Consider the following 576716-nt stretch of genomic DNA (forward strand, 5'->3'; position numbering starts at 1 on the left):
GCTAAGCTTCCAGAAACAATTCTTAGAAACAGAGCCCAAGGCAGGCCCAGCTGGTAGGAGGCTGCTTCAATTACCAACTTAAGAACCCGACTGGGCAGGCTAGGAGCGGTGTCCCGACTGGGCAGTCTAGGAGCGGTGTCCCCACAGCTGAAAACATACCTTCGGCCCCAGTTCTGCTACCAGCACTGACTTTCTGAATTCCCCTTTGTCCCCATGTAGTTTATTCCCCAGGTTAATCCTTAAGTGGGTATGTCTAATTAATTGGTAGGACTGAAATCACATGTTTGGCGCAAAGGATGCATGAAGATTCCGCGTGGGTTGGAGGGATTCCCAATGTGAGGACACTCTCAGCATGTGGGTAGGACCTTTGGAAGATCCTGGGCAGCCCTGAAGGATGGATATTGACTCATCAAGATGACTAACTTGGGGTTATTCCATGCATAAATATAGGAAAGTTGGTAAAAATGGATGGAGAGTGAAGAATGGTTACTTTAGGAACATGAGAGATGAGAAGGACCTCACTAGGAGAAAATCCAATAGGTGGTTGGAAACGTGGGGCTGGGACTTCACTGTGCTTGAGTTATGGGCTTGGGAATCATTTATGAAGAGATGGAAGCTGAAGTACTGAGAATTAATGGCAATGATGTGAGAGCAGAGAAAAGAATGTGGGCTTAGGGTTGACTGTATTTTGGAGAATGGAGGGAGGAGGGGAGCCTTTAAAAGTGATAGAGAATGAGGTCAAAAAGATGGGAGCACCAGACAAATGCAGCGCTTTAAAGCTATGTAGGGCTGGCTACATAATTTTGGGAGCTCAGTGCAAAATGGAAAAGGAGGGCCCCTGACTCAAAACTTATTAGGATTTAAGACAATACAACAGAGTATTAAGCCAAACCTGGGGCCTCTTCTGAGCTTTGGGTCCTGTGCAATTAACTACTGCTGCATTCCCCTGAAGCTGGCTCCAAAGCTGAGAAGTGAGAGTTTCAAAAGAGGGTGGGCGTCCAGGAGCATGGAATTTGAAAATAGGTTGCTGAATATGATTATTTCGAGGTCACAGTGATCTTCAAGAAAACAGGGTGGGGGCAAAAATTCAGTCATAAGTTACTGAAAAGTAAAGTGCTTGGAGATGGCATGCAGACAGTGAAAAGTCAGGGGTTTGAAGAAAGATTGCCCAGTTCAGGAAGTAATTGGGTTCAGAAGCAGCCATTTTCAAATGAAAGAGACATGATCACATTTGTTGGCTTGGAAAATGTGAGCAGGAAGGATTGAAGATGCAGGAAGCAGGGAGTAAGTAGAGACATAAGGTTTGTAAGTGGGAGATGTTGTGATTAACAACAGAGTTGGAAATACAGTAAGCTTTGGAAAGTCAGTCAGGGAGCCACTCTGATCTAAGAGAGAGTGTGAAGATACAAAGAAATCAAAGAGAAATATACTCCACGTGGGTAGAATATATCATCATGGAGGGTTTCATGGATCTTTATACCGTTTATTTATCACACTCAATAACACCAGGACACCGCACTTTAACTGGAAATGGATTCATTTATGAATACAACTCTCTGTAATTTAGAAAGCATCGCTGCAGTGTGAAGTGATGGGGATTTAGCTGGCACTGGCTGTCCACTGAGGGCTCTCTAATGAGGTAAATTACACCTTAGCTGTAACCTGTCTTGTTTAGAAAAATGACTGCTAGCAAATCATTTTTTTTGAGTGTCTTATCTGTGCTTCATTTCTGTGTTGGTACTTGTTTAATTCTACTATAATGTGAAACATTTCAGGTATTTTTTTCCTCCAAATTTAATTCTTTCTAAAGAAATCTTTCACAATTGTTTTAAGTTTCACATGAAAAACAACAAAAAACAAAACAAAACCCAAAACTCCCTTGAGGATTTTGAATTGTTATGGGAAATGAACAACTTGATTAAAAATTTAAAGAACACAAAGAGATTCCCTTAATTTCTGTTTGTTCAAAATGCAAAAGCATGTGAATTTTTAAAGATCCAAAACTATAAGTGAACTGAAAGGAACTGCTGTTCAGTTAAGCATGAAAAACAGGATTTTAGGGTTGTGTCAGTTATTAACTTCTAATCTGTGTGAAGAAACTCCAGAACTTTCTCTTCCTGTAACTAGTCATTAAACCATTAGTCTGACTGGAGCAATTAGAGGTGAGTATTTTATAAAAACAGAGGTAATGAAGAAGCGACTATACACAAAGTCACATCCAGATTAGGACCTGCCAGCAGCAACACAACACAACACAACACAACAACAAAAGAACGCAGTCCAAAACCACAAGGAAATCACAACTCATTTCAACTGAAAACAAACAAACACGTGATGGAAATAAAAACAGAAGATTATAGTTCTTATTCACATATACGCCCATAGGAAAGTCCTCCTTAAAATGGGAAAATTGTCCCATCTATATACAAGTACGTTTCTGTCCCTTATGGATTAATATTTGCAGCGAAAGAAGAGAATGTCACTTGACCTTTTTTCTTGCTTTATTTTGCAAATGTAACATTCCATGAGCATGTTTGAGAAATAAGTAGGATAACTAAGAATGTGTCCATTCTGGTATTAACATTCTGGAGTCTCCCTCTGTCACTTCTTAGGGGACAGGGTTTGATGTTTTAGTCCAAACAGCTTTGACCATTGGGTCACAGGGCCCCTTGAAAGGAAGTACTTAACTTTTCAACAATGGTAACAAGAATGATATTCTTAGAAATCTGCTGATTTAAAATGCTTCGCCTTCTCAGTCCAATTTTGTCAAAGCCCTTGTAAATTTAACATATTTTTTTAAAACAACTGATTCCACCCCAAATACTTGAAAGTTTGGTATCTTGTTTGAAAGTGAAAGTCACTCAGTTGCGTCTGATTCTTTGCAACCCCGTGGACTATACAGTCCATGGAATTCTCCAGGTCAGAATACCGGAGTGGGTAGCCTTTCCCTTCTCCAGGAGATCTTCCCAACCCAGGTCTCCCACATTGCAGGCAGATTCTTTACCAGCTGAGCCACAAGGGAAGCCCAAGAATACTGGAGTGGGTAGCCTATCCCTTCTCCAGGGGATCGTCCTGACCCAGGAATCGAACTGGGGTCTCCTGCATTGCAGGTGGATTCTTTACCAACTGAGCTACCAGGGAAGCAGTTAGAAGCCCTTGGTATCTTGTTTAGAATGCTTAAAATAACATGCACTTTGCTGTCTGTTCAGTAAATAGGAGCTTACTGATACAGTTTATCTTTACAGCTTTTTGAGATTGTGCATTTATATGGAAAATCTGATGAATGTTGACAACCCAAAGCAATGATCCTCAAACTCAGAACTGTCTACTTGAGTGATTACTAAAATGCAGATTCTTAGGCACCCAGGCCACCCTGAAATACAGTCATAAGATTTTTGGTTTGTTTTTTCTTTTAAGCAATTGTCCTAGGGGATTTTGATAAAGTGGTATAAACTTTCTAAAGAAATGTAAATCAGTAAAGGGTTTCCCAGGTGGCTCAGTGGTAAAGATTCCACCTACCGACACAGGAGATGAGAGTTTGATCCCTGGGTGGGGAAGATCCTCGGAAGAAGAAAATGATAACCCACTCCAGGTTTCTTGCCTGGGAAATCCCATGGACAAGAGGAGCCTGATGAGCTAGAGTCCATGGGATTGCAAACAGTAAGACATGACACAGTGCCTATAACCACCACCACCAATTCAGTAAAATTTAACCCTTATGTATTGGATCTCACTCAAAATTATTTTAGGAGGCAAGTTGGGGGTATGTAATTATTAACCTCATCTTCTTAATCAATAGGGAAGTGACTTTTAAAAGTTAACAGGCTATTTTTTTGAGCAGTTCTAACTTTACAGAAACATTGAGGGCAGTGTCCCTATATTTGTTTCCTCTATTATGAACGTGTCGTATTAGCATGGTACGTCTGTTACAACTGATGAGCCAGTATTGCAAAGTGACTTTGAAATGACCATGGCCAAGGCTGCCAGTTGGCTGGGCTGCGGTTGGGAAGCAAGCCATATCCACACCCTCGCTTCAACAAGCTGCCTGGTACTTTCTCTTGAAAGATGTTCTGTACAGATTAACACCATAATGGCTGTAACTGCTCTGTGCCAGTATCTGAACACAGGTGGCAGCAGGACTCATTTGACTAAGCCCTGTGATTGGTGCCTGGTTGGTATTTATCCTGGCTCCATCCTAACTTTCCGTGCAACCTGGGACACAATCGTTAATGGCTTACATGTGTAAACCTGTGAAACAGGGCAGTCACAGAGCACAATATCAAGTATTAGTTTATACCCTGACTCTTTCTAAAGGGAATGGGAACAACGATATTAATGCTGAAGAACTGCTCTGACAGAGGTTACAAACAGGCTTGAGTTTTCACACAAGAATGACATTCATTCATTCTCTGAAACAGTCTGAGGATATTTGAAAGCAAGGCACTTCTATTTTCTCAATTGAAGATGGGAAGGACATCAATTAAAAAAAACCCCTATAGAATATAGTTTTACTCCAATATGATATAGTTTCCTCAAAAGTCTTAGGATAAGCCACACCTGGTCGTTAAGTGGAGCTGGCAGCGGCATGAGTGGCTGGACACCTCTGGACAGGCTTCCCAGGAAAGCTGTCTTTCTGACTTGAGTTTTAAAGGATGAGCAGTTGCCAAATCCCCTAGAGAGAGTTTCTCAAACCACCTGTGGTTAAGAACCAGTCGTTTTTGTTCCCAATATGCCAGGTACCAATACGAAACCCCTGCTGTGCCAGGTATGACTCACCAGGAGTCTGACAACACCCAAACTGGTTTATTCTCGGTTCAAAGAGTCCACCAATCACGTGCTTCTGTGTCGTGGTGTTTTTTACATTGCTACAAAAGTTTTTAAACCTTTGCTCCCATTTTCTGTTACAGACAGGTTCCAGTTTGCAGAAGAGCACAAGGCAGCTGAAACTTGCTGGAAATGCAAGATTATCAGCGCTCACCCTAAACAAGTCCAATCTGCATTTTAACCAGATTCCCAGGTAATGATTCCTGTGCACGCTAAAGTTCGAGGAGTTGCCCCAGAGAACCCAGGACTCGGTACGGGGATGGGAGGATTTGAGCCTTTACCCGCTTCCATTTGGCTATCTGCTTTCTTTGGGTCCGTGGAAAGGGTTACATTTTTTTAAGGTGTAATTGGCCACGTCCTCTTCCAGTTTACAAAACTGAATTTTCCCGCCGCGACGAAAACTTGTAACCTGAGTGCAGGAGAGAAACTCCACATGGGTAGGCGGCTTCCAGAAATTCTGATCAGCCTCCGTTCTCTGCTTTGATCTGGCCTAACAGCCGGGGCAGCTCCTCGGATCGCTCTTCCGTCCCTGGGGTCGCTCATCTGCCGAGCTGCATTAATGAGATCCACGTTGAGCCGGTTCCAGGGTCTGCTAAAGATCAAAGGCACACACACACACACACAAATCCCCCAACCCCTCCTCCTCCTTGGTGACTATTAGGTCTCTATCACCAGAGGGGAGTCAACTTCTCCTCCCCTCCCCACCATGGGGAGGGGAGGAGGCGGGGAGGTAGTCCGCGAGCCGCTCGGGCCCCGCCCGCCTCCGAGCCTCCAAGCCCGCGGCGGCCCGAGGCGCGGAGTGGGCGGGGCCTGGGCGAAGTTGGGGGTGGCCGGCCGGGCTAAGCCTAACCTGGCGGAAGCGCGGGGAGGGGCGGGCTGAGGGCGGGGCTCCTGGAGGGGTAGGGCGTGGCCAACGAGCTTCTGATTGTCCGGCTGAGCGGGCGGGGCTCAGCTGTGGGCGGGGCGAGACGAACGAGTGGGCGGGCCCGGACGAGAGGGCGGGGCGGGCCGTGCGCCCCTGTCCGCGAGTCTCGGTGTGACCGTGAGCCGGTGAGACCCGGGCGCCCGAATCCTCACCGCCGCGGCGCTCGAGCCGGGAAAGCCACCTCCGGGGCTCGCTCTGTGGCCGCTGTTCCCCTGCCCGCCCCAAGCGCCTCGGGCAGGAGCGCAGAGGGAGTGGGGCGCGCTCCCCAAGCGCCCCCCGCCGCCCTCCCCCAGCCTGGGCGAAGAATGTGCCACCAGCTGTTCTTCTCCGCTCGCGAGCGCTGCGCCCAGGAGTGAGGAACTTGGAGCCCGAGGAGACAAAGGCTGCAGTTGGGACGGATGCGTTAAGAGACTGGGGTTTGGGCAAACAAAAGGTGCGAAAGCCGAGAAGGGGGAGACGGAGATGGCAGCGGGGGAACCCCGCGGGCTCGAGTTTCTGGGAGTCGCGCCGTGACACGCATGGTTCCCCCGGACCTTGGGCTGCATTGACTTCCGCGAGAGCTGGGAGCCAGACTCGGGCAACTTGGGGAGCGCACGGGGAACAATGGACAACTTCTTCCCCGAGGTGAGTGAGCTCGCGGCCGGGAGGGCGGGCGCGGGCTCCCTTCCTGCCGGGGACCTGGCCTCCGGGGAGGGAAGAAATGCGCCCCCCGCGCCGCGCGCACACCCGCTACCGCGCGCGCTAAGCCCGAGAGGGCGAAACTTTCGGGGAGTCGCCAGAAATCGAGCCCCGGGGTGGGGAGTCTCACGGCTGAGTAAGCCGGGGAGGGATTTTATTTTGTCCCGCGCTCTCATTTGGCTCCGGGATGCCGCCAAGGTGAGCGTCCTGGCGCAGGGGCGGCTGGCTTACCAGCTGTCCCGCGGCGCCCCGGGCGAGGTGAGCCGGCGGACGAGGGGCCCCGACGGGAGGGCTACCCGCCCCGCTGCCGGGGTCCGGGAAACCCCATGAAAAGGCTCATCGGGGACGTGCCTTTTCTCCAAGAAAGGTCTGGTCTGGTATTTCCTTTGCAAAACGTGCCGGCTTCCTGTGAGAGGGGCGCAAACACTTCCAGAGGAGAAGCTTAATGAAGTGTGAGAAGGGGGCGGCGAGCGTTCAGTCGTTGACTTGAGTTCTTCGCCCGTCGGACCTTTGGAGTGTAGGTTATAGTGCTCCCCAAGAAGTGCTCCTTCAGGCTTTGAGATCATTCCAGAGCGTGAGATCAAAAGATCACATGTTTGTGCTGACAGTCCTTGGCAGATTTTGAATTCGAATGTAAAGAAAATCGTTTAGGGCGCACTTTGGTTATTTTGAGAGATGGAACTGATGTTCCTTTTAGGGTCATTGAGGGCGGGACACCACGGTTACTTGAAACCCTTGACTTGAGAACCTTTTTTTTTTTTTTTTCCCTGGGATCGAGCGTTACTGTGGTTTCTTGGCTCCCTTTCCTTTCTTGGTTGTGTTTATTTAACAAATTCTATTTAAGTTTGAGGTTTGAAGTGGCTCAGAGTAAACTTAGTTAGCTTAAGGAGTCTGATGTGACTTTCATTGAAAGCCAGGGGATGTTTTGTAAACCCAGGACAGTTTTGGAACCTTCCAGCAATTTAGATTGGTGAGGGTTTGCCTCTGTGTTGGCTATCTGGCTATATCAGAGTTAATTGGATTTATTATTTCAAGTCATTGTACTTTCCAGGTGCCCACTTACTGTAATATAAATAGTCTATAATGGCCAAAGTGGTATATTCTTGTGTAATAGTAATATCCATTTTTTTCCAAAAAGTGGCTTCTCACGTGTGATGCCTACATTCATGATGAAATGTGAATTGGAAAGTAATTAATCATTCATTAATGCATATTTCTACTTTTTTTTTAATGAACACTATAACTGTAAGCCTAGCGTTTTCTAATCCATAGACCTTTGTTTTCATGCCCGTAAGAAGGCACCGGAACGTTCTGCAGGAGTTGCAGGTTAACCAGTGAAGAAAGACCAGCGGGCTATGTTTAATTGCTTTCATCTGTAAGAAAACCTGAGGCTCTGCCTGCGGGACACTAATTCTTAACTTTTTTTTGGTGGCAGGAAGGAGGTCCTTATTTTGCTTTTGTGTTGTGAGTCTCTTAGGAAATTTGATGAGACATAGAATTTGTGTTCGATTTGTTGGGGTCTGGGTCCCCATGAAGCCTGTCTGGACCGCGGGAGGCTAATGACCTCCCCTTTGGAAGAACTCTGCCCCCTAGTGCACGTGGGGAGAACTGCAGGATAACGTGGAACAGCTGCAGCCTCCTGCCCTGGTATTCTACCCTTGGCCTTGGAAATAACTCTCTCCTTACACTATACTTTTGTTTAGTGTAAGACCTGGTTGTTGGATTTTATATCCATGCTGCTGCTGCTGCTAAGTCGCTTCAGTCGTGTCCGACTCTGTGCGACCCCATAGACGGCAGCCCACCAGGCTCCCCTGTCCCTGGGATTCTCCAGGCAAGAACACTGGAGTGGGTTGCCATTTCCTTCTCCAATGCATGAAAGTGAAAAGTGAAAGTGAAGTTGCTCAGTCGTGTCCGACCCTCAGCGACCCCATGGACTGCAGCCTACCAGGCTCCTCTGTCCATGGGATTTTCCAGGCAAGAGTACTGGAGTGGGGTGCCATTATATCCGTGAGTAACATAATATTGAAGTTGGCGTTCAGTGATCAACTTCTCCATTCCCTGCCTGTCCTAGATGAAAAATCTTAACCCAAAGGTTGACCCTTGCCCAAGGTTGAAGAGGTTGTTACAGAACCCACAGCCTTTATCGTCTGTTGCTGGTGACTTTAGTACTGGGGGAAATTTTTATGGGCTTAAAGTTATACTTTTACTCTTGTGATGTATTTGTATTGCAATGTTAATTTCTAATCAGAAATTTCTGATTAATTGATTTCTAGTCAATATTCATTTCTAATCAGAGTTCCTCCCCTAACCATAGTTACTTTGGATGGGAAGTCAGCAGGGCCAGATCGGCTATGCAGTGTTGTGTTCTCTGGAGACATACTCCTCTACTGTAGATCCTGTCTCTCTTAAGTATCTTATAACAGAGCACCCTTTTGTTAAATTGTCCAGCAAAGAACATCTTGTAATGTCCTGTTACAGCAGGAACAGTAAGTGTGGAAGTGATATATTTCCAAGGACAGCAGATTTCTAGGGCCTCTTGTATTGCCAAGTGATGTCCTGTTCTTTGGTACCTTTTCCCTTTGTGATTTAGGCATAATGACTTGTTGCTTGTCAGGCAGCAGTTTGAAGCTAATGTTAACAATTGGAAAAAAAAAATGTTGTTGCATTTATTAGCTTTCTGTGTGAAAGGCCAAATAGCAAGAAAAGAGCTCCTTGTGACTAGCAGCTGCCACTTAGAGCAAGAGTTTCTCAAGCTGGGTACCATGGACATTCTGGGTCCGTCAGTTCTTTGATGGGGGGACTGTCCTGTGTATCATGTGGTGTTGAGCCGCCTCCCTGGTCTCGACTCACTAGGTGTCAGTAGCATCCACAAGTCATGACAACCGAAGTGTCTTCAGATGATTCCAGATGAGCCATGGGGGGCAAAAATCACTCCCAGTTGAGAACCACTGAGCTAGACCCGTGGAGCAGTTCCTTGTGGAATTAATTCCTTTTGTGTTGCAGACACAGCCTTCTTGTCTGCTCTAAGTAGCACTGGGCTGCCGCTCAGCTGGAAGTGCATGAGGTTTGTGCCCGGCAGCTGATGGCTCTTGACTTCACAATGTACCCGGGAGTTGGAGAAACTGAGGGCCCCAGGCTCCCCAACTGCGTTTCCGTTTCTTCATGCGCTGTCTTAGATCTTTTATGACTTCTCTCGAGTGAACTGTGTGCACACTTCTGGGAAATTTGCCTTTTCAACGTTTAGAGGTAAGCTGTTCAAAAGTTGACTTCAGGAAGAACCTAAGGATACGTATATCTGAAACCAGATGCACTTTTAAAAGTGAAAAGGCTCAGCTAGGAAAAGTGGCAAGACTACCATGCAGATGTGTTGATGTTTTGAAGTGGCTGCTGTTTTCCTCCAGGGCTGGGTAGAGTGCTTACAATACTGGAAGGGCCAGTCAGTGCTGGCTGGACCTCAAACAGCTGGACTTCTCTGTCTTCTGTTGTAGGAACAGGTGTGGCGTAATGGCTGATCAAGCGAAAGATCTTCTGAGGGCTATTAATGGGACATATGTGAACACTTGGATTTTCAGAATATGTAAAATGTACACAAGTAAGATGCTCATAAACACATAAAGCAGGTATTGATGTTTTAAGGACTACATTGTCAGTGGAAAACATTCCAGCTGTACCTGTTTCTCACAGCCTGGTTCAGCCTGGGTGGGAACAAACCCACCTCTCAAGGTGTTACGTGGAAGCATCTTCCTTATTTCCACTTAATTTGGAAGGATGTCTTAGTTTTGGTTGTTACCTGGAAGCTCAAATAGTTATTTTAAGCTGGAACGAGTTCTTAAGCCTATTTTCCTCCCCCTTTTCCCCTGCATCTTATTGGTACTTTTTTGTCTTGGTAAAAAAGCAAAACAAAACTGAAGACTCTTGTTTTGGGCAGCTACCCCCCACCCTCCACCCCCCTCCCATCATCCCTCAAGGGCAAAGGCAAACATTCAGGACTTCTTTGTTCCACCGCATCCTGCAGGTGACCCCTTTGATGACTGTAAAATGAAATCAGAGCGTTCCCTGGTGTCTTCTTGTCCCGCAGTGAAGTCACAGTGCCTTGCCCTTTTAATTTTTAAAAAATAAAAAAAATAATTATTTGGCTGCACCGGATCTCAGTTGGGGCATGCAGATTCTTTAGTTGCAGCATTCGGGATCTAGTTCCCTGATCAGGGATTGAACCCAGGTCCCTTGCATTGGGAGTGTGGAGTCTTAACCACTGGACCACCAGGGAAGTCACAGTGCCTTGCCCTTTCTGCACACCTGCAGGGATTTCTCTTGCACTTTTTGGCCCTGCCATGTTGAGTACAGCAAAGCCGCAGGAGCAGAGGCAAGCAGGGAGCCGTGGTCCCCTGGGTGCTCACCTCTCACCAGATCAGGCCCAGAGCAGTGTGGGCGGGTCAAGCACTGTTTAACCAGAGCCAGACAGAGAGAGGGTGGTGTGTTTGCTTTTCCAGCAGCCTTTTAAGTGGGGTCACCTTTAAGGACAGGCGCCTTGAATGTGCTCTTCTGTGGAGATTGGGCAGGGCGACGTAGGATACCTTCTTATAAATGGGTTTCAAAATTTTGCCTTCAGGATAACTGTTGGGTAATGCTCTAAGGTCAATGATTTGCAGGGAGCACTCCAGCTTCCCTGGTGGCTCAGATGGTAAAGAATCTGCCTGCAGTGCAGGAGACCCAGGTTCTATCTCTGGGTCCCTGGAGAAGGAAACCGACTCCAGTATTCTTGCCTGAAGAATCCCATAGACAGAGGAGCCTGGTGGGCTACAGTCCCTGGGGTCGCAGAGAGTTGGAGACGACTGAGAGACTAATATACACATGACTCACGCAGGAGCCTTCCGGGCAGTCTGCAGGAAGCTGGACTTCATTCCTGGGGCCTGCATGCCCCCAGATTGGATGAAAGCACCTCATCACTAAGAGTAGAAAAGATGTGGGCTTTGGGAGCTTGGCTGCACACCCCCTCCGCACTTACAGGCTCTCAGTCAGGTTATCTGACCTTCCAGGGCTTCAGTTCTCTGTCTGTGTTGTTGTTCAGTCGCTAAATCGTGTCCCGACTCTTTGTGACTCCATGGGCTGCAACACGCCAGACCTCCCTGTCCCTCACTGTCTCCCAGGGTGTGCCCAAGTTCTGTTGTCTATAAGTGAGCATAGTAGTGTTGACCTTGCATGGTTGTTAAGAGAATTCAAGATAAGGTTTACAAAGCACTTGGCACTTGGTAGGTGAGTAATAATACAAGGTTAGAGTAACTTGGTAATTAAGAACAAGTGGCCTCTGATAGTGACTGAAACTCCATTCCTCAATGGAGCAGGGAAATCTTGGCCTCGGAGCTGTCTCCAGTATCATTTCTGGTGTTGGACTGCATTTATTTTCTCCCTTTTGACCAATACACGTTTGGCTGATGTTCCAGAATTCTGTAAGAAGCATGTCTACATTGCTTATAAAGTCAAGTTCACATTCTTAGTCTAATTTCCAAGGCTTGCTGATTTGCAACTCTTTATTCTTTTCCCCTCTGTGAATTGGATTCCACAGGATCTGTTACCCGGCCTACACCATACCTTTATCTGTCCTGTCCTCTCTATCGATCTGATATCCTGCCTGTCTAGCTCCTTTTAGAAACCATCTCCACAGATCTAGTTCATGGTCACTCCTCTCTTTCCTGTGGACTTGGCTCTATTTCTTTCTGTCCTGGTTGTGTTAGGACCTGGGTATTCATTGGAAGGACTGATGTTGAAGCTGAAACTCCAATCCTTTGGCCACCTGATGTGAAGAACTTACTCATTTGAAAAGGCCCTGATGCTGGGAAAGATTGAGGGCAGGAGGAGAAGGGGACAACAGAGGATGAGATGGTTGGATGGCATCACCGACTCAATGGACATGATATTGGGTAAACTCCAGGAGTTGGTGATGGACAGGGAGGCCAGGCATGCTGTGATTTAAGGGGTTGCAAAGAGTCGGCCATGACTGAGCGACTGAACTGAACTGTGTTAGGAATTTACCCCCTTTTAGCTGCTGCTAAGTCCCTTCAGTCATGTCCAACTCTGTGCGACCCCATAGACAGCAGCCCACCAGGCTCCCCCGTCCCTGGGATTCTCCAGGCAAGAACACTGGAGTGGGTTGCCATTTCCTTCTCCAATGCATGAAAGGGAAAAGTGAAAGTGAAGTCGCTCAGTCATGTCCGACTCTTCAGGACCCCATGGACTGCAGCCCACCAGGCTCCTCCCTCCATGGAATTTTCCAGGCAAGAGTATAGAGTGGGCTGCCATTGCCTTCTCCCCCTTTTAGCTAGAGGCGTTGATTTTTTTCTTCTCAAATGTGTAGTCTTGAGAAGGTAAATATTTGATTTATAAGTTTTATCACCTTGTTTGCACTCAAAGGTCCTCTACCATGGGATGCTAGCCTATGTAGCTGTTATTGTCCTCTTAAGTACAGGTTTTTTTCTTTTTTTCAATGTCAGGAGGGGAGATGGTTCTGACTTTTCCTTTTGATTATGAAGCATTTTATAATTCTTTCAAGACAGTGAAGAGTACTTCTGCAGTTTATTGAGTGCTATGTGCCAGGCATGTTTCTGAGCACTTTACATTCAGTAATTCGTTCAGTAAGTAATTGACAGCCTTATGAGTAGGGCTTCATTGATGAGGAAAGTGAGGCCCAGAGAGGTTAAGTGATTGGCCCAAGGTCACACAGTGATGGCCAGGCTTTGACCCCAGACAGGCTGTCTCCAGGGCCTCTGCGCTCTTCACTGCCATGCTTCCTTTTCTGTTGGTGTCATTTGTCTTATGCTTGCATCACTGTTTCTTTGTTGAAGTACCTTCAACCTTAGGCAGTTAGTAAATAGGTTTTGAGTTGAAAACTGCTTGGAGGCTTGGGAAAACCTGGCCCACACCCCCCAGAAACTGCAAACCCAGCAGGAAAATGTTCATTAGCTTTTGAGCATGCCCCTAATTTTTATTTGGTATGCTTTTTTACTCAGGAAGGACATGTATCCTCATAAAATGTAGCTTCTAAAGCTGCAGGCCCCAAGCTCATGAGAATGGTAGGGAGATTTAGATAGTAAGGCACTTGGAAAACTAGAGTTTTGAGAAGTTTCTTTTCTTTTTTTTAATTGAAAGAAAGGGTAGAACTCATTTATCTCCCCAGTTCTAACTCTCAAGTTATCAGAGAATTCCTCTTGGAGGTTTTTTGATGGAATCTTCTTTAAGTTAAAGATTCTGGCTACCTTCCGGACTGCCTCTGTGTCTGTTGTTTTACTTGTTAGCTTATGAATGTTTGTGAGGGGGCTGATCATTGACAGCGGAGTGGAACGTTTTCCAAAGAGCATCCTTGAATAAAACATTTTTCTGCTTTGCTAAGAGCCGTTCGGAAAATGTGTCCGCCAGGCTTAATGTACGAAACTCCCAATTTAAACCTACCCTCTCATGTTGCATGACATCACATCATCTGACTTTGCCAGTTATAGGAAAAAGTGTTAGAGTTCTTGTGGCAAAGCCATGACGCATCTGTTGAAACATGGCCAGAGCAGGGGACGACCAGATGGCAGTTAGGCATTTCATAGTTTTACCTTCCCCCCAGCTTCAGGATCCATTCTTCCAGGATGAAAATTGCCTCTGTGTACAGGCATTTAACATTCTGATAATTATTTTCTTTTAAAAAGAGATTTATATTAGAAAAGGTAGGTAAAGGTGAATTTTTGTACTTTGCGGATGGAATGTTTATCTTGACTGCCTGTCAGTGGTTCAAGGGCAGGGTAGGATGAGGTTTGTATGGTGGCATAGACAGTGGCTTTTTCACTTGGCCTCTTACCTAATTCACTTCAGTTCAGTCGCTCAGTCGTGTCTGACTCTTTGTGACCCCATGAATGGCAGCACACCAGGCCTCCCTGTCCATCACCAACTCCCGGAGTTCACTCAAACTCACGCCCATTGACTCAGTGATGCCATCCAGCCATCTCATCCTCTGTCGTCCCCTTCTCCTCCTGCCCCCAATCCCTCCCAGCATCAGAGTCTTTTCCAATGAGTCAACTCTTCGCATGAGGTGGCCAAAGTATTGGAGTTTCAGCTTTAGCATTAGTACTTCCAATGAACTCCCAGGACTGATCTCCTTTAGAATGGACTGGTTGGATCTACTGGGTTCCAAAAAAATCCCATAGTTCTTTTGTGTCATTTTGGGGGGTCAGTTAATAACATGTAAGCAGTATCCATTATTGGAGAAGGAAATGGCAACCCACTCCAGTGTTCTTGTCTGGAGAATCCCAGGGACAGGGGAGCCTGGTGGGCTTCCGTCTACGGGGTCGCACAGAGTCGGACACGACTGAAGTGACTTAGCAGCAAGCAGTATCCATTGACAGTGATGTGCATTGTGGAGAGAGAGAGAAGTACCTCTTTGTAGAGTCTGTGCTCATGATGTCTGCTTTGTTAAAACCAGCCAGTGTGATAAGGCAAAGAAAAGAAATTAAAGGCTTTATACTCTTATATATAGATAATCCTAGGGGGCTTCCCCAGTGGCTCAGTTGGTAAAGAATCTGCCTGCAGTGTAGGAGACCTGGGTTCAGTCCCTGGGTTGGGAATATCCCCTGGAGAAGGGAACGGCTACCCACTCCAGTATTCTGGCCTGGAGAACTCCATGGACAGAGGAACCTGACAGGCTACAGTCCATGGGGTTGCAAAGAGTTGGACACAACTGAGCGACTTTAACTCTTTTCAAATAGATAATCCTAAGATTGTATATATGTATGTATGTATTCATATATGTTAGAACTAATAAGTGAGTTTTGCAAGGTTGCAAGATACAGGATCAATATACAAAAAACAACTATTTCTTTATGCTAGCATTGAACTGTCTGAAAATATATAAGAAAGGAATTCCATTCACAAAAGTATTAAAAAAGAAAATTTCAAGACCTTTTTTATAAAGGTCTATTTTAAAAGAAGCTTTTCTAGTAGCTTGCGTGCTTATATGTGTGGCTACTGTTGAATTTTGGGTTTATCAGCTTCATTTACTTAAATTGGGTTACTAGAAATATATCAGTATTAGGAGTATTCTTAAGAAAAAAAAAGCCTTGATAAACATAGATACTGTATATTACTTTTCTGTGTCATTCTTAGATTTATTTTTTTCCCCTTTATCCTGCAAAGAGTATGTACTGTGTTTAGAAAATTCATAAAATGCCGTGAACAAAGGACAAAAACTTCCTCGGTCTTACTGTTAGTGTTCTGTTTGCTTCTGTATCTGCTTCTGTGAGAGCACATATGCAATGTTTTTCACTTAAGAGTTACTTGAGAAAAGCATTAGATCTTAAGAATCTTGAGTCTGTACAGGCAGCCCCCATCGTTTTCAGGGCCAGGGACAAGAGTACGAATGCACAGCCTGAATCACATCTCTAAATGTGTGTTGTAAATCAAGCTTCCAAATTGGTAAATAAGTGTCTTCTAATCTCCTACTTTGACAGATATACATTCACTGGGATGTAATAAAAAAATGTCTAAAGCTATGGGTTTTCTTTTGCCAAAAGTCAGATCATCAAAGACGAACGAAGATAAGTATAGTTGCATGTTCGTGGGTGTTCTGTTGATGGACAAGTGACGTTTGCATGAATAATAGACATATGCTCCATAGTAAAATTTCCACAGACCTGCTTTTCTTGCCCATATTTCAGTAGAATCATTAATTATAAGGTTGCAGTCAAGATTTTCGCAATAACTTTGTTTTACTGACAGCAACACTAAAGTAGAAGAGCTTTCTTGAGTCATTGTGGTTCTTTAGTTCATTTCAGTTTGGGGAAGGCTGGCTTTGCTAAGGCAGACGTTAGTTGTTGGCACTGTCAACAAAATTCCTACAGCAATATTTAGGTTAAAAAAAGGAATGAGATTACCTGTTATAGGTTATTGATAGTGCAAGAAGTACACAATATTCTAGTTTTATTGTATGAGTCATGTAAATAATATTGTGAATTTCCACTATTTCTGAAAATACTCCTCAAACTTTTCAATCTTGTGTCTATTATAAAGGAAACTGAAAGCAGAAGTAATTCATTAAAAATCTGTATTTAGATGAGACTAAATTTTAACATATCTTGGTCAGAAAATAGTTTACATATAAAGATGTATTAAGGGATTATGCATGTGTTAATCTTACTTCCTAGTCATGTAAATGTTTTTATTTCCTTACATTTCCTGAAAATACCAACTTTGTTGCATGTTTCACATGTATTGATAGTTTCTATTTGAAGAAATTTTTCTCTAAAATTAAAAAAACCCCACAATTTTTAAAAAGTGAAGTGGCCAAATTAGGTTTGTTTGGGGTTTTGGAAGCTTTTGCTATTATTTATAGTAAACAAGAATTTATATAAAATAATTGCTGCTACTGCAAGTTCAGAATTAATAATTTTCCGCCAAAGATTGGATTCACTCTTGAGTTTGTTTGTTAACTTCTTTTTTTTTTTTCTTTGTGATGTACAGAGCTCTACTCTAAAGCCTACAGTCCAAGACAGGTGTCCTGGGTGTCTGGTCTCAGTGGTCCTGCTCATCTTCCTGGGCATGTGTTCCTATGTACATGTCCATTTTAGGTGTTTATTGGTGCTTGCTCTTACAGAAAATAGCATACATACGTTCTTATACCCAGGTCATTGCACTCTTGCCTGATTATTTCTTGAGGTTAGACTTTCCGGGAGTGGAGATGTTGGCTCATAGGGTTTGCACATGTTTACTTAGACTGTCTGGCAGAAAAGCTTTCTGAGAGGTGTCTGTGCAGCTTGGAGCAAGCACAACTGAGACAGCCTGTCATGACGTACCTGTGATAACAGGCTCTTAGAGTCTTGATGACATGCCTTGTTTCACAGGGGAAACACATGATACTTGATTTCTGTGTCCACAGGTGGGTTGGGTTCTTCTCTGAAGCAAAGTGGAGGAGGGAGGCGTTCTCTCAGTTAATTACTAGTGGGATGTTTATCCACATCCAACCCCAGAAAATCCCACTGTGGTTCCTGATGTTCATTTAAGACCAAAGCACGCACAGGGTCCTGGCTTCATGCTGCCTGGGGAGCCATTGGCCATTTGGGGAATTTTTGTATGAATTTTTCTTTTAAATTTTCATTCCTTTGAATTGTAAGTATCCTTGTGAGTTAACCCTGGGCTGTAACAGTTATGTGGGGGTGGTTCCAACTGTAGGGATTTAGGTAACATGCAACACTGTTGAGGGGGGGGCGGTGTGTGTGTGTGTGTGTGACTTTAAGGCTTATTATTATTTCTTAAACTTATTTCTCTTAGCTGCGCTGGGCCTTCATTTCTGTGCATGGGCTTTCTCTAGTTGCAGGCTCTAGAGCTTGCAGGGTTCAGTAGTTGTGGCTCACAGTCTTAGCTGCCCTGAGGCATGTGGAAATCTTCCAGAGCAGGGACCGAACCCAGGTCCCCTGCCTTGGCAGGCAGATTCCTAATCACTGGACCACCATGGAGGTCCTAAGGCTTATTGTTTTTATTAATTACCCTCAGGAAATCTTTCCATGGACTTGGAAATGGAAGTGTTGAGTGCTTTGTGAAAAGGACACTCCGCCTTTTACAGTGTATACCCTAGTCATTTAGTGCAGGTCTGCTTCTGTCTGTCTCCGCCCGCAGTTTGTTCTTTTAGGCTTTGTACAACCCTCCTGTAGTTTTCAGCCTCAGATTTTCAGAGGTGGTCAAGCGCACCCTCTTTGTAGGCCTTCTCAACCGCAGCACCCTTGACATTCCAGCTGGGCTAGTCATAGTAGCTCTGGGCTGTCCTGTGCTTTGGAGGCTGTTGAGCTGCATCCCTGGCCTCTGATCCTTTCCTGGTGGCTCAGCTGTTAAAGAATCTGCCTGCAATGCAGGAGACTCAGGTTCGATCCCTGGGTCTGGAAAATTCCCTGGAGAAAGGGAATGGCTCCTGACTCTGGTATTCTTGCCTGGAGAATTCCATGGACAGAGGAGCCTGGTGGACTACAGTCCATGGGGTTGCAAAGAGTAGGACTTGTCTGAGTGACTTCACACTTTTTTTCCTGGTCAGGAAGGGGATGCAGAATCGCTGTAGTGAAGAACCCTTGTACCAGGGCCATGCTCTTATGGCCACAGCTTAAATTTGGATTTTGCCAGAATTTTTTTTTCACCCTTCCTTGTTTATATCCATTCCTGATTGCTTTTTTTTGTCTGTTTGAGTGATGGGGAAGCACACGTTTATCAGTGTTGAAATTTTATTCTATTTAGGATCCAAACTCTCGCCGTGAGATGTGGACACTTAGAATTGGTTTAGCATCTAAATTTGGAGTAGGAAATGGCAACTCACTCCAGTTTTCTTGCCTGGAAAAGTGCATGGATAGAGGAGCCTCTGGTGGGCTCACAGTCCATGGGTCACAAAGAGTCAGACACACCTGAGTGTGCACGCACGTTATCTAAGTTGTGTTGTTCCATCTGGTTGGAATATTGACTTCCAGCTGTGCTGTCTGCCCTAAGGCTTTTGTTGGTCTCCCTCCTAGCATTTTACCTGGTGTTTCCAAAGTCCTCTGCTTAGATCACTAGAGAAATGTTTATTATACTGTGTTATCAAACTAACCGTTGTTCTCCACTAGGATAAAAGGAGGTCATCTTTTTTCAAAGTTTTGAGAACATGTTGAGGTAAATTATATCTATTGCTTTTCCCTCTCTATTTCATATAGTCTTACTCTGGCGTGCTTTGTTTTGTTTTGTTTTGTTTTTTTTTGCAATATAGACTCAGGTGTTGCCAGAATAGCCCAGAGAGGCCCTGTGTACCTGTCACCCAGCTTCCCTGGGAGTGATGTCTTACGTAACAATAGATAACAGTAGTGCAGAATCAAAAGCAGGAAATTGTCGTTGGTACAGTTTCTTGTTGTTTGGTCACTCAGTTGTGTCTGACTCTTTGCAGCCTCATGGACTGCAGCATGCCAGTCTTCCCTGTCCTTCACCATCTTCCAGAGTTTGCTCAAACTCATGTCCATTGAGTCGGTGATGCCATCCAACCATCTCATCCTCTGTTATCCCCTTCTTCTCCTGCCTTCAGTCTTTCCCAGCATCAGGGTACAGTCTGCAGATCTTATTCAGATGTTTTACATCCTTTCATCTGTTTCTGCATGTGTGTTCAGTTCAGTTCAGTCGCTCAGTCGTGTCCGACTCTTTGCGACCCCATGAATCGCAGCACGCCAGGCCTCCCTGTCCATCACCAACTCCCGGAGTTCACTGAGACTCACGTCCATCGAGTCGGTGATGCCATCCAGCCATCTCATCCTCTGTCGTCCCCTTCTCCTCCTGCCCCCAGTCCCTCCCAGCATCAGAGTCTTTTCCAATGAGTCAACTCTTCGCATGAGGTGGCCAAAGTACTGGAGTTTCAGCTTTAGCATCATTCCTTCCAAAGAAATCCCAGGGCTGATCTCCTTCAGAATGGACTGGTTGGATCTCCTTGCAGTCCAAGGGACTCTCAAGAGTCTTCTCCAACACCACAGTTCAAAAGCATCGATTCTTCAGTGCTCAGTTCTAGGCTATGTTACCGTATCTATAGATTTGCATGCCACCAGCACAACCATAATACAGAACTTTCTCTTGCTCCATGCTACGCCTGGTTAGTCCCTCGTAACCAGTAATCTGTTCTCTATAACTTTCTCATTCGAGACTGTTACATAAATGGAATCAGTGTGTAAATTCTCTGAGATTGGCATTTTTCACTCATTTCTCTTGAGACCCATCCATGTGGTGTGCATCACTAGTTCCATTTTATTGCTGAGCAATACTCCAGTGGACTGTTACCCTTTTAATACCTGTGCTAGCATCCCTTATCATTCTGAGGCCAGCAGTTGTTTGCGTAGGAAGTTAACTCTGTCCCCTGGCTGCTGGGAGCTCAGGTTCTCATGGCCGTCCTAGTTTACTCCTTGCAGTCTCTTTCACTGCTGCTGTCAAAAAATGCTTTGATTGGTGACTCCATCTCAAGCACTTTGAGGTAGATTCACTCAGACCTAGTGCGTTTGAACCCTTGCTCACCAAGCAGCAGATTCCTGCTCGTCGTCTTTTTCCCTGAGACAGAAGCTTTGTGAATCATTGACTTAATAGCTAAACTTTCAAGGTCACACGTGACAGCCCCCACATGGAACAGCCAGGTGAGCAGTGTTGGAGTTCTTTAGAACCTAGACTTCTTGGGATGCTGAATGAGAGTGTGACAAGATATTCTGGCCATCCATAAGTATCTCGACAGGACAGGATGGAAGGGTGGGTATTTTTGATGTGAGCCAGGTAGCGCTAGTGGTAAAGTACCCATCTGCCAGTGCAGGAGATGTAGGAGGTGCAAGTTCGATCCTTGCGTCAGGAAGATCCTTTGGAGGAGGGCATGGCACCCACTCCAGTATTCTTGCCTCGAGAATCCCTTGGACAGAGGAGCCTGGCGGGCTACAGTCCATGGGGTCACAAAGAGTCGGACACGACTGAAGTGACTTAGCACGCGACAAACAGCACACAAGACATCCAAGGGCAGGGAAAGTGCCCTGACTTGTTGGGTAGGTGGTGCTGGCAGCAGGGAGGACTCATCCGGCTGGGAGGTGTGACCAGAGGAATGGAACAGACGAGATCCAGCCTCCACCTAAAGGCTGGTCACCCTGCAGGCTGGGAGGCTCGGAGCACAGAGCAGGGAAGCACCCTCACTCTGGTCTCAGGTCTGGCCAGTTTGGGAGGAATCCCAAGTGAGGATGACCCAGCAGAGAAGAGGGTATTACCCAGTTATTTCTTACTGGTCACTGGCTTCTCCTTACTGCCGCCTTCTTGCTTCTTTTTATCCCATGCTTTGAAAAAAGTTTATTGGGCACAGAGGGAAAAAGTCTTGAGAGAGGTGAAGAAGTGAAGTGAAGTCACTCAGATGTGTCTGATTCTTTGTGACCCCATGGACTGTACAGTCCATGGAATTCTCCAGGCCAGAATATTGGAGTGGGTAACCTTTCCCTCCTCCAGGGTATCTTCCCAACAAAGGGATTGAACCCAGGTCGTCTGCACTGCAGGCAGATTCTTTACCAACTGAGCCACCAGGGAAGCCCAAAAATACCAGAGTAGGTAGCCTATCCCTTCTCCAGCGGATCTTCCCGACCCAGGAATTGAACCAGGGTCTCCTGCATTGCAGGTGGATTCTTTCCCAACTGAGCTTAGATAAATCTGTTGAAAAGGAACTCTCGATACCTTTTAAAATCCCCTAGGTGAGGGGCCACGTGACAGTCCCCCCAGTCTGGGGGCACACAGTCTGAACTCCGTTCATACCTCCTGCTGGCTTCTGAGCCAGCCCTCCGCCCAGGTCTGCAGTCTCTGCCTGAGATCCCTGCCCTTGCTTCCTGCTTCCTTTGTGACAAAAATCTGAGTCCAGAGTGAGCCCCCCATCCTAGCATACGCTCTGCTTCTCGCCTCCTGGGTTGTCTATCAAAGGGTTTCTCCGCATATGAATTTTCTCTTTGTAACTCTTGTTTTATATGAATAATGTCCACCTGCTCTTGTTTTTCGGCAAGGATGTGTATAGAGTGTGACCAGTGTTTCAACAGCAAGTAGGTAAGCTGTTACTTCTCAAGTGTAAAATAGATTTTTTTGGTTTGAACTGGATTAGCGTGCATGCTTCATTGCCCAGTGTCCTTTTTGCGACCCCATGTACTGTAGCCCGCTGGGCTCCTCTGTTTATAGGATCCTCCAGGCAAGAATATTAGAGTGGGTAGCCATTCCCTTCTCCAGGGGATCTTCCTGACCCAGGCATCGAACCCAAGTCTCCTGCATTCTAGGCACGGATTCTTTACCGTCTGAGCTACCAGGAAAGCCCCAAACTGGTTTATATATATGAAATTAACATGTCATAGATGTGCATGTGTACATATGTATGCATATGTATCAATATATGTAATTTATACATACATATAAAAACATGTGCATGGATGCTCAGACGCTTCAGTTGTGCCCAACTCTGAGACCCCAGGGACTGTAGCCTCCCAGGCTCCTCTGTCCATGGGATTCTCTAGGCAAGAATACTGGAGTGGGTTGCCATTTCCTTCTCAGTAATTGGGTGGCTTGTGGGATCTTGGTTCCCCTGCGGCTACTGTTGCTGCTAAGTCACTTCAGTCATGTGCGACCCCATAGACAGCAGCCCACCAGGCTCCGCCATCCCTGGGATTCCCCAGGCAAGAACACTGGAGTGGGTTGCCATTTCCTTCTCCAATGCATGGAAGTGAAAAGTGCAAGTGAACTCGCTCAGTCGTGTCTGACTCTTTGAGACCCCATGGACTGCAGCCTACCAGGCTCCTCCGTCCATGGGATTCTCTAGGCAAGAATACTGGAGTGGGTTGCCATTGCCTTCTCCGCTTGCTTCCTCTACCAGGGATCAAACCTTTGTCCCCTGTAGTGAAGCACAGGGCTTTAACCATTGGACCACTAGGGAAATCCCTTATGAAAACATATATACACATATATGCTCAGTGGTGGTTCAGGCGGTAATCTGCTTGCAATTCGGGAGACCTGGGTTCGATCCCTGGGTTGGGAAGATCTGCCTGGAGAATCCCCATGGACAAAGGAGTCTGGAGGGCTACAGTCCAAGGGATCACAAGGAGTCAGACACGACTGAGTGACTAAGCGCAGCACAACGTCACGGTTTCTGACTGAGGCAGGCAGAGCTGTTGGGGATTGAAGTATCTTGACCAAGGCCATGTTGCCTAGGCTTTTTGTCACATCCAGTAGACGTTTGGTGTCCAGAAGCAGACTTTGTATTGGCAGTGAATACTGAACTGACAGTTTTCTAAGAGGAGAATCAGAAGCAGCCTTCCCACTGTTTTGCATACGACTTGCCTTGTTAGGATGGGGTCATCGGAATACTGCCCTATTAATCCTAGGTATTCTGTGTTTCCATAAGATTTTCACTCCTTTGGGAATTCTCGCAAAAGAAGATGCCAAGTTCAACTTCAAGGATATGAAGTCAGGTGCAGACGGCAAATTCTGGCATTAATTTTCAGACCTTGAGAACCACTGAGATTCTTAGATGTGTCTCTTGGTAATGTAGCTTTTCAGCTGTAACAAATTCTTTCTTGCCTTTGAGTAGATCTGGTGGGCTAGCCCATTGTATTTTAGGTTCTAAGACCATGTTCACTTAAGGTTCTCTTTGAAAAGGCCAGTGCACCTTTTCTGTAAATATTTTAAAGATGGAACCTCTTGTTGTTTTTCCAAATACTTATAAGAAGAAAAGACATCTGATAAAATGAGCTCCAGACTGTAATGTTAGCAGGACTGGTGTCTGCCAGACAGTATTCTGGAAAATGAGCAAGTCAGGGACTCTCCGCATGTGTTGTGAAGGGTGAGTCGGTCATCTATTTTCACCATAGTTCTTTTCCAGTATTTTACTACAAAAAATTAAAACACGAGTCATCGGCTCTAAGAATAAAAATGGGGGGCAAAATCGTTTAGTTTGGCTGCCTTGGGCTGTGGTCTTCTGTGGCTTGCAGGCAGTGTTGAGAAAATGTACCTCTGAAATGAATAGGTAAAATCTTTTAGGCAACTTGGTTGGCTCTTCAGTGGGAGTGTAACTTTATCTTTACGTATTTATGAGATGTCAGGTGGATTCCTTTAACCCCAGGCACAGAGGACAAGGTTACTTGACCCAAGGTTTATCACCAGATGATGGGATCAGAAATATAACTTAGATTGTGTCCTTTGAATCTCTTAAAATCTCTGAGGGCTTTTAAACCTCCACTGGATCCCTAAATGGAGATCTTTAGAGTTGGCTTGTGCATGTGAGACAAAGAAACAGGATATGTCAGAAGAATAAAAGGTCCCTTGAGGGTGTCCTTTTGCATTATTGTAAAATGTTTGATGAAGTTGAATAGCTGTTCCCTCAAGGAAAGTGGAATTTTGGAAGCTAATTTTAATGCTGCAGGGTGCGTCCCCCCAAATGAATAGCGTAAAGTAAATTAAAAATCTGTCTTTAAAATCACATGAAAATATGCTTTAAAAAATGGTATATCCTGTCTTTTTGCCCCAGCTTAGGAAAAAATTACCTTTTAAAGAAAGAAGTACATTCCACCAGTGTCATCTACTCAAGTCAGTGGCTTATCTGTCCAAGGAGGAAATAGGATGTAGACTTAGATTGAATATAGTGTGGGATGTTGGTAGTGATTTGAAGACATGGAATCTGCTTTATGGCTTAGCCATCGTGCTCTTTCCAGCTTCCACACCATCTGCATTTTCTTTTATCCAGTTTTTTAACTTGTAAAAGTGTATTGATCACTCGCTCAGCGTGGGCTGTGGTTCTGCTAAATTCTTGACGTGGATGAATTCACTTAATGTGCCCTGTAGTTTTATACGGTTGGTGCCATTCTCATGTCCATTTCACATATGAAAATAGAGTCCTAGGGAAGTGAAGTCATTTGTCTAAGTTCACACAGCTGGGCAGTGGTGGAACCAGGGTTTGGACCCAAAGACATTCAGCTGTGTGAAGCTAGGATCCATCCGGAGGTGATGACAGTGGTTTGTGTTACGGGAGTGAAGGTAGAATCGCGTGAGAGCTTTGCGCATGTGTATTTGTCTTTCCCCAGAGGGCAGACCAGAGTCATGAGATACAAGCCCCAGGAGAATGACCTAATTTGTCAGCAACTGCAACAGGAGATAAAAAAATTTTCCTGTAATCAAACAAACCAAAGAGACAGTCCTTCTGATGCTTCTGCCAGTCCTGACAGCCCTGTGATGGCAGCAGCTGAACATGTCCTGAGTGACAGGCGAGGTAGGAGTTGAGTTTGGAGAGAAGATTCAGAGAATAGTTTCAGTGAAATATTTGTAGGTTTCTGGGGAGCATCTCTCTGGAGGCGAAGGTCACACTGAATTTCTGGAGTCATTTTTCTTGGCTTTTGTCTGTTTATGATAAACTCCAGATTCCCATGGAGCGATGTTGGGAGAAGGCGTATTTGCTTTGGGGTCTGTGGGCAGTTTGTGAATCTTGCTGGTCGTCTGCGGTGCTGATTGCTCTGTCTGCCCTGCAGATGTAGATGAAAGGCAGGAGGAGAAGGGGACGGCAGAGGGTGAGATGGTTGGATGGCATTATCGATTCAATGGATATGAGTTTGAGCACGTTCCGGGACATAGTGAAGGACAGGAAAGTCTGGCATGCTGCAGTCCATGGGGTCGAAAAGAGTCGGACACGACTGAGCGACTGAACAACAACAACAACCCTGAGATGTTGGTGACCCTCAGCTGACTGGTCAAGGTTTAGGGCATTTGGACTGTTTACATCTTTCCTAGCAGAAATTGATTAAACTGCTATGTCATTCAAGTTTAAGGATACATTTCGTGTGTGTGTGTGTGTGGTAAAAACCTTATTCTAGAGCAGCTTTAGGTTAACAGCAAGTGATAAAACTTTTAAGAAACCATTTTGGGCTTTGATCTTTTTTCAACAGATGTGAGATTTTTAAAAGATAATGGTTTATGTTGCAACCAGCTTTTCAAAGCAGTAATTCAATTAAGGTAGCAATATGATAGCTGCTAATGTTTTTCATTCCTAAGAAGTCACAGATTTTGAAAAGGAAAATACTAGCCTGGTTGAATCAGCAGATGTGTTCTTTGTCATCACATGTACACTTTGGTTGTTGCCAAGGGCTTGGTATCATTAGGGATGGACTTAAAAGTCTGTTTCATACAGACTAGTGGTTCTCAACAGGAGGTGACTTTGCCTTCCCAGGGACGTCTTGTAGTGTCTGGAGACATTTTTGGCTGTTACCACTGATGTGGGGAGGGTACTACTGGCCTCTAGTTGGGTAGAAACCAGGACTGCTGCTCAACATCCTAGAAACCACAGAACAGCCCCACACGATCCAAGTTGATTCAACCCAAACCTCAGCAGTGCCAAGATTGGGAAATCCTGGGGTGAAAGTTTGGCTTGATTCTATAACCCTGTTGTATTTTAATTTTCTATGCTTTTTAAGTAAAAAAATTTTTTTGGCCAAAATAGCTTCTGTAGTGGCATACAATGTATCTAGATCGATAGTTATATTTTAGTTATATTTATTCCAAAATTTTCTGTGGCGTTAGTGAAAAATAAAACATATATATATGTGTGTGTATATATATGCATATATGTTTGTGTGTGTGTGTGTATGCTCATTCAGTGGCTCAGATGGTAAAGAATCTGCCTGCAGTGCAGGATAACTGGGTTCAATCCATGGGTCGGGAAGATATCCTGGAGAAAGACATGGCAACCCACTCTTGTATTGCCTGGAGAATCCCACAGACAGAGAAACTTGGCAGGCTATAGTCCATGGAATTGCAAAGAGTTGGATTGGACTGAGCGACTAACACTTTAACTTTCATATATTTATATATATATATATACACACACACACACACACACAGATCTTTTTATTTATGTAGTAGGGTATAAAGTAATTTTCCTTGGCTTTCTTAACTATGAGCTTTCACTTGTCTGAAAAAGCAGAGGAACAGGCAGCAGGACACATTTGGTCACAGAACAGAGAAAACGGATGTGTCTATTTCTGAGATGGGAGAAAGCTAGCAGGGGCCAGCATGTGAGATCTGCCCTCTCTCTCTGGGCCTCTTGTCATTTAATAATATTACTTACCAAGCACAGAGGGTAGCGACCTTGATCATGCAAGAGGCAGACTCTTGGAACAGGATAAGTGAACCTTTATCAACAAATTCCACACCTTCTCATTCTTTTCCCCTTCTCCCAGTTTTGATGAATAAGGGTGACTTTTTTTTTTTTTTTTTTTTTTTTGCTTTCTGCTTAATTTTCACCTATTGTGTCTTTATTGAAAGCCACAGTAATAAATCATTGAAAAAGTTGGTGAGGGTGGTTGAATCAGCAGGCAGCTTTCATTTGCTGAAAATCAATGGAAAAATACTTAGAAATTCACACTGTTTCTGCCAGACCTTCAGGTAGGAGGGAAATGAGGTTGGGTTCATCTTTAAATTCTTGGATTTAATTTGAGGTTGAGGAGTGAGTTTTTTAAAATTTTGGCTCAATGAGATGTAACTGACATATAAAATTGTAAGATTAAGTGTGCTTTGTAGTGGGAGTGAATTCTTTCCATGATTCTTCTCACCTTTCCCCCTCGTCTAGCAGGTAGACCAAAAAAAGGAAATAATCTTATTTTCTGTTGGCTTTGTTGCTTTTTAACCTAATGAGTGAGACATCTTTCTAGGTGAACTTTACTGTCACCCATGCTTTGCTTGTTGTTTGGAAACCATTTAAATAAAAGGACTCCTTGAGGCTCTAAATGGGATGTTTAATTTGTTAGAACAAGAGTCAACACCACTATCTGCTAACATAAGATTAATTTACTAAGTGGATAATTTGTTGGGCACTAACTGACCCTGATGTGGAATTAAGGAATTAATCTGGGCTTGATTTTGGTAATGAGACCTCGGCGATGACGTCATCACCAAGGCTTGGACTCAGCACTCCGGACCAAGCCATGCGTGGTAAGGGACATGCACCAAGGACTTATTCACCAGCTTGGTTAGTTCAGATTAATGATAAGAAACTCGAGGATGGTGAATGATTTCTTTGCTTCAGAGAACACTGCTTGTTCAGGAGCAGTGCTGATGGAATTCAGCGTGATCCAGCTGTGCCAACTTGTGACTAACCTGAAATGCTTGTCAGAGACCAAGTGAGAGTGTTAGGCTCCCAGTCATCCCCAAGTCTTTGCGACCCCATGAACTGTAGTCCGCCAGGCTCCTCTGTCCATGGGATTCTCCAGGCAAGAATACTGGATTGGGTTACCATTCTTTTCTCCAAAGGATCTTCCCGACCCAGGGATCGAACCCAGCTCTCCTGCGTGGCTGGCAGATTCTCTACCATCTGAGCCACCAGGGAAGTCTAAGGCTGTGCTAAAGCTGGCCTCTGGCTGTGGGTGGGATTCCCACCTGCCCTTACTGAGTCCATGACTCGATGGAGGGGTCTCCATAGGACACCAGGGAAGTATAGCTGACCAACTGATGCACCTTGAAAGGTCCCTCAGATTTATCTAGAAGCTATAAACCTCTAAAACTGATATCAAGAATAGAGGACACTTATGAGATACTTATTTAAGGCCATGTGCTGTACTGAGCCTTTTATATACATCACCTCATTGAATATTCTGCATGTTAGGAACTATTGTTAATCCCATAGAGAGTTGAACACCCTGTGACTTAAGGAGGTTCAGTAACTAGTCAAGTCGCACAGCTGGTAGGTGGGATTCCAGGTCTCTTGTCTGACTCTGGGGCTTGTGTGTTCATTTCTCTTCTTCCAGGTTGATATCTTTCAAGCTTATCACAGCTCTCCAGCCAGGTGGATTGTCAGTCTGGAAGACTGAGTCTTATCAAGTGTTGGACTTTTCCCAGGGCGGTAGGATCTCAGACTTGGCAGCTACTTTATTTTAAGGTTATTGTTGTGGCTTGTGTACCTAGTGAAGGGTGTGTTTTGTCTAGGGCTCCCTCAAATATAGGACATTAGCTGAGGCTCAGAACTCAATATTTGCAAATTGGAAAAATGAAAATAGTGGATTCGGCAGAATTAACCATGACACAGCCATCTTGTTGGGCCATCTCTGGTCCCAACGAGGAGATGGTCACGGACACTTTGATTTGCCCTTTTGCTGGCCACTCTCTGAGAGCATAGCTTTACTGACGATGAGTATCAATTGGTGTTGGAAAAGAGTCTTGAGAGTCCTTGGGACTGCAAGGAGATCAAACCAGTCAATCCTAAAGGAAATCAACCCTGAATATTCATTGGAAGGACTGTTGCTGAAGCTCCAATATTTTGGCCACCCGATGCGAAGCTGACTTGTTGGAAAAGACCCTAAGGCTGGGAAAGATTGAGGGCAGGAGGAGAAGAGGGTGACAGAGGATGAGATGGTTGGATGGCATCACTGACTCAATGGACATGAGTTTGAGCAGACTCTGGGAGACAGTGAAGGACAGGGGAGCCTGGCATGCTGCAGTCCATGGGGTCGCAAAGAGTTGGGCACGACTTAGTGACTGAAAAACAGCAACATGAAAGTGCTCTCAAAAATGGGCCATGCAGGCTTCATAGAGGATTCCAGCAGAAGCTTATGATGGTCCTTGTAAAGCTTGTCACGGGTGAGGATTACTTGGAGTAGTCGTGTGGCCAGTAAGTGGGATCAGCCAGGAGCCTTCTTGGCGCAGCTGCTCTCACGTTGGAATGTTAAGGTCTTTATCGTTTTGTTGAGATCAGATTCAGAAGTTGCTAGCATGTGTTTGCCTTTCCTGACCTAGCTTACTGCCCATAAGGAGCTCAGGCTAGATGAGTATGGTGTATTGTTTCTCTCACCTTGACTGAGATGATAAAAAACTTTGGAGCATGGAGGTACACAAAGTAACCCACATGATGGACGTTCCTCCTTCTCCTGGTGTCTCTTCAGCAGCTGTGTCCCATGTACTCCCCCACCCCACTGCAGTTCTGAGCTTGGCTTTGCCTGTTGTATTTAAAGCTCTGGTTTTTCTGTCCTCATTCTGAACCATCATGCATACACATTAATAGGAGTTCTTACCTTTCTTGTTCTGACTCCAGATCTTGTGGTTGCTTGTGCTTTAAGTTGCTCAGTCGTGTGTGACTCTCTGTGACCTCATGGACTGTAGCCCGCCAGACTCCTCTGTCCATGGGGATTCTCCAGGCAAGAATACTGAAGTGGGTTGCCATGCGCTCCTCCAGGGGATCTTCCCAACCCAGGGATCAAACCCAGGTCTCCCTTATTGCAGGTGGATTATTTACTGTGTGAGCCACCAGGGAAGCCCACCAAGGAAACTGATTCCTTGGCCACCTTCATTCACACACCTGCCCCTTGCTTTGGCCACTGCTGAGGGCTGATCTTGCTTCTGTGTGTACCTGGCCCCTCCTGGCCCCCCTCGCCCCCACTCTCTGACTCACTGCTGTCCTGGGGGGGGTCTCAGTGATGACAGATCTCTTGTTCCTTCTTCACCTGGAGTATCCACCCTACACGTGCCGTTTCTCAGAAAGTTAACCTTATTCGCAGAGCTGTGAAGAAGGAGGTTCTGCGACACCGGGGGTGAAACTTGAAATTAATCTTTCAGTCTTGAGTTTCAGATGGCCAGGCAAGGAGAAGCAGAAAATCGCAGTTTGAAATATTCACAGATAATTCATGGCACAAAGACTTGGATCCTTTCCAAAGTTCCCAAGCATTCGCCTCCCTGCTCTCTTATGAGTCAAAGAAGAGTTGATTGTTACCAAAGGTTTGGAGTTTTCAGTTAATCAGTAAGACTGTTAAGAAAATATTGATAGCTGCTTAGACCATCTAAATTTTGTCTTTAGCACCTTTCAATTCTGAATGTGAAAATTGTTTGCTCTATCACTGGGGAGAAAGCAGCAATTTTTGAGATTTGGATTAGGACCTAAATACCAACAGAATGGAAACACTGTGAGAAATGTAGGCTCCTTTTTAGTGAACTTTTATGAAAACCAAAGGGAAGATAGAATCAGTTCTTCATTTTTTTGAGGAATAAACAATTTCCTTGCATTCTGGTGTTCAGCTGGCAGCTGGCCAGGAAGCGTGCCTACAGTCCAGGAATCATCCCAAACCAAACTAATGGAAACAGTCTGTCTTGCTGGAGGCTGAAATTCAATATTGAGGCAGTGACATGGGGTGTGTGCGTTAGTGGTGGGGCAGGGTGGTGGGTGAAAGACGCTGGAAGCCTTAACCCATGGCAGCTATAAATGGAAGACTGACTCACTTGGGTGGCTAAAACTCATGCTTTTAAAAAGGGCTTTATTCTACCATTTGGTCAGAATTAAGATATGATTTAATGTATTATGCCCAAGACTGGGTCTAAAAACATACTCCTTTTCTTTTGATTTGAGCCAAGTTTAATTAAGAGCACTGCTTGACAGGCCCGCTAAATAATTGAAACACTTTCCTCAAAAATCTTACTATGAATGGAGGCATTATGTACAAAATAATGCATTTTTAAAAACCTGCGTTGAGACCCAGTCTAAAATCATGCCATTTGCAGAGACATGAATGGACTTAGAGTCATACAGAGTGAAGTAAGTCAGGAAGAGAAAAATATATTAATGCACATAGGATCTTAAAAAATGGTACAAATAAACCTATTTACAAAGCACAGTTATGAGACACAGATGTAGAGAATGAATGTGTGGACGCCAAGGCGGGAAAGGCAGGGGTGGTATGAATGGGGAGATTATAGTTGACATAGATATACTGCTATGTATGAAATAGATAACTAATGAGAACCTCCAGTGTAGCACAGGAAATTCTACTCAGTGCTCTGTGACCACCTAAATGGGAAGGAAATCCAAAAAAGAGGGGATATGCATGTCATATAGCTGATTCACTTTGTTGTACAGCAGAAAATAACATCGTAAAGCAACTAAACTGCCAAATAAAAAAAAAAGAAGCACTGGGTAAAAGGGTTGCCAATTAGGGGCTGACAGGTAAGAAGGGTAAGTGAGATGATGCAGATTGTGTGCTATAGGGAGTGGTGGGGACTGTGGTCAACAGGAGCTCACAGACCTGAGAGAATTAAGGCTCCGTCTTGGCAGGTCTTCTCATTTTTACAGAGGGACTGCTGCTGCTGCTGCTGCTAAGTCGCTTCAGTCGTGTCCGACTCTGTGCGACCCCATAGACGGCAGCCCACTAGGCTTTGCCGAACCTGGGATTCTCCAGGCAAGAACACTGGAGTGGGTTGCCATTTCCTTCTCCATTGTGTGAAAGTGAAAAGTAAAGTGAAGTCGCTCAGTCGCGTCCGACTCGTAGCGACCCCATGGAATGCAGCCTACCAGGCTCTTCCGTCCATGGGGTTTTCTAGGCAAGAGTACTGGAGTGATGTGCCAGTGCCTTCTCTGTACAGAGGGACTAGATAAGTAGATTTCTGTGAATTTTCCTAGTGTGTAAAGTGTTGACAAGAAATGCAGAACGTTTTGGTTTTCGTTGAGTGGACCAAACAAAACTTGACTAAGCTTGCACTCTCCACCCAGTGAAGCAGTGATGTTTCTTAACTTTGGAGCAGAGGAAGGGACTGAAATGGCCTCTGTTTTCTTTGGGGTTAGTTTTAGCTTGCTTCCAAAAAATGTTCATTGTGAAACCATTTTGCAAGAGTGATATCTAGGTTGAATTTCTGTGTTTTTGAGTGGATCCCCACATGATTCCTTTTTTTTTTTTTTGGCCCATTCATTGTTTTACTTGGCTAAGCCAGGAATAGACGCTGGATAGGAATAGCCAGGAATAGTCTTCTGGAGTGGGGGTGGGGGGAAGCTTTATTTTTCAGTTTTTAAAGTTTGCTTTTTTTTTTGCAGAAGTGTGAGGTTTGGAGGTTGGGGTGCTATACCAAAATTCTCTCTCATCCCTCTTTATCACTTTGCATTCATTCACCAAGACGGGGCCTCTCCCCACAGAGCATAGTTTAGAGGGAAGGTCCTGGTAACCCACTCCAGTCTTCTTGCCTGAGAAACCCTATGGACAGAGGAGCCTGGCAGACTACAGACCATAGGTTCACAAAGAGTTGGACACAGCGGAGCAACTAACATTTCCACTTTCCACTGTCTTAGTCAGCTTGGGCTGCCATCACCAGATATCACAGACAGGGTGGCTTGAATAACAGGCTTTTATTTTCTTTGTTTCTGGAGCTCGAAGATCAAGGTGCTGGCAGATTGGTTTCTGGTGAGGACTCTCTTCTTGCCTTGCAGAGGGCTTCTGGCTGTGCCCTCACATGGATGTGAGACGAGCAGGTGGGCGTGAGTGAGGTCTCGGAGAAGGGCGCTAATCCTGTTAGATCAGCGCTTCCTCCTTATGACCTAATTTAACCCTCAAATAAAACCTCCAACCCAGTCAACATTTATCACCCATTCACTCCTCCCCCAGCCCCTGATAACTACCGATTTGCTTTCTATCACTCTGGGTTTACCTGTTCTGGATATCTCATTTAAAGGGTATTGTACAATAATGTGACCTTTTGTGTCTGAGTTTCTTCACTTGGCGTGTTTTTGAGTTCCATCCACTTGGTAACCTGTATCAGTACTTCATTCCATTTTATAGCTGAATAATGTTCCAGTGTTGGCTCTGATTTTATATAAATGTGTATAAAATGTTTATGGATAAATATATGTGTGTGTGCTTAATTGCTTAGTCATATCTGACTCTTTGTGACCCTGTGGATTGTAGCCCACCAGTTTCCTCTGAATATGGGGATTCTCCAGGCAAGAACACTGAAGTGGATTGCCATGCCCTCCTTCAGGGGATCTTCCCAACCTAGGGATTGAACTCAGGTGTCCCGCATTGCAGGTGAATTCTTTACCATCCGAGCCACCAGGGAAGCATGATAAATATATATATATATATATATATATATATATCTATATTTCTATATTTATGTTGGTTTCTATCTGGCAAGAAGTCTACAGTTAGAAGGGAATGGATGTATTTCTGTGGCCTTGGAGCAGAGTGTCAGGGTGGCTTTAACCCAGGTCCCACTTTGTCCTTTTTTTTTTTTTTTTAAATTGGAGTATAGGTGCTTTGCAATAGTGTGTTAGTTTCTACCATGTAACAAAATGAATTATTTATACGTATACATATATCCATAGTGTTTTCTGGATTTTTTTCCCCCATATAGACCATCACAAGAGCATTGAGTAGAGTTCCCTGTGCTATACAGTAAGTTCTCATTAGTTATCTACTTTATACGTAGTAGTCTGTAGATGTCAATCCCAATCTCTCAATTCATCCCACCTCCCTTCCCCTGCCCCTTAAGGCAGCAGTTGGGCCTTACTTCAGGATGGATGAAATTGTCCTGTGGCTTTTCATGTTTCAGGAAATCACTGTAAATGAAACGCCGTCAGCCGTGATCAGGTCATCAGGTTGAGTGACCAGTGGTCGTTTCTTTGGTCCTCTTCATAGCAGTTGACTCTTTCTCCACCAGTTTTCCCAGGCTTTGCTGTGCTTCCTGGGACCACCTCTCCCTCTTCCTGTTTCCTCTGGTGGCTGCTCCTCTGTCTCCCACTCCAGAGGCGGTGTGGTGTGATGACAGGAACACGTGCCCTGGAATGACATCTGTTTTGAATCTTGGCTCTGCCATGTAATAAAGTTAGAAGGAAACAAAGAGCAGAAACAGAGGGAGCAGAGTTTTTCAAGTGACTTAGAAATGGTGCTGGGTTCTTGAATGTAGATTTCTCCATTGTAACCAAGAGGGTTCAGAGGAGGGAGTTGGGTGGGTCAGGAGACATCTCCATGGAAGGACTAGCAGGATCTATAGCAGGGCTCCCCAACCTCTGGGATTAATGCCTACTAATCTAAGGTGGAGCTGATGTAATAATAGCAGAAATAAAGTGCCCAGAAAATGTAATGCGCTTGAATCATCCCAAAACTGGTGCCAAGAAGGCCAGGGACCATTGGTCTACAGCATTCTGGCACTTCTTGCCTTGGGAGATGGGATGGTTGAGGATGTCAGCTTTGCACCTGGTGGTGGTGGAGACCTTTCAGGATGGGGGGTGGAGGAGGAGGGAGCCTGGAGAGCTGATTTGAGGTGGGTTTTGGCCATGTTGGCTTCTGATGTCCAGTCCTTGTTGGTTAATGAGTTAAAACTGCTTTCAGGTGGGATGTCAGTGGGCCTGACACAGTTTTCTTTCCTTCGGACCAGTGACTCTCAATGGGGAGGGTGGTGGTTTTGCCCCCAGGGTACATTTGACAGTGCTTGTCACACTGGGAGCAGGGGTTATATAGTGGATAGAGGCCAGAGATGATGCTAGATTTCCTACAGTGCCCAGGGCAGCCTCCCACACCAGAGACTTCTCTGCATCTGTTGCCAGTGTTGGGCTTCCCTGGTGGCTCAGTGGCCAAAGAATCAGCCTGCAATGCAGGAGACCCAGGTTCAATCACTGGGTGCAAAAGATCCCCTGGAGGAGGGCATGGCGACCCATTCCAGTATTCTTGCCTGGAGCATCCCTTGGGGAGAGGGGCCTGGTGGGCTACAGTCCATGAGGTCGCAAGAGAATTGGACATGACTGAACAGTGACTGAATGACAACATTGTCAGTTTTGCTGATATTGAGAAACCTGCCTCAGGCCCTTCTTGAAGTGAGAGCTTCAACGGGCTTCTTGAAGCCAGTTCCTTTGGTTTTCAGAGCCACCTGCTGATTGCTTGTTTCACTCTGTAGCGGTGGAGGGCTGGGAAGGCTCATCCGAGACCCTGCCCTTCTTTCCCACCAGGGACCCCCTGTCTGAAGCCTGCTGGTGGCCCGGGGATGGGACAGCTGCTGTTCAGATAGCCGGCGGGTGCCCTCGGGGCCTGCCATGGGTATGGGCTGTGTGTGTGACACTTACCAATGCTGTGAAAATGCCCAGAAATCTCAGCTGCTTCTGACAGAGACTGCCCTTGATGATGGGTCTGTCCTAATCTAAGGGGGCTTTTCTCCTTTTTTTTTAAATTTGCCTTGAAAGATATGGAACAGGAAGTTGGACTCAACAAAGCCTGGATTGTTCCCCTTCCTCAGATGTCACTTTATTAAACAAGCTGCTCATCACCTCCCCCTGCTGTGAGCACCCCGCCCAGCTCCCCGCCATCCCATCTCTCACCCCAGACCCAGCAGTGTCTATGTGTGGGTCAGCCCCCAGGATGATTTGCGTGCAAAGGTGCTGAAGAAGAAAGAAGTGAAGTTGCTCAGTCTTGTCTGACTCTTTGCAACCCCATGGACTGTAGCCTACCAGGCTCCTCTGTCCGTGGAATTTTCCAGGCAGGAGTACTGGAGTGGGTTGCCATTCCCTTCTCCAGGGGAATCTTCCCAACCCAGGGATCGAACCCGGGTCTCCCGCGTTGCAGGCAGACACTTTACTGTCTGAGCCACCACCGGCCATTTAATATCTTTGAAATTGGGAGTTAAATTTCAAAAGTTTCTCCCATAGAAGGGAGTTTATTCTCTAAAGCAAAGGACAATGATCCCTCGATGTAACTGGGTTCCTGTGAGCCATAAAAACGTATTTGAAAGTGGGTTGCATCTAGGGTAAGGCTGCCTGTGGTTTCTCCAGAACTTCCGTGCTTGGTGGCCCTGGTCAGTCAGTGGAGCTGAAGTAGGCATAGGCATGGCCCTGGTGGGTGGGGGGCTTTGATTGAGGGAAAACAGCTGGCCTTAGGGTGGGAGGCCCGCTCCTTGGTCACCCCTCTTCTCTGCTCAACCTCCCTCTCTCCTCTTGACAAGGGTAGGACTCCGGCCCTAAGGTCAGTAACAGTTTGGGGGAGAGAGTTTCAAGGTCAGGAAGGGAGATGATGAACCTCGGAAGACAGCAGTGAGCTTAGCGGGAGACCAAACACGTGGATGAGGTTGAATGCACTGCGTTTGTTTTTGGTAGTGTTTCCAGGCATGTGTTGGTTTGCTGAAAGAGTCAAATCCATCTCTGGAAAAAGGGGATTTAGACCGCCCTCCACAGCAAGCGTGATTCACTGCCTCGTGTTCTCCGTGTCAGATATGCAAGACTCATCTTGCTAACAGAGGTCTGGGCCGCTTTACTGCAGTTTGTGTTTTGAGTGATGGAAAACTCAGCGTTCCCCAGCCAGGCTTCTCTGTTGCTAATATCTCAGCTCCGGGAACACTGAGCCTCCCATTTAAACACACAATTCCCCTTTGTATTTTAATCTGCCCTTCTTGGGTCATTTCTCTCTCTGCGTTTTATTATGGCTATTTTCTGTATTTACTAGCTTTGTCTGTGATTAGATTACGGTCTTGGAGCGCAGACTGTCTTTTCTTCATTTTCAGGCTGTTGGGTGGCTCCTGAGCCAGGTGCCCGGCTGGGCTGCTTTAAGATGCATTCCCTTTGTTCCCCCTGTGACTGTTGATCATTTGCATTTTGTAAAGTAGGAAACTGTGGCTCGGGATAGCTAAGTGACAGGAGAGGCAGAATTATGTGGAATGATAATGAAGGTGGACTTGCTTTGGGTGCAAATCATTTAATGGGGTATAAGTTAAATGTTAATAACGCTGTTTTTTTTTTTTTTTTTAAGAAAAAACAAACCTGGTTCACCACCTGTTAGCTCTGGGACCTTGGGCAGGTTTTTTCATTGCTTTGTGCCTTGTTTTTCACATCTGTTAAATGGGGGCATTAGTCATTGTTCACTCATAGGGTGTTAAGAGTTAAACCAGTCAGTGAAGTTCTTGGAACAGTGGCTGACACGGGTGTCTCCTGTTACTGCTGTTCTCTAGGGTTTCGTGGTCAGTGGGGTTGGAGGATTGGAATCTGGGCTGCTAAATCCCAAAGCCCATGTCCTTGTCACTGAATTCTGTCACTTCTAGCCCTGACACGGTGCCATGTCAGCCAGCAAGGGCTAAGTCAACATTTGCAGCGTGAGTGAACACATTTGGAATTTGAGTGGTGGTGGTTTTCTAGATACAATGAGTTTGCTAAAAGAATCTACCTCGGGATTCGTGAACGAAGTAGGACACCAGGTCAGAATTCTGGAAAATCATTTTGCACACCTTTCCCTGGGCTGAGACAGCAAACGGCTTCTCAAGTCGAGTCGTTTTAACTGTGGAGAATGTGGCTTCATGATGGGCTGGTTCTAGAAGCTTCCAGGGAGCCAAGGCACTAGGAGGTGAGCGGGTGAGTAGGAATTACGAGCGCCCTTCTGTGCTCTCGAAAAGGACTCTGGCCAGCCCTGGGAGTAGCACAGGAGGGCTGGTGGTGAGCAGGCCCGGTGTCTGGGTTCCAGGGTGAGTAACCCTGGATTGCTAGTGGTAGGAGCTCTGGGCAACAGTGGTTGTCGGTAGATTATCCAAGATATGCTGTGTTTTTTAGGGTATAGCTTTTATCATTGGTTTCCACAAATGTGGACTTCAGAATCTGTAATACAAATTTTCTCATCTGTTTAAATGCTGTATAAGTAAGTTTAGGAGAAAGTATGGCGTTGGAAGGTCAGTTCAGTTCAGTTGCTCAGTTGTGTCCGACTCTTTATGACCCCATGGACTGCAGCACGCCAGGCCTCCCTGTCCATCACCAACTTCTGGAGTCTACTCAAACTCGTGTCCATTGAGTTGGTGATGCCATCCAACCATCTCATCCTCTATCGTCCCCTTCTCCTCCCACCTTCAATCTTTCCCAGCATCAGGGTCTTTTCAAATGAGTCAGTTCTTCACATCAGGTGGCCAAAGGATTGGAGTTTCAGCTTCAGCATCAGCCCTTCCAATGAATATTCAGGACAGCACGGAAGGTCAGGGTCATTGTTAATAAGGCAGGGCTGGTAAAAGACACTGTCCTTAGCCCAGCATCAGGATGGGTGGAGTTTGTGCTGAACTCCACCGTGGTCTTGGGTCACTGTTAGAAGTCCATCCTCTCCTTCCTACGCAGGTGGTGCTGGCTCTCCCATCTAGCCGGGAGGGCTGGCATCACGTGTGAGTTATTTATTTATGTACTGATTTCTCTGTCATGGGACAAAGGTGCAACGAGCAGGCCAGGGCCTCCCAGGGTGGGTGAGGTTGATGACCAGGCCAGAAGGGTGTAGTGGTTTTTCCTGGTAGGGCAGCAGGCAGGGACTCAGTGCAAGCTGGATGGGACCTGAGAAAAATCCAAATGAGGCCAAAGCAGGGAGGAAGGGGCTGGGGCATGTACTGGCTGCAAGAGAGATTTTTGTCTGAATGCAAGAGGCTTTAAGCAACGATGGGAGGTGGGTTTGCAAAGGTCACACTGGTTCCGAGGAGGCAGCTCATAGATAAAAAAAAGGGATAAGATTGGGTGTTGGAGGGGGAGGGGAAGGTGAGGTTGGGATCGGACATGGGGAGTGGCAAAAACAAGTGGCTTGGCTGGGTTGGACCAGTGGCTTGACTGAGGTGACCCTCCAGATTTTGAAAAGCCTCTCAGAGCCTCTCAGTGCGCCTCTCAGAGCTGCTCACCTCCCTTTCTGCTGGATATTTGGGGCAAATTTACCAGTTTTCCTGCTGTCTGTCTTCAGATCCCTGCACACTGGGTTCTAGGGTAGTTTTTACTGTTTCTCAAGTATTCCACTTTCCAGCCTCTAGCTCATGGAAACCCCAAATAAAAAATACATTTGCTCTGGACAACTCTTATTGCATCTGTAAGAGTTTTTTCCTCTTCTTGTTATCACAGTCCAAATATCTGGTCATGGTTGGGAGGAGAGGGCAAGTTTTGGGGTGAAAGCACATACTTTCTGTTGCTTGGTGTATAATTAATTGTCTAGTTTTATTTGTCTTAACCCTAAACCACCAATAACTCAGATAATGAGCTGACATGTGTGATTAAGAGTTCAAGAATTTAAAAAAACGAAGCTGTTGAAATGGCTGTGGGCTTCATATAACAGTAAACAGCTATGTTTTGCTTCTTCCCTTTGGTTGGGGGGAAAAAAAAGTCACAGGCTAATTTATGTACCAGGTGTTCCCCCAAGCTGTTTTAATCATCTTATATACTGGGCATGTAGAATTTGCATTCTTAGAGTAATTCTGATTTATCACATTCTTTTATTGTTATTTTGGAGATTAGAGGAAAGGTTGTTTTTTTCATCTCCTCTAGGTGAATGTTGAACTCAGGTAAGTGAGGTTGGGGCAGGTGAGGGTGAGTAATTCATACATACTTTTGCTGGTTGTCACTGGGAAGTTTTATATGTTCCCTGAAATGAAGAAAAAAGCAAATAAAAATAGACATTGCGTTCATGCCTTTGTACACACGTCACTGCCTTAGCTCACAAATTACATCTCTTGGTCTCATGGAACTTAATGGTCTGGTGCTGTAGCTGGTAGTCACACGTGGCTAGTGAGCCACTGGAAAATGGCTGCTCTGAATTGAGATGTGCAGTGAATATAAAATACCCACCAGACCTTGAGAATTACTGGTGGGCGGGGAGGGACAAAAGAATATGAGATTAAATTATCCATTTTTATATTGATTGTGTATTGAAGTTAAAGCATACAATCTATGGGGTTAAGTAACATATTATTAAAGTTAATCTCACCTCCCCCCAACCCCGCACCCACTGCAAAGTGTGATTGCTAGAACGTTTACAACTCTGTGTGGCTTGCATCAATTCTGTTGGGCAGCAGTGGGCTAAAACTACCCAGGAGGAAGTAGGGTTCTCAGGAACCTGTCCCCCAGGGAGCAGGGAAGTGTCAGTCGTTCAGTTGTGTCTGACTATGAGACCCCATGTACTGTAACCTGCCGGGCTCCTCTCTCCATGGGATTGTCCAGGCAAGAATACTGGAGTGGGTTGCCATGCCCTCCTCCAGGGGATCTTTCTGACTCAGGGATCGAACACCGTTCTGCACTGCAGGCGGCTTCTTGACCATCTGAGCCCTCAGGGAAGCAGGGAGCTCTTGAACATTCTCTCCAGATTCAGGGAGCTGTTCGTGGTGACTCCTACCGCTCTCACCTCCAGGGAGAGCAGCACAGCTTCGTCCATGACTTGGCTCAGCTGCGCCAGGCCTTCTCGGCCTGCAAGCAGCGCTTCCCAGAAGAATTCAGCTTATCTCCCGGTCTGTGATGGATGACCGCGAGAGGACGCACAAACTCATAGGTCAGCGCTTTCTTAGAACAAAAAGAGTTCAAGGAGTTTGAGACGAGGAGGGTCTGTGAGTTGTAGGGATACTCTTTAAATGCTTGATGGCCTTTGGTGGGTCACCCTGATCGGACTGAATTCTGGGTTAGCCACCAGGCACCTTTTGGCTTTGCTGCTGCTGCTAAGTTGCGTCAGTCGTGTCCGACTCTGTGCGACCCCATAGACGGCAGCCCACCAGGCTCCCCCGTCCCTGGGATTCTCCAGGCAGGAACACTGGAGTGGGTTGCCATTTCCTTCTCTAATGCATGAAAGTGAAAAGTGAAGTTGCTCAGTCGTGTCCGACTCTGAGCCACCCCATGGACTGCAGCCCACCAGGCTCCTCCGTCCATGGGATCTTCCAGGCAGGAGTACTTTGGCCTTGCTAGCGTTCTGTGATTCACTTGAGTTTTAAACAAACCTCTTTGGGGAGAAGGGTTTGCTCTTTTCAGTCAGTTGAAGGAGAGTGATTGGATTTTGGAGCCCAGAAGGGATATCCCCAGGGCACCCATCACTGTCACCCGTGAATTGAGGCCATGGAGATGAATGGAGGTCTCTCTGGGTTTCCAGTGTGTGTGGAAAAATCACTATCACTTGGTAGGGGAACAAAGAGAGTTGGATTGTATGACGTAAGAGGCCTTTGAGTTGTCCTGGTGTTGGCAAGAGAGAGCAGTACCTAGGCGTTCTGTGGACGTCTGGAAGGAAGATGCATGGCCACTGGAACAGCCGAGTTATGATTAAACACGGATTTATGTGGCTTTGTGCAGGGATGCTGGTTTCATGCAGGGCTTCCCCTGTGGCTCAGTGGTAAAGAATCCACCTGCCATGCAGGAGATGCAGGAGATGAGGGTTCGATCCCTGGGTCGGGAAGAGCCGAGTTATGATTAAACACGGATTTATGTGGCTTTGTGCAGGGATGCTGGTTTCATGCGGGGCTTCCCCTGTGGCTCAGTGGTAAAGAATCCACCTGCCATGCAGGAGATGCAGGAGATGAGGGTTCAATCCCTGGGTCGGGAAGATCCTTGAGGAGGGCATGGCAACCCACTCCAGTATTCTTGCCTTGAGAACCCCATGGACAGAGGAGTCTGGCGGGCTACAGTCCATAGGGTCTCATAGAGTTGGACACAACTGAAGTGACTGAGCATGCACACGCTGGTTTCATGCATTAGTATGGTGTGGCTCAGATGGTGAAGAATCTGCCTCCAATGCGGGAGACTTGGGTTCGGTCCCTGGGTTGGGAAGATCCCCTGGAGAAGAAAATGGCAACCTACTCCAGTATTCTTGCCTGGGAAATCCCATGGACAGGGGAACCTGGTGGGCTACAGTCCATTGGGTATCAAAGAAGGGGACACGATTGAGCGACTTTCACTCCTATATATCTTGGAGTTGGATATTATGGTGTTCTATTGGCAGGCCAATGCAATGCTGATGATACTGCAGAGTCCCTAAATAATGCTTGTAAAGGACATTCAGTTACGAAGGGTATATTTTTAGGTAATGTTTAGCAAGCCCCACCTTTGTTACAGGCATAGTTTTGTAGGAACGTCTAAAATGATTTTTAAATAACATGTCCGGAAATGACTTTCAGCTAAATAATTTCAAGACAAACACTTGGACTGCAGTGAGCATTAATTATTGGAGTAAATAAGAATGGTGGAGATGTCCGTCCACATGTGTAGTGAATTATGTGGGAGCAATGCATTCTGCTTGGGAGGTGGGGGCGACGGTTTACTGTTAACTGACTTCCTTTTCCTTCCACTTCCTTTTCTTTTTCTTTGTTCCTTCCCTGCCCTTCTTCCTTCATGGTTTTACTTGGATCTAATGCTTTCCTCTCTTGGGGCAGCTGTTCAGATCAGTGGTTTCCATAAGATGTTATGGAGAAACCGGAGGGAACTTTTTGGCTGATGCAATAGTTTAAGCTGGAGTTCGCTGGAGCAAGCAGCAGAAAAGGCATCAGGTGTTTCCTGGGAGTCAAAGGAGGTGTGAGAATCTCTGAATTGGTGAGTTTGTGGATGGAGGGGAGGAAGGAGCCCTGGTCTGTTCGGGTCCCCCTGAAAGGCCTGGGCCCAGAGCTGGGGGCACCCCACCATTGCATTTCCATCCATCTGGAGCTGGTCCCTGGGCACTGCAGGGGTTTCCAAGCTCCACGGGCATTTGGATCTGCTGTGGAGTCACAGACCAGAGCCTCCTTCTAGACCATTCATCCTGTGGTGGCTTATGGGGCGTTTGTTGGGCCTGGTGTCTGAGTCCCTTGCTCCCAATCATGAATTCAGCTGTTGACTGAGTAGGGTAGTGTGTATGTGTGTGTGTGGGTGTGTGTGTGTCTGGGTTTGTGTATGTGTGTGTCCGTCCCCAGAACTTGGCTTCAGCTGTGGCTGGAGTGGTTTGGGAAGGATGGAGTTGAGGGGTGTGGGAGGGAAGACTCCCCTCCTAGGAAATTTCCTCAGGTCTATGGCTGGGGAAGCAACTCTTTGCAGACTGAGCCTGTTCCCACCACTGGCCGGCAGGTAGTGAGAGGTTCCCTAGGAATGGAAAGGGGAGACCACTTTGGTCTGGGTAGGGCCTGGCATTCAGAGGTCGGGGAGAGGGTGCCGAGGAGCCCAGAGGAACTTCCTGAATGTCAGGACCCAGGCTTTTGTGTTACCTGCCCCCATGGGCCCTGGGGCCTACTTGTCTGCAGGCCCCAGACTTCACCCCACCCCCTTGTCCCTGGGCTTGGCTTATTCTTGTCCACCCCAGTGGGGTCTTACTACAGCCCCTGGCCCCTCTTCAGCCTACCCATCGATTCTACTCAACAAGAGCTTGAGAATTTCCAAGCTATGAGTGACTGAGTCTTATGGACTGAGGTGGAATTAAAAGTTAATATCTCAAAGACTGGGCTGCTGGGTTTTTCTGTGTATTTTTTAACAAGCATAGTTGTAAAAAAGTCCATTGCATTGGAAAATAATGTAAGTTGGCCTCATTTTATGAGTAACTGGGGAGACTTCAGTAGTTCCTTGAGCTTGGTTGGTTGGAGTTTGAGACTTCTCTTTCTTAGACTAGAGGAAGGTGCATACCTTCGTTGTTCGATGTGCTAAGCTTTTTGTAGTTTGTGCTCTTGTGCTCAGATGCTCAGCCGTGGCTGACTCTTTACGACCCTGTGGACTGTAGCCCACCAGGCTCCTCTGTCCTTGAGATTCTCCTGGAGTGGGTAGCCATTTACTCCTGCAGGGGATCTTCCCAACCCAGAGATGGAACCTGTGCCCTCCTGCATTGGCAGGCGGGTTCATTACCACTAGTGCCATTGGGAAGCCCATTCATAATACATGTGCTGAATAAGTAGAGCAGGTAAGCCAGTTGATAATGTATCTGCATCTATACTGGTCCTTGGCTAATTTGCAGAAAATGGGACCTTTCACCTTATGACTCCCCCTGGCCCATGGGGTCTGTCCTGTTCATTCTCAGAATCCTGTTCCTGTGAGGCCTGCTTCCTTCACCAACACCCACACACCACACATGTGGGTACTCTGTACCTGTGGCCAGATTAGTCCTATGGTGTCAACTTTAAATGATCCACGTAAACTCCATTGGCCCGCAGGTTTCTGGAAGCCAGGTCTGTCTGTCACAAGTCTTCATTCTGTGTCTCTGGCCCGGCATCTTTGATAAACCATCGGTGGCCACTTAGGCTTTCGGTGGAAAAGTCCTGATTATCAGCCCCCTTCATTCTCAGAGTTAGCCCCACAGTGCCCTGGAGGGAAGGAAGGTTTATTTATGCTCTTCTATAGATGAGGAAATCGAGGGCTGTGAAAGGTAATTTGTCCCAGAGGCTAAGAGACAGTGAAGCCAGGATTCCCATTCAGGCAGTTGGACCGCTGGATTTGAACCATCATTGGAAACCACGACACGTGCATCTAACCTGGAGAAAAAAACCTAAGACAGTGCCTGCTTGGAGGGACCATTCTACAGAACACCTGACCTGTATTCCTCACAACTGTCCAGGCCTTTAAACACTGTCACAGAGCAGAGGAGGCTTAAGGAGGCGTGACAAGTAGGTAGAGTGTGTTGGATGGGATCCTGGGATGGGAGAAGGACATTAGGGAAACACTGGTGTGAAATCCACAGGAAGATTGGATTGTGTTCATGGTCATGCACCTGTTTTGGCTCCTTCTCTGTGATGAATGTAATAAGGTGTCAGCAGTTGGGGGAACCTGCCTGAATAAATGTGTGCGGACCATCTGAAGCTTTGCAACTTCTCTATAAATTATAATCCAAAACTATTCAAAAAGAAAAGGTTGACTTAAACGGCAGAACCACCACCACAAAACCCAGCGCGTTCTGTGGCCTCTCTGGCCTCTCCTATGCCCGATGCCTGTATGCCCTCCTCTGTGTCTTGTACTCATCCTCGGACACAGAGGTCTGTATCCTTGGAGAAGAATCTCGGATCTCAGCCTGAGTTAGTGATGGAGACATAACCTGGCATTGCCACGGGGCTGGCACGTAGGCTGCCTCTTAAAGAAAATGTCATTCTCTACCCAGATTTCTCTGGAACCCCAGAAGAGATGGATTGAGTTTTGTCACAGGAAAGAAATCATTTTATTTAGGTAAAGTCTTGGTAGATCTCAAGTGGAACACACACAGGCACTTAGTTCATTTAAACTGTTTCATCCTCCCCAGTGCCCCCTGGTCACCTTCCTGATGGGTGTAGCGTGTCTGTAAGTTATTTTTAAGTGCCTGGTGGCTGGAACACGGCCAAAGCTGTAGTTTTGGTGGTTGAGAGGAGAGGTTAGTTCCCGTGGTTAGTTAAACGAGGCCTGTGTGTTCTTAGGTTCTGTAGCACGGTGTTTAGAGGAAAGCGAAATGAAAGCCGGACGAGTGCCGAAAGCCATCCTGGGTATGACGTGGGAGGCGCTGGCAGCAAGACCCCAAATACAGACACTGCCACGTTGTGTCAGGGGCCCTGTGGCTTTGGAGCACTTTGGCGAGCCATCTCGTGTGATCTTCTCGTACAGCAGACAAATTGAATGACTCCTTGTTTAGTGTGGAATAGTCTCAAGTCATTAACAGCAGTTCTGAGCTACGTGTAGTAGGGCTGGATTTGAGTCCACACCTTCCAGGGCAATGTTCAGTGCGGTTTCTATGGCCGCTTACTGACGTCTTGAGTGGCCCTCTGTCTCTCTGTGAGCAGCACCATTCCTGCAGGTGCTACTGTCTGTTCCCTGATGTGTGAGCAGGTGCTGAGCTAGGATTTGGGGTTGAGTGAATGAACACTTGTTTGTCACTTGTTCCAGGTGCTGGGAATCCACTGGCTGATGAAACAAACCCATTCTTGCCTCCTGTCGTGGTGGTGGTGGTTTAGTTGCTAAGTCATGTCCAACTCTTGTGACCCCATGGACTGTAGCCCGCCAGGCTCCTCTGTCCATGGGATTCTCCGGGCAAGAATACTGGAGTGGGTTGCCATTTCCTTCTCCAGGGGATCTTCCCAACCTTGGGATCGAATCTGGGTCTCCTGCATGGCAGGCCAATTCTTTACCAACTGAGCTTCTAGGGAAGCCCACCTCCTATCATACAGCTGATAAAAGTTCTAGTATAACACGTGTCACATAGTCAAAGCACTGAAATAACTCTTGTTTTGATGATCTAGGGAAAACATATCAACTTGTGGTCGTTGACAGGACTAAGTGCATTGCTCTCTAGATGGCTTCTGAAAGTCATGACCTTTGCTGCAAAAGTAATAGCTGATATTCCCTTGCCTGTAAATGATGGTGACTCAGTCCAAACCAGCGTAAACTGGAAAGAGGACTTTCTTGGCCTATGCCATGAGCGAGGCCAGAGGTAAAGATGGCTTTTGGAATAACTGGATCCACGGAGTGAATGAGGGTACAAGCCTGTTTTTCTTGCAGCAATTTCTCTCTCTCCCCATCTCCTCTTGTTATATGTGAGACAATTCACATAAAGTGGTGAGCCTTTTAAAGTATTCAGTTCAGTGGGTTTTAGTATATTCACTAAATATAGTACTAGAATGAATATTTGCATGTTAGTCGCTCAGTTGTGTCCAACTTTTTGCAACCCTGTGGACCATAGCCCACTAGGCTCCTTTGTCCATGTGATTCTCCTGGCAAGAATACTGGAGTGGGCAGCCATTCCCTTCTCCAGGGGATCTTCCCGACCCAGAGATCAAACCCATGTCTCCTGCATTGCAAGCAGATTCTTACTAATATGTACTAAAAGTTGTGTAGCCATCGCCAGTCTCTAACTCTAGAATATTTTCATTACTCAAAAAGGGAACCCCACGCCTCTTAGCAGTCATCCCCTGTTTCCAGTCACTGTCTACACCTGCCCTCGGCAGCCAGCAGTCTACTTTCTGTCTCTATGGCTTTTCCTTCTGGATATTGCATATACATGGAATCAAACAATATGTGGTCCTTGGAAGCTGGGTGCTTTGACTTCAGTTCAGTCGCCCAGTCGTGTCCAACTCTTTGTGACCCCATGGACTGCGGCATGCCAGGCTTCCCTGTCCATCACCAATTCTCGGAGCTTATTCAAACTCATGTCCACCTAGTCAGTGATGCCATCCAGCCATCTCATCCTCTGTTGTCCCCTTCTCCTCCCTGCCTTCAATCTTTTCCAGCATCAGGGTCTTTTCCAATGGGTCAGTTTTTTGCATCAGGTGGCCAAAGTATTGGAGCTTCAGCATCAGTCCTTCCAATGAATATTCAGGACTGATCACCTTTAGGATGGACTGCTTGGATCTCCTTGCAGTCAAAGGGACTCTCAAGAGTCTTCTCCAACACCACAGTTCAGAAGCATCAGTTATTCGGCACTCAGCTTACTTTATGGTCTAACTCTCACATCCATACATGACTTCTGGATAAACCAGAGCTTTGACTTAGAGTAATGTTTTCAAGGCTCCTCCATGTTGTAATATGTATCAGTTCTTCATCCTTTTTTAATCACTGAACAATACTCCCTTCTCTGAGTACATTTTGAAAGAATCTGTCCTTCAGTCTGTTTCCCCATTTGGGCTCTTGGGAATAATGCTGCTGGGAACATTTGTGTACAGGTTTTTGTGTGGCCATATGTTTTCATTTCCCGTGGATATATAGCTGGGAGTGAAATCCCCAGGTCGTATAGTAACTATGTTTAACCTTCTGAGGATCAGCCAGACCGTTTCCCATGGCAGCTACACTATTTTACATTCTCGCCAGCAGGGTTTGCGTGTTCTACTTTTTTCATGTTCTCACCAACATGTTGTCTGTCTCTTTGATGGTGCTAGAAGATCTCTTAAGCAACTCTTAATTCAGGAAGTAGGATTTTATGAAAAAGATTAAATGTTCTTGAACTTCAATAAAATTCTGCAAAGGAATTAATGAGTATGCACGCAGCTGAAATGAGAAATAGCTGTTTTAAGTTTATTTACTTCCTACTGTGTTCTTGGGTCATTCGTTTTTATGAAGTAACGACAAACTCCTGTTTCGAGTATGTTTGTGTATTTTTTCTAAAAACAGATGGTAGCCAGAACACAGCCAGGATTTCATCAAGATTATCTTAACCAGTTTTTGTTGGAGTTTTTTTTTTTTTTTAATTATTCTTGTCAAGAATAGGATAGGACAAACCTCCAGGAACTGGGAGGTAAAGGACACCTGGTGTTATGTTCCGTGAGGAGTGAAACACCATGTGATGGCCTTTTATTGTCCCTCCTGTTCTGTATCTCCTACTGTTTCCACTAAAAGGAAGAATGGAATGCAGTTCTGAAGCCAGTTGTTTTGTGTCCCTGAGAGAGGATTTCCCACTATTTTTTAAGAGTTCTTAGAACAGTTGTGCTCATTTTATAAAGTCTGCTTGGCCTTCTCTCAGCTACCTACTTCTCTTTCTTGTCTTGTTCTTCGGCTCCTCCTGTTACATAATTCCTTGCTTCAGAAGAAAGACTATAGGTAGAGGGTATTAGAATAGGCATAGTTTTACCTCCAATATATTGTAAATGTTTTAGAGCAGGAATGATTTTATGTACAGTAAGTCCCCTATGCACGAACCTTCAAGTTGCAAACTTTTCCAAGATGTGAACATACGTTCCATCAGTATGAGGCATGAGTTGTCTGATGTTGTTCCATCATGTTGTCATGATGTTGTTCCATCAGCATCAGGACAATTGCAGCTGGTCCTCTGTCTTCTGCTGCTCACAATCCTTCAGCCCTACCATCTCCCACCTCCTCTCCCTCTTCTAGTCAGTGACTCTTCTTGCCTGTTCACTCAATGCCAGGCCCCATATGCCAGCTGTTGTACTATAGTACTTATCAAGGTACTGTACCTTAAGATTAAAAATGTTTCATTTTTTGTGTCTGTTTTTTTACGTACTATTTGCATAAAAAGTATTATAAACCTATTACAGTACTATATGTCTAATTGTAGTTGAGTACTTGGGCTAACCTTGTTGGATTTATGAACAAATTGGACTTCCAGACATGCTCTTGGAACTGAACTCGTTTGTATGTAGGGTACTTACAGACTGGTGAATCTTTCAGAGTGCCTGGTACATATGAGGGGGCTCAAAAGATGCTGGTAGGAAGGATGGACTTGTGGAAAGGTGGCTGGATTGATGGGTAGATGGATTTATGGGTGAAATGACTTACAGATTGAATGAATTTTAAATGTGTTGGCTGATTCTTTGGGTTCATTTTCTGTTGTCTTTTAGACACATGTGTTAGCTGTGTGATGATTGGTTAGCTACTAGACAGAATAATTTGTTTTTTGGTCCTTGGATTGTCACATTCCTACACTGTCTGAGATTGTCTCAGCAACTTGGAGATGATTCATTTCTTTCAGTGTTACTCTTTCTGGGATTACTTCTAGTCACTGTAGTTCAGTAGAGTAACTGAAAAGTTGTTAGGAGGAGTTGAGAAGAAGGTAGGGAAAATCAAAATATAAAACCAGGATGGAATCAGTTGGCAAGTTTGGAAGCCCAGAATTGGGAATAAACTCATTAAGGAAACCAACCCTGAGGATTCATTGGAAGGACTGATACTGGAGTGGAAGCTTCAATCCTTTGGCCACCAGAAGCGAAGAATCGCCTCAGTGGAAAAGACCCTGATGCTGGGAAAGATTGAAAGCAGTGGGGAGAAGGGGGCGACAGAGGATGAGATGGTTGGATGGCATCACCGACTCAATGGACATGAGTTGGAGCAAGCTCCAGGAGATGGTGAAGGACAAGGAAGCCTGGCGTGCTGCAATCCGTGGGGTTGCAAAGAGTAGGACGCAGCATAGTGACCAAACAACAACAAAAAGAATTCCAATTTCATAAGTCAGGTGTCTTGCCATTTAGCATAGTTTGCTTTGGTTTTAATTATGAGTGGGGGACACCGATGAGTCTTTGCATCTTTACCTGAGGAACATTGAGCAGAGATTAGTTTATTGTTGGCAAAATCTTTCAGCGTTTTCTTTTTTCCTTTCCCTTTCTACCTCCTACTGCTCATGTACTTTACATGTGATTGTCCCCGCGAAAGCAGTGGCTCACGGTGGTGACAGTTTGACGTTACGGGTGGACAGCGGGAAATGCGTGCCACGTGGCCCTTCTCACTGGGAACTGTGGCGAGGCATGGGACAGACGGTGAACTTGATTGAATGTAGGCAGCCTCGTTTTACAGCCGTACTGTGTTTAGGTGTTCGGGACATGACATATCTTGCTGTGGGAATAGTGCTGTAAAAGATACTGAGGCTCATATTTCCAAGAAATGATGTTTATGATGACAATGATGACATAGCTGATAGCCGCAAACACATTTCAGCTACAGAGAGCTGGAATACATCCCTTATTAGAAGAGCAGTGCCTTCAAGGGCTTCTATAGGCCAGTCTGGGGAGTTACGCAGCGCTTGTCACGTAGCCTTTGGGAGTGGTTGTAGGGGAGGGGTTATGTCTGTGAGTCCTGAACAAGTGTCAGCCACACATTTTCCCCTGGAATTTAATGGTGGCCTCAGCTCTGAAGGGTGTAGAACAGTTGTCCTTGGCGTTGCTTATTATAGAAAGCAAATGCCACTGCTGCTCCACAGCCCTGGTGACGTGGGACACATTGGGGATCTTCATACCGCGTATTTCTGACATCCCGGGCGATATGCTCACAGCACATTCCTTTTCTGTCCTCAGCAGTCGGTGCTGGCCCCGTGCTAGCTGAATTCTGCACCCTTTGAGAACTGAGCCCGAAACCATCTGCTTTTCAGACTCTGATGCAATAGTGCCGAAGAGGGTGCCAGCCTTAGGTCTGAAGCCCTGCGGTCACATGCAGGAAGTGAGTCCGGGGACCACTCATCCTGGTGGCCCCGTGCTCTGCTTTCCCTGCCCTGTGGCAGGTGGGCCCGCAGATCACCCATGGCGGCCAGGACGTTGGGGTCAGTGGCCACGAAGCTGCTTCACTTTTCCCGGGCCCCCTCCTGAGCTGCGGCTGTCTCTGCAGGAGAGACGTCTTGGGTTGCCCCTTTTCCTTTCATTTCTGAGTCTCCTGAGTCCATCTCCAGCCAGCAGGGCCCCTTTTGTCCCCGCCACTCTTGTTCGCACCGCATTTTTCATACTCACTTTGGACACGTGATGACGCTGTACTTCGTTCTCACCTTCACTGTTTCCAGACCTGTTGACAAGTTTTGCACTGAGGTTTGCAAGCACTTAGGGTTGAAATCTCCCCCGAGGTGAAAGAGCATAGGTTTTGAGCGGGCTTTTGTCTGTGTGGATTCCAATTGTCTGCATAAAAACGTTGTTAGATCCAAACATGAAAGTGTGTTAGCCACACAGTCGTGTCCGACTTTTTGTGACCGTATGGACTGAAGCCTGCCAGGCTCCTCTCTCCATGGGATTCTCCAGGCAAGGATACTGGAGTGGGCTGCCATTCCCTTCTCCAGGAAACATGAAAAGTACCTGTAAAAAAAACCCCCAAACGGCTGAGTAGACAGAAAAGAGAAAAAGGAGAGAGGGCCCCTAGTACTGCCATCCAGCCAGCTGCCGCGGAGACCTCGCTCCTTCTGTCGTCAGATGTTTTGAATCACATTCTGCAGCACTCCCTCCCCGCACCCAACCCCTTCCTTCTGTAAGCACCGAGCCAAGGTCACCGGAAATTAGATCTGCCCCAGGTAGGTCATGTCTGGGCTGATCCGACTTCAGGAGGTTGTGGAAATTCCTAGAATTGAGACAGTGGAGTCTGCTTTCAGTTAATGGGGTTTGAAAGCTCCTTTCCTTTGGCGTGGCTCTGAACTTTCTGTTCACTCTAGACCAGTGGTTCTCAACTAGGACAGTCCCCTCCTCCATGACAAATAATTCCCTCACCAAAAATGTCAGTACAGATGAGGTGGAGGACCCTGTGTTAGAACTTTGTATGTTATAAACGCCGTGTGTCCTTTGAGACAGATTTGAGTAATAAGGATTAGGGAAAAAAAAAGATCTGTTCAGTTGATGAAAAGGTATTCCTACTTCAACAACAAAGGTAACTATAAACGAGGAGAGATCTCACTTATATGTGGACCCTCCCCATCAGAACCACCCCTCTGAACTCGTACAGAAAACAGATAAGCGATTGCCAGAGGGAGGGGTGGAGGAATTGAATGAACAGCTTCAAATGCTACAGACTTCCGGTTGTAAAATAAGCCCTGCAGATCTCATAGCATGGTGGCTATGCTTGATAATACCGTATGGTTATTTGAAAGTTGCTAAGAGAGTAGATCTTAAAAGTTGCCATAAGAAAAAAAAACATGTGTGGTAATGGATGTTAACTAGATTTATTGTCTTGATCACTTCTCCATAGATACTAATATCTAATCATTATGCTGTACACCTGGAACTAATGTGTTACATGTCAATTATATCTCAGTTTTAAAAATGCTGTTTGAATTCTTATACTATGATATATTACCCACATCTCCTTTCTGGAATTCAGTATCTTCAAGAACAAGGGTCTCCTATGTCCCAGCCTGCCACATTTGTTGGTGTTTAGTTTCTAAGTTGTGCCTGACTCCTGTGACCCTGTGGTGTACTCTTCCAGGCTTCTCTGTCCGTGGCATTTCCCAGGCAAGAATACTGGAGTGGGTTGCCATTTTCTTCTCCATGGGCTCATCCTGACCCACGGATCGAATCTTCCACTGAACCACCAGCCCACTTGTTATATTAGACGTCTTCAAATCCAGGTTACTTCTTAGCTAAGTCATTGCAGGCTAAAAAGAAGAGCTTTCTTTTGGCTGTTGAAAATACTGCGGATTTAAATAGCCATATTAGGTACTTCCCTGATCTAGTGGCTAAGACTCCACACTCCCAATGTAGGGGGACTGGGTTCAATCCCTAATTAGAGAACTAGACTCCCACATGCTGTAACTAAAAATCTTGCATGCCCCAGCTAGAAGATCAAAGATCCCTCGTGCTGCAGCAAAGACCCAGTGCAGCTAAGTAGGTAGGTAGGGAAACGTTGTTGGTTAATTTCCTCTATCTCAAGATAGAGTGCTTTCCTCAAGATACATTTTTTAAAAAATAGCCATATTAATTTATCCATTACAATGTTATTAGATTTTCTTTTTTTTTTTAAAAAGGAAAGGCAGATCACATTCCAGAAACAAACTGATTTTATCGTGTAGGTTGTTAGGACTCCTGAACCGTGGAAGTCAACATGGGCCGAGTAGGCAGTTATGGGAGAAAAATAGGTGTGGTGCCGTGTTGTGGGTCTAAGACTGAGTTGTGTGTTTGACTAAAGAATGTCTTCTTTTCTGTGAATCTGTAATTAGAACATGCCACACAGTATGGTATTTAAAGTCCATCATCATTATCCCTTTTTAGGGTTGTTTTCCTACCTTATTTTTAAACTTAGTTTTTTTCAAAGTTCAGGGATGAAAATCATTCTTGAAATCAGAAGATAAATGTAGTAGTTAAAAAGAGAAAAAAAAATTTTTTTTAATGGGGCAGCAACAGGTGCCTATAATAGTGATTTTTAGCTTCTTAAATGGGGGTCAGTCAACTTTTGTGCAGAAGGGCCAGAAGGTAAGTATTTTAGGCTCTGCAAAGCTACGTTGTGTTTCCATGTTAGCAGGAAGATGCCAGGTACAACTTCTTGCCCAAGGAGTTAATGCAGGTCACACAGCTGGCTGGGGATTTGTGATTATCTTCCAGGGAGATCAGATCAGATCAGTCGCTCAGTCCTGTCTGACTCTTTGCGACCCCATGAATCGCAGCACGCCAGGCCTCCCTGTCCATCACCAACTCCCGGAGTTCACGCAGACTCACGTCCATCAAGTCAATGATGCCATCCAGCCATCTCATCCTCTGTCGTCCCCTTCTCCTCCTGCCCCCAGTCCCTCCCAGCATCAGAGTCTTTTCCAATGAGTCAACTCTTCGCATGAGGTGGCCAAAGTACTGGAGTTTCAGCTTTAGCATCATTCCTTCCAAAGAAATCTCAGGGCTGATCTCCTTCAGAATGGACTGGTTGGATCTCCTTGCAGTCCAGGGGACTCGCAAGAGTCTTCTCCAACACTACAGTTGAAAAGCATCAATTCTTCGGTGCTCAGCCTTCTTCACAGTCCAACTCTCACATCCATACATGACCACAGGAAAAACCATAGCCTTGACTAGACGAACCTTTGTTGGCAAAGTAATGTCTCTGCTTTTGAATATGCTATCTAGGTTGGTCATAACTTTCCTTCCAAGGAGTAAGTGTCTTTTAATTTCATGGCTGCAGTCACCATCTGTAGTGATTTTGGAACCCAGAAAAATAAAGTCTGACACTGTTTCCACTGTTTCCCCACCTATTTCCCATGAAGTGATGGGACCAGATGCCATGATCTTCGTTTTCTGAATGTTGAGCTTTAAGCCAACTTTTTCACTCTCCACTTTCACTTTCATCAAGAGGCTTTTGAGTTCCTCTTCACTTTCTGCCATAAGGGTGGTGTCATCTGCATATCGGAGGTTATTGATATTTCTCCCAGCAATCTTGATTCCAGCTTGTGCTTCTTCCAGTCCGGCGTTTCTCATGATGTACTCTGCATATAAGTTAAATAAACAGGGTGACAATACACAGCCTTGACGAACTCCTTTTCCTATTTGGAACCAGTCTGTTGTTCCATGTCCAGTTCTAACTGTTGCTTCCTGACCTGCATACAAATTTCTCAAGAGGCAGATCAGGTGTTCTGGTATTCCCATCTCTTTCAGAATTTTCCTCAGTTTATTGTGATCCACACAGTCAAAGGCTTTGGCATAGTCAATAAAGCAGAAATAGATGCTTTTCTGGAACTCTCTCGCTGTTTCCATGATCCAGCGGATGTTGGCAATTTGATCTCTGGTTCCTCTGCCTTTTCTAAAACTAGCTTGAACATCAGGAAGTTCACAGTTCACATATTGCTGAAGCCTGGCTTGGAAAATTTTGAGCATTACTTTACTAGCGTGTGAGATGAGTGCAATTGTGCGGTACTTTGAGCATTCTTTGGCATTGCCTTTCTTTGGGATTGGAATGAAAACTGACCTTTTCCAGTCCTGTGGCCACTGCTGAGTTTTCCAAATTTGCTGGCATATTGAGTGCAGCACTTCCAGGGAGGGAGGCCGATAATTGGAGCAGAGATACTCTCTACCACAGGCTTCCCTGGTGGCTCAGTGGTAAAGAATCCATATGCCAATACAGGAGATTCAGGTTGGAGCCCTGGGTCAGGAAGATCCCCTGGAGAAGGCAGTGGCACCCCACTCCAATATTCTTGCCTGGGAAATCCCATAGACAGAGGAGCCTGGTGGGCTACAGTCCATGGGGTCACAAAAGAATCGGACATGACTTAGTGACTAAAAAACAACATGTTCCTCTAACAGTCTTATCTGGAGATGAGCTTGGACATGGCTCCTGATAGCCTTGTATCCCCCTCCTAGTCTATGTTAATAGAGAGCGGGGACTTAATGAACCCAACACAAATCAGTCTTCAGAGTTTTAATACAGCTGGAGAAGAATCCCATGGACAGAGGAGCCTGGCAGGCCATGGTCGATGGGGTCGCAGAGAGTCAGACACGACTGAAGTGACTAAGCATGCACGCACGCACACATAATCATTATTCCCGTGTGTGTGTTTCTTGACATCACCATTGGTCAGTTATAGAGACATGATTGGGTTTTTCCCATTATGGAATGGTTAAGAATATTCATGTACCACTGAGAAGTATATAGGCTGGGATTTAAAGTTTTTAAATGGTTTGAAATGACCATGTGTAATTACATACAAGAAAATCCACCCATTGTAGATTTACAGTTGAATGGAGTTGAGGGCATTTAGACAGTTGCTGCATTTAGACAGTCATGCCGCCATCAGCACAGTTCAGTTTTAGAATGATTCCGTTGTCCTCCCCACCCAGGTTCCTTCTTCCACATGCAGTTAGTGCGTCTCCCTGCCCCGACACCTAGCCTTTGGCATCTATTCATCTAGTTTCTGCATCTATGAATTTACCTCTTCCAGAAATTTCATATACATGGAATTCTATGATATATACTTATTTATGTGTAGCTTCTTTTACTTAGTGTAATGTTTTTGAGTTTTATCCTTGTTGGTGATTCTGTGATTTGGTTTTTTCTTCTATTGCTGAGCCTTTCATTGTATAGATTTATCACATTTTATTTCTATACCTGCTGATGGACATTTGAATGTGTAGACAAAAAAAAAAGTATTGCCTGCCTTTCCCGTTTAAAAAAAAAAAGAAAAAAAATGAGGGTTCTCACCATCAGCCACTGTAGCCACCCACAACAGTGTACCTTGAGGGGATTCATCTTCTCATTCATACACAAAAATAGCATCCTGGCCTTAGATAGTTAAGATGCATATCTGGGGAATAAATTCAATGAGCCCAGACTCTTGCATCTTCCCGTACATAGAAAAACACTGTAATTGTTAACTTGAGATGCTGGGTTTTGTGATTAGCAGTAATCTCTTGGTGTTGGACCACTTTTTTTCTTCCCCACCCCCAGCAGAAGCTCCAGTATATCCTGGCTCCTCGCTTGCTTGTTTGGAACTGTTAACTCAGCGGAGAGGCTGGCGCCCGGGCAGTAATCCTCTGTAAGATCCCCAAATAAAATCTAACCTGCAACTTTAGGTTGTGCATTTTTCTTCTGTCGACAAGTGATTTCTAGAATTCAGCTGTTATGAATAATGCTGCTGTGAATATTAGCTTACAAGGCTTTTGAAAAACTTGGAGTAGGCAGATCTCTGGGAGTTGAATTGTTGGGACATATGGCAAGATTATATTCTGAATTTAAGAAACTGCCACACTGTTTTCCAAGCTGGGTATACCATTTTATATCGCCACCAGTTTTTCCACATTGTCACCAACACTCGGTGTGGTTGGTCTTTAAGTACAGCCAGGAAGTCATTCGTTGGCAATGGAAAAATGGAATCTCTGTGAACCTAATTTTTAAAGGAATGGTATTACTTGTCTCCTTATCTTACAAGATTGCCCTCAAGTTCAAAGAGATGGGAATTTCTGGCCAAGTGCTTTATCTTATAAAACTGTTAATGGTGATTGTGTGCAGAAAAGTTTTTTAGAAGTTGAATTTAACACATACCTGTCTCAGATTAAGATGAAAACATCCAGAGTTTTAATAAAAGGTGTTATTTTGTGATACAACTTGTTCCACCTGCTTTTAAAGGCATATTTTTACTCCAGTTGTGAATTTTCCCCATATGCTAGGAGTTTTCTCCATATGTCTGTGTTGTACATTAAATTATCAGTCTGTTTAACAATGACAGAATATAATGGTTTGCATATGGTTGGGTGCATTTTTCTTCTCCACTCAAACTTGGATGTTCTGGTAAATGTCTGTCTGTGACTTCGTTTTCAAATGCCTGTGGGTGGCCTCTTTTCTGGACCGGGGTGTATGTGTTCTTTTCGAATAGAATGGAAGCAGAAAGTTGGAGGGCTGAGAGAAACCACCCAGAACAACCTATGTAAAAAAATATCCATTGCACCAGTTTTACTTTGCAAGTCTGATTCTATGAAAATTGCCTGTTTAAACTTTTTCAGAGAAAAAAGCGGGTGTTTTGAATGCATTTCCCTTCCTATCTGGGGAAGACAGTGTTCAGGAAAACTGGTTAGGGGGCTCTGGATTGGAAATCAGGGCTGGATTTTGTAAGATTTGTATTTCAGCAGCTCTTCACACCTGTTGAGAAAGACCTTTGGACTAAGGAAGTTGAATTGTGTGTTTTTCGTGTAGGCAGGACTGTGTCAACAAAGGGCTTGGTAATACTTTCAAATGAGAAGGTTCGAAAAGAGCTACAGCAAAACTCAAGTGAAAGAAACGGCACACTGTGTAGCCTCTGGGAGTCGGGAGGTTTATATTAATCCTGGTGACAATTTATATTAATTCAGTAATGTTTCATAACAGAATCTTAATTCATATAGATAGACAATTTTGAGACTTGGGAAACAGACATGAAATCCTTTTTGATCAAAGCAGTGCAGGTGGTAGTCATAGCAAACAGAAAGCTTTGGACTCAGGATTCTGGGATGGAGGTCCACTGTGATTATTTTATGGTTTTACCTAATGAGTAAAAGCTCTTGTGTTATGACCTTGAAAGTTTCCATTTGAGTGTGTGTTTGCGTGCTCAGTCCTGTCTGACTCTTTGTGATCTCATGGACTGTAGCCTACCAGGCTCCTCTGTCCATGGGATTTTCCAGGCAAGAATAGTGGAGTGGGTTGCCATTTCCTACTCCAGGGGATCTTCCCAACCCAGGGATTGAAGCAGAGTCTGCCAAGTCTCCTGCATTGGCAGGTGGATTCTTTCCATGTAGGTATTTGAAAGCCTTCAGTGCTGCAGTGTCTTGACCTGTGCGTTTTAAAAAGGCTGAAAAAGTAGTTAAGACGCTTGGAAGTCTCTATCTAGAACATTACAAATACTGCAGTTTTGGTGTGAAATGGCATTTAAAAGAGCAGTCTTAGAGATGCCTGCAGTAAATGTTCTTGGAAAACAGCTGTTTGCTAATAAAGAAATCAGGACTGCCCAGCAGTTGTGTCCTTCTTTCTGGATGTTTTAGTTGTTTTCTGACCTACTAGTGCATTTTATTTATTCATGAATTTCTTTAAGGAGACAAATAGTGTGATGTGTGGAAAGAGTATGGAATAAGGATTTGAAAAGAGACTAGCTTGTGACTTTAGATAAGGACTTAAGCTCTGAACTTGAGTTTCAGGGCAAGGATTCCTATCTTACCAAAGGTTAAGTTAGCATCAGGGTTATTGAGGCTCTTAGCACATGACTGGGACACCTCATGGACACCCTATTACCGGAAGCTACTGTTTATGCCAGTAATAACATAATTTAAAGTACCATAAAGTGCTGAGTATACTTAGTTCACTTCTACATTGTTTATCCCCTTCCATCTCTCTCTGTGTTGAGATCAGTAGTAGTCCCTTACATGAGAAGTTAAATGTATAACCAATATATTTGACTATTTCATTTAACATCTCAAATTAAAACAATAAGCAGATCAATGAAATGAGGTTGAAAATTCTAGTAAAAGGAGCTTTAAGTGCTATTCTTGTATCAAATGATAATTTTGGTGTGTTTCCACTGTTTCATTTTTGTTGGAGTTGATGAAATTGAGCAGAGTAGAAATAATATGAATAATAAAGTGGTTGCAGCACATTGGGTATACATTAAGTCATAAAAGTAATTCTTTTTTTTTGAATTAGTTCAGTTTAGTTGCTCAGTCGTGTCTGACTCTTTGTGACCCCATGGACTGCGGCACGCCAGGCCTCCCTGTTCATCACCAACTCCCAGAGTTTACCCAAACTCATGTCCATTGAGTCAGTGATGCCATCCAACCATCTCATCCTCTGTCGTCCCCTTCTCCTCCTGCCCTCAATCTTTCCCAGCCTCAGGGTCTTTTCCAGTGAGTCAGCTCTTCGCATCAGGTGGCCAAAGTATTGGAGTTTCAGCTTCAACATCAGTTCTTACAGTGAATATTCGGGACTGATTTCCTTTAGGATGGACTGGTTGGATCTCCTTGCAGTCCACAGGACTCTCAAGAGCCTTCTCCAACACGACAGTTCAGAAGCATCAATTCTTCGGCACTCAGCTTTTTTTACAGACCAACTCTCACATCCATACATGACCAGTGGAAAAATTTTAAGTATTTTTTAATTGACGTATAGTTGATGTAGATTATTGCGTAAGTTTCAGGTGTACAGCTTAGTAGTTCAGTATTTTTGCAGATTATATGCCATTGTGGATTAATGGGTATGATGTATGATATGGATATAATTCCCTGTACTATAGAGTATATCCTTTTTGCTTATCTATTTTATATATAGTAATTTGTATTTGTTAATCCCACACCCCTAATATGTCCCTCTTCCCTCCTTTTTCCCTTTGGTAACCACTAGTCTGTTTTCCATGCCTGTGAGTCCGTTTCTATTTTGCATATATGTTTGTTTGTTTTATTTTTTTAGACTCCATATATAAGTGATATCATACAGTATTTGTCTTTCTCTGTCTGACTTATTTCACTAAACATAATGGCACCCCACTCCAGTACGCTTGCCTAGAAAATCCCATGGACAGAGGAGCCTGGTGGGCTGCAGTCCATGGGGTCGCTAAGAGTTGGACACAACTGAGCAACTTCACTTTCACTCTTCGCTTTCATGCACTGGAAAAGGAAATGGCAACCCACTCCAGTGTTCTTGTCTGGAGAGTCCCAGGGACGGGGGAGCCTGGTGGGCTGCCGTCTATGGGGTCGCACAGAGTTGGACACGACTGAAGCAACTTAGCAGCAGCAGCAGCAGCAATTAATCTAGATCCATCCACATTGCTGCAAATGGCAGTATTTCATTATTTTTTATGACCAAGTAATTTTCATGTTTATCTATACATCACATCTTCTTTATCCAGTTGTCTGATGGGCACTTGGGTTGCTTTCCTGTCTTGGCTATTGTAAATAGCGCTGCTGTGAACACTGAGGTGCATGTATCTTTTGGAACTAATATTTTTTCCTTTTATGGATATATACTCAGGAGTGGAATTACTGGATTATGTGGTAGTTCCACTTTAGTTTTTTAAGGAAACTTCATACTGTTTGCATAGTGGCTGCGCCAATTTCCATTCCCATCACATGTATAAGAATTGCCATAAAGGTAGCTGTTTATAATTTGAATGACCAGTGAACACCCAGTAATTTCTGCAAACATTTTTATCACTTGTCCTTGAAAACAAACGGTTTTCATGTTGGGAAATCAAAGAAAGAAGAAATTCAGCATTGGAAAGCCAAGTATTTTGATTGTCATCTCATTTATCCAGTGGGGAAGTAAAAAAAGAGAAATAAAATTGATGCCAAAACATTTTGCCCCAGGTTAAAACAGTAGGATCTGAAAGTTGGGCTGTAATTCCAAACTTTGGGGTGCGTTTGTTATCTGGTGGAATCCTGCCAAAATTCATACTGGTGGGACTGGGTTGTAATACTTACTAAAACGGAATCCCTCTCTTGGAGAGGTCAGTGGATTTTATACAAGGAGGAAGTCAGTGCCCTCCAAGTGGGCCAGTGCTTGGGGCTTGGACTCGGGAAGTTGGAGCCTGAACGTTCTGTAGAGTTCTGAACTTCGGGCGAAGCAGTGTGGTGACCTGATTAAACTTGTAGTTTCTTCATGTGAGACGCTGGGCAGGCTACCTCTGGATCTCCACTTCTCCATCTATACAGTGGGTAATGACGCTTGCCTCAAAGGGTGGGTGTGTGTGAATGAAACGAGATAATCCACAGACATCAGTTGCATTTTAGTACGATTTTCTCTGTCCTTTCTTTTCTTCCTCTGTCTAGTGGGGCTCTCAGTCACACTTGTATATATGTAAGGCTGTGGGTATATGTGGGCTTCCCTGGTGGCTCAGATGGTAAAGAATCCACTGGCAACGCAGGAGACCTGGCTTCAGTCCCTGTGTCGGGAAGATCCCCTGGAGAAGGAAATGGCAACCCACTCCAGTATCCTTGCCTGGAATATCCCGTGGACAGAGGAGCCTGGAGGGCTACAGCCCATAGGGTTGCAGAGTCGGACACGACTGCTCAACTAACACACAAGGCTGTGGGTGATGCTTTCTTTGAAGATTCATTCCTTGCTTATTTGAGAAAGACATATGCTTTTCAAAAAGTGATTTTTAAGGAATTTAGTTAAGTATAGTAATTTTATGGGTGGTGTTTTGCCACATAGTGCAGTTCCAACACATAGTTATATTCTGTCTGTTTTATTTACAGGGAACACGGGTCTGGCTGAGAGAAAACGGCCAGCATTTCCCCAGTACCGTAAATTCCTGTGCGGAGGGCGTTGTGGTCTTCCAGACGGACTATGGTCAGGTGAGCAGAGAGCCTGCCGCTTCGTACCAGCCGTGTTCGCTTCCTCGGGGGGCCCTGAGTGAGGGCACGTGTGTTCATTCCCCGCTCCCCACCCCTCATGCCCTAGGCATCTTTTCTCAGTGATGAAACAGAATCCTAAAAGGGGAATGTGTGATGCACACCTTGAGTGTGTGAGAGACACAGTAAAAAAATTCTCCCAAATGGAACACAAAGTGTTCCAACCAGGACAGGACAGAGGAACACTGCACTTGGCTGGTTTCCTTCCTGGGAATCAGGACTAAGCAGGAGTATAGGGTGGTCATCGGTTTCACGGCGACCTTCCCTTCAAGTTTGTAAACTTGCCTAGTGTTGGGAGTACTGGTCTGCCAGTGAGACTGTAGCGGTGACCTGGTCCCTGTAAAGACAGGATGGAGCAAATCATGTCCCCTGAGCCTCCTTATCCACTTTGTGAAGCAACTGAAGAAGCTCCTCTGTCTGTAGGAACCACTGCTCCAGGGTGCCCATTCTTTAGTGTAAAACAAGTGAAGATGACTGAGAACGAATTCTTGAATCTACCAACTGGCCCACTGATTGTATTTGGACAGTTGAAAAGGAGCCTAGCTTCTCCATTTTATAAGGAAACCAATTTACAATAAAAAAAAATTGAAGTCCAGGTGGTTCAGTGGTAAAGAATGGGCCTACCAGTGCAGGAGACTCAAGAGATGCGAGTTGGATCCCTGGGTCGGGAATATCCCCTGGAGGAGGAAATGGCAACTCGTTCTGGTTTTCTTGCCTGGGAAATCCCATGGACAGAGGAGCCTGGTGGGCGACAGTCCATAGGGTCATAAAGAATCAGACATGACTGAATGACAGAGCGCACATACAGACACATACATAGTTAATTTACAGTGTTGTGTTTCAGGTATACAGCAAAGTGATTCAGTTATATGTAAATACATACATATATATATTTCAAATTCTTTTCCCTTATAGATTATTAGCAGGTATTGAATACAGTTCCTTGTGTTATACGGTATGTGCTTATTGTTTATTTTATATATAGTAGTTTGTATCTGTTAATCCCGAAGGAAACCAATTTTAATGTTATACGTGGGTCCCTCCTTCAGAGGCACATTAAAATCTAAGACATAAAGAAACGAAAGGAAGTTGTGTGCCAGTATTTAAAATTCATAGGTTCTGAATTTGTTTGCGAGTTGCTTTGAGAACAGACGCTTCAAGGTCAGGCTTGTGTAGTATGCGGCTGATGGGCCACTTTGTTATCGAGACCTTGAGCAGAGATGAGCCTCTTGGTCGTACACTCCTCATTTCTTGGCTTGATAAGCAGTGATGTTTCTGGGCTATTTCACAGTTTCTCAGTTCCTTTTTCATCTGAGCATCTTCAATGCTCTTCAGGATTTATCTGGTGGTGATGATACAGGTGTGATATGCAGATACAGAGTAGGGGTGGTGGGTGCAGGGAGAGGGGGCTGAAGAGACCACCTGTCTTACAGCCACCGCTGCACAGTCTGGGCTTTTTCTCATCAGGTTCTCAGGTAGGGTGATGTGGTCTGTAAACTAAGAACCAAGTGACCTGGCCAGCACTTTTGTGTCTTGCCTTCTCCCTTTCCCCAGATGAGAATTCAGCTCCTTTCAGTCCTTGTACATACTTCTCAAGATGAGGTAAAAAGACGAAATAACATTTAAGCAGTGTATCTGACCTGACGGAGCTTACTGAAATTCTTTTTTTTCCAACTTACTTTTAATCCCAAAGATACTTTATTCCCCCCCACCTTTTTCCTCTTAAAAAAATTGTGATGCAAAGCACATGATGTTAAAACTCCCATTTTAACCACGTTGAAGTGTACCGTTCAGTAGCTGTAAAGCGCATTCCCATTGTAGGGCAGTGGGTCTCTCGAACTTTTTCCATCTTGTGATAATCTGCCAAGACAGTGTATCCAACAAACGTGTAATTCCCCCCGTCCTTGGTAACCACCTTTCTACTCTCTATCTCTATGATTTTGATTCTTTTCAATGCTTATATGAGTGCAATCATGTAGTTTTTGTCCTTTTTTGTTACTGGCTTGTTTGATTTAACGTAGCATCCTCAATATTCCAAAGATGCTTTCTATTCCTGTTGAACTACGCTTTGCTCAGCAGAGGCTTCTCGCACAGCATTTCTAACAGCCTCTAAGCTTCCTGCCTATGTCATGTGGTCAGCAGTTGGGGACGTGTGACGCTGTTGCCAGCTGGTTGATGGGTAGCCCTCAGCATCGAAAGGGATGGTCAAGCCAGCAGTTTTGTTCTTCTTGACTTGTATTTATGGACCATGGGTTTCAGAAAGAACTAAACCAGAAAAGTATATACTTAAACATGAAGGCGACTCCCGACCTGGGAGTCTTCAATCGGTCATCAAATCCTTGGTCTTACGTTGCCCGCTCTGTCATTCCCAAGTATAACAACTGTAATTAACTTGGTGACCCATGTAGGAAATGGTTTGAAATATGAGGAAAGTGAGACAGGTTGGAAAGACGTGGCTCCGACGTGGCTCGAGAGCTGGCAGTGGCCGAAAGACTTCTCGTTTCTTTTTCTTCTGACCTACTTCTTCCTACCCTGACAGCACAGCTTCACAGCAGAACATAACAGGCATAAGCACCAAGGATTAGAAGTTCTTTACCTGGTCCTGGTGCCCAGGCCGGACACACCCACTGTTTATCTGAACAGAGAGAGAATCAGCTCAGAGATGGAGAGCATGGCCTTGTCCTGATCAAACACGTGGTAACTTTTATAGTACCGGCCAATTTCAGACCAATCTGGTTATGTTATTATTAAGATACTGGTGTTTTGGAGGGAAAGAGAGGATGGGGAGTTATTTTATGGGTCCGGAGTTCTGGTTTCAGAAAATAAAAGTGTTCTGAAGATGAACCATGGTGTTGGTCACGATGCGAATGTACTTACTGCCACTGAAAGGTACACTTAAAAGTGATTACAAAGAATTTGACACCCAAATCCTTTACAAAGAGCTTTTGTGAGGTGCCCTCTTTACTTTGGGAAATAAAGTATCCTTTAGAAAAGACATTATTCAGCCTTGTATTAACTTAGTGCTGGTTTTTAAGTGCTTTCAAAGGTAACCCTTATGGCAGAAAGTGAAGAGGACCTAAAAAGCCTCTTGATGAAAGTGAAAGAGGAGAGTGAATAAGTTGGCTTAAAGCTCAACATTCAGAAAACGAAGATCATGGCATCCGGTCCCATCACTTCATGGGGAATTAGATGGGGAAACAGTAGAAACAGTGTCAGACTTTATTTTTAGGGGCTCCAAAATCACTGCAGATGGTGACTATAGCCATGAAATTAAAAGACGCTTACTCCTTGGAAGGAAAGTTATGACCAACCTAGATAGCATATTCAAAAGCAGAGACATTACTTTGCCAACAAAGGTCCGTCTAGTCAAGGCTATGGTTTTTCCTGTGGTCATGTATGGATGTGAGAGTTGGACTGTGAAGAAGGCTGAGAGCTGAAGAATTGATGCTTTTGAACTGTGGTGTTGGAGACGACTCTTGAGAGTCCCTTGGACTGCAGGAATATCCAACCAGTCCATCCTAAAGGAGACCAGTTCTGGGTCTTCATCCGAAGGACTGATGCTGAGGCTGAAACTCCAGTACTTTGGCCACCTCACGTGAAGAGTTGACTCATTGGAAAAGACCCTGATGCTGGGAGGGATTAGGGGCAGGAGGAGAAGGGGACGACAGAGGATGAGATGGCTGAATGGCATCACCGACTCGATGCACATGAGTTTGGGTAGACTCAGGGAGTTGGTGATGGACAGGGAGGCCTGGCGTGCTGCGATTCATGGGGTCTCAGAGAGTCGGACACGACTGAGCAACTGAACTGAACTGAAAGGTTGCCTAGGGCTTCTCTGGTGGCTCAGACAGTAAAGAATCGGCCTGCAATGAAAGAGGACCCAGGTTCGATCCCTGGGTTGGAAAGACCCCCCCCCCCCACCCCCCGAGAGAAGGAAATGGCAACTCACTCCAGTATTCTTGCCTGGAGAATCCCATGACAGAGGAGCCTGGCAGGCTAGTCCATGGGGTCGCAAAGAGCTGGACATGGCTGAGCAATTAATGCAAAGGTCACCTGGCTAAAAGAGAAATAATGATAGAGAATGTTAGAAGGTTTAGCAGTTATTCTTGGGATTAGACCCTCACAATTTTAAGTGTTGGCATGTTGTAAACAAGTCTTTTAAAGGTAATTAAAAGCAGTTTGCTTCCCTGGTGGCTCAGTGGTTAAGAATCCACCTGTGCCTGAGTTGGGAGGATCCCCTGGAGGAGGGCATGGCAACCCACTCCAGTACTCTTGCCTGGAGAACCCATAGACAGAGGAGCCTGGCGGGCTACAGTCCATGGGGTCTCAAAAGAGTCAGATATGACTTAGCGACTAAACAACAACACAAGGGCAGTGTGGTTAGGGATCACATCATGGATAAGCCACAGGACGGATGAAAGACATCAGCCATGCTATATCAGGAGAATGACTGCTTGTGGTTGGGAAATATTTTTATAGGGACAGAATCATATGCAGGTTTTTTAAAGTGCTGTACCGTCAACATCTTTAACCAAAGTGATGATGATGAATTCTAGAAACCTGTTAGGTGATTCAGCAAGGGGATCTGGTGATGACAGAAACACTGAGGTCTTAATGCGTGAGAAGAGGCTGAACAAAATTATTTCATGAAATGTGTGCGGAAGAGCGGATTATTTCTAAGTCAAGTCTCTGTGAGATTAAAAGGCAATGTGCAACTAAATAAATCCTTCTATTATAAAAATTCAAAAAAAAGATTACAGTAGCAGATTTTATGTGAGTGTGTACATCTTATCACAAATGGGTCCCTAAAATGGGACCATGGGGTCATGGGGTACAGAGGAGTTAATACTGTATTGTCTTTGGTGAGAGCCCTGAAGGGCCCGTTTTGTTCTTTCATTCAGCCTCTTAACGCAATCTGGAATTCCATCCCCTGACAAAATTTAAATAAATTTTAAATTAAAAAGATATCAGTGTTTGAGATCAAATGGTAATAGGTGAAAACTATCTCATTTTCTGTATCTTTATTAACAATTTCAGTAAAATTTTTATGCTACCAAAATATGACCTCTCAGAATCCATGAACAGTTTTCAGACTGTTAGCTGAGTCTCCCTTTGGTTTAGAGCAGTGTCTGGAGAATCCCATGGACGGAGGAGCATGGTAGGCTGCAGTCCATGGGGTCGCAAAGAATCGGACACGACTGAGCAACTTCACTTTTCACTTTCATGCATTGGAGAAGGAAATGGCAACCCACTCCAGTGTTCTTGCCTGGAGAATCCCAGGGATGAGGGAGCCTGGTGGGCTGCTGTCTATGGGGTCGCACAGAGTCGGACACGACTGAAGCGACTTAGCAGCAGCAACAGAAGCAGCAGCAGTGCCTCTCAAACCTTACATACAGGAATCACCCAGGGGTCTTGTTTCTGATGCAGATTCTGGTTGGCGGGTCTGAGGGGGTGGGGGTTGGTGATGCTGAGAGTCTGCATTTCTCACCAGCTTCCTGGTGGCGGGGGTGCCGCTGGTCCATGGTCCACATTTTGAGTGGATTTACGAAACATTGTGGCAAACTGCCTTAGGGTCTTTGCTTCTCCAGTGAGGAGTGGGACGTGCTCTTTCCTCCTACATCAAGGGTTTCCAACCTGTGGGTCATGGACTGGTACTGATTTGTAGCCTGTTAGAACCTGGGCCGCATGGCAGGTGAGTGGTGGGTGACTCAGTGACGCTTCATTTTTATTGACAACCACTCCCATGGCTTGCATTACTGCCTGAGCCCGTGTGTGTGTGTGTGTGTGTGTATATCACTTGGTCCTGTCTGACCCTTTGCGACCCCATGGAGTATAGCCCACCAGGCTCCTCTGTCCATGGGATTTTCCCGGCAAGAATACTGGAATGAGTTGCTGTTTCCTTCTCCAAGGGATCCTCCCAACCTAGGGATTAAACGCAGGGTCTCCTGCATTGCAGGCAAATTCTTCACCCTCTGAGTCCCCAAGGAAGCCCCTTTTCCCTGTGTGCACCCCCTAATTCCAGCAGTTACTTCACCTGAAGTGTGGCCTGGGATTGTGCTGACTGCAGTGAAGTAATGCTCAGGTGGATTAAAGAGCAGTTTTCAAAATCCTGTTTTTGTGTTGGAAACCAAGCAGAGCCGCAAGTAACTAAAGTCCTGAAATGGGGTGTGGGACCGTGGGGTAGGTCGGAGATAATACTACGTTGCTTTGCTAAGAGCCCTGAAGGGCCTTGTTTTCTTCTTTCAGTCAGTCTCTTAAGATTTTGCACATGTGCTCAGCTGTTCTATATTTTTTCCCCCCAGGGAGATAACTTTTATATTAATCTAAAATTCCATCCCAGGCCAAAGCTTAAACTACTGTAGGTTGGTCCCGGGAATACAGAGGACCAAAGCGTTCCCAGTTGACTCATAACTTATGTTATACTCGCCGTGAAGTATTTGCAGATGGAAAAAGAAACGTGCGAGCGACATGCGAACACGCTGTGTTGAAAAAATGCATAGTTGTGGCCTCCGGAGGAGGAAGCACGTGGGCAGGTCAGCACGTGCTCCAGTGAGCGATGACTTGTCTGTTTGCACAGCACGCCTTGGACAGAGATGTAGGAAAGAGCACCACGATTCCCAGGTTCTGTAGGGAGCGGATCTGGCTCTAGGATCAACTCTGGTGAAGAGGATAGGATGGAAGCTGGCACTAAATGTGTGTCCTTTCCATAACATTCACCAGGCATGCTGGGCAATCCAGGAAGCGTCCTTTTGAAACAGTGTAGAATTGACTGATAACTTCTCGATTAGATTTTTCACTTTGAGAGTCAACTATTTTGAGATCTGTCCTGAAAAGAGCCTATTTTGAAAGCTCTGGAATCACTTAGAGTGATAGCAGTGTACCTGATTGGATTTTAAGGGAAAGTTCTTTAACTCACCCCGGACAACTTCAAGAGCTTATAACTGCAGCCATCCTGTTGGCTGTTTTGTCTGCCTTGTCCCTCTGTGGGGTCTTTGGAAATATTTTGCTGGCTGGGGAATTTGTCATCCCAGTAGACAAGTAAATGCCTTCCACTGTGAAAGAGTGAAAGCGTTAGTCACTCAGTTGTGTCTGACTCTTTGAGACCCCATGGACTGTAGCCCGTGAGGCTCCTCTGCCCCTAGAATTCTCCAGGCAAGAATACTGGGGTGGGTTGCCATGCCCTCCTCTGTGCCCTTCGCTTATTTGCACCACGTCGAAACAGAGTTGGTTTTAAATGTTGTTCTTCTCATCTTATTAATTGACAAAATGGCCGTTAGACTGACTGGTACTTTCAAGTTGTACCACCTCCTTCAACCCCACCCAGATAGACTTCCTCAGGCCAGAGAGGAAACATCACCTGCATTATTAATAATCACATCTCCGGTTTAACGCTATCTGCAACCTCTTTGGGTTTGACTTTCGCTTTGACTTGTTGGAATTAATGCTGTGAACCTCAGTTCAGTTCAGTTGCTCAGTCAAGTCCGACTCTCTGAGACCCCATGGACTGCAGCACGCCAGGCCTCCCTGTCTATCACCAACTCCCGGAGTTTACCTAAACTCATCTCCATTGAGTTGGTGATGCCATCCAACAGTGGGCATCACTATGGGCCTAATTTTGTGAAATTTGATGATGAGTTAGTGTAGTGGTTTTTTTCCTTGCTTTTTTTTTTGTTGTTGTTATTTTTCATACAATTTCTGCTCTGTGCAGCTGCTTTTCTTTGCTTTTTTTCACTCCTTCACTTTGCCCCCGTTGGTGCCCTTTTGTGTCCCTTGAATGGCATGTGGATGTGGCAGCTTTGGGACTTCATCACACCCCGTACAAGCCCTCTACGTGGAGCAGAGGAATCTCCCCCAAGCCTGTGGAGGGCTGGAAAACTTGACCATGGGACCCCCTAGAAAGTCTCCTATCTCACAGTCCAAATGTCAGCCTGAAGCTCCACTGATTGTGAGGAATCAGACAGCTAGCACTCGGTGATTTCAGCTTGATGGAACAGGTCAGATCAGCCTTTGGAAGGGAAGTGATGGAGCCTCCATCTTTTAACCGAGTTAAGAGTTTGATCTGCAAGGAAGCTGCCTGCGCACGCGGGCCCCCGGGAGCCCAGAAACGCCCACCCTTGTCAGCAGCTGCAGAAGTGGCATTCCTGGCTTCGCAGGCAGAACCAGCTGTTGGCTAAGGCAGCTGCGGGGTAAAGAGATCTTGCCTGCCAGCCCCTTCTCTGACAGTGCCTGGGGAATGAGTGAGCTGCAGTTAGCTCAGCATCCCCACATCAGGTGGGGCCATCTGGGATTCCCCTGGGCAGCTCCGGAACCAGCAAGGAGACAACTCAACTTAGGAAGATGGAGGAAAAGAGCTTGGGGGACGTTAATGATGAAGAAATAGTGTCTTTCAGATGCTTTCAGTGACTCTCAAAGCTGGAGTCTGGGACCACAGGACAGATTTCTTCCTGTGGCCGGCACAGGAATCCCTTGCTTTTACATTATTTTTAAAAAACAAAATGTGTATTCTGGCCCCTTCTCAACCTTTTCCCTCCTTTTTCATAAAGAGAAGCGTTCTGATATTAATGCACTGATTTGGGGGAAGCTTTTGCGGAACATTTTTTGTTTCCCTTAAAAGTAAAGAAACATATTTCCCCTCATCTCAGCCTTTCAAGTCTCCGGTGGCCCTTGTATTGCAGCGGGTGCTTTCGGCCTGATTAACCTGTGGGTTTGGTTGAACCAAAGGAAGTTGCCATCTCTGTAGGATGAAAGAGTTGAATATTGGCAGTTTTCTGTGGTTGAGCCTAATAGTGTGGTGTGTGTGTGTGTGCACACTTGTGCACACTCAGTCCTGTCTGACTCTACGACCCCTCTGAGCCTAAGAGTGTGTGTGTATGTGTGCATGCTCAGTCCATTGTACCTGACTCTTTGTAACCCCATGGATTGCAGCCCACCAGGCTCCTCTGTCCATGGAGTTTTCTAGGCAAGGATACTGGAGTAGGTTGCCCTCTATTTTAATCGTGTGTTTTAGCTTATCAATGTGTTTGATTTAAAGATAGAATTTTTCTGATGACAGTAAGTTGAACAAAGAAGGGTTTTTTTTTTTTTTTTTTTTTTGCAGTCCAGTTGAGAGGCAAAGCGTGTCGCTCAAAGAATATACAGCCCTGGCTTTTGGGCTTGAATCCTGTTGTGGGTATGTGTGTGTGCTAGCATCTGTGACATTCGTATTCCTTGTGGGTTTCAGCTTTTTGGATGGGTGTCTAAAATATTTACTATGATCTCTTCTACAAATGTCCAAATCTTTAAAAAAAATTTTCACCAGTTTTTAAGTTGAAGTACAGTTAATTTACAATGCTGTGTTAGTTGCAAATGTAATTTATACATGTATAAATAGTATTCTTTTTCAGATTTCTAGGTTATCACAGATATTGAATATTCAGCATATTGAATATTTACTATATATATTGAATATATACTATATATACATATACATATATACATATACTATATATGTGCTATAGGTTGGCTGTTTTATATAAAGTAGGGTATGTGTATGTGTTAATCCCAAGCTCCTAATTTATCCCTCCCTTCTACCCTTTGGTAACCATAAATTCCTTCTCTAAATCTGTGAGTCTGTTTCGTCAATAAGTTCATTTTTTGATTCCACATGACATGATAGCTCTTGATTTTGTCTTTCTCTGCCTGACTCCCAGTAAATGTCTGAATTTGAGTTGAAAGAAAAATGGATAGATAAATCTACAGTTGATCTTTTGAACTGGAACTTGGGTTTTCTTGTGTCTGTGTGTTTATTGTGGTAAATATAAATTTGACTCTCTGAACTGTTGTTGCGTGTATGATTCAATGGCATTGATTACATTCATAATGTGTGCAACCATTACCACTATTTCCAAAACTTTTTCATCATCCTAAGCAGAAACTCTGTACCCAGTAAGCACTAACTTCCTAAGCAATTTGTTTTTAACCTACTTTCCTCTTGGATACCTTTTTTGTGCTGCTCCTGAATATAAAAGTGCATTAGAGATTCTGGTTTGTATTCCTTACGGAATAGACACTGTCAGAAAGATCTGCTTTATTTTGATTTTTTTTAAATTTTATTTTATATTGGACTCTAGTTTATTTTGGGGCTTCCCTTGTAGCTCAGTTGGGAAAGAAACTGCCTGCAGTGCAGGAGACCCGGGTTCGATACCTGGGTCAGGAAGATCCCCTGGAGAAGGAAATGGCAACCGACTCCAGTATTCTTGCCTGGAGAATCTCATGGACAGGGGAGCCTGGCGGGCCACAGTCCATGGGGTCGCAAGAGTCAGACATGACTTAGCAACTAAACCACCACCACCATAGGTGATTTACAATGTTGTGCTGGTCTCAGATGCACAGCAAATTCAGTTATACATGTACACATGTCTGTCCTTTTTCAGATTCTTTCCCGTATAGGTTATTACAGAATACTGAGCAGAGTTCCCTGTGCTACACAGTAGGTCCTTGTTGATTATGTTATATATAATAGTGTGTTTACGTTAATCCCAAGAAAGAAGTGTTGTTGACTTAGCTCCAGAGTCCAAGGATGGAGAATTAGATGGTGACTTGAATCTGCTAACCCCCAAAGTGCGTTTGGCACTGAGCCTGTGATGTGTGCTCGGGGGTGGACAGCCCCGCCTCTGTGGTGGATGAAGGGCCCTTTTCAAGAGGAAGGTGGTTGCACAGTCATCCAAAAAATGAGAGGGAAGAGGGAGGTGCTGGTGAGAAATGGCAGATAATTTTTAAAAAATCAGATGTATTTGGTTTTTTTTTGTTAACTTCAGAATGGGTCCATCTGTTATTCTTGGAATTCACTACCATAAAAACAGTGCAGCTGTATTAAAAAGTCAGCATTGAGCTGGGAAGCTCTTAAATTCTCTGTGTTCTTCCCACATTTCGCTGTTTCATCCTGAAAATACCTGTCTCTGAGATGGATATTAAACACAAGCCCATGGAGTTTCTTAGAGTCAGAATATACTCCAGAGACTGAACACCACTGGAGCTTTGTCTTGCTTAAAGATCAAGTAAAATACAGTTTGTCCATCTGACTTGGTTTAGAGTGGGAAAAAAAATGTTTGTAGGCCTGAAAACCATGTGACTGACTCTCTAGATCTCTTCCAAGAATCTGGTTTGGCATCTTGTGGCTCAAAGATGGAAAGTCAGATGTTTCCATTAATTTTTACTCTGGGAATATAGGAAAAAAACAATATCTGATTGTTGGTGCACTTAGCTCCAGGAAAAAAAAAAAAAAGTGCATATTTGTAAATCTGCTTAGCTCTGCTTAGACACTTGCTTTCTGTAACTTGGAAAGAGGTTGTCATTCATGCAGGCTGAGGGCTTGTGTTTCCCTTTCGAGAACCTGGTTCCTGCAGAGATGCTTCTGGTCCTGCCCACCTGCACCCAGGGACAAACACCCAGACGAAGACCTTTCCACAGAAGCATTTCCAACCTCTGTTTCCAAGAGGACCATTACCTTGACTTTTTTATCTTTTTTTTTTTCCTCCTATGTCTCCTCAGCAAGCTTTCTGAGAATGGGAATCTGTCATTGCTGGGTCCTTAGCGCTTCAGGCTTCCCTAGTGGCTCAGATGGTAAAGGGTTTGCCTGCAATGCAGGAGACCCAGGTTCAATGCCTGGGTCAGGAAGATCCCCTGGAGAAGGAAATGGCAACCCACTCCAGTATTCTTGCCTTGAGAATTCCATGGACAGAGGAGCCTGGTGGGCCCCAGCCCATGGGGTCGCAAAGAGTTAGACACGACTGAGCGACTAACACTGTTTCACTTCAGCATCAGGGAGCAGAGCTGGCCCATGAAGACACTCGAGTGCTGAATGCCTCTGAAGCTCTATTTGCAGTCAGCATGGAGCCAGTTAGGAGGACACGTCATTAGAAGGATGTGTGCTCTGTTGAGACTGTTACCATATTACATTTTAAGAAGGAAATCACAAGTGACAGAAGAAAAAACCTCCTTGTCACAAGAGTCATGTTGGGAGTTTGGCTGGATTATTTCTGTCCTGGCCACATAAGAACCACCCTTAGGCCATATACGGCCAGAGCAAAATAAAGAGCCATTGAAAATAATTAAAAGGAATAACTTTTTCAAAGGAATTATTGTACTTGATAGACTCCAAAACCATATAACATGCACTTTTGTTTTTTGAGGAGGAGTGGTTGGCTGTTGAGTTTGGTTCAGAGTATTTTCCCAAAGTTTGACATTTTAAAACCTGAGATGGTTCTATGTATTTCAACATCTACAGTGAAACAGGACGTGGCTTACAGTAACAAATACTATTAGGTACATTGGTGTTCTAATGAGTGTGAGTTGTATCAAGTGTCATAGACCTTAACTTGCCAAGGGTGCACACCATTTCCATTACCTGCCCTAGTCCCGACATCTGAAAAATCCATCAGTAATGGCTCAGATGATAAAGAATCTGCCTGCAATGTGGGAGACCCAAGTTCAATCCCTGGGTAAGGACAGTCCCCTGGAGGAGGGAATGGCTACCCACTCCAGTATTCTTGTCTGCAGAATTCCATGGACAGAGGAGCCTGGCAGGGCTACAGTCCATGGGGTCACATAAAATTGGACATGATTGAGCGGCTAACACTTACATACAAGACCTTAAAAAACCCTTGTCTCTGGGGCCTGTCTCCCTGCTCCTTTAAGTGAATCCAGTTTATTTCTGACCTTTGCTTTCAGAGCAGGCTTTTGCCTTTCGCCTCAGCCTAGACCATTTGGACTGAACAGCCAGGCCCCTCCCTGTCTGACACCCCCATTGGGTGGGTGGATGGGTAGGGAAGGGTTGGATCTCTGTTAACAGTATTTACTGGCCCCAGTGAGCCTCTAGTTGAACGCACACACACACACAATGATTTTGCAGGAGGGAGTAAATGGTTTCTGCCTAGGGTCATGACCTTCTGTGGCTCCCTATCCCCGGTTGGGTCAGCTTATTGACTTTTTCCTTTGTGGCTGTTTCTCAACTTTGGCCTCCTCTTTCTTCCCCGGGTTCATTGAATGAGCCTCCTCTCCCCATTCCTTTGGCTTGATGTGTTTATTTGGACTCAAGCCTGACTCTGACCTGCCTGGGCATCTCATCTTCGGTCAACCTCTGGATTCCAGGCTCTGTTCTGGGTCGCTCAGCCGGCTTGTGCCTCTGTGAGCCTGTGGTATGTCCAGACCCTTCCTGCAGTCCCCGGGATTCCTGGTCCTGCGACACTTGTGTCCAAGCAGAAACGGGGGCTGGCGTTTTGTACCATTGGATCCATGGTCACGTTCGGTGGTTTTGTACCATTGGATCTTTGGTTGCTTTCAATTTTGTAGTTAGTTGAGGAAGTCAGACTGCTCGTACTTGAGGGTAAGTAGGATAGTGCTTTGCGTTCTAGATACCTATGAATACTGAAAAAATAGTTTTCATTAATGTTGAATGCTAAGCTCACTCAAATGCTAAGCTTTGTTGAATGCAAAGTCACCAGGTGGTGACTTTGGAAGAGGCGATGTCAAAAACTGATTAAATCAAAACTCAGTTTTGTTTATTTTTTTTGAGGCTTAACTACTATACCTTTATTATAAGTATCATTATGTGAAAAGGGGATGTGAAGATCTTGTTTGAAACCAAAAATAGTTCAGAAAATGATCTATGGGACGCAGACATAGCACCATTGGATGCTGGGTGTAATTTCAATAGAAAATGCAGAGGCCACTTATTAGAACAAGTTTAGGCACTTGTTGGCTTGTGATGGAGGTGCAAATGCATTGGAGAAATTCATTTATAGGCCTGTTATTGGGAACTAGTTTTCTGAAAGACTCAGTAATATGCACAGGGAATTGGTTTCTCAGTGTTCTACAGAGACCTGCAGCAGTACCTGCAGGGCAAGGCTCAGGAGGGTGTGACAGACCTCTCCTGCATGAACTCAGCTTCAGACGTGTGCTGAGCTCTCAACGCATTCTTCCTAAGGTCGCCTCCCTGGAGAGCTGTGGAAAATGGAGACACCCCACTTCTAAGCCATGTCCTCCTCATGACGGTTGGCATTGAGGATGGGTAAAGGGGTGGTTTAGTTGCTCAGTCGTTTCTGACTCTTGTGACTCCATGGACTGTAGCCCACCAGGCTCCTCTGTCCAGGGGATTGCCCAGGCAAGAATACCGGAGCGGGTTGTCATTGGCAAGAATACTGGAATGGGTTGCCATTTCCTCCTCCTGGGGATCTTTCCAACCCGGGGATTGAACCCTCGTCTCCTGCACTCAGGTGGGTCTCCTGCACTGCAGGTGGATTCTTTACTGACTGAGCCACCAGGGGTTACAGGGGAGAGGGTGCTGTTTTCTGGGAGATGTCTCTCTAGCAGGCACCGTGCTGGTGCGCATTCCTCCCGTTTGTTCTATTCAATCCTCGTGACTCCTGTAAGAAGGCATGGTCAGCTGTATTGACATGAAGGTGGAACTTACATGAAATAACATGTCCGAGAGCCGTGCTGGGTCGGTGATGAGTTGATAGAGGTGGGGTTTGGGTCCAGACTTGATCAACTTTCTACTTGATGACGTTACTTCTTCGGGAGGAACGTGAGGGGGGATGGGGAGATGGTGTGTGATGGGGGTTGTTGCCTGTTGACTTTCTCAGGCCCTGTGCCTCCCCATCCTGGCTGTTCCCCAAGGTCGTTTCTTTTCCCTCTTTAGTCCCCAGGGTTGAGTATCCTTGGCTTCTGTCTGATCATGACCTTTGTGTTTTCTCTTGAAGTTGCTCTTGAAGATCGGTGGCTTCTCAGACCACCTACCCAGGTCCCTCCTCCTTTGTGTGGTGGCTTTTTCCTTTATTTGGTTTTATTGCTCCAGGGCAACAGAAGAGCCAGTGAACATTCCCATTTTTAACATTTTTTTTATTTTAATGTTTCATCACCTTGTGTTCACAGTCTTGCTTCCAGGCTTCTGCCAGAGTGGTTCTCAGCCGTGTGTGTGTGTGTGTGTGTGTGTGTGTGTGTGCGCGCGTGTGCGCGTGCGTGCGCGCGCGCATGCGCGTGCTCACTCAGTCATGTTTAACTCTTTGCAACCCCATGGATTGTAGTCCAGTGGGCTCCTCTGGCCATGAAATTCTCCAGACAAGAATCCTGGCGTGGGTTGCCACTTCCTACTCCAAAGGATCTCAACCTTTTTGGTGTTATTCAGTCACTAAGTTGTGTCCAACTCTTTGTGACCTCATGAACAACAGCACACCAGGCTTCCCTGTCCTTCACTATCTCCTGGAATTCGCTCAAATACATGTCCATTGAGTCGGTGATGCTATCTAACCATCTTGTCCTCTGTTGCCCACCTTCTCCTTTTGCCTTCAGTCTTTGCCAGTATCAGGGTCTTTTCCAATGAGTCGACTCTTTGCATCAACCCCGACACATCTTACATTCACTGGGAAGCTTTTGCCAAGAGCCTTGGCCCTGCCCCCAAATCATGAACTCAGAGTCTCCCCTGGGACCCCTGGTGTGCTTTTAGGAAGCTTTCTGGGTGCCACTTAATAATCAGGCAAGCTCAGAAGTGTTTCATAGACTGAATGAACATCCTATCCATACAGTAGGACAGTTGAAAGTTGTTGAGAAGGCACAACTTTTGCATTCTGAGCTTAGAAAGCTTGGCTAATATTATCCATGATTTCTAGGCTTTGATTTTTCTTTTACAGCTGCTTTTCTGGACACTTAGATGGTTCTGTGGAATGACTCTGATGCCCACTTTATCTCTGTGAATGCAGTTCCCTCTGTCCGTCCTCTCGTCCAGGGGGTCCCCAGTGCATGGGTCTTCTGTTTCTCTGGGAAATTGACCTGTTTTTGGTCTTCTCGGTCTTTACCTCTCTAGTCTCATCCTCTTGTTAGATGCTCTGTTTGAGTGGGACATGTGGGTTTAAATGTCACAGACGCTAGTACGGTGTCTATCTGTGTGTGATTCTCTGACTAGCTGCTGTAATCAGTCATCGGGGCCCTTGTGAAAGATACAGCTTCCTTGGTCCCACTTCCAATCTGCTGCATCCACGACTTTGTGTGCGGTCCAGGGGTCTGTGACTTAACGAGGTTCCTGGATGATGCTGTTCATGGCAAAAGTGGAGAACCACGGACTCAGTGGGTATTGTGGCGTGAGACAAATCCCCCCACCCCCTCCCGCACCATTTGCTGTCTCCTTCCTGTTGGGCTGCCCCCTGCCCTGCGAGGTCGCGGCTCCCGGGAGGACCTGGCCCTCCTGGTGCTGACTCTGCAGACGGGTTTGGTTCTTTCATGGTCTGCATCTTCCTTTTTTCTGCAGTCTGGCCTCCTTTTCTTTCCGTGTCTGGAACAGAACCTGGGGCTTTTAGAAGCACCTGTCCTTCTGGCAGTGAGATGCTGTGAAGGTGTCTCTGATTTGTATTGAGAGAAATCCCAGTGGTAAAGCAGTTTCCTGAAATCCCTCCACTGAGCTTCGTGCATGGAGGCCATCAGCAATGGTCTTTGAGTTCAAACCACTCAGTTATGTTTCTAATGAAATCTTCCCTGTTTCTACCTCAAGGAAAGAGAAAGTGGGTTGGGGACTGAAGGAAGGATAAGACCCTGGGATGCAGGCAAAGACAGTGTCCCTCGAAAGAGCTTCTTTTGTCCACCCCTTCAGCCCCACATGTGTCCTGTGGCTTGGATGACCCCACCTGGGCTGCATGAACGGCAGAGCAGTGGAGGGGTGTGTACGTCACAGTCAGCTGCCCCACCTTGGAGAGGAAGGGGGCTCCTTTATAACTTCTGTGTAAGAAGTTTCTGTTACTTAGAACTGCAGTGAAAGCATGAATGACTTCCAGCTTTTATTTCAGACTGATTGCACTGCTGTCTTAAAGGTAAGGATTAAACCTGCATGGTACTTGGGAGGCACGTTGCTTGGAAGGGCATGCCTAACCTTTCTGAGATGACCAGTATGTTCAGTGTATTACTCTGAGTTGTCAAGCTGTCCGTTTGTGCCGTGTGCACATTAAACCTTGGTGTTTTTCTAAAAAGTAACATCTAGCTTGTTTGAAGGCAGCTGTGTGTATTGAAGTTACATGTGTCACAAACACAGCCTGACTGAACCAAGTAAAGTTGGTGTAATTACTCCGTGTTGAACTGAAGCACAGTGGCAAACCACGGTCCGTGCCTGCTGCCCATCTCCATACAGCTTACGAGCTAAGAATGGTTTTTAAACTTTTAGATGTTTGGAGAAACATCAAAAGAATGATTTTTTTTTTAATGACACAAGAAGATGATAAAGAAAGTCACGTTTAGTGAAGTTGTATTGGACACAGCCACGCCCATTCATTGGTTTGTCTGAGACTGAGTTCCAGCTATAGCAGCACAGTCTGGGAGTCAGAAAGCCTGAAGTTAACCATCTGGTCCTTGGCAGGAACACTTAGCTGAAGGATCATTTCCCCCGTTACTTCTGATGTGATGTTTTAGTGCTGCAGGAGGCCTTCTAGTGGATTCCAGTCCTGGCTACACATCAGAACCACTGGCGGGACTAGTGATGGGGACGCTTGGGCCTCTGTGCCTCGCCCGGTGGTACAGGTGAACCTGGAACCCAGTGGTACAGCTTCTCTGGAGGTGAGCTCAGGAAGCTGTACTTGAAACCAGTGCAGCCAGCCAGCAGGATTCTGTGAACCTCTAGCTATTAGATGGACCCATTGTTAAACCCCATCATTTTAAAGAATTATTTGGCTGCATTGGGTCTTGGTTGTGGGATCTTTGTTGCATCATGTGAGATCTTTTGTCGTGACACGGGGACTCTCCAGTTGTGGTGTGCAGTCTTCAGTAGTGGTGACACGTGGGCTTAGTTGCCCCATGGCACATGGGATCTTAGTTCCAGAGATCAAATCCACATCCCATGCATTTGCATGGCAGGTTCTTAACCACTGGATCACCAGGGAAGTCCTCAACCCCATGATTTGGAGAGGGCATCCCAGTGGCACTAATGGTAAAGAGCCTGCCTGCCCATGCAGGAGACGCAGGACACATGAGTTTAATCCCTGGGTCGGGAAGATCCCTTGGAGGAGGAAATAGCAACCCACTCCAGTATTCTTGCCTGGGGAATTTCATGGACCGAGGAGCCTCACAGGGTACAGTTCATGGGGTTGCAAAGAGAGGGACATGGCTGAAGTGACTTAGCATGCATGCATGAAGGAAAATGCCTGCCCCAAAAGGACAAAGATTGACAGTGGTAAAACCCTTGGGTCCTGCTACCAAGACCCCTACCTGTAGGGCAAAAGTAAGTGAAAGTGACTGGGCGAAAGTCACTCAGTCATGTCCAACTCTTTGTGACCCCATGGACTGTTCAGTCTGCCAGGCTTCTCTGTCCATGGGATTCTCCAGGCAGGAATACTGGAGTGGGTTGTCATTCCCTTCTCCAGAGGGTCTTCCCAACCCAGGGATTGAACCCGGGTCTCCTGCATTGCAGGCAGATTCTTTACCCTCTGAGCCACCTGTAGGTAGTTGGTGCTCAGAACTGAACAGGCATCAGAATCCCCTGGAGAGACTTATTCAATCACTGACTCCTCGGACTCAACCCAGAATTTCTGGTTCAGCAAATCCCAGGTGCGGTCTGAAAATCTGCGTTTCTAACAAGCTCCCAGGTGCTGCCAATGCCACTGGTCTGGCAGGCACACTTGGAGGGCCAATGTGTAGGGCTTGGCAGGCTGTGTGTGGGTTTTTTTCCTTTTAAAATCCCTGTTCTAAATAAAAACATCTAATACACAGACTTCCCCCAAAGCATGTTTTTTAAAAGCTTGGACGGTCACTCTCACAGTCCAGGTACCTTTTTAGCTCGGATGGTCACTCTCACAGTCTAGGTACCTTTTTTGATTCCCGCAGCCATAAGGGACTCATTCTTGAACAGTATCCTGGCAGAAGCTGTCTGCTGATCTCAGTTTTAAATACTAACACCTGTCAGTGGTTTAGTCTGTAACTGTATTTCCCCACCGCCCCCCTCCCCCACTCCCGGGTTAGTGGGCAGCCACGCCCAGGCACAGCAAAAATAAGAGAAGCCTGTGTTATGTGTGAAGCACATTTCCAAGGAAGGTTGATTGTTGGAAGAATTTTCAAAAGGGAGTTGATTGTGCTCATACACCTTCTGAGGTTGCTGCGTAAGTTGGAGAGTTAGTGCTTCTTTTTAATATTGAAGGGCAGTTAAATTGTGACCTTAACCATTTGCCATGCTAGGCAATTACAACATATCACCCTCGTTTTCTAAGTGGGGTACCAAAGCCGGAGAAGAAAGGGAGGGTGATTCCATGTTTAGAAGATGCTGTTAGAACTCCCGAGCTCTCCATAGTCTTAGCTTTAAGATGCTGTTTTATCACATTGTCTGTGCCATTCTGGCACAGGGAATACTGGACTGGTGACCAGAAAGGGGGCCTGTGCTGTGCTCAGTTGCTCAGTCATGTCCAACTCTGCAACTCCATGGGCTCTAGCCTGCCAGCCTTCTCTGTCCGTGGAACTTTCTAGGTAAGAATACTGGAGTGGGTTGCCATTTCCTCCTCCAGCGGATCTTCCTGACCCAGAAATCGAACCTGAGTCTCTTGTGTCTCCTGTGTTGGCAAGAGGATTCTTTACCACTGCACCACGTGGGATAAGGCAAGCAGGGTACCAGGGAGAGCTAAGCATCACTCAGGGTTGTTGCAAGTGCTGGGAGCTACCTTTGCCCGAGCCCCAGGATTGATTCATCCTTAAATTGTACACCTCAGACACCTGCCTTATCCTACTCCCAGTCCTGATCAGAACCTCAGAGTTTAAGCACGGCTCCCTAAGAAAGGGGCTTCCCTGATGGCTCAGTGATAAAGAGTCTGCCTGCCAATGCAGGAGATGCAGGTGTGATCTGTGGGTTGGGAAGATCCCCTGGAGAAGAAAATGGCAACCCACTCCAGTATTCTTGCCTGGAAAATCCCATGGACAGAGGAGCCTGGTGGGCTACAGTCCATGGGGTTGCAGGGTTGGACATGATTTAGTGACTAAACAACAACAACCCTAATAAAGAGACCCATGTGCAGAATCAGATGCCTGTCTTCCCCTCCTTTTGCTTAAATGATTCCCTGATACTTTTAAAATATTCTAAGAAGTGACTCATTTTGAACAGTCCTTTCTTTGATACTTCCAAGTATTTGCTTCAATACATCTTAGTGAACTTGTTTATGATTAAATTACTGCAATATGCACTGCCCTGTGTAATATGATGGGTTTGATTATTCCCATGAGTTTTTGAGGGGAAAATGTCCCCAAAGGGTTTCTGAGATGAAGCCTTTCTAGTGGATGTGTGCATTCTCCCATAAAACTCTTAACATTCCATTTTAAGTTCAGCACATGGCTAGTATTAGAATTGCCAAATGCAGTGGCTTAATTTCAGAGGTTCAAGTCGGTCTTTAATCTAGCTGCTATTTGGGTGTTCCAAATGGGTCTTGTAATAATTTTGAAATAATTAATAGCATTTCTGAGCCTTCCAGTGAGGGTAAGCGAGTAGTTAGCCCTTTGAGAAACTGAGCAAGGATTTTTGTCTTCTGCAATGATCTTCTGTTCTGAAATGCATCCATCTTCCTGCCATGTCAGAGTTCACAGTGGGCTCGCTCCGAGCATCTGCTTTTGCTCTTGCGAAGGGAGCTGATGACAGATGTTTGCTGGCTGATGCCGAGAAGCCCCCTTTGCTGTGACAATGGGCTGGAGCATATGCTGTTCCCGGTTGCAGGAAGCTTTTGTTAACAGAGGACTCAAAAGAGATCAGGCCACTGGGGAAATTGGCCAGCATGCCTCTGGGTAGAGCAAATCCTGTCCGAATAACCTAATTTCCTTCTCTGAGCAGCAAGACACCAGGGAGATTAAAATTGCAGATTTTTCAACTTTTATGGGTTTTTTTTTTCCTGATTTAAAAGCATCCAAAATTAAAATGTAAACATTGCTCATTTCAGACATTTATTGAGCTTTATTTTTTCCCCCTTTCACCAAAGGGATTTAACTTGGCTTAGAAAAATAGTACACAGTCTCATTAACATTGGTTGGAGGCCACTAGGGAGAGTAGGTGTCAGCACCCAGAAGTGAAAGTCGCTCAGTGCCCAACTCTGTGCGAGCCCATGGACTGTAGCCCGCCAGCCTCCTCTGTCCGTGTGGATTCTCCAGACAAGAATCCTGGAGTGGATAGCCGTGTCCTTCTCCAGTTGGCACCCAGATCCCGAGCCTTATTTTGGATGTTCCCTGTTTGAGACATCTCTCTGCAATGGTAAGATGATGTAAATAAACCATAGAGAAAATAATTTCCTTTTGAGGAAAGTCATGCTCAGAAGTATCCATTATTGGCTCTTTGCTGTCTTTGATGGAGATTTTAAAATAGTTCGCAGATGTTACTTTTAGCAGAGCAAGGGAGGCTGTAGCCACATTTTAGCACCTAGAAGGAATATGATTAGCTAATAACTTTCTGAAGTTTGAGCTATAGTCTGAAATGCAAAGAGTAGCTTTTTTTAACAGCTGAATTGGGATAATTCATATCCCACACAATTCACCCACTTAGAGTGTACAATTCAGTGGCTCTTATTATATTTGCAGAGATGTATAACCAACACCACAAACAACTGGAAGATTTTTATTGCCCTGAAAAGAAGCCCTGCATCTCTTAGCTGTCATCTCTAAACCTTCCCACCTTGCCTTCCAGGACGATTACAGTTGCAAATACTCTCTAATATTTGCCTATTCTAGATATTTCATTTCAGTGGAATCCTACAAAATGGAATGTTTTATGACTGGCTTCTTGCCCTTGGCATAATGTTCTCAAGGTTCACACGTGTTGTAGTAAATTCTTCATTCCTTTTTATTGATGCATAATATTCCATGGTATGGTTATACCACATTTTATTTAAAAGCAATAGTCTTTTAAAACTAAGTAGAATAGAAAAACAAAAAGTAAAAAGCATGAGCATGGCTGACCATATACAGCCACTTTTTATAGGGTTTATAGTGGGTCACACATTAATATTTCTAAAGGTTATATTTTAATGTGAAAGCTCAAGATCAGAGTAACAATTAAGAGCAGTGAGGTAAATAAAATGTTTTAAAACAAGTTCAGACTTAGGTACTATTTCTAGTTATCATCTCATATCTGAAAATGAGCACCTTTCTTCCCCTCCCCTCCCATAGTTCAGAGGAGATGGGAAAATGATGAAAGCTCACAGGACGGGTTCTTTGGAAGCAGCCCGAGAAGTGGGTTATTTAGTGAGGAGGGGGCTAGGATCCTTTGATGGTGTGGACTAGCTGTTCTCTCCCACTGGGAAGAATGGACCAGTCCAGATGGGACGGCTGGTGGTCCAGGGACCAATATCCAGACACTGAGGAACTTGAGGACAGGGTGGTCTGATTGCAGAGCGGTGGCTGACTTAGCCTTTGAGAATAAGTAGTTGGCCTCTTACTGCCATAGATCTTAGCCCTGGGATCTCCAGGGATCTTGTTCCTCCTGCTCTCACTGTCTGAGCAGGTGAGAGGTTTCCTGACTGTTGCCTTGTACCCATGAGACTGTTATCATCCTGACTTCAGAGGGATGAACAATGGTCACTGTGGGTTGCTTGACCTTCGACAACCTCGTCCAAGCGGAGCAGTGTTTCGAGAGAAGATGTAACTTTAAAAGCAAAGTGAAAGTGTTAGTTACTCAGCCATGTCCGACTCTTTGCAACCCCGTGGACTGCAGCCCGCCAGGCTCCTCTGTCCATGGGCTTTCTCCAGTCAGGAACCTGGAGTGGGGAGCCATTCCCTTCTCCAGGGGATCATCCTGACGTAGGGATTGAACCCGGTTCTCCTGCATTGTAGGCAGATGGTTTAACCGTCTGAGCCACCAGGAAGCCCCATGTAATTTTAAGAAATAGTGAATTATTTATAATGAAGTTTTGAGATTCTCTTGAAGTGACGTCGCCAGTTATCCACATTTCCAGTTCTCCCCTCACTGGTCCCCGTGGGTACTTGTGATTCTTCAGCTGCTCAATGGCTGTCTGGCAAAGACTTTTGAGGAATTCCTAGAAGTTCCCAGGGGGGTTTCTACAGGTCATTTTAACTCAAGGATTTATTGGGTGAACAGAGGGAATAGGGGAGAGGAAAGGACTTAGGGGATTGTCTTGTTTTGGCTTCATTTTCTGTACGAGTGAACTTGGCCCAGAGCACTTTTGCTCAAGGTTACATGAGAGAGGAGACATTGGCAGCAAAGAGAGCCTCTCATATGTGGTCCAGACCAAACGTGGTTCCGTGCGGCCGTCTCCTGCTTGGACGTGATGGGCCTCAGAGAGTAACAGAACCTGAGGAGTGGTGCTGACATTCAGTAGTCAGCCAGCTGGTTAGGGAATCGCAACAGTGATTCACAAACTGTTAAGAAATTCCATTAGTGTCTGAAAGCTAGAGGCAAAAAAGTGAGGTTTTTGTTTGTTTGTTTGTTTGTTTGTTTGCGGGGTTGGGTGGGTGGGGTGGGGAGGGTACCTGCTATCCAGTAAAGCCTTGTGAATGAATGCACTTAGGATAAAACTGAAAATAAGACCCTAATGAGGAAGTTAATTTACATCTGCGTGGAGAGAAGGACTACATCTACGGTTAGGTGTGCATAGTCATTTGTGGACAGCATAAATAAATGTCATGTGTGACCTAAAATCTATACTTGTGTTGCTTTGTGACTTTTAAAATCTATACCCTCAACTGTATTGCCCTTTTAATGTGCCTAAAGTTATATGTAGATTTTAATTTTATAGGACTTTCCCACTGCATCTCTATCTGTGTCTCTGGTCCATCCATCCATCCATTGTAACCAAAGATTTGCAAATCTTTCCTGGTTTCTCAGCTAAATTAACCAGTAATACCATGTGTGTATACTCGTTGATCGGAGAAGGCAATGGCACCCCACTCCAGTACTCTTGCCTGGAAAATCCCATGGATGGAGGAGCCTGTTAGGCTGCAATCCATGGGGTCGCTAAGAGTCGGACATGACTGAGCGACTTCACTTTCACTTTTCACTTTCATGCATTGGAGAAGGAAATGGCAACCCACTCCAGTGTTCTTGCCTGGAGAATCCCAGGGACGGGGGAGCCTGGTGGGCTTCTGTCTGTGGGGTCGCACAGAGTCGGACACGACTGAAGTGACTTAGTATGGCATAGCATAGCATACTCGTTGATACTGATGTGTTTTTCTGAGTTTATTTGGTTTAATCTTCCTGGAGAAGTGAAGTCAGCAAAAAGAAGAAAAGTCATGAGGGTTTGCATGTCTGGAAAGTCTCCCTAGGTCACTGTCTCACATTGTTCCTTGTGAGCATTAAAATAAAGGGTGACAGTGTTGCATAAGGCTGACATTTACATAATTCTCCACAGCTTGAAAGATAACTTTCATTTGCTCTCAATTTGATCCTCACAACCATGTGACCCAAATTTCTGATTTTAAAAGTATCATTTATATAGATACGTGTGTTGTCACTTCTCCATTGTGTAGACAAGAGCAGTTTCAGGGTGGTCAGTTCTTGGGACTTGACTTTCTAGTATAAAAGGAAGCCAGCCAGCTGGGGGTGAAATTCCTGAGGGGCTCCCCCACTTCTGGGTTTAAGTGTAACTTTTAAGTATGAAGTCATGGTGGAGGTAGGCCGGGGGCCGGGTGGAATCCGCCAGAACACAATGGCTACTTTTTCATCCTCTCCCTGAAAGTCTTCAAGTTCAAAAATGTAAAATTGACCCCAGGATAGAAATAGTTTTTATGCTGTCTACTATTTTAATGAAAAATCATTTTACATGGCAGGAAAAAACCAGGGTAAATTATTTACCACTCCCCCTCCCCCAGCAGCTTTTTAGAGCATCCGCTAGAAGGTGTCAGAATTGCCAGAAGATTGAGGTCACCTAGAAGGGGCTTTTCCTCATCTTTCTCCTTGCTGATGTCCATTCCTGTTCATAGGCTGTTTAACTGAGAATTTATTTTATTTTGCTTTGTAAAATTCTTTTTTAAAAAAATGCTTAGCCGTTGGGGGTTGGAGTGTCAGATTTAATATGTCATGCTGGTATAAATAAGAAATAGCTGAATAATTTGATGATGCTCTTTGATTAAAGCGTCTTTCCTACAGTTGATGGGCTAGACAGGAGGGACTCATATGCAGAGGGATATCGGTATAGAACAGTTAGGTTTTTACTTGCCTGAAAGCATTTCTATTTGTCTTATAGAAATTCCAGGTCTAAAATTGCCATTAGGATCAGACTTGCTGAATAAATAGTTTAGATGTCAGTCTTCTCAGTTACTTTGTGTAAAGAGAATCTGAACCATCTGGGGTTTTGGTGCTTGTTTTACGCAGGCTCTAAGACCAAAGTGGCTTCTGTTTTTAGATGAAGTCAGATGTACCAACCTGCCGTGTTAACTTCTTTTGTTCGAGTTGGCATGTATTTGAGCTGCTTTGAAACATTGGAAAGGTTTCAGACCAAGTTGGGGAAGAAAAAAATAAAACTCCCCCCCACAACCAGGTTTACTAGTTCAAATATTTTGTGAACAAGTGTCCTCCGAGGTAAGTACATTTATTTAACACCACTGGATGATTCTCTAAATTTGTTGTTCGTCTGGGTTTTGGCCAGATGTTTAACTTATGTCTGAAGCGTGCAACCAGGATTTGGTTTCAGTATACACAAGAAAAGAAAGCCAGGTTCTAAAGTATTTTGGTCTTGTATTAATGGGTTGTGAGATGTTTTCCCTGCTGACCACAAACCCTGCAACAGTCTCTAAATGCATCCTCATAATTCAGCCTTTTTTCTTTGCTGACTTGTGCTTTTATAGGTATGTAGTTTATTCTGATGGCAGAGACAAAGACACTCTTTAATGATGCAAATTTAGTCCTAACTGACTTTTATATGCATGTTACTCTTAAGAATACTTTTAAACCTAGAAGCTGTCTTTTGAGTTTATTTTTAGTTACCCGCGGACCAGCCTTTGTATACTTTTTTTTTTAAGGTGAGGCTGAGTATTGTCTCTACTGTTGTCCAGCCAGGGATTAGTTTGTAGCAATAGCTAAATGCAAGTAATGTGCAAATGATGGCCTGAAGCTATTTTTTCAGTTATTGGAATGGAAGTAGAAAAATGCTTTAAACGTAATTCAAAGAATTTAAGGACTGCAAATAATTTGTTATTTTAACCTTCCTGAAAGTGAGAGTTGCTCAGTCCTGTCCAACTCTTTGCGACCCCATGGACTATGCAATCCATGGAATTCTCCAGGTCAGAATACTGGAGTGGGTAGCCTTTCCCTTCTCCAGGGGATCTTCTCAATCCAGGGATCAAACCCAGGTCTCCCGCATTGCAGGTGGATTCTTTTAACGTTCCTGAATAATTATCATATTTCTAAATGTAGTTAAACCTCATATGCCCACAAAATATGCTGATGGCTATGGAAGAAGAGTCATAGTCTCAACCCTAGAGGACTTATACCAAGTAAAAGCCTTCCCCTGGAGGAGGGCATGGCAAACCACTCCAGTATTCTTGCCTGGAGAAGCAGGCAAGCCTGGCGGGCTGCAGTCAGGGGGTTGCACAGAGTCTGACTTGACTGAAGTGACTTAGCACAAGGGCTTCCCAGGTGGTGCTAGTACTAGAGAACCTACCTACCAATGCAGAAGAAGTAAGAGACTCGGTTTGATCCTTGGGTTAGAAAGATCCCCGGGAGTAAGAAATGGCAACCCACTCCAGTAGTCTTGCCTAGAGAATCCCATGGACAGAGAAGGCTGGTGGGCTACAGCCCATGGGGTTGCAAAGAGTTGGACATGACTCAAGTGACTTAACCTGCATGTAACTGCAACTGGTAATATTGGTGGTGATGCTGATGTAGACTAGTCTCATGAGTTGTCTGGTGAGATACTGGTCCTCTGTATGTAGCTGGTAGGTACCATCTCCTACCAGCAGTATTAGTTACTGCTGCTGCTGCTGCTAAGTCACTTCAGTCATGTCCGACTCTGTATGACCCCGCGGATGGCAGCCCACCAGGCTCCCCCGTCCCTGGGATTCTCCAGGCAAGAACACTGGAGTGGGTTGCCATTTCCTTCTCCAATGCATGCAAGTGAAAAGTGAAAGTGCAGGCGCTCAGTCGTGTCCGACCCTCAGCGACCCCAGGGACTGCAGCCTTCCAGGCAAGAGTACTGGAGTGGGGTGCCATTGCCTTCTCCGAGTATTAGCTACTAGTGTTTCCCAAAGACTTAACTGGGGAACACCAGTCCTAAATGAAATTGGGAGAAGCAGTGGGGTGGGATGGGTTAAAGGTTTGGAATAGCTACATTTTTCAGAAATTAAGAGCATGTGTTTAATTTATTTCTGTAGCAAAGAAATTATGTGTGGAAACAAATAGTGCTTCCCAAACAGCAAGAGAAGCAGTTCCTAAAATTAATCCCTGTTAATGTACTTTCACTTTGGGAACCTCTGAGTCAGAGGATGCTTCATTTTTTGTGGTCGTGGTTTTTATTTGGGTTCTTATTATCAATGTTAATCAGCTAATACCAGTATTACCTTCTCTGGTATATGAGTCTGCACATGTTCTCTCTCAGATGTTTTACTGTTTTTGTGTGTGTTAGTGACTCGGTTGTGTCCGGCTCTTTGCAACCCCATGGACAGTAGCCCGCCAGGCTCCTCTGTCCATGGGCTTCTCCAGGCAAGAATACTGGAGTGGGTAGCCATTCTGTTTTCCAGGGGATCTTCCCAACCCAGGGATCGAACACAGGTCTCCCACATTGCAGGCAGATTGTTTACGGCCTGAGCCACCAGGGAGGCCCTAATAACTTTAAAAAATGTGTTTGGTTATTGTGTCTCCCTCTCTGGACTGTGAGCTCCATGAGGATAGAGACCTATTTGTTTCTCTGCATCACCTCAGTGCCTTCCAGAATACCGCCCCATAAATAAGTGTTCAATAAATACTGAATGAATTTAGAAATGAGGATGGGTTTGGTGTTCTGGACTGTATACGTTTTAAATTGTAGCATCCTAAGATGAACTTAGTTACAACTGTGTTGAGTTTACAGGGAAATGATTTATGAGACAGAAGAGGTATGCATGTGCGCATGCTCAGTCTCAGTCATGTCCAACTCCATGTGACCCCATGGACCATAGACCCCCAGGCTCTTCTGTCCATGGGATTTTCCAGGCAGGAATATAGGAGTGGGTTGCCATTCCATTCTCCACTGAAGAGGTGTGTTTTATAAAAGTGAACTTGGTGACAAAGTGCAGAGTCGAATGACTCTGCCAGCAACTGAATGACTTTGGTGGTGGTCACTAAGTCATGTCCGACTCTTCCAACCCCATGGACTGTAGCCAGGCCTCTGTCTGTGGGATTCTCCAGGCAAGAATACTGGAGTGGGTTGCCATTTGCTTCTCCAGGGTATTTTCCCGACCCGGGATCAAACCCAGATCTCCTGCAAGGCAGGCAGATTCTATACCAACTGACCCGCGACTTTGGACAATTACTAAAATGGTCATACTTGCCTTTCCGAGTTGGCTTGAGGACTAGAGAAGGGAGTGTGAGCGTGATTAGGGATGTGCTGACGTCATGTGCGCTTAATATCTGCCATGTGTTAATGAAGCATCATTGCAGGGGCAAACCCTGCACGATGCTCTTCCCCACCTTTTAGTACCAGCTGGCTCACTGTAAGCCTGTCTGTGGCCATCCAGCCTCTCTTCATCCTATTTTAGCTACTTTCGGCAGCAAAGAACCAAGGTAATACAGGTGTTAGAAGATGGTCATTGAAACGTGTGCTTTCTTGGAATGGCCAGACCTCAGAGAATTTCTTTTTAGGACTGGACTCTGGACTCTCTGGAGCCAGGAATTAGTCTTCATGCTTAGATGTGAGAAAGAATAAGAGAGACTCAACATGTTTATCCTAGAACATTTTGTCTCACAGCTGGAAGTGACCGTCATCCTTCAGTGATTTCAAGGTGGCTTTCACAGTTGGGAAAAGCTTGGCGTGGGGGGAACTTCATCCAAATCCTGTTGAATCAAAAGTAATGTTGTAATTAGTCCTCTAATAGCTTGACTTTCTGTTTGGCCTCATTTTACTTGAAAAACAAAATCCATGTACAGCAAAGACTCTGCTACGATTGGTCTGTAGTTGATGTTGTCCTGTGACTGGATCCTTTTAGCTCAGTGGTTCCCAGGCCTCTGGGTTCCTACATCCAGATACTCTAGGAGACCAGCAAAGGATTATCCCGTCTTTTACACTGATGGGTAAGGACACTTAATAACTCTCTGGCCATCATTTTAATTTTGAAAACAATTTTAACACACAGAAAGCAAGAAGTGCAAATTTTCAGAATAAGGGACAACTTTTAAAATGGAAGAAATTAAGCTTTATGAAAAACCCATTGCATTGCCTTAGATTTCTCATTTGGCCGTTGAATATTAGCAGCCCCAGTTAAGCATTTGAAAGTCTCTGCTACAATTAACTCAGCTATAGGAATCTTTGACCTAATGAGAGAAATGTACTCCCAACTCCAGGTTTGTAGTTTCTGGGCTTTGTCTCAGTGAGAGGTTTAGTTTTGTGGCAGGTACTTTTAAATGATTCTCTTTCCTTTTGTGTAAAGATGTGGTTTTTGATCATTTTAACATTTCTAGTTAAGGCTTCAGTTAAATTATGTTTAGTTATTAATTAAACTAAATCATTACATTACTTCATTATTAAATCTTGATAATTAGTAATTAATCATATAAAATATACTTTTAAATATAATTAAAATTATTTTAATTATATACTTATGCAATAATTATATGTCCTTTTAAAATAAAATATATTATTTTAAATATATTATTTTAAATTATATTTAAAATATAAAATATATATCCTTTTAAAATAATTATATATCCATTTAAAATACATATGTGTGTATATATGTATACACACACATATACATACATATATATATATATCTGGAGCTCCTCTGTTTTGGATGAAATTTTACTAGGAGAATTTACAAATTTTACACACCATGTGAGGAGGAGTGGGTAGAAATCCTCCCCCACTCCCTCCAGTCATTTCTTAGCTGTAGTTTTTGTGATGCTTTCAGAGTTGTACAGACCTTGATTTAAGAACCATTAATTGAGAATAATGGAGTCAATATAACACATGTTCTTAACGTCAGTATAACGTTCACCTAACTTCACAGCTGGGTTGACATTAGTTTTAAGGACAAAAACTAGTATACAAGGTGAAATTTAGAATTAATGGTTAAATGTGGATTAGGTTCTAGGATCCTGTTTATACCAGTTTTGTGTTCTAATAATGCTATAAGACTGCACTTTCTTTTCTTAAAAAAAAAAAAAAAAAAGATATTTTGTTCTGGCGGATTAACTAGCAGAAAAATAAAGTGAGTACATTTTTTTCAATTCTTAATACTCTCCATTTCATACTGTAATTACTTTCATAACTGTATATTTGCCTGCTTTGATGGGCTCTTTTAAAAAACATGGTCACTGTTAAGGTTGTTGGGAAAAGTATGTGGATAAATCTTGGAGTCATTGGATACAATCTTTATTTTTAGGAATCTTTATTTTCTGTTCACTTACCTCACTAAGGTGCTCTGAGACTGAAAAAATAAAACTGAAAATTAAATATCTGTGTTAATATGTGATGTGGATCTGATAGGGAAATGTGTTTCTTCAATTTATGTAAATTACTCAGGGTCCAACTGACCGACCTTGAACCAGAAAAAGAATTAATTATTCAAAGGAAAAAAGTGGATAAAATTTCTTGGAAAAAAATGGTTTTCTGGTATATGATTTGAAAGAATCTTTTTAAGGATTCAGGTTGAAAACTAGGTGGAAACATAGAACAGAGGTGTTTTTTTGAGGGGGCGACAGAAAAGGGGGCGTGAATTGTGATTTGTAACTAGTTTGGGGCTGATTGATTGAGTGATGTAGGCCAGCCCATTTTCCTTGTTCCCACTTACTTCCTCTTGTGTGTAAGGCATTTTGTTTGTTGGGATAAATTGCAATGAAGTAATATGGGTTAAGTATTTGAAGCTCTTATGCAACCAGGTAATTTTTTTTTATTGGTGTCCTCACTTAACCTTCCTAGCTTAACTTGTTCGAACTAGTTTTGATGCTTTTAGTGAACCTCAGGAGACCTAGAAGCTTTCTGGTTAAGTGTCTAACTTTCTATGTCCCGTGACTATTACTCTCCTTTAAAAAACAAAAACTAATTTTACCATCACTATATATTTGATGTGCTGAGACCACGTACTTCTCATACATGCAGTTTTAAAATACTGTTTCTTTTGAACTTGGTTGTTAGCCATGGGCAGACAAGAGTGACTGTTTTCCTATTATTTACAAAGTTAGATAAGGAGGTTCTAGGGCCTTGGGGAAACAAACAAAGCAGCATATTTTGAAATAGGAAAAGATAACATGCATTGGGGGTACACAAGCCAAAGATGAACCTTTGGGAACCAGCCCTGCCTGTCGACATGCTTGACCTTGGCCGAGTTAATTGGGTTCCCTGGGTCTCAGTTTTCTCAGTTACTTAGAAAATTGAGATTAGCACCTTCCTAGAAGACTGATTGCCAGACAGAATATAGGCATCTGCCAGGTTATATAGATAAGAACTGCCATAACCATGTATGTATATTGTTGTTGTTCAGTCACTAAGTCATGTCTACCTCTTTGCGCCCCCATGGACTGCAGCACGCCAGGCTTCCCTGTCCTTCACTATTTCCCAGAGCTTGCTCAGACTCACGTCCGTTGAGTCAGTGATGCCATCCAACCATCTCGTCTTCCGTCGCTCCCCCTCTCCTACCTTCAGTTTTTTCCCAGCATCAGGGTCTTTTCCATTGAGTTGGCTCTTCGCATCAAGTGGCTGAAGTATTGGAGCTTCAGCATCAGTCCTTCCAATGTATGTGTACATTTTGATGCATATATGTGTGTATAGATATGTACACAGAGATTACAGAAATATTTGGAAGCCATTTCCATAGAATTTTAAAAGGGAAGGGTGGAATGGGGAAAACACTTGAGCCTGGGGCAGGTAGGGGAGGTTTTGTGATGTGTGGAGGTGGGTGCTACCCTGGGCCGGCTGTGTGTGGCTTTGGCTGGCTGCCAGGACTGGGGGGACTGGCCTCGTAAATGAGTGACCATGGGCTCAGGGTACAAGGGAGACCGGAGGGAAGGAGGTGAGCAAAGCCTGAGTCCACAGCAGAATTGCCAAAGAAACAAGTTTTAGTGTTGAGCCGATGGGAACAAGTGGGCGGCTTGTACTGGCAGCAGTGATGCCTAAGCTCCCACGTCCTTTCCACCCGTGCCTGGTAACCACCTGTCTGAGGCTCACATAGCCCTGTAACTGGGGACGGTTTTTTCATTTTGATATTTGGCAAAACTAATACAATTATGTAAAGTTTAAAAATAAAATAAAATAAAATAAAAATTAAAAAAAATAAAACATCTTTGGACAGATTAGGGAAGTAGTGGATTGACTCACAGCAGGTCACATCACCAGAGTAATGGGACCCCTCTGAGGAGGTTGTTTTCCTGACAAGATTTGGTCTCCCTCTGCCTAGAGCCAGGGCACGTTTATTACAACACCTTTTAGAGGCAATTTCAGAATCAATTTCCCCATTTGCCCCTTCCATTGACTGGCTCCTGGCATCCTTTCTCATCTGTCTGTGTCCTCGGCTTCTTGCACAGGGCCAGGCCTGGAGGTGATGCATTTTATACAAAAGAGCTTTTGCAAAAAGCAGGTGAGCAGATGCCTCAAACCCCCATCCCAGTCAGTACATGGCATCAGAAATGACACTTATTTAAACTTCAACAGAGGTGAAGACACATTTTTGAAAGTGTACATATGCTTATAAAGGATTTTCCATAAGATGCTGTTTTCTCAGGGCTTATTTTATACTGTGAAACCAAGAATATAATGTCCTTTTCATTTTCTGTTTATCCCATAGTTCAGTTTACTTCAGTTGCTCAGTTGTGTCTGACTCCTTGTGACCTCATGAACTGCAGCACGCGAGGCTTCCCTGTCCATCACCAACTCCTGGAGTTTGCTCAAATTTATGTCCATCGAATTGGTGATGCCATCCAGCCATCTCATCCTCTGTCATTCCCTTTTCCTCCTGCCCTCAATCCTTCCCAGCATCAGGGTTTTTTCCAATGAGTCAGCTCTTCGCATCAGGTGGCCAAAGTGTTGGAGTTTCAGCTTCAACATCAGTCCTTCCAATGAACACCCAGGACTGATCCCATAGTAATACAATACAAATTCCTCTCAGTCCTCCCAAAAGATGAGTCTCTTGGCTTCTCTGATCCCATCCTCTTTATCTTGTTATCAGATACTGTGCTCATCTCAACAGAAGACATTACGGCTGTGCCTGGGCATGAGCTAATATGCACTGGACGGACCAGTGAAAGAATTCCGAGCCCACAGAGTCTGGAATAGAGGCCAGGACAAAGAGGTCATGGGCTTTAATTATGAGACACACTTACAAAAAGCTTATTAATGGAAAATTAAGTTTGCGAGTAGAGTTGGCATAGAAGTCAGCTGCCATTGTTAAAGAATTCAAATAGAACATGGCTCTTTTGGAGAGCCTGAATTAGTGATTAAGTGTCTCAGACCTCAAAGGTTCCCCCATTCTGATGGTCCGTGGAGCTTGTGAAATATAACCATCCTTTCTGTCTTGGAGAAATCTTAAACATTTTCAAATGAAAGCAAACCTCCAGCTCTGCCGTTTATGCTTGCTTATGCATAATTTATAGGGTATTAAATTCATGGAGGCAAATTTCGATGTCTGTAGAAGGAAAGACACGTTAAGCCATTTTCTTAAAATCTGAAAAATCCGTCTTGGCTGAGTTTTATCCCACTTAACCGAATTGTTCACGTTGTTAATAATTTGTTCCAACCTTTTGTACAGAAATACTGTCTCCATTTTAATAGGCTTAGCTCAACCCACAAAATAATTACCCATAATATCTCAATTCTTGTAATACACAATGAAAAGACCGTAACAGCTTTGAAACTGAATTCCTTTGAAAACGTGCATTGTTTCTGGATAATATTTTTTGTGGGGGTGGGGGACTGTCTTTAGGGTTATGTAAGCAGCTTCTAAACATTTTAAACCACCTCTTTTATTTTTTAAACAAAGATACAGCTCTCTCTATGTTGAAACTTTTCCCCTGTCATATATATATTGGTTTTAACTTTATTTGTAGCAGCCAGACCTTTAAAATAAGGGTTTATAGCCTATTTTTGTTGTACCATATTGGCAACTTGTATCATCTGCTCTGAAAACATGTGAGCATTTTGATGCAGTTATGGCGTGTCAGGAGAAACCTGTATTCATGTAATGCGAGGTACCGGTTTGGTTAAAAAGTCTGTTCTGGGTTTTCCATGACATCTAGAACAATCCCAAATGAACATTATGGCCAACGCAGTACTAGACTGTAGCCTTTTTCACAAGGGCTTCTACCAACAGAAAGAATGAGATGTCGCCAGTGAAACTGTAAAGCAGAGAGTCTCTTAGGGCAGGTATGCTTATGTGCTTCTGTTTTATTTTTCCTCTTGAATCACTGAGCCACCGCCTGTCAGTAGGAAGCCTGTCTGGAGATTGCCAGAGCTTGCTAGATTGTTCACCCCACTTCCTTCTCATCTCCTTCATGCATGCACACATCTCCCCGCTTTACCTGGCCACCCACTGCACTTGCAATTAAACTATATCGACAGCCTCTCATGACTGTAATGAAGCAGTTTGCCAAAGTCAAGGGCATGGGGGGGAATGGAGACTTGAACCCTGTTCTATAGATAATGTTGAATGGGGAGGTGGGTATTTTTTTTCACTACGTAGGTGTTGAATTTGCTACCAGAATCTCTGAAATCTTCCTCTTCCGCACTTTTTATTTCCTGAAATGTCCTAGTAAACCACCCAGGCACATAAATACTAAAGGTGCTCCAAAAATAATGTTTGGCTGGTTCATATCCTATTAGATTCTGTCCTGTGGATGGTGCCTTCACTTCAGATCCACATTTGTTCATGCTCATTATTTCATGGGCCTTTTCCTGGGTTCTCTCTCCCGACCCAGTCCCATGGGGCCACCTCACGAGAGCATCAGTAATAATGAGTCAGCATGTGTGGACCACTGCTGGGTGCTGTGCCAAGCTCTCTATAACCTTCGTTTCACTGCCCCACGAGCCTTCTGCTCCAGTGATGTTCAGTGTCCCGGCAGGTCCACGGCAGGAGCTTTCAGACTGTGATCCAGGGTCGAGGGGAGACTGGTCTTGGGTGGCTCTTCAGGGGTTCTCAGCTGTCACCCACATGGTTCTCTTCTTAGTTGACTCCAGAAACCCTGTTGATTGACTCCACTGCAAACCTCTGCCCAGGCAAACCCTCTGAGGCAGGGGCCCAGGGTACCTATGTCCGCCTCTTGTAGCCACAGGAAGATGCTCATGCTTTCTGGAGCTGAATGCTGTCATGAGAGGGGCCTTAGGGCATTTGGCAGTGTGCGGGGTTCTCTCCTGCTGCCACTTACCCCAAGGCCAGAGTCATTTAGGGGCCCGGGGCTGGGTGCTAAACACCCAGAACAAGGACAGTGAAGGGTCCATCCTGTCTGAATAGTGGACATGCACATTGCCCCAGACAAAAACGTGTATTCCGAGACCTTGTTAGTGTTGCAGTTCTTTTTACACAAACAGATGTAAAACCAGACAGGGGCAAGTTGGTGGCAAGATGGGGGAGATGTGTGTGGAGGAGAGCTGCCAGGGAGTGAGGGGCATGGAAGGAAGCAGGGCCCAGCCAGGGACAGGGACCAGGCCGGACTGGTGTAAATGGGACGTGGGCCTCCTGAGCCTGTTCCCTCCTTTGCCCTCTTCTGGCCCAGCCGCTCCAGACTGCCGGGGGCTTGGCTTTCTTGCTCTGTGGTCAGCTCTGGGCTTCTGATATTTATGGGATGTGTCTGCTTGTCATGCTCGGGAAGACCTTCCTTGTTCCAGGAGAGCCGGCTTTACTGAGTTCCTTCCTGTCCCGTTGGCGCCTGCCTTTTGCCCAGCAGAGTGGTGGTCAGCATGGTGTCTGAGGGGCTCCAGCTGGTGAGTTTCAGCCTTTGAGGAGGCTCAGAGTGCCAGTGCCCAGTGTATATGAGGTGTCTGCCTGTGTCACGTTCTGGGCCGGTTGCTTAATTCCAGTATATATATATGTTTAAACAATAGCTATATTAAGATGTGAGTCACATCCCATAGATGATACCCACTGAATGTGTACAGTTATGTGGTTTTCAGTAGAGTCACAGAGTTGGGCAGTCATCACCACAACCAGTTTTAGAACATTTTGACCACCCTCAAGGAAACCTCAGACCCATGAGCAGTCATCCCTCATTTCCTCTTTCCCATCCTCCCCAGCCCCTGACAACTGCTAATCTGCTTTCTGTCTCGAGATTTGCTTATTCTGGATATTTGCTATAAACAGGATCATATAATGTGTTGCCTTTAGGGTCTGACCTCTTTGACTTGGCATAATGCTTTCAAGGTCACCCCCATTCGCATATATCAGTACTTCATCCCTTTTTATTGCTGAATAATATTCCCTTGTATAGGTAGACCACACAATGTTTATCCATGTGGATGGACTTTTGTTGACACTTTGAGGCATATAGAAATGATGCTACCAGGAATATTTGTGTATAACTTTTCCATAGATATTTGTTTTCACTTCTCTTGAGTATATTCCTAGGAGTGGAATTGCTGGGACAGGTGGTAAATTTGTTTGGTTTTTTTCTTGGGTGACTCCAAAGCAGGTGTCCCATTTTACACTCCTTCTAGCACTGTGTTAGCTCTTACTTTTAACAGGAGCATATGTAGCTATCAAGACGTGGGGAATTAAAGAACTTTGTGGATAATGTGGATTTATCCAGTCATTGCTAAAGCAGATCTTAGGGTCTTTGAGGAAATTGACTGCTTCGAGTTTGATGCAGCTTCTCTTCCTGTAGTCCATGAGGTGGAGGCTCTCACTTGGTGAGTTTTCATCATCGTGTTCTTATCTGTTTCCATCTCCCCTTCTCTGTTGGCTTTGCCCCCGGATAGTAGATGAGGGTGGATGGGCATGGGTGGGTGAAGCCTGAGCGTTGTAGCTTTGTTACAGTGGAAGTAGGGGTGGGGGTCAAGCTTACAGTACTGGGTCTGCACCCGTGAAGAGGCGCTGCTCTCAGATGGAGATATGGACCGTTTGGGAGCAAGTGCGAGGATGTAAGGGCTCCTTTGTCTTTGTACTGAGAGTGTATGCATTCTAAAACTGGAATTTGAAGAGATGCAAGCTTGTAAGGAAAGGCAGGATGCCCAAACTCTCTTTTTTGGGAAAAATTCAATGGAGGATGGCAAGCTATACAGAGAATGATGATACTGACAAAAAATTGATAAACATGGCTAAGTTTTCCCCATATAACCTTTGTTTTTAAGATTAAGACTTCAACCAGATTCCCTTTATTTTCTCTAAAGCTCAGGTGCTCTGACTTTTAGATCTTCAGACCAGATTTCTATCAGAAGGTGTGTGGAGATTTTATATCCTTTTCATTCACAGAAATTTACTGAGAAACAATTCCTTGTTGTTACCTTCCACGGGTAAACAAACAAGCAGAATTCTTTTTGGCCACTTATTTTGTTCATGGTCCATGTGCTATTAGGAAAGAGTCTCAGTTTTTGTTGTTGTTTAGTCACTAATTCATATTCGACTCTTTGCAACCCCATGGACTGCAGCACGCCAGGCTTCCCAGTCCCTCACTATCTCCCAGAGTTTGCCCAAGTTTGTGTCCACTGAGTTGGTGATGCCACCCAACCATCTCATCCTCTGCTGTCCTCCTGTCCTTTTGCCTTCAATCTTATCTTCAAAAATATCTCAGTAATTAGTATTAATTTTTCTTATTAATTACAGTTTTTTAAAGATATCTTGCCATCTTGGTGACCTATATATTTTTCAGTCTTTTTTCTTCCTAGTCTCTGACCCTTCCTAGTCCTTTCAGTAACTCAAGTAGCGTTTTCCTGACATTTTGAGAGATTTCCTTGGCGGCAGGAGTGGGTTTGGCACGCAGGGAAAGCGTGGGAGTTCACTATTCCATGTTCCAAGTTTCTGTTTCTGGCCTTTCCTATTATCTTCTTGATGGTGTGTTTTCTCCTAGTTCTTGTACTGTCCCTTTGAGCCAAGCTGACCTCTTGCCCCTTTGTAGATATTTTACCAAACTAACAGCCAAAAATGACTTCTGGTTTCAGTCTAGAATCTGGAGTCATTCCGATTCTGTTTTTGTTCACTGAATTAATAAATACTTTACATGGTTTCTGATTCTTTCTTGACACTTGGAAATGAGTGGCATGCAAAAAATGGAATGCTTAAAGGTAGGATTCATAAATTTGATTTTGACTTTGTTTTGAAACTCCAAGATGTATGGTATTTGGCTCAAATATGCTTTTTTTCATTTCACTTAAGAGTAGCCAAGGCATTGCTCTCATATTATTTAGCGTAAAAGCAGTTTCAAGACAGCCAGTAAATGAAAAACATTCATTTACAACTCAGCCTTTGGAGTTAGGTGACAAATGCAAGATGCTCATCATATGACCTCAGTATCCCAGAAGGGCAAGGTGCTCATCCTTTTAACAGATGATTAGTACGCAGCTTTTGGTGCCAGAAACTGCTTACTAATTGTGCCAGAGCGCTGAAGAATTGATGCTTTTGAACTGTGGTGTTGGAGAAGACTCTTGAGAGTCCCTTGAACTGCAAGGAGATCCAACCAGTCAATCCTAAAGGAAATCAGTCCTGAATATTCATTGGAAAGACTGACACTGAAGCTCCAATACTTTGGCCACCTGATGCAAAGAACTGATTTATTGGAAAAGACCCTGATGCTGGGAAAGGCAGAAGGTAGGAGAAGGGGACCACAAGAGGACGAGACGGTTGGATGTCATCATCGACTCAACAGGCATGAGTTTGAGCAAGTTCCAGGAGATGGTGAAGGACAGGGAAGCCTGGCGTGCTGCAGTCCATGGGGTCACAAAGAGTTGGACACAACTGAGCAGCTGAACAACTGGTGCCAGATGTTTGACTAGGCAGTGAGGACACAGAGGTTTTAAGGAGACCCAGTCTAGGTCCAGTATAAGGACAGCAGCTCACTTCTTGTAGACACCATGATTTGTCCTTCACCGGCCATCTGCAGTCATCATGGAACTCCAGGAAGTCAGCCACTTCCACACAGGAGCCTAAAGATGGGCTACTTCTGGTCCCTAGGCAGAGATAGGAAAAGGGAGAGGACAGTGTCCTGTGGTGACTGGAGAGGGGTCTGTCCAAGGTGCTATGGAAGAGAAGTGCGCTGCAGTCCTGGGGACTGGTGCCCGAGGCTGGGAGGAGGGGCAACCTGGAGAAATGAAGGACAGTGCCCAGGGAGGTTTATCACTGTGTGGAATCCGGGGAGCATGGGGGAGAGGGTGAGTGACTGCTGGGGTGGGAGTCAGCTTGCCAGGAGAAGCTGCAGGGACCCCTTGAGAAAGGCTCTGTAGGGAAACCTGGTTAAGGAAATTAATGAATTAATTTATTTTTTATTTGGATGATAATGGTTTTACAATATTGTGTTGGTTTCTGCCATACATCAACATGAGTCAGCCATAGGTATACATATATCCCCTCTGTCGTGAATCTCCCTCCCACCCCACCCCGCCCCCTAGGTTATCACAGAGCACCAGATTTGTGCTCCCTGTGTCATACAGTAAATTTCCTCTGACTATAACATTCAGAAAACTAAGATCATGGCATCCGGTCCCATCACTTCATGGCAAATAGATGGGGAAACAGTGGAAACAGTGGCTGCCTTTATTTTTTGGGGCTCCAAGATCACTGCAGATGGTGATTGCGGCCATGAAATTAAAAGATGCTCACTCCTTGGAAGGAAACTTATGACCAACCTAGACAGCATATTAAAAAGCAGAGACATTACTTTGCCAACAAAGGTCCATCTAGTCAAGGCTATGGTTTTTCCAGTAGTTATGTATGGATGTGAGAGTTGGACTATAAAGAAAGCTGAGTGCCGAAGAATTGATGCTTTTGAACTGTGGTGTTGGAGAAGACTCTTGAGAGTCCCTTGGGCTGCAAGGATATCCATCCAGTCCATCCTAAAGAAGATCAGTTCTGAGTGTTCATTGGAAGGACTGATGTTGAGCTGAAACTCTAATTCTTTGGCCACCTGATGCTAAGAGCTGACTCATTTGAAAAGACCCTGATGCTGGGAAAGATTGAGGGCAGGAGGAGAAGGGGACAGCAGAGGATGAGATGGCATCACCGACTCAATGGGCATGGTTTTGGGTGGACTCCGGGAGTTGGTGATGGACAGGGAGGCCTGGTGTGCTGTGGTTCGTGGGGTCGCAAGGAGTCAGACACAACTGGGCAACTGAACTGAACTGAATGTGTATTTCGGTGCTACTTCCTCAGTTGATCCCTCCTTCTCCTTTTCCCATTGTGTCCACAGGTCTGTTCCCTATGTCTGTGTCTCTACTGCTGCCCTACAAACAGGTTCATTGGTTCCATCTCTCTAGATTCCATATATATGTGTTAATGTGCAATATTTGTCTTTCTCTTTCTGACTCACTTCACTCTGCATAATAGGTTCTAGGTTTGTCCCACCTTACTAGAACTGAGTCAAATGTGTTCCTTTTTATGGCCCAGTAATATTCCATTTTGTATGTATACCAGAACTTCTTTATCCATTCATCTGTTGATGGACACCTAGGGTGCTTCCATGTCCTGGCTATTGTAAATTGTGCTGCAGTGAACATTGGGATACATGTGTCTTTTTCAGTTTTGGTTTCCTCAGGGTATATGCCCAGTAGTGGAATAGTTGGATCAATTGTTTTATTCCTAATTTTTCATAGAATCTCCGTACCGTTCTCCATAATAGCTGTATTGGTTTACATTCCCACAAACAGGGCAAGAGGGTTCCTTTTTTCCACATCTCTCCAGCATTTCTTGTTTCCAAATTTTTTGATGATGGCCAGTGTGAGGTGATACCTCATTGTAGTTTTGATTTCCTTTTCTCTAATAATGAGCAGTGCTGAGCATCTGTCCATGTGTTTATTAGCCATCCACATGTCTTCTTTGGAGAACTGTCTGTTTAGGTCTTCTGCCCACTTTTTTACTGGGTTGTTTTTCTGGTATTGAGCTAAATGAGCTGCTTATATATTTTAGAGGTTAATCCTTTGTCAGTTGTTTCATTTGCTGTTATTTTCTCCCATTCTGAGGGTTGTCTTTTCACCTTGTTGATAGTTTCCTTCCTAATTAAGTTTAATTAGGTCCCATTTGTTTATTTTTGTTTTTATTTCCATTACTCTAGGAGGTGGGTCATAGAGGATCTTGCTGTGACTTATGTCAAAAAAGTGTTCTGCCTATGTTTTCCTCTAAGAGTTTTACAGTTTCTGGCCTTACATTTATGTCTTTAATTCATTTTGAGTTTATCTTTGTGTATGCTTTTAGTGTTCTGATTTCATGCTTTTATATGCAGCTGTCCAATTTTCCCAGCACCACTTATTGAAGAGACTGTCTTTTCTCCATTGTATAGTCTTTTGTATCCCTCTTTTGTTAAAGATAAGGTTCCCATAGGTGCATGGGCTTATCTCTGGGCTTTCTGTTTTGTTCCATTGGTCTATATTTCTGTTTTTATGCCAGTACCATACAGCTCAATTGGTAAAGAGTTTCTCTGCAGTGCAGGAGACCCAGGTTTGATCCCTGGGTTGGGAAGATCCCCTGGAGAAGGAAATGGCAAACTACTCCAATATCCTTGCCTGGAAAATCCCATGGATAGAGGAGCCTGGTGCGCTGCAATCCATGGGATTGCAAAGAGTTGGGCATGACTGAGCAACTAACTCTTTTCTTTCTTTCATACCGTCTTGATGACTGTAGCTTTGTACTATAGTCTGAAGTCAGGTTGATTCCTCTAGCTCCATTCTTCTTAAGATTGCTTTGGCTCTTCAAGGTCTTTTGTATTTCCATACAAACTCTTAAATTTTTGTTCTAGTTCTGAGAAGAATACCATTGGTAGTTTGATAAGGATTGCATTGAGTCTGTAGATCACTTTGGGTAGTATAGTCACTTTCACAGTATTGATTTTTTTTCCAGTCCAGGAACATGGTTGAATATCTGTTCCTCTGTGTCATCTTTGATTCCATCCATCAGTGGCTTATAGTTTTCTGCATACAGGTCTTTTTTCTCTTTAGGTAGGTTTATTCCTAGGTATTTTATTCTTTTAACAATGGTGAATGGGATTGTTTCCTTAATTTCTTTTTCTGATTTTTCATTGTTAGTGTATAAGAATGCAAAGGATTCTATGTATTAATTTTATATCCTGCAACTTTGCTATATTCATTGACTAGTTCTAGTAATTTCCTGATGGCATCTTTAGGGTTTTTTATGTATAGTATCATGTCATCTGCAAACCGAGTCTACTTCTTTTCAAATCTGGATTCCTTTTATTTCTTTTTCTTTTCTGATTGTTGTGGCTAGGACTCCCAAAACCATTTTGAATAATAGTGATGTGACTGGGCACCCTTGTCTTATCACTGATCTTAGAGGAAATGCTTTGTTTTTCACCATTGAGAGTCATGTTTGGTGTGGGTTTGTCCTATATGACCTTAATTTGTTGAGGTATGTTCCTTCTGTGCCTGCTTCCTGGAGACTGTTCATCATAAATGGATGTTGAATTTTGTCAAAAGCTTTCTCTGCATCTATTGAGATGATCATATAATTTTAGCTTTCAATTTGTTAATATGCTATATCACATTGATTTGCATGTACTGAAGAATCCTTGCACCCCTGGGATAAAGCCCACTTGATCATGATGTATGATCCTTCTAATGAGCTGGATTCTCTTTGCTAGAATTTTGTTGAGGATTTTTGCATTTATGTTCATCAGTGGTATTGGCCTGTAATTTCCCTTTTTGTGTGTGGCATCTTTGTCTGGTTTTGATATCAGGGTGATGAGGGCCTCGTAAAATGAATTTGGGAGTTTTCCTTCCTCTGCGATTTTCTGGAAGAATTTGAGCAGGATACATGTTAGCCCTTCTCTAAACTTTTGGTAGAATTTGCCTATGAAGGCAAGGAACTGAGGAAGTGAGAGCTTGTCGAATGTTTGTCTCAAGAATTGGGGTTACTGGGCTTTTGTCATATCCCCACTTCTTGGCTTGCAGAAACTTACTCTGTGTAAAGGGCTGAACTTACTCTATGTAAAACAAGCGGGTCAGGGAAGCCCTTTCTTTTTCCAGTAGCTGGTGACCCTTGGGGGAGGTTTACTATTTCATTTTGTTTTTGTTATTTTTTGAAAGCAGTTCTGCAGTACTCATTTTTCAAAGATTCATTGAATTAGTTACATGTATCTGGGTATGTTCATTAATAATAATTTTGATTGGACTGATTTCTCTTTCAGCCTGAAATTGTTTAAGAAGTTTAGAAAACAGAAAAAAGTCATGGAAAAGTATTAAAACACAAACACCTATATGTTTGTGACCCATTATTGGAGTTGTGATCTATTTTCTTCTAGGCTTTCGGCACATATTTAAATTTTTTCATTTTAAATTAAGTGTTTTGTTCTGAGATCATTGTAGATCCACATGCATTTGTAAGCACTAGTTCAGAAAGATCCTGTATACCTTTTTACCCAGTTTCCTTTGATGATAGCATCCGGCAAAACCGAACCACAGTATCCCAACCAGGATATGAGATAATCACGATATAGAACCTTTCCGTCAGCACAAGGATCCAGCAAGTTGTCTCCTCCCCCACCCCCTCCTTAGCCTCCAGCCATACCAATCTGGCCTTCATTTGCTGTAATTGGGTCGTATCGGGAATCTTATATAATAGAAATGGAATCATATGGCATGTAACCTTCTGGTACCATCTTTTTCAACTTTTACCTGTTATAGATAAAGCTGCTGTGAACATTCATGTGTGTGTTTTTGTGCAGACGTTAAGTTTTCATTTATTTGGAGCAAATGCCCAGGAGTACAGTTGCTGGTGTGTATGTGCATATGTGTGTGCCTGTGTGTTTGTCCTTGTGTGTGTATTTAAAAAAAAAAACAAACTTAGGATTATACCGTGTGTGTGCATAGTCTAATATCATCATAGATTTATCTTACCATAACTCAGTGTAACTCTATAATGAAAACACATTAAAATATAGTGATTGTTTTCCGAACGCTGAATTCTTCAATGTGGAAAGACTGACCTACGGAGCGTGAAGGTGGTCCTTTTCTGGGTAGACTTGGCCTGGGTGGTCGCAGCAGCTATGAGGAAGCTTTAGAACCTAGCTCAGCTGGAACAAGTGTGACTTTTCTTTGTGCAGATGATTTTCTTAAAAATTTTTCTTAATGTCTAAAAAAAAAACTAAATTCTTCTATAAAAATCACAATTCTTAATGTGTGTATAAATTCCGATTGGATATCTTATTATCCTTAATATGTAAATATGGTAATATGTTCTTGTGTGTGTGTTTGTGTTAGTCATTTCTTACGACCATGCCAGGTCAGTGTGACTGTTAACCTTTTCCTCTGAGGTTCACCAGGAAGGGGCCAGGGCCAGGGTATCCTCTGGGTCTTCTGTGCTGGCTCATATGGTAAGGAAAGAATCTGCCAGCAATCTGAGAGACCTGGGTTCGATCCCTGGGTCAGGAAGATCCCCTGGAGAAGGGCATTGCAACCCACTCCATTATTCTTGACTGGATCGAGGAACCTGGCATGCTATAGTCCATGGGATTGCAGAGTTGGACAGGACTGAGCGATGAACGCTTCCTGGCTGGCAGGCAGTTGCCGGGATGAGTGAGTGAGTGAGTTGCATTTGTCTGCTGGTTGGTGGCTCAAAGGTAAAGCCTCTGCCTGCAATGCAGGAGACCCGGGTTTGATCCCTGGATCAGGAAGATCCCCTGGAGAAGGAAATGGCAACCCGCTCCAGTACTCTTATCTGGAAAATTCCATGGGCTACAATCCATGGAGTTGCAAAGAGTCAGACACGACTGAGCGACTTAATTTTTTTTCATCATGCGTGGCAAGGCTCCCTGGGTGCCTGAGCAGACGTGCTGTCCACAGATTAGCTTCCTGGCTGCCTTAGGCTTCTTGGACTCTTAATGGTCTTCGCCTGCCTGCACACTCTGCAGTGTCATCAGAAAGATTCGGGCTCAGTGGTTAAGTCTGACTGTCAGTGACTGGTAGCCGGAGCTTCCTGACTCTGGGTCGTACCTGTCATCGCTGACGCGTTTGTTAGTGATATTTCACACATGAAAGCAGGAAGACACAGTGGCCATTTGGGGGACAACCGTGTGTGTACTGAGCACTCCTAGTGTCGATTCAGACATTGCTTTCCTGTGGCGTTTCTAGAAAATCGATCTCCTTGAATTGCATTTTGTAGTGAGATTTCTTCTTTTGTCTCTCGAAAGACAATCTTAGTGTCATGTTTGATACTGACTTATTCATGATGATGAATAGATAACAAGTGTCTGCCCCCTTTTCCTTAGATACGTACGTAGTCCTGTGTTCCTTAGGTCAGAGGGCAAGGGCCACTCCGGACAGAAAGCCCTCCACCCGCCCCAGCCATACTCTGCTACTCGGATGCCCTGGGCTGTGTGCTCTTGCCTGGCCCTGAGCCATCCCACGTGGCCAGTTCCCATCTGACTCTGTGACAGCCTCCACCACGTGGTGAGGATTGCCTCTTTATTTTTCTGATCCCTTGGTGGTCGATAAGCCCTCTGAAAAGAGACCATTTAATTCATCTTTGTATTCCTGGGGTCCAGCGCTCAGCCTGGCACGAATGACCGAGGGAACTGGAGAGAGTAAACAAACAGAAAATCACGGGGTAAGTGAGAGAATTAAACCCGGCACGCTGGGAGGGCAGCGCACACGTGCTTTCTGCTCCCCTCTCCTCCAGAGGACCAAGGATCATAACCATTGACTCCACTGAACGTGCCAGGGAGTCCCAGCCAGTTAGTGGCAGAGGCGGGATTGTCTCTGACCTAGTGTCTCTCTAGGGTGGGACGTGCCTTTGCCATGATCTCAAGGAATTGACTGCTCACTGTGCTTTGTGCTGTTGGGTAGATTTCCCAACTTCTCTGAATCTTCTTGAATGGTTTCTTTAACAGATGAGCAATGGTGTTTCCTTTGCCCCTGAGGCTCAAATGTGCCTGATGCGTGCAGTCAGAGCTCAATACATACCAGTGCCCTCTGCCCGCCTGTCTTTGCTATTTTGGTTTGACACCCACATGCCATGCATCTCGCCCTGCTGCGCATTGCAAACCCACTGATGGTTTAAATGACTTAATCTCAGAACTAGTTTGAGTCTCCGAAAAAGAAAATAATCTTGTTTTATCTATAATTAGAAGTCAGTCATCTCACAAACTCAAGGGGGAGGTTAAAGTAACAGAATCTTTATTTATGGAAAGATCATTTTACCCCCCTGGACCGTGTAATTAAGATGTATTTACTCTGACAAATTTGAGCTGAAAGCAAAGCGCTGGTACCATTTATTTCCCCCTGCTCACTAGGAGAGTAGACGTGTATCATTTTGCCTTTAATAAGATTCCAGTGGAACTTTCTAGCAGACTTTACATTTTTGTGTCCCAAATACTTTCTCCAGTCTGCTTGGGGCAGCCACCGAACAGGTCAGGGCAGAGTTTCAGTTAAGTAAGTGGCTTCCTTTTACAGCCTGTCATAAGAGCATAGCCACAGAGACAGACATAGAAACGGCAGGTCCAAGAGCCCTGGGTCAAGGAGACAGGGTGGAAATCGTTGTTCTTTGCATTATAGGCTTCCCTGATAGCTCAGCTGGTAAAGAATCCGCCTGCAATACAGGAGACCCTGGTTTGATCCCTGGGTCAGGAAGATCCGCTGGAGAAGGGATAGACTACCCACTCCAGTCTTCTTGGGCTTCCCTGGTAAAGAATCTGCCTGGAATGCAGGAGACCTGGGTTGGGAAGATCCCCTGAAGAAGGGAATTGCTACCCACTCCACTATTCTTGCCCGGAGAATCCCATGGACAGAGGAGCCTGGCAGGCTACAGTCTATGGGGTCACAGAGTCAGACACAACTGATTAACACTTACCACATTATTTTCAGTTTTCACAGTAATTCTGTGAGTGACGGATTATCATCACCAATCTTACTTTATCAGTGGGGAAAATCACGGGCCAGGGAGGTTAAGTGTATGCCTCATTATCCCTGGGCTATGAAAGCATAGATCTAGGAGAACAGAGTCCAGCCAGGTCTGACTCTTAAGGCCATGTCTGGTCACTACCCAACACTGCTTCTCCCTGTGTATTGTACCCATTTTGAAGGCCAGGACCATTTATTCAATATTTATTGAGTCTCTATGGTGGGCAGAGGCTGGTCGCTGAGAAACGAGATAGGCATGTGCCCTGCCTTTGTAGTTTCCAGACTGAGTCTTCTCTCTAGTGAGGTGTGAAGTCAGTGTAGAGAGTTACAACTGACATTTAAAAGAAAGAGAAGGTCCTGGGATGCACCAAACTTCATGGTGTTTTACGAAACCCTTGTGAAACTACGTGTATAGTACTTCACAGTGTAAAACACATGTTTTTCCCTGTAGGTTGTGGTCCAAAGAGTTGAAATACACTGACCAGAGGTTTCTGAGTTGGGAGTGAGATGGTTTTGAAACAAGGGAGATAATAGATAAGTGATTACAAGCTATCACAGGAGCAGCAGCACATGTGATAGAATCAGGAGGAAGGTGGCAGGGTGTCCTTCACACAGAAGCACTGGTGCCTTCTGAGAAGTAACATTTGGGTAGAGATGTCAGGGAGACTAGTGGGACGTCAGTGGCCCAGACACAGAAACGTCAGGTCCAAGAGCCCTGGGTCAGGGAGACAGGGTGGAAATCGTGTGGAACGTGTTGTCCGACCATAATACAGTACAATTAGAAAATGATACTATCTGTAACTCTATAAAATAGAAGTACTTACAGATGTAGAAAATAAGCTTATGGTTACCAGGAGGTGAGGGAGGAATAAATTAGAAGATTGGGATTCATACATACACACTTGTTTAGTCGGTAAGTCATGTCCAACTTTTTTGCAACCCCATGGACTGTAGGCTCCTCTGTCCCTGGAATTTCCTAGGCAAGAATACTGGAGTGGGGTTGCCATTGCACAGGGAATTCTACTCAGTATTCTGTAATGGCCTATATGGGAAAATTCTAAAAAAGAGTAGATAGTTGTATATGTATAACTGGTTCACTCTGCTGTACACCTGAAACTAACATAACATTGTAAATCAACTATCAGTTCGGTTCAGTCGCTCAGTCGTGTCCGACTCTTTGCGACTCCATGAATCGCAGCACGCCAGGCCTCCCTGTCCGTCACCAACTCCCTGAGTTCACTCAAACTCACGTCCATCGAGTCAGTGATGCCATCCAGCCATCTCATCCTCTGCCGTCCCCTTCTCCTCCTGCCCCCAGTCCCTCCCAGCATCAGAGTCTTTTCCAATGAGTCAACTCTTCGCATGAGGTGGCCTAAGTACTGGAGTTTCAACTTTAGCATCATTCCTTCCAAAGAAATCCCAGGGCTGATCTCCTTCAGAATGGACTGGTTGGATCTCCTTGCAGTCCAAGGGACTCTCAAGAGTCTTCTGCAACACTGCAGTTCAAAACCATTAATTCTACTCCAGTAAAAAATTTTCCTTAAAAGACAAAACGGTAACAAATAGAAGCAAACCCCACTGCTTAGTGACCATCATCATTGTAAATCATCCTTATCACCCTTCTTAACTTGGGTCAAATAAGAATCAAAAACTAAATTATATAACAGTGTCCTGCTGACCTTTGAGTTAAATGTTTTTATCTTTAAAATTGTTTCCAAAAGATTTGTCTGTGTATAATGAAAGGTTTTGCTTACAGGCATTGGCTGACTCATCATTTTTTCCTGGTATCTACCTAAACATCTGGTTGGAAGGCACATCAGGGCATTCCTAGACCAGGATATCTCCACCTGGTCCTCGTGACATTTGGGCTGGATAATTCTCAGATGTTTATAGCAGCGTTCCTGACCTTGCCGACTGGATGCCAGTAGCACCCTTCCCCCCACCCCCAACAGTTGTGAGAACCGAAAATGTTTACAAACCTTGCCAACTGTACCCTGGAGAGCAAAACCGAGGACTTCTCTAGAAGAAATGCCAAGCTCACAGGAGATGAAGTTGCCCAGACTGAGAATGCTGTCTATCCCATCTGTCCATCAGGAGAGGATGTGATAAGATTTCTTTTTTCTATTTTTTTCCTCTTTGATCAGAAAAGTTAGATTTTTGTGACTGGGGGTTGCTAACGAATTGTAATAAGAGAAATCTATGTATGTCACTGTGAAGTGAAGTGAAAGTCGCTCAGTTGTGTCCACTCTTTGGGACCCCATGGACTGACTATACAGTGATTTTCCAGGCCAGAATACTGGAGTGGGTAGCCTTTCCTCTCTCCAGGGGATCTTCCCAACCCAGGGATCGAACTCAGGTCTCCTGCATTGCAGGTGGATTCTTTACCAGCTGAGCTATCAGGGAAGCCCCTATAGACTATAAAAACTTGCACATAAGCCTGATAGGGGTTTCCTGCCATATGTGTACTTTCCTAGAATTAAAAGGGGATTGAAAATGGCTCAGCTGTTTTTTTTAAACCAATTAACTACTTGATTTTCATTTTTCATACAGAGGTAGACCCAGTGTTGGGCAAACCTTCTCTGAAGCCCCAGTAGGGTTGATGGGTGGCCTTAGTTTTGTTCCCATGCTTAATCCAGTCCATCTTGTGACCAGTGGCTTTTATTTCTATAACAGGAGCTATTTGTTCTGAGGCCCCGTTTTCTCTAAATTGATTTCCTGTCTATTAATCTTCTATACTTTGCCCTGTTTCTTAACCTTTACCACCTTTCTTCTAATATATGCCCCATTGAAGTCACTCTGTTTTGAGTTGGGTTTGGAGGAATTCATGCTGCTATTGTTTTGGCTGTTGTTTGTTCCCAAAAAATTCCTGAAAAAAGAATTCCATTCCTTAGCCCTAAAATTTTCTCTTTTGCTGTTTGGGGATAAAGTTGTGCAACTTGTACCATTTGTTGTTGCACAGAAAAGACTTCTGGTAATTCAAGGGGCTCTCCTTAAAAATTCTTGAACAAGATTGTGAATCTTATTAATCCTTTGAAATATTTACAAATTAGCTATTTATTCAACCAATATGCTTTAACACACTGAATGCAGGAGCCTGATTCCATTCCTTACTTCCTTAGGGCTTCTACTTTGATGTTACCTGATCAGTGAGGGTGTCTTTAAACACAACATAAAGTAACCCCTCTGGGTGCTTAATCCCTTTACCCTCATTTATGTCTTCATAGATATTCATCACCATCTGCACAGTGTTATATTTACTTGTCCATTTCTACTTTTTTCCTTCCCCTTATTAGAACATACACCGTATTCCCAATGCTTACAACATATCAGTAAATGTTTGTTTGAATGTATGGATTTTCTTTGTTAATTTATCACTTATCAATGTACCAGGCATCACTGTAAAATCTTTGCAAATGTTAACCCATCTCTGAATGGATGGTTCTCTCTGCCTTTCCTTCACACATATATTTTCTCTGCTTTACCCACTGTTCTTTGAAATAATCACTGTTTTGATCAGCTGCAGCCCTGTCTTGGCATGATATTTCTTTTCTGTACATAACTTCTTATTTATGTAACTGTTATGGTCTATCCTGATTCTTTCTTTCTGAGGTCAGGAGAAGGAATAGCACTCATTCTCTTGATTGTTCCACTCCCGGAAGGGCCACGTGCCCACATCTGATAATGTGTGTATCTGAAAACATACAAGGAAATCACATGTGCTAAGGTGGGGACTCAATTACAGTGGTAGGCATTTTTTCAGAGACCATGTGCCCAGCTCTGAGCTGCTTACTTTGACTATACATTGTCTTACTGTTCCCAGGGTGTGAAAAAAAGGCAATAGAATGTTAATGTGACATAAATACTTAGTCATTATGGATATCATTTTTTAAGTGTCAGCGGTAGGGGGTGTGTACTCAGTCGTGTCCGATTCTTGGTGACCCCCATGGACTATAGACCGCCAGCCTCCTCTGTCCATGGAATTTTCCAGGCAAGAATACTGGAGTGGGTTGCCATTTCCTCCTCCAGGGGATCTTCCTGACCCAGGGATTGAACCTGTGTCTCCTGCATTGGCAGATGGATTCTTTACTGCAGAGCTACCTGTGAAGCCCAAGATGGCCACTACTGTTAGCCTAAATGTATTTGACTTTCTTGTATGATGTTAATGAATTAAAATCAGGGTTTGATATCCTGTGTTTTTCTACACTCTTGAATGTCTTGGTATTTTCCGTTAATACCTGGTCGTCTTGGCTATGGCATAGCCCCCTTCCATGCCCTCAGTGGCCCCAGACCTGTCCTACCCCGTGGGGGGCACTTACGTGGTGGGGTGGCCACCTCCCTATGAGGTGGGGCCTCTGGGGCCGGCACTTTTCCTGGTAGGTGTCTGTGCCCGGGAAACAGCTGGGAAGGTGGCTGGACCTCAGAAGAGATGGCTGGGGTCTGCCCTGGCCTCGGGAGTCTCTCAGAACTGGTTCTGACCGACCCTTGTGGTTTATGTGGCAGAAATGCCACCACTGAAGTTTTCATTTTTCTCTGGAATATAAAAGAAACATGGCACCTTTTTCCATGGTTTATGGAACCATTGGGTTGGTACCTCTGCTTTTCTTCGTGTGCCATTCCCTTGTGCAATAACATGCTATTTGTTTCCTTACAGGCAACTTGTTGTTGTTAAGTTGTTTAGGGTCCAACTCTGTGACCCCGTGAGCTGCAACTTGGCAGGCTTCCCTGTCCTTCACTATCTCCTGGAGTTTGCTCAAATTCGTGTCCATTGCGTCAGGGATGCCATCCAGCCATCTCATCCTCTGCTGCCGTCTTCTCCTTTTGCCTTCAGTCTTTCTCAACATCAGGGTCCTTTCCAGTGAGTCAGCTCTTTGCATCAGTGGCCAAAGAGTTGGAGCTTCAGCATTAATCCTTCCAATGAATATTCAGACAACTGGTTGACACTGAAAATTAGAATTCCCCAATCTGCCTGTACTGTTCAAGAAAGTTACTTTGTATGTATGTGCACATGTGAGCTTGTATAGATAACATTTTTTGTGTTGTTTACATTTTGCTTTTACATCTTGGTGTTTTTATTTGAAGGACAAACATAAAGTATCAGTGAAAAGAATCAATTCAGTCGCTCAGTGTGTCTGACTTTTTGTGACCCCATGGGCAGTAGCATGCCAGGCCTCCCTGTCCATCACCAACTCCCAGAGCTTACTCAAGCTCATTTCCATCAAGTCACTGATGCCATCAAACCATCTCATCTTCTGTCATCCCATTCTCCTCCTGTCCTCAATCTTTCCCAGCATCAGGGTCTTTTCCAGTGAGTCAGTTCTTCACATATTGTGGCCAAAGTATTGGAGTTTCAGATTCAGCATCAGTCCTTCCAATGAATATTCAGGACAGATTTCCTTTAGAATGGACTGGTTGGATCTCCTTGCAGTCCAAGGGACTCTCAAGAGTCTTCTCCAACACCACAGTTCAAAAGCATCAATTCTTCAGTGCTCAGCTTTCTTTATAGTCCATCTCTCACATCCATACATGACCACTGGAAAAACCATAGCCTTGACTAAACGGACCTTTGTTGGCAAAGTGATGTCTCTGCTTTTGAATATGCTATCTAGATTGGTCATAACTTTCCTTCCAAGGAGTAAGCTTCTTTTAATTTCATGGCTGCAGTCACCATCTGCAGTGATTTTGGAGTTCAAAAAAATAAAGTCTCTATTTTCATTGTTTCCCCATCTATTTTCCATGAAGTGATGGGACTGGATGCCATGATCTTAGTTTTCTGAATGTTGAGTTTTAAGCCAGCTTTTACACTCTCCTCTTTCACTTTCATCAAGAGGGTCTTTAGTTCCTCTTCACTTTCTGCCATAAGGGTGGTATCATCTGCATATCTGAGGTTATTGATATTTCTCCTAGCAGTCTTGTTTCCAGCTGTGCTTCATCCAGCCCAGCGTTTCTCATGATGTACTCTGCATGTAAGTTATATAAGCAGGGTGACAATGTACAGCCTTGGTGTACTCCTTTTCCTATTGGTAACCAGTCTCTTGTTCCATGTCCAGTTCTAACTGTTGCTTCTTGACCTGCATACAGATTTCTCAGGAGGCAGGTAAGGTGGTCTGGTATTCCCATCTCTTTAGGAATTTTCCACAGTTTGTTATGATCCACACAGTCAAAGGCTTTGGCATAGTCAGTAAAGCATAAGTAGATGTTTTTCTGGAACTCTCTTGCTTTTTCTATGATCCAACAGATGTTGGCAATTTGATCTCTGGTTCCTCTGCCTTTTCTAAATCCAGCTTGAACATGTGAAAGTTCATGGTTCACATACTGTTGAAGTCTGACTTGGAGAATTTTGAGTATTACTTTGCTAGCATGTGAGATGAGTACAATTGTGCAGTACTTTGAGCATTCTTTGGCATTGCCTTTCTTTGGGATTGGAATGAAAACTGACCTTTCCCAGTCCTGTGGCCACTGCTGAGTTTTCCAAATTTGCTGGCATATTGAGTGCAGCACTTTCACAGCATCATCTTTTAGGACTTGAAATATCTCAGCTGGAATTCCACCAGCTTTATTCATAGTGGTGCTTCCTAAGGCCCACTTGATTTGGCATTCCAGGATGTCTGTCTCTAGGTGAGTGATCACGCCCTTGTTATCTGGGTTGTGAACATCTTTTTGTATAGTTCTTCTGTATATTCTTGTCACCTCTTCTTACTATCTTCTGCTTCTGTTAGGTCAATACCATTTCTGTCTTTATTGTGCCCATATTCTTGAAGAGATCTCTAAACTTCTCCATGTTATTGTTTTCCTCTATTTCTTTGCATTTATCACTGAGGAAAGCTTTCTTATCTCTCCTTGCTATTCTTTGGAACTCTGCATTCAAATGGGTATATCTTTTCTTTTCTCCTTGCTTTTTGCTCTTCTTCTTTTCTCAGATATTTGTAAGGCCTCCTCAGACAACCATTTTGTCTTTTTGCATTTCTTTTTCTTGGGGGTGGTCTTCATCCTTGCCTCCTATACAGTGTCAGGAACCTCTGTCCATAGTTCCTCAGGCACTCTGTCTATCAGATCTAATCCCTTGAATCTATTCGTCACTTCCAGTGTATAATCGTAATGGATTTGATTTAGGTCATACCTGAATGGTCTAGTGGTTTCCCCTACTTTCAGTCTGAGTTTGGCAATAAGGAGTTCATGGTCTGAGCCACAGTCAGCTCTCGGTCTTGTTTTTGCTGACTGTATAGAGCTTCTCCATCTTCTGCTACAAAGAGTATAATCAGTCTGATTTTGGTATTGACCATCTGGTGATATTCACGTGTAGAGTTCTTTTGTGTTGTTGGAAGAGAGTGTTTGCTATGGCCAATGTGTTCTCTTGGCAAAACTCTATTAGCCTTGTCCCTGCTTCATTCTGTACTCAAGGCCAAATTTGCCTGTCACTCCAGGTATTTCTTGACTCCCTACTTTTGCATTCCAGTCCCCTATAATGAAAAGGACATCTTTTTTTGGTGTTAGTTCTAGAAGGTCTTGTAGGTCTTCATAGAACTGTTCAACTTCAGCTTCTTCAGCATTTCTGGTTGGGGCATAGACTTGGATTACTGTCATACTGAATGATTTGCCTTGGAAAAGAGATCATTCTGTCATTTTTGAGTTTGCATCCAAGTACTGCATTTCGGACTCTCTTGTTGACCATGATGGCTACTCCATTTCTTCTAAGGGATTCTTACCCACAGTAGTAGATATAGTGGTCATCTGAGTTAAATTCACCCATTCCAAGTCCATTTTAGTTCACTGATTCCTAAAATGTTGATGTTCACTCTTGCCATCTCCTGTTTGACTGCTTCTAATATACCTTGATTCATGGACCTAACCTTCCAGATTCCTATGTAATATTGTTCTTTACAGCATTGGACTTTACTTCCATCACCAGTCATATCCGCAACTGGTTGTTGTGTTTGCTTTGGCTTCGTCTCTTCGTTCTTTCTGGAGTTATTTCTCCACTGATCTCCAGTAGCATATTGGGCACCATCCGACCTGGGGAGTTCGTCTTTGTGTCCTATCTTTTTGCCTTTTCATACTGTTCATGGGGTTCTCAAGGCATAGTAGTGAAGTGGTTTGCCATTCCCTTCTCCAGGGGACCATGTTTTGTCAGAACTCTCCACCATGACCCGTCTGTCTTGGGTTGGCCCTACACGGCATGGCTCATAGTTTTACTGAGTTAGAGAAGGCTGTGGTCCATGTGATCAGTTTGATTAGTTTTCTGTGATTATTCACTGTAATTAAAAGTATACAGTGAATAAATAGGGCATAGACTCCATCATTGAATGATTGTTTTATGTTCTGGAGTTTGTAAATCTGGTCAAACTGGTTAGCATATGAAGCTGAATGGGTGCAGTTAATACTGTACTCAATCAATGGTGATGAAAGAACCGTGTGTAGATTTTAGAAGTCCACGCGTGTTCTATAATCAGTCTTGCAGTGTCCAAGTTGTCTCCGGTATACAATACAGTGGGCTTCCCTGGTGGCTTAGTGGTAAAGAACCTACCTGCCATTGCAGGAGATGTGAGTTCCATCCCTGGGTTTGGAAAGTCCCCTGGAGAAGGACCTGGCAACCTGCTCAGTATTCTTGCTCAGAAAATCCCATGGACAGAGGAGCCTAGTGGGCTATAGTCATGAGGTTGCAGAAGAGTTGGACATGACTTAGCAAATAGACAACAGCACTTAATGCAGCACCACTGGTTTTGGAGTTTAAAACAAGATAGGGCTTCCCTGATAGCTCAGTTGGTAAAGAATCTGCCTGCAATGCAGGAGACCGCAGTTCGATCCCTGGGTCGGGAAGATCCCCTGGAGAAGGGAAAGTGGGGTTGCAGAGTTGGACACGACTGAGTGACTTTCACTTTCAGACTGTCAAACAAGCAAACCAATTCTAATTTATTTATTTAACTTTTTTTTTTTTTTTGCCTGCTCCCTGTTGCATGAAGGATCTTAGTTCCCCAACCAGGGATTGAACCTGTGCCCCCTGCAGTGGAAGCGTGGTGTCTTAACCACTGCACAGCCAGGGGAGTCCCAAACCAGTTGTATTTTAAACCTGAGAGGATTTGTTTTCCTAAAGATCACAGGAATGCTATTTATATATATCAGCTGAGAAGGGAGAATATTTTTCAGACTTTGCTGAGAAGCTGTGTTTCAGTCTCTGAACAAATGTACAGACTGTGTAGTGAATTTTATGACAACACTTAAATTGCAGAGCTTTATTAGGAAGCTTTGAACTATAGCCCATGGTCCCTTGAATAGATTATACAGTGAAATCAAATTCCTTTCTGAAAGGTTGGTCAGCCAGCTTCTTAACTGTTACTGCTTTGCCTCAGTGGGAGAAAAGTAAACTGAAAATGTTATCATTTCTGTGATTTCCATAGGCGGGTTAGTACTTGAACCGGTGTCTTCTGGAACATCGAATGTCAATTGTCAAAATAATTTGCTACCTTTAAAAATAGGTGAGGTTTCCCAGGTGGTGCTAGTGGCCAAGAACCCTCCTGCCAGTGCAGGAGACATAAGAGACGTGGGGTCCATCCCTGGGTTGGGAAGATTCCCCGGAGAAGGAAATGGCAACCCACTCTAGTATTCTTGCCTGGAGAATCCCACTGACAGAGGAGTCTGGTGGGCTACAGTTCTTAGGGTCCAAGAGTCGTTCACGACTGAAGCGACCTAGCACAAAAATAGGTAGGTGGCATGAAGGAAATTAAAGTGTTCTCTGCAGTCTGATTTTTGCTGGTGGATTCAGGATCCTTTTCCTGGTATTGTACTGAGACTGTATTGTAAGTTGGGAAACGGTCAGTGGAAACTGTTCATTGCCCATAATTAAGCTGTGAATTCATTCCCCCTCATCAGGTATTCACGTACAAGCAGAGCACAATTACACACCAGAAGGTGATGCCTATGCACCCCATGGATGAGGAGGGCGTGGATGACATGGCCACCCTGACAGAGCTCCACGGGGGTGCCATCATGCACAACTTGTACCAGCGCTACAAGAGAGACCAAATCTATGTAAGTTCCGCTCTCAGTCCCTTAAAAATCCTTCCAGTCTTTTCCTTCCTCTTGCTGCGTCACATGGCATACAGGATCTCCGTTTCTGGACCAGGGATCACATCCATGCCCCCTGCAGTGAAAGCATAGCGTCTTAACCACTGAACCACCAGGGAAGTTTCCAAACTCCCTCCAGTTGAGTCTGTTTATTTTTGTTCTCAGAGAGTATTTCCTTTTTGAGAACCTCCCGTTCTTCTAAGTAAAAGCGATATTTCTAGTTTTTTTTTTTTTTTTTTTTTTGCCAAATTAGAGATGTGGGTCCATAAATCATGTTCTCATGTTGATTGCCTGGACTTTATTAGCAGGGATGGCTTTGTAGCGAAGGGTAATTTGACCTCTTTCTTCTCCTGAGTGCATTCTGTTCCTAAGTGTTCTGTTCCATAAAGAAGTCATGCAGAGTGGTTTGACTTCCTCAGTTAAGGGCAGAGGAGAAATGTGGCTTTACAAACAAGCAGACCTGAGCTCGAGCTTTTTTATTTCTCATCTTCTTGATTTTTTTTTCTCCTTTTATGGATTTCCACTTTTTTTTTTTTCTTCTGGCTCTGAGGCCCATCTATGGAGAGATTTCTTTTTTTATATATGATTTTTAAAGGTTACATTCCATTTACAATTATCACAAAATATTAGCAATATTCTCCATGTTATGCAGTCCATCCTTGCATCTGTCTTGTACCTCGCTCTCCTCCACCCCTCTGTTGCACCCCTCCCCTCATCCCTGGTAACCCCTAGTTTGTTCTCTCTCTCTGTGGGTCTGCTTCTTTTAGGTTACCCTCATGAGTTCATTGTATTTTTTAGATTCCACATGTAAGTGATGTCACACAGTATTTGTCTGACTTACTTCACTTGGCATAATGCTCTCCAAGTCCATTCATGTTCTGCAAATGGCAAAATTTCATTCTTTTTATGGCTGAGTAATATTCCATTTTGTATATGTATGTATGTGTGTGTGCATGTAAATATCACATCCTCTTTATCCAGTCATCTCTTGGTGGACACAGGTTCCTTCCGTATCTTAGCAACTGTAAGTCATGCTGCTGTGAACTCTGGGGTGCATGCATCTTTTCGAACTAGTGTTTTCATTTTGTTTTTTTTCCATATACATACCCAGGAGTGGAATTCCTAGGTCATGTGGTAGCTCTATTTTTAGTTTTTTGAGAAAACTGCATACTGTTTTCTGGAATGGCTGCACTGATGTACATTCCCACGAGCATGTAGGACGGTTCTATCTAGGGGACATTTGGCTTCAAGGGAACCCATCTTCCTTTGGGATTGCTCTTTTGATTGGAGACATGTCCTGGTATAAAAAGCAGTCATGCATATTTCTCCTCAACTTTTATGAACTCTGTGCCTATATTATAAAAGTAATACCTAAAAATTGCTTCTGTAGTCATCCCTTTCTGACATTAAAGTATAAATTACATCATGTGTCAAGAATGATTTGCAGACTTTCTGTTTTCCACCTGCCTTTGTTAGCAGGTCTTTACTGGGCAACTGCTGATAGGTGTTTATTTTTCTCGTCAAGTTCAAATTCATGCAGTTTTTTAAAAACCCAAATTTTAATACTGTAAAAACCCTTCATCTTTCAGTAGTTTTTATTCTTTAGGAGTTAACACTCAGTTTTGGCAGTATGCCTGTGATTATGATGAATAATAATATCAGCCTTTCCAATAACTAGGCTTCCGTCATAGCTCAGCTGGTAAAGAATCCGCCTGCAGTGCAGGAGACCCTGGTTTGATTCCTAGGTCCAGAAGATCCGCTGGAGAAGGGATAGGCTACCCACTCCAGTATTCTTGGGCTTCCCTTGTGGTTCAGCTGGTAAAGAATCCACCTGCAATGCAGAAGACCTGGGTTCGGTCCCTGGGTTGGGAAGATCCTCTGGAGAAGGGAAAGGCCACCCACTCCTGTATTCTGGCAGTCCATGGGGTCACCGGGTTGGACTCGACTGAGCAAGTTTCACTTTTCACATTCCAACAGCTAGCAGGTGCTAACTGAAACTCGGGATCCTCTCAGTATTGTGGTTGCTCTAGTTTATCCATCCTTAGACCAGGAGAGGAGAATTGGGAAAGAGGGAAGAAGTAGATATTTGTTAATGCAAAATTGTCCTCAGCTTCAAGAAAAGAAGGTGTTTATTTGCCTTTTTTTAATCATGGGAAAGTGGCATTTTTGCCAGATTGATCTAATGCTTGGCAAATGTCTTCAGACAGCCTTGTCTGGAGAAATGGAGTCGCCTTCTAGTCCTCTGACTAACCTTGCTTACACTCAGTCTTTAGAGACCGCATTTTCCATATGTTCTTCAGAAAAGGTCACGTTCATACATGTTTCTGTAAAAGTGGCTGTGTATCCTGCCTTGTACATGTGCTTGTTGAGCAAACGTGGGTTTTCTCCTGTTCCCGTCTCAAAACCGCTTCCTTCCCACCTACACAGATGTCCAGGGGCCCGTGTGCCATGCCTGTGCTTTCAGCATTAAGTCTTTGACACTGCTGTGTACCTGTTTACACAGCAGTTTCCTTGCTCAGTTGGTCAAGGACTGATTTTGTCTCTCTTGAGCCAAGGACAGAGTCAGGTACCTGGCAGTTGTGCCATATATTTGTAAAACAGATGCCATTCATACTAGAAGCAACATAGTTGATGATAAAAGTGAAGCTGGATTTAAAATTTCTTCATTGGTACCTATCTGTTATAAATGAATATTTCAGAATTCATATCCTTCTGTCTTTAGATGTATGTTTTTGTTATACATTTAATAGTCATGAAAAAGTCGTGAAAAAGTCGATTAAGGGGAGAACTGCTGAAGAAGATTAAAGGACAGAGCTTTTAAAGCTCCCCTCCACCATGATGATATTGTAAACCTGAATAAGCCATATGAATAGGATCTCGATTTTTTCTTTTTTCCTGGAATAAAGATCTTTTCTCTCCCCTTTGAGGAAAAAACACAGGATTTTTGTACAATTTACAGCTCAGGTCAGTTACTTATACCCTATATGCCTTCCTTTTATAACCTAGGTAATTGTATTATTGTATATAAAGCAGCCATCTTGATGTCCATTACTGAAGCTGTTTTCACTGGATGCTGGTACCTGTCAGACGCTGCCGCAAGGAGACAAAACCACCACCTATCAGAAAAGCACAGCTTTCCACCTATATCTCAGCCCTAAAGCGATGCTTGCCCATGTTTTAAAAGAGGGAAAAATGGCTTGACTTGTAACAGAGGTGCTGTGTTAGTGTTCTTTTGCTGGTGTAACAAATTACCATAGCTATGATTTTTTTTTTTTTTTTTTAAGTTTTGTAGGTTTGTTTCAAAGGGTCTTACCAGACTAAACTCCAGGTGTGGGCATGCTAGGCTTCTTTCTGGAGCCTCTAGGGAAGAATTTGTTTCTTATTCTTCCCCAGTGTTGGGAGAGGTCAGTTTCTTGTGGTTGTAGGACTGAGGTCCTCATTTTCTTGCTGGCTGGCTGCTGATTCCCGGCTGGTAGATGCCTCCTTCCTTCACGTTCAAAGACAGCAACCCTGGACCTAGTCTTTCTCATGCTTCAAATCTCTTCCTCCTTTCATCTGATCTCTGACCAGAGCCAAGAGAGGTTCTCAGGTTTTAAAATTCATGTAATTAGATAGGGCTCACCTGGGTTAATTCCCAGTCTCAGAGCTTACAACCTTAATCATATCTTGAGTCTCTTATGTGCAACATCGCTTAAGTCACAGGTTCTGGGAATTAGGTGAACATCTTGGTGGGGCTCAGTCGTGTCTGACTCTTTTCGACCCCATGAACTATACAGTCCATGGAATTCTCCAGGCCAGAATACTGGACTGGGTAGCCTTTTCCTTCTCCAGGGGATCTTCCCAAGGGCTTCCTAGGTGGTGCTATTGGTAAAGAACCTGCCTGCCAGTGCAGGAGATGTAAGAGATGTGGGTTCGATCCCTGGGTTGGGAAGATCCCCTGGAGGAGGAAATGGCAATCCACTCCAGTATTCTTCCTGGAAAATCCTATGGACAGAGGAGCCTGGCGGGCTACAGTCCACGGGGTCACACAGAGTCAGACTCGACTGAGCGATTACCACCACTACGACTACTTGGTGGGGCAGGGAGCGGTGCATTGCTCTGCCTGCCACAGGTGCCCTGCTTCGAGTCCTGTCATTGAGAAGGAACCTGTGTGTGTCTCCCCCACCACTCTGCATCATTTGTTGGCTTTCTGTTTTGGGCACCACAGGTTGCTGGTAAGCAGACTCATCTCCAGGTAGAGGGGTCTGTTGTTTGTGCTAAGAAGGACCATTAACTTCTCTTCTCCTTGAGGGCTACTTATTTTATTTTATTTTATTTTTAAACTTTACAATATTGTATTGGTTCTGCCATATATTGAAATGAATCCGCCACAGGCATACATGTGTTCCCCATCCTGAACCCTCCTCCCTCCCCATACCATCTCTCCGGGTCGTCCCAGTGCACCAGCCCCAAGCATCCAGTATCGTGCATCGAATCTGGACTGGCGACTCATTTCATATATGATATTATACATATTTCAATGCCATTCTCCCAAATCATCCCACCCTCTCCCTCTCCCACAGAGTCCAAAAGACTGTTCTATATATCAGTGTCTCTTTTGCTGTCTCATATACAGGGTTATCGTTACCATCTTTCTAAATTCCATATATATGCGTTAGTATACTGTATTGGTGTTTTTCTTTCTGGCTTACTTCACTCTGTATAATAGGCTCCAGTTTCATCCACCTCATTAGAACTGATTCAAATGTATTCTTTTTAATGGCTGAATAATACTCCATTGTGTATATGTACCATAGCTTTCTTATCCATTCATCTGCTGATGAAAAGACAGCCTTCAGAATGGGAGAAAATAATAGCAAATGAAGCAACTGACAAACAACTAATCTCAAAAATATACAAGCAACTCCTACAGCTCAATTCCAGAAAGATAAATGACCCAATCAAAAAATGGGCCAAAGAACTAAATAGACTCCAAAGAAGACATACAGATGGCTAACAAACACATGAAAAGATGCTCAACAGCACTCATTATCAGAGAAATGCAAATCAAAACCACTGTGAGGTACCATTTCACGCCAGTCAGAATGGCTGCGATCCAAAAGTCTACAAGCAGTAAATGCTGGAGAGGGTGTGGAGAAAAGGGAACCCTCTTACACTGTTGGTGGGAATGCAAACTAGTACAGCCACTATGGACAACAGTGTGGAGATTCCTTAAAAAACTGGAAATAGAACTGCCTTATGATCCAGCAATCCCACTGCTGGGCATACATACTGAGGAAACCAGAATTGAAAGAGACACATGTACCCCAATGTTCATTGCAGCACTGTTTATAATAGCCAGGACATGGAGGGCTACTCTTATCGACTGAGAGCATTATAAGACTTCAATAAAATATTTCTTCTAGCTTTTAGCATCCTCTGTTCAGATGTGGGTGGACTTCCCAGGTGGCTCAGTGATCAAGAATTTCTTCTGCCAGTTCAGGAGAGGCAAGAGACATGGGTTTGATCCGACTGGATTGAGAAGATCCCCTGGAGAAGGAAATGGCAACTCTCTGCAGTATTCTTGCCTGGAGAATCCTATGGACAGAGAAGCCTGGCAAGCTTGGAGTCCTTGGGGTCCATGGGGTCCTTGATAGTCCATGGGGTCACAAAAGAGTTGGACATGACTTAGTGATTAAATAACAATTCATATGTGGGTGGAGAGCTATGAAGGCGTAGAGCACTCAGTAGACAAATCAAAGTTGAGTCCACTTTTCTCTACTCACCTCCCTTTGGGCTCTATATTAACCATTTAAGTTTTTTATGTCAGTTTAAAAAATTTTAAAGGTCAGGTGTCATCTGATAGTATCCTTATTTCTTCGGTGATCTGAACATTCTAAGCTTTCAGGCTTTTGTGTGGTTTTCTTCCCAGGTAGCCTGCCATTGTAGGAGACATAAGAGACACGGGTTTGATCCCTGGGTCGGGAAAATCCCCAGAGGAGGGCATGGTAACCCACTCCAGTATTTTTGCCTGGAGAATCCCTTGGACAGAGGAGCCTGGCTGGCTATGATCCATAGGATCACAAAGAGTCAGAAAAGACTAAAGCGACTTAGCACGAAATAACATGAATGGTTTTCTGACCCTTTAAGACTGTTCCGTGAAGATCTAAACTTCATTTTACAATTTTTATATTCATCTTTTTGCCAAATTTCTCTTGATTTTTCACTTTTACTTATCAATATTAAAAAATAATTTTTAGCCTCAACAAATAAAAGGCCACGTGTCATAACCCTCGTACTTGATGGGGCTGTTTCACAATAGAATGGCCAGTGAAAGCTTTAAGAACCTTGCTAACCTTTGTATCAGTACCTCTCTCCCCATCTTACTCATCTAATACCATGGGTCATTATTTGGAAAGTTCCCACTTGGAACTTGGGGCTGCTCCTTCCGGCCACAGAGACTTTGCAGACCTTGGGGTCTGTTGGTCTCTGTGACTCCAGCCTTGCCACTGGTCCAGTTTGGCTCTGACCCCTGGGTTAGAGGGCTTTCCAGGTGGCTCAGTGGTAAAGAATCTGCCTGCTAATGCAGGAGATTCGGGTTTGATCCCTGGGTGGGGAAGATCCCCTGGAGAAGGAAATGGCAACCCAACTCCAGTATTCTTGTCTGGAGAATCCCAGGGACAGAGGAGTCTGATGGGCTACAGTCCATGGGGTCGCAGAAGAGTCAGACACAATTTAGTGAGTAAACAAAAACAACAATAATAACCCGGGTTAGAGCAGCTCTGTTCTTCCCACAGTTGCCTGGCCCAAACCCTTGCCTCCTGCCCCAATACAGGATTCCCTCCCTAGAACTTCAGGTTCTCTCACTTAATGCTCCACTTAGTCAGCTTTCCCATCCTCTGGTGACTTCCCAGATGAGAACTCTGCTTATCACAGCAGCTCCCGATCTGTGACCCTGCCCCAGACTTTCACCCCAAACCTCTTGTCTCTGTGTTTCCCGGCACCTTGGAGAGGGTCCCCTGAGTCCCACCCTGGGAAGAAGTGTCTTTTCCCGCCACTGATGAGGCCTGATGTGGACACGTCCCCACACCTGTAAGCCCCTAAAGACTCGGAGAGGAGGGGCATGTGTTGTACAGAGAGAGAAGAGGTGGGGGGAGGGAACAAGTTGATGGGTGAGGAGGAGAGCTGGCTTCTCTTGGAGAAGGGCGGCAGCAATGATACTGCAAAGGAGGGCTGAGAGTTGATTCGAAGAAAAGGCTAGAGAGATGCCTTTTTTGAAGGTGGAGAGATGAGAGTGTATTGGTGTGATGGCTTTGCTAAACTGGGAGAAGGTTCCTTTGTTTATGGAACCTGATGTTTGGGGAACATCCGATAGTTAGTGGAATGCATAGGTGGGGGTCAGGACACCTTTAAAAGGAGTGGTTCTGGACCAGATGTGTGGGTCTTAGGGGACTTTTGGCAGTACCTGGAGGCATTTCCAGTTGCCATAGCGAGGGCAGAGGATGCTGCTGGTATCCTGGTATCTGTTAATTGTTGGTAGAAGCCAGGGATCTACTAAACATGCCCAGATGTAGAGGACAGCCCCCCTACAAAGAGTTATCTGGCCTAAGATGTCAGTCATGCTGAGATACCCTGCCTTACTTAAAGCTAGGCAGCAGTGTTTGGGCTTGGTGGTAAAGAGACTATATTGTCCTTGCTAAAGGCTTTTGAAGAGGCTGCTGCTGCTAAATCGCTTCAGTCGTGTCCAACTCTGTACGACCCCATAGATGGCAGCCCACCAGGCTCCCCGGTCCCTGGGATTCTCCAGGCAAGAACACTGGAGTGGGTTGCCATTTCCTTCTCCAATGCATGAAAGTAAAAAGTGAAGTTGCTCAGTCACTCAGTTGTGTCCGACTCTTAGCGATCCCGTGGACTGCAGCCTACCAGGCTCCTCTGTCTGTGGGATTTTCCAGGCAAGAGTACTGGAGTGGGGTGCCATTGCCTTCTCCGTTTGAAGAGGCAGTTTCCTTGAAAAAAGTTTAGAAGGGTTGATAGGGAAGTGATGTGATACAGTCTACAGAAGGTAGGTTGGGTGGGAGAGTGTTGCAATATCTCAAAGCGGGTAGATATGAGGGTTTTGGACCACAACCTGATATAAAGAGCTGACTCACTGGAAAAGACCCTGATGCTGGGAAAGATTGAAGGTGGGAGGAGAAGGGGATGACAGAGGATGAGATGGTTGGATGGCATCACCGAGTCAATGGACATGATTTTGAGAAAACCCCAGGAGATAGTGAAGGATAGGGAAGCTTGTCGTGCTGCAGTCTATGGAGGTCACAGAGTCGGACACGACTGAGCGACTGAACAAGTGCAGCAGAGATGGGAGTGAGCAAGAGAAAATTGCATGTGATACCCAAGGGGGAGGGGGTGAGGGAGGCAGGGCTGGCTGTAATGATGCCCTGATGTCCCCAAGAACAGTTCTGACAGTTCTTCCAGGAGAGGAACGTGGGAGAGATGAGCTGGGTTTTGGATGCCTGTTGCATTGTATTCTCTGGAGCCTGGATCATTTCACATTCTGTACCCAGCATCTAAGAACCCACTGGACCAAAACAGATGAGGTCTCTGTTGCACTGACTGTCAGCTCTGTGTCCAGAGTGAAGGGATGGCCTGGCCAGCTCTGTGGTGTGGCAGTTTTGTTTTCTGCCCAACAGAAGAGAAACACGTTGTCTCCATCACGGGGTTTGTCGTGCTCTGGGTCAGTTGCCTGTGGGAGCCTCCTGTCTAAGGAGTGGGCTGGAAACCGCATCAGAGCTCGGCTGCAATTATGGGCTTGAGGATGGCTCCAGAGGAAGCCCCACTCTGTTCCACCCACCTCGTGGGTTCGTTTGTTGGTCTTGCCGAACAAACGGCAGAGCTGAGAGTCAGATGAGTCCGTTTTAAGACGTGGAGCTGTGTCTAAAGATAAACGTTGTGAAAGCACAGAAGATGCTTCACAGCTCGTGTATTTTTAGGTGTTTCAAAAATAAAACCCTCCTCTGGTAAGGTGGCCGTGCAGACCGAATGTGAAAATGAGTTTGTTGTTCCCAAATTAACTTCCAGACCTGTAAAAGGTGCTGGCAGGCAGCTGCCTGTTGAAGCCATGTGAATTACAAGTGAGTTCACCTGGGCTGCCCGCAGTGTCCACATCAGGCCAGCCAAGCTGCAGGGTTCAGTGTTACGGGCGTGCGGATCTCAACCTGCGATTCATTTCCTTGGTTCATTCAGTCTTCCCAAAGGAGACTTTTGGGGGTTATTTCCCACCCGTTTCCAAACCCAGTGTCAAGTAACAGCGTGCCTCTCAGGGATGGCCTGAAGAGTGGATGGCCAGCAGGCTTGGCATTTGTCTCATACCAGGAACAGCTGAATACAGTGTGGTTTGTAGGGTTTTTGTTCTTCACATGAAATCAAGACTGGTGTTGCCAGAAGATGATTGTAACCATCTGTCTGACTCTGTGTATTTTTAAACTTGACCAAACATTTATCCTCTTGAGTTGCCATTTCTACATCGGCACATGGCGGTGGCAATTAGAAGCTTTGTTTTTGTTCATTTTTCTCCCCTTTCTGGCCTCTCTTGGGTCAGATTGCTTTCAACGAGGGAGGAATATGAGTCAGAAACACACTCAAATTAAGTGGAAATGTCACTTCTAAATGTAAGAATTTGACTTTAGTCATATATCTTGAGTTACTGGTTGTGATCCAGTTTTCAATGAAGTTGAATGCTTAACAGTTTGAATTGTTTAATTGGATGAGGATGGCAAGCAGTTTTGTTAGGGAAGAAGGTGGGTGTGGAGCATGAGAACTCAGTTAAAAAGGGAACTTATTGGTACATTGGTAATGAATCCAGGTGCCTCCAATGTCTCTACGTTGACTCAGCCCTGCCTGTGTGCCAGGCTATGCTGTGGCTCCAAGGATTCAAAATTCCTCTTCACCGTGGTAACCGTTCCTTAAAATAATGAATGAACAAAAGACAGCGCCCCTCCAGGACCTCCCAGCTTGTTGATGAAAGCAGACACATCATACCTTTGACAGTGGCTCGGGGCGACAATGACTGTGATAAAAGTGCTGGGAACACAAAGAATGGGCATCGCAAGAAGAGCCGAGGGGGCCAGAAAAGGATCCCAGCTGGGGCGCTAGTGCGGAGTTTTGAAACATTCCTAGGGGAATTCAGCCAAGAGGGAGGGTGGCTCTTCCCTGGCAGAAGATCAACAAAGACTTGGAATAGCGTGATTTGTCGACCTGCAGGACAGGCAAGAACCTGCAGTGGAGGCTTTGTGCAGCCGACTGGCGAGGTGGTCAGGAGCAGGCGAGGAAGAGCCCTGTGTGTTAGTGACCTTGACTTCATGAAGGCTGGCAGGGGACAACGTCAAAGGTGAGTTCTGGGAACGCTCACTCTGACTGTGGGTGATGGATGAGTGCAGCAGGTATATCTGGTCTAGGAGGAGAGGTGACCAGCAAACCAGATGGGAAATGTTGGGGTTCAAAACAAGTCCTCGGGGAGCTAGAGTATGATATTTACTAAGAGGTAGAATCTCGGTGTTTGGCTGGGTTTGGGGGCAGCACGCTGTATTGCTATAGGATGACTCCTGGATTTCTGGTTTATCCCCTTGGGTAGACCGTGGTGCCATTTGTGAAGATGTGGCTGTGCATAGAGAAGTAGGTGTTTTGCAGGAAGCCAAGCTGAGGGCAGCCAGGTGCAGATGCCCAGCAGACTCTTGCATACACAGATCAACAACTTCAAACCAGAGCTGCGCTCCAGAAAAAGATTTAGAGAAGTGAGTCAACGCCATGGACTGTAGCCCGCCAGGCTCTTCTGTCCATGGGGATTCTCCAGGCAAGGGTTCTGGAGTGGGTTGCTGTACCCTCCTCCAGGGGGATCTTCCCAGGAATCAAACTGGGGTCTCCTGCATTGCTGGAGGATTCCTTACCAGCTGAGCTACCAGGGAAGCCCTGGAGAAGGGTGGGTGGAAAATAAATCTGGATAGTGGTCCCCACTTCTTAACAAGGACCTTCCCTGTAGGGAAGACATGGCAGTGACTTGAACCAGTTTCCCTGGTGCATTTGAGGTTACTTGATCTACATCCAGCTTTTCAGGACCATGTGCTGAAATGCCATTGTAGCTTTATTTTCATGAATGAAAACAGTAATACGCACCTGTGATTTATGTAACACTTTCACATGGTAATTGGGTGGAGTAACAGAGGGTGTGGTGTTGTTATTGATTGGAATCTGGGTCCTGGAGGGGTTAAGTTGTGAACCAGGGAAGGTAGGTCCAGGATGAGGACTTGGGGTCTTCTGACCTGACCACACCTTGCTGTCTCTATCACTTCTTCCTGTGTTGTAAAAATGACTTTCCAACAGTAACACGGATGCTCCATATCTACCAGCAGAATGTATCTGAGGCTACTGGGTCACTTTTAGTGTTCTTTTATTCTCTTTTTTTTTTGGGCGGGGGACAAGATACTAGGTATTACAACCTTTGTTGTTGTGGTTGTTGTTCGGTCGCTAAGTCATGTCTGACTCTTTGTGACCCCATGGAGTGCAGCACGCAGGCTTCCCTGGTTTTCACTATCTCCTGGAGTTTGCTCAAACTCATGTCCATTGAGTGGATGATGCCATCCAGCCATCTCATCCTCTGTCACTCCCTTCTGCTTTTGCCCTCAATCTTCCCCAGCATCAGGATCTTTTCCAGTGAGTCGGCTCTTTGCATCAGGTGGCCAAGGGATTGGACCATCACCTTCAGCATCAGTCCTTCTAATGACTATTCAGGGTTGCTTTCCTTTAGGATTGATTGGTTTGATCTTCTTGCTGTCCAAGGGACTCTCAAGAGTTTTCTCCAGCACCACAGTTTGAAAGCATCATTTCTTCAGTGCTCAGCCTTCTTTATGGTCCAGCTCTCACATCCGTATATGACTACTGGAGAAACCATAGCTTTGACTAGATGGGCCTTTGTCATGATGTCTCTACTTTGCTGTACTTAAGCCTTTTGAAACCTTGAATTGGTAGGCTATGTCTTAAAGCAATGAAGGGAGTCTCTCGCAGCGTTTTATAGCAATAGGCACTGCAGCTGTTCCCGATTATTAAAATGGGCAAGGAAATGTATTTTTTCAGTGAGTTATGTGGAACTCCTCTGACTAGAAAAAAAATTTTATGTGCTCCAAAATAGAATATACTTTCTATTTCGGAAAAGCCGTTAAAATGACCAGGCGATTTATTCTCATGAAATTCGGAATCCGGTGTGAGGGAAGCAGCACATGGCCCCACCTGGTGTTTGAGAGCTGCATGTACCCTGAGTCCCAAAGTGCACGGCGTTCATGACTGTTTTTGGAGCAATGACAGCAATTGCCTTTTTATAGAGTGAGCATGGAAACACAGGCTCTTCACTGAGGCATTCAGCTTTCACTGTAGTAGGTTTTTAAATTCATAGGTGTCAATCCATTTAATTCTACCAGCTACTAATGTTGTTATCCTTGCTTTACCATTGAGGAAACTGAAGCACCAAGAATTTAAGTAACTTGAACCAGTGGAACCAGCATTCAAATTCAGACTAGCATTTAATGACTATAACTCACTAATAAACACAAAAATACAAATAAGCACAGCTATGATGTTTGTTATTGGGCTTCCCAGCTGGCTCAGTGGTAAAGGATCCAACTGTCAATGCAGGAGATGCAGTTCCAATCCCTGGTTCAGGAAGATCCCCTGGAGAAGGAATTGACAACCCACTCCAGTATTCTTGCCTGGGAAATCCCATGGACAGAGGAGTCTGGTGGGCTACGACTGTAGCAAAGAGTTAGACACGACTTCGAGACTGAACAGCAAGAGAGTGGTCCATGGCACAAGCATGGAACACATGTTTTCTCACCGCTCTTGTGACTGCTTACCACATTGCATCTTTTGCATCCCTTGATACTTAACTAACAACTAGGCTGTTCTCTTCCCCACTCCACTCCTCAGTCTCCATGTTTACTCCCATGTCAAACTTTCCTTGTTATCCAACAAATCTCTTATCCACGCAGCCTTTGTTTTGGTGACAAAATAATCCATGCAAGGTGGTATGTTCAAGGTAGCGGGAGAAAAGATAAAGGTGCCCCTGGCTGTACTTATTTTTGCTGATGGACCTCAACCACTTCATCTAATGTGAAGAAACCATTAGGAACTATGACTTTGATTGCCATGTTGATTTACACCTTCCTTTGCTGGGGGGAGGGAGGGCCCAAAAGTATCATTTGGCACCAGTATGGATGCAAACAATGAAAATGAGAAAGTAACTGAAGCTGCCCCCACTTCTGTAACTGTTAGGAGAAAAATTGGTTAGGATGTGGGTGTTCAGTCACCTTTCTGGAGGTGCTCAGACTCTTTTCTCAAATATTCTGTGGGTTGACCCTGAAGACTGTGGGAGCTATGAAGGAGTTTTATGCAGGGGAGTGTCTGTCTTCAGGTGTTCATTTGTCAAGGGTACAGCTAGGATTGAACACACAAGACTTGAGTGGGAAATGAATGAGGAAGGGGACTCTAGGGGATAATTGAGCAAGTGTGGTCAGGGTGGTGTGGATGGAGAAAGAGGGGGTTGATTGTAGAGTTAATTGAAAGTGGGGTGTGGCCAGCACGTGGAGACAGTGGCTACGGACTGTGAAGCTGGAGAGTGGGACGATTCCCGTCCTATATGCGTGTGGCTAAGTGGGGAACGGGGGAGTCACCGCAGACCTGTGGGAAAGCACCCCCCGATTAGGATCCAGGGTCCTGCCCTTGCTCGCTGGCTCTCTTCCATCCTCTGTCAGCAGAGGCAGCTCTGTTCCTCTGAACCATGGCCTCTGGGCTGCCTGTAGGTCAAGGTTATGTCGAAGCGTGTTTGCGTAGGTCAGTTGTGCTCTGTGCCCCGCGGTTCTGAAACGTCAGTCAAGGTGTTTTGCAAACACGTAGACCTAATTGTCATTTGAAATCTGGTGTCAGGCCTGTTGAGAAATGACTCAGGTCATTAGTGAGGAGGTGAAACTGTAAAACGTGTGCTCTCATGTTATAAAAGCCTTAGCCTACCTTTGGAACTAAGTGGACGTGCTTACAGTAAGAGGCATTTTGAACTTTACACGAGGCATGGTTTCCCACAGTCTTAAAAAACAGCAGTGAGGAACTGAGTTCTTTCTCCATACCAGCCGAACACACATTTCACATATGCTTTCCTTTTCTTTTTTTTGAAAGTGGGGAGAGATTCAGATGATTGAATTTGGGCTCAATCAAATTTAGACTGGTTTTCTCTCCCCCACTGCTGGCACAGGGGAGTCCATTGGTTGAATTTATTGGCATCCACAAAATCTATAAGACAAAGTATTCAAGAGTAGGACAGTCTTCAGACGTGTTGGAATGATTTTTGAGCCAGAGACACTAGCTGGGCGTGAGCTCACGGACCAGCTCTAACTGCGTGTTGGGGACCAGGCTCAACTGGGGAAGGTAAGGTAATGTTAGTGGGTCATGGGCATAACCACCACTGGCATGATCCTTCCATCCTAGGGGCTGCCTTAGTGCTGACCACCTGCTGTTCGGAGAGCCCCGCTTCCTGCCCCTAGAGTCTCTGGGGGTTGGGTGGGAGGCACGGGTGTGTTGTCTGTAACGGCCACACCATGGACCTCATTATCTTTCTGAAAGACCTTAACACTGCTTCACTGGGCAAGTGCCATGAATTACTCAGAAACAAAACGAGGCATCAGATGTTCTGGATGTTCTGTCTTCACCTTTACTAACAAACTTAATGTCCTGTGGGTCTCCTGCCCCCATACAGAATCCACGTCAGCTGTGTCAGGATAAGTGACTTCTTTTTTTTGTTTGTTTTTAATTTTATTTATTTAGGCCGTGTCAGGTCTCAGTCGTGGCACACAGAATTTTTCCATGTGGTACATGGATTCTCTAGTTGTGGCATGTGGACTCAGTTGCTCTGCAGCAGGGGGAATCTTAGTTCTCTGACCAGGGATTGAACCCCTGACCCCTGCATTGGAAGGCAGATTCTTTTTCTTAAGTGATTCTAGGGGACTGGCTCCCCAACTGGGAAAGGGGAGCATGCCTATGAGGTTTTGACCAAAGTCATCACTTTCAAAAGAAAGCTTGTATTAAAAGCTTATGATGTTTTTTCATGTATAAATCAATACTTAAAAAACTCATCTCAGAATTTTATAACCACCTTGCCATTATGCTGTGAACGGGAGGCAGGCAGGCAGTGCATGCTCAGTTATATCTGGCTCTTTGTGACCCCGTGGACTGTACCCCACCAGGCTCCTCTGTCCATGGGATTTCCCAGGCAAGAATACTGGAGTGGGTTGCCATTTCCTTCTCCAGGGGATCTTCCTGACCAAGGGACTGAACCTGTATCTCCTGGATATGAACAGGAGTGCCAAAATTTTCACAATTTGGGCATATTATTCTCTTTTCAGATATGTTAATGATGGGTTACTTTTCTAATATTCATTTAATAATCAAACTGATGCCCTGACTCTGCTTTTCTCTTTTACTTGGAGCTGAGACAGGGGATTGGCAGCATGCCTACCTATCTGTATAAAGAGTGTCTTCACTGATTGTCTTGCGTTCTGCCAAAGTGGGGAGGGGGAAACATTCTAAATGTTCTGTGAACATTCATTCACAGAAAATGAAGTCTTGGTATTTCACTGAATAAAAATAATAATGCAGACAGCTACCAAAGGGTAGAAACAAGCTTGACATTTTAGACCTACAAGAGGAAGGAGCCAGACAGGCTCCAGAGCCTCAAGCATCACCTACCTGCCTGCCTCCCTCATCTCTGCAATTGTAATAAAATAAGCTGCCAGCACCTGTGGTCCAGGCATTGATGGAAGGTATCTGGCATCCCCCAGGGGACCACGTGATTCTCTGCTCGCCTGTAGAAGTAGGGCACTTTCCTTCCCCAGGGGAAAAGGCTGCATGCACTCTTCTTTCCGGCCACATCCTTCGCCTGATGCTCTGATGGGGAAACGGGGGCCCTCTAGAGAGTGCAGGTTTCCGAAGACCTGAAAATTCACTCCTGAAAGCTCTGCATCTTTTCATTGTTTTTTAATGGAAGCGAAATTTATGTAACAGAAAGCTAACCACTTGAAGGTAAATTCAGTGGCATTTAATTTAGTACATCCAGTGTTGTACAACCAGCACCAAAATGTTCTCATCACCCCACTGGAAGCCCTGTGCCTGCAAAGCAGTCAGCTCTCAGTCCTTCCTGCCTCCACCCTCCCTTCTGCCCATGGTAACTACCTCCAGTGTTGGTCTGACTTCTGTCACCTAGCGTCATGTTTTCAAGGTTCATCTCCATGGTAGCCTGTATCAGTACTTCCTTAGCACGGCTGAATAACATTCTGCAGTATGGTTGCTCTGCATCTTGTTTACCCATCTATCTGATGGTGGACATTGGGTTGTTTCTCCCTTTAGGTTCTTGTGTATGATGCTGCTGTATTTTTGTTGGGAGTACCTGTTTTTAATTCTGTGGGGGTACATACCTAGGAGCGGAACTGTTGGTGCATACAGTAATAACTCTTTGACCTTTTCAACCTTGTTTTGGTTTAAAATGTTTCCAAAGCATGCTCTCGACCATCTTACATTTGAAAGCAGTTACACGGGACACAGGATATTTTGCTTGATGTTCCTGGAAGTCTCTGTAAATATAGATGATTACATATTGCTATAATATGGTACAGATGCACTCAGGATGTTTGAGCTTTCTGTCTGTGTTTCTTGCTTTTCTTGAACTCTGCTGTGTTACCACCCCCTGCCGGCGAATGTGAAGAGAAGGCTCTGGGTTTTAGGTGGCCTGCATTCACATCTCACCTCTGCCCCTTACTGACTGTATGACCAAATGCAAAATTTTATCACTGTACCTGAATTTGCTCATCTGAAAAATAGGTGCAATAATACCGTGAATCTCCTAGGAATACTGGGAGTGCTTTCAAAGTCTCAGGCCCTCTATATTAGTCTGTTCTGACTGCCATAACAAAGGACCACAGACTGGCTGGCTGAAACAACAGGACAGTTATTTTCTCACAGTTCTGGAAGCTCAGCGTTTGAGGTCAGGGTATCAGCAGGGTTGGTTTCTCCTGGGGGCTCCTGCCTTGGCTTGCAAATGGCCACCTTCTTGCTGGGTCCTCACGTGGTCTGTCTGTGCATACACATCCCCTGTGTTTCTTTGTGTATCCAGGTTTTCTCTTCATACAATGACAAGTTGAGGCGTCCCAGGTGGCCCTAGTGGTAAAGAACCTGACTCCCAATGCAGGCTGCAGGTGGTGACTGCAGTGATTTTGGAGCCCAAAAAATAAAGTCTCTCACTGTTTCCATTGTTTCTGCGTCTATCACTTCATGGCAAATAGATGGGGAAACGGTGGAAACAGTGGCAGACTTTATTTTTTTGGACTCCAGAATCACTGCAGATGGGGACTGCAGCCATAAATTAAAAGACGCTTGCTCCTTGGAAGAAAAGCTATGACCAACCTAGACAGCGTATTAAAAAGCAGAGACATTACTTTCCAACAAAGGTCCGTCTAGTCAAAGCTCTGGTTTTCCAGTAGTCATGTATGGATGTGAGAGTTGCATCATACAGAAAGCTGAGCACCGAAGAATTGATGCTTTTGAACTGTGGTGTTGGTGAAGACTCTTGAGAGTTCCTTGGACTGCAAGGAGATCAAACCAGTCAATCCTAAAGGAGATCAATCCTGAATATTCATTGGAAGGACTGTGCTGAAGCTGAAGCTCCAATCCTTTGGCCACCTGATGCGAAGAACTGACTCCTTGGGAAAGACCCTGATGCTGGGAAAGATTGAGGGCAGGAGAAGAAGGGGATGACAGAGGATGAGATGGTTGGATGGCATCACTGACTCTATGGACATGAGTTTGAGGAAGTTCCAGGAGTTGGTGATAGATAGGGAGGCCCGGCGGGCTGCAGTCCAACTCTGCGGGTCGCAAAGAGTTGGACACAACTGAGCAACTAAACAACCAATGGAGGAGATGAAGATGTGGGTTTGATCCCTGAGTGTGGAATATAACTGGAGGAGGGTGTGACAACCCACTCCAGTATTCTTGCCTGGAGAATCCCATGGACAGAAGTGCCTGGCGAGCTGTAGTCCACAGGGTCACACAGAGTCAGACATCACTAAAGTGACTTAGCACATGCAACGACAAGTTTAGGGCCCACCTGAACAGCCTCATTTTAATTTAATCATCTTTAAAAGGTCCTGTCTACAGATAGAGTTGCATTCAGGGGTTCTGGGAGTCAGGGCTTCGGTACATGAATTGGAGGAGGAGACAGAGCCCATAGCATGCTGTCAAGCCCAGGGCTCTATGAACAGACCGTGGAAGCAGGCAGGTGAGTGGTGGAGCCTACAGGACCTTAGCGCCCGCCCTTCTCATCTGCTGTTCCACTTGTGTCTGAGCCTGGGAATCAGCAACCCAGCTTCATTAGCCTTTCTTAAAGAAGGACAGATGAGTTAGTCTGTGTCCACGTGGAGGAGGCATGAAGCATGATGCTTTGATAACTCTGTAGCCTCTGTTTTGCTGTTCTGAAGATTTTGCTTAATTTCTGGCCTGGATTTGGTTCCAGAAAAGGGAAGATTGCCAGTCAGCTATTTTTCCAGGTAAGTTACATGGCATTTCAGGAGGTATTTGAGATTACTGGAAGAAGAGCGAGTGTTTCCACAAGTAAAATGTTCTTGTTACTTCTTAAGTCAAAGATTTGTAGCATAAAAGTTAGCTTTTTGACTCTTTTTAAGCGTGCAGTGCAGTGCACTAAATACCATTGCTGTGTTGTGCAACCATAACCACTATCTACCTCCAGAACTTTCTCACCATCCTGAATAGAAGCCCACTAAGCAGTCACCCTCCCTATCCCCCCTGCCCCTGCCTTCTCTTATTGCTTTAATCCCACCTTTCCTAACAGCCACCTGATGGGGTCAGGAGGTCCCCGGAGAATTAGGGATCTGGGCTTTGATGTGTCCCCATTGTCTTTCTCTTGTTTACTTGCAGCCCTCTTTGAAATGGCTTCATTCCTTTGCACAAGACTTGTCCCCAGAAGTACAGAGAAAAGTGTGTGAGTGGGGGCTCAGGAGTCCCTGGTCCCTTTAACATGCACTCGGTGGATTCTGTTTAGGCTCAGACAGTGGCCCCAGTGAGAGACGTCATCTCTTCCCCTCTTAGTGTGGAGCCTCCTTGAGCTGCTTCTGTCTCCACCCCAGGGCGGGTGGGGGTGAGATCCCATGCCCAGGTGCCCCCTTCTCCTCCCCAAGTGCCACCTGTAACCCAAGTTCCTGTCTCCTCGCCCCCTGTCCCCGCAGACCTACATCGGCTCCATCATCGCCTCCGTGAACCCCTACAAGACCATCGCGGGCCTGTACTCGAGGGACGCCGTGCATCGCTACAGCAGGTGCCACCTGGGTGAGCTGCCCCCCCACGTCTTCGCCATCGCCAACGAGTGCTACCGCTGCCTGTGGAAGCGCCATGACAACCAGTGCGTGCTCATCAGGTAACCAGCCGGCCCCCAAACACAGAGCCCGCCTCCGAGCACGTCAACCCCCAGATTTCCCAGACGGAGTTCTCCGTTTTGAATAGCCCAACGACTACAGCTTCAGAAAGAAACTGAGGACTTGATAAAAAAGCAGGATGTACCGTGTTTGCTGGCTCTTGTCCTCAGTGTGATTTCTCCATTTCGGGTCTTTATTTTATTTACCTTAGTTATTCTTTGGTTTGTTCCAATGACCAGGCATCGTCCTTCTGTTGACTTACGGAAGCATTGCCTAGTACTTCCAAATTTAAAATGTTTTCTGTATTCTAGAGTGCTCATTATAATGCTTGCTTGTTTGAGCAAGGTTTTGGTTTTTGCCAGTATCACATTACCCTAGAATCTCCCAAATTTAAGGATTTTTAAGGAATTTAATAATTGGATGTTCCTAAAGTTGAGCTTTGTATTAGCCACAGAAGAGGGACTTACTTTGTTATATGTTAAGGGAATGATAGAAAGGCATAATGATTTCTGTTAATTTTGGGGAGAGGTGAGAAAAGGGTCTTGCCATCTATTTTAGCCAAGTTTTACTCATTTATTAAAATAAACTACCAGATGCCTCACTCTCAAAACACTTATTACTAGGAACTACCTAAAAAAATCATAGTGTATTACTTTGAAGATACATAATTTTTATTGAATAATAATTCAAATTGCCCTTATCACCTAATTTCTAGTGACACCCTGTTGGCTTATATTATTTATATTGGGATCATGTTCTAGAGAAGGAAATGGCTGCCTGCTCCAGTATTCTTGCCTGGAGAATCCCGTGGACAGAGGAGCCTGGCAGGCTACAGTCCATAGTACTGCAAAGAGTGAGACACGAATGAGTGACTGAACACTACACATACACACACACACACACACACACACAGACACACTCACACACTCTCTCTCTCTCTCACTCTCTCACACTCACACTCACACACACTCACACTCACATGTGTCTTAGTGGTGATCAGAACACTGCTGGATGAGATCCAGAGCAGACATGCTGAGTGCCCTGGAATATCCAAGCACTTCGTCCAGGCACTCATTCATGGAGCTCAGCTGTTGCTAAGACCCGACTGAATCACTAAAACTGCTGATGGGACTGGAAAGCCATCAAAAACAGAGGTCAAGATCTTCTTTCCCAACTTGTGGCAAAATAATTATTTCTAGGGGAGAAAAAAAGGTGTTTGGAATTAGAGAGGACATCATATCAGGACCCCACTCCCTGATTTCTGATCCAGTGGAAGTGAGGCTCGGGAGACAGGCGGAGAGCCATGTATCAGCTTTAGACTCCCAGCCCCAAATTGCAGACAGACAGACCCCCTGGTAAGGGTTGATCACTGTCGAAACCAGTCCTCAGATGGTGAGGAGCTGACCAGCCCTTCCGCCCACACAGTTCACCTGTCCAGGAAACCACCCCTGCTCTTTTGGGGAGGGAGTCAGGAGCAGATGTACCAGAGGAGAATCCTCCTTGAAACTCCAGGAGAGAGAAAGGAGGCCATTTGGGAGGTCCTCACACTGTCACCCACCGTCCCAGCTTCCTAGGTGGCTCAGTGGCAAAGAATCTGCCTGCCAGTGCAGGAGATGCTGGAGACATGGATTCAGTCCCTGGGTCGGGAGGATCCCCTGGAGGAGGAAATGGCAACCCACTCCAGTATTCTTGCCTGGACAATTCCATGGACAGAGGAGCCCGATGGGTCCGTGGCATCGCGAGGAGTCTGATACAGCTGAGCTCACGCAGGCACATTGTCCCACATGGTATCTGATGGAAGATGGGTGATAGATAATGACCAACATTTCCAAAGGGTTTGAACACTGTGCCAAGAACTTTCCATGCACCAGCTCATTGAAACCTTCCAGCAGCCCTTTGACGCAGATGCTCTGCAAGTGCCATGTAGGGGACTGTGTTGTTCTTCTTGGCAGTGGTTTACCCGTTACTCTTGTTCATGGATCCTTCATTTGCGATAAATCAGAATTATGTGAATGTGGAGGATAGAACAATGCATTTCTCCTTCATCTTTTCTCTCCCTGCTTCCTCCATCAGTTACTTTCTTTAAGGAAAGGGAAACACCTGGGCAGATATATTCTCTTTTTTTACCTTAAGGATGCTCACTCACCAGGTTGTGGAAACAACTTGGGTAGAGGGACTGTCCATTAATCCAGTTAAGTAAATATGAATCCTTGTAACTTGCAGTTAATAAAAAATGAATCTAACACTTGGTATAAACACAGAGCGTTTAAGAGTCACTTTCCCAGTGAATTGACTTGCCTTCTGATTGAAGCAGTGTTTGTGGGCTCTTTGATATGGTTTCACGAAAGTTGAAAGTGAAGTTTAGAAGTTAGAATTTAAGATCACTGTTTCAGCATACAGAATATAATAAGATTAGCAGAATATAATTTGATAAGGTTAACAGAGAGTTAAAGAAGATCAAGCTGGTTTCCACACTTAGGTACCTAAATATTTGCCATTGATAATTGCCTGTGTTTATTACTTACAGTGGAAAAAGTGAGGGCATGACTCATATATCACTTGCTAGACAGAGCAGTTAGGGAAGAAAGTGAAGAATCAAATGAGATCATTGTGCATATATATGTATGTGTAATAAAAGCGGAAAGGGGTTAGCATGTTCCTGCCAAAGACTGTGGTATTTAAAAATAAAGTCGGGGGTAGCCGGGAGGGAGAGGGGACCCCAAACAGAAAGCTCTCATTGTGTAATTCTGATGTGAAGAGTATTTAAATTAAATCAGGAAACGGCATTTTTAAGAATAGATTTCTCATTAAAATGTGTTTTGGTTTTTAATAGACCACTCCAGCAGGATTTTTTTTTTTTTTTTAAATGGGACTTGGGGCTGTGGGAATTAAGAGAAAATTGAGTATAAAAATAAAAACTGTAGGGCACAGTAGCCCATTTAGATTTCCTCGGGCATGATCTGCCCCCTGGTGGCTACAACATGTACTACTTTGAAAACTTTCAGGCTAATTACCTAGGAAACTAAGAAAATAAGCCTATTTGGTTTTAGGCAGGGACCTCATAGATCATTTTTTCTCTCACTTTATGGGCCTCTGTTACTTCCAGTCTCCAGGATTCTAGTCCAGGCCTTTATTGTTTGTTTCACTTTCAAGAGTTTACCTCCCTTAATGCAAAGAGCTGACTCATTGGAAAAGACCTTGATGCTGGGGAAGATTGAGGGCAGGAGCAGAAGGGGACGACAGAGGATAAGATGGTTGGATGGCATCACCGACTCAATGGACATGGGTTTGGGTGGGCTTTGGGAGTTGGTGATGGACAGGGAGGCCTGGCGTGCTGCAGTTCATGGGGTTGCAAAGAGGCGGACATGACTGAGCGACTAAACTGAACTGAACCTCCCTTAAGCTCTAGGTTTATTTTACTTGATTATGTACATTTAAGCCAATGCTTACACTATTATAATTTCTAAAATATGTATTTAAATCTCCATGAGCTTTTTAATCTAACAGGGTCTGCATTTGATCTTGGTTTGTCTAGTACATTTCAGGTTAACTTCAGTTTGGGGCAAGCAGAGTTTAGTCTGTTTAGTCTTTTATGGTCTTTTCTGGATATGTGACCTTTTAATGTCAAGTCCTGTGGTTAATTCATCTGTGCAACCCAGCGCCCAGGACAGTGCCTGATAGAGGGGTCAGCATCCAACATTCGTCAATCAAAGGATGGATGGGCGGAGCAGCTGTTGCTTTAGGACCTCTGCTTGCTTTGCGAAAAGTTTTTTTTTTTTTTTTTTTCTCAAAATAGTAGTGATTTCTTCTTAGCAGAAGAAGAAATCTATAATGCAGGAGATGTGGGTTCGATCCCTGAGTCAGAAATAACCCCCGGAGAAGGAAATGGCAGCCCACTCCAGTGTTCTTGCCTGGAAAATCCCATGGACAGAGGAGCCTGGCCTGCTACAGACCATGGGGCTGCAAAAGAGCCAGACACAACTTAGTGACTACACAACAACAACATGTCTTTTATATTTGGGAATAATACTTGGGTTCTCAGTCTTTTTTTTTTTTTAATTCTAGTGGTATATTTAGAAATCTTTGAATTGGAATAGTGAACAAAGCTTGCATCCTGGATTAAAAAGTCACTAACCAGAATAAGGCATGGGGCATGCCTTGAGCTCATATCATATGGAAGGTTACCTTGTTAGACTTTTAGGATTAAAAAAAACAAAAGTACCCAACCACTGCCCTTTACAAACTTCTGCTCTAATGGGAAGAAACTGACGTAAACATGTAATTTCAGTACAGCCTGCCAGTGCTGTCTGAGAAACGTGTATGTGGTTGCTCAGGGAAGATGACGGTAGATGCTCAAGAAGGAACTGAGAAAATATATCACAGAGGAAGGGCTGTGTGGCTATGAGCCCAAGAGTCTGTGGGAACACAGCGGGCGCAGAGCGGGGGAAGGGTCCAGAAGCATTTGAAAAAATTGGAAGAACAAGTGCAAGTAGCTCAGTTGTGTCTGACTCTTTGCGACCCCTTGGACTGTACAGTCCATGGAATTCTCCAGGCCAGAATACTGGAGTGGGTAGCCTTTCCCTTCTCCAGGGAATCTTCCCAACCCAGGGATCAAACCCAGGTCTCCCACGTTGCAGGCAGATGCTTTACCAGCTGAGCCACCAGGGAGGCCCTGGAAGAACAAGGATCAGCAAATGGAAAGCATGCCTGTAAAGTGTGGGATTTACTAATAAGGACATGTAGGAACCAGGCTTGGTTGGAAAGGCAAAGACGGTGCACGGCTGTTCATTGAGAAAGATAAGACGTTGTGGGGAAGCTGAGGCTGGGAGCTGTGGAGTGGCTTGCCAAGGAGACTGGGAACTGTTTTCTCCTTGTGTTAGTTTCAGAGCAGAGTCCTACTTCCTGCTGCAGGGTCACACCTTAAGGGCTTTGTCCTGCTTGCTAAGACCTGCCGACTGTATCTTCTAGGCAGTAGAGAAGTGTCCAAAGTTGTCTTAGTCAGCAGTGGAGTGATCCATGTGTGCTCTGAGAAAATCACACGAATCAGGACAATTTGATTCATGGGATGGAGAATGGTTGTCAGGTGTCCGCAGAGGTAGCCTCGCGGTTCAGTCGCTCAGTCGTGTCCGACTCTTTGCGACCTCATGAACTGCAGCACGCCAGGCCTCCCTGTCCATCACCAACTGCCGGAGTCCACCCAAACCCATGTCCACTGAGTCGGTGATGCCATCCAACCATCTCATCCTCTGTCGTCCCCTTCTCCTGCCCTCAATCTTTCCCAGCATCAGGGTCTTTTCAAATGAGTCAGCTCTTCGCATCAAGTGGCCAAAGTATTGGAGTTTCAGCTTCAACATCTAGAGATAGACTCTAGAGGGTCATATTTTCTCTAAAGAGGACATATTTTTGGCTCAGTGAGCCTGATCATTTCTGTTACCACTACTCTACTCTGCCCTTAGAGTGCGGAAGTGCTTGCAGACAGAGCGTGTGTGAAATGCCAGGCTGTGTTCCAATAAAACTTTATTTATAAAAATAGAAGGGCAGATCTGGAGGCCGCAGTTGGCCGACATGTGCGCTGGAGGGGAGACTGCGGGTGGATAAAGAGCCCTGTTCACAGCAGAGTCGCCTTCCTTCAGGTGTGTTTTGATCCCTCCTCCCTGATTTCCTGGGGACTTCTCCACCTTTGAGCCTCCCTGCCCCTGGTTCTTGGATCTCTCCTTTTCTACTGGGCCATTGGCTTTATTACCCAACAATTTCTAGTATCTTTTACAGGATACTTGAACTTTTTTGCCTGGGCACTCAGACGGTAAATAATCTGCCTGCAATGCAGGAGACCAGGGCTCTATCCCTGGGTCAGGAAGATCCCCTGGAGAGAAGGGAATGGCAACCCACTCCAGTATTCTTGCCTGGGGAATCCCATGGACGGAGGAGCCTGGCGGGCTACAGTCCATGTGTTTGCAAAGAGTCAGACATGACTGAGTGACTAACACACTTACTTATTTTCTTTATTTTTGAAATAAGAAAAGATAAAAGATCGTCTTTGGCTCCGCAGCCGCTTCCACACACTGCCCCGCCCTCCTCCAAGCTCCTCCACCATTCTGGACTCTTCCTTGTTCTCTTGGCTCATCTTCCTCAGCTTCTGCCAGCCTGCCTTTCCTTCTGTGCATCTCCCTGTCTCCCCAGACTTCAGGGCTCCCCTGCCAGCTTCTCCTCTGTGTCCCACCCATGTGTCCACTGCCCCCAGGGCATCGTCACGAAGGTCTCTTTTGGGCATCTCAAGGGTGACCCCTCCTCAGTTCACTCTGATTTTCTCCCAGAAAATCGGTGTTCCTCCTATCATGCTTCTTGTTCTTAGCAAGGTCTCAAGCTGGAGATCAGGACATTGGTCTTGGGTCTGTGAGTCACCCCGCCCCCAACATGAAGGTCAGATTACCTTCAGTCAGTTGTACCGATCTCATATGTACAGTTCAGTGATTATTGACAAAGATGCCCAGCTGTGTTACTAGTGTCCAGGTCATCACACTGGCTGGGAAACTCCCTGGATACTCCCAATTCATTCCCCCACCTCCCTGTCACCAAGCACCCAGACCAGGACCCCAGCCATCCCCTCCCTCCTCTGGGGACCTCTGGCTTTCCCCTCTGCTCCCCCTCTCCTTATCCTCTGCCCTCATTCTCTGACTTCCTTTCTCATGTCTCTCCATCCATCCTCAATCCATTCTCCACACCGAGTGATTCGTTAGAACCTTGAACCTGATCATGACATCCTTCTGCTTAAAAACTATTCTTGAAACTTTCCATTCTGCCTACAAAAAGTTCTCAGAACTTCTAATATGGTCTCCCAGGCCCCATATCAATGCTGTAGTTATTTTTCATTCCCTTTTTAAAATTTTCACTATTTATAAAGTTTTTTGTTTTTTTTAACAGCATCAACTCATTTTGGCTTATCTGGCCGCACGTGTTTTCTCTGAAGCCCGTGTTTGTGTTTGTGGTCATGTTGGCGCCAGGGGTTAGGGCTGTAATCGTCAGGGGCTAATGAGACAAATGCAGGACTGGATATGTCAGTGATGTGTTCGCTGTCAGTGAAGGGGAATTAACAGCGTGATTGCTGTGCGAGTGACTGTTTTATCGGGGCTAGAATAGAGGAGCTAAGGTGGAATACATGACTCATCGCAGCGCCTGTGGTCAAAGAGGCCGCCAGGCTCATGGGGAAGCAGTGGGCAGTCGCGGTTCAAAGAGCGCTTCAGTTTTAGCAAAGCAACATTAACCAGGGGGTTAAGGTAGTCTTGTTAATCTAGATTTTATAGGTATGATAGTTTATGAGTCTAACATTTATTTTGGCTCCATAGTTCTGTGGTGCACTAAGCAAAGCAGGATATATTTAGTTATATCCTTAGAATGCCATAATATAGATGCTGTCTGCCACATAGCATGTGTTATCAAATTCCCCAAGTAAGGAACTCATTTCTGTCACTGTCCACCACCAAACAGCATCAGATCCCACAGGTTAACAGCTTGGTCCTCCGAGACTGCCTCCCCCTCTACATCAGACACTGGTCATGTGGTCACCTGTGCTTCTGACCCAGCAGCTCTAGGTTGGAGCTTCCGATGACCCCCTCCTTGGGTTTGATTAATTTGCTAGAGCAAAAACATTGTTTTTCTAGAGCAGCTCACAGAACTCAAACCTTTTAGTTACTCGATTATCAGTTACAGTAAGTCCCTTATGTAGGAATGAGTTCTGTTCCAAGAGCACGTTTGTTAAGTCCAATTAAGTCCAACAGAGTTAGCCTAGGTATGCAACTAATGCAACCAGGAATAATAATGTGTGCATGCATGCTAAGGCGCCTCACTTGTGTCCAGCTTTGCAACCCTATGGACTGTAACTCTCCAGGCTCCTCTGTCCTCAGGATTCTCCAGGCAAGAATACTGGAGTGAGTTGCCAAGCCCACTTCCCAGGGGATCTTCCTGACCCAGGATGGAAACTGCATCCCTTATGTCTCCTGCATTGGCAGGCGGATTCTTGACCCCTAGCATTGTCTGGTGAGCGCGTGTACACGCGCACACACACACGCACATACCCAACTCACACAATCAGCTATGTAGTACTGTCCTGTAATAGGTTTATAATACTTTTCACACAAATAATACATGAAAAACCACACAGAAAACACATGAATGTACACAGTACTTTGAGGAGTACAGTGGTACAGTGCAACAGCTGGCAAACAGGGGCACGTTTGCAGCTTTGAAGTTTCGTGGAGGCGGGGAGTCACTGTATTATAGAGGGATGTGTTTAACTCAGGAACAGCAGATGGAAGAGGGGATATACAACAGGGTGTGGGGAAGCGGGAGGAGTTCCCGCCCCCTCTGGGGAGCCACTCTCCACCTCCATGTGTGCCCCAGCCCAGAACCTCTCCAAACCCATCCTTTTGGATTTTATGAAGGATTCATTCCATAGTGTGATGGATTGACTAACCCATTAGCCATGAAAGTCCATCACCAGCCTCTCCCCCTCTCTTCTATGGAAAAGAACCAGTTCCATACTTGCCTGGAAAACAGTGGCCTCTTGGTGGGACCCCAGTCCCCCTTCCCTTCTCCACTGGCTCTGTGGGCATCTCCCCCCTCCGCTAAGGCTCCAAACCCTCCCCTCCTCATCCTTCAGGTTTTCCCCAGCTCACTTTTGTGCATGTCTCTGCATTTCAGTCCAAATGTCATTTCCCGGGAAAGGTCTTTGCTGAACCTTTACTCTCCACCTAAATTATGACTCCTCCTGTCTCCTGAGGTTCATACTTGACAGCATTAGCCATAATTTGTGGCTCTTTATCTCCTGCTGCTGCTGGGTCATAAATACCATCCGTGGCCGTTTGCCTCCAGACTGTCTTCCCAGCCCTTAGTGAAGCCTGCTGCATCACGGAAGAAGTTCCTGCAGAGATGCTCTTTGTCCATTGCTTCAACATATTGAAATATTGGCATATTTCTGAGTTTTGACAATTTGTGAGTCATTTATATTTATTCTTTGCCTTGTTCATGGCACACTTCCCCAGCCCGCTATATATGTCCCCTTTGTAATCTGGTGCAGTCCTAATCTGAATTAGGTGAAAGGGCTTTTGAGAATAGTTGTTCCCAGCCATGACTTCTTAGTAAAATCACCTGGAAATTTGTTTAAAAGAAAAGAAAAGAAAAAATTACTGATTAAGTTCTATCCTTACAGGTTCAAATTAGGAACACAGCAGGTAGTTCTCATGTACAGCCAAGTTTGAGAATTACTGTTGTGCAAATCTGAGTTCCTTTTTTGTTTTTAAGTTTTACTTTATGGATCAATGATGTGCCTAAATAGGTTGTGTGCTGTGTTAGGTCACATCAGTCGTGTCCAACTCGTTGGGACCCCATGGACTGTAGCTCACCAGGCTCCTCTGTCCATGGGATTCCCCAGGCAAGAATACTGGAGTGGGTTGCCATGCCCTCCTGCATGGGATCTCCCCGACCCAGGAGCTGAACCCCCATCTCTTATGTCTCCTGCATTGGCAGGCGGGTTCTTTGCCTCTAGTGCCACCGGAGAACCTATACCATTTTTCGAGGTGGGGATGGATGGGGATTGACGTATGGGCACTGCCATGTGTAAAACAGACAGCTAGTGGGAACCTTCTTGTAGCACGGGGAGCTCAGCTCAGTGCTCTGTGATGACCTAAAGGGATGGGGCGGGGTGGGAGTGAGACGGATGGCCAAGAGGGAGGGGGTGTGTATACACATAACTGATTCACTTTGTTCCCACAGCATTGTGAAGCAGCGATACCCCAAATTTTTAAAGGAGATGTACTTACAGAAGATGCTTGAAAAAAATTTGATACAGTGAGAAAAGATATGGGCTGACGCCTAGAGATAGATCAGTATCCTAGGCTGGTGAAGGACAGTGCAAGTTTTGGGTTTTCTTCTCCTTGATGAGTCTTTGCCCTCCACCTCAAAGAGCCTCTTCTCCACGGCTCTATGGTTACCGTGTTCATCACGGTAGGTTCGTTGCCGTGCTGATTGCTGTAACAGGCTTGCCTGGAGAATTCCATGGACTGTATGGTCCACGGGGTTGCAAAGAGTCGGACGCGACTGAACAACTTTCACAGCCCCGTGTGGGAAGGTGAGACCTCTGACTTTGTTGTACCCATCAGTTTGTTCTGGAGATTTGCCATCCTGAGGGCACCCAGATGCCAGGCTGGTAAGATAGGAAGCCCAGAGGACCTTGAGGGGGTTTAGCCACCGGACGTGGAAATAACATACACCCCTCTGGCTCAGTTTAGCTGCTGTGTTGTTCAGTTGGCCACGTTCATTCCTGGTTACTGTTCACTGTCCTTCATACAAGGGAGGTTGACATGCCAGCCCCCTCTGTGTGCTGGAAGATACAGAGATGGGTTTGGGGACCGTGTAAAACAATATTTCTGTTTCATACATTGTAACTAGAGAAGTTGTCACTTTCAGTTTTGTTTTAACAAAACTTAACTGCTAGGGAGATGGTATATGTATTTTTAAATATCAAGAATTATTTAAATTTTCTTCCTGCAACTTTCTCTTACTTTCTGCTATCCTTCCTGCTAAATGCCTCCGGTGAGCCAGCTCCTGGGCTTGGCTGGTACCAGAGATGCAGAGATGAACGTGCAGCCCCACATTGGGGAGGTTCTGGTTGCCGATGACAGAAAAGGTGACGTGAATTGGTGTCACTTGCATGGGCCTTTATCATCTCAGGCAGCAAGGCAGGGCGGGGTCAGGGCTGTGGGTTCAGTCACTCCCACTGGGTGCTTCTCTGATTATCTTGGCTTTTGCTTTCCGATCTCAAGAAAGGTGTGGCTTCCCAGGTATTTGTCATCTGTAGTCAGGGGGACACTCTGCTTGGTCTTGTGTGTGTGTGCATACCCCACCCACCCACACACCGCATGCACATGCACGTCTCCCCAGAAGCCCTCAGCATACTTTAAGTCTCTTTGGCTGGAATCCTGACTCTTTCCCATGACCAACCACCCTATTACCTGCAGAGGGAATGGAGTTACAGTGATTGGCCTTGATCAATGGATATTCCCCAGGGCCTGCAGTATCCAGCCGGGCATGGATGGTGTCATCTCTGAGTCATTTCCTCTCCTTTATTACATGCACTTAATCATCCGTGGTGTTTTCTGCAGAATTCCTTGTTCACAACCTCCCAGCTCTCGACACTCAGTGGGGACTGCTTCTTTAGAACTTGTTGGGACCACGTGTGTTTATCTCACCCCTTGAGCAGTTGTGAGCCTGTTACCCCACTATGGTGTTGGTGTTTGTGTGCTGTTCTGTGATTGCTTTACTTTTCTTATAAGTTCTCTGTCTTTTTACTACTCCTTGGACGCAAACAGACCTGCTCTTCAATTCGGATCCCGACACTTAGCCACTGCCCACCTCATGGTATTATTACAAGAATAAAAATGAATAAAAATGCCTAAGTGTGGGTCGAGCACCTTCGGGCTCATTGCTTTGTCCCCTCAATATTTATGAAAGATTGCATTTTTATTCATGTTTACCAGAAAGATACCATCAATGTGCTCATTCGTATACTTAATATTTACTTGCTTACCAGAAAGATATCATTAATGTGCTCATTCATATAGTTAATGCTTATTAAGTGCTGGCCACCAGCGAGGACAGTTCAGTGAACAAAACCCCTATTTCGGCCTCTGCAGAGCTTGCTGTTCTGTGTGCTTATTCGCTCAGTTGTGTCCGACACTTTGCGACCCCATTGGCTGTAGCCCGCCAGGCTGCTCTGTCCTTGGGGATTCTCCAGGCAAGAATACTGGAGTGGGTTGCCATGCCCTCCTCCAGGAGATCTTCCCAACCCAGGAATCGAACCCACGTCTCTAACATCTCTTGCATTGGCGGGCAGGTTCTTTATCACCAGCGCCATCTGAAAAGCCCCAAATGAAGCCATTCCCTTCTCCAGGGATCTTCCTGACCCAGGGATTGAACCCATGTCTCCCACATTGCACGTGCATTCTTTACCAACTGAGCTACCAGGGAATTGAAAGGCACCGTCCGTCTTATTACCTGAGCTTAGTCAAAGAGGAGGCTTCTGTTTAGTGGGAGGCATTGGCAACACCTAGGCCATGTGGCTAGCAGGAGGAGGGACCCTCACTTCCCTGTAACTCAGCACTTGAGTCTCTTTCCCACTGTTCAGCAGTTGTTCTGTGGACACATTGGAGTGACTCCGGCCAAGTTGGTTTTTCTTTATTTATTTTTTTCACTAGAAGTATAAACTTCTCCATTTTATCTTCCAGTGGTGAAAGTGGTGCAGGGAAAACTGAGAGCACAAAGCTGATCCTCAAGTTTTTATCAGCCATCAGTCAGCAGTCTGTGGACTTGTCCTCGAAGGAGAAGACCTCGTCTGTCGAGCAAGCCATTCTTGAGAGCAGGTATTTTTCCATCGTGTTTCTTGTTCCAGCGAACAGGATCCACTGTGCTCACTGTACGACTTATTTAAGGAAGCAGCTGAAACTCGGGGTTCTTCTGCTCTGTTTCTTGATGTGGCTTTCATGATCACTCAAGGAGAAGGCTCTACACGCAGGTGGAGATTTCCGGTGACCTGACCCTCCATTGCTGGGCCAGGTTTGAGCAAAGGAGTGAGGAACGTTCAGAGCTGCCTCCTACTGGGCAGCTCCTGATGGCTGTTTGGAGGCCTTGTTATCAGCAGAAATTTCAGCCTCTATCCAGCACATCGCAGAGAGCTTAGCGGTCAACTCTTGGGAGGCGTCTTGTGAGCAGAATGGTATTGTGTAGCCTCTTCACCAGGGGCTTCCCTGGTGACTCAGGTGGTAAAGAATCTGCCGTTAATGCAGGAGACCCAGATTCAATCCCTGGGTCAGGAAGATCCTCTGGAGAAGGAAGTGGCAACCCACTCTAGTTTTATTGCCTGGGAAATCCCATGGACGGAGGAGCCTGGTGGGCTACAGTCCATAGGGTCGCAGAGTCGGGCGTGACTGAGCAACTTCCACCTCACTTCAATCTCAGGTGGCAAAACAGTTCAGCATCAATGGCAATTACCTCAGAGCTTGAAAGAGAGCCTTGGTACAGTGCTCTCTGAAATTCTAATTAAAATGTGTAATTGCTTCATGTCTGATTGGTGCCTTTTAAGGTCCTAGAACCCATCAGTTCAGTTCAGTCGCTCAGTCGTGTCCGACTCTTTGCGACCCCATGAATCGCAGCACACCAGGCCTCCCTGTCCATCACCAACTCCCGGAGTTCACTCAAACTCACGTCCATTGAGTCAGTGATGCTATCCAACCATCTCATCCTAGAACCCATAGAGACTTTATATGTCCTGTTATTTAAAAATTAGTCCAGAAGTCAGCTGACTCCAGCCTGACATCTGTATCCTGCAGCCTATTTTGGTTTGCCTTTTTAGACTTCAAAATTTATTTTTAAAATTGTGCTAAAGTATACATAACAAAATGTATAACTTTAAATATTTTTCGATGTACAGCTTAGTAGCATTAAGTGCATTCATGTTGTGCAGCCATCACCGCCAGTCTTTCTCTGGGCCATTTTCATTTTCCTCCTGCAGCCTGGTTTTATAAATAAAACTTTATGGAAACACAGACACATTCATTTGCTATCTTGTCTATAGTTGCTTTTGTACTCTAGTGGCAGAGCTGAGTAATTGCATCAGAGACCACATGGCCCACAAAGCCAAAAAGAATTTATTATCCAATCCTTTACAGCAAAAGATGGCTGACCCCTGACCTAGTCTGACCGCAGACCTAGTCTGACCACATTTTACAGCTGGAGGAGACCCAAGGAAGTTAAATGAGCTCCCCTGGGACATACAACAAATGAGTGAAATTTCCAGGACTGGGGAATTTTTCAGTTCCTAGAGTTCACGTGGGTTTGTGTGTGTGCGCGTGTGTGTGCACGTGCAACCCTTGACTTGCGTAAATAAACTAATTTGGGTGAGGACCAGCCCGCATGGCCTCCTTGATGCTTGGTAGCATCCTTTGGCCACACAACCAGCTGCAAGCTCTCCCCCTCGAGATGGACACTCATTATAAACCCATTTCAGCAAGTGCTGGGAAATCTGGCCCTTCTATAAATAAACATAATTGCTGTAGGGCCCTTTGCTTTCAGATTTCTCCTGCACTTGTCTATTTTGCCATTGGTGAGGACTGTTGTTAATTACATGGACTCTGATTGCCTATCATTGTTGTCCTGGTTTTTTTTTTTTTTTTTTTTTTTGCAGCCCCATCATGGAAGCCTTTGGCAATGCCAAGACTGTGTACAACAATAACTCCAGTCGCTTCGGGAAGTTTGTTCAGCTGAACATCGGCCAGAAGGGAAACATCCAGGGCGGGAGAATTGTAGATTGTATCCTGTTTCATTTGGCTTTTGTGTATTAGTGTTTGACTCTATAGTAGAAACTCTTCTTTGCTTTTTCTTAAAACAGACATAGAATATGAAACATTCATTTCTGGTTCTATCTCATTACTGCTCCTGTTTTACTCTGCTTGACCTGTTAATTATCCTAGGAAATAAGGGGCCCTCTTTCTTTTGGGAATCTCTGATTTCATGTCCCTAATCTGAAAATTTGGACTCCTCATCAAATATCATAGGCTTCCCTGGTGGTTCAGATGGCAAAGAATCTGCCTGCAGTGCAGGAGACTGGGTTGGGAAGATCCCCTGGGGAAGGGAATGGCTTCCCACTCCAGTATTCTTTCCTGGAAAATTCCATGGACAGAGGAGCCTGGGGGGCTACAGTCCATGAGGTCCCAAAGAGTCTGACATGACTGAGCAACTAGTTGTTTGAAATAATCAGTTGTTTCAAATAGCTCGATGCCTTCTAGTGCACATGTATCCCGTTTGAAGTTGGATTTTGATGTAATAGTCTGTTTTGTTTGCTTATCTTTCGGCACTGGAAGTCAGAATGTCCGAGACACAAAGAATTGTAATTATTTGGGTAACAAAAAGTAGAAAACTAAGGACTAATGGAGCATCCTGTATCCTTGTTTTGTTCCTTGACTTGCCATTGCTTTTCACATGAAGATTTATTAGAAAAAGTAAGCAAGCATGATTTAATTCACATTATCTTTAACAGTTTTCAGCAATTACTAGTTCTTGGTCGTTAATCAGAGGAAACATCTCTGAATAGAAATCTGACTTCTCTTCACAGAACCGAGTAGTAAGGCAAAACCCTGGGGAAAGGAATTATCACATATTCTATGCGCTGCTGGCAGGGCTAGGACATGAAGAGAGAGGTGAGTGATGGAGCCGCTTGCAGAGACATTTCCCTTTACAACCCATCTGTGAAAGAGAAGACTGGACTTTGTTGGGCTTCCACCATTTGAAACGAAATGTGCGAGATGATCAAAGATGCTGAGTGCGTGTAAAGCCAGATGCCGTAGAGCAAAAATCATCAGTAGAGAAAGCTTGAGTTTTTTTGATATGTTGTGGCATCTTAGTTCTTTTCTGATTTAAAGTATACTTGTGAAAAATATATAATGTATCACAGCTGGCTTTACTTTTAAATCATACCCTAATAAAGCAAATTTCTAAACATTTGATTTAAAAAAAAAAAAAAAACAATCAACACAGGATCCTCATCAGTTACTTTTTTCAGTAGTGTTTTCTTCCATCTCTTCTAATCTGATAATTTTATTTTCCCTAGATGATGATGAAGAGAGAATGTTTTAATCTTTTCTTACTTTTTTATTTGTTAGATTATGAAAGTATGATAACACATTTACAGGAGACTTGGAAAATGTAGAACAAAGTTACATATAATTTCAGTATATATTGCAATTATGTAAGTAGATAAATTATGATTTTTAGTTGGAGTTTCAGTATCAAACTCTCGGAAATTAATAGAATGAATATACAGAAAAGTAGAAGGATATAGTAGACCTGAAAAGCAGCATGAACCAATTCAACATAATTAAGATTTGTACAATTTTCACACAACAGTAGGATACAAATTCTATTCAAGCTCCCATAGACTATAAACTAGGAGACACAAGAGCACATCCAGGGACATAAAACAAGGTACAAAAATTTCATGGTCTAAAGGTATTGAAATCATACAGTCTGAGAACATTTTAATCTTATTAGTGAACTATTACAAGCATAGAATTATTTTCCAAACTTTAAAAAATAAAGTTGCAAAGTGGAAACTCTTTTGAGTTCTGTCTTATCCTGGCCAGTCAAGTACTGATGTTATGTTTTTGTTTTTCTTTCTGTAGAAGAATTTTATTTATCTGTGCCAGAAAACTACCACTACTTGAATCAGTCTGGATGTGTAACAGACAGGACAATCAGTGACCAGGAATCCTTTAGGGAAGTAATTGTAAGTTACTTGCCTATCTTCCTTTATAAGGGTGACTCCACCCCCACCCCCACCCCTGCAAAAAAAAAAAAAAGAATGACTGAAATTGACAACTTTCATTTTCTGTTTCAAAAAAATTTTTAATAATCACATTTGTACTGCTCTGTGAGAATAGGTCCTTTCTTCTTATTCCAAGTCCTGGAAGGGAATCCTCTCTCTTAGAAGATGGGTGAATGTCTGCATTCAGGAGAGATGGGGATTGGCTTGGAATAGCGTTCAGAAAAATGAAACAAAAGAAAAATCACAGGTGTGGTACTGGAGTAAGCAGATCATCTGTTTCAGGGCTTACAATTAAAAATGGTTTTAAGTAATTGATTCCACAGTTCAAAAGAAATCTGTCGACGGTTAGACCAGGTGACTGTTGGGTCTCATCCTGTTCTCATAGCCTGATTCTGGTAAATGATTCTTACTGCACAAACAGTGGTCATCTTAAGACACTTTGGTGTGGACCCCTGCTGTATCCTGCAGTTCTTAAATACCCCAAGGATGCATTTAGGAAGCCTGGCCATGGTTGAGTGTGGCCAGTAGATTTCATCAGTGTGGTCTGTTCCTCTGCTCCTTCAGCAGTTGGAGTCTGTAGATAGAGTTCATTCATAAATGGAGCTAACACTGATTGAGTGCTTACTATGAGGACTTAACCATCCCTCTGCTTCTAACAACCCTGTGAGGGTAGAAATATGGTTGTCTATATTCTGTGACTCAGAGAGGTTGGTGACCAGCCTAACCACACACAGCACCTAACAGAACCAGTATCTAGACAGTCTTAACTTCAAATCCTAGACTCTAACCAGGAGGCAGGTAGGTAGCCCCTGATTTCCGTGCACCTAGATTTGTCTTTCTAGTTGTCAACAACTCGGTTCCGTATCGCCGTTTGCTCTTCTAGACTGTTCATGAGAATACCTTCTGGAATGGAATCAAAGTATATTTTTAAGTGGATATATATCACACGTCATTTCCCGATGTCTAATGTATGTGCCCTTAAACTGAAATGAAAATAAAAGCAGACTAGGCTTATAGTATTATGATCACCTTTGCTTCAGCCTTCCTTTTAAAGATGTCACATTCTGCCACGTATAACACAAAGAGATGTCTTTGTCATCTCTCCTTCCTTCAACCTGTTAACCAAAAAACCTCTGCTAACAGCACCGTTGCCGTATATCTACCCAAGGCAGTACAGGATTTGGCCCTGCTAATTGAATTTTATGAAATGTTTAAGTATTTATTTAAAATTTTCTCTCAATTTTCTTTTGATGCCCGAGACTTCTTTCACTACTCGAGCTTCCTCCATTCACTTTGTGCTAGAAAGTGGATGTTTGCAGTGAGAGACTCCTTGTTATCCAGGTGACAGTGTCGCTGCAGGCCCACACTGAGCGGCTCACTGGCCGCCAGGGTGCGGGGGCAGCGAGGCCCTTCTTAGTCCTGGGAGTGCCCCGGGAAGGTAGTCTGATGGCTTCCTCTGGGGGCATCGTTTTCTGATTCAAAACTGTGTGCTGCTTCTGAAGGCTTCAAGGAAACTTGTGGAGCTTGGCCCTCTTTCAATGATTGCTAGTTTTTATTTTTAAGTTGCAATGATAGGTTTTGGGGATTTGAAATTTGGTCCTGTGATGAAAGGACATGTCATCTTCGGGAAGAAAAGTTTAGATGTGAAATTGACATAATGAATGTACACAACAGACTTAGAGGAATTCTATTTATAGATTCTTAAATATTTGCTTTGCAATTACTTTTTAGTGTTGACCCATCAGAAATGTCAGTGAAGACTTAGCTGGTATTCATTGAAATCAGGAGCATGTAATTTTTGCTCTTATTTAGCCTTCTTCAGGAAGATTGAAGCAATGCAGCCAGAAAAAAAAATAATAATAATGTGCTACTTCTCAGAAAGGAGGAAAAAATATTCTTTTCTATAAAAAAGTGAAATTCTCGCGTCCAAAACCTACAAAAATAATCAGTTGGGGGATGGCTCTAATAATTTATTATATCTTTAAGATCCATTGTAGCTCACAAAACCATGTTCATGTATGTTTAACACTAAGGAAAAACTTGTTTATTCTATAAGTGAGGAAAGCATAATACAGCATGATATGATCTTTCGTTTGAAAAGTAAGCTTATATATGTCATGTATGTATAGTATGTATGCAGAAAATATGCTAAAATAATTCAAAAGTGTTATCTCAGAGCAGAATTCTAGGGTTTTATTTTATTCTTTATGATTCTGTTAGAATATTTTTACAATGAATATGTCAGTTTTCATGATTATATGATTATATCACCAAATCATAGTGGCTGGTAGCTCAGTCAGTAAAGAATCCACCTGCAATGTGGGAGACCCAGGTTTAATCCCTGGGTCAGGAAGATCCCCTGGAGAAGGAAATGGTAACCTACTCCAGTATTCTTGCCTGGAGAATTCCATGGTCAGAGGAGCCTGGTGGGCTACAGTCCATGGGATTGCACAGAGTTGACACGACTGAGTGACTAACATTTTATCAAATCATAATTTCTAAAATATAGGACTATAAAGTGTTATATCAGTACCAGCCAACCCATCTTTCTGTCCTGCATAGCGCTCTATAACCAAGAGTGATACAGATGGTTAAAGAGACACTGAACACTTCTGGCTATAAAGTTGATTTTCTGTCTTCAACGTTTTTAAGCATCTGTTGTGTGCCAGGCAGGCACTGTTCTAGCAACAAGGAGACTGTAGTGAGCAAACCATCTATATAATCGCTATATTCTGTTAAATTAGGATGACTGGAACAGATTATGCTGTTGTTTTATCATGTAATTTGTCTCCTATTGTTGTTCGGTTGCTAAGTCATGTCCGACTCTTTGCGATCCCATGGACTGCAGGACGCCAGGCTTCCCGGTCCTTCACTATCTCCCAGAGTCTGCTCAAATTCACGTCCATTCAGTTGGTGATGCTGTCTAACCATCTCATCCTCTGTTGCCCCCTTCTCCTGCCCTCAATCTTTCCCAGCATCAGAGTCTTTTCCAGTGAGTTGTTCTTTGTATCAGGTAGGCAAAGGATTGGAGTTTCAGCTTCAGCATCAGTCTTTCCAATGAATATTCAGGATTGATTTCCTTTAGGATTGACTGGTTTGATCTGCTTTCGGTCCAAGGGACTCTCAGGAGTCTTCTCCAGCACAATTTGGAAGCATCAGTTCTTTGGCACTCAGCCTTCTTTTAATGGTTCAACTTTCACATTCATAGATGACTACTGGAAAAACCATAGCTTTGTCTCAATTTCTTTCCAAAATCAAGTACCATTGAAATTTGTATCTTCCTACTTTTAATTCCATAAAGCTCCTTTTCCCAGAGGTTTCGGGATTGAAGAAAGGGAAGGGACCACATTCTATTGGGACTCAAGAACATTTGTTTACAGAATGTGTTAAAATGTTAACGGAGAGAAATTATTCCTGTGAATTACATATGAAAATGTCACCTTTGGTATTTTCAGCTACTAAAAAAAGATCATTGTTCTTTTTATCAGCTTTAATGTCAACATACTTTGGCAATAGGACCTTTTAGGAATTTTGCTTATTTCATTGAGAATTTATGTATTTTTAAAATTCTTCATTGATACCACCTGAAATTACTATAAATGTACCTGTAAAGGATCCTGAGCCATTCTTAGGGGATCCAGTTTTTCCTGGGGAGAGACAGTGAACACAGACTAAATTTCATAGTTCTTTGTTTTTTTTTTTTTCCTTTGTAGTCTTCCATGTTGCACTATAAATTGCTGAGTCAGAATGAAAAACAATTTCAAGAAAATAGTAACAACTAATTTATTTTTATTGCCTGCACTTGACCTACCAGAATGGTAGCTATTGAAATGTGAGGAGGATAACAAGAGTCTTTGAGTGATAATCTCTTTATTCTTTTGACTCCATAAATATTACATGGTAATGGTGTTCATAGCCATCTACCAGGACTGGGGTTTCCTGACCATGTAGGTTTTACTGGGCGTACCCGTGTTTTTAACAGTGTGAACCCATCTACCCCTACATTCTCTCCTCATCAGTCTGACCTTATAAAGATTTAGAGGGCTCTCGGCCATAAAAAAAGAATGCAATAATGCCATCTGCATCAACATGGATGGACCTGGAGATTGTCATACTGAGTGCAGTAAGTCAGACAGAGGAAGACAAATATCATATGACATCACTTATTTGTGGACTCTAAAAAAAGGTTGCAAATGAACTTATCCACAAAACAGAAAGTATTACAACTGTAGAAAATAAATTTATATTTATTGTCACTGGGGGGGTCGGGGAGAGGGATGAATGGAAAGATTGGGATTGACACATATACACTACTAGGTATAAAATAGGTAAGTGATAAGGACCTACTGTATAGCACAGAGAACCCTACTCAGTACTCTGTAATGGTCTGTATGGGAAAAGAACCCAGGAAAGAGTAGATATATGTATATGCATAATTGATTTGCTGTGCTGTACAGCTGAAACTTAAGACAACATTGTAAATCAACTATGCCCCAGTAGAAATTTTAAAGTAAAAGACTGACTTTATACCTCGATTTTGCCACATTTGAAAACTTCAGTCTCTTTCAATGTTGGAAAATTCGGGAGTGGAAGCTAATTTTATATTATACAATGCTATAATCTCGCCTAATATAAAATTACATAATAAATTTTCAAAGTATGGATCCTTCACTCGTGATTTACTGTGCCCAGACACCTCCCTTCCCACCCCATCTTATTCAATCCATTTATTCACGATTCACCTGAGGACTCTTGGCTTCCTTAGATGGTGCCCCCACCTCACAGCTGAGACCCTGAGTGGATTTACCTTTTGTACCTGAAATTCACTCCTCTTCCCTGTTTGTTTCCACTGTGAAAAGCCTGGCTTCCTTCTGACCTTAGTGGTTGGGATTGTATTATGTATTTGTCATCACTCCCCTCCCACCCCACACTTTCACAATCACCTGTTTTTTATGTGCTTATTAAAGACTTTATTGAAAACATTTTGTATGACTTTGTCCCAGTTTTATAGCTAAATTGCTGTTTCACGCTTCTGAATTGTACTGAGAATTTCCCAGGGTTTTTTTTTTTTTTTTTTTAAGTCTTGAGCCATGTTGTTGAGAAAAGATAATTATAAGGAGGCTTAACAGCATTGTAAATCAACTGTGCTTCAATAAAAATTTTAGAAAAGTCTTAAAGTGGCTACTTTTGCCAAAGGGGTGGAGCTTGCTACTGAAAAGACTGTAAATAGGACAGTGAATGGAGACTTGCTGGCAGGGGTGAGTGGCCACGCCTATGCTGGTTGGTGTTAATTGGTTCCAGCCATTACATTACCCCATGGCACATGATTGATACTTGTCACCACACTCCTAATTCACTTAGAGTTAAACTTGAGAGTGAAGAAGTCACAAATTGGTTCATACAGAAAGCACATTTTACTCATTGGCTTTCATGTCTCCATATGTAAGCTTTGTATTTTCAGAACTTAACCAAGAATTTTTTTCATGGAGCGTCTTTTGATATTTTTTTATTTTACAGTTTGCAGTTTTCTGCTACTGTGAACTTATTTTTTGAAGACCTTCCTTTTTTTCCTGCAAGTATAGAGGAGATTTTTAGACTTGAAGTATAGTTGATTTATAGTGTGTTAGTTTCTATTGTGCAGCCAAGTGATTCAGTTATATATGTGTGCATGTATACAGATTCTTTTTCATAGTTTCCATTATGGCTTATTCTAGAATATTGAAGATAGTTTCCTGTACTATACAATAGGACCTTGTTTATCCATTCTGTATGTAATATTTTGTATCCACTAATGCCAAACTCCCAGTCCAGCCCTCTCTTGACTCCTCTCCCCCTTGACAAGTCTGTTCTCTACGGAAGATCTTATTTGTTTAGTGTTATATAAAGTCCAGGCTGGTGAGCTACAATGAAATCTTTTCTCTCTATGGTCATCCTAAGACGAGCTTAGAAAATTTTTATAAATTAGTGTTGAAGAGCTCCTGTGCTACATGAGGAAAACTTTAATAAAAAAAAAATATATTAACTTTAGCATGGCATAGATGCTTTATAGTTATTTTGCCAACATCTAAATTGGTCCTTACCACTGTTTTGAAAAGCTTCCCTGCTGGCAGTGATGGTAAAGAATCTGCCTGCAATGCAGGAGACCCGAGTTTGATCCCTGGATCGGGAGGATCCCCTGGAGAAGGAAATGGCAACCGGCTCCAGTATTCTTGCCTGGAGAATTCCATGGACAGACGAGCCTGGTAGGCTATATAGTCCGTGGGGTCGCAAAGCATCAGACATGACTGAGCAACTAACCTTACTACTACTACTACTGTTTTAAAAGTCTTGAGCATAATAGATATTCTGTATTTCTTAGCCATATTTCTTTGCTTTTAGAATAAATAAATTTGAATAATTACTTTCCCATAGGTTTTTAAAAATTGATGAGCACTTGACCAATAGTTCTTGGCATCAATTTTTGTCTGTACCCATAAAATGATAGTCTTCTCTCTTACTCTGTTAAACAATTCATGGCCTTTTTTTTTTTTGTAGTCCCTTTTATTAAGTTATAATGTACATATAATAAAATGCCCTCATATAAAGCATATAAAGTGAAATTTGAATTTATGCACTCGTGTACCCACAACCACGATCAAACCGAAGGACAATTCTACACCCTAAAGATTTCTTGTCCCCCTTCCTAGACAATCCCAGACCCCCTAGCCCTAGGAAACTTAGTCTTTTCTAGAGTTTCCTGAAAATGAAATCATACAAAATCTCTTCTCTCTCTGTCTTCTTTCACTCATCCAAACTGCACCTAACAGAATTGTTTCTTTTCACAATGAATAGTATTCCATTGAAGAGGCAGCAATTTATTTATCCATTCACCCATTAATAGACTCAGTTGTTACAGTAAAAACATGTCAACAATATTAAAAGATGTGAATATAATGTCCATTAGCCTGCCAGCAGTAACATTGCAACTATTTTCAATTTTGTAGATTTTCTTCCCAGCCTGATTTTGTCAAAAAATTAGTTGCACAAATATAATTTAGTACTTTTTGCATAAAGCTATCATAAATATCATGTTTCTATGTAATGTTGATAATTTCCTTTAAAAACTATATACTGTTCCATAACAAGTTTACTTACTATATTTGACTTGTCTGCTTGTAGAAGAGCTAGGACTTTTTTTTCTCTGAAAGTGTTGTTAAGATAATGCTGTAGTGAATATTTTACAAAGCTTTCTTTCCTGTCGAGATTTTCTTTGAAACAGATCTTCAGCATTGGAACTTCCTGGTGGTACAGTGGATAAGATTCTGCACTCCCAATGCAGGGGGGCATGGGTTTGATCCCTGCTCAGGGAACTAGGATCCCGCATGCCCCATATGGTAGCTAAAAATAAAAAAATTCCAGCATTGAAATTAAGGGTGATTACATAGGTGACTGACTTTCTAAGGATGTAAAAAGAAAAAAAAAGCATACAACCGAATGGAGAGTAAGTTCCTAGAGTTTGCGTTCGTCAGGCCTGACTTTGAATCTTGGTTTTGTAACCCTGAGAAACTTGTGTAACTTCTCTGAACATTGTAAGGTTATGTACCTAGGTGGTCCAGCCCAACGCTGACCCATGATCTTTATACTGACTTACACTACCAGCGGTGAGCCCTGCATAAATACCCCACTTCCTCCCATTTTCTTATTCAGAAAAATTTTTGTTAATTTAATAGAAGTTATCTCATTTTCTTCAATATGCATGTGTTGGATTTCTAGGAAGGAAAAGCATTTCCTCTTACAAAAGGTGCCTATTTTATTTTACTGCATCATGTGTCTCTTAATATAGCTGTTGGTTCCTTGGCTTATGCAGTTTTTTCTTTTAATTTTGTTTTCCTGTTTATTGTTTTTGCCCTTTGCTTCTGGCTTTTTTTTCCTTTCCTCGTAAAGAAATTACTTTTCCTATTTTAAAATCTCCAGTCGCTTCCGCTTGCAGCTTCTGTGGCTTCACAGTGCTGTGTGGCTTCCTCCTTCCCGTTCCAGTGGTCACTGTAGTGATCACGGGTCTGAGTTCTCTTTGTAGGTTCTTTGCATCCATATTGCCAGCAGTTCCGCCCTCTGTTCTGCACGTGTGTGTGCGTGCGTGCATCCGTGTGCGTATGTGTAGAGTAGGAGTGGGAGAGGGTAGCTGGCTCTTTTCCTGACAAGATCATGGCTCCTAAATCCTAAGAGATAATGAGCAAATCTTTGGTCTGATTCAGAAGATGCCTGGCTTCAGTTTAGAAACTTTCTGGGGAACAAAGCCCCTGTTGGTGCTTGTTCTTTTTTATTTTATTTTTTTTCAAATCAGCATTGTGTTAACTTCTATTTAGTATCCAGAGGCCAAAATAAGACCTTAAAAATCCTTTGGAGAAATGGAGAATAGCAGTGTGATGACTGTCAGGGAAGACAAATCTAGATCCGATCAGTTTTTCCATCAGCATCTTTTACAAAAGGAGCAGAAGTTTCTTCTATTTGTAGAACCCCTGATGGAGAATTTCATTCTACTTATCAGGGTCCCTGCTTCTTTTGACCATTAAGACAAGTCCCCAAATTAATACTGGAGGAGTCTCATGAAGTATCCCCCACCCCTGACATTTTCTTTTCTTTTTTTAAAATTAATTAATTAATTTTAATTGGAGGATAATTACTTTATAATATTGTGATGGTTTTTTGCCATACATAGACATGAATCAGCCACGGGTGCAGTTGTGTTCCCCCAACCTGAACCTCCCTCCCACCTCCCTCCCCACCCCATGCCCCCTATTTTTTATGTGTAAGAAAATAAAAAATGTTCCATTACATTTTGATACACACAGAAGTATTTCTTTGTCACTATCATTACTATGACTCTCTGGAGTAACTCTTTTCTGCCATAAACAGGAGTCTTGTGTGTAAAGCAGATATTTATTTTTTTTTATCTTATTGATTGGGTTATCTCTTAAGTATTGTACAATTCTTTCCTAATGTCTTGCTTTTCTTTTATGTGTACCCATTTAAAGTGTTTGTCATATAAAATGGGTTGACCAAAAAATGTGTTCGTTTTTTTCCTGCAGTATCTAATGGAAAATCCCTAATGAAATTTTTGGCCACCCCAATATTTCTTGCTTTCTTGCCTTGTACTTAGTAACTTTATTGAGTAGTGACCATTTTCATTTTTTTTTAGTATGAAAAAACATGAAAAACTAACCTTGTTTCCTTCCAGATGGCGATGGAGGTCATGCAGTTTAGCAAGGAAGAAGTTCGGGAAGTGTTGAGGTTGCTTGCTGGTATATTACATCTCGGGAACATAGAATTTATCACTGCTGGTGGGGCGCAAGTTTCCTTCAAAACGGGTAAGGTTGCTTCTCCCTGCTTCACTTCCTTGGCTTTTGCCTCATAAGAAATGTAGATCTCAAATATTTCCTGTCTGGCCTTTGACAAAAAAATATTTTGAGCCCTAGAATAAGTGCTACAGAAGTTTGATGTGAAAGGTCAGCTAATAAAGGGTCAAAGCCTCGCCAACAAGTGATTACTGCGTGGAATGCTGGCTGTGTTCTCATTTTCTGCTAAGAAAGAAGGAAAGTGAGCCCAATAAGAGGAAATAGGGGCAACAAGAATTTGATGTAGGAAGAATGTCTTGAGTCAGGCGTGTAGCGTTGTAGTTAATTCCTGGCTACTGAGGGCTGCCATAGTGGGATGGTTAAGACCGTTAGTTTTCAAGCCAGGATGACTGGTTCGTAGCCCAGCTCTGCCCCAAGCTGTTTCCTTGGGTTACTTATCCCTTCAACACTCATGACTTCTCACTGTAAAGTAAAGTGCACAGCGGAGATGTCTTAAGACTAAGTGAGTTAACATACATGTAACAATGTCAGTTGTCATTTTCCTGGAGTGATTTATTCTTTAAACTTTTCTGATGGATGCAGTGGATGAGGGCATGGAGGCTGGGAAATGGATGAGCGTAAGTTCAAAGTGGCCCTTGAGTTGCCCAGGGATAGAGGCCTGTAGTTCTCCTTCCCATGGATCATACCTGTTGATGTTTACTGCTTTAGAAATGAAAACAGAGGCAGTTAAAACTGGAGTGGGTTGCCATTCCCTTCTCCAGGGGGTCTTCCTGACCCAGGATCAAACCCAGGTCTCCTGCATTGCAGGCTGATTCTTTACCATCTGAGTCACCAGGGAAGCCCTTTAGAAATAAAAGCAGAGATAGTTAAAAACAATAGATTCACTTTAAAATAACCGTAACCAACCCCTTGCATATAGTAAAATAAATAGTATTTTATTTGAAAGGCCATCTTCCAAAACAAAAAAGAACAAGTCAATAACGACTGACATTGTCTAATGATTTTGTAAATGTTTGAAATATCTGATGTAATGAAGGACAGCTGGCTTCTACTTCTGCCTTCAGCTTCTTGAGCTACCCATGTCATGTAGCCTCTGGAATATTCTTCTGTATACTTGTGAGGGAATGAGGGAGAAAAAGCAAATAACAGAGTTTATCACTAAAAAAAAAAAAAAGCTAGTCTTATTACTGAAATAGTCATGGACCTTGCAAACCTCTGACAGGATCTTGGGGAGGCTGCCAGTGGGGGGTCTCTGGACCGTACTTGTTCCAAGTACCAGGTCGTTTGCTGTAAACCTAAGACACATTAAGGGAGTGAAAAGCCTGCCAGCAGAACATGTGTCCTCTAGGTCCTGCCCGAGGGGCTTAGGAATATTCTCTGTTTTACTGTGTCGCTTTGTGGCACTGGCTTTGCACCCATTTGGGGTCGCATGGGCTGTCCCTTCTTGGGGTTGTGCATCCATTTTCACCTTGTCCTTCCTCCCCAGCCTTGGGCAGGTCTGCAGAGTTACTTGGGCTGGACCCGGCGCAGCTCACGGACGCCTTGACCCAGAGGTCCATGTTCCTCCGGGGGGAGGAGATCCTTACACCTCTCAATGTTCAGCAGGTACGTGTGTGGCCCTCAGAGCAACTTCTAAAGATGCCTCTGGGTCTGCAGATCCATGGCTTTGATTCAAATAAGTAACTGTAATGATCCATTTGAATGTTTTTGGCTCAGGATCAAAATAAGACATCCACGTTGAGGGGATAGACAAAGTGGTTCAGTGGTCATCTTAGAGACAGCATAGCAGAATCTTTAAGAGGACTGGGGGAGATTTCCTGAGTCTGAGTCCTGAGTCTTCAGCTTATTATATTCTGGTCTTGGGGAATTTATTCACTGTGCCTCAGTTTCCTCTTCTGTAAGACAAGGATGAAAATAAAGTGTTAGTTGCTCAGTCATGTCTGACTCCTTGTGAACCTATGGACTGTAGTCCACCAGGCTCCTCTGTGCATGGAATTTTCCAGGCAAGAATACTGGAGTGGGTAGCCATTCCCTTCTCCAGAGGATCTCCCTACCCAGAGATCAAACCTGGGTGTCCCAAATTGCGGGCAGATTCTTTAGTTTTTGAGCCACCAGAGAAGCCCCAAGACAAGGATGTGAAAGTAGTATCATTCAGTCATGTCTGACTCTTTGTGACCCCAAGGACGGGAGCCCGCCAGGCTCCTCTGTCCATGGAATTCTCCAGACAAGTATGCTGGGGTGGGTTGCCATGTATAAGGATGATAGTAAAAAATATATAAATGCTAAAAACTTAGTGGCATTGCCGACTCAGTGGACGTGAGTTTGAGCAAGCTCAGGGAGTTGGTGATGGATAGGGAAGCCTGGCATGCTGCGGTCCATGTGGTCACAAAGATTCGGACAGAACTGAGCTACTGAACTGAACTGAAAACTTAGTGACTGGTGCAGAGTAAGAGTTAAATAAACAGCTGTAATAATTATTATTATTAATTGGTGTTTTTATTATAATTAATAAATTATTATTATTAATAATGAAAGCAAAGCAACAGTGTGTTGTATGATTTATTTTTGTCTCTGCAACTGCCTTGAGCCAGTTACATGCACTAGCCCATCTAATAGCTGTTTCTGGATTGGATAAGTAAAAATGCTAACCATACCATGAAGAAAACTTGTATGTACACAAAGTAAAATATGAGAAGATGATAATGAGTGAAGTCAAGTCTTAATTAATGTCATGTCCTTGTTGTTACTTAGTCACTAAGTCGTTTCCCACTCTCTTGCAACCCCATGAACTGTAGCTCACCAGGCTCTTCTGTCCATGGGATTCTCCAGGCAAGAACATTGGAGTGGGTTGCCATTTCCTTCTCCAGGGGATCTTCCCAACCCAGGGATCGAACCCTAGTCTCCTGCATTGGCAGGCAGATTCTTTACCACTGAGCCACCTGGAAAGCCCACTTATTGGCATAAATCTGATCAAATTTAGAGCTGTATATATTGGTTCCGATTCCTTCTTATAACTCAATATGTAAAGCTGAATTTGAAAGCCTGATGCTTCAAGGTGAATCTTGCTGCAAATAAGCAAGCTTCAGGTTTCCCTTTCTTTAGACAGCTGTGTTTTCCTGGATAGTATTGATTCACTTGACACAGCCTGCATGGATGTAGAGTGAGTGGCTCCTGAGTGCAGCACGGATAGACGTGCCCATCCGGGTTCCCTGCAGTCATCAGGCAAATCGCGTCTCTGTCTCCTCTCCCCTCAGGCAGCAGACAGCAGGGACTCCTTGGCCATGGCACTTTACGCACGCTGCTTCGAGTGGGTGATCAAGAAGATCAACAGCAGGATCAAAGGCAAAGATGACTTCAAGTCTATTGGCATCTTGGACATCTTTGGATTTGAAAACTTTGAGGTGTGCTACCAATGAGTGGGATCCTCCTAAGCAGAGCTCGTGAAACAAACACTGCTATGTTTTCTCTGCAGATTTTAGTTGGCCTTTTCTTTACCTTTTTATGTAAGAGCGAGAGTGCTAAAGACTCTTGTTGGATTGTTTCCCCCCTTAGGTGAATCACTTTGAGCAGTTCAATATAAACTATGCAAACGAGAAACTTCAGGAATATTTCAACAAGCATATCTTTTCTTTAGAACAACTGGAATATAGTAGGTAAGCACTCATTGAATTGCGTTTCAAAATGTCTAAGAAAATGAGTCCCTACGTTGGATAGTTTTGAAGTGATATTTTACTACAACCTGGACCTTTTTAATCTTTGCACAGAGAAGGCTTAGTGTGGGAAGATATTGACTGGATAGACAATGGAGAATGCCTGGACTTGATTGAGAAGGTAACGCACTGTTGAAGAATTATCGCAGTCCCAAGGGTGTCCAGCTGGGCTGATTCATATTTACGGGAACAAAAGAGCTTGTAGGAACACGCACGTGAAAGATGTGACTGTTTAGAACACAATGGACCGTTTGGAAGCATACATGTAACTGTGCAAGGTTGAATTTAAGGACTTGGCTGCTTCAAGCCCATTGTCTCATTGAAGTCGATATTTTAAGAGTGAACAGTGAGCAGATTGGCTTCCCAGAGATTTTAAGTCAGCATCAAAAACTTTGCCATCCCAGTAGTGGATTGGCCAATTGTAAACATCCTGGTCACCAGATTACAGGGGGTTCAGTGTTTGCAGTATGGAAAGAGTTTGGAGTTCTTTATAGTGTATCATTCTGAATTTTTCAATCTGAGAAACTATGCCCTTTTTGCCACTTGATAGAGAGTAGAGAGGAAAGGAGCTGTAAAAATACACAGAGGCAAAAATTCAATGTTTAATTCACATTTAACCTTTTCTTCTAGAAACTTGGTCTCCTAGCCCTTATCAATGAAGAAAGCCATTTTCCTCAAGCCACTGATAGCACCTTATTGGAGAAGTTGCACAATCAGCATGCTGTATGTCCACACCTGCCAACTCCTCATTGTGTCTGGGTAGCTCATCTGTGGATTAAGATGATGGAGGACAGATTTAGGGGCTGTTGGCCCCACGGTGCCTCTCACATTGAATTTTTTTTTTTTTTCTCTCAAATGGAAGCTTTGCTCTGCCAGAACTAAATAGAAATAAGCCAAAGGCATGGATTTGAGGCTACTTGGCAGAACATGCCCACGTTTACTTTGAGTATAAAATTTAACCTTTTTAACCTACTGTAATGACACAGACCAGAGTTGCATGATTTTGATGAAGTGCATCACATAATATGGCCTAAAGCTCTTATATGTCGTGGATTTTGAAATTGTTTTCACTGGCAGTTGTAGTTATACTGTCAGGAAATCAGTGAGTGAAATTAGGCATTTACTTTTTTTTTTTTTAGAATAACCACTTTTACGTGAAGCCCAGAGTTGCAGTCAACAATTTTGGAGTGAAACACTATGCTGGAGAGGTAACTCCTGTTTGAATTTGTATGATCAAAGTGTGATTGATTTACAGTGTGGTGTTAATTTCTGCTGTACAGCCAAGTGATGCAGTCACACACACATATATATTCTTTTCCCATTATGGTTTGTCCCAGGATAATGAATATAGTTCCCTACCCTGTACAGTAGGACCCTGATTTATCCATTCAATATGTAACCGTTTTCCTCTGCTGACCCCAGACTCCCGCACCCCTCTCCCCCTTGGCAGCCGCGGGTGTGTTCTCTCTGTGAGTCTGTTTCTGCTTCTTAGATAAGTTCACTTGTGTCATGTTTTGATTCCACGTATAAGTGATACCATGATATTTGTCTTCCTGACTTACTTCACTTAGTATGGTGATCTCTGGGCCCATCCATGCTGCTGCAATGGCATTTTGTTCTTTTTGTGGCTGAGTAGTATACCCCTGTGTATACATGTACTACATCTTTATCCATTCATCTGTCGCCGGGCATTTAGGTTGTTCCCATGTCTCGACTATTGTAAATAGTGCTGCTATGAACACAGGGGTGCCTGTGTCTTTTTGAATTAGAGTTTTGTCCGGATAGATGCTCAGGAAGGGGATGACTTGACCGTATGGCAACTCTGTTTTTCATTTTTTTGAGGACCCTCCATACTGTTTTCTATAGTGGCTGAACCAATCCAACCAACAGTGTAGGAAGGTTCCCCACACCCTTAGGCAGGTAACTTCTTAATCAAGATCCCGGCTGATATTTGCCCATTTGGTATTTAGAGAATAGTAATTTCAGAAATCAATCATAAATATATTGAACGATGGGTCCAGCTTTTAAAGGGGATGCTTATGACCTGAAATGATTCTTTTAATCAGTTCTTCCTTTTCTCATTTGTTTTTGCAAACCAGGTTCAGTATGACGTGCGGGGCATCTTGGAGAAGAACAGGGATACCTTCAGGGACGATCTTCTCAACCTTCTGAGAGAAAGCCGGTGCGTTGGTCTCTTTTCTGAGATGTCAGAGTGATGTCTGTGCAGATGCTTTTAATTCACATAGAAAAAATTAATATGGGGGCAACTTGATGTAGTGTGTTCTTCCCTGGGCAATATTTGATTAATAAAGTGACCTGAGAGATATATAAATGGCCTTAGTGGTAGTGGCTACCATTTAATGAGGTGGCGTTGGAACACCCAACCCATAGATTAGATACTTTTATTCATCCTGTTATGCAGGTGAGGAGATTAAGCGTGGTGTGGTGAAGTGACTTGCCCAGGATTCTTCAACTAGATTTGATCTGTTCTGCTTGGTTCAGGGAGGAGGGTTCAGGATGGGGAACACATGTATACCTGTGGCGGATTCATTTTGATATTTGGCAAATCTAATACAGTTATGTAAAGTTTAAAAATAAAATAAAATTTAAAAAAAAAAAAAAAAAGAATCTAAGATTTTAACCAGCATGACGTAGTTTCTTCATAGCAAGCTTAGAGCTATGCGTTAAATTGATGTCAGCCTCAGGTCTTGTAGGACCTTCTGTCTCTAGTTAGTGTAAGGGTTATCAAGAGAAATAAACAAGTATTCAGCTACAATTACCCATTCATTTATTCTTTCATGAATTGTAAATTCACACCATTAAATCAGTAATTAAGGAAAATATGCTGAAAAGTTTTGATGATGAATTCATTTGTTTGTATATATTAAACCAGGAGGCTTCCTGCTTTTAGGAGGCTTTGTCAGAGAGAAAGAGGGGAAAATAGCCCTTAAAGTCATCAATATGTGTCTAAGATTCAGTATGAATCTCTTACACAAATTTTCAATATCCTAGGAAGGAAAGTAGCACAATCAGTAAAAAAGCTGTAATACTTTTAGAAATGAAAGTCCCAGGTGGCTACCCTGTCGCTTAAATAGCTGTGAACCGGGGTGAAGAGAACCTATCTTAAGTGTCAGCTTAGAAACCTAGGGTGGAAGTGGCTGATCTTTCAATGCGTCTTAACCCTCCCCTATGAAGATTCCCTAATTACAACCTTGTCGGCTATTTTTGTTTTTAGGTACGTTTTCAGACCTGTAAAAATGATGATGTTTTAACCATAGCAGATTACCTCTGTCTCAAAGGAAATTTAAATCGATCCATTTAAGTAAAAGCGGGATCTTGAGGTTAAATGGAACATTTGGTTATGAGAAGGGCCGAGGCTTGGAGGCCAGCAAGATGGCCTTCCACTGGTTGCCGCTATCATAACATTAAGTGAAATTAAAGGCAAGAGCATTGTTTTAGCCCAGGTTTCTCTCTGCAGATGGAGGGGCTTCGTGTCTTTGCCTCTCTGCTCTCTTTTGCCTTTGGCATCTGTGACATTTTGCACTCCGTCTCTTCAGTCACGTCCAACTCTTTGTGACCCCATGGACTGTAGCCCACCAGGCTCCTCTGTTCATGGGTTGCTATTTCTTCGTCCAGTGGGACATTTTAATGACACCCAAGGCTTTTCTCCAAAGCGCTCAAAGTACAGAGACTTCGAAGAGCGAGAATGAACGAAATATCACCTTAGGATGAAAGCGAGAGAGTTGAACAGAGTGTAAAGTGATGAGGGAAGCACTGACATTGTCCCCTTGATGGGGTGCGAAAGCCAGACTCTTTCTCCTGGTTCTAGCAAAGCCATTACCCCCTACACCCCTGACCCCTGGTTTTTATAGCCCAGAACATCTTCCATTCAAAGAAGATCAAAAAGGTCCTGAGGATTTCCTTAGTGGTGCGGTGGATAAGAATCCGCCAGCCAGTGCTGGGGACACGGGTTCAATCCCTTGGAGCAGTTGAGCCCTGCGCTAGAACCCTCGAGCCACAACTGCTGGACCAGCACACCACGACTACTGAAGCTCGCAAGCTCTAGGGCCAACAAACCGCCACTGCTGAGCCTGAGGGCAGGAGGAGAAGGGAACGACAGAGGATGAGATGGTTGGATGGCATCACCGACTCAGTGGACATGGGTTTGGGTGGACTCCGGAAATTGGTGATGGACAGGGAGGCCTGGCGTGCTGTGGTTCATGGGGTTGCAAAGAGTCAGACACGACTGAACGACTGAACTGAGCTTGAGTGCTGCGATTACTAAAGCCCATGTGCCCCAGAGCCCGTGGTCCACAGGAGAAGCCACTGCAACAAGAAGCCCACACGCAGTAACTGGAGAGCAGCCCCTGCTCGCCGCAGCTAGAGAAAAGACCTCATGGCAACGAAGACCTAGTGCAGCCAGAAATACAAATTAAAAAAAAAAAAAGCTCCTGAGAAGTCCTCTACTTTATCAGTAGTGGCAATAGATTTTCCAGAACTTTTTAATAACAGTGATCATCAACACTTAGAATGAGCCAGGTGTCACACAGCCTTCTGCCTCCATTCCTCATTTCATCCTTACCCCAGCTTCCTAGGATACATCCTCAAATGACTCCCATTTCCAAGTGAGAAAACAGGTGTGGAGAGAGACCAGCATCATGTCCGAGTCATACAGCTAGGAAGAGGGGACGGCAGGATTGAACCCAGGTCGGTCTCACTCCAGCCTGGTGCCCTTCCACCTGTTAACTGACTGCATCTTCACCACGCCGAGTTGCACAAGACAAACGCTTCCCTTCCGCTGGGCTGCAAAGCTCAGCTCCGGAGTGGCTGGTCACGTGGGTCATTTTCACCCGTCTTCTCCCCGGCAAGACTCCAGCACTCCGAAGCGGCCACATCTGCTTTCAGTGCCTGAAGCTCCTGGGCGGTGGTGGGTGTGAAATCTTGGAACGCTGTCTTAGCTCTTGCAGGCCTTGGTGTGTTATTTTCAGTGGGAACCTGCATTATAATTATAGTGATCGAGCGCCTAATAATTGGGTGTGCACCCCTCATGGCCCTCCTGCTCTCTGCTCACGCAGATTCGACTTCATCTACGACCTCTTCGAACACGTTTCCAGCCGCAATAATCAGGATACCTTGAAATGCGGAAGCAAACACCGGCGGCCCACGGTCAGCTCGCAGTTCAAGGTTAGTTTATGCTGCTGGTCTGGATGGAGCCATCTTTATTGTGACTTTAGGAACTGAAAATCAGAATGAGCATCTATGAGGTCTATGAAAGGGTTTACTTGTTTTCTATCATCCTGTTAAAACAGGATTTTAGGAAGAAAAATATACTTTTGTTCCCTGAGCCAGATTTTTTTAAAAAAGGTTTTTTTTTTGTCTTATTAAAGATAAATAACTACTTACTCTAAGTTAGTGAAATAGTCATTCTTCTTAAGGACTGTTTGGTTATTTGGGATTGCTTTGATTTGTATTTAAAGGCTCAGGTGCATATAAAGTATATTTCTTCCTGTGTCTGGATTTTTAAAAAAATTTTACTCAGTAGCTTTACAGTATCATAACTAGGAAGAGTAACCAAGTGCATGATTAAATAAGATCAGTGTCAGTCACCTTGTCCAGATGTCCAGAATTCAGGGAAAATAAGGAACTTTCTTATCTGCATCATAAATATGTAAGCCTTTTAGAGAGTTTAGAGGCACAGCACAAGAAGGCCATTCCTCTAATTTAATTGTCCTGTTTTACTCCCAGATCCTTAAATGAGGGGGAATGGAGGCTTGTCAGTCATCAGACCTTTGTTAAGTTTGCCCTCTGGGAGACTCTCTTTCATGTAGCTGCTCAGTTGGGTGCCGTGGGGATGGGGGCTGCTGTGTGAGGTTTGTTGTTCGATGTGTTTGGGGATCAGTTCGACCCACAGTCCCATTGCTGACAGTACTGGCAGGTGTGAGGCGGATAGGATGTAATTTAATAATAGCTTAATAATCACAGCTGCCATTTATTATATGCTCTTATGTTACAGTCATGGGGCTAATCCCTTTACATATGCTGTCTTGTTCACTTGGCTCATCATCTTAGAAGTATGTATTATTGTCCCCATTTTACAGATGAGGCTGAGGTTTAGAGAAATGGAGGCTTGCTCAGTCCCTTTGAGGACTGAAGCTAGGATTTGAACGGAATTTGAGTCTATCTGACTCTCAACCCTAGGCTCTTATTCATCCAGTGGGGTCATTACGTCGTCTTTTTCTAAGTCAGTGTTGCCTGGAGTTGTCTTGGAAGACTTTGCGATGTTGGTGACTTAAATTGAACTGGGAATCAGGCAATGGAAGAGAATGGGCAGAGGTAGAGACAAAGGCAGGAGGCAAGGTCCCAAGTCAGGAATGAGTCCTGTTCCCAGGGGACTGGACTCCTTGTATGATGATAAATGGGTACCAGAGTATGAGGGGCCGTGAATTCCAGGACATTCCGTCATCTGTGAGAAATCCTAAGGCTTTCTGAGCACAGAAGTAACTAGTCAATGTAGTGGACACCCCAGTTTATTCAACAGCAAAATTATAAGAAGAAAGAAACGGACAAATAGAGACTGAGGGAAAACCAACCGATTAAAATAGACTGAAAAGACATACCAACCAACTGCGCTGCTGCCGCTGCTGCTGCTAAGGCGCTTCCGTCGTGTCCGACTCTGTGCGACCCCATGACGGCAGCCCGCCAGGCTCCCCCGTATGGGTCTAATTATTTGCATTCTGATTTCAAAGAATAAACCATTTAAAAATTATGAAATTTGAGACAGTTGAGTATTTAAAAATGAATCCTGAACTCATTGTACCTTTTCATCTTGATAGTGAGAAATGTGTGTTAATTCTTTTCAGGAATCATATTGCGGTTACCTCTGTACATTTTAAAGTATTTAGCCTTTGGTAATACATACTGAAATGTTAAAGGATGAAATAGCACAATGTCTGGGATTTGTTTTTCTGCTAGAAGTGGGTGTGGTATGTACAGAGCAGGGATGAGATGAGATTAGCCAGGAGTTGAAGCTGATGACGGGTACTCCTTACATGCTCTGTCTGCTTTGGTAAATGTTAAAAATTCTTCACAATTAAAAAAAAATGTTTTAAAGAAAAGACAGCAGTATTACAGGAGATTGATCTGCCTGGTGATTGAAAGATTGTGGTTCAAAGACCAGTGAGATACTTGTGGAAGCTGTCATTTCCGTGGAAATAATTAATGAGGAGGAACAACTCCAAAGGAGAGGTGATACTTCTCAGGTTTTCTGTATAAATATTGAAATATCCCAGGGTATTTTTTTATTTTTGTTTTTTATTTTTTTGCTGGTTAACAGAATAGTATTTTTTAAATGGTACTATATCAAAGAAGTAATAAATGTTTGCATATGTGGAATAATTTCTATGATAATTATAATACTTTTATTTTATTAGAATAACATGATTAAAAATCAAAGGGGCTTCCCTGGTGGCTCAGATGGTAAAGAACCTGCCTGCAATGCAGGAAACCCAGGTTTGATCCCTGGGTCAGTCAGCAAGATCTCCTGGAGAAGGGACTGGCTACCCACTCCAGTATCAAAGAAGTAACAAATGAGTTTTGCATATGTGAAATAGTTTCTATGACAACTATAATACTTTTATTAGAGTGACATGATTAAAAATAAAATCACTATTATTCCTCAGGTTTGTTTTCTTTTTCTTGTTTCTGATGAGTGCCTAGGGTGCTGAGAAGTTTAAAGACATAAAAAGAGACCAAATCAACCTATACTTTTTTCTTTCTCATAGGACTCCCTGCATTCCTTAATGGCAACGCTAAGCGCCTCTAATCCTTTCTTTGTTCGCTGTATCAAGCCAAACATGCAGAAGGTAAGATTTACGACAGTTCTCCCCTGAGACTGTCTTATTTAAGGCCACTGCTTTCTGGCATGGCTACTTGCTGATTTGGTTTCTCCAAAGTTCTTTGCTTATAGATGGATGGAGATGGATATGACATTATTATAACATTCAGTGGGAAAAAAATCCCTTTGTCTTTTGGACCTGTTTGCTTTTGAATGATGCCATTACACTTTAGAGAAACCTAGTTTAAAAGGAAATACTGCAAAACCTTCACATTTTTCCTTTAACATTGCTTTCAGATTCTTGGGCAAGCTCCAGAATGTGATATGTACCTTTTGGAAGATATGATTGGTGTGTTTTTTTGTTTCGATAGATTTCTTTTTCATTTTTTTTTTCTTTTGCTTTATTGTTAAACATGACAGAGTCTGTGTTCTATGTGGTAAATAATGGATTTCAGGGACTTTAGTTGTAACTAATTAGAGGACTCCTGTCATCAAAAGTTTTAGTGTCTCAGCTCTCGGTTTTAGATTTTTAATGCCATGCCCTGATCAGAAACAGTGTGAGTTTTATACAGAGAATCTATCTGAAGAAAGAAAAGAAAATTTGTTGTTGTTTGGTCATTAAATCGTGTTCGACTCTTTACAACCCCATGGACTGCAGCAGCCAGGCTCCCCTGTCCTTCATTGTCTCCGGAATTTGCTTAAATTCATGTTCATTGAGTCGGTGATACTATCTAACCATCTCGTCCTCTGCCACCTCCATCTCCTTTTGTCTTCAATTAAGAAAATTTAGTATTAGGTGAAAACAGCTGTTCTGTCTAAGGCTAAATGGGTAACTTGCCTTCAAGTGCTGTTAAAGAATTGACATGATCTTGATTTGGCAAACATCTGCTCTTAGTCCTGTGAAGAAAGGAAATCCCTCAACAAAATAATAATGTCAAGGCCCCTCGTGGGGAACTAGATGCCATCCTCATAAGGACTCAGATAAGGAATCTGACCTCGACTGTTTCCCACGAGACTTGTCTTATGTTCCCTAATGCTGGTGTCCATAACTTTGGTGGTGTGGATCTTTTGTTTTCCAGTTATCTCTGGCTTAATACTACAGTAATTTCTTCTTTAGAGTTTAAGGTGTTTTTTATAAGAACCACAATTCTGAATTCTGTCTTCTAGGAAGCAAAACCTCAACAAGGGGAGATTATAATCTGTTTGGTTTGTTACTCTGAGGTGTGATGGGGAGAATTTGTCATTTGTGTGGCCTAAAGTGACTGAGATTGAGGTTCTGTAGATCTGTGATGACTTACAGTCCATCAGGCCTGGCAGTTGAATTAGTAGCTCATCTTTTTGTTTTTCAAATTTTTAATAAAATTTTTTAGGTTATCACAAAATAACAGTAGCTTAACAATACATAGGTTTTTTTTGGACAGAATGTTGAAAGGTAATAGCTAAAACATAACAGTGTTCCATGAAGGACCTTTTGTATAGCCCAGGGAAGTCTGCTGAATGTTCTGTAATCACCTAAATGGGAAAAGAATTTGAAAAAGAGTAGATATATGTATGTGTATTAACTGAATCACCTTGCTGTACACCTGAAACTAATATAGCATTGTTAATCAACTATGCTCAACAGAAAAGTTAAACATAACCATGTCCCATGTCAGCTGGTTTATAGCCCTTTGCTGTGCCTTATGGAGAAGGCAATGGCAACCCACTCCAATACTCTTGCCTGAAAATCCCATGAATGGAGGAGCCTGGAAGGCTGCAGTCCACGGAGTCGCTAAGAGTTGGACACAACTGAGCGACTTCATTTTCACTTTTCACTTTCATGCATTGGAGAAGGAAATGGCAACCCACTCCAGTGCTCTTGCCTGGAGAATCCCAGGGACGGGGGAGCCTGGTGGACTGCCGTCTATGGGGTTGCACAGAGTCACACATGACTGAAGCGACTTAGCAGCAGCAGTAGTAGCTGTGCTTTATAAAGCTTCCCTTGTGGCTCAGCTGGTAAAGAATCCGCCTCAAGTGCGGGAGACCTGGGTTCAGTCTCTGGGTTGGGAAGATCCCCTGGAGAAGGGAAAGGCTATCCACTCCAGTATTCTGGCCTGGAGAATTCCATGGACTGTATAGTCCATGGGGTTGCAAAGAGTCGGACACGACTGAACGACTTTCACAGTTTCTAAAACCCTAATTGGCGGTATCTATGCGATGGATAGAGGAGCTTTGTGTTTACGTCTACACTTACAGGAGCTGTTAACCTCTGCCAGTGTTTCTTTCCTCTTTTTACAACAAGGATAACATTAATAGTGCCATAATTTGGTTTTTTATATATCTTTTAAAAAATAGTTGCTTGGCTGTTCTTTGTCTTGGTTGCAGCTCACAGGATATTCATTGAGGCATGCAGACTCTCAGTGGAGGCAGGTGTGCAGGGATCTAGTTACCTAAGCAGGGACTGAACCCAGGCCCCCTGCGCCAGGAGCACAGAATCTTACCCTCTGGACCACCAGGGAAGTCCCAAAAATACTGTAGTTTGAACCTGCATGTTTGTCCCAAATTTAAGGCCATGGGTATTGAGATACAATGTACAGCTTTTTTGGCAAACCATAGTTTAATTGGGAACTTTTTCTCTCTTCTTAGTGATGTAGTAATTGTGCAGTTTTACAGCCGTTGGCATCTTAGATTCAATGAAATGAGGGGAGCCGGCCTTGCCAGGCCTTATTTTTAAGGATAGAAATTTTAACTTTAAAACCTTGGTCCTCCGTGTTTTTGTTTTCCTTCTTGGATGGCATGGAGTTAGTTTTTTTCTTTAAATTGTAATGACTTTTGAAATTAGGCCTGTTTGAAAGCACTTCATTCGGAATGTTGAAGAAACTGCCTCTTTTTGATGTTTAGTTTTCCTTACTGGGATTTGGTTGTGTCTAATTGCTTTAGTGTTTGCATTAAAAAAAAAAAAAAAGAGCCAATCCAGCTTCTGTTTCTATTTCTCTTGGCTCACAGCCCTTCCTACCTCCTGACCTATGGCAGGCACTAATTAATAACCCACCAGGAGATGGATAGGACTGTCAAAGACTTTGAAAACACATCTCGGTACCATTTTAAAGGCATCCAGCAAGTCAGACAGGAGAACTGACTTGTTTGAGGCCTAAGATGTAGGTGTGATACCAAGTGTGAAGGGACTAATTAGACTATGGGAAAGGTAAATTATGACTCGCTTAGCATTTGTTTAGTTCCATTGGAAATATTGGAGTGTTACTGGTGATGATATAGGAAATGTATGTAAACAACCCTCGTTTGTAGTTTCTTAGGACTTTTGTCCGAAGATGAATGCTTCTAGGAATGTCACAGGGAAAATCTTGCTTGTCTTTCCCCTGATGTGGGGAGTGTGTATTTCCAGGCTTCATCTCATACCTTTCTCAAGTCAGACATTCATCAGGGGGCCTTGAGAGGATGTATTATTTTTTGGCCATATCACCTGGCATGAGGGATCTTCGTTCCCTGACCAGGGGTGGCACCTGTCCTCTCTGCAGTGGAAGCGTGGAGTCCTAACCACTTGACCACCAGAGAAGTCCTGGGGATGTATTTAAAAATGTATGTATATGGAGGTCTTTTGTACATCATTCAGGAATTTAGATCATGGGTTTTGGCAGCTTCTAGAGATTCCTTTTGGCGATTCTGTGACCCGAAAGGGGATGAGAACAATGGCTGTGAAGTCCGTGGCCTCAGAAAAGCGGGGGAGCTGCCTGAACAGCTGCTTTAGGCGCCTGTGCAACACATCCAAGGCTCCCGTGGTGGCCCAGCGAGCGTGCGCACACACGGCTCATGCGCTCCAGGCCTGTGTCACAGGCTGCGTCCTCTCCTTGGCAAGAGCGTGACACTCAGGGTGGAGACTTGGCCTGAAGCGTCTAGAAATCCTCTTTGGGGAATATTATGGGTTTTCATTATTGGGGATTTTTACGTTGTGCTTTGAAAAAACTGGTGTGAAAAAGTCCTATGTGTCTGTGCTCAGTCGTGTCCGCCTCTTTGCAACTCTGTGGACTGTGCCCGTCAGGCTCCCCTGTGCTTGGGATCTCCCAGGCCAGAATGCTGGAGTGGGCTGCCATTTCCTCCTCCAGGGGATCTTCCCGACCCAGGGAGCGAACCTACATCACCTGCATCGCAAGCAGATTCTTTATCACTGAGCCACCTGCGAAGCCCAGTGTGTTTTGCTTTGAAAAGCTGGTGTAAGTGGGGAGACTATAACTGACTTGCTGAAACAGTTCTGTCAGTTCGGCTATATAGTCTGTGGGCCTTTGTTGTGAACCATTTGAAATACAAAACAGAAATAGAAACAGAAGCTGGATTGGAGCGAACCTTGGGTATTGTATAGAAGGCACTTCACTAGCGTCACTGGGAAGTCCTCCTGGCACTAAGTTATGAAGAAAATAAAGGCATACCTCTTGGTAGGGGCTGGCCTGCAGCCAAGTCTTTGCCTCAGAAGACACTGGGGAGTGCAGTCCTCCTGTCAGCTTACAATCTTCAGTTTACAGAGGGCAGGCTTCTCCATCAGACGGTTTTCAATTGGTGATGTGACCCTGTAGCTTTTTCCTATTGTGATTTGCTTGTTGTTGTTCAGTTGCTCAGTCGTGTCCGATTCTTTGCGACCCCACAGACTGCAGCACACCAGGCTTCCCTGTCCATCACCAACTCCCAGAGCTTGCTCAAACTCCTGTCCATTGAGCTGGTGATGCCATCCAACCATCTTATCCTCTGTCATCCCCTTCTCCTGCCCTCAATCTTTCCCAGCATCAGGGTCTCTTCCAATGAGTCAGTTCTTCACATCAGGTGACCAAAGTATTGGAGTTTCAGCTTCAGCATCAGTCCTTCCAATGAATATTCAGGATTGATCTCCTTTAGGATGGATTAGTTGGATCTCCTTGCAGTCCAAGGGACTCTCAAGAGTCTTCTCCAACACCGCAGTTCAAAAGCATCAATTCTTTGGTGCTCAGCTTTCTTTATAGTCCAACTCTCACATCCATACCTGACCACTGGAAACACCTTGGCTTTGACTATACGGACCTTTGTGATTTGCTTAGGCAGTAGTAGTTTCTGGCCAGATGTGTCCAGACCAACCCCAGAAGATATCGTTACCGGAGAAAACCTGCTTTGCCTCCTCAGAATTTCTCCCCCAGGGTGTCCTGTGGCCTGTGATCTCTGCCTTCTCTCCTTGCTTGTTGTTTCAGCAAATAATTTTTAGTCAGAAAAGTCCATTATTAACATTCCTCAGTTCAGAATTAAAGAAGGGGACAGACGGATAAATATCAGGAGAGACTTCCCGGGTGTGAGAACTGGTTCTCTGCACTTCCCAGCCCTGAGTGCGAGGCCCACTTGCTACAGGAGCAGCAGGGCGTGTTCTCGCCTGGAGAATTCACAGGACGGTGGAGCCTGGTGGGCTGCAGTCCATGGGGTCGCCGAGTCAGATGCCATAAGCAACTCACTCACTCACTTATTCAGAAAATAGCACTGGGGTAGAGAAGCCAAAGCTTAAAAGGAAATGTGAAGGATCTGCCTGGCTTTCCTCACTCTTCCTTGTGTCTTTTGATGTGAGGAGCTCTTGGGTTCTAGGCAGAAGCATCTTTGATTCCTGCAGGGTCACCTTAAGTTTTAACTCCGCATAACCATACCCTCAAAGATTCTATCAGGTCTGCTCTAAAAAGGCAGGATATGGGTCAACTGAATGGCCCTGACGCTGGGGGCCTCTGAGGGGAAGCTTGTAGCAGAGGTGGCTACGTGGAGTCAGGTTTTTCTAAGGGAAGAGGGGTGTCCACGCCAAGGGGAGCCCTGGACCAGGCGTCCCAGGAGGGAAGCCCTGCAGTCTGTGAGTTGGAGTGCAGCCATGTTTGCTGGAAAATAGAACATCCAGAAGGACAGTGGAGCTGGACACACAGGGCCGGCCCCGCTGTGATGGCCTTGTCTTAAAGCACCGTCTCCAGGCTCCGAGATACGAGGACGGCCCAACCGTCTCACACCGAAGTCGTCTTCTAGAGACCCAGGGGAGGCCAGTTTTTCCCCTTAAGTGAGTCCTGCTGACCTGTGTCCCTCTCTTCATGCAGCCGCTATTGACACCGGCCCAGGTCCCTCTTTAAGACAACACTCAGGACCACACACGAACTGAGAGTGCCATGTTAGTGTTACGGAAATGGGAGCCTTTTGTTTCCAGAGGCATGGTGATTTGATGAATGGCTTCATGAATCCGGCACATTTAGTCCCAGGGAATCGTGTTTGTGTGGCCCCCAGGGGTGCTGCCTGCTATGTTTTTCGTTAGGTTTTTTGTTTGTTTTAACAGAGTCCGCATATTAGAAAGTTCTGATACTATTATAGTGCATTTCCTACCTTGACTGTTTTGTCCTGTCTTATTCTTTCTAGATCTTTTCCCCTCTCATTTTACTCATCTTGTTTCTCATGGGCCTTTCTGAGTTTATTCCAGTGACCCTTTACATTCCTTTTTAGGCATTGGTTTCTCTACCCCAGTGCTGTTTTCTGAGTGAGTGAGTGAGTGAGCTAGTCGCTCAGTCGTGTCTGACTCTGGACTATAGCCCACCAGGCTCATCCGTCCATGGAATTAATTCTCCAGGCAAGAATACTGGAGTGGGTAGTCATTCCTTTCTCCAGGGAATCCTCCTGACCCAGGGATCGAACCCGAGTCTCCTGCATTGCAGGCAGATTCTTTACCATCTGAGCCACCAGGGAAGCCCTGGCTGGCTTATTTTCTGAATAAGGTATTCCATAAATACAGAAGATCTTGACCATGTACAGCTTTGCTGGCTGTGTCTTTCATCTTTGCATGCTGCTGTGTAGCCCAGTCTACATCCAGGCCCTCATGTGTGCTCAGTAAATGTTGAATTGAATTGCTTGTCAAAGGACACCATGATTATGCTCATGGTGTGTGAATACTTGACTTTGCCAGAGATAGACTTATGCACCATCTTTAATCCTTACTGCTGTAGGTTTCATTCTAGTTTGGTTATTTCTGGTCTGTTTTTTGCTGGATCATCTTTGATTTCTGCAGTCGGAAGTTACCCTGGGGATAAACCAGTAAGTCAGTATTACAGTGATGTTCTTACTGTGATTCAGCCTTTCTGTGTTAATATGCTATCTTTCTCTCTCCCAGATGACCCCTTCTCAGATGCAGTGTCCCCCACCCCTAGGATCTGGAGCCCTTTGGAAAGAGCCAATCACAGCGCAGGAGACTCATTCACAAATATTGAGAGTTGGCCTTGCTGCTTCATACACAGACATTCAAATCCTTAAGTGGGATTCCCCTAGGGAATGTGTTCTCTGCCAGGATTTGGCGAGGAGGTTTGGGTGTACAAACCTGCTGGATAACAAGATTGAACCTGAAAGGCTAAATGCTATATTTTAACATTTTGATTGAACTTTCTAGAATGTGGGCTTCCCTTGTGGCTCAGCTGGTAAAGAATCCACCTGCAGTGTGGAATCCCTGGGTTAGGGAGATGCCCTGGAGAAGGGAAAGGCTACCCACTCCAGTATTCTGGCCTGGAAAATTCCATGGATTCTATAGTCCATGGGGTTGCAAAGAGTCGGACACAACTGAGAGACTCTCACTTTTCACTTTCTAGAATTATACATCATCCAGTTCAAACATTATCTATTACCGTATTTTATTGACTCAGATTCCCATGGTTGTAAAGGCACCATTATTTTATACATCACTGTAAAAGCAGAAGCTGTTCCTAAGCCACTTAGCTAGAGCACCATGCTGTCCTGTCTCCAGACACTTGCTTTTTGCTTTGCAAGGGGGGTCGTTGAAATGGTCAATGAAATGGAGGTCGTTTGTCCATCACAGATCCTTGCTCTGCTGGTAAGAGTTACACCTTGTCGCTCCGTTTCCAGGCCTTTCTGCAGATAAAATGACTTTCCATTTCTTTGATGACTCTAAAGAGGAATATTTAGGCTACATTTAATGGCCAGCTGGACTCAGTGCAAGTAGTTCCAATAGTGCCTGTGATTTTCAAAGACAATGAAAAGCTGTAATGAAATCCATGCACATGCGGGTATGGAATTGCATCATGATGGCTGTTCAGATGTCAGCAAGCCGTGGACACATTCAGGCGTACGGAGAAAGGAACATTTGCATAAAGAATTGATGAAATATGATCTGTTTGTCCCCTTTAAATGATACACCAAAGGATCCGCCTCCCTCTTCCTAAACTAATCCTCAGGAATGGATAATTTACTCTTTGTTTACCTCTAAAGGGACCCTGTTATCTTTTCTTTCTTTTTATGCCCTTACTATTTATGAGAAAGGTCTTCATTCCTACTGAATGAAATCTGCACTTCTTTATCTTCCATATGCTGATTTTTATCCAGTCACTTGAGATGAAAGTAAAATGGCAAATATTTATTTGTATGAGTATGTCAAATATTTTAAGCTCTGAATAAGTATACATTTTTCCTAGTCTAGTAACCAGCCGCCTGCAAGAAATGTTATCTTAGAATTTTTCCGTCACACATCCCTACATCAGACTGCAGTATCTCTAGGCTCTTGAGGACAGCTGGGTTTGATATGGCTTCGCCTTATTCCTAACTCTGCTTGTGTCTTTCACGCCTTTGATTTTCCAGTTCTTTTCAGTGCAGCTGTTTTCCCACGGCTGCTCTGACCACTGCCCCACATGTCCCCAGCTGCCCTCTGCGTGCTCCCGGGTCACCCATGGAACGTGAGTGACTAGGTCATTCATTCATGCGCCGCACCAGGGGCACAGGCGGCTCTGCTCACTGCTGCTGAGACACGGGGTGCAAGGTGCCCTGGGTCTGGGGAGTTCTGAAACCCTGAGGACCCACCCTTTTGGGAAGGAGATTGCACAGCCGCCCAGGTGCAAGGCCCCTAAAGCACTGGAGTGGAATTCATATAAGTCAGAGGTGTGTGTGCCCGGTCCGTCCAGCCTCTTCTCACCAAGCAGTCATATGGCCTTGGGGTTGTTGCCTACTCTCCCAAGTGTGCGTACTGAAGGTGCCTGCTGAGCCCGGCAGGCTCCTCTGTCCGTGGGATCCTCCAGGCAAGAATACTGGAGTGGATTGCCATTCCCTTCTCCAGGGGATCTTCCCAACCCAGGGATGGAACCCAGGTCTCCCACTTTGCAGGCAGATTCTTGACTATCTGGGCTACCAGGGAAGCCTCACTTACGAGAGCAGCTGTGAGTATTAAATGAGGTAACAGGGACATGAAACAGCTACACTTCAGTGTCTAACAGTCTGTAGTTGCATTTCATGTGTGGGGTGAAAAATATGCTCCTTTCATCCTCACAAGTTTAACTCCCAGTTTAAGCTGAATCACGGAAAATCTCAGACTATGTCCAGACCTCCTCCTTTTGGAGTTTAGTTTTAAATAGAATACTTTTGGAAGATTGTTGTGTAACTAGCTTCTTAATCTTTTTTTTTTTTTTTTTTCCGTTTAGCCTTTGACATGGTTATGGATGAACATTTTAATTTCTTTTTTTTTTTTTTAAAGGAACACATTTTAGTCAGTTGTAGTGAGATGGGTGAACCTAGAGCCTGTTATACAGAGGGAAGTACGTCAGAAAGAGAAAAACAAATATCGTATATTAACCCAAATATATGGAATCAAGGAAAATGGTACTGATGAACCTATTTGCAGGGCAGGAATAGAGACACAGACATAGAGAACAGGTTTTTGGACACAGCAGGGGGAAGGAGAGGGTGGGAGGAGTTGGGAGAGTAACATTGAAACGTATACATATACATTATCATATGTAAAATAGACAGCTAATAGGAAATGGCTCTTTAACACAGGGAGCTCAGTGGGGTGCTCTGTGACAACCTAGAGGGGTGGGTGGGGAGGGTGGGGCGAAGTCCAAGAGGGCAGGGACATACGTACACCTGTGGCTGATTGACGCTGATGTGTGGCAGAAGCCAACACAATATTGTAAGGCAGTTACCCTCTGGTTGAAACTTGGGGTTTCCCTAGTGGGTCAGACAGTAAAGAATCTGCCTGCAATGCGGGAGACCTGTGTTTGATTCCTAGCTCAGAAAGATCCCTCGGAGAAGCAATATTCTTGCCTGGAGAATCCCATGGACAGAGGAGCCTGTGGACTCTGGGGTCACAGAGAGTTGGACATGATTGAGCACCAACATACTCCAATTGAAAATAAAGAATGAATAAACCTTATTTTTTAGAATATTTTAAAATTTACAGAAAATTTGAGCATAGCGTACAAAGAGTTCCCATATTACTCTCCCCTCCAACACAGAGACAGACACACAATTTCTCCTGTTAGGCACTTCTTACGTTAGTGTACATTTGTTACCATTAGTGAACCAATATTGATCCATTATTATTGAAATCGAAAATTATCATTAAAGTTCACTGTGTTGTAGATTCTTTGAGTTTTGACAAAGGCGTACTATCGTGATGTGTCAAAATATTAATGTTCATCATCTGTTTACAACCTGGTGAGCAAATAATATTTTATAAAAATAGGATAGTTTCGATTGCCTAGCCACGTGATGAAGATTGAGAATGAAGTTTCTGTGGTTCACAGTCTGATTGATATTGCTTTATAGTTGTTGAGTCACTCAGTTGTATCTGACTCTTTTGCTCCCCCATGGTCTGTAGCCCCCTAGGTTCCTCTGTCCGTGGGATTCTCCATACTGGAGTGGGTTGCCATTTCCTTCTCCAGGGGATCTCCTGACCCAGGGATCGAACCCACATCTCCTGCATTGCAGGCGGGTCTTTACCACTGAGCCACTGCTTTATTGAAGAGAGACGAAATGAAAAAAATGGAGACACAGGGAGAGCAAAGGAGAACCCAGGAGCCAGGGTTTTTTTTAGAACTGTCTGGATTATCAGACTGACTCCGCCCCACATTCACTGAGTCTTACAGCCTTTTGAGATGATACTTTCTCTGCATCCATACTGGACAAAGCCCCCTTGGAAGCAGTAACTTTCCAGAACTCTTCCTGTCGTTCTGACTGCGACTCCTGTCGCCTCATCGCCTGTATCTGTGATTTTTGAGACCATCACCTAACCACAGTCTAAGAAAAGACAGCTCTACCTTTTCAGGAAATGTTAGTAGGGGAAGCCTTAAAGCTACCATTCTTCTCCCTAAACAAAACAATCCCACTAAACCCCTCAGTGGTCACTTGAATCCTGTTTACTGAGTTGTCATGGCAACTATTCAGGAGCCAAATGCAAAGACCAGGATAAATAGCCATAAATGAAGCGGGGCTCAAGGGAGGGCTGCTGTTCTCAGGGTGGAGTTTCCAAGGTCACCACTAAATTGTGGCGTTTTGTCCCGGGACATTTTTTTTTTCTTTTTAATACTAATCATCTTTGAAAAGTCAGACTTTTTGGACCTTCCTAATGTCTCCACACACGTGTTGGCGCGTAGAAGGTGGTTCGTTTGCTTCTACGGTCGAAAGTGTCTCGGGCAGTTGCTCTCCTGCCCCAGCCTCGCCAGGCTGGACTTCTTTCAGTAAAATCAGGAATTGAACAAGCAGGGCCCAAGACACCACATAAAAGACTGCGAACAGCAGCGAGCTGAAGAAAGCCCGTTTTTGTGTCTGCGGGCTCAGATGCTTGCAGCCCGGACTGCTAAAGATGCAGCCGTTTACAGTGGACAAAAGCTGAAGGGGGCAAGAGAGACCCAAGGTAGGGTTTTTTTCTCTTTATTTGCGCTGTTTAAAAGTTTCACGATGATTGCAGTTCTGAAATTTTTGTATGGAAGAATTTTTCAAGCCTGAGGAAAACAGGTTTTTTGCTGTTTTCCTCAGGTTTCCCTGAGCAGCAGAAGTGTTTAGTTTCTAAACAAATGGGTAAGTGCTGATTTTGATTGTATATGCAAGTCTGAACTGCTGTTGCTGTGTAAAAACAAAAGACTTAACCACATGGATAAGGCATTGGTGATGCAATGTATTTTGTTTATGGAATTCCTCTTTTATAGGAAAAAAAAATCATTTGTCTTATTAGGTCGCTCTGGGAAATGGTGAGGGGGGGTGTTCTTTTGTTTGAATTTGTGATGTCAAAGAAGTTCCCTTTGGAAGAGTATATGCTATAGTTCCGGGGCTTTTTCTCGCCCTGTGCTTTATACCAACCTTTAAAGAATGGGCAAAAGGATCAGCATCTTTCTAAGTTGGATTATAAACTGGCTGGTACACAAGGACGGAACTGGGAGAAGTTACGGGAACTGAATGGTCATTTGTTGAACATCCTGTGCTTATTTCATGCAAGCGTGAACTTGCTGATATTTTGCAATCTGCCTGGAGAAACCTGGTAAGACTCATTTTCTTGAGATCCTCTTGTTCCTCGGAGTAGAAGTCCCTAAAGATTTAAAGAACATAATAAAAGAGCGTCTGAAATGCTAATGTCTGCCTCTACTGCCACCTGAATGTGTTTAGCTGATTTCTATTCAGTTGCTAAAAGTGCCCTTTAAGAGAATAAGTGTTTTAAATGTGAAGGTGGGCTTTCATATTAAACTGACTTGCATTTAAAAGAAATGAATGATAATGTGGCTGACTGCCGCTTAGCCAAATCTGCCTTCACAGAAATAAATTCCTAGTGCCAAGTGAAAGCTGAATGTTAGAATGTTTTATTTTTAACCGTGAGTTTTTTTCAACCTTGTGTGTTAGTTGCTATGTTGTGTCTGACTCTGCGACCCTGTGGACTGTACCATTGGAGTCTCTTCTGTCCATGGAGTTTTCCAGGCAAGAATACTGGAGTGGGTTGCCATTCCCTTCTCCAGGATATCTTCCTGACCCAGAGATTGAACCTGGGTCTCCTGCATTGCAGGCATTTGAGCCACCATAGGGGAAATTAATTAGACATAACATTGATAACCATCATAAGGGAAGGATGAAGTGCCACATGTTTCTGGCTCTTTCATTGTATTGGACATCTGGGTTTTCTCGCCTGTCTTTCTGTGCTTCAATGTATGGAACCCCAGTTCCAGAATCCTATTGTTGTTTGCAGTGAGAAAATTCACTCCCTGTTGGATGAATAATATTTCACTGTGAAGAGTACCATGGCATGGTGAAGAGCATGTTGGCAAAGGCAGCCCAACCCACCTGCTTACTTCCCACCTGGAAGGTGCCATCTGCCATAACAGGGTACATGTCTCCCCTGTTCCCACCATGCCAGAGAGCCATGCCACCTCCCTGCACCCTCCAGGGGTGCATTTTTATTTTGGTTGGTCTTGATGAACTTCTTGAATAGCATCCAGCCAGAGTGAGCGATAGTTGCTCAGTCATGCCTGACTCTTTGCAAGCCCATGGACTGTAGCCTGCCAGGCTCCTCTGTCCATGGAATTCTCCAGGCAAGACTACTGGAGTGGATTGCCATTTTCTTCTCCAGGGGATCTTCCCGACCCAGGGATCCTGCATTGCAGGAGAGTCTTTACCATCTAAGCCACAGTGTTTGAGCCAACCCCAGTCCCAGACTACCTGTCAGTCACAGGCAGGCGTGTGGGTGTGGGTGTGGGTGTGTGGTGGGTAGGTGTGTGTGTGTGGGTGTGTGTTTTCTAGCCTAAGTGGCTCTGCATTAGTAGTTTCACGAGCAGCCTCCTTAATGTGTGATTTCTGTTTGTGACTTTGTTGTAAAGCACACCCTGCTCACCCTGCATCTGGATGAAGGGTTCTAAAAGCTGTGTTTCTCCTCAGTGACCTTAGAGCAAAGGGTCCAGGTTTTGGAGCCCAGAGGGTGGGCGCTGGGGGCTGATTGCAGTGTGGTGCCTAGGCTCAGAGTCTCGTGTCCCTGGGTTTCCTCACGGCCTTGGAGAAAGCTCAGTCTGCCGCCTTCTCTCCTCAGCACTTCCCTGTGCTGGCCTTTGACCCTGGGGAGATTCCTGTTTTCCTTCCTCAGGCCAGTTCTTTCCCTGATACTCAAAAATACTACTGCCATGAAGAGTAGCTATAATAAAAAACATTATCACAGTAGTCACTAGGCTTTTCTTCCACCCCTCTCCAATACAAAGGCCATACTTACTGATCATAAAATATTTGGAAACAGTGCAGAATCCCCAAAAAATCTCTTTACATTTACCTATAATTTTACTACCAAGAGACAATCCTGCTTACATTTTGTTGTATGCGTAGTTTTTTCTTTAAACTGGGATCATGGTCAACCTTTTTTTTTAAACCAATAGATTCTTATTGAAGTATAATTGATTCACAATGTTGTGCTAATTTCTGTTGTACAGTAAAGTGATTGTTACATATATACATTCTTTTTTAAAAAAATTCTTTTTCCATTATTATCACAGGATTTTGAATATAGTTCCCTGTGCTATACATATGCAGTAGGATCTTGTTGTTTATCCATTTTATGTGTAAAAGTTGACATCTGCTAACCCCAGCCTCCCACTCATTACCTCCCTTAACCCCCTCCCCATGTGCAAACACCTGTCTGTTCTCTGTCCGTGAGTCTGTTTCTGTCTTGTAGATGGGTTCATTTGTGTCGTATTTTTGATTCCACATGTAAGTGATATCACCTGGCATTTGTCTTTCTCTGCACTTCCGTGCAGTGATCTCCGGTTGCATCCGTGTTGCTGCAGGTGGCATTACTTCATTCTTTTGTATGGCTGAGGAGTCTTCCGTTGTATATATGTGCCACATCTTTATCCGTTCACCTATCGACATGGAGGTTGTTTCTGTCTCGGCTGTTGTGAATAGTGCTGCTGTGAACATAGTTCAGTTCAGTCGCTCAGTCGTGTCTGACTCTTTGCAACCCCATGAATGGCAGCACGCCAGGCCTCCCTGTCCATCACCAACTCCCAGAGTTCACTCAAACTCACGTCCATCGAGACAGTGATGCCATCCAGCCATCTCATCCTCTGTCGTCCCCTTCTCCTTCTGCCCCCAATCCCTCCCAGCATCAGAGTCTTTTCCAATGAGTCAGCTCTTCGCATGAGGTGGCCAAAGTACGGGAGTTTAAGCTTCAGCATCATTCCTTCCAAAGAATACCCAAGACTGATCTCCTTTAGAATGGACTGGTTGGATCTCCTTGCAGTCCAAGGGACTCTCTATGAACATAGGGGGTGCATTAATCTTTTTGAATTATAGTTTTGTCTGGATATGGTGGCTTAGATGGTAAAGAATCTGCCCCGCAGTGTGGGAGACCCAGGTTCGATCCCTGGGTCAGGAACATCCCCTGGAAAAGGAAACTGCAACCCACTCCAGTGTTCTTGTCTGGAAAATCCCATGAATGGAGGAGCCTGGCAGGCTAGTCCATGGGGTCAAAAAGAGTTGGACATGACTGAGCGACTTCACTTTGTCTGGATATATACCCAGGATTGGAATTGCTAGATCATATGGTAATTTTGTTTTTAGTAACTTACTTTTTTTATTAATATATCTTAAAACATTCCTGTGCTTTTTTTCCATGACTATATAATTATCAGTGGTGGTGCTTTAAGTCAAATTTCTATTGTTGGATTATTTCCTTTATTTCTTGTTGTAAACAGTGCTGCTTAGTATATTATCCACATGTGTGTAAATCCTTGTGTTCATTTAAGACTGTTTCCTTAAGGTAAATTGTCAGAAGTTTATTTGCTAAAATGAGAGTCTGCACATTGTTATGCTGTTGATGTATACACACAGGGGCAGCATGGGTTTCATGAAGGCAACGACCAGAGAAGTTTTTCCAGAGTATAACAATGGATTTAGAGCTTTAATATGTAAAGAGCCCTCACCAATTAATAAGAAAATAATAAATATTTTAGCAGAAAAATGAGTAAAACACATGAGCAAGAAATTTGCAAAAGTCATAATACAAATGGGAAATAACCTGACAACCTCAATAGTATCATCAAAGAAGTAAAATGTAAAATAGTGAGATAACATTGCCGATATGAAGACTGGATGAGTTTTTGGTTTTCTGTTATCAGTAACACATCCCAGAGACTGTGACTGTTTGAGAAAACTCAAATTCATGTACTTTGCTGCTGGAAGTTTAAATTGTTGCAGGCTTTCTGAAGAACAGTCTCACCTTGTCGTCTTGGTTTAACATTTTCTTGCTTCTCCCGAGACCATAGCCCATCATTTTTCCTCTGTTGGGCTGTAAAGAGTTCCTTCGCCTTGGAGCCCATCTCCTGGCTGACACTTTTGATCTCAGGTGGCCTCAGCCTGCAGTGCCTTGGAGCGGAGTTTGAGTTCCCAGCCAGAGACTGAGGTCAGGTTGTGGCAGTGAAAGCACCATATCCTACCCACTAGACCCGTGGTCAGTGACAAGGGCCCTGGCCTTTTGGCTTTGCAGAAAAAAATTCCCACAAAGATGGAAAGTAGTGAAGTAGTAAAGTATTTATTAAGAGGAGAAGAGTACAGTACATATGGGTAGACACACAGGCAGACTCAGAGAGAGAGTCGCTGAGTCCCGCCCTTGTGGCAGTTTGAATTACTCTCATGGGGCACTTCTTCCGGGTTTCCTTTGGCCAGTCATTTTGATTTGCCTGATTCACAGCCCATGTTTGATATCTCTCAGGGTCCTCCCATGTATGCGCGTGCATCTTTTAGCCAAGGTGAATTCTACTGAAAAGGCCTGTGGGTAGCTTAACATCACTCACTCCCCCTTTGACCTCCAAGGAGCCTTTCTGTGCATGTGTGATCAGGGAGGTCTCTTGACTTCAAGATTGAGAAATTTGCGATCTGGGCAGGGCCCAGCCACCTCTCTTAACTGTTCTGTTCTCGTCTTGGAGTTTCATCCACAGGGAATGAATTCCCTGTCACTTTACCCTGGGGGTCCCATTTAGTAAGAGTTAGTCGCTCAGTTGTGTCTGATTCTTTGCAACCCCCTAGACTGTAGCCCTCCAGGCTCCTCTATCTACGGGAATTCCCAGAGAAGAAAACTGGAGTGGATAGCCATTCCCTTTTCTAGGGAATCTTCCCGACTCAGGGATCGAATCCGGGTCTCCTGCATTGCAGGTGGATTCTTTACCATCTGAGGCACCAGGGAAGACATACACCTCCTGTATTTAAATATACATATTTATTTATGTAAAAGAAAGAGGGGGTGGGAATGAATAAGAGCTTCAGTTGAGTGGCCTTCTTTTCAGTGCTGAAACATTTCTGAAAAGAGGCCATGCACATTTTCTTATTTCCAAGGTTCTGCCATCCAGGCTGCCTCTGCCTCTGTCTTGCTGAAAGCTTGCAGGTACAGTTTTTCCCTGCCCTGCCCTCCTAATCCCTACCTCCCACCCCCGTGGCATCACCAGCCACCCCCTCCTTCCTGGCACTTCTCTGACCAAGCCTCTCCCCTCCCGCTCTTAACTGGTTCCCTGGGTGTGGGCTTGGCCAAGGGCCAGCCCTTACCTCCTCACCTGTGCTGTTCCCATAGGAACACTCACTCCTGTCCTGCTCTCAGCCCAGGTGAGTACCTTTCCCTTGTGTTTTTCCAGCCCCAAACCCCCCTCTAAGCTTTGGCCTCCTAGTCCAGCTTTGTAACCTACTTTTTTTTTTTTTTCCTGAGTTGCACTTCAAACTTGAAAGGTGTCCATAATTGGATTTCACATCCTTTTCCTTCCACCTCCTTGTTTAAATATTTTTTAATGTATCGGTTTGGGGCAGAGTGTCTCAACCTTGGCACTGTTGACCCAGTTCTCTGCTGGCGGTGGGGTGGGGGTTCTGTCCAGTGCACCTTATAAGGATTTGTAACAACATCCATAGATGCCAGTACCAAACCACTCTCCCCCAAGTGTCCCCCAGAGGGCAGAATTACCCTTGGCTGAAAGTCACTGGGTTAAGATATCAATGCTGATTATTTCTTGGGCTTTATCCTCATTTTTCCATTGCTCTTGGTAAAAGAAAAAAAAATAACATCCACAATTGAATTTTTATTATAACACATGTTATGACTTTGGACCTTGTTTTAACTGTTAAATTTATGGTGAAAAGAGTATCCTTTCACATTTTTCACAGGTATTGAGTCATTAAGTGAAACGTATATTACTGTTTTCTTTCCTCGTACGTAGTACTAGAAAATTTTAAATTTGGGTGGAGGTGTGGAGCACCCTGAGTATCAGTGTGCCCTGAAGGATTACGTAATTGCCCTGTGCTCTCCGCTTGCTCAGATGAATGGCTGTCCTAATTTCAGCCACTGTGAAAGGATAAAATAGCCCATTAAAGTGCGCCAGATGCTTCGTTTGCCAGTATTTCACTTAAAAGGGGATACTGTTCAGCTTTCAAATTCTGTGATAGACTCAGAGTTGGCCTTTATGAAATGACAGTGTCCGTGTTAAAAATGCAGTGAAAATTTCACCAGCGAACAAATGTTTCAGATACCGTTTAGCGATGCTTTTGTAAACAGTCTCTTTAGAAACCAGAAGATGAAGTTTGAATATGCACAAGAAGTTTGAGTTCCTGTGATTTCAGCCTTCATGCTTTAGGCACAGGACGGAGGCTTGAATATGAAATCTTTCAGGCATCCCTTGATGTTGTTTTCAACGGAACAGTTTAAATAAGGTGGTAACACATATGAGTAATTATTGTTGTTCAGTTGCTCCGTAGTGTCCAATTCTTTGTGATCCCAGGGACTGCAGCATGCCAGGCTTCCCTGTCCTCCACCATCTCCCGGAGTTTGCTCAAATGTGTATCTGCTGAGTTGATGGTGCCATATAAGTAGAGGATGGTTTAAATAAGGTTGTTATACTACAGAAGTAGAGGACTGAGGCCAATTGTGCTGAGCCAGTGAAACCAACCCCAAATGTAAAGAATCTTTAATATTTTGATTGTGGCTTGAGAAATTACTGAAGGGAAATTAGCTTGGCTTGGCTTCTTTTTCTCTTTTCCTTTTGTTGATTTTGGTGTTAACTCTGAAAAGTTGGCCTCCGTGTTTGATTCCATGCCTTCATTACATCGATTCCAATGAAGCATGGACTGTTCAGTTTACACTGAGCTGCGGGTGCACACGAAGGCACCCCAGAGAGCCTTCTGCTTGGAGGTGCCTTGCAGATTAGGAAAATGAGTCCTGAGTGGAGGTGGAAGGGCAGGTCGGACCTGGTGGTGGTGTCACGTGACTTGGATTTCCACGGTTCAGATGCAGCCCGTTAGTGCCGGGGTCTGGGATCAGATGTATGAAACACTGCAAATCTCAGTGCCGCTAACCAGCTCTTGGACCAGTGATGGTCTGTCGCTTCATTGCATCAGCACACGGTCCACTCCTGCTCAGGAGCGCTGGCTGCGTTGGCAGCTGTGCTGGGCCATTTCCCGGTTCACACAGGCTTGGGGCTCTGCCAGTGTCGACTGAGTTAAAGCCTTTCCCTTCCCATGCCTGATCAAAAAAAAAAACACACACACACACAAAAAATGAACTACAAACAATCGCCACTTGTTCTGCATTACTCACCTTGCCTGCCCAGAGCACATCCACTCTCCCTGTTATAACATGTTGGCATGAAGTATTGAAACAGTTGAGAAAGAGGTTTGGGAATATTCGAAGGGCCTTTAGCAACTGGCGCGGGTGTGCAGGCTTTTCTCTTCTTGGTTCTGCTTTCAGCCTAAAACCCGGATTGCCCTCTGTTGGGTGCTGCACAGTCGGTAAACTGTAGAGCTGAGAGCAGGTGTAGAGAGAGATGAATAGACTAACGGACATATCATCACTTGTTCAGTTGCTCGATCGTGTCTGACTCTTTACGGCCCCATAGTTTTGAAAGTACAGACCTTCCACCTCCTTGGTTACACTTATTCCTAACCATTTTATTGTTTTTGATGGTACTGTGAATGGGATGGAGCTTGTTGGTATTCACTCGCTTGGTCGAGTTTGCTCAAACGCCTGTCCATTGAGTTGGTGATGCCATCTAACCATCTCATCCTCTGTTACCCCCTTCTCCTCCTGACATATGGGCATAGATGAAGCAATACTCTTTGGTTGACTAGTAACTGTATTTGAGGGGTTGGGGGCAAAAGTACAGAAGAAAATGAACTGATGAATAGGTTGTCTCTAAATCATTTCCATTTCAGTTAATAAATCATGTTTTGGCCTCAGATATAGATGATGAGGCCAAATCATGGATGTGGGAAAAGGTGAAGCCAGACCCAGGAGGACTTGTGAGAACAGTCACCGGTGTACGATGTGTCTCTCCACCACACTGGTCCCACCGGGCCTGGTCCCGTGGTTTTGTGGCCTGAATCCCAAAAGTTAACCTCTAATTCAAACCTAATCCCAGCCTGCCCAGTGACTCTATAGCTGTCAGTTAACCTGGGCCTGTTTTTCTACACACTCTAGAACTAATGGCATAAGGTTTTATGATTCTCAGGGGACAAGTTGATTGTATTTCTGTTTGCTAGTGAATAAGGCAACCTGTCCTTCAGACACTCTGTAGTACACAGACTGATAAAACTGGTTAATCTTTCAACAGTTCTAGATTAAAATGATTAGCAAAGACATTAGAAGCCATGTAGTCTGGTGGACAGAGTGAAGTCTTATAGGAAATGCTGGACTCCCTGCCTTTCACCAGCCATGTGACGCTGGTGTAGCCACTCGAGTTGCCTCCTTGATGGTGTGAGGACCGAAGTCACCTATTTTTAAGGTGGTTGTAAGGTTAGCTGTGATCATGTCTGTTGGCTCAGATTCTGGCACACACTGGCCACTGCTGGTCAAGGTGGGAGATAAATAATAGTGATCATACTTGTCTCTCTGGAAAGAGACAACATCTGTGTGTTGGTGGAGCCCTTCCACACTGACTGTGGCTGTCCCAGCATGAAGAGGCTTTTGTTTCCTCTTGAACTTGTTCACCACTTTCTTAACTTAGGACCACATCCTCAGATAGAATTTATGAAGGGCATAATATCAATATGGGGTAGATGTATGGAAAAGTAAATTCATGGAAAAAGTATTACCAGAACCCTGAAAACTATGCTTTAGATCTAAGAATGGGAAACATCAGTTCAGTCACTCAGTTGTGTCTGACTCTTTGCGACCCCATGGACTGCAGCACTCCAGGCCTCCCTGTCCATCACCAACTCCCGGAGTTTACTCAAACGCATGTCCACTGAGTCAGTGATGCCATCCAACCGTCTCATCCTCTGTCGTCCCCTTCTCCTCCCACCTTCAATCTTTCCCAACATCAGGGTCTTTTCAAATGAGTCGGTCCTTCACATCAAGTGGCCAGAGTTTTGGAGTTTCAGCTTCAGCATCAGTCCTTCCAATTAATATTCAGGACTGACCTCCTTTAGGATGGACTGGTTGGATCTCCTGGCAGTCCAGGGACTCTCAAGAGTCTTCTCCAACACCACAGTTCAAAAGCATCAATTCTTTGGTGCTCAGCTTTCTTTATAGTCCAACTCTCACATCCATACATGACTACTGGAGAAACCATAACCTTGACTAGGTGGACCTTTGTTGGCAAAGTAACGTCTCTGCTTTTTAATATGCTGTCTAGGTTGGTCATAACTTTACTTCCAAGGAGTAAGCGTCTTCTAATTTCATGGCTGCAGTCACCATCTGCAGTGATTTTGGAGCCCCCAAAAATAGAGTCTGTCACTGTTTCCACTGTTTCCCCATCTATTTCCCATGAAGTGATGGGACTGGATGCCATGATCTTCGTTTTCTGAATGTTGAACTTTAAGCCAATTTTTTCACTCTCCTCTTTCACTTTCATCAAGAGGCTCTTTGGTTCTTCTTCACTTTCTGCCATAAGGGTGGTGTCATCTGCATATCTGAGGTTATTGATATTTCTCCCAGCAATCTTGATTCCAGCTTGTGTTTCTTACAGTCCAGCGTTTCTCATGATGTACTCTCCATATAAGTTAAATAAGCAGGGTGACAATATACAGCCTTGACGTACTCCTTTTCCCATTTGGAACCAGTCTGTTGTTCCATGTCCAGTTCTAACTGTTGCTTCCTGACCTGCATACAGATTTCTCAAGAGGCAGGTCAGGTGGTCTGGTATTCCCATCTCTGTCAGAATTTTCCACAGTTTATTGTGATCCACACAGTCAAAGGGTTTGGTATAGTCAATAAAACAGAAATAGACGTTTTTCTGGAATTCTCTTGCTTTTTTGATGATCCAATGGATGTTGGCAATTTGATCTCTGGTTCCTCTGCCTTTTCTAAAACCAGCTTGAACATCTGGAATTTCACAGTTCACATACTGTTGAAGCCTGGCTTAGAGAATTTTGAGCATTACTTTACTAGCGTGTGAATGGGAAATGTGGTGAGTGTTAATAAGTAAATTGGATTGCTAAGGGAAGTGTGTCAAGGTGGTCAAGTGTTTATGGTGATGGACTACTAATCCATTCTGCTCTGCACCCATGGGTTCAAGTCCCATCCTTGTCAAATATGGCTTTTGGGCTTCTCTGGTGGCGCAGATGGTAAATAATCTGCCTGCAGAGCAGGAGACCTGGATTCAATCCTTGGGTGGGGAAGGTCCCCTGGAGGAGGAAATGGCAACCCTCTCCAGTATTCTTGCCTGGAGAATCCCATGGATGGAGGAGCCTGGTAGGCTGTAGTCCATGGGGTTACAAAGAGTTGGACACAACTGAGGGACTAACACTTCCAGGGAAAGTGTGTGAAATATGTTTTTCTAAGGATGGATGAGGAGAAAGAGCGTGTTATTGTCTTAAGTATGCTTTCTGTTTCCTGTGCCTTCCTTGAATTTTCTCATTGGGTCCTCTCCCCAGGTAGGGGCATCAAAAAGGGCTTCTAGATTTCAGCATCTTGAGTCACCCAACTCTGGGATGCTGGGACTCCAGCCGGAACCAGTCCTGTCCAGGCCCTAGGGATGGGAATAGCCTGGCCTTTGGGCATCGCCTGACCTCCTGTTTCCTAGCAACTTTCAAGTGCTCAGCGGAATATTTTGTGGCGTTCCTAATTTATACTTAATAGATATTGGCTATGTCTAAGGCTGGCTAATTTCCCATTATGACTTGCAGACAGCCACTTTAATACATGAATAAGCAAGAGAAAAGGCTCCTAGGAGGCCATGCTCATCAAGCCCTCATTTTCCTTCGGGAGAGTAGACTTTTACCAAGGACTTGCCAATACGATGCCACCTCTCTCAGGCCAGACCACACCAAAAGGCTTTCAAGTAGCATTCTGCATTTGATTTTTTCTGATAGCCCAACCTGTATGGATGAATATTTATAAACCAGCCACATCCATTATCCATGAGGTAACTCTTTTCTTAGCACATTCTTTTAGACAAATGTAGACAAGTAGCTTCCTCTCAGTTTCTTCCTGTATAAATGGGATGATGAGATGGGATAATTTCTTAAGCTCCTTCCAGCTCTAAACCAACAGTTGAGAATCGGATGAAATTACATTCTTTCTAATAACTAATAATGTCTTTCTAATGACATTCTAGGTTTTAGCTCAAAATTTTCCGAGTTGCTATGTTCATACTTCCTGACATTTCAAGCTCTTTGGTCCTAATATGAATTTTTATTTATTTGTCTCTGCTGTTGTTCAGTGACTAAGTCTTGCCAGACTCTTTGTGACCCCATGAACTGCAGCATGCCAGGCTTCCGTGTCCTTCACTATCTCCCAGAGCTTGGTCAAATTCATGTCCATTGATTCGGTGATGCCATCCAGCCATCTCATCCTCTGTCATCACCTTCTTCTAACATCAGTCTTTCCCAGGGTCTTTTCTGATGAGTTGGCTCTTTGAACCAAGTGGCCAAAGTATTGGGACTTCAGCTTTAGCATCCGTCCTTCCAATGAATATTCAGGGTTGATTTCCTTTAGGCTTGACTGGTTTACCTTCTTGTCTCTAAGAACCATTGGTTCTTCTGTCTCTAAGCACTGTTGTTTTTCTGTGTATCCTGATGTTTTAAAAAGAACAATTTTTTGAAGCTTAAGTATGGTGAACTGTCTCTAGTGTTCAGTGGGTCAGAAGTGTTTTTTGTCTCAGAAGTTCAATTACCTTAAAGCAAGAAATCACAAGTTTATTCTCCTGATTGTTATCTGTACACTGATTTATGTTATCATGATGGCATGCCCTAGTCCCAGCTGATCACCATCATAAGAGTAATAACTCTGGTGGACTATGACAGCTTTCAGGTGGACACATTTTCCTGGACGCCTGGCTCCTGGACACCCACCTGTCGTTCCTCCTCATCCCCTGCTTTACATTCTCTGCCTCAGCATCCTTGTCATATCGTCATGACCTGGGTTATTGCAGAAGCGACTTGGTAAGTTTCACAGCTATTTCAGCATTTTCAGGACTGATTTGAGCTTTCTTGCCAACATCTACAAAGAGTGATGGCTGCCCCTCAATTGGTATTTCTCAGCATGCTTTCTCACAGCAAGTCTGAATAAAAGGGACTGTAACCTGTCCTATATGGTGGACGGAGAAGTAGAAATAGTCCAGCAGTGAATAGAGTGAGATCAGGGCTTAGTTTGGCAAGATAAAAAGGGTTTAATTACAATCATTAGATAAAATCACAGCAGTTGATTCCCAAGAGGGAGGCTGCTCTGTGAGGATTTCCAGATAGGGTTTATAGCTTTAGGTTTGGATCATCTGTTGGCTCTGTCAGGGTTTGTGGTCTGATTTAAAACAAATCTTTAGTCCTTCCCTCCCTCCCCATTTGTCTCTGTTTTTTTGAGGTTGTCTTTCAACATATATTAGTTGACTCTCAGGATCTTTTTTTTTTTTTTTTTTTTAATCTTGAACTACTGAATCTCTAATTTTACATATATGTGACCTGTTCAGAATTTAAATTTGCCGTCCAACCTGCCCTCTCATTCTTCCATTGTTTTTACTCCCTCATTTAAGAGAACTAACTCATTCCTTTCCTTTGCACAGACCTGGGTCCCTTAGTTCCTCTTGCTCATGAACCCGTGTTGGGATTTCATTGTTTTCTTGCTTCAGTTGGATTCATTTGTGGGCCTTTCATGTTCAAAAAATGCGAACACGGAACACGTATTTTAAGGAGCCATCAAACTGTACTTGTACAGCTTTGTATAATCACATGGTAAGCCCAGGCGTGAAACAGCGTCTCAGGTCTGGGAGGAGAGGTGAGCCATTTAGTCATGAACCGGCGGAGTCTGTGAGGTCCCTTTGGCTCACTGACCTCACCTCCCTCCAGGCGGACAGGCTTGTCTTGGGTGATACTCATGTTCTCCTCTGTCTCAGATTCCATGGTTTGCTGGACAATATTGAGAAAAGTGCTCCAGTGGATTCTAGGGCACATTGGCGCCAGCCTTGGAGGAGGTGACCTCTGTGCCCTTGCCTCCCTCCCTCGAAGCCTTCCCACACCCCTCACCTGATGTCAGCCTTTCTACTCCTGCACATGACCTCACCTCATGACCCACCCAAGGCCTGAGAACATCTCTTCTTTGCCAGCTCCCCCGCCCTCCTCCCCCTCCCCCTCCTCCTCCTCCTCCTCCTCCTCCTCCTCCTCCTCCTCCTCCTCCTCTCTCCCCTTCTTCGGCAGGTCCTCGCTACACTTTGAGAACTTCCTTCCTCAAACCACCGTGTCAAAAGCCTCCTGCCTATCTGATTGTTTCCCATGATACCACCACCTACTGGTCCTCACCATGCTCACAGAACCTGGGTCCATTCATTCTGTCTTTGATTCCGACTTTCCAGACCTAGATTTGAACTTGACCACAACTGTGGGCTGTCTATCTGGCTTTGGCATAGCACACCAGTTCACGTTGCCACTGGTGACCTCTGCTCCACGGCTCATTTGCCTTCTGGGTGTTTTTGTGGCCGACAGTATTAACCACTGTCGAGTTTTAAGCTATATATCAGCCTTGCATTTTCACCATGCAGCTTGATCTTTCTGGTCTAAGTCTGTTCCGTGTTGGAACCCCATACTTCCCAGGGGTGATCCTTTGCTTCTAAAATTTAACCTCTTCCATCTACCATCAGACCGTACAGATGTGTCACACATGTACACGATACCCCTCAGTGTCCCTTTGGGCAGAGCCCCAGCTCTCCAGTGATAAGACAAAATAACTCAGCCAACAGTGACCTACACAAGAATATACAGATCACATTTAATAAGAAGCATTTGTTCAGAGACTTTGCAATATCAGGGCTTCACATTGATGCATGTGCAATTCCATTGGTTCTTCCTCAAGGTCACAAAATGGCTGCCATAGTGGCAACCATCACATCTTCACAAAACATCCTCATTTAGTTCTTTCAGCAGATAGCCTTTGAGAATCTGTTGTACTCTTGGGATGCATCTCTGAATAAATCAAACCAAGGCTTTGCCCTCTTGGAGTAAACATTACTTCTGAAAGGAATCCGGACTGTGCCAAAAGGAACAGCTGTCCTTTAATTAGAAGGAAAAAAAAATTTTTTTTTTCATTAGATTTGCCTCACGTCTCCCTGGTCCTGGCTTCTCTGCTTGGTTCTAGGGCCAGCTTGAAGCCTGTTGCTGAGCCTCACTCCATAGAAAGTTTAGAGTGAATATCTGGCAAAGGGGAATGGGTTTGCAGAGCTCACTTAGAATGATCTCATTCCCAGGACAGCTGCCCTGAGTACAGTGGGAGCTCCATTAACAAGGGAGCATTCATGGGTCCCAGTGGAAACTAAAGGTTTAGAAGAAGAGTGGAAAGGACGAAGCTGGAAATAAGGAAATACAAAAATGTTTGAATTATATCTTGTGTACAGTTCGGAGAACTTTTAACAAATGTGATATCAGAATTTCTGAATGGGTACTTTGTGCTTCTTGACAATTTTGAGGAAGGGTTTAGATAAGTACATTTTCCTTATCTGTTGAGCTTGATTTGATGTTAAACAATAGAAAGGGGAGTAAGTCTAGTACTTTCATGCAAGATTGATAATGATGTAATAACAGCAGATTTGTGTACACATGATTATCAAGAAATTTATGATAAGCACTACCACAAGTTCAGCAGTACTTCTCAAAATACCTGTGGCAAGAGAGGAACCCTTTTAATTCTTGCTAATTCGTTGTGGACTGGTACTTCTGAAAAACAGAATAAAAAATGATGTGGCCATGTCATTTTGCTGTTCAGTTCAAAGTTTAGTTGCTCACAAATAATCATTCTGGCTTGTCCGACTCTTTGTGACCCCCTGGACTGCAGCACGCCAGGCTTCCCTGTCCATCACCAACTCCCGGAGCTTACTCAAACTCATGCCCACTGAGTCAGTAATGCCATCCAACCATCTCATCCTCTGTCGGCCCCTTCTCCTCTTGCCTTCAATCTTTCCCAGCATCAGGGTCTTTTCTAATGAGTCATCTCTTCACAACAGGTGGCCAAAGTATTGGAGCTTCAGCATCAGTCCTGCCAATGAATATTCAGGACTGATTTCCTTTAGGATTGATTGGTTTGATCTCCTTGCTGTCCAAGGGACTCTGAAGTCTTCTCCAACACCGCAGTTCAAAAGCATCAGTTCTTCGGCACTCAGCTTTCTTTACGCTGTTATAGTTCCTAAATGCTTCCTCTCTCTTTCGGGATCCATCTCCTCATGGGCCAGCACCTGTCACAGGCCACACTTGGAGTCACGCCTTCCTGGTTTTCCTACAAGAAGGAAGACCCAGAATCTAGGCACAGATCCTAGTGCCTGCCAGTCACAGGACCTCGGACACAGCACACAAGTTGTATCCGATGCATGCAATGGAATAATCATTCTGGCTTGCCCACTTCTCTTAATAGAGTTCTTTCAGGTTTAAATAAGGTACCAAAATCCTTGATATAGATAGTCACTCATATTTAAATAATAGATAACCATTATTTGCTGCTTTGCATTTTAGAAGAAAGCCATCACTTCCTTTCAGTGATGAGAACTAAATGCCAGCTCCACTTTTAGCAATCCAGGGGTCTCAAGTTTGCAGGAACTCTTTCTGTCTGCCTCACTTGAGAGGCAGAGGGCATACTAGAAAAGTTTAGGGTGTCTGGTCCCCAAGAGGGGTCTGAAGTGCAGGCCTGAAGACCAGGCTCTTCCTGCAGGGTTTCCTGGGGATCTGTGGCCCAGAGGGAGTCAGAGTGCCTTCCGTGTATGCAGGAGAGGAGAGGAAACCCAGCAGTGAGCTGTATTCCACGTGCATAGTGAGCAAGAAGAGGAAGGGCGATCAGAGCAGCAGGTGCAAGGCTGGTTGTTAAAGGCAGGAAACCGGAAAGGAATAAGAATGGAAGAAAGAAGCCATGGGAGGTGGGGGCGGCGGGGGGAGGGGGGGCTTGTATTCTTGTAACTCAAGGGACCATTCGACCAAATGTTAAATACGTGCGGTTTTCAGGCCATTTGTGGGGCTTGGAAACAAGTATGGGACATGGGCACAATGGCAGCTAAGAATCAAAGGAGGAAATGCCCCACGGATCCACTTCAGATGCTCCAGCCAAACTTTGGGAGCTGTTAGCTTGTGTAGCCTTTCCAGGCATTTACTTGCCAAGTTTGGGGGAAAGATGAGAATGTATGTGTTCCTGTTTTGGCCCGTTCAGTCTAATGTTATGAGAGATTCCCCCTGTGGGACTCTAGTTCGTCATCACCATAGGTGCAGAAGATGCTAGGTTCAATGACTTGTCAAACAAGAAAACACATTTAATTGCTTGAAATATTCTGGAGTGATTTTGGGAACAAAACATAAAATCATTGGGAAAATGAAATCAACATGTTTCATTTGAGAATCACTGTATTGGTATTTTACACTTTATTTGAAGTAAATGGAAATTCTTCACATCTCATTTTTTTGTGTAGCGTCATTGCCCTCATGAAAACTTCTTCATGCGGTCTCTTCTATTTCACATTATTCGTGAGAGTGTTGCTTTTCATCTTTGAACAATGGATAATGTTTTCAATGAGAAGTGATAGGTGTTGTTTGTCTCTCTATAAGCCTTGTATTAAAATAGTCTTGACAGTTCATTTATATAAAATATGCTCCAAGTTTCAAAGTAGAATTACAGTATTAAGCTTTGTTATTCTTTCACAGCCCCAGTCATTACAGGGCAGAGGTTCAGCCTAATTTGTTAGAGCAGCATTGTCCAGTAGAAATAAAATGTGAGTCATGTATGTAATTAAAATTTTTCCAGTAGCCACTTTAAAAGGAAGGAATTTTTGTGGAATTAGGCTTTAGCCCAATAAATCTGAGGTGTTATTTCAACATGTAATACATTTCAAAATTATTGACATTTTATATTTTATTTGCATATTGATTTCTCAAAATCTCATGTAGAGTTACCCTTGGAACACAATTCAGTTTGTGCTATTTGAGTGCATCTTTTCCCTGGCTTTGATTCTCCAACTCAGCGGTTGGCAAACTTTTTCTAATACTGGCAAGACAGTAAATATTTTAAGTTTTGCCACTGCCCTGTGAAAGCAGTCACAATGAATGGCTGTGTTCCAATAAAACTTTATTTACAAACCAGGTGGCAAGCCAGATGTGACTCCAAGGCTGTCCTTTGCTAGCCCCTGCTCCAGCTGAATATATTGTCTCATTTGTATTTTAATCCAATAAATTAATATCTGTTTTGGCTTAAAGTCTGCTACCAAGATAGCTATTGTGATGAATTTCATTCAGAAATATTTAGGGCAAATGTATCAGGAAACAAACTCCATTGTTAAATAATGAATACTCTTGAACTGCAGGAACTTCCCTCTCCGTCTCCTAAAAGAGCACCTTGCAGACCAGTGGGATAGCTTGTGGGTCTAGTGCAGGCTTGGTCCTCACTCACTGGACTCTGTCTCAAAGGAGCTTTGTGATCCTTGTTGTTTAGTCCTGTTCTGACCGACTCTTTGTGACCCTGTGGACTGCAGCATGCCAGGCTTCCCTGTCCATCACCACCTCCTGGAGCTTGCTCAAACTCATGTCCATTGAGTCGATGATGCCATATAACCATCTCGTCCTCTGTCATCCTCTTCTCCTCCTGTCTTCAGTCTTTTCCAACATCAGGGTCTTTTCTAGTGAGTTGGCTTTTCGCATCAGATGGCTAAAGGGTTGAAGCTTTGGCTTCAACATCAGTCCTTCCAATGAATATTCAGAACTGATTTCCTTTACGATTGACTGGTAGATCTCCTTTCAGTCCATGGGACTCTCAAGAGTCTTCTCCAACACCACAGTTCAAAAGCATCAATTCTTCAGCGCTCAGCCTTCTTTATGGTCCAGCTCTCACGTCCATACATGACTACTGGATAAACCATAGCTTGAATAGATGGACCTTTGTTGGCAAAGTAATATCTCTGCTTTTTAATATGCTGTCTAGGTTTGTGACCCTAGATAAGTTAATTAACCTCTCTGTTCCTGAGGTTGTACATCTGTTAAATGAGAATGATGAGTGCTACCTTAAGAGTTGCTAAAGTTAATAAAAGCTAGGGGCTGTCCTGCTAGTCTAGTGGTTAAGATTCTGGGCTTCCACTGCAGGGGGTGAGGGGTTGATCCCTGGTGGAGGAATTTAAGACCCAATTGCTCCCAAAAATAATAAATAAAAATAAAATCTAGTATTATGAGCTGAGCGTACAGCATGACACATGTGTGTGAGCAGTCATTATACTGCTACCTTGACCACTGCTGCTACTAGTCCGTTACTACTAGTAGTATTAGTACTGTTCTACTACCACCACCGCCCTAAGCGTTCATAAACACAGACTAATCCATGCACCAGAACAGAAGTACATCAGCCACTCACAGACAGTCATGGCAGCTACTCACATGATGTCAGTTTGGACCTGGACTTGTCTATAAAGGGAGGAGTTCCTACGTTCTAGGGAAGTTTCGGCAGAATTTGCAGGAATTCTGATGTTAGAAGTGGATGCCTATCATTCCTGTGTCCTGGTAACTGCCGTGTGACTCGGGTTAGATCACTCACATCCTTTGGACCTGTGTAGTAAAGATGCTAATTGCTGCCCTGCCCACCTCACAGGGCAGTAGAGATGAACACATGGCATCTGATCTACACAGTGCTGTGCAAATGTCAGCTGGTAGCGTTTCCTGAACGTCTGCCTGTCTTCACCTTAATCACACATTTCATTTGATCATCATGGATTGATTTACTCAGAGGGAGGTTGTAAAGATTGAGATACTCGTAAAGTGGAAAGAGGTCCCTGTTCCATGGGTAGGGTAGCTGCTATTTCTTATTGTTAAATTACTTAAGATACAACCTTTTAAAGTAACCCATCTCTTTAGGTTTCTATCCATCATGTGGACTAGAAATACTATTAAATGACCTTGTTAGAGGGTGACAGATAAGCTCCCAAAGTCCCGTGGTCTGAGATGCTGGAACATAATAGAAAATTTGCAGCGTTGCGTTGCTAGTTAATCATCTCACTGGTAGTTTCTGATTGATTGACTAAAATGTATTGAAGTGTTGTTGACACTTTATATAATCTGGGAGTCCATGGTGTAATCTTCTCATAGATCAAGAGCCTGTCTCACATATGAGGCGTCTTAGTAATTGTTTTTCCTTGCCAGTAGAGGTGGATGATCTCCATCTTGGAGGACGTTGTAAGACTTCACACTGGGGTAATCACCTTCTGTTCTCTGGGCTTCTAACCACTGGCATCAGAAGTACAGGATTCATTCACCATGAAGCAAAGAGGGGGCCTGGGATGGAGGTACTGATAGGAAATTCTCTGGGGTGGGGACTCCAAGGTTCCACTTTATTTCCATTCATTCCATAAAAGTGAAATAGAAAACAGCTCAGGGGAGAAACAACCTCAGTGTTCCTCCATAGGAAGCTGATTACACACCCGTTCTGGTAAAGACATAGTGTGCTGCTGTGAAAAAAACATGGGAGCTCTGTGTGTCGTAACAGGGAGCTCCCCAAGATTACCATGGGCGAACAGAGCACAGCATCGAACATGTCTTTATTTGCTTTCAAAAAAAAAAAAACAACAGCTCAAAAATGTGTTCATCCATATGCACAGGTGCACATCCGTATCTGTGTGTGCATAGAATACATCCAGAAGAAAACATGGGAAGCTGGCAAGAATGGTTTTCTCCAGGAGAGCTGTGGGGCTTTCATTGCATATATTCTCTATATTCTTTATTTTAAAACCCCTTGGCATGCATTATTCTTTCCTTCAACGATAATGGAGAAAACCAGGCTTTCCTTGCATCTCCCAGTATTTTACATCTGTCCTCATTAAACTCTGTGCCAAAACATGCTTCGGTACATGGTGGGCTGAACTCTTCCCCGTAGAAACACATCCCAGCTATGTCATGTAAATCATTGAAAAAGTAGGTGGTTGTTGAGCTGAGTTTTGGGCTTGTTCCCTACAAACACATTTTGAGGACGGCTTGGACCTTGTGACTGGCATCCTTTAGAGTTGAGGTTGAGACAGCATCAAAGTTGGGTTTTTCTGTTGTTGTTTTCATGAAAGTGAGTCAACTCTAGTTGGGCAGAATTCATTTCCTTAAGGTCTTCTTCCACCACCCATCTGTTTATTTGTTCCATTCCAGTGTAAAGGTATAGTGGTATCAGAATTGTTCGTTTACAGCCCCCAGGAAACAACTTTATCCACCACAATATAGTGCTTTTATGTGACTCCTTTTGCCTCTAAGTCTTAGGATAGACTCCGTGCCTAACGCTATTGTACTTTAGTTGCAGCTTTTCCGCTCAGTCCTTCCCGTGATGTTGTTTCATACATTTGTAATACATTCAGATTATTTTGTGATAATCTGAGTTATTTCCTAGGATCCTCCAAGGTTCCTTCTTTGGCTGTAAAGTTGTGTGTGTCTTTAAAATTTTGTTTGTTTTTGACTGGAGGGTAATAGCTTTACAGTATTATGGTGGTTTCTGCCATACATCAGCATGAATCAGCCATAGGTGTGCATATGTCCCCTCCCTCTTGAACCACCTTCCGTCTCCTACCCCATCCCACCCCTCTAGGTTGTCACCGAGGGCCTGATCTGAGCTCCATATCTATTTGGCATATGGTAGTGTATTTGTTTCCATGCCACCATCTCAGTTCAGCCCACCCTCTTCTTCCCACCCCGAGTCCACAGGTGCGTACTGGGTGCCTGTGTCTACATCGCTGCCCTGTAAATGGGTTCATCAGTACCATCTTTCTAGATTCCACATAACAGAAAGATTCATATGTATCATGTCAGGTATAGTATCATATGAAACAGTTTCCTCAACCTAGAATTTTCCTATTTTTTACCTGTTCAGCCCTCCCCGAGGCCCTGGCAATCACTCATCTTTCTGTTATCTCTTTCTACTGTCTGCATCCTTTTTGGCCCCAGGGAATGATTTCGTAGAAGACAGTTTTTCCTCGGACCAGGGATGGGTGGGCATGGTTTCAGGATGATTCAAGCACATTATATGCGTTGTGCTCTGTATTTCTAATTCCGTGCCACCGCTGACAGGAGGTACTAGTTTCCAGTCCCAAGGTTGCGGACTCCTACTTTATAGCTTTGCCTTAGTCAGAATGTCAGGTAATTGGAATCACATACATAGTATTGCGTTGGCCAGAAAGTTCATTCAAGTTTTTCTGTAACCTCTTCTGGAAAAACCCGAATGAGATTTTTGGCCAACCCAGTATATGCCCATTTCAGAGGCTCTTCTTTCACCTAGCATTGTGCATTTAAGGTTCCACCATGTCTTCTGTAGACTTGAGAGTTTAAAAAAAAGAATCGGAGTAAATTCCATTGAATGAATACCGCAGTTATTTTTCCATTCACCTATTGAAGGGGATGATGATTGCTTCCAGCTTTTGATGGTTATGAATAAAGCTGTTATAAACATTCACGTGTATGTTTTTGTATGAATGGAAGTGTTCAACTCAATTGAGTAAATATAGTTAATGCTCCTGATCCAAGGGTTTCACATCCGGGAATTCAACCAGCCTCAGATCAGAAATACTCAGGAGAAAAAATTCCAGAAAGTTCCAAAACACAAAACATGAATTTACCAGCAACTGTTTATATAGCAGTTACATTCTTTTTATAGCTATCTAGGTAGCATTTATATTGTATCAGGTATTATGGGCTTCCCTGGTGGCTCAGAGAGTAAAGAATCTGCCTGCAATGCAAGAGACCTGGGTTTTGATCCCTGGATCAGGAAGATCCCTGGAGAAGGGCATGGCAGGGGAACCCACTCCAGGGTTCTTGCCTGGAGAATCCCCATGGATAGAGGAGCCTGGCAGGCTACAGTCCATGGGGTCACACAGAGTCGGACATGACTGAGCGACTAAGCACTGAGGTGAATTATACAGGAGGATTTGTATAAGTTATATGCAGGTGTGTGTGTGTGTGCACACACGCTTCATTTGCTCAGTCATGTCTAACTTTTTGGACCCCGTGGACTATAGCCTGCCAGGCTCCTCTGTCTATGGACTTTTCCAGGCAAGAATACTGGAGTGGATTGCCACTTAGTACTCCAGAGGATCTTTCCAACCCAGGGATTGAAACCACTTCTCTTCGGTCTCCTGCATTGGCAGGCAGATTCTTTACTGCTGGACCACCTGGGAAGCCCCCAGAAAACAAACTTACCCGTTACCAAAGGGGAAAGGGAAGGGGAATTAATTAGAAGTTTGGGATTCGCAGATACACACTACAATTTATGAAACAACAAGGACCTACAGTATAGCATTGGGACTTATATTTAGTGTCTTGTAATAAAGAAAAGAAAGTGAAGTCGCTCAGCTGTGTCGGACTCTTTGTGACCCCATGGATTGTAGCCTGCCAGGCTCTTCCATCCATGGGATTTTCCAGGCAAGAATGCTGGAGTGGGTTGCCATTTAAGTGTCTTGTAATAACTTATAATGAAAAAGAATCTGAAAAAGAAATACATATATGTAAATATATGTAATATACATATATAAATGTAATATATGTAAATCTGGTTTTTATATATAAAATAACGGAATCATGTCTCTATACACCTGAAACTAACACAATTGTAAATTAACTGTCAGTTTAAAAAAAATGACATGAGAAAGAGCGTGACAAGGTCACAGACGGCACGAATTTGATGCATCCAGGACAATGTTATTGAGGAGGGAGTATTTGCGAAGCCCTTAAAAGACCCATGAAACACAACAGAGACAACAGGGGAACATTTCAGGTGGGGAAGCTGGCTTCAGCTGAGCCAAGACAGGAAGTTTTAGTCAAGGAGCTGCTAGAGTTACTTCTTACCTGAGTTAGATGTAGAGGGTGGGTGGGATGCATTGACGGGGAAAATAGATTGGAACATATTGGGTGGGGGGCTTCAGTGGGAAATTGAAGCCTTTGTGTTAATTTGGTGTGTGTGGTCAGTTCATGAACAGGCGGGGGAAGGACAGTGCTAACACAGTGCCTTAGTAAGGTTTCATGACGCACCTGTGAATTATTTACGTTCAGAGTTCTCTTCCCCATTAAGTAGTTGGGGTTTGTGTAGATCTGAGGTGAGGACCACAGTGCCCACCTATAACAGCTTGGATTGCCTTGCTTTTTTTTTAACTGCACTCATCTGGGAAGGGTGTGGTTTGAAGGCTGTATCTGGTGGGTCAGAAATTTCCAGGCTCTATAATCCGACCCCCAGGACTGACTGACAGCTTCAGCCACTCATGTTACCAAGATGCTTGCCTTTCCTCACCTGGGAGGGGAGTAGCCTTGCTTCTTCTCCAGGGGAAATTTGTTTCTGCCTCTTTCTCAAAATAAAAAACTTAACAAGTGGCAGCAACTGCCTCGAATGTTGAACAGCCCGGGAGAGAAGTGACTGATGGTGAGACAAAGAATCTTTGTCTCTAGTTTAATTGGCTGTTGTTTACTTCCTGTTCAAGGTCAGGGAACTTACACTGTAGCTTCAGTAACTTGTGCTTTTGAAAACCGTTTAAAAGCAGGATAGGATAAACCCTTGTCTGCTATTTATTAACTGGTTTTGAGAATCTGATGTAATGAAACAGGAAATAAAGATTGAGAGGTCTTACATCTTAATTTTTTGTTAAATTAGTAAGATATGAGGACAGGAGTCTTACGGAGACTCAGTCACTCTAAGGCCAGGAAAGATATTTTATTAGTGTGATCAATTTTTGGTAAACCCTTCTGCAATTTTTTTACTTCTTAAAGTTGATGAAGAGTTATCAGCCTTCTTAATATTTGTTTGCTTTTAAAGTTGAATTAGGGTAAAGGTATATCCCATGAAAAAAGTGCAAGTGTTAATTGCTCAGTCTTGTTGGACTCTTTGTGACCCCATGGACTGTAGCCCACCAGGCTCCTCTGTCCACAGGATTCTCCAGGCAAGAATACTGGAGTGGGTTGCTGTGCCCTCCTCCAGGGGATCTTCCCGACCCATGTATCAAACCTGGGTCTCCTGAATGGCAGGTGGATTCTTTACTGTCTGAGCCACCAGGGAGGCCCATATCCCATGATCTGATCATAACACAAATATACCTAATATATTAAGTCCTCTCTATAACACTAGTGTCTCTCTTTTACTCCACAATGTTTACTTATCAAAATGAAGAGTCATGTAATGGTTTTATGCAAGAATCAACTTAACATTTCTTGGGATGCTGGATACTAATCCTCCATAATATGGACTATGTAACAAGTCCTTCCACTGCAGAGCTGCCATGTACGTAAATAAAGTTGACAATATTTCATCGAGGAAGCAAATCAGAAGCCATTAAAAAACACAGTAAAAAAAATAGAACTCCTTATTAGTTTTAGAATGTTACACCACTCAGTTTCAATCTACCAGTGTTGTTCTGGGGGTAAGTCTTCAGAGAATATAAAGTTTTTTTTTAATTAATTGATTTTTGGCTGCTCTGGGTCTTCAGTGCTGCTCGCAGGCTTCAGTAGTTGCAGCTCTTGGGCTTTAGAGCCCAGGCTCAGTAGTTGTGAAAAACGGGCTTAGTTGCCCGGCAACATGTGGGATCTTCCTGAACCAGGGATCAAACCTGTGTCTCCTGCATTGGCAGGCAGATTCTTAACCACTGGACCACCAGGGACGTCCCTGGAATATGAAGTCAAAAACAAATGTATTAGGCTACTAAAGTAGGACAATGAGACACCTGTTGGTATCAGGCTCAGATCCCATGTCTGCTTACTCTGTGTTCTGGGGACTCATAGTGCCAGACCCAGGGTTCACCTCCCTGTTGCATTCCAAGCAGATTGGAACCAAGAAAGCCTGAATTTGTTGGGTCAAAGCAGGGACTGATTTGCTCTGGTGCATCCCAGAGCTTGTGGTTGTTCAGTCTATGGCAAAGTGAAAGTGAAATAGCTCAGTCATGTCCAACTCTTTGTGACCACATAGACTGTAGCCTACCAGGCTCCTCCATCCATGGGGTTTTCCAGGCAAGAGTGCTGGAGTGGGTTGCCATTTCCTCCTCCAGGGGATCTTCCCAACCCAGGGATTGAACCCGGGTCTCCCGCATTGCAGGCAGACACTTTACCATCTGAGCCACCACGGAAGCCCCCAGTCTATGGAAGATTCTTAATAAATACTTTTGATTGATGAAAATAGTAATATTTACTTTTACCTCATCTCTAAGACATTGTGATCCTATCAAGTGGTTAGTTTTTAGACTTTGAATAAATTAAGCATCTCCTTAAAAGGGACAAAAGGACTCATTCTGGAAATCAGTTGTAGCCTGCGTTCAGAAGCACCTGCTTGAATGATCAAGTTGCATTTGTTGTGAAAGCAGGAACAGTCAGCACGAAACGTGTTGCCCCAGGCAGGCTCATGCCATGGGGTGGGGTTCAGTGAGTGCCTGTTGTGGGTCAGCCCTTCTCCGGCCCCTGTCCAGGGCAGCTGGTACCCAAGGAGCGGGGAGGAGAGGCGGGAGGAGTTGCAGCCACCAGTGGCTCAAAGAACAGTTAAATTCTGTCGTTTCTCTGGGGCTCAGATGCAATGAAATGTGTAGTCAGTCTTTCATTGTCTGTGTTAACAGTTAGCAAAGATGGATTTGCTCAGAATTTGCTATTAGATTTTCCAAAAGGTTTCATCTGTTCACTCATTATTTCCATATATAGATATTTGACTGAACTCACAGGGCAGTGAACCCGTTTCTGCTTTACATTGTCATGGCCCTTAGAATTGTAATCTTTGATCACCCGCGTTTACATCACGTCTGTACCTGACAGGTTGTTTCTAAGGCCCCTCCTCAGTGTTGCTATTTTTAGATACTGTCTTCCTGTGCCCGGAAGACCCAGAGTTTCTGGAAGTGCTACAATCCAGGGCACATTTTCTGCCTAGATTTCACTGGACTCTTTTCCCTAGAGAAGTTTCTAGCTCACTCCTTTGAGAATAGTATCCTATGGAAATATGCCTCCAATTTTATAACATATCAGTTGGAAAAAATGGTTTGAATCAAGTTTGATTCACATACTAGTTTTCAGGAATGCAAAGCACTTTGAACTTTGTGTGATTTAAGCAAATATTAAAACTGGTTTGAACAAGTCTTTTAGCCTTACTCACTTCCAGTTTCCTCATCTGCAAGATGGAATACTACTACTCATCACACCCACCCCATCGGATTTCTGCGTTCAAGTGCTGTATGAGTTGAAGGATAGCTGTGGGAATCTCCCGCGTATCAAATAAGAGGACTTGATTCCTGCAAGGCTTCTAAGAAACCATTTGAAATCCTGTGTGTATACTCATCAGTAGTTCTTTGAGGGTAGAATAATAGAATTCTTTTTAAAAATTATTAATGTTTTTAAGATTATGTTTTTATGGTTCTTATTTTAGACTATAAAAATAACATAGCTTCCTTAAAGAAGCTGATAATCGGTTGATTAACATCTGTGAAGCCTGATCCAAAAATTAAGGCAAAATAAACTACCTGGTTAACAAAAGTTACTGTTGAGAAGTAAATTAAGTTTGAACTTCCTGTCAACCAAGGCAAAAAGGCAAATGAGATGCATTTTCTACTCTTTGTTCCCTTTTAATCATGTGTTTATCTTCCATTTTATCTTGCCTAATTCCTCTTTGGCACAGTGTGCTTAAGTAAATCACAGTGAGTTAGGATAGTCATCAATTTATGAGTGTATAATCAGATAACGCATAGCATTTCTTCTAGAGAGAATAGTTTTCTCCCCTCATAGCAAATTTTTAAACAATTGGTCTCATAGATCCATGTTAAGTGATATTACATGACAGTGGATGCCAGCAGATGAAATAAGAGTTGGTTCTGTGCCAGCCCTATGTCCTTGTCCAGCTTGTTCTCTCCCCTTAGGGGGTCTTCTCTTCAGGAGACTCCAAGGCGTGGAGAGGGTCTCACCTTAGCAGGAGGACTGGATTTCCCCACCACCCCCAACTTGGTTTCTGGTCTATGTAGTGCTTAATACGTGTGTGTGTGTGGATTTCCACCCCCCGCACTTGGTTTCTGGTCTATGTAATGCTTAATCAGTCTGTGTGTGTGTGTGTGTGTGTGTGTATGTGACTGGTCCCATCAGAGGAGAGAGAATACCTTCTACTGCAGTCCTGGCTGGACCCAGACAGATACACATACACCCTCCTTTCTGGTCTATGTAATGCTTAATCAGTGTGTGTGTGCGTGTGTGTATGTATGTGTGTGTGACTTTTCCCATCAGAGGAGAGGGGATGCCTTCTACTGCAGTCCTGGCTGGTCCCAGACACACACACACACACACCCCTGCCTCTGTGTGGCAGGCTGCGTTCCCACCCCCTCTCCCTGGGCCCTTCTCAGAGCTCCTTGGTTTCAAATCTAGGACGTCTCAGATCCGTGAGGTCTCAAACACTGAAAAGCATTAGAACTTCCAGGGTCCACAGATAATTAACTCCTATTTTCGTTAATTAAATAAGCACAGATTGAGCATCCCCTTACTATGGACAGGTGACTATTTCCAAGTCCCACTGTCAACTTCTTACTGTCTCTCTGCAGTCTTTTTGGAATTATGGAAGGCTAGGTAATATTCAGGGTAATCGTATTCATCAGCACGTAGATGCGTTTTTCTTTTTTGTTGTAAAACACCTCCCCTGTCCTGTGTCCCTGTCTGCCAGCACTTCTGTTGCCCTTTATGTAGACATTTAGCTACCAAAGCTTGCCTTGACCCATAATTGATTTTTGTGGAGGGCTTAGCATGCTCTGTTATCCATCACTTGTTTTATTGAGGCATTATGAAATCTTATTTTTTCAGATTGTAAGGGGAAAGGTTCTATTTTTTGTTTTGTTTGTAGAATTAAATTACCTGAAGCTAAATGTATTTAGTCCTGTCTCCAGAATGTAAATTTTCTCTTGCATCCATCTCTTTTTGTCCGTTTTAAATGCCTCTGTGTCAGTCTGGCTTTTACAATACCTTTTTTCTAAGCTTTATTAAGCTGTAAATCACATAGCATACAATTGACTCATTTAGAGCGTACCGTTCAGTCGTTTTTCACATATTCACAAATCTGTGCAACCCTCACCCCCGACGCTTAAAGCATTTTCATTAGCTTAAAGAGAAGTCCTCTTACCTGTCAGCTGCTGCCCCCCTGTCTCTTTGGCCCTGAGCGGCCACCACTGTACTTCCTGTCCCTGTAGATTTCCTGTCCTGGACATGTCACATGAATGGAATCCTGGAACATGTGGTCTTGTATATGACTGGCTGCTTTCACTTAGTGTAGTGTTCTCAAGGCTCCTCCATGTTATAGCAGGTAGCGACACTTCATGTTTATGGCTGATTATATTCCATGTTATGGATACGAAGCACATTTTCAGCTGCTCATCAGTTGATGGACATTTGGGTTGCTTCCACTTTAAAGTACCCTTCCAGCCTCTTCTCCCCTGTTCTCCATGCTTCTCTGCCCCCATTTCCACCTTACTCCATGAAGGACCTCTAGAATCCCTTCTGTACCTGATTTTTTCTTTTACTTTGTAAAAAAATTTTTTCAAGTGTCTTCAAAGATATACAGCCAAACAGAAATTTCTCATGTGGTATGTATGTGATTATTTCCTTCTTTTAGTGCCATCTGATTTCCCCCCTGTTTTCTTAGCTGTCTCTTCTTCCCACCACCCAGAATAGTGCCCCCCACTCCACAACAGCCTGGCATGTCTCCTCCTACCCTTTTCTGCACATTGTGTATCTAGATGTGTATATTCACACACACGTGCATACATAGAACAGGTGTGATGTTTGATGGGACTACTGTTTGTTTTACAGTAATGAGATTCTCATACATATTTCTCTGCATCTTGTTTTTCTCACCTTACAAAAGGCTTGAGAGTTAACTGGGGTATTTAAAAATACATTTAATACTTATTTCTATGTGACGTGAAAGTCATTCAGTCATGTCTGACTCTTTGCAACCCCATGGACTATACAGTCCATGGAATTCTCCAGGCCAGAATACTGGAGTGGGTAGCCTTTCCCTTCTCCAGGGGATCTTCCCAACCCCGGGATTGAACCCAGGTCTCCTGTACTGCAGGTAGATTCTTTACCAGCTGAGCCACCAGGGAAGCCCATTTATATGTTATTTAATCATTTTATATACTATTTGTATCTAATATTTATTGCTTATTTAATTTGTTAATTTTTTTTTTACCATACCACTCAGCTTGTGGGATCACAGTTTCCGATCAGGGATTGAACCCACGCCCTCATCAGTGAAAGCAGAGTCCTAACCACTGGATCTCCAGGGAAGTCCCTACTGGGGCATTTTTAATTTGTGCTTATTTTTTAATGGGCACATAACATTTCATGATGGGCATGGTATCAGCGTATACCTGGCCATTCCTCTGGTCTGGTTTCCAGTTTTGCCACTACCAACCGAAGGGGGAGGGGTGGGGAGGTCCATCCACAGCCCAGGTCTGACCCCGGCCGGCAGCCCCTGAACCTGGAAGCAGGGGCTTCAGACTTGAGTGCCGTGTCCACTGTCAGCGCAGGTTCCCTCTCCGCCTTTTTGGTGTGAGCTCTGCTCTCTGTGTAGAATGTCCCATCCCCACGGGACTGAGTTGTAGATGTGAGGGTCCAGACTCTGACTTGTGGGATCTTAATTCAAATTCATGTTCTGCCTGTACCATCTCGGTACTTTTCTTTCTTCTGTATTCCCAAGGAACACGATTTTAATTTTCAATGTGTTTTTAAATTCACTTTGAATTGGAGGACAGTTGCTTTACAATATTGTGTCGGTTTCTGTCATGTATCAGCATGAATCAGCCATAGGTATATGTATATGTCCCCTCCCTCTTGAAGCTGCTGCTTCCCACCCCTTCCCACCCTTCTGGGTTGTCACTGAGCACCAGATTTGACCTCCCTGCATCATGCAGCAAATTCCCCCTGGCTGTCTAATGTTGCATATGGTAATGTGTATGTTCCAATGCTACTCTTTCCATTTGTCCCACCCTCTCCTTCCCCCACTGTGTCCAAAAGTCTGTTCTCTATGTCTGCGTCTCCATTGCTGCCCTGCAATAGGCTCATCAGTACCATCTTTCTAGATTCCATATGCACTAATATACGATATTTGTCTTTCTCTTTCTGACTTACTTCACTCTGTATAATAGGCATCCACCTTATTAGAACTGAGTCAAGTGCCTTCCTTTTATGGCTGAGCAGTATTCCACAGTGTATATATACCACAACTTCTTTGTCCATTCATCTGTCGGTGGATAGATGAAGTTTGATATTAGGTTGTCTACTATATAAGCACTGACGTCTGGCATACCTGTCACCCTCCTAAATTCCAGGGTCACTGGAGACAGAATCAGCCTGTGAGGCTATGCAAGTGAAGGGCAGAAGGTATAAGGGATTCTCTACTTTCCTCTCAATTTTGCTGTGAACCTAAAACTGCTCTTAAAATAACTGTGGAGACAGTAAAAATATGAGTGGTTGCCAGGGGTTGGGGAGAGGTAGAGGTGAGTAGATGAAGCACAGGTTTTCTGGGCAGCAAAACCACTGTGTGTGAGGCTTTGATGATGGACACGTGTCATTACACACTCATCAAAACTCACAGAATGTAAACACCCGAGTGAACCCTGACGTCAGCTGTGGGCTCAGGGTGAGTAGGATGTATCCTGTGGGTTCATTGGTTATAATGAATGCACTACTCTGGTGAGGGCTGTTGGTTTAAGACACACAAGAATCTAGCACGTGTATTTCATGACTTCTCCCCAAGCATGAATCACAAAACCTTGATGCCTAGTAGGTGTTTATTCATTTAATATTTGGTAAATGGATCTCCTGGGACTTTAATTACCCTAGTTCATGGCTGTTATTTCCCAAATCTTCCTTAGCTTTTGGCCTGCAAAACTTCCCAGTTAGGACACTGCAGGGAGTCTTTGAAGGGGGGCCCTCCAGTTCAGGACAACTAGTTACCAGTGTGGACTGGACGCCGTGAGGAAAGTTTTAAAAGGACACATGCCTTTGAGTTGTGACTTGTCCCCCACCCCCACTAGCTGTATCATCTTTGAACCAGAAAGAAAAGGAAGTTAAAACTCAGAAGAGACCCACCAATGGAAATAGAGGTCTGCTCCCCTCACGATGGCCCTGTGAGTTGCCCAGGGTGACAATCTGCCCAGAGATCCGCCTTCCCCTGGTTAAATTTCTGTGAAGGGGCAGAAGCACAGGCACAATGGGAGCCTGGAAAGAGTGGCCACTCCTGGTGGCTGCCTCCCGCCCTCCCCTCCCTGGGCTCTATGAAACCCTACAACCACACCACTCTAATTAGCCCGAGAATGGAAGGGGTTGTCATGGCGACCGAGCACTTTTTAAAGCACAGGAATGGTGTTCATTATTGTTCAGTGTCTTTAGCTGTGGCGAAAAGGTCAGTGTGGCAGTTGTTCTCCATATGAATTTTGGCCTGAGAGCGAAACTGAATGTGGAATGTTCCTTGGAGGGACTGGAAGATGGTAAGTGCGGCTGAACTTTATGGATAGGGGTATCCGATGAGTAGTATTTTTCAGCGTTTTAATAACTAGTATCAAACTAAGGAGTTGTATGGACTTTGTTAAGTAGAGATCGGAAGAAAAGGAGCAAGGGAAAAACAGTATGGGTGAGGAATGGTGAAAGTTTAGAGAGATTTTTTTAAAATTGGACAAGTCTCGAAGCATCAAATGATTAAACATGAAATTTGTAGATTTCTCTGACTATGAATTTAATAGTTAACTAAGCCTGATGTCTTATTCAGTGTTTGTTTTATGTTAGCTCTCTGGTGGTCATTGTGGATTCAGATTATATCCCCAAATAAATTTAAGAACTTTTAACCACATACCTTCAGAACTGTTGCACCTCTCCATTTTTTTAATCCAAAGATTAAGTAGAGGAGTAACCAAGGCTAATTTTTTCATGCTTTTATTCTATTCTTTCTTGTCTAAGAATATTTGAAATAATTAAGACTAGAAAGCAGTGAACCACAATTCTTTGGGTATTTGCCCTAGTTTGTTGGCTAGATTCGGGTAGAATACTGCTGAGTAGAGACAGTTTGACTACAGTGTTTTAGGAGAAATTAAATACGAGAGAGGTAATTCTGCTGCATGGGACAGCAACTTTTCCATCAAACGCTGCAGAGATTTGCAGAGCATTCTTCAGATTTATGTTTTGCTAGTTTGGAAAGCGAACAGGATAACGTGCCTTTCAGCCTGATTTTGTGCTAATAACTGGCTGTGTTTTTAAAGCTCACGAATTTAAGCCACTTTGTGTCTTTGCACTTTTTAACAACACCTTTGAGTCCTATGGCACTATTTTTCAGTCATCTTATACACAGTTCTATAAGATAACAAAATACAAGTTAATTAAAGGAAATGGGGTGTCTGGATTAAAAAACAAATCACTGCTCAAAAAGCTGTGAATGGGAAATGGCCTACTTTGGGGCTTTTCCCTGAAAGACCATTGTCCTGTCAGCAATGCCAGTTTGTTTGGCAACTGAGCAGATCTGAGAATGCGGTTCAGAATGTTAAGTCTTGGTCTGATTTCCTCTGTCTTTCATTTGTATGTTCCGGGATTAATATATTTAGTGATCATAGTATGGAGTGTGATAAACAGCGTGTTTGACTAGAAGTTGAGAATTTTCTCCACTTACAATCTCTCCTTTTCCTCTCTAGCCCCTAACTCTTCCCCTAGTCCTCCCTGGGTCACTTCACTGCATTCTTCAGCTAAAAAAATGCCTGGAAATTGAAGTATTAAAACAAAGTGACAAATGTATGACACTTGAGCTTCTTTGGAAAATGTAGAATTAAAAATGGTGGTTTGGTTATGATATCATAAAATAATCAGAAATTTGAACCTGGATATTAATATCAAGAAATTATTGATATCTTTTAAATATAATAGTATTGTGATAAAAAGTGATCGAAGGGTTAGTCTTTTAGTCATGTCTGACTGTTTGCAACCCCATGGACTGTGGCCCACCAGGCCCCTCTGTCCATGGGGATTCCCCAGGCAAGAATACTGGAGTGGGTAGTCATTTCCTTCTCCAGGGGATCTTCCTGACCCAGGGATTGAACCCTGGTCTCTGCACTGCAGGTAGATTCTTTCCCATCTGAGCCACAGGGAAGACTCATAACAGTGTTGTAGTTCTATTTAAAAGTGATACTGATGGGGGGACTTCCCTGGTGGTCCAGTTGTTAGGACTCTGTGATTCCACTGCAGGGGCACAGGTTTGATCCGCATTTGGGGAACTAAGATCCTGCATGCCACACAGTGTGGTCCAAAAAAAAAAAGTTTAAAAAAAAATGATACTGATATGTTTACAAATGAGAAGGTGTGCTGTCTGGGACTTGTTGCCCCAAAACATCCAGGAACAAAGAGTACGTGGGCTAAGGATGGGTCAGGGTTGATAGTGCTGGCTATTATGACAAGTCTATAGGTACACGGGATGAGTTCATTTTCTCTTCTATGTATTTGTGTAGGCCTAAAGTGTACGTGTGTACAGCTGTGGTGTGGGTGGTCTTGTTAATAACCTTATCTTCTCACCTCTTTGCACATTTTAGATGCCCGACCAGTTTGACCAGGCAGTTGTGGTCAACCAGCTGCGGTACTCGGGGATGCTGGAGACGGTCAGGATCCGGAAAGCTGGCTATGCTGTCCGGAGACCCTTCCAGGACTTTTACAAAAGGCAAGATGGAGTTGCAGAGACCCTCTTTCTTTTCAAAGAGATTGGGGAAAGGGTTGTAGCCCGAGGTGATGCTGGGCGTTCTCACGTTGCAGGTATAAGGTGCTGATGAGGAACGTGGCGCTGCCTGAGGACATCAGGGGCAAGTGCACGGCCCTGCTGCAGCTCTATGACGCCTCCAACAGTGAGTGGCAGCTGGGGAAGACGAAGGTAAGATTTCAGAGAGCGAATGGCTGGCCCGTCAACCCCCGGAGAGATGTTTGAGTTCAGTGTCCTGTGATGACTGCTAACCAATTGTTTTTCAGCATTGGGAAGATGGTATCATGGTATCACGCTGGCCAACACTCTTTGTCCTTCCACCATTAACCTTTTATTTGAAGTCCTTGACTCTCTGGGGACTCTGTTCTTGGGGACCCATTGAAGCATCAGGTCCTGTGTATATTTTCATTCAGTCAGTCAACAGATGTTGGCTGATAGGCAACTCAGTGCCAGAAAAGAGCTGGGCAGCCTCCAGCATCTAAGAAGTGAGGCACCAGACCCTCTAACTTTGCGTTGTCATAACACTGCGCGTTCCCTGCGCACCACGGGAGCTGTTCTGTGGGAGACCAGAAATCGTCTGAAATCATGTAGGTTGCCCAAAGTCCAGTCCCAAAAGCCAAGGTGAAATCCATTCTTTACACATGCAGGTATGAGGCCTTTACCCCTGAGCTAAGTGGTGAGTGGTCTGGCCTCGATTGCAAAAATTAGCCATAAAATGGGCAGTGCAACCTTTTCTCCCAGTATCAGAAATGGCCAAAACCCCCATGTGGGTTCCAGCCTTGTCTCCCCTCCCACCTCCAGTGTTTTACCACACAGGAGAGGCAGAAATGCAGGCAGCTGGGGCCTGGCCTTTGAGTGTATGGATGTCCTCAGAGTTGGAGGTATTCCTCGAACCTCATCTTCTGACCCTGCAAGCAGCGGTGTAGGGTCAGAGAAGTATTTTAAAGTCGCTGCTCAGATTATGTTTTTAACCTAGGAGTTTCTTTGTATAAAAAAAAGAGAGGAAGAAGAGGGAAAGAGAGACAGGTATCTTGCAGTTTGACTATCTTCATCTTAGAGCCGCTCTAATAAAATACCACCGCGTGGCTTAAACACAAACGTTTATTTCACAAAGTTCTGGAGGCTGGAATCTGCGATCAGGGTGCCTACGTGGTCAGGTTCTAGCAAAGGGCTCCTTCTTTCTTTACCGTCAGCTGCCTTCTTATTATGTCCTCAAACGGTGGAGAGTGAGTTCTGGTCTGTCTTCCTTCTTTCCATCATGGGAGCTCACCATCCTAAATGAAATTACTTCCTAAAGGCCCGACTTTCAAATAGCATCACACTGGCAGTTAGGGCTGCAGCATATGAATTGGGGGCAAAGGGGTGCTAGACATTCAGTCTGTAACACTGATGTGAAATTAATGACAGGTATTTAGGCATCAACTGGAGGTGACTTAGTACATGCGCATCTATTAGGGTAGAAATAGCATGCAGAAGTATTGTGTTAGTTATCTCTTGCTGTGTAACAATCAGCCATGAACTTAGCAGCTTTCACAGCACGAGGCGGTGATCTCCTAGTATCTGTGGGTCAGGGCTCCAGGCACAGCGTAGCTGGTCCTCTCTCTGGGTCTCAGGCTGTCAGCTAGGGCTGCATTCGCTTCCAGAGCTTGTCATCCTCTTCCCAGCTCATGTGGCTCTAGAATTGAGTTCTTTGTGGTTGTAGGACTGTTGTTGTTGTTCAGTCACTCAGTCATGTCTGATTCTTTGCAACCCCATGGACTCTAGCCCACCAGGCTTCCCTGTCCTTTACTATCTCCCAGAGTTTGCTCAAACTCATGGCCATTGAATCAGTGATGCCATCCAACCATCTCATCCTCTGTTGTTCCCTTCTCCTGCTCTCAGTCTTTCCCAGGTCTCTCTTTTCCTGCAGGCTGCTACCCTGAAATTACTCTCAGCTTCTAGAGTTTCCCACCCAGTTTCTTACCCCATGTAGTACATGCACACGGTACTACACAGTGCACATAGTAGGAGCTCAGTCAGCGTCAGTTAAGTGCTTAAATCAAAACACACACACACACACACCCCATTAGGGAATGACACGAGCTTGTTATATGTTCAGTCTCAGGAAAACACCCACTGGTGTTCTCACCCTGGGCCCACCTGCTTCTTCAGGGCCAGCAGGAGAAGCTTGGTGGAGTTTTATATATAATGTAACACACTCGCAAGAGGGATACCCCTTCACCTGTGCCACGTCCTAGGAGAAAGTCAGATTCCACCCACCCCAGTCGGATTAAGCAAGGGTGTAACTCACTGGGGCGTTTGGGGTCCCTTGGGGTGTGTGTCCTCGCAGGTTTGAAGGTCTCTCTACTGGGAACTCTCCCCTCTCCTTGTTTTAGCCAGTCTATCCTTCAACTCTGCTTGGATGCAGACTGATGGGAATCCTTTTTTTTTTTTCTTTTTTAAATTGAAGTATAGTTGATTTACAGTGTTGTGTTAATTCTGCTGTACAGCAAAGTGACTCAGTTATACACATATATACCTGCTTCTCCATATTCTTTTCCATCATGGTTTATCACAGGATATTGAATAGAGTTCCCTGCACTATACGGTAGGACTTTGTTGTTTATCCATCCTATAGTAGTTTGCATCTGTCCATGCCAAACTCCCAATCCACCCCTCTCCCACCTGCTCCCCCTTGGCAGCCCCCAGTATATTCTCTGTGTCCATGAGTTTGCTTCTGTTTTGTAGATCCATTGATTTGTGACATAGTGTGGATTCCACATGTAAGCGGCGTCACATGGTATTTGTCTTTCTCTGGGAATCCTTTTTGATGTGCTTCATCTCTCCCTGCATCAAAACTCACCCCTAAATTGGATTAAGCCCCCTCCTCTGTCATGGCTTCCCTCATAGCTCAGTTGGTAAAGAATCTGCCTGCAATGCAGGAGACCTAGTTTCAATCCCTGAGTCAGGAAGATTCCCTGCAATCTTAAATTCTCTATAATATATTACATTCTCTATAGTATACCTTCCTCCTATCTCACTTCCTTGCATATTGGAATAATATCAAAGATCATTGACTTACCAAGCTAATAGTCACTTTTCTGAGCAATGAGCACCACAAAACCAATCCAACTTCATTTACAAATGGAAGTCAGACCCCAGCACAACTTAGAACTGGGTGTTGCACAGGGATATAGAGACATAAAAGCATTACCCCTGGTTTACTTATTTGCTGGGAGATGTCACTGCATTATTATTATTCAGTTGCTCAGTCGTGTCCGACTCTGCGACCCCATGGACTGCAGCACTCCAGGCTTCCCTGACCTGCACTGTCTCCCAGAGTTTGCTCAAACTCATGTCCATTGAGTTGATGATGCTATCCAACCATGTCGTCCCCTGCCCCCAGTCTTTCCCAGCATCAGAGTTTTTTCCAATACAACTAATAAATTATAGTGTGATCTCTTTAAGGAATGAGGACACAGCTCCAGGAGAGAGCTCACTGTGAATTGAAACGATCAGAAAAGTATTCAAGAAAAGGAAGTCTTTAAAGAGGAGTTAAATTTTAACTGGTGACACATTGGCAGTAGAATGGAAGCTTATCATTTCATGTAAATATTAGGAAGTAAATGTAAACATGGAGAGCATTTAAATTGTATCCGCTAAATAGCTTTGACCTTGACCAACTTTTGACTTAATTATATGCTAGCAGTGTTTCTGTGCTACTGCCAGAGGTCTTTGCATTTAAACCCGTAAACCACTAAGGAGCATCCAGATCTTCTGGATAAGAAGTTTCTGTCGACACTTACACGGTAGAGGGAACTGTGGGCAGCGCTATAGTCAGAAAATCAAACATGGCACCAGGACTGAATTCACAGGCTTAAAAAACACATCTAGTTGTTGGAAGGCAAGGATTCGTATCTGCTGGGGAAGCACCCCTAAAGAAGACGGGAGGCTGGCTGAGCCCCCGGAGCAGCCCGAGCAGGAGATGTGATGTGTGTCCCTCCTGAGAAGCTGAGTTTAGGGAGGCAGAGGTGGACAGCTGCTCCCCTCTTTTTTTTTTTTGCCTGGCTTAGACTTTTCCCTCTGCCCTGTAACTCGAGCACGTTTCACTTTTCCGGTCACCTGGGCTACACTGTCAGACCTTACTTCTTCTGTGGCAATGAAGTCTGCAAGAGGTGTTCTAAAAAGACCTGTTTAAGAGAATAATCCATAGGCTCTTAAGCTATCTAAAGAAAGTTTTGTTTGTTTTTTTTTTTAAAAAAAGAGCCACAGGAAAATATTCATATTGGGTAGTGAGTCAAGGTTGGCCGAGCAGCCCCCTGCGTGGGTGTTGACCTTTCCTAGGCTGTTTGATGATTCCCGACAAGGACCTCCACTCACAGCAGCTGGATCCTGCTAACTTTATCTTGGCTGTGTCCTGGGAACATGGTGATGTGGCAAAAGACACCCTGGGCTGGAAGAACTGGCATCAATTCCCACGTGTCACTGCGTAAATTCAGGGTAGATGTTCTTAATGAAGCCGAGTCAGGTCTCTAAAGCATTTTGCTCTGTTTTCCATTATGGAAAGAGGATCTAGATAAAGATGCGGATGTAAGTCTAATGGGCAGAGCAGAGAGCTCTCTTTGATGGGCATGAAACTAAAACAGGTATTTCTCTGATTGTGATCCAGTCAAGAGAGTCTTTAGACTTCTGATACAGTGTAAAACGCTTTTCCCTTCATATTGTTGTTGTTCAGTCACTAAGTCATGTCCGACCCTCTTAACCCCATGGACTGCCGCATCCCAGACCTCCCTGTTCCTCACTGTCTCCCAGAGTTTGCCCAAGTTCACGTCCATGGTCAGTGATGCTACCATCTCAACTTCTGCTGCCGCCTTCTCCTCCTGCCTTCAGTCTTTCCCAGCATCAGGGTCTTTTACAATGAGTTGGCTCTTCACATTAGATGGCCAAAGTATTGGAGCTTCAGCTTCAGAATCAGTCCTTCCAATGAGTATTCAGGATTGATTCCCTTTAGGATTGACTGCTTTGCTCTCCTTGAGTCCAAGGGACTCTCAGGAGTCTTCTCTGGCACCACAGTTCGAAAGCATCAGCCTTCTTTATGGTCCAACCTTCACATTCCTGGGGTTCCCTGATAGCTCAGTTGGTAAAGAATCCGCCTGCAATGCAGGAGACCCTAGTTCGATTCCTGGATCACGAAGATCCACTGGAAATGGGATAGGCTACCCACTCCAGTATGCTGGCCTGGAGAATTTCATGGGGTTGCAAACAGTCAGACACGACTGAGTGACTTTCACTTTCTTTCTTTCTCACATCCCTACTTGACTACTGGAAGCACCAGAGCTTTGACTATACAGACCTTTGTCACCAAGGTGATGTCTTTGCTTTTTAATACACTGTCTAGGTTTGTCATAGTCTTCCTTCTAAGAAGCAAGCATCTTTTTCCTTCATAAAGCTTCCTGTTTGTTCATGTGATAAATATATGGCTCTTTGGAATTAATGCTTTTGTTTTATTATGTCGCCACCACCATCATCACTCTTCATCAAGAGTTAACTTTAGTAATTCCATGGGGGTCCAGCAGTTACAGCTTCATGTCCACTGTAAGGGGTGCAGGCTTGGCTCTTGATCTGGAATGCCATGCCACACAGCTCTGCCAAAGAAAAAAAAGTAAATGGCAAATGTTAAAAAAAAAAAAAAGACTTTATTACTTTTTCTTTTAATCAGTAAGCAGAAGAATTTGAGTAAGCTCCTTAATGTATAAGAGTCATCTCAAAGAGAAGTTTAAATATTTCTTTGAAGTCCAGTCTTGGTGAAAACTGCTGCTGACCCATGGTTTTGGTAGAGATTCATATTTCTGGAAACTTTTTATCATTATCAAACAAATACAGTTTATGCTTGTAGCTTCTGCTTTTTACTTTTTTTTTTTTTTTTTTACTAACCTTGCAGTCTCTTTATGCATCAGTGGAGCATATTACTTGCAATTGTCGGAAGAGCATTGTATGAAAAGGTTTTTTGGGAGAGGTATTGTGGGAGAGTTTTACACATGTTCAAAAATCCACAGCAGGAGTAGGTAAGGTTTCTGTGAGTCACATGGTGGTAGAATTCTTTATTTGCTTTTTTGTTCAAATGTCTTGGAAGAAACAGAGCAGAAAGTCTGGAAGAATGTGCCATCAGGGGACATGATGCATCATCGTAGGCCAGAATGAGTCACAGGAGCATAAGTCAAGAAATCATGAATGAGGGAGTGTGTCATTTAACCCCTGGCCAGTATTTGGGATTAGTTTTTTTAGGTAATAATTCAAAACTTCTTAGGTATGCATCACATTGGAAACTACAAAATTAAAAGCTCCTGTGATTGAAAAGTGAAAGTGTTAGTCTCTCAGTCGTATCCAACTCTATGTGACCCCATGGACTTTAGCCTGCCAGGCTCCTTTGTCCATGGTATTCTCCAGGCAAGAATACTAGAGTGGGTAGCCATTCTCTTCTCCAGGAGATCTTACCAGCTTAGGGATGGAACCTGGGTCTTCTCCATTGCCAGTGGATTCTTCACTGTCTGAGCCTCCAGGGACGCCCTGCCATGATTGAGGGGAGGGTCTTTTATTTTCATACTTTTTCAAATATTAGGGATTCTGATACAAATGCCAGTTACCAGACACACTTATTTTATGTAAATGACAAGCTTAGTATTGAAGTGCCCATAGCCAGAAACAGGCCAACAGATAGCTACCATCTGTTTAGTCCTGATTCTGATTGTCTTATGGTGGCTGTAACGTCAATGATTCAGTGCTCATTTCAAACAGTTTACAGAATTACACTCTTAAATGTCAATTTTTTAATTTGCTTTATTTTTGAGGCCAAGGAGCTTGATTGTAATCACTTGACAGCATGAAGAGAGACTTTCCACGTGATGACAAATAACGTTTTACAAATGTTTTGGTTATTCTCCCCCTCCGTTTCTTTCGTTAGGGAGTCTTTTCATGTCTTTTGTTACTTGGTGTCGACTAGTGCTGGTCCCTGAACTGTTTGCCCTGGCCCACGATTAGATAAGTGTTTATAAACTTCAGTGGCAATTTCACAGTCATCTTATGCCTGTTGAACTAATAATAAACAAAAAAGTAAGACTTCTATGTTAAATATTCTTTAGTTTTTTTTTCTTTCTGGTAATATATTTTTGACTACATTTTACAAAAGTCTTAGTCTTTGACAGATGGGATATTAAAAAAATCCTTTCCCCACTAGGAATCTGAGATTCCCTCTGCTGGGCAGCATTGCTTTTTGTGTTTGGAGCAAAAATCGGAGAAAGAAAAAAAGCCTTACCCCCACCCCCCTACCCACCCAAAGCAATCTCTGACTCTGAGAGGCCTTCCCTATACCTGCCACATTCTGCGGTTGTGACATGTCACTCCCTCCTGGGCAGGTCTTCCTTCGTGAGTCCTTGGAGCAGAAGTTGGAGAAGCGCCGGGAAGAGGAGGTGACGCGGGCGGCCATGGTGATCCGGGCCCATGTCTTGGGCTACTTGGCGAGGTAAGAAGTGTGCAGAGGGGAGGGGGTGTGTCTAGTATGTTTCACCTGATGGTGCAGGCTATTATATGCTTTCATCTAAAATAGACCCAGATGGTTTCTTATCAGGACCAGACTAAGGAGAGGGCCAGAGCAATGCTCCTAATTGGTGATGCCAGTTAGCTTGACGTGGGCAGGAAGTGGGAACAGGGGCTCGTGATGTCTCAGAGCAGTAGCGTCACTGGAGGGCACCGGGTGAGATATTTAAATAGTTTCCCTAGTTCCTTGGGGCCATATACTGAAGCCACAGGCAGCTCGCCTGTTTACCTTGGTGTCGACCCATGGGGTCCACAGCGGCTCCTTCTCCCGGGTTTGCCCAATGAGACAGGTACTTTCTTGTGTATCCCTAGACCAGTGGGCTGGTCTACCGGTCATCATCTCATCATCATACATTACATTTTCTCAAACATAAAAGCCATCCTGCGGTGGTGAATCCTTTTCCCTTTTGCTCCTAAGAACGGCAGAAAGTATCACATCCCTTGGTTCTGTTTACAGCCTCACTTCCTGCCAGGACTTTGCAAAGTCAGTTATTAGGAGTGATGTGTTTATTTAGCCAATATGATGATAGGCTTCTTGCTTGAGTTCTGTTATTATTCTTTTGTTTTTCTTCTGTTTTGCCCACAGGGGCCTGCTCATTGGCTCCCTGTAATGAGTCCCATAATGAGTGGATCAGCCCCAAATGAGATCTGCTCTCTTGTCGTGTAACATTAACATAAACTCCTGTGAAGAGCTCGTGGCCTCATTCCGTCCTCAGCGATGCTGTTATGCTGTTTTCGTTCTCATTTTTCAGAAAGCAATACAAGAAGGTCCTTGCTTGTGTAGTGATCATACAGAAGAACTACAGGGCCTTCCTCTTGAGGAGGAGATTTTTGCACCTGAAAAAAGCAGCTGTGGTTTTCCAGAAGCAACTCCGAGGTCAGATTGCCAGAAGAGTTTACAGACAGCTGCTGGCGGAGAAACGGGCAGAGGAGGAAAAGAGGAAACGGGAAGAGGAAGAAAAGAGGAAACGGGAGGAGGAGGAAAGGTACGGACTTCCCTTATTTGCATGAAACAAGACAGGACACCTTTGGAGTTTTTATGCCCTGGATCCAGCCTTGAGGCCATAATTCCCAGAGCATGCTGCTGAACCTGCTGTTGGAAACAGTACCTCTTGGTGGGTCAGATAAAATTACTTGGCACCACTGAAGACCCAGTTTTGTGCATATTTTTATTCATGCAAAGAATAGTTGTCTATGTTGCCCAAGGAAGACACCCCGTTCATCCTTCATGCCTTTTAAGTCGTCTTTAGCAAAGCTTTTGTTAAAAAGTTCACTCTTAGCTCCTAGTAATGGTAGATGCCATTCTTGTAGCCGTTAACGGTGAGTTTAGCTTGATTTAAGGGTTTGGGAGGGATCATTAACTTAATTATGGCTATTTTTTTTTTTTTTTTAAAGATTTGTTTATTGCTGAGCTGGGTCTTCATTGCCACCTTCAGGCTTTCTCTAGTTGCAGAGAGCAGGGCTACTCTTCAGTGTGTGGGCTTCTGATTTCTCTTATGGTGGGCGCAACTCTAGGCTCACAGGCTTTAATAGTTATGGCAGACGTGCTTAGTTGCTCTGCACCATGTGGAATCTTCCTGGACCAGGAATCGAACCCAAGTCCAGGGTTCAAACCCAAGTCCCCTGCATTGGCAGGCAGATTCTTAACCACTAGACCACCACGGAAGCCCAGTTAGTGCTCGTTTTGAGATGTCTATGTGAATAGGGTTGGTGCAGATACAACAATGTGGAAAACTAGGAGATGGGATCACAGTAATCTATGTTCCTCTGGAAACCATTTGAATATTTGTTTTATGTGGATTTTTATTGACTTTTCAAGCATGCTACTAAAGTGTGCCCCTCAACTGCTGAGCAAGCATTTGTAGCTTGTGCATCAGCAGATTGTGCCAGAAGCTTAGTGTTGTGACTTGTTTTTTAAACAATAATCTTGGGGAAAAAACCTTGGCTTTCTGAAAAGTGGTTCTCAGATTTTTTTTTCATTGCTTTCATTTATTTTCACTGTCTTTTTTCTTGACTATTTTTAGAGAAAAAGAGAGGGAACGAAGAGAAGCAGAGCTCCGCGCCCAACAGGTGAAAAACGCCATGACCACATGGCATCTTGTCTCTTACCTTCCCTCCACTGACACTTTTGGAGAAGGAAATGGCAACCCACTCCAGCATTCTTACCTGGAGAATCCCATGGACAGAGGAGCCTGGCGGGCTGCAGTCCATGGGGTCACAGAGAGTCCAACTCAACTGAGTGACTAACACTTTGACTGACACTTTGCCCCAGGGATTAGAAACTAAAATAATGATATAGGGAGAAGGATTCAAAACTAAAGACACAGGAAGAAGGATTTTAGAGGAGATGTTTCTGCTGCCATTTCTAACCCATTACAGTTGGGTAAAAATGTGTGAATGTCTAAGATTTTTGTGCCAATCACAAAAGCATGCCGGCTCTAAACCGGTAGCGCCACGGTACTGATGTGCTCAGTCTATAACATATAGTGCCGCAGCCCGGAGGGAACTAAACAAAAGAAATCCAGTGCGTCACAGTTCTGGAGGCTGCAAATCCAAGATAAGTTTCTGCAAGGGTAGGTTTCTTCTGAAGCTTCTCTCTGTAGGTTCATGGTGTGTCATTTACATGGTCTTACACCTGTGTGCGTACTTCCCTGGTGTGTGTGTGTGTGTGTGTGTGTGTGTGTGTGTGTGTGTGTGTGTCCTCTTATAAGGACATCAGTTAGATTGGCTTAGAGCCCTACCTCAGGGCCTCACTGTAACTTTATCACTTCCTTAAGGTCCTGTCCCCATATCCAGGCATATTCCAAGGGTCCTGGGGGTTAGACTACAGAGGATGAGATGGTTGGATGGCATCACTGATTCGATGGACATGAGTTTGGGTAAACTCCAGGAGTTGGTGATGGACAGGGAAGCTGGGCGTGCTGCAGTCCATGGGGTCACAAAGAGTTGGACATGACTGAGCCACTGAACTGAACTGGGGGTTAGGGCTTCACATGGCAGTTTGGCAGAGGGAGGGGTGCACATCAGCACACAACGGGCCCCATAGCATCATGTGGGAGGGCCGCTGCCCCCCTTCTCTGCAGGGTCACTTCCTGACCTCTTCCTTCCTCCGGGATCCAGGAGGAAGCAGCCCGGAAGCAGCGGGAACTGGAAGCCTTGCAGCAGGAGAGTCAGAGGGCAGCGGAGCTGAGCCGGGAGCTGGAGAAGCAGAAGGAGAACAAGCAGGTGGAGGAGATCCTGCGGCTGGAGAAGGAGATCGAGGACCTGCAGCGCATGAAGGAGCGGCAGGAGCTGTCCCTGACCGAGGCGTCCCTGCAGAAGCTGCAGCAGCTGCGGGATGAAGAGCTGCGGCGGCTGGAGGACGAGGCCTGCCGCGCCGCCCAGGAGTTCCTGGAGTCGCTCAACTTCGACGAGATTGACGAGTGCGTCCGCAACATTGAGCGCTCGCTGTCGGTCGGGAGCGGGTGCGCAGGCGAGCAGGGTGCTGGGGCGGAGAAGCCCAGTTTCAACTTCAGCCAGCCCTACCCAGAGGAGGAGGAGGTGGACGAGGGCTTCGAGGCTGACGACGATGCGTTCAAGGACTCGCCCAACCCCAGCGAGCACGGCCACTCGGACCAACGCACCAGTGGCATCCGGACCAGCGACGAGTCCTCGGAGGAGGACCCCTACATGAACGACACCGTAGTGCCCACCAGCCCCAGCGCTGACAGCACCGTGCTGCTGGCCCCCTCGGAGCACGACTCCTCTGCCGGGGAGCCCACCTACTGCCTGCCCCAGACCCCGGGGGCCCTGCCCGCCCCAGAGGGCGACTATGATTACGATCAGGACGACTACGAGGATGGGGCCATCACCTCCGGCAGCAGCGTGACCTTCTCCAACTCCTGCAGCAGCCAGTGGTCCCCAGACTACCGATGCTCCGTGGGTACCTACAACAGCTCGGGGGCCTACCGGTTCAGCTCGGAGGGCGCCCAGTCCTCGGTGAGTACCCGCTGGCCAGGTGCCACCCACCTCCCTGCGCGCGCCCCGCCCCCACCCCCCACCCCCCGCCCCCTGCCGGCCTTCATTGGGCTGGAAATTGTCTGTCATCCGCGCCCCTGTTGCACCCTCCCTGGGATGAAGACATACCCCCACAGGATGGGCCAAAGGCAGACTCTTAGAGCTGGTCTGAGACCCATCTCTCTTGCCAGAAGCAATCGGGTGAGAAAATGGCCCTGTTGGAGCTTCAACACAAAACCCAGAGAACTGCATTTTGCCCAAAGTCTAAGAAAACTGGCATGCTCGGTGGAGAATTTGGCCCGTGTCTGTCCTGGCTTTGCAGGAGGTTGGGAAATAAGGCCTGCTGTAAGCTCTAATGAGGCTCACCAGGGACCTTTCAGAGAATGCTCCAGACAGTAGCTTCAGGCTCACTGCAGGATATTGTGTATTGTTCTCATTGTAAGGGAGGAAACTTTGCAGGCTTCAGCAGGCCCTTTGTAGCTTCTGGATTTATTTGTAGTTTACTTTTTTTTTCCTTTCTGTTCGTTGACCATGTGTTAAATACTCTCTGGATTTTGCTAAGATTTGAAAGATATATTTAGCACAGTAACCTAGAGGGGATAACTCTTGAGTGGTTTGATTAAAATTACATGTTTAAGCGGTAGTGTTGTACTTAGAATACAGAGTCTTGGGATTAAAGTATGTCTCGTGTGCTACATCTCAAGTCCATCGACCACTCTACACCAGCAGTCAGTATTTCGTAATTCTGAATTCTTTTGATGACCACACTCCATTTTATTGTCACAAATCAGCCTGTGGCTTCTTCGTCAGTTACTTTTATTTTTTCAGTGTTGATCTGTGCTGGGCATTTCTGGTGATTGTTTTCTGTCCTTGTGGCTCACTGTTGGCGCTCTCTCTCTCTCCCCTGGTTCAGTTTGAAGATAGTGAAGAGGACTTCGATTCTCGGTTTGATACAGACGACGAGCTTTCGTACCGGCGGGACTCTGTGTACAGCTGTGTCACGCTGCCTTACTTCCATAGCTTCCTGTACATGAAAGGTATGACCTGCAGCTGTCCTGGTGCCTGGGTCAGGGGGTGAAGCGATGGGAAACTGAGGCTGATGGAAGGGGGACCGGGAAAATCTCCCCACACCCCCCTTCCCTGGTGTTAGGCCCTGTCGGGTGGATGGAGGGGTGCCATGGTGGTGTGGCATGCCCCCGATCAGACTGTGCGTTAGGATGAAGGGTCTGCAGCCTCTGTCACCGTTTTCAAGCCATCTCTCTCTGTTGCCTCCATGTTTCGTGTGTGTGTGTGTGTGTGTGTGTGTGTGTGTGAATCAGTCAGTCGCGTCCGACTCTTTATGACCCCGTGGACTGTAGCCCACCAGGCTCCTCTGTCCATGGAATTCTCCAGGCAAGAATACTGGAGTGGGTTGCCATTTCCCTGCTCCAGGGGATCTTGCCAACCCAGAGACTGAACCCGGGTCTCCTGCATTGCAGGCAGATTCCTTACCATCTGAGCCACCAGGGCAGCCCTTCACATCTCATATCTGTGCTGTCTTCCTCCCTTCCTTTCTCTGTCCCTACATCTTTTCCCCTTTCTCTTTCTTACACATGGACAGACACACTTGTGTGCTGCCGCTGTGGTTGGTGCAACCCATTACAATAATAAAGCTGCATTTTTGCCTCCCACAGGAGTCTTAGAGACCCTGGAGGGATGTCTTATACACAGAAAAGTAAAGATCTGAGAGCGGGCTGCCCCTGGCTTGAACTGCCTATGACACCTACTGTCTGTCCCTTGCTCGTGATGAGAATTTTAAGTTTATTTTCTCATTGCCGTGGAACTTGGAATATTGAACTGGACCTTAAAATGCTTGGGGACCTTGAAGAACCCTCCTTCTGGAAAAGTACTTAATCAGGACCTTGTCCCTGTGGCTTATTCGTGTTCTCGACCTTGACTTCCAAATCAGTGAAGAGGGATGGGGAGAAACCATAATCATCACCAGTTTTATGTAGGTCATCAGAAGAGGGGATTGTCTGGCTTCTCGCTCGGCCCTGGACTGGATGAAGGGAGAGGCCAAGTCTTGTGGGTCGAGTGGAGATAACAAGACCCACCCTCCCCAGATGGTTTGAGTTCTTCGTGTTTTCTCTGACCCTTTGTTTCTGTGCTTTGCCTTTGCTTCTGTTTTCTGTTGGTATATTTTTCTTTTCTCATACTTCTTTTGTTCTCCTTAATACTTTTTCTGTGTGTTTATTTTTTTTCCTTTTAACTTGGTTTCTTTTTTGCTACTTCACTTTCCTTCTTTGACATCTGTGTAGCTGCTAACGTCAGTCACTTACTTTTCAAATTTCTGCTGTTCTCAGCCTCAAAGGGCCCATGGAAACCTCTCCAGGTTTGTTTTAGGGGAGATCTTCCTATTGGTGAAAGGTACTTTTTGATGGAAATTCGTGTAGTTGCATTGGGATGAAAAAGATTGAGGAATTCTAACCAAATAATCGGATGAGGAAAAAAAAGTCATCACAAAGCAGAGTCTAATAATGTAATAAGTATCTAATCATAGCATTTTAAGATTTTCCCGTGCATTTCCCAGAATAAAGTTAAGCTTTTTATTATTCTTATATTTTCCTCACCCCCAATTAATCTAGTTCTCTAAGTTAGCTTAAAAATTCCCTGTAAATCACTCTTAATTGTAATATATGGCATTCATTTATTACATAATCATCTTGATTAAAACAAATAAGATAATGAAAAAGTAAATATACATTCAGAGCACTCAGATCCCAACATTAAATTGTTCAAAGCTCAAGAAGGTAAGCAAGTGAACTTTTGGCAAACTCATCTCTTAATAAAACAAATTATTGTGTAACTGCATCACCATTTAATCGCCGATACATTGTTGTTTGATGTTTAATAAGGCCTTAAGTTGTGACCAAAAGTTTCAAAGAAACAAGTGATAAGGCAGATCTAACCATCAGATTATATTTTGTGAGTGTAAATGAGTTTGCACCAGCCTAATAACCTCCTGAAGGTGTTTACAGTCAGGAAACTAGGAACACTGATCAGATTCTCTAGATGAAATATGAAGGGGGCCCCCGGAATGGGGGAGGGAGGGCTGGGCGTGAGTCCCATCAATAACGGAAGCACAACAGCGTGACTGGTAGTGATGACTGTTGTGATCTGTGTCTTTAAAACAACTGTGAACAACCCTTATCGTTCAAAGACGATAAGGTAATAGGATAACTTTGTACTACAGTTTCCTCTTGGCTTATTTTGAGAAACTTAGATTAAAGCCACAAATCAAGGAAAAGAAGTTTTCTCCTGGTAGTCCCCGGCAAGTTTGTTGTTTGTTAGGAAACAGCTCTGGTTCTTGGCATGATCTCAAAGGCTTCTCAGCTAAGTAAGCAGGACGTTCCGTAGATACGAGACAGGACTGTCGTCTGTACAAGTCAGCGAAACGTGTGCTCTGCAAGGCACACACAAACCAGTGTTATCTTTGCTTCTCTTGTTCCACTGTGAGATTGAGATCTGTAATCACTGAGCAACCATTGAAAAAATTAATCTGAGAATGTCTGTTTTAAATATATTTCTAATCTGTAAAAGGAAAGCATTTCCTCTATATTCATTTTCAGTATCCACATTTAGATACTCTTTATTTGTGATACTGGTAGATCAAAGAGATAACTAATGGACATTTTACAGTTACTGAAGTAGATGCAGTATTCTTCAGTGGATTTGTTAAAACAGATTCGTGACTTATGGTGGCAAAATGTCACTCTTGAGTGTCTTGGGAATCTAAGAATAATCAAATTATCCTGCTGGAAGACTATTAGAAATATTTTTTATGTTGTAAAGGATAATATCTGTAAATCCTGGTCTAGTTTCCTTCAACCAGATTTATTTTCATGAAAGAAATTACAGCTAAATTCTCATGTTCACGGTGCTGTCACAGTTTGGAGTCTTTGTTTCATAGTCTAAATTTTATACCTTGTACATGTAAACCATTTTCAGATAATGATGCTTTTCTCTAAAGATGTTTATTGGAAAAAGGGACATGTTATTTTCCTACGTAAGTTAGAGTTTATTGCTGAACTCCTGAATCTTATAGATGTTGTTCCTCACATTGACTAGATTAAGAAGGAAAGTGTTAACTTGGACCCAGTTTAAACTAATTTCCCCTCCCTGGGGTGTCTGGACAGAAACACCATCCATAAGCATGGAAATGGTTCTCCTCAACCCTCTGCCCCAACCCCCATGGTCCTGCCTCACTCCAGGGTTAGAATATCAGTCCCTTTGTAGCCTTGGTGTTAAGCTCCTCACCAAGATTTCTAAGCTAAGTGAGTAGGAACTTCTTTGGAAATAAGGAAAGATTGTATTTCTTGTTTTGGCTGCATTTAATGGTGTGCAAGATCTTAGTTCCCTGACCAGGTACTGAACTTGTGTCCCCCTGCAGTGGAAGTGCAGTGTCTTAACCCATGGACCACCCAGGAAGTCCCAGGAAGGCTTCTGATATAATTAAGCAAGCCAGTATGGTCCCTCCCCTGTTCCCCCTGAACATGACCCTGCAGGCTATGATCCATCATTGGGGGCATGTCTGAAGGGAGGACATTTGGTGCAAAGTTAAGGATGGGCTGAACCTTAAGACCTACTGATCTTAACATCCAACTTGATGGACTTTCCTCAAACCCCCCCCTTCCCCCTGAACCCTGGGGAGACAGGTGGCCTCATGAACTCCTGGAAGCGCCGCTGGTGCGTGCTCAAGGACGAGACGTTCCTGTGGTTCCGCTCCAAGCAGGAGGCCCTCAAGCAAGGCTGGCTGCACAAGAAGGGTGGCGGCTCCTCCACCCTGTCCAGGAGAAACTGGAAGAAGCGCTGGTTCGTCCTCCGCCAGGCCAAGCTGATGTACTTCGAGAATGACAGCGAGGAGAAGCTCAAGGGCACCGTGGAGGTCCGGGCGGCCAAGTACGTTGATGGGCCCTGGCAGGGGCTTGGGGCTGCTTCATCAAGTTGGTCCCTGACTCCAGGCTGTCTGGGACACGTTCTCTGAAGCAGTAGGTTGTAGGAGGTGATCGAGAGTCCTCACCATTCCTTTCAGTGCGTTGAATTATTAGGAAATCAGAGAAATAGACCATCTGGGAAAATTCACTTGAGTTTTCAAACATTCAGCTCTGGGTTATAAGATGCTCGCTGAACATAGAACTGACCTGTTGGAAATGTGATTGGCCGTACACACAACTCATGATGGGGATATTGATCCATTGGTTGAGCATCTCGTCATCCTTCTATGGATCAGCCAATCACTTTTATTTCTTCCCACACCCAACTGTAGCCAACAGATGGCTATCCTGGGAGCGGACAGTCCATCTGGAGGGGAGTGAAATGAATCATTTGTGTCCCACCTTTGCTGGGTTTCCTGGACTCTTCATGCCAACAATGAGAGCAACAGAGCTGGGGTTTGAATCCAACACCCTCCTTTTTCTGCCACCTTTTTTTTTTTTTTTTCTTTTGGTCACACCACTCAGCTTGTGGAATCTTTATTCCCCAATCAGAGATTGAACCCTGGCCCATGGCAATGAAAGCAGCAAGTCCTAACCACTGGACCACCAGGGAATTCCCTTCTTCCGGGTTCTTTTGAATCAAAGCATTTAACTGTTGAGGGCCTGTTGTATTTGTTAAAAATTAAGGTTTTCAGAAAATACTGAGAATTGAGGAGTAGCTGGTTTTCTTGGATAACTAAATACTGAGCATAACATTCGGGGATGGCATGTAGCTACTCTCCACTCAAACTGAGCAATCATGTATGTTTAGAAAACAGGTAAAAATAAGCTTTGAGAGACTGAATTAACCCCTGAATTCATGAGACCTAAAAACGACATCCCATTTCTACTCAACCAGCATCAGGAACTTTAGAAAATGGTTCATTGAAAAGTGGAGAGTTTAATCAGTTATGTATTTAATTTTAAGGACAAATACTGAAATGCAAACAGCAGAGTGTTGGAACTTTCTAGGCTGCCGCTTTGGGGTTCCTTAGGAGGATCCCATGTTCCATAGTCAGATGGGTTCGTGGGCATTTGAGTCTGAGTCCTGCAGGTGTTTGCAGCATGGCCCAGCTCTGAGCCTCCTGCAGTCTTCCCCCTGTCGTATATACCACGATGGTCCTCTCTTCACCCCATAGGCGGGGGGAGTCACAGATGTTAGGAGGCTGAGAGAGACAATTACGGTCGTGAATTTCACCAGTGTAAATTTGATGGATGTTCCTTTTGCTGCTCACTGTATAGCAAATGAATGCTTAATGGAGCCCTGTTCTCCAGGTGTTCTGTAGAAATTATAGAGGTAAGAAGTGTTAGTTCTTCAGCTGTTGGTCATGTTCTGTAGAGAGAAGGCAATGAGTTGTTAAGGTTTCACCATCATAAGGTTTTCTTCATTTTTTATTTTATTATATAAAAAATATATAGTTTGTATTATAGAAAATTTCAGTCATACGCAAGCATAGGTTGGAAACTAGAATGAAGTTCATGCGCTCATTACTCAACGTTTGGTGGTTACCCACTCCCAGCCAGTGGTGTTTCATTTGTGATCCCACCCTGCTCTCCCCCCTGCAAATTACATTTTCTGTTGTGGTTGACTGAGCTATGTGACTCATAGTATCTTAGTTTCCCAACCAGGGTTTGAACCCACACCCATGGCAGTGAAAACACCCAGTCCTAATCAGTGGACTGCCAGGGAATTCCCCAAACTACATTTTTAAAGCAAGCCCTAACCATATAATTTCATTTGTGAATATTTGGTATTCACTTAAATATTAAGACATTTAAAAATATATAATCACAATATTATTATCACATTTAAAAAGCAAAATGAACTCCTTCTGTCATCCAAATTCTAGTCATTATTCAGATTTCCCCAGTTATCTTATAAATGGAGGTGATAGTGTTATTGGTTCAGGTTGGTTTCTTTCTTCAAATCAGAATCCAAATGAGGTTCATAGTTTTTGATCAGTTGACAGATCTCTCAAATTGCTTTCAATTTATATACCATCCCCTTCATCTTTTCTTTAACTCCCCGTCTGTTACTGGAGATGCTGCCTCATTTATCCTGTAGTTGACAGGCTGTGTATATTGAGACCCTGACAGTATCATCATCTCCAGGGAAGCTTTTTATAAATGCAAGTCACTGGGTTCTACCCTGAAAAACTCCACCTGGGTTTTCTGAATGTTCCCCAGGATTCTGGTGGACCTGCTGTGGCTCAGAACCACGGCACCCACTCATTTTATACACAAGGTAACTGAGTTCCCAGGAATCTAAGGGGCTGGTCTGGGATGATGTGGTCTGGTTAGATTTCCCCTGAAAATTGTCACCCTGCTCCAGAGGCTGCAGTATCAGACACCTGGCTGATCGCTCCCCCATCAGGGTCACCTCTCTCTTCCACTCTTGAGAAGGCATCATAGACTCCTGTGTGAATTCTGATCTTCTTGGTTTTTCAAAATATTTTATCTTAGTTGTTGTTCTTCACTTGCCAAGTTATGTCCAACTCTTTGTGACCCCAGGGACTATAGCACTCCAGGCTTCCCTGTCCTTCACCATCTCTCAGAGTTTGCTCAAACTCATGTCCATTGAGTCATTGATGCCATCCAACCATCTCATCCTCTGTCGCTCCCTTCTCCTGCCTTCAATCTTTCCCAGCATCATGGTCTTTTCCAGTAAGTGGGCTGTTCGCATCAGGTAGCCAAGGGATTGGAGCTTTAGCTTCAGCATCAGTCCTTCCAATAAGTATTCAGGGTTGATTTCCTTTAAGAAATCTCATCTCAGTGATTCTAGCTAAAAGGTCATACGGTATTTGTTTTTTCTAAGTGGACTGCTGAATGTTCTAGTTGTAAAATAAGTGTTTTACTGGAAATAGCTGTGCTACTTCAGCTGTCAAAGCAAGCTGTCTGTATCCCCAACACCCTTCTTCATCAAGGAGATCACCACCTCTGGTCCCATCCCAATAGCTGCTTGTGTTTTACCCTGCTCTTCGTAGCCTGGTCCACTGAGTTTGAACCTCTAGGGTTGTTTAAGATTGTTAGGATCAGATCCAGGTGGAATTGAGATCTAGAGACACTCAAGTCCTGCTCTTCACCCCGAAGCCCCTGGTAGAAATAGTGTGCCCTTATCAGAGGAAGTCAAGAGGTGTCAGCAGCAGCCTTAAACCTTGATGGAATGCTGTGATGAATGAAAGCGCTCTTGCAGATTGGCTGCAATGTGGGGGTCCTTTATAGAGCAGTGGGGGAGCCAAGGGAAGGTACAGGCAGACTGGGGCACTTGAACTGGGTGGGCCTTGGATGGGCCAGTGGGAGAAGAGAGGCCCCTCCCTAGAAAAGTCAAGGATGCCCCCCAACCCCATTCCCACCTCTCCACACCACCCCCCCCAGCAGACCCCCCCACCCGTTTTCGAGCAAGAAGGACTCTCCCACCCTCAGAGGCCCCTTCATCATTTCTCAAAGTGAAAGGCTGAAGGACTGGTGTCTGATTTTTCAATTACTGTGAAATTTCTCTTCTTGCCCCTCCTTAAGCATTCATTCTCTGTTCCCGATCTGCGTTGGGTGCTTGTGTTCCCCTGCAGGGAGATCATAGATAACACCAGCAAAGAGAACGGGATTGACATCATCATGGCCGACAGGACCTTCCATCTGATCGCGGAATCCCCGGAAGACGCCAGGTGAGGCGCTGAGCTGTCGACTCGGTCGTAACTACATCCTCGTTCCTCTGCCGGCCTGGAGGTCACATGGGCCACTGTGGAGCTGACAGCCCTGAAAAGCTCTTAGCTGATTTTTCTAGTTGGGTGTTTCTGTTAGGATGGTTGAAGGACTGAGTTGGAAGAGCTGAATGTATTGCACACTTGTCTCCTGGGGACTCTTTCATTGGGCTTTATGGCTGTTACAGTAACAAAGCACGTGGATTTCCAGCTTCACTTGCCACTGGACAGACCCTTTGTTGGGTGCACTCAGGCTTTTACTGTCACCAGTGGCATATGGAAACTGCGCTCCTACACACAGCTGAAAGCCACCCTCTGGAAGCTTCTGAGCTTTGGAAGAGCAGCTTCTGTTTGCTTAAGGGTTGAAAAAGCAGGAACATTCACCACTGGCTGTTGAAACAAATGCCAGGATTGTGGCTTTTGGGAGGGTGCTTAAGGCTGTGACAGGGAAGAATTCTGTGGCTGGAGAGTTAGTTAACACTTAGCGGGAACTTACTACATTTCAAGCAGTGTTCAAAATGCTTCACGTGTACTAACTCATTTAATTCTCACAACAACCCAATAGGGTAGCAGGAGTTACTGTTACCTGATTTTTACAGAGTAGGAGACTGAGGTACAGAGAAAAGCTAGTATAATCTGTAAAGTAAGGCAAGCTCAGTTCTGGTGAACAGAGGCAGAAAGCCTCTGTTAGGAGCTTAGACTTCTGACTGAGCTCAGAAGACAGTGGTGTCTCTTATTGGCTGTGGCAGGTTGTCTGACTTTCCTGGACCTCGATGTCCATTGTTATGCCAGTGGGCACCAATCAAGGACTGGGGTCTGCCCCTCAGTATGATGCATGGCAGGATCACTCAGGAGAGCCTGTGTCTTGTCTGTCCCTGCTGCTTTCTGGGTGTGTCGGGTCAGGTTGGAGCTGCCTGTCATCCAGCGCCAACAAAAGGAGCTTGTCTGACCTCAAAATGCTCATCTGAGCAATGCCACAAAATACCTTCTAATTTATGAGGGTGACATCCTTTGGCCTGTGTTCTTTACTTTTCAGAGCTTCCCTGGTGGCTCAGATGGTTAAGAATCTGCCTGCAATGCAGGAGAATCCAGATCAGTCCCTGGATTGGGAAGATTCCTTGGAGGAGGGAATGGCAACCCATTCCAGTATTCTTGCCTGGAGAATTCACTTTTCAGCTCAGAAATCACTAGAATCTTCCAGAGAGTTCTCGGGGCCTTTATGACCCCTTGCCCTTTGGATGTTTCTATGTTGATACAACACCATGGCAGCAGCATTAAGGGCAAAGAAAATAATTTCTTCCCATGGGAACGAACTAAAACCCCCGCTCAGATCCATAAATCATGACACACACTGGAAAAACAAGCAAACCTGGAATTACAGCCCCATCATTCTGTCTGGGACTCCTGGAGACCACGTGTGGTTTTCTGCGGTCCAGGGAATGCCCATGGCTTTGCAACTGAATTATAGACCCAGCTCTTGGCAGCAGCCCTGTCTGTTTTGTGCCATAATAAACCTGCTAAATTTAACATTTGGAATATTGTAGCCAAGGAATTTTTGCCCTGACCAATGGAGCACATTTTTACAAATTCTTTTTCAGATTCTGAGTTGTACTTGATTTAGGAGAAGAGATTTTTTAGATTTGAGGGGGTCACCTGTACAGATGAAAGCCACAGCAGATTTTGTGTGTGTGTATCTGTCTATCTGATCCCATGTGACCTACATTTTAAATGTATATGTTGCTCAGTGTTTGACTTGGGATGTTTTTGAGCTTTATAAAGCAATGACTGAAGTCTTGCCTTTGGATTAACTAGAGTTGATGAACAAATTCATATTAAAATGTTTCCATTGGTCTCCCTAAGAGTCTCTCTGTGTTGAGTATTTTCAAGCTCTTCATTACATGTTTCTGCTTTAGGAATCACAGAAAATTTTAGTGCTTTGCTATAAATAATTTACATGACTTACCTTTAAATATAGATATTAATTTTTTTACTTAAACATGCCATTGTATACCAAGTACTTTCTCAGCTTTAGTTACAGGAGTGTGTATATGTGTCTGCTCAGCCCCCTGCAGGAGAAGGATGTCCTGGAATCTCACATTTGGTACCTCTCACTTGTAGTTGCTTAGTAAATAACGGATGGATGGATTGACAGACCAACAGACAACTGGACATGTGTAGTCATTTTTCTCAAGCGTGTATTGTGTTTCTAGTTACAACATAACTTTTGTTCTGCTTGACTTTTCTGGAATTGACCTGTTTTCCTTCATTATCTGAATCTGATGAGGCTGGAAGTACCAAAAACCTTTTGAAATGAAGACAGAAGAGTTCTCTAGTCAAAATAATTTTCTGCTTCAGGCATTTGTTTTCTGTTTCCAACTCTCCTGTGGTTTTATGCACCTAGGTAGAAATCCATCAGGAGTTTGGAAACCTCATCCTGGGATTGAGTAGACACCCAAGATGATGCTCTTATATTATAGGTCTTCTTATCTCAGAATACACTTTTTAAAGCTGAGAAGGCACTTGCATGTTCCGTAGGTTATAAATAATATCTTCAGTAAAGACTCTTGACCTCAGGGTTTTGGATAGAACTGAGGGTCTTATTTCTTGCTGCCAATTTCTCTAGAAACTCATTGTCATCACCATTAAATGTCCATGTGAATGTAGGGCCAGAGAAAAGGGTTTTCCCACTGATTGGAAGTTACATCAGATGGTACTTCAAGGTACCTTGGCTGCTTGTTCTACCCTTGCTCCTTTGGTAGTAGTATATCTACATTTACCCGTGAGGAACAGGCAAGTTAAGAAAGTTGCTCAGAGATGTCATTTTTTCAGGGGAGGTGGAACAGGGTGTCCCTGTTTTGTAAGTGCAGAGATTGGCCATCCCTTGACCCTTGCTGTCTCTTTCCTACAGCCAGTGGTTCAGTGTGCTGAGTCAGGTCCACGCATCCACAGACCAGGAGATTCGGGAGATGCATGATGAGCAGGCAAACCCACAAAACGCTGTGGTATGTAAGCTGCGATAGGGTGGAGGGGGGAAATCCTAAGTGGGGGAAGGGGACCAGGAACTTGCGGGCAGTTTTTTTTTTTTTAAGTAAGTAAGAGTATAATAATTGGGCTTTCCAGGTGGCTCAGTTGGTAAAGAATCTACCTGCGATGCAGGAGATGCAGGTTTGATCCCTGGATTGGGAAGATCCCCTGGAGGAGGGCATGGCTACCCACTCCAGTATTCTTACCTGGAGAATCCCCATGGACAGTGGATCCATGTCCTGCATCATGGAAGGCTACCGTTCATGGGGCCACAAAGAGTGGACATGACTAGAGCAACTAAGCACACACACTATAATAATGAAAGAGAGAAACAGGAATATCTTGGTAAAAATCATTCAGAAACACAAGAAATTATAGAAGATTGTGAGTAGTAATAGATTACAGATTGCCCATCTGGAACAAAAAAATTCCAGTTTTTATGAAATCATTTAAGCTTATTATATTTTCTTCGAAAGATTTACTGAATTACAAATTGTATTCATTCTATAGTTATTCTATCCCAGACACATATAAACGGAGCCACAAAACCTATTTTAGAAGTAGTTTCCTTTTCATGTAAATATAAAATTCAAGATCGATCATAATATAAATCAGAAAATTGGTACGATTGAAAGAAGTTCGTAAACACTCTTTACTGAAAGTATTTTAGGAACAAGACAGAAAGATTCGCTTATAATTTATTTAATGAGTAGACTGTAGATTCTGCCCTGTCTCAAGGCTGTCTGTACTGAATGAAGGGGAATGTTTCTTTAGATGACTATTACTTCACAGTTAACACAAAAAGAAGGAGCCTTTTTTGTTTGCCTGCTTGGAAAGGCATCATCTAGGGGTGTTATCATGATGTGTGCTGTACCCCAGTGGTTCTCTGAGTTTCTCTGCTTTTTGCTCCTTTCCAGGGCACTTTGGATGTGGGGCTGATCGATTCTGTGTGCGCCTCGGACAGCCCAGATAGGTAAGCTCAGGTGTGATGGTTAACAAAAGTACCTGCTCATTACCTCCAGGCACCCACAGGCCTCTATGCTCTGGCCCTGGAGATGACTCTAGGCTTCGTGTTCCCACCTGGTCTGCTCCAGCAATCACGGTCTTCCTCTCTGGGTGTCTTTGGTGTGTGGGGGATCAGAGGTGAGGGAGACCATGGAAACCTAATTTAGACAGTCATAGAGAAAAACGGGCTTCCCAGGTGGCCCCGTGGTAAAGAGTCTCCCTGCAGTGCAGGAGATGTGGCTTCAATCCCTGGGTCGGGAACATCCCCTGGAGAAGGAAATGGCAACCCACTCTAGTATTCTTGCCTGGGAAATCCCATGGACAGAAGAGCCTATGGTCCTTGGGGTCACAAAAGAGTCGGATACAACTAGGCGATTAAACAACAACAACAACAACAACAAGAAAACAGGGAGAAACTTGGGATTCATCTAGGAAGAAAATGCTTGTGTCCCAACACAGGAGTGGGTGAACTTCCCCCTTCTATATTTTAATAATGAACTGGAAAAGGATTTTGATGGAAGTTTATATGTAGAGTATTAATAAGTTAAACCACAGTCATTTATTTTCCTTGCCATGCCTTCCTTACCCGTGCCCTTAAATATAGCATATTTTCAGTTTTGCTTTTTTTGTTTTTGAAGGCAGATTGTCTTTGGCAGTGGTCTCAGGGGTCTTTGTACCCAGTGACCATCATCTTTACCATCTTTATTTTGCTTCTCCACTTAAGAATTCTGAGTACAAGTGGAAATTGACTTCTGCCTTCAATAACATTGCTTTAGAGAGAATAGAAATGAATTCAAATTGACAACAAAAATCATGTCTCCTGGGCCAAATGAGAGTTCTGAGGTGTCCGTCACTCACTGTTCACGAAGGCTTTTCTGAACTGTATTCTTTGTTTCTACTGGTCACCCCGCACCTCCCCGTACCTGGCTCAGGAATGTGAACACGTGCATGTCACGTCAGTCATCAAAGCCCAAGTTCTGATTCTGACGGTCACGTTCCTGCCTGCATCTCTCTTCTTCTAAACCCCTTCATCTGGCATGTTGGGCATGTGATGATCCACGGGAGAAATTTCCATCCCTACCTGGCTTTTCCCTTTTCCCCAAGTGCTCACCTTTCTCCTTTCCCGACTCTAGAAAAATCTTGTGTTTTAAGGACCACCTGTCTGTCCCTACTATAGTCCTGTTCCTCTTCCTTTTCCTTGAATTTTTGCAGCACTTAGCTTCAGCAAACATTTGAAAAGTTCCAAAATATTGTTCATAGTCCCTAGCTCCAGTGATTAAGAATTAATAGAAGCAAGGTCCTATGAGAGATTCAGGGCATTGCCAGATAAAAAGATGCAGGAGAAAGTAAATTTCCATTATTAATTTATCTCTGCCTGGAAAAGGCCCCCTTGTCAGCTCACACTGAGGTCATGGATCCAGGTGGCTCTCTGTTCCAGGCATAGTCAAGTGTATAAGATGTTCCACTTACAGCTGTTTACTGATCTTCTGTTACTGGTGTATGACATTTCATTCCCGACCCACAGAAATATTATCCAAGGCAGGAAGAAATTTACTTTGGAGAGGCATCCAAAAAAAATCTTTCCCCCACGGTCACCTTGGTTAGCCTGCCCGGAACCGAATTTCGTCTGGAAAGTTTTGCATGAAGAAATGTTTTTCCTTCCAGGACCTTTCAGAATGTGTTGCTCCAAGTGTAAAGGTTAATGAGGCATGAAACAAATCCTGCAGAAATGAGTGAGGTTTGCCTTGGCAGAAAATACAAATAGCACTGCCATTTTTCTCCCCATGATCCGTAAGCCAGGAAAAAGACGTTCAGTCTTGGTTCACACGGAGGTGACGGTTTCAGTGGAGCTAAGCGGTTTTGCTTCCTTCTCTCCCCGCCGCTCAGACCCAACTCGTTCGTGATCATCACGGCCAACCGGGTGCTTCACTGCAACGCCGACACGCCGGAGGAGATGCACCATTGGATAACGCTGCTGCAGAGGTCCAAGGGCGACACCAGAGTGGAGGGCCAGGAATTCATAGTGAGAGGTGATGCCCTGAGGCTTTCTGACTTATGGAGCCCTGTTTTCATCTACATGAGTATCTGCTACATTTCCATTTTGAGCCTCTTTTCTGAATAATTTTGCCTCTTTTTTTTTTTTTTTTAATTGGAGTATAATTGCTTTGTCCAAGTTCATAGACATGAACTTGGGCAAACTTGGGGAGATGGTGAGGGACAGGGAGGCCTGGCGTGCTGCAGTCCATGGGGTCGCAAAGAGTCGGACACAACTTGGTGACTGAACAGCATAATTGCTTTACCGTGTTGTGTTTCTCTTGTACATTGAACTGAATCTGCTGTATGTGTGCATATATCCCCTCCTCCTTGGATGATTTTGTCTGCTGGCATTGTTAAAAATCACCAAATAAGGAAGGATTGTGGCCATTGCTAGCAGATATATAGAAAGACACCCCATTTGTAAGCCGATTGTCACCTGGTATGAGATGCTGCTCATCCTGGTTTTGAATTAACACTTAAGTCTGTCTTTCCAGGGTGGTTGCACAAAGAAGTGAAAAACAGTCCGAAGATGTCATCCCTCAAACTGAAGAAACGGTGGTTTGTACTCACGCACAATTCCTTGGATTACTACAAGAGCTCGGAAAAGAACGCTCTGAAGTTGGGCACCCTGGTTCTCAATAGTCTTTGTTCGGTCGTCCCACCTGATGAGAAGATCTTTAAGGAGACGGGTAAGTGGTGCGGTGTGCTTCGGGCTGATCATGTCTGAGACATGGCCCGATTGATTGTAGGAGTTCTGGGTTTGCTCAGAGCAAAGGGGCGAGGTCCCCACCTAGCGTGTGTATATTCCCTCCTCTCCCCTCCAAAAATATCTCTTTCCTTGCTTAATTATCTTTTGAGGCTATCCATGGTTACCTATATGAACACTTGATAATGTAAACCATAGTAAAGGATCCTGATTTATTGAGTTGCTGAAAGATTCTTCTCAGGACAATGGAAAGTAAACAGACAAAGGTTTTCCTGCAGAACGCCTTGTTTTTCTGTGCTTGTGTTTTTGTCTTTCTCACCTTTGCACCCTGAGAGTCATAATGCAGCCTAAAAACAAGGTAAATTCTGAGTGTCAGTGAACATAACCCAGTAGAATATAAAGCAGTCACACAAGCTTCTTTTTCTTTTCCCCTTTTGGGTATTATGAAAGATGTTTCTAGATCGTTTATTTTGATTTTTGTTGCTAGTTGTGACTTTGTGCTTTTGTAGTATAGTTACTCCATTCAAAAAATACTCATGTATTTTTTTTTAACTGAAATCACTCCATTACACTTTCATCTGGTGTCTGAACACTTGGACGGCTTGCTTTGCATAAACAGTTTCTTTTGAAGGGAGGAGGGAGAATCCTAAAGAAAGGAAAAGAAGGAACAGAAGGCGGGGGGAGGAAAGTCAGAAATCTGAGGCAAGAGTTCTGACTCTTGTCCAGAGCCTTGAACAGGGCTTTAGTTTATGCCTGTTGCTTCTTTTAGAGCAGATGGTACTAATTATATGTTTGATTCTGGGCTTATCATTTTAATGTTTGTCTCTCCCTCTCAACTGTAACTTCCACGTGACTTTGGGTATCTAGTGCAGGGCAGGGCACTTGGAAGAAGTCAGCAAGTAGCTCCTGAACTAAATAATAAGGGACTTAGGTGGAGACGACGTGGGTGCTGGATTTCTGGGACTCTGGCGTGAGGATGTCACCTTGGCCCCCAAGGTTAACACTGATACGTGCGTGTCTCTGCTCTCACAGGCTACTGGAACATCACTGTGTACGGACGCAAGCACTGCTACCGGCTCTACACCAAGCTGCTCAACGAGGCCACCAGGTGGTCCAGCGCCATTCAAAACGTGACCGACACCAAGGCCCCAATTGACACGCCCACGCAGCAGCTGATTCAAGATATCAAGGTGAGCGTGACCATAGTGGTCTGTGGTAGCCCGCAGATTCCCACCCTCAGAACACCAAGATGTCAGCATTAGTCAAGCTTCATTTTCACTCTGTAATCAAAACTAACTCTTGGTCAATTTCATGTTTGTGCATCTGGGTTTTAAAAAATCGAAATGCTCGACTGCACGTGGAATGTGATGCTAAAGCTGTCATGTCTCTGGGGAGGTGTTAGGCATGGCTGGCGAGGCAAACCCAGCTGTAGAGCTCTGTAGGCCAAGGGACAGTGGTCTGTAATTTGGGGTGGGGGCTCCCCAGTCACAGGGATGTGGTGTGATCTGTGTGGGGGACAACCTGCATGTCACAGATTCCACTTGAGCCCAAGTTGGGGCCCTTCTAGGAGTCACAAAATAATTCTATTTTCACTCAATGGTTTCTAGACCACACAAGTGGATTCACTAAGAGCCCATAATCTAAAACTAATTCCTAGTGCTCAATCACGTCTGACTCTTCACAACCCCATGGACTATAGCCCACCAGATTCCTCTCTCCATGGGATTTTCCAAGCAAGACTACTGGAGTGGGCTGCCATTTCCTCCTCCAGGGGATCTTCCTGACCCAGGGACCAAACTTGCACCTCCTATATTGGCAGGTGGATTCTTGACCCCTGAGCCACCAGGGAGAATCCCAAGACGGGTCTAGAAAATTGGAATCCTTGTCAGGTGCCTCTAAACTCACAAAAGAAGCTCCCAAGTTTGTGGACCAACTTTGACCTTGTTAAATTGTGATTTTCTGTTGATAAGATTACTTGCTCTGAGTAGATAATGAATGAATGATTAAGTGGCAGCCATGAGCAAGGATCACGGCACGGCGCTCATTTTCCAGGAATGGAAATGCAGACATGGGATGTTCTGGTTGCATTGTTCACATAACGGGTCAGTCCCTCGTGCAGAAGCAAGTCAGGGGAATTATTTTTATGCTGTTCCTCCAAGTTTTCCATGTGGGCAGGGTTCCAGTATGAAGGAAAGAGCCAGAGCTCTGACAGAAAAGATACCACAAGGATAGTGAGGCAGGCATTTATTTACTGATCTACGTCAAAGGAAAGGAACGCATCAGATCCAGGAGGGAAGCTGTGCCTTTGTAAAGGTGGGAGAGGGTCTAATGCATTGATAGGATATTACTACCCACCAAATTCAAGTCAGCCTCTTGACTCCAAAATGATATGTTTTCTGGACATTTGGAGTCAAATTCCTGCAAGTCAGTTATCCTACAAACTGCAGAGCTGTTTGGGGAACCCTTGAAACTAATATGTCATTAGGAACACTTGAAACTAATAATGTCATTTCTTGTCGCAAAAAAAAAAAAAAATGAATTTTTTGAAGCTTTCCTGTGAGAAAAGAAAGAAAAAAGCATGTATCAGCTGAACGTTCTCTTCAAAGCTATATCTTATCTACCCCTCTGTTTATTATATAAATCAAACATGAAAGAGTAAATAGTTTTTAACTGTGAAACTGTGATTCTTAACATTTAGAAGCACTTCTTAACTTAGACAAATACATTTAATTCATTTGTTAAATGAAATCAGATGTTAAAAAAGTAAGGAGAATTTTTTGATATGAAGCAGTGCTTCTTAAGAAATGAGTCAAGTTGCCCTAATTATTTCCATATCATATTTTTAAAGTAATTAAAACATATTTCCTTCTCATTTTCAGTTGAGTGTTATTGAAAAAGTTTCATAGTGGAAATGAAATTGCCACGATAGAATGATTTATTCCCTCTCCTCCAAAATTTCTGTTGATTCAAAGTTCTAAAAATAATTGTGACTTTTTCAGACCCCAAATTAATGATTTAAGAACATGAATACATGATGAAATTCTCTGAGAGGAGCTCTTATATTTCAGGAGTTCTCAGGAAAGAACAGTCTCACGGATAGCATATTACAGTGTCATTTCCATGCCTATTACAGTGTCATTTTCAGATGGACGATACGAAAGACCAGTGAGAGAACTAGCAAAATGTATTTTTTTTTTTTCTAGCGGCCACCCCACACAGCTTGCAGAATCTTAGTTTCCCACCCAGGGATCAAACCCAGGCCCCCTGCAGTAGAAACGCAGAGTCCTAATCACTGAAGAGCTAGGGAATTGCTGTTTTTAAAATGAATTACAAACCAGGATAGCATGATTTGCCAAATGACTTATGGCTAAATAATTAGCAAGAGAAATTATTAATTTTTTAAGTATATGTAATTTCCAGAGATTGCTCTTTAGAAGAAAACCTATGACAAACCTAGACAACATATTAAAAAGCAGAGACATCCCTTTGCTGACACAGGTCTGTATAGTCAAAGCTATGGGTTTTTCAGTAGCCATGTGTGGATATGAGAGTTGGACCATAGAGAAGGCTGAGTGTGGAAGAACTGGTGCTTTCAAATTATGGTGTTGAAGAAGACTCGTGAGAGTTCCTTGGACTGCAAGGAGACAAGGGAGTCAATCCTAAAAGAAACAAGCCCTGAATATTTATTGGAAGGACTGATGCTGAAGCTCCAATCTTTTGGCCACCTGATGTGAAGAGCCAACTCATTGAAAAAGACTCTGATGCTGGGAAAGATTGAGGGCTGGAGGAGAAGGGGATGACAGAGGATGAGATGGTTGGATGGCATCAGTGGGCATGAGTTTGAGCAAAACTCCAGGAGTGAAGTGAAGGACAGGGAAGCCTGGTATGCTGCAGTCCATGGGGTTGTTCAGACACAACTTAGTGACTGAACAACACCAACAATCTCCAGAGGGAAGGTTTTTTAGTAACATAGGAAAATATATACAGACCCAAAGAGAATGAGAATAAGTTATGTAAGAAAAACAGGAATGTGTGATTTGTCCTGAAACATCACTTGTGGGTATCTTGGTGCTTGAGATGATTAATGCTGGATTCCCACCACCATCCCCAAGCCGCAGGTGTTCTGTGATGTATGAAAACCGTTCATGTGCAGGTGGATATGGGTGGCTTTTTCTTTCATGTGTATGGGGCTTACAATAAGCTCGTGGGCGTTCTCTCATGGCCCCATTCTTCTCAAGGAGAACTGCCTGAACTCGGACGTGGTGGAGCAGATATACAAGCGGAACCCCATCCTGAGGCACACCCACCACCCGCTGCACTCACCACTCCTGCCCCTGCCCTACGGAGACATCAACCTCAACCGTGAGTCCCAAATTCCACCCAGACCCGGGACACGATTCTCTGTGAACTCTTGAGCTCCATCAGATACGCGTTGATTAGTTATAGTGGCATGAGGATTGTTGTATTAAAGAACATGCCAGTTCTCCCCAGGAACTCACGGTACCCTTCGTATACTAGAACTGGGGTTCCCAACTACCAGGATCCAAAGCCTGGTGATCGGAGGTGGCTGATATAATAATAATAGAAATAAAGTACACAATACATGTAATGCACTTGAATCATCCCCAGTCATCCCCACCCACCTCACCTGGTCCAGGAAAAGTTGTCCTCCACAAAATCGGTCTCTGGTGCGAAAACGATTGGGGAACGCTGTAAGAAGCAGACGCTAAACAGGTGTCTTACCTGTCAAATGTGGAACTTGTTTGGCATAGACCAGCTTCTCAGTAAGCATTTTGCACAGTAAAATAGTTCAGTTATGTGTTTAAATAGTTTAAACAACTAAAAATAATTTAGTTTAGCCTGCCTCAGTTTGGCTGATTGGAGTGTCCAGGGCACATGGTGGGCACTGCATCCTGAAATAGCTCTAGTCCCCAGCCCTGCCTCTTGTCCGCAGCTCAGTGGGTACCTTCTCCGAACCCCACATGGTGGGCACTGCTCAGAGGGTACCATCTCTGAACCCCTCGTGTGACTCGTGTTTGTTTTGCTCCTCGTAGTGCTCAAAGACAAGGGCTACACGACGCTTCAGGACGAAGCCATCAAGATATTCAACTCCCTCCAGCAGCTGGAGTCCATGTCCGACCCTATTCCTATCATCCAGGGCATCCTCCAGACGGGACACGACCTCCGGCCTCTGCGAGACGAGCTGTACTGCCAGCTCATCAAGCAGACCAACAAGGTGCCCCACCCGGGCAGCGTGGGCAACCTCTGCAGCTGGCAGATCCTCACCTGCCTGAGCTGCACCTTCCTGCCCAGCCGCGGGATCCTCAAGTACCTCAAGTTCCACCTGAGAAGGTACGAGGTGGCCTGGGCAGCTCTGCTCACGTTGTGGGGTGCAGTGGCCTGTGGCTCCGAAAACTCAGACCCAGAACAGAAGACGCCTGGTGTGGGTCAGCCTCCTAGGTCACTTGAGCAGCTTACCAGGGGCAAACGACCTTTGTGTCTCTAAACCACACGGGGCTGGTCCAGGGACCAGGTCACTTTGAGGTCCTGATGTGTAGGACGTTGGATAAATTGAATGCCACCACTCTATATGAGGGCTTTCCTGGTGGCTCAGCAGTAAAGTATCCATCTGCAATGCAGGAGATGGGTTCGATCCCTGGGTTGGGAAGATCCCCTAGAGGAGGGCATGGCAACCCACTCCAGTATTTTTGCCTGGAGAATCCCCATGGACAGAGGAGCCTGGCGGGCTGTAGTCCATGGGGTTGCAGAGAGTTGGACATGAATGAAGCAACTTAGCACATGCAAACTCTATAAAAACAGGAAAAAAAAAAACCCTTAGATATTTGTTTCAGATCAAGCAGGTGGAAACTGATTCAATGCAGATTAACTGTGAAAAAGGGATTTTCATAGGACAGTATGAGGCACGTGGCTTTTTCAATCATAATCGCTCTGCAGAGGTCAGCTGGTAGCAAAAGTTGCTCCCAGTCATACTTGAGCTCTTTGGTCTCTGGATTTTCTTCCTTCCTTCCTTCCTGTCTGTCTCTCCCTCTCTGCTGCTTTCGTCTTTAAACAGCACAGGGTGAGCTACAGAAGTGGCTGGCACTGGCCCCGCTCACCACTGGGACCCCACTGGCCACCTTGGTCTGCGGCGCCTTGAAGCTGCCCAACTCTCCGTAGCCAGCCATGCTCAGTCTGGCAACTAACAGTCGGTGTTTGTCTCCTAGGATACGGGAACAGTTTCCAGGAACTGAGATGGAAAAATACGCCCTCTTCATTTACGAATCTCTTAAGAAAACCAAATGCAGAGAGTTTGTGCCTTCGCGAGATGAGATAGAAGCTCTGATCCATCGGCAAGAGATGACGTCCACAGTGTACTGCCACGGTGGGGGTTCATGCAAGATCACCATCAACTCCCACACCACGGCTGGGGAGGTAAGCGGGAGGCCCAAGTGCCCACGCGCTTCCTCAGGTCAGGAAAATCGTGCGCAGTTAGGCTGGCGTACTGCAGCTGCTCAGTAAACAAGAATGTGCCCGTAATCCTGCTAATCTGAGAAGCAGTGGAATGTCTAGTAGACATTATGGACCTGACTCAGCCACCATGACAAGGGTGTATCTGATCGTTTCTGCAGTAAAGTATTTCTGTTTGCCACACAGATAATCTGGAACATGGGGTCTTCCCAGGTGGCTCACTGGTAAAGAATCTACCTGCCAGTGCAGGGGCCGCAGTAGACATGGGTTTAATCCCTGGGTGGGAAAGATCCCGTGGAGGAGACCAAGGCAACACTTCAGTATTCTTGCCTGGAGAATCCCATGGACAGAGGAGCCTGACGGGTTACAGTCCATGGGGTCACAAAGAGACAGACATGACTCAGTGACTAAACAACAATAACAATCTAGAACACTAGGAGAAGGGAACACAGTTTCTTTTTTCAATGTAAACTTAGTGTTAATATTGTAAAACTAATGGGCTAAAAGGAATAGTACAATAAAACCCAGGAAAGCTGGTGTAGCAGAAATATCAACGGAAATCACTATTAGACAAAGGGGCTTTATTTTTGTTGTTTTTTACAATTTTATTTATCTATTTAAATTGGCTGAGCTGGGTCTTTGTTGTGGTGTGTGGGCTTCTCATGTCTTGGCACACAGGCTTAGTTGCCCTGTGGCATGTGGATCTTAGTTCCCCAACAAGGGATCAAACCCGCGTCACCTGCATTGGAAGGCGGATTCATAACTACTAGACCACCAGGCAAGTCCCCAAAAGGACTTTAGTTTCATGCACTTGGCTACTTTGCAAGAAACTGGCCCAGTATCTGCCCCTACCAGGAGGTAGAATAGCCTGTGTTCTTTTTGGCAAGGAAGACAGAGAACTGATTTCAAGAGAACCAGGGGGTACGGCACCTTTGAAATTCCACACACGATGGTATGAGAAAGCTGCTTGGACCCTCGCGTGTGCCGGCAGCGCCCTCTGGCTTCTGATAAAGGCATGTTCTAGAACCACAGCTGAGGCCCCCGTGTGTTCCAGGTGGTGGAGAAGCTGATCCGAGGCCTGGCCATGGAGGACAGCAGAAACATGTTCGCACTCTTTGAGTACAATGGACACGTCGATAAAGCCATCGAGAGCAGGACCATCGTAGCAGATGTGTTGGCAAAGTTTGAAAAGTAAGTTCCTTCTCCCCGAAGTGCCAGCAGATTAGAGGAAAGAAGAGAAAGGGTTTGAACTTCTGTTCCATTTTCAGCTTTAGCACATGTTTGAATCCACCTCATTTTACCTGTGTTGAAGCATATTTAATTTCTCATCTCTCTCTGCTGCCTGTTTCCCTATAGAGCCACTGTCTTAAATAGGATTCACTCATCCTTGTTCCTCCGCCCCATTCTTTGAGTCCTCTGTTGTTCCCATTATCTCTGAATTTTCTGATTTTCTCAGATCTTCACTTGTCATTAGCTTTGAAGCTGGACGAGTAGACAGAAGCCAGCTTATAAACTCTTCAAACCCCATTTAGTATCTCTTGGACCTACAATATTCACAGCCCCCAAGTAACACAGAAGATATTCCTACTTTAGAAAGATGCTAATGCCAATAACAAGACTTTGGCCAGGCTGGGCCCTCGCCCTCCCGACTGCATAAGGGGCAGAAGCAGCTTTAACTTAGAAATGTGGCAGGGGACCACGAGGTTTACAGCAGCCCCAAACTTCAAGTCTCTGAGAAGTGACATCCTCTCTTCTGGGTGGGCCTGGTCTAAGTGCTTTGTTGGAAATAAGCCAAAATGGGGGAAAAAAAAAAACAACCAGACATTTCTACTTTATGTAAACACAGCTTCCCTGCTATTCTTGTCAGTTTTTGTTCAGGTTGGGTTTGTTTTTTTTGCTGCACTGTGTGCTTGCAGGATCTTAGTAGACCAGGGATCAAACCTGGGCAGTGGAAGGGCAGAGTCCTAATCTCTGGACTGTCGGGGAATCCTCAGGTCAGTTGTTATAAATATTTGAGAGCTGGCAAAGGGAATGAAGGAATAGGCTTTGTTTCTTTTCTTCCTCTGAATGCATCAGAATGCTTAGCTGGAACTAACCAGAATGGGCACTCAGAAAATACTCGTTAGCCCAATTTAACTGAAGGCTGCCTGTTTGTTGTCTTTAAAACTGGGATGAAAGCGTGTTTTTCGCTTCTGGATAAGTTAGCAGGGTTCACTCTGGCTCTGTTTTCTCTCCCACCATCCCACCTCCACACTCTGCTCTGAGCCCAGACAGGGTGTCTGAATCCTGACGTAGGATACATCCCATGCGCTGATGGCCCTGTGGGTCACTCTTGGCCCATATCCGGTTTTATCCGTGTCTCTCCGCTTCTGTCTGTAGGCTGGCCGCCACTTCAGAGGTGGGCGAGCAGCCCTGGAAATTCTACTTCAAACTTTACTGCTTCCTGGACACAGACAATGTGCCAAAAGACAGCGTGGAATTCGCCTTTATGTTTGAACAGGTAAATGGAGTTCTTAGGCTCCTTTGCAGACACGCAGGGGTGAACCCATTCATACCCTTCTCAGGGTAACTGCTAGTCCTTAGACCCCAGGCATGGCCGTAGAATTCTCAGCATCACCAGTGAGGGATGCTCTTATTCACTGGTAGAAGGAAACTTGGGTATGTATCATATGAATGCCTGTACCAGGAACTGTCTTAGTTGGGGATAGGGAGGATTGAGAGGGAGAGGAAATAATAAATACACGTTTTCAGTGGTACCCATTGCCAGGGAGAAATTTAAAGCCGTGAAGGGGTGTTAGGGTACCATTTTATGGAAGATGACATTTGAGAGAAATCCTGATGGTTTGAGGGAGCAAGCCAGGTGGGCGTCGTGTGACACGGCAGTGTCTGGCCCCATGAAGCCATCGACCACTTCTTCGCAGGCCCACGAAGCCGTCATCCATGGCCACTACCCGGCCCCCGAGGAGAACCTGCAGGTGCTGGCTGCCCTGCGGCTCCAGTACCTGCAGGGGGATTACACTCCGCACGCTCCGGTGCCGCCCCTCGAGGAGGTCTACTCACTGCAGAGGCTCAAGGCCCGCATCAGCCAATCCACCAAGAGCTTCACGCCGGGGGAGCGGCTGGAGAAGAGGCGCACGAGCTTCCTGGAGGGGACCCTGCGGAGGAGCTTCCGGACAGGCTCCGCGATACGGCAGAAGGCAGAGGAGGAGCAGATGGTGGACATGTGGGTCAAGGAGGAGGTGTGCTCCGCGCGGGCCAGCATCCTGGACAAGTGGAAGAAGTTCCAGGGCATGAGCCAGGAACAAGCCATGGCCAAGTACATGGCCTTGATCAAGGAGTGGCCTGGGTACGGGTCGACGCTCTTTGACGTGGAGGTGAGAGCGGGCTGCTTCTTCCTGGACCAGGTTGCACACTTGAGTCAGTGTGACCTCGGTCAAGGTCACGGGGAAGGAGGACTGGGTGGAACATGTGGCTCTCTTAACCCTCTGAGGTTGCATGCATGCTAAGTCGCTTCAGTCATATCAGCCTCCTTGCGACCCTGTGGATTATAGCCCACTGGGCTCCTCTGTCCATGGATTCTCCAGGGGTGAATACTGGAATGGGTTGCCATGCCCTCCTCCTGGGCTTCTTCCCCACCCAGGGATCAAACCCGTGTCTCTTATGTCTCCTGCTTTGGCAAGTGGGTTCTTTACCACTAGCGCAACCTGGGAAGCCCTGCCCTTATAGGTTAGAGCTCCCCAGTTTTACCCTTCACACCCTCCTGTACCCACCCAAAGTATTCTTCCTCCTTTTCAGTAATTACTTGTAATGTTAGAAGCAAGTGGAAAATTACGATATTATTTATTCTTAAATAACTGACTCTTATTCAAGCTGTACACCCAATGAAAAAGTGCTGGTAAAAATCTGCATTAAAGTTTTTAAAAATAGCTTAGCAGTATGTCCATAAAATTAGAAATTTTGGATATATTTGGATTTTAATTTTTTTTCTCATGAGTATTTGTAGGGAAAAATTTCTTTTATACAATTGGAATTTGGCTAAGTTTGCATCAACCCAGTACTGATTCATATCCTTTTTCTTTTTTTAAGTAGACCATTTATTGAAAGAGAATTTTATTAATGATCAAGATCAAGCCTTGACAAACTGCAGCCTGAGGGCCAAATGCTGCCTGCCTTCTTTTTTTTGTAAATAAAGTTTTATTGGAATACAGCGGTGCTTTCTTTTATGTATTTTTCTCTGGCTGCTTTCAGGCTGAAATGGCAGAATTGAATAGCTGTGACCAATACCACAAAACCTAAAATATTTGCTGTCTGTTCCTTAACAGATAATTTTGCCAACTCTTGGTCTAGATGAGCATCTATTTTTCTTATGATCAGAGTCATTCAGCATGTTATTTGTTGACTTTTAAAGAAGGCTTTATAAAACCCTAAATATTGATCTCTATTCCATGAGTTTTCACTGGATGCCATCTTTGGGTGGATGGGTTGATTGAGTCGGTTACATTTGTTTTTAAGTCAGATGCTTTGTACAAGTACCTCGTCTCCTGTTTTCACCGATGCATATCCCTCTTGAGTCCCATTGACTGGTGTTGTCATGCCTGTATCCCAGCTCCTATCTCTCTCCACTTATGTGTGCAAAAAAGTCTGTTGGTAAACGAATGACATCAACCACCATACACACAAAAGGCCATTGCTGCTACTTGTCACAAGTTGTATTTTTCAGGAGGAGCTGAAACTGTGCAGCACATATTTGGAGAATTTCCCTCTATGATCCTAGATTTTGTATTTGAAGAACAACCATCCAAAACAGGATTGAGGCGGAACTAGAGATAGACAGGAATCCCCAGGTGGCATTAGTGGTAAAGAACCCCCCTGCCAGTGCAGGAGATGTAAGAGATGCCAGTTCCATCCCTGGGTAGGGAAGATCCCCTGGAAGAGGGCATGGCAACCCACTCTAGTATTCTTGCCTGGACAATCCCATGGACAGAGAAACCTGCTGGGCTACAGTGTGTAGGGCGCAAAGCATCAGACACAGCTGAAGTCACTTAGCATGCAGCAATAGGCTGCTTGATTTGATGGGAAATTACTGTCAAGTTTCTCGCCTGTGGCCACCTTCACATAGCTAATTCACATGGCCAAGACAGTGGTGATGTTGAGAGGTGGAGAGTCCAAGCAAGATGCTGAATTTACCAGATGGGTGTTCTCCAAATGCATGGGGTTGATGAGTTGGTCAGAAATCAATCAAGGCAGTCAGAGAGCTACCATTTCTCACGTCTTGTATTTCAGTTGCCCTCTGCATAAAGACACATTGAATGTGTTCAGTACACCGTGCAGAGGGCTGGGCTCAGAGCCCATCTTGTGGTTTCTGTGTCCTGTTTCTGACTTTGCTGATCTGATCTTGCCCCAACTCTTGCCCGCCCCCCAGTGCAAGGAAGGTGGCTTTCCCCAGGACCTCTGGCTGGGCGTCAGTGCTGATGCGGTCTCTGTCTACAAGCGTGGGGAGGGGAGGCCATTGGAAGTCTTCCAGTACGAACACATCCTCTCCTTCGGTGCCCCCCTGGCCAACACCTACAAGATCGTCGTCGATGAGAGGGAGCTGCTCTTTGAAACCAGTGAGGTAAGAGGCAAACCTTTCGTCCGTGGCCTTGATGAACTAGCAAGACAACATCCCAGTTCCTGATGCCTTTGACCAAATAGCTTTATTTGCATATTTCGCTCTAAGACATAGGAAAATACAGTATGGTGGTCCCTCCCTGCTGCAGGTTTCTCACGGGCCAAAATCTGACAGTCCCACGTTTCTTCTGTATACCTTTGCAATGGACAAATTTGGTTTTCAGCAGTCAGGGGATTTTACCCTTGCAGGAAAAGAAGAGAAAGGGAAGTGACATAGAAATGAAGAGATTTGGTTTCCAGCTGTCAGGGGGCTCTTACCCTTGAAGGCGGAGAAAGGGAAGTGACATAGAGGTCCAAAAAATTATATATAATTTGGCAATAAAGCCTTGCGAAAATGATTAGACAAGGTGGCAGTGGATCATAGCCATGAGACTGGGGCCAGGCAGCGTCCAAGGAGCAGGAGGGAGTGAGTGCAGACCACCCTGGGAAGAACTAATTCCCACAATAAAAAAATCACAAAAACACCTCTGTATATATGCCATCCTACTCCAAAGCATAAAATGTAGTAATCATGATGAGAATGCAGGAAGCCTGTTGAGGTCTCCACACAGGGAGCTGCTAACAAGCAAAGGTGAGAAATGGGCGTGAATCCCATGTCTCCCATTTGGCTACTGGTGTAAAGTGAGGGTGAGGTGCTGGGAGGTGATGACTGGACCACGGATGTGGTGCAGGAGGTGTGCGGTGGGGTGGGAGGAGGGTCCCTGGTGCCCAGCTGCTGGGTTTGGTCAACTCCAGTAGAGAGCAAAGAACCGCTGTGAGATCTTTGTGCATGGTGTGTCAGGACACTGCTTTTACAGGGATGTCCAGTGGGATTAGAAGGAAGAGAGATCAGGGAGACGGAAGCCAGTTAGGATGTCTCCGCAGGGACGCAGGCCAGCCGTCAGGAGGAATGGGCCGGAAAGGGGCAGCAGTGAACACACACGAAAGAGCCCCTGCACATACAGAGTCGGCAGGGAGCAGAATGTGCATGGGTGGCTCTTGGTGGGGTGGGAGGTGGTGGTCCCCATTTCCGCCCGCCGCCCCCCTGCCCTCAGTTCTGTTTCTCCAGCTGTATCACGAGATGCTGACTGGCAGGATGGGATCCAGTCTTTAAAAGCTGTGATGTGACCTCTGTCGTGTTGCCCTTATTTTCAATGGGGACAGTTATCCCAGCCCTGATCATACCAAGACCCTTAATGTGATTAGGTGGGGGCTTTATTTTACCTGCAAAATGCGACAGTTTTACATCAGGCAACCACCAGGTGGCGCAGTGGCGGGGGGAGGCCACGAGTCCCTTCTCCCCACCAGGAGCAAAAGGGCAAAAGCAATTGAACTTTTGGCTGAATCCGTGGATTCACACGGGCAGGCTGCTGGCTTTTGCAGGCGGGACGGACCCCCGCTTGCCCGCGCTGGGCGGAGGATGTCTGATTGTTAGCCTGGGCGCCCTGGCCATGCGGACACTTGGTGACCGTGGTCCGACTCTGCTCCCCCGGCAGGTGGTGGACGTGGCCAAGCTCATGAAAGCCTACATCAGCATGATCGTGAAGAAGCGCTACAGCACCTCGCGCTCCGTGAGCAGCCAGGGCAGCTCCAGGTGAAGGCAGCCTGCGTCCACGCGAACTCAAAACCTGCACGCGCCACCCTGCTCCTTGGCCCCCGGGGGCTCCCGCGTCTGCAGTCTGAATTGCGGCCGCCCCAGACTTTCCAGAAGCCCCTCGTCGGAGGGAGGTGTCTTGGGGGACCTTTCGCCCTGTCCATTCCAGCGATCGGTGTATTCAGCTGTACCACCTTAACCCAGTGTCCAAAGCTTTACTTATCTAGATGACACATGCCTTAAAAAGAGAGGAAACGAAACCCACGCTGCCACCAAAGCAGCCTGAAGTGCCTTAACTCCGTGGAGCCGACATGAACCCCCCGTAACTGTGCTACTGAAGGAAGATAGATGCTCGCCCCTGCTTTACGGGAAGGCTTGCTGAGCTTGGGGTGGGGGAGGGGCGTCGATCCATCAATTCTGCACTAACCCCGGCCTGATTTCCCCTGGGAGGGAAGGTGAGGGAGTGGGGAGCGGGGCGGAGAGAGAGCGTAAGGGGATGGTCTGTTTTAGGTGGAGAGCTGCTGGCAGCCTTCCTCACAGACGCCTATTAACTTTTTCTTTGTTTCATCTTTAACGTGCATGTGCTTGCCTGTGCACGCATGTGTTCATAAACACATCACTTTCATCATTGTTCCGCGAGCCTTGAAAGCGAAGGGAAAGAGGATGTGCAATGAATGATGTAGCATCTGTATATTTCAATCGTTCTGAGTCAAGAGTCCTCAACTGTTACTTTGCAAGGTGGTTTTATTAACAACCCGGAATCCTGGATTTTTCCTGTCTTTGCTGTATTTCGAAAGCCACATTTTTGACTCCAGTTTTGTTTTGCGTGTAGCAAAGTCTGCAATCTGCGTCTGCTGTATTATAAACAGATATGCAGCCTGCAAATAACTGTATTTATAAGCCACTCTTAAACAGCTGGCTCCAAGGCTGTTTTTAGAACTGTATGAAGTCACTTTGGAGTCTTCAGTTTCTAAGAGATTTAAGTTAAAAAATGTTTCCTGGAAGGTTAGTTTGAATCACTCTGTGGATAGATTGTGACTTAACCCTGTTTGAATATGAGGGAAAGCTGTCACCTTCCTTGAAAGCAACTTGAGCAAATCTTTAAAGGACCCTGACATTCAATGCTGAGGCTTTAATAAAATACACACCTATTTTATCCCAAGTTTATAATGGTGGCCTGAACAAGGCCCCTGTAAATAAATCAGCATTTATGACCAGACAAAAGATAATCTGGTCTTGGACTTCTATTTTTATACAGAAAACTTGTAAAGACTTAGGCCAACTAAGTCTACCCACCAAGAGAAGAAACTTGCCTTATCCCTATGGATAGCCATGCAGAATCATTGTTTCTTGGCTCAAGAAAGTCTGACAATAAAAGATACTAGCTAACGTTCAGTGTCTTTTCTTTATGGGGTGGCTCTCAATACCACATGGGCTTTGTTTGTGTTTTTGTTGGGTTTTCATTTTAATGCTTAAGGCTTCAAAGGGCCAAAGCTGTGTGTTTCATGCACTTGATCATCAGGACTATATGTCAACCACGTAGTCATTTCAGCAGCTTTTTAGACACAGAGCATGACCCCCAGAAAGCGGAGAAGGTAAAACACCAGGTTCAGTGAAATCGCAGAAATCTGAGGACTTGAATTGTGGATGTTGGACTGTGTCCTGTAGCCGAGCCGCAAGACGCCTGATGGCGGAGCCTCTGTCCCGCCACCTGCTTGTGAGCAGAATACACAGGGAATTTGTTTAGCGACTGATTTCCCCCAAAGAACCTACACAGGCTCCTCAGTCAGACGTGGCCCGTGATGTCACTGGCCCCCAGTGCCCTTCTCATCACCTGTGTGTCCTGCAGCTGCCGCCTCCCAGGAGCGATCAGGAGGTGATCCGAAGCCAAGCGCCCCCCAGCACTTGGCCTGGAGGTGACCAAACAAAAGTGAGCTAAGGCTCCGGTATTTTGTTTTTGTCACTGTTTTCATTTCAGGCCCCAAGAGCAGCCGGCAGAAGTGCCTTTTCCCCTGCTGACCACTCAGGACCTCCTCTATAACTTCTCATAGCCTGGAAGGGTGCCCCATGCCCCCAGTCACATAATGAGGAAGTGGGCAGAGACAGGCAAAGTGACTTGCTGAGGCATTGCAGCAGAGCCAGACTTGGACCCAGGTCTCTTTACACAGAAGCTTTTACCCATCAATAGCTTCAATATAACATTTTATTTAGAAGTAATTACAGATTCAGGGGAAGTGGGAATAGAAGTACAGAAAGGCCTCTACACCCTTCACATGGGTGTCCTCAGGGGTAACATCTCAAACAATTGCAGAAAAGATCACAGCTAAGAAACTGAGTTTCCTCCATCTGCAGTTTATTCTGATTTCACCAGATTGACATGCACTCTTTGTGTGTGAGGCTAATAGGTTTGTGCACGTGACCTGTGGAGTAATGTGGAGTCTCTGCTTACTACAGAGAAAGGCATCAACATGGACAACTAGTTGGACAACCTAGATTTTTCATTTGTTCTAATTTTTAATTCTTTTAGAAGATAATACACATAGGTGGGATTTTTCTTATTCAAACAGTGAGAGTAAAATGACTTTTCCACCCAGCTGTGATCCCCTGGTTTACCCAATTTAATTCCCCAGAAACAATTATTTTTACCATTTTTTAGAATGTCCTTCCAGAAATATTCCAAGCATATACTCACATAAATATTCCTAACCCCTTCCATTTTAAGAAATACACAAAAGCATAAACTCTTTCACCTTCCTTTTCTCCCAGGATATTTTAGATATGACTGTACATGGTATCTCTAGAGGTGCCTAGTCCTTTTTGTGTCCTAGACAGCTTTGGAGAGGAAAAAAAAAAGCCCACTTGATTTATCTCTAAAAATAGTTCAGAAATGTAAGAAAGCAAACATTTGTGAGACTTTTTACTAAGCACCTTAAGTTGGGTCACATACACGCTTCTAGTAAAATTCTGTATTTAATCTATCTCATCCATTGGGATCTTTGATATATAATAGAAATACATGTGTCCTTTGGGTATACAAATACGTGCTTTAAAGAACTTAAAAATTCTGATCCACTAAACCTTGTTATCTATTAATAATAGTGAACAAAACAATATATAAAACTGAAGACCTGGGTTTGATCCCTGGGTCAGGAAGATTCCCTGGAGAAGGGAATGGCAACCCACTCCAGTGTTCTTGCCTGGAGAATCCCATGGACAGAGGAGCCTGGCGGGCTGCAGCCCATGGAGTCCTACAGGGTCGGACATGACTGAGTGACTTGCACTCACTCACCCAAATTTAACCAGCACCTTTATGCCTGTTTTGTACAACTGACCAGAGAAATATCATGATATTTGGGAAAGCGTTGGATCTGGATTCTAAGTTTGGCATTACCATTTTCAAATCTGTAATTTTGATCTTTTAGGTCAGAGGTCAGGAAACTACAGCCCAGAGACCAACTGCTTTCTAAATAGTTAATGGAGCACATCTCTGCCTGCTGGTTTGTGTGGTATCTAGAAGTGTGATTACCATTCAGCAGCAGAGTTGGTGCGTTGTGACAGGAGCTCTTGCAAAGCCCAAGTATTTACACTCTGGTCCTTTGGAAGGAGTTTGTGGACCCCTGTTTGAAGTAATTACAGAAGTATGCTATCTCCTTTGTGACCAACTGTTAGCTCTAGTTGGGATTTTGATTCCACATGTCAGACATAGAATAGAGTCCCTGGTTTTGGATCTGTTGCTTTGTCTTGTCCACCATATTGAATGACCTTCCTGATCGGCCCTCCTTGCATTTCTCAGCACAGATCTGGTTTCTACCTGATCAGTCCCTAGATTTTGACAAGAGCTTCTTCAGGACAGAAAATGTCTTCTGTCCACGTGCCCAAGAAATCCAGCATGGTGCCCTCCGGGAATGCCCCAGAAGCTGAGTTTAGCCAGACATAGTGATCAAGTCCCAGCCCCAACTCTCAAGGAGTTGTGGAGATCAGACAAATGCAGGTGAAGATGCTATGTGACCACACGAGGTGACACAGCAGTGGTCAGGTGAGTTCCAGGAAATCCAGGAAGTAGTGTTCCAGGGGCCCAAAGCACGTAGGTCCATGTGACTGGGAGGGGGGTGGAGGAGCTCCCGCAAGAGTGGGGCACCTTGAGTGGGTCTTGCCCTGTGGCAGAGGGAATTCCTGGGGGGAGGGCCCCTCAAGGAGCCTGAGCACAGAGCTGTAGGCATGGAGCAGGTGTCAGGACAAAGGTCAGAAGCCATGTCCTAGCTCCCCAGCCCCAGATGGCATCTTTCTTGGTCTCCATACTTCCATCTTTGGTACCCTTCACCCCATCCCCATATGCTGTTATCCACAGACAAGATGCCTGGAATGTCTTTATCAAACATAAATCCAAATATGCGTGCGTACTCAGTCGTTTCAGTTGTGTCCGGTGACCCTATGGACTGTGGCCCACCAGGCTCCTCTATCCATGGGATTCTCCAGGCAAGAATACTGGACTGGGTTGCCCTCCTCCAGGGGATCTTCCAAACCCAGGGATCAAATCTGAGTCTTTTAGGTCTGCATTGGCAGAGTGCCACCTGGGAAGCCCAATACACTCTTGCACTGAAAACTCTCCTATAACCTAACCAAAAGATGAATCTCTACTACACGCCCTGTGCTTTCTGCCCGGCTGCGTCCAGCCTTGTCTGATGCACACTCTGCCTCACCCATGTGTCAGCCCATATTGCTGGCTCCAACTCGGTGGCACATACCTCGGCCGGCTGGCCCTACTTTAATTTTGCCCACTCTTTGTCACCCGAACTTAGAGCATTCTTCTGCCCAGCAGTGAGAAGGTGACCCTGACGTTTACTGCTGAGACCTAGTGTCTGAGTCAGGACGACAAGAGCTGTAATTCTGCAGCACCCGATGTTCTGGCAGCAGTGACTTGCTGGCAGATAAATTCATCTCTGGGCTCCCCAGGGAAAACAGTCCCACTTTGTGGTGTTTGCTGATTTCCAAGGTGGCAATATTCCCACTATGGCTGATTGCAAGCTCCGAGGTGACATTGCTGCACGCAGAGTTGAAACGAGATGCTTGGTCGGCTCCCCAAAGCTGATAGAAGCTGGGTCCTTTACCCCCAACAGAAAAGACACATCAATAAATAATTTTTCAATAAAAAGCAGCATCTTAGAGGAAACCCTCTGAATGAAGTAAAAAGGAAGATGCTTAGAAAGCTTGCAGCATTTTGAGTGAGGGAAAGATGTGGGAAAATTAAAGATGTTTTCAAAGTATAGAGACAGTGCCTATCTTTAGTTCACCCAGGCACCTTTATTTTCTCTTTCAGGTAATAACAGGATCAGAGTTGATGAGCAGTTTGAGACATAAACAGGGTCTACTGTCCCAGAGGCATCCAGACGTTTGTTTGGTGGGAACCAGTTGCCAGATTAGAGGTCTCCCTATTCCCTCCTGACATGCCAGGAAAGAAAATGAATAATTCCTCTAACTCGGATGTCTTGGGGGAAATCATTCTCTGTGCATTTACTTGACACTGAGGAAATTTAATAGTCCTCTTGATTAAAGATATGATAACCCCAAAATAACACCAACCAGAACATAATTTAATTAACTTAATTTAGTGAGTATTTACTACATTCTTTTGGATAAAAAAGCAAAACGCCATCTCAGCAGGGTTTGCCAAGGAAACCCAAGAATTATCTAAATTGCTTAGAGCCTGAAAGTTGAAAGTATGAGTCACTTAGTCATGTCTGACTCTTTGTAACCACATGGACTGTAGCCCACCAGGCTCCTCCGTCCATGGAATTCTCCAGGCAAGAATACTGGAGTGGGTAGCCATTCTCTTCTGCAGGGGATCTTCCCGACCCAGGGATCAAACCCAGGTCTCCTGCATTGCAGGCAGATTCTTTACCATCTGAGCCAGGAGAGAAGCCGAGCCTAGCTGGAGATAAAATATATAAATACGTGAAGCCAGAAGTTGATTCTAACATATGCTGACCATTTCATATGTGTTGAAGTGTCCAGAAAACAAGAATTCGAGGAGGAAAGTTTTCAAAGGTAAATAATGAGCCAGAAAATGCAGGTTTGTGATGTATGATGAGAGCTCACGCTGGTGGTATGAATGGTTCCTTCTCACACTCCCCTTTTGCTGTGTTTTTCCCTTGACCATCTCTCTCTGATGTGACCAGAGGCATTAGTTAGCATTTGCTCAGCACATGTAATGGTTCAGGCTTGGTGTCAAGTACACAGTCCTCATCATCTCATTGTGTCCCCTCAGTGGCCGTGATGTAGATGCTGGCAAATCTATTTTATGCTGAGGACACTGGGGTGTAGAAGGTCATTTATTTAACTAGCTGTAACAGCTTTGTTGTGTAACAAGTCACTCCAGAATCCAGTGGCTAATGCAACAAGCCTTTATTGAGAGCATGATTCTATAGGGGACAGTTTTCCTGATGGTCTCACTCATGACTCTGCAAGTCAGCTGCAGCCAGTTCTCTTTGTTGATCTTGCCTTGTCTTTGTCCTGTGCCTGTGAGAGTTGGACCATAAAGAAAGCTGAGCGCCAAAGAATTGATGCTTTTGAACTGTGGTGTTGGAGAAGACTCTTGAGAGTCCCTTGGACTGCAAGGAGATCCAACCAGTCCATCCTAAAGGAGATCAGTCCTAAGTGTTCATTGGAAGGACTGATATTGAAGCTGAAACTCTAATACTTTGTCCACTTGATGCGAAAGGCTGACTCGTTGGAAAAGACTGATGCTGGGAAAGATTGAAGGCAGGAGAAGGGGATGACAGAAGATGAGATGGTTGGATGGCATCACCAGCTCGATGGACATGAGTTTGAGCAAGCTCCAGGAGTTGGTGAGGGACAGGGGAACCTGGCTGCTGCAGCCCCTGGGGTTGCAAAGAGTAGGAAATGACTGAGTGGCTGAACTGAGATGAACTGGGGCCTCAGATAGGTGGTTGAGCTCTGCTCTATGGGGTCTCTTGTCTACTACTTAACTAGTGTTAGCTGATTCACAGGACATTTTGGCAAGACCTCAAGAAAGCTAGCAGGCAGTCTCTTGAGACTTATGTTTAAAATAGTCACATGATTAATTCTGCCCCATTGGAGAAGGCAATGGCAACCCACTCCAGTACTCTTGCCTGGAAAATCCCATGGACGGAGGAGCCTGGTAGGCTGTAGTCCATTGGGTCGCTAAGAGTCGGACATGACTGAGCGACTTCACTTTCACTTTTCACTTTCATGCATTGGAGAGGGAAATGGCAACCCACTCCAGTGTTCTTGCCTGGAGAATCCCAGGGACGGCGGAGCCTGGTGGGCTGCCGTCTATGGGGTCGCACAGAGTCGGACACGACTGAAGCGACTTAGCAGCAGCAGCATTCTATTGGCTAAAGCAAAACCCAATGCCAGACCAGAACCAAGAGATGAGGGAACAAACTCCATGGCTTGATGGAAGTTGCTGCCAAGTCAGTCAGTCAGAGTGTGGAGAATTGTAGCCGTTTTTGTAATCTGCCTTGCTGGCTGAAAAATCATAAAACTACCATGGACAGAGAATTTAAACCTGGGTTCATGTGAAATCTTGCTCGTATCACAAAGCTATATTAAAATCCAAATACTTCCTCTCTGTTTCTTCATAAGGCCACCCCCATCCTAGGGGGCACAGTCTGCTAGCATCCCGCCGACGGCTTCCTCTGGATAGCTAATCACTCTTAATGTAAACAGACACACATGCCCACATTACTCCCTCCTCCAAGTATCTGTTCATGTTCTTCCCTTGCCTGAAACGCCCTTTCTCCCCTTGCATCTTTTCTTCATCTTTGGCAATCTGGTTTAGATGTCAATTCCTTCACAAAGCTGCCTGTTGCAGAGATGGCTAACCATCCACCAGGCATCTATCCATTCTCTCCTTTTATAGTAAATTCTCTCCTTATAGTAAAAGAATTCCCCTGAGCTTTAGCTTGCAACAGATACTCAGCTACAGAATACATTTCCCAGCCTCCCTTGCAGCTTAGTGTGTGTGTGTGTGTGGTAGTTTTAAAATACACTGCAACTTCCTCATACCCAGACCATAAAAAGGTGAGGTCTCACTTTGTGAATAAAGGACCAGCCATAATGACTCCAGGCTTCCCTGGTGGCTCAGCAGCAAAGAATCCGCCTGCAATGCAGGGGTCACAGGAGACTTGAGTTTGATCCCTGGGTCAGGAAGATCCCGTGGGGAAGGAAATGGCAACCCACTCCCATAATCTTGCCTGGGAAATCCCATGGACAGAGGAGCCTGACAGGCTACAGTCCATGGGTCCCAAAGAGACATGACTGAGCGACTAAATACCAGTTTAGTGACTCCACTTCTGATAAACGGGATGTGGTGGAAGTGATCCTGCCTAGCTTACCAGCCAGGTCAGCAAAGGTGGCCTATCTTCATCTGCTCTCTTGGGAACCACACCCTAAGTGCTCTGAACTGACAGGAAATCCCCCTAACCTGAAGCGGCATTGCTGAAAAGATTACGTCAGGAGGTCACGTAGAGAAAGACAAGCCCCGAGTGGACCGTCACCCACTGTTGGTCCCGTAAATCTCAACCATAATGTGTGAGGGTCTTTAGATCATCTCAGCCACTAACTTATTTTTACATTTTTTAAACAGTTGTTTTTTAAAATTTTATTAATTTTTGGCTGCTTTGGGTCTTCATTGTTGTTTTGTAGGCTTTTCTCTAGTTCCGGCAACTGTGGGCTACTCTTCATGGCGGTACCCCAGCTTCTCATTGTGATGGCTTCTCTTGTTGCAGAGCACAGGCTCTAGGCACTTGGGCTTCAGTAGTTGCAGAGCACGGGCTCAGTAGTTGTGGCTCACAGGCTTAGTTGCTTGGGAGCATGTGGGATATTCCCGGATCAGGGATCGAACCCAGGTCTCCTGCATTGGCAGGCGGATTCCTACTGCTCCTCCACTAGGGAAGTCCCTCAGCCACTAACATTAAATCACCCTTCATGCAAAATCCACTCCCTCCCTCTCCAGACCCATCAAAGTCTTATCTATTGAGGCATCAAGTTCAGGCTTGAGGCCTAAGACCTTGTCATCTAAATCAAGCTCCACTGTGAATGAGGCTCCTTGGGTGTGGCCCCCAGATATAGCTCATTGATTAAAGTCTTGTTGAGTGGAAGGTCTCTGCACTAAAGAGACAAGTTTTCTATGCTCCCATACCATAATGGGACTGGCAAAAGATAACAGCTGTGGACATTAATTTTTAAAGGGCGAAGGTAGGAGGCACATGGGAGAAGGCAATGGCACCCCACTCCAGTACTGTTGCCCGGAAAATCCCATGGATGCAGGAGCCTGGTGGGCTGCAGAACATGGGGTCGCACAGAGTCGGACACGACTGAAGCGACTCGGCAGCAGCAGCAGGAGGCACGTGGCCGTCACTGTTGTAATTGTTCAGTCGCTCAGTCGTGTCTGACTCTGTGACCCCATGGACTGCAGCACGCCAGGCCTCCCTGTCCATCACCAACTCCCAGAGCTTACTCAAACTCATGTCCATTGAATCAGTGATGCCATCCAACCATCTCATCCTCTGTCATCCCCTTCTTCTCCCACCTTCAATCTTTCCCAGCATCAGGGTCTTTTCCAATGACTCAGTCAGTCCTTCCCATCAGGTGGTCAAAGTATTGGAGTTTCAGCTTCAGCATCAGTCCTTCCAATGAATATTCAGGATTGATTTCCTTTAGGATTGAGAGTCCAAGGGACTCTCAAGAGTCTTCTCCAACACCACAGTTCAAAAGCATCAATTCTTCAATGCTCAGCCTTCTTATCAGTCACTAATCCATAGCATTTAAAGAATAATGAGTGGGAGGGATGTTTAAGTGGGAGGGGACATGGGTAAACCTATGGCCTATTCATGCTGATATTTGGTAGAAACCAACACAATACAATAAAGCAATTGTCCTTCAATTAAAAATAAAGAGAAAAAGAAAGAATAATGACTCAGAGGATAGACCCAAGAACCCATGGAGAATGATCCCAGTTAGTAGAACTGAGTCCTGATCATGTGTTAAGTGAATTTCAGAAGTGCATGAAAGAGAAAACGCAATGATTTGGACCAGGGGACCAATCATGGTGGCTTTAAATGCATCCACAAATTCTCTGATAACCCTCCCATAAGAAGGTGGAGTTTGATTCTCCTCTCTTTCTAAAAAATAGAATGTGGCAGAGGAACAATGTTCAACTCCTAAAGCCAAGTCATGAAAATGGACACAACAGTTTTTTTTGACTCATGGGATGTGTGCTTTTGGGGTACAACAGTCACCGTACTGGAGACACCAGATAAAAAGCTATAGGGAGAAAGATAGCTTAGGCACCAGATGTCAGCTAACCCTAGAAACAAAAATAGGAGGAAATCGGTTTATAACCCAGTTTATTATACAGGTGAAGTAGCTAGACTCATCACTTTAATTTCATGGTCCTCTTAAATGATGCTTGGTGTAAAAAATAATCTGATTTCTAATATGACAAAATATATCCTTTCATGACAAAGAAAATCCCATCTATTGCTAAGTTGGAAGACTTTGCTTGAAATATTTGTCTTTTAAACCATCTGGCCTTCTGTTGCTTGGTAGAATCATGAATTTTTTAGAAGTAAATTTTTGCTGCTATTCACCCAGAGCATGCTACCCAGAATCATCCATGTGAGATAGCAAATTGATACCTGCCATTAAAGTCGCCTCTTCTTCCCCTCATTCTGCACAAATGGCTGTCATGCAGGTCTCGGTTTGATTGTCATCTCCCTAGAAGAGCCTTTCTTCACCACCAAATATAAAATGGTGAGACTTTTATCACATCCCTGTGGTTTAAATAGCACTTGCCATTATGGTAATTTTGCCATTATGGTATTTTCTTATTTGTTTCTTGCACGTCTTCCCCAGTTAGGATGTAAGCTCCAGGAGAACAGAAATCGTTTTATATTTATCACTGTGACTCTGTTAACTAGAATGGTGTCTGAACATAGTAGATGTTCAGTAATTATTTCTCGAATCAATGAAGGAATAAATGGTGACTTTCAGCTGGGGGAGGGAGGCACATCAGATGAGATTCCCTAGAGAACAGAGCCCATGGCAGAGATTAACTGCTGAGGCTTAAAAAGGGCAATCCCAGGGCAGCAAGCTTAAGGCAGTGAGGTGGAGGAGGATGGAAGGCAAAGCAAAGGACCGTGTTGCTGTGCCAGCCGCTGCCTCCCAGGGAACCGTGAGAGACCCCCCCCAGGTGCTCAGTAGGAGCCTCTCTGGGGCCACGGGCGATGTCTCTGCACAGGTCCCCCAGGGAATTCCTGCCTCGGAGTTCTCCTCCAGGAAGGAGGAAAGAAATGTCTTCTTGGATAGGTCTTGCCTCCTGGTTCCCATTGGTTGAATTTTGCCACACAGGGGGTCAGGTCCCTCACCTTTGGGCTTCCCCAATAGCTCAGCTGGTAAAGAATCCACCTGCCATGCAGAAGCCCCTGGTTCGATTCCTGGGTCAGGAAGATCCCCTGGAGAAGAGATAGGCTACCCACTCCAGTATTCTGGGGCTTCCCTGCTGGCTCAGTTGGTAAAGAATCTGCCTGCAATGTGGGAGACCTGGGTTCAATCCCTGGGTTGGGAAGATCCCCTGGAGAAGGGAAAGGCTACCCACTCCAGTATTCTGGCCTGGAGAATTCCTTGGACTGTATAGTCCATGGGATCGAAAGGACTCTAACAACTGAGCGACTTTCGCTTCCTCCCTCACTTTTCCATGTCATCTGGTGCCTTTAAAGCCACGTGGGAAGCCATATCCCTCACGTTGGCAGGTTGAACAGTGGTCCCCAAAGATACCCTCATCCCAAAGGAAGATGTGGTACATATGTATGGTGGAGTATTACTCGACCATTAAAAAGAATGACATAATGCCATGTGAAACAACATGGATGCATGTGTAGACTGTCATACTGAGTGAAGGAAGTCAGGCAGAGAAAGATAACTAGCATATGATTATCACTTGCCAAACATATATGCCAAATTTGAAAAGAAATTATACAAATGAACTTACTGACAAAACAGAGACAGACTTATAGACTTAGAGAATGAACTTACAGGGGCATAGGGGGGGAAAGGTGGGGGGAAGGGACAGTTAGGGAGTTTGGAATGGACATGTACACACTGCTGTATTTAAAATGGGATAACTAACAAGGCCTTATGTACTGGACAGGGAACTCTGCTCAATGATAGGTGGCAGCCTGGATGAGAGGGGAGTTTGGGAGAGCATGGATACATGTATATGTATGGCTGGGTCCCTTTGCTGTCCACCTGGAATCATCAGAACATTGTTAATCAGCTGTACTCCAATATAAAATAAAAAGTTAAAAAAAAAAATACATCCTCATCCTGATCACCAGGACCTGAACATGGTACCTTGTAAAGCAAATGAAACTTGGCAGATGTCATGAAATTGAGGATTTTTAGATTATTCTGGGGTATCAGTGTGGGTCCAATGTACTCACGTGTCGTAAGGAGGAGGTAGGAGATCAGAGTCAGCAGGAGGAGAGGAGAAGGAAGCAAGAGGTTGGAGTGATGCAAAGAAGGGGCCACAAGCCGAGGAATGCTGGCAGCCTCTGGAAGCTAGGGGAGGAGTGGGCTGGATTCTCCCTTGGAGTTCTCAGAGGGAACCAGCCCTGCTGACAGCTTGGTGTTACCCGGTGAGCCTCATTTCAGACGTCTGAGCTCCTAAACTGTAAGAGAATCAACTACTGAGTCTGTGTTAACTTGTTCCAGCAGCGACAGGAAATTAACACACATGCCCTGTAGGGGGAGCTCTTCCTCCAAATCTATGGCAGGAGGATCCAGAGGCCCCCAGATGCAGACACAAGTCAGTCTCAAGGGGTGGAAAAGGATGTGCCCGCGGAGTGGCCATCAGCCTACTTGACTCTGAGAGCCTGGCGTCTGACCAGGCCAGGGGACCTGAGGAGATACATGACAGGTACACAATACAGGGACTGTTATTTATTTTTATTTTTTTGAAATTCGGCAATGCTAGGTCTTTGTTGTGGCATGTGGGATCTAGTTCCCTGACCAGGGATCAAACCTGGGCCCCCTGCATTGGGAGCGCAGAGTCATAGCCACTGGACCACTGGGGAAGGCCCAGGGACTGGTATTTTAAATGACCACGTATATTAAGAAGTTGCCTGCTCAGTCAAGTCCGACTCTTGCAACCCCATGGACTGTAGCCTGCCAGGCTCCTCTGTCTATGGGATTTTTCAGGCAAGAATACTGGAGTGGATTGCCATTTCCTCCTCCGGTGGATATTACTGACCCAGGGATATCTGGGTCCCTCATCTCCTGCATCTCTTGCATTGCAGGGGAATTCCTTATCACTGAGCCACTGGAGGAAATGTGTACATGCTGATTGTATTAATATTGCATTTTATTATACTTCCTTTCCAGTCATGGTAAAGAATAGCTGCCTAGTTCCCTGGGCCTCTGAGAGTGAATTCAGTACTGTCCCATAATCTGTATTTGAGTCAGACCATCACAAACATACCTTCAAATCTGTTCATAATCTACTGAGGCAGAAACAATTTTATTTAATGTAGATTTGATGTACAATTTATATCATCCTAAAGAAAATCAGTCTTGAGCATTCATTGGAAGGACTGATGCTGAAGCTGAAACTCCAATCCTTTGGCCACCTGATGCGAAGAACTGACTCATTTGAAAAGACCCTGATGCTGGCAAAGATTAAAGGAGAGAGGAGAAGGGGACAACAGAGGATGAGATGGTTGGATGGCATCACCGACTGGATGGACATGAGTTTGAGTAAACTCTGGAAGTTGATGATGGATAGGGAGGCCTGGCGTGCTGCAGTCCATGGGGTCACAAAGAGTCAGACACAACTGAGTGACTGAACTGAACTGAACTGTATGAGGGTAACTTTAGCAAACAAACTCCTATATTTGACTGCCTAATAAATTAAAGGTGATTTCTTACTTACATATCCGTCCAATATGGGCATCCTGTAGAAAGGATGATGGTTCTGCTCCTGTGGCTATTCAGGGGCCCTGGCAGATACAGGCCTTGCTTTCTTCTACATTTACCATTCAAGCTACCTTAGACATAAACAGGTGGCAGAGTGGGAACAGTGGGTTGGGTAAGGACGTTCACCTCTTAACCTCCTCGGCCTGGAAGTGACATCACTTCTGCTTACAGCCCTCCAGCAAGATCTAGTCACATAGCATTACTTCTATGTGGGGGATGCTGGGAAATGTAGTTTCAGGCTTTTCAGTAACAACTATACATTAGATAAGGGGAGACTGAAGCTTTGGTGGACAGCTGCTCCTCTGAACAAGAACTATTCATGAAGATTCTTTCCCCTAAATATGGAAAACTCTTCCTCCAGCTAAAAAGGAACACTCAAGGGAATTTAAGCCAGCTTTTTCACTTTCTTTCACCTTCATCGAGAGGCTCTTTATTTCCTCTTTGCTTGCTGCCATTAAAATGGTTTCAGCTGCATATCTGAGGTGTTGATATATCTCCTGGCAATCTTGATCCCAGCTTGTGAGTCATCCAGTCTAGCATTTCGCATGATGTACTCTGCATATAAGTTAAATAATCAAGGTGACAGTATATAGCCTTAACATACTTCTTTCCCAGTTTGAACCAGTCTGTTGTTCCATGTCTGGTTCTAACTGTTGCTTCTTGTTCTGCATACAAGTTTCTCAGGAGACAGGTAAGGTAGTCTGGTATTCCCATCTGTTTATGAATTTTCCAGTTTGTCATGATCTACATGACTTAGGGACTGAAAAACAACAAGGGAATTAACTCGAAATCCTATTAGGTACTGAGTCTCTAGGAGCAAGACAGATGGGTAGCCAACATGAGACTGCTCAGCCTATACAGTGAAAAGGAGCCAAGGATGTATGATCAGAAGGCTGAGGCTGCCCTCCCAATAAAAAGTCACCATCCCTTGTCCAGGTTCCAGACCAGAGCCAGTGTTTGGACCCAGGCCCACTGATTGACGCAAGACTGTATGTGCAGGAGGCAGAACCCTACATACAGAACTGTATGTGGTCTTGGGTCTCCCAGTCCTTTACCAAAGGGACCTTCTTGGGCAGCTTAAGTGAACTCTGAATGTTGCCCAAGAGTTTTGGTGGCCAGCAGGCAAGGTCTTAGTAGACATTGGTACCTAGAAACACTAATCACAATCACAGGCCTCTGTCAGAGTACAAGAATACTGGGACTAGAGTAGAAATGGAGCTCTGGAGAAGGAAATGTCAATCCACTCCAGTATGCTTGCTGGGAAAATCCCACAGACAGAAGCCTGGCGGGCTACAGTTGGACGCGATTGATTAGGCACACATATAGAAATGGAGACCTGGCCAGATCCAACGTCCCGTGGGCCCACTGTGTCTGTGGCCCCAGCTAGTGGTCATTTCCTGAGAGCCCAAATGCTTAGTGGTTGCACGACCTCACATGTGTTCCTTGGCTTAGAGTAAGACCACCAGAGTGCAGAGGCCAGGGAGAGTGCTCTGAAATGAATCCCCTCCGTGACCAGGATGGTGAGTCAAAACCGACAGGGCGCCCTGGGTGAAATGGCAGAAATCAGTGTCATCCCTAAAGACCTAGAGGGTCAGGGTGAGGCCCCCACCATGCTGCCTTTTAATGCACAAGTCTGGACCCTGAGAAAACCAAACACGGCCAGTGAACTATGGCAAACTCAACCAAACATCATCCCGGTTGCTGTGACAGATGTGGTCTCATGGCTGGGTCAGAATAGCCTGGCCTCAGTGTGTGTTGTGTGTGATTTAACATTCATTCTGCCTTGGAATTGTTCTTTGAACTAATTTCAAGTGAACTGAAATCAGAAGGTAGAACTGTATGTCTGAAGATACACAAGATGTTTCGTTGTTGTTTAGTCGCTAAGTCATGTCTGACTTTGCAACCCCCTGGACTGTAGCCCTCCAGACTCCTCTGTCCAAGTTGATTTCCCAGGCAAGAATTCTGGAGTGGGTTGCCATTTCCTGCAGGGGATCTTCCTGACCCAGGAATCGAATCCTTATGTCCTGCATTGCCAGGTGAATTCTTTACCACTGAGCCGCCAGAGAAGCCCATACAAGATGTTTAGGAAAGGGTTAATTATTTTCAAAGAGAGTTATATAATTGAAGCTTAATAAATGACATAATAAATTTTCCATATGGTACTTATTTGGCAAGCTCAGTAATTCAGAACACGGCCAAATATCTATGAGGAAGTAAAACTTGGCCTCGCAGCAGTAATTAATAATTGTTCACTGCAGAAGAACTGTACAAAAAAGATCTTCACAACCCAGATAATCACGATGGTGCGATCACTGACCTAGAGCCAGACATCCTGGAATGTGAAGTCAAGTAGGCCTTAGAAAGCATCACTACGAACAAAGCTAGTGGAGGTGATGGAATTCCAGTTGAGCTATTCCAAATCCTGAAAGATGATGCTGTGAAAGTGCTGCACTCAATATGCCAGCAAATTTGGAAAACTCAGCAGTGGCCACAGGACTGGAAAAGGTCAGTTTTCATTCCAATCCCAAAGGTAATGCCAAAGAATGCTCAAACTACCGCACAATTGCACTCATCTCACACGCTAGTAAAGTAATGCTCAAAATTCTCCAAGCCAGGCTTCAGCAATATGTGAACCGTGAACTTCCTGATGTTCAAGCTGGTTTTAGAAAAGGCAGAGGAACCAGAGATCAAATTGCCAACATCCTCTGGATCACGGAAAAAGCAAGAGAGTTCCAGAAAAACATCTATTTCTGCTTTATTGACTATGCCAAAGCCTTTGACTGTGTGGATCACAATAAACTGTGGAAAATTCTGAAAGCGATGGGAATACCAGACCACCTGATCTGCCTCTTGAGAAATTTGTATGCAGGTCAGGAAGCAACAGTTAGAACTGGACATGGAACAACAGACTGGTTCCAAATAGGAAAAGGAGTTCGTCAAGGCTGTATATTGTCACCCTGTTTATTTAACTTATATGCAGAGTACTTCATGAGAAATGCTGGACTGGAAGAAACACAAGCTGGAATCAAGATTGCTGGGAGAAATATCAATAACCTCAGATATGCAGATGACACCACCCTTATGGCAGAAAGTGAAGAGGAGCTCCAAAGCCTCTTGATGAAAGTGAAAGTGGAGAGTGAAAAAGTTGGCTTAAAGCTTAACATTCAGAAAACGAAGATCATGGCATCCGGTCCCACCACTTCATGGGAAATAGATGGGGAAACAGTGGAAACAGTGTCAGACTTTATTTTTCTGGGCTCCAAAATCACTGCAGATGGTGACTGCAGCCATGAAATTAAAAGACGCTTACTCCTTGGAAGGAAAGTTATGACCAACCTAGATAGCATATTTAAAAGCAAAGACTTGACTTTGCCAACAAAGGTTCATCTAGTCAAGGCTATGGTTTTTCCTGTGGTCATGTATGGATGTGAGAGTTGGACTGTGAAGAAGGCTGAGCGCCGAAGAATTGATCCTTTTGAACTGTGGTGTTGGAGAAGACTCTTGAGAGTCCCTTGGACTGCAAGGAGATCCAACCAGTCCATTCTGAAGGAGATCAGCCCTGGGATTTCTTTTGAAGGAATGATGCTAAAGCTGAAACTCCAGTACTTTGGCCACCTCATGCGAAGAGTTGACTCATTGGAAAAGACTCTGATGCTGGGAGGGATTCGGGGCAGGAGGAGAAGGGGACGACAGAGGATGAGATGGCTGGATGGCATCACTGACTTGATGGACGTGAGTCTGAGTGAACTCCGGGAGTTGGTGATGGACAGGGAGGCCTGGCGTGCTGCGATTCATGGAGTCGCAAAGAGTCGGACACGACTGAGCGACTGATCTGATGTGATCTGATCACTGCCTGTGTGCAGTCTGCTCTCCTTGTTTTAACCTTCTTCTTGTTTCGTGAGCACACCAAGCTGTCCCTAGCTTCAGGATCATTGCACCTGCTGTTCCTCCATCCATCATGTCCCTGCCTCCAGAACTTCACATGACTGGCTGTCTTCCTTCATTTAGGTCTCTTATCAAAAGTCACTTCCCTGACTACCCTGTCTGTTCAAGCCCCTTCTTCTGAGTTAATTGTCTTTTTGCCCTATTCTGATTTTCTTCATTGCATTTAGCACATATTAGGTTGTTATGCTTATGGTCAGTCAGTTCAATTCAGTCTCTCAGTCATGTCCAACTCTTTGCAACCCCATAGACTGCAGCATGCCAGGCCTCCCTATCCATCATCAACTCCTAGAGTTTACTCAAACTCATGTCCATTGAGTCAGTGATACCATCCAACCATCTCATCCTATGTATCCTCCTGCCTTCTCCTCCTGCCTTCAATCTTTCCCAGCATCAGAGTCTTTTCAAATGAGTCAGTTCTTCACATCAGGTGGCCAAAGTATTGGAGTTTCAGCTTCAGCATCAGTCCTTCCAATGAATATTCAGGACTGATCTCCTTTAGGATGGACTGGTTGGATCTCCTTGCAGTCCAAGGAACTCTCAAGAGTCTTCTCCAATACCACAGTTCAAAAGCATCAGTTCTTTGGCACTCAGCTTTCTTTATAGTCCAACTCATATCCATACATAACTACTTGAAAAAGCATAGCTTTGACTAGCCAGACCTTTGTTGGCAAAGTAGTGTCTCTGCTTTTTAATATACTGTCTAGGTTGATCATAAATTTTCTTCCAAGGAGTAGCATCTTTTAATTTCATGGCTGCAGTCACCATCTGCAGTGATTTTGGAGCTCCCCCAAAATAAAGTCTGTCACTATTTCCACTGCTTATGGTCAGTTCCTAATGACTCCCATGCTCTTGTGTTGTCCCCTCTCATGATGACTCCGGGCTTAGCCATGCCATTTACCTTGGCCATTGGGACATTAAAGGGTTAACCCAACCAGAGGCCAGATAAAAGCTTGCATGTTCGATTGCCTTCATGGAACCCCAGCTGCCAAATGAGGAGCTAGAACTAGCCTACTGGAGAGGCCGTATGGGGAGAGCTGGCAGCCTCCCCCAGCGGCCATGCACCAAATGCCAGTTGATAGCAAATGCATAAGTGGGGCCAGCAACACCACGGCGTGGGTCTGAGACATGCTTCTCCAGCTAGCCTCTCCCCAGTCTCCAACCCATGGAATCATGAGCGCATAAAAGTCGTTTTAGGCCCCTGAGTTTGGGGATGGTTTTTTACGCAGCAGTAAATTATACCTGTCACTATTTGAAATTGTATATACACATGAAGATTTGCTCATTGCCTGCCATCCCTTCTAAAATTTCAGCTCTGTGAAGGATAGGAACTTTACCTTGGGTACACCATGGTCCCCCAGTCTGTCTGGCCCATGGAGATACCCAGAAGACATTTTTTGTTGAATGAATGAACAGTCTCTTATGGAACAGCCTCATCTGGTCCTCCGGCTTCCAGTAAGCTCTCTACATTTGGCCCATTAAAAAGATCTGTCCCTGTGTTGTATTTGACCATGCAACAGGATCAACTAAAATTCAACATTTCCCAAGCTGATGTTATTCCTGCCATGTCCATCCCCCAGATTTGTTCCTAACCATTCCCCTCTATTTCACATTTTAGTAAGGGCACAAAAATATAACCAGTCTTTAAAAGGGCCATGATGATGGTTAATTTTAGGTGTCAACTTGGCCAGGCTTTGGTGCCCAACTGTTCAAACATTAATCTAGATATTAATGTGAAGTTACTTTTATAAATAAATAAACAATAAATTTATTGATAAATAAATTATATAAATATAAAAAATGATCTAAATATAACAAATAAAACTTTTAATAAATAAATAAATATAAATGTGATTAACATTTATATCAGTAGACCCTGAGTAAAGCAGATTACCCTCCATAATTTCGGTGGGCCTCACCAATCTGTTGAAGGCCTTAAGAGAAGAACCTGAAATCCCCTAAGGAAGGTGGAATTCTGTCTCCAGACTACATGTGGACTCAAGACTGAACATCAACTCGTGTGGGAATTCCCAGCCTCCCAAACTCCCCTGCAGGCTGCAGACTTGCCTGTGCCCACAACTTTATGAACCAATTCCTTAAAACTGCCTCCCTTTGTTGCCATACACACACACCCTGCTGGCTTTGTTTCTCTGGAGAACCCTAATACAGGGGTTATCCTGGACCATCTCCTCTCCTCCCCTCCCAGCACTCCTTCCGTCATGAGAGCCAATCAGTGCTTTGTCATGTCGACCCTTTCTCTGTCTCCACCTACCCCATCTTGCTTTAGGCTGTCAGTTAGCATCTCTCATCTCAACTATTACAAAAGTCTATTAGTCAGTCTCTCTGTCTCATCTTTTCTCAATCTCCTGCCACTCCACCACCAGGGTTATCTTTAAAGATAAGAATCAGATCATGTCACTTACCATCAGAACCTTCCCAGCATCTGCAGGATACAGCTCAAACTCTTTAGTATAACATGAGATCTCCTGATTAACTAGCCTCCATCTCTCTTACTCCTCCACAAACCCCCTAAATCTGAGCTTTATTTAACTACTTGGGGATCTCCAAACATGTTGTGACCCCTTGATAACTTCATGCATTTGCACACTTTGTTCCATTTGCTTGGAATGCCTACCAGTCTGTCTTGAAAACATTCTGACTTCCTCTTCAAATTCTAGCTTAGAGCTACTCCGTTCCAAAGTTGTGCCTGGATGCCTGGTCATAATTTTTAGGCCATGATAAAGATCTTTTCATAAATCTTAGCTTATTCTATTAACATTCATGTATGTGTCTGTATTTCTCAAAAGACAAGGAAGGGGCTTTTGGATGGCCAGGACTGTGTCTTATTCATAATCAGATCCCCAGTCCTAGTCTTTCCTTTGGCTCATACGAACCACTCAAAACATGTCAAGTCCATGTTTATGTGATATTTTTAAGCCCTTTGAAGGCATGCGTGGTATCTCTCAGAGGATCTTGTATACAGTTGATGTTCAATGGAAGAAGATTAAATTCCATAGATAAGCTACAGTTCTCTGGAGAAAACCTAAATATTTCCTTTCCCGTTGCTGTCATATGTCAGAAATCATCCGATTCCCATGCTCTGTTGTCACAATGAGTTTAAGTCAAGCAAGAGTCCTTGGAAAGGAGAAATCATCAAAGGTCACAATCTTGGGCAAAAGAAAATAGAAGTGATGTGTGTTTTAAGATATTTATATATGAAAACTTTCTCTATTTCTTATTCTCTCACATAGTCTTCTAAAAAATAGTTGACCACATTCAAACCCACAGGAAAGTCAAAAGAACACAACAATGAACACCCAGATTCCCCTCATATAGACTCTGTAGTGTCTTGCCACACCCATTTCCTCTGTTTCTGTATTTATATACCTCTCTCTATACACACACTTCCTTTTTGCTGAAAGCAGATGGCTGCCCCTCTGGTATTTCACCTCTAAATGTTTCATATCGCCTCACTCAGAAGGAGGACATTCCCTTACACCACCACAACACCATTATCACACCTAAGAAAAGCAACATTAATTCAACAAAATCACCTTCTGTGCAGTCGGGACTCAAATTTCCCTAATTTTCCCTCCGAATGTCCTTAATAGCTAGCTTTTGACCCAGAATCCAATTAAGTTTCACACACCGACTTGGCTGTTGTATTCCTTTATTCTCCTCAAGTTCTTCCTCTGTTCTTGATATCAAACACTGAAGATTCAATCCAGTTGACCTGCAGAACATCTTAAGTTCCAGATTCCTCTGTTTTGTCAGGATTTGATCGAGAGCAAATGTTTCCAGCAGGTTTTGTTGCATCTCACCCATGGCAGGAGGTCTGTTCTTCAGAAGGTCAGATTGACACACTGCTGGTGATGCCAAGTATGAGGAGAAGCAGATAAGGTCTCTCCAGTGCAAAGACACACTTTTGCTTTTGTAATTAAAAAGTAACCGTGAGGTTATGTCTATACCCTCTTTCCTAGAGTTTTTTTCCCAGTGGTTTGTATTTTTCATTGACGAGCATTGCTTGAATCAGTTATTACACTGAGAGTTACAAAAGGGTGCTTTTCTAAATCTGTAAGTTAGTCTATACTTACTAGCTTATAATGTTTTTTTAAATTAATTTATTTTTTATTGAAGAATAATTGCTTTACAGAATTTTGCTGTTTTCTGTCAAACCTCAACATGAATCAGCCATAGGTATACATATATCCCCTCCCTTTTGAACCTCCCTCTCATCTCCCTCTCGATCCCACCCCTCTAGGTTGATACAGAGCGCCTGTTTGAGTTTTCTGAGCCATACAACAAATTCCCCTTGGCTATCTATTTCACATATGGTAATGTAAGTTTCCATGAGGGTGAGATGTATGGAAAGAGTAACAGAGAGCCTATAATCTTTTATAAAGCAGAATTTGGTCTCTTTCTCTTTTGAGTCACCATCAGTTCAGTTCAGTCGCTCAGTTGTGTCCGACTCTTTGCAACCCCATGAGTTGCAGCACGCCAGGCCTCCCTGTCCATCACGAACTCCTGGAGTTCACTCAAACTCAAGTCCATTGAGTCGGTGATGCCATCCAGCCATCTCATCCTCTGTCGTCCCCTTCTCCTCCTGCCCCCAATCCCTCCCAGCATCACAGTCTTTTCCAATGAGTCAACTCTTCGCATGAGGTGGCCAAAGTACTGGAGTTTCAGCTTCAGCATCATTCCTTCCAAAGAACACCCAGGGCTGATCTCCTTTAGAATGGACTGGTTGGATCTCCTTGCAGTCCAAGGGACTCTCAAGAGTCGTGTCCAGCACCACAGTTCAAAAGGATCAATTCTTCGGTGCTCAGCTTTCTTCACAGTCCAACTCTCACATCCATACATGACCATTGGAAAAACCATAGCCTTGACTAGTCACTATGGAATCATAAAAATTTTTTAATTCAGTATTTTGTAATCATTTGCCAAGATTATTCCTTTTGATCCTCAAAGTTTTCCAGATTTGGTCAATGGAATCCCTTCCAAGTTGGCTTCTGTGTCCTTTTGATATGAACTATTGAATCATCTTCAAACACGTCTTTGCTTTCCAGCAGGCAACATGTTCCTAACTCAGACCTAGCATCAGCCAATTCTCTAAGGAGCCTAGTTTTTTTTTGGTAGAAACCAGGGGCTTCCTATGTGGCTTAGTGGTAAAGAATCTGCCTGCCAATGCAGGAGATGCAGGTTCACTCCCTGGGTGGGGAAAATCCCCTGGAGAAGGAAATGGCAACCCACTCCAGTATTCTTGCCTGGAGAATCCGATGGACAGGGGAGCCTGGCGGGCTACAGTCCATGGGGTCACAAAAGAGTTAGACACGACTTGGTGACTGAACAACAACAAACAACAACAATAAGTTGGAAGCCATCTGCTCCCTAAGTGAGCTCATTGCTATGGGGTATCGTTGAGTCAGGCTCTTTCTGTGGGCAGAGTTAGAATATTATCAGATCATGACCTCATACTTACTGATATCTCCAATTCAAATCCTACACCTCAGCCCTTTGATGATCTGGATTTGAGGCTTTTCTGCAAAAGCTGGGCCTTACTTGTGTGTGTGTGTGCTCAGTCATGTCTGACTCTTTGCAGCCTTGTGGACTGTAGCCCGCCAGGCTCCTCTGTCCATGGCCTTCTCTAGGCAAGAATACTGGAGTGGGTTGCCATTTCCTCCTTTGGGGGATCTTCCCGACCCAGGGATCTAACTGGCATCTCTTACATCTCCTGCATTGGCAGGCAGGTTCTTTACCACTAGCAGCACATAGGTGGTGGCAAAATCACACAGAAGGAAAGATTCCCGAGCCAGTCAGCTAGCTGTATGCCAGGGCAACTGCCTGCAGGGCTTCTTGAAGTGGACAAACTTCTGTACAGAAAGGGAGGGACCTCTCACAAGGGAAGGCAACTGTCCAAATGAACATTATCAGAACAGCCACCTGGGATCCAATACTTACCTGCCTGTGGATTTTTTTTTTTAACATAAAATCAGGCTTCCCTGGTGGCTCTGACTGTTAAGTGGTGGCTCCGACTGTTAAGAATCTGCCTGCAATGGGAGAGACCCAGGTTTGATCCCCAGGTCAGGAAGATCCCCTGGAGAAGGGAATGGCAACCAACTCCAGTACTCTTGCCTGGACAGAGTGGAACCTGGCGGGCTACAGTCCATAGCGCTGCAAAGAGTCAGACATGACTGAAGCGACTTACACTTTCACTTTCAGCTTTTGAAGATTTTTCTACTTAGGAACAAATTAAGGACAAAGCTGCTTTTGTTGTTTCCTCTGCACAAATGACATCTTTACCACTCAAAGCTACTTGACACATTAGCCCTGGAGAAAGGTCCCCTTTATTTCCTCTGAACAGGGTTCTCAGTGGCATGTTGTGGTTAAGCCACCCCTGGGGGTGAGACTGGTTTCTCTTTCTGATTTTGCACTGTGCAGAGGATGCTGTGAGATTCTATTAGTATACAAACTTTAGTATGTGTTGCAACAATTTTTGCATGTGGTTTATGTCTTCCTGTGAGATACTGGGTGATTATTACAGACTGGCTGGGGATAGCATCTAGGTTCCCCACCCTAGGTCATGACTATATTATCTCAAGTCATTCCCACAACATTCTTGAGACTCATGTATCGACCCAGAGATGGCACTGAGTGAAGTAAATCAGAGAGAGAAGGAGAAATAAGCCATTCCTTATATGTGGAATCTAAAAAGAAATCGGACTAATGAACTTACTTATAAAACAGAAACAAACTCACAGGCTTGGAGAAGGAGCTTACAGTTGCAGAGGGGAAGAATGGGGGGAAGGCGTAGTTAAGGAGTTTGGGATGGACATGTACACACTGCTATACTTAAAATAGATAACCAACAAGGACCTACTGAACAGCACAGGGAACTCTGCTCAGTACTATGTGGCAGCCTGGATGGGAGGGGAGTTTGGGGAGGATGATAAGCATATGCATGGCTGAGTCCCTTTGCTATTCACCTGAAACTATCACAACATTGTTAATAGGCTATACCCCAATACAAAATAAAAAGCTTTTTAAAAAGAAAAAGATGAGGAGGGGACTTCCCTGGTGGTCCAGTGGCTAAAACTCTGTCCTCCTAATGTAGGGGCCTTGGGTTCGATCCCTGGTCAGGGAACTGAATACCACATGCCGCAGCTAATACCTGGCACAGGCAAATAAATACATATATAGCTCAGCTAGTATAGGAAGCTGCCTGCAATGCAGGAGAGCCCGGTTTGATCCCTGGGCTGGGAAGTTTCCCTCGGGAATGGCTAGGCTACCCATTCTAGTAATCTAGCCGGGAGAATCCCCATGGACAGAGGAGCCTGGTGACTACAGTCCATGGGGTCGCAATGAGTCAGACATGTCTAAGCACACAGCATCCACCTATTTTAAAAACAGATGAGGAAACCAAGACTTAGTGTTATAACAGAAAGCTAGAGAGTCACTATATTGATTCTAAGACGGCATAGATTTGAAGGTATATTTCATTCCCAGGTATGGTAAAATGGAGTGGGGGAGGACTTCCCCAGTGGTGCGGTGGATAAGAATCCACCTCACAGTGCAGGGGACAGGAGTTCGATCCCTGGCCCAGGAAGATTCTACCTGCCCTGGGGCAACTAAGCCCATGCAGTGCAACCACTGAGCCTGTGCTCTAGAGCCCGGGAGCTGCAACCACTGAAGCGTGGGAACCTGGAGTCTGTGCCCCACAGCAAGAGAAGCCACCGCAATGAGAAGTGCATGCGCCTTAAAGAAAAGTAGCCCCGGCTCAGCACAATCAGAGCAAAGCCCGAGCGGCAACAAAGACCCAGTACAAGTGCAAATAAATAAATATAGGGGAAAAGTGAGTCTTAAGACCGATATAACGCAGACGTTAGTGCTTGGACTTCCCTGGTGGTTCAGATGGTAAAGCGTCTGCCTACAATGCAGGAGACCCAGGTTCGATCCTTGGGTTGGAAAGATCCTCTGGAGAAGGGAACGGCAACCCACTCCAGTATTCTTGTCTGGAGAATCCCATGGACGGAGGAGCCTGGTAGGCTACAGTCCATGGGGTCACAAAGAGTTGGACACAACTGAGTGAGTTCACTTTCACTTTCAGTGCTTGGACACTAAGAGCTACAATTAATGTAAGATCTTCATGACTTTGAAACCCAGGTTCTTTGCACTTGAGGAAGGGTTTCTGGACAAGGAGTAGAAAGCTACAGATTGGGGAACTAGGGCTTGAGAAGACAGGAAAAGGTTTTACTGTGTCAGCAAAGGCGTGAATGAGAGGGCTTGCTTGGAGTGTGGACTCAGTGAAAAGTTAATCTGACTATAGCTGAGTGTTCAGATTAGCATTAGCTAATGGTGGCCCTAGTGTTAAAGAACCCACCTGCCAATGTGGGAGACATAAGAGACATGGGTTCAGATCCTCTGAAGGAATGTAAGGCAACCCACTCCTATTCTTGCCTGGAGAATCCCATGGACAGAGGAGCCTGGAGGGCTACAGTCCATAGGGTTGCAATGAGTCGAACACGACTGAAGTGGCTTAGTAGCACAATCTGCCTACAAAGAAGTGTGACTTTTAGAGAGAGGTGACCCAGGACTTTAGAAGGTGGCTTATAATTATTTCAGTTTAGGGGTCCTGGGTAACTGGCATTGTTGGAAGCATTTGGGTGGGTGTTCCATGTTGCAAGCGGAGAAGGCAATGGCACCCCACTCCAGTACTCTTGCCTGGAAAATCCCATGGATGGAGGAGCCTGGAAGGCTGCAGTCTATGGGGTTGCTGAGGGTCGAACATGACTGAGCAACTTCACTTTCACTTTTCGCTTCATGCATTGGAGAAGGAAATGGCAACCCACTCCAGTGTTCTTGCCTGGAGAATCCCAGGGATGGGGAAGCCTGGTGGGCTGCCGTCTATGGGGTCACACAGAGTCGGACACGACTGAAGTGACTTAGCAATAGCAATCCATGTTGCAAGACGTGTTTTGGATGAGACATGTATGGTATAAATCGGAAGTGAAGGGGTTAGTGCAGTTCAGACAGGCAGCAAGTGATGAATCTGGGACAGAGGAGGTGGCTCTGAGACTGGAGAATAAGAGAGATAGGCATGGGAACATTTGGGAAGAAGGGTTCTCAGCGGTCACTGACAAATGAAAGATGGATGGGGAGCCTATATAATTTATCATCCAAACCTGGACACCTTGAGAAAGAAAGCAAAATGCTATTAATAACCATGGCAGACAGCAAGCATAAGCCAGGGCTGTCGTGGGCAAACCCGACATATGGTTACTCCAGACAGAGAAGGAGGGAGAGACCAGACTCAAAACTCACCCCAGTGTTTCTTGCCTTGGAGACTGTGTGTTACTGTGGTTGACAAGGCAGTCATAAATGTTCCCTCTTGTGCTGCAGTGGGATTTCTCTTTGTGATCTCCCCTTTTCCTCTCCAACAGGTCTTGTAAGGAATCAGTCCCACATGGGATGGGTTAACTCAAAAGAAATGTTGAAGCTGGGGAGTTCTCTGGGGCCCATCGTGGGGGAGCATTCCCAAAGAAGGAGTCTCTTCCTTCCAACTCTGTCCCCTCCCTTCTTTACAGGGCAAAAGTGACAACCAATTCAGGGCTTCCCAGGTGGCGCTACTGGTGAAGAACTCATCCACTAATGCAGGAGATCAAAGAGACATGGGTTTGATTCCTGTGTCGGGAAGATCCCCTGGAGGAGGTCCACTCCAGTATTCTTGTCTGGAGAATCCCATGGACAGAGGAGCCTGGCAGGCTAGAGTCCATGGGGTTGCAAAGGGTCAGGCATGACTGAGAACCGTCACTATCACTCAAAGTGACTTAGCACAAACACACATGCGAGAACCACTTCATCAGTGGGAGAAAAAATGGTTTATAGGTCCACTGGATGCATGGTTGGCAGAGTTTGGGAAATCCAGCTGTCCAGAACATGGGGAATATGAGAGCCTGTGGGTAGCTGGCTTTGAAAGTGGAGGCCCCTGAGTCTGTGGGACCTTAAGTTCACATGCATCTTCTCCCTGGAGAAAAGAGAAAGGCCTTCAGTCCCAGCCCAGCCCTTGTCCATGCAACCCAGGGGAAGCTCCCAAGGCCATTTTGGGAGACCTGGTTTAGAGCAGGGGTGGGATGAGAGTGAGCGTGCAATGGGGGAGACAGAGACCATCAATTTTCAATAAATTGGTCTCCAAGCCAATATAGTATACTGTGGACACATGCTCAGTTATTTCAGCCGTGTCTGACTCTTTGTGACCCCCTGCCCTGTAGCCAGCAGGCTTCTCTGTCCATGGGATTCTCTAGGCAAGAATACTAGAGTGGGTTGCCATGCCCTTCTCCAGGGGATCTTCCTGACCAAGGGATCAAACCCGGATCTCCTGCATCTCCTGCATTGCAGGGGGATTCTTTACAACTCAGCTACCAGGGAAGCCCTTGTAGTATACTATGAACTATATTAAATGCAATCTCCAAGTTCCTTTGATGACTCAGAGGGCACTTGAGTCCTGTAAAGCCTAAGGGTCCCCATGAACAGCCCTGGCTGGGCCCCTCCATGCACAGGTCTCGGAGGATGCAGGTGACACGCCTGATTGCACGTGTTGGCAGTGCCTGGACCACTATATCAGCCCAAAAAGTCACCAGGTTTTGTGCCCGATTTCTAATGAACTAAAATTAGTAAGAGGCGACAAACCAAATACAGACTTTGGAGGGATATCCGTGGGATGTAACGCTTGCAGCGATTCCATGACATTCCACTACTCTAATTTTAGCTTCAAGAATACCCCTCGAGACTGAAGGCCTGATTTGGAGACCTGCATTTAGAGACAATCATATTCACGGTTTTGCTTTGATGATGGACGTCCAGCTGGAATTCCTGGGCCTCAGGGGACTGGAATTCTATCGGTTCTGTGGTAAAAACAAAGAAAAAGACAATAAAAAAGGAACTCACAAATTTCAGGATTCCTCCTTTGCTCACAGAATTGGGTCTAAACTTGCAAATGATGCTCAAAACTCCCTTCTGTTGATCTGTCTGTCTGAAAGTCTCATCGCATTTTCTGTTGCACGTGGTCAACCTGATCTGGCCTGTGAGCTCACACCAACCTCGCCCCTCTGCCAAGTTCTCATACAGGCTGCTTCCTACCTCTGATCTGGCTCTTGTTCAGAAGCCCTGCTGCTCTCCGAGCCACAGAAACCATTGCCCACCTGCTACCTGGCTTTTCCAAAGATGCTCCAAACATGCCTTCCTTGTCTCCCCGGTCTTAATGAAAAAATCTGTCCCAGGGTCTCTGCCAGGCTCTGTATAATCCGTTGCCCCAGATACTTTTCTGCAACACCAGCCAGGCCACTTGACTCTCCTGCTGGAAGCCTACCCAGGGTCCCAAAGCTCAGACTTCTTAGCGGTCCATTGGAGGACACAGTAGATTTCCATCCCCACCTGCCAGAATCCTAAGAGTTTATTGTTGTTGTTGGTGTCTAGTCCCTAAGTTGTGTCCTTCCACAGAGGCCTTAGTGGAGCTCAGTCACACTGACCACCCGAATGGTCTCAACACCACACCTGTCTCTCACGGCCGTGTCCTTGGGACCGCTCCCACTGTGGGAACGGTGGGCAGAACATACATCCCAGGACAGAGGAGGGGATGCGGCGCCTCCAATCGCCTGGGTCTAGTTTGAGTGTCAATTAGAGGTCACGTCCTCTTGGTGAACTCCTTCAATAGGACCAGAAGGGCGGCCAGTCCGCTAAGGTGAGTGTAACTGCTGGGCCCGTGGGAAGGGGTTGGCAGTTAATGTTCTGAAATCATTGCTGCTGCTGATGTCTGTGCTGATGTGTGTGCCTGTGGGTGGATGAAATAGTACCTTTTCAGGATACACACTCCTGCAGTGTGACTCCAGGTCCCTTCAATAAACCCTCCTGAAGACTTCCAAAAGCTCTTTTGTATATTATTAGGGAATGATACCTAACACTGAGTACCCCAACTTGGTGTGGTTGGCCACCATGCTAGAGTTCATTTCTGGTAAGCATCCCCCTTACAGAATGCTTGTCAAATTAGGTTTTTCTGGTTTGGATATTGCAGTTCTTATAAGCACAACAGTCAATCCACACAGAAAACCAATTCCTTTTGTGACTTGGGCCTTAGAAACCAGGCACAATCTTCCTTTCCATTCCCCCTGTTGTTGCTGTCGTGGTGTGGTGTTCCTATTTCTCTCTGCTCGGTGTGATCTATTAGGCTCTCTTGTTGTTCCTGTTCAGTCTCGAAGTCATGTCTGACTCTTTGTGACCCATGGACTGCAGCACACCAGGTTTCCCTGTCCTTCACTATCTCCCGGAGTTTGCTCAAATTCACATTCATTCAATCGGTAATGCTATCTAACCATCTCATCTAACCATCTCATTCTCTGCCGCCCTTTTCTCCTTTTGTCTTCGATCTTTCCCAGCCTTAGGGTCTTTTTCAATGAGTTGGCTCTTCACATTAGGTGGCCAACGTATTGGAGCTTCACAAAATTAACAAAGCTTAACAAAATTATCAGCACACAAAGATCTATCTGCCAGAGCAATAGGACACAACATGGCTACACAGCTCCTTCATGTAAGGACCTAGGAGTCTAACACGAAACATTTTAGGGGAAGAAAATATGGAGGCATTTCCCTCTTGTCCTAAGGCTTTAGCTTGAGGTTGCCTGTGTGGCCTCCTGGAGTAGGAATTAATTATTCATTGCTTTTTTCTCCTATTACAAGCTTTCTAGCTACTTTTGGAAGAGAAAGGCGAGTGACCTCTTTTAAGAGTTCTTGTGTGTATTTTGGCTTTCTTTGCCTGACTGGTTATTTTCTAAACTGTCACTTAGATTCAGTGGCTACAACTGTTTTCTTTGTCTCACTCTCTTCTTTTTTTCCCTCTGACATATCCCCAGTCTGTTTTCCTTGGATCTATATTTTCAAATTGTCTACCTCATTAGTGTGAATCACTCTGTTCCCCGTACATGGTTGTACAAAATTCAGAAGAGACTCTTAAACGATAAGATTACTCACAGGAGTTTTAAATGTGACATGTTGTAGAGATGAGGGGACATCATCTAAGCATCATCAGTATTATTTTGATGCAGTCTTAGCAGTGAATACATTATTCACACATCACAAAGTTAATTAGGCAAAAACACCCAGTAGCACCCAGTTATGTGTCTAGGCCAGCATCTGCTCCTGTGACATTATTTGCTGGTAATCATTAGAGGTCAGAGGTGAAAGAGATGGCGGCACTTACTCCAGCTGTGCAGCATTTTAAGAGAGAAGGAAAGATTTCACAAAGCTGTGAGGAGGGAGCTTTATCAATAAGTGGAGGTAAGCGTTGCAACCCACACGTAGCAACTGAAGTTGAGCTTTTATGTGTCTTGGCTGTCAACAGCTTTTGCTACTTCAGCATATCCTGATGACAGTAATTAAATTCCAGGGAGAAGAGGAATGTGTAGGATCTTGTGGACATGTTTCTAGAAGCACATCACCCTGGTTTGGAAAATGGGGATATCAGGTTTCTCAATTCCTCCCTCCAGTTGTAGAGTCTAGGGCAACCCTTGGGCTGTCTCAGTCCTTTGCTAAGCAAAGGCCAGATGACACAATAAACCATCCTTAATCTTTCAAAAGCTCCTGCACCAATGCTAAGAGAGGGCACAACACTCAGGGAAAAATTGTTGTTGTTGTTTAGTCGTTAAGTGATATCTGACTCTTTTGTGACCTCATGCCCCACTGGGATACTCTGTCCATGGGATTTTCCAGACAAGAATACTGGAGTGGGTTGCCATTGCCTTCATCCAGGGGATCTTCCCCACCCAGGGATCAAACCTGTGTCTTTTGTATTGGCAGGTGGATTCTTTACCACTGAGCCACCAGGGAAGCCCCAGGGAAAGACTGTTTTTTCTTTTGTGGTAAAAACACCAGAATTGCTTGCATATTGCTTTTTCATGCCTCCCCAGCTACTGTATTGGGTTGTCATGAATCTGTTCACAGACAAGCCAGAAACATGAGACTTTGCATTGCCAGCAGGTCAAAAACCAAACTTCCTTCCACTAGTGGATCAACTGAGGTGATCTGCTGCAGATACACATAAGGAACCATGACCTCCACCTGCCAGTTCACAACTTTACTTGTGTTGATCTCCTGACAGACATGATGCCTCCTCTTCCCTACCTTATCCTGCCTTTACTGCCCAGTTCAGTCGCTCAGTTGTGTGCGACTCTTTGTGACCCCATGGACTGCGACACACCAGGCTTCCCTGTCCATCACCAACTCCAAGAGCCTACTCAAATTCATGTCCATCGTGTTGGTGATGCCATCCAACCACCTCATCCTCTGTCGTCCCCTTCTCCTCCTGCCTTCGAACTTTCCCAGCATCAGGGTCTTTTCCAGTAAGTCGGTTCTTCAGATCAGGTGGCCAAAATATTGGAGATTCAACTTCAGCATCAGTCCTTCCAATGAATATTCCTTTGCTGCCCTCCTGCTTACAATTCAGGACAGACACCCTCTATTCCAAAAAGCTCCCGGAAACCTGACTCCTCCACTTGTCCCTAATTTTTGATGCATGACTGCTGTAAGGACTCTGAGCCCTGAGTGATTATTTCCGTCACAGCAGTAATGACAATTGTCACTGGCCCTTCCTTGGACTGTGAGCTTCCTGCAGGTGGAAGCCATACCCACAGAGCTGAGCAAGGGGTTGAGCACATAGTAGGTGCTCAATAAACCTCTGAGTAAATTAGGCTTACACCCTTTTGGGGTATAACATACACACAGGAAAGTGCATACATTTGCAATGTACATCAGTGAATTTCTTCGTATGTGTACACCGAGGTATAAACATATATAATAACCCCCAGATGAACACTCTAGAACATTCTCCAGAGGCTCCCTGGAAACACCAGGCTTTAATAGCTCTGAGAATGAGCCCCATCCATCCTGTGAAAGAAGTTGGTTGCCAGTAGTAAACTCCAAGAGGATATAAGATGCTCTGATTCATCAAGGTAGAATGCTCTGCAAAGGGAAGGAACATTTTATTCTAGAGAAAAGTGACAATGGGGATGAAGGAAGAGAACATTTAAAAAATGAAAATAGGGAAAAGTGAACATAATCGTTTACCTTTTATCCCAGCCTCCCCAATCACCCAGAAGCACCAGTGAGGCCAGGTCTGAGAGATCTCAGAACTCCTGGTCACTCCGTCACAGCACCTGACCCCTGCCCTGATGCCTGCTGCGACCACAGTGACTCTGGCCAAACCTGTGTAACACACCCAAGCGGTCCTGCGTCTCAGGTCCCCGCTGACTTGTGCCCTCCATAGACCAGCGTGCATTTTGGAGCCAGATGACTTTGTCCACAAGTCGGAGAGAGGAAGCCCCCTGCCACAACGCGGTGGCCTGGCGGTTCCTGATTTGTAAAACCAGAGGGCCACATGCTTCCGAATGGACCCAAAATGTTTCGCCCCCCACCCCCTCTCCTCCCGGGCCCTTTCCTTTCTCAATCCAGCCTTTAAATCATCACGTTGTTCTTAAGAGTCCTGAAGATTTCGGCTATGGGGGTGCAATCTGCCCCTGCAAGGGCACTCGGTGGGGATCACTGGGGGCTGAAACACGCTGCCAGGCTCAGGGGCGCCCCATTATGCCCTCTAAAGCTGCAGGATGAGCGACCGGAGGCCCTGGCTGGAGAAAGTGAGGACGGCCAGTTGCTTCCGCCAGTGGCCCGGAGACTCCCTTTTAGATAAGCGGGCGGGCGGCGGCTGGGAAGGGAAAAGGGGATCACTCCGGTGGCCCCGCTTGAGGGCCCCCGCTCCCCCGGGGACGCCGCCCGGCCCCGCCCAGCCCCGCACCAACCCGGCCGCACCCACTTCCCCCGGGAGGCGCCCCGCCGCGGCCGACGCTGACGTCACAAGGCACCCAGCCGCCGGCGCCCCGCGGTGCGCGCCCCGCGCGGGGACCCGCCGCCCTCTCGGCGCGACACCGAGGCGCGCGCGCGCGCCCGAGCCCGTCCCCGCCCGCGCCGCCGAAGATGGCGAGCCCGGCGCCCCCGGAGCCTGCTGAGCAGGGATCCCCGGCTCCAGCCGCCGCCCCCCAGGCGCCGCCGCCGCTGACCCGGGCTCCTCCAGAGGAGCCGGAGGGGGCCGCGCCCCCAGAGGAAGGGGCGGCGGCGGGCGCGGGCAGGCAGGTGGAGGAGGCCGCGGGCGGGGTGGCCGCCGTGGTGACCTGGCTGCTGGGGGAGCCGGCGCTGTGGCTGGGCGGCCGCGCCGACGAGCTCCTGAGCTGGAAGAGGCCGCTGCACAGCCTGCTCGCCTTCGTCGGGGCCAACCTGGTGTTCTGGTGAGAGCTCGGGATGGGTGGGGCGGGGGGTGCGGGCAGGTGACCTTGGGGCGCCCGGGAGCGGACGGAGGGCGCGCCCGGGACCCGATATGGGGCGGTGGGGAGCGGTGCACGGCGGACCCTGCGGAGGAAGGTATACGCCCTGGCCCGCTTTCGCGGCCACCCTTCCCCGCACAGGTCTACACACACTCCCAACTTTCCTCCAGACTCACCTCCCGCTGTAAGCAGCTGTCATCCTCCGTGGGGGTAGCCCCGCCTCGCGGGCGAGACGATGGGCTGACCCCGCACGCACCTGGACCGGCAGGTGTGCCCCCGAGCGCACTGGACCCTTGGCTTTCTGAAACTCGCAGGTCGTGACCTGCTCGCCCAAAGCCCGCCGGACCACACGCACTTGAACCTGTGTCCGTTCTTGCCCCCAAGAGAGGGCATATCTGGACCAGCTTGGGCACACGCTCAAGAGTGAGCCGTCGCCATCAGTCAGCTGAGACGGGCACCGAGTGATTTGTTTTCCCATCCCACCCGGAGGCTTGGGTGTACTGTCTCTGCTCCCCGAGAAGAAAACAGGAGGCAGACAGGTGGATTATGGACATCACCCCGCTCCCCAGGTGTGCATAGTGTAAAAAACAGTCTTATTTTTAGCTGAAGAATAAAGAGACTACCCAGGAATGTTCTCTGAAAAGCCCCTGATCAACAGGTTTGTCTCTTCCAAAAGCGCCCTTCGCCCTAAAGACCGGAAATGTCTGGCTCCTTCGTGGAAGCCCCTGCCTGGTCATCTGTTACCAGTCTAATGGGGGTGGAGAAAAAGCTGCTTTGTTTGCACCTGTGTTCTCATAACAAGCATGACCGACACTGTGCAAAATAAGCAGAGCTTCAGTGACCCATACATATCTTGACACAGGACATTGGTTTCTTAACCTTAATAAAGTTAGGAAATAAACGACCAAAACATACACAACCTGCCACCTCCTCAGTTAGCTCGTTTAACCATAATGTTTATCTGCAGATCTGTGCCAGACTGATCTTGTCTTGAAACAAACTGTTTCTTAATAGAGCCCCTGAGTGTGAATTAACCTTACTTTGGGTCTCTTAGCTATCATTGTTTCTAGAGCTTATTCTGTATTTCTCTAACCTGTTATGAAGTTATAGTGAGCACTCAAAATCAGGAAGATATATGTATGATGGTAAATTGGGCAACAATAGTCATTGGGCTGTATCTCTCTCATTTTACCAATGAGGAACATGTTTTTAAAATTATTAATTTTAAACTTTATTTATTAAAAAAAATAGCTAATAGCCTCAGAGTTCACAAGTTTAAGGTACAAAAAGTTAAACAGTCTGTAAATGTCTTTCCTATGCCTCTGGCTACCCACTTTCCTACCAGAAGCAACCAGTGTTACCAGTTTCCTGTGTGTCTTTCCAGATAGTGCATATTTCAACACATACAAAATATTCTCTGCAAATTGTGGACTACTATCTGGGCTATTTTTCTTCTTAGCGCAGTTTGGCAATCACTTTCTTGTGATCAGCTGAGTCCCACTGTATGGATGTCACAGATTAACCTGTCTCCTACTGACAGAATAAGATTCTTTACAAACTTTTGCTATGACAGCGTTATAGCTAAGGGTCTGAACATGCATTATTTTGCATGTAAGCAAGTATTGCTGTAGGAGGAAGTCCCAGAAGTGGAATTGTTGGGTCAGACGGGATGCGCCCTTGTAGTTTTGATGGCTGTCATTGCATTATTATACTTCCTTGGAGGGTTCCCAATTTATGCTCCTACCAACAATGCATGTGACTGCCTATTTCTTTTTATACCCTTGCCAACAGCATTTTGGAGAAGGCAATGGCACCCCACTCCAGTATTCTTGCCTGGAAAATCCCATGGACGGAGGAGCCTGGTAGGCTGCAATCCATGGGGTCCCTCAGAGTCGGACACGACTGAGCGACTTCACTTTCACTTTTCACTTTCATGCATTGGAGAAGGAAATGGCAACCCACTCCAGTGTTCTTGCCTGGAAAATCCCAGGGACGGAGGAGCCTGATGGGCTGCTGTCTATGGGGTCGCACAGAGTCGGACATGGCTGAAGCGACTTACCAGCAGCAGCAGCAGCAACAGCATTTTAGCAAACATTTTGATTTGTAAATCTGATAGGTAAAAAAGGCTATCCGCTATCGTGTTATGGTTTTGCATTTCTCTGAGCTTGAGCATTTTTTATTATGTTCAGGAACCATTATAATTATCTTTTCTACGCATTATCTGTTTACAGAAAACTTTTATCCGTATTTTTAATTGAGTTATTAGGCTTTTCCTATTTAGAGTTCCTATGTTAGAACTCTTTTTATATTAAGAACTTTAGCCTAATTTCTGTAACATGAGTTGCAAACATTTTTTCCTGTGATATATTTTTAATGTCTATTGAAAATAATGATTTTTGCATTAAATAATTGAAAGGCATATTTAATTTTATTTGTGAATGATGTCTTCCATCCATATATTTTGTTAATAAGTATGATAGCAAGGCAAACACTGGCCATAGGTTTTCTGTTTATCTGTTTTATTTCTCCTTTTTGGAGAATTTACAATCCTATTGTATATTTTCATGGACAGAAAAATGACTGTCCTGCTTTTGAAATTTGAAGTACTTGTTAATTGGAATTTCTGACCCATTTATTAATTTCATTAAAATGTTGTAGTTTTCCCCATTGTTGCTCCTAGGTTGAAATATTCTTTCAAGGACTTTGTTTTCTCTAAATAGTGTACCTCTTATCAAGCTATCTTAAATTATCTGGCACTGACATTCTGTGTCCCAAGAACTCTAAAACTCTGTATTTTTATGCTCACTAATGTTTTATTTATAATAGTGAAAATCGAATAAAACTTAAATGGCAAAACATAAGAGTGGTTTCATAAACTGAAGTACTATGTCTAAAGAGTAGATCATGTAGTTAGCAAAGTATAATTAAGTATACAGCATAACATAAAGCTCTGTTTTGTTTTTTTTTTTAAATAAAAAATCAGTGTTAGAAGCATGAAGAACCCAAATTTGTATGAAGCAATCATGATGATTTCACTTTCACTGATGTTATGTTTGTGAAAATTAACTTTTTAAATACATATTTTTGACTGTTTAGTACCTGGTACCAGCAGTAGCTCTCAGGAATTTGAGTTTGAGTTCAAAAGCCTTAACATTTATTATCTGCCCATTTTTTGCAAGATTTTAGTGCTGTGTATTGGAAGGACAAAAGCTGAGACAGGGGCATGACCGTATGGGTATAACTCAAGGCTGAATGGCACGAGTGTGGTTGAAGAGTCAGAGAAGGAATCATTCATTTTGATGCAGCTTTTTGTTGGGCAGGTGGCATCCTGGATAGATGAGGCTGTGGGGTCTTCTTAAGGAGACCATGCTTGAATCAGATTTTGACGGACAGGAATGATTTGGGTAGATCTAGTGCATGAAGGCGATGGCACCCTACTCCAATACTCTTGCCTGGAAAATCCCATGGGCGGAGGAGCCTGGTAGGCTGCAGTCCATGGGGTCCCTCAGAGTCGGACAGGACTGAGCAACTTCACTTTCACTTTTCACTTTCATGCATTGGAGAAGGAAATGGCAACCCACTCCAGTGTTCTTGCCTGGAGAATCCCAGGGACGGGGGAGCCAGGTGGGCTGCTGTCTATGGGGTCGCACAGAGTTGGACACGACTGAAGCTACTTAGCAGCAGCAGCAGCAGTGCATGGTGGACAACACTCCAGGCCTAAGGAATTGTACTTAATGTACTTATTTCCACCAATATATTCAACTGATTTAGTGCCACATGAGGTAGTGGGAAAAAGTAGGGGAGATGAGACTGGCTAGGCATTTTGGCGACCCATCTGGGGGCAGTGGTTGCCTTGAGTGTCATACTTCATGTTTGGATCTGTTTTTTCTTTAGGCAATGGAGACCCCAAAATGCCTTGTGTGAGTGCCCAGGAATATTTTAGTGGGCAGGTAAATTGTGGTTTATTCATTTATTCTTACCATAAAATTCTTTCCATAGAGCAATAAAAATAAACTAGAGCTATAGGCAACAATGTAGATGAATTTGACAAATGCAATTTGGGGAAGAAAAGCACCTTTAATAATATGTACAGAATGATTCAGTTTTTTGAAAGTTTTAAGATGTCCAAACCTGAACAGTATTGATTAGGGATATATAGATAAAAGACATTCTTATCTGTAAAATCAAGAGTAGAGGGAGAAGGTTTGATCACAGAAGGCACATGAAAGGTTCTGGGCTGTAGGCAGTGTTCTGTTTTTTGACTTCGGTGGTGGTAGTTACCTGATGTTCAAGTTATAATTATTTTAAAACTGTGGTTGTGTGTGCACATTCTTATCTTTGATGTATTTTTGAAAAACACTAAACTCCTAAATAATGCTTTAAACAGTTGTTATTTACTCAGAGCTCAGAGGAGAATCCCAGGGACCGGGGAGCCTGGGGGGCTGCCGTCTCTGGGGTCGCACAGAGTCGGACACGACTGAAGCGCCTTAGCAGCAGCAGCAGAGGAGTTTAGTACAATGCAGACCATATAGTTCCTGTCTCAAGAAGCAGGGTTTCCACAACCTGAAATAGATTGGGCAATAGTCCAGTAGTCATAGGGTTGGGTCTCTCTCACTTTACCAATGAGGGACATGTTTATAAATTCTTTTTCTTATCTTAAATTTTATGGATTTAAAAATGGCTAATGATGCCTCATAGTTCAGAAGTTTAAAAGTATGAAATTAGATGTCTTTCCCACGCCTGTCCTTGACTGCCTATTTCTTCCCAGAGGCAACCAGTGACACCAGTTTTAAGTACACCATCAAATAGAATGAACCCAGTGAAACAGAAAATGCCCCATTTGCTTTTGTTTTTAAAGAAATAACTTCATGCAGTATACTGTCAATAAAAACACACACATTCTAAGGGAACAGCCAAGTGTAAACACCTGTGGAATCAAAATGGCAATCAAGATCTAGAACATTTCACCTCTCTTAAAGATTACTTTGAGTTCCTTTCCCATCCACACCCACCCCAGGGATTGATCTGTTTTCTCTCACTATAGATTAGATTTGTCTTCCCTGAAGTTTCTTGTAAATGATACCTTATAATATGATGTCTTTTGTGCCTGGCTTTGCTTACCCAGCGTAAAGCTTTGAGATTCATCCTTATTGTGTTTATCAGTGGCTTGTTTCTCATTTTTGCTGACTAGTCTGCCTCTTTGGGGGCTTTCTGGAGGGCTCAGTGGTAAAGAGCTCACCTGCCAATGTAGGAGACACAGGAGTCGCGGGTTTGATCTCTGGGTTGGGAAGAGCCCCTGGGGGGGAAAGGGCAAGCCATTCCAGTATTCCTGCCTGAAAAATCCCATGGACAGAGGAGCCTGGCGGGCTCCAGTCCATGGGGTTGCACAGAGTCGGACAGGACTGAGTGAGCATAGCACAGCGCTGCTGCTTCAGGGATATACCACAATTTGTTTATCCATTTGCCAGTGGATGTTCTTTTGGGTTATTTTCACGGTTGGCTGTTATGAGTGAAGCTTTTGAAAAAATTCAGGCACAAATCTTTGCATGAAATGTCTGGTTTTGGTGAAAGGAGTGACGAGCTCTCACTGTGTTTTGAATGGCCATATGGTGATTGCCTTGGATAGCAAGGGCTGGAGGAGAAGGTCCCTCTTGTGCTCCTTGATGGTCATGATACTGAAATTGAGTCCTTCACGATGCCACCTAGAAAGCTATTCTGATGTGATCTAGTCTTGAACCCGCAGTTGGAGACCATGCATGCAGAGAAGTCTATGCTGGGCCTTTTTCCTCAGAGCATCTGGCACTTCATGGTAACAGTACACTCCACTTACATGGTTAGTTCAACTGCAAGAAGGTGATTAGTCTGAGGTGATGACACAAGGGTGTGCCTGGCAGGAGACCTTGAGTTCTCTGACTTTTTCCATTTCTCAGACTGGGCACCTGTGCAGTCTGAAATGCCCAGGACCCACTGAGAGTCCTTGGAGGCCTGTCCTCTAGAGTTGGTTTGGAAGATTGCAGAATCCAACTCTCACTTGATGTCAAGAGCCCCCTCTATGCCATCACTGTTGGGTTCGGTCAGCTGATGTCAGAATAGTATCCCTCAAAGAGCCAGTAGCCACCAGCATCTTCATGGCTATCTCCGGGGTGCTTGTAGAGATGCAGATCGTGGGCTCCACCCCATTCCTTCAACCAGAATCCCTGGAGGTGGGGCCAGAACATCTAAGTTTTCTCCAGCTCCCCAGGTGACTCAAGTTTAAGAATCCTGCATTTGAGCACTCTCTGGGTCATGAAGTCTTCTCCATAAGGCAGCATTTCCACTGCAGGACAACTCTTGACTAGCAACTATTTTTCTAATACTGAGTTAAACTCACCTCTTTGTTACCTCTCCAGCTGCCCAAGATCTGGGCTCCCTCCCCACGACAGTCCTTTGTCTGTTTCCAGATTTGTTCTATTCTCCATTTCCACTGAGTCTCTCTTCCCCAGGTGAGAAATCCTGGGCTCCTTCGACTCACCAGGCTCTTCTGAACACGCTTCAGTTATCCACATTCTTCCTCAAATGCAGCATTCTGAGATGATCTGAACAGTGTGGGTTTTCCCCCATCCTTCTGGACAGCATCCTTCTGTTCACATGGCCTGAAATAGAAATTCTTTGTTCTACTTGATAGTAACTCCTTTCACAGCCGCTACTATTAATGACTGCTGCTCTCCTCAAACTATGACTGTATATATAAATGTAGAAGCAGGTAGAGTTTGTCAAACTACAAATATTAAAATGATTAAAGATGCTCACAGTTAGCACCTCATTTAAGTTTTACAGCAACAAGAGAAGCAGATATTGTTCTCTTTTTACAGAAGAGGAAACAGGCCCATAGAAGTTAATTGAATTATTAAAGATGACTTTGTACTGTTCCATAGAAAATTTGCAGTGATGGAAATGGTCTACATTTGCTCTGTCTTATAGGGTAGCAAATAGCCTGCTGTGGTTATTGAATTTACAGTGTGTGGCTAGTATGACTCAGGAACTGTATGTTAAATTTTCTTGAGTTTAAACTTCAATTTAAATAGCCACATGTGGTTAGTGGCTGCCATATCAATAGCACAGTCCTAACCTGGCTCATGGGCCTAGGTCATGAAGCCACATACTTTCTTTTTTTTTTTTTAATTCTATCACTCTAAAGAATAATAGAAGACAGATATGGGAGCAGACTGGAGGAGGCATGGCAACCCACTCCAGTATTCTTATCTGGAGAATCCTCATGGACAGAAGAGCCTGGAGGGCTACAGTCCAGGGGGTCACAAAGAGCTGGACACAACTGAGCGACTAAGCACAGCACAGCACACATGGGAGCCAAAAATTAGGGCTTACATTTTACAAGTATTACAGAATTTCACTTAATGGTTTCAGCATAGGTGAAAATAACTTTATTGGGAGAGGATTGTTTCTACATTGAGAGGGATCTTTTTAAGCCTATTAGCAAGTCTGGTTCACATCCCCCACCTTATCTCAGCTCCATCTGGGCCTGAGGAGCCATGGAAGAGTGTCTGCTTCAGGCCTACATGGCGCTGGGCCCAGAGGGTATACCAGAAGTCCCTGGTCTGCACTTGGCTTTGAGAGCTTACTCTCTTTGGAGATACAGCTGGTTCAGTGAATTGGTTGAAACAATGTATCACACTTCTAAATTGCATGCCACGGGCTCTCTGGGGCTTTACAGTTTAGGAATAGTGAATATCAGAAAGGTTTGGAATAGTTGATAAAAGCTTTGTATGATTTACTGTATGTATAGCCTAGCTTACCTGGTGGCTTATAGGTAAAAATCCTCCTGCCAATGCAGGAGACACAGTTTCAATCCCTGAGTCGGGAAGATCCCCTGGAGAAGGAAATGGCAACCCATTAAAGTATTCTTGCCTGGGAAATCCTGTGGACAGAGGAGCCTGGTGAGTATGGTCCATGGGGTCGCAAAAGAGTCAGACAGGACTTGGTGACTAAACAACCACGACAAAATAGCCCTAGAAGAGAAGATGTAACTGTAAAAGTAAGGTTAACAATGAGGGTTTTCTGTTTGGGACAGACCCAGGAATAAATGGGGGACAAGCGCTGGCTGTTGTCAGTCTAGGGAGACTCACCTGCCTCAGGCTGAGGATATATATCTGAGAAATTCTTATTCTCAGATACCTGGAACCATCGTGGGGTCTGAAATGCTATAGATACTCACAAAGGTTTAGTGAACTGGGCTGGACTAGAGGATATTTTGGAGAAGGCGATGGCACCCCACTCCAGTACTCTTGCCTGGGAAATCCCATGGACGGAGGAGCCCGGTAGGTTACAGTCCATGAGATCGTGAAGAGTTGGGCAAGACTGAGTGACTTCACTTTCACTTTTCACTTTCATGCATTGGAGAAGGAAATGGCAACCTGCTCCAGTGTTCTTGCCTGGAGAATCCCAGGGACAGGGGAGCCTGGTAGGCTGCCGTCTGTGGGGTCACACAGAGTCGGACATGACTGAAGAGACTTAGCAGCAGCAGCAGCAGAGGATATTACCCTATACTATACTTGCCTATATATATATATATATATATAGGCAGGTATAGTCTGTCAAACTACTACTATTAAAATGATTAAAGATGCATGGTTATCCTGGATAGGGTGAGGATGGTTTAAGGAAGGTCTTGCAAAATAGAGAATCTTCAGGTCATTGAAAATCGTGGACAATTTTTATTTTCAGCAAACATTTCTTGAGTGGTGGCCGCATGTGCTTATTATTAGATCCAGGGTACCTTTCACGAGCTTCTCTGTAAGGCTGTTTTCTAGATCTTGGTCTTTGAAGACCAGGAGCTGCTGGTGGGAGGTCCTAAGAAAAAGGGCTGTTTTTAACCAGATTAATGTTTATTCCAGAAACCCATCAGGTTTTCTTCTCTAGTGTAATAACCACAAAGCTCATTTTTAGTGATTTCTCACAGTTTTATGGTTATGCTTATTTGGGTAATAACTTTGTCTCAGCTTCTTCTTGCTACTCTTTCTCTTCTTGTCCTGCTGTGCGTGAATGTTTTTAAGCTGCCTGATTGATCCAAACGAGTACAGATAAATGTGTTGTATCATTATCCCTAGCTGCTGGGAATATAGTGATGACTAAGACACATTCTGATCCCTGGTGAGAAGCGCAGATTAGTAAGCAAGTAATTCTGAGGTTATGCTGTGAGCACTAAACTATCACACATGGGCCAAGAGGAGCCAATAGGATTTCCTTAGGCAGCAAATGAGGGTATGGAGACTGGGGAGAAGACAGGATGATCAGTATATAAAAGTGGAAGAGAACTAATATGTATTGAGCAGTTATTATATGCTGGGTGCTCAGTTAATTCATGGACGCTTGAACAATGTATACATAGTGCTTATAAACGCTTATATTCATTTATACATACTGTGCTCAGTCGCTCAGTTGTGTCCAACTCTTTGTGACCCCATGGACTGTGGCCTGCCAGGCTCGTCTGTCCATGGGGATTCTCCAGGTGAGGATACTGGAGTGGGTTGCCATGCCCTCCTCCAGGGGATCTTCCCAACCCAGGTCTCCCACAATGAAGGTGGATTCTTTACCATCTGAGCTACAATGGAAGCCCAATAGGAGAAGACAGATGTTGGGTGCTGGGCTAAAACTAAAGCAGAGACAAGGGAAAGGAAGGGTTAGGGACCGGAAGGGACAAGGAGATGCTACCTTCCTGGAGGATGGTCAGTGCTGGCCTCTCAGAGGAGCGACCATGAGCTGATGTCCAAAGAGAAAGTTAGGGAAGGATCCAAACAGCTACCTCTGTAGTGGAATGCTCCTGACAGAATGGGGTGTGCAAAGGCCCTGTGGTAAGTGAGCCTGGGGGGTTTGCAGAACAGCATGGAGTCCAGTGTGACTGGGGCTGGGTGAGCAAGGGAGACACCCTGTTAGTTCTAGCTCAGAGCTTCATGTAGCGAGTGGACCAGATTCTGCTTGCTGACTTTCCATCACCCCTCCTTGGATGAATTAGGAGAGGGAAAACCCAGAGCCAGAGGTGGGTCAGGACCCCTTTGGAGGAACATGTGGTAGTGAGGAGAGGCAATGGGGTGGGGGAGACTCCGGAGGTAACACTGCAGGGGCTGAGTGATTTCTTGTGGGAGAAGAAGGGGGGAGTGACTCAGCCTCTCAGGGTAAGTGAGGAGTAGCTGGTATTAACTGTTCTGAGGGTCTCTGGGGTTCAGCAGGTTGGGGTCACAGGGGAGGAGGGTGTTTTCCTGATTGGGGGGGTTGCTGTGCCCATGGGCTATCCACTGAAGTTATCCAAGTCAGTCCCCACGAGGTTGATATATGGGTGATGCCTAGGGACAGGTTGGATTGAAGGACAGGGTGTGTTGGGATGCAGGTTTGGGGTGGTGATGTTTCCCAGGACCACCTGCTGGGTCAGATGGGAAGAGAGTCTGGGAGGGTGGAGGAAACCAACAGCAGGAAGGTGGTTTTGAAGGACCATCTTTGGCAGGAGGGTCAAAGCATGGTGTCCCCGAGGGGCCAGGTCAGCTCGCAGCCGGGTCTGCTAGGATTCCAACCAGCAAGTGCCCTTTCCTGGCCAGCATGAGAGCCTGGCTTTCCTAGTCACCCCAGACAAGGGGCCCTCCCTTCCTCTCAGCGCCTCCCTGCCACCTCCAGCCCCAGCATCACGACTCAGTCTCTGTGGAGACTCCCTGTCCTGGTCTGCCTGGTCCCCTCTTTGTCTAGGTCCTCCGATCAGCTCTAGCCTTGGCCAGCGTTGAGTCCAGGCAGCAGGGGAAATCTGTTCTCTTCCCAGTGCCTGCCCTTCAGGCCCATCAAGATATCTGATTTTGAATGTCAGCGGCAGGGTTTTTAGCTGTTTCCATGTTCATTCCTTCCTTCCGTAGAGTTCTCACCGCCTCCCCATGCCATTCTCCACCCCCTGCTGCTCCCCAGATGCCTGGTGAGTCCTGTGAAGGGCGTGGGCCCTCGTGAGCTTGGAGGAAGGGAGAGGGAAGGGTGGAGATCCGGGGGACAGGGACGGCAGGGGCTCTGGGGGGCCCACGGGGGCTGGACTTAAAGGACACCTCCTCCTCTGACTGCTGAGGACCAGGACCTGGCGGGCAGGTGGCTGGGGGCCCCTGCCAGTGGTGGCTAATATCTCTTTGAAGGAAGAGGATGAGCTCCTGAGGTTGAGGCGGCTTAGGGAGGAGGAACCTGACTGTTGATTTCATGGGGAAGGATAACAGGAACCCAGAAACTATTGGGTGCGGCATGGGGGGGAAGCTCGATTACATTTTCTTGGCTTTATGTGTGTGTGTTTGGCCATTTCTTCAGTGAATGCATTTTTATCAGGCAGGAGGTCAAAGCATGGTGTCTCCGAGGGGCCAGGTCAGCTCGCAGCTGGGTCTGCTAGGATTCCAACCAGCAAGTGCCCTTTCCTGGCCAGCACAAAAATGAAAATACATTTTATCATGTATTTTCATCTTTGTCCTCATAGACCAATGAGTTTTCAAGGTGCATGTTTCATAGAAGAGCACCAAATTTAGTGTTGTGGTCGCCTCTGTGGTCTGTGAGCTTAACAGGAAATATTTTCGGGGAAGTTTCCCATTTGCTGAAGAAGCGAGATTGCCTGTGTCTGGGGTTTGCACATGTCACTACACACATGCTGTCAGAAGTGTACAATGCAGGTATTTTCAAAGATTCTTTGTTCTCTGCCGATTTCAGTTCATTGGGGCAGTAAGTGTTTTTGTCTCGGGCATGAAGGCAGCATTCCTGAAAGGAAAACAGGTGGAGCGAGGTGTGACTACCTCCCACTCCAGGCGGCATCTTCATCTTGTTTAGTTGCTAAGTCATGTCCAGCTCTTTGTGACCCCATGGACTGTAGCCCTCCAGGCTCCTCTGTTCATGGGGATTCTCCAGGCGAGAATACTGGAGAGGGTTGCCATGCCCTCCTCCAGGGGATCTTCCTGACCTGGGACTCAAACCCCCCTTTCTTATGTCTCCTGCATCGGCATGTGTATTCTTTATCACTAACACCATCTGGGAAGCCTGAAGAATGCTATACAGGAAAATAAAATACTCTTTTTCGTCTCTCCTCTCCCTCTTAATTAGATCAATGAATTCCACCAGATTTTTAATAAAATTAGAGCAGTCTCTTGCTCACCTCTTCCCACTTCCAAGTCCTGTTTCTCAGGGAAACTGTTGTTAATTTTCTGCTTTTAGCTCTGTTTAGGCTTTTCTAGATAATGTGCTTAAAATGCCATTTCTTTTTTTCCCCCTGCATTTATTTTATATTTACATTAGTAAAATTTTGGGGGTATAATTGATGAACGTTATATTAGTTTCAGATGTACACTATAATGATTTGATAGTGTCGGACACGACTGACTAGCACTTTCGCTTCCTTGACTTTCATTTATATACATTGTGAAATGATCACTCCAGTAAATCCAACATCCATCACCACACATGAGTGTGTGCTTAGTCGCTCAGTCGTGTCCAACTCTTTGCGACCCAGTGGACTGTAGCCCACCAGGCTCCTCTGTCCATGGGATTTCCCAGGCAAGAATACTGGAGTGGGTTTCCAGTTCCTTCTCCAGGGGATCTTCCCCACCCAGCGATTGAACCCATGTCTCTGGCACCTCCTGCATTGGCAGTGGTAAAGGATTCTTTACCACTGTACCCCTAGGTAAGCCCTATCACCACGCACAGTTACAAAATTTTTTACAATGCCATTTCTGGATTTAGCAATCCGTTGACCTCCTCCCTCTACTAAAATGAGGTCACCGTTTCAGGTTCTGTCTCAACATCAGTGTGGTTCATACGCGAGCTGGAGGAGGATGCCATGTTTATGGTCCCTTTCTGGTACAACTATTTTGCCCTTGCTCCTAGCATTTTTTTCTGTTAGGTCTTTGTAACTCTCCAGCATTTCTAGAAAACTCCTTCTGATAAAGGTCAAGCCTATCAGGCCCACACTTCAGTTTCTCTGTCTCTCCCAGGGAGCCCCATTTCTTGGAGTCCTCACCCCACACATTGTCCCCTGGACCTCCTCTCCCCCAGGATATCTGCATCATCACTTTACCCCCACCTCAAGGGTGAGAGCCTCTGCTACTGGCCTGCTGCTGAGAGCAGGTTCGGGACAGTCAGCTGAAATGGGGGAGCCCCTGTTTCTTCTCCTTGAGGTTATTCCTGATGGTTTAAGGTTTCCTTGTGTTCGTGCTTTGCCTGTCTGTTTTCTGTGTTGCTGCACTCTTTCTTGGTAGACTCTTCATCCTGAGAAAGCACACCCTCTACCTTGGAGAGAGGACAGAGGAAACAGCACATTTTGGGAACTTGTGTGTGGAAACGTCTATATCTCACCCATCCAGTGGGCTGCTGGTTTGGTTTGGCGTAGAATTCAGAGCTTGGAGTCATCTTCCTTTAGAATTTTGAAGCACCACCCTCTCTCACTCGCATCCAGGGTGGCTTTTCACAGATGGATACCTTTCCAGTACCCTATCTTGGTAGATCGTCTATAGTTGGTCCACCCGATGGTTTATCATTTCCAGTATTTGGTTAATAAACTCAGGAGTTGGCCTGAGTGCTGTTACTATAGCTCGTGCTTTAGCTCTTTGGGGCAAGCTCATTCCTCTCTGCCTGCCTGACTTCTGGGACCTAAAGTCCGCTTGTCTTGTGAAGGCTGCATCTGACTTCGGTGGTCCATTCTTGAGGTGGATGGAATTGAACACAGGCTTCTGTGTACCTGCCAGGTATACCTGCCAGGTGTACCTGCCAGGGCTGCTCACGCAGAAACGAGCCTGAGTAATGCCTGTTGCCCCACCCCATGCCCACCTCCCTGTTCCCACAAGCTTGGCTGAGTCGTGCCCCCTGGGCATCAGGCCTGGTACCTGACCTGGCTTTGTGGAAACTTACATCCTAGGATCGGAGAAGGCAATGGCACCCCACTCCAGTACTCTTGCTTGGAAAATCCCATGGACGGAGGAGCCTGTTAGGCTGCAATCCATGGGGTTGTGAAGAGTCTGACACGACTGAACGACTTCACTTTCACTTTTCACTTTCATGCATTGGAGAAGGAAATGGCAACCCACTCCAGTGTTCTTGCCTGGAGAATCCCAGGGACGGGGGAGCCTGGTGGACTGCCGTCTATGGGGTCGCACAGAGTCGGACACGACTGAAGTGACTTAGCATAGCATACATCCTAGTATAGGCTGGGCCTAACTGAACTAAAAGGCTGGGAGAATTCATACCTTGACCTTGTTAGCACAGCCCTCAAAACAGATGGTTAAATAGCATGACCAACTCAATGGACATGAATCTGAGCAAATTGTGGGAGTTGGTGAAGGACAGGGGAACCTGACGTGCTGTGGTCCATTGGATCACAAAGAATCAGATACAACTTAGTGACTGAACGATGAAAACCACAGAACAAATAGTTTCCTTACTTGTCATAGACCAGGACGCTTGAGTCCAGAGTCACTTCTCACTTTCTGGGTCTGGCGTGGAGCCGAATGCTACGTAGGTGCCCACTTCTGCTTTGTCTGCTTCCATAAAGCCTCATGGGTGCTTCTCTGTGTGTGCTTTGCTGACCTGTGCAGCGCTGGATGAAATGGACATCTGGAGTTGCGGGTTGCAGCCCAAGAGTCATCGAGTAAATCTATTAAAATCAGCTAAGACCCTGAATGCCCCAGTTCTCTGATGGTACTGACCTGCTTTTGGTATTTCAAACAACTGGGGAAGAGGCTTAATTCTACAGTCAAGTTGCAGTTGCTCTGACCTAGTAAACTGTATTATTTATTTTGTTAGTAACTAAAACCTTTCAAAGGCAAGCACCTGTGTGATGAAATAAAAGGTAGGCGATCTTTGCTTCAGTTTAATCACCTCATTTTATAGATGAAGAAACTGAGGCCCCAGGCCTCACAGAGAGCTGGTGACAATGCAGACCCTCCTCCACTTTAAAAAAATATTTTAAGCTGATATGTTGTATTTTCAGTTTTATTCAGTTCAATACATTTTTCTTTTTCTTCTGCCTTCTCCCCCTTTTTTTGGCTTCATGGTTTGTGGGATCAGACCCGCGCCCCCTTCAGTGGAAGCATGGAGTCTTCACCACTGGACCCCCAGTGGGGAGTCCAACCCAACCCCTTTTGAAAACTGCATGCTGCCAAGTGTGGAAGCAGTGAGCGAGGAAACTTAGAAAGGTGGAATCATAAGGTTCCCAGGGCAGAATCACCCTTCAGGTTTTGCAGGCCTGTATAGAGGCTTTGCTGAGTTGATCCAACCATGTCTTTGGGGGGTCTTGAGCATCTGCAGTAGGTATATTGACGGTCTCCCCAAGACTTAACCTCAGGCATTTCCTCCAGATTTACCTGCACTTCTTACCTGCTGTCACAGGAGCCAGTTCGTAAAAGTCACTTTTGACAGAAGGGGACTTTCTCCTCTCTCAGTAGTCAAGGCTTACGTTTGATCGCGTCTACTGGAAACAAGAAGTCTATGGTCCAGGTGATGGAGCTCCGCCTTCTTTCAAGTGATGAGGTAACTCCATCCTGGGAGACCTTTCAGAGGGAGACTTGGTGTCACTTGACTATGCCTTTATTATTCAAAGGAAATATTTTTACATGTTCTTGAACTACAAATGGATAACATTTGCTCAAGTATCATTGAGACCTGTTAAATTCGACAACGTACTCGGTAGCTTTGTTTTCAAACCCAGCTGAAGGACTTTTTTGTTGGTGATAAAGTCTCTTGAAAAGAGCTCTTGACCTCTTCCCCTCAAGCTCTCCTGTAGCTGCTACACATAATAAAAAAAAACAAAAAATTATGTACGCACTCAATATTTTTAAAATATTCAAAATTTCAGGGGAAATAACAGCCAAATAAAAAAATAAGGATTAAAGCTATTCATTCGAACAGTGAGATTTAGGGACTGGTACAGGCAATGCCAAAGAATGCTCAAACTACCGCACAATTGCACTCATCTCACATGCTAGTAAGGTAATGCTCAAAATTCTCCAAGTCAGGCTTCAGCAATATGTGAACCGTGAACTTCCTGATGTTTAAGCTAGTTTTAGAAAAGGCAGAGGAACCAGAGATCAAATTGCCAACATCCACTGGATCACGGAAAAAGCAAGAGAGTTCCAGAAAAACATCTATTTCTGCTTTATTGACTATGCCAAAGCCTTTGACTGTGTGGATCACAATAAACTGTGGAAAATTCTGAAAGAGATGGAAATACCAGACCACCTGATCTGCCTCTTGAGAAATCTGTATGCAGGTCAGGAAGCAACAGTTAGAACTGGACATGGAACAACAGACTGGTTCAAAATAAGAAAAGGAGTTCGTCAAGGCTGTATATTGTCACCCTGTTTATTTAACTTATATGCAGACTACATCATAAGAAACGCTGGACTGGAAGAAACACAAGCTGGAATCAAGATTGCTGGGAGAAATATCAATAACCTCAGATATGCAGATGACACCACCCTTATGGCGGAAAGTGAAGAGGAACTAAAGAGCCTGGTGATGAAAGTGAAAGAGGAGAGTGAAAAAGTTGGCTTAAAGCTCAACATTCAGAAAACGAAGATCATGGCATCCGGTCCCACCACTTCATGGGAAATAGATGGGGAAACAGTGGAAACAGCATCAGACTTTCTTTTTCTGGGCTCCAAAATCACTGCAGATGGTGACTGCAGCCATGAAATTAAAAGACGCTTACTCCTTGGAAGGAAGGTTATGACCAACCTAGATAGCATATTCAAAGGCAGAGACATTACTTTGCCAACAAAGGTTCGTCTAGTCAAGGCTATGGTTTTTCTTGTGGTCATGTATGGATGTGAGAATTGGACTGTGAAGAAGGCTCAGCGCAGAAGAATTGATGCTTTTGAACTGTGGTGTTGGAGAAGACTCTTGAGAGTCCCTTGGACTGCAAGGAGATCCAACCAGTCCATTCTGAAGGAGATCAGCCCTGGGATTTCTTTGGAAGGAATGATGCTAAGGCTGAAACTCCAGTACTTTGGCCACCTCATATGAAGAGTTGACTCATTGGAAAAGACTCTGATGCTGGGAGGGATTGAGGGCAGGAGGAGAAGGGGACGACAGAGGATGAGATGGCTGGATGGCATCACTGACTTGATGGACGTGAGTCTGAGTGAACTCTGGGAGTTGGTGATGGACAGGGAGGCCTGGCGTGCTGCAATTCATGGGGTTGCAAAGAGTCGGACACAACTGAGCGACTGATCTGATCTGATCTGACACAGGACTTCCCTGGTGGCTCAGACGGTAAAGCGTCTGTCTACAATGCAGGAGACCCAGGTTCAATCCCTGGGTCAGGAAGATCCACTGGAGAAGGAAATGGCAATCCACTCCAGTACTATTGCCTGGAAAATCCCATGGACAGAGGAGCCACAGAGGAGCCTGGTAGGCTACAGTCCATGGGGTCGCAAAAAGAGTTTGACACGACTGAGCAACTTCATTTACTTACTTACACAAGATTGCAGCTGCTACTGATTTGCCCAACTCTAGTCCCCCCAGGGGAATTTCACGGGTGGTCCAGAGGTGGCCTTGTGTGCTCTTGCTTGGGGCTCTGTTGCTCATGAGTTGCATAAAATCCAAATCCATCTTTGTCAATGGAGGAAACGGCTCATAAACTGGAGGAAGGGATGGTAATGAAATTCCTTCTGCAGCTGAGTTCCTGTCTTTGAATGGATATGTCTTGGACTATTGACTGTAGCTTGGAAACCTTACTTCATCTAAGTCATCTTTTTAGAATGAATATATATTTCCTTGTCATACCTGATGGTTTTAACTTCCAAATACCTTTGGGATAAGTTCAAAACAACAGCTTGCAAATTGTTACATTGTGTAGGATATCTGAGAGTTATAGCAAGGAACTTTAACTGGTTTATTTTTATAGTTTATGAAAAATATGGTACATATGTGAAACTACAAACCTTTTTCTTATAAATTACATCCAAATATTTAAAGATATTTAACAATGATGTTTCCCTTTTCGCTCTAGTTCCAAGTTTCTTAGATTTTAAAGTATAAGCTAGTGGAAATGGAGAATACGATCTTAGGTTGCTTTTTGCTTTTTTAATTCACTAGTAGGAGCAGACTCTAGTTTTCATTTATCAAAGTGGAAATTGATCATTTTCATTCAAAGCTTCAGTTTTAGTAATATCCTGAGTATTTTAGCTCTGATGTTGTCCATGGAATCTCTGCTGTGTGTGGGTTTGCCTGGCGCACAACGTGGATGTCTAAAGCCTTATCAGCCCCTGATTCATGCCATGCTTGCCGCGTGCCTCTGGCATCCAAAATCGAGGCTGTTAAGAGAAGACCCGTTGTTGGGTATTGTCTTCAGAGTGTCAGAAATGATCTTTTCTTCTAGTTACAGCTCCTGGATGTGTGGAAAGAAGCCCTGGCTCATACTGCTTTCACGTAAGCCTGGCTGCCTGGACAGCGTGCCGTCATCGGCCAGGGCACCGTCCTCAGGGACCTGACCAATCACATCATTGCAGCAGGGCTTTATTCAGCACCGTGGCAAGTTCAGAGGGCCAGACTGACTTCCTATTAGAGAGATACATATTCACCTAGGCCAGAGTCCCAGGGCCATCATTTTATCAGTTGCTTTTCAAAAGGTATCCCAAAACTCTGCAGAAATATTTATGCTCCATAGGCAATTACTGTCCCTTCCCCTCTACCCCCTCCATTTTGGCAAGCTGTTACTGTTGTGATAGTATGGTGTGCTTTAGGGAGTTCATGATTCACGATAACGTTAATTACATGCATAATTATTTAATTATGTTAATTGACCCATCCATTTAGTAAACACTGAATGAGCCACAATACCAAAAGGCATTCTTGAGCACCTGGGACCAGCCAGGTGGTGGCCTCGTCCAGGGGTGACCTTGGTGAACTGGCAGAGGGGATTCTTCCCTCCTGGAGCTAATGGTTTGGTGTCAGCAAACGATAAACAAGCAAATGAATGTACAGGTAGGAATCAAGATGAGTCATGAAAGGAATAAGCGTTTTTCTGGGAAAGCAGTAGGGTGTCGAACATGATCACAGTCAGCCAAGGAGACTGGTTCTCCGGGCTCTGTTGCTACTGAGCATGACCACGGGGCAGTGTTTGCACCGGGTGCCTTTACCAAGCTTTTGAAAACGCCCTTTGCCAGAGAACTCCTGTCATCCTTGATCAAAATAGCCAATCCCTTTTGAGAAAGCAGTTTTGATGTTCTGATGTAGCTGACTGCGTGGTTGGGGTCATTTTTAAAAGATGTGTTGGGAGGGGCTGGTACCTGTACCTGTTTTCTGGTGGGTGGAGAGAGCTACAGTGTGATCCAGCAATCTCACTCCTGGGCATGTATCTGGAGAAAAAATAATTCAAGAAGATAGATGTGCCCCAGTGTTCACTGCAGCTCTGTACACAATAGCCAGGACATGGATGCCACCTAAAAGTCCATCAACAGAAGAATGGTTAAGAAGATGTGGTACATATGTACAATAGAACATTGCTCAGATGTAAAAAAAATAAAACAATGCAATTTGCAACAACATGGATGGACTTAGAGGTTCTTACACTGGATGAAATTAGTCAGACAAATATTATGTGATAGTGCTTATATGTGGAATATAAAAAAAGGCTACAAATTAAACCATCCCTGGGTTGGGAAGATCCCCTGTAGGAGGGCATGGCAACCCACTCCAGTATTTTTGCCTGGAGACTCCCATGGGCAGAGGAGTCTGGTGGACTACAGTCCATAAGATTGCAAAGAATCGAACAGACTGAAGCTACTTAGCACTCAAGCACGAGCTTATCTATAGAACCAAAACAGAGTTACAGCTTTAGAAAATAAACGTAGGGTTACCAGGGGGTAAGGAGGAGAGGGATAAACTGGAAGATTGGGATTGGCACCTGTGCACTACTGTATATAAAATAGATAACTAATGTGGACCTATTGGGGACCTGCCGTATAGCACAGGGAACTCCATTCTCTGTGACGGCCTGTATGGGAGAAGAATCTAAAAAACAGTGGATGTGGGCATCTGTATAGTGGATTCACTTTGCTCTGTACCTGAAACTTGCACAACATTGTAAATTAATTATTCCCCAATAAAATAAAAAAAAAAGACATGTTAACAACTGACCGAAGGCATCTTTCTGTCGTGTGTGTGTGCGTGTACACATGTGCTGAGTCGTGTCTGACTCTTTGCAGCCCCATGGACTGTAGCTCACCATGGCTCCTCTGTCCATGGGATTCTCCAGGCAAGAATACTGGAGTGGGTTGCCATTTCCTCCTCCAGGGGATCTTCTCAACCCGGGAATCAAACCTGGGTCTCCTGCATTGGGAGGGGGGTTCTTTACTCCTGTGCCATCTGGGAAGCAGTTTTACCTCACATTCACTTCTCATCTGATTGAAATGCCTGCTTATGCCTGAAATGTGGATCCTATCCGGTGTCAGGCTCCTCGTGTCTGCTGTTTGCCGTTGCACTGAGGCGTTTTCTCTTGTCGTTCATGTTTAACGTCAGATGTTATAAACACAGTGGCAGAGTCGCTCATTTGGAGACCTTAGTGAGAAACTGTTGTCTTTGCTCATTATGTTTGCTTTTACTCTGCTTCCAGGCATTGTTTTTCACGGGCGTTGTCTATATGTTTGGAGAGTTAATTTGGCGCTGGGAATCTCAGGTGGCATTCTCAGGAGGACATGTGTTTTCCGTTGGAGGTTGGTGAGGGCCGTGCTAGGGGACGGCTTTGTCTCCCTTGTTTAATTAGAGAGAGTTGCACCGCTGCTGTGCAGGTGTGCACAAGAGGACAGGCCTGTCGGGTGATGCTCACACCTTCTAGCACACCCACAGGAGTTTTGAAACTGCGTGTGTTAGAGCAGGTGGCTTGGGTTCCTCCTATAACACTCCCAACCACCATTTATCTTGTCTTTCTTTTATTGCTCCTTTTGGACAGACAGTCAAAAGCATTAAACCCAGCATCTCCAGAGATTCCCTTTTTTTTGTAACCATTTTTAAAAATTGAAATACAGTTAATTTACAGTGTTGTGTTTAGTTTCTCGTGTACAGCAAAGTGATTCAGTTATACACACACACACACACACACACATCTGTCTTCAGGTTCTTTTCCTCTATGAAAGCGAAAATGTGACAGTGTTAGTTGCTCAGACGTGTCTAATCCTTTGTGACCCCATGGACTGTAGCCCTCCAGGCTCCTCTGTCCATGGGATTCTCCAGGCACGAATACTGGAGTGGGTAGCCATTCCCTCCTCCAGGAGATCTTCCTGACCCAGGGGTTGAACCTCGGTCTCCCACATTGCAGGGGGATCCTTTACAGTCCGAGCCAGCAGGCAGACCCTTTATAGGTTGTTATAAGACACTGAGTGTAGTTGCCCGAGCTGTACGTTAGGTCCTTGTTGTTTATTTTATACGTAGTAGTGTTTATGTGTTCGTCGCAAACCCTGTCTTCCTCCCATCTCTTTTGTAACCATAAGTTTGTCTTCTATGTCTGTAAATCTATTTTGTTTTGTAAATAAGACCTTTTATATCATTTTTTAAGATTCCACATACAAGGGATAGCATATGATGTTTGTCTTTTCTCTGTCTGACTTCACTTTTAACAAGTCAGGGATGCATTGTCGTTCAGGTCATTATTGCATCTCCCAGGCTCTCATAGTGAGGTTTTTTTTTTTTTTTAATTTTAAGCTTTACAATATTGTATTGGTTTTGCAAAACATCGAGATGAATCCGCCACAGGTATACACGTGTTCCCTATCCTGAACCCCCCTCCCTCCTCCCTCCCCATACCATCCCTCTGGGTCATTCCAGTGCACCAGCCCCAAGCATCCAGCATCGTGCATCGAACCTGGACTGGCGACTCGTTTCATACATGATAGTATACATGTTTCAATGCCATTCTCCCAAATCTTCCCGCCCTCTCCCTCTCCCACAGAGTCCATAAGACTGTTCTATACATCAGTGTCTCTTTTGCTGTCTCGTATACAGCGTTATTGTTACCATCTTTCTAAATTCCATATATATGTGTTAGTATACTATATTGGTGTTTTTCTTTCTGGCTTACTTCACTCTGTATAATAGGCTCCAGTTTCATCCACCTCATTAGAACTGATTCAAATGTATTCTTTTTAATGGCTGAGTAATACTCCATTGTGTATATGTACCACAGCTTTCTTATGCATTCATCTGCTGATGGACATCTAGGTTGCTTCCATGTCCTGGCTATTATAAACAGTGCTGCGATGAACACTGGGGTACACGTGTCTCTTTCCCTTCTGGTTTCCTCAGTGTGTATGCCCAGCAGTGGGATTGCTGGATCATAAGGCAGTTCTATTTCCAGTTTTTTAAGGAATCTCCACACTGTTCTCCATAGTGGCTGTACTAGTTTGCATTCCCACCAACAGTGTAAGAGGGTTCCCTTTTCTCCACACCCTTGACGTGATTGTCTATGATTTCACAACTTCACTTACCCACCAACTATATTTTAATTGATGAATTCTTTTCCTATTAAGAAGATGAGGAAATGCTCACTGTTTTAGTTTGCCTTCTACTATTGGGGGTGAGAAGGATTTTTCTAGTGATGAAATATCAAGTTCTTACCCCAAGGAGGTCATCTCAGAACCAGATTTGTGGCTGTCATTTTGCATCTCAACTCTTGGTTTGATTTCTTGTGGGCTAAACTTAAACCTGAATGATTGTCTTTTCTTTATTTTTCCTCTCTCAGTTGCTTTTTGGATTGAGATAGAGTAGAAATAAATGCTCATGGAGGCACACAAGTGTGTGTGTGTGTGTGTCTGCCTCTCTCATTGTGTGTGTGTGTGTGTGTTTGTGTGAGGCTAAGGAGGAGGGGTGAACGGGAGGTGAACTAGCTTCTAGCAAGATGAGCCTGGTTAAAGGACTTAATCTCTCTGAGCTTCGGTGTGCTCGTTTGTCAAAAGCAGTGAGGATTTCGGAGCCAGACGCCTCACGTTCTCAGCACTCCAGCTGTGAACTCATTCAGGCTCGTGCCCTGGCCTCATGGCTCTTTTTCAGAATCACAGTTTCCCACTTAAAAAAGCTCCATTAGATTGTATGTTACCACTTGTTTGTGCTGTATATCAAAAGTTATTCTTTTTTTCATCATAAGATGAGAAAGAAGACATTAAAATATTCTTTTAAATAAAAATAACTTCTTAGGGGCTGGAGGCCTGATTTATAGGTCGCCCTGCACTTTCGGGAGCAGGCTCCCCCAATCCAGGGCAGGACACTTTCGTGACAGTAGCGCTCCCTCCCACCGGCAAGTCCCCGCGTGTTCTCCGTCCGGGAGGGCGGGAGAGGCTCTGCTCCGCCTGCTCAGGGATCCTGTAGGTCCCAGGACCAGGGGCTGGAGTTGGGGACCCCTGAAGAATTGACATCCATCAAAAAAGATTCGTTCCTGGGGCTTCCTTGGCAGCTCAATGGTGAAGACTCTGTGCTTCTAAGGCAGGGGATGTGGGTTCGATCTGTGATCAGAGAATTAAGCTCCCACATGCCGCGAGGCATGGCCAAAAAAGTAAAAATTAAAAAATTCATTCATATCCGAAATTTACTCTTGGTTTGGAACACTCCAGAAACACATTTGAGGCCAGGGGTCCGTGAGCAGCTGCTGGTCCTCTCTCATGCCTTGTGTACTGATGAATAACATAACCCCCCTCCCCGGCCCCGTATATCTGTCTCTGTCTCTCTTTTCTCTTTTCGTTGGACTCATAGGAAAGAACCAGAAAGGGTTTTCTTACCTGGATGACAGAGCATGGTCTTGGGCCTGGAGGCAGCCCTGTCAATCAGAATCCAGGCAGGCAGTGGCCGTGCATTCAGAGTAGGCCTTTCTGGTGGCCTGGGTTCTCCCCTCCTGTGCCAGCAACTGGAAGGACATCCACCGGACCTGCACACATGCTTTTGGTTTCTACTCAAGTTTGGAAAACATCTCCCACCCTGTGCTGGTCAGGCAGTCACCCAAGTAGGGTTGTAGTCTCCCTCGTGGCGCAAACGGTAAAGAATCTGCCTGCAATGCCGGAGACCTGGGTTCAATCCCTGGGTCAGGAAGATCCCCTGGAGGAGGGCAAAACCCAGTCCAGTATCCTTGCCTGGAGAATTCCCATGGACAGAGGATCCTGGCAGGGCTACAGTCCATGGGGTCACAAAGAGTTGGACATGACTAAGCAAGTAACACTTTCACTTTGGCCTGTCCCCGTGTTGCCTTTTGTGGGGACAGACGCCTACCTGTTGTCATCACTGCTGTGTCCCCTGAATGTACCTGTGCAAACTGTGATGACACGATTCTGGGGTGATGTGATGACAAGATCTGGGTAGTATATAGTTTTTTGAATGTTTTTGCATCAGATGAAGGTGGGTGACTTTTTTCCTGGCATAGCTCCTGGGTATGGTGTTCCTGATATTAAGGGAGTGTTTATGTGGGGAGGCTGCTTACTCGTATTCTTAGGGGGGGAATGTTGGTAAATGGGGTGACCCATGAAGCTTCAGTTCAGTTCAGTCACACAGTCATGTCCAACTCTTTTCGACCCCATGGACTACAGCACGCCAGGCTTCCCTACCCATCACCAACTCTAGGAACTTGCTCAAACTCATGTCCATTGAGTCAGTGATGCCATTCAACCATCTCATCCTCTGTCGTCCCCTTCGCTTCCTGCCTTCAGTCTTTCCCAGAATCAGGCTCTTTTCAAATGAGTCAGATCTTCACATCAGGTGGCCAAAGTACTGGACCTTCAGCTTCAGCATCAGTCCTTCCAATGAATATTGAGGACTAATTTCCTTTAGGATTGACTGGTTAGATTTCCTTGCTATCCAAGGGACTCTCAAGAGTCTTCTCCAACACCACAGTTCAAAAGTATCAATTCTTTGGCACTCAGCTTTCTTTATGGTCCAATTCTCACATCCATACATGACTACTGGAAAAACCATAGCTTTAACTAGACAGACCTTTGTTGGCAAAGTAATGTCTCTGCTTTTTAATATGCTGTCTAGGTTGGTCATAACTTTTCTTCCATGAGGCTTCAGTATACTGATAAAGGACACTTGATCTTGGCCTTCCAATAAATGGCCCTCCCAGGATGGCAGAATTACTAACTCAGTGCTCAGTCTGTTTGATGTTTTCGACATTTGAAGCAAATTAAACTGGTGCTTCTCTGTGTTGTGTATTTGTCTGGCTCTTTAGTGGGTGAGTGTGTGATCTTCTGTCCTATCCTAAGGACGCCGGACCAGGTGTCAGGTGGCATACTATGGTTTCTCTAGTCTTAAGTCACCTGTCTCTTCTAATTTGCAGTTTCTTATAGTTTGTTCAGCTCTTTCAGCCTTGGCGTCTTCGTTAACTGAGTGTAGCAGCCTGAGAGAATGTCTTCTTCCCTAGCCGGGAGGGAAAAGACAGGATGGTCCTCAGCTCTGCAGGGTGGCCCTGGGGCAACTTTAGGCTCATTCACTTTGACACAGAAGTAGACCTTGCCGTGAGCAGTTCAGTCCAGACACTTGGCCCAAGGGCTGTAAAAGCCTCAGTCCTAGTTCTGGAACATTATGGACTCAGACCTTCGAGGCGAGGGTCTGGGCTGTGTGAATCTTGTTGCTGAGCCTAGGATCTTGACTCAGGGAATGGGTCATTCCAGGAGGCCCATTGAGGTGAGACTGTGACCCTGTACAGTGTATTATCAGGGTGTGATCAAGATTTGATCACCTGATAGGGGTTGGCTGGAGCTGGGGAAGCAGAGTCCTGGCCAGGCTTCCCATGAGGAAGAAGAGAAGGACCAGGGTAGGGATAGGCTGGAGAACCAGGCTGACCAACAGGGCAAGACCAAGTGGGGCGGGGGCCACATGGAAGCACCGGGACTAGGGCGTCCAGTTCCCTCCATCCTTGGGTTTTCAGAGTGACGAAGCTGGAGGAGTAAGATCATCGACAGCTGGGGCAGTGCTGTCAGAACTGCAGTGTCTGACCCTTGTGGGGCCCTGGACAGGGTGCGTTGGAACGGGGTCTGGGAAGGAATGAGAATGAGAGGAGCCCATATAACAGTTGCTCTTTCAACCCTGCTATCTAGGGACTTCACTGGTGGTCCAGTGGTTAAGATTCCTCACTTTCACCACAGGAGGTGTGGGTTCAATCCCTGGTTGGGGATTGAAGACCCCTGCATGCCTCACCAGGGCCCCAAATTTTTTTAAAGAATCCAAGCAAAACAACCACTCCCCTGCTATCTAGAACATTCTGGTGCTTTAGATTGGTTGGTTAAAGTGGGAGGCCGAGGGACTCTGTAGATGGTATGTAAACAGAGCAGTGGACTTGGAGTCAAGAAGACCCAAACTCTTTCGGTTATATGCTGCATGTTTTTTGACAAATTGCTCTAACCTAGTCTATTTATCGGAGAAAGCAATGGCACCCCACTCCAGTACTCTTGCCTGGAAAGTCCTATGGACGGAGGAGCCTGGTAGGCTGCAGTCCATGGGGTCGCTAAGAGTCTTGCACGACTGAGCAACTTCACTTTCACTTTTCACTTTCATGCATTGGAGAAGGAAATGGCAACCCACTCCAGTGTTCTTGCCTGGAGAATCCCAGGGACGGGGGAGCCTGGTGGGCTGCCATCTATGGGGTTGCACAGAGTCAAACACGACTGAAGCAGCTTAGCAGTAGCAGCAGTCTATTTATAAGTGTATGTTTCCAAATATCTAGCTTCCCAGGTTGTGCAGGAGCATTAGATGAGATGAAAATGTAGAAAAACTTACAGTTATCAAAGGGGAAAGGAAGTGGAAGGGAGGGATAAATTACGAGTATAGGATTAACAGATACAAACTGCTATGCACAAGAGAGAGGTGTGTGTGTCTGTGTGTGCTAAGTCGCTTCAGTCGTGTCCAACTCTGTGCGACCCTATGGACTGTAGCCCACCAGGTTTCTCTATCCATGGGATTCTCCAGGCAAGAATGCTGGAGTAGATTGCTGTGCCCTCCTTCAGGGGCTCTTCCTGACCCAGCAAGCTAACCTGTGTCTCTTACATCTCCTGCATTGGCAGGCAGATTCTTTACCACTTATGCCACCTGGGAAGCCCACACAGAGAGATAAGCAACAAGAATTTACTGTATAACACAGGGAACTATATTCATTATCTTGCAATAACCTATCATGGAAAATAATCTGAAAAATATATATATATATATATATAACTGAATATCTTTGCTATACACCTGAAACTAACACAATAAAATGAGATGAACATGTGAAAATATTTAGCACACGGTAAGTCCTCATGACACCTCAGCTTCTTTTTTTCTCGGGCTCTCATAAAGGTTCATTGAATTCCTTACTGTGTGTCTGGCCCCCCTTTCCTCTTCCCAAGAGCTAGTCATCTTAGAAGCCCCTTCCACCCCTGCCACTGTGGATTGAACTCAGTGTTTACATTCATTTATTTATGAAGGAAGAGGCCCCAAGCTCAGCTCGGATTTGGATCAGCCGAAAGGTATTACTTCTGCATTTACGGTTCATGAACTCAGAGGATGTTTGGATGGGAAATGCCCAGGGGAATCATTGCAGTTCATTGTTTGCAAACCTGGCTGTTAACACGGAGACTCCTGTGCCCCACCCCAAGGCTTCTGCTCTCCCAGGTGCAGTGTGGTGCCCAGGAATCTGTATTTGGGAAAAGTGTCCTGCGTGATTCTGATGGTCAGTCAGTTTGGGGAAGGACTTATCTAGCCAGCGTCCACTTTGCAGATGAAAATACTGAAGCGTAGAGAGGAGGATGGAGGTGTTTCTCACCGGCCATGTGATTTGGGGCTGAAATTCAAACTTTGCAGTTGCCACTGGGCAGACACACCATATATCTCCTTGCTATTGGCATAAAAGCCTATGTAAACCCAGGTGGCTCACTGGTAAAGAATCCACCTGCTGATGCAGAAGATGCAAGTTCAATCTCTAGGTCTGGAAGATCCCCTGGAGAAGGAAATGGAAACCCACTCCAGTAGTCTTGCCTGGAAATTTCCCTGGACAGAGGAGCTGGTGGTGAGGGGGTGGGCAATATAGTCCATGGGGTCACAAAACAGTCGGACATGACTTAGCGACTGAAAAACAAAACCAACAGCAATGCCATGAAAACAGATGCCTGACCTTGTATTTATTTTTTTCCCTCCTCTGTGCTTCTGGGTTTCACCATCCCCCCGCCCCACCAAACCCCACTTACCCTTGCCTTCCCTCCGTCATGCCCCATTGCAATGCATGGCTCTGATAGCATCTATTTCTTCTTTTTCTAGCTCCTTTCTGTGATGGAATCTTGGAGTTAGTCTTTAACTTACTGGGAACTCGCTGGAATGGGCTGTAGAGGTTGACTCACTAACCCTACTTGGAAGTCAGCTTCTACTGAGCTACAGAGACCACCTGGGACAGGTGTGGGGCATGGTGGATGGGCAGATATTGTAGCCCAGGTGGCGGTGCTAGAAACCCACTGCTTGCCCAGGCGCTCCTGACTTGATTTGCCCGTGGCTTTTCTCCTAATTCCTTTGCAGAGCTGGGGTAGGGTAGGCCTGAGTTCGCCTTGCCTTGACTTCAGTTGGACTTGGTTCCTCTCCAGCTGTGCCCTTGGCTTCTCCCACTCCCTGGGCTCAAGAACACAGACGCCCCATGGCTCCTCCCCACAGTCTTGTGGTTTGTCCACCGTGAGTTGCTGAGCTGGGCACATTCCCTGAATTCACTGGATTATCACCACTGGTTTCTACTGGAGCCAGCCAGACTCCCTCCTCCACTGGCTGCAGTGGACCCTTTCTGCTTGCCTCATTCTGACGCTTCCCTGCCTATGGGTGGCTTCCAAAATGTCTCCTCTCCCTGGGTCAAGAGGCTCACCTCTTTATTTTTCTTCATACTTCTCACCTCTCTTGCTTCTGATTCACTTTTTTGGTCATTGCAACTAAAGTACTTCTCTGGAGAAAGAAAAAAAAAGCACTTCTTTGGAGACTAACACTTCAGAGTTTTAGTCTCTGATTTGCAATTTCTTGAGTCATTACTTTATCTCACTGGATTGCATGATTACCCTCTTCTTTCTCAATTATTTAAAATGTGTATTTAGCTGATTTCTAAGTAATACATCCCTACCCACCTTGGCATATCTTCATGTTTAAACAGATTTGAATTTGGGACGCTATTACAATTCAGAGGGTCATCGTGTATTTGGCAGATTTTTCCCCCTTTTGTGGTGTGTGTGCTCAATCGTGTCTGACTCTGCAGTCCTTTGGACTGTAGCCCGCCAGGTTCCTCCATCCATTGGATTTTTCAGGCAAGAATACTGGAGTGGGTTGCCATTTCCTCCTTCAGGGGATCCTCTTGACCCAGGGATTGAACCCATGTCTCCTGTGTTTTCCCCATTGGTGGTGGGTGTGTTATTTCACATGGCATTTTCAGACAGTATTTTTGCTGGATAAAAGACCAGGAAAAATTAAAGCCAACTTCAGTGAAGATTCAGAATTTTGTGATATTAAGGAGGACTGCTGCCAGTACGCCTAACTCTTGACAAGATGATGGAATTATTTTCCAGAAAAATGTGATCTGGAGTTTGAATAATGTTGGATAAATCATATGAGGCCCTTCTTTTATGATTAGAGGCGTGTAATGTTAATGTAATATTTAATAAAGCTCTATCTAGGCAAAGCCTATGGTTCTGTATATTTCAGTAAAGAAAAACTAAACTTCCTTCTTAGATCTCTGTTTTGAAAGAGCTACAAAGCCAACATTATAGATGAATTTGTGCTTGAGAACTTGGAGAGTTTCAATGCTTTTGTCTTTCTTTCTCTGGAGACAAAAAAAAAAGTGTGTTTTTTTAGCTGTCAACAGCCTTCATTTCATTGTAAAAAGTGAGTTATACTTTACCCAGAAAGGAGGGTTAGGTTTTTACATGTGGGTTGAGCTAAATATTGTCCTTTTCATCCATTAACAAAGAAATTTTTGTTTCCTTTTGTGAATTATCCCTTTCTTTGCTTCTTAAGAAATGTATCCTGTCAAGCCATTTAATTTGGCCTTGCAAAGCTCATCAATGAAGTAATGGAAGATTCAGTTAGTGTTTTCTTATCAAATAGATACACAACTAATCAAAAAAAAAAAAAAAAAAAAGAGGTTTAGAGACTGTAGTTGGCCACGGAGGGGAGGTTCACAGAAGGTTGCTGGGGTACTTTCACCTCCTTCTCATCATGCACACGGTCCACACAGCCCTTCCTGGGCGCTCCCAGCCTGGCGCAGTGCTCTGCCTGCCCCCAGTCCTGAGTTGCAGCAGGCACCCTGGAGCCCCACGCACCTTTGGAATGCCTGAAACCAATGAGCTTTGAGGGAATATCCCCCTGTCCATGGCTTATAGGCAGTGATTTCAGACTGATTTTATATTAGTCAAAGCCTATAATTTGATAGGAAAATTTTCTACTTAAAATCACAGTACTTTCCAAAATGGACATCATCTGGGAGTTCCCTGGTCTCCTCTATTTTTTTTTTTTTCCCACCATTAGAAGAGTCATGTAGTCACAGTCATATAGATTTTCTCTGAGTCTGTTTTCCTTGTACCCTCCCTTGTCTCTGAGTATACAGGTTGAGTCTTATTTCTTAGCAGAGCAGAGACTAGTGTTATAATCCATCCCAACAATACCAAGTGGACTGTGGCCATTGGTGACTTGGAAACTAGATTCAAATGCAAATTGATGTACCTGAACTGGAGAAGAAAGTGTAGAATACAGAAAGGACAGAAAGAAAAAAGCAAATAGACAAATGTATTTATTCCAGTATAAAAATGAATCAGAAATGATGCTATACTAGCCTGGCTGGACATAATCCGTAAACTGTAATTATCACAAGCTAGACATGAGTCAGCCTGGTCATGCAGTGTTTTTTTAAAGCAATCATCGCACTGAGATGTAGAAATTGGACACAACTTGCTAAAAGCAAGTACACACAGTGAGTTGCAGAACTTGACCTTTCCAATAACTGTTAAACCATACAGTATGTCTTTATAAGACAGATGGGTATTCATATATACATATGATTTTATATGTATAAGCATACATAATTTAATATATTTGTATATAATGTATGATTGTCATATGTAGTACTGACCTACGATAATATGTTCATGCTAAGTTGCTTCAGTCCAACTCCTTGCAACCCTGTGGACTATAGCTGGCCAGGCTCCTCTGTCTGTGGGATTCTCCAGGCAAGAATACTGGAGCAGGTCGCCATGCCTTCCTCCAGGGGATCTTCCCAACCCAGGGATTGAACCTGCGTCTCTTACATCTCTTGCACTGGTAGTGGGTTCTTTGCCACTAGCGCCACCTGGCAAGCCTCACCTACCATGATGTGTATGTGTATATTATGGTTTGTCATGTGTAATATGTACCTGTCTTGGTTCTCTGAGTCTGGACTATCCATTGTCAGATAAAAGAAGTACATGTAGTACGCACTGTTATATTTAAAATGGGTAACCAACAAGGACCTACTGTAGAGCACGTGAAACTCCGCTCAGTGGTGTGTGGCAGCCTGGATGGGAGGGCAGTTTGGGGGAAGATGGAGACACGTATATGGATGGCTGAGCCCCTTCGGTCACTGCTCATCTGAAACTATAAAAGCCTTGTTCATCATCCATACCCCTGTACAAAACAAAAAGTTAAAAAAAATATGCAAAATGGTATTTGAATTTAATTGGTTATGAAAAGCTCACATGCAGAACAATATTTACCAGAGCCAGAGACTTAGGGGCTGGTAGGGCTTCTTACTAGTTCTCACTTGTAGGAAGCATCTGTTGATACAGTCAGGATCCCTCGGCTAATTTGGAGAAAGTGTCTATGATCTTTTTATCGAACTAACAATGATTTTAAAGTGAAAGAAAAAAACCTTTCCAGGGCTGGCTGAAAGGGCGTGTGACCTGTGCAGACACGCAGAGCCTGGCGCCCAGAAGGCCCTGCACTTGGAGACTGATGCTCTGAGGCTGCAGTCTTATAATTCTTAGCCCTTCTGTCCAGGGATTTGTGTTTTGTCGGTGAAGTGCAACAGGACAGTGAAGCAAGGGGAGCAAGGAGCCTCAGCTCACACGTGGGGTCTCCTCACCATGGTGGGGTATGGGCACCCCCTCCCTGACACTGGGTGTTGGCCCTGCCAGCCTCCCTCTCCCCACCCCACCCAGGATTGCTGCCCCAGGGCAGTGGGCAAGAGGAGGCCTGTGTTCCACTGTGACCCCCCGCTCCTCACTGGGGTGTGGGTGTGAGACACAGACCACCACCTTTGCCCGGCCCCGAGAGCCCTAGTACTCCGAGTGACCAGTTGGCAGGGACCTCACCCCTGCCCTGGATCCAGGTCCTGAACCCGCCCTGGAGTAGGGGCTGCAGTGTCTTAGGGAGCCCCCCTTTGTTGTGGGTGGGGCCTGCAGTCTGGTGGGAAGGGGAGGTTGATTTCTCCACCACCAGCGCCCACATGTTCAACTTGCACTGGACTCGGAAAGCCATGAAGGCCCCAGCGTGAGAGACACCTGTCCACAGCCTCTTCCTCTTAAAACTCTGTGCTTTTTCACTCTGCTTCCTGGGACCTCATGGGCATCCTGCATTGTGACCTCAACCCGTCTCTGAATCGTTCTTCAGCAGCGTTCAGGAATCCTCTGGCCACCTGGGTGAGGGGGTCACTGTGTGTGTCTGTGAATTCTGTGAATGGGTGGATCAGCAAGGTCACCTGGGTCTTGGACTCGGGTCAGGCTGTGCCAAGTGATATTTGCTGGCAGGTCCTAACGTTGTTTAGTTCTACTGAGAATGTTCCCAAACCTCACAGTGTAATCCTCAGCGTCGGCCAAGCAGATCAGCACTTATAGACACTCAGACCCGAGGAATGCAGCAGGTTTCAACAAGGTGTTTAAGAAAAGTCTCTCATTAGATCTTTATGGATGGGATGGACTAACATGGGCAGAAGATAATGGCAAGCTGGATGGTCTGTAATATTCATAAAGTACTGATTAATAATAGTAAACTAGGTCTCCGTGGGAATCACCAGGCTCCAGTCCTGATCTGTCTTTGATGAGGATGAGGACAGAAGACACACAGATGTCCGATGTGTGAGTGTCATGGCACTGGGTACAAGAACGAAGGTGGTTGATGCCACCAATAAGGGCTGTAGGTTTGATTGATGGGCTGTCAAACAGGCACCAACGTAATAAGGCATACTGAGATTCAAAAGTTGCAGCAGAAAAATAAAATCCATGAAGGTTTTAGCTGCCTATAAATTGAAAAGCATGCTGATAGAACTATTTTTAAAAAGGCTGTGTCCAAGTGAGTTAATGAGTTGAAAACTTATGAATACACAAAATGCTGCACAAACAGTTTCAGAGAAGTTTTATTTATAATTGCCCCGAATTGGAAGCAACCAAGATGTCCTTCAGGAGGACAAACAGTGGTACTTGGATAAACGGTGGTGCAGCATATGATGGGATGTTGCTGCTGCTGCTGCTGCTGCATCACTTCAGTTGTGTCTGACTCTGTGCGACCCATAGACGGCAGCCCACCAAGGCTCTCCTGTCCCTGGGATTCTCCAGGCAAGAACACTGGAGTGGGTTGCCATTTCCTTCTCCAATGCATGAAAGTGAAAAGTGAAAGTGAAGTCGCTCAGTCGTGTCTGACTCTTAGCGACCCCATGGACTGTAGCCCACCAGGCTCCTCCCTCCATGGGATTTTCCAGGCAAGAGTACTGAAGTGGGTGCCATTGCCTTCTCCGTACTCAGTAATAAAAAGAAGCGAGTTATCAAACCATGAAAAGACAGAGGAACTTAAATAAATTCTAAGTGAAAACAGCCAGTCTGAAAAAGTTACCTGCTATGCGATTGCAGCTATATGACGTTCTGGAAAAGGCAAACTTGTAGGTACAGTAAAATGACCAGTGGTCCCCAGGGTTTATGGGGAGAGAGAGAGGTATGACCATGTGGAGCTCAGGGATTTTTAGGGCAGCGAAAATATGCCAGGTGACACTGTCATGATGGATACGCAAAATTCTGCATTTATCAGAACCCACAGAATGTGTGACAGAGTGAGCTCTCTTGTGATCTATGGACTTGGTTAATAACATATCAGTATTGGTTTGTCAGTCATAACACATGTATCACAGTGAAGCAAGATGTTAATACTAGGAGACACTGCAGGTGGGATGGGAGGATAGGGGAGGAGGGGATATGGGAAGTCTCTGCACAGTCTACTCAGTTTTTCTGTAAACCTAAAACTGCTCTAAAAATACAGCCTATTAATTTTTTAAAAAGTGTATAAGTAGAGCTTTGGAATCCAGAACAAAGGGATTCAAGGCCCTTCCTGGCTCCCCTACAGATGCCCAGTGGGAGCATTTGGTCTGAAAAGAGTCACCCCTGGAGCCTGGCCAGAGTTGGATTAGACACATGGGGAAGAGGTGATGGGACCAGGGATGTTTGTCCTGACGAGGCATGATCATGACCCCTACTTTCGGCAAACTTGGTGGTGGTGGCTGGTGTCACTGAGGAGTGCTCTTGGGATCTCTTGTGTCAGTTCAGCACACTCTGAGCAGACATACTCTCCAAACTCGGTAACAGCCCTTCTAGCTGTTTTCATGTAGTAACAGGAGGAGGAAGAAGAGGAGCTTGTGTTTTGGAGGTGTTTTTGCAAGGTGGTGAGAGAGCTGGCTTAGAGCCAAGCTGTTTGGATTCCCAGATCCTGTCTGGATCTTGATCCCACCTCCCCTGATTTTGGGGCCTTAAGAAAATTTCTTAACCTCTCCTTGCTCATCTGTAAAATGGGGCTAATCGTAGTAGCTTCCTCATGGGATTGTTATAAGGATTAAATAAGTGAATACATACATTGTTATAAGAATTAAACAAGTGAATACATACATTGTTATAAGGATTAAATGAGTGAATACATACATTAAATGATGTCTAGAGCCATGCTTGCACTCACTAGACATCAGCTATTCTATTCACTGCAATGTGGTTCTATAGTAGCTTCCTCATGGGATTGTTATAAGGATTAAGTGAGCAAATACATACATTGTTATAAGGATTAAACGAGTGAATACGTACATTAAATGATGTCTAGAACCACGCTTGCACTCACTAGACATCAGCCGTTCTATTCACTGCAATGTGGCTCTGGATGGCAGAACTTGAGCCTCTGGGTCGAGGGAGGCTGGCGTTAAGGGCACTTTCTCACTGTCCTGTCCAAGCCTCTCATTGTTCCCCTGCTTCCCCTGTTCCCAGACCCGGAATGCCTTTGGTGCCTTTTTACCTGGCAAAGTCCAACAGCTTAAACGCCACCCTCTCTCAAGAGCGCTCTCTGCCTTTCTTATGTGGTCATCGGTCCTCTTTCCTGTTTCCATAGTCTTGTGGAAAGTACTTGGGTTAAACATAGCTGTTTACTTGTCTGCTTCTCAGCTTCTCTGGGATTTAGTCATCAGTGTATACCTGCAGCTAGCCCAGGGCCTGACAGTCACTGGTTATGGAATGAAATGGGATTTCCCTTTCCCCCAATAATAAAAAGACACTGTAGGGAGCTGGATGAAGAAGACATGCTGAGCTTCCCCATATGAGATGTGTTTCAGTAGGACTGGGTGATGCTTACCGAGGGAATCATGGGTTGGATGAAAAAGTGTAGTCTTCTCTGAATAGTGCCACAGAGTGCCAGAATCAGAATCGCTTATGGCCGGCAGGCAGGGATTTTTTGTTGTTGTTGTTGTTTTTGATGTCCTATAAGACAGTTTTCATAAAAGAAAAGATCGCTTTGAAACAACTCTGTTCAACTATTTTTTTAAAAGATGTTACTTATTTATTTTATTTTTGGCCGCAGTGGGTTTTCACTGCTTCAGGAAGGCTTTTTCTAGGTGCAGCAAGCAGGGGCTACTTTTTGTGGTGGTGCTGGGGCTTCTCATTGCTGTGGCTTCTTTTGATGCGGAACTCAGGCTCTAGGCGAATGATCTCCATAGTTGTGGCACACAGCCTTGGTTGCTCTGAGCCATGTGGGATCTTCCAGGGCCAGGAATCGAACCCATGTCCTCTGCATTGGCAAGCAGGTTCTTTACCACTAGACCACCAGAGAAGCCCTCTATTCAACTATTTTTTTTAAAGTATAATTTGATTTAGTCAGATTGTAACCCTTGTTATTCTTGAGCTTTCAATTTTAGCTATCATAGCATTATTATGTTTATAAATCCAAGAAATTTTAGCAGTCATTTTCAAGAGAGTCTTTGATGAATGATTGTGTGTGTTAGTGGCTCAGTCATGTCCAACTCGTTGCGATACCATGGGCTGCAGCACACCAGATTCTCTGTCCATGGGATTCTCCAGGCAAGAATACTGGAGTGGGTTGCTATTCCCTTCTTCAGGGAACCTTCCCAACCCAGGGATCGAAGCCAGGTTTCCTGCAGTGCAGGCAGATTCTTTATCATCTGAGAATGGTTTCATTAAAAACTTTCATTATACTTCTTTCCACATGTAAAACTGCATTTGTAAAGTTTATATTTTTCCTGTCCCTTTAAAGTGTTTTATTATCAAAGGTTACTACAGTTTATACCAAAGGGACTCAGGAACCAACCTGATTAAGCTCTCACCCGCCAAGATGGGCCACTTGAGGGTCTGTAGGGGAGAGACTCTGGGGGCTGTGGCGCATCATTCATAAACACTGGAAAGGAATGAAGGAGACCAGCTTCTCTACCTTTACCTTAAATCTTAGTATTAGAGAACACTAAGGTCTCATTTTCTTGAAGGCTAGTAAATAAAGAGAAGGAATCAAGTGTTGATCCCACCTTTGCCTTGAGATCCATCTCTTCTGGTCATCAGACATTGATGAAGGGAAGTTTCTCTTGATCGACATGACCCAGCTAACACCTGAAGCTAGAACGAAGTGCTCCCACCCCCGGGTAGCCCCTGAGGAAATATCAGCCAGGCAGCCATCACCAACGGCTGCTAACATCACAGAATCGAGACAGCGGTCACTGGGTACCTGCTGATGGGAGCACACAGGTCCACCTGTCGTGCAGCTCTATAGAAGAAGAAACTGAGCCGAAATCTGGTCAAGACTGCAGATGCAACTGCCAGTTTTCACAGTCTGCAGAAGGGGTAAAGGAAAATGTTACACTAAGCCACAAGGATACAAGAAATGATTCTCAGGCTTTGGAAAGCTTTACTGGACAAATGAGTCTGTTTCTTCTATGATAATTTTAAGGAAAAACAGTAATAATAATAAATAGAGAGAGAGACAGATGAGGGGCAGACAGGAAACCTACAAATTACAGGAAACTTAAAACTCACATCTCTCCATTTCAGTGTATGATTTTTTCAGATTCTGGTTCAGTCTTTCAGTGTTTTCGTGTGTGTGTGTGCATATGTGTACAAAAGATGAGTGGGCAATTGGGAATGCTGACAGGCACCTGACGACATCAAAGAATGCTTGCATTAAGGACACTGAGCAGGATTATTAGATGTGATAGTGATATTGTTGTTAGGTTAAAAGTCCCTTTTTGTTTTTGAAGATAAATGACATTTGCAAATACACACACAAAAAATAAAATTTTGTGAAGTTTGATATTTACTTCAAATAATTTAGCTGTGTATGTGGTGGAGAGAGCTTCAGTTCAGTTCAGTTCAGTTGTTCAGTCGTGTCTGACTCTTTGCAACCCCATGGACTGCAGCATGCCAGGCCTCCTTGTCCATCACCAACTCCTGGAGTTCACTCAGACTCACATCCATCGAGTCGGTGATGCCATCCAGCCATCTCATCCTCTGTCATCCCCTTCTCCTCCTGCCCCCGATCCCTCCCAGCATCAGAGTCTTTTCCAATGAGTCAACTCTTCGCATGAGGTGGCCCAAGTACTAGAGTTTCAGCTTTAGCATCAGTCCTTCCAACGAACATTCAGGACTAATTTCCTTTAGGATGGACTGGTTGGATCTCCTGGCAGTCCAAGGGACTCTCAAGAGTCTTCTCCAACACCACAGTTCAAATGCATCAATTCTTCGGCGCTCAGCTTTCTTTATAGTCCAACTCTCACATTGATACATGACTACTGGAAAAACCATAGCCTTAACTAGACGGACCTTTGTTGGCAAAGTAATGTCTCTGCTTTTAAATATGCTCTCTGCTGCTGCTGCTAAGTCGCTTCAGTCGTGTCTGACTCTGTGTGACCCCATAGACGGCAGCCCACCAGGCCCACCATTCCTGGGATTCTCCACGCAAGAATACTGGAGTGGGTCGCCATTTCCTTCTCCAATGCATGAAAGTGAAAAGTGAAAGTGAAGTCACTCAGTCGTGTTTGACTCTTAGCGACCCCATGGACTGTAGCCCACCAGGCACCTCCATCCATGGGATTTTCCAGGCAAGAGTACAGAGTGGGGTGCCATCGCCTTCTCTGAAATATGCTGTCTAGGTTGGTCATAACTTTTCTTCCAAAGAGTAAGTGTCCTTTTACTTCATGGCTGCAATCACCATCTGCAGTGATTTTGGAGCCCAAGAAAATAAATCTGTTTATTTTTTAGATTTGTTTCTCCACTGTTTCTCCATCTATTCGCCATGAAGTGATGGGACTGGATGCCATGATCTTAGTTTTCTGAATGTTGAGCTTTAAGCCAACTTTTCGCTCTCCTCTTCCACTTTCATCAAGAGGTTCTTTAGTTCCTCTTCACTTTCTACCATAAGGGTGGTGTCATCTGCATATCTGAGGTTATTGATATTTCTCCAGGCAATCTTGATTCCAGCTTGTGCTTCCTCCAGCCCAGCGTTTCTCATGGTGTATTCTGCATAGAAGTTAAATAAGCAGGGTGACAATGTACAGCCTTGACGTACTCCTTTTCGTATTTGGAACCAGTCTGTTGTTCCATGTCCAGTTCTAACTGATGCTTCCTGACCTGCATACAGGTTTCTCAAGAGGCAGGTCAGGTGGTCTGGTATTCCCATCTCTTGAAGAATTTTCCATAGTTTATTGTGATCCACACATTCAAAGGCTTTGGCATAGTCAATAAAGCAGATATAGATATAAAAATAGGAGAGAGCTTCAGTGTGTGGAAATATAAAGAAATAAGATTGGCCATGAATGGAGAATTGTTGAAGCTGGGTTTACTATACTTCAGTCTCTCTTTTTGTATATGTTTGAAAGATACTAAAATAAAAGTTTAAAAAAATGACCTTGTCTGACAACCAAGATCTACCAAATATTAGGCAATTCCCATAAAATAAATACATTCATAAATGTTCCCGTGATTTGAATTTCAAAATCAGAAGTCTAAATTATGCTACATATTTTAATTGCAACCATGAGATGAATCCTCATAACCAGTATAAATAACTAAAATACAAAAAATATGCAGGTTTTTCCTAAGTACAAATTATTAATATTAGGACTTTGTTTCTTAGACATTTCTATTCTTAGCTCTTGGACTGCAAAGACACGCATTGACCAAGGAGACATGCAATCCCATACAATTTTGGCATTTCTACTCCAAGTATTGAATAGTGATTGGGTTGCATTCTCATTTGGCTGAGGATCTTTAATGACGAATGAGACCCTTGGGCAAAATACCAGCTAGTCCCTGGCTCAGGGCACATGAGGGGCATCCTCAGGGCTCTTGGAGTTGCTATGGCAATGCCCTCTAAATGAGAGCTATTAGCACCCAGGGCGATGGGTCAAAGTCCTATCATTCCCTAATTTTTGTATTCCTGGAAGATTGTAATTTCCACTGAAAGAATAAGTAATGATCAGCACTGCTTCAGTTCATTTTGCATTTCTTTGGTTTTTAAGAGATCCTTAAATGGCTTCCTGGTTAGCTCAAAAGATATTTAAATTTGAGGGAACTTTCTCTCCTAGGTCTTTACCTGACTCTGAAGCAAAGGCCTTTCTAATGAAACATAGTAATCTAACATCTGCAGATTCCTTCTGATGCAATGTGAGTCACACACTGAGTTACGACTCATTGTGGAGTCACTTAAGTGAGTCGCAGTCAGCATTTTAAAATATAGTGGAATTGAAGCAAAGTATCAGAAGTCATCACACATTATGAGGACAAATATCACTTTTGAAGCTGGTTTCATCTGTATGTATGTAGATATAAATGAATTTCTTACAGTGGATCATTATCAAAAATTCTGAGAACTGCCACTTCAGTGTGTTGTGGTTCAGTTGCTCAGTCATGTCCAGTGCTTTGCGACCCCATGGACTGCAGCACGCCAGGCTTCTTTGTCCTTCACCATCTCTCGTGCTGGCAAAGTAATGTCTCTACTTTTTAATATGCTGTCTAGATTTGTTATAGCTTTTCTTTCAAGGAGCAAGGGTCTTTTAATTTCATGTATGCAGTCACCATCTGCAGTGGTTTTGGAGCCCAAGAAAATAAAAGTCTCTCACTGTTTCCATTGTTTCCACAACTATTTGCCATGAAGTGGCCCAGTATAGGCCCCCTAAATAGATATTTATTGAATGTAAATACTAGTATTTAAACCACCTATTTCAGAGGATCTGGGGGGAGGAGCCTGGGGTCTGGGAATCTGTATTTTAACAAGCTTTCCAGGCAGCCAGGCTGCTAACAGTTGCAGAACTATACTTAGGAAGCACTGACCTATTCTACCTACTCTGGCCCAGGTCACACACAGACAATTAGCATAAGAACCAGACCTTAAACTTGGGTTTCCCACATTCTGGGAGAGGGTTTACCTATACTTCATCAGCATCTCATGTTGGCCACTTCTCACCAAGCACATTGCATAACCTTCCTGAATGCCAGTTTCCTCCCTATCTACCTCATCTTCTCTGCTGCCCTCAGGGATTTCCCTAAATCACTCAATTTCATTTTCCTACTCTATATCTTTGGCTTTTTCTCTACTGTCAGTAGTGTTAAAACCAAACTCCCTATATATCCTTCAGGGCTTGCCACAGTCAGCCCTGAGCCTGGCACCTCAATCTCTTCTCTCTGCCAGTCTCCCAACTCTCTTCTTTATCCCTCTGCTTCTGCTGAAGCTACCCCAGACCACCTGCATGCCCCAGGCACACCTCACCCTTGTCTGATTCTTCTACTCATGTTATATCCACTAATTGGAACTTAGCTTCTATTTTCCTCTGAATTACATCCATCCTCCCAGACCAAGTTCAATGCCACTTTTCTAGATCTTCCCTGATTTGGAGTTAATAGTTTCTCCTCCTTTGGTTCTCTCTTCTCTTTGCCCATGTTTTGCTATAGCATTAAGACTCATTGCCTTGGACTTTGTTAGCACAGCCTGTGTTCATTTCTCTGATGAGGAAGTAAGTTCCTAGAAGGCAGTTTTCATGTATTCTTTGCTTCTTTATATTAATACATTCTATACTACTTTACAGTTAGTGTTAAGTGATATATCTGTTAATTTTTCTGAGTTATGATCACCCCAAGTGAAAGGATTCCCTGGTGGCTCAGATGGTAAAGAATCTGCCTGTAGTGTGGGAGACCTGGGTTCAATCCCTGGGTTGGGAAGATCCCCTGGAGAAGGAAATGGCAACCCACTCCAGTATTCTTGCCTGGAGAATCCCATGGACAGAGGAACCTGGTGGGCTTCAGTTCACAGAATTGCAAAGAAGTATTAATTAGCAGCTTAACCAACTAACTTATGTAAAATGGGCTTCAACCTCTGTATGAAGGCTCAAAGCTCCCTGTGACTTCTTTGCCTTTCCATTCCTTTATAAAACCAATCAAAACAAACAAACCAAAAAAGTATTGTAGGGTTTGTGTGCTGTTCATCATAAAGAATTCTTTGTTTTCTTTTGGAGAGGAAGCAGGCAGATAGACAAAAGAGCAGTGATATTAGAGAGAAAGGGCTGGCAAACTGGGTTCCTAATAACTGCTGTTTTTAAGAGATTGGTGGGAAAACAGGTAGGAGTTAAAGAAATGAATATGGCATAAAACAGAAACTAAGACAGAATAGTAAGTAAAGGGCATCTACTTTAGCCACTCTCTGTGCATGAGAAGAGGCTTCCCTGATAACTCAGTTGGTAAAGAATCTGCCACCAATGCAGGAGACCCCAGAGAGAGTTTTGCCAAGAGAATGCACTGTTCATAGCAAACACCCTCTTCCAACAACACAACAGAAGTCTCTACACAGGGGCATCACCAGATGGTCAATACCAAAATCAGATTGATTATATTCTTTGCAGCCAAAGATGGAGAAGCTCTATATAGTCAGCAAAAACAAGACAGGGAGCTGACTGTGGCTAAGATCATGAACTCCTTATTGCCAAATTCAGACTTAAACTGAAAAAGTAGGGAAAACCACTAGACCATTCAGGTATGACCTAAATCAAATCCCTTACGATTATAAAGTAAAAGTGACAAATAGGTTTAAGGGATTAGATCTGATAGAGTGCCTGAAGAACTATGGATGGACGTTTGTGGCATTGTACAGGAGACAGGAATTAAGACCATTCCCAAGAAAAAGAAATGCAAAAAAGCAAAATGGCTGTCTGAAGAGGCCTTACAAATAGCTGTGAATAGAAGAGAAGTAAAAGGCAAAGGAGAAAAGTAAAGATACACACATTTGAATGCAGAGCTGCAAAGAATAGCAAGGAGAGATAAGAAAGCCTTCCTTAGAGATCAATGCAAATAAATAGAGGAAAACAACAGAATGGGAAAGACTAGAGATCTCGTCAAGAAAATTAGAGATATCAAGGGAACATTTCATGCAAAGATGGGCTCAACAAAGGACAGAAATTGTATGGACCTAACAGAAGCAGAATATATTAAGAAGAGGTGGCAAGAATACACAGAAGAACTGTACAAAAAAGATCTTCATGACCCAGATACTCACGATGGTGTGATCACTCACCTAGAGCCAGACATCCTGGAATGTGAAGTCAAGTGGGCCTTAGGAAGCATCACTATGAACAAAGCTAGTGGAGGTGACGGAATTCCACTTGAGCTATTTCAAATCCTGAAAGATGATGCTGTGAAAGTGCTGCACTCAATATGCCAGCAAATTTGAAGACTCAGCAGTGGCCATAGGACTGGAAAAGGTCAGATTTCATTCCAATCCCAAAGAAAGGCAATGCCAAAGAACATTCAAACTACTGCATAATTGCACTCATCTCACACACTAGAAAAGTAATGCTCAAAATTTTCCAAGCCAGGCTTCAACAGTACGTGAACTGTGAGCTTCCAGATGTTCAAGCTGGATTTAGAAAAGGCAGAGGAACCAACCAGAGATCAAATTGCCAACCATCTGTTGGATCATCGAAAAAGTAAGAGAGTTCCAGAAAAACATCTATTTCTGCTTTATTGACTATGCCAAAGCCTTTGAATGTGTGGATCACAATAAACTGTGGAAAATTCTTCAAGAGATGGGAATATCAGACCACCTGACCTGCCTCTTGAGAAACTTGTATGCAGGTCAGGAAGCATCAGTTAGAACTGGACATGGAACAACAGACTGGTTTCAAATCAGGAAAGGAGTACGTGAAGGCTGTATATTGTCACCCTGCTTATTTAACTTATATGCAGAGTATATCATGAGAAATGCTAGGCTGGATGAAGCACAAGCTGGAATCAATATTGCTGGGAGAAGAAATATCAATAACCTCAGATATGCAGATGACATCACCCTTATGGCAGAAAGTGAAGAGGAACTAAAGGACCTCTTGATGAAAGTGAAAGAGGAGAGTGAAAAAGTTGGCTTAAAGCTCAACATTCAGAAAACTAAGATCATGGCATCTGGTCCCATCACTGCATGGCAAATAGATGGGGAAACAGTGGAAACAGTGGCTGACTTTATTTTTCTGGGCTCCAAAATCACTGCAGATGGTGACTGCAGCCATGAAATTAAAAGATGCTTACTCCTTGGAAGGAAAGCTGTGACCAACCTAGACAGTATATTAAAAAGCAGAGACATTACTTTGCCAACAAAGGTCCGTCTAGTCAAGGCTATGGTTTTCCCAGTGGTCATGTATGGATGTGAGACTTGGACTGTGAAGAAAGCTGAGTGCCGAAGAATTGATGCTTTTGAACTGTGGTGTTGGAGAAGACTCTTGAGAGTCCCTTGGACTGCAGTAAGATCCAACCAGTCCATCCTATAGGAGATCAGTCTGGGGTGTTCATTGGAAGAACTGATGTTGAAGCTGAAACTCCAATAATTTGGCCACCTGATGTGAAGAGCTGACTCACTGGAAAAGACTGTGATGCTGGGAAAGATTGAGGGCAGGAGAAGGGGACGACAGAGGATGAGACAGTTGGATGGCATCACCGACTCAATGGACATGGGAGGCATGGAGTGCTGCGGTTCATGGGATCGCAGAGTTGGACATGACTGAGTGACTGAACTGAAGTGAGTGAACTGAACTGAGACAACATATTAAAAAAAAAAAGTGAAGTGAACTGAACTGAGACAACATATTAAAAAGCAGAGACATTACTTTACCGACAAAGGTCTGTCTAGTCAAAGCTATAGTTTTTTCGGTAGTCATGTACAGATGTGAGAGTTGGACTATAAAGAAAGCTGAACGCCAAAGAATTGATGCTTTTGAACTGTGGTGTTGGAAAAGACTCTTGAGAGTCCCTTGGACTGCAAGGAGATCAAACCAGTCAATTCTAAAGGAAATCAGTCCTAAATGTTCATTGAAAGGACTGATGCTGAAGCTGAAACTCCAGTACTTTGGCCATCTGATGCAAAGAACTGACTCATTTGAAAAGAACCTGATGCTGGGAAAGATTGAAGGCAGGAGGAGAAGGGGACGACAGAGGATGAGATGGTTGCATGGCATCACCGACTCAATGGACATGAGTTTGAGTATACTGCAAGGGTTGTGATGGACAGGGTGGCCTGGCGTGCTGCAGTCCATGGGGTCGCAAAAAGTCGGACACGACTGAGCAACTGAACTGACCGACTGACTGCCTGAGAAGACCCTGCAGCTCTGCCTTTGTTATAATTCTGCTCCAGGTCAATTCTATTCCATCTTGCAGAGTGCTATTTGGGCCATATCCAAGAATGCAAATCCTCTGCCCAGATGGGCAGTTAGAGCAGAAAAGCCTGGCACAAAAGTACACATGGCTCAGGTGCTTTTATTTCACTGTCTCTAATGCCTATTAAGTAACTTTCTTTCTTCTTTAATTTTTGGCTTCTCTGGGTCTTGGTTGCTGTGCACAGGCTTTCTCTAGTTGCGGCAAGTGGAAGCTGTTCTGTAGTTGCGGTGCTCAGGCTTCTCATTGTGGTGGCTTTTCTTGTTGCATAGCATGGGCTGTAGGTACACGGGTGTCAGTTGTTTCACCTTGTGGACTCTAGATCACGAGCTCAGTAGCTGTGGTTCACAGGCTTAGTTGCCCCCAGACATGTGGGATCTTCCTGGACCAGAGATCGAACCTGTGTCCCCTGCATTGGTAGGTAGATTCTTAACCACTGACCCACCAGGGATGTCCCAAGTAACTTTCATATGGTCACGTTGTGGGTGCTTTTGACAAGTGAAATCATTTATTGAATCTATTTTTTGTTTCTGTGGCAGAAAGTAAACCTAATTGTTTAAAAAGGGTAAAATCCTCAAATTGAAACAATGATTTGTCTGTTTTTTGCTGTGATAGGTTCCTTGCACTGACTCCATGGAGAGTGTATCACCTGATTTCCGTCATGATCCTTACGCGTGTTATTATGCAGATAATAAAGGATGTGATTTTGTCTAGAGCAAGAGGTAAGAAAACTTTGAATTCATTTTTATGGCATTTAATTTTCTAGACCCTGAATGTCTGACCTTTGTATAGAGATTTTAACCAAGTGGTCTTTGAAAAGGAACAAAATAACAGATTGTATAGGCACTGGCTTTTCTAGCTTAAATGTTTGTTAAGTGTTACTTTTAAATTTATTAAATTTATTTAGGTATTTATCATTTATTGAACAGATGTGTCCTTAGTCATAACTGCTGCTGCTGGGCAAATGGTCTGTGTGTGCTGGTTTCTCTTTTGGCTCCGAGCACTGTTATTCTAAATGGCATTTTGATATTCAAGTAGGCCGCAGTGAGGATGACAGTTAAATATTTATTACATCCCACATGACGAAACTGAGCCATTGGAAAATGGACTGCTGCTGCTGCTGCTGCTGCTAAGTCATTTCAGTTGTGTCCGACTCTGTGCAACCCCATAGACGGCAGCCCACCAGGCTTCTCTGTCCCTGGGATTCTGAGGCAAGAACACTGGAGTGGGTTGCCATTTCCTTCTTCGGTGCAGAAAAGTGAAAAGTGAAAGTGAAGTCGCTCAGTCATGTCCGACTCTTTGCGACCTCATGGATTGTAGCCTACCAGGCTCCTCGGACCATGGGCTTTTCCAGGCAAGAGTACTGGAGTGGGTTGCCATTTCCTTCTCCAGGAAAATGGACTAGTTGATGTAAAATTTTTCTCTGCCTCAGTGGAGAAAAAGCAGTGAATTCAGGGCTTAAAAACAATTAAGTCATGGTTAAATACATTTTTTTTAATGAATTAAAAAAAAAATTCATTTTAAACACCAAATTTTAAAAATTCAAGTGAAAATTTGAATTATTTAAAAAATTTGTTTAAGATTTAACTATGCTATACATCTGAGTCAAGCGTTTCCATACTTGGAATGGGGGACTTCTTTCTACCAAGGTTTGAGCAAGGGTTTGTAAGTAGGCAAAAATCCCTGCTTGGAATACTTGGGCTCCATGAAATTAAGTGGAATAGGATTGATTCGATCAAAAGTAGCTAAGAGTGGGTTACAATGAGGTAGTTGATTCCAATGAATGTAACCCCAGTGGGTAATTTTGGTTGGGGTCCTTATGGGTGGATGCACATAAGAACTGTCCAGGGTCCTGTTCCCTTTTGGGGACACTGAGGCTGCTGGTGGGACCTCCCTGATGACATTCTTGGGACCAGGGATGTAAGCGGTTAGGGATGTACCATCATCTGTTAAGGAGGCACCATCACAGTGCTCTATAGTGCTAGTCCTGGTACTTAGTTGCTCAGTTGTGTCCGATTCTTTGTGACCCCATGGACTGTAGCCCAGCCAGGCTCCTCTGTCCCTGGGAATTCTCCAGGCAAGAATACTGGAGTGGGTTGCCATTTCCTTCTGCAGGACATCTTCCCAACCCAGGGATTGAACCCAGGTCTCCCACATTGCTGGCAGATCCTTCACTGTCTGAGCTGCCAGGGAAGCCCCTACAGTGTTCTATCAGTTCAGTTCAGTTGCTTAGTCATATCTGACTCTTTGTGACCCCACAGACTGCAGCACACTGGGCTTCCCTGTCCATCACCAATTCCCGGAGCTTATTCAAACTCATGTCTATCGAGTCAGTGATGCCAGTGTATGGAACATTACAGTGCTCTATTGTGCACTTCAAATCCGGTTTATATTTCAAGTCTGTATGGTTCTTAAATTAACTCATGTGTAAACCATTTAGAAAGATTGTTTCACATGGCTGTGTTTCAAGGTTTGGAGGTGATTCCTTGGAGGTGATAGATACCTCCAAGGTTTGGAGGTCCCTGTTCTGGGAACATGAACAGATTTGGTTTTGTCCAGTTACCACTTTTCTCAAATCTATATAGGTTGGTTTATATTCTTGTACATGTTCTTCCTTCTTGCCCTGTCCTCCTCCTCCCCACGCCCCTCTTTTCTGTTTCAGAGAATACCTTCTAACCCTAACCGGGCACCCGATGCTTTCTGTTCACCCTAACATATGCGTGTGTGCTCAGTTGTGTTCAACTCTTTGTGACCCCTTGGACTGTAGCCCACCAGGTTCTCTGTGCATAGAATTTTCTAGGCAAGATTACTGGAGTGGGTTGCCGTTTGCTCTTCCAGGGGATCTTCCCGACTCAGGGATCAAACCCATGTCTTCTGCATTGCAGGCGGATTCTTTACTGCTGAGCCATTGGGGAAGCCCCTCGGTTTGCCCTAGAAATACTAATTCTGCCTAGAATTGGGGCTTCTCTGGTGGCTCAGATGGTAAAGAATCTGCCTGCAATGCAGAAGACCTGGGTTCGATCCTTGCCTTGGGAAGATCCCCTGGAGGAGAACATGGCAACCCACTCCAGTATTCTTGCCTGGAGAATCCCCATGGACAGAGGAGCCTGGCGGGCTATAGTCCATTGGGGTCACAAAGAGTCAGACACGACTGAATGTGCACACATAACATTTTCTGCATAAAGTAACATTTTGCAGGATTCAGGGATTAAGGCCTGATAGTTTTGGGGGCCGTTATTCATCCTCCTACATAATTGGAACCGCTAAACTATGATGAGAAATCCTTCTTATACCACAGAGTTGTGTAGAGGTCAGACAAGAGCGTTAAAAAAGAAGTTCCTACATCAGTATGGGCCCCTCTGTTCAGCTTCCGGCCCATCACTTGAATATCACGGGTTTGGTCACCCATCAGTTTGTCCATACTGAGGGCCTTCCTCTAGCCAGGGCCTGTTGTGAGTGCCACTCTGACCAAGTCCAGCTCTCACGCTTCTGCCTGTAGGGCCGGCATTTGGAATGGACCAATCTTTCTGTCCGAGTTTTCACTGGGGGACATTGCTCTCAGTACAGAGTTTCTGCTGCATGAGAAAAGGAGAAACAAGATTCATCCCCATGCGTTCCCAGGACTCCCTGTCTGTGGCTGAAGAAGCCCTGGTGCCTGCTTCATTCTTCCTGATCCAGTCTTTTAGAACAAAGGCCCATTGAATCCCATGTGTGGTTGGCAGGAGCCTGGTCTTATAGGCCTTCAGCCTAAGGCCCTGTGGTGATGAATTGGTCTCCAGGAGGCACAGAATTGGCTTCAAGTTGGACCCAGATATGGGGATTGGCTTCATTTAGAGCTGCTGGGCTCTCATGAGACACCCTGGCCCCCCAGCAGGAGTGGTGAGGAAAGGACCCCCAACTTATCTGTCTCCTCGCCTCTCCCCCAACTTTCCTGCTTCCCACAGCATTTCTGGCTAAAGATATTAACCAAAATCCTCTTGTTAAGAATTTAATTGTATCCCTCCTTTCCCTTCATTATATCTTTAACACCATCTCGACACTTAATATGAAATAGATGAGCAAAAGTGTGGCTGTACTGCCTTGGAACTTAATCGTTGTAAAACCCATGGGGCCCCACGTCTCTGGTTTCTGAGTCACTAGTGTGGATGCCCCCTGGCTGTGATAGATTTCTGTCTTGCTTTTTATGCCCAAGTGCCTGCTCCCAGAATTAACTCCTTAGTCTGGTCCCTGGGCAGTCATCTGTCGTGTGGGAAACTCCTCCCACAGCCTTCAACTTCTCCATCACCACCTTCTCTCTCTTTACGAAAGAACCAGTCATCTCCACACCCCACCCCACCTGCCCCTCACTGTCTTGAGATGCTCTTCACCTACTTCCCTGGGCAGTGGAGGAGGGCTCACTCAGCAGAGCCCCACATGCTCCCTGTGGAGCATGACCAACCACCATCCCTTTATGCCTTTCCTCCTGCCAAATCTACAGGAACCATTTGATACAGAACATGGACCCACCTGGAATCATGGCCTATGAACTGTAGGCATTTGTGCTCACTCTGCGCTGTCATTCCAGCTTGTGCCCTCATGGCTTGTGTGAAGGCCTGGATTTGGTCCCCTAGACTGTCATCGCATCTTGGACCTCAGCCTTTGGAAGTGCTGTCTCCAACCCCTGCCAAGGCTGGAGGGTGCTTCCTTCTGTTCAATCTCACTGCCACTGAACCAGCTCTGTGCCTGCAGTTCAAGTGTGCTCCTGCTCAGCCTCTCACCACTGCCCCATCCTCAGCCCTGAGCAGCCACAGCCTGGTCTACGTTCAGTGATGGTGGTGCTGCTGTCTTCATCATTCTAATTTTCTCGCTCCCTTAGGCAGCAACCCTTTTTCCATTTTTTTGTTATAATTAACATACAATATAAGCTTCAGGTGTATAGCATAGTGACTTAATATTTTATACACTGAAAGTGAAAGTCACTCAGTCCAACTCTTTGCAACCCCATGGACTACACAGTTCATGGAATTCTCCAGGCCAGAATACTGGAATGGATAGCCTTTCCCTTCTGCAGGAGATCTTCCCAACCCAGGGATCATACCCAGGTCTCCCGCATTGCAGGCAGATTCTTTACCAGCTGAGCCACAAGGGATGCCCAAGAAGGCTGGAGTGGGTAGCCTATCCCTTCTCCAGCAGATCTTCCCAACCCAGGAATTGAATCATTGAACCGGGGTCTCTTTTATTGCAGATGGATTCTTTACCAACTGAGCACTTAGGGAAGCCCTCTTTTATACATTATGAACTGATAACTTCAGTAAGACCAGTTACCATCCATCATGTCACCACACAAAGTTGTTACAATATTATTAATTATATTCTCTGTGTGTGCATTGCATTTCTGTGATTTATTTTATAGCTAGAAGTTTGTACCTTTTAATCCCCTTCACTTATTTTGTCTATCTCCCTGACCCCTCTCCCCTTTGGCAACCATCAACAGTTTGTTCTCTGTATCTATGAATCTATTTCTGTTCTGTTTCTTCATTTGTTTTGTTTTTTAGATTCCACATGTAAGTGAAATCATGTGGAATTTTTTTCTCTGACTCATTTCATTTAGCATAATACTCTCAAGTCCTTCCATATTGCTGCAAATGGCAAGATTTCATTCTTTTTTCATGACCAAGTAATACTCCACTATATATGTATATTAGGTTGGCCAAAAAGTTCATTTGAGTTTTTCCATAAGATGTTACACTACATCTTCTTTATTTGTTCATCTAGGTGAAAGGGAACCCAGATCAATTATACAGTTCTAATAATCTGATAAAAGGATGCAAGCAATTTTGAGAAACTCCCTGGGGCTGAATTCTAAGAAGACTTTATCACATAGATCTTTGAGAGGGGCTTCCCAGGTGGCTCAGTGGTGAAGAACTCGCCTGCCAATGCAGGAGATGCTGGTTCGATCCCTGGTTAGGAAGATCCCCTGGAGGAAGAAATGTCAACCCAGCCCAGTATTCTTGCCTGGAAAATTCCATGGACAGAGGAGCCTGGTGGGCTACAGTCCATAGGGTCACAAAGAGTCAGACACAACTGAAGTGACTGAGCACACAAAAGCATGTAGTGAAGCACAAGAGGGACAACATCTTTATTTGATGGGAAAAAGCAGAAACTGCCTCATGGCCATTTCTTTTCTTGAACTTCATTAAAGCTGGTATCTGGGAACGTACTATCAAGATACAGTCCAATGAAGAAAGTCATCGGAGAATTAAGAAAGCAAATGAGATCTAGGTGTATGTTTATACATATATACATGTATATACATTTTAATGTTGATTTCAGTTGAGCCTAGATATACACTCAAAACACTTAAAGAATGAATAGATAAAAAATCTCCTTTCTCAAATAACAGTTGTCCCTTTGTCAGTACCATTTCAGAGTTCACCTCATATACCACCTCTGTCATTGGTGCTTTCATGACCAGCCACATTTTTCTGTCCTCCCTGAACTCTCATGGCTTATGTTTCTTGTAGAGTTCCTACATCCCCTACCTTGGTTCATGTTCACTTGAGTGCAGGTTCGGTCTGCCCCAGGGGACAGTACAGCCCTCCAGGCAGGACCATGTGTTCTCTGCTGTTCCATCTCTCCTGCTACCTATCCAACGGTTTTGCATATATTAGAATCTCAGTGGATATTTGTGGACAATTTTCCTGAATGAGTTATGGTACCAGAGGTAGACACTGTATGATTTGAGAGTTTCTAGAGTTTAAAGATCTAAGCATTCCATTTTAAGTAGCCCAGAATCTTTCTAAGTTGAGAAATACCTTAAGAGGAAAATACCTCCACTAACGTTCCACATTTACTTCTATTGCAGGTGCACAGTTGTGGAGAAGCCTCAGTGAAAGGTAGGGAACTTGCTTTCAGTGTTACCACTGATGAAGAGCGGGTGGGGGAGGTGACTGGGCCACCGAGATGTGCCTCTGAAGTCATAGTTTAGCGACAAGAATGACAAAAGTAATCTACAAGAGTGGGAAAATAAAGAAAAATACAGCTGAACTGAGGATGAGGATAAAATTGGGACTAGCTCTTGGAAGTAGCTCGCAAATTGCTGTAATATTGGGCTACAAGATTGCTTGAGAGTCACAGTGTGTGAAGGAGTACGGAGAGGGAAGAGTTGGGGGATGGGTTTCATTGGGGATTTCCTCTCCAACCTCATTTTGGGGAGTGAGCATCACTGCTGAGGTGGGTGAAAAACAGGTGACCCCGAGGCCTGGAACTCTGCTGGAACGTTCCTGAAGGTTAACCAGGAGAGAGCTGTTGGTTGATAGAGCTGTGGGTTTGGGGAACAGCGAAGAGGAGTGGGAGGTTTGTAAGCCTGAGTGGGCAGCGAGTATCTACCGGCGTCTGGGCTCCTGGCGCAGCCGCAGGAAAAGTAGTTTCGTTTTCAGCCGCTGTACTCTACCCGGAAGTAAAGGTGGCCCACCCGGAAGTAAAGGGCCCCACCTGGAAGTAAAGGGCCCCACCCGGAAGTAAAGGTGCTCCACTCGGAAGTAAAGGTGCTCCACTCGGAAGTAAAGGTGCTCTGCTATGCGGAGGAGAGAGCTGGGGCAGGTGATGCGGGGAAAGTAATCAATATCACGAACTGCATGTATGAGAAGTGGGAAAGTGAAGAAGATATAAGGGTTAACACCCCAGTAAAACAAATTTTTGTAGTTATTTATTTTTTAGTACTGCCTTCAATGTATTCTCGTATGACTGAAAGAGAGGGTTGAGTGCTCAACTTATATCCAAGTGGACTGTGTGCAGTGAAGCCTCAAAAAGGAGACAGTTCAGTTCAGTTCAGTCGCTCAGTCGTGTCCGACTTTTTGCGACCCCATGAATCGCAGCACGCCAGGCCTCCCTGTCCATCACCATTTCCCGGAGTTCACTCAAACTCAAGTCCATTGAGTCGGTGATGCCATCCAGCCATCTCATCCTCTGTCATCCCCTTTCCCTCCTGCCCCCAGTCCCTCCCAGCATCAGTCTTTTCCAATGAGTCAACTCTTTGCATGAGGAGGCCAAAGTACTGGAGTTTCAGCTTTAGCATCATTTCTTCCTGGTACGTAACATACCCTTAAAAGCTGTGTGTTTATTTCAGGTGTAAAGTCCAATTTTATGACCGGTTGACATCTGTGTGCATCTTCATTTTGGAGCTCAGATTTTCAAGGGGGGGGGGGGTGGGGTGGGTGGGAATGTAAACTTGCCAAGAGACTCAGCAGAAGGAGACATTGGCTATAAGAAGGGAAATGTGATCTTCCGGGCACAGACTCACCCCAGCTTGGCCGTCCAGGGCCTGGTTTCTGTCCTGTCCTTGCTGACACACTGAGCCTCCTAGGATATGTCTGCAGATGCTTCCCCAAATGTCAGATGGAGAAGTTGAGCATGCTCCCTGATTCTGACTGGGGGAAGATCTGACCAAGTCAGCGGGTGTAATTTCAAAGGAATTTTAAAAGCTTTTTGATGAAATATTCTTTCATATCTGCTCAGACTGGTTAAGGTATTGCCCATCTTTACTATAGCCCTTGCTGTCCACAGCCCTTCTGAAGTAGCTGCAAGTTGCCTGGGAGAATTTCCACGGCACACTTTCTCAGCATGGAAATTAACTAGAGTATTTGATAAGGGTTTGGAGAAAAACCTTAGCTGTTAGTGAGCCCGACATGACCAAGGATCTCACTTTGCCAGTGTCGGGTTCAGTTCAGTTCAGTTCAGTCACTCAGTCGTGTCTGACTTTTTGCGACTCCATGAATCGCAGCACGCCAGGCCTCCCTGTCCATCACCATCTCCCGGAGTTCACTCAAACTCACGTCCAACGAGTCGGTGATGCCATCGAGCCATCTCATCCTCCGTCGTCCCCTCTTCCTCCTGCCCCTAATCCCTCCCAGCATCAGAGTCTTTTCCAATGAGTCAACTCTTCGCATGAGGTGGCCAAAGTGCTGGAGTTTCAGCTTTAGCATCATTCCTTCCAAAGAACACCCAGGGCTGATCTCCTTCAGAATGGACTGGTTGCATCTCCTTGCAGTCCAAGGGACTCTCAAGAGTCTTCTCCAACACCACAGTTCAAAAGCATCAATTCTTCGGCACTCAGCTTTCTTCACAGTCCAATTCTCACATCCATACATGACCACTGGAAATTAGCTCCTTACATTGTGGCTTTTTAAAGATTTGTAACATTCTACTCCTTTGGGGAAGTGCTTGTGTGCCCCCAGAGAAGCCATGCTCATGGAAATAGTCCTTTCTAGGGAGGTCTCTTTTACTTCAAAGTCACCCAATTGGATATTCAAGTGCAACTGATTTTCCATCCAGGTCCTAACCCTGCTCCTAGTGGTCTTGCCAAGTTACTGCCTTCTCGGCCTCAGTTTTCTCATCTGCAAAGTGAGAGGTAAGAGAGAGAATCATCTAGAAAATTCATTCCAGCCCTAAAAAGTCTGCAGTGTGATTCAAAGGGATTAGTGTTACTTTAAGCTTCCCAGGAGTAGAAAATGGCAACCTATTCTAGTATTCTTGCCTGGAAAATACCACAGACAGTGGAGCCTGGAGGGCCAGAGTCCATGGGGCCACAGAGTCGGATATGACTGAGCGAGTACGTGTATACGTGCAGTGTTCCTTTCAGATTGTTACCCTTTTACCTTTCTGTTTGGCCAGTGCTTGTTTCAAAGTGATTTAATTCTCACTAGAAGGGATACTTCCCCCAATTTTCTTACTGCATTTTCCACTGTATAATTGCATTCTGTTCTCTGTTCATCACACTGGAGATGTGAAATTAAAATATGGATTTCTTTCATTTCTTTGATGGTTTGGTTTATTGTTTACAGTGACTCTTAGTATCTGGTACTGGCTAGTGGGTTTTTTTCTAATTTATTTTTATTGAAGTATAGTTGTTTGGACTTCCCCGGTGGTGCTAGTGGTAAAGAACCTGCCTGCCAGTGCAGGAAACCCAGGAGACACTGGTTCGATCCCTGGGCCAGGAAGATCCCCTGGAGAAGGGCATGGCAACCCACTCCAGTATTCCTGCCTGGAGAATCCCATGGACAGAGGAGCCTGGCAGGCCACAGGCCACAGGATCACAAAGAGTTGGACACAACTGAAGCGACTTTGCACACATGCCCAAGTAGTTGATTTACAACGTTATTAATTCCTGTTTTACAGCACAGTGATTCGATTTTATACACACACACACACACACACGTTCTTTTTAAAGTATTCTTTTCCACTATGGTTTATCATAGATTTTTTTTTATTGGCGGATAATTGCTTTACAATGTTGTGTTAGTCTCTGCGGTATGACAACATGACTCAGCTATAAGTATACATATATGCCCTCCCTCTTGAACCTCCCTCCCACCTATCCCCCATCCCATCCCTCTAGGTCATCACGGAGCACCATGCTGAGCACTGAAACATTCAAAACCGTCTTATTTTAAGAATAAAGTGCAGTGATGAGTAGGAGGATCTTTGTAGGCAGAAGGGGGTGGGGTTTTGCTCCTGTGAGGCAGGTGGGATGAGGGTCTTTCCACTTGTGAGGTCTGTGGTGTTGAGCTCAGAAGTCTCTCCCTCCCTTGGCAGTAGTTAGACATCAGCATTTCTCCTTCCCCTCTCCCGTCACAGCCCGTACAGCTGGATTTCCAGGTCTGGCAGCCTGGCTTTATCCTTCCTCACCCCAGCTTTGCACCAGTGGTTTGCGCTTGGTCCCAGAATGAACCCGGCCTCTTTTCTGAGGGCTGGGTTTAAGGGCCATGAAGTTCACTGTTCAAAGGTGGATGGAATGATGGGCCATTCTGTATGACAGCCTCTAGGTCCACCCATGTCTCTTCAAATGGCTCAATTTCGTTCCTTTTCATGGCTTAGTAATATTCTGTTGTATATATGTACCACATCTTTTTTATCCATTCGTCTGATGATGGGCATCTAGGTTGCTTCCATGTCCTGGCTATTGTGAACAGTGCTGCAGTGAACACTGGGGTGCATGTGTTTTATTAACTTTGGTTTTCTCAGGGTATATGCCCAATAGTGGGATTGCTGGGTCAGTCATACAGAGTGAAGTAAATCAGAGAAAAACAAATATCATATATTAACGCATATATGTGGAATCGAGAAAAGTGGTATAGATGAACCTGTTTGCAAGGCAGAAATAGAGACACAGATGTAGAGAACAAATGTATGGACACTCAGCAGGGAAGGTGAGACACTAAGGGGTGAGATGAACTGGGAGATTGTGGTTGACTTATATATACTCATGTGTATAAAATAGATCACTAATGAGGGCCTGCTGTATTGCACAAGGAAGTATACTTAATGTACTGTGATGACCTAAGAGGGAAGGAAATCCAAAAAAAGGGGATATATGTATACATATTGCTGATTCATTTCACGGTACAACAGAAGGTAACACAACATTGGAAAGCAGCTATATCCCAATTAAAAAACAAAACACAATGGACCACTCTACCTTCATGATGCCATTGTAGAGTTTTTCCATTAACAAAGAGCTCCTTGAAAAGGGAACTCTTGTGCGCTGTTGCTAGGAATGTAGATTGGCACAGCTGCTACAGAAAATAGTATAGAGGTTGCTGAAAAAATTAAAAATAAGCCATTCTGATGGTGGTTCAGTAATTCCACTCCCAGGTCTAGATCTGAAGGGAATGAAATCACTGCCCTGAAGAGATGTTTATGCTCTGTGTTCACTGCAGCGTTATTCACAGTAGTCAAGACATAGAAACAACTCAGCGTCCACCAATGGATGACCTGATAGAGAAAACTGGTATATATACACAGTGGGATATTATTCAGCCACTAAAAAAGAAGGAAATTCTGTCATTCATGACAACGTGAATGAACCTGGAGGGCATATGCTAAGTGAAATACATCAGACAGAGAAAGACAAATACTATGTGATCTCACTTACATGTGGAATCTAAAAAAGTTACTCATAAAAAAAAAAAAAAAAAAAGTAGAATGGTGGTTGCCAGGGGGCTGGGGAGTGGAAGTGAGGAGCTGTTGGTCAAAGGGTACAAACTTCGGATTATGAGGTGAGTGAGTTCTGGGGATCTAACGTGCAGCAGGTGACTGTATCTAACAGTACCATATTATTTACTTGAAGGTTGCTGACAGTAGATCTTAAATGCTTCCACCACCACCATGACAAAGTGATAATAATGTGAGGTAAAGAATGTGTAAACTACCCACTGTGGTCATCATTTTGCAACAGGTAATCTGTCAGATCACCATTGTACACTTGTGCAATGTTGCACATCAATCATATCTCAATAAAACTGGAAAGAAAAGTAATTTCTCCTTCCTACAGTCCTAATGGCTTATTTCCATAGAGTCTGAGAAAATTTGCTTTGTCAGCTAAGCTTAAAGTACTTGCTCCAAAATTTAGCACAAAGATAATGATATCTCTGTGCGTGCACGTTCGTGTGTGCTCGTTCGTGTCCTACTCTTGGCAACTCCATGAACTGTAGCACGCCAGACTCCTCTGTCGGTGGGATTTCCCAGGCGAGAGCACTGGAGTGGGTTGCCATTTCCTTCTCCAGGTTATCTTCCCTACCCAGGGATCGAACCCATGTCTCCTGTGTCTCCTGCATTGGCAGGTGGATTCTTCACCACTACACCATCTGGGAAGCCCTAATGTCTGTGTGCATGAAGGATATTCTCAAGTATAATGTGTTACACTTAACTAGTAAATAACAGTAAAGCCAGCATCAAATGTCTGATGTTACCAACAATAAAAATTGGATCATTTTAATCAGATGCCATTCACATACCAATTTATGTACCTGGAAAGTTCATTTTGTGCAAATATGATTCTCAGTGGGTAAGTCCTAAGAAGAGCTTGTGCTTGACCTTATTCTTTAATAAACAGTAAGGCCCAGCTCTGCATTCTGAACAGGATTTGTACAGAGTGGTCTGTCAACTGAACCAAATTAGCATTTTCTGTGGCTCATTTCTAGGAAAATGAAAGCTGACCTGGGGTATCATAGCTCTTAATTCTCGTGTGACTATGGCCGTGACTGAATAAAACCTCTGTTAACATAGGAGAAATTGTCCCCATTACCTTTAAAAACATAAAATTGGTTTCAGTTTGGCCTGATTTTTCTAAGTAAGTATAAATCACAAAGAAGTACTTTTACTTACGTATATACTGATCATTTAAAATTTCCCAGATTAAAGAGTTATAACCCAGATTAAAGAGTTATTTTCATCATAAACGCTGTTTTATGGTTCAGTGTCAGTTTACAGAAAATGTTTTTTTTTTTTTTTTTTTTCATTAATGTTACAGATTTTGGGAGTTATGGCTGAGAACCCTGGGGTTTTCTTACAGACATCCCTGGAACCCCGATACCTTGGTGTTGTCTTTCACAGAAAGTGGGGAGTGGCTGTCCAGGGGTGTAACGAGGGCCAGGTCTATTGTGTCTGACCTCGAGCTGATTCTTGGGGGGCACAGCAGAGAATTAACAGACACTGCCTTTCTAGAGCCAGCTGGGATTAGCGAGAGTTGTGGACTTTTTACCTTCAGTCTTTACCTCCAAATCTCAGGACTCCTCTGAGCTTGCTCGCTCGCTCTCTCTCTTTCTCCCCCAGCCCTGCTCCTGCTCTCAGCAGAAGCAGTTCTGTGGCCTCACTTTGTGAAGTGAAATGCCCTTTTGTCTTGTCTGCTTCCAGATCATTGCCAGTCAAAGCATTCTAGCTGATTCGGGTTTTTTTTTTTTTTTTTTTTTTTTTTTTTTTTTTTTTTCCGAGGAAAAGGAGCCAAGAACTATTGGTCGTAAACCCCAGTCCTGAGCTTGCCCCAGCTCATAGACCCAGAACCAAATGGAGCACTGACGTGAGGGCTGTCTAATTAATTAAACCCTGGGGCACAAACTCAAGCCTTGGTTGAAAGTGAAGAGTCATCTAGCATTTGCTAAATTGTCTCTGAGGAATAGCATTCAGTGTGAAAACTGCGTTTTCTTATTTATGAATCATCATTACTTGTCAAAATTCCACAGACAGGATGAATTACCAAGTAAAAAGAATTAACTAGTCACATGGTAGCTTAAAAAGTTTCCTCTTTGCTATTAGTGTGTGTGTGTTAGTCGCTCAGTTGTGTCCAGCTCTTTGTGACCCCATAGACTGCAGCCCTCCAGGCTGGCACAGCAGGAATTCTGGACTCATGCACTGAAACTACTAGATTTCACAGTTTTTAGTATTTTCAAAAGTGTCTAAAATCGCCTCGTAACTTGTATTTTGTTACCTTTTTTCATAAGGCATCCTGTTTTGAAGCTGTATTTTTTAACCTCAGCCAGGAGAGTTTTAAAGGAAAGTCTAGATATGAAGCATACATTTACCTGGAATGAATGAAAAATTATTTTCCTCAGAAGGAAAATGCTCACTTCAATTCAGAACGTGCTGGATTTTAGCACAAGCGTATCTGAGCTTGTGGCGTCTCAGGCTGCAGATGTCTGGCCAGCCTGCAGGCAGAGTGCCGCCTTGAAAGTCTCTACCCCGCCAACACAAAAAATGCGAATAGGCCTTTTATTCCTTTTTTCAAAAATCATAACTGAGCACAACTCTGTAGTCATTTATTGTAGCATGGAGGGCCGAAGTCCTTTTATTCCCCTCTCATGGGGCAGAAGAGACCCATTCAGTGACTGAAAGACATTAAGCTCCCAGCCAGCGTTGCCGCCGCGTGAACATTTCTCAGAATTCATCCAGATTCCAGTCTGTTGTGTTCATTTCTCAAAGTCGTGCTTTGACAGTCAGACCAGCTGAAGACAAGTACAGAGCAAAGGACAAGCCAAGTTTTTTCTTTTTTGTTTTTTGGACTGTGCCACTCATGGCATGTGGGAATCTTAGTTCCCTGACCATGAATCAAACCCGCTCCCACTGCATTGGAAGCATGGAGTCTTAACCACTAGACCACCAGGGAAGTCCCCTTTTTGGAAAAAAAAAAAAGAAAAGTTAAAAAAAATTTACATTTTATTTTCTAATTAAAAGCTTTAAAATTTTATTTATTTATTTTTTTCCTGCAAGCTGTTTTTAAAGCTGTTTGAGGACAAGAGGGCTAATTCTGCTTGCTTCCTGTCTCTTCGCCATCTGTGGGGTCTCTACATAGAGTGTTGACTTCCTGAAAATGCTTCATGCTAGACATTTAAGGGCTTTCCCCACCTCCTCAGGAGCCCATCAAGCTAAAAACCCTTCTTGAAACTGACGTGCATCTGCACAATTGCAAACTGATCTATTTCTTAGGCACTAAAAATAAAATGAAACAGGAAGTACAAACTGTTATGTATAAATGAGCTACAAGGATATATTGTACAACACAGGGAATAGAGCCAATATTTTCTAATAACTGTAAAAGGAATATAACTTTAAAAATTATGAATCACTGTGCTGTATACCTGTAACTTATACAACTTTGCACATCGACTACACCTCAATAAAATGAAGAAAATGAAATAGGAAGTACATTTCAAGGCCCACATGTTTCATTGACAAGGGAGATAAATTGCTAGACCTGTTTCCGGCTGTATAGTCCTGTCATGAGTAATATATTTTCCTTATATTCAAGCAGATTTATCAAGTCAGAATGTGGGTGGAAAACCCCAGACCAGGCTCTTGGTGAGTCTGGAAGCGGCAGCCCCTTACTTAATACTCAGGGCTCCTAAGTGAAAAACATTCAATATTATATTTTATAATAATTTATAGTTTTTGGTTTTTATAATTTGGGGCATTCCTTAAATTTGATAATCTGATTTAATGAGTCCAATTAGTTTTTTTCCCCCATTATTTTAGAGCAACTCCATTTCTGCATAATTCAAACTGTGTGTCCATCACTGTGTTCTGTGGCCACACAACAGGTGTCTACAGCCACTTGATAAGAAATGAAAGTTCTAGCTTTGATCATTTTAATTCATGTTTTAGATTCTCTTAGCCTCCTTGCTTATTAGGTTTGATTTGGTACTGGACCCTATGTATTGGGTTTCCCTGGTGTCTCAGATAGTAAAAAATATACCTGCCAGTGCAGAAGACCTGGGTTGGATCCCTGGGTCAGGAAGATCCCCTGCAGAAGTGAATGGCTACCCATTCCAATATTCTTGCCTGGAGAATTCCATGGACAGAGGATCCTGGCAGGTTACAGTCCATGGGGTCGCAAAGAGTCAGACATGACTAAGTGACTAACACTTTCACTACATTTTTTTCCTGAATTATTAAGCATTTGAGAATACAGTTCACTTATAAATATATAAAATAAGGAGAAGGCAATGGCACCCCACTCCAGTACTCTTGCCTGGAAAACCCCATGGACGGAGAAGCCTGATGGGCTGCAGTCCATGGGGTCGCACAGAGTCGCACATGACTGAGCGACTTCACTTTCACTTTTCACTTTCATGCATTGGAGAAGGAAATGGCAACCCACTCCAGTGTTCTTGCCTGGAGAATCCCAGGGACCGGGGAGCCTGGTGGGCTGCCGTCTATGGGGTCGCACAGAGTCGGACACGACTGAAGCGACTTAGCAGCAGCAGCAGGCTAGACTAATTGTTACCTAATAACAGTCTTGCTTCAATAAATTTAAATTACCAGAGAAGGAAGAATGATCAGTAGTTAATAATATTTATCTTAACTTGCCCTGACCTTTGTTGTGATTATTTGACCATAAATTAAAATTTCACAGGTAGTTGAAGGTTTCTGTCCTCTGCTTGTCTTTGTCTCTTTCTCTGTCCTTCTCTTTTTCTCTCTCTATTATTCCAAAACAATATTTATAGTCATATTTTCTAGTAGCATTTAAAACAATTTTTCCTGATTTTAAAAAGTAATACTTGCTAACTTAGAAAACAGAAAATACAGGAAACTTATGATAAAAAAGATAAAAGACACTTGCTCCTTGGAAGAAAAGCTATGACCAACCTAGATAGCATATTCAACAGGAGAGACATTACTTTGCCAACAAATGTCCATCTAGTCAAAGCTATGGTTTTTCTAGTAGTCATATATGGATGTGAGAGTTGGACTATTAAGAAAGCTGAGTGCCAAAGAATTGATGCTTTTGAACTGTGGTGCTGGAGAAGACTCTTGAGAGTCCCTTGAACTGCAAGGAGATCCAACCAGTCCATCCTAAAGGAAATCAGCCCTGAATATTCATTCGAAGGACTGATGCCGAAGCTGAAACTCCAATACTTTGGCCACCTGATGTGAAGAGCTGACTCATTTGAAAAGACCCTGATGCTGGGAAAGACTGAAGGCAGGAGGAGAAGGGAACGACAAAGGATGAGATGGTTGGATGGCATCACCAACTTGAAGGACATAAATTTGAGCAAGCTCTGGGAGTTGGTGATAGACAGGGAGGCCTGCTGTGCTTCAGTCCATGGGGTCGCAAAGAGTTTGACCCGACTGAGCAACTGAACTGAACTGATGATGAAAAAAGAAAACAAACTTTATAAACTGTCACCTAGAAATTAAACTCATTTTCAATTTTATGCTTTTCCAGTCTTTCTATAAATGTATTTGTTGTTTTTTGCTGTTTAGTTGCTCAGTCGTGTCCAACTCTTTTGCAACCCCATGGACTATAGCCCACCAGGCTCCTCTGTCCATGGGATTTCCCAGGCAAGAATTCTGGGGTGGGTTGCCATTTCCTTCCGCAGGGGATCTTCCCGGCCCAGGGATCAAACCTCCATCTCCTGAATTGGCAGGTGCATTCTTTGCTACGGAGCCACATGGGACACCCATTTGCTCATTCATCCTTTCAACAACTATTTATTGAGGGCCTTTGTTGCCAGTACTTCTAGGCATTTGTGGAATTAAACAAAAACAATGACAAACAACTCTCTCCTCCTGGAGGTCACATTCTACTGAGTGAAGCCAGAAAATAAATAAATTGCTACAATATATAATGTTAAGTGGTGAGCCATGTTTAAGGGAAACTGAAGCAGGAGAGGAGATTAGGGAGTGTGAAGGTGGGAAGTGAGGGTTGAGTTGTATTAAAGTCCTCAGGAAGATTCTTTTTGAGCGACCACTTGGAGGAGGTGAGGTTGTGAGTCATGTCTGGTTGAAGAGCTTCTAGGCAAAGGAATCAGCAAGTGCAAAGACCCTGGGCCAGGAGTTGTATATGAGGGTGATTTTTGTTTTACGTCATTACTTTTATTTTTTAAATGCAACTATGGTAACTAGAATAAATGGAATATTATATATCATAATATTAAGATCATATTTCATCGTGTTTCATTAAGCTAATTTCATACTCTGTAAAGAGTATGAAAATGGAATATGGGATGTGAAAATGTATCATTTACTGCTAATTGTAAAAAAAATTTGTAGATTTAAAGTACTGTAGGGTGATATCATACCTGGTACATTACAGCTATATGCTGGTACATGTCTGGAAGCTCTGGGTGAGGAGAAAACAAATAGTCTTTAGTTTCTTGATTTATTTATCCTTGTCACATTTTTCCCCCTATAATGAGCATGCACAGCCTTTAACCTGAAGAGAGATGACAGATACTCAGAGGGGAGAGCGTCCTAGCAGGCAGGTGAGGCCTGTGACTGTGGGCCTGGGAGGTGACGCGTCGCTTCAGGTATTCAGTTCACGTGAGGGCTCCGGCCCGTGAGCTGGTGTCCAGAAACAGGGCTCTGGTTACCGGGATGGCACAGCCCAGGCCTTGGAGACAGGTCAGGGCTGAAGTCCAGAGATGCAGCGGGGCTCAGAGGAGAGGCCGGAGCCTCAGGGATACATCAGAGGCATTACAGGGGCCCCTGACCAGCCCAAGTGTCACTTGATACAAAGCCTCTGAGGATTGGGGCAAAGAAAATGACTAAAGTGTGATTAAGTGATAAGTTAAAATGATGAATTTCCAAGGTCAGGTGGTATTGGAGGGCGGGATGAAAGTGCTCCCTGCTTCCTGAGGCTCGGTGGCAGGCACAGGTGAAAGGCCCTGGTGCTTAGCCTCCTGACTCAGACGCCCCTGGAAAGCTTATCGAAGTAAAATTTGGAAGCTCTTTGTATCATCCGATAAGATTTATATCTTATTTATATCTCAATCCTATGCTCCAAACTGCAGTCTTGGGACAATTAAACAAGAATGAATCTGAGAAGCCATTGTGTTCTCTTCTGAATACCCCATCTCTGGGTTATGTAGGCCAGTCAGTCTGTCCGTCTGTCTGTCATCTCTGTCTGTACAATCTAGTTAGGGTGCATAGTCTATACCTTTCCATATTCCTTAATTGTCTTTTAATGATTGTATTTGATATGTTGAAGAATGTAGCTTTTCCACTAGTCATGTATGGATTTGAGTGTTAGTTGCTCAGTCGTATCTGACTCTTTGTGACCCCATGAACTGTAGCCCGCCAGTCTCCTCTGTCCATGGAATTTTCAGGCAAGAGTACTGAAGTGGGTTGCCATTTCCTACTCCAGGGAATCTTCCCGACCCTGGGATTGAACCCACATCTCTTCTGTCTCCTGGTTGGCAGGCAGGTTCTTTACCACTGCGCCACCTTTGAAGTCTATTAAAAAATGGTACCGTAATTATGTAATCTTCTAGAACCAGTGTCTTAACACTAAACCTTTTTCAAAAAGATGAATCCACGCCGCTGTGCGTGGCTGTGGGTCCTTCCTTTTTGTTGCTGTATAATATTCCACTCTGTAGCTATACCACAGTTGATTTATATGCTGTCTTTCATTGGACTTTGGGACATTTTTTACCAGACTGTCCACTGCTTCTGTCACTTTCTGAGTTTACCGTATGACAGTGCCAAAACTCAGAAAATGGGGAAAGGCAAATACTTAGCACATAAAGTGAATGGTTTTCTAGGCCAGAATACTGTAGTTTGAAAGCTTGTGTAAAGTTTGCGTCATTTCTTTGGCTCAGACAACTGTTTTCATAGAATGACGATTGCCTTGCACGCTTGCATTCTTGGCAGTGCTCTAGTGCTGGCCGCCACTAGAGGGCGTAGGAGAGCTGGGCCATCAGCGTGTTGAAGAAGCTTAGAATAAGGTGCCTGCTGTTTGAAACCTAGCCCCATGGCACCAGTGTTTTCAGTACGTGCACGTTTCAGCAGGGCGAAAACATCGGTATCGCTCCAGTTACAGTATGAAAATCCAGTTAAAAGTCACATCTGTATCTGTACACGTCTATGCCAGGTTAAACTTTAGTGTTAGTTCAGTCCTTAAGTTACACCATAATGACTCTTTGTGACCCCATGGACTGCAGCACATCAGGCTTCCCTGTCCTTCACTATCTCCCTGAGTTTGCTCAAACTCATGTCCATTGAGTCAGTGATGCCATCCAACCATCTCATCCTCTGAAATGAATAAGGATGAAGAGTAGCATCAAAGAAGAGTAAGACAGATTGGGTGCGGAGGAAATTCACATACAGATGACCCAGAACAATGACAGATGACTCTTCTCAGATGAGAAACAAGCCGATGTTCAAAGCCTCTAAGGACTCAGTAGTATTTTGAGTGTATCACCCTGTTCCTATGTATTTCTGTCCAGTGTTTTAAGAAATCTTCTGAATGTTCTTTATTATGTGATTTCCAAGAACTTCCCACAGAGCTCTGTTGTTGCTGTTTAGTTGCTAAGTTGTGTACAACTCTTTGTGATCCCATGGACTGTAGCCCACCAGGCTCCTCTGTCCATGAAATTCTCCAGGCAGGAATACTGGAATTGGTTGCCATTCGCTTCTCTAGGGGATCATCCTGACCCAGGGATTGAACCAGCATCTCCTGAATTGGCAAGCAGATTCTTTACCACTGAGCCTCCAGGGAAATGTTCCCCCCCGCCTCCCCACCAGAACTGTAAATAACCTTGGATCAAGAATCCCAGAAAATGGCTTAATTTGCAGTTTCATGAAGAGAGGGCTTCTTCTGAGTTGAACAACAACAAGTTGATCAGAACAACGTCTGGTCAGTTGTTCAGCAACTGATCTGTGAAATACTGAGGACAAAGGTCCCTGCTTGTTGGACATATGTGCGAAAGAGGGACGGGGCTGCTGAGGTGTGTCCTAGACCAAGTCACGCCCCAGCACCCACCTAAAGATGCCCATCTGCAATGCCCAGAACCTGTGATTTTATTCTTAACATGGCAAAGGGACTTGGCAGGTGTGATGACATCGAGGGTCTTTACGATGGGAGATGATTCTGGATCATCCACATGGGCCAGTATAATCACAAGGATCTTAGGAGAGGGAGGCAGGCAGGCGGAGAGGAGAAAAGATGCTTCTGGGCTTGGAGATGGAGCCTGGGGCCCCGAGCCAAGGGCGGGCGGCCTCTAGAAGTTGGAAGAGCTCAGGAAGCAGATCCTCCCCCAGAGCCTCTAGGAGGAAGGTAGACCAGCAGACCCATGTTAGACTCTGGTCCCCAGATCTGTACGATGATAAATCTGTGTGGCTTTAAGCTACTAATTTGATAACGTGTACAGCGGCAATGGGAAACTTTACAGTGTTCCTTATGATGGGAAAGAACTGGCTTTGTTTGAAAAGGTTCAGGGTAGGTTTACCGACTCACATCTCCATCCCCTGAAGGAGATGCTGTCTGACCCCAGCATGCGGGAGAAGCACCTCCTGAAACCAGGAGGCCTCAAGTGATGCCAGGCGAGGTGACGTAGCTCCAAGAAAGGACAGGGAACCCAGGATGGCCGGGGAGAATGTTCCCACTGGCAAGTAGGTATTGGAGAGCTTGCAAAGGAAACAGGAGGTCAAGATGGCCTGAAAGAGTCTTGAAGATGCCACACTTGGAGGGACTGTTGTGGTGCAGGCTGCCTGGTCCTGGGGTGGAACTTGCAGGGAGAGTCACTCGTGGGGCAGGATGATGTCTGCGGGAGAGGTGGACCTGGGCAGGTGATTGGCATTGCTTTTCATCCATAAATCTCTTCTGGAGCATTGAAGATAGTGTGAGATAACTCAGCAAATGCCAGAATGCCTGCTGGGGAAGCTGAATTCTAGGCAGGCTGCGTGCCTCCGGCAATGAGAGCATTGCTTCTGGAAGAGACACCCAAGAATGTGCCCTTCACTTGTCATTTTAGTCATGTGTCCTTTTTAATTTTTTGAAAGTGGAGGGGACTCTGCAGTTAGGAAGTGGGAGGGGACAGCGTTATGACTTAGAGGTACTTCATAAAAGAAGGAAGAGGGCTGTGGAGTCGTCCCCTTGTTGGGGTAGATTGCATTACTCATGTGCCGTTTTAGGTTTTTTTTTGAAGGCTATTCTTACTTGTGCCTGTTTTTAATACCTGAACAACTGGGAGAGAACTTATAATCCTGCAGTCATTTGGCTTGTATTCTTAGAGAGTATTTTTAAACTCTTAACTTTCAAAGCCCTCTAATGTCATTTAAAGCACAAGAAGTGCTTTCAGTATCCATTTCTGCCCAAGTGCAAGTTTTTGATTTTAAATAGGATTTTTGCTTCTGCTGAAAACACCTTTCCGTGATGTTTGGGTTTTTTTTTTTTTTTTTTTTTTGGGAAGGTGGGCTCAGATGTTGTGTTATCTTTATGAAAATGAGTGATATTTTCAGTCATGACTCAGGAGTCATCGGCTCTGGAAAGAGAACTAACTGAACTCTGAAGCTTATCAAGCTGAACATCCCCAAGTCAGAAATGGATGTTTATTTTTAATAAATTGCACTCTTAAATACATTTATTTTTCCTGGGGCTGAGTTGGAATGAAATCATCCTCCTTTATAGGGCTTTTAACAGATGCACCAGGCTTGGAATATGTAATGAAAACTCAGTAATTGAGAAGATCTTTAAATGAAAAAGAAATTTGTATTTTAAAATTGAGAGCTGGATCTGAAATTGATTTGTAGTTACAGCAGGACTGTCCCAAATCTAGGTCCTCAGTAAAATGGACTTGGAAAAACTGCCTTTCTCCCCACTCCTGCCCGTAGATGAGCTGTTCCATGAATACACAGATGACTGGGTTGGATCATTTCTGCTTCCCTCATGGAAGGGGGTGCTCAGTGGTAAAAAATCCACCAGCAATGCAGGAGACTCGGGTTTGATCCCTGGATCGGGAGGATCCCTTGGAGGAGGGCATGGCTACCCACTCCAGTATTCTTGCTTAGGGAATCCCATGGACAGAGGAGCTTGGCGGGCTGCAGCCCATAGAATCGAAAAGAATCAGACACGACTGAATTAACTGAGCCCACACACACGCAGGGAAGGAGAGAAGTGCCCTTGGTTTGAGGAATTTGTCTGTGCTCTTTGTGTAGGGCACATAGAAAGTTTGAGACTGACTTATAAGTTTGTCTTTGTCCCTTGTTTGAGGCACAGAAGTCCTTCAATGGTGAAAGAATGCAAGGCTTACAATAAATGAATTTTATCCAGCTCATTAAAATGTGGGGCTAATAATTTAATCAATAACAGATAGCTATTTGTAAAATCCTAGAGAAAGCTTTTCCTTTTAATACTGCCAGTTGATTTATAGAATTAAAAGAAAAAAGCAACTTTCCTCTGCTAAGCATGTGATTTTGAGAGAGAGAGGGAGGTCAATGAGAATTGAGTGAGGCTGGATGTTGCCTGAGCTCATTACTTAGACTTTGCATGACCTCCTGGCCTCAGATTCTCTTCCTGCCAATCTCCTCCATTTTACCCTTTTGAATTTAATAATGAGGGTAAGAAAGGGGAATGAAATGGTTGATAAAATTCATAAAGAAGGCAGAATTACAGAGTAAGATGACTCTACAGGTAATCTAAGCCTCAGAGAAAGATTTGAATGAAACAAAGTTATAAAGATAATCTATCTGGCACTCAGATTCCTACAGAAGGGATTATTTCATGGTCAGTTTTGGTTAAATGGATTCCCCTGTGGCTCAGCTGGTAAAGAACCTGTCTGCCAGTGCAGGAGATGCAAAAGATCTGGGTTCAATTCCTTGGTCGGGAAGATCCCCTGGAGAAGGAAATGGTAATCACTCCAGTACTCTTGCCTGGAAAATTTCACGGGTAGAGGAGCCTGGTGGGCTACAGTCTATGGGGTTGCAAAGAGTCGACTAAGCACACACACGTGGCTACCCTTGGTTAAATTGTTCTAGCATCTCAGGACCCCCTGAGATACAAAGGAGAAGCACTCCCTTTCATATTCTTTACAGACACTCTTTCCTGCCTATTACAATTGAGCTCTGGGACTCTCGAATTACAAGGGTTATTTTAAGGGACGTGGTAGATATTTCAGTGTGGACTGCAGGGGACTAAGCCATTTTCAGTCACATACTGCCTTCAATCATTTATATTTTGACACCTTTCTTTTTTTTTTTAATTTTATTTTATTTTTAAACTTTACATAATTGTATTAGTTTTGCCAAATATCATATTTATTTACTTGCTTATTTGTCTTCACCAAGTCTTCACTGTGGCACTCGGGATCTTTGAACCTGGGCCCCTGCATAGGGAGCGTGGAGTCCTAGCCACTGAACCACAAGGGAAGTCCCTATATTTGGACTCCTTGGGAAGATAACTTTATAGCCACTAGATTGGGTCTAATTCTGTGGTAGGCACTGAGGGGAGGAGTACGTCATGTGGTGGGGACACCTGGCATCAAGACAATATCATGGGCAGAGCTGATTATCAACCCTAGTCATCCTCCTCTCCCCCAACCCTGGAGTCTCATAATTTCAGGATATGAAATTGTTGGGACTTTTGACATGATGATGCCATATTTGTATCTATTCTTCCAGACACAGCTGAAAGGTTTTATAAAACCTACTGTTAACAGAACTGAAGGTATTATATACCTTTGTGTTTATGGAAAGGTTGTATTATACACATTGAAAAGAGAACTTGGAAGAACCAGAGATATTCTTTGGCCAAACCATCCAACTATTTCTGTAGCCAGAATTCATGCTGCTGAAGCAAGAGTTACTGTTTGGGGACCATAAACTGTCTCCATTGTTGGTAACACGCTCATGGTTATTATTCAACACAAGAAAGCAGAAAGCCAGCTATGCTCTCGGCTCTGCGAGAGGGTGGTAGGAAGCGAACGTGGGATGCATTAAAAGCGTTCCTTTTGTTCCGAGGAAACCCAGGTCTCCTGTGATCTGCTGAGGAGATGGTTAACCCTCTGTGCTTTCCCTCCCTTAAAATATCTTTCATCTTGGGCCTGACTCTGAAATTCTGCACTTGAACTTCTTGTGATCTTTGCAATGGGATGAAACGCTTTACAAATGTCGATCTTTTGGGTCATGAATGGAGAAGGGGAGGTGACGGTGTCCATGGTCACCTTCGGTTGCTACAGAGCTGCTATTTTGGATTCCTGCTTAAACTCTGGGGCCACTTGCCCTGTTGGTGTCTTGAGCTTGAATCAGCGGCTCCATTCTTCCAACATTAAGTAGATGCCTGCTGTGTATAAGGCACTCCACTGGATGTCTGGCATGGCCCCTCATGTTCTGTCAAGAGCTGATTGTATTTCCCTTGATGTTGGCACAAGGGGTAAAGTTCTCAGACATCAGAGAGGTGGTACAAATAATAAGAGAGTTGTGCATTGTCAGAATTGGGTTGAAGCTGTCAGTTCACTTTGAAATAATTCTAAAGAGAGTCTGTTGCTGCTTGCTCTACCTAAAGGGAGAAAGCCAGTGGGACCCGAATGAAAATAGCTGTATTACATCATCAGGAAAAGTTTTCATTGGTACTTTATGTCTTGAGGGGAGGAAGTCTGCAGTTATATTTAGATTGACTCGGTTTTGCTTTTTGAAATGGTAATTTCAAGAGAAAGTAAGAAAAAAGAAAGGGAGGGATACTTGAAGAAGTCCACCAGGTTTATCTTGTACACGTTGATTAATGTGGCATTAATTTTGTGTGTATTGAATCCGCACCCTATCTTATTCCTGTTTTCCAATTACCTATTGTATCTCATTGAAACTATAATAGCATCTTTGAAGTAACGTGTTGCTTCTAACAGTGCACCTCTTTTGAAATGTCAAATGTTTCTTTATCAGGAATATGAAATTTCAAGATTTCTTCTGTGGAAAACAGAGGTACCAAAAGAAATTTTTTTAGTGCTTTTTTTTTTTTTCTCTTGGCATTTCAGTTATCTGAATCTCAAAGCCTTGCTTTTTATGACCTGTGAAGACCAGACTTGTTTAGATGCTGAGGGATAAGGGTCTTTAGCTTACCACATGTATGATGCATTTCATCAGAAGCCAGTGGTGCCTCCAGCCCAGCACTCCTCCCGGGCCCCGTGGAGAAACAGTGTCCCCACATGACCCAGGGGAGAGAGGTGGACCATGAGAACCACACTCGGGAGACGCTAATTCACATGGCTTCCCAAGGAAGTGTCTGTGATAACAACAGACAGAAACCTCTCCATCCAGCATTCAAGAAGGAGAGGTTATTATTTGGACTCGGTATCACATGAAGGCTGAGACCCTGAAACGTAAGGGAACAGGAGCTGGAAAATGACTGGAACAGAAGCTACCAGAAGGCACCCCAGGAGTCAGAGGGGACTGGTGGGATGCTCACAGAAGGGGAGGGCCTGGGATGAACATGATGGTAACTTATGAAGAACCATCATCTGTTAGTGCCAAACATACGCCAGGCGCTGTGCTGAATATGGGCTCAGTTAGTAAAGAATCTGCCTGCAATGCAGGAGACCCCAGTTCGATTCCTGGGTTGGGAAGATCCGCTGGAAAAGGGATAGGCTACCCACTCCAGTATTCTTGGGCTTCCCTTGTGGCTCAGTTGGTAAAGAATCCGCCTGCAGTGCGGGACACCTAGGTTCGATCCCTGGGTTGGGAAGATCCCCTGGAGAAGAGAAAGGCTACCCACTCCAGTATTCTGGCTTGGAGAATTCCATGGACTGTATAGTCTATGGGATCTCAAAGAGTCTCCCAGGTGGCTCAGTGGGTAAAGAATCCGCCTGCAATGCTGGAGACACAGGTTTGATTCCTGGGTTGGAAAGATCCCCTGGAGGAGGGCATGGCAACCCACTCCAGTATTCTTGCCTGGAGAACTCCATGGACAGAGGAGCCTGGAGGGCTACCATCCATAGGGTCACAAAGAGTCAGATACGACTGAAGCCCTTGAGCACGCACACATGTGCTAAATAATATTCTTTCAGCTTTACCGGCTTTACCTGCATGACAGGCAGGAAGTGCTGGCCCCATGGAAAAGAATACCACAAGGATACCACAGCTTGGTTAACCTGATTAAAGTGATGGAGGGAAGACATCGACTCACATCCACCTCTGAAGGGCTGGGTTTACCTCAGCGTTTTACTGCATCTCTTACTAAACTGCTTCTATTTCCTTTTCCAGGGTATAGCTGCTGCTGCTTCTCTTTTTCAAAATTTACTTATTTGGCTTCATCAGGTCTTAGTTGCAGCACACAAAATTTTCGTTGCATTGTGTGGATCTTTCCTTGTGACGCATGCGCTCCAGAGAAGGAGGGCTCCATAGTTGTGGTGCATGCTCCAAGGCTTGTGGGAGCTTAGTTTCCTGACCAGGGATTGAATCTGAGTCCCTTGCATTGCAAGGCGAATTCTTAACTCTGGGCCACCAGGGAAGTCCTCCCAGAGCATAACTTCTTAAACAGTATATAGACAAATTAAGGTATAGTTAAGAGTTTAAAATGTTTTCACCACCTCACTTGCCAGCAGTGAAGAAATGAATGGAATGTTGGCAGCATTATTGTGCAAGGATTAGAGATGCTCAGAGCCTCAGGGGACACTTGAGCTAGGTGGAGCCCTGAGCGGGGCAGTGGGGTGGGAAAGTGTTAGATGCTCAGTCCTGTCCAACTCTTTGTGACCCCATAGACTGTAGCTTGCCAAGCCCCTCTGTCCATGGGGTTCTCCAGGCAAGAATACTGGAGTGGGTAGCCATTCCCTTCTCCAGAGGATCATCCTGACCCAGGGATCGAACCTGGGTCACCTGCATTGCAGGTGGATTCTTTACCGTCTGAGCCACCAGGGAAGCCAATGAGATGGGAAGGGGTCTCTGAAATTTGGAGAGTTGTGCTTTCTTTGTGACTGAAATATATTTATGTATTTCTTTGCTTTTGCTAAAAGCTGATTGTTCATAGTTGTAAACCTTGCTTTCATCACAGAAATGAGACTGTATTTTAATACGTTGATTCCTGTTATATCAACTAGTCTTTTCTTGGCATAGACTTTCCTGCAGGTAAAAGAGCTGAATCTTAGGAGATGGTGTGTCACCAGTGGAAGACAGTTTGGACTTTGAGCAAACAAGGTCGGCTCTTGGGCCTCAGTTTCTTTACCAGCTAAACCAAGTGAACGGGCTTATTTTAAAGCTATGCTGGGACTTCCCTGGTAGTCCAGGGGTTAAGACACATGCTTCCGCTGCAGGGAGCATGGGTTCAGTCCTTCACTGGGGAACTAGGATTCCCACAAGCCTCACGGTGTGGCTCCAAAAAAATAAAAATAAAGTGGTTTTTGAATTATCTTTTCCTTAAAAACTTGTGCTAATCCAGGCAGAGTAGAGTCCAGAGATAGACTCACACATATATGACAACTAATTTTCAACAAAGATTCAGAGGCAGTTCAATGGAGAAAGGATGAAAGTCAAAGTCCAAGTTGCTCAGTCATGTCCGACTCTTTGTGACCCCATGGACTGTAGCTCATCGCTCCTCTGTCCATGGGATTCTCCAGGCAAGAATATTGGAGTGGACTGGCATGCCCTCCTTCAGGGGATCTTCCCAACCCAGGAGTCAAATCTGCATCTCTTACATCTCTCCATCATTGGCAGGTGGTTTCTTTACCGCTAGCGCCACCTGGGATGGTGTTTAACAAATAGTGCTTAAAAAGTTGAATATCCATGTGCAAAATCATAAATTAAAGGATGGCTTCTAACAAATAGTGTTAAAAAAGTTGAATATCCATATGCAAAATCATAAACTCTGATTTATACCTTGTACAATACACACAAAAAATAACTTAAAAGGGTGTTAAAACATAGGCCTAAGTGTAAATCTACATCTATAAAGTTTCCAGAAGAGAAAGCAGGGAAACTCTCCATTATCCTGGGTTAAGGAGAGGTTTGTCGGATAAAATGCTGTAGGCATGACCCATAAAAGAAGAAAAATGACAAAGTGGGCTCCATCAGGATTAAAAAACCTTTATTCTTTAGCTGGAATGTTGAGGGAATGAAAAGTCAAGGCACAGATGGGGGTGAGTTTTGTAAGTCATATAGCTGACAAAAAAATCATACCCAGAGTCTATAAAGAACTAAAACTTAATAAATATCCCAATAAAAGAGGTCCAAATGGTTTGAACAGATATGTCAACAAAGATAAACACATGAAAAGGTGCTCACCATTGTTAGTCACTAGAACTGCAAATTAAAACCACAGTGAGACACCCCCATACCAATTTGAATGGACAAATGGTATTTTATTTTCTTCTGTTCTGTTCTGTACCACGCTGCAAAGCTTGTGGGTTCTTAGTTCCCCGACTAGGGACTGAACCTGGGCCCCTGGCAGTGAGAGCAAGGAATCTGAACCACTGGAATGCCAGGGAATTTCCCGAATGGCTGTTTTTTCTTTAAAAAGGACTGACCATACCCTGTTTTATGATGATGCGGAGCAGTTGCGGTTGTCATGTCCTCACATTCATATAGACGGAATGAATGTCAGACTATATACAGCTGTTTGCTAAATCAGCTGTGCAGTTCTTAAAAAGATAAACATACACCTGCCATGTGATTCAGCCATCCCATTCCTCGGTGTTTACACAAGAAAAATGAAACGTGTCCACACAAAGTCTCGGATGCGAATGTTCACAGTGTCATTATTTGTAATAGCCCCACACTGCTCTGTGACCGGTAACGGATGAGTAAATTGTGTCTATCCATACAGTGAACTCCAGAGAAGGCGACGGCACCCCACTCCAGCACTCTTGCCTGGAAAATCCCCTGGACGGAGGAGCTTAGTGGGCTACAGTCCATGGGGTTGCTAAGAGCAATTTCACTTTCACTTTTCACTTTCATGCATCGGAGAAGGAAATGGCAACCCACTCCAGTGTTCTTGCCTGGAGAATCCCAGGGATGGGGGAGCCTGGTGGGCTGCCGTCTATGGGGTTGCACAGAGTCGGACACGACTGAAATGACTTAGCAGCAGCATACAGTGAACTCTGCTCGACCATGAAAAGAGCTTCCCAGGTAGCTCAGTGGGTAAAGAATCTGCCTGCAAGGCAGGAGACACAGGAGGCACAGGTTCGATCCCTGGGATGGGAAGATCCCCTGGAGGAGGAAATGGCAACCCACTCCAGTTCTCTTGCCTGGAGAATCCCATGGACAGAAGAGCCTGGCGAGCAACAGTCCATGGGATCATAAAGGAGTCGGGCACGACGGAAGCAACTTAGCACGCATGCACGCTACAGTGAAAAGGGATGAATAAATGGAACAACTTGGATGAATCTCAAAATAATTATGCTGAATAAAAGAAGCCAGACAAAACAGAGTACATGCTGTAAGATTCCATTTGTAGCAAATTTTTTAAATGCAAGCTAATCTATGTTACAGAAAGCGGATCAGTCCTTGCCTTGGAACAGAGTGGGGTGGTCAGGGAAGGGTGATTGGCAAGGAGTGAAAAGGGTGTCAGGAAACTGGGGAAGAATGATGGATTGTTTATTATATTGATTTCAGTGATGGTTTCTTGGGTGTGTATATATGTCAGACGTTATCAGATAGACCTCTTTAAATATGCAGGTTTTTGTACGTCAAGTATACTTCATAAGAGAAAACAAAACAGCTACAGCAATTGATACCAATACATGAGACAGACACAAATACAGTAGGAGCTGTTCTGTGTAGACAGACACAGTTCAGTTCAGTTCACTCGCTCAGTCGTGTCCGGCTCTTTGCAACCACGTGGACTGCAGCACACCAGGCTTCCCTGTCCATCACCAACTTCCGGAGCTTGCTCAAACTCATGTCTATTGAGTCAATGATGCTATCTAACCATCTCATCCTCTGTTGTCACCTTCTTCTCCTGCCTTCAATCTTTCTCAGCCTCAGGGTCTTTTCCGGTGAGTCAGTTCTTCGCATCAGGCGGCCAAAGTATTGGAGTTTCAGCTTCAGCATCGGTCCTTCCAATGAATAGTCAGGACTGATTTCCTTTAGGATGGACTGGTTGGATCTCCTTGCAGTCCAACACAACAGGACAGTTCTAAAATCCTGGCAGGAATTTTCTGAAGTTTTCTCCAGGTAGTCCCAAAGCTAGTTCCCACACCCTTCCATGTGGCTGAGATGTCCCTTCACATGTGCTGTGTGGCATGTATTTTTCTTAGTCGGAACGATTAAGCAGCCCTTTGACTTATGAAAACAATGTGTCATACATTCAAAAACAAAAAGAGATGCTTTCTGGAGGCACAGTGTAGAGATGGACAGCATAGACCTGAGTTCTGAGCTGAGTTTGCTGGGCTGTGGGTCTCAACCTTCTCGTTTGCCCTTCGTGGAAAACCACCACCAAAGAGGGCTGGATGTTTGGAGCACACCAGGGTTTCCCTGGTGGCTCAGACAGTAAAGAATCTACCTGCAGTGCAGGAGACCAGGGTTCAATCCCTGGGGCGGGAAGATCCCCTGGAAGAGGAAATGGCCACCCACTCCAGTATTCTTGCCTGGAGAATTCCCATGGACCGAAGAGCCTGGCGGGTTACAGTCCATGGGGTGGCAAATAGTCAAACACTGCTGAGCAACTAACACTTTCACTTATAGGTTCTACTGACTCTGAGACCCCCCCCACCCCCGCCCCCGACCTGTCTTCTGTCTTCATAAAGCTCTGTCCCCTGCTAGTATTGTATACAGTGGAGCAAAATAAAATATACTTGTGCTTTAATGCCTCCATGCACACACACACAAAGCCCTCAGGCAGGCTTCAGGTGGAGCACTCCTCCCTGGCACCATTGCTCCCGGGCAGTGATGGAAACCAAGCGGTGGCTGGGGCAAGGTAGGTAGGTGTTCAGTAGGGGAGCGTTGGAAGTGTTATGTATCTTGCTTCTGGTGGTGGTTCCATGGGTGTTGTCATCTGTCAAAACTCACCCGATTTTATGCTTTGAAAAGAAGTGAAAGTGAAGTCGCTCAGTCGTGTCTGACTCTTTGCGACCTCATGAACTATAGCCCACCAGTCTCCTCCGTCCATGGGATTTTACAGGCAGGAATACTGGAGTGGGTTGCCATTTCCTTCTCCAGGGGATCTTCCCGACCCAGGGATCGAACCTGGGTCTCCCGCATTGTAGGCAGACGCTTTACCGTCTGAGCCACCAGGGAAGTCTTATGCTTTAAATGCATGCAGTTTATTCTCTGAAACTTGATCCCCATGAAGTTGTTATTAAGGTTGTATTTTATTTTTATCTGTGGCTGTGCTGGGTCTCCTTTGCTGCACGCAGGCTGAGTGGGGGCTATTCTTTTGTTGCGGCACACGGGCTCTCAAGGGGCAGCCTTTAGAGCATGCGGGATCTTCCTGGACCAGAGATTGAACCTGTGTCCCCCACATTGGCAAGGCAGATTCTTAACCTGTGGATCACCAGGGAAGTCCGAAGTTGTTATTTTAGAACTCCATACCTTGTCTGCCCTCAGCTCTCAACTCTAGAATATAACGGCCCCTCCACACACACTCTGATTATGTTTTAATAAAGTAATAATATTGTTGCCTTCCTTGGTATTTCTTGGAACAAGAAAGCATAGGCAGGTACATTAGATTTTATTATGAAACTTGAATGCTCTTCCTTTACATCTCTGTTTCTAAGGACAAAGTCAAGTGTGAATTTGCAGCCATTTAGCCAATGGAACAGGAGAGAAAGTGATGCGCAGTCATGTCTCCTTGACAAGCAAGCCCTGGGACAGGGCAGGGTCAAAGGTGATGCTTGTCCTGGAATCTCCCAAGCACAATGATACCACATGATAAATGTTTCTTGTTTACTTGTCACTTGACGGAATTGATGCTTTTTTTTCCGCTTTAGTTGTGAATCATCCTTTTACACAACTGCTGTTTCCCTGATCCCTGCAAAACACACAGGACGTATCAGCCAGCCATGGCGAATGTCTTCCCAGTCACTTTGCGTCCCCAGTTCTGTGCTCAGAAAGGTCATTTCTGTTTGGCTCCCTGGATCCCGGTGGAACTGATGGACCTGAGTGCCCAGCACCCCTGCTTGTTGGGCCCAGGTCCCCGATATCCCTCTCCTTCCCTTCCCTTGTTATATAATCATCAGTCAGCTCCACATTACTCATTAACCAGCCTAAATCTTTCTCAGATTTGATTTTCCTACGGCAACCAAGTGAATTTATAGGTATGTGGATTTCCTAAAGGGATCAGAATCAAAGGGTTTCAGATCCTCAGTGTTCAAGATGCTGTTGCTCATAATTGAATTTGTGGTAGAGGTGAGCTCATTCTTTAGCTCCGGCCTGTGTCTGCAGAGACAGGAGCTTCTGTGTGACAGAAACATGAATCCTGAGTCCCTGAGTCTAGCCTCATCAGATCCCACTGTCTCCTTCTCCCCCTTAGGCCAGTACACTTTGTCCTCTCAAGTTTTATCAGTGATTGACTTCACAAATGACTGTGATCGTAAACAAGCATAATGAGGTCATTGATTTGTTCTTAAGAAATTTACAAGTGCTTAAAAGGCATCAGTCAGAGAAGGCGATGGCACCCCACTCCAGTACTCTTGCCTGGAAAATCCCATGGACAGAGGAGCCTGGTAGGCTGCAGTCCATGAGGTTGCAAAGAGTCGGACACGACTGAGGGACTTCACTTTCACTTTTCACTTTCATCCATTGGAGAAGGAAATGGCAACCCACTCCAGTGTTCTTGCCTGGAGAATCCCAGGGACGGGGGAGCCTGTTGGGCTGCCGTCTATGGGGTCGCACAGAGTCGGACACGACTGAAGCGACTTGGCAGCAGCAGCAGCAAAAGGCATCAGTAGGATAGAGGCCAGTGCCCTGGGAACTGAAACTTCCTGTGTTGGTTGTTTTTAGTCGGGTACCCAGTTTTCATCAAGAAAGCTGTGGACTTTGGCTCACTTTTGTTGTTGTTGTTCAGTTGCTCAGTCATGTCTGACTCTTTCCGACCCCCATGGGCTGCAGCATGCCAGACCTCTCTGTCCATCACCAACTCCCAGAGTTTATTCAAACTCATGTCCATTAAGTCAGTGATGCCATCCAACCATCTCATCCTCTGTCACCCCCTTCTCCTCCTGCCCTCAATCTTTCCCAGCATCAGGGTCTTTTCCAATGAGTTGATTCTTTGCATCAGATGGACAAAGTATTGGAGCTTCAGCTTCTGCATCAGTCCTTGCAATAAATATTCAGGATTAATTTCCTTTAGGTTGAACTTTTTAGTCCTTGCAGTGAATATTCAGGGTTGATTGATTGGTTTGATCTCTTTGCAGTCCAAGGGACTCTCAAGAGTCTTCTGCAACCCCATAGTTCAAAAGCATCAATTCTTTGGTGCTTAGATCCCCATCAAGAAGTATTCCCAGAGAACCAATTTTCATAAATCTACTCACTGAATGTCTGTTTTCTTTTCGGCAGCCACATCCTTTGTCCTAACCAAAAAAGCAGTCAAGAATCTAAAGAAGATACTTAGAAGTTTTATGTTAAAATAATTATTTGAATGTGCGCTTTCCTCAGGCAGAGTTCTTATCTGTTCATTTAAACGTGTCATTTATATTTTCTACTCCAAGCAAAGCTGACTTGGAAAAGTTATTTTAAAACATGTCTTTCAATTTAGGCGTATAGGATAAGTAAAGAATCTGATAGCAGTAATCACTTGACATTTAAATGTCTGGTGTATAAACTACTTAACAAATTTTGACGATTACTCAAAACATGTTTAAGACCAGTCAAGGTAACAATGAGATCTGCCTTCAGTGAGAGTGAAGTGGCATGGTGAGACATGGTGCCAGGACAGTTGGCTCTGCTGGCAATTGTGGGGATGGGACCTGGGGGCCCAGGGCCGGGCAGCAAGCAGGGGCCCCGGAGACAGGACAGGAGAGGAGGCTGGGCTGGTAGGACGAGAGGCTGGTCTTGACCTTTCCTGTCTGGCTCGCTGAGTCCCGGCCCTAGATTACGAAACATGTTCTGGAAATTATTTCCAGCCGGCACACATCCCTGCGGTGACAGCTTATTTCTGGATTCCCGGTGCGAATGCCTGGGCTCTGATGACATTCAGGGGTGTGCTTTACAGCCTATCATCTGATTAGTCACTGAATTCTGAGGACTCTCCCCGCTGGCGACGGGACAGAGCACGTGAGCGCAGGAACAAAATAACTTGTTTATTTCCTCCAGGCTCCTTGTAACAGACCGCCAAGTCAGGGCCTCCCTGCCTCTGTGTCCCCTTTGTGAATGTCCCCAGCCATGTGGACGAGAAGTGCGGGGCCCTTCCCGGGGACTACCCCCAAAGCAGAGATTTTTGAGCTGCATATAGGGCCATTTCGAACTTGATGCCTGAAGAGATGATTTCAATCATTTCTGAAAAATTTTGAAATACAAACTGAGTCTGTAACAGCTTCTTACAAACCAGCCCCAGCTTTCCTTTGGAGAAGAGCGCTGTCACCTCTTGTCAGTTCTCGGGGTTGGGGACACCGAGGACAGAGTGCAGGGTGTTCTAGGAGATCAGAGGTCATGCCGAGAGGCAGAGTCCTGGTTACAACAGACTTGAGTTCAGACGTCTCCTGACCTCATTGTACTCATCTTTAAAATGGGTATAGTGATAGAATTCCCCTCCCAGAGCTCTGGGAAGGCTTGATGGAGATCCTGTATGTATGGCATCAAACAGAGTAGTGCGCTTGCAGTTCATCAGAGCTGCCATGGCTGTTGTTACTTGGAATCATTTTCATGAGACGTAGAGGAGCCCCTGGGGCTTCCCAAGTAGCTCAACGGTAAAGAGTCTACCTGCCAATGCAGGAGACGCAGGTTTGATCCCTGGTTCAGGAGATCCCCTGGAGAAGGAAATGGCAACCTGCTCCAGTATCCTCGCCTGGAGAATCCCACCGACAGAGGAGCCTGGAGGGCTGCAGTCCATGGAGTCGTGAGGAGTCTACAGGACTGAAGGCCTGAGCACACGCATGAGAGGAACTGCTGATCTAAAGCTGCTGCCCTGCTCAGAACAAGCCTCCGCAGGGAGCCAGGAGGTACACTAACCCTCCTGCTGCCTGGAGCTGTCACCCCTCAGGTTCCCTTCATTCAGAGCAATCTAGAGCCGGGGTCACCTCTCCCAGAGTGGTGGCGGGCTAACTTTTCAAATCCTCTCTGGGGGCCGGGCTCTGTATGTCCTGCTCTGATTTGGGTCCTGCTGGAACTCTCTGTTAGTCCCCACAGATATCCCTGGAGGAGGGCATGGCAACTGCAGTACTCTTGCCTGGAGAATCCCCATGGACAGAGGAGCCTGGTGGGCTACAGTCCATGGGGTCGCACAGCCTAAGATATCGGATATCACAGACTAAGCACAGCCACAGATATTAGTAAAAGGAGCTAAGTCCTCCCTGTGAAGATCCTTGAATATACACAAGTGCTGAGTTCCTCCGTATTCTGTGAATATATTGGGGGCGGAGAATTCCTGAATTTGATCTGCTTGCCATCTGCTCCCACAGCAGCGCCCCTGCCTGCAGCCCGGGGCAGGGTCCTCGCACTCCTCTTTGCAGATGAGGGGCCCCTGGGACCTAAAGTCACCCCGTGGCCACCCACACCCATGCCTCACGCTGTTTTTTTTCCCTTTGATGAACCAGAGCCTTGGTCTGATCTGTGGTCATAGCCACACGCCATGTAGGACCTACGCCCACGCCCCACAGTTGAGCTGCTGCAGATGCTGGCAGCTGGCAGATATCCAAGCAGAACAGGGGCAGCATTTACAGAACGGGCTCCGAGGCTCACTGCCTGTGGTTGCAGCCTAGCTCTCTTCCTAGGCACCTGGCTCTGGGCAAGTTCCAAAACCTCAAAGCCTCAATTCCTCATTTTTTTTTGGCTGCAGCATGCAGCCTAAGAGATCTTAGTTCCCCGACCAGGGGTGGAACCCAGGCCCCTTGCAGTGGAAGCACAGAGTCTTAACCATAGACCACCAGGGAAGCCCCTCATTTCTTCATTTTTGATACATGGGAAATGCTAGTTAATGCAGGGGTCACAATGAGGGTTAGAACCCATGGAACCCTGCCAAGGGCCTGACTCTTCCCAGTAGGGGCTCCAGGAACGAGGGCGGTTCTCTGATCTCTGCCACCGTCCAGGGTCGGAGGGTAGGCCCCTCGAGGGTGTGGGGGCAGGACAGGCTGAGTGGGATGGGTGGGTGACGGTCAGGGGAGAGCAGGCAGGGGTCCAGAAGGACTGTTGGCTAAGATGGGACCATTTGCCATTTGGGGCCCTGTTTCTATGGATATGCCCTCCTCGCCCTGACAGCTCATCCTGGGGGGACCTTCAAGCAAGTCCATATTTATGAAATGCCTTCCTCTGGTCTTCTGGCCAAAATCCTCCCCCAGGAGTCTCAGATGAACTTGGAAGCCCCATTAGTGGTAAAACCTTCCAACTCTGATATTTTGTTGTTGTTAAATATTTTATTTTTTTTAACTTTAAACTTTTTATTTTGTATTGTGGTATAGCAAAGAGTTGGACACAACTGAGCGACTGAACTGAACTGATAACCAATTTAACTCACTGCAGTATTCTTGCCTGGAGAATCCCATAGTCAGAGGAGCCTGGTAGGCTACAGTCCATGGGGTCGCAGAGTCGGACACAACTGAAGCAACTTAGCGCGCACGCACATAGCCGATTAACAATGTTCTGATATTTTCAGGTGAAGAGCGGAAGGGATTCAGCTATACATATACATGTATCCATTTTCTTCCAGACTCTGATTTTAATTTGTCAAAATCCCCATGGCCTTGGGCATCCCTTTGGTTTGGTGTCCTCAGCATCACGCGCCTATTGCCCATCAGCCTCTGGACTCGCTGTGGTTTTCCACCTAGCTGGCTCTGACACACCCGGGCCTGAGTACTTCCTGTTGGGTGGGATGAGGGGATAAAGGTCACGGAAGACTAGGGTGTCTTGAGAGACCTGTGTTTATCCTGAGACCTGTGTGTCTCGGGGGAGCCTTGGGAGAGGAGTTAAAATGTGTGGAAGGGCTGGCACGTCGATTCTGAAAGGTTGTTGTTGAATCACGCGAATACACCGGGATTCTTGGCCCCCGGAGGAGAAGAATTCAATCCGGGGCCAGAGACGAGGCTTGATCGCTCAGAGCTTTTGTGTAATAAAGTTTTATTAAAGTATAAAGGAGATAGAGAAAGCTTCTGACATATAGGCATCAGAAGGGGGCAGAAAGAGTACCCCCTTGCTAGCCTTCAGCTGGATGTTATATAGTCACTAGCAGTCTGTTAATGAAAGAAAGGAATGTCTTATAATTCAGAATAGCACCAGGCCCCTCGCCCTTAAGATGCATTTTGGGATAATCTTGGCACCAAATGGTTTATCTTGGGCCATAAAATAATTAACTTGAATCTTAAAGAAGGGCAGACCACCATACAAATAGTTTCATTTACATAGATTAGGGGAACAATATCTGAGTACAACATACTGGTTTGTCAAGTAGGTTTTGGGCCCAGAGGCGGAACCGACTTGGAGACCGAGTTTGGGGTAAAGGCGTAGTACATTAGCATAGCTTAAGACAAACATTTCCATAAGAAAAAGGCATTGGTTATCTCTAGGCTCAAGAATAGCTAACTTCAGGTGAAACCAGGTGTCATTATGGCAACACAGAATTTTAAGAGAAACCTCTCTTTAAATTTGTATAGAGAAGGAAAAAAATATTGCTAGTTTGTTTCCTCCTGCCGCTTAAGAGATAAAAATGTCTGACACTTGCAGGCTATTTCTTCCATTTGGAGACCCCTGGCCTTCCTGCCTGTTACCCTCTCAGTTCCACGTTGTGGGAGGTGACGCTCTTAGGCCTTCCTGCTCTCATTGCGACTGTGAGTAATCGGATTCTTCCTGTTCAGAGACACAAAGGAGTGAGTTTCGGTTTTATCAACACTGATCAGCTTCAGGGCAGTTTGTGAGAGCTTCTCTGGGGATGAACAAGAGGGCTCACGGACTTCAAGGCCACCCCTGGGAAAAGGCAGGCTTCTTCGTTGGTGAAAACTGGTCAGAAAATTGTCATCAATCCTCTGGTCATCAATCCTCTACAGTCCATGGGGTCACAGAGTTGGACACAACTGAAGCAAGGTCTGTTTCGAGCAAAAGGCAAGAAAATGCCTTTGCAGTGTGGGCTGCAAAGAAGAGAAAAGGACTCAAAGCTCTCATGTGTTCCTGTGTGGTTTTTTTCAAAAAGATATTTATTTGTTTATTTGGCTGCACGGGGTCTTTGTTGCAGCCTGTGAACTCTTGTGCTGAGTGCTAATTCACTTAAGGTGCGTCCGACTCTATGTGACCCCATGGACTGTAGCCTGCCTGGCTCCTCTGTCCATGGGATTCTCCAGGCATGAATACTGGAGTGGGTTGCCATTCCCTGCTCCAGGAACTCTTAGTTGTGGCATGTGGGATCTAGTTCCCTGGCCAGGGATGGAACCCAGGCTCCCTGCATTGGGAGCGTGGAGTCTTAGCCAGCAGACCACCAGGGAAGTCCCTTTGTGTGATTTTAAATCAGGCACTGAGGCGTGGCAGACAGCTCTTCTAACCCTGTGCAGCGTGCATTCCACACCTATCCTATAGCTCCCGCCAGCGTGGAGACCGCTCCTGCCCTCGGTGCCTCTGAAATCGGCCAAGCGCTCAGATCTCCTGAGGACTCATGCCGCCTGCACACATGCTTGTACATACTTGGGGGTGGAGAGAAGAGAAAAAAACATGGGTGGTCTGCTTTAAATCCTTCGTTGTTAGGACCCAGAGCTTAGCTTTTAACCAAATGGTCTTAGCTCTTAACCAAATGGGCCTTTATGTGTTGGTCTGTGGGCTTCCCCCTTGGCTCAGTGGTAAAGAATCCGCCTGCAACGCAGGAACCTCAGGAGACCCAGGTTCGACCCCTGGGTTGGAAGAATTGATGGAGGAGGGCATGGCAACTCACTCCAGCATTCTTACCTGGAGAATCCCATGGACAGAGGAGCGTGGCTGTCTATAGTCCATGGGGTTGCAAAGAGTTAGACATGACTGAGGTGACTTAGCATGCACACACATGTTGGTCTGTGTCTTCGGTTGCTGCAAATTCAGCTTCTCTACTACTCTGGGAGCTCCATGACTTCTCTACTACCCTGGGAGCTCTATGAAATGGAGATCATGTCTCCTGGATCTGCCCCTGTGACCCCCTCTCCCCAGGGCCTTAGCACAGTGCCTGGCACTTAATACATGCTCCCTAACAATGCTTGATGAGTGAATGAGTGACCACAGGCTGCTGTTTCCAGAAGAAAAATGACAACAGGAGACACCGCCTTGCGGGAGTTTGGCAGGGATATTGTAGCAATGCAGGGATCTCTGAGACAGAGTATAATTCTAACGGGGCTTCTGCCCTGAACAAATTAGTAAGATGGGTGTTCAGAGTCGCCTGTGAAAAGCGGCTGGTAAGCGCTCAGCAGAGGAAAATGCGAGCTGGCCAGGAGTGAAGTGTGAAGGTTGCTGTGAGTGCGGAAATCCCCGGGCCACCCCTTCTGATTCATTCACACATTATCACCTGATGGTCTTGGCCTTGATAAGGTTGGCTGAAATAAGCAGAGCAGCCTCTCCTCTCCACCCGCTCTATACGTCTGCACTCTGCAGCGGGGCCGGGCAAGCGTGGGGCGCCCTGCATTTCACACAGTAACCTAGGGGAGCATCCCGTCACACGGCATCACACCAGTGGGGACCTCGTATCTCGTGTCTTAGAGTGTGTGTAGACAACACACTTCTCACAGTCAGAGCCTTGGTTACTTGGAACACATACTCTAATGCTGGGGTTTTTCGTTGTTGATAACATGCTCATTGTTGTAAATCAGTGGGTGTAGAGAAAACATGGCATTCTTTTTGGTTGCTCAGACCTTTGCCCTGAAGGAGAATTTTCTGGCTTATCACTTCAGGCAAAGATTTCATGCCATTATCTTCTTATTCAGGTAATTGGTAAACATTTCTTCACAAATATGCAGATAATACAGTGTAATATGCAGATTTTACACTTGGCAAAAATGCTTTAAAAATGGCATCTAGGTAATTGCTTTCAGTTCAGTTCAGTTGCTCAGTCGTGTCCAACTCTTTGCGACCCTGTGAACTGCAGCACGCCAGACTTCCCTGTACATCACCTACTTCCGGAGCTTGCTCATGTCCATCGAGTCAGTGATGCCATCCAACCATCTCGTCCTCTGTCATTCCCTTCTCCTGCCTTCAATCTTTCTCAACATTGGAGTCTTTTCTAGAGAGTCAGCTCTTTGCATCAGGTGACCAAAGTATTGGAGCTTCAGCATCAGTCCTTCCAATGAATATTCAGGATCGATTTTCTTTACGATAAACTGGGTTGATCTCTTTGCTGTCCAAGGGACTCTCAAGAGTCTTCTCCAACACCACAGTTCAAAAGCATCAATTCTTTGGTGCTCAGCTCTCTTTATAATCCAACTCTCACATCCATACATGACTACTGGAAGACCTTAGCTTTCATGAGACGAAATTTTGTTGGCAAAATAATGACTCTGCTTTTTAATATGCCGTCTAGGTTGGTCATAGTTTTTCTTCCAAGGAGCAAGCATCTTTTAATTTAGGTAATTGCTTTAGGGGAGATCAGCCCTGGGTGTTCTTTGGAAGGAATGATGCTAAAGCTGAAACTCCAGTACTTTGGCCACCTCATGTGAAGAGTTGACTCATTGGAAAAGACTCTGATGCTGGGAGGGATTGGGGGCAGGAGGAAAAGGGGACGACAGAGGATGAGATGGCAGGATGGCATCACCGACTCGATGGACGTGAGTTTGAGTGAACTCCAGGAGTTGGTGATGGACAGGGAGGCCTGGCGTGCTGTGATTCATGGGTCACTAAGAGTCGGACACGACTGAGCAACTGAACTAACTGAACTGAACTGAATTGCTTTAGGTGTTCCCTTTATCATCTGCATGGAGACCCAGCATGAGGGAACTGAAAGGAAAAAAAAAAAAAAAACATGAAAAAGGAAAAACATTTTGAACACTAATGAGTCAATTAAGATGAAACCTCTGATGTCCTGGGAAACTGCATCACTACCCTGATACCCACAGAAGTGAGTGACAGACAGGCTACTGATATTCAGTGTCACTGGGTCTCCATTGGACGCTGTGCAGGCGTGCTAAGTTGCTTTATTCATGTCCGATTCTTTGCAACCCTTTGGAAAATAGACTGCCAGGCAGCTCTGTGCATGGGATTCTCCAGGCAAGAATATTGGAGTGGATTGCCATGCCCTCCTCCAGGGGATCTTCTCAACCCAGGGATCGAACCCATGTCTCTTATGTCTCCTGCATCGGCAGGCAGGTTCTTTACCACTAGCTCCATGTGGATATCAGGATGCATCTCAGTGTCTGCCTTCCTGTGTCTGTTTTTAAAGGATGGTTTCTAAGACCAAGGAGGATGTGGCCTATTCCCTCCAGCCTAGTGGCTTAAGTCCTCTAACAGTGTGCAGGGCCCAGAAGGGCCGATGGTTCCCAAGGATGCAGCTTCCTCATGTTGGAAAGGAACCTTGCAGCGGGAGGAGGAGCACAGACCTTCCTAACCAGGTTGCTGGCCGCACGCACTCTAGGGAAAGCCCGACACAGGCTGTCCACTGCCTCGTTTGTTGGGAGAAATCCTGTCTAATGCCTGGGGGATCTTGTTCCCCACCCCCCTCCCCTGCATTCCTCTCTAGCCCGCCCCCTCCTGTGCTCATCACGTGCCTCTCCGTATCACCCTGTCCTTGACCTGTCCTGACAGCATCCATCACATTACTTTGTAATTGCCCCTTGATTTGTCTTGTCTTCCCCACCAGACAGACCTGGTGATAACAGGGAGCTTTTCTAATCTTTGCCTTCCTGCTGTCTGGCCTATAATTGCCATCAATAAACACTTATTAGATGAATCAGTCATGTAGCCGAATGATAGAATTAATAAGCAACTCAGATGAGTCTAGAGTGGCGCTATGAGCAACGAGTGATTCAGCAGAAGAAACACAGCCCTGGCTCAGCCCGTTTCCACGTCCCTCCTGTGGCCTTGAGCAAGATGCTGCAGCTCTCTGTCTCTTTTTTCCTCTGTGAAATGGAATTGGAACAACACCTTCCCTAAGATGTTCCAAGGATTACATGAAATAACGAACATAAAGCACTTGATCCATAGTAAGCAGTCCTTGGTGCCGTTTTTATCAAGAGGAGAACTGGCCAGCCGTAATGAAGGATAAAAAATGAAAGAATATACAGTATTTGTCTTTCTCTTTCTGACTTACTTCACGCTTTAGAATAGTTTCTAGGTTCAGCCACCTCATTAGAACTGAATTAAATGCATTCCTTTTTATATAGCTAAGTAATATTCCATTGTGTACCACAACTTCCTTATCCATTCATCTGTGATGGACATCTAGGTTGCTTCCACATCCTAACTATTTTAAATAGTGCTGCAGTGAACGTTGGGGTCCATGTGTCTTTTTCAGTTATAGTTTCCTCAGGATAGGATGATTGAGGGACTAGCATGGAAGCATGTATATTACCATATGTAAAATAGATAGCCAGTGGGAATTTGATGTATGACACAGGGAGCTCAATTCAGTGCTCTGTGATAGCTAGAGGGACCGGGGGCTGGGGGGAGAGGTAGGGAGGTGGGGAGAGGTGGAGAGGGGCACTCAAGAGGGAGGGGACACAGGTATACCTTTGGTTGATTCGTGTTGATGTATGGCAAAAGCCATCACAATATTGTGGAGTAATTATCCTCCAATTAAAAAATAATAAAACATAAAAAACATTAAAAAAAAATGAAAGAATAGGAAGCCTAAACATCAGTTCAGTCGCTCAGTCGTGTCCGACTCTTGGCGACTGCAGCACGCCGGGCCTCCCTGTCCATCAGCAACTCCCGAAGCTTGCTCAAACTCATGTCCATCGAGTCGGTCATTCATTTCTTATATTGATATTCCACTGAGAGTTAGAGAAAGGAAAGATCGTTGTGATTGGAGAGAGCAACATGGAAAACGTGAGACTGAATCTCTGTTTCTCATGTGTGTTTTTAAAGCCAACACGTAGGACAGTCAGAACCCCCGCGCTGTCCTCTGTGTTTTGCATATGACAGTATCTCGTTTAATCTTACACGCTCAGTCTAATCCACTTACAAGTGCCTTAAGTCTTTGAGGTCCCTGTTGGCAGTACTTTTATGATCCTCATTGCACAGACGAGGAAACAGGCGGAGAGGTCAAGTCGCTTGCTCGAGCTTACCCCACTGGTGGGTGATGGAGCCGCATCAGGACCCAGGCAGGCTGCCTGCGGGGGTCACTGGGTACTACTGCCCAAGGAACATGCCGTGTGCCCAGCACAGCGAGGGGACCAGACACCAGCAGGTTTGCTGCTGGGGGTGAGGACTCACAGTGGCATTGGAAGTAAACAACATTTGGCAACAGAGGAGAGGTTGATGGTCGGGGTGGGTTTCCTGGAAGTGGAGTGGGGGATGGAGATGAGCTACAGCACGTTTGTCTGGATCAAGACCTGGGAGGGTGGGGCAGAGGGAAGAGGGCAGGGAAGAAGTGGAGCTGCCACTTGGCCCAGCCTTCTGGGCGGGGAGGACGGTATCAGATGATGGGAGACCGTGAACATCACCGTGTGCAGGCTGAGGTGAATGGGAGAGGCTGAGGATGGTATCCATGAACTTCAAGGTTAAATTTCACCCTCTGCCCAGTTCCACGGGTGGAGGCACAGGGGTTCGTCAGTGTGTGCAGTCAAGGAGATGAACAATGAAAGCAGTGAGACATCTGGGGGGTCCCAAGATGGTCCATATTCTCTGAGGTTCAGTTGCTTCTGAAAAATGCCTCCAGACGACCCTTCTGTTGTCTTCGGTGGGCTGAAGTGTTAAGTCACTCAGTCGTGTCCGTGTCCACTCAGTTTGTGACCCCGTGGATTGTAGCCCACCAGGCTGCTCTTTCCATGAAATTTTCCAGGCAAGAATACTGGAGTGGGTTGCCATTTCCTCCTCCAGGGGACCTTCCCGAACTGGGGATTGAACCTGAGTCTCCCAAACTGCAGGCAGATTCTTTACCGCCTGAGCCACCAGGGTGGGCTGGTTCAAATCAGAGGCGGATCCAGGAAAAGAAAGTTTCTGGTTTGTTCAGTTACCACATTAACAGCGACTGCTACAGCTTTGATTTGCACCTGATATGATAAGAGACTAATTATATGACAGGGTGACCCACATGGCAGGACGATTTCGGTCATAGCAACACAATATTTACCTGGACTGCACACCATCCAGCTGCTAAGTCAAGATGCAATCTTTTCCAGGGACTCGGCCAATGCAGTGAAAAACAGCCTTCCTTGTTCCTCACACAAGCTCTCTCCAGTTCTAGGAAGCATGACAGGTTATTTTCTTGTCATCTGCAGATTTAGAATTTATTTACTGATGACCTTTTCCATAAGTATTTTTATATTAAAAGAAAATATCCATTTGAAAGTATGATCAATGACAGGACACCAAAATATAGTATCCTGACTTTGTTTTTTCTTTGTAGATTTGTAAAGGTAGAATTTCACACTTTTGGGGGGTAGATTTTTATCTGACTACATATATCTGTGTGGGGAAATTTTTGAAAATACTTGAAAATCACAAAAGAAAATAGAAACTGTAGAGACAATTGCTATAAATATTGGGTTCCTTCCAACAGTTCCTTCCTGTTGGTTTTCTTTAATCAATTAAAAATACCACATACTCTAACTGGTGGTGGGGGTGTGTTTAAAAAACAGAGGTTTGCCAACTGTGGCCTACATTTGTTCCTTTACATGTTGTCTGAGCTACAGTTATTTGGTCACTAAGTCGTGTTTGACTCTTTGGGACCCCATGAACTGCAGCACACTAGGCTTCCCTGTCCTTCACTATCTCCCCAAGTTTGCTCGAATTCATGTCCATTGAGTTTGTGATGCTATTTAACCATCTCATCTTTTGCCATCCCCTTCTCCATTTGCCTTCAGTCTTTCCCAGCATCAGGGTCTTTTCCAGTGAGTTGACTCTTCAAATCAGGTGGCCAAAGTATTGGAGCCTCAGCTTCAGCATCAGTCCATCCAGTGAATATTCAGGGTTGATTTCCTTTAGGATTGACTGCTTTGATCTCCTTGATGTCCAAGGAACTCTCAAGAAGCTTCTCCAGCACCACAATTGGAAAGCATCAATTCTTCAATGCTCAGCCTTTTTTATGGTCCAGCTCTCACATTCGTACATGACTACTGGAAAGCTGAGCTACAGTAGTGAAGTTGATTAGCTGTGATAGAGACCATATGGCCCACAGATTTGAAAATATTTAGTGTGGGGCCATTTTGCAGAGTTCTCAAAGCTTTTTTAATATGTCAAGTATCCTAGGCCATTAGCTATTCTTTAAAAACGTGCTTTTAAGGACTTCATGGGGGTCAGGTGTATAGACTGAAGTCATATGTGGTTTCCTCTTATTTGTATTTCACAAGTTTGGTCCATACGGAGACCTGCTTGGCTCCATCTCCAGAATGTGACCTAGACCCCCAAACCCCACTCTGTCATCCCCTTGGACCTGGGCCAGATCTTACCCCTGACTGACCCCCGCACTTCCTCTTAACTCTGAAAAGGGGTCTTCATGTAGCAGCCAGGACTATTTTGATGATTTCTCCTTCCATTCAGAATACAATTCATACGCAACATAAGGGCACCTCGAACGTGTGTTGGCCCTCCTTTCCATCGCCAGATCCAGGAAAAGTTTTAGGCCGCCTTGCCTACGCCAGCTTCCTGGAATGAACAGAAAGGGTCCAGTTTTTGACTTGTAGTAATTGTGAAATCACTGTTGGCTCACTGTGTTGATAAATATAAAATCACAACTCATTTGCATAACATCTTATGCATATTTAGTTTCAAAATGCTGTTTTTCCTCTTCTCCCTTCACGTCAATTTTATTAAAATGAGGGCCAGTTTTTGGCCTTAACACATTTTCCAGAACAAGTTATTTTCTTTCCTGAGTTGTGATAGAGGACTAAAGTCATGGATATTGATCCAAGCTATAAACAGCTATTTCAGTCAATCACTTTTACACTCTGTATTTATCCCTCTCCCTCCTGTTTTATTGAGATATAATAACCATACTACTTTGTATAAGTTTCAGGTATATAAGGTAATTATTCAGTACACATACATATTACCAAACAAAGTTAACATCCATTGCCATACAGTTGGACTTCCCTGGTGGCTCAGTGGTAAAGAATCTACCTGTCAAGCAGGAGACTCAGGTTCAGTCCCCTGGAGGAGGAAATGGCAACCCTCCCCAGTGTTCTTGCCTGGAGAATCCTACTGATAGGAGTCTGGCGGGCTGTAGTTCACAGGGTCACAAGAGTCGGACACGATTTAGTGACTAAACAACAGCAGCCATACAGTTGCAGGTTTTTTTTAGTATTCGTTCCTCACTTACTTGTTTGGCTGCACTGAGTCTTAGTTGTGGCACTGGAGATCTTTAGTTTCAGCACGTGAACTCTTAGTTGCGGCATGTGGGATCTACTTCCCTGGCCAAGGGTCGAACCTGGGCCCCTTGCACTGGGAGCACAGAGTCTTAAACACTGGACTATCAGGGCAGTCCCCACTTATCGTTTTTTTTTGATGACAAGAATTTTTAAGGTTTACTCTCTTAGCAACTTTCAAATATATAATATAGTGTGATTAACTATAGTGACCACGCTATATGTTACATCCCCAAGATTTGTTTATCTTATAACTGAAAGTTTGTACCTTTTGTCCACTTTGACCCAATTCCCTTCCCACAACCCCCATCTCTGGAGAATTGCATGGCTCCATCTTTGGCACACGAATACTTAGTATAATAATTTTCTTAAAACTTTTCATTTTGTATTGGGGTATAGCTGATTAACAATATTGTGATAGTTTCAGCTGGACAGTGAAGGGACTCAGCCACACATATGCATGTATCCATTCTTCTCCAAACTCCCTTCCCATCCAGGCTGCCACATAACATTGAACAGAGATCCATGTGCTAGTATATTGCTTTTTGGAGAAATTTATGCTAAGCTTAAGTTACGATAACACAGCCACTTAAGCTGTGAAGTTGCACACTCCAAAATAATTAAGAAATCTGTGCTAAATGTGTTTTTAATTTGTTATTATTTTTTGCCCATCTCTTTAATTAGTGTTATTATTGTTTTTACCCACCCTGGCAATCAGGCAACTGCTGTGACATCTAAAAGCTTCCCAAACCAGCCTTGACTGATGTCATTTCAGTCATTTTTCCTCTCCTAGTGCTTTTCTATTCAAAATTTTAAAGTTGAGTTCACAGCCCTGGTCTGTGACAGATTACAGACATGTGACAGCTCCTTGTTTGGAGGGATTTGTTGTCGTTGTTCAGTCGCCCAGTCATGTCCGACTCTTTGTGACCCCATGGACTGCAGCATGCCTAGCTTCCCTGTCCCTCACCATCTCCTGGTGCTTGCTCAAACTCATGCCCTTTAAGTCAATGATGCCATCCAACCATCTCATCCTCTGTCGCCCCTTCTCCTCCTGCCTTCAGTCTTTCCCAGCATCAGGGTCTTTTCCAGTGAGTCAGTTCTTCACATCAGGTGGCCAAAGGATTGGAGCTTCAGCTTCAGCATCAGTCCTTCCAAGAATATTTAGGGTTTTCTTTAGGATGGACTGGCTTGATCTCCTTGAAGTCCAAGGGACTCTCAAGAGTCTTCTCCAGCTTGAAATCATCTTTTAGAGGGATAATTCCTAGCACAATGCAGCAAAGCATGTTTTAAAGAACTGTGCCTGTTTGGGGGCCTGTGGGCATGCATCCAGTGAAGCCTACTTTTCAGGCCGATGCCCCTAGAGGAACCTCAGTTTTGCCCTTCGGGTTTGTAATCCTGTGCCATCGCAGAGACCCCAGAAACAGCTGTTTCTCATTGTTGGGGAGCCTCCCTGTGAACCCCTTCTGTGACAGCAGCTGCACTTGATGGGAGGAGAAGTGGACCCCCAGCTCACCCTGGAAGACACGTGGACACGTGGTGTCCCTGCTTGCACACCCATCGAGGCTGGTGTGGGAAGACATGTTGCTTCCTGGCCTCTGTTCCAGCCCCTGACACAGCCCATCCCTTGCTCTTTGATGCCTTTGGACCGAGGCGGTGTGTACATTCTTATTGCTCCTGATGAACACAGAAGCTGGGTCAGGGGGATTCTTCACCTCTCATGGGCCTCTCCAGCTTTCAGTACAGTGTAGGATTTCATTGTCATGTGTTAAGTCAAGTTTGATATAAAATTCACATTGGTTTTAAATAAGCAGATCAGAAAGCCATCCCTGGCAGCATAAATCTGCTGTGAAAACGTATGATGAACTGTGTGTATGATGTTGCCATGGTTTTGATGCTAAAAGTAGGTGCAGGTGAAGAAGCCAAGTCTCCTTTCCATTTTTAAACTGTGGACTTCCTCTGTACTCAAAATAGGAAAGACACATGAAACGTCAGGACGCATGGCACACGTGGAAAGGAAATCTGAACTTGGTTATAAACCTGGACGTTTTATGAGAGTAAGGAAAAAATAGCAGGTGGTCATGGTTTTGTAAGAACGTGCTGGTGTGCAGATGGCTCACCTCCGAGGACACTGCTCACCACCAGTGGCACCCCCCAGGGGGGCACACACAGCACCCCCACCTCACCCATGTCTGTGGAAATGGACATGCATGTGTGGAGCACAGGCTTTTGCTCCTGTGTCTGCCCACCTCTGACTTCTGAGTTCAGTCTCCATATCGTCCCTTGGCTGGTGCTTACACTGAGTGGGAAGGAAGCAAGATGATGTTGGGGGAGTTCAGGTGCACTGTGGTTGATCCTAAGCCCAGCTGGAGAGTGAGGGCTGGAGTTGGACCAGTCAAGGGGGGAGCAAAGAGGTGGCCTCTCTAGGTCTCTTAAGGGGCTGGAGGAGGAGTCGTGGAAGAGGGCAGGGTGGGCAGAGTTGGCAGCTGAACAGTTTGTACAACAAAAAGTCCATCATATAGCTCTGGATTATGGCTTTCCTGGTGGCTTAAATGGTAAAAGAATCTGCCTGCAATGCAGGAGACCTAGGGTTGGATTCCGGGGTCATGAAGATTCCCTGGAGAAGGGAATGGCAACCCACTCCAGTATTCTTGCCTGGAGAATTCCGTGGACAGAAGAGCCTGACTGGCTACAGTCCATGGGGTCACAAAGAGTCAGACTTGACTGAGCGACTGACATACATACACATGAACACTCTGAGTGCTCATGAGTCTGCCCTGATTGATATACATGAATAGATGAGTCAGTGAGGGAAGGAGGAAAGGCAAGTCTTCCTTCCAGAAGAATTCTGAAGAGTTGAAGTTGCTCCCCCTACCTTCAGGAGATAAGCTGTGTCCCTTGGGCTCCACCCACCACCCCCCCCGAATGTGGGTGGGACTTGGATTTGCTTTCCAAGACCAGAGTATGGAAAGGGAAAAACGATAACTTTGCAATGGGGAAACCTGGCAGACATGCTGTGTAATCTCAGTGATCAAGTGACTGTCACCCGGGAGAAGTCATGTGGACATCAGGAAAGCCCCGGTGTGATGGGAAGGGCCCTTCTCCTCCGGTGTCATCTTGCCCCCAAATCCATAGTGAAAGTCACTCAGTCGTGTCTGACTCTCTGTGACCCCATGGACTATACAGTCCTTGGAATTCTCCAGGCCAGAATACTGGAGTGGGTAGCCTTTGCCTTCTCCAGGGGATTTTCCCAACCCAGGGATCGAACCCAGATCTCCTGCATTGCAGGCGGATTCTTTACCAGCTGAGCCACCAGGGAAATCCATAGCCTCAGTCGACTCACGAGACAAATATCAGAAAGATCCAAACTGAGGGCATCCTATAAAATTACCTGATAGCTACGAAGTAGCCGTCACAGCTGTCGAGGTAAAGGGACTTCCCTGATGGCCCTGTGCTCCCACGGCAGGAGGCCCCGGTTTGATCCCTAGTTGGGGAAGTTCCACATGCCGTGCAGTGTGGTCATAAAAAAACAAAGACAAAAAACATGTCTAGGTAGGAAACCAAGGGAAGAGGAGCAGCTCTCCCGGACCACAGAAGCTCAGGGGGTATCATGATTGAATGTACTGTGATGCCCTGATGGGATCCTGGAAGAGAAAAAGGACATTAGTGGAAGAAACTAAAAATAAAATCTGGTGATCATAGTCACCTACTGATGCTGGCATGTGGTTCTGACGGACGTGCCATGGTAACGTAAGATGTTAACCCACGGGAATCTAAGTGAGGGGGTTGGGCAGGCGCTCTGGGTACTATCTTCGTGGCTCTTCTGTAAATCTCAAATCATTCCCAAATGAAAACGTTATTAAAACAAAACATGTTTGTTATGCTTATAGGAGTGAGGGGCTGGGTCCCGGGGGAAGCCCTTCATGGGGAATCATTGTAGAGGCTGGAGATCAGAGATGAACCCTGTCAGTTTTGGGTTTTTTTTAAAGATTTTTTTTTTTTAATGTGGGCCATTTTTTGAAAGTCTTTATTGAATTCCTTACAGTATTGCTTCTGTTTTATGTTTTGGTATTTGGGCCATGAAGCATGTGGAATCTTAGCTCCCCAGCCTGGGACGGAATCCACACCCCCAGCCTTGTCAGGCGAAGTCTTAACCCCTGGGTGACCGGGGAAGTCCCTACCCTGTCAGTCTCAATGGACCCAGTTTCTCTGCTAAGGCTTCCTTCAGGTTCACCTTTTGGATTTGTTTCACTGGGTTTTTAAAATGCATTGCTTTTTGCCAGTCATTGAGAGGGCTTTACTCATGCATGCTAGAAACAAACTCACTCAGGGCTGCCTTATCTGGAACCTTGAGGTGGCCTGAAGGAGAGATACTGCGTTTCTGAGAGGCCAGGTTTATTATCAGGAGGGCAGACAGCAGTTGAGGTGATAAGGAGATGCTGGTCCTATAGTTTACTGGAGGGAGCCACCCTGCCACGAGAAGCAGATAGGGGTCTCTGCAGTGAAGGTTCTCTCTCTCTCTCAAAATTTATTTATTTATTTTAATTGGAGGCTAATTACAATATTGTGGTGGTTTTTGCCATACATTGACATGAATCAGCCATGGGTGTACATGTGTTCCCCATCCTGAACCTCCCTCCCACCTCCCTCCTCATCCCATCCCTCTGGGTCATCTCAGTGCACCAGCCCTGAGCACCCTGTCTCATGCATCAAACCTGGACTGGCGATCTATTAGGGAAGGCTCTCTTTACTGATGAAGACCAGAAAGAGACAAAGGTCTGTCTAGTCAAAGATGTCGTTTTTCCAGTAGTCATGTACAGATGTGAGAGTTGGACCATAAAGAAGGCTGAATGCCGAGGAATTGATGCTTTCAAATTGTGGTGTTGGAGAAGACTCTTGAGACAGTAAGGAGATCAAGCCAGTCCATCCTAAAAGAAGTCAGCCCTGAATATTCTTTGGAAGGACTGATGCTGAAGCTGAGGCTCCAATACTTTGGCCACCTGATTCGAAGAACTGACTCACTGAAAAAGACCCTGATGCTGGGAACGATTGAAGGCAGGAGGAGAAGGGGATGACAGAGGATGAGATGGTTAGTTGGCATCACTGAATAAAAAGACATGAGTTTGAGCAAACTCTGGGTGATAGCAAAGGACAGGGAACCCTGGCGTACTGCAGTTCATGGGGTTGCAGAGTCAGATGTGACTGAATGACTGAACAACAAGAACAGCAGATACCCAGCTTTTCTTGTAGCAAACATTTCTAAAGGGACTGATTCGTCTCCAGAAATGCCTGGAGGCCATCGGATGCTAGCCAGGCTTGGAGAACATTCCCAGAAATGCAGTTACCTGGAGGGGAGGTTCTTTCAGTGTCTGAGATCTCTCAGCCCTCCCCAAGGCCAGGGCAGCAGGTGGAACTCATCCAGCCAAGGCCACAAGGGTGTCAGTTGATGCGTGGTAAAATGGGACTTGAAAGGGATTCTCTGGTCCCTGGCCCATATCCTCAAAGCTAATAATGATTAACTAGTACAAGGCTATGGAGCTGGATAGTCTCCATTTCAGTTTGGCTTCTCCACCAAATACTGGGTAAATGTACAACCAAGAAGCATCTTATCAGGTGCTATTTAAGGAATGAAAACTACTTTTTAACACTGACTTAGCAACATGTGATAAGGAAGATTAACAGATGAAAGTGTTACATAATCCTTGGTTAAACATAGGTTGTAATTACCCTCTGTTTTTCATTGTGTTTTTTTATTAATTAATTTATTTTTAATTGGAGGAGATGCAGATGTAGAGAACAGATTTGTGGACACAGTGGAAGGAGAGAACGGGACGAATTGAGAGAGGATCGTGGAAACGGATATGTTCAGTTCAGATGCTCAGCCCTGTCTGACTCTTTGCGACCCCATGGACTGCAGCATGCCAGGCTTTCCTGTCCATCACCAACTCCTGAAGCTTGCTCAAACTCATGTCCATTGAGTCGGTGATGCCATCCAACCATCTCATCCTCTGTTGTCCCCGTCTTCTGCCTTCAATCTTTCCCAGCATCAAGGTCTTTTCCCATGAGTCAGTTCTTCGCGTCAGGTGACCAAAGTATTAGAGCTTCAGCTTCAGCATCAGTCTTTCCAGTGAATATTCAGGACTGATTTCATTTAGGATTGATTTTTTTGATCTCCTTGCTGTCCCAGGGACTCTCAAAAGTCTTCTCCAGCACCACAGTTTAAAAGCATCAGTTCTCCAGTGCTCAGCTTTCTTTACAGTCCAACTCTCATCCATACACGACTACTGGAAAAGCCACAGCTTTGACTATATGGACCTTTGTTGGCAAGGTAATGTCTCTGCTTTCTAATATGCTCATTACCATATGTAAAATGGATAGCCAGTGGGAATTTGCTGTATGACCCAGGGAGCTCAACCTGGTGCTCTCTACAATGTATTTTTAAGTGCAAGAGATAAGTTTTGGCTTGAGCTGTGTGCCACTCTTATTTGAGTCACTCCATGCTTTACCATCTACAAAGACCTCTGTCTCTACGATTTGTGGCTTTAGAAATTTTCCATTTCCTTATGTTTACTAAGAGCAGTAAGACCTGCCAGAGTTCTTTCTCTCCTACGGCTATTTGTCCTAACTTTCTTGGAACCAAAGATTCTCTGTCAAGGACTTTTAACCCCTGAAATACACATAGAGCCTGAGAAAGGAGCTTTCAATAAGCATGCAAAATTATTCAGAAACAGGATTGTTATTCTTCAGGATTATTCTATGAAGGGAAGCTTGAACCAATAGTGACATTGCAAGCCTTGGGAATTTGATTTCTACCATATCTGTACTCCTGCTGGAGTTTTATACAATTGGGAGGGGAGGAGTTTGAAAAGGATGGGAGGGAGAAGAGATAAAGAAATAACCCATCTGATAGAGAAGAGCATCAACAATGTTCTAAAGAAGGCATGAGGAAGTAAGTGGGAATGAAACCAGTCACCATTGACAACAGGTCCTTGGAGAAGCACAAATAGGACTTCGGAGAGACCCTGTTAAGTGCATTGAAATGGGTCTCAGTAAATGATACACCAGTAGTCATTTATGAATGTGAGAGTTGGACTATAAAGAAAGCTGAGCACCAAAGAATTGATGCTTTTGAACTGTGGTGTTGGAGAAGACTCTTGAGAGTCCCTTGGACTGCAAGGAGATCTAACTAGTCTATCCTAAAGGAGATCAGTCCTGGGTGTTCATTGGAAGGACTGATGTTGAAGCTGAAACTCCAGTACATTGGCCACCTGATGCAAAGAGCTGACTCATTTGCAAAGACCCTGATGCTGGGAAAGATTGAGGGCAGGAGGAGAAGGGGACAACAGAGGATGAGATGGTTGGATGGCATCACCAACTCAATGGACATGAGTTTGGATGGACTCCAGGAGTTGGTGATGGACAGGGAGGCCTGGCATGCTGCAGTCCATGGGGTCGCAAAGAGTCGGACATGACTGAGTGACTAAACTGAACTGAACTGAACTGACACACAGACACACAACCCAGGCCAGTGAGACAGGGTGATGTGCCTCATGAGGTCCCAGCACCTGGCTGGTTTCCCAGAGTCCTCTTTTCCTCGCTCTTCCTTAAGCAGTTGCCAGGCAGCCTCTTCTTCCTCTCTAGGTATCCTGAGGCTACTCCTGTCCCCGGAATTCACCGTCCCTTTTCTGCTCTTCCCCAACTGCCATCACCCCACCGTGAATCCGCCGAATGAATCGGCAAATGGTTACTTGTGTTGTTTACACTTTCCTTCATAGTTTCAAATAGTCATTCACTTCTAAAAATCACAATTTAAAATTTAACAACACATAATGAACTTTTATTAAGAAACACATAAGCCAAACCTATGGTTTTTCTAGTAGTCATGTATGGATGTGGAAGCCGGACGATAAAGATTCTGGCTAAGCGCCGAAGAATTGATGCTTTTGAATTGTGGTGCTGGAGATCAAACCAGACTGCAGGGCGATCAAACCAGTCAATCCTAAAGGAAATCAACCCTGAACATTCATTGGAAGGACTGATGCTGAAGCTGAAGCTTTGGCCACCTAATGCAAAGAGCTGACTCATTGGAAGAGACCCTGATGCTGGGAAAGACTGAAGGCAAAAGAAGGGGATGACAGAGAATGAGATGGTTGGATGGCATCATTGACTCAATCGACATGAATCTGAGCAAACTTCTGGAGAGAGTGAAGGACAAGGGTGCCTGGCATGCTGTAGTCCATGGGGTGGCAAAGACTTGGACACGACTTCGTGACTGAGCAGCAACAACAAGAAGCAAGGACCTACTTACTCTACAGCACAGAGAACTATATTCAGAGTCTTGTGATAACCTCTAATCAAAAGAATCTGGACAAGAACGTTATATATATGTATATACACATATGTGTATATATGTATTGTGTATATATATATATATATATATATATATATAAAACTGAATCACTTTGCTGTACGTCTGAAAGTAACACAACATGGTAAATCAAATATACATCAATAAAAAGATTTTGATTTAAACTTCAGAGCATCAGATACAGCCCCACAGAGATCAGCATGAGCAAAATGTACTGGTATAGGACCCACCTCTTGTGGGCTCTTGGGTCTTTCACTGTGCTTCCTCCCTCCTCCCTACCCTAAAACTTCTCTCTACTCCTTCACCCCCTTTTCCCTTCAGCCATTTGCTGATTCTTCTCCCATAGTTTGATCCTTCCACTCCTGCGTGCTGGCTCCTCCTTTGTCCCTGGGGCAGCTGCATCCACAAATGTCCAAACCACAGTTTCCAGACAGCTTTGCTCCAGCAGTATCTTTTTTAGGAAAGGACGCAGTTCAATCCGCGATGACAAGTCACACGATGCATGTGGTATGGACCAGACTGGAAAGGTGTGAGAGGCATTCCCTAGCTAAACTGAATGATCTGTGGCACAGACTTGGCTCCAGTTGAGGGGCATCCCTGTTGAGACAGTAACAAATTACCAGGTAATGAAAACAAGAATCGAGCACAAATTAGCAGCATGGAAGTTCTGACAAGTAAGAATATGGTAACATGTTGGGTTATCCTACAACTGATGACCTAAACAGGGACACTGATGAGAGTGCAAGGGGTCTGTTATTGATTATACCAGGACAAGAGGTGAAAATGAAGACTGTCCCAGGCTGGAAATAGGATGATTACAGTGGTACCTCCAGCGAAAGGAAGGAGGAGGTTGACCAGAAAGCTGGAGGACAGGCCCTCAGAGGCTCCATGTGTTGGTTACAGAGTACCAGCTATGTTTGGATGAAAAGAAATTTGAGGAAAATGCTTCATAACTCTAAGCATAAAAAAAAATAAAATGGGTAACTGAGTTGTTTTGTTGTTCAATTGCTAAGTTGTGTCTGACCCTGGACTATAGCACACCAGGTTCCTCTGTCCTCCACTGTCTCCCTGAGTTTGCTCAGATTCATGTCCATTGAGTGGGTGATGCTATCTAACCATCTCATCCTCTGTCACCCCCTTCTTCTTTTGCCTTCAGTCTTTCCCAGCATCGGGGTCCTTTCCAATGAGTTGACTCTTCACATCAGGTGGCCAAAGTATTAGAGCTTCAGCTTTAGCATCAGTCCTTCCAGTGAATATTCACAGTTGATTTTCTTTAAGATTGACTGGTTTGATCTCCTTGCTGTCTGAGGGCTTCTCAGGAGTCTTCTCCAACACCACAGGTTGAAAGCATCATTTTTTTCTGCACTCAGCCTTCTTTATCCAGTCAACTGTGTTGATTCTGTCCTAATTATTATAAAAAGCAACTGAGAAAAAAAGATTCCCACTTTCTCTTCCTGGCCGTCCAGATGATCCTGGTCACAGTTTTCCATCTGTATTTCATGCAACTCTGGATTTCCAAGGATTCAATTCAGGGGCTGCCTTTGTGCAGAATCGAGTCCGCCTCTCAGTGCCCTGCTCCCAATTAATCCTGAATCACTCTTTTGGGTTGTTGTGTCTTTTATATACAAAGCTTTGTCATAACAGCATTTAGGGAAAATAAGAGTTTTTTTTTTTCACTTGGGAAGCCACGGATCTAGGACAAGTCTCAGTATGACTCCACCAACCAGAAAGCAAGAGATAGATACCATCTCTCAGTGTAAGATGTTATGACTGTTCATCAGATCATCACTACTGAATGACATTATTCACATGGTATACGTGTATAGTCATTTGAGCCTTTTATTCCTTTTTAAGAGGAGAAAGATGTCCTTTTCCATTTTGTTCCAGAAATACATTGGCTTTGATACTAATTGACATCCTTAATCCACTTTTGCAAAGTGCATAATGTATACGCTGACTTCTCACGGGAAACAATTTCTGTGTTGGCGACACCACCTTCTTCTATGAAGAATATGCATTGAAAGTCTTGGGTGGGATTGCCAGGTGGTGCTAGTGGTAAAGAATCCGCCTGCCAATACAGGAGACGTGAGAGACACAGGTTTGATCCCTGGGTCAGGAGAGGAGGGCGTGGCAAACCCACTCCAGTGTTCTTGCCTGGAGGATCCCATGGACAGAGGAGCCTGGCAGGTTACTGGGCTATAGTCCATGGGATCACAAAGAGTCGGACACAACTGAAGTGACTTAACACACACGCATGAAGAAGGTGGAGAAGGGGAATTCTTATCCTCTCAAGTCAGTGGGTGGAGGGAGGGCTGGCTTCTGTTTTCTTTCTCTCGTTCTTTCAGTCAACACGAATCTTTTTCTGAACAGTCAGCTGCTTGTAGATGGGAACTCTTTCTGATCTGGCCTGTGGGAAAAGTCCTGAAGGCCTTGTTTCTCAAGTGAAAGAATATAGATTTTTTTTCTTTTAGTGACAGCAAACCACAGAAAATTTTTTCCCTTCCACTTAAAAGTAACTGTTTTTTCTTTTTCCTACTTTAAGAACATTTTCTTATCAGATGAACCATTTGTATTTGTTGCCGAAAAATGGAAAAACAGGCAAAAAGAATACAAGTTAAAACATTTATTATTTTCTAAAGCTGGAAAAAAACCCCACAATTAATAGCTCAGTGTAGACAATGGCACCCCACTCCAATACTCTTGCCTGGAAAATCCCATGGACGGAGGAGCCTGGTGGGCTGCAGTCCATGGGGTTGCTAGGAGTCAGACACGACTGAGCAAATTCAGTTTCACTTTTCACTTTCATGCACTGGAGAAAGCAATGGCAACCCACTCCAGTGTTCTTGCCTGGAGAATCCCAGGGATGGGGGAGCCGGGTGGGCTGCCGTCTATGGGGTCGCACAGAGTTGGACATGACTGAAGCGACTTAGCAGCAGCAGCAGGTCCTTTGAAACATTTTTCCTTTCTCTCCGCACCCCCTCCTCGGCCCCTCCTCGCTCCTCCTCCCCTTGTCTCCTAGTTTCCCTTTCTTCATTCATATCTTTGTTCAGATATTTTCATCAATATATAACTATATTTTTACATCAATGGGAGGCTATGCATTTTGTTTTCTAGTCTCTTTTTAAAGCTGACTATATTATGGAAAGATTTTCATAATCTCATCCTTTTTATCATAAGATTTCATTGCTCCGAAATATAATTAACCCCTTGCTGATAAACCTCTAAGTTGTTTTGGTGGGGAGGAGTTGCAATTATAAAGAATGCCTGTATTTATTTTATCTCTACATGTTTTTACTTTACATATGATGGATGAAATACATAAAGTATTTGCAAGTCATGTATGTATATCAAAATATATATGAAGATGAAGTCACCATGGATTTGGAGTGTGTGTCCTGCTAGGGGTGCTTGATCACAAACATTTGGTGGGCTCTAGCCAAAACAACAGATGATGCTGGACTGAATTAGGACAATAAGTACAGCGGGCACAGCCTCCAGGGTGGTTACAAATACAGCTAATGTGTTAGAGTAGATAGTACTTAGTGAGAAGTCTCCCCTGGCTGGTGATGGAGAGGGAAGAATGAATATAATCCCCATGTTTTTGTCTTATTTGACCATTTGGAACATTTCTTCACTTACTGATGTAACTAGTACTAACTAATAATATCACCCTAAAATAATATGGTATGTTCTGTTCTAGGAGCTAGGTCTACCACGCTCTGTACTACTGTTGAGAAACAATAATGAACAAGAGGCTAAGATCCCAGGGTATCTCCTAGTTGGGAGGGAGGGATTCAGATAGCTGGCATGTCAACAAGTAGTGAAGATCCACGGAGATGTTGCTAAATTCTATGAAGAAAATGCATCATAAAAATAAGATGGAGAATGATATGGGAAATGATTTTTCTAAAGAAAGAAAGAAAAAGAAGAGGAGAAACAGGAAAGGATAAGGGAGAGCTGGTTGCTGAGAGACAGTGGGTCCTCTCTGGACTTGTTTTTAGAGACGTTTGTGGGAATTCCAGGTATTAAAAGACACACTGAGGCATTTTAAGAGTTTATTTGAACAAAAACATCAATTTGAACCTGGCAGCGCCAAACCAGAAGTGGTTAGGATGCTCCATTGGCGGGAACTGGGGACAAATGAGTCTTTTATAGAGAAGACACAGAAGCAGAGAGAGGAAATCATCTGATTGGCTTTAGCCTAAGTAGTTGCTGACAAAGGTCTTTCTAGTCAAAGCTATGATTTTTCCAGTAGTCATGTGTGGATGTGAGAGTTGGACTACAAAGAAAGCTGAGCACCAAAGAATTGATGCTTTTGAACTGTGGTGTTGGAGAAGACTCTTAAGAGTCCCTTAGACTGCAAGGAGATCCAACCAGTCCATCCTAAAGGAAATCAGTCCTGAATATTCATTGGAAGGATGGATGCTGAAGCTGGAACTCCAATACTTTGGCCACCTGATGTGAGGAACTGGAAAAGACCCTGATGCTGGGAAAGATTGAGGGCAGGAGGAGAAGGGGACAACAGAGGATGAGATGGTTGGGTGGTATCACCGACTCAATGGACATCAGTTTGAGCAAGCTTCAGGAGTTGGTTGGTGATGGACAGAGAAGCCTGATGTGCTGCAGTCCATGGGGTCGAAAGGAGTCGGACACAACTGAGCGACTAAACTGAACTAAGAGCGACTAAACTGAACTAAGTGACTGCCCTTATTTGGGAAATCCTGGTTGGATGTATATGATTAGCTGTTCTTATGTTTCTTAACCTTGCAGCATCTGTAGGCTCAGGTTATGATTGTATTACGTAGGCTTCTAAGGCCTTAGAACCACCTGGATCTGATGGCGTCCTTATTTAATTAATTTAACACAGATTCTGATGCTTAGTAGGCAGTTTTGTGTGGGTACATTTCTAGTAACTGTCAGTAGGGAATAGCAGCTGATATGTAACATTTGCCAGTTTCCATGCCATGGCTAATGCAAGCTACCTCCTTCAGAGCACTGAATGTGGGGTGGTAAGAAATGGTAAGAGTTTTCATGAGCAGATAAGAGGCAGCTTTGGTGCATCACAGCTAGTGGGTGACAGGACTCAAAGCTTCCTCAGGTTATGATAGGGTTATGTCCCGCTAAGTTGAAAATGTTGTAAGTCAAAAATGCATTAATACACCTACCCTACTGAATATTGCAGTTTAGCTGAACTTATATGTGCTCAGAACACTTCCATGAGCCTACAATTGGGCTGCTGCTGCTAAGTCTCTTCAGTCGTGTCTGACTCTGTGCGACCCCATAGACGGAAGCCCACCAGGCTCCCCCGTCCCTGGGATTCTCTAGGCAAGAACACTGGAGTGGGCTGCCATTTCCTTCTCCAATGCATGAAAGGGAAAAGTGAAAGTGAAGTTGCTCAGTCGTGTCCGACTCTTAGCGACCCCATGGACTGCAGCCTACCAGGCTCCGCTATCCATGGGATTTTCCAGGCGAGAGTACTGGAGTGGGGTGCCATTGCCTTCTCCATACAATTGGGCAACATCATCTAAAAAATAAAAATAAAACAGTAGTCGCTCAGTCATGTCCGATTCTTGGCAACCCCTATGGACTGTGGCCTGCCAGGCTTCTCTGTCCCTGGAATTCTCCAGACAAGAATATTGGAGTGGGTTGCCATGTCCTCCTCTAGGGGATCTTCCCAATTCAGGAATTGAACCTGGGTCTCTTGTATTGCAGGCAGATTCTTTACCATCTAAGCCACCAGGGAAGCCCAACGTCATCTAACACAAAGCCTATTTTATAATAAAGTGTTGACTGTCTCATGTAATGTATTGTCCCAGGTGGCACTAATGGTAAAGAACCTGGCTACCAATGCAGGAGACAGAAGAGACACAGGTTCAATCCCTGGGTCAGGAGGATCCCCTGGAGAAGGGCATGGCAATCACTCCAGTATTCTCGCCTGGAGAATCCCATGGACAGAGGAGCCTGGAGGGCTGCAGTCCATGGGGTTGCAAAGAGCTGGACACGACTAAAGCAATTTAGCAGATCTCATGTAATGTATTGGACACTGCACTGAAAGTGAAAAGCAGAATGGTTATCTGGGTACAGAGTGGTGGTAAACATATCAGTTATTGACCCTTGTGATCACTGGGCTGACCAGGAGCCCAGGCTCACTGCCACTGTCCAGCATCACAAGAGAGTATTGTACAACAGCACTGAGTACTATTAAAAAAAAAACTTTTTTAATGGGTCTTGTTCTTAGCAGGTGACGAGGAGTCTCTTTGACCAAACTCTAATCAGGCTCCTCTAAGCTCTTTTTCACCCACTCCAGTGTTCTTGTCTGGAGAATCCCAGGGATGGGGGAGCCTGGTGGGCTGCCGTCTATGGGTCGCACAGAGTCGGACACGACTGAAGTGACTTAACAGCAGCAGCAGCAAGCTCTTTTTTTTTTTTCGCCTAGGCGAAGTCTGTGGGTATGACCTCAGGAACCCAATTTTAGCAGGAAACTTGTCAAGTCACTTTATCAAGAATCCTCCAGCCTTGGTATTTGATCACCTTTAATACCTAACCAAGGGCTTTCCTCGTAGCTCAGTCGGTAAAGAATCTGCCTGCAATGCAGAAGACCCAGGTTCAATTCCTGGGTCAGGAAGATCCCCTGGAGAAGGGCATGGCAACCCCTCCAGTGTTCTTGCCTGGAGAATCCCATGGACAGAGGAGCCTGGCAGGTTACAGTCCATGGGGTCGCAAGAGTTGGACACAACTTAGTGACTAAACCACCTACCAATACCTAACCAAATCCCTCATGTCTCATCGCCTGGCCAGCCTTCAGTGAGAATTTTGTTAGGTCAGTTCAGCAAAGAGGCAACCTACCCCTCTTAGTAATTTTCTCTCTACCAGTGACAACCATCTCCTTCCACCACCACCACCACCATCTCTTAGCCATTCATCCTAATATTGCCCAGTAACTTCCAGGAGAGGGAGCTTCCCTCCTCTTGACTCTGAAAGTTCCAGAGTCTCAGTCCACACTGCTGTAGGAGTGATGGGGAAAACAAAGCTCTGAGACCAGTGATTATGTGGAGAGAAAAAGTGCATTAAGAAAAGTGGACAGGGACTTCCCTGGTGGTTCAGTGGTTAAGAATCTGCCTTGTAGTACAGGGACATCCATTTGATCCCTGGTTGGGTAACTAAGATCCGACATGCTGCAGAGCAACTAAGGCCAAGTGCAGAAGTTAGAGAAGCCCATACACCACAATGGGGACACAGTACAGCTGAAACTTTAAAAAAATTTTTTTTAAATTTTTTTAAAAAAGAAAAGTGGACATTTAGCTTTGAAATGGCATTTATTTTGTGATTAAACAGCAAGAGAAAATGGAAATGTTTGCTTAAAATATACTACTAAAATTAAACGCATACGAATTTCAAAAGAGTATGGGTATAAGAGAACTTGAACTGTACACGTGTCTGGCCGTCTGGGTGCCCTTTTGCCAGAATGAGAGGCTCTGCCATCTGTTCAGCTGGAGGAATGAGAAGAGCCCTCAGGACTGGAGGCTGTTGCTGGCTCTGACCCCAGCAGCTCACCTCACTGCTGGGCCCCAGTTCCAGAGACTGAAAGTCTTGGATGGCTTTTGTGGCCCTTTGGGGTCTTTCCCATGTCTGTATTCTGTGAGACCTTAAATTTGGGCGCCCAGTAGATTTTGAATTGGTGATGACGAGGGGACCCTGGGCATCCTAACTCCCTGCAGGACCACAGGTGTCTGTTGGGGCGAGGAAGCCATGCCGTGTGTCCTGTACCCTGGAGTTTGTTATCTGTGCCATTACTTTCTCCCTCCTCACCCCTGTGAATTTCAGAAATTAACACAAATATGCTGAAAGGGGAATTTACAGTTGGAGCAAGAAATTCAAAAATCCACAAAGGAGTGCTTAAAGGAGGTATTGTTAAAGGAAATTAAAGAAGATATTTTATGGTAGTGATGAGTGATTCACCTCTCACACAGACCAGTTAATTGTCCTTTAAAACTGAGAGATGGTTTCAGGGATCTAGTGGTCTGTAGATCTAGGATCTGTAGTCATCCACAGCTGAGTTCAGCAACAGCTATACATAGATATTCAAGAAATTAGTACAAGAGGAACTTATAAGAATAAAGAAAAGGTAAAAATTAATGAGATAGAATTGTTAGAACTGAGAATTAGAACATAGAATTAGCATTGTGGTTGATCAAGGGAAATAGTCGCATGGATAATATTCTCATGAATTTTTCACTTCATTTAGACCTGGAATTTCTAACACAGCACATTGCTCCAATCCTGGGAGGCTCGGGCATACCCTGATCTTCAGAACTCTGCTTATGATTGTTTTGTTCCAAGGTCAACCGTATTTGAGTTATGTATTTGAGTAACTGCAGCAACTTACTCTTAGTCTTTGAAGTCTAAAACTTTAGGTCTTGTGTGGAATACTAAAGGATTGTCTTGAGTTGCAACATGCCTGTATCACAAAATAGCTAATACTCCTCAAAGAAAGTAGACAATATTTGCTTCCACTGTTCATTATACTCTAGAAATCACTTCAGAGACTTGTGAATGTTAAGTGTACATTGAATATAGAGATATTGCTGGGATTAGCTATGACTAATCCTGTGACAATGGAACACATATTTTAAAGAGTGTAACGTTTTACATATATACAGTGGAATATTACTCAGCTATTTAAAAACTTCATTTGAATCAGTTCTAATGAGGTGGATGAAACTGGAGCCTATTATATAGAATGAAGTAAATCAGAAAAGAAGAGCACCAATACAGTATATTAATGCATATATATGGAATTTAGAAAGACAGTAACGATGACCCTGTATGTGAGACAGCAAAAGAGACACAGATATAAAGAATAGACTTTTGGACTCTGTGGGAGAACGCGAGGGTGGGGTGATTTGAGAGAATAGCAATGAAACATGTATATTACCATATGTGAAATAGATCACCTGTCCAAGTTCGATGCATGAAACAGGGCGCTCAAAGCCAGTGCACTGGGACAACCCAGAGGGATGGGATGGGGAGGGAGGTGGGAAAGGGGTTCGGGATGGGGGACACACGTACACGTGTGGCTAACTCATGTCAATGTATGGCAGAGACCACCACAATATTGTGGGGTAATTAGTCTCCAATTAGAATAAATTAATTAATTTTAAAAATAAATAAATACTAAAAAAAAGTACCATTTTGTTTTTTTATTTTTAAAATTAATTTTTATCAGAATATAGTTGATTTACAATGTTATGTTAGTTTCATGTGTACAGCAAGGTGAATCAGTTATACATGTATCCACTCTTTTTTAGATTATTTTCCTATATAGGTCATTACAAAGTATTGAGTCGAGTTCCCTGTGCTATGCAGTGGGTTTTATTAGTTATCTATTTTACATATAGTAGTGTGTGTATTGGGCTTCCCAGGTGGTGCTCTGGTAAAGAACCTGCCTGCCAATGCCGAAGATGAAAGAGACGTGGGTTTGATTCCTGGGTTGGGAAGATCCCCTGGAGGAGGGCACAGCAACCCGCTTCAGTATTCTTGCCTGGAGAATCCTATGGACAGAGGAGCCTGGCGGGCTACAGTCCATAGTCTCACAGAGTCAGACACACCTGGAGTGACTGAGCACGCAGGCATGCGTGCACACAGTGTGTGTGTGTCAGTCCTGATCGCCCCAGTTTATCCCTTCCCCCTTCCCCTTTGGTAACTATAGCTTGTTTTCTACATCTGTGACTATTTCTGTTTTGTGAATAAGTTCATTCATACAATTTTTTTAGATTTCGTATGTAAGTGAGATCATATGATGCTTGTCTTTCTCTGATGTACTTCGCTCACTGCGACAATCTTTAGGTCCATCCATCTTGCTGCAAATGGCATTATTTCATTATTTGGTATGGCTGAGTAATACTCCATTGTCTGTATGTCCCACATCTACTTTACTCATTCATCTGTAGATGACATTGAGGTCATGTCCTAAATGTGGTTGTTTACATGATTATTGTAAATAGGGCTGCAGTGAACACGGGTGCATTCATCTAAGGAAAATATATTGTTTCTTAATAATTAGATCTTACTTATGGCCTTACTTTGCCAACCAGGAAAAGAAATGGGTTCAAGTTTCTGTGCAAAGCTTTCAGGTTACATTTCTAAAGGGATCTCAGTGTTTTGCCCAGCTCTTTTGAAAGCAGGATTAAGTAATTTTTGTCCTACTCTTAAAAGTTGTAGTGAATGAGGGTACCTGGTGATTGATGACCTGTGTATGATAATGGGGGCTTCCCAGGTGGCGCTGGTGGTAAAGAATCTGCCTGCCAATGCAGGAGATGTAAGAGACATGGGTTCCTTTCCTGGGTCACGAAGATCCCCTGGAGGAGGGCACAGCAACCCACTCCAGTATTTTTGCCTGGAGAATCCCATGGACAGAGCAGCCTGGCAGGCTACAGTCCATGAGGTAGGTCACAAAGAGTCAGACATGACTGAAGCAACTTGGCATGCTCACATTCACGTGATGAGGGGCCAAGCTATCAAAACATCTCAGGCCAACAGCTCAGCCACATCCCAGTGTCAGGGTGCTCCCCGATGACAGAGGGAGGTCCCTCAGAAGAAACCTTGTTGCCCAAAGGAACTCACAGGCTCTTGTTTGCTTACTTCTGAGTTGAGAAATCTAGATGACTCAAAGGAAGATTTTCTTGCAAAACAATAGTGCTCCAAACACAACTGTTTATCAGTATCTCCCCCTCACCCACACCCCCAACCCTTTTGTGTGTGTGTGTGAGAAGTGATCTTTTTGCTGAGTGGCTAAGTGTTTCCAGAACAAACAAGCCTCTGGGCTCTTGCAGTCCTGCCCATCTGCTCTCCGCCCTCCAGCCCCACCTGTGAGTTGGAGATCTGATAGCCCAGGCTGAAGTTTGAAGCTCCCGGTGGCCACGCCGCCCTTCGGAGGGGTGCCTTGTCAATGCCAGGAAAAAAAAACAGGAAAGAGAAAGGGTAGGCTGGCTTCGGTGAAGTCATCCCTGTAAAGGTTAATAGCTGGGCAGTGACACCTCCTCACAGGACTGGAGCGAAAATGCCGGGCAGCCAGGCAGCGCTTTGCTCCCAGCTGCCTGTCACGGTCCCGGGAGTAAGAGGTGACCTGTTTATATTTAGAAGGGGACAGTCCTAATAACCCGGCTCCCAGCTTCATTCAAGGCAGGCCGGCGCTTCGGAAGTTTGTAAACACCTACTTTCTGAGTAGGGGAGGAGTGCTTTTCTCCAAAAAGGAAAGAACTTCACTACTGGGGTTTTTTTTCCCCTCCTGATAATCATCATCAGTGCGGAGAAGAAACTGCTATAGCACAGAAGGGCTGCAGCTTTCTCCACTTGGTTATTATTTTTTAAAGGGCAGAAATGCCTGAAGGTGAAGACTTTGGACCAGGCAAAAGGTAATAATGATCTTTATTTATTTTTTCCTTGAGTCTATTTCCTTTGCCAGTTATCTTTTTTTAAAAAATTATGACTAATTTAAAAGGTAGTTGAAATTAAAATTTAAAAAGGAGTGCAAACCCTTTAATTCCAGGAAAGGGAATTTTCTTTAGCACGAAGAGAGAAACCTAAAATTAACAGACTATACCCTTAGAAACATATGCCAATAAGCGCTTTTCTTGAACGAGGAAGGGACAGCCTGAAATTATCAAAAAGTGCTTCGACCTACACCTTGTAAAGTCTACTTGGAGTTTTTTGATGTTTCATTTTTAACTTTAGGTGGTAGTTGTTAGAAAGTTAAGCTGGTGAACATTTTAGTTGTTAGAAATTTAAGCTAGTGAACATTTTGCAAAAATGCTTGGATTTTAAAGACTTGTTGAACATTTCTAAAAGTTAACTATTAGACCAATATACCCATTTTTATATTAAACACTTTTTTTAAAAAACTTCAGTTCTTGTTTTTGAAAATATGATCACTGGGGCCCCCATATGCAGTACATTAACCAAATATTTTATTAATACCTGGCTCTAAGAAGGGGTATGGAGATGGGAAAGGAAGCAGGCAGTTATTTCTATTAATATGAACATAACTTGTGTCCATACTGAAAGTTTCCATTTCTAGCCCTACTGCACTGTTAACAAAATCTGTGTGAATTGGTGTCGTTGGAATTCTGATTCGGGTCATTGAAATTCGTATGTGAAAAAGTAGAAAGAAACTTGTTTTAAAAAAGGACAAAACTAATACAGTTATGTAAAGTTTAAAAATAAAATAAAATTAAAAAAAAAAAAAAAAAGGACAAGAGATTATTGCCAATCATCAAAGAAAGTAGAAACTGGTGAATCTCTAGGAATAAGAGTAACACTATTTTTTTTATCATTGTATGAGCATCCCTTTTCAGCCATAGTTGTATGATTGTGTGTGTGTGTACTATAATATAGCTATAATCATGTCCTTAAAAGCTACTTTTGGAGAAGGCAATGGCACCCCACTCCAGTACTCTTGCCTGGAAAATCCCATGGACAGAGGAGCCTGGTAGACTGCAGTCCATGGGGTCGCTAAGAGTCGGACACGACTGAGCGACTTCACTTTCACTTTTCACTTCATGCATTGGAGAAGGAAATGGCAACCCACTCCAGTGTTCTTGCCTGGAGAATCCCAGGGACGAGGGAGCCTGGAGGACTACCGTCTATGGGGTCACACAGAGTCGGACATGACTGAAGTGACTTAGCATAGCATAGCAAAAGCTACTTTTGTCTTTAGTTTTCTAGTTTTCATTTTCTTCCAGATTCCTTCCCAGTCCCTAAGAGGGGACATGAAATTCACATTTAATTGCCTATTAAAAGAGATTTCTATATAAAATGAGACATCAAATCAAGTGCTTGAAGATGACAATTATACACGTGCCTAGATTTAGGACACAGACTAATTGATTAAATAGTTAAGAAAATATTTCCAGAGACATTTAAATGTCAGTTTTGGTTTGAGATGATGGGTGATCTACCAGGATTGTATGTGTCCCCCTTATGACATTTTAATATTTCTGAATGCAGGACTTTCCCTTTTTTACTTTACATCATGGCATTCCTAACGACTCTGCATAAATTTTTGCATAGAACAGGCATTTTTAATGAATACTTGTGAATGGAATGTATTTATAAACCATTTGAACACTTGCAAGAAGTATCTAGGGGGCCTGATCATTTCAGAGACTGAAGGGAGAGGCTTGGCAGAAATGTAATAAAGGTTGCCTTAATGAAATGTAACATTCCCACAATTAAATTAAATCATAATTAATTGTGGCTAATTATAAATACTTTGAACTAGCAGTTTATGATATAAACTAAACAAACTTAAGTTTTTTTCTGAGAATGTTTTACTGGTTACAGGGTAAACAGGCAAGAAGGGGAACCCTGAATACACAGTGCATGTATATCTATTAATAATAATTATTCCCAAAGACCAATAACTTGTGGAAAGTGGAAAACACCCTCACACTGCTCTGAAGTCGTGTACCCCTGCCTCTCCTTGTTTATTCTGCTGACATACTCTCAGCAGTTGGTGGTTTCTATAGAATATACTTTGCTTTGCCTCATATGGTTTGTTTCCACTGTATCTGTGCAAGAGAGTTAGAAAGGGCACCCTAGACAGAGGGGATGTTTAGAGCCAGGCAAGAAGTAAAATATTACATGAGAGGGAATTTTACTCTTGCTAAATTTGAGATGGAATGTCATTGGACATGCCCTTTGGTGTCACTCCTGAAAGAGAAATAACTATTGTAAGTCTCGAATCTGCTGATAAAATGCGCTGTTGGAGCTTGATTGTGGCAGGTTCTGGGTGAGTCCCACATTTAGGGCTCCTTTGTGTTACTTTAGTCCCATTTTGGTATTTGCTGAATGGCTCTGTAGATGGCAGTGAGGCAACCCTGAATTCCATCAGTGGAAAGCAAGCGAGGGGAGACTTCGTGAGGGTATCCGGATGCACGCTTAGGGCACCGCACAGGCGGACTGCTGTGCGGCTGTGGTCCAGCGGGCCCGATGCGCCATCGAACATTCACCAGTGGATTTCACATGATCACAGCCACCGGTGGGCTGGGGAGGCAGGGGAGAGACCCTCCTCCTGGCCATTTATCTCGCTGCATCTCCAGTCATAAGCCCTCTTGTTAAAAACCTCCAAAGACTCCACGCCAGTTTCAAGGTCAGGAGATGAGGGGACAGGGTGTGAGAGAAGGCCATTCCGATGCTGGGTGGGGAAGGCAGAAAGCCAGGCGTCAGTGCCAAAGGAGAAGGAAGGGAGGGCCACAGCTGGGGAGGCACACTGGATCAAGAAACGCCAGGAGAGTCCTCCTTGCGCCAGGAGCTGGGCACTGCGTGGTCCCTTATCCCACCTCTCACCTCATTTGGGGCCCCACCTGGAGGTAGCAGGCGGGCCCTGGGGTATCTTCAATAGCCCAGTGAGGTGTGTGTGGGGGGGGATGTGTGTGGGGGGGGATGTGTGTGGACGGGAGAACTGGTTTTCTGTTTTTCTGTTCCAACTACCTTGAAGGGTGTGGACCCCAGGCCACCCAGACTGAGTTCCGAGTGTGTTTTATCACAGAAGCCCTTCCACAAGAGATCATTCTGTCCACATGTCCCCTGGTTCACTTGGGGCGTGTTTAATCAAGCTGCATCTAAGCTGGTGGCCATGCCAGGTATGATGGTTTGAGCCTCTGCTTTCATGGAGCACACAGTCTGAATGGGGGTGAGACTTCACATGTTAAAAAAAATCAGTAAAAAAAAATACTTCTGATAATAAGGGTTAGAATAAAATATAAGAATGGTCCTGTGGGAGATGACCTGGTGGGTGTGTAGGGTGAGAGAGTCTTTAAGCACGCCTGTCTGACAAAGTGCCCTTTTGGGGCTGAGATGTGAAGGGGTGGTCACATTGGGGTGTCAGGTCCCCAGGAAGGAGACCCAGCTCGGGTCAAGATCCTGAGTGTGTGTGTGCTCAGTTGCTAAGTCATGGCTGACTCTTTGCAACCTGACAGACTGCAGCAGGCCAGGCTCCTCTGTCCCTGGGATTTCCCAGGCAAGAAAACTGGAGTGGGTTGCCATTTCCTCATCCAGAGGACCTTCCTGACCCAGGGACTGAACCTGCATCTCCTGCATTGGCAGGTGAATTCTTTACCACTGAGCCACCTGGGAAGCCCAACACCCGTTAGAAGCAGACAGACAGGAAAAGAGAGCAGTGACTAGGAGAGAGGGTTGGCCAAGTCCGCAGCACCTCCAAGGCCTCGGCAGGGGCTTGGATGGTCCTCAAGGGCATGAGAAGGTAGGGAAGGGTCTGAGGCAAGGGGCCGGGGGGCCTCCTAAATACTCGAGAGATGTCATGAGGTGATACGTGCTTTCATGAATTGATCTCAGGACCTTAACACGGTTTCTAATTTTTCATAGAAATATGGATTCTGAAGGTAAAAATGCTCATTTTAAGAACAAATCTGAGTTTATAAGTTGGAATGAGACAAGCCTCACAAAGAAGTCTGACCAGTACCCCCTGCCCACCCCAACACACACAGCTCAAGCTTTGTGTTGAGATGGGTTCCCTGAGCAGGTATATTTCAGCGTTCGCAAGCCTGCCAAAGTCCCTGTGCTGCCTGCCATTTGGTTTTGAAATGAGTACAGAGAAGTGAAGTTAAAAAATAAAGGTCACACAGCCATTAAGTGAAGGAGTTGCAGTGTGAAGGCAGGCAGCTGCCTCCTGAGTCTGTCCAGACACATGCATAGTTATATGGTGGTGACCCACAGCATGGGCTGGACACTTAGAAAGGCCAGTGTGGTCAGCACACTCGGAGAAAGGAGAAGGGTGGCTGGAGGTGGGACGGGGAGGTGTATAGGATCCCCTCACTGGGCCTTGTAGTCAGTGGTGTGTTGGTAAACGTTCAACAACCTGCTCTCTGTTCTTTAGCATTTGTTGATTCCCGTGGTGTAAATATAACCACTGTGTTCAATTTCAAACCTCCCTCATGCGGTCAGTGAAAGTGGGGTTCAAAGGAGATTGGAAAAACTGGTTCTTGCAAACCTGCAAGGGTCAGCTGCAATGTACAAGTGGTGCGCGTGAAGTGAGTGAAAGTCGCTCAGTTGTGTCCGACTCCTTGCGATCCCTTGGACTACACAGTCCATGGACTTCTCCAGGCCTTTCCCTTCTCCAGGGGATCTTCCCAACCCAGGGATCGAACCCGGTCTCCTGCATTGCAGGCAGATTCTTTACCAGCTGAACCACCAGGGGAGCCCAGAAATACTGGAGTGGGTAGCCTATTCCTTCTCCAGGGGATCTTCCCAACCCAGGAATGGAACCAGGGTCTCCTGCATTGCAGGCAGATTCTTTACTAACTGAGCTGTGAGGGAAGCCCAAGTCAGCCTTCTCTAGTAGTCAGTGGTGCAAAAGTCATTCTTTAATTCTATTAAAAACTGCTCCATCTTCATTTATATATCCTCAAGGTATACTAGACATTCAGGAAAGCTTTGTCAAATGAATGAATGGTTTATTTTCCTTCTACCCTTTGATGCGGTCATGGAAAATATCTCTCAGGCATAGACAATGTTTACCATTTTCGAAATCCTGCTTTGACCCAGCCGGGCTAATATTTAAAATTGATTAAGAGCTTGGAGAACAATGTGATCTGTCCTTGTTGCAAGAGAGTGTTTAATGGCGATATCTTTACTCACCAGTTAACAAACCGTTAACTTCCCAAACCCCCAGGGCTCCCCAGTAAGCTTCTGGTAGTCAAGCCCTGTTGAAACTCATTTCTGTTTTATCAACACAGGGTAACTCATTCTCTGCAATCCTTAAAATGTGATGAAGGTGGCTTTGGTTTCCATTGCCGGAGGAGGGCTGCAGCTGTTGTATGGCAGACCACTGAGAGGCCTGTCCCCAGGCTGCTGCAAGAAGCTGTCCCCAACAGAGGGACTGTCCCCTCGTTCAGGCCACCCTTACTCCCAGCTTTTTGTCTCTTCATGGGCAAATCTGTGTCTGGAGCCATTCGGTGTCTCCTCACTGTAGAAATTGGATTCCCATAGAAGGCATGGGAGGGCACAGGCGCACCTGAGGACCAAAACTCATACACAAGGTTTTCCCACTAAAGATGTTATGACTATTCATTTGGGGAAACCAAAATCGTATTAGAGAAAAACGAATATAAAAAAGAATGTAAGAAAAGATCCATCATAATCTTACTACCCTAAAAAAAAAAAAAGAGGATTGTTATATGATATTCTGTCTTTTCTAGTACTTCCTTGGACAGGTTTTCTTGGCAAAGTTACAATCATGTACTTTACACACAGTTTTGTATGTTGCTTCTTCCTCTTCTAAGCACCTCTCAATGGCATTAAAGATTTGGGGAACATTTTTTAATGCCTCAAAATACTCTCACCTTTGAATTGCTCCCATTGATTAATATTACTCTGTTGTTCAAGATTATTTTATCATATATAAATGGGAGTAAGGTATACCACTTTAATTTTTCTCAGGGGAATGCTTAGATCCAGGGCTAAGAAGTCTGAGCTGCCCATTTCCTAAGGCCTGCTTCCAGAAACTGTCCAAGTATCATTCGCACTGTGTCCTGCTGGTCAAGCAGTCAATCCCAGTTTGAAGGGAGAGGACATGAACCCCATTTTTCCTTGGGAAGAATGTCAGTGAATTTGGGGGGTTTATTTTAAAACTTGTAGACTGGGAAAACTTGTTTACTTACTACTGATTTTTATAAAATGTTATCAGTTGTCATTTGAAAGGATATCAATGGTAAAAATTACAGTCTGGCTCCCTCTTCAGCTTTTAAAAAAAATTGCAGGCTAGTGACATCTAAGAGGAATGCTCCAGTGGTCTGGTCTCTTGGTGACTTTTTTATATAGAATAACTTCTTAGTTTGTTCATGCTCACATTTTTACACATAAACACTTAACTATTTTAACTCTTCTGTAGAATGCATACATGGTCTGTGCAATGATGCAAAGCTGTTTCCAGTTCTGGCTGCAAATCCCAACTTCACCAATGACTAGCTGAGTGGCATCTTTGAATTTCATTTTGTTATCAATAAAATGGGGATAATAATACTTCCTTTATCAGTTTGTCTTATAGATGAAATATGGTAATCCACATTAAATATTTAGCTTTATAAGTGGCTTATCATAAGCCCTCAAGAAATAGTTAATGATAATAATACTTGCATAAGTTATATACTTCCTTAGGCAATATAGAAGAGGTCACCTTTAAGTGAAAACACCTCAACCATCTGTAGTTTCATCCTCGTGAATATTCTGATTGCTGGTCATGATCCGTGCAGAGGCTGTTCAGTGTGTGTAACCCATCCACTGTAGATGGTGGACTCAGCCTTGGGTGTGCACAGAATTGGCCCATTCTTGTATTGTTTGGTCGAGATGGTCGGTTTGGGTAGAGCCACAACGGGATGTGTGTTCAGTTCACATTGTTTTGATTCTTCCTGGGATTGATGTAACCCAGGTGAGCAAGTGTGTCATGCCAGTGACCTGTGTTGAGTCAAAGTACTTACTCTTTCTTGAGGGAACAAGGATGTCTGCACAGTGCATCCAACAGAGAACTGAGTGCCCACAGGCGGGAGTTCAGCGCATGTGTTGCCCCTTGTCTGCGTGTGTGTATGGTAGTCGCTCAGTTGTGTCTGACTCTTTGCTATCCTGGATGGCAGCCCACCAGATTCCTCCGTTCATGGGATACCTAGGCAAGAATACTGGAGTGGGTTGCCATGCCCTCCTCCAGGGCATCTTCCTGACCCAGGAATCAAACCCAGGACTCCTGCCCTGCAGGCAGATTCTTTGCGGCCTGAGCCACCAGACAAGCCCACTTGTCTAAGTGTTTTGCTTTAATCTTATGGGCACCATGATTCTTCTAAACAATTGTATTTCCATCTCTGATTTAGCCATTTGGGGGTAAATCACAGCTCACTTCTAGATGGTATGTGGGACCCTCCAGATGTCCTTCTGTATGTTCTTCTTCCCCTGGGCTCTTCTAATTTCCTCTCCCATCAGGCGTTTTAGTCTTGTTCCTTTGTAGGGCCACAGGCCCCATGGCTGCAGGGGTTGTATTCAAGGCATCCAGCTGAGGGAGTCAGTGGAGGTGGGGGCCACTGCCATCCATCCTGGGCTCCATCCCCAAGCCCTGTGCCCTGGAGTGACGCTTCATCTCCTGGAAAAGATGCACTGTTTTGTACAAATACAGCCTGTGGACTAACAGGCTCTGCTCCCTGAGCTGTTTATTTATCCCTCATTCACTATGTATTTTTATAAGCGACCTCAAATCCTTTGTGGACCAGAGTGAGATAAAGTAATTACCAAGGGAACAGCCTCTGCCACACACGAAGATGCTGTGAAGGGTTGAGGGCAGGAGGAGAAGTGGATGACAGAGGATGAGATGGTTGGATGGCATCACCGACTCAGTGGACATGAGTTTGAGCAAACTCCAGGAGATAGCAAAGGACAGGGAAGCCTGGCATGCTGCAGTTCATGGAGTCGCAAAGAGTTGGACACAACAACAACAACAGCAACATGTATAAAGAAACAGAAAATGGAGTGTGCCACTCACCTAGTTTTAAACTTTAGACAAGGGGACAAAAAAGATTCAGTACTGGAGAAGGTCAGTTATAGGTTGAAGTTAAGGGGAAAGAAATTCAGTGCCTCAATTTTGTGTTTGAGAAAATAGGGCATCCACTTACAGTCTTTTAAAGGAAGGTTGCTTTGAAAATCAGAAGTTTTCTTCAGTTATTACATTGCTCTTTCAAATAAAATCAAGGAGTTTCAGTAGGTTTCTGGGGCTGGTTGGCCATATCACAGCCTAGTAAGAGTGTATAATAAGGACCAGCCCAAAGTCAGAGGAAGGACCTTCAAGCAGAAGTGAGTTAAAACTCTGTTGATGTTTCTCCAGCTGTTCTTGTGAAACTACCATGAACTCTGAATAGGAAAATAAAAGTGACCTCCTGAGGGAGTCCTGGCTTCCGGTTCTTCAGCCAAAGTGACCTCATGTCATCCCATGTTTTGTGAGTGAGATGATCAGTTAGGACGATTCTAGCTGAGCCGTTCCTCCCTGTATTTTTTTTTCTCTAATTTCTCTCTCATCCTCTCCTGCATCTGTTCTGTCTCTAATCTCTTTTCCCTGGTGCCTTCAACACAGGAACTACCTTCTCACTCATGGTACTCACCCACCTCTTCGTCCCAAACTGCCAAAAGCCTGGATGTAGCAACGCATGGCAGTACATCTAGGTCACACACTGTCCTGTTGCAGACGTTGGGAAACAGTGGGGTGGGGAGTGTCCTGGCTGCTCCCGGAAGGCACGCAGAAGCTCAGTGCTCAGGAGGACACATGTAGGACCCTTAGAAGGAGGCTCCCATGAGCCCTCCGGGCAGAACACACTCCCCTACCCGCTGCCCCCCACCACACACACACACACCACAACCTCATTTCTGCAGGGTTGCCCTGCCCTGGGCGTGACTGTCACCGACTGGCACAGTGCCACAGAGGACTATTAAAGATGCTACTCTGTGGATTCAGCAGCGTCTCGAGAGGGGTCACCAGCCCACATGGTCTTCCTTGGAAGGGGAGATATGGAATGAGGTAAGAGAAGGGCTGAGGCCCCCACCTGCCTGCTCTTCTCCGTAACGCTGATTTATGATGGGTTGGTGTGTTTCCAGGGTGGAGACTGGCTCCCCAGAGCTGGGCAGACACCCACTTGTGGTGGTGCATCAGAGGCGTCAGCTTGTAATTACCAGCGAGATGCAGCCTCTTTGCTTGCTGTAAACTGAAGGAGCAGCCATGCACCAGTATTATCCCGTGACTCAGGAAGGAACATCTCCTGGTCGGTGTTTTAGTTGAACACTAAGCAAGTGTTTTATTTTTTAAAGGAAAACAAGCCCATCTGTCAGAGCGTTTTCACATTATGCCTGTAGAAACATGCCTATAGACTCTGTCTTCAGAGAAGAGGTTGTGATTGTTGTTGTTAGTTGCTCAGTCATATCCAGCTCTTTGCAACCACATGGACCGTAACCCGCCAGGCTCCTCAGTCCATGGGATTTCCCAGGCAAGAATACTGGAGTGGGTTGCTATTTTCTTCTCCTGGGGATCTTCCCAACCCAGGGATTGAACCCGTGTTTCCAGCATTGGCAGGCAGATTCTTTACCGCTGATCCAGCAGGGAAGCCCAGAGAAGATGAGGGGATTACAGATGTGTTTCTATATTTTGGGGAATTATTAACATCTACTACTGGGAGTATTCTATGTGGAACTCATTAATTATGTGGCATGAATGTGTTGGTCATTCAGTTGCATCCTACTCTTTGTGACCTCATGGACTATAACCCTGCAGGCTCCTCTGTCCATGGTATTCTCCAGTCAACAGTATTGGAGTGGGTTGCCATTCCCTTCTCCAGGGGATCTTACTGACCCAGAAGTTGAACCCAGGCTCCTGCATTGTAGTTCCTGCCATATGAGCTACCAGGGAAGCCCATTATATGGCATATGTATGTTTAAACGTGGCTCTCTTCTTTAATAAATTAACTCAGTGTTTCTCGAGTAACTTGTTACATAAGTAGTAGATAACTTTCCTTCCAAAGTGATTAAAGTGAATATGAATTCTAAATAGTCATAGTTTCCCCACTTTGTAATATGAAAACTTCCCTTTAGAAGTGTGTTTTTTGTATGAAGGAAGACTTGAGATGTAGGAATACACACATCAATAGATTATAAACCTAGACTTAATTGACTTGCTTGCTGAAACAAGAAGAGATTTGCTCAGTAAACTAAGATACGACAGACATTGGCAGCGACAATAAAGGAAGAAACAGATAATCCCTTTTTTGGGCACTGCAGAGGGGAAAATAGGAGGCGGCTTGTTCCATAAGTGTTGAGGGTTTGGTGGCAAATGACTTCATTCTCTGATGCCAACTCCTATAAACTGGAAATGGTGCCTGGAGCTCTGGCAGGATTGTGAGGCCTCATTGGGAAGATTCTAGAAAGAGTATGATGACAAATTAGCATGGTCTGCTGTACTTGGGGAGGGTAGAGTGGTTACGTGTATGAAGCCCACTGCACAAGGGTGAGGAGTTGGGGTTGGAGTTGGAGGGGCTGGGGTCTAATCTTTGTTTATTTAGATAAACTTTGAAAGACCCTAAAGTTTTCAGTGATACTTATGGCACCTTGACTTTTCCTGTCCATTAGATACCAGTGTTCTGAAGCTTAGCAGCTTAACCCAGGGAGAAGTCTGAAGGTTAGATGCCTTTTGCTAAGACCTGGATAAACTTCTGGGGCAAGGACTATTTTAAGATCAGAGGAAATTTTTCTCACTGTAATACTTGACAGGCCAAATCTGGCATTCAACAACTTCAGCCAGTAATATGACAAATTGTGTGCTTATATTTCATTAGCAAAAGGACTGTTTTGGTAACCACAGGCTTGAGAGGCTGGTGGGTTGGAGCTGGAAAGACCTGGGTTTAGATCCTGAGTGCCGCCGCTTCTTGGTTGTGTCCCCCTTCTCATCTGGAAAATGGGGGCTTTTAGTCCACCTTGTCAGATATTTGTGAGGATTAGAGAAAATGTTATCAAGATCCTAATATAGTTTCTGGGCTTCCCTGGTGGCTCAGAGGTAAAGGATCTGCCTCCCAAGGCAGAAGAGGCAAGAGATGGGGGTTTGATCCCTGGGTTGGGAAGATCCCTGGAGGAGGAAATGGTAACCCACTTCAGCATTCTTGCCTGGAGAATTCCATCGACAGAAGAGCCTGGCAGGCTACACTCCCTGGGGTCGCGACGAGTCAGACTCGATTTAGTGACAACAGCATGTGGTTCCTCGCATTCGGTACGTGCACAATACGAGGCAGGTGTCCTTGGACTAGAAGTCCTTTGAATGGTTCCTGGTTGGCTCGCTGGGCTAATCAGTGATCCCTGTCATAGAAGCACCCAGAAGCTCAGTGAAGCCCTGAGGCCAAATCCACCCGCGGCCTGTTTTTATAAATAAACTTTCCTGGGAAACTCCATGCTCTTCCGTTTGCATGTTGTCTGTGGTTGCCCTCATGCTGTGAAGCAGAGTTGCGTATGCAGACTGGCCAGCAGGCCCCAAATATTTGCTCTCTGGCCCTTTCCAGAACACATTTGTCTCCGCTACTCTGACTTCCTTTGCTCTCTGGCCCTTTCCAGAACACATTTGTCTCCGCTACTCTAGGGTGTACCAGCTTCCACTGTTTGTCTGCATTCTGAGTCGTGTGTTCATTCTCAAATCTCTTAATGGCCATTGTTGTCACTACTGTAATCGCATGATTTTAATTATAAATTATAATAAACTGATGAAGTAAGAGATCAAAAGGAGTATTGTTGTGGGAGAGTCTACTGGCTGTCCCCAAATCCTTGACTTCCTTTCCTTTGGTAATAAGAATCTCAAGTTCCAGCTGGAAGATGGCCACCAGCAATTTAATTCCATTTCTTAGGCTCCCATGCAGCCAGACATGGCCATGTGATGACATTCCAGCCAGTGGGACGTGCTTGGAAGCTTCAAATACAACTTACAGGTCGTGATTTCAAAGGGAGAGGGGATGCCTTCTGCTTCCATCCCATAGACCATGGGATGGTTATGTGATGTTGAGAACATGGAGCAACAAGATGGCAAGAACCTGGGTCTTCAGCATTACAGAGATCTCACGTCAGCCCTGGACCACTGTGCTCTGCTGTCCCTGAGGGAAAACAGAAGTGCTTTCTTGTTTAAACCCCTGTCACTTTGACATTTGACACAAAAGACAAACTTATATCTTCATACATACAGCTGTTTATGAAAATTAAGTTAAATGTATTAGAATCAGTAAGGGCCAGTTACAAAGTAACAATACTATTTTTAAAGAGTGGACAAACAACTAAAAAGGTCCATGGGAAATAGGCATAAAAATTGAGAATGATCCTTTATGTGGGTTGTTTGACTTACTAAATTCTCATTCCTCTGTAAATAAATGAAACAAGAAATTATGGGTAATTCACTAGGATGTGTTTTATGCCAGAACGCCAGTCTTGTTCTAAGCCCTAACTCAACTGGCACATTTATGATTCCCACAGCACATATGCCAACATTAATGTTTACTGGATTGAGTTGACTGACCCACGAGTGTACCGCTTGGTTTGTCAGTCTCCAGTCAGCATTCAAGTTCTACCCTGAGCCTAAGGATATTCACACCAACTTCTCATTAGCATGGCTGAGAATTAATCATCTACACGAGCTCAGATAGGGCTTCCCTGGTGGCTCAGTGGAAAGAATCCACCTGCCTTCTGGGTCCAGGAAGATCCCCTGGAGAAGGAAATGGCAACCCACTCCAGTGTCATTGCCTGGAGAATCCCATGGACAGATGAGCCTGAGTCCATGAGGTTGCAAAGTTGGACATGGCTTAGGGACTAAACAATAATAACAACAACTGGAATAGGGAAGTTATCTAATACTGAAAAAGCAGCTTAAAAGTGACCATGGTTTGCAACAGATAAAGATGGGCTGTGTTTGCTCTTTTAAACCCCATGATGAAAATCTGAGATAGGAAGTATAATCAGTTCAGTTCAGTCTCTCAGTTGTGTCTGACTCTTTGCGACCCCATGAATTGCAGCCTGCCAGGCCTCCCTGTCCATCACCAACTCCTGGAGTTTACTCAAACTCATGTCCATCGAGTCAGTGATGCCATCCAGCCATCTCATCCTCTGTTGTCCCCTTTTCCTCCTGCCCCTAAACCCTCCCAGCATCAGGGTCTTTTCCAATGAGTCAACTCTTTGCATGAGGTGGCCAAAGTATTGGAGTTTCAGCTTCAGCATCAGTCCTTCCAATGAACACCCAGGACTGAGCTCCTTTAGAATGGACTGGTTGGATCTCCTTGCAGTCCAAGGGACTCTCTCAAGAGTCTTCTCCAACACCACAGTTCAAAACCATCAATTCTTTGGCGCTCAGCTTTCTTCACAGTCCAACTCTCACATCCATACATGACCACTGGAAAAACCATAGCCATGACTAGACAGACCTTTGTTGGCAAAGTAATGTCTCTGCTTTTAAATATGCTATCTAGGTTGGTCATAACTTTCCTTCCAAGGAGTAAGCGTCTTTTAATTTCATGGCTGCAATCACCATCTGCAGTGATTTTGGAGCCCCCAAAATAAAGTCTGACACTGTTTCCACTGTTTCCCCATCTATTTGCAATGAAGTGATGGGACCAGATGCCATGATCTTAGTTTTCTGAATGTTGAGCTTTAAGCCAACTTTTTCACTCTCTTTCACTTTCATCAAGAGGCTCTTGAGTTCCTCTTCACTTTCTGCCATAAGGGTGGTGTCATCTGCATATCTGAGGTTACTGATATTTCTTCTGGCAATCTTGATTCCAGCTTGTGCTTCTTCCAGCCCAGTGTTTCTCATGATGTACTCTGCATATAAGTTAAATAAGCAGGGTGACAATATACAGCCTTGATGTATTCCTTTTCCTATTTGGAACCAGTCTGTTGTTCCATGTCTAGTTCTAACTGTTGCTTCTTGACCTGCATATAGGTTTCTCAAGAGGCTGGTTAGGTGGTCTGGTATTCCCATCTCTCAGAATTTTCCACAGTTTATTGTGATCCACACATTCAAAGGCTTTGGCATAGTCAATAAAGCAGAAATAGATGTTTTTCTGGAACCCTCTTGGATCTTTTTTCGATGATCCAGTGGATGTTGGCAATTTGATCTCTGGTTCCTCTGCCTTTTCTAAAACCAGCTTGAACATCTGTAAGTTCACAGTTCAAGTATTGCTGAAGCCTGGCTGGAGAATTTTGAGCATTACTTTACTAGCGTGTGAGATGAGTGCAATTGTGTGGTAGTTTGAGCATTCTTTGGCATTGCCTTTCTTTGGGATTGGAATGAAAACTGACCTTTTCCAGTCCTGTGGCCACTGCTGAGTTTTCCAAATTTGCTGGCATATTGAGTGCAGCACTTTCACAGCATCATCTTTAAGGATTTGAAATAGTTCAACTGGAATTCCATCACCTCCACTAGCTTTGTTCGTAGTGATGCTTTCTAAGGCCCACTTAACTTCACATTCCAGGATGTCTGGCTCTATGTGAGTGATCACACCACTGTGATTATCTGGGTCATGAAGATCTTTTCTGTACAGTTTTCTGTGTATTCTTGCCACCTCTTCTTAATATCTTCTGCTTCTGTTAGGTCCATACTATTTCTGTCCTTTATCGAGCCCATCTTTGCATGCAGTGTTCCCTTGGTATCTCAGATTTTCTTGAAGAGATCTCTAGTCTTTCCCATTCTGTTGTTTTCCTCTATTTCTTTGCATTGATGGCTGAGGAAGGCTTTCTTCTGTCTCCTTGCTATTCTTTGGAAGTCTGCATTCAGATATTTATATCTTTCCTTTCTCCTTTGCTTTTCACTTCTCTTCTTTTCACAGCTATTTGTAAGGCCTCCTCAGACAGCCATTTTGCTTTTTTGCATTTCTTTTCCACGGGGATGGTCTTGATCCCTGTCTCCTGTACAATGTCACGAACCTCAGTCCATAGTTCATCAGGCACTCTATCTATCAGATCTAGTCCCTTAAATCTATTTCTCACTTCCACTGTATAATCATAAGGGATTTGATTTAGGTCATACCTGAATGGTCTAGTGGTTTTCCCTACTTTCTTCAATTTAAGTCTGAGTTTGGCAATAAGGAGTTCATGATCTGAGCCACAGTCAGCTCCCAGTCTTGTTTTTGCTGACTGTATAGAGCTTCTCCATCTTTGGCTGCAAAGACTATAATCAATCTGATTTCGGTGTTGACCATCTGGTGATGTCCATGTGTAGTGTCTTCTCTTGTGTTGTTGGAAGAGGGTGTTTGCTATGACCAGTGCATTCTCTTGGCAGAACTCTATCAGCCTTTGCCCTGCTTCATTCTGTACTCCAAGGCCAAATTTGCCTGTTACTCCAGGTGTTTCTTGACATCCTACTTTTGCATTCCAGTCCCTTATAATGAAAAGGATGTCTTTTTTGGGTGTTAGTTCTCTAAAAGGTCTTGTAGGTCTTTATAGAACCATTCAATTCAGCTTCTTCAGCGTTACTGGTTGGGGCATAGGCTTGGATTACCATGATAATTGAATGGTTTGCCTTGGAAACAAACAGAGATCATTCTGTCATTTTTAAGATTGCATCCAAGTACTGTATTTTGGACTCTTGTTGACTATGATGGCTATTCCATTTCTTCTAAGGGATTTCTGCCCACAGTAGTAGATATAATGGTCATCTGAGTTAAATTCACCCATTCCAGTCCATTTTAGTTCGCTGATTCCTAGAATGTCGACGTTCACTCTTGCCATCTCCTGTTTGACCACTTCCAATTTGCCTTGATTCATGGACCTAACATTCCAGGTTCCTATGCAATATTGCTCTTTACAGCATCAGACCTTGCTTCTATCACCAGTCACATCCACAGCTGGGTATTATTTTTGCTTTGGCTCCATCCCTTCATTCTTTCTGGAGTTATTTCTCCACTGATCTCCAGTAGAATATTGGGCACCTACCGACCTGGGGAGTTCCTCTTTGAGTATCCTATCATTTTGCCTTTTCATACTGGCAAGAATGGGGTTCACAAGGCAAGAATACTGAAGTGGTTTGCCATTCCCTTCTCCAGTGGACCACATTCTGTAGGACTTCTCCACCATGACCCGTCCATCTTGGGTGGCCCCACAGGTCATGGCTTAGTTTCATTGAGTTAGACAAGGCTGTGGTCTGTGTGATCAGATTGGCTAGTTTTCTGTGAGTATGGTTTCAGTGTGTCTGTCCTCTGATGCCCTCTGGCAACATCCACCATCCTACTTGGGTTTCTCTTACCTTGGATTTGGGGTATCTCTTCATGGCTGCTCCAGCAAAGTGCAGCCGCTACTTCTTACCTTGAACGACGGGTATCTCCTCACCGCAGCCCCTCCTGACCTTGAACGTGGAGTAGCTCCTCTTGGCCCTCCTGCACCGGCAAAGCCGCTGCTCCTTGGACATGTGGTAGCTCCTCTTGGCCACCGCCCCTGACCTCCAGCGTGTGGTAGCTTGTCTTGGCCGCTGCCCTGACCTCGGGTGTGGGGTAGCTCCTCTCCGCCGCCGCCCCTGACCTTGGGCGTGGGGGCGTGGGGTAGCTCTTCTCGCCGCGCTTCTGCACGGTCTGTTGCAGCTGGGTCGCTTCTGCGCAGAGGAAGTTTAATCACTCCCAGGTAATTAGGCCATGACAATAAGGAGCACCCATTGCTTCTGGAAAATTTGCCTTTGCCTTCTGACCCTCATCTCTGCCATCTTCTGCTCAATGTTTCCAGTGAAATCAGAGGTCCTGCTTTGACCAGACACAGAATTTCGACTCACATGTTTTAGCAACTTTGATAAAGAAAGATAACAAACCAGTGAAGGTTGGAGCCTTGGGCCACCTCCAGGGTCCAGCTGACTGAGCCTGCAGAGGGTGGGCTGGCTGGATGGGGCGTCTGCTCTGTCCTTGCAGTCCCCAGGGCCCGGCCCGGTAATCAGTAAAGGAAAGATGAACCCTCCTTGTTGTTCTGTCACTCAGTCGTGTCTGACTCCGCGACCCCATGGACTACAACACGCCAGCCTTCCCTGTCTTTCACTATCTCCCGGAGTTTGCTCCAACTCATAAAATTCCTTATATGGTTTTAGGTTTCTCCATCCTAGGACCACAGATATGGACACTTTACATCTTTAATATCCTCACAGCCTCAGAGAATGGAAGCAGATGGGGCCCTCACAGCTTATTAGGAGGTCTCTTTGCTGGGAACATCTCCTGGCCTGAGATCTGACACTTTGACGTCAGTACTTGACGGGTGGCTGATAGCTAATGGCGGAGGTTCTTTCTCCCATTGGTATCACCAGGGGTGTGTTAAGGGATGTTGTCAGCTTTAAACAGTTCTCTCTAAAGTTAATGTCAGTTTCTAAATTGACTCTTTATAGTAGAAAATAAATGTTCATTTCATGAAAGTAGAGGACATATCTAGAGTTTTCCTGAGTTCAGGTAAACATGTGAATGGATTATAAAATCCTTGAACAGGTGTCATTGATGATCAAATCCAGCCGTACTCAACCTGGGGCCCATGAACCCTCTGAATCCCGGAGATATTTCAAAGGAGGCTAAATATTATCCAAAATTAGTTAATATCTAGTCTGGTCCAGCAGAATGGCTCCCCAGTGACTTCTGGGATTGCTATGCCACTGATCTGTATATTATTATATTCATGCATTCTTTAGCATAATTCATTAAAAAACATTATTTTCATTTCCTCTTATGATTCCAAAGAGTCCCTTCATAACAGAGTTGATTCATTCTTGGCCTCTCGGGCTATATATTCAAAATAAACTTAATTTTTAAGTGAACCTAATCATTCTTAGCATCTGGGGTGTCTGGTGGTTACACTTTGTACAGGGATTGTTCAGACCATGTCAGTACTAGATAGTTTTGTTAAAAGGTACATAAACTAGAAGGTATAGGCTTTTGTTTGTGACAAGAGAAGCAAAGGCATATATCTATCTATAGAAGCAATTACCTTTTCTAGAGCCCAACATTTTATGAGCTATCTTTTCCATTTCTTAAAAATGCACGGTAGCATGAGCTAGAGGGAAAAAAAAAGAATGTGCATGATAAATTCAGTCCTGATCAACATACAATTCTAAACACAGAATATCTTTTAAGACAATGATTAAAAGGTCTCCCTTTCTCTTGCAGTGCACATTATTTGTTTAAAATAGTCATCATGTTGTTTAATTATAGATGATTTTCTTTGACCATCTGCCTCCATTGGTTTTATTTTGGCTGTGGTCAGTTCCCTGAAGACCCGTTATCTTTAAGACTCTCACCAAGGATGATGAACTCACAAGAAGCTCAGGATGAAATATTTAGCACCACTTTACTGATCCACTTAGGGCTTCTCTGATAGCCCAGTTGGTAAAGAATCCACCTGCAATGCGGGAGATCCTGGTTCGACTCCTGGGTCAGGAAGATCCCCTGGAGAAGGGAAAGGCTACCCACTCCAGTGTTCTGGCCTGAGAATTCCATGGACTGTATAGTCCATAGCGTCACAAAGAGTTGGACATGACTGAGCAACTTTCACTTTCACTTACTGATCTACTTAACTGGATGGAGACCACCCTGGGAATGTCCAGGCCCAGTTATATGCCATGTCACAGTAGTCTTGTCCTTGTGGTTCTGGATGGTTCCACACGGCAAAAAGTGTTAAGGCAATCCAAGTGTGGGTTGGAAAAGAATTTGCTGACACACAGCATTTCAGAAGAGGGTGAGTTTATTAAAAGCAAAAAGCAGAGATACTGAGGGTACTGCAAATGCAGCATGCCAACCTCCTGACAGAGCAGGGAGAGTAGACACTTTGGGAGGGTTAGTAGCCAATTTTTATAGCTTCAAGACAAGGAAAATTCCTGCTGGAAAGTTGGCGATTGGTTAGGATGCCATAAGGTGACTTCCAGGGTAGGCATTTTTGCCTAATATGAGTCAGGAAGCCTGCTCATGATGATCAAGGGGGTTTTTGGCAAGAGTCACAAAGGGGCTCAGTCAGCTTCGGAGATAACCTTGGTTCTGGGCTCTGCTTCTGTGGCCTTGGTACAAAGCCTCACACCTGTGGCCTTGGGGCAGGACTCAACAAAAAGTAAACAATTAAGGCTGATCAAATATCTGTTTCACCTTACTCAGGCTCTTTTCAAGTTTATTTCATGTAACTATATTATAGTGTTGGGGAGGAATAAATTTTCCTCAACCCTTCTAGGTACTTCTGGCCAGTCTGAGAATTAAATTGGCATGAGCTAGATTAACAGGACAAAATCAAACAGAAGTTTATTAGCATGTGTATACATGAGGGACACTCAGGAGAACTGAGTAACTACCATCTTTAGATAAAGACACAGAGAATGTCGAGGGTAGTGGTTTCGGACTTTTAAGGCTAGAAGGCAGTTGACATGGAGATAGAAAAGCAGATGTTTGGGGACTTCTCTGATGGTCCAGTGCTTAAGACACCACACTCCCAATGCAAGGGGCAAAAGTTCGATCCCTGGTCAGGGAACTAGATCTCACGTGCCACAGCTAAGACCTGGCACCACCAAATAAATTTTAACAGAAGCAAATGCTTGGTAAGTGAAGGTTGGCTGGGCCTGCAGAGCAGTGGGACACAGAGTGGACTCTGATCTCTAGGCCTGCCGAGTTTCTCCCACCATACTCAGATCATGTTCTTTGCTGATGTCTCTGATTCTCACTTGGTTCCTGGGACAGGCCCTCTATCTACATTATTTTAGGCATTTTAGGGAGAAGGTCAAAGTTTCTTCCTGGGTTTTTTGGGCCTTGGTTGTTTTCAGCTCAAAATAATACACAATTTGGGGTAGCAGATTTTGCTCTCCTGCAACAGAGTACAAGCAGAACATGGGATCATAATACATTCTGTGTGTAAAAACATGAAGGCCTGTAGCGTTTTACTGACTAGACAATCCAGTAAACAGTGACCTAGAGGGAGAGGAGTAATGGGTATGGGTATATTGGGCAAAGAGTGTGTTCAGATTTTTCCCATAACTTCTTATGGAAAAACTGGAATAAACTTCTTGGCCAATAACATGGGGCCCAAGCAAGCTGGGGAGGTGTGAACACACACTTTCCTAGGAGATCTGATTCAGTGTCGGTAGTTTCCTAGAAATGGCTACAATATTGGGCAAGCAGGTGTTCTCCAATGTACTGGCTTGGCAGTTTATCCCCCGGGAAATTGCTTGTGGCAGCCTTTAGATTCTCCTGAACGCCGCAGAAGGAATTTGCATTCTGGAGGCAGCCGTGAGTGTCTGCAAAGATGAAAGGGGATGGGGGAGATGGCAGGTACCTCTCTCACTGGCATGAAGTTCAGCCTAGATCATTTCAGTCTCCTTTATTTGCATCGACCTACATTGCACAAGGGAATATGAATTTTTAGAGTCAGGTTTTCTAAGCAAATTATAATTGTGAATGGATATGAAATGTTGGGGGAAATCTTTAAATAAAGTATTTGCAGAAACCTCTTCACTTTTCAGGTATAAAATGAACAATAACAGTTATCAAGGTGGTGAAACATGCACTGAAGGTAACTCCTTTTTAGTTCATCACCAGCCAAATTCTCTTTTTTTTTTTTTAACTTTTTATTTTGTCTTGGGGTCTAGCTGATCAGCCAGTTAGTAATGTTGTGATAACTTCAAGTGAACAGCAAAAGGACTCAGCCATACATATACACATATCCATTCTTCTCCACGTGGTGTTGGAGAAGACTCAAGAGGAAAGCCTGGCGTGCTGCCGTCCATGAGGTCGCAAAGAGTCGGACTGAGCAGCTTAACTGATTCTTCTCCAAACTCCCCTCCTATCCATGTTGGCACATAACACTGAGCAGAGTTCCCTGTGCTACACAGTAGATCCTCGTCAGTTATCCATTTTAAATATAGCAGCGTGTACGTGTCCATCCCAAACTCCCTAATTATCCCTTCCTCCCCATCCTTCCCCCAACCCTGGCCCCTCACAACCATTAAGTTCTCAGTCTGTGAGTCTCTTTCTGTTTTGTAAGTAAGTTCTTTTGTATTGTTGTTTTTTTTTTTTTTTTTCAGATTCCACATATAAAGGATTTCATATGCTATTTCTCCTTCTCTGTATCAGCCAGAGTCTTATTGCTGCTCTGTGTATGAGAAAGTAGGGGAAGTACATTCCTGTAACAACTCTCTAAAAGCAGACAGGCTGTGTTAATTGCTTTTTAGAATTTTTGTTTTCCTAAAAAATCTATCACTAGGAGAAATAAGTTCTGAGGTTTGTCTTCACTCCACAGCATCAACCACTGCGCCCCCTCCCCCAACAAAACATGGCTCCTCGGTAACCTGTGCCAGGCCCACCTCTCCTCCCCACCCACCACATACTCCTTTCTAGTTTGTGCCAAACACATCCCCACCTTCCGCCATGCTGCTGTTGGATATGGCCTTGTACTCATTCACCATTAAAACATGCAATATCAACACAGTAGCTCATTGTTAAAAATCTGCATTTGAGGGAGGACTATGGTTTTTCCTGTGGTCATGTATGAATGTGAGACTTGGACTGTGAAGAAGGCTGAGCGCCGAAGAATTGATGCTTTTGAACTGTGGTGTTGGAGAAGACTCTTGAGAGTCCCTTGGACTGCAAGGAGATCCAACCAGCCCATCCTAGAGGAGTTCAGTCCTGGGTGTTAATTGGAAGGACTGATGCTGAAGCTGAAACTCCAGTACTTTGGCCACCTCATGTGAAGAGTTGACTCATTGGAAAAGACCCTGATGCTGGGAGGGATTGTGAGCAGGAGGAAAAGGGGATGACAGAGGATGAGATGGCTGGATGGCATCATTGACTCGATGGACGTGAGTCTGGGTGAACTCCGGGAGTTGGTGATGGACAGGGAGGCCTGGCGTGCTGCAATTCATGGGGTCGCAAAGAGTCGGACACGACTGAGCGACTGAACTGAACTGAACTGATGGCCTGTTTAGCAAGCAATAAGACATCATAATGCAACTCTCATTTTTTCTATGACTGGTAACAGTGATCTTCTTGGTAGGGGCACATTCTTGTGAAGTGAAGTGAAGTTGCTCAGTTGTGTCTGACTTTGCGACCCCATGGACTGTAGCCTACCAGGCTCTTCCGTCCATGGGATTTTCCAGGCAAGAGTACTGGAGTGTGTTGCCATTTCCTTCTCCACACATTCTTGTAGGAAGCATCAATGTTGTTTACTGGCTTTTAAAAGAAAAGAAACAGGAAATTCACTCTTTAAAGATCTAAGGTAAGACTGGGGCCCGTGATTTAACAGTGTAGCATTTGTATATGTGTATGTGTGTGGGGGGGGGGGGTGGGTGGGGGGGGCTGTGCTGTGTCTTCTTTGTTTTGTTTAAATTTATTTATTTTTAAATGAAACAAAGATGAGTACTTTTAATGATGAAAGGTGCAATTCACAGAGAAGATAGACACCATAAACCTTTGGACACCTAACAACAAAGAAACAAAGATACATACAACAAAAATCAGAAGAAATATAAGGGACAAGAAATATATGTATAATCATAGTGAGACATATTCTTCGTTACAGTGCTTGGGCTTCTTCTGTGGTGGTGCTTGAGCTTAGTTGCCCCATGGCAGGTGGGATCTTAGTTCGCCAACCAGGAACCGAACCCGTGTCCCCTGCATTGGTAGGTAAATTCTTAACCACTGGCCCACCAGGAAAGTCCCAGCATTTTTAATAAATACCTCAGTGATGGATAGTCACTGACTTCCCATTTGCCATATTCCAAGGTACCCCTTTAACACAAAGGCTGCCAACAAATTCTCGAAACAAAATTGATGTTCATTGACCTTTATAAAAAAAAAAATGCTTCTTGGAGGAACTTGATCATCATTCAGCCTGTTTGGGTGGTATATACCTGTTCCAGTCCAGTGCTATGGCTAAGGTTTCTCAAAAAACAAAATGAGGAACTATATACAGTTAATGAAAAATTTTGCACCATAAGAAATACATTCTTCAGTATTGTCACAGAAGCTTAGGTTTCATGCAACTAGGCCAAAGGGTTTTGTTTGTTTATTTGTTTGTTTTAAGAAAAAGCAGGGAGGGGACATTTTCTTTTGAGTCCAACTATAGTAAATCCTGGATGGTACTTCATTGGAAATGTAGATCCCATACGGAATGCAGAGAAAGGCTTATATATGAATTAGCAAATGTGCTTCCCAAGAACAATTTCTATTTTCTTTGGAGAATATTTCCTGGTTCTCAGGTATTGTCTGTCCTTCAGGGATAAAGTAGAAACCTTTTCTTTCCTCAGGGGTAGTTATTAAAGCAGATTTCAGTGTTTACAAATGAAAGGGTGTTGACTCTCCTGAAGGTCTCAAGTAGGAGCTTGTTAGGAGCTTGTAATGGAATTTAAACTGTTCATGCCCTCGGCTTAGGAAAGTCTACTTGTTGAAAAATTAACAAAATGAAAACACTGGAAAGTAACTACTACGGGCATCTGTTCATAGAAGCTAGAATCATAAGAAGTAGTGTGATGGGCATCTAAAAAGAAATTATAGAAACGAACTTACAAAACAGTAACAGATCTACTGACTTTGAGAAGGAACTTAAGGTGGGGGGTGGGGAGTGGGAAGAAGCAGAAGAGGGATAGTTTGGGAGTTTGGGTTGGACACATACACATTGCTGTATTTAAAATGGATAACCAACAAGGATTTACTGTATAGCACAAGGAACTCTGTTCAATGTTGTGTGGCAGCCTGGACTGAAGTGGGGAGTTTGGGGGAGAACGGATACATGTATATGTGTGGCTGAATCCCTTCTCTGTTCACCTGAAGCTATCACAGCATTGTAAATCATCTGTACCCCAATACAAAGAGGTTTTTTTTTTTTTTTTCAAAAGTAATGTGATGGGCAACCAAATGCCAGGATTCCAGAAGGTCTTGGTGAATTGATCATTGATGATCTCTGCTCTCTGGGGAAGTGGCAAGGCAGAGATTGAGGTGGAAGGAAGGGCAGTTTCACAAAGTGACTGATCTCTAATTCCTTTGTGACGTGGTATAAAAAGAGAGAAAGAGCTCCGAATAAAACACCAAGTTGCCCAGAGGGAGGTGAGGCCTGGCTTCTCAGGGCAGGAAGAGCCGACACTCAGGTGGGCCTCTGAGTGGTCCCTGGCTGGGGAGAAAGATGTTCACGTGGCTTGTTGATCTGAGAGAGTGAGGGCTTCACATGGAGTGCTATGTAATTTCTTAATCTCGTGTTTGCTTATTTTATCCTCCAGTTGACATATCTCATTTGCTTTGTCATGGTTCTAATTCTGTGAGTGTTTGTGCAGGGAAACAAATCCCTGTTTTTTATTTTGTTTCTCTGCTTACACACCCTCAGGCGCAAATACACCCTCACGCAGGGAAACACGTCGTGGATCTGGAGGATTAAAAACAGTCATAACGCATCGCACTAAGAAATGCCCAGATCTGTAACTGGAGACTGACTGACCTTTCTAAGAAAAATTCGGCAGGAGTTAACATCAACAGATGTTCACTACCAACAGAGAACATGAGACCATTAGTCACCAACTGAGAACGACAGGGCGATGGAGGGCTCGGGGCCAAAGTTTATTTATAGGTGCGATGGGTGAAGCAGCTATTTGTCCCGGTTGCTAGGTGACAGCTTAGGTTATAACAAATTCCCTCCTTCAAAAGTTTGTCAATATATGGGATGTCAACGTGTTAACTTTCTATAAAATATGGTTCAGCTTCAACTTCCAATCCGTATGGATTAAAAATAAAACCAGAAAGTGTAAAATAATGTATTTTCTCTGGAGGTAGTTTGACAGTTCTTCTAAAGATCTTTGGAAATGGTTATTGCAATATGAGGGCTTAGGGATATGGAAAATCTAAAAAGTGAGTAGAAAGGTGTGTGTGTGTGTGTGTGTGTACTTGTGCATGTGTTTGAGAGAAAACAGCAATAGCTAAAAATATTCTTTAATGGGTTGACATTGTCCAACAGCAACAAACATATCCTTCTGTCCCAATAGCAAGATGAATATTCATGGAGTTTCACATTCTGGATGACTTCACGGGCCCCAGTCCTGTCTCCATGGGTCTCACTGGTGCTCTTGAGTCACTTGAAAGTAACAGAAGGTGGGCCTGGCTCCAGGGATCTCCATGGCATTAAGACCCAGGTTTTACCAGAAGGAATTCCACCCAAAACGCCAATTCCCAGTTCAGGAAACGTTTGGAATAAATGAGCCCTATTTCCTTATTACCTAATTTCAATGACACATTAATGCTCCATTTCCAAGAAGAAAAGATCGAAACATTCCATGTAAGTGAAAGTTAGTTTGCAAATTATTTAGACTTTTTGCCTATGGTATATTCTTACACATATAAAGGAATACACGCTAAATATTGTGATAGGTAACATATAGAAGCATTCAGATAAATGAATAAAAATCATACACGGTGTCATTAGACTTGGCATGGGATATGGAATCACTTGAGGGTCCTGGAATATAATTAGCTGAAGCAGTGGAGAAAGGAAATAGGAATCTAAACTCCTGGGTCCCGAGCTTCACCTGGGAACCTAGATGAGGCTGAACCTCCTTCAGCGTTTCTAGTTCTGTAGCTCAGAATTCCGGGAGTCCGTAATCCATCCATGTTACTGCTCTAGTGTTCTTTCCCACTCATCTTTGAAATGCTGCCAAGTTCCATTCCAGGAAGTTCTTCCTGTGTTTCACTTCTCATGATCAGCATTTTCAGTTCCATTTATGAAGGTCTCCTATTCTGTGTGTATTTGTACTCTGACCTCAGCAGTTAATGTATCTAAGCCTCAGTTTCCTCATCCGTAGGACAGAATAATAAATCGCATCTCACACATAGGCTGGATGGAAGGATTGAATGTGATGGTAAGTTTTCAACATCATAGCATGGTGCTTGGCTCCTTGTAAGAATTAGTTGTTACTCTGATTTCGCATTGTCTGAAACCCCCTTTACTTGAACTTTTCATCATCTTCTTTGGTGTGAGTTTTTTTTCTGTTTCCATCCTTCCATTCTATTAAAACTTTATTTAAACATCATCTAAATAGACATCATCTAAATTTATTAAAACATCATCTAAATAGAACTTCTAAAAAGCACTAATTTGAAAAGATACATGCACCCCAGAATTCATAGCAGCATTATTTACAATTGCCAAGATATGGAAGTGACCTAAGTGTCCATCAGCATATGAATGGATTAAAAAGATGTGGTGTATACATATGATGGAATATTACTCAGCCATGAAAAGAATAAGACTTTGCCATTTGCAAAAACGTGAGTGGACTTAGAGGGTATTATGCTAAAGTGAAATAAGTCAGACAGAGAAAGATAGATACTGCAAGTTCTCACTTATATGTGGAATCTAAAAAATATAAAAAAGTAGTGACTATGACAAAAAACAGAACAAACTAGTGGTTACCAATGGGGAGGAGGGGACAGGGCAAAATAGGAGTAGAGGGGAGTAAGAGGCACAAACTATTAGATACAGCATAAGCTACAAGCATATATTGCACAACAGAGGGAATATAGCCAATATTTCATAATAACTATAAATAGAGGATAACCTTAAAAAATTATGAACCACTATATTATATACCTATAACATATAATATGGTATATCAGTATTACAAGTTGATTGTACACCAACTATACTTAAGTACAAACAAAACAAGGTGAAAAAACTAACAAAAGAGACACTGATGTATAGAACTGTCTTATGGACTCTGTGAGAGAGGGAGAGGGTGGGAAGATTTGGGAGAATGGCATTGAAACATGTAAAATATCATGTATGAAACGAGTTGCCAGTCCAGGTTCGATGCACGATACTGGATGCTTGGGGCTGGTGCACTGGGACGACCCAGAGGGATGGAATGGGGAGGGAGGAGGGAGGAGGGTTCAGGATGGGGAACACATGTATACCTGTGGCGGATTCATTTTGATATTTGGCAAAACTAATACAATTATGTAAAGTTTAAAAAAAAAAACAACTAACAAATGAAACCATTTGAGTACTAAAAACTAAAAAAACAAACAACAAAAAAAACCAGACAGTAAAAGTTGAAAATCACTCAGTTGTGTTCTACTCTTTGTGGCCCCATGGACTGTAGCCCACCAGGCTCCCCTGTCTTTCACCCTCTCCCGGAGCTTGCTCAAACTCATGTCCATTGAGTTGATGATGCCATCCAACCATCTCATCCTTGGTCGCCCCCTTCTCCTCCTGCCCTCAATCGTTCCCAGCATCATGGCCTTTTCCAGTGAGTCAGCTCTTTATATCAGGCGGCCAAATAGTCAAATTCATAGTCAGAAAGTACATTGGTAGTTGCCAGGGTCCAGCTGAGGTGTGGGGAGGGGGCCGGGGAGTTGGTGTTTAACAAGGACAGAGTTTCAGTTTAGGAAGGAGAGGAATTCAGCAGACGGATGAAGGTGAGAGTTGCTCAGCAGTGTCAATGCACTTGGACTTGAGGCCACGTCACTGTACAGGTAAATATGGTTAAAATAGTATGTTATGCTACTTTGACCACAATTAAAGAAAAACATTAAAAAGGAAATATGTGCAAGGATTTAAACTTTGGTATATTAAAACCTGTTCTTTTGCTTTGAAAAATTACTTTCAGTTTTAAAAATATCTTCTGAGTTTTAGGTTCACTGAGCTCAGTCACTCAGTCATGTCCAGCTCTTTGTGACCCTGTAGACTGTAGCCCGCCAGGTTTCTCTGTCCGTGGGATTTTTCAGGCAAGAATACTGGAGTGGGTTGCCACTTCCTTCTCCAAGGTTCACTAGTATATACTAAAAAGATTTATTATCCTATAAAATACACAATAATGAAATGATTGTAACATATTCAACAGGCTCTCCTCATATATCCAATCCCCAGCTTGGTTTTTGAGTGTCTCCACCACCCACCCCCCCAACCCCCAGCAATTAGCCCTCAATTCAGTGAAATGTCCTTTTATAAAACTGAGTTTCATATATAGCGTGAGCAGGAGAGAACTCATTTTGGGGTCACACCTAACCCTTTTACTCACCGGTTGAGATGCAGTCAGATCACTCACTGGTCATCTTGAGATCCCTGAGGTGGGACTGGTGACAGGCAGACAGCCGCACTCAATGCGGGTTGATTGAAATGAACCGAAAGGGAAATGATACTGAAATGCATTGTTTGTTCTCTGCCAGGATTAATTTATTTCAGCATTATTTTTGGTTGTGCTCAAAGACACTTGGGAGTGAACGAGATAAACCAGGCTGCCGGCACATGTTCTTTCCTCCGGAATTACCGTCTATTTTTAAAGAGCACTGGGGCGTCACATTTCTTAGTCTCACAGAACCCCCTAACGGGGAGAATTGTGTGCTGCACCCGGAAAGCCAAGTGCATTCCTGGTTCATGTACGGAGCCCTTAAACTGTGCAAAGCCTAGTTTGCTTTTTAATATAAAATTTAGAGAGTGTTTTTGTTAAGTAGATTTTTAAAGAAAAAAGATACACAGTTAAGTAAAAGTTACTTTGCTGTATACGTGAAACTAACACAATATTGTAAATTAACTATAGTTCCATGAAAAAAGATGAAGAAAATTCTCTACCACTGAACTATAGTGCCACCATTATCATTTGTTCGTTTGATATTTTGTTGAATAAATACTGTGCAAGGAAGTCACTATGCATATATTAAAAGAGTACATCATATATGATAGTATCAAAACCCATCAGATTTCTAGGAACAAATGTCATGAAGGGTGCATAACCTCTACACTAAAAGCAGTAAACAAAAGATAAAAGAAAAACAAAATTATAGTTATGTATTCATACACATCTGTGTGTGCATGTATATTTAATAGCTTTACAATAGATCTTGAAATATGGTAGCCTGTGTCTGAACCTTGGTGCATCATTTTCAAGATTTCCTTGGCTGTTCTAATACATTTGAATCAGTTCTAATGAGGTGGATGAAACTGGAGCCTATTACATAGAGTGAAGTAAGCCAGAAAGAAAAACATCAATACAGTATACTAACGCATATATATGGAGTTTAGAAAGATAGTAACGATAACCCTATATGTGAGACAGCAAAAGAGACACATGTATAGAACAGTCTTTTGGACTCACAGCAAGATGGTAGTCATCCACAAGCCAAGTAGAGGGTCCTTGCCAAGAACTGTGTCTGCCAGCACCTTGATCTTGGACTTCCCAGTCTAAAGAAGTGTGTTGCTTAAAAAATAAAAAAATTTAAAAAATTAAAAATTAAAAAAAAAATTCTCATGTAAATTTTGGGATTAGGCAGCCAATTGGCATAAAATCTGATGAGATTTTGAATTTGTAGGTCAAATTGGAGAGGATTGACATATTTACAATGTGCCAATATATCTACTCCGTGAACATATTCCTCTATTTACTAAGGTTTTCTCAAGTTTTTCTTACTAATATTTTGTAGCTTTTAGTGTAGCGATTTATGCATCTTTTGTAATATTTATTCCTAGGAATATGGTGGCTTTTGATGAGACTGTAAATTATATACTTAAACAAATTTTGTTTTTTAAGTTTCTATGTTATAAATAAATGAAAACTCAACTGAATAAAAAAAGGTATGAAAGAAAAAATTAGAAAATCATTTAGATCCCAGTTTGACCATGTGGGTTATTTGGTCTATAACAAAACTCACCACTTTTTATTCCTATGTATGACAGTCTGGAGGAGGAAATGGCAGCTCACTCCAGTATTCTTGCCTTGGAAGTTACATGGACAGAGGAGCCTGGCGGGCTACAGTCCATGGGGTTACAAAGAGTCAGACTAAACGACTTAGCGACTAAATAACAACGGCATGACACAGTTAAATTACTTTAAATCAGCTGGATCCTTTGAGCCCTTGCTTTTAAGCCGTGTTAGGACCACAGTGGCATTTCAGTCTGTACTCATTGTTCTCCGCTATTGAGGTCGGACCTCTGAGCACTCTACTCCGTTGTGTGAATTCTGAGCATTTCTAGTACCGTCAGTGGGATCCAGTGTCCTCCCCAGCCCTGTGAGCACAGGACTCCCTTCCCTCATTCCCTCACATCCTTTCTGATGCTTTTTGTTCCTCACTCCTACTGTGGTCACCCTCAGCTGGAGAGTCCAGGGGACCCTGGAGGTGGCCTGTGTTCCCTGTTCAAGCTCTTACCCCTTCCCCCGCACACTCTGTCCCGCCAACTCCAGCCTCTGTTTACTCTCACGGCTGCCTCCTCAATTCAGCTAGTTGCCAGGACCCACCTTGGGAGGGGGTGGCACCTCCCTACTCTGGTAGTTAGGTCCCTGCTATACCATCTTGCCTGAAGCAGAGTTTCCCTCTTGTCTCTTATTTTTGAAACAAGAATCCTATGTGGTTTTCTAACTGGGTGTTTCTTATTTTGATCTTAGGATAAGAAACACCTGACTCAAGATGAACTTATTTGCAAAGGAGAAATAGAGACACAGATGTAGAGAACCAATACTCATGGACACCAAGGAGGGGAGGGGCGTGCAGGATGAATTGGGAAATTGGGACTGACATATACGCACTATTGATAGTATCTAGAACCTACTTATAGCGCAGGAAACTCTACTCACTGCTCTGTGGTGACCTAAGTGAGAAGGAAATCCAAAACAGAGAGGATATATGATACGTATACCAGGCAATCCTAAAAGAAATCAACTCTGAGTACTCATTGAAAGGACTGACGCTGAAGCTGAAGCTCCAATACTTTGGCCACCTGATGTGATGAGCTGACTCATTGGAAAAGACCCTGATGCTGGAAAAGATTGAAGGCAGGAGGAGAAGGGGTTGACAGAAAACGAGATTGTTAGATAGCATCACTGACTCAATGGACATGGGTTTGAGCAAACTCTGGAAGATGGTGAAGGACAGGGAAGTCTGGTGTGCTGCAGTTCATGGGGTCAAAAAGAATCAATCAAGACTTAGCGAGTGAACAACAGCAACTAGCTGACTTGCTTTGGTGTGGTAGAAAAGAACACAGTGTGGTAAGGCAACTATACTCCAATAAAAATTAATTTTAAAGAAAAGAAACACCTGCCTGAGAATCACCTGGGATGCTATTTTCAAAGGGCAGATTTCTGAGGTCACTCCAGGCCTGCTCTACCAGAGTGTCTGAAGTAAGGCCATGACTCCTGTTTAAACAGTGCTCTGGAGTTCACACACACTTTCCACGTAGGAACTACCTGAAAAGATTACTTTGGCTACATGTAATGTCTATGCCTAAGTGTATTCTAATAATTGCCTGATAGTTCAGTTGGTAAAGAATCCTCCTATAATGCGGGAGACCTGGGTTTGATCCCTGGGTTGGGAAGATCTCCTGGAGAAGGGAAAGGCTACCCACTCCAGTATTCTGGCCTGGAGAATCCCATGGACTGTATAGACCGTGGGGTCTCAAAGAGTCAGACACGACTGAGAGACTTTCATTTTCACTTAGTTTTCATTCTCTCAGTTCCATGGACAGAGGACCCTGGCCGGCCACAGTCCATGGGGTTGAAAAGAGTTGTACATGACTGAGAGCATGATGCGAGCATATACCCACACACACAGAGATGGAGGCAGAAGGAAGGGATGCTGGCTTCAACTTCTCCTGGGAACCCAGAGCTCCCTTCTGAGACAAAGTGAGGCTGCTTGTCTCGGGAGCCATTTCCCTTAGAATTTCTCAGGCTGGTGGAACCATGTTGGTTCTTTAGTAAGCAGCTGCTTGTCTTGAGCATGTTCTTTGTCAAAAATCTATCCCTTTAGTTTCTCTTAAAAAGGAGACTGTAATTTGCCATATGACTCTGGAAACTCAAACCGGGGCTCCGTGACAATCTAGAGGGGCGGGATGGGGATGGGAGGGTGGCTAAAGAGGGAGGGGACATATGTAAGCATGTGGCTGATCCGTGTTGATGTGTGGCAGAAACCAACACAATACTGTAATTATCCTTCAATTAAAAATAAATAAATTTTTAAAAAAAGGAGAATGTAACTAAATGGACGTTTTGGAAAGATCTGCACAGCTGCAGACTCCTGGGCAGAGCCCAGGTGACAGATGGGAAGGCTGGGAGGTATGGCTTCTCCAGGAACCATGTGACCTGGTTTATTGGAGAGTCTGGGAAGCTGGGACTGATGGTCATGACGGAGGGACTCTCACATGGTCCTTGTCTCCTGGCAGGAGTATGCCGAAGATTCACTCCTTCGAGAGAGAGAAAATTAGTGGGAGAAGGAAGCAAGTGAAGGTAGGGAGGAAAGAAGGAAAGAAGAAAAGGTAGACCAAGAAAGGAAGTGCATGTTCTCTCTGAAACTTCGGAGGAAAAATCCTTAGCCCTGGAATATTAATGATGAAGCCATTGGTATCTTTTGTTTTTTTTTTTTCTTCCTCTTGAACAAACGTCAGTCATAGAACACTTAACACTCTTTGGTGAAGAACTTGGTGAGTCAGACAGAGAAGCAGAAGTATCATATGGCATCCCTTATATGTGGAATCTAAAAAGAAATGATACAAATGAACTTACAAAACAGAAGCAGACTCACAAACTTATGATTGCTGGGGGGAAGGATGGAGGTAAGGGGTAGTTAGGGAGTTTGGAATGGATATGATCATGCTGCTATATTGAAAATGGATCACCAAAAAGGACCTACGGTAGAGCACAGGGAACTCTGCTCAGTGTTATGTGGCAGCCTGGATGGGAGAGGAGTTTGGGGGAAATGAATACATGTATATGTATGGCTGAGTTGCTGATTAACAACTATCAGAACATTGTTAATCAGCGATTCCCCAATACAAAATAAAGAGTTAAAATTTTTTTTAATGATTAAAAAAAAAAAGAACTTGGCCAAGATTCACACCATTTTTCAGCCTCCTTTTCTCTTGGTTGGGTCTTTCGTTGCCTGTTGATCAGCGCCAGGGATGGTGGGAAGAGAGCCACATGCCATGTAAAAGATCTGTCTCCCTAGCATCGTCCAGTATTCACAGGAGATCCTTTCTCTGGTTATTTGTTTTCCAGATGAGGCTCTCTAGGAAAACCTAGAGTTTCTTTATGGAGCAACTCAGAGCCTGTGTGCACCCACGCATGTGTGTACGTATGTGTAGCTGTAACCTGTATTGTCAACCACCCATCAAGCATGAATCTTACGTTCTGATGAATATTTGGATTCTGAACAGGAAGTACTCTTTTCTTTCTGTAAAGAGTTGGTCCTAATGATGCCCTGTTGGTCTTGGTAACACCTCATTCCCCCTGACTCTAAAGGAGTGAGGTTAATCAGCTTATGTTCCTTCTTGTTCTAAATTACAGTTCATAGCCTCTTCCAAGATGTCATTGAACGGATTCTTCCCTTGAAGAGGGCACATGTTTTAAAGGGAAGAGAACTGTATTGGAAATCAGGCTCTGCCCTGAACTAGCTGAGAAAATAGGGATCTCCATTTCCCCATTTATAAAAGAAGGGAATTTGAAAAGTTGCCATCAAGTGTCCCATCTCATTCTAAATTATATAACTGTATTATTCAAATATATTATGTAACTGAATTACCTAAATAGAACTGTGGTGATGTCAGTTACCGGTAGACTATATATAATGGAAGACAATAGAAATGTATAGCCCACTGGTCCTCAGAATTAGCCGCTGGACAATTTAAAAGTATCATGAAACTCCCAGAAAGTAACTCTGCCGGGTGCATGTTTTATTTAGAGTGTACATGTAGAGTGACATCTCTTCTTGGCCCTTGAATTCCCATTTTCTTCTTAAATCATATTTCCATTAAATTTTATTCAGGACAATCTATACATTTATTTTTATCTCAGACATTTATACTCTTTCCAAAACCCGTTTGGTTAGATGATATTTTCATGATTTACACAAAGAATTTCTCATTTCTGTTTGTGATTTTTACAGTAATGCAGGTATCATTAGAATAGTTTAAGGCATTTGAAAAGACATTTTGATAAGCCTCAAGTATTTTAGTTCCCCACATAGACACTGAATCCTGGCCATGGCAGTGAAAGCACTGAGTCCTAACCACTAGCCCATGAGCAAACTCCCTAAGGGGACTTTGTTAAAAATAAAGATAAGGAACCAGTGGAATTTGTTGTCCCAAAGTACTGTCACAGGAGGTAACATTTGTATTTTGACTATAAGATGTGAAGTGGGATATACTCGTGTAAGAATGTTACTGATTTAATTAAAAGAAAGAATATACACTTAAGCATCAAAAATCACTGCAAATGGTGACTGCAGCCACAGAATTAAAAGACGCTTGCTCCTTGGAAGAAAACTTATGACCAACCTAGACAGCATATTAAAAAGCAGAGACATTACTTTGCCAACAAAGGTCCGTTTAGTCAAAGCTATGTTTTTTCCAGTAGTCATGTATGGATATGAGATTTGGACCGTAAAGAAGGCTGAACACCGAAGAATTGATGCTTTTGAACTGTGGTGTTGTCAAAGACTCTTGAGAGTCCCTTGGACTGCAAGGAGATCAAACCAGTCAATCCTAAAGGAAATCAATACTGAATATTCATTAGAAGGACTGATGGTGAAGCTGAAGCTCCAATCCTTTGGCTACCTGATGTGAAGAGCCGACTCACTAGAAAAGACCCTGATGCTGGGAAAGATTGAAGGTGGGAGGAGAAGGGGACGACAGAGCATGAGATGGTTGGATGACATCACTGACTCTACGGACATGAGTTTGAGCAAGCTCCAGGAAATGGTGAAGGACAAGGAAGGCTGGCCATGCTGCAGTCCCTGGGGTCGCAAAGTGTCGGACACGACTGAGTGACTGAAAAGCAACAACAATCAAGGAGTTTTAAATCAAGGGTGTGAATGTGTACATGTATATAGCTTTAAGAACAGTAATATTGATACATCATTCTTGTGTATCCAGCACTTGAATTAAGATATATAACATAAGGATATTCAAGAATTGCCATCTTAAGTCTTATTCCTTACATACTCCCATCTGAGGTAACTGCTGTCCTGAATTTTGTTTTTTTCTGTTTTTAATGTTTCCTTGCTTAAAGAACTGTTAGCTTAATGTGATTTTGAGCTTTATAAAAATGTAATTATGCTGTGTGTATTCCCACTCCAGTGTTCTTGCCTGGAGAATCCCAGGGACAGGGGAGCCTGGTGGGTTGCCGTCTATGGGGTCGCACAGAGTAGGACACGACTGAAGTGACCTAGCATAGCATAGCATTCTTCTGTGATTTTTTCCCTCAATATTATGATCCCAAAGTTCATGTACAAACTTGGAACCTGTATTCCTTTATTTCCGTTCCGTCTTTCATTTCTGAACACAGCTTACTTTATTTGTTCATTATCCTAATGGAAGTATATCTTAAATTTGCTTCAAAATACAAAATGTTCACTCATTCCATTGTAATCATGAAAATAATAATAATCAAATTAGTTCCATTATGTTTTTCATAGATTTTTGTTAGAATTGTATTTGCCAGTCAATTTAACCAAATGCTCATATACTACTTAACTAGGCCTAGAGAGTAGAAATTAAAATCTTTATTAGGTTAGCCAAAAATTTTGTTGGGGTTTTTCCATAAGATGTTACCCCAAATGAACTTTCTGGCCAACCCAGTATGTCATGCAGTGAGCCAGCCGCAGAGGAGCCTACCCTTGGCAATTTGTTAACAAGCCTATGTTGTTGTAGAAAAGAAGCCATAGGTTAGTAGCCAGTTCAGTTTTTACTCCCCTGTACAAAGTCATTTCCCATTAAGTTGATACACTGGCAAGGTTTTGTTACAGATAGTGACCTCCTAGCCATGCACTTGCTGTTTCTTTTAATAGGTCTGGAATCATTCACAGGATATGCAGACCTAGTGCTAGACTTGGTCGCCAGTGTCAACAGGCTTGCTCAGTGAGTCCCGAGTGGGTAGCGTTTATGAATACATAAACTGATGGCTAAACGTCCCCAAAAGTTCATTTCTTACACTAGTTGGGAAATCATTTGGCAAATGTCTACCTCATGGAGTAGCATCAGCCTGAACCCTGGAGGCTCAGTGACTGTCTGGCAGAGCTTTGGTTGAGGCTGATAGAGCAAAGAGGAAGGACAAGACTTTTTTTTTTTGCTTTTTTAATGCTGTTGAACTCACTTAAATTAGCTTAAAATTTATACTGAAAAGGGAAATTGTATTGATTGTAGTTGTCATGATGTTGATTTGAAAATTTATTAAAAAGAAACAGTTTCTGAGTAGTTGAGCATCTCAGGGCCAAAGTGGCTTTGATTTGTCGTAGGGCTGAGTTGAATGCAGGAGAAGAAGGGGACGACAGAGGATGAGATGGTTGGATGGCATCACGGACTCGATGGACATGACTTTGAGCAATCTCTGGGAGTTGGTGATGCACAGGGAATCCTGGAGTGCTGCCGTCCATGGGGTCGAAAAGAGTCAGACGCAACGGAACAACTGAACTGAAAGTGAAAGTGTGTGGAAGTGTTAGTCGTTCAGTCGCGTCCAACTCTTTGCCACCCATGGAATGTAGCCCTCCAGGCTCCTCTGTCGTGGGATTCTCCCTGCAAGAATACTGGAGTGGGTTGCCATTCCCTTCTCCAGGGGATCTTCCCCACCTAGGGATCGAACCTGGGTCTCCTGCCCTGCAGGCAGGCTCTTCACCGTCTGAGCCCCCAGGGCTACTGGAGTCCAATCTAGAGATCAGTCTCACTCTGGCACCCTTGCAGTCACAGCTCAGAGGACACTTAACTAACAGTGTGTCCTCTATGGACACATTTGTTTAAAATTATCTGTGAAATGATTGAATTGGGGGGCCCTTGGTAGATCTTGTTTGGTATATTTATGTGATAAGATAGGATGTTAAGAGTGGCATTTGAACTTGATGGCTTTGTAACTGTAAGAAATGCCCAGTTGTCTGCATGTCTCCCTCCTGGAGCAGTTGTGAGCAGTTTTTAGTTCCTGTAGAAAAAATGAAGACGGGGACCCACAGTACGTGCCTGGCATGTACACCACATTCAGCATGTTTTCTGATGATGATTAGAAAAGATACTCTAGAAAAATATGGGATATTGAGAGATCTTTTTGAGCTTAACAGTTTTCTACTGAGTTGACCAACATGGAGTACCACTGACCCTTGAACAACCCGGGCTTGAACTGTGTGCATCCACTTAGAGTGGATATTTCTCAATAGTAAATATACAGGGTCTGTTGTTGGCTACACCCTTGGATGCAGGGGAATGACCAACATGAAGGGCCAAAAATAAATTGTGCACACGTGGATTCAGTGCAGCATTGTGCAAGGATCAAGGGAGTCCTGAAAATGCAGTATTGGTGTTGATGTTGAGGATGATGAGATTTATGCCAAGGTTTCTTTCAAGATGCTGTGGCTTCTGTATCCTTAAGGTTGAAAACATTACTAAGAATCCCACAAGGTCTCTTCCTATTGTCCCAGCTCTCTGCAATGTTATTCTCTGGTTCGCTCTGCTGCAGCCACACCAGGCTCAATGGTGCTTCAGCTCCATCTCACACCAGGGCCTCTTGCACACGCTGTACACTGTTTTGTCTGGAACCCTTCCAAGCCCTTATAGGAAATAGTGCAAATGCAGATCGCACCATAAAAGTGACATCTTCAAAGATGCCCCAGAGCCTCCACCCTTGCTTTTCCTTTGTTGTGACCAGATAATCATGGAGTTCCGTGCTGGCCTTGGCCTGTGAACTTCCTTGGACAGCTATCTGACTTGTTCTTCTCTGAATTTATATGGCTTTTCCAGAGAGTGTAGTCACTAGGAGGTGCTGAATGAATATGTGCTGAAGCAGTGACTATTGAGTGAATTATCCAAAGTTCAGTTAAAAGTTTTGTTTTCTTTTTCTCTCTTTAGCTGGGAAGTTATCAATTCTAAACCGGATGAAAGACCCGGGTTCAGCCACTGTCTTGCAGAATCATGGATGAATTTCAGCCTATTTCTTCAAGAAATGTCTGTGTTTAAACAGCAGAGCCCTGGCAAGGCAAGTTTTCCAGGGAAGGAGAATGATGTGTGTGCTTTAAGATGTGCAATAAACTTGGAAATAAATGAATTAACCTATTTCATCAGCTTGTAAAAGTTTTCCAACTCTGAATGTAACATACTGGGAACTGTGCCATAAAAACTGATATTAGCAAGGTCTGGAAATGTTAGTGTGTTAGCAACAGAAAGTCCTCAACCTTATAATTTAGTTGGAATTGGATTTCTATTTTATCAATATCTATGTAGCTTATTAGCTAAAATAAAATGAATGATGATTTGTCTTCTCACTCAGTGAGACCAAAGATAAAAATGTGTTAGGGGCTCTGTGACAACCTAGAGGAGTAGAATGGGATGGGAGGTGGGAGGAAGGTTCCAAAGGGAGGGGACATATGTATACCTATGGCTGATTCACATTAATGTATGGCAGAAACCAACACTACATTGTAAAGCAATTATCATTTAATTAAAAATTAACTAATTAAAAAAAGAATTTCAGTTTATGTTAATCTAGACTGGGAGAAGACAATGGCACCCCACTCCAGTACTCTTGCCTGGAAAATCCCATGGATGGAGGAACCTGGTGGGCTGTAGTTCACAGGGTCGCTAAGAGTCGGACACGACTGAACGACTTCACTTTCACTTTTCACTTTCATGCATTGGAGAAGTAAATGGCAACCCACTCCAGTGTTCTTGCCTGGAGAATCCCAGGGATGGCAGAGCCTGGTGGGCTGCTGTCTATGGGGTCGCACAGAATCGGACACGACTGAAGCGACTTAGCAGCAGCAGCAGACTGGTTCTCAAGTCAAAGGGAGATAGAATGAACACATAGCCCTTTGAGGATGCTTTTGGAGGTAACTGAATCTCACTTTCAGTCTAAAAAGTGAAGATTCTTGTATGATTTACTTAAGAAAGGAAACCTTTGGCAGAAACATCCATAGTGATCATATGAATGGAATGAGTATTTTTCCAATGAAGATGAAAACCCATGAGGAGCAGAGTCAAGAGTGGTTTGAAGGGGCTGCATGGAGAAATACACACTGTAGTGTTTCTATGTGTAGAAGCAGCTCCCGCTGTATCCTGACACCACGGGTGAGGTCCGGCACCATCAGTAGACCCTCCTCTTACAGGGCTGTAGTCAGGTTTCTTGAACGTCCCCCTGTCATTGGAAGGAAGGACCTAGGAATGTCCTCATTTAAAATCCCTCTCTTACAGGAAATCTAACCTTCAATGAAGAGTAGAACTATACTTGGACACATTTTGAGCATACTAATGTTGCAACATTATATATGGATAAATCATTTTAATCACTGAAGGCAATTTTTAGAATAGATACCAATATGGTGGTGGGGGTGGAATAAGTCATGCTTTTGTTGCTTCCTTTACTGAGATGATTAAACACATTGTCAGAAGATTCTGAACTTAAACTTTTGCATTGGGTTACACTAATGTGCCCCAAGTCAGTTAGCCTAAGATGATGATGCTCTTAATACAGATTTAGTGGATAATATGAAATCCCTTTGCAAAACTGAATTCTGTATATAGTAATGCCTTTATTTGTTCTTTTAACTTTTATGGTCCTTCCCCTTCCATTTTGCAAATAGAGCTCCATATTCTTCAAGGTCCCCTGATACTTGAGAAACAATTCTTAATTTTGTTCCCACAGTTTCATCTGTTTTCCTTTTGACTAGTGAATTTGTTCGGAGAAGGCAATGGCACCCCACTCCAGTACTCTTGCCTGGAAAATCCCACGGATGGAGGAGCCTGGTAGGCTGCAGTCCATGGGGTCGCCAAGAGTCGGACACGACTGAGCGACTTCACTTTCACTTTTCACTTTCATGCACTGGAGAAGGAAATGGCAACCCACTCCAGTGTTCTTGCCTGGAGAATCCCAGGGATGGGGGAGCCTGGTGGGCTGTCGTCTGTGGGGTCGCACAGATTCGGACACGACTGAAGTGACTTAGCGGCAGCCGCAGTGAATTTGTTAACCCTGTGCCAGGAGTGAAAAATCAAAATTAATCTGAATTTTATATCCCCTTTCTGTTTATCAGTTATTGACCAGAATTATATATGCTGTCCTCATGACTTATTTTGAAATTCCCTTAATGAATTTTCTTGGCTTATCAGTGAAATTTAGTACCATAATTTAAAGCAAAGGAGTAAGATAGTTTAAAGAATAGAGTATGGGAAAGAAGTGAAGACTTTATGGGGCAATTTTTCTGTCTTGATGTTTTAATTTCCTAAAACAACCAAGATTCTTTTGGCCACAACTGACAGAAAGAAAATAACTGAATTTCGCCATAGGAATTTAGTGTCACTCATTGTTGGTTTCCAGGTGACCTAGGAGTGGAGTCGGTTTAAGGAGCAGGTGATTAGAAAGGAGGATAGTAATGGCCAGTAGATTTATCCTACAATCTACTAGTAATCTACAATCACAATTGCTTACCAGCTAGGTAAATTGCTGTTATGTTTATGTAAATACCTCTAATTTCTCTAACGTGTTTTGCTGGATTTGTGGATTTCCATGGACTTACAGGTGTAGTTTGAACTTACAGATTTCATTCCTGGACTGCATTGTTTTCAGAGAGTGAACATGAGTGAAAGAAGTTTCCAGGCACATACTACTCTTCAGCTCTCTTGCATTTAGTAACGTAGCCGATTAATGGGAGATGTTCTCTGTGCCAGAAATTAACTTCTGTAACCTTCAAAATGATTATTATTAAATGTGAAAGTGGATTAAGGCTCATCAAACACAGCAGTAATTAGATCTAAGTGCAGAGAACAGTGTTTGAAGAACATTTGCCATAACATGATAGATGACAAATAGATCAATAAGTGTATGTGTATCCTGTGCTCTGAAGTGTCTTGGTGTTATGAGTGAGTGAGTAACTGTCCCATTACTTCTGTTACTTCTAGTTTTGTCTCCTGGTCTGCAGCGTGTGCACCTTTTTTACCATCTTGGGAAGTTACATTCCTGGGGTTATACTCAGCTATCTACTGTGTAAGTATGTAGAACATTTGGCTAATTGATACAACATATACGATGTTATTTAATGGTCTATAAGAACTTCCATAGCTTAGAAGAGGCGGTATGAGTTCTTGATCATAAAGCAAGTTGACTATTTAATTTTCTGCTCTTCAAAGTTTCTCCTTTTTCTAGAGACATGTTGCTTTTCCACAATTGTACAAATCACTGTCAAAAAGCAAGATTGTAAGCAACTCATTTTATTTTAAATTATGTCAATAAAACAATAAAGTTATACTCTCCACACCCCCCGCCCAAACACATTAATTCCTTTGCCATTGTGCATGATTGGCAGCTGAAATGTAATTAAAGGCACAATGAGGGCTCCCTGGTGGCTCAGTGGTGAAGAATCCGCCTGCCAAAAGCAGGAAACATGGATTTGACCCCTGGTCTGGGAAGATGCCACATGCCTTGGAGCAGCTCAGCCCATGCACCACAACTATTGAGCCTGTGTTCTGGAACCTGGGAGCCGCAGCTACTGAGCCCACGTGCTCCAGCTGCTGAAGCCCGCACACCCTGCAGGCTGTGCTCCACGACAGGAGAAGCCACAGCAATGAGAGGCCCTTGCCCAGCAAGTGGAGAGGAGCCCCTGCTCGCCACAGCTAGAGAGAAGCCCACGCAGCGATGAAGACCCAACACAGCCAAAAAGAATAAAGAAGTAGAATTATTTTTTTAGAAAAAGCACAATGAGACATCATTATACCCCCACCAAAGTGGTGGAAATTAAAACTACTGACTGTATCAAGTATTAGGCAGGATATGGAACAATTAGAGTTCTCATGGATCGGTAAAATGGCGCAGCCACTCTGGCTAACAATTTGGCAATTTTTCAAATGACCCAGCCATTTCAAAGCAAGGTATTTATTTACCCAAGAGAAATGAAAGCATACACCTTCACAAAGACTTGTCCACAGATGTTCATAGAGGCTTTATCTGTAGTCTACTCATTCCAGTATTCTGGCCTGGAGCATTCCATGGACTGTATAGTCCATGGGGTTGCAAAGAATTGGACACGACTGCGCGACTTTCACTTTATCTGTAGTAGCTGAAATCAGAAGATAATTCATATGTCCATCAACAGATAAGTGGGTAAACAAATTGTGATATATCCATACAGTGGATTACTACTCAACACTAAAAAATTGATATATGCAAAAATCTGGATAAATATAAAAGTAATTAGGTGAGTGGGAGAAGCCAGGTTAAAAAACAGACTACGCACTGTATGATTCCATTTATATATAATTCACAGTAATCTTTAGTGACAACACACATAAGTGATTCTCTGGGGATGGGGTGGGTGGGGTGGGGAAAGGCAGGAGAGGAAGGGCTAAGAGAAACAAGAGGAAACTTTAGGGGCTGGCAGGCATGTTCCTTATTTGTCATAATGATAATTTCTTAGTTATATGCATGTGTCAAAACTTTTCAAACTGTACACTTTAAATGTATGCAATTTATCATATATCAACTGTAACTCGAAAGTGCTGTAAAGAAGTTGTGACTTCATGCTTTTCCTGAAAAATGTGACATTCTGGCCCTGCCACCTTTTTAGATGGGGCAGTAACTCTCCACTAAACTAACGTCCTTATTTCCCTATTTTTCTTGCACCAGCCTTTACATTTTACATATACCTCCTCGGCTTCTAAAGATATTTGCATTTACAACTCCTATTTAAAAAAGGTAAATGGGGGCATGTGTCCTAACAACTGCAAAGAAATAAACATGAGGGCATGCAATGTTGATTAGGGGATACTGCGTTGATCTTCATTTCTTTTCATATTCCTAAAGCCTAGCACAAAAGGCAGATGAAGTGAAGTGAAGGTTGCTCAGTCATGTCCGACTCTTTGCGACCCCATGGACTGTAAAGTCCGTGGAATTCTCCAGGCCAGAATACTAGAGTGGGTAGCCTTTCCCTTCTCTAGGGGATCTTCTCAACCCAGGGATCGAACCCAGGTCTCCCTCATTGCAGGCGGATTCTTTACCAATTGAGCTACAAGGGAAGGCAGATGGTCAGGGCTCAAATTCGTTCTCCCAGGTAGAACTCATGTGGAATGTTTCAGCCCTTGAGCTGCCTTGTTTAAGAGAGAAAGGAGAAGAGAGCCAGGGAAAAAGGGTCTAAATACGGGCCCGGCATTATTCAAATGGTCTGTATTCATCTCAGTTATTCGTCACAGCAACCCCCAGAGATGGTGGTGTTATCCTAATATGACTGATGAAAGGCTAATGGATAGCGATAACTTTTCTATGGAGAAATGTCATTTAACAAATAAGTAGAGTTGATATTTTCATCCAGGACTGTTGTGTGAGAAACATGTAACCTTTGTATGAATTTTGAGTGTAAGAAGTTTGAGTGGATGGGTTATCTAATTTCAAGTCTTTGAGAACAGTGATCATGGGGGGCATGTGTGTGTGTAAGATAAAATGTTTTCATTACAAGGAGAAGAATGAAATTATAAACTTATTTCACAGAGGCATTTCCCCAAGGGAAAAAAACCCCAGTTTGTCAGTAAAGGAACTGAAATAATTTTGTGAAATACTAATAGGTAGTTGGAAAGCAAGGTCATTTCCCCTAACCTCTCTTCCTCCTTATCTTTCAGTGCTGTGTGCGTTTTTGTGTCCACTGTTCAAGTGTAATGATATTGGACAAAAAATATACAGCAAAATCAAGTCATTTCTCCTGAAACTAGATTTTGGAATCAGAGAATATATTAACCAGAAGAAACGTGAGAGATCTGGTAGGTAACATTTGGATTTTAGATTCCACACCTGAAAGGAGGCATTGCTAGCTCTTTATTATGAAATCACTTTGAATGCATTTTAGGGTGTTTTAGCCATTAACTACGTATTATTACAGAAGCAGATCCCCCCACAAAGTAACATAGCTTTTTCCTACTTAAGCGTTTATTACTCTTTTCTCACACATATACTAAAGTGGCTTTTTAATCCAAACTATCAGGGGAAAGAGGAAAGGCTCCAGAGGTCTACATTTGCTATTTATTGTTTCTTTCTCGACACTGTTTGCTTTCGGGGTAGGTGCTTGCAAATAACAAACGACGCAGGTAGGGCAGAGAGTGGGAGCCATGGAAGAGGGGAAGGAAAAGAAAATAGAGGGAAGGCCAGTGCGATCCTTTTTCACATTTTAACTTGGCCTCTGACCTTATAGATTCTCAACTAGAGCGAGCACCAGGTGGATCTCGAGAGCGTCTTAAAGTTCGTGTCTGATTGAGTTGGTCTGGGGGGGGCCTGGGAATTTGTATTTCTAAAAGATTCCCGGTGCTGCTGTCACTGCGGTGGCCCAGGGGCCACGCTGTGAGAGCCACCGGGATGGACCTTTTCCCTCGGAAACCAAACACTTGCAAATATGTGAAGCTCGTTATATGCAAACATTTAATTACATGGAGACATTGACGGATATGAGGATTGGGGGATCAGGATATATAATGGATAAAATACACTCTGTCTGAGCTGGCCAGGAAACTGAAAGCTTCCAAATTTTTTCTCAACAGAAGCAGATAAAGAAAAGAGTCACAAAGATGACAGTGAATTAGACTTTTCAGCTCTTTGTCCTAAGGTATTTTTTGTTCAATTTTCAATTCGTTCCTGTGTGGTTTGCCTGTCAGTGTATCTACTTGTACCAAAACTGGAATGATTTTCCTTTTTTTTTTTAATTTAAATTTATTTATTTTAATTGGAGGCGAATTACTTTACAATATTGTATTGGTTTTGCCATACATCAACATGAATCTGCCACGGGTGTACACGTGTTCCCCATCCTGAACCCCCCACTCCCACCTCCCTCCCTGTACCATCCCTCTGGGTCATCCCAGTGCACCAGCCCTGAGCATCCTGTATCATGCATCGAACCTGGACTGGCGGTTCATTTCTTATATGATATTATACATGTTTTAATGCCATTCTCCCAAATCATCCCACCCGCTCCCTCTCCCACAGAGTCCAAAAGACTGTTCTATACATCTGTGTCTCTTTTGCTGTCTCACATACAGGGTTATCATTACCATCTTTCTAAATTTCATTAATACAACTTCTCCTATTTCTCTAAGATGATTAAACTGTTAAAAGGAAAATACTCATCTGGTTCTTACTATTCTGACATTTTCGGTGTTAGTTGGATTTTTTAGAAAGACATCCCATAGAAGTTTGAAATGTGTCACTGGCATTTATATTAATACAGATTAGCCTCACCACTGCCGCCAAAGAATTGTCTGTGTCTGACACCGATGTGTCTGAGATCTCCTGGACGGACAATGGGACCTTCAACCTCTCAGAAGGATACACTCCACAGACAGACACTTCTGATGGTATGCTCACACCTGTAGATGCTCTGAGTGTTATTTTGAGTCCATGCAAAAGTATTTAACTGTGTCAGCTTCTGACTGGATAAAGTGTGCTACATCTGTGCAATGGAATATCACTGGGCTATAGAAACACTGACACTTGCTATAATATGGATAAACCTTGAACATGATATGCTGAGGGCAGGAAGCCAAACACACAAGTCCACTCATTATGTGGCTCCATTTATATGAAATGTCCAAAACAGACAAATCCATGTGGAAGGAAATTAGATGAGTGATTGCCAGGGGCTGGGATGAGGGACTGGTGGGTGACTGGTAATTAATATGTTTCCTTTTGGGTGATGAGAATGTTCTAGAATTAGGTAGTAGAGATGTTGTACAGCCTTGTGAATGTACCAAAGACCACCTAGTTCAGTTCAGTTCAGTCACTCAGTCGTGTCCGACTCTTTTCAACCCCATGAATTACAGCACTTCAGGCCTTCCTGTCCATCACCAACTCCTGGAGTTCACTCAAACTCACGTCCATCGAGTCGGTGATGCCATCCAGCTATCTCATCCTCTGTTGTCCCCTTCTCCTCCTGCCGCTAATCCCTCCCAGCATCAGAATCTTTTCCAATGAGTCAACTCTTTGCATGAGGTGGCCAAAGGACTGGAGTTTCAGCTTTAGCATCATTCCTTCCAAAGAACACCCAGGACTGATCTCCTTTAGAATGGACTGGTTGGATCTCCTTGCAGTCCAAGGGACTCTCAAGAGTCTTCTCCAACACCACAGTTCAAAAGCATCAATGCTTCGGTGCTCAGCTTTCTTCACAGTCCAACTCTCACATCCATACATGACCACTGGAAAAACCATAGCCTTGACTAGATGGACCTTTGCTGGCAAAGTAATGTCTCTGCTTTTCAATATGTAATCTAGGTTGGTCATAACTTTCCTTCCAAGGAGTAAGCGTCTTTTAATTTCATGGCTGCAATCACCATCTGCAGTGATTTTTGGAGCCCAAAAAAATAAAGTCTGACACTGTTTCCACTGTTTCCCCATCTATTTCCCATGAAGTGATGGGACCGGATGCCATAATCTTCGTTTTCTGAATGTTGAGCTTTAAGCCAACTTTTTCACTCTCCTCTTTCACTTTCATCAAGAGGCTTTTGAGTTCCTCTTCACTTTCTTCACCACCATAAGGGTGGTGTCATCGTCATATCTGAGGTTATTGATATGTCTCTCGGCAATCTTGATTCCAGCTTGTGCTTCTTCCAGCCCAGCGTTTCTCATGATGTACTCTGCATATAAGTTAAATAAGCAGGGTGACAATATACAGCCTTGACGTACTCCTTTTCCTATTTGGAACCAGTCTGTTGTTCCATGTCCAGTTCTAACTGTTGCTTCTTGACCTAACCGTACACTTTAAAAGGGTAAATTTTATAGGATATGAATTATATCTCAAAATCTATTATTTAAGAGTGTGAGAAAAAAATCTAAGCCAGTCAATGTCCAATTCTTCCTTTATTTTGAAAACAAATAATTGACAATGAAAAAAATTCTGGAATATCTGGTGGCATTATTTATAGCAGTAATGGGAAATAGTGAGACACACACACGCTCAGTCGTGTCCAACTCCTTGTGACCCCATGGAATTCTCCAGGCAAGAATATTGGAGTGGATAGGCATTCCCATCTCCAGGGGATCTTCCCATCTCAGGGATGGAACCTGGGTCTCCTGCATGGCAGGCAGATTCTTTACTATCTGAGCCACCAGGAAAGACCATAGTTGTGGGAGAGAGGAAGAGAAAAGCTAATCCCATGTATCCAGAGCTAGCGCTCATTAAGAGGGACTGAACCATGGGAGACAGGTTTCCTGAATCAAAAGCTGACTCCAGGGTTGCTCATATTCTTCTTCCAAGTTAGTTTTTTGTTTTTTTTTTAAAAAGCTTTCTTCTCTTTTATAATTAGGTTAAGTACAATTTAAAATAAAATTTCAGACAACTCTTGTGCAATAACTTTTGCTAGTCTCATTGGATTATTTCAAGTCATTTTAACCATATACTGAAAATATAAGCAATTATAATAAAGGATTATGAATAAATTATTTTACACATGTCTTTACAGTCAAGAACACACTTCCTTTTTCTAGAGGAAGGAAGAAGGCTGTGTGATGTTGAAATAATACAGGTTGGGAGATTGGGAAACCCAAGTGTAGCCTTGCATTTGTCATTAACTTACTATACGGCCTTGCACAGGTGACATAATTTCTGTGGATCTCAATTTCCTCATCTTTAAAGTGTATTAGAACAAGAGGCTCACTGAAGTCCTCTCAAGCTCTACAAGCTGTAAACATCTGTAAGATCAGGATAACAAACCCTTTGATCTTAAGCATCCTGTCTCAGGGGCTTCCCTGGTGGCTCAGATGGTAAAGAATCTGCCTGCAATGCAGGAGACCCGGGTTCTATCCTTGGGTTGGGAAGATCCCGCTTGGAGAAGGAAACAGCAGTCCACTCCGGTATTCTTAAGTGAAAGTCGCTCAGTCTTGTCCAACTCTTTGTGACCCCATGGACTATGGGGTGAGGCCTGGGTTTGATCCCTGGGTTGGGAAGATCCCCTGGAGGGTTTTTGTGGAGTAGGCTGTTCCCCTGGAGTAGGCTACCCTACTCACTTCAGTATTCTGGCCTGGAGAATTCCATGGATTGTATACAGTCCATGGGGTCACAAACAGTCGGACATGACTGAGCGCCTTTCACTTTCACTTCCAGTATTCTTGTCTGGGAGATCCCATGGACAGAGGAGCCTGATGGGCTGCAGTCTATGGGATTGCCAAAGAGTCGGACACAACTTAAAGACTAAACAACAACAGCTTCATCAGTTAAAAGTTGAATCATTAAAAAAAAAAATTATTATGATGCTTAAGCCTCAACTTCTATTCTGCATTTTACAGATCTTGACCGACCTAGTGAGGAAGTTTTCTCTCGAGACCTTTCAGATTTTCCATCGCTAGAAAATGGCACGGGAACAAACGATGAAGATGAGTTGAGCCTTGGCCTGCCCACTGAGCTCAAGAGAAAAAAGGAGCAGTTGGACAGCGGTCCCAGACGGAGCACAGAGAAGAAGTCAGCAGCTGGTCTCACCCTTCCTCTGAGCAGTGACCAGACCCTGCACCTGATGAGCAACCTGGCTGGGGACGTCATCACGGCTGCGGTGACCGCCGCGGTCAAAGACCAGTTAGCAGGCGTGCGCCAAGCGCTGTCTCAGGCTGCTCCCAGCCCGGGGGAGGACACAGACACGGAGGAGGGCGATGACTTTGAACTCCTGGACCAGTCAGAGCTTGATCAAATTGAGAGTGAATTGGGACTGTCACAAGACCAGGAAGCAGAAGCCCAGCAAAATAAGAAGTCTTCAGGTTTCCTTTCAAATCTGCTCGGAGGCCATTAGTCTGGGAATCAGCTTATTATGACAGAGCACAAACTACCAAAAAAATTTCAAACAAGCAAAAAAAAAAAAAAAAAAAAATCAAATCTTTTCAAACTGTGAGCTTTACTGATTACTTTAGAATTTTTTTGGTCTTTCCCCCTCCTTCTGCAGTGAATTCATTGGATATATGTCAGCTGACACTGATAGATTGATATTTCTCATAGTTATTTTTATGTAATGAGCATGGAAATGAACTTTATATATATGTATATACACACACACACACACACACACACTGTGTTGTCGGAGTTGAACATTAGAGGTTGTTTTTAAAGTAAAATGAAAACACCCAATTATTGAGATCCTCCCATAAGTATTCCTTACATTTTCTTCACAATTTTTCAAGCATGCAAAAACAATTTATTGTAACTCACTGAAATATTAACAATCGTGAACACATGCTATATTGGCTCCTTGTTCCTAATACTTGGACACAGTTAAAAATTTTCGGTGGATTTTGACATAAAAAGACAAAAATTATCAAAGTCACTGTGGTTGAAAGACTTGGGAGATACTATTAAAATCAATTTCCTAGGATAATTTTTTGAAAATATATTTATGTTGGATAGGCTGATACATTTCCATGTTATTTCTGCAGTTGTAGACTTTAGGCTTCCTTGTAAATGGCATGCTCCATTGACTGCCAGCTCGAGTCTTGGCAATGGGTGATATTAGCGTATAGAAAGCAAGTACTTAGATATCACGTGTCTAAGTGGTTTTGATGTAAACAGAGATAGGCTGCACTTTGTTGTTTCAGTTGTCATGTATTTGTGAGAAGGATATTTGTGAGTGCAGATCTATTCTGCCTGCTCAGAACTAGGTTAAACCCTCATCTTTCATATTAGGGAAAAAGTCTCTTAAAATAGTTCCTGGTATGTTCTATGAGTGATGTGGTCATCCACTGTAGAAAAACAAGAACTGTTTTCATAGTCTGACTCCCTGGCAGGAGAGAAACTTGCCTGGCTTTCAAGTGTATTTATTTGCCATTGAAGTCAAAACCTGTAATCTGTTTCTTCTTAGGAAGCTAGAATATATATTTTCTTTTACTTTAAACATTTTAGATCACTTATAATTAATCAAATCGACTTAGGTTTTTAACAAAGGACTAAAGAGCAGAAATCAAGCTAATTCTGTTTGTGTTATAGAAACTTTTAATAGTGTCGAGGGACCATGTCAGCAGCTACCAACCATCTCTTCAATCTTCAGGTAGAGCTGACATTTCGACAGATGCACACAGACATCTGAGCCCCTCAGAAAGGAAGGATAATCCAAGAATACAGGAAATCTGAGGTCCCCTCTCTTTACTTCATCCCTTCCCTTCTGTGTCTAAAGAGTGATAATACATCACCTGACATTTTAATGTAACATCTCGTATTTCATTTTTCTTTCTGAGGTATTAAAATATCTAGACTAAATTTTGCCAAATGATAAAGGGAGAGAAGTGACTGAAGACTCTGACCGCTTGCTTTTCGTGATTGACGATGCTTCCGTGTTATTAGTGCCTCGTGACTGTGTTTGATGTCCTTTATCAATACAAAAGTGAGCCCGTGCCTTCATCATCTTGCCCATTTTGGTACAAATGGAAACCTGGTGTTAGATCTATGAGCTGTGTGGGTTTGCGAGGAATATCCCTGACTTCTGTTTCAGCAAGAGTTTCTGGACATGAAGAAAAATACAGTCACGTATTTATAAAATAGTTTGTTACCAGGTTTCTTTTTTTATGTGTATGTTTCTTTATTGGAAAAAATACTCTTGGCCATGAAGTTAGAAAGTTTAAAGGTCTTTTCAGTTTCTTCTATGAGGAGGAAAATAAGTTAAATAACTCAAATAATTAAAGAATGTGTTACAAGCTTCAGTCAGTTCAGTTCAGTCGCTCAGTTGTGTCCGACTCTTTGCGACCCCATGGGCTGAAGCTTAAAAGCTTAAAAGGAGATAAACTCCAAGATTTGATGGTATAAATCATAAAGCTAGAATCAAATGTTATATACTATAAATTAAAAGGGGTTGGGGATAGGGAGGGAGGTAGGTAGGGTAGAAAAATGTGTTACCACCCTATGGTGGAGACATACCAACTCTCTGTGGACACTTGCATTCTAACTACATATGCACTTTAACAGTATTTATTGAAGAATGGTGGTAGTTTAGTTGCTAAGCCATATCAGACTCTTGCGACCCCATGGAGTGTAGCCCGCCAGGCTCCTCTGTCCTTGGGATTTCCTAGGCAAGAATACTGGAGTGGGTTTCCATTTCCTTCTTCAGGAGATCTTCCTGATGCAGGGCTTGAATCCAGGTCTCCTGCAATACAGGCGGATTCTTTACGAATTTACAGATTCTTTACTGAGTCACCAGGGAAGCCCTATGTGACTATAAATACACACAACGTAATAATGGTACTCTTAAGTCTATCAAACATCTGGATGTCGAGGGTTTTCATCTTGTGTGTGTGTGTGTATGTGTGTGTGTGTGTTTCTGGCAGGTTGGGGTGGAGGGGACATTACATATAGTCCTGTTTCCGGTTTTAAGATGTGGTAATGATAAACCTAGTGATTGATTCAGTTCAGTGGGAAACTACAGATCCTTTATTATGAGAATTTACACAGTCGTTAAAATGGGAAGCATGGATTTTTTTTTAATTGTAGAGGAGCTATAGAAAGATGTCTTGTTCACTTCTCATAGGAAATGCTGAGCAAAACCATATAATGGGAAAAGCATACCTTGATCATGCATTTTGATCTGAAACAGTAAAGCAGGGCTCAAGTTCCTTTTGGAAGGTCAATCTAGGTTTAAAGCAGTATTTATATTCTCATTCTGCAACATTTTTACTGTTTTCACCCTAAAAATCTTCAGAAGTGATTTTTGAAAACATATTAACATAATACCTCGATATGCCGAGGAGAAATTTAACTCAAAGTTCTCTTGGTCAGTGGGCTCGCATTTATCAGGGACCTGTTGGCCACAGACCTGCTCTTTTCTACTGTTTTTCCAATCAATTGCAGATACTGCTGCTGGATCTCCTCAAGGTCCAGTTATATTCCTCATGCCCATAAAAACAGAAACACTCTGAGTCTCTACTGTTTACCAACTGCAAAGTGAACGGCAAATTCTAGAATTCAACTCTTTACCCAAAGGTGATACCTTAATACTTCCTTGTCTTCTTTCCCTTTCTTTACCATATCTTTTGTATCACACAAGCTAGGTATGTAATCTTCCTAAATATGCCGCTTATTTTCCTCTGTCTACAGGATCTCTTCTCTAGCCCCTTTTTTCCACCTACAGATGAAGTCTTCATTATCCCCACCTCCTTCAGTACCCATCTGAAATGTCAACTTCTTAATGAAAACTTATCTCCCTAGTTGATGCCATTTTTCTATTCTAAATACCCATCGCCACTTCCTTTGTATCTCATTGTACTTGACCCATCTTTATGCTATTAGTTACTTGTGAATTTCTTATCCTTAACAAGACAGAAAAATCTCAAACAAAGGTGTATTAATTTAGAACCAGTAGGATATTATGTATGTGATTTTGTGATAATAAAATACAGATATTTAGTCTTTGTCCCATTCCTTGCATGGAGCTCCTACAACCCTTGGAAGGTCTTAAATGATGAGAATGATAAATGTGTCTTTGTTATCTTGATGAGGTGACTTTTGGACAGCCCTGGGTAGGCTAGCTGAAAGGATGTCATAATCAAAACTCCAGGGAGAGAGAATCTCTTGTTTGGGACCTTTCCAACCTCACTCTAAGTATTTCTTCATTGGGCCATTCATTTACATCCTTTAGTTTCCTTGGTAGGGCTTCTCCGGTGGCTCAGTGATAAAGAATCTGCCTGCAATGCAGGAGACACAGGAGACGTGAGTTCGATCTCTGGGTCAGGAAGATCCCCTGAAGTAGGAAATGGCAACCCACCCCAGTATTCTTGCTTGGAGAATCCCATGGACAGAGGAGCCTGGCAGGCTATAGTCCAGGGGGTCGCAAAGAGTCAGACATGACTGAAGCTACCTAGCAGTCACCCCTGTTTCCTTTGTAGTAAACTGGTAATCTAGTGAGTAAACTAGTCTCCAGATTTCTGTGAGCTGCTCTAGTAAATCACTCAAGACTGAAGAGGACGTCTTGGAAACCTCTGATTTACAGCCAGTTGGTCAGAAGCACCACAGCCTGGACCTGGAATTGGCTTCTGAAGTGGGGTCAGTCGTGCAGGACTGAGCACTTTGACCTGTGGGATCTGACTTCATCTCCAAGTAGACAGTGTTAGAATCAAGTTGAACTGGAGGACACTAGCTGGTGCTGGAGAACTGTTTTGTAGTCTGGGAAAAAACACACATGTTCCTGGAGATACAGGTAGCGAGGAGAGGTGATAGGAGATACTGAAAACCAGGCAAAGAAATGTAACCTTCATCTATGGGCAACAATAACCATTCTTGAGCAGAAGGAGCCACACAAGAGAAAAGATGGCTGAGGAGAATTATTGTAACGATCTCTGTGTGCTGGAGGGTAGATTAAGAGGAACGAGAAGGCTCTCCAGGAGACCAAGTATTAATAGAATTGCAGCCCTTGGGGAAATTCACATGATGGAGAAAGTAGAGTCCCTTTGAAGGAAAAGTAAAAACACTCGGTGAGTTTAAAGATGCTGAAATGAGTCATGAAATAGATGGAAGGAGGTAGGGAGGAAATAATGACCTGAAGAAGGAACAGATGCTTGAAGAACCACAGATAATGGAAAGGAGAAAACAGAAATTCTTTACTTAACATAACCATTCTCTGGTTTAATTTTAGAGAAAGCTTGGAAATATATATTGTATTGTGTATCCCTGCTGGATTCATACTAATTACATTTCTTAAGATGGGTATCCAGAGGACTCAGCTATTTTAAAAGATTTTGATAATCTCAGAATTTTCTGGAATAAAAATCATCACAAAAGAATCGTTCAATGCATACTAAATAATCCATGTGCCAGCACTGTTCTAGTTTTGGAGTACATAGCAAGGAAAGGAGTCCCTGTTCTCAGGGAGCTTGTAATCTGGAAATGGAGGACTAACCCATAATGGGACTGACTATTCTGGTCTGCCAAGGATGGAGGCAGTTCATGGGATGCTGGACTTATCGTGCTAAAATTGGGAAATTAGAAACAAACAACAAATCCTAATGGTGGCCAATTTCCCTAAATGGTCCCCAAAGACACCCCATTCATGTACTCACATACTCCCTCCCACACTGATTAGGGCTGACCTTTGTAAGTAACAGCATATTGTAGAAATGACCGTGTGTGACTTAAAGACATTGTGACTTCCACTTTGCTTACTTTGAGGGAAGCCAGTTGCCGTGTTACAAGGACACTCAAGCAGCTCCATGGAGGAACCCAAACCCTCCTGCTATCAGTGTGCAAACAAGCCTCTTCTGAGGGGATCCACCAGCCACAGTCAGATCTTCAGCTGCCTTAGATTCTTGATGTGACTTAAGCTCTATCCCCTGCAACTTAATGAGACGGTGAGCCACTCCAACTCCTGACTTACAGAAATGGAAATAAGCAAGGTCTGTTGTTTTCTTGCTAGATGTTGGGGGTAATGTGATATGGAGTAATACCTGTCTAGTACGGTGATGTGAAAAGAATGGTAAAAAAATTCTCCTGCAATTCAGGAGACCCAGGTTCAATCCCTGGGTCAGGAAGATCCCCTGGAGAAGGAAATAGCTACTCATTCCAGTAGTATTGCCTAGAGAATTCTATGGACAGAGGAGCCTGTTGAGTCCATGGGGTCACAAAGAGCTGGACACCACTGAGCAACTAACACACACATTGCTGTGGAGAAAAGGTATGCTCGGGAAAGATTTATGAGCTGGGAGTAGGCCCTACTATGACAAGAGGGTGCGGATAGGCCTCTCCTATAACAACATTTGGGTAAAAACCTTAAAAGTAAGGGAGCAAGACAGCAATAGTTGATTCAAGCAGAATAGTAAATGATTTCTGAGACGTAATACCAACGAAAAGATGCTTGCTTAGCTTTGTTAGAGGAACAACAAAAGTGTCAGTATGTCTAAAGTGGGTAAGCAGGGTAGGGCAGGAGGTCAGGGGTAGGTGTAGTGGGCACTCTAGAATAGAAAGGGGATCCTCTTCGTCACTTTGGACTTCCCTAGTGGCTCTGACAGTAAAGAATCTGCCTGTAATGCAGGATTCGATCCCTGGTTTGGGAAGATCCCTTGGAGGAGGGCCTGGCAACCCACTCTAGTATTCTTTCCTGGAGAATCCCATGGACAGAGGAGCATGATGAGCTATGGGCCATAGGGTCGCAAAGAATTGGGACAGGACTGAAGCAACTTATCACACAAGGACAATAAAATATCACAGACTGGGTGGCTCATAAACAACTTTTTTTTCCCCCCACATTTCTGTAAGCTGGAAGTCAGGGTGCCAGCATGGTCTGGTGAGGGCCCTCTTTATAGTCTCAGACTTATTGTATCATTTCCTGGGTTTCTTTTAGAAGACCACTAACCCCATTGGGAGAAATGTGACCTCACACCCTAACACCTCCCAAAAGGTCCACCTTAAATAATACCATCATCTTGGGCGCTGTTTTCAATCTATGAATTGTGGGGGAACACAAACATTCAGACCAGAGCAGGAAGGTGTTTGAATCTTATTGTGACTCAGGGGAATCCACTGGATGGTTTTCAGCAAGAAGAATACAAGACTAGACTTGATTTTTTTTTTTAAGTCTTTTCTTTGGTGCTCTGGCTCCCTTGTATTTAAAACATGTAGCCATTCAATTTTGAAACAAGCTGATTGCTTGTTAGGCTGTGCACAGAAGTATAAGAACTCCCCTTTCCGTCAACATAAGTGCCTCCTATAGAACTGGGCTGGGACAAATGAAAGGACAGAGCTAACTGAGCACATGAAATGAAGCTAGTCTGAAGTGCTGCTGCTGCTGCTAAGTCGCTTCAGTTGTGTCCCACTCTGTGGGACCCCAGACATGGCAGCCCTCCAGGCTCCTCCATCCCTGGGATTCTCCAGGCAAGAACACTGGAGTGGGCTACCATTTCCTTCTCCAATGCATGAAAGTGAAAAGTGAAAGTGAAGTCGCCCAGTCATGTCCAACTCTCTTAGCGAACCCATGGCCTGTAGTCTGCCAGGCTCCTCCATCCATGGGATTTTCTAGGCAAGAGTACCGGAGTGGGTCGCCAGTGCCTTCTCCGAGTCCGAAGTGAGGTGGGCATTATTTGTAAATTCACTCTGGAATCCCAAGATTTAGTACTAACAAACCACGTAAATGTCTCATTAAATCCTTTGTCTTGACTACCTGTTGAAATAATATTCAGGATGTGTGCTGTACCTGCTAAGTCACTTCAGTGGTGTCCAGCTCTTTGCGACCCTATGGCTTGTGGCCCACCAGGCCCCTCTGTCCATGGGATTCTCCAGGCAAGAATACTGGAGAGGGTTGCCATGTCCTTCTCCAGGGGATCTTCCTGACCCAGGGATGGAACTCATGTCTCCTGCATTGGCAGGCGGGTTCTGTACCACTATCACCACCTGGGAAGCCTACTATACTGGGCTTATTACAGGATTCAGTTCAGTCGCTCAGTCGTGTCCGACTCTTTGCGACCCCATGAACCACAGCACGCCAGGCCTCCCTATCCATCACCAACTCCTGGAGTCCACCCAAACTCATGTCCATTGAGTCCGTGATGCCATCCAACCATCTCATCCTCTATTGTCCCCTTCTCTTCCTGCCCTCAATCTTTCCTAGCATCAGAGTGTTTTCCAATGAGTCAGCTCTTCGCATCAGGTGGTCAAAGTACTGGAGTTTCAGCTTCAACATCAGTCCTTCCAATGAACACCCAGGACTGATCTCCTTTAGAATGGACTGGTTGGATCTCCTTGCAGTCCAAGGGACTCTCAAGAGTCTTCTCCAACACCACAGTTCAAAAGCATCAATTCTTCGGCACTTAGCTTTCTTCACAGTCCAACTCTCACATCCATACATGACCACTGGAAAAACCAGAGCCTTGACTAGACGGACCTTTGCTGGCAAAGTAATGTCTCTGCTTTTTAATATGCTGTCTATGTTGGTCATAACTTTCCTTCCAAGGAGTAAGCGTCTTTTAATTTCATGGCTGCAATCACAATCTGCAGGGATTTTGGAGCCCCTCAAAATAAAGTCAGCCACTGTTTCCAGTGTTTCCCCTATCTATTTGCCATGATACGGAGTTTAAAAAAATGGCCATCTTATCTTTCTTTCTGCTTTCTTAAAACATGGCTACTATTAGATTTAAGATGACATGCATGTCCGGGATTCTATTCCTACTGGGCAGCAGCTGGACGGGGCTCTGTGCTCCCAGGTGCAAACTATTGATTCAGGAGGTTCCCCTGCGCCCTTCATTGGAAGGGCCGTCCTAGTAAGGCCGAGGCTCTGGCCTGGACTCTCTGGTTTTCCTGTGAATTCCCTCAGCCTCCAACCTGAGTCTCTCAGCCCTCGGGGCTAGGGCTCTGATGGTCCGACCAACGGTCTAACCAGCAGTCCTGGCTTTCGTGACACCCACTCCCGGGGTTGCAGGGGCACGAACTTCAGAGAGCCCTCGACCGTCGTGTGGTCAACCACATCAGTCCTCCGGATTCCCCAAGCCGCGTTTCCGCGAGGCGGCCCCCTTCCTGGCCTCAAGTTTCAACGTACAGGGAAAAAAAAAAAAAAACCCAGATATTAATTCGGCCGGGGCTAGGCCTGTCAATCAATAACCACCTCAGGCCACGCCCACTTTTGTTGACTCAACACTCACCTCAGGTCGACTGGGCGGGGCCGGATGCGTCACTGGCTTCCCCCACTTTCCCGGGACTCTCCGCGGCGGAGGCGCGGCTACAGTCTGAGAGGCGGGACTTCCTGTCCGGCTGGGGATGACACGATTCAGTCCGGAAGTCAGCTCGCACTCCGGTTTTTTTTGGTGTGGTCAGGCCTCTGGTTGCTAGATTTCTGCCTCGGTCGCGCTTTATTTCCCGCCTGGGGATGGCGACCTACACCTGCAACACCTGCCGGGCGGTGTTGGAAGACGCGGAGGCGCAGCGGGTCCACTACAAGACGGACTGGCACCGCTACAACCTGAGGCGCAAAGTGGCCGGCATGGCCCCCGTCAGCCTCGAGGGCTTCCAGGAGCGGGTGCGGGCACAGCGGGCCCTGGCGGAGCCGGAGAGCAAGGGCGCGGCCACCTACTGCACTGTCTGCAGTAAGAAGTTTGCTTCCTTCAAGGCCTACGAAAACCACCTCAGGTCCCGGCGGCACGTGGAGCTCGAGAAGCAGGCGGTGAGTCGGAAAGTGGCGCTCATGAACGAGAAGAACTTGGAGAAAGGGCTGGGCGTAGACAGTGTGGACAAGGATGCGGTGAACGCGGCCATCCAGCAGGTCATCAAGGCTCAGCCGTCCACGTCTCCCAAGAAGGCGTCGCCAGCGCCCGAGGCGGAGCCCGGGTATCCCGTGGCCGCCGGAGGACGTGGGACTCAGCCGCGAGACCCGGGCGAGAAACCTCCCCGGCTGCGGTGGTTTGAACGGCAGGCGAAGAAGTTGGCGAAACAGCAGGGGGAGGAAGAGAGTGAAGAAGACCTGGATGGGGACGGTGAGGACTGGCCTGGGGGGCGGGGCTAGGGAGGGGTTGGTCCTTAGGTTTTCAGTTTATCCTTGAGGTTGGAGCGGGGAGGTGTCAGTTTTTAAGTGAAGATGATGAGTGAAGGTGGTTTCCATGCTTTCTGAACTGACCGGTGTGGCCAGCATCCTTACAGGACATTTTATCAGTTAAGTCAGTTGTCAGTTCAGTCGCTCAGTAGTGTCCGACGCTTTGCGACCCCATGGACTGCAGCACGCCAGGCCTCCCTGTCCATCACCAACTCCTGAGTCTGCTCAAACTCATGTCCATCGCATCCGTGATGCCATCCAGCCATCTCATCCTATGTCTTCCCCTCACTGATGTATTAAATTGAGATACTGAAACCTTAAGATGGGCGAAGGGTGAGAATTAGCTTAGTAAATATTTGTAGAATGAATAGATCCTTTCTCTGTTTATTGAATGGAGAGATTTTTAACATATGCAGAAGGGTACACATTACCCCCTACACCTTCTGCTGTAGAATGTGTTATTTCTATTGGGTATCTAGTTATGATGGCTTTACACTTAACCTAGTTTGGTAAAACCGTGCACTGAGAAGTTCAGAATCAGCTAACCTGAAACGGGAGGTTTGAGCCTTCAACCTAGCTTCCTTGGTGAGGTTTTTTTTTTCCCCTTTCTTCCCCTATGGCATCTCACATCCCACTAACACTGATTGAAAGTGTTCATATATACCTAGAAAAGGAGCCAAAGCCCCCTTCAAGGGGTTTACTGTGCCCTGAACAAGGAAGACTAAGGCATTCCTTAGCCATGCAGACTGGTGAGTGGTAAATGAATAGCTAACACTGACATCTGCTAATTTTGTTTTCAAAATCTCTGGCCTGAAGACTGGGAGGATATTGATTCTGATGAGGACTTGGAATGTGAGGATGCTGAAGCCATGGAGGAGGAGGAGGAGCAGGATGCAGAAGAGGAAGAGGCAGGAGGAAGCACCCCCCTTGGTGCCATCCCCATAACGGACTGTTTGTTTTGTCCACATCACTCAAGCTCCCTCACAAAAAATGTGGCTCATATGACCAAAGTCCACAGCTTCTTTATTCCTGATGTAGAATATCTTTCGGATCTTAAGGGACTGATTAAATATTTGGGTGAGTATAATGTTCTTTTCTTTTTTAATGATGAAACCTGCATTATTGGGGGGCATTAACTTTGTGTTTCTCACCAGTCTTGGATTTAATGACCTACTGATTTTGTGAAAATCAAAAACTTGACCACCAAGTTTTTGATTGTGATGAGATAGATGATGAGATATAATCTGGCTGCAAAAAGCTGCTTTCATGTCTTTTTCTCAACTTTTTTTCCAGGAGAGAAAGTTGGTGTTGGGAAGATTTGCTTGTGGTGCAACGAGAGAGGGAAGTCCTTCTACTCCACGGAGGCGGTACAGGCGCACATGAATGACCGGAGTCACTGTAAGCTCTTCACAGATGGGGACGCTCTTTTGGAATTTGCGGACTTCTATGATTTTAGGTCAGTCTGGTTTGTAACATGGAGCGAAGCAAACGCATCACATTTGCATTGGATTCACCTGTGCCCCTCCCTGGTAACTGTGTCTGGCTCTGTCGGATATCCTATTCTTAATACCTCTTAGAACACTTTTATAAGAGGTGCTTATTTCCTGTCATTTTGTAAATGAGAAACTGAGTATCACAGAGTTAAACACACATATCTGACAAAGAGACGATCTCAGGCCCAAACTGTAAGTTTGTCTGGTTTGAAAGCTTGTTTTTGTTTGTTGTGGTGTCAACGGTCTGAAGTTCAGTTTTGCCTGAGTGGTTGGTGCTTAGTGTCAGTGTGCCTGTGACCCATCACAGCTGTGCTTTGCAGGCAGGTGTGTGTCATGACCATGCCAGGAGTGCAGAGTCCACCTGGTACAGGTGCTCAGAAAAGTCCTGGTCTTTTAAGTTGTCCTTTTGCATTTTCCTCCTGATTTCTCATTTCTCGCTTGTCCTGACAGTTTTTCATTATAGCCACTTTGGTGGCTGTGTAGGGGTATCCATTGTGGTTTTGATGTGTGTTTCCCTGATGAGAACTAATGCAGTTGAGAACCTTTTACTGTGTGTTAACTGGGTGTCTTAACCACTTGAATATCTCTTGTGAAGTGTCTGATCTAGTCTTTTGTCCATTTTTGTCCATTCCTGTCAACTTATCTGCCTTACTATTAACATTTTAGTGTGATTTTCTCCAATTATTTTCTGTGTGTATTTCTGAAAGACAGAGATTCTTCTAGAACTACAGTGTCTTAATTTGCTAATTTCTAGATGTACTCATGTCACTCTTTAGGATAATTAATTAAATTAAAAATTAAAAAATTTGGTTCTTCAGTTGCACCACCCACATTTCAAGACCTATGCTTAAAAGCAGATGTGCTTTCAAAGTAGCCACCATACTGGACACGAAGACTGAAGATCTGTATCATCACAGAGTTCTCCTGGACTGAGCTCTTCTAGAACTTGTTTCTGTAAGGATTTAAGTTGAGGAGAGCTGCATCTCCCACTGTACAGCCTCTTCCTCTTCCCCTGTTTGCCAGCCCTCCTCGAGAGAAACAGATAACACAGATGAAGAATTGGTATAGGTTATTAGCTCACTGTTTTTAGGAACAGTTTTAGGTTCTCAGCAAAATTGGGCCGAAGGTATAGCAGTTTCTTATGTATTCCTCACCCCACAAGTGCATAGCCTCCCTCATTATCAGCCTCCCCCAGTGGCACATATGTTGCATTTGATGAACCAAGTTGACCCACCAGTTATCGCTTAAGGTCCATAGTTCAGTGTTCGCTCTTGGTGTTGTCTGTTCTGTGAGTGTGGACAGATGTACATATAGTGACCTGTATCCACCCTTAGAGTAGTTTCATTGGCTTACAGATCCTCTGTGTTCTGCCTGTTCATCATTCTCCTTCACCCGACCCCTAGAAAACAGTGATACTTGATGTCTCCATATTTTTGCCTTTTCCAGAATATTGTCTGGTTAGAATCATACAGAATGTAGCCTTTTCAGGCTTCTTTCACTGCTTCTTTCGCAGTAACATGCTTTTAAGGTTCTTCTGTGTCTTTTCATGGCCTGCTAGCTCATTTTTTTTTTTTTTTTTTTTGGTGTAATCCAAAACTATTCCCTTGCATGGATGTACCACAGTTTGTTTATCTAGTCACCTATTGAAGTCCATGTTGGTTTCTTCCAAGTTGTAGGAATTTGGATAAATCTTCTGTAATCCACTTGCAGGTTTTTGTATAGACAGAAGTTTTCGACTCCTTAGGGTAAATCCAAGCAGCAGGCTGGGTCTTATGGTAAGAGTATGTTTGATTTTGCAACAAGCGGCCAGCTCTTCCAAGGTGGCTCTGCCCTCCTGTATCCCTGCTGGCAACGAGGGATTCCTACTGCCCAGACCCTCCCCAGCATTAGATGTTCCAGGTCTGGGCCATTCTGATAGGTGTGTAGTGATATCTCTGTTTTAATTTCCATTTTTCTGATGACATATGCTGTGGGCATCTTTTTTATATGCTTATTTGCCATGTGTTTCTTCTTAGTGAGGAGTCTGTTGAGGTCTTTGGCCCATTTTTGGCCAAATCGGTAATTTTCGTACTGTTGAATTTTGAGAGTTCTTTTTACGTTTGGATAACAGTCCTTTATCAGATGTGTCTTCTGTCAATACTTTTTCCAAGTCTTCATCTTGTATTTTAATTCTCTTGATACTGTTTTTCACAGAGCAGAAGTTTTTAATTTGAATGAAGTTTAGTTGATCAATTCTTTCTTTCATGAACTGTGCCTTTTGTGTCATGCCTAAAAAGTCATCACCAAACCCTAAGTCATCCAGGTTTTCTTCTATATTATCTTCTAGGATTTTTTTATAGTTTTGTATTTTAGATTTAGGTCTGGGATCCAATTTGAATTCACAGGCTATTTGCTTACTTTACTAAAGAGAAAATGCTAGCAAATTGTTTTCTCTCCAGAAGCTTTCAGTGTAGTCCCTGTAGACGTTAACCCCCACCCGCCACCCCTTCAGTGATCTAGTAGGTCGGCAGTATTTTAATGAGATCTGGGGTCTTGGTCTGTGTGTTAATGGCATTCCATGGTTCCAGGAGTAGCTACCCAGATCGCAAAGAAGGCGAGGACCATGATGAGACTGAGGAGCTGCCCTCAGAAAAGACCCTGGATTATGACGATGAAACCATGGAGCTGATTCTCCCTTCTGGTAAGTGCACTTGTCCAGAATACGTAGCTTCACGCCATTGAGATTATCGGAGAAGCGTGTTCCCATCACTTCCCTTCCATGCTGTGGGGAGAGAACCTACAACTTCAAGTGTGTGTCTATGTTCCTTGGACAAGGTCACCTCTGAAGGGAGCCCCATAGCTCTGATTTAGCTGTTTTGTTTAAGTTGCATCAGTGTTTTCCTCACTTTGTTGTGATTTATAATGCTTTAATTGGCCGTTTCCTTTCTTTTCAATACATAAACCTTTTGTATTCTGTTTATTATCTAGCTTTTTGGCCCCTCTGGATTTTTCTTGTTAAACTTGACTTTGCCCTTATTCCTTGAACTAATTCCTGTTTCCATAGTTGTTCAGACGGCGTGTGTTAGTCTGGCATGGTTGGATATAATTGACAGCACCTAGGCTTCCTGTTCATATTCTGGGTGCAGGGAGAGACTTGGAGTTTGAATTCTGCCTTTTCCTTTGGGGAACAGCATTCATAATGGTTGAATTTTGTCCCAGATATGAAAAGAAGAAGGAAAGCTATGCATTTGAGAAGTGTGAAATATTGTTTATAGTGTTGTGCTTAGCTGATAGGAATGGGAGCAGCTAGAGAATATACATTTTAAAATGACAGGGAATGGAATGATAAGATAATAAGGTTCTAATAGTATATTTACTGAGAAGTTAGCATATTCAGGCAGGTACATTATTTTATCTTTAGATCAAGTCTGTGAGTTAGATTCTGTTGTCCTTATTTGACATATGAGCCACCTGAAGCTTAGACAGGATGAGTAATTTGCCTAAGATCACGGACCTCGTCAGTGAAGAGCCCATTCCACCTTTCCTCCACTGCCTGGGAGATTTGCTGTGATGGGGGGAGGGAGTGGGCAGGCAGGAGCAGCCATGCTGCCAGTGGGTACATGTCTGCCGTGACGGAACCACCTTGTGCTGTTTGCTCTCCACATGGAATATTGCTGTTTAGGAACAGACAGCCCTGCTTAACCTGGAATAATAACCTTCTAAGGTGAAGGGCAGCTTTATGCAGTGACAGTTGGAGGAAAGTGCCGGCAGAACCTGTCTTGAGGATATAACTCCTCTACAGTGACAAGAAAGCTATAATGCAGCAGAATATTGTGGCGCGTACAATACACAGTAGCAAAACAGACTTAAGTGTATCACAAGGGACCTGATCTCTTCCCCTGGTGAAAATACTAATGCAGAACCTCAGAGATAAGTTTGGAAACTTCTTTTTCAAAAACTATTTGCTTGGGCCCTTATCTTATTAGGGTCCCCTTCCTTGCATGCTAAGTCGCTTTAGTCATGTCCGACTCTTTGCGACCCTATGGAACCCACCAGGGTTTTTACCACTGGTTCCACCTGGGAGACTAAGATCACAGTAGACTTTGAGAAAGTGAATGTGCTAGTCCCTGCCAGCAGTGTCTGGCTGTGGCAGGATCACTGGGAACGTGGGCTTCGTTTTGCAGCCACTTTAGCACTTTTCATGACAAAAGTCTGCTCAACAGTGAGCATATCCTATTTAAGAAATATAGCCTATTTTGAGAGAAATTTTCATCTGGACTTAAAATTTCAGAGACTTAAAGACTCCTTAGCTATCTAGACAACACATTGCCCAGAGTGATCCAGTCTCCTCAGGTTCGTCAAAGCCAAAACTGAGTGTCTTCTTAGGATCCTTTATTCCTCTCCTAAATCCAGATGGTAACTAACTGCAGTTCCTAATTAGTTAGGACTTTGGGTTTTGAATATTTTTTCTTTTTTTTCCTCCTTATCCATTTGTCTGTGTTACCATGAAAGCTTCCTCTCTGGTCTTCTCCAGTCTGATTGCCACTTGGCCACTGGAACATTCTTTCTAAAACAAACACCATTCTGTTACATTTTCTTCTCCCTCTGGAATTCCCAGGGGCAGCCCTGGCCCTCAGGGTCACTTTGTCGCCATGTCTTTGTGTGCTTCCTTTTCCTGCCCACGTGAGGTTTCCCTCCTCTAGGCCTTTGTACACGCACTGCCTGTCTTCCTCTGAGACTCAAGTGGGGTCCCTGCTCCAAGCGGCTGAGCTGAGCTCCCGCCCTGGGTGAGGAGAGTCTCTTCTGCTCCTGTGACACTCGCACGGCCCTCCTGATGGGTCTCTTCTTCTTGGTACTTGTTGACTCACTTGCCTTCTGTCCCTGTTACTGTGAGGACCAAACTGGCTTCTTTCATCTCAGCACAGTGCCTCAGATACATGGGAGCCACGTAAACGTCTGCTGACTGAGTGACTGGAAGGTTGGAGGTTACTTCCCCTGGCCTGCCACAGGGCCCGTAAAGAGAGCCGAAGGAGCCATCCTGGGTTCCAACGTGGCCTCAGGGACCACGCGTCATATTTGCCTACAGCCCCAGGTGGCAGATTGCTCTGCCTGTTCTTCAGACAATCAAAGAAGAAAGGGCCATGAGATTAACTTGTAGGTCCAGTTTCTTGGGTTTTATTTAGTCTTTATTTTTAAGATATTTTTTATGTGGACTTTTTTTTTTTTTTTTTAAGAAATCTTTATTGAATTTGTTACAACATTGTTTCTGTTTTATGTTTTGGCTCTGGGCCAAGTGGTATCTTAGCTCCCTAACCGGAGATCGAACCCACACCCCCTGCATTGGAAGGCAAAGCCTTAACCACTAGACTTCCAGAGGAGTCCTATTCTTGCGTTTTTAAAACATGAACTTCCTTACTGACAGCTGCCTGTCCACATACCGGGTCATGCTATTTTAAAGTGTCAGATGGTGACCTCAGGCAGCTCTTGAGGGAGACTTGGCAGTAGTGAGTGACCCTTGTGGTCCTAGAGTACCAGGCAGTACTGTACCATTATACAGCCTCTGGAGAGACTTGACTGACTACCAGGTACTTCCCCGAACCGGGGTAACTAGGCTCTGCACATCTCTTCTGTACGTACATTTTCCTGGGGAAAGGCCGTAACGTAACGGCATCAAGTAACCTGTGTGGCTACACAGATTTTTTTGACCATGTGGATAAGTGTATCCCCCCACCCCGGGGAGAGTCTGTATGTAGTGTCTAAAAAGCATGTGTGACCTGGAGCCAGAAAAGGAACTATCTACATATACATCATTCATTGCCTTCCTGGGTCTTCTTCACAGATGACTGACTTCTGAAACCTTATAATAGAATTCATTTAAATAGCAATAGTACATGGCTTTCTTAGTGAACCAGAAACTAGCAATATTCTGAAATTTTTTCCAGCTCTACAGTTACATATACTTTTACTATCTCATTTTAAAAACCAATCATCCTCTGGTCAGTCTTGGTTGTAATGAGATATGACAGTTCATTGTCCATTGGTTTTCTCCCTCAGTACTGGTTTGGGTTTTTTCTAATGAACCAAGGAAATAGGAACTCTCAAATAAATACCGTTTAGACGTGTAGTGGCATTATGGCAGTATATTCAATCACCTGGTTATTTCTTTGAACAAATTCACCATTCAGAAACCTCTGATTATGTTCAGTTATATGACTGGGTGGTGTGGACGTTAGCATGAAGCTGATTTGAGAAGGATTCTAATGTGGAGAGCATAGTGATATTTAATCAACTACCCTTAGTAGAGTCTGCATAAAACTGGTTTCAAAAGCAGCAGGTAGTTGGGATTCCTTGACTGTAGTTGCTTCAGGTCAGTTTCAGTTCAGTCGCTCAGTCATGTCTGACTCTGCGACCCCATGGACTGCAGCACACCGGGCCTCCCTGTCCATCACCAAATCTCGGAGCTTGCGCAAACTCATATCCATTGACTTGGTGATGCCATACAACCATCTCGTCCTCTGTCATCCCCTTCTCCTCCTGCCTTCAGTATTTCCCAGCATTAGGGTCTTTTCCAAGGAGTCAGTTCTTCATATCAGGTGGCCAAAGTGTTGGAGTTTCAGCTTCAGCATCAGTCTTTCCAATGAATATTCAGGACTGATCTCCTTTAGGATGGACTGGTTGGATCTCCTTGCAGTCCAAGGGACTTTGAAGAGTCTTCTCCATCACCACAGTTCAAAAGCGTCAATTCTTCGGCGCTCAGCTTTCTTCACAGTCCAACTCTCACATCCCCATATATGACTGGTGGAAAAACCATAGCTTTGACTAGATGGACTTTTGTTGGCAAAGTAATATCTCTGCTTTTTAGTATGCTGTATAGGTTTGTCATAGCTTTTTTCTCAAGGAGCAAGCATCTTTTTATTTTATGGCTGCAGTCACCAGCTGCAGTGATTTTGGAGCCCAAGAAAATAAAAGTCTGTCACTGTTTTCACTGTTTCCCCATCTATTTGCAATGAAGTGATGGGACCGGATGCTGTGATCTTGATGGTCTCAGAGTCAGTGACATAAAGCATCCAGTAGAGGGCGCCATGAGTATTCGTATCCAAGACTGGTTGGCTCAGTTCCCCCTTTGCTCTTCAGTTCCTGTGGAGCAGGTTGGTGTGAGGACACCTCCAGTTAGTTGCTGACTAGCCAGAAGAATCTGCCACTGGATCCACAAGAGATACATAATCAATCTTAGGGAAATTACTGTTAGAGATACTTTCTTTTTCACTGTCTAATGTCAAATGTTAGGCTATTTGTTAAGTAGGACCCCACTCCAGTACTCTTGCCTGGAAAATCCCATGGACGGAGGAGCCTGGTAGGCTGTAGTCCATGGGGTCGCTAAGAGTCGGACATGACTGAGCGACTTCACTTTCACTTTTCACTTTCCTGCATTGGAGAAGGAAATGGCAACCCACTCCAGTGTTGTTGCTTGGAGAATCCCAGGGACGGGGGAGCCTGGTGGGCTTCTGTCTATGGGGTCACACAGAGTCGGACACAACTGAAGCGACTTAGCAGCAGCAGCAGACAGTCTTTTTCATTTTAATTGAAGTATAGTTGATGTACGCTGTTGTGTGAGTTTCTGGTGTACAGCAAAATGATTCTACATTTTGCATAAATATGTATATGTGTGTGTGTGTTCTTTTTCATTATAGTTTATTACAGGATATTGAATATAGTTCTCTGTGCTGTGTAGTAGGACATTGTTGTTTATCTATTTTATACATAGTAGTTTGTATCTGCTACTGCAGTCACAAAGCCCTAATTTCTCCTTCCCTGACCCTCTTTCCTCTTCAGGAACCAAAAGCTTGTTTTCTATGTCCATGAGTCTGCTCTGTTTTATTAAGTTCACTTGTATCATATTTTAGATCAGGAGTGGACAGTCTTGTAAGCAGTTATTACTGTGGCAGAAGATAGATGGACAGGTGGAAGCTTCAGCCTGACTCAGACACTTCCCATCTGTTACTTATGGACAGGCACGCTGTGTTCTGGTACGAAGCGGAGCTGTTCTCAGCGCCTGTGCTAGGTGCTTACTGCCAGGCGCGCCTGTCATCGCTACAGGAAGGGGTGGCTCTAAACAGCGCTTACAGTTCTGCCAGGTGTCAGAAACCCTGGCACTGATTCATGAACCCTCTTCAAACATGTCTTAAAAGATAGCCCTCAAGAATAGGTATTTCTAAATGCTGCTTACAAATGTAAATAAATCAATTTAGTAAGTCCTAATGAGCAGCATTATCATTTAATGATTCTGAGGAAGTCATTGTTGCAAACTCAGAGCATCCTGACCTACATTATAAATAGAAAGTTGTCATCAGCACTGCTGGGCTTTGCTGCCAGAGCCTCCATGTACGTGCAAGCCTTCTCCATCGCTGCATCTCACTTGTTTCTGGTGGTCTGGGAGCTTTGTTAATTCTTCCCCCACCAGAATAATTGGGTCCAGGGAGACATCGTTCATCCATGTTAGTATCCAGGACCACAGCATCCTAGAATTGAAAATTTCTCTTTTTGTTGTCTCCTGAGTCTGGACACAAATCAATCACCTGGAAGTAATCACTTATTCATATCTGTGTAGGGAGCAAAATGTTACACAGGTAGCTTGTCAAGTACTGGGACTTCACACAAAATAACCTGATAGAGATTTTTCTAGTAGATCAAAAATCTAGATTCTAAAAGCAAATATAGCCATCTATAATAGTTATAGTATTCTGTTCATGGTCTTTCTACCCAAAAAACTTCCAACATTTAGAAAGCAGTAGGTCGGGGTTTCTCCACTTCAGCACTGTGGACATTTTGGGCCAGATAACTCTTCGCTGAGGGGCTGTCCTGCGCATTGTATGGTGTTTAGCCAAATCCCTGGCCTCGACCCACTAGGTGTCAGGAGCTTCCCTCTACCTGTGACTCCAGTCATTGCCACGTGTCCTCTGGGGATAAAGTCACCCCTGTTTGAGAAGCACCCCATTAGAGAATGTTAGCAAAGGGAAAGTGGATTGGCTTCTCTTCTAAACCCAGACTGTGGCTTGTAGAACTAAAATCAGGCCATTATTGGTTCAATCTTTTTTCTGTTAAAGAAAGTTAAAATTCCTTGTCTCCTAGGATCCTGTTATCTGTATTAGTAGGGATGGCCATGTGAATTTCTATGGAGGCATATTGTAAGTACGGAGGCTGCATTTTTCACCTGACAGTGACTTGTCATTATCTCTACTGTTAACACTTGTCAGCATCTCTACTGTTTTTTTCACCTTTAACCATAGACTTAATTGGTTGAATATTTGCAACTATTATTCTATACACAAGTTTTAATTTCTTACAAAACTCTCTATTCCACGTTGCTAGGTCATTTCACTCTGTTTTATGCCACATTTCCATCAAGAAGTATTTCCCCAGTTCACAGTCTGCCTGGTTGTGTGTTGTTGTTGTTTAGTTGCTAAGTTGTGTGCGACTCTTTGCAATGCCATGGACTGCTCTGTCCATGAGACTTCCCAGGCAAGAATACTGGAGTGAGTTGCCATTTCCTCCTCCAGGGTTTTGTTTTTTTTTAATATTTATTTACTCACTGATTTGGCTACACCAGGTCTTAGTTGCAAACTCGGGATCTTTAGTTGTGGCGTGTGAACTCTTAGTTGCAGCACGTGGGATCTAGATCCCTGCCCAGGGATCAAACCTGGGCCCTCTGCTTTGGGAGTACGGAGTCTTAGCCACTGGACCACCAGGGATGTCCCTCAGCATCTCTGCTCGGGTTTGCCTTCTTTCCCTCGTTGGTTAACATACAGCTTCATCTTTCTTCAGCTGGTAGGAGTGTTTTTTTTCTGGCACATGCGTTTGCCAGCTAGATGAACATGAAAAGTGATTTGGAAAGCCCTTGCTTTATAACTCTGCTTTGAAAAATGATCCACCTCCGTACTTCAGTACTGTTCTTTTGAAAACCAGGTGCCAGGGTGGGTCATCGCTCCTTGATGAGATACTACAAGCAACGGTTTGGCTTGTCGAGAGCTGTGGCGGTTACTAAGAATCGGAAGGCTGTGGGCCGGGTCCTGCAGCAGTACAGAGCCCTGGGATGGACTGGCAGCACAGGTACGTCCTTGGGGACCTCCCGGGCCAGCCCAGGAACTTGCGTTACACAAAGGGGCTTGGGTGACGTGGTTCTCTTCCCTCTGTCCTTATGGGTCCTCTCTGGGGGAAACTTACCTTCTTGCCTATGACCACTTGAGACACATATGGTGATAAACCCAAAGCTCCATGACTTAAAAATTTCATATTCCCCAGCACAGTAGCTTTTTAAAACTGCCTGTAAACCATTAACACTTTTAGGAGGTATAATTGCAAAAATAATTGTTTATAATCATCAAAGGTTGAAATTCTGGAGGTTATACAGTGGAATTAAATAATGTCCTTGAAGCAATATAGTTTGAGCTGTAGAGTCAAACATGACTTACCTGATATTCTTATAGGTTCTTATACAAAGAGTCTGAGTAATTTAGTTAATCGAAGCCTCTGCTTTCTTACTGATAAGATGGAGGTGGTATTAATAATATCTACGTATAGAGTCGTGCAGGTTGAACGTCATAAAGCATGTATGACATAGTACATGCACATAATAAATGCCGGCTATCATCCTTCGTTTTGAAATTTTTCTTTAGAAAGCTTAGTAAGACTCGGAGGGCTAGAGCACGCTACTGAAATTGTTCAGCTTTGAAACATCATCAGTATGAAACTATTTAAATCTATTCTGATGTCTGCTGAGTGCAGCTCTTTATGCTTGGATCTTTGAGGAGAACGTCAGTCCCTGAAAACAGGAGTGGGGAGAGGTGCTTTCCGACGGCCTGGAAAGCGCCGAAACCGAAATCCATTGTCAAGGCCTCTGTGTTCATATATGCACGTGGGTTCCCTCGCTGGGGCTCCCTGGGAGCTGTGAGGCCACTTAAATGTAGTGGACAGACTTCCTGTTAGTCTTGTCAGGAATTCCTGTCTGACTTGGTTTCTAATCTGCCTTTCTCTGTGCCTTTGGTCAGTGGGCTTCACCTTTTGGGCTTCTAGACCTTTTCAGGTGATGAAAACTGAAGAGGCATGTATATAGAGAGCAGTCCTGGTACACAGTGGCGGGCGCATGGAACCCCCCAGGGCTCGTTGGATAGAGGCATCAGATAATAACTCCTGGTTAAATATTAGAGCCCGCTTACCCAAAACCAGCTTTGATTCTCTGCCAAGTTGGGTTTTCTCTGATCATGGCTCACAGCCCTTTGCCTCATTCTCACCCTCTTCCCAACCCTAGGAGCAGCTCTGGTGCGCCAGCGGGACATGCAGTATGTCCAGAGGATGAAGTCGAAGTGGATGCTGAAGATGGGGATGAAGAACAACGCCACCCGGCAGATGCACTTCCGGCCCCAGGTGCTGTTCTGATTGGCCAGGGGCTGGGATGACGGCCCTCCTGCTGCCACTCCCCTGTACTTCCTCTGTCCTGACCTGATAATAAAAGCCAGGATCAAATTGGCTCTCCTGTGTCGTTTTTGGACAGGGTTGAGGGGTCATCTTTTCACCCAGTGAGTACTGTCTGCTGGACGCAGGCCCTGCCCTGCTCCTGAGAGGTGCTGTGTAGTGTCAGCTTGGAGCTGATTTAGGGCTGTCAGAGTAGCGTGGGGGACTCAGGACTGGCTTGTCTGCCCTGAGCCTGGCTTAATGTTCAGAGGAACACCTTGCTGTGTCCTGGAGCCGTGACCCACATTAGGAGCTTTGAAGCTTCTGGGGGAGCAGAGTGGAGTGTCCCTCATTGGAATGTACTGTGGCTCCCGAGATGGCGACGATCTCTGGGCACTTTCATTAAATCCAAGCAGAGTTAAAAAGCATGTCAATGGCTGGCTGTAAAAGTTCTTTTGAATTTATCATTTATTTTTGGCGGCGGCGGGTCATAGTTGCAGCATGCAGGATCCTCATTGTGTCATGAGGGGTCTCGTGTTGCCGCGCACGGGCTCTGGAGCTCTCGAACTTCCGTAGTTGTGGCGCACGGGCTGAGCTGCCCTACAGCATGTGGGATCTTAGTTCCCCAAGCGGGGATCGAACCCGGGTCCCCTGCACTGCAAGGGGGGTTCCCAACCACTGGATCACGAGGGAAGAAGTCCCTCTTTATTTCTAACTGAGAGCCAGTGCTCCCTTTAGAGTAGGAAGAAAATAAATGTAAAATGTTGAGTTTTCATTTTAGAAACAAAAGTGATCTCAGGGTTCAATCTCTGAAGACATGCTCAGTACAGGTGGTTTGGGGAAAAGGCCATGGTCTGTTGGAAATGAAAGTAAACATGAAGTTCAAATCCACTGAGCGACCTTTCTGACTTTGGAAAGTGACTTGATCTTTAAAATCTGTACAGTGAGGTGTTTACTACCTTGCAGGTGGTGCGTGATGAATTAAATCAGCAGTGGACCCATCAGTCACTCAGTCCCCAGCACAGACTAAGTGCTTCACGTTCTCCTGGGTGGAGCAGGGGCCCCGCTGAGTGAGGGGGTGTCTGGTCAGTGTGATGATCTCCCTGAGGGGTGGCTTCCGAGATGCCCAGAGAGCGTACTTCACCGTACATTCACCAGCCCTTGATTGCTATGGAGACACTTATTTTTCTTTAAATCTTGGATGCAGAATTGAATTCATTTTATTTCTTTAGTACAGGGCTCACTGTCCAACAGTGGAGGGCTCCCTGGTTTTATTCCATCCTGTTTCCTAACATTCTCGTCACACAACAGTCCTCCACCCTGCTGTGTTTGACATCTTTAAATCTATGTCCTGGGAAATGATACACTGCTTGGCATGGGGTATGTTTTTAATTTATACTTAATTGAATGTGGCCTTCCCAGGTGGCACAGTGGTAAAGAATCCACCTTCAATACAGGAGACACAAGGGTCGCAGGTTTGACCCTGGGTTGGGAATTTCCCCTGGAGTAGGAAATGCAACCCACACCAGTTTTCTTACCTAGAGAATCCCATGGACAGAGGAGCCTTGCGGAGTTCAGTCCCAGGGGTTACAGAGAGTCGGTACGTGATATTGTGCTATATAGTTCTTGTCAGTTTTGTTTTTCTTTCAGTATTTTTTCACTCAGCCTCATAAGCTTAATTCATCATGTAATTGCTGGGAGACATCCATGCTGTGTCCCCCACGCAGAACTTCCCTTCCCTTGCAGCTGACGCCTCCTGTCTCGCCTCTGGTCTCACAGCAGCCCTGCACTGTTGGTGTGCCTCATCTATATAGGTGCCCTTTTAATTTTAAGACCTTTTTACCTCTTGAGTGTCGATGAGGACAGTTTGAAATATTTCATTGATTTATTATCTCCTTCCAGGCTTCAAAAGACCGGTTCTGATTTAAATTTGTGAAGGAATCCACTACACCGCTACCTACATCATTTTAATAACTTTTAAGACTTCAGTTTATGTGCCTTTCTGGAGTAAAATTCTACGTGGAAATGAAGGCAAAGAAAAAAGATTTGAACAATTCGTGGTTAAATAAAGAACATGAGAAAGGAGCTTGTTTGGGAGGGGCACTTCTTTGTGGTTCAGGAAACTGAGGACGTGTCTGATAATTAAATTCCCCCATAATTCTGTCCTTTGATGGGTCTCTGTCTGTCTCTGGGTGCACTGTGCCCCAGTCTGTCTTGTGTAGTTGGGCTTCCTGGGGCTTCCTGGCCCATCGCCACACAGCAGTTTGCAGTTGGGCCTCCCCACTTCAGTCCTTTCAAGGCCACATGTTCTTTACCTGGTGTCTTAAGCCAGTCACTGGAGAAGAGGCAGAACGTGTCAGAATACCAGCTTAGAGTCTAAGGCAAAGCTGCCATCCTTCACCTCACACTCTGTCATTCTGAATTTCACTACTTACAATGTATTGACATACTGCTTTCCTTTCTCCAATTATTTATTCACATTTTTAAAATTAAATATTTATCCAAAGTAACTCCAAAGTATATTTTTACTAAATCCAAATTTTGTACTTCATTCTCATCAAGACTTCCTAATAGCGACTGTAAGATAGTTGTCCAAACTGATAGCAGATACAAAAGTAATCTTATTAGCGGTTCAGCATCAGGACTGAGTTGAGCACTGGCTGCTGCAGCTGACTGACTGTGACTCAGGTGGACTCTTTCATCCTGGGAGTAACCCCAGGATCGGCTGGTCCTTGAAAGTGGATCTGTCTGTCTTTGGTTGAGATAACAAGACTGGGATCAAAAGTGAGAGAATGTAATCTCATCCCCTCCATGCATTTTACCCAAGTCCCATGCAGCTCTGCTGATGGGTTGCACTGCTCGTCTGGTGATGGCACCGTGCGCTCTTCCTGCCTTGTGGACACTGCGTTTGTGTTTTATGGAGTGTAAAGTGCTTCATTGTGCCATTTTCTATTTCTCCACAGTGAGGTGTAGGTAACATTTTTATTTCACACGTGAGAAAATAGATTTAGGGAAGTTTAATAGCTTTGGTAAGGAGACAACCAAAGGAAGCCAGAGGTTCTGGTCCAGTGTTCTTATTTAGATATTTACTTGACTGCACCGGTTCTTAGTTGCGGCATGTGGGATTTCTGGTGCAGCATGTCGGGTCTGGTTACCTGTCCTGTGTGCTGTGCTTAGTCGCTCAGCCATGTCCAACTCTTTGTGACCCCATGGACTGTAGCCCGACAGGCTCCTCTGTTCATGGGATTCTCCAGGCAAGAATACTAGAGTGGGTTGGATACCCTCTTCCAGGGGATCTTTCCTACTCGGGGATTGAACCCAGGTCTTCCTCACTGCAGGAGAATTCTTTACCATCTGAGCCACCTGGTTACCTGACCAGGGATTGAACCCCGGGTCCCCTGCATTAGGAATGTGGAGTCTTAGCCACTGGACCACCAGGGAGGCCCCTGTCCAGTGTTCTTAATGTTGTAACATGTTCATAAAGAATTTTTAGCAGCTTCTCATCCTGAAGTGTACACTTAGTGGGGCTGTAAACATCTATTCAAGTCCCTTCAATTTATACCTGGAGAAGGCAATGGCAACCCACTCCAGTACTCTTGCCTGGAAAATCCCATGCCTGGAAAATCCCATGGACAGAGGGATAGGATAGGCTGCAGTCCATGGGGTGTTGAGCAGTCGATTTATAGCAGGTGTGAAAGAATCTTGTTCTAAATCCAGAAACGTGAAATTTAACATGTATGTTAATGTTACCTACATTATGCACACAGAGTTAACATAAATGTCACCACATAAAAGAAGATATCATTTTTTTCTTACCTGGAATGTGAATGAATTTGGCCTTCAACCAATTTTGTGTCACTTGTGGACTCTTCATTGCTGTCCTCAGATATTTCAAAACTCTATAGGATTCCATTGGCCATGATTAATTCAGAGTTCACAGTTATTCATTTGTAGAAGACCAGGTAATTGCTGTTTCCAACTCAACAAGCAGACATTCTAGCAAGGGAATGGCTTGCAGTCCTAGAGATACTTTCAAAGTGCACGGAAGAGTCAGTCACTCAGTTCAGTCGCTCAGTTGTGTTGACTCTTTGTGACCCCGTGAATTGCAGCACGCCAGGCCTCCTTGTCCATCACTAACTCCTGGAGTTCACTCAAACTCACGTCCATTGAGTCGGTGATGCCATCCAACCATCTCATCCTCTGTTGTCCCCTTCTCCTCCTGCCCCCAATCCCTCCCAGCATCAGAGTCTTTTCCAATGAGTCAACTTATCACATGAGGTGGCCAAAGTATTGGAATTTCAGCTTTAGCATCATTCCTTCCAAAGAACACCCAGGGCTGGTCTCCTTTAGAATGGACTGGTTGGATCTCCTTGCAGTCCAAGGGACTCTCAAGAGTCTTCTCCAACACCACAGTTCAAAAGCATCAATTCTTCGGCACTCAGCTTTCTTAACAGTTCAACTCTCACATCCATACATGACTACTGGAAAAACCATAGCTTTGACTAGACGGACCTTTGTTGGCAAAGTAACGTCTCTGCTTTTCAATATGCTGTCTAGGTTGGTCATAACTTTCCTTTCAAGGAGTAAGCGTCTTTTAATTTCATGGCTGCAGTCACCATCTGCAGTGATTTTGGAGCCCCCCAAAATAAAGTCTAACACTGTTTCCACTGTTTCCCCATCTATTTCCCATGAAGTGATGGGACCGGATGCCATGATCTTAGTTTTCTGAATATTGAGCTTTACCTGTCATTTAATTTAGAGTCATTTGTAGCTGGTAAGTGAACTGAACTATTTTTGCCACTGAAATTGATGGGGATTAGGAAGAGTTGATTAGCTTGTTAAACGCGGCCAACATGTCCATGTTAGGATAATAATTTTTTGATTATCTGTGGGGCAGACTGTTCTGTAGATGTGTTCTTCCTTCCTGGGCACTGAGCTTCCCAGCCAGACTATATTTTTCAGCCTCCCTTGCAGCAAGCTTCGGTCATGTGACTAAATTAGGGCCAATGGCTGTGAGTGGAGGTTGGATTCAATTTAAGTACAGATCATCTCTGACTTGGAGACAAACAGCATTTTCACACTCTGACTCTTTTTTTCCTCTGCCCACCCGGAGGTGAGCTGTTGCCACTCTCACCTGTGCAGGTGAGGATGACACCTCAGAAGACAGCAGAGCAATCGTGCGGAAGACACCAGGGTCTCTAAATGACATCATGGAGTGGAGCTGCCTTGCTGACCGGACCTGGCTGGACTGTTATGTGAGATAAACTGAAGCCACTGTGTGGTAGCGTTTCTGTTACAGTTGCCTCGCTTACAATCCAACAGAGTAAAACCCCAGGGTAATGCTCATGGGACCTGGCCCAAGGCAACAGTATGTGAGATGCAATTGCTGGGTTCCTCTCTTTCCTCTTACCTTTGTTCTCACACAGAGGTGGGCTAGATTGTTCTGTTATGCAGGATTGGGGAACAGTGAGGAGAAAAATGATATGATCTTATGGGACTTGCTCAGGTCAATGTGTCCAACATGTCTCTTTTAAAAATTATTTTAAGAGAGTGTGTGTGTGTGTTAGTCACTCATTCGTGTCCAACTCTTTGCAATCCCATGGGCTGTAGCCCACCAGGCTCCTCTGTCCATGGGATTCTCCAGGTAAGAATATTGGAGTGGGTTGCCATTCCCTTCTCCAGGAGATCTTCCCAACCCAGGGATCGAACCCAGATCTCTCATGGAGCCCACTAGAGACTGAAATTGAATATTTTTTTTATTAACCTTGTTTGGCAACCTTACAACATGCTGGCGGATTCTTTGACCCTGCTCCTATGGAGAGGTAGGGTCTGCCTCCCCTTCCTTTGATACTGGGCTGGCCTTCGATGACTTGCTCATAACCAATAAAATGTGGCGGGCGTGATGCTGCCAATTCCACGGATAATCACATAATGCAGTTTGGCTCCCATGTTGCTTTCTTGGCCCCTGACCATGGAAGACGTCTGACCCCCACCTTTCCTGGAGGTCAGGCTGTGCAAAAGCCCAGGTGATGTGGAGAGGTCACTGTAGGTGCTCTGATTGATGGTCCCAGCTGAGGTTCCACTCAGTAGCCAACACCAACTGCCAGCATCCAAGGTCAGCATCTTGCATATCACACCCAGTCAAACCTTCAAGGGACTGCAACGTTCCCTGACATCTGACCATAACCTTATGACAGATCCGACCCCAAAACTGCCCAAATGAGATTTCCCCAAATTCCTGACTCATAGAAGCTGTGAGAATTTAAAAGACAGAAAATGGTTTTACACCGTTGGGTTTATACAACAGCAGTGATCAGCACACTCGACTGTTGTACCATCACATGTTTCGCCCAGTTGGCATTTTGGTTCCCACTTGTCAACTTTCAGTTCAGTCAGTTTTCATTCCAGTCTCAAAGAAAGGCAATGCCAAAGAATGCTCAAACTACCACACAATTGCACTCATCTCACATGCTAGTAAAGTAATGCTCAAAATTCTCCAAGCCAGGCTTCAGCAATACGTGAACCGTGAACTTCCTGATGTTCAAGCTGGTTTTAGAAAAGGCAGAGGAACCAGAGATCAAATTGCCAACATCCGCTGGATCATGGAAAAAGCAAGAGAGTTCCAGAAAAACATCTATTTCTGCTTTATTGACTATGCCAAAGCCTTTGTCAACTTTAGGTGCAGTTTTTCTGTCAATATGGCTTTAAGGGCAAGGCCTTTACATACATTATTTTTATTACTTGATTTTTGCAATGTTCTTATCAAGTAGATACAATTATTATTCCCATTGTACAGCTCAGGAATCTCAGGCATTGCTGCCAGGGTCTTGTGTTCTTCATCACTGTGCTTTTTATCAGCTGTGCTGCTTGAGTCATGGAATTTCAGGCTTTGGTGACACTCTAAACAGAATCAGATCAATTCCCACCACCCACCTCTTCCCTCCCATCTGGGTTACATACAAGAACCCAGGTGCTCCGGGTGGTGACACGTGACTCCTCTGTGGTATACGTCAGTAATTGACAGCATGGGAAAACCAGTATCTCCATGCTGGGCTCGATACTCACTACACGACTCAGCAAAATCAAACTTTTTTTCAACTCTTTCAAACAACCTTTTATTATAAACTATTTCCTGAGAAAACATGATGCATTTCTTTGGAGGAAAAGAATGCTCACTTAGCATAGACCTACAAATATATTAAAAGCACTAAACTACACTAAAACATCAAGCCTGTTTGTTAAGGAAATCTACAATTTTGATTTTATTGAATAAGACCTCTAAATCCAAGGAGTTCATTATTATGTTAACTCCATGATATTTCATTATTAATGACCATATTTGATATTCCATCCACAAATACCATCTTCATCTGGAGTAATGTGTCTCATACATGTTGCCCTGACCAAGAACATCCAATTTCTAAACCCAGCATCTGCAAATGTGGAGAATAAGACTCTACAGAAGCAAGGGATTTTAGTGTTTGTGAAGAGATTTGCTTTCTTCTTAGTACTGGTGATGGGAATATGAAACTGACAGCAAATGGGAACTACTCTGACATTCATGCTTCAAGCATGAGCCCCCTTCCAAGATGTCTTTCCTATTTCTGATTCAATGAAGGAAATCTATGTGGATAATTTGGTAGTGTCTTCTTTTTATTCATCTTGAAGCATGGGGGAGTTTTTCACAATATAAACATAAGAATATATAATATGTAAACATTCATAACAATGAAACAGAGCTTATTATGTGCCAGATAGTGCTGTGTGTACTTTAGATGTGTTAGACCATCATCTTCTCACAAGTACGGGAGGTAGGTAATATCCCTAACTATCCAAGTGGGGAAACTGAGGCACTGACATCCCTTTGTTGTTGTTATTTAGTTGCTAAGTCGTGTCCAACTCTTTGCAACCTCATGAACTGTGGCACGCCAGATTTCCTTGTCATGTAAAAATTTAGCATCATAGTATTAAAATGTCCCCTCCTGGACCATGTCAAAATGCAGCAAATGTTTGTTAAAAGGAAGGGAGCAGAAATACTAACTTTTTAAACTACCGATGTTGATTTCAGTAGATATTGCCTCTGCAGTGAGGTGGGAGGATTTGATATTTCCTTTTATTTTCCTTCCTCCCTCCCTCCCTCTTTATTTCCTCTAATTTTACCCCTCAAAAATGGACTTTAATGTTTCTGTTGGACAGTAAACCACTGATACTTCATTGCCTTCATTACCTAGAATTCTTTCAGGAACAGCAGTTACAATCACAGCGTTTAGTTGAACCCAGGGCTTCTCCCAAGATCCGTAGTAACTAGTGTATGACAGTAAACCTGGGCTCATGGATGCCTATCTGGTTTCGTTACCATGGATAGACATATTCAACAATTCAATTATGTGTTGTGGTGGATACTGTGGTGTGCTGCCTAATCTCCCCTCCAGGACGGAGGCACTCCCCCAGATGCCAGGAGAGCTGGCCTCTGATATCTCACTGATGAGCCTGTCTCTGGGAATAGCCCTTAGCAGAAGTAGGCTGCCCTTCCGAAGGCCACACCTCCTCTGCATCCAGCGGCTGGTCCCCTTGCCTAGATTAGGTCAACTCTGACAGCTTGCCCAGCTTCAGGGCTCTCCATGGGACCGTCTGAGGCCTTTGCTGCAACTGCATCATAGTTCAACTTCTCCCACTATGGATTCCTTTTTCTTCTACTTCTTTATAGGTAAAGATCCCCAAGGCACTCCCCAGTTAAAAAAAAAAGTCCTGAATGTAAATCTCCATCTCAGAGTTTGTTCAAGAAAGCATAATGAAAGCCAATGGTGGTAGGAAATGTCCCAGGAAGCTCTTACATGAGATCTGGAGCTGGGTTACCAGCTTATTGTTGTTCAGTCACTAAGTCATGTCCAACTCTGTGACCCCATGGGCTGTAGCACCCCAGGCTTCTCTATCCTTCACTATCTCCTGGAGTTTGCTCGAATTCATGTCCATGAAATCAGTGATCCTATCTAACCATCTCATCCTCTGCCACTCCCTTCTCCTTTGCCTTCAGTCTTTCCCAGTGTCAGGGTCTTTTTAGCATCAGGTGATCAAAGTATTGGAGCTTCAGCTTCAGCAATAGTCCTTCCAATGAATATTCCTTTAGGATTGACTGGTTTGATCTCCTTGAAGTCCAAGGGACTCTCAAAAGTCTTCTCCAGCACCACATTTGAAAGTGTCAATTCTTTGGTGCTCACCCTTCTTTATGGTCCAACTCTGAACATGACTAGTGGAAAAACCATGGGGCTTTCCAGATGGCGCTAGTGGTAAAGAACCTGCCTGCCAGTGCAGGAGATGTAAGAAATGCAGGTATGATCCCTGGATCAGGAAGATCCTGTGGAGGAGGGCATGGTAACCTACTTCAGCATTCTTGCCTGGAGAATCCCATGGACAAAGGAAACTGGCAGGCTAAGTTCAGAGGATTTCAAAGAATTGGACACAACTGAAGTGACTTAGTATGCATGTTTGCACCTTTGTCGGCAAGCTGACCTCAGTGAATGAGAACACCATCTCTGGGGGTGGGTGGAGAACAGCTAGCCCCCAGTACTCTGTAGTCCTGCAATTGTTCAAACCTTCACTGTGGTGTGACAGCCAGGAGGGAATGCATAGAAGGACGAAGGATCTGTACATCTGAGAGGTTCAAGGGAAGTGGTAATCGTAGGTACAGTGGAATTACATGGCTGTTGCTGAGTGTTGTGGAACAACTTAGAGGAAGTAGTGAAAGCCTAGAGTGATTAATCACCAATCTAAGGCTAAGTGTGAGAGCCAAAAGGCTTTGAAGGTTTATAGAGAGACTCCCATCTCCTGCAGCCAGAGGCAGAAAAAAATGCCAGCATTCAACCTTGGACTTAATTAGAAGGCCAACAGAGCTCCAGAGAAGTTTGAATTTTTCAACCCCAGCAAGTCTGCTATGCCAAGGTCAAGGCCCTAATTGGGAATAAATGAGATGCTGAGACTTGAGATGCAGACAGCTGTGTTCATGCACTATTAAAAGTCTGGAATCTCCAAATGCCCTTGAACCCCCTGGGCCTGCTCCTCCCCATGAAAAAAGTTAGCTCTGCCCCCTTACTTGAAGATGAGGCAGCAGCCTGTCCACCATCAGCATGAAACCAGCTCCCAAGCCAAGATCCACCCCTACCTCCATCCCTGGACACTAGACCAGTAACCAGAATGGGGACCAGCAACTACACCCTATGGGTCAAGTCTAGCCTGTAGTCTGTTTTTTTGTACATAAAGTGTTATTGAAACATAGCTCTGCTCATTCCGTTGCATCTTGTCTGTGGCTGCTCTTATGCCAGAGTGAGAGACTCAAATCATTGCAACAGAGCCTAAAACAAGACTGGCTCTTTACAAAGAAAGTTTGCTAACCCCTGAGCCTTTGACTGTGTGGATCACAATAAACTGTGGAAAATTCTGAAAGAGATGGGAATACCAGAACACCTGATCTGCCTCTTGAGAAATTTGTCTGCAGGTCAGGAAGCAACAGTTAGAACTGGACATGGAACAACAGACTGGTTCCAAATAGGAAAAGGAGTTCGTCAAGGCTGTATATTGTCAGGCTGTTTATTTAACTTCTATGCAGAGTACATCGTGAGAAATGCTGGACTGGAAGAAACACAAGCTGGAATCAAGATTGCTGGGAGAAGTATCAATAACCTCAGATATGCAGATGACACCACCCTTATGGCAGAAAGTGAAGAGGAACTCCAAAGCCTCTTGATGAAAGTGAAAGTGGAGAGTGAAAAAGTTGGCTTAAAGCTCAACATTCAGAAAATGAAGATCATGGCATCCGGTCCCACCACTTCATGGGAAATAGATGGGGAAACAGTGGAAACAGCGTCAGACTTTATTTTGGGGGGCTCCAAAATCACTGCAGATGGTGATTGCAGCCATGAAATAAAAAGACGCTTACTCCTTGGAAGAAAAGTTATGACCAACCTAGATAGCATATTCAAAGGCGGAGACATTACTTTGCCAACAAAGGTCCGTCTAGTCAAGGCTATGGTTTTTCCTGTGGTCATGTATGGATGTGAGAGTTGAACTGTGAAGAAGGCTGAGCGCTGAAGAATTGATGCTTTTGAACTGTGGTGTTGGATAAGACTCTTGAGAGTCCCTTGGACTGCAAGGAGATCCAACCAGTCCATTCTGAAGGAGATCAGCCCTGGGATTTCTTTGGAAGGACTGATGCTAAAGCTGAAACTCCAGTACTTTGGCCACCTCATGCGAGGAGTTGACTCATTGGAAAAGACTCTGATGCTGGGAGGGATTGGGGGCAGGAGGAGAAGGGGACGACAGAGGATGAGATGGCTGAATGGCATCACTGACTTGATGGATGTGAGTCTCAGTGAACTCCGGGAGTTGGTGATGGACGGGGAGGCCTGGTGTGCTGTGATTCATGGGGTAGCAAAGAGTCGGACACAACTGAGCGACTGATGTGATCTGATCTGAGGAGAAGGAAATGGCAACCCACTCCAGTATTCTTGCCTAGAGAATCGCGTGGACAGAGGAACCTGGTGGGCTGTTGTCCATGGGATTGCACTGAGTCGGACGTGACTGAAGCGACTTAGCAGCAGCAGCAGCAGCAGCAGCAGAGCTCAAGTCAAGTCATAATAAAACCCAGCAGGAGAAGCGCTGGTTCTGATAAGGGAGTAAAGGGAAAATACACTGAAGAAGATGAAGGTCTTAGACAATAAATACTAGTAGAAGTGGAAGAGTACACATGGGATTGATTTCGGAAGGGCCTGGATTATTAAGATGGATAAAGGAGCGTTTCTCCACATGAAAGAACTCTCCTGACATATAGGGTTTATTAAACACTCTCCTGGTTGGCTCTTGGAAACTTAGGAAAGCAATGACCATGCTAAGTGGAGGATATATGTGAGCAGTGCCTTGGCTGACACTGGAGAAAGGGATCAAAATTCTCCAAGAAGCAGGCACGCCAGAGTGGATATGCTCTGTATGATTGGAAAATCTACCGATCCACTGTGTTTTATAGGGGCACCCAGAGGATGCTCTGGTTACCAAGGCTGTAAGCAATGAACCGGTGAGAGCAACATCCTCTTCCCTGAGAGTCTCAGTGGGCTGACCTCTGCAGGCAGGGCTGATGCTATAAAAGATGCTGATACAGAATTGGGCTCCCTGGAAACAATGAAGAGGAGATCTCAGTTTGTCAGAGGTCAGGTCATTATTGTTCAGTTGCTTAGTTGTGTTTGACTCTTTGCAACCCCAAGGACTGCAGCACGCCAGGTTTCCCTGTCCTTCACCTTCTCAGAGTTTGCTCAAACTCATGTCCATTGAGTTGATGATGCCATCTAACCATCTTATCCTCTGTTGTCCCCTTCTTCTCCTGCCCTCAGTCTTTTTTCAGCATCAGGGTCTTTTCCAATGAGTCAGCTCTTCATATCAAGTAGCCAAAGTATTGGAGTTTCAGCTTTGGCATCAGTCCTTCCAATGAATATTCAGGGTTGATTTCCTTTAGGATTGATTGGTTTGATATCCTTGCAGTCCAAGGGACTCTCAAGAGTCTTCTCCAGAACCGCAGTTCAGAAACATCAGTTCTTTGGCTCTCGGCTTTTTTTATGGTCCAACTCTCACATGCATTCATGACTACTGGAAAAATCATAGCTTTTAGGGCTTTGAGGTCAGGTAGCAGGAGCCTGGTAGGCTGCAGTCCATGGGGTCACTACTAGTCAGACACGACTGAGTGACTTCACTTTCACTTTTCACTTTCACGCATTGGAGAAGGAAATGGCAACCCACTCCAGTGTTCTTGCCTGGAGAATCCCAGGGACGGTGGAGCCTGGTGGGCCGCCGTCTCTGGGGCCGCACAGAGTCGGACACGCCTGAAGTGACTTAGCAGCAGCAAAACTTAAATATTGGAAGCAAAGAGGATGCAATTTAAACAAGTTAAGGGGCCCCTCACTCACAGAAAGCCATGAAGATGACCAATAGAACTTGATGTTGTTAAGGGCAGGAAGAAGAGTGGCTAATTAAGATAATGCTGACAATCCCCCCCAGTGAAAAGTCATGGCCAACTTCCAGACCTGAGCTGGTCCTTCAACTTCAAAGCTGGCGCCTGAATGAAAGACTGGTTTGAAAAAGGATCCTGCTATACCAAGGCAAGGGCATACAGTAATAATTTTCCTAGTCTTTATCCAAAGGTTTGTGGGTAAACTTTTCCTTGGGTAACTATAGAGTGGCTTCCCAAAGATTTCAGAGACTCTCGGGCATGGCAGTTTTCATTGATATGCAGAGATTTTTGTGTCTCATCATGGCTCTTTACTCAAATTGGGCTTAGTTGGCAGGGGGTAGGTAGTAAGATACCCAGTCTTGTCCACAGTAGGTTCTTTGGCTCCATGGGTCTACTTGGAGATCATTGGTTCAGTCTCTGAGTGTGTCAGTAAATGGACATCCTTCAGTTGCCAGAATCTCTTCATTGTCTCTCTGGTTTGTCGAGTGAGCTGCTGTAGAGGAGAAGGCCACGTGGAGGAGGACCCTGAGATGTTCCCACTATGGTTGAGAGAGTAGTTTAACAAAACTGTATCACAGATGGGGAGGGTGGCAGCGATATCTGCTCCCTTAACAGACTCCACACTGCCAGGGTAGTGGGCCCCATCAGGCCCCCATTTAATTTGCCACTCTGCCCCATGTGAAAGCAGGATCCTGGACTGCCCTGGTGGTGCAGTGGACAACCTGCTAGTGCAAGGGACATGGGTTTGATCCCTGGTCCAGGAAGATTCCACATGCCATGCCACAACTTCTGAGCCCAAGTGATGCAACTGCTGAAGCCCATGCACCTGGATCCTGTTCTCTGAAACAAGAGACAGCACCGATGAGAAGCTTGCTCCCTGCAGCTAGAGAAAGCCAGTGCAAAAGAAAAAAAAAATAAATAGAAAAGCAACGAAGACCCAGTGCAGCCAGAAAAAATAATAAATATAATAAACAAATAAAACCAGGATCCTAATCATTAAGAACAGACTTAGTGCATTACCATTGCTACATATCCAACCTGGCAGCACAGACTCCAACTCTGAGATCCCAGAGCTACGTCCTCCCCTGACCAACCAGTTACTTGTTAGCAACTTGATGGCATGGGATCCCTTTAATCTGCCAGTGGCAATGACCAGAATTAATGTGTATTCCAGGAAACACCTTTGCCTTTCCTGCCTAAATGGACTCAGTCGGAACTGCCATCCATGAGTTTGTAGGTTATTTGATAAACTGGCATGGGATTATATACAATGTGACCTTGGACCAAGAATCCCATTTAGTAGCAACTGGAGCCTACCTACACAGAAACACACCACCCAGAAGCTGCCTGCCTAATAGAGCCTTTGGAAAACACAGCTAAGGTGACAGCCTGGAGATGATACCCCGGGAGGACTGGGTAGCATTAAATCAATGTCTGTTATATAGTGCTGTGCTCCCAATAGGTGGAATGGATTGGTCCGTAAAACAAAGATTGGAAGGAGGCCGGGCCCATTGACCATTACTCTCAATGACCTGCTTGGGGAATTTGTGTTCCTTGTCATTGCACATTTAGTCTCTCGGGCCCTGGTGTTCAGGGAGAGGTTGCTCCTATCAGGGGACACGGTGAGAATTGCATTCGGCTTGAAGCTACAGCTGCTGCCTCGTTACAGCCACATCCACTCATGTGATTCACTAGGCTGTTCCTTGGGACTCCCTGGCCACATTTTTAAGCTAAAAGAACAAGTAAAGCAGCTATGGCTTGACTTTGGTCATTTACCACCACGGCCATGTCCTCAAGGTCACCCCTTGAGGGCTCAGAGCCCTTAGAGATGAGAACTGGTTCACCCACACAGGTAAGCTACCCTGACTAGCGGGGATGCTCTAGAAAGGATAGCTGGGAGGGAGACAGTGGTACCAGCGGTAGTGGCAGGAGCTGGAGTTCATCCCAACAGTCTCCCTTCTTCTTAACATTTTCCCCAGAAAAAGGGATCATCCAGAATCACATGGAGGTAAGAGCCCCTGGAGGAGGCCATGGAAACCCACTCCAGTATTCTTGCCTGGAGAATCCTGTGGACAGAGGAGCCTGGTGGGCTACAGTCCATGGGATCACAAAGAGTTGGACACCAATGAAGCAACTTAGCATGCATGCATTCCCACATGAGACAAAATCAGTGTATATAGGAATTGGATTTGGAGGGCTTGAGGAGTGAGCTGTAATAGATCTAGGGGGTCTCCCCTTCAGGAATGAAGCATTCATTGCTTAGGTAGTTGGAAGGGTTGACTGACTTCTGCAAAGGTACTCACCGTGAGTCCTGCTCAGGAATGGCGCTTGGCCAAAGGACGATGCCTCAGTCAAGGTTACAGCCAATTTCCAATGGCATCTGGAGATGGGCTTCTGTAAGGACACAAAGGCCTGGCCCCCTCGCCTCTGTGAGGGTCTCTGAGGGGCCATGTCCACTGGCCGTCTCCCTCTGGTATCACTAAGGCTCCTTCTGCAACTGCATCCCAGCTCACTTCTCCCTACACCCCATCTTGCTTCCCTCAGCCCTCAAGGTGGGTATGTGAGAGCACTTCCACCCAAAAGCCCCTGTGTGTGACCTTCCATCTCAGAAGCTGGTCCCCAGGAACCTAAGACCACACTCTGGTTTAGGCATCTTACAAATGCATTTTCCCAGTTGTAACTGGGGTTAAAATAGACCTGTGACTGTTGCTAAGTCACTTCAGTCGTGTCTGACTCTGTGCGATCCCATAGACGGCAGCCCACCACGGTTCCCCGTCCCTGGGATTCTCCAGGCAAGAACACTGGAGTGGGTTGCCATTTCCTTCTCCAATGCGTGAAAGTGAAAAGTGAAACTGAAGTTGCTGAGTCATATCTGAATCCTAGCGACCCCATGGACTGTGGCCCACCAGGCTCCTCTGTCCATGGGATTTTCCAGGCAAGAGTACTGGACTGGGTGGCCATTGCCTTCTCCAAGACCTGTGACTAAGAGGGAATAATTTTCCCTTACAAATTGAAAATTAAAATATTCAGTAGTTTCATTCAGCAGAAAACCTTGTGCTGAACACAAAGGGCTCTGTTTCAGTGGGAAGGCATCTCCACACAGCATCTCATCTCTCAGTGAGCTCTTGGTGTTTCAATTATTTATTTTTTAATCAAGTTCTAATCTGTTGTTTGGATAGATGTTTCTGAAGTATTTTTTAATGTAGGAAGTTTTTTAAAAAATTAGATCTCAGTCTGTCATTATATAGACTGTGTGGCAGATGGTAAATGGAATTAGTTTTAACCCCTGGATGCTGTTAGCTTGTTTCACTGTCTCCCTGGAAGAGAAGGGTTGTTAGAACGGTTCTTTTCTTCCCTCCACTCACAATTAATTTTGCTTCACTTTGGGATTTCCAGCATCAGATTTTGGGGAAAAAAATCCAAACATCACCTTAACCTCTTTAAAGAGGATCACAGACAATGGATCTGCAAATTGATCTTCTCTTTCCACCTCCAAATTATTTCTTTGCAAAGAGAAAGACATGTTCACTAAGCATATTGTAGATCTTTCAATTCACTGAATTTTTTTCTTGAACTGTTAGTTTTTTAAATATAAATTTATTTATTTATTTGTTTTTGGCTGTGCTGGGCTTTCTCTCGTTGCAGCGAGCAGTGTCTACTCTCCAGCTGTGGTGTACAGGTTTCTCATTGTGGTGGCTTCTCCTGTTGCAGGGCAGGCCTAGGGTGCTTGGGTTTCGGTAGTTGTGGCTCCTAGGTTCTGGAGCGTGGGCTCAGTAGTTGTGTACATGGGCTTAGTTGCCCTGTGACAGGGATTTTCCTGGACCAGGGATCAAATTCATGTCCCCTGCATTGCCAGGTGGGTTCTTAACCCCTGGACAATCAGACAAGCCCTAAACTGTTAGTTTTGATGGTTTTTCTATTAAATTTGTGGTGGTATTAAGTCCCAAACAAACATACTGTAGGTGATCCATTTTTTTTTTCAAATTTTCAATCATTAAATTAGATAATATTTGGAGTGTTTCCAAATTTCAAATATATGTAAGAAATCAACATATTGATTATGGAGAGATTTTATGAGAGTTTTGTTTTCCTCAGATTGTTTATTTCATTACTTTCTAGTCCTTGGCAAGTTTGGAATTTCATTTCTATAGGTCTTGATGTCCTCTTAAACATCATTTATTAGTGTTTAACTTTTTAATTAGGGAATTTCCCAAACATGCACAAAAGTAGAAGAAATAGTGTAGTAGACCCCTGGGCACCCATTGTTCAGTTTCAACAAGGATCAACATTTTGCAAATTTTATTTATTTACCCATCTTTACCACCTCCTTCCTGCTCCCACCACACACACACACACACACACACACAATTTTTTCCTGGAATATTTGAAGAAATATCAGACACTGCATCCTTTTCCACATAAAATATTTTATCTGCGTTTAATTAATATGACTTCAAAAATATAACACTGATATAAAAACATATGAGTGTTGAGTGTTAGTTGCTCAGTTGTGTCTGACTCCTTGGGACCTCATGGACTGTAGCCCACTAGGCTCCTCTGTCAATGGAATTCTCCAGACAAGAATACTAGAGTGGGTAGCCATTTCCTCCTCCTGGGGATCTTCCCAACCCAGTGATCAAACCCTGGTCTCCTGCATTGCAGGCAGATTCTTTACAGTCTAAGCCACCAGGGAAGCTCTAAAATATCAGATCAGATCAGTCACTCAGTCGTGTCCGACTCTTTGCGACCCCATGAATCGCAGAATGCCAGGCCTCCCTGTCCATCACCAACTCCCGGAGTTCACTCAGACTCACGTCCATTGAGTCAATGATGCCATCCAGCCATCTCATCCTCTGTCGTCCCCTTCTCCTCTTGCCCCCAATCCCTCCCAGCATCAGAGTCTTTTCTAATGAGTCAACTCTTCGCATGAGGTGGCCAAAGTACTGGAGTTTCAGCTTTAGCATCAGTCCTTCCAAAGAAATCCCAGGACTGATCTCCTTCAGAATGGACTGGTTGGATCTCCTTGCAGTCCAAGGGACTCTCAAGAGTCTTCTCCAACACCACAGTTCAAAAGCATCAATTCTTCGGTGCTCGGCCTTCTTCACAGTCCAACTCTCACATCCATACATGACCACAGGAAAAACCATAGCCTTGACTAGACGGATCTTTGTTGGCAAAGTAATGTGTCTGCTTTTGAATATGCTATCTAGGTTGGTCATAACTTTCCTTCCAAGGAGTAAGCGTCTTTTAATTTCATGGCTGCAGTCACCATCTGCAGTGATTTTGGAGCCCCCCAAAATAAAGTCTGACACTGTTTCCACTGTTTCCCCATCTATTTCCCATCAAGTGCTGGGACCATATGCCATGATCTTCGTTTTCTGAATGTTGAGCTTTAAGCCCACTTTTTCACTCTCCACTTTCACTTTCATCAAGAGGCTTTTGAGTTCCTCTTCACTTTCTGCCATAAGGGTGGTGTCATCTGCATATCTGAGGTTATTGATATTTCTCCTGGCAATCTTGATTTCAGCTTGTGTTTCTTCCAGTCCAGCGTTTCTCACAATGTACTCTGCATAGAAGTTAAATAAACAGGGTGACAATATACAGCCTTGATGTACTCCTTTTCCTATTTGGAACCAGTCTGTTGTTCCATGTCCAGTTCTAACTGTTGCTTCCTGACCTGCATACAAATTTCCCAAGAGGCAGCCACCTGAATATTATTATACCCCAAATAACAATAAGATATTACATATTCTAATACCCAAGCTATATTCAGATGTCTCCAGTCATCTCAAATTTTTCTTTACAGTTGGTCTACTTAAGTAATAAGAATCAATGATGTTCATAAATGGCATGCTTGCCATATCTCTTATTTTAATCTACGTGGTTCCCCCTCCCCTCTCATACCATTGAATTTGTTGGAGAAATCAGATTACTCATCCTTTATAGAATTGTACCCAGTTCTAGAAATGTATAGTTATTTTTATATGATGTTTCTAACTTGCTCTTCTTTGTGTTTGCTGTAAACTGGTAGTTAGACCTGAGACATGATTTGATTAAAGTTCAGATGTTTTTTGGGGTCATATTATTTCTTAGGCTGTATACTTCCCATGGAATCATATCAAGAGCTTAGGAAATCTGAATACCCCACTTTCAGAAATGTCACCAATTCGTCCAGGTGGTGTCAGAATGTCCTGCGAGTTTAAGAACATTTCACCTATTATTTTAGGATTCACTGATGACCATTGCTTCGATGCAGAGTTTCATTAAGGATTGAATTCAATTCTCTTGCTAGTTAGTTAGCCATAATTAGTCAGCAAATTAGCCATGATTCTCTGCATTAGTTAGCCATAATTCTTCTATAAAGAATAATTCATCCTCATCAGTTTCTTGGCTTCCTCGAAACAGAGTTTGTATAGGAAACGCAGGCCAATTCTTTATACTTTCCATATATTTATCAATTTCCAGAGCAATGAGTTAGTGCCCTTATGACATCCAGTGGCAACTAGTAAGTTTAAGAAAAGTATCATGAATTACATATATAAATAATATTTTAATTGAGTATGATTATTATTCTTTTAGTAGTCATAATGTTCCATTTTGCCTAATGGGCTCTCTTTCAAGTTGGCTTCCTTTTGACATTATCTATTTAGTCTTTAATAGTTTCTTGCTTTTTTGCACTTCGAGATGTCCCAAGTTCATCTTGTACATTTCACATTCCATATAGATTCTCAAAAGGTGATTTATGGGGTCAAAAGGAATAGCTATCTTTAAGGCTGTTTGAAATAGTAGAAGGTGGCTTTATAGGTGGTTAGAACATGATAAGAATCCTAGTTCTGGGGACCCAGAAGAGGTTTTATCTCACAACACAAGGATAATACAAACTCATAAGGAAGAGGAAGTTAAAATAACATACAGAATTATTTTATTATAGCATTAAGTGGAAAAAGCAGGCTTCACAATTTTCTTAAAAAAAAACACATGAAGACAATATTGTGATCAAATATACTAACATGTCTATAGTGGTGTCTCTTGATGGTGAGACTACAGGTCATGTATTCTCTTGTTTATGCTTCTAACTCTACTGTTTCACATAACCTAGAATGGAAAGAAATAAGGTAACTTCATTAAAAGAAAAATAAACCTAGACAATAAATCCTATAGTGCTGAAGCAGATTCATTTGGGATATGATTCGTTGCGTACACTTTTTGTATCTCTCATGGTCAATTTAATCCCCTTGTCCTTTAATAGGATTTAATGCAAATTCTTTAATAAAGGAAAATACTGATGTACCTACCTCTGCCATCTGCCTCATTTCTCTACACCGTGTTCTATTGATTTCAATGGACCAGGCCAAAGCTGAGCGTGTCCTGCTTTCAAGGATAACCTCTGAGGGCCTCATGCTCTCTGCCTCCTTCTCCCAGGGGATAGCCTGTAGGTTCTGGGGTGACAGCTGATGGCAGAGCAGTAAAAACAGGAAGTAAAATAAAATCTCCATTTGACACACTTATAAATCAGCTTTCCTATGGGACACAGTTGTTTGTGTTGGTGCACAATGAAAATGGTCTTATTGATCAGAAAGCTAAACCAACTGTTCTTTATACACCTGAGAATTCAGATTGATTCAGAGTGACTTGTCAAGGATGAATTCATCTGTAATCCTTTAAAACTATGGCAAATGATGAAAACTTGTGGGGAAGATATCTGCAGAGGATTCTGATCTAGGATTCAATCTGCTTTTCAGAAATGATGTTTTGCTCTTGGAGTCAGGGATCCTAATTTTTTCTTTTCAAATGGTTGATAAAGTTCTACAGATTTGAGGTTTAAGGGAGGATGATAATATTAACATCTTTCTTTGTTATTTTTTCTATTTATATATCTTATTTCCAAGGAGAATTCTTGATTTTTTGAGTCAGTGTAGGCTAAGTCTGACATTGGGGAAACCTGACTACCATCATCAACTCATTAGATTCTGAACAGTGACTTGCCTTGGACAGGTCCTCAGATGGCTGTATAAGAAGAAACATGTAAAATGAAGTGTCCTGGAAATTGACAATAAATGGGGAAGGTTGTTTTTTCCCTATTATTTTCCTTTGTGTTCCCCTCATCAATGAGCTGATTTAGATGCTGATCTGTAGATGAGCCAAACCCAAGTACTTGGTATCTGAACTCGTCACTAAAAGCGTTGCTTCCTTGGGATGTTCCTGGCATCCCAGTGGTTAAGCTCCTGTGCTTCCACTGCACCAGGCGCAGTTCCATCCCAGGTGGGGGAGCTAATATAAGATCTTGCGTGTTGATCCCACACACCACACGGTAAGGCCAAACAAAGAAGTTAAAAGTGTTGCTTCCTTCAACAACACATCTTTAGTGAACCCTCATTCCTGATGCAGGTTCTCTGCGAGTGTTAGAAAAACACTGATGATGGAGATAGAGTGCCTGTTTACAGAGACCTCCCAGCCTGGCTGGCTGGACCTGGAAATAAGAGATTAGCGTTGGCTACACCAGGTGTAATGTGTGATAGTACTCGGGACAGTGTATTAGCCAAAGAAACAGAACCCACATACCTCTTCCCCACCCCTCATTATTTTAAGAAATTAAGGCATGCAACTGTGGCAGGCTGGTGAGTCTGGCATCTTCAGGGCAGGCAAGCAGGCTTGAGACCCAGAGGAGTTGGTGGTGCGGTCTCAAGTTTGAAGGCAGTCCTGAGACAGAACTCCCTTTTCCTTTTTAGGAGGAATATCAATCTTTTTTTTTTCCCTAAACTTGAGGCCTTCAGCTGATTGAATGAGGCCCACCTTCTCATTCTTTTTTTTTTTTTTTAAACTATTTATTTGGCTGTGTCAGATCTTAGTTGTGGCACTCAGGTTTCTCTCTAGTTATGGCAGAAATAGTCCCACAGCACGTGGGATCTTAGTTCATTGACCAAGGCTAGAACCTGCGTCCCCTGAATTGGAAGGCAGATTCGTAACCACTGGACCACTGGGGAAGTCCCCACCTGCTCACCTTATGTCACAAATTCAAGATGCAAAATGATACACAACAAAAATGAGTATCCCCCTCACTCCTGACCTTACGCCACCCCAGGCCCTTCCCCAGCCAAAGCAATGATTACCAATTGTTGATTTCCTTGTAGGGATATTCTATTCACCGGTGAGCAAAGGAGTACAGATTATTTTAAAATGATATGCCAATGATACCATCTTGCTCTTTTTCTAGCTTGAAAAATATCTTGGAGATTGTTCCACTTGAATTTAGTTAAAGCTGCCTTTGTTTTTTATAGCTACATACTATTCCATTGAACAAATATACCATAATTTTTTAGTAGGTCCCTCAACTAGGTTGTTTCCAGTCCCACACTAGGACACACAATATGGTCATAAATATCCTGGTACATACACCCTCTACCCCCATTCTTTAGGATAGATTCCTAGAAGTATAATTACTAGGTCCAAGGGGACATGCATTTGAAATTCTGACATACTAGCAAATTGTCCTCCAGAGAGGCCCTGCCAGTTAACACATCCACAGCTGGTTCTTTTCAGACCCAACCTGCAGATGCCCAGACATAAATCACAGGCATTATTTTCAAGGGTGGTGATGGATTTTGATCCATTCTCTCCTTTCCCTCATGCCCCTGGTCCATTCACTACCATTTGGGAATCCGCTGCCTAGGGTGTAGCCTGAGGAAAGGAAACAGCAAAGGGAACTGGTCTGTGGAGAGAGCAGCACCGGAGCCGCACACGGGGACTATTTGGCTTTGATCAGTTACAGCGATGTAGGTCTCCACCTGGTGACTTGCAAGCCCACTCAGCTCACAGGTGTCAGTAGTAGAATTCGAACTCTTAATCAAGTTCCTGTTCAATTAAACTTATGATTACCAAGGGGAAAAGGGGGAAGGAATGAACTGGGAGATTGGGATTGATCTATACACTACTATGTATAAAATAGGTTAACTAATGAGAGCCTAGTGTGTAGCACAGGAAACTTGACTCAATGCTCTGTGATGACCTAAATGGAAGGAAATTAAAAGACGCTTACTCCTTGGACTTCCCTGGTGGCTCAGACGGTAAAGCGTCTGCCTACAATGCAGGAGACCCAGGTTTGATCCCTGGGTTGGGAGGATCCCTTGGAGAAGGAAATGGAAACCCACTCCAGTAGTCTTGCCTGGAAAAATCCCATGGACAGAGAAGCGTAGTAGGTTACAGTCCATGGGGTTGCAAAGAGTCGGACACAACTGAGCCACTTCACTTCACTACTCCTTGGAAGGAAAGTTATGACCAACCTAGATAGCATATTCCGGAGAAGGCAATGGCACCCCACTCCAGTACTCTTGCCTGGAAAATCCCATGGACGGAGGAGCCTGGTGGGCTACAGTCCATGGGGTCGCTAAGAGTTGCACACGACTGAGCGACTTCACTTTCACTTTTCACTCTCATGCATTGGAGAAGGAAATGGCAACCCACTCCAGTGTTCTTGCCTGGAGAATCCCAGGGACGGGGGAGCCTGGTGGGCTGCCATCTATGGGGCCGCACAGAGTCAGACACGACTGAAGCGACTTAGCAGCAGCAGCAGATAGCATATTCAAAAGCAGAGACATTACTTTGCCAAAAAAAGGTCCGTCTAGTCAAGGCTATGGTTTTTCCAGGGGTCATGTATGGATGTGAAAGTTGGACTGTGAAGAAAGCTGAGCGCCAAAGAATTGATGCTTTTGAACTGTGGTGTTCGAGAAGACTCTTGAGAGTTCCTTGGACTGCAACCAGTCCATCCTAAAGGAGATCAGTCCTGGGTGTTCATTGGAAGGACTGATGCTGAAGCTGAAACTCCAATACTTTGGCCACCTCATGCAAAGAATTGACTCATTGGGAAAGACCCTGATGCTGGAAGGGATTGCAGGCAGAAGGAGAGGGGGATGACAGAGGATGAGATGGTTGGATGGCATCACCGACCGACTCGATGGACATGAGTTTGGGTAAACTCCGGGAGTTGGTGATGGACAGGGAGGCCTGGTGTGCCGTGATTCATGGGTCACTTCTCTCTTCGCAACGAGTCAGACACGACTGAGTGACTGAACTGAACTGAACTGAAATGGAAGGAAATGTATAAAAGACTGGATATATATATATTTGGGGGCTTCCCTGGTGGCTCTGCAGTAAAGAACCCGCTTCTAATGCAACAGACATGAGCAGGAGACTTGGGTTCAATCCCTGCATCGGGAATATGCCCTGGAGAAGGAAATGGCAACTGACTCCCTGGGAAATCCCATGGACAGAGGAGCCTGGCGGGCTACCATCCATGGGGTTGCAAAAGAGTTGGACACAACTGGGTGACCAAAGAGCAGCAACATAACTGATCCACTTTGCTGTGCAGCAGAAACTAACATGACAATGGAAAGCAACTACACTCCAATAAAGATTAATTTGAAAATACACAGACTTTGACAAAAATAAAAGAAATGAGGAAAAAAGAACAATTCAAAGAAGTCCTGCCTATTTAAACTAAAATCCTTTAAAGACTGTTTAGTCTTTGTTTATATCAGCTCAAGTTGTAGAGAGAGTGAAAACATATTATTATGTTACAAGGAGAGATTCTCACACTGGAGACCACCAACATATGCTAGAGGATTTGTAAGTTTTCTCTGAGAATGTAAATATTTTATGTGTTTATTTCAAACACAATTCTTTAAGGAAGAATATAAACATATAGTCTTAAATCCCCAAAATAGTTCTTGTTCAACTCATGACCTCTGGGCATCATAAATACATGACCATGTCTCAATGAACTGATTCATCTGCATCATTTATGATGAGCTAATTCATATTCATCCTGTAAAAGCTGGTTCATGTGTATTTGTGATGGTCCATATGTCTCATTTATGAACTGGTTCACGCGTGTTTAGGATGGTACCTTAGTAAGCACTCAATGAACACTAGCTATTACTGTCCTTCTGGTTCCTTAGGAAGTGGGTGTGGAATGTGTATGGTGGGGGGACACTGGAGGAGACTAGAGGAGGCTGGATGCTGCTGGGGATGGGTCTGGAGCCCCAGAGAGGGCTAGGATGCCCTCCTGGTCCTCCCAGCCGTGTAATTCAAGCAACTCCAGCTTTGTAGCAGTGTTTGAATCGTGGGGGCTGAGGACCATTTTTCTTAATTGAGCGAGAGCTAATGAGAGCTGTATTCTTTGAATCTGCCCATTGGATGAGAACAAACATTAATTACTGCGGGGCTGGAAAGGCCAGATACAATTTACCGAAGAGAGGACATCTTCTCCCATCAGTTATAAAGTGATGTGCAGGGGACCGGAGCACTTTCCTACAGCGAAAGTCCATCACTGGCTGTGGTGTTAAATACAGAGCAAAGGCCCCATAAATGGTACCCACGTGTGAAGCAATTTAACATGGGCGGCCCCAGCAGCCATGCTCCAGCAGCCGCCTCTGTGGGAGCTTTCAAGCCTCAGCAACTTGCAGGATGACTGAGGAATGATAATGCTCTGGCTTCCTTTGTGGACACAAGGAAGCCTGCAGAGGAGGAGCTGGCGTCTTCTAGCTGAAGCAAGATCCTGATTGTGTGGTCACCTGGGTCCCCAGGGAGGGCAGGGCTGGCTCTCCCCCCGCCAGCTCCCTTTGCCCCAGGGGACCTATGGTCTGCTGGTGGCTGCAATTAGATACCTTTGTTGCACCTGACAGGCAACCCCGGGCTCCCAGGAAAATAGTGATCTGGCTGCTGCTTCTCCTTCTTTTTAATCATGAACGCAACCTACCATTTCATGTGTCATAGCTCCCATCTCACCAAAAGCCAGTCTCCCTGCTCCAGTTTGGGAGCTCAGAGGGTGTTGCTAAGTCCTGGGGACTCAGCGAGGTTGGTGGTTATCCTGAGCACATCTCTGAACTGATGCAGTTGGCTTGGTTTATGGTAATGGCTGGGTTCCTCCATGCTATGCTAGTAATTTGAGCCGTTGAGAACACAGCCTTGCCCTGGAAAGCAGAGGACAGGGTACAGGGAAAGTGTGGAGGAGGGGTAAAGGAAGTGCTGCTGGGTTTCTCATTTTTCTCTGTGACCATTCCTTTTAAGAGCTGGAAACCTGGGTCCCCTGGACTCCAGCACCCATCTCTCCAGAGCAGATCCAGGTCCTGCTGGACCCTGGGTGTGTCTGGTGTGTCCAAGTGAGCAGCACCTTCTGGCTCACTCCATCAGCTCCACTGTCCTGGTCAAGGGGCCACTGAAGTCCCTGTTCCTGGGCCCCCCCCGGTCCTGCTCCACTTCATGTCTCTGGGTTCCTGGGAGGACCAGGGTGTGTTGTCTCATGTCGCAGCACGGCTGCCTGAGGAGCTGAGGCCATGTGTCTCAGTGGTTAAGAGTTTGACGCTCTCCGTTGGAATCTGGGCTCTCCCTCTTACTGTGTGTCTTTGAGGCAACTGCTTACCCTCTCTGTGACTTAGTTTCCATATCTGTAAAGTCTGGATGATAGCAGTACCTCCCTCAAAGATGGTCAGAATTAAATGACATCTTGTATATAAAGTAAATGGAATGGTGCCATCTATATAAGCAGCCCCCTGGTCCCTGATCCTAGCTACTTCATGCTTTGACCTAAGACCTCTTTCTTGGGGCTCAGATCTAGTCTGGCCGGACTAGGGGCTTGGGTGGGCAGGGAAGGAGGGCTCTCCCTTGTGGTCCGCATCTCATCGTGACCTCTTGCCTTTGCAGTAGCAACTTTCCCCTCCTCGTTCTGGTACAAAAGAAGCTCAGAAGCTCCCAGGTGTGTCAGCCTTGGGGGCTGCCTGTGTGAACCAGGTTGGCTTTGCTAGGCCCTGTGGACAACCTTAGATCATTTGGGGTGTCCTCTGTAGGCCAGTGCACACCCTATGGGACCTTCTCGCCCATCTTACCAGCCAAAGCCCATGGGTCACATTTGCGTTGCATTTCTAAGTGTGTTGCCATGATCACCAAGATGACTCCCGAGCTGGGGGAGAAGAGCCTATACAAATACCCTCACCCCTAGTTAGTTTCTGCTGGAGGCTGGCAGGCTGAGCCGATAGGTATTGGCTCCAGAGGCAGATCCCTTCCTGCAGGTCTCCACACACACCCCGATGGTAAGAATTTCTTCTCAGGATTAGGTGGTGTTAGGATCAGGAGGAGCATTCTCCTCTGCTAGGAGAGAATTGCGGGAGGCTTTGGTCTTTCTGGGATCCTGGCTGGGCCCAAGATCCTGGATTTTGACTCCAGGAATTTTCCAGTCCTGCTGAAGTTAGCAAGGATGCTGAACATGAATTATTTGCCACTTTTTGTGTGTGTATGAGGATGTCAATTATGATTTACATTTTTATTAAACAATCCTTTAAAAAAATTAGTTTACTCCTTTTAAAATTTTATTTTGATGCTTTCATTAATTTATTTATTTCTTGGCCACACCGACTGGCATGCAGAATCTTAATTCCTTGACCAGGGATCGAACCTGCACCCCTTGCATTGCTAGCACAGAGTCTTAATCCCTGGACTGCTAGGGAAATCCTACTATTAAGCAATCTTGACTATTATTCCCTTTGTTTATATCTTCCAATGATTATTTTAACCCCTCTTTCATCTTTGCCTTTTGACTTATAATTACTTTCCCCTATCCAGTACTTTGGCCACCTCATGTGAAGAGTTGACTCATTGGAAAAGACTCTGATGCTGGGAGGGATTGGGGGCAGGAGGAGAAGGGGATGACAGAGGATGAGATGGCTGGATGGCATCACTGACTCGATGGACGTGAGTCTCAGTGAACTCCGGGAGTTGGTGATGTTCAGGGAGGCCTGGCGTATTGCGATTCATGGGGTCGCAAAGAGTCGGACACGACTGAGCGACTGATCTGATCTGATCTGATCCTTTTAAAAAATAGTTTTATTGAGGTCAATTGATAAAGAACTGCATGCATTTAATGTGGACAGTCTGATGAGTTTGAACATCTTGGAACACCTGTGATTCCATCACCATGATCGAGACAATAGACTCAGCCAATACCTCTCAGAGTTTCCCTGTGTCTCTCCAATCCCACCAGCCAGTTGGTTTTATATGATAAGAAAAAAGTCTTTATTATGTGGTTCCCTCTCTTTTCACATTAAAATATTGTATTTACTGGCAGTCATTTGATTTGGTCTTTTCCTCTGTCTATGGATTTTTCAGGCAAGCATGCTGGAGTAGGTTGCCATTTCCTCCTCCATAGGATCTTTCCAACCCAGGGACTGAACCCATGTCTCTTGCATCTCCTGCATTGGCAGGCAGATTCTTTATCATTAGTACCAGCTGGAAAGTCCTTGGACTTTTAGTATTGTTAAAAAAAGACTGAGGCATATTACAGATTTTAAGAGATTTTTGGAACAAAAATCTATCTGAATTGGGCAACCTCAAACTGGAACTGGTTAGAAATGCTCTGCTGACAGGATCAGGGGAGAGAATTATACAGAAACGACAGGAACAAAGTGAGAAAATGATTGGTTGGCTGTAGCCTAAAGCCTAGTTGGCTATTTGTGTTTGGTCGTCCTTAGATTTTGATTTCAAAACTTGAGGCCTTTAGAGGTTTGGAATGCTGTTGGCTTACACAGGCTGCCATGGTCTTGGTGTCACCTCTGTCTAACGGCCTACTTGTCTAACTGATTTAAAGATATCAATTAAATCCAATAAAAATGGACAATGATTAACCATCTATATTTATTTTAAAAATGAAAATACCTTTTATTTAAAAAATAGATTTCCATTGAAGACTAAACGGAGCATAATCTCTGCTTTAAGGAGGTGAGCCCAACAGTTTAGAAACCAATAATCTGGGGATAAACTCCTCCCCCATCCCACACACACTCTCTGCTTCTCTTTCGGGTTTTTTTTTTTTTTTTTTCTCTTTTTCTTTGTTTTAAATTTCTCTCTCACGAACACACACAGTAACTGATAGACTGATGTTAATGGATGATTGCTTTTTCCAGCTCAACTGGGGTTCTAGGGTAGAGATAAAAATATGGTCTATGGGGATCTCAATATATGGACTGGCTGCTCTCACTAGCAACATGCCCCTGGGAGCTCCACTTGGTTGCTCTGGGCCTGAGTTTCCATGTCTTTAAAAAATACAAATGTGACTTCTTATTTTATAAGATCACTTCCTATTCTTTCACCATAAGACCTCCAACTTGCAGTGGCCATTTATCCACAAGCCACAAAGGCAAGGGCTTATTTGCATACAAATTGAAGGCTAACCAGGAGATGCAGATAAAGGCCCTCACAGTCTGGATGGTCTGTGAGGACACCATCCTTCGGGAGGTGCCCAGATAGGACCAGCTCAGGCTGGAGACAGGAACCGAGCTGGAGCGGCAGGGCGATACCAGTTATCGCGGGCTCCAGGTACACTAAGCGGTCTTAGAGTCTTCAGTGCTTAGCTTGGGGGAGGCCTTATCACTCCAGCCCTGGAATTTGGAGCCATTATCTACCAGAGCAGAGGGAGTAAAAATAATGTCTGGGCCTGATGGACAGCAGCTAGCAGCCCTTCACACAATGACCTTGATTGCTCACAGAAAGGCGTCTTGGAAGAAAGAAGCCAGGAGGCCAAGACAGACATTCAGGACCTCTGGGAGATCCCTGGGGGCACCTCGGGAAAGTTCCTTCAACTCCCTGCAACTGAGTTTTAGTCTTCATTTTGTAACCAGTTATTATTTGACTTCTTTTCTCACTGTGCTGTTACAAGAATAAAATAGAATCATGTGGCAATGGTGCTTTGGAAAATTAGAAATAGGGTCCATATAAACCATCAGTTTTCAGGCAAGTGTGTATTATACGCACTATCCTGTGAATGGTAGTAACCGCCAACATTTGTAAAAAGCTCACCATGCAGCAGCATTGTTGTGGGTGTTTTAAATAAATCCATGTGCTTAATTCTTAAAACCTATGAGATAGGTGCCACAACTGTACCCATTCAAGAGATTAGAACATGGAGGTAAAGGGATTTACCTAAGGTTACAGCTAGTATGTGTTTCAGCTGAGGCTCCAACTCCCTCTAGAACCTGCCCTTTTAACCACCAGGTCATACTCCCCTCAATAAAAATCACAATGATAAGGCAATTTAGAAACATCCTTTTATGCGATGTACCTTGTATTTATTTGAGATAATATTATAATCTTGATATATATTTTAGCTAATATTATGTAAGTATATTCCCATGTCTTAAAAAACTATTTCTAAACATAATTGAAGGGCACATATTGTTATATTGAAAGGAATTACTATAATCTACTTAACCCATGATTTAATATTTAGTTTTTTTCATTACAAGTAATCGTAAAATAAACATCTTTTCTATAATTTGTATCACTCCTCAAAAGTGAAATTTTTGTGTTTAGAAAGTGTTTATGTAATTTTATTTAAAAATTATTTTATGCAAATTTTCAAGTGAAAAAAGTAAAAGTGAAAGTTGCTCAGTCACATCCAACTCCTTGTGACCCTATGGACTACACAGTCCATGGAATTCTCCAGGCCTTGCAACCCCGGGGAATTCTCCAGGCCAGAATACTGCAGTGGGTAGCCATTCCCTTCTCCAGGGGATCTTCCCAACTCAGGGATTGAACCCAGGTCTCCCGAATTGCAGGAGGATTCTTTATCAGCTGAGCCACCAGGAAAGCCCAGGGAAGCAAATTTTCAAGTATATAAAAAAGTAGGAAGAATTATCTAATGAACCCTGGCTTCCCATCACCAGCTCCAACAGTCATCCACACCCAGAAAATCTTGTTTCATCTATTCCCTCCGCGTTCCAAGCTATTGTGAAGCAAGTCCCAGATGTTATTTCACATGAAGATATTTCAGGATGCATTTCTAGAGGACAAGGCTTCCTTAAAAAATACCTGCAATATTGTTGTCACACCTAAAATTTTTAATAATAATTCTTTAGTATTGTCAGATATCCTGTCAATTCACATTTTCCTTGTTATTTTATATATTTCAATCAGTACCCAAATTAGTTCCACTTATCAATTCAGTTCAGTTCAGTAGCTCAGTCGTGTCTGACTCTTTGTGACCCCACGGACTACAGCACACCAGGCTTCCCTGTCTATAACTAACTTCCAGAGCCTGCTCAAACTCACGTCCGTCGAGTCAGTGATGCCATTCAACCATCTCATCCTTGTCCCCTTCTCCTCCTGCCTTTAGTCTTTCCCAGCATCAGGGTCTTTTCCAGTGAGCCAGTTCTTTGCATCAGGTGGCTGAAGTATTGGAACTTCACCTTCAGCATCAGTCCTTCAGGACTGATTTCCTTTAGGATGGACTGGTTTGATCACCTTGCAGTCCAAGGGACTCCCAAGAGTCTTCGACAACACCACAGTTTAAAAGCATCAATTCTTTGGCATTCAGCTTTCTTTGTGGTCCAACTCTTACATCCATACATGACTACTGGAAAAACCATAGCTTTGACTAGATGGACCTTTGTCAGCAAAGTAATGTCTCTGCTTTTTAATATGCTGTCTAGGTTGGTCATAGCTTCTCTTTGATTAGGTAATATTTTTAAAAATTTATTATTGAAATACAGTTGATTTATAATGTTGTATTAGTTTTAGGTAGACAGCAAAGTGAATCTGTTTTACATATATACCTGGAGGGACCATTCAAGATTCAGGCAGGAAATTCTTCCATCCTTCTCTTTATCTAGTCCCGAGCCCCTGGAACAACTGGTGTTGGCTGTTTACCCAACAGCAAACCTATCCCTGTCTCTGTCCCTTGGCTTCTTATTTCTTGCCAGATCCATCTTCCCACCATGATATACACAAGCCAGATATGTTTCTAAATCACCTTGATGATTCTCTTAAAGCCAGTCCTGGCTGCAGGGAACTAAAAGGAAAAAATGCTGTATGTATATGTGAGGGATGTTAAGAAAAGTTGATTTTCTAAAAAAAAAAGAGAGAATCCTTTGGACGGCAAGGAGATCAAACCAGTCAATCCTAAAGGAGATCAATCCTGAATATTCATTGAAAGGACTGGTGCTGAAGGTGAAACTCCTATACTTTGGCCACTTGATGCGAAGAGCTGACTCATAAGAAAAGACCCAGATGCTGGGAAAGATTGAAGGGACAAGAAGAAGGAGGAGGCAGAGGATGAAATGGTTAGATGGTGTCTTTGGCTCAATGGGCATGAATTTGGGCAAACTCTGGGAGATAGTGAATGACAGGGGAGCCTGGTGTGCTGCAATCCATGGGGTGGCAAGGAGTCAGACAGGGCTTAGTGATTGGACAACAATAAAAGAGATTCGTAAGAGGAAGTATCAATATTTTTCACTGGATGTGGTTATAACTGTGGGTGATGCCTGGCTCTGCAGCAGTCCTCTTGCAGTCCTAAGAAGGGACATTCCAATACTGGGAAGTGCAGATCAGAAGGATAGAAAGAGCCTGAGAGGCTGTCCCTGACCTGTCGCAGCAGCCTGGGGGATTACCCTTCCTCTGAGCTTCTTGGTTTATGAGATAGATGTCGTTATTGTTCAAACTACTTTCGAGTGATTAGGTAGGAACCTGCATCTGAAAATATCCTGGTATATTCTCTTTGTTCCAACTTCCACTGCACACTCGGGTTCCTTGCTTCAATGCCCAAGGCAGCTCCCTCATCAGAAACACAGACATAGTTCATAGTCCAGGAACAGTCCTTTGCCACCGGGCTTGGGGCTGCACAGACATGCACAAGTTCGCGTGTGCGTGCACGCGCACGTGCACACACACACACACACGGTGCCTTCATTCTCTTCCTTTCAGTTCAGTGTGTGTGTGTGTGATGTATTTAAGTGCCCAGGGAGTATCGATGAAGCCCAGAATCCACAGATGTGAAATGACAGAGGTGATGAGTGGCTCTGAGGCAGGCGGGTCTGGGTAATGAGTGAGATGTCTCACAGACGTGTGGGAGGTGTGTCCTCTTTAATCATGCCTTTCCTGAGGCTCTTGCCAAGGAGACATTTGTATTCTGTTGACTCAGCACTAGCCAGAAAATCCAAGACAGGCTGGATTTGCTTTGAAAGGGCTAAAGATGCCTGAGGAGTGGGCTCCTAATAAGGGATGCAAGGCATTTCTATTGAGGTCAGGAAAGGGAAACTGCCCCTCTGGGTTCACATGACTAACTGGAAGGATTCTTGATGCCCCGCAGAGGCCAGGAGCCTTGGGAGGAAATAGCCGTGCAGTCTTAAAATAAGAGCTAAAGCATGTGACCACTACACATAGTCAGATTTGTACTCCAAATGTTGGGCAATCAGATGTCTGAATTCAAGGGGAAAGAATAAATAAGAGGTTATGGTCAACTTGGCTTATGGAAAAGCTGGCCTTGGATGCAGAGGACTGGATAGTCTGGGAAAGGCAGGACAGGGCACAGACTTGAGGTAGTGAAATGGGAGGAAAAGAACTTAGTCAACTCCAAGGGGAAGAAAACCACCATGGAAGCTTCTAGAGCATTCAGTTCAGTTCAATTCAGTTGCTCGGTCATGTCCGATTCTTCGCTACCCCATGAATCGCAGAACTCCAGGCCTCCCTAACCATCATCAACTCCCAGAATTCACTCAAACTCAAGTCCATCGAGTCTGTGATACCATCCAGCCATCTCATCCTCTGTCGTCCCCTTCTCCTCCTGCCCCCAATCACTCCCAGCATCAGAGTCTTTTCCAATGAATCAACTCTTCACATGAGGTGGCCAAAGTACTGGAGTTTCAGCTTTAGCATCAGTCCTTCCAAAGAACACTCAGGACTGATCTCCTTCAGAATGGACTGGTTGGATCTCCTTGCAGTCCAAGGGACTCTCAAGAGTCTTCTCCAACACCACAGTTCAAAAGCATCCATTCTTCGGCACTCAGCTTTCTTCACAGTCCAACTCTCACATCCATACATGACTACTGGAAAAACCATAGCCTTGACTAGACAGACCTTTGTTGGCAAAGTAATGTCTCTGCTTTTGATATGCTATCTAGGTTGGTCATAACCTTCCTTCCAAGGAGTAAGCGTCTTTTTATTTCATGGCTATAATCACCATCTGCAGTGATTTTGGAGCCCCCCCAAATAAAGTCTGACACTGTTTCCACTGTTTCCCCATCTATTTCCCATGAAGTGATGGGACCAGATGCCGTGATCTTCGTTTTCTGAATGTTGAGCTTTAAGCCAACTTTTTCACTCTCCTCTTTCACCTTCATCAAGAGGCTTTTGAGTTCCTCTTCACTTTCTGCCATAAGGGTGGTGTCATCTGCATATCTGAGGTTATTGATATTTCTCCTGGCAATCTTGATTCCAGCTTGTGCTTCTTCCAGCCCAGCATTTCTCATGGTGTACTCTGCATAGAAGTTAAATAAGCAGGGTGACAATATACAGCCTTGATGTACTCCTTTTCCTATTTGGAACCAGTTTGTTGTTCCATGTCCAGTTCTAACTGTTGCTTCCTGACCTGCATATAGGTTTCTCAAGAGGCCAGTCAGGTGGTCTGGTATTCCCATCTCTCTCAGAATTTTCCACAGTTTCTTGTGATCCACACAGTCAAAGGCTTTGGCGTAGTCAATAAAGCAGAAATAGATGTTTTTCTGGAACTCTCTTGCTTTTTTGATGATCCAGCGGATGTTGGCAATTTGCTCTCTGGTTCCTCTGCCTTTTCTAAAACCAGCTTGTACATCTGGAAGTTCACGGTTCATGTATTGCTGAAGCCTGGCTTAGAGAATTTTGAGCATTACTTTACTAGTGTGTGAGATGAGTGCAATCATATGGTAGTCTGAGCATTCTTTGGCATTGCCTTTCTTTCAGATTGGAATGAAAACTGACCTTTTCCAGTCCTGTGGCCACTGCTGAGTTTTCCAAATTTGCTGGCATATTGAGTGCAGCACTTTCACAGCATCATTTTTCAGGATTTGAAATAGCTCAACTGGAATTCCATCACCTCCACTAGCTTTGTTCATAGTGGTGCTTTCTAAGGCCCACTTGACTTCACATTCCAGGATGTCTGGCTCTAGGTGAGTGGTCACACCATCGTGATTATCTGGGTCGTGAAGATCTTTTCTGTACAGTTCTTCTGTGTATTCTTGCCACCTCTTCTTAATATCTTCTGCTTCTGTTAGGTCCATACCACTTCTGTCCTTTATCGAGCCCATCTTTGCATGAAATGTTCCCTTGTTATCTCTAATTTTCTTGAAGAGATCTCTAGTCTTTCCCATTCTGTTGTTTTCCTCTATTTCTTTGCACTGATCGCTGAGGAAGGCTTTCTTGTCTCTTCTTGCTATTCTTTGGAACTCTGCATTCAGATGCTTATATCTTTCCTTTTCTCTTTTGCTTGTCATTTCTCTTCTTTTCAAAGCTAGTTGTAAGGCCTCCTCAGACAGCCATTTTGCTTTTTTTGCATTTCTTTTCCATGGGGATGGTCTTGATCCCTGTCTCCTGTACAATGTCATGAACCTCAGTCCATAGTTCATCAGGCACTCTATCAGATCTAGCCCCTTAAATCTATTTCTCACTTCTACTGTAATAATCATAAGATTATAGATCTAGAACATTACAGGTCACCAAAAGCTGTAGGCACAGAAAGCAGGTATTTAACACAATGTTCCTCACTAGGAAATAGACCTTGAATGCAGCCCAAGCCTGACGATGCATCAGAGTTATTAGATGGGGAGCTTCTGTAAGAAATTCATGTCCTACCTATTGCAGGAGGTCACCGAGAGGATAAGACCACTGGTCGACCCTCCAGCTGGACTTGGGTCATCGGAGGCTCCTCATCACCCCTTCCTGTCCTTGGAACATACATTCTGCCTATCGTTCCCATGGTGGGAGCTGTCTTCCAGAACACATCCATGATAGGGCAGTGAGTGGCTGAACCCAGTTAAGGCCTCCTATAAAGTTTGATGTGAGCATGTATGGAGGTTCACAGGGTTCTTGCAGGAACCACAGCAAGCCTCGTATGTCATATGTGAGTTCCCTTTCTTCTGAGACCCTCCACCTGCCAGTCTGGACCGACTCCCTCTATTCTGTGTCTCCTTGTCTTCTGTGTGGGGATCAGTCAGATCACGAACCAACACCATCCTCCTTCTACCTCTGGGATTCTGATTCAGTAATTTCGCTGGTTCTAATTTCACTGGTTCCTGGAATTTCTCTTTTGAGGAAGATTTACAGGTGATTCTGATGACCTGTCTGATTTACAGGTGACCTGAGTTAGGCAGGTTGGGAACTCGATGAATTTGCCATCACAGTGTGGACTCAAGGGTTTGGAGCAGGTAGGGGATACACTGAGGGGAAGCGGGCAGTCAGCACTGAGGATCGGGGGTCAAAGATATGAATTCCTCCTCCCAAAATGGGCAGTCACCCAGCCCTGGGCTGGACCTCAACAATCTCGGAGAAAGCATTATGTATTCTTGTCCTGTGAGCTGTGTCCTGGTGTTCTGAGTTTACACCAAATGAAACTGAGGTCAAAGAGAGGAAGAGATTTGCCTAAGGTCACACATCCAGCAGATGGAGGAAACAGAAAGTGGACTCAAGGTTTTCCTTTGACCACTGTCCGTGGGAGGGAACTGGTCACCTGGACCCTAAAGAAACAGAAACTTGAGTGGAGAAAAGAAAGGAAAGAGGAAAACACTGGACTTGATTCTCCCTGGGAGTGGGAAGAGAGGAAGGTATTCCAAAACAAGAGAAAAATCTCATTTTCTGAAGTTGGCTCTGTTTATTCATCATTTCTTCATCACAATCTCCAGGTGAACAGTGAATAACTGTTCACCTCCCTTACTCACGACCTTCTCCTGAGTCCTCACTTCCCGACAGCGGGAAACTCTCCTTCTCCTTCTCCCAAACTTGATTGGTTCCTTCTTCTCATTCACTTTCCCGCTGGCCTCTTGCCACTTGGCAGGATGTTGAGTAATATGGTGTCTCTTCTGCTTTCTTTTTACAGAAGCGCCTTTCCTACTCAGTCCCTTGGGACACAGAGGAAGTAGCGTGGACTGTTGTCTTCTAGAAGGAGTTCTGAGTCATTTGTTGGGTACCAGCTTCTTCTAGTGTTTAAATCAGGGGTCTCCAACCTCCAGGATCTATTGCCTGATGATCTGAGGTGGAGCTGATCTAACAATAATAGATATAAAGTGCACAATAAATGTAACGCACTTGAATCATCCTGAAACCATCCCCCTGCCCATGGTTCACAGAAAAATTGTCCTCCGTGAAACCTGTCTCTGGTGCCGAAGAGGCTGGGTACTGCTGGTGTAAATAATACTTCTTCAGCAACCAAAGATAGAAATCATCCACTTGTCTGAAACAAACAAATCCATCGCTAATTAGTTTTTATGATACTTTTTGCATCTCCTGAAATGCTGTACAAAGAACCATGGAAACACTTACAGCTCTAAAAGAGTCAAATACAGCATATTAATACACACTTACAAGAGCCATTGTGCCTTTTGAAGCATCTGCCTTTCTAACCATGGGTAACCGGGGATCTAGGACAACTGGGATCAGGGACCTTTCAAAGGAAGGAGGGAAATGCCATTTGTTATGGATAGTTCACAGGGCACCTAAGAATCCTCTGTCATCCAGTTAGAGCAAAGGAAAAATAAATGCTGGTCTTTTTTTCTAGAGTTTACCAGCAACAATAAGGTCTATGTTCTTCAGGTTTCTGCAGTAGACATTTTGAGCAGCAATGCATTAGGCCTTAAATTAAAACAGTAATTAAAATATTATGCAAAACATTCCCTTATTTATAACATACTAAATTCATTGTAAAGCAGTTTTTTTTCCTCCATGGCTGAGTGTAATGAGTTTCTTTCAAAAGAACCATAAAAAGCCTGCTCGGAGAAAGGGGACAGTGTTGTTTTTAAATAAGCAATGTAGCTGTCAGCAGATGGTATGAAGATTGATGACATGCATTTTTAATGCAGATAATTTATTAGATAATAGAGGTTTTCCCCTTCTAAATTTCCAGTAGGAGGAAATCATTGGGTTTTTCCATTTTAAATTAAAGGCTTTCTGCAGCTGGTTTTTCACGAAGCCTTACAATGGACGATCCAGTTCAATTATGCAACAGGCACACTCAGGATGAAGCCCACTGCTGTAGCTTCCCCATCATCCGTTTACCTTTTATCTCAGCTTGACTCCCCACACCTGCCCTGACAGCACGAACCAAATACAAGCCATACCCTAACCAACACCCCTAGTAGAGGGCTGTTAGTATATAGTAAGTGCTCCAGGCATGTTTGTTGGTTGAAGGAAGGCATATGCTCTTGTTTTTATTGGAAACACTAATTCATAGATTCCTTCTGCTGAAGACACATGTCCTGGCTCATTTCTCAGTGATGACTGGCCATAATTCCCACTGTTTCCTGTCCCTCTGTATTGCCTCCAGAGGTCAGGAAGCAGACAGAGGCTGAGCCAACTGTGGACTCAGGTCTCTATGTTCACAGACATGGTTAACTCCTTTGCCTACTTGGGTTAAGAATAATGAACCCAGTCGTGTCCCTATTTTCTTTGCTGAATGAAGTTGAAACTGTTCTATACCACCAATGCCAAGTGGTCAGGCTTCACTGAGACAGCTGATGGAAAATTTCCTAATCAAGGTGGCCAAAAACTTGAGATGAATAAGGTGACACTCCACAGCAATTTTTCATAACAATGTTGAAGAAACCGCCTACCAGAATCCTCTTACACTGTTGGTGGGAAAGCAAAGTAGTACAGCCACTATGGAGAACAGTGTGGAGATTCCTTAAAAAACTGGAAATAGAACTGCCATACTACCCAGCAATCCCACTGCTGGGCATACACACCAAGGAAAACAGACTTGAAAGAGACATGTGTACCCCAATGTTCATCACAGCATTGTTTACAATAGCTAGGGCATGGAAGCAACCTAGATGTCCATCAGCAGATGAATGGATAAGAAAACTGTGGTACATATACACAATGGAATATTACTCAGCCATTAAAAGAATACATTTGAATCAGTTCTAATGAGGTGGATGAAACTGGAGCCTATTATAGAGTGAAGTAAGTAATAGAGAAAAATACAAATAGAGTATATTAACACATATATATGGAATTTAGAAAGATGGTAATGATGACCCTGTATGCAAGACAGCAAAAGACATACAGATATAAAGAACAGATTTTTGGACTCTGTGGGAGAAGGTGAGGGTGGGATGATTTGAGAAAATAACATTGAAACATGTATATTACCATATGTGAAATAGATCACCAGTCCAAGTTCAATGCATGAAACAGGGTGCACTGGGACAACCCTGAGGGATAGGATGGGGAGGGAGGTGGGAGGGGGGTTCAGGATGGGGGACACATGTACACCCATGGCTGATTCATGTCAATGTATGGCAAAAACCACTACAATATTGTAAAGTAATTAGTCTCCAATTAAAATAAATAAGTTAATTTTAAAAAAAGAAACCACCTACCAATGTGGGAGACTCAGGTTCGATATCTGGATCAGGAAGATCCCCTTGAGTAGGAAATGGCAATCCATTCCAGTATTCTTGCCTGGTAAATACCATGGACAGGGGAGTCTGGTGGGCTGCAGTCCAGGGGGTTGCAAAAGAGTTGGACACCACTGAGCGACTGAACAACAAAACAACAAAGAAAAATAAGTTTAAGTAGAAATGTCTCTGGGGAAGATGGGGCACCTAGACCAAAAGAGCTTATGGAAAAAAATTTTTTTTCCTTGAAATCTCATTTTATGAGACTCGTTTTAAAAGTGTGTGCAAGTCCTCATTGTAAACTATATGTACCTGTTTGTTATAATAAAATTAAACAGGGTAAACAAAGCAGAAATTTCCTACCCATCTCTGGTTATTACTGAACTGAGTATTATTTCCTGAAAGATAACCTGAGTTTCAACTGAAATGAGGCCACATTTTCAACTACAGTTTGTTAAACCCTGGGTTAGTGTCTCTTACTGAGAGGTTAAGCCACTTGGGTCACATGCTGGTCAATTTTCTGTTAAACTTGGTGAGGGTCCAGATTTTTGTCAAACATTATTTTAGATGTTGATGTGAACTTATTTCTTAGAAAAGGTTATGATTTTAGCCAATAAACTTTCAATAAAACCTGCTAACACCCCGGCTCCCCACCATAAAGTGGATGAACAGGCCTCATCCAATTAGTTGAAGTCCTTTTCCCTAGGGGAAGAGGTGATCCTGCTTTCATTCTCAAATTGCAACTCTTCCCTGGGTCTCCAGCCTGCCCCTCCATCCTGCAGACTTTGAACTTGCCAGTGTCCACATTTAGGAAAGCCAGTTCCTTAAAATAAAATGTCTCTTCCTCTCTATATATCTATATCTTATTTTCTTGCTTCTCTGGAGAACCTGATTCATATATGTTGTGACAATTACATGGTGGATGAAAAGGGTAACTGATTTGTTGATCATCAACCAAGGAAACAGGCATGAAATCTTTTTTTCAGAGAAGAACCATGACTGACTATGGGCATCGGGTCCCATCACTTCATGGCAAATAGATGGGGAAAAAATGGAAATAGTGACAAACTTTATTTTCTTGGGCTCTAAGATCACTGTGGATGGTGACTGCAGTCATGAAATTAAAAGATGCTTGCTCCTTGGAATAAAAACTATGACAAACCTAGACAGCATATTAAAAAGCAGAGACATCACTTTTCTGACAAAGGTCCATCCAGCCAAAGCTACAGTTTTTTCCAGGAGTCATGTATGGATATGAGAGTCGAACCATAAAGAAGGCTGAGCACTGAAGAATTGATGCTTTTGAACTGTGGTATTGGAGAAGACTCTTGAGAATCCCTTAGATAGCAAGGAAATCAAACCAGTCAACCCTAAAGGAAATCAACCCTGAATATTCACTGGAAGGGCATATGCTGAAGTTGAATCTCCAATACTTTGGCCACCTGAATGGAAAAGCCAACTCATTAGAAAAGATGCTGATGCTGGGAAAGAATGAAGGCAGGAGGAGAAGGGGGTGACAGAGGATGAACTGGTAGGATGGCATCACTGACTCAATGGACATGAGTTTGAGCAAACTCTGGGAGATAGTGAAGGACAGAGAAGCCTGGCATGCTGCAGTCCATGGGGTTGCAAAGAGTCGGACATGGCTGAGAGACTAAACAGCAATGGTAGTCTCTACTTATGCTGGAATTTTCAACACATGTATGTGAGTTAAGTCACAGAAGCCTCATCACCTGTGCCCTGATGAACTGCTTGTCAAGTTTTCAAACCACTTTTTCCCTGTGGTAGTTTCATTATAGGTGACCCAACTCAGCTTTGCCCTTGATTAGATGTTGAGAGAAGTCATGCTAGATGATTCACTAAGAAAACTGATGAATGAATAATGAATCCCTTTAATGGATTCCGTTTTTTACCTTTTCTAAAGATGTCCTTTGTTTTCACTTCAAGAGGAAAAAGCTATTGATTCAACCCTGAGTTCCTAAATTCTGATTTACACCTCCCCGTGGGACAAGCATCCCAGTATGCATGGGACAGGGATTTCCTGGGATCCGGGACTTTTAGTGATAAAACCTGAAAAATCCCATGCAAACTGAAATTATTACCAATTTACTCACTTAGTAACTATGCTCTCAAAAGCTTAGTCCGAAACAATGAGTCTTCAAGTCAATAATATTTGTCCCTTTTTGGTCACCTCATTGAACATAGTTGAATGTTGAAGATGGTTGGATGGTATCACTGAATCAATGGACTTGAGTTTAAGCAAACTTTTGGAGATAGTGAAGGACAGGGAAGCCTGGCATGCTGCAATCCATGGGGTCGCAAACAGTCAGACACGACTGAGCAACTGAACAACAATTGGATATGGTAAGAAACTGACGAGGCAGGCAGTCGATTAGTTTGATGAAAGATGGGAGTTACTGCTGGCTCGCAGGATGAACCATGGTCACCAAAATTTTGACTACTCTGATTAGACTCTCATATCCCCTCATTTTTTTTAGTTGACACAGCATGAATAGTGACTTATTTGTTTCTGTTACTGTATAAGAAATGAAAAGGACTAATTTTTTATCAAGTGACACAAGCATGAACTCTGACATACTCTGAGAAATCAGACTTGCCAGATCCTGCTTCTGGGTGGAATAGCACCAGCCGTGGGTTCCAGGCTCATTTGTATAATTCATTCCCCCTCCAGGATGATTCCCCAAACAATTGTAATCTCATTCAGTTAAGTTCAGTCGCTCAGTTGTGTCCAACTCTTAGCGACCCCATGGACTGCAGCACGCCAGGCTTCTCTGTCCATCACCAAGGGTGAGAAATAAAGGAAGAAGTAGGAATAAAGGAGAAGTGAGGAATACAGGAGAAGTAGGGGTCTTACATGACACCAAAGTTTTACACAGTGGTATTAATTATAGGATATGGGAGAGGATTCAGAGGCAATTCAGGATATACATAGAGAGGGTGTCAAATACTAGGAAATGTTCTGTTTGTTCAGCTGAATCTTAATCTCATTCAGTTACCTGCTAATTAGAAGGAATCAAATTACACAACTACTCTCAGCCCCTTATAATTTTTCCACCAGCTTCACAAAAAACATAGTGTACTTTAAAAAAATATATATATATATTATTTATTTGGCTGTGTCGGGTCTTGGTTTGGTCAGGTAAGATCTTTCGTTTCAGGGCACGGACTCTCTAGCTGTGATGGTTGGGCTCAGTATTTGTGGCATTCAGACTTACTTGCTCTAGGCACGTGGGATCTTAATTCCCTGACACAGGATGGAACCCTTGTCTGCTGTGTTGCAAGGCTGAGTCTTAATCCCTGGATCATTAGGGAAGTCCCCCCAGTTGTACTTTTCAACATGGAAAAATGAAATTCTTTACAACTTACTATGCATATGGGATGATCATAACTTTTAAGGGTAAGTGTTTCAAAGGCTTCCCTTAAATAATTGGTGAAATAAGTGTCCCTGGAGAGGTGCGATAGACTTAAGGAGGTCAGGGAAGCATTCGAGTCAGTCTTCAAGGCCAGTGGCCTTTCCTATCTGTTCTGTTATCCTCGGGGTTAGGGCTGGGAGAAAGCAAAATACTCTTTGAACTAGGGTTCAAAAATGGCATTATTTATGGCTTTATCAATTAAAGGGCTAAAGGCTAGAGAGACAATAGAGGATTAACAATTCTGTTAGTCCCCATGAACGTAACAAAGATTTCAAATAGTCACCATTGTAACCAGGGGAATTGTTTGTGTGGACTGTAGACCTCATGGTTCTTGTTTACATATGTTTAGATGCCCCTCAGCTCACTGCCTGGTGCCTGTACAAGGAGAGCATCAATAATAGTGGTTGACATACTGCCAGCAGCTTTCATTTGTATAAACTACCGAAAAGAAATGTGATCTGTTGTCACAGTTCCCTTGTGTGTGCTGTATGTACTGAGAGATAGAGGCCTCTATGGTTTCAACAGCCTGGAAATGCACTGAAACAGCCACAAAAGTTATCTCACTGCTCAGATTTTCTTCTACAAAAATAAAACCGTAGTGAAGGTTCATTTAATTAGGAAAATGTGAAGAAGGAAGATTTCGCTGGTGGAGACAGTGAAGACAATAATCTAGATGAGATAATGGAGGAGAAAAATAGAGCCATGGAAGGTCCTTTAGAGGCCGAAGTATATTTCCACCGACAAGACTAGATACGGAAGCCAGTAGAATTGAGGAATAAAGAAGTAGGAGCCTTAAATGACATCAAGGTTTTACACAATGATATTAATTATAAGATATGAGAGAGAATTCAGAGGCAATTCAGGATACACATAGAGAGGCCTTCAAATACTAGGAAATGTTTTGTTGGTTCAACTGAATCTTAATTAAAATTTTTTTCTTATTGGGGGTAGAGTTGCTTTACAGTGTGGTGCTAGTTTCTGCTGCACAATGAAGTGAGTCAGCTCTATGGATGCACATTCCCTTCCCTCTTGGAATGCCCTTCCAACATCCCATCCAGGGCCTCACGGAGCGCCGAGCTCCCTGTGTTGTGCAGCAGGTTCCCACTAGGTAGCTGTTTTACGGGTGGCAGCATGTATCAGTCCTCTTGCACTGTTGGTGGGAATGTAAACCAGTACAGCCACTGTGGAGAGCAGTGCGGAGCTTCCTTAAAAAACTAAAAAGGGAACTACCATACGATCCTGCAATCCCACTCCTGGGCATATACCCTGAGAAAACCATAATTAATTTTTATTACAGTGTATGCATGCCTGCCTGCTTGAGTAATTCCCTTTTTAGTTTTTAAGGAACCTCCACACTGTTCTCCACAGTGGCTGTACCAGTTTACATTCCCACCAACAGCGCAAGAGGATTGATATACCTTGTGTAAAATAGCTCCAATACTTTGGCCATCTGATGCGAAGAACTGACTCATTGGAAAAGACCCTGATGCTGGAAAAGATTGAAGGCAGGAGCAGAAGGGGATGGCAGAGAATGAGATGATTGGATAGAGTCACTGACTCGATGGACATGAGTTTGAGCAAGCTCTGGGAGTTGGTGATGGACAGGGAAGCTGGGTGTGCTGCACTCCATGGGGTCTTAAAAAGTCGGATGTGACTGAGCCGCTGAACTGACTGATGCACGCCTGCTAAGTTGCTTCAGTTGTCTCCGAGTCTTTTCGACTGATGCTATGGACTATAGCCCAACAGAATCCTCTGTCCAAGGGAGTCTCCAGGCAAGAATACTGGAGTGGGTTTCCATGCCTTCCTCCAGGGGATCTTCCTGACCCAGGGATGGAACTCGAGTTTCCTGCATTGCAGGCAGATTCTTTACAGCTGAGCCACTGGGGAAGCCCTTTATTATAGTATTATTCTTTTAATAATAGACATAATATTAGTACAAATTATAGTATTTATTGACTTTCCCTGGGGTTCAGATGGTAAAGAATCTGTCTGCAATGTGGAAGACCTGGGTTTGATCCCTGGGTCAGAAAGATCCCCTAGAGAAGGGCTTGGCAACCCACTCCAGTATTCTTGCCTGGAGAATCCCCATGGACAAAGGAGCCTGGTGGGCTACAGTCATTGGGGTCGAAAAGAGCTGGACTAAGCACACAGCACATAGTGTTTATTGGACTTCGCAGGTGGCATAGTGGTAAAGAATCTACCTTGCCAGTGCAGGAGACACAGGAGATGTGGGTTTGATCCCTGGGTCAGAAAGATCCCCTGGAGGAGGGCTTGGTAACCCACTCCAGTATTCTTGCCTGGGAAATCCTATGGATGGAGGACCCTGGTGGGCTACAGTCCATGGGGTTGCAAAGAGTTGGACATAACTTAGCAACGAAACAACAATAGTATTTATTTGATGTGATGTTTTGTAATTATAAAATATTTTAAGATTATCCATTGAAATGTCCACTCAAAAATTAATTAATTAATTAATTAATTCACAATACACTCTGAATATGTTATGTGAGGGGCACTGGGCTTAGTATATGAAATGTGGTCATTGTCTTCAAGGAGCTCAAACCCAGAAACAGAATTTTGCCACTGGAATTCTTGGGTCTACTTGGTAAGATGCGACTTCTTTCGGATGTGATGGGATCCACATGTGTGAATGTTGCGTAGCTCCTGGAGTTGGACTTTGACTTTTTTGTTGATGTTATTATCTGGCTGTGCCAGGTCTTAGCTGTGGCAAGCAAGATCTTCCATCTTCGCTACGGTGTGCAGGGTCTTTAGTTTCGGCATGTGAACACTTAGTTGAGCCATGTGGGGTCTAGTTCCCTGACCAGGTATGGAATCTGGGCCCCCTCCTCTGGGGCCACAGAGTTTTAGCCGCCCAACCACAGGAGATGTCCTCCAGAGTTGAACTTTGGCACAGATCAGATCTTTTCTTTATTCACCATGATCACATAGTACCTAGCACTCCCTGGCACACAGTAGGTGCTTAATGATATTTGTTGAAGTGGAAAAGGCAGGTGGGAGGGTGGCACAGCCACTGGAAATTACAGAAATACCTGGGCAGCCGTGAGTCGTCCCCGTTGCCAGAGTCCCCTGCAGTGGCCAGCTTTCCTCTGTCCTTGAGGATTTTTCTTTGCCTTTTTCTGCCTCCCTAGTGATACCAATGAAAGCCTTTTTGTTCCCACATTTGTCTCCAGGGAAACCAGGCCAAGGGCTTGAAGGTGGCCTCCTGCAAGAAAACTGTGCCTCTTCTCTTCTTGGCCCTCAAGCAATATTTTCTTTCCAAAATCTTCTGCTACCCTCCGTATTCCAATGCACTTAAATTTGTTTTCTTAGAGTATTGTAACCAATTTCTAAATTCATTAGAAATTTGAATTTAGAATTTAGAAATTTAGAAATCAGCCAGATTTAGAAATTTAGAATTTAGAAATCAGCCAGGATGTGCAGACATCTGACAAATAACAGGTATGGTCTTCATTTGGACAGTTCCCTGAACCCAGATATGAAGTTGAACTTCCAGGTTCATATTTGATGTCCTTTAATTCAAATATTCAGTTTGAGGTTATGTGGCTGAATTAGGAAAGGAATGTCTGCTTCTTACATAGTGGCCTTTAGTCATTTGCCAACATGACTCTGTGACTAAACTGATATCAGATTACAGATTAGATCCTGTGTCCTTTTGGATCAGCAGTCTGGAGGAGATGTAATTCTGTTCGGAAAACAAGGGTATGTAAGTAGCTCCTTTGCCTCTTTTCTATTTGATCATCCCTGTTTTCTTTGGACCTTAATCATAGAGATGAGATCATTCAACAACATTTAACTTAGTTCTTGACTTCTGCTTTACTAAATATATACAACATACAACAAATATTACTAAATATATACAACACTTTACCTAACCTGGTGGTTCCTTTCTTGGATTAGGAAAAGTAAGAAGAAAGAATTAAGTAGTTAGAGAAAGACCCTCTACCCCCAGTTTACCCTTAGTAAATTTGCAGGTGGACCATTTGGGCAAAAGAACATCCAGTTTCAGGTGGACCACATGGGCAGGGGGCTTCCCAGGTGGCTGAGTGGTAAAGGATCCACCTGCCAATGCAGGAGATGCAGGAGACATGGGTTCTATCCTTGGGTTGGGAAGATGCCTCAGAGGAAGAAATGGCAACCCACTCCAGTATTCTTGCCTGGAAAATTCCATGGACAGAGGAGCCTGGTGGGCTATAGTCCATGAGGTAACAAAAGAGTCGGACATGACTAAGTGGCTGAGCATGCACCCACGCATGTGGGTAGGACAGCATTCCAAGGAAGATGGGGAGAAGTCAGCAAATCTGCACGTGATGGAAAGATGAGCAAAAATCTGGCCTCCTGCCTCAATGATTCATTAAGATCGTTTCCCCTTTATCCCTTTAAAAATCATCTTGGCTGAGCAGGATCTTTGGAGCTGGTCTCTGGACCTAAGTCCACCATCTCCCCAGACTGCCGGCTTTTCTGAAAAAGTAAATTTCTTCTCTACCGAAGCTTGCCCCTCAATTTATTGGCTATTGAGTGACCAGTTGCTGAAACTGCATTTGGTTACAGTTAGAAATATTGTGGATTTTCCAGCCATTTGGAAAATATGTTGATCCAGTAGGCTCTTGGATTCAAGTTCTCATTAGCTTGTTTGTCCTTTCATCTATAGCCAAGAAAGGAGTGACCTAAGCAAGAAATGTAGAGGGCATGATTTCATCCCTACAGATCTGAAGCCCGGCCTCAGAAGGGGCAGTTGTAAAGAGCCTGCATCCACTTGAGCTACTGGGAATCCTGGTGGCTCAGATGGTAAAGAAACTGCCTACAATACAGGAGACCAGGGTTCAGTCCCTGGGTGTGGAAGATCCCCTGGAGGAGGAAATGGAAACCCACTCCAGTATTCTTGCCTGGATAATTCCGTGGACAGAGGAGTCTGGAGGTCTACGGTCCATGGGGTAGAGTCAAACTTGACCTACGAGTGACACAGCAACTACATTCACTTGACCTTCTCTAAACGGTTAATTTGAGGACACATTCCAACACTGAAACATTGTTTTCTTTCCCCATTTCTTGAACAGGTGACCTTTTCCCTCTCTTTTCTGCTCTGTTCAAATAGTGAAATTGACATAACACATTTGCAGGGAGTTGCTTTGCTGTACTGCAAGGATGCCTTCAAGAAAAGACACTTTTATGACATGTGCACTGAAAACATTGCTGTTGTTTCTTTTAAATCATTTTATTACCAGTGTATGTGTTTCCTTAAATTAATAATAAACATATTTTGAGTACATACTATGTGCCAGATACTGCATTAGAGGTTTTATATACTTTAATTTCAATATTTGATTTGCATATTCCAATTCGTATGCTCAAAAATGTCCTGTTGTGTATTATTTACTATATTTTACAGAAGATGAACAGAAACTCAGAGCATTGGGGTGAGAAAGTCATATTACATGCTCAAACTGGTATTCGAGTTCAATCTGAACACGTAGACTCTTCATTTTTTACCACATGTGTATGTGTGTGTTAGTTGCTCAGTCTTGTCTGACTGTTTGCGACCCCATGGACTGTAGCCTGCCAGGCACCTCTGTCCATTAAATTTTTCAGGCAAGAAAACTGGAGTGCGTTGCCATTTCCTCCTCTAGGGGATCTTCCTGACCCAGGGACTGAACCCACCGCTCTTGCATCTCCTGCATTGGCAGGCAGAGTCTTTAACGCTGTACCACCTGGGAAGTCCGTTCTTCACTATGTTGGCGGCAATTAGCTGTTTCCTCATTCTCTTGCCGTGGTTCTGTACTGATCTCAAAACCAATCAGTCCTCAGTCCTGCGATTTAGCCATGTTAGAAAGGCACATTTAGGGAGAACAGCTAGCAATATCTGAGCATCTATATTTACTGGGCACTGTGCCATGCAATTACATGTACCATCACAGCTGTGCAGTGGGAGGGCTGGGAAAAAGGGGGAAAAAGAAGTTTCCTGAATTGTGGAGAAAAAGGTTTAACTGTTAGTAGATCAGCAATAAACATTTTTAAATTGTCAAACTATTTCCTCCACGTTTCTGAATGTAGGCCTTTTTGGGGGAGGAGCATCATTCTAATAATGGGCTTCCCAGGTGACCCTAGTGGTAAAGAATCTGCCTGCCAATGCAGAAGACTTGAGACACAGGTTTGATTCCTTAGGTCAGGAAGATCCCCTGGAGGAAGGCATGGCAACCCGCTCCAGTATTTTTGCCTGGAGAATCCCATGGACAGAGGAGCCTGACGGGCTACAGTCTGTAGAGTCAGAAAGAGTCAGACACAACTGAAGTGACTGAGCATGAATGCGCGCATCATTCTAATGATAAAGCGTTCAGTCCTGTTTGTTTGGAATTGCAGCATCACCCTGAAAAATAACATGACTCCAGTAGTCTATGTCAGAGATCAGTAGAGATCTTCAATCAAGAACCCGCTGCTGCTCTGGAATAATCCTTTTCTTCCTGACCACTTTAGGTTAATAGAGCAAAAGTCAAAAGCATCGAAGTCATGCAAAAGCTTTTAGGAAAATGTATGTATCAAATAAATGGGTCTTTAGAAAAAAACAATCCAAGAGTTGATGCACGCTAATAATATTAGCTTCAATTATATTTAGCCTTTTTCAAATAAAGCCCACACAAAGAGATAAGAGAGGATGGCTTCCATTTCTGCTACCCCCACCCCTCCCTCTCTACCAGGGATGACTCACAGCTGAATCTGGGACCCAAACAGCAGGCAAAGGGATCAACAGAAGAACCAAAGGAAGATGGTGCCACCCCTCTTTCCTCTCTAATTGCTGACACACAGGCTTCCCAAGAGAGGCTGGAATTGTGCAGGATGTGAGTTCTCTCTATCTGGTAGATTTCATTCTTTGATAATTATTGTCTTCCTCTCCCGATTGTCATTCTCTGCGATTAAGTAAAAATAAATGTTAGCACCATTAGGAGGCTGAGATAATTCTGCGGCATATACTAATTCACCCTGGTCTGTCTGCCGTGTGTTTTCAAATGCCGAGCCCAGCTCTCTTCGTTTCTGGATCTTTAGAAAACACTATTTATAACATGAGTTGTCACCCCGTCGGAGACACTTTCTCTAAGTGATAATGAAGCTTGCTGTGTTTACACAAGAGCCTGTGTCTCAGTAAATCACAGCCTTCCCTTTGCCTACCATTAATGCTATCCAGCCAGTCTGCAATACCAGCACATGGGGTTGGAGAAGGAAAAAAACCAGTTTGCAGATGTCTGATAACTAACCACAAAGGCTTCCTTGTTCATGTTTTTTCCCTAGAATGAATCACTTGTCAGAGGAAATTATGTTGATAGCTTTCATGTAGTTACACTGATAACAAATTAGCAGTTTCCATCGCTGTGTGCATTCATTTGTAGTGATGCCAGTTCACTTCCCTGCAATTCCTTAATATCCATCTGGGTAGTAACAATTTTCATCAGGGAGTTGGAACAATAGGGAGGCCTCGCTCTCCCTTCTGGAAACCGACACCTTTATTTCCCTGTTTTCCATTTTTATTCTCATCTTGGCTGGCTGGCTGCAGTGTCTCATAGCAGTTCGTGACATAACTACTAAGAACGTAAATGATTCTTCATTGATTGAATGTGGTTTACCTGAGTTGTGAGAAGTGTCTCAGGAGGAAAGAAAATAGAAATTGTAATGACAGTTGCAGTTTGGGATTAGCAGATGCAAACTATTATGTATAGAATGGATAAACAACAAGGTCCTAGTAGCGTACTGTACAGGGAGCTGTATTTGATATCCTGTGATAAGCCATAATGGGAAAGAATATGCAAAACAATATATATAAGTGTAACTGAATCACTTTGTTGTACAGCAGAAGTTAATGTTTTGTCGGAACTCTCCATTATGACCCGTCCGTCTTGGGCCCTTCACAGCAAGGCTCATACCTTCACTGAGTTATACAAGCCCCTTCGCCATGACAAGGCTGTGGTCCATGAAGGGGCAGAAATTAACACAACATTGTAAATCAACAATATTTCAATAAAATAAAAAAAAGAAATTGCGATCTCTGATGAATGGTAGCTGCCTCAGCTACCTTTCTTGGAAGGCAAAATCAGGATGCAAAATAGCAATTTAAGTCCTACGTACAGGGTTAACTTATCCATTTTCTAAAATGAATTAGCAGTCAATTCAGTCAAAGAACGGGTTTGATGAGTTGGAAAATTTGGAGTCAGCTAGTCTAATCAACTGAGTCTGCAAATCATCAAGCTTATTCTTTATGTAGTCATAAGCCCCCCCACTATTTTTTTCAGTGATGTCTTATCATTTTGGTTTTATGTACAAATCAAAATGACAGTTACTTTGACAATTGTAAACTTAATTAATAGCTTAGCAAAGAAAACCTGTCTTTTCCAAAATTTTCCTCATAAATCTGCAAAAACGACTCAGCTAGTAATTTCTGTTTACAAAACCAAATTGTAGTATCCAGAATATTCCTAATTAACAGTTGAACTCCAGCCTTCACCCCCTCCCACCATAATTACATAATGCAGGATGAAGGCAAGTCTATTTAGCATTTTGTTTTAGACTGTCAACATATTTGAAATACCTTGTACCAAGAAGAGCTTCCCAGTTGACTCAGTGGTAAAGAATTCCCCTGCCAGTGCAGGAAATGCAGGAGACACAGATTTGATCTCTGGGTTGTGAAGTCCCCTGGAGGAGGAAATGGCAACTCACCCAGTATTCTTGCCTGGAAAATGCCATTGACAGAGAAGACTGGTAGGCTACAGTCCATAGGGCTGAGAAGAGTCAAACTGGACTTAACAACTGAACACGTATCAGGAAATGTCATTTGAGGCAATTTCATAGTAGGTCAACTAACTCGGAGAGGAGAAAATATTTTTGTGTTTATTTTTTGTCTTTTAATTTTGTGGCACTTAGGGGGAAAAATTAAAGCTTGACATATGCCTAATAAATTAACATACTGAGTTAACCTAACTGTACCTTAAGAACAGGGCTTCCCTGGTGGCTAAGTTGGTAAACAATCTGCCTGCAAAGCAGGAGACCCGGGTTCGATCCTTGGGTCAGGAAGATCCCCTGGAGAAGGGAATGGCAACCCACTCCAGTATTCTTGCCTGGTGAAATCCAAAGACAGAGGAGCCTTTTGGGGTTGCAAAGAGTCAGACATGACTGAACAACTAACAACTAGACCTTAAGAAGATGCAGAAAATAATCCATAGGCTAAGGAGTTGGTTCAATTCCTGGCAGATGATCTATTATAATTGTGTGAGCGGTCTTCTTGGGTGGGTGGGTGGGGGGTGGTTATGGGAAGCATGGAGGAGGACTATGAACAGGGGCAATGAGACAGAGAATGTCTGAGAATTCAATCACTTGTTACAATAAGTATAGAATTGATGATCATCCAGAAAAACATCTACTTCTGCTTCATTGACTATGCTAAAGGCTTTGACTGCATGGATCACAACAAACTGTGGAAAATTCTTAAAGAGACAGGAATACCAGACCACCTTACCTGCCTCATGAGAAACCTGTATGCAGGTCAAGAAGCAATAATTAGAACCGGACACGGAACAATGGACTGGTTCCAAATTGGGAAAGGAGTATGCCAATGCTGTATGTTGTCACCCTGCTTATTTAACTTATATGTAGAGTACATCATGTGAAATGCCAGGCTGTATGAAGCACAAGCTGGAATAAAGATTGCGGGGAGATATCAATAACCTCAGATATGCAAATGACACCATCCTTATGGCAGAAATCAAAGAGGAACTAAAGATCCCCTTGACAGTGAAAGAGGAGAGTGAATAAGCTTGATTAAAACTCAACATTCAAAAAACTGAGATCATGGCATCTCGTCCCATCACTTCACAGCAAATAGATGGGGAAACAATGGAAACGGTGAGAGACTCTATTTTCTTGGGCTCCAGAATCACTGCAGATGGTGACTGCAGCCATGAAATTCAAAGACGCTTGCTCCTTGGAAGAAAAGCTATCAATGTATTAAAAAGCAGAGACATTATTTTGCTGACAAAGGCCAATCTACTCAAAGCTAAGGTTTTCCCAGTAGTCATGTATGGATGTGAGAGTTGGACCACAAAGAAAGCTAAGTGCTGAAGAATTGGTGCTTTTGAACTGTGGTGTTGGAGAAGACTCTTGAGAGTCCCTTGGACTGCAAGGAGATCAAACCAGTCAATCCTAAAGCAAATCAATCCTGAATATTCATTGGAAGGACTGATGCTGAAGCTCCAATACTTTGGCCACCTGATGCATAGAATGGACTAATTGGAAAAGACCCTGATGCTGGGAAAGATTGAAGGTAGGAGGAGAAAGGGATGACAGAGGATGAGATAGTTGACAGCATCACTGACTTGATGGACATGAGTTTGAGCAAGCTCTGGGAGTTGATGACGGACTGGGAAGCCTGGAGTGCTGCAGTCCATGGGGTCACAAAGAGTTGGACACGACTTAGTGACGGAAGTGAATTGAGTCAAGGGGTAGTACTTCAGTATCTTAGTCACAAAATATTGACTAAGACACTGAAGTACATAAAACTATTCAAGTTATTAAAATAAAAAAAAACATTTGAAACCACTCATTCTACATAAATACTTGCTATGTCCTAATTATATGTGATTCTTAAATAGCCATTCTTAAGCCATTCTTAAATAGCAAAGTCACTGGGTCTTCCATTAGCCTATACGTGTCGGTCTCTTTCAAGTGAGTGCATGTCCCCAGAAACATAGAAACTGGGCTTCTGAAGTCTGAAATCCAAACTTGCCTTTCCTTCCATTCATGAGTACTATTACATTTTACCTTAATAATTCTTCTTTGGCCCAGGATTGGGGTGGGGCAGAGCTTGGCACATCTTTTCTTTTTTCTCTTGATATGGACTATTTTAAAAGTCTTTACTGAATTTGTTACAATATTGCTTCAGTTTTATGTTTTGGTTTTTTGGCCTCAAGGCGTGTGGCATCTGAGCTCCCTGACCAGCCCAAACAGGGATTGAAGCCACATCCCCTGCATGAGAAGGTGATGTCAACCAGGGAAGTCCCTTGGCGCATTGGTTTTTGGTCGACTTCCATGGAATTCTGGGTTCCTCTTCTCCTGGGTCAGAAGGAGGGCTTCCGAGAATTTCCTTCAAAGGCCACTTTGCCACGTGACCTCTTCACTATCACTGTAGGAAATTTCCAGGTTTTCTAGGAACATCTTAAAGACTATTTGCTACTCAGTTCTTTGATGCTAAAATCCCATTAGCAAACATGCTCACTAATCACCACACCTGCATTAAACTTCCCACATCACAGCCCGGTTCTCAAGGTACCCATCTTCTCCTCTTCCCTCCTGCCTCCTCCATGTAAATTTACGGGCTGCTCTCCCTTCATCTTTTCTGCCTCTTCCTAAACCATGCTTTTATTCCAGCTGTCTCTCCCTCCCATCAAAATAGTAAGTCTTTTCTGACAGCGCTTAAAAATTTATATCCAATTCCCCACCACTCCAAGTAAAGAGGTTAGGGCATTTAAGGTGGGGAGTGTGGGTCAAAACCGATCATCTCATTTAAGTCAGTGAATTATTGCCTGACATGCCATATAACATTAGTTCTGGATGAGGCTAAATGAATTATTTTCATTCCTCAAATGACAGTTTATCTACACGCTGACCAAAAATTACACATGGCTGCCACTCACAAAAGAGAATGACTTTTTTTTCCCCCCAAGTTTGGAAGCAAGGTGAGCCATCCATACTTAATATTTAAAAATCACATCCAAAATGATTGCCAGAATAACATTCTGTGCTCACTAAGAGAGCTTTAAAAAAAAAAATAGCAAAAATATACAATAAGTATATTGACAGAGCAATTTCCAGCTTTTGGTCTTAATGTTTGGTTGTAGGGTAAGTGATCAGGAAATAACAGTCACTATTATTACTTTACATTTATTATTTTAATAATAAAATAAATGGTTAATTTCTCCACTTGTAACCCGTCATGCCTTTAGCCACAGGAACTATGGCTACTTCCAAAAGACTTAAGGTATGTAAAGCAGAGAATCTCAGTGTTCCCTGTTCTGGAGGAAGGGAAGGGAGAGGGAGAGATAAGAGGAAAGTGTGTCCAGGTTCTCCCTCCACACTAAACCATCACATCAGGATGCTCCGTATCTCCTGGGGAGGAAGAGGTAAGGGAGCAGAGAGAGGCCTGGAGGGTTCCACTCCTGGGATTCCCTTTTACTGAAAGAAAACACTAGGAGAGGGGCTGGAGTCTTATCGTGTAAGCACTATCTTATCTCAGGTTATGACTCAGTGTTTATTGCTTTTAATGTCTGTTAGCCACAGTTTTCTGGTCTTTAAAATAGATACAGTATCGATTATATCTACGTAGAATGATTGTTGTATGGGTTAGAGGCAATGCATGTGCACACAGTCGGTCCTGAGGGGAGAAATGTATGCACAGCTATATATACTACAAGATGGAGTATGCGATGTTATAATAATAAAGGAACAAGTCAAGTGCTCTAAAACCCCAGTGAAGGAAAATTTAATCCTAACATGGACTTAGGTAGATGGATGATTTCCCAATAAGGGTGACTCTGGAGTTGAGTTTTAAGATCTCAAGAGAGGCCCTCCACCATTTAGTTTATCTGATGGGCACACATCTTGATCATCTACTGTCTTAGAGACCCTAGGAAAGCAGAGATATGAAAGATAAATAATACAGTTCCTGAATCTGTAGACCTAGTTGGAGAAACATCACATTCACAAGCACACACATGTATGTGTACACAAGACACAAGAGAAATGCAAAGTATATATATGTATATCTGCAAGTGAAGTGATGCAAAATATCATGGAGAGAGGATGGGGAAGAGAAGAGGATGATGAAGGGACAAGTCTGGATGCATTCATCCAAGATGCTTCCCTAGAAGGTGGAGGCTTTCAAGACAAAAGTAAGTAAAGGGATGGGAGGATGGGAGAGATGTTCAGAAGCAAGGCTATTGAAAACCTCTGTGCATAGAGAGGAAAGCAGTGAGCGTCATCAGAATAGCAGAGGCTTGCTGGAGGAGCTTCCTTTGGAGAGGTTTGTTCCTAGGTGATATCAAGTCAGGCTGAAGAATTTGCATGGGGATCACAGGGCATAGGGAGTGTGTGGTTTAGGAAGAAGCCATTTCCCAGCTGTGGGGAGCCATGTCCTTCCCATCAGGATATTCCTTTTTCTATCCTAGATCTTTAAGATCTTTTTATCACAATTGTCAAGTCCATTTAGAAAGCCTGCCAATGATGTAGGACTCCTTCCACTTAAGAACAGAAAGAGACGGTGACATGATATTCTGATAATACATCATTTATGTTTGAATATGAACATATTTTAAGTACATAAGCTGTAGTTGGAAAATCAATATTATTTCTTAATCTACACTTGTTCCTTATTCTGTATGTTGATTCATGTAGAGAATCCCAGTGAAAGGAATAAGTAACTTCCTGATCTACTTAATGAATGGAAATCTGTGTAATGGTGTCCAACATCTTGGAGATGCTGGAGTCAGAGTTCTTGTCTAAAAAAAAGTAAATTGCATGGTCTCAACTCAGCAAACCATGGATCATGGTCTGTGCCATTGCAATAAAGCTGGTGATCAGGGATGCATGTGTGGAGGGAGAAAAGAAGTCCAGCAAGATGAGAGAGAGTACCGCTTTCATGGCTTGGCAATGTCCCCAGCAGAGAGAGCCTGCATCATTTAATAGTGATGTCACTTTATTGACCATCATAAACTGAAGCCTCAACGCATCATGAATAAATAAATGAGTATCTTGAAAGAACGTAGCAGGAGAAGGAAGGAGAGGAGAGCTGCAGGGTCAGAGCGCCCTGGTGTGCGGTGCTTTGGGCGATGCAAGTGGTGAGTCAGGTCTTCCCCTGCCTGGGTGCGCCCCAAACAGAAAGCCTGCCCTGCACACAGACACCGATTCCACGAACCGACTGGTATTTGAGAAATGGCTGCTGGGGAGTTATTTCTGTCACTCTTTTTCACAATTCCCTAATGCCATGAAAGGGGAAATGTAGCAGGGACCAACAGAATTGGACTCCATGTTGGATCTGTTCCTTTAACCTTTGCTTTTCGTTCCTTTTGTTACTATAATCACTGGAAGGCTGCTGTCTATAGCTGTAAGCACACCTCATGGCCTGCCTCCGGGAACCTGCCCCTGTGCCCAATGTTAAATTCAAGTGCCTTTATTCAGCTCATAGGGAGACATTCTGCCCCTGCCCACCTTGATCTCTGATGCTGGCCAAGCCAGGAGATACTTAGCAAGATGAATGGCCTCTTTACCTCCTCACCTCCTCCCCCTCTCTGTTCTATATAGTAACTGGCATCCAGACTCTGATGAGATGGTATTCTAGGTCACTAGTCCACCATCCTCTTGGACTCCTAACTTTCCAAACAAAGCTGCTATTCCTTGCCTCAAAGCCTCTTCTCCCAATTATTGGCCTGTCCTGTGGTGATAACAGAAATTTACAGAGAATCACCTAGGATGTGGGTTACCTCCTGTGGCTTCAGAACAGAGCAAGGCCGAGGCATCCTTCCCCACTGACCCCTCTACCACACATACACACATTCCCCACTGCCCTGCAAAGGCTACTCCCGTAGACCCTCAGATGGGATCATAAATCAGCTAAACCAGATTCACGGTAGTTTGCCCCCCACCCCCGCCCCAGGGTAGTACACGCCTGGGGGTGCTTCCATTACTCGGCTACATGTGTTGCACCTCCAAACTGGCACCAAGTGTTTCTATAAGGATGACACTGAAGCTATGACATTGCTTCCTTTCACAGGAGGGAGAGAGTAAGTTTCTGTTCAACGTTCTAAATGCTACCTGATTAGCTTCATAGGACTGCAGTGACCTCCCCGAGTCCTCCACTGAAGGCGCAAGTATCCTGAAGATGCGCATTTTTCTCTTTTCTGTTAAATGGTGCAGAGCAACAAGTTCATCATAACCCCGATTTGATTGCAAAGTCATCTGTTTAATTAAATATCCTCTCTTTATCCCAATTGCCCCACTCTACCTCCTGCACCCCCTCCCTCCATCAAATGGCATTCTGTCCTAAGACAGAAACCAAGGAATGTGGCTAATTGAGTATTGGGGGCAGTGTGATTTCTATACACAGGTTTTTCTCTCACTTGAGAAATCATACCAGGAAGTGAATTGGCAGTTAAAGTAAACACTCAGTCCTGTTGATGACACAGTGTCCGAATTACTTCTGTTCTACAGACAGGCCACCAGTGCTCACAAGCAGATGGCCAGGCAGCTGGTCCATTTCTTCCCCTGTTGGGGAACTTTTCCCAGGTGGTTTTGGATAATGTAATAGCTGGGATGGGCTAACAGCTGGAGCTGAGCTTTCAGAGACCTTTCTCTCGCAAAGCATCTAGTGGGAAGCTGCTGTATAGCACAAGGAGCTCAGCTTGGTGCTCTGTGATGACCTAGAGAGGTGGGAGGGAGGGAGGCTCAAGAGGGAGGGGACATGTATGCTTAAAGCTGATTCACTTTGTTGTACAGCAGAAACTAACACAACATTGTAAAGCAGTTGTTCTCCAATTTTTTTTTTTTTTTAATACAGGAGCTGCTGTCAGGAGGAAATACTGTACCAACCCTACTCAGTGGCTGGCTCTCCCTTATGTCACGGGCTGCACAGTCTCTGCTCCTAAGGCGATTGTCAACAGGTACAATCGGGAAGGGCTTCCAGCCAGAAGGGTGGAGTGTGTGAAGGCAATGTGACTGATTGAGTAAATTCCATCTTCCTGGGCACCTCTGCTGCTGAGCCACAAGGGAAGACTAAAAATACTGTAGTGGGTAGCCTATCCCTTCTCCAGCGGATCTTTCTGACTTAGAAATCAAACTGGGGTATCCTGCATTGCAGGTGGATTCTTTGCCAATTCAGCTACCAGGGAAACCTGGATGCCGTAAACCACAGGCACACTCCTCACCCATGAGCAGCGGGCCAGGATGACAGATGGTGAGGTGGCCAGGCAACTGCCCAGACATGGCACCTGGAGGATTGCACTGGGGAAGGGCAGCCTTCAGTGGACTCAACCGTGATTCAGTCTGAGCTTTTCTGAAGTTGGAGGAAGCACAGCTCAAGCAGGCTGTCATGAACCAAACATTATAATAAGGGGGCAGGAGGCATGCCAGTTCAGAGTTTTGACCATGCTTAGTTCCCAGAGGTGGCAGGCATGCAGTAAAATGAGTCTCATCTTCATCAGGATTCTTGTTTTCATCAGAGGTGGGGGGATCCAGCCTGGGAGGCTGGGCATAAATGAAAAGGGTGCGTGTGAATGAACATATTTCTAATCAGCTGCACACCTAGTGGATGAACTAGGATGGAGGATGAGCACCACTTTGTGTCAGGTGTTGCCCTGGGGGAGAGGTCTGGGGAGCAAGGCTGGGTCAGTGCACATCTTTGAGGCTCAGGGCTTGCAGGGGCTCTTGTGTGTATGTGAGGTCAGACACAGGGACTGAGATGAAAGCTGACATGTGTCTCTCAGAACCGGCCACTGCTGTCAGGTTTGGTTTCTGGAGCTGAGAGCAGGTGCCTCAGACTTCAGAGTAGAACCCAGCATCTCTCCATGACCTTCCCTTGTGGGTCTGGTTTGGAGACCATGTAGTCTTCCTCCTTGACTGCATCACTGTTTTGGAATGTGGGCACCCTTGACACTTATAGCTGTAATCTTGACCTTGGGGCCTTGGTTACAAGTCAGAGAGAAAGCATTTTGTTCAAACATTTCCTTAAATGTTTACTCCCCAAGCAGGGAAATGGTGGAACTTGGCTAGAGAAATGTGCTTTAAGGCTTCAACATCATGTTAAAAAGTATTTGCAAAGCACTTACTACATACATGCAGAAATATACCAGCAGCTGACATAGGTATCTTCTCAACCCAGGAATTGAACAGGGGTCTCCTGCATTGCAGGTGGATTCTTTACCAACTGAGCTATCAGAGAAGCCCAACATAGGTATTAGACATGGATATTAATTAATGAACAGTTAATTTATTAGATGGGGCTTACCTGGTGGCTCAGTGGTAAAGAATCTGCCTGCCAGTGCAGGAGACGCAGGTTCAATCTCTGGGTCAGGAAGATTCCCCAGAGAAGGAACTGGCAACTCATTCCAGTATTCTTGGCTGGGACATCACATGGACAGAGAAGCCTGGTGGGCTACAGTCCATGGAGTTGCAAAAGAGTTGGACTTCACTTAGCGACTAAACAGCAATTAACTGGACAAATATCTATCAGACACCTACTGTGAGCCAGGCACTGTAACAAACATTAAGAATACAGCAGTAAAAATATGTCCAAATTCTTGCTTTTATGGAGCTTACAACATACTGGTTCAGTTCAGTCACTCAGTTGTGTCCAGCTCTTTGCAACCCCGTGGACTGCAAGACACCAGGCTTCCCTGTACATCACCAACTCCGGGAGCTCAAACTCATGTCCACCAAGTCAGTGATGCCATCCAACCATCCCATCCTCTGTCATCCCCTTCTCTTCCTACCTTTAGTCTTTCCCAACATTGGGGTCTTTTCCAACGAGTTAGTTCTTCACATCAGGTATGCAAAGGTTTGGAACTTCAGCATCAGTTCTCCCAATGAATACTCGGGGTTAATTTTCTTTAGGATTGACTGGTTTTATCTCCTTGCAGTCCAAGGGACTCTCAAGAGTCTTCTCTAACACCACAGTTCAAAAGCATCAATTCTGCAGCACTCAGCTTTCTTCACAGTCCAACTCTCACATCCGTACATGACCACTGGAAAAACTATAGCTTTGACTAGATGGACCTTTGTTGGCAAAGTAATGTCTCTGCTTTTTAATATGCTGTCTAGTTTGGTCATAGCTTTTCTTCCAAGGAGCAAGCATCTTTGAATTTCATGGCTGCAGTCACCATTTGCAGTGATTTTGGAGCCCCCCAAAATAAAGTCGGTCACTGTTTCCATTGTTTCTCCATCTATTTGCCATGAAGTGATGGGACCGGATATCAAGATCTTAGTTTTTTGAATGTTGAATTTCAATCCAGCTTCTTCACTGTCCTCTTTCACTTTCATCAAGAGGTTCTTTAGTTCCTCTTCACTTTCTGCCATTATCTGCATATCTGAGGTTATTGATATCTCCCCACAATCTTGATTCCAGCTTGTGCTTCATCCAGCCTGGCATTTCGCATGATGTAGCCTGCATATAAGTTAAATAAGCAGGGTGACAATATACAGCCTTGACTTACCCCTTTCCCAATTTGGAACCAGCCCATTGTTACATGTTTGGTTCTAACTGTTGCTTCTTGGCCTGCATACAGATTTCTCATGAGGAAGATAAGGTGGTCTGGTATTCCCGTCTCTTTAAGAATTTTCCAAAGTTTGCTGTGATCCACACAAAGCCTTTAGCGTAGTCAGTGAAGCAGAAGTAGGTTTCTAGAATTCTCAAGGAGACTCAAAATAAATAAAATAAATAGGTTAAGTAATGAAGTAGGCAATGGTGGGAAAACCACATCCCTTCTCCAGGGGATCTTTCTGATCCAGGGATCAAACCTGGGTCTCCTGGGTTGCAGGCAGATTCTTTATCATTTGACCCACCAGGGAAGCCCAGGTCAACAGTAGGGCAGTGAAAATTTCTAGCCTGCCCAGAAATAGTGATAACATACAGAATAGGAATGAGAGTAACTCTGTAGTTATCTGCACCTTGCTCTGAGTCCCAGAAGGCAATCTGAGTGGGCTACATCCATGGGTTTTTTGTCCTCTGGCTTCTGAGGAGCTTCAGCCAAAGGGTGTGGGGGCATTACTAGAACATCAGAGAGTGAGGGGAGAGGGAGATTCAGATGTCTATTCCTTCAGTTCTTTCCCTGCCAAGTCTCCAAGGGCTTCTGTGTCCCTCTACTGAAGGCCACCATGCTGAGCTCATGGTCCTCAACACTTCCTTTCAGGGACTTTGTCACTGCCTTTCTCTGCTTGCCTATTTAGGTCTTAGAATGACATAGACCAGCCCTTGCTGGTTTTCATGAACTCTGCCCACATCTTTGCAAACAGAACCGTTGCTAGGCTCTTCTATTACCCCAGCTTGAGTATACCATTCATTTCCTGTGGGACCCCTGAAAGATCTATCTTAAAAATTCCTTCAAACCATAAATATTTTGGAGTCTTGGTCACATCATGGAATAAGTGAAAACTCATGGGAGCACTCCAGTGCCAGCTGACAAAGTAACTTCTTTTCTTTTATTTTTTTTGCTACATACAGGATGGAGGGGACAACATACAGACCTCCCACCTGTAGGTTGTGAGAATGCTGACTCTGAATATACTGCTCTTGGTTCCTGGAATCCTTCCAGAAGGGCTTAGGTTCTGACCATACTTCTGGGCATGGGAATCTATTTTGTGCCTCCAGAAAGTATGTGTTCATCATCTCCATTTTCAAGCAACACAGATGGTGAAAACTCTGGATGGAGGTAGTGTCAAAGGTAGATGAGCATTGAGGGTGGTCGTGCCTTCCTAAAAGCCTGGGGAGTGTGCACCTGTCATGCTGAAGTCAGTGGGGAAGACTGCTTGCAAGTGGCCCCTATGCCAGCCAGTGGGTGAGCAAAGCCACCCCCTTCTCAGTTTCCTTGTCTTCAGAGATTGGAGAGGTTGATGCTCAAGCAACAGCCCACAGAGAATTCATTTGAAACAACGTCTCAGAGACTTTCTACTGAAGTCTTGAAGTTGATGTTGAACAACCACCAACGCCAGCATATGGGTCTTGCTGCCAGAGCGTCAGCCACACTTCACAAGCACCCCTAATGTGTTGAGCAGTGCCGCCTGTCAGCAACTGTAGAAGTCAGCTGCCTCTATAGGCTGAGGATAAAGCCAGCAAATAAATGGTGAGATTCTAGTTTTCCTTTTCTCCTTTTTCAAATGCCGGGCAGGAGAAGCTGATGACATGGATGATCAGCCCATCCTGGTCTCTTCAGGACTTCTTTAGTTAAGTCCTGCTTCTCAGAAACCCCCTCAGTCCCTGGGAAACCCGAATGGTTGTTTGATCACTCAGGAGACGTGATGTCAGCTGAAAGCCTGTGTATTGATTGCTCTTAAATATGCAAAGATTTGAACACTGATTCATTTTCTATATAGTGAAGAGTGACTAGATGACTTGCACTCTTAGTAAATTTTCACAATGAGTAGGATATTGAGATCCACATTTTCTAGGGGAAAGTTTGAAATTAAACCTTCTAATCCTGGGTTCAGAGAGCTCTGTGACAAGCTCTGTGACAATTTATCTTTCTATGTAAGATTTAATAAAACACTCTTTAAGAAGACTGGTGGTGGTGGTGTTGGTTTAGCTGCTAAGTCGTGTCTGACTCTTGCAACTTCATGGACAGAGGAGCCTGGCAGGTTACAATCCATGGGATTCTCCAGGCAAAAATACTGGAGTGGGTTGCCATTTCCTTCTCCAGGGGATCTTCCCAACCCAGGAATCGAACCTGGGTCTCCTGCATTGTAGGCAGATTCTTTACCAACTGAGCTACAAGGGAAGCCCAAGAAGACTGGTAACACTGGCCAATACAATTTTTAAATCACTATTAAATACAGAATTCTTTTTACCTATTGATTCAGCTCACAGTTTATTTACTGAGGCTTCATCTATGTCAGTTAAAAATACTTTTAATACACTCTCTTTGTTCCTAAGAATCCATTATGATTCCAAAAAAGAAAATATTTAAAAGCAATAATTTTTCCCTTGTTTTTGCTCACTTCTAGAGTTGTACTTTCAGGGGACTTTTGGCTTGACTTTCCCTATGGGGAAAAAATCCAAAGAAAAATTGTATCTTGGAGCAGGATGGTGGTGGTGACGAGTTAGAAGAATCAAGTGAGAAGTAAGGCAGAAAAGAAGCCCTTTTGGTCTCAACTCAGTACATTTCAAGGGCTTCTCTGGTGACCCAGTGTTCAAGAATTAGCCTGCAGTGCAGGAGAGGCAGGTTTGATCCCTGGGTCAGGAAGATCCCTTGGAGAAGGAAATGGCAACTCAGTCCAGTATTCTTGCCTGGAGAACCCCACGGACAGAAGAGCCTGGCGGGCTACAGTCTGTGGCGTCTCAAGAGTCGGACACGACTGAGCGACTAAACCAGCACCACCACTGTGCAGCTCAACGGTGGCTGCACATCGGAAGCACTCGGTGCCTGAGCCACATCCCCAAACTCTGGTGTAGCCGGTCTGGGGGGTTCCCCTGAGAAGCTCCCCAGAAATAGTCCCTGAGCAGCATCTAATGAGAAGCTACAACTGAAAACCTCTGCTCTAGCAATGCTGAACATTCGCCAATTGCCATCTTGTTCCACATCTTTCTGTCTTTGCCTGTGTTACTTCCGCCTGTTCATTTCAACTCAGCTTCCCTTTGTGAACCTTCCCTGACCCCCTTGACAAAGCCCTCTCCTTTGCCATTACAGCACCATCTGCTTTGTATTGAATGCCTCCATATCCACACAGTACTTATTGATCCTTTACAAATATTTTGCCTGGCAGCATCTGTTTCCCTTTCTGTTCAGGGAGAGTCTGGCACTGTGTACATCTGGTGAAGCCTCAGGGACAGATATGCCCTGGTTTGGACCCGGGGCTTTGAATCTTGGGATACTGACCATACTCATAGTGGGAGTTCAGAGTTCACTCTGTCCACTGGTGGTGGCAGTGACGCTGACCACAGCAGCGTCCAATGGCCCAAACTGACCGCCTCTCAGCATGACTTTGGCAGTGGTGCCCTCTCTTAGTTCCCGCTCAAACGTTCAGCTGGTCTGGTGGTTCTCTGAGCTACTCTCTAACCTCCTTTAAAAATTCCTTTTGTGTGTGTGTGTATTGTTGAAAATAGCCAGAGTGGTTTCTGTTACAGAGAAGACTAACCAATATCCTATCCCACTAGAACCATCCATGTCCCGAGGGTATGGGCCCTGTCTTTCCTCTTTGTCGTTCCAGTGCCTTGTGTATGATACGTTCACAATAAATGTTAAACCCGAATGAACAAAGTTCAGTTGCATCTGCATGGCCCCTTAAGAAACCATTTGCGAGAACTCACACATATTAGATGTGCTGTTTTCTAATGATGCATAATATATCTTCCATTTTATAATATGCCATTCGGTCATGCAGGATAAATTGGACTGGCAGCATAATTTTTGTGGATGAAGTTATCTTTTTAAAGGAACTGAAGAAAAAGATCTTTGAATCATCTCCTCCCAGGCCAAGCCAAGAGTGGCCAAGCCACTCTTCCTGGGTTAGACATACTAAGATGGATACTATCAGAACTGAAAGTACCTCCTCTCTCTCTTCCCTGTATTTCTCTCTCCATCACATGTCTCCCTTTCCCTGTCCCTTCTCCTCCATATGCTATGACGGATCCACTGTGGAGTCCCAGACTTCTGACTCCTGGCAGGCCCCACATCGTGCTGGCCTGCACATTCATTACAGAAAGTGCAAAAGCTAGACATCCACCATCAACATCGACTCTTGTTTTATGCCCATCAGACCCACAGTGCACATCATCTCAACGAAAACCTCTTGGACCGGGAACAAGTAGAAACAGGGAAAATAAGTACATGACAGTCACTCCCTGCTCTTAATTATATTTCTGTTTCCACCAGACAATGCCCACACATATTTCTCCCCCTCTTCCACCCTCTTCACAGTCTTTCAGTTCCATTTCAGATTGGGAGAATGGCAACTAGCTTGGTAGCCGAAAAGAACAAGGAGAAAGGGTGGATGGGGTTGAAAGCGGAGTGATGAAGATGGAAAGTAGATGGAGGAAATAAAGGTAAAGCATATCCACCAGGTTCAACTTTTTGGCATCAAAGGAGAGGCCCCAGATGCAGTCAAAGAGTAAGGGAGCAAAGGAGGAATCTTCTCTGAGAATTCACTGATAAGCAGCAAACCACTTGATTTTCTCCTTGTCTTCCTCCAGTTCCAAGCAAATGCTACCAACGACGTGGAGACATTATTATTTGAGTAACCAGTGGCAACTTATCTTTCTATGCTAAGGATTGATTTTCACCTGACCCTGGGTGGAGATTTCTCAAACTCTCATTCAGAGAGGCAGCTGGATTACATTGGGGGAAAAAAGAATCACACCTGTTCCTAAATCTTGATATGAAAATGATGAACTCTCAAGAGCTGATAGGCCATAAACTCATTTAATTCAACCCTTCCCTTCACAGACAGGGAAGAGAGACACAAACCTTTTGAGCACTCAGCTGTTTAATGGAAGAGCCCAGAATAGAGACTTTTCTCCTGAGTCATGATAAGAGCAGTGAGGGGGATGAAGTCAAAGAGGAAGAGAAGAAGATTAGGTTGGGGAAGTGCGTGTTAATAATTTATTCTGTATTTGTGTTGTTCAGAATTTGAGAATGCTTTTTGATAAATTATTCATGGTGGAAGAAGTTACAGAAAACATCCAATGCCATAGTGCATCTGATCTGACCTTTTTGAGAAGCATCATTTCCTGGGTCCAGCGTAGTATAATGAAATTAGTCCATCAAGGATCTTTCAATACATTTAGTGAGCATCTCCCATAGGCATCCTGAAATACCCTACAAGATAAAGACAGCATCCTTTTCAGGGACTATTATGGATCCACTTGCATATAAGCCTGAAGAAATGTCTGCTTTTTGAAGTTAGGAGATGACCTCTCTCTGACAGGTCTGCTAGGTGAATGTGGAACACTGGGTTTCTGAAAACCACAGGGCAAGAGGCTGTGCCTATCAGGGTGAGAGGGACATTAGTGCAAACAAGACAGGAGATCACGAAATGATGATCTGAATCATCAGATCCTGAAAAGATGTTCCAGCACCTGCTATACTTCTGTATCATTAGTAGGTGTTTCCTAAAGGCTTGTTGAACAGAGTGAATGACTGAGCAAATTAATGAATGAAAACTAGTGACTACCTTTAGGATCCAGAAAGCAAGATTATCTGAAGTGCTAGACACATATTTCATCTTCTTTTTGCTCTGAGTCCCTTAATCTTGAGAGACTGTGGACTGTATTTGAGACTGAAAAAGGTCAACCTCAAGTTCTATGAGATTAAAATTATGTCTGTAGCCCCCTCTGCTATGTGGGTTAGGTTAAGAGTTTATCACAGGTCTGTGTATTAGGAACATGGATTAAAATCTTGAAAATAAGTTATAAGCCTTTGAAAAACTGGAACATTTTGTAAAAGAATAAAAATGATTTAACTTGGGTAGCTGGATGGGGCATAGTGTCTAAGATGGTTGTGAATACTTTTTCTTTCTGACTTTCAAGAAATTTCCCTTTTAGGTTGCCCTGAGGAGTTCCAAAATAACATTTGCAGATTTCTGCTTAAGAAGATTCATGTTGATATATGGCAAAACCAATACAATATTGTAAAGTTAAAAAAAAAAAAAGTAAAAAAAAAAAATCTTCAGCTTGTAAAAAAAAAAAAGAAGATGCCCAAGGTTCTGGAATGAAAAAATGAAACCAAACCTTGGGGCTGAGTAAATGACAAATAATGTATATGCAGAAATGAACTAATGTCCAGCTTCCCTGGTGGCTCAGACAGTAAAGAATCTGCCCGCAATGCCGGAGACGAGAGTTTGATCCATGGGTTGGAAAGATCCCCTGGAGAAGGGAATGGCAACCCACTCCAGTAATCTTGCCTGGATGGAGAATTCCATGGACAAAGGAGCCTGGTGGGCTACAGTCCATGAGGTTGCAAAAAGTCAGATATGACTGAGCAACTAACACACACACACACACAGGCACACACACACACACATGCACACACATAATGACATCAGTCAGCTAGCAGAGATTCTTTCTTTAAAATGGAAAAGGAGCAGCAGAGTGGAGGTGCCGCTCTGGAAACTGAGCTCGGGTGTGCTTTATTGGTAAATCTGGACAGCAAATGAAAGTAGTAATTCAGCTAGTTTGCTCTGGCCTGGGTGTCTGCCCATCCCTACTTCAACCCCACCCTCCTCACTCATTTCCCCAACCCAATCAATGGATTTGTGAATGTGGGGTTGGAATTCACCCAGTAATATCTGAAAATGCCCTCTCACGTTGCCTGAATCTCTAAGGAGGAAATTATTCAGACGACTGACGCTCTTTGGGGCAGAATATTAAATTGATCGTTTGGCAAGGAAGACCTTATATAACTTTACACCACAATTCCCATAAATACCAATCAGAGTATCATCCAGAAGGCTTACCTCTTTCTCAAAATGAGACAAGTTCTATATACATTTTTGTGTAGTTGTTATGTTTAATATGTGTGTATCTTAACATGCTTAAGCCAAGTGTGACATAAATGACATGAGTGAAAGTATGCTGTCAAGCCCCCAATATGCTTGATGAAATGCTGCCATTGTAGGACTGGTTTTGAGCACTTACCTTTCAAGTAAAATATCCTCTAGGCTGACATTATTTTTGCTTTTTCTAACCTCAGTGGGAATTCTCTTTTCAACAGAAAGTTTTATTGTATTCCCTTCTGAGACATGACTGTATTTTAATGATTTAAACTTGCAGAAGTATTAGTTAAACTTGCAGAAGGTATATTTGATAGCTTTCTTACTGTGAACCTAAAACGTTTGTAAAAGTTTTCTTTCCCCTGGAAGGCATTTCTTGCATCCATTTGTTCATTCATTCAGGAAATAGTCATTCGTGCCTGTTTGTGTCAGATCCAGGGTTCTAGGCGCTGGGTGTTCACTGGTCACCAAAACAGACATGGTCCCAAATAAAGATGAAGAAAATCAAAGAGAGTAGTTCAGTAGGTGAGCGAGGCATGGTGTAAGGGTGCTGTCAGGGCGGACCCTCCAGGCACATAACACCTGAATAGAGACCAGAATCAGGTAAGAAGTGAGAAAGCAGCTATGCCAGGGGAGGAAGCTTGGAGCAGACAGAAAGTGTGCAAAGACCTTGAAGAGAAACATCATGGGCATTTCTTTATTTCTTTGTGTGTGTGTGTGTGTGTGGCTTATAGGATCTTTTATACATAAATAAATAATATATATAATGAATTATATATAAAATATATAGTTTATATTATATATATTATATATAATTAATTAATTTATTTTTAGCTGTGCTGGGTGCTCGTTGCTGTATGAGCTTTTCTCTAGTTGTGGCAAGTGGAGGCTACTCTCTAGTTTCAGTGCACAGGCTTCTCATTGCAGTGGCTTCTCTTGTTGCAGGGCACAGGCTCTAGGGCATGTGGGCTCAGTAGTTGTAGCTCCTGGGCTCTAGAGCACAGCCTCAATAAGTGTGATGCACGGGTTTAGTTGCTCCGTGGCATATGGAATCTTCCCAGACCAGGGATCGAACCTGTGTCTCCCACACTGGCAGGTGGATCCTTTACCACCAATTTTTAAATATAGCCCAAGGAAGCAGAGTTTTATTATTATTTTTTTTCTTTTGGCCATTTAGAGCCTGCCTTGTTTGCATACCCCGTGAAACCGCCCAATGCCTTCTAGAGATACAGAAGATAAGCTCTGGGCCTATTAGGACCCCAGGTTGGTGCTGTGGCCCTTTGGGGACTGTCTGACCCAGAGATGCCCTGTTGGGTTGCTGGGTGATGTCAGACATGTCAGACCCCTCTCTGGTCCCCCCTCTCCTGGCAGTTTCCTTGCCCTCCTCTTCTGGATGGTGGTCCCCATGGTAGGCTCTGCATAGTGTCATTTTGTGAGGGATTTCCCCAGGTTCCCCGACCAAGGATCAAACTCATGACCCCTGGCATTGATCTTCCCTCATAGCTCAGTAGGTAAAGAATCTGCCTGCCAGGTGATACCTGGGTTGATTCTTGGGTCGGGAAGATCCCCTGGAGAAGTAAATGACCACACACTCCAGCATTCTTGCCTGGAGAATCCCATGGACAGAGGAGCCTGGCAAGCTAAAATCCATGGGGTCTCAAGTGTTGGATACAACTTAGCTACTAAATCACCACCTATGATTGCAAGCACCATGTCTTAACCACTAGACCCCCAGGGAAGTCCTTAAAACTTGTCAAGAGTAGTAGAGCAGTGTTGGTCACTCAGTTGTGTCCAACTCTTTGCAACTCCATGGACTGCAGCCCACTAGGCTCCTCTGTCCATGAGATTTTCCAGGCAAGGATACTGGAGTGGGTTGCCATTTCCTTCTCCAGGGCACCTTCCCAACCCAGGGATCGAACCCAGGTCTCCTGCGTTGCAGGCAGACGCTTTACCGTCTGAGCTACAAGGGAAAGCTTGTGTGTGCTACCGCCACCGTGTGGTCATATTTTCCTCCCTGGTGAGCTTGTATATCTTTCCATCATCCCCTGTGGATGGGAAAGCCAGTCACAGAAGATCTGGTCTAGAAGTAGCAGGAAGAGTCCCACTGGGAGCCACAACATCAAGGAAGACAGAGGGACCTTGAACCAGAGAAATAAAGGGGTTTGTTCACACTCACACAGACTATTTGTAGAAGGGCTGGATAATCTTTACCTCTGAAATCTTTCTCCACTTCTAATTCTTTGGATAAACTTTGTAGTTTTCTGAAAACTACACTTCAGGTCTTCTCAGGTAACGCTAGTAGTAAAGAACCTGCCTGCCAGTGCAGGAGACATAAGAGATGTGGGGAAGATCCCTTGGAGGAGGAAACGGCAACCCATTCCAGCATTCTTGCCTGGGAAATCCCATGGACAGAGGAGCCTGGCAGGCTACAGTCCATGGGGTCACAAAGAGTTGGACGTGACTGAAGTGATTTACCACACTTCAAGTATATTTCAAAAATGGGTTTCTGTCTTTCTCATCTTGGGAAATAAATCTTGCCTATATCATTAAGTGCTTTAATATTTGCCGTAGTTGGAAAAGATAGTCGCGCTTCCTGTCACCAGTCTCAGACAAGCAAATATGGAATGTATGAATACGGCTGCATTAAACTGTTATTTGGGCTTCCCAGGTGGTGCAGTGGTAAAGAGTCTGCCTGCCAATACAAGAGATGCAAGAGACTCAGGTTCTATCCCTGGGTTGGGAAGAGCCCCTGGAGGAGGGCATGGCAACCCACTCCAGTATCCTTGCTTGGAGAATTCTATGGACAGAAGAGACTGGTGGGCTACAGTCCATGGGCTCACAAAGAGTTGGACATGACTGAGGATACATATAAATGGTTATGTACTGTTAACTTTGGGTTATTCTTGTGTTTTATATGATATAAGCATTCAGACTTCTAACCTAATGACCTGAGACTAGTTAGCTCTTCTGGAAGCAAGAGCTAACTGTCTATATAGAGCATTCCAAATGCAAAGCAACTTCAACAAAATTGGATTTTCTGGCTAATGTCTTTGAGAAAGAGACTCGGCTATTAAGCCTAAATGCAGACCACACAGCTTTGCTCCAGTTATAAATGGGACCCCTCCATTTACAGCCTCATAAATACACCTTAGCCATTTTGAGAGTTTCACTCTTGTGGAATAATACAAAGATAGATGGAGGGCAGAGGCATTAGTGAAATATTCTGTAGAATGAAGGAGAAATATGAGAGTCAAACAATTAACTCTTCAGCCAGTTGCCTGTGTATTTACCCTTCATCTCATTGAGCAAAAGACTGGGTACTGAAATGTCTGAGTTCAACCTTTGGTTAAACTCCATAATCTGAAGAATGGCACCACATCTTGACACACACTGAGGTTCTTCTATCCAAAGAGTGATGGGAGACTAGAGCTAGACAAGGAGGAGTTTGTAGGAATCTTTCCTACAAATAGAAATAGAAGAAGTTGCTTCATTTTCCTAGGCCATGGATGGCTGCACAGGTGTGCAATGATTCTTTCTGTAAGACTCTGTTTTCTTAAGGTGCCAACTAGTATCTCATTATGCCAGGTGCCACCTGGTAGCAGAATTTAGTAAGAGCTTTCAGCTCAAGTCATGGATGCGTCTTAGCACAATTCAGGACAGAGTTCCCCCTCTGTCCAAAAAGTGCCATTCAAGATTGATGTAATCTGTGCCCAAATATGTTTTCTGTGGCCCTCACATTTATAACCCATACTTATTACTTGACCTTTGCACATCTTACAAGGGATGTGGGGCCTCTTCAAATGCAGAAAGACTTGGGTTAAAATCCTGGCTCTATTTGCTTACCCAGCTGGGTGACCTGGAGAAATGTATTAACCTTTCTGAGTCTCAGTTTCCTCATTTGTAAGGTGTGGGTGACAATGTCTCTTTGATGGGCATCTTGTAAAGATTTCTTCTATTAAGAATTGCCTCATCTTCCCTGTCTTGCTGGGGTTGCACAGTTGCTTGAGCAGCAGTCTTACCAGACACTGTCTTTCCTTTCCTTTGAAATCAGGTTCCATGAAAAAGTATTCCATACTCAGTCCACTTTCTACACTCCCATTTGTTCTTCATCTTGTTCCAGAGCATCTGCTAACCTCATTCTTCCAAAACTGTTTTTGCCAGGTTATTGCTATGGACTAAATGTTTGCATATCCTCAAATTCATATATTGAAGTCCCAACCTCCAGTCAGATGGTATCAGGAGGTTTGGTCTCTGGGAAGTAATTAGGTTTAGATGAGGTCCCAAGGAGAGCGCACCTATGATAGGGTTAGTACCCTTATAAGAAGAGACCAGAGACCAGAGACCAGAGGGAGATCTCTCTCTCTCATTCTCTCTCTCTTTCCCTATCTCTGCCACTATGTAAGGATACAGCATGTGTTAACCTGGAGGAAGGTGTTCACCAAGAATCTGATTTTGGTGTTCACCAAAATCATTCTGATTTTGGGCTTCCAGCTTTCAGTCCAGAACTATGAGAAATAAATGTTTGCTATTTAAGCCACTCAGCCTATGGTATTGTTGTCAAAGCATGCTGGATGACCTGAGTCAGTTGTAGTCAACCTCATTTTCCAATTCGATGATCTGTTTTGGCCTAGACAGCATATTAAAAAGCAGAGACATTACTTTGCCAACAAAAGTCCGTCTAGTCAAAGCTATGGTTTTTCCAGTGGTCATGTATGGATGTGAGAGATAGACTATAAAGAAAACTGAGCACTAAGGAATTGATGCTTTTGAACTGTGGTGTTGGAAAAGACTCTTGAGAGTCCCTTGGACTGCAAGGCGATCCAACCAGTCCATCCTAAAGGAAATCAGCCCTGACTATTCACCAGAAGGACTGATGCTGAAGCTGAAGCTCCAATACTTTGGCCACCTGATGGAAAGAACTGACTTATTTAAAAAGACCCTGATGCTGGGAAAGATTGAAGGTGGGAGGAGAAGGGGACGACAGAGGATGAGATGGTTGGATGGCATCACCGACTCAATGGACATGAGTTTGAGTGAACTCCGGGAGTTGGTGACGGACAGGGAAGCCTGGCATGCTGCAGTCCGTGGGGTTGCAAAGAGTCAGACATGACTGAGCAACTGAACTGAATTGAACTATAAGTCACTAGACCTTACTGATTAATTCCTTAAACTCTCCCCTACGCACCATCCAGGAGGCTCTCTGCTCTCCAGGTCTTACCTCACTCTCCAATCAACCTTCTCAGTCTCTCGCCAACTCCTTTTCCTTTACCTGCTCCTTAATTGATTCCACCACCATTACTCCTATGTTGTTCCCTTCTGCTCACCAGCTGATGTCGTTTTCTGCTATAATTTCAGCTGTTACCCATATGCTCATGATTCCAAATCTGTATTTACCACCTAACTTCTACCCTATACATATTTTGAACTGAAGGTATTTTTCATTTCTCCCTGGATACCCTTCAAGCATCTTATATCTACCAATAAGAATTGAACTCATTATGCCCTGGATCCACCAAAAATTTTTTAATTAAATAAATGGGAAAAAAAGACATCTAAATAGATCTACCTCCTGGTGGTTTTCTCTTGATGCACCTGGCATAGTATCCCAGGCTAGGAATTTATGAGATATCTTTGACTTCTGTCTTTTCCCACCTCCAAATACAACTACCAACCACTCATCTAAGCCTGACTATTTGTGCTCAGGCCTCTGCCCTTCTTGCCCATGCTCATGCTGCCTTGGTTTATCACCTGCCCACCTCATGTGTCGAGCCTTCCTGCTTGGCCTAGCCTTCCTGTTCCAGTCCATTGCATGTACGTCCTGTGATACCTTCCTAGACCTCAAGTCACATCACATCATTTTCTTGCTTAAAGGACAAGCCCTAATGCCTTGGCAAGACATGGCCCTCCTCATACTCAGGTGTCAGAACTTCATATCTAGTCTATGTCCCAGGACTCTCTTTCCTTTGTGTATAGATTCCAGGCACCCTGAATCTAGTAACTCCTTAGACTTCCATTTCTTCTTATAAACTGAATTGTGTCTCCTCAAAATTCATATTTGTATCCTTAATCCCCAGTTCGAGAAAACTCTGGAAGATAGTGAGGGACAGGGAAGTCTGGCGTGCTCTAGTCCATGGGGTCACAAAGAGCTGGACATGACTTAGCAACTGAACAACAACAACCCCCAGTATCTTTGGATGTGACTGTATTTGGAGAAAAAAGAGGTAATAAAGTGAACAAGAGGCTGTTAGGGTTGGGCTCTAGTCCAGCAGGACTGATATCTTATACAAAGAGGAAGACATCCCTGGGATGCAGGAAGCAAGGAAAGGCCATGGGAGGATGCAGAGGAAGATGGCCGTCTGCAAGCCAAGGAGAGAGGCCTCAGGAGAAACCAACACTGTGGGCACTTTGACCTCAGATTTCTGGTCTCCAGAAATACAACACAGTTCTGTTGTTTAAGACACCGAGCCTGTGGTATTTCATTACAGCAGGAGGGGACCTGAATTCCATTCCTGGTTCAGGAAGATCCTCTGGAGAAGAAAATGGCAACTCACTCCAGTATCCTTGCCTGGGAAATCCCATGGACAGAGGAGCCTGGTGTGCTACAGTCCATGGGATCGCAAGAGTTGGACACAACTTCAACCAACCAACAAAGCAAACTAATACAATCTTTTACCCGAGAAATCATTCACCTTAGCTTTACTTGTAGTGTCTTTCCCTCATTCCTCTACTTGAGAAAGTCATGTAATAACTGAAAAAATAAGAGAAAGTCTTATTTATTTTCCAAGATTCAGTTCAAATGGTACCTTGATGATTATTTTCCTGATTCCCTCAGGAATAAATGGTCCATCTTCTTGCTCCCGCAGAACTTTGCTGAAATTCTACTGCATCTACGCTGAAATTTATCTTTTCCCCTTCTTCTGAGTGCAGCTTCTTGAGGGCAATGTCTTCACTTCTTTCAAACCCTAGTCTAGAGGTCACAGTGTGCCTCATTTAGGTGGGAGGCGTGTTTAGTGCACCCTCATCGGCATTATCTTCTTATAAATTGAGGTAACATCCTAAAGCCAGGAAATTTCACACAAGAATTCTCTGGAAGATTAGGAGGGTGTGGCAGCTTCCCCACCTAGATGTTACATCACATACCTGGATCCGCAGACACGAGCTCCTGACTTCCTTACAGCTGCACCATAACACCCTCCTTGTCGCTGGTGGTGCTCATCTGCTCACCCTTCTCCAACTGTCAGGAAATCCTCAGAATAATAATGGTGGACTTAAAACCCATGTGTTTTTGTTGTTGTTTTTGTTTTAAATGGATAAGAGGTTGCATCAGATCCTGAAACTGAAGCAGCTCTGCCATTCTGGAAAGTTGTTGAGAGTCTCAGGTCAGTCAGCCTTGTTTAGGATTTGATGCAGACTAGAGATCAGACAGGACTCTCTCCTTACTTTCCTAAATGTAACAGCATGTCTCCAAGTCGGCGGCTTCTTTTCATTTTTACATCTACCTTCTACCTTTATCTGGGCTTCCCTGGTAGCTCAGCTGGTAAAGAATCCACTGGCAATTTGGGAGACCTGGATTTGATCTCTTGGTTGGGAAGGTTCACTGGAGGAGGGCATGGCAACCCACTCCAGTATTCTTGCCTGGGAATCCCCATGGACAGAGGAGCCTGGTAGGCTAGTCCATGGGGTAGCAGAGTCGGACACAACTGAGCGACTAAGCCCAGCACATATAATAGACAGGCTTGGTATTGGTATGTTTATGATCAAGCTATATCAGTTGGTTGTTTCAAACTGACAAGACACTGGCTGATTTTTTTTTAAGAACTTAAAAAAAAAATATATATATATATATATATATATATTTTTTTTTTTTTTTGATGTGGACCATTTTTAAAGAAGCCTTTACTGAACTTGCTACAGTATTGTTCCAGGATCTTCCTGACCCAGGGATCAAATCCAGATCTCCCGCATTGAAGGCAGATTCTGTACCATCTGAGCCACCAGGAGAGCCCCAAAACTGCTTCTTATTTCCTGCTAATGTCACCACAGACTCCTCAGTTTGGTCCTTTATTTGACTTCTTACAGACTTTCTCTTCATCTCCTCCTGACTCAGTTTACATTCACTATCTTCAGATTGTTTTGGTGGGAGGAGACGGGTATTCAATTCTTCCTTTCGTTTGCACACCTTTGTCTTTTTCCCTCCTGATTTTAATTTGCTAGTTTCTGGCATCCCTCTCTACTGGGTAGAGAATTGATTCTGGTGCCAACCCATGACTTTCTTCCTTGCTGTTGGAGATCCTTTAATGAAATAATCACAGTGGAGCTTTGTAAACTTCAGGGGTTGTTTGGAAAGGAGAGTCAGTTTTTACTGGGTCCAGCTCATGAATCACAAGTGAAGTTTTGTAAGAGATCCTGACGTTCATACTTTACCATAACTGGGAAGCAAGCTATATACCTAGCTTAGCTATGCACAAGACAGATGGTAATGACTACAGAATCCAATAATGATTTGTGGGGCTGCCACTTTCCTCCCACTTGCTGAAGCTGCCAAATGTCAAAACAAAAGTTAATTTCACAATTTAAACAATTAATTATGTGGAGAATAAAACTAATTCCACTCGTAGTCTGATTTGACATATCACACTTTTGTTAAAATGGCACAATTTTAAATATAAGCAACGATTGTTAAAAGGGTGGTGAACTCAAGCTAACAAAATTTCAAGCATTCCAAACTATGCAGCTAACAACGCACCAAATGATACAGAGCATAAAGTGACCCCGAGGAAATGTTAATGAATGGATACCACACCAGCGCAAGGCAAAAACCCAACTCTGCCATAGGAGAGACAAACAAGGTCAGTGGAATAAGAAGAGATGATACTGTGCTTTAAATACTGTGATAGCCAGTTCAGTTGGGTGAACCCAATCGAAACAGTCCTAACAATAGAAACAGAAAATATTGTTTAGAGGCATTTGCTGTGACAGAGTGTAAGGGGGAGTATTCGTTTTTTTATGCCGGCGTAACAAACTACTGCAAAATTAGTGGCTTTAAAACAACACTCATTTATTAATTCACAATGTGTTAATTCACAGAAGTCTGGGGGCTCTGAAGGCTCTGGGAGAAGGCTCCAAGCTCATTTAAGTGTTTGTTGAGGCAGTCCCAGCAAGGGCTGGAAAAGAATTCTCCAGACACAGAGCATTTCAGAAGGGAGTGAGGTTATTAAGAGCAAAGATCAGCGATAACCAGGGCACAGCAAATGCAGTTGCCGACCCTCTGACAGGCCAGAGAAGGCGTCGCTTTTCCTGGGTTAGTGGTCAATTTTTATCGCCTCAAGACAAAATTTCTGGTGATTGGTTAGGGCGATATAGGCTGATTACTGGGGTGAGCATTTTTATCTAATTTTTAGTCAGAAAGCCTGCTGGGGATGATCAGGGGTGGCAGTGGGTGAGGGAGGGCTGTCTTTGGTAATGGCTACAAAGGGGCTCAGTCAGCTTTGGAGACAACCTTGGTCTGGGCTCTGCTTCTGGGCCTTGGTACCAAACCTCGGCCCTGTGGCCTTGGGGCAGAACTCAACAGTGTTGGTAGAATCAAGTTCTTTACAGGTGTGACACTGAGGTCCCCATTTCCTTGCTGAATTCCCAACCCCTTTGTGTGGCCTCCTCCAACTTCAGCCATCAACGGCACGTAGAATGCTTCTCAAACCTCAGCTTTGCCTGACTTCTTCGTCTTCTTCTCTGGCCTCCCTTCAATGTCAGCAGCAGGGGAAATTGCTCTACTTCAAAGGGCTAGTGTGATTAGATCAGGCCCATCCAGATAATCTACCTGCTTAAGATCAGTTGTGCCTTATAACATCACACATCGCTGGAGTGACATCTCATCACAGTCATAGGTTCCAGGAATTTCCCATAAATTCTGCCTCCTGCAGTGGGTACTGAAGTCACACAGAAATCTCTAGCATTATGTTCGTGGGAATTAGAAAGTACTACAAAAACACATTTATGGAGATATTTTGCTATTGAGCTTTCTTCTGAAAGGATGTTCTGATTATAAGATAATGTCAGTTCAAACTTTTGCATTATTTTAGGATTTTTAAGGGTTTTTTCCCCTCCTTGAGTAACTAGTCACTGGACTTTTTGAACAATATCTTTTTAATACCAAGATGAACATAAACTTGGAAAAGTGGCTAGACTCTTCATGAATACAAATTTTGTATGTAATAAAAACTTGGAGCTAATATGCATACATTCAGTAATTATTTTAATAATCTATACCTTTTTACTGTTTCTGTTTGGGGATAACATCTCCTTATGAAGTAGCATAATTGGGATTCCCTTGTGGCTCAGTTGGTAAAGAATCCACGTGCAATGTAGGAGATTTGGGTTCAATCCCTGGGTTGGGAAGATCCCCTGGAGAAGGGAAAGGCTATTCACTCCAGTATTCTGGCCTTGAGAATTCTATGGACTGTAGAGTCCACGGGATCGAAAAGGGTCGGACAAGACCAAGCAACTTTCACTTTCATGAAGTAGCATGGTCTACTAGAATTCCTTCTGTGTAGGGTTTTGTGGAGGTCATACATTGATCTGAGGAATATCTGAATTCATGTAATGTGGCTAAGGCTACTTACATAATTATGATGATTTAGTTGCTAAGTCATATCCGACTCTTGAGAGTTTATGGGCTGTAACCTGCTAGGCTCCTCTGTCCATAGCATTTTCCAGGCAAGAATACTGAAGTGGGTTGTCATTTCCTTCTCCAGGGGATCTTTCTGACCCAGGGATCAAACCCTGGTCTCCTGCACTGCAGGAAGATTCTTTACCGACTGAACTATTTCGAATCCATGGGGTTTTATTACCTACCTTTTCTAAGGTAAATGAAAATGCCAAGCAATGCAAGCTTGCCTTGCACCTACCTTTATCTCTTAATAATAAATACTCTTTTCTTTATTTTTTTCATATCTTCTCTGGAGATATCATGTGTTTATTTCTTTACTATGTATCTTTCTCCTGCCCTTCAACTAGAATGTGAGTCCATCAGGGCAGAGCTTCTGTGTTTTTACTTTTATAATTCTTGTACCTGAACAGTTCCTGACATATAGTAAGTGCCCAACAATATATGTTGGATGAATGAATGAATATATGAAAATGGAACATCAATTGTTTTAGAGACAGTTCTAGCACATGGAGCTATTTATCTATTTTCCTAGAAGCTATTCTATAGAAGCTATTCTATGGGCTTTCCCCATAGCTCAGTTGATAAAGAATCTGCCTGCAATGCAGGAGACCTTGGTTCGATTCCTGTGTTGGGAAGATGCCCTGAAGAAGGAAATGGCAACCCACTCCAGTATTCTTGCCTGGAGAATCCCATGGACAGAAGAGCCTGGCAGGCTACTGTCCATGGGGTCGCAAGAGTCAGACATGACTGAGCAACTTTTGCTTCACTTCACTTCACTCTGTGGAAAAGTGAGATGTTTCAGATGATTTAAATGTCAAATGTAGATGTGTGTGAATTTGACCCTTGGTAAGGAAAATAAGAATCACCTCTCTGGAATACTTCAGGGAAAGAGGCAGATGGGTTTTCAAGGAATTGTGACTTAAGTTTACCTATGATTCAGATAGAGGTGGGTGTTAGCTGGCTAACAGGACTCATTACCGGTGCAATTTTTGGTGACCCAGGAACACAGTTGAACATCAAGAGTAAAACAACTCTAGAAACAGTCTAGATTAAAAAAAAAATAAAAGAAACAGTCTAGATTAAAATCCCAGTACCACTTCTTTGGACATGAATTTGAGTAAACTCCGGGAGATAGTGGAGGACAGAGGAGCCTGGTATGCTACAGTCAGCTGGGTTGCAGAGAGTTGGAAATGACTGAGTGACTGAACAACATCACCTCTTAGAGTGGTGTACGCTCACGGAAACTTCTTAACCGTTTTGTGCCTTGGCTTCCTCATCTATCAAATGGGAATGGTGATAATCTATCCCACAAGGGGTCATTATGAGAATTAAATGAGTATGTAAATGTGTTAGACCAATGCCTTGCCCCAAGCAAGAAATAGTGTTAACATATTTAGATGTTATTAACTTCTGTTTTACTGGCTCTTGACCCTCTTGTTATAATGGAGAACTTGAGCTCCCGTAGAGTTGACCCAAAGTATTTCTTAGTGTTCTGAGAAATACTTAATTGTGTCCAGAAGCAAATCTTGCCAATATCTGATCATCTGTTAATACGATGTGCTGTCCTCTTCTTTTGCTTTGATCCTCTCTCTGCTACACAAAGCACTTTATCTGAGCCCAGGCAGTTACAAGAAAATACCCTAGGCTTAAACAATACACATTGACTTATCACAGTTTTGTAGGCTGGGAACTTCAAGATCAAGGTGCAGGGGGTGGGGGTGATTTGGTTCTTGGTGAAGACTCTTTCTGGCTTGCAGTCCTTTGTCTTCTCATGGCAGGAAGAGAGCATGTTCTCTCTCCTCCTCTTATAAAGCTAGTGAAGACTCTGTCTCCCACTGCAGAAGACACAGGAGCTGTGGGTTCCGTCCCTGGGTCAGGAAGAGCCCCTGGAGCAGGAAATGGCAATCCACCCCATTATTCTTATTTGGAGAATCCAATGGACAGGGAAGCCTGGTGAGCTACAGTCCATGGGCTCGCAAAGAGTCGGACATGACTGAGCACACACACAGAGATACATAGATAATGTCACCATGAGAGTATTGCTGACATGACCTCATCTAAACCTAAGTAACTTTCAAAGGTTTGATCTCCAAATATGTTCACACCGAGGGTTAGGTCTTCAACATACATATTTAAAGGAAGACACAGTTCAGTCCATAGCACATCCCCATGCCAGTGCGATGTTCTGCTGCTTCTGATGGTACATAGGCTCCTCCTGGTAAGGTTGGTACTTGAGTTCTTATGTCTGCTGGGAATGGTCAAATCTGTCTGGTCCTATTGTCCAGTCAAGAACCAGAATGTAAAGTCTGTGTCTAGATTCATTTTTTTGCATGTGAATGTCTGGCTACTCCAACACCACTTTTTGACTATCTTTGCTCCACTGTATTGCCTTTGCTACTTTGTCAAAGATCAGTTACGTTTATCTGTTTGAGTATATTTATGTGACTCATTTTCTGGACTCTAATTTTTTTCATTGATCTATTCGTTTGTTTGTTAACAAGTATCACACCCTCTTGGCTACTATAACTTTATAAATGAGTTTTGAAGTTAGGTAGTGTCAGTTTTGGAGAAGGCAATGGCACCCCACTCCAGTACTCTTGCCTGGAAAATCCCATGGATGGAGGAGCCTGTTAGGCTGCAATCCATGGGGTCGCTAAGAGTCGGACACGACAGAGCGACTTCACTTTCACTTTTCACTTTCATGCATTGGAGAAGGAAATGGCAACGCACTCCAGTGTTCTTGCCTGGAGAATCCCAGGGACGGGGGAGCCTGGTGGGCTACCGTCTATGGGGTCGCACAGAGTCGGACACGACTGAAGCGACTTAGCAGCAGCAGCAGCAGTGTCAGTTTTCCAACTTTCTTCTTCAATATTGGCTGTTCATCTTTTCCCTCTCTGTATAAATTTTAGAATCAATTTTTCAATATTTACATAATAGCTAGATAGGATTTTGATTAGAATTGGAACGAGTCTATAAATGAAGTTAGAAAGAAACGGTATCATCACAATATTGAGTCATCCTATCCATTAACATGGAATATTTCTCCCTTTATTTAGTTCTTTTTTCTTTTTTTCCCAAAAATTATTTATTTATTGTTAATTGGAGGATAATTGCTTCACATATTGTGTTGGTTTCTGCCATATATCAGCATGAATTGGCCATAGCATTTAGTTCTTTCTTTGATTTTTCATTAGAGTTTGATAGTTTTCCTTACATGGATCTTGCACATATTTGTTAGATTTATACCTAAGTATTTTATTTTAGGGGGAGGATGCTAACGTAAATGGTAACTTAAAGTTTCAAACCTACATATTCATTTCTGATATATACAAAAGCAATTTACTTGTATTTTAATCTTGCAAAACAACAACTTTGCTGTTATTGCCTGTTAGTGCCAGAATATCTTTTTGAGTCAATTTCTTTCAGATTTTCTACATAGATGATCTTGTCCTCTGCAAGCAAAGACAGTTTTATTCCTTTCTTCCCAGCCTTCTGTGTACATTTTTCTTCTTTTTCTTTTCTTATTGCATAGCTGGTACTTCCAGTATGATGTTGAAAAGCAGTTTTAAGAGAGGACATCATTGTCTTGTTCTAATCTGAGTAGAAAGCTTTGCACTCTCACCACTAATCATACAGTTAGCTGTAGGTGTTTAAAAATGTTCTTTATCAAACTGAGGAAATTACCTTCTAGTACAAGCTTGCCGAGAGTTTTTATCATGAATGGGTATTGGGTTTTGTCAAATGCTTCAGTTGTGTGGTAGTAGATGTGGCTCTAGTTTTATGATTAGGTTTGAGTCTTTAGGAGGGCCTGTGACTCCGGACTGTGAACTTCACCAGTTCTTCCAGTTTTTTTTCTCCCCTTTAGGTGGAAATGGATGGCTAAAGGTAGCTGTAATTGGGTATTTCTCTTCCTCTATGTGGAAGGCTAGAGCTGGCTCCAGTTGGGAATTTCCCTTTCTGCAGGTTGTTCTGGTTAGCTAACTTTCTCCTGAGGGCAGGCCTTGTTAAAAAGAGAAAACTCTGGAGTATTTTAAATGGATTTCTTTTCCAGAAGCACAAGGGGATGTTTCTCCAACTTTCATGATGAGGACCTCGTTCCTAGAGGTAAAACTCACAAAAGTGACTGTCTCTGACTCCCCACCACCACACCTCTAGACCAAATTCTCCTGTAGCTTTTAATTCTTGCATGCATGCTCAGTCGCTAAGTGTGTCCAACTCTTTGTGACCCGACAGACTGTAGCCCTCCAGGCTCCTCTGTCTATGGTATTTCCCAGGCAAGAATACTGGGGTGGTTAGCTATTTCCTTCTCCAAGGAATCTTCCCTGACCCAGGGATGGAGCCCATGTCCCCTGCATTGGCATGGGTGGGTTCTTTACTCCTGAGCCACCAGGAAAGCCCAAGTTTTTCACTCTTATGCTTGTCTAAACTGAGCCTCCATCAATTAAACTACAGTTCGGGTTTTCCTACCTCAGCACAGGTCCAAGCAATGGTTTCTGCTTATGGATTTCTGTTCAATAAATTGCCATTCTCCCATTGTGCCCATCTGTCTCTCCAATATTGGGGCCAGCACTTTGCCCTGTGACCTCACTTCTCTGACAGATCTAAGAAGAGTTGTTGATTTTTCAGTTATTCAGCTTTTTGCTTGTTGTTAAAAGTACAGATTGAAAGGTAACTTCTAAGCTCCTTACACTTTGGAGCAGACTCCCAGAGTTCTCAAATTTATATTTAGATATGTTGATGATGATATTTCAACACTATTGGTTTATGATTTTGAAGAGTTATTACTCTGAGCATACAAATTTTACAAAAATGCCAAAGGGATCCATGTCACAAAAAAATGTTTAAAAATCTCAAATCTAAATGAATAGGGGATGAAAAATGTACATTTGAATGTATTTTGCTCTGCAGTTGGGTCTTCAAGTTTTCTGGAGATTTTATTAAGTGTCAGGGCCATGGGTGATAATGATTTAAAGCAGTTTCTCAGAATAAATTAGTCTTGTGACAACAGATACATGCTAAGGCCTTTTGTGCATAGAACTCATGCTCTGCTTGTGCTGGGGTCCAGCTAGGAGCTGCTGTAGCCCGGCCCTGACTCCTCTTGGATAGTAATTGAAACATTAGTGAGAGGGGAAGGGAAATCAGTGGATGAATCAAAATATGACAAAGTCTGTTAAAGGAAATGGTCCGCTCTCAAGGCCTGCTTTGTAAGCCATTCAACCCTAACTTGTAAATAGAGAGAATGAAACAGAATGTGATCTTCCTGCAGAAGCCACTGTGATTCTAATAGATGGCTCCCTTGATAGACAAAGCCAGCATGCTGTTTCAAACAGTTTAAAGAACTCTTTGCCAGAGAGGCTTTTGATTATGTTTCTGGCCAGCCTTTCTTTCCCAACAGAGCTCTCAGCTAAGGAAGAAATGAGTGTCTCAGGGCTGACTAGGATCTGGAGAGAGGAACGGGGTGGAGAACTCGACAGGTGCGCTCGCCATCTGACAGCCAAGGATTCTCTCTGTTTTCCACGGTGCTTCCTGCTCCTCTTGGCAGGGACATTACTCCATTAAGGCTACGGAGTAATCCTTGGTAGATCCTAAGGATAATGTTGCTTTTCAGAAAGGCCAGAACAAATTAAGCGTCCAGTGGAGAAGAATGTGGCCTAAGCCCATTTTTCAAAGTGAACGTTGAAGCCGTACTTTTGGAGGATATAGACACGGATCACTGGAAGAAGATTTAGTTTAGAGGGAAGAAAAGTAATAAAAAGGTACAGCTCATTTCTTACTTCAGTTCCTGTATTTCTAAAATAACTAATGCAAGAATACAATCTAAGGAAATGGTTTAGTGCTTACCCATGTCCAACTACGTAATATATAACAGTAAGGCTTGTATCCCTTGTCAAAAAGAAGCCACTAAAGAATTGATTTCTTTATTTGAATTACTTTCTCAATGAGATAGTTGGGGAAAGAAGAATTCAAGAGGTTTTTTTTTTAATGGACAATGTAAATAATCTTCATTGGTCTTTCAGCTCTTCCTTCCAATTTACCAAAGAGAGAATTTATTCATCTAGGAGTTCATGGCAAAGATAGTAGAAAAATTTCAAATTGTCCTCTGATTTTTTAGTGAAAGTCTAACACCCTCAATGATAAAAAGAATGTACCCTAAAGAAACCTGCATATACTAACAAGGGAGAAGAGGAAACCTGAGGCGTGGATGTGTGCATGATTAAAACACCGTGCTTGTAATTCACGTTCATGTTTTAGGTGTGTGGCTTGAGCAGCTGTGTTCAAGAGGGAAAGTCCAGGTCGTTGCTATAAACACAGAGTAACACTTTGGTTCATCACTCTCCTCCCCAAGTCAAAGAATGTGGCTGATAAGACAAGAAATAATGGCATTTGCAGCAACGTGAATGGACCTACAAATTGTCATACTAAGTGAAGTAAGTCAGAAAGAGAAAGACAGTTCAGTTCAGTTCAGTCACTCAGTTGTGTCAGACTCTTTGCGACCCCATGAATCGCAGCACGCCAGGCCTCCCTGTCCATCACCAACTCCTGGAGGTCACTCAGACTCACATCCATCGAGTCAGTGATGCCATCCAGCCATCTCATCCCCTGTCATCCCCTTCTCCTCCTGCCTCCAATCCCTCCCAGCATCAGAGACTTTTCCAATGAGTCAACTCTTCGCATGAGGTGGCCGAAGTACTGGAGTTTCAGCTTTAGCATCATTCCTTCCAAAGAAATCCCAGGGCTGATCTCCTTCAGAATGGACTGGTTGGATCTCCTTGCAGTCCAAGGGGCTGTCAAGAGTCTTCTCCAACACCACAGTTCAAAAGCATCAATTCTTTGGTGCTCAGCTTTCTTCACAGTCCAACTCTCCCATCCATACATGACCACAGGAAAAACCATAGCCTTGATTAGACAGACCTTTGTTGGCAAAGTAATGTCTCTGCTTTTCAATATGCTATCTAGGTTGGTCATAACTTTTCTTCCAAGGAGCAAGCGTTTTTGAATTTCACGGCTGCAGTCACCATCTGCAGTGATTTTGGAGCCCAAAAAATAAAGTCTGACACTGTTTCCACTGTTTCCCCATCTATTTCCCATGAAGTGAGGGGACCGGATGCCATGATCTTCGTTTTCTGAATGTTGAGCTTTAAGCCAACTTTTTCACTCTCCTCTTTCACCTTCATCAAGAGGCTTTTTAGTTCCTCTTCACTTTCTGCCATAAGGGTGGTGTCATCTGCATATCTGAGGTTATTGATATTTCTCCCGGCAATCTTTTTTCCAGCTTGTGCTTCTTCCAGCCCAGTGTTTCTCATGATGTACTCTGCATATAAGTTAAATAAGCAAGGTGACAATATACAGCCTTGATGTACTCCTTTTCCTATTTGGAACCAGTCTGTTGTTCCATGTCCAGTTCTAACTGTTGCTTCCTGACCTGCATACAAATTTCTCAAGAGGCAGGTCAGGTAGTCTGGTATTCCCATATCTTTCAGAATTTTCCACAGTTTATTGTGATCCACACAGTCAAAGGCTTTGGCGTAGTCAATAAAGCAGAAATAGATGTTTTTCTGGAACTCTCTTGCTTTTTTGATGATCCAGCGGATGTTGGCAATTTGATCTCTGATTCCTCTGCCTTTTCTAAAACCAGCTTGAACATCTGGAAGTTCATGGTTCACGTATTGCTGAAGCCTGGCTTGGAGAATTTTGAGCATGACTTTACTAGTGTGTGAGACGAGTGCAATTGTGCGGTAGTTTGAGCATTCTTTGGCATTGCCTTTCTTTGGGATTGGAATGAAAACTGACCTTTTCCAGTCCTGTGGCCACTGCTGAGTTTTCCAAATTTGCTGGCATATTGAGTTTACTTACCACTCCCTAAATATTTTTCACCTTAGTCTCTACAACTGATACTTTCAATTTAATTCTATTTGTTGATTGAGTATCTGCTATGAAGTAGATGTTATGTAAAGCTCTGGGGGCTACAGTGATTGCAAAATCTTTCAGGATTTTGGAGGACTCTGGCAGGTAATGATAACTATAATATAAAAAAATGGTGTGGTAATTTTTTAAAATAGAAAGATAAGAAGCAATGAATCAATAACTTACTTAGATTCTGTATGTATTGGCAGGGATGTTAAATCCTCCTGGTATTCACATATGCTTTCTTCTGTTCCTTTGTGGAACCAGTTTTTGAGCATCCACCTTGGATGAAGGAGGTAGTGTTTTAATAGGCAGCTGCTGCTGCTGCTGCTAAGTCGCTTCAGTCGCGACCGACTCTGTGGGACCCCATAGACGGCAGCCCACCAGGCTCGCCTGTCCCTGGGATTCTCCAGGCAAGAAGACTGGAGAGGGTTGCCGTTTCCTTCTCCAATGCGTGAAAGTGAAAAGTGAAAGTGAAGCTGCTCAGTTGTGCCCAACTCTTAGCGACCCCATGGACTGCAGCCTACCAGGCTCCTCCGCTCATGGGATTTTCCAGGCAAGAGTACTGGAGTGGGTTGCCATTGCCTTCTCAGCCACACAGGGCTAACATCCTCTTCCTTGTGATCTTATGAAACTCTAACCAGGTAAGATAGTTCTCTCTCTTTAACTTCCTCATCCAATTCTCCAGTTAACTTGAACCTATGAATAAAGAAACTGTAGAAGACTGTAACATATTCACTCTTTTTGAACCACAAATAAAAGCTTGTTCCTCAACAATGGTGGCCCAAAAGTATCATCTGTGTCAATATAGGCTGTTTTAGAATAATCTAGACTTTATCAGATTTGGTTGACTCATTTGATTTGTGTTCCTTATTCAAGAAGAGACAATTAATGGGAAGATATTGAACATTTCAGTTGAAATGCTGAGTCTCCTGGTTTGTTGCTGAGAGAGCTACTTTAATTTTCAAAAGAGATCGCAAAAATTGACTCTTTTAAATGTTAGTTTAACTACACAGTATTTTAAGAATAATCAGCGTAGACAATAGAACACTAAGATCACATACCACTCAAGGCTTAGATAAACCCAGAATATTTCACACCATGCTTGCTAGCAAGTGGAATATATTAAAAAAATACTTAAAGTACTTATTTTTTGGCATCCCTTGCCCAGGTGAGGATGTACATCTCTCCCCAGCACTCTGAGGAAGTTCTCCAAGTCCTGGTCCTCATATTCTCTCCGGCACTAAGAAATGGAGCCACTGAAACTCGGGCTCTCAATGCAGTAGAATTTCAGTGCTGTGCCAATTGTTAGGCTAAAAGCTCTATAGCTCATGCGATCTTGGGCAAGATAATCTTGCCCAAACTCCAGTTTTCTCATCTGCAAAACAAGCATAATAATAATAGTATCTATAATACTTCACAGGGTTATTGAAGGGATCAAATAAGGTGATTCATGTAACATGCTTAGCAAAATGTCTTGCACACCAAATACTTTTTATCACTTTTATTATTATCACTTAAATTATTATCAAGATCATTTATGCTCTCCAAAAATCATTGACATTCACTTTACTATCTTCACAGTCTCTTGCCCACTATACATTTTCTCCAACCCATCCTTATATTAGTCACTCAATCCCAGAATTATGGATACTTCCTCCTAACAAGGTTATGTTTTCCACCTGGATATTTGACCTTATTCCCTCAGATTTCTTCTTCTTCGACCTTCAATCTCTTATTTCCTTTTGCCTTTTTTTCTTTAGTTTCTCAGCATGGGCAAGTCCGTTTGTTGTGTGCTGGTTTCAGCACATTGGTAACCAATGTTGTGGCTGGACTACTATGGTTGCAAGATGCCCTTAACGATGAACTATCAGGGCACTTTGCAAAAGAAAAGTTTATTACTTCCAGGTCCTAGAAATTACACAGGACACTTAAGGCCACACTCTACGGAGGAGCCAACCTTCCTGATACCTTTTCTAGGTTGTTAGATAAAGTAAACAATGAAGTAAATGAATAGGTAAAATTTTTCTCTCTCTTTCCTCCCCCAGAGAAAGTAACCATCAGTTAAATAGGAAAATCTTTAGCTTAAACATATTAACATACATACATGTTATTAGTTTTCACATCATAAATGAGCAATATTATTACATATGGTGTTACATATGTCAATAGATGAATTGATAAATGCATGGATGTAGCAAATAAATGGGAAGCAAGAAGCTTGAGTTCCAGTTGACTATGTGAATCAGCTCTGTGCTGTTAGAGAATGCACTCTTAATTTGTTAATTAATTAATTTCTTAATTTCACCTTACTAATACCTTTCTTTGGAGAAGGAAATGTCAACCCACTCCAGTATTCTTGCCTAGAGAATTCCGTGGACAGAGGAGCCTGGTGGGCTGCTGTCCATGGGGTCGCTGGGAGTCGGACAAAACTGAAGCAACTTAGCATGCATGCATGCATTGGAGAAGGAAATGGCAGCCCACTCCAGTATTCTCGCCTGGAGAATCCCAGGGATGGAAGAGTCTGGTGGGGTGCCGTCTATGGGGTCGCACAGAGTAGGACACGACTAAAGTGACTTAGCAGCAGCAGCAGCAGCAGCAGTACCTTTCTTAATTTCACTATCCATAAATATGGAGATGAAAGCATTTACTTTGTCTACATGATGGAGTTGTTAAGAGGTTCAAATGAGACAATACAGTCACACTGGTTTAATGTCAAAGTGTCCATGATGGCACAGTGTTGTGTTAATACAGACATAATTGTTATTCTCAAATAATTTCTAATCTAATAATTTACAGTTAATTGGGTAGTTATTTCCATTACAATGATTAAATCATACCAAGACTTGCCACTATCTTTGTGATTATATTTGCCTGTTTGTACTAATATTTCTAAAATAATTTAAACCCATTCTTTGTATTTTAGAGATAACTAGGGATATAGATTTATTTCTAGGCTGGAGTTTTTGTTATTTTTATTAGCTATAAATAAATACCTTGAACACCCTATTATGTTTTCCAATTAAAATTAAATCAAAACTTAATTTACTGTTTTAAGTGACTTTTTTAAATCTTGCTTTTTCCTCTAATTCAGTTGAAGTTCACTTGGGGAGTGTGGTGGATGTGGCTGGTTCCTAGCCAAAGGCCAAATTCCCTTCTTTATTCTTCCTTGCTAACAGAATACCAGTTTTGTTCAGCGAACTGTCAGTGATGGTTTATTAGACTGTTCTTAGCCAATCTTAGCAAACCCATTCCTCTTTGCCAGTAATTGGTTTAGGGGTTAACATCCAATTGTCCACCCAAATCTGGTTCATAAAACCTGAGAAGTCTGCTGTTGAAGGAATGAAGGATGTTCTGGGAAGGGTTTTCTTCCCAGATAAAAAGAAATAGACATGTAAGAAAAAAAACCCCTCTTCCTTCCTTCTTGCTTTTGCAAAAACACTGTTATGGGAGGGCATATTGGTTGGCATTGTGGCAGCTGTCTTGAAACCATGGAGGAAAAGTCACGAGCCCTATGCAGAAGCTGATATTGGTAAACTACTGAATTAACCAACTCTGGAACTACTTACCATTGGGGCAGGCCATATAATGGGGACGGTGTTTACAACAAAATGTAGAGAATTCTTAAAAATCAATAAGAAGAAAAGCTATGAAAAATAGGTAGAAGACTTGAATAGGCTTTTTGCAAATAATACATACAAATCACCTATATTTATATGAAATAGTGGTTAAACATTACTGTTCTTCAGAAAAATGCAAATTAAGACCACAAGACGCCACTGTATAACCACAAGAATGGATAAAATAAGAATGACTGACAAACCAAAGATATGGAGACACTAGAATTTTCTTAAACTACTAATGGAAGGATAAGTTGGTACAACCACTCTGGAAAACTCTTTAACAATATTTACCAAAACTGAACTTATGCATGCCTCTTAAACCAGCTGTCCCACTCCTGGGTACCACCCAACAGAGGTGTGGACATGTATCTACCAAAAATATTTATAGCAGCACTCTTTTTAATAACCCCAAATCAGAAACAGCCCAAATACTCAAAAATAGAATGGATACTTAAATTGTGGTGTATTCATGTTAATATTTATATAATAGGATACTAGAGAACAATGTGAATATAACTACTGCTACACACAGCAACATGGATACATTTCATAAACTCAATTTTGAACAAATGAAGCCAAGACATGTCATATAATTCCATTTGTATAAACTAAAAAACCCAGCAAAACTAACCTCTGTTATTAGAAGTCAGGGCAGTGATTAGGAAGGTTTTTCATGCTGTTGGCAAGGCTCTGTTTCTTGATGTTGGTTTTGATTGCACATTGTATTTCACTTTACATATAAAAATTGAGGTGTATGAGCCTTCAGCAAGGCTGTGTGAAGACTAGCATACATGGAAGAAAAACCAAAACCTGCCAATAACCCAAGGCAGACAGCATATAACTCATTGGTCAACAGTGAGGACTAGGGGCTAAGTTGGAGAAATCCAGAAGAGAAGCAAGTCATCAGTTAAGGTCTGCGACATTAAAAAACAAGCAAACATAACTTGTTAGTTGATGAAATCTTTGCCTAAATTACAAATTGATTAAGTACACTATATCTAAAGTACTATTCTTCCATAATAGGAGAATATGTTGCCTTTGTTAGCAAATCAGTCTGCGGTACTGTGCTTAGTCACTCAGACGTGTCTGACTATTTGTGGCTCCATGGACTGTCCATGGGGATTCTCCAGGCAAGAATACTGGAGCGGGTTGCCATGCCCTCCATGTGAAGGCTCTGTAGATTAAAGGCTTCCAGAGTCCTCAATTTGCCCTTTGACTGTCTCCTGTTATTGTTGAAGGTAAAGAACAACTTTATTTGCTCTAAAAGTTTAGAATTCACTGTTTGGAGCTAGTCCTCTGCCAGAAGTAGTCAGATCTTTCTTCTCTGGTCCTTGGATGATTTCATGATTACAAGTTCATTTCTATCCCTCAATTAGTACCTGATTTTAGATGTATACACTTAATTTGTAATGCTTGGACTAGCTGGTAAAGAATCTGCCTGCAATTTAGGAGACCTCAGTTCAATTCCTGGGTCAGAAAGTTCCCTTGGAGAAGGGATAGTCTACCTACTCTGGTATTCTTGGGATTCTCTGGTAGCTCAGCTGGTAAAGAATCCACTTGTGATGCGGGGATCTGGGTTGGATCCCTGCGTTGAGAAGATCCCCTGGAGGAGGGCATGGCAACCCACTCCAATATTCTTGCCTGGAAAATCCCCATGGACAGAGGAGCCTGGTGGGCTACAGTCCATGGCACCACAAACAGTCAAATGTGACTGAGTGACTAAGCACAGAACATCAGACTACTTTGCTAACAAAGTCAACATATTCTCCTATTATGGAAGAATAGTACTTTAGATATAGTGTACTTAATCAATTTGTAATTTAGGCGAAGACTTCATTGACTAACAAGTTGTTTGCTTGTTTTTTAATGTTGCAAGACCTTTACTGATGACTTGCTTCTCTTTTGGATTTCTCCAACTTTAGCCTCTAGTCCTCACTGTTGACCAATGAGTTATATGCTGTCTGCCTTGGGTTATTGGCAGGTTTTGTTTTTTCTTCCATATATGCCAGTGTTGGCTCCCTATCCTGACCATAAGTCATTTGAAAGTAGGATCCATATCTTATAATCTTTAAAAAATTTCTCTAACTTTGGACTTTCTTCATAGAAAGTGCTCAGTTGTTGTTGAATAATTACTGGTCACTCTCATGCTTAGGTCATTTCAGATAAGCAAGGAGCAGGCTCATGGGCGATTGGCAGGGGACTTGGCAACACTGAAGGATGGAAGAGGCATTCTTCTGCTTATAGTCTTGCAGAAACTCAAGGAAATGAACTATGAAACCCATGACAGTCTCTATCAGTTCTGTGGCCTGTGTATGTGACAAAAATAACAGGCAAATTATTGTCTGGCCTATCCAATACCAAACGACCCATTTGACTTTTTTTTTTTTTTTTAAAACAGACTTAACTAAATTACCCAATTGTTTTGTCTTTGTGTAGACAGAACCTGGGATTCTATTGATGAAACCATATTTCATGCTCATGAGCTGTAACAGCTGTAGTTCACCGATTTGAAATAACTTAATGAGGTATTGATTTGCTGCTCAACAGGCTCTAAACAACTACCAAAATTGTGAAGTCAACATCATAGGGACGGGGGGGAGAAAGAAAGGTGAATTTCTAATGAATGTGCTAGATGAGTTCCTGCCTATTTATTATTTGAATTGGATGCTTTAGAATTAGATGCTTTAGAATAGACACATGAATTATTTAATTGGAGAGGAAAACCATGAGTTCGTTTTGCCTATTTGGAATTTGGGACTGAATCACACACCCTTTAGGAAGCATAAAAGTTTAAAAGAAAAACTAGTTCAGAGATGAATTATCGCAGTAAGTTATTTTTCAAGCCTATTTTTAGTTGTTCAAACTAGCAGAACTGGAGAAAATATTAGAGTGGAAATGAGACTCCAGGGGGAGGAAATAAGGAAATGTTCCTTTTGCATGTTTCCTAAATACTCCCTGGCGACTTTTAATGAGCTGCCTTATTGTCTCTTGGCTTTGGATTTGGATGGAGCTCTGCCATAAATTAGTGAGATGGAGGGAATTTGAATGCAAATACTGCACGGACAGGTATACTGGAAACCTCTTTCCCAGATTCCATTTGGCTGGATTCTGATTTCAGGCATAAACGATTGGCATCCGGAGGGCTATCTCAGAAATACCCAACTTTGCAAAGTACTTTCTAGAATCACCGGGTCAAACACTCTGCTCACCAGGCACATTTCCCTAAGCCACTTCCCCACTCTCTTCCCAGTCGCCCCATCTCCTTTCATTAAGAAAACCCAGCATTGATTATTTGTCTGAATGAAATAAATCTGGCGTTCCCCACAAACACAGAGTGCTTCTATTACAGGACAGTTTAGAGCCAGCAAGGATGACACGGTAGACCACAAGAGGAAATGGTCCTGAAACACAGCAGAGGAGGCTCCAGGGTCATAAGGAAGAAGTTCCAGTGAATTGCATATGGAGAGTCCTCCCGGGCTAAGAAAATTATTGGGAAGGAAATAAGCAGCCTCCTCTCATGGGGGATGAGTCCTCTGAGGGCCCTTCAAGTCTCTGCTCTTTTCCAAGTTTAAATTTGACTTGTTTTCTTGATTTCAAGCAGGTTACCTTAAAGCAGTGGTTCTCAGCTTGGGGCAAGGGTGATTTGCCCCTTGGGGCACATCAGGTGATAGCTAGAGATGTTTTGGTTGTCACAGCTGGGAAGAGAGAAGGGGCTACTAGTGTCCCAGGAGCAGAGACCAGAAATGCTGCGAAATATGCTAGAATGGCTGAAATGCCAGTCCCATTGCCCTGACAAAGATGGTTTTGGCCCCAAATATCAAGTGATAGGGCTCCCCTTGTGGCTCGGCTGGCAAAGAATCCGCCTGCAATGCGGGCGACCTGGGTTCGATCCCTGGATTGGGAAGATCCCCTGGAGAAGGGAACGGCTACCCACTCCAGTATTCTGGTCTGGAGAATTCCGTGAACTGTATAATCCATGGGGTCGCAAAGAGTCAAACGCGACTGAACGACTTGCACTCCATCAAGTGACAAGGTTGAGAAACTCTGGGAGGGAAGACTGATTTCTATAGTCATGGAAGAAGAAAGAACTATTAAAAAATTAGAAAGAACTTAAGCTGTGCTGGCTAAATTAGGGAAAGGCATGATAAGGTGATGTGCCGTTGTGGCAGGTGTGGGGAGTTCTGTGATGGGTGTCTGGATTGTGTGGCTTAGAATCACTTTGGCCACTTGCCCAGAGCTCCAGTGCTGCCACAGGTGTTCATGTAATGATATGTTTATATAAAATATATAGTGAGTGTTACATAAAACAACAGTGGGTCGGTGTCTTTTTTTAATGTATCTCTTCCATTGCCAGATAAGGATCATCTATTGAGCTTCTGGTGGGCTTTGGAACTGTGTTTGATATATTTTTTTCAAGCTATTCATATTTGGTCTCTTTTTATTTCAAAACGACAACTTGCATCAGATATCCTCATGAGGGTAATTTAATTGTTCCAGAAACATGAAGGAACTTCTTTGGGGTCCCTGGTTTTCCATCTGTAGAATAAGTTGTTGTTGTTGTTGTTGTTATTGTTTAGTTGTTAAATTGTATCTGATTCTTGCAACCCCATGGGCTGTAGCCCGCCAGGTTCCTCTGTCCATGGGATTTCCCAGGCAAGAATACTGGAGAGGGTTGCCATTTGCTTCTCCAGGAGATCTTCCCAACCCAAGGATGAGTCCTGTGTCTCCTGCATTGGCAGGCGGATTCTTTACTGTTGAGCCACCGGGAAAGCCTGTAAAGTTAGTACAGAGGAAATACAACTTTGAGATGGAAAGACTTTCAGGGTTTCTACACAAGGGGAAATAGGCCTCATGCACTTGAAATATTAATGACAAAAGGAGCTTAAAGGGATTTGCATGTCACAGCCTAAACCAAAATTATTCTAGGTCTGCTTCCTAGAGCCTAAAATGAGAAGTCAGTTCTGATGAGCTTTGTCCCTGAGAATCTAGGATCCTGTCCTTCTCGGCCAGCCAGTTAGAAGAGAGGCAGGTGGGTCACACGCTCATCTGAGTAGGCTGCAGGATTTGTAACCATTATTTCAGGGGCTTCAGGAAGATGGTAAAATTAGATGCCAAACTTTGTGAATATGTGCATTTTCCTATGGAGACATTTCTTATCTACTTGATCATTGAATAGCCTATGCTTTTACAAAAGTGAAGATCTACTGCAGGAGGAGGTGATGCTCATACTTTTAGGATGACAAGCTTCTACTCTCTATGGCTATGAACAGAAAGGACATTCTATCCTATAACCCTCCACCCCACAACTGACCCTGGGGAATTACATGGAAATGTGTATTAGTCACAGAGTTGCAAGGGAAGATGGCATATATGGGTTAACAGCCCCACGGCCTCTACTGAATATGGTGCTCGCAGATGAAGAAGAACTGTTATGAAACTTCATCAATCAGAGCTCCATGTGGTACTTTGGACGACCAATAAATGATACTTATCTTTCTCTTCAGATTCTAGAGCCAAGAGGGAGAGACACGCCAGAGAATACAGACAGATGGAGAGTAAAAAGAAAGTTGGCTTTATTACTGATTAAGTTGGTGGGGAAACATGGATTTAAATGTGGGCTTAAGAGGCTTAGAGATACTCCTGCTAAGTTCAGAATGCTTCCTCCATTTGACCCTGGCTCAGCCCACACACAGGAAGCTCCTTTCCTTTAGCTGAACAGAACGTCTG

At 44.3% G+C, this 576716-nt stretch overlaps 3 protein-coding genes across 9 annotated transcripts; all 3 read left to right on the forward strand.

Annotated features, from left to right (window-relative positions):
- The first annotated feature begins 5807 nt into the window (after positions 1-5807).
- On the forward strand, positions 5808-264210 carry MYO10 (myosin X). Of its 4 annotated transcripts, none has more exons than XM_006072953.3 (41): positions 5809-6373; positions 62171-62269; positions 119278-119436; positions 138777-138964; positions 151241-151375; positions 153196-153320; positions 153996-154009; positions 154123-154207; positions 155189-155292; positions 164549-164678; positions 166153-166271; positions 167921-168067; positions 168219-168319; positions 168431-168497; positions 169007-169099; positions 169516-169584; positions 170476-170558; positions 173452-173560; positions 176158-176238; positions 221900-222024; positions 222117-222231; positions 229452-229558; positions 230385-230618; positions 231657-231702; positions 232753-233610; positions 234542-234665; positions 238323-238566; positions 242207-242302; positions 245247-245340; positions 246280-246335; positions 248255-248397; positions 248899-249093; positions 250143-250300; positions 253349-253472; positions 254165-254462; positions 255335-255542; positions 256633-256769; positions 257958-258078; positions 258500-258952; positions 261001-261192; positions 262724-264210. In XM_006072953.3, exons 1-41 carry the CDS (start codon positions 6353-6355, stop codon positions 262823-262825), a joined length of 6159 nt encoding a protein of 2052 aa, XP_006073015.2. In that variant the 5' UTR covers positions 5809-6352; the 3' UTR covers positions 262826-264210. The 4 variants fall into 4 exon arrangements, with proteins under 4 accessions (XP_006073016.2, XP_006073015.2, XP_025126469.2 ...); XM_025270683.2 differs by lacking the exon at positions 5809-6373 and adding an exon at positions 111170-111515 and having other exon boundaries at positions 62172-62269; XM_006072954.3 differs by lacking the exon at positions 119278-119436 and having other exon boundaries at positions 5808-6373.
- A 32553-nt stretch (positions 264211-296763) lies between these two features.
- RETREG1 (reticulophagy regulator 1) lies at positions 296764-461712 on the forward strand. Of its 4 annotated transcripts, XM_025270688.3 has the most exons (9): positions 296764-297098; positions 342659-342765; positions 348888-348918; positions 447239-447365; positions 450278-450362; positions 452984-453121; positions 453893-453957; positions 454579-454705; positions 457629-461712. In XM_025270688.3, exons 1-9 carry the CDS (start codon positions 296791-296793, stop codon positions 458120-458122), a joined length of 1482 nt encoding a protein of 493 aa, XP_025126473.3. In that variant the 5' UTR covers positions 296764-296790; the 3' UTR covers positions 458123-461712. The 4 variants fall into 4 exon arrangements, with proteins under 4 accessions (XP_025126473.3, XP_006073018.3, XP_006073017.3 ...); XM_006072956.4 differs by lacking the exons at positions 296764-297098; positions 342659-342765; positions 348888-348918 and adding an exon at positions 408738-409320; XM_006072955.4 differs by lacking the exons at positions 296764-297098; positions 342659-342765; positions 348888-348918 and adding an exon at positions 418328-418472.
- Positions 461713-467012: 5300 nt separating this feature from the next.
- On the forward strand, positions 467013-480804 carry ZNF622 (zinc finger protein 622). The gene is made up of 6 exons (XM_006072957.4): positions 467013-467756; positions 468629-468889; positions 469106-469268; positions 471873-471985; positions 479248-479391; positions 480590-480804. The coding sequence occupies exons 1-6, from the start codon at positions 467153-467155 to the stop codon at positions 480715-480717; spliced, it is 1413 nt and encodes a 470-aa protein (XP_006073019.2). The 5' UTR covers positions 467013-467152; the 3' UTR covers positions 480718-480804.
- The last annotated feature ends 95912 nt before the right edge of the window (positions 480805-576716 follow it).

Source organism: Bubalus bubalis, chromosome 19 (assembly GCF_019923935.1).
Source record: "Bubalus bubalis isolate 160015118507 breed Murrah chromosome 19, NDDB_SH_1, whole genome shotgun sequence".
NCBI classification, from domain to species: Eukaryota; Metazoa; Chordata; class Mammalia; order Artiodactyla; family Bovidae; genus Bubalus; species Bubalus bubalis.

Coding starts and splice junctions, on each gene's coding strand:
- RETREG1 (XM_025270688.3), top strand. CDS start 296,791: ATGGCGAGCCCGGCGCCCCCGGAGCCTGCTGAGCAGGGATCCCCGGCT. Junction 453,122..453,892: donor GAAGAAACGTGAGAGATCTG/GTAGGTAACATT, acceptor TTTTCTCAACAG/AAGCAGATAAAGAAAAGAGT. Junction 453,958..454,578: donor TTTCAGCTCTTTGTCCTAAG/GTATTTTTTGTT, acceptor ATATTAATACAG/ATTAGCCTCACCACTGCCGC.
- MYO10 (XM_025270683.2), top strand. CDS start 111,381: ATGTTTACAAACCTTGCCAACTGTACCCTGGAGAGCAAAACCGAGGAC. Junction 222,232..229,451: donor GGCAGCTGGGGAAGACGAAG/GTAAGATTTCAG, acceptor CCTCCTGGGCAG/GTCTTCCTTCGTGAGTCCTT. Junction 258,079..258,499: donor TCGCCTTTATGTTTGAACAG/GTAAATGGAGTT, acceptor ACTTCTTCGCAG/GCCCACGAAGCCGTCATCCA.
- ZNF622 (XM_006072957.4), top strand. CDS start 467,153: ATGGCGACCTACACCTGCAACACCTGCCGGGCGGTGTTGGAAGACGCG. Junction 468,890..469,105: donor GGGACTGATTAAATATTTGG/GTGAGTATAATG, acceptor CTTTTTTTCCAG/GAGAGAAAGTTGGTGTTGGG. Junction 471,986..479,247: donor GGAGCTGATTCTCCCTTCTG/GTAAGTGCACTT, acceptor TTTGAAAACCAG/GTGCCAGGGTGGGTCATCGC.